Source organism: Lichenostomus cassidix, chromosome 8 (genome assembly GCF_008360975.1).
Source record: "Lichenostomus cassidix isolate B80296 chromosome 8, HeHo_3.0, whole genome shotgun sequence".
In the NCBI taxonomy this organism is placed as follows: Eukaryota; Metazoa; Chordata; class Aves; order Passeriformes; family Meliphagidae; genus Lichenostomus; species Lichenostomus cassidix.
This window is the reverse complement of record NC_139489.1, coordinates 20,979,414-21,441,343: the sequence shown is the minus strand read 5'-3', so window position 1 is coordinate 21,441,343 and position 461,930 is coordinate 20,979,414. Positions and strand designations below refer to the sequence as shown.

Genomic DNA, 461,930 nt, shown 5'->3' with positions numbered 1-461,930 from the left:
CTTCTGGGATTTCCTAAAATTCCCTGGAGGTATTTTTGGTAAATATAGTCACAATACTTAATTTTGCTCTAAAATTTATTTTCGTAGATGTGTTTTGTTGAGAAGTGATTGCTTCTCAGAGGAGCTGATAAATGGGTTTGTTCTATGATGGTGCTTCTTCCTTTTGATTTTATTCAGATTTAAAAACTCCTTTTTTTTCTGATGCCTTTTTAATGGAAGCTCAGCATGGACAAAAATGGAGAAATGCTTCTTTCAGTTATAAGAGAGAGGTTTTAATCCCTCAGTTTTAGGCCTGTGCATGGATTTCACTTTCTACATTAACACAGTGTCTCTAAATGCTCTACATTGTGTTAAATAACATAACTGAGATCTGAACTTACACTTTTCCACTATCTGCCAGTTCTCGTCTCACATCTTCTCTGCTACATGTCTTCCTCTCCAATCTTGCAAGTCATGTCTGTTCCATCCCCTCCTGATTTCCTTTTCCTGTCTGGGTTAGGCATGTACCTGTTTCCTTGATGTGTATTTGGTAGTGATTCCCCATGTGTGTCTCTACTGTCAAGGGCTTATGGGGCTTAGAATCCCTCAGTTATCATTTCTTGGAGTTACAGGATCTCAGGCCATTATTCGTTCCAAAAGGATCGCCAGTTTTGAGTTCTTATGAAGCTTTCCAACAAGAATGTTTATTTATCGCTAATAAAATTTTGTTTGGCTGAAATATATACAATATTGATAAATGTTACATTACTGTGTACAAAATCTATGTTTGTGGAATAGCATGTGAGCAGAAGCAAGTAGCAGTAAGATGCTGTGGGAGAAAGGACAAGCAGATGGTGACAGAAAGCACTCTTCCTGAATTTGTAGTTGCTGCTGAGTCCAGATGACAGGAAGAAGCAGTATTCTTGATTTGGTTTTTATTAGGGTAGGTAGTACAGTGAGACCTGTTTAACTTGCAGGTTTTTTAATAATAATTTAACCAGCAGAATTCACAAAATACTATTCACAAAATATATGTATATACTATACTATACAAAATACAAGAAGAAAAAATACTTTTCTTCTTGTTGTAACCTATGTGCTTCATCTTCCCAATTTTTATTTGCCTCTGTGTAATTAGGAAAGTAATAATTAGATTCTCCCTTTTTCCAGCACAGAACTATGTTTCTGAGATGCTGTTAAAATATTACTGAAACCAGAAATAAAAACAAATCTTCACTTACGAAATGTTATAATTGTCTAATCTATATATCGAGTTAAAGAAACATCAGAAAAGATCAGCTGCAAGTAAACTGTGACCATAGCAGTCTAAACTGAAAAACTTCTAGGTAAGTTTCTTAACACATGCTAAGTCTCAGGTCCAAACTATCCTGCAGATGATGCCTGCAGAAGCAGCAGTGCCTCTCTGCTACTGCAGCTCTGGGTAACCTCTGCAACAGAACACCTGGGGCACAGTGCAGTGTTCCGAGCAAGGACCACTGCAGAAGTCCCTCCCAAGGGCAAAGGAAGCCATTACTAGGTACTAGAATAAATGCTCACAAATAATCCTTAAACAGCAAAACAGCTTGTAAATATCTGTCAGTGACTGTAAGGCTGTATGAATTCACTTTATGAGCTGTTCTTTAAGCAAACCTTAGCTACTCGATATTTAAAATATTATATAAAGCTGCATATTTCAACAAAACTTCAGAGTCATTGCATTTCTGCCTTACATTGTTCTGCCTTTCTTTTCCTTTCATTCCAAAATTGGAGGCCCCATGTTAGAGATTCAGACAATGAATCCTTTTATCTAGGACATACATTCATTATTCATTGTGCATTGTCAGTGGATTGCTACTTCAGGCCTGAATTACAGTTAATTAATCTTAGAAAAGCACTTGTAATTTCACACTTTATGAAGCACTATTGTCTCAGCACAGCAGTGCTGTGGTGGCAAAATAGTCTTAATGCTTGTTGCTGTTCAGTATTGTATCTCTCAATATTTATGTACATTCAGGTCTTTATTTTGCTTACTTCTCTGAAGGTTTATGTTACAGCAGTCATGCTTGTGTTTTGGCTTGGAAATGCTTTTTGATATTTTTATTGCATACAGAATTTCAAGCAGAATAGAAATGTTTGTTACTTAAATGATGAGATTAGGAAGACCTTTGTCCTTTTCAGTACTGAAAAGGAAAACCTGGAAAAGTGATGGACTAGAGCAAGTGGGATTAGGTAGATTTCCAGTTTGGCACTTCGCTTCAGGTGATGAGTTTGGTTGGTAGCTGGTAATCGATCAGATACAGTCTGGACTTGGAAGCTAGGGCTTGATGTTTTCCATTAGGTGGTTCCATGTTTCTAAACCTTTTTGCTATGCCCACAGCTTTATATAAGCTTTATATATACATGTATATAAGAACTTCACTCAGGAAGTTGAATTCATGTATTGTGACTCCTTTGTTTAGGTTACACATCTGCATAGGAACAGTTCCTGCTCTGTAGCTTACAGTAGCTTAGAAAGTATTCTAAAAATACCAGTATCTCTTGACTACTTATAACTGACATTTCTGGAATGCTGAAAGAAAAAAAGGTATAATCTATGCTTACATGAAGGTACTAGAGAAGGGATTGAATGCAGAGTTACCACAGATGCCTTAGTTGCACAGCGCACAGAAATGTGGTAACTATCAATGTAGGGTTGTTCTTTTACTGTCCATTAGTACACAGTCGACTGCAGGATGAAATGAAAAACTGAGAGGTAAAAAGGTTTATTTCACTTAATGTGCTTGCTAAGGGAAAAAAAAAAACTGCTAAGGGCTTTTAAAATGCTCCTTTAAGTCTCTTCAGCTGTATTTGCCTAATTGTTTTAAGGAATTTCACAGTAATTGCTAAGGTAAAATGCTTACCACGTTGAGACTTTCTGATTACACTCTTCATGAAAGCTGTCACATCATAAAAATATTTATGGTATTGTTTGCTGCTTATTAGTCTATTTTTTATATAAAATCATAATTAATTTTAAAAAATGTTGATCTTATTATAGTCCTTGAAAATGGAAATTGGGGGAAACAATTAAAAGTTGAAATAAGAATATATTCAAGTGTGCAGTTTGTGCTGAGTGGAGTTGGTGCTGACTAAAGAGGTGTGCCTCCCAACCGAATTACCCTGTGATCCTGTCCTTGTAAGTGGAATCAAGAATTAGAATTATTGTTAATCTGATGAATAGGCTGGCAGTCTAATCTAAATACAGCATTTTTTATTGTTAGCCAATTACAGTGATGATAACACTTGTGGTCTAATTACTGCTCCTTTCCAATAATCAATGTATGGAGCTTCATCAGTGACCTGAGCCCTGCTGGGAGAAGGATGCTGGTAGTGTTTTTATGTGAGATTTTGCTGGGTGGCTTCAAGCAGTCAGTTGCTAATGCTTTTGTGTTGATGCAAAAGCTTATTGTTCAAGCTTATCCAAAAATCCAAAGTTGTTTTAGACTTTTGTTGTATCTGCTGTAATTTCCTTGAAGCCATGCAGTTGCACAGAGCTGAGCTGAATGTAAAAGCAGGTTAGGTACAAGTCATTTGACTGCAATGACTTTGTTATAGTTAAGTCACTCAGCTGCAGGCCGTGTGCTGCCGCGGCTAAAACCAAGCTCAAAAAACGAGTGCAGTCCCAGTGAAGTCTGGAGCAAAGGTTCGAAGTCCATAGGCAGTGTGTGTCTGGGCTGGGCTGTGGCCTGCTGATGGCAATGGTGGTACTGTCTGTACAGGGCTAAAAGTTGTGTGCGTGTGGGAGAGATCTGTGTGCAACACTCCTGCTGGAGCATAAGCTGACCTTTCAGCTGGGCTTGCTGAGTCACAGAAGCTGAAGGTGGAATTAGTCTGCCTGCAAAGCTATAAAGTGTTCCAGGCGTGATGGAAGTACTGACATCCCTTGCCCGTGTTACACTAATGGCCAGTCTGCAGCAAACCGCAGGCAAAGGGCAGCCTCTCCTGCTAAACAAACCTTCCGAGTGCTGCCAGGTGCTGTGCGCTATTCTGACACGCACTTGAAAGGATGTTCTTAAAGTCTTTCATTGCAACTTCCATTTTTCAGGGTAAGACATTCTTCAGTGTTGAGTCATCTGCTGGTGAGGAAGCACGGAGGTTTTTTCCTTGTGTTTACAGAAACCTCCTTGTGAGAGCTGACATGGCTTATTACACAGGGATCCTCTGGTCTGAATTGCAGCAGTTTGGCAAAATAAAAAGATAATCTATTCAGAGTGAAAATCTCTGAAAGCTTTTTGCATCTGGTGTGATTCAGAGGTTCTTCAGAGGCCATGGATTTAATGTTTTTTTTGCTTTTTTTTCATTGGTTTTTTTACAAATCTTATTGTTGGCGGAAGTTAATGTTTATGAACTGAAATTCTGGATTTCTGGGAAATGCTATTTATAGTCTTTTGAGGTTAGATCTGGATCAAAATCTGAGAACCACAAGAATCCTAAACAGTAAATCTTCATATTGTCTGTATTTGTGGTTGTAAGGATCAAATAAGACTTATTTTTACTGCCTTGCTTTATTTAATTTAGATAATTTTTTAAATACTCAGTTGAGCTGAAGCTGTGACAAATTTGCCATGCTGCTTATGAAGTGTGGTAGAAGTATTGGGAGTTGTGTTTATAAAACTTAAGTGTGTCCTTTGGGGAAAAGAGATGCTTGTCTATTCCATGTTGTTTAATAACAAATTAGAAGTACTGGGAATAGTATCCAGCATACAGAAACAAAATTTGGTCTTTCTTTCCTATGTCTTGAGTCTAGATTTTGCACAGCCCTGAGTTTAGGATTTTATTTTTGTTCTTTTGTTACTGCTGTATGAGAGGTACTGATATATGTCCCTATCAAAGACATATCTTGTAAAAATAGTTTTCTTGGAAAACTTGTTAGTTTAGGTGTGTAGGAGATTGTTCCTGGAATAGATAAATTAGTGTGCTTCTTGGCATATTGGAATAGCCATTAACAGTTGCAAACTGCCCTGCTTTGTCACACAATGAAGCTCTTTTGGTTTGAACCTTAAAACTGTGCTTTTGGTAATTCTTCCAAATCTTACAAGTGGATAGTGTGTGTAGTTTACAATCTGAAATACTGTCCCCAGTTTTGATTAGGTTTTCCAGTGTGTTTGGAGTTGAATCGCTGTATCATTTATAAGGAATGTTCTTATCTCACTGTTATCTAGAGCTTGGTAAAAATGAGAAGCCTCAAGATGCTCCCCTGTATCTGTTCCCTTTTTTCCCTTGCTTCCTGATACGCTTTCACTGATTGTTTTTGGGAGAGGGTGTGTATATTTTTCCATTTCCTGGTCTCTTAGGTTGTAAGGAAAAATACTTGATTTCATGCCTTCTCAGTATTTCCTCAGTTAATGTGCTACCTGTAATATTTAGGATTTTTTAAAGTGTTTCTTAAGAAAGTCATTACACTTCCTCATGACTGTTTTTGCATTCAAAGTTTAGATCTGTAGCAGATATGGGCTATTCCATCTCCTTCACTGAGTCTCCAATTTTAACTCATAAGCTCTTTTCTGTTTTTCATCAGTGTTACTTATCTTTTAATACTTGTACCTGTAATTTCACGCATAGTACTCTTTTTTTCTACTATATCTGAAATTGCTTTATTTCTTAATGTTAGCATTCCTTTCTTGTGACTTAAGCTGCTGTGTTTCTGTTAAGTCCCCCACAGTCTCCTGCTTGAATAACTGCTTTTAACTCAGTCTCTTTATTTCCCATCATCCTGGCATTAATATACAAGTAGTTGTGTGGTAGCTTATTCCTTTTCTTTCTTGTTCAGTAGTTTTGTTTTCTTCTGGTTTTCTTCTTTCTTCTATTCTTCTTTTCTTCTTACTATATGCCAACCTGGCATTTCAGCTCTTGGCTCAAGAGTTGGCTTTTTTTTTTTTTCCCCTTGTCTCTTAATTCTTCTGGATAGTTCAGATGTAATAGGCAGACCACAAAGAAGTTGGTGATGTTTTGTTAAATTTGTTTGTTAAATTCAGAAAATAATGGTAAATGAGAGAGGAGGGATTCCTTGAGGAAGTAGCATTTTGGTCATTTTTAAGGGAAGTAGTGCATGGAGGTGCACATTTGAGAAAGTGAAGTGAAAATCCAAAGGTGGTAAAAAAAGGAGTGAAAGTAGAAAGATAATGCATTAAATGTAGACATGTAGAACTTGGACAAGGACTCTAATGGCAGGAAAAAGTACTTAAAACAAAAATTGAAATTAGTGGAGAGTAGCATGGCTAACTGGAGAAGGCACAAATGAGATACATTGCAAAGTAATTTGGAGTAGGTGTGAGGTGGGAAAAAAATGAAGAGCAGAGATGTCTAACTGTAAAAGGCTCTAAAAGTCAAGGTGACAGATGAGGGCTTAGAAGAAAGTACTCTAATAAATAACATAACCCAAGTCATGTCTTTGCTGGCTGAAGGGAAGGAAATGGGAGAGAAGGAGTTGGAGGTGACAGTGAAGTTTTGATCCCAAGAGAAAAATAATATGCATTACTTAGAATTGAAACGCAAGACTGCAGCAAGACTAAGGGGAAGAAAAGGTATGCTCAGTACTAAAGAATCAGTTTGTGAAAATGATGTGGCAGGAATCCAATAGAAGCCTGAGATCTGAACCATGTATCAGGAATGTGCTGAATTAGTGTGTGTGTTGGAACAGATGGACAGAGGTGGCAATTAAGTCATTGGAAAGCTTGTACTTTAAATGGCCTTGTTTCCTATGAGAGGGCTAAAAGAATGGCCACAGCACTAAATCAGTGCATCAGAGTTCTGAAATACTACATCTTGCCATGAAATGCATAATTCAGATTGCTTTATGAATGCTAGGAAATAATGCTAATGATCACTCAATTTACTATATTTTTATCACTTAATAAAAATGTTTTATCTCTTGTACATAGATATTTGATTTAATGGATGCCAAAGCCCGTGCTGACTGCATCAAAGAAATAGATCTTCTTAAGGTAAAAAATTTGTTTAAAAAATATGTAGCCATCATCAAACAGTGTATTAGGCTTTTTATAGACATATTTGAGGTGTCCACTGGTTTATTGTGTAGAGTTTTTAAAAGCTTCGCATTGAAGAATTGTGTTCTTTATTGCATTAAAAATTAACATTGAAAAGTAAATCCAATAGAATAATGAATAACATTTCAAGTAGAAGTTTCTGCCAAAACTGCAATATTGTGAATGGCTGTGTCCTTTGTACAGTAAAATCCTGACTTCAAAAAAATTTTTCCATTTACTTCAAAAATTGACTTTGCTATTTCAGGTAAGTTTAGCATGTTACTGGATATATACACTGAAGTGAAATTCCTCTAAAATTGCGATTCCAGTCACCATGTTCATCCTAAAATGTCATCCTATTCTTGCAAAGTATTTGTAAATTCTTTTCATAAGCATATACTTTCTGTAATTTGTATCACAGTGAAATGATTTTAGGGGTTGTTTAGTGTGCCTAAGTAAGAATGTTTCCTATGTCAGTCTGAAAAGATGTGCTGTGCTCTACACTAAAACGTGAATTACTGTTTTGCTTCCTTAGCAACTGAATCATCCAAATGTAATCAAATATTATGCCTCATTCATTGAAGACAATGAACTGAACATAGTGTTGGAATTAGCAGATGCTGGAGATCTCTCTAGAATGATAAAGGTAGGGATTAACTTCTTTTTATTGAATAAGACCATGTAAGGTTCAACTTTGGCTTTTGACTCTGTGTGATCATCACTGGGTGAAATGCAGTGAAAATGTCAGGAACTGTAGAGAAAAGCTGAGTGTTCAGGCTGTTCTTTTTTTTTTAATATATGCCCAATATTGATGTTTATGTAAGTATTTTTATCACTGTTGCCTAGAATGTAGGTGCAGATGGGGATGTAAGTAGACTGAAATTATATTAGCAGTGGGGAGAAGAAAAAAGCATGAAAAGCACTGCCACCACCATTTAGAACAACCTTATTTTAATGGTATTCTGGATTTTTTGGCACAATTGTTTTGTGTTCCAGTATTTTATTTCATATGATAGCAGGGAAAGCAGACAACTGGTGTCATACAGGAGAAATATCTTCCAGATCTTGAACTGCTGAAAATGTATTTCATAATTCTTTGAAATCACATGAAGTCAGTTTACTGATGTGGTTGTGCATTATGGGTTAATTGCTTTTTTTTGTAGTTTTTAATGCCTATTTAGCTACTCAGAAAAATTTATCCAAGACTCATTGTATAAAATTGTGTATTCTAAAACTTATATTAACTTTTAATTGCCTTTTAAAATATTTCTTTGTCTTTTGACAAACACTTCCTGTCTTTCCCTTCTCTTTTTCCACTGGGTCTTGGGCTTAGTATGTCCTTTTAGCATTTTTCCTTGTGTGCACACCAGCATTATTGCTGTCAACACAGCACAACACCACTGTGGGCACAAACAATGCCAGTCAATTAGCGTTCACTCAGCAACAGCCGGGCACAGAACACAGTTAGGCTGTTTTGCTTGGGATCTACATGAATAGAGAATGTTAATTTCTTCATTAATGACTTTCATGCTGGTCTTTTTTTTTGGGCTTTTGAAGAATTTTCCTTTCTAAATTGATAATTGTAAGGTAGGACAGTCAAAATTTAGTTCTAAGCAGGTTGACAGCGTCTGTTAATATTTATAGCCAAATGTGATGTTTTTCTTCATCTCATGAATTATTAATTCTGTGGGCTTACATTTCATAAAACATAAAGGAAGGTTTGTCTTTTCTTTTGAATGTTCAGTTTTGACACAACAGTTACTAATATGAGTACTCTGTGACAGATTGCCTTATGGCATGTCTGGTCTTATGACCCACTGAAGCTTTTTCTTTTTTCCCTTGCTTTTTTTTTATTATTTAATTTTAAATCCAATGTGTGGCTTTTTCAGTGCAGTTGGCCTCATTACACCTTGTTCAAGTCGGTGGGTATTTCTTACAGGCTCGATCTTGGAGGCACTTTGTGATTGTCCTCTTAACACAGGGATCATGTTTAATGTAGCAAACTTAGATTGCTGTTTGATGTTAATGACAGCCTATCAGGCTATTATTAAATATGTATGAGGTGTCACAATGCACTGTGTCTTCATGCTGCTGGTGGAGGAAATGATTTGGTAGATTACTTTGACACTACAAGTTTAAATGTGGGGCTCACTAGTCTTAAAAATGTATTTTAAAAATTGCCTGAAAAATAAATGATATGTAATAGTATAGAAACTTCCTAGAAGAAATGGCTGCCTGTCACCCTATTAAGGTAAATGACTATGTTGTGTTATTAAGAGAAATAAACCATGCTTTGGTTTCCAGTGTTCTTGCTAGAACGTTGTTCTAAGTTGTTGGAGAATGTTGAGATACCCCCAGACAGTGTTTGGGTACCAGGCTTGTTGTGTGATTTGTAGAGGGGATCAAGGATGTTTTTGAAATTGTAAATGACCACAGCTTGAATGACACTAAAACCAATGTTAATGTGAGGGAAAACTACTTTAACTAGTTTACTTGGGTATTTGTTATGACATTATTGGCACATCAGAGAATACTTACAAGGCTGCTGTGCCTCACAGTGCACCTTAATGAATTCTTTAGTTCTTCCCTTAATGAACCATATCCTTGCTGCCCAGCTTTTATATCGTGCCTCTTGTTACCTGCGAATAATACTCTCTTTGTCCCCATTGAGTAGAGGGCTGAGGAAAATCACTTGGTGCATTCATATGAATTCTAATAGAATTCATAGAATCTGCTGTATGTCCAAAAAAAGCAGCTGTGCATTGGCATTTACATGTCACATAATGAAATCAGAAATATCTCTCTGCCACTGTGCTTATGTATGTACATACACAGGTTTTATCCACTTTACCTTAATTATTTTTTTAATTATCTCTGTCACAGGGAGATGTTTCAATATAGTCTCCATTCTCGAAAGCAAGAGAGTTCAAAATTGAGTATTTCTTACCATACAGCTTCCTGTTACAATTCTTGAATGTGGCGTGTCAGTAAAACTGAGAGGGAAACATCAGGGAGGGGGAAATATTTGTGTTTGACTCACAGTTGGTTTTGCACTACAATATGTACCTCAGCACTGTGTAACCCCTGTGTGGGCATGGTGGAATGAGAAAAAGTTCTTTATTTTTCTGTGCTGGTGAATTAGGTTGCTGGATACTAGTACCTCAAAGATATCACAAATAAATTATTATTAACGATTGTTCTAAGTCCCAGTTGCTTATGATCTGTTGTTTGTCTGTGGTCTCTACTGTAGAACATGTGATAGTACATGGCTGCCAAGGTTCAGGGAAGTTCATGAGAACTGGTGTTACCTCATAATAGCACCTTCTCCTGCAATACAATAATATGTTGTAAAGCAAGTTTGAGGCTTGGTCCCTTTTCTTATTAGTCATGGTTCTCCTCTGCCACAAACAGTGACAAAGTGAAAATTTTCTGTATGTTTTTTAGTTTGTTTTCTGTTTTTCAAGCAGCAGTTGATATATTAAAGAAAATGCCACAAATAAAGAAGAATCTACTAATTGAATTAAGAAAATGCATTGCAATAATTGAGTAAAAAGAGCTAGTTAGTAAAGTCTGTCCTGAAGATGTTGAAACAACACAATTTGAATTATCTTGCAGAGTAATTAGCATATTATTTAAGGTTAAATATAAAATTACTAGGCTTGCAAGAAGGGATATTATCAAGGCACTAAAATGTTGGGGTATTTTTTAACTCAGCAATAAACTTTTAAGTCTGTTTTATTTCTGCAGTACTTTTAGGTTTTACGTTCTGGCAAATAATCTTAGTGCACCAGAAAAAAATGCAAACTTTAAACTGAATATGTCATACAGATCTTATGGAAGTTAATCATGTTTTGGAAACAAGCATGAAAGCTTTCATCTAAAAAGTTGAAAATAATGTTTGCAGCTTTCTCAAGATAGATAGAAAATAACTTGAATTCTGCAAAATGTCACCTAGGCACTTCACCTACTCCTCAGACAGCACTTCCTTTGTGTATTTTTTCAACTTTAAATAAACAGAAACATACTATAATTAGGTGGGTAAAATAACAAATATTTAAAAACTTTTCATCAGTATGAAGTTCCTATTGATATCTCAAGTTTCTATAGCTATGAATAGTGAATTCTTTGTCCTTGAACTTATTTTTTACAGGGTAGTCCAAATGCAGGAATAGTCACTTCTTTCCAATCAAGTGATGCATATCTAAAATTGCTCCTTGCAGGAGCTGGAGCTCTGTTCAAACTTGTTTGAAATCTCATCAATTCTAATTTCAGTGTTTCACTGGTGGTGGATATTTTGGGCTTCGCTGTATGAAACTGCATCAGGCAATTTCTCTTCTCCGCATGGTGTGGAATGCAGACTTTCCTTCCCATGCTAAAGGAGTTTTTTGAGATTAGTTTGCAGCACTCTGAGGTTGGCTAGCTTACCTGGGCTGTGTTAAGGAGTAGCCTGCCCTTTTGTAAGCTTTGAAGCAATTTCAGGTTCATTCACTGGCACCTTTGCCAGCCCTGGGTGCTGCTTCTGCCTGTGTGCAGCAGCCACGACTCCACTGCAGCCTGAGTGTGTCACTGTGAGAGGTGACAGCCTGTGGGGATCTGTGGGTGTGCTGTAGCTGCAGTGTGCCTTACCCGAAGTGTTCAGTGTCTGCACAGTACTGAAGGGAGGTCACTTCATTCTGAGCTGGGCTGGTGAACAGGGGCAGGTCAGAAACTTGTGCCTGAGTTGCTTTTGTGAGCTTAGCAGTGCATCTTGCCCCTCTGTTTTTGTGGCACGGCAGTGTCTTGAGGGGGCACACACACTGCTGCAGCAGCTCATTCCTTTTTCTGTCTGCACACCAGCTGCCCTGGATGCTTGGTCCCTCAGAGCCCATTATTACCCTTTCTCACTGCAGTGAAGGTGGCTGTGTTGCTGGTAATGGAAAAGTGTCACTTGTTTTTTTTCCAAACTATTTTCTGGTAGATTGCTGTCCTGGGAATGTGCTAGAAATGTAGAGATAGTTTTGCAGAAAGCAGGATTTTCTGATAAGTGTTGATAGTACGTGGTAGCTATAGTTTGACTGTTTAACTGCAATAGCAGTAATTTTCTTTTGCTGTAATATTTGTAAGATTTTTGAGAGTATGAAGTTAAGGAAGCGTCTGTGTAGGGAAGAGGTGCAGTCAGAATTTAGCAGGTCAGGCATTAAATTTTGCATGCCCTTCCCAGGGCAAGACCCAGGATTTTGGGAAACCCTCAGCTACTAACAGACTATATGATTTGGCTATGTCTTTATGATATAAAACATTGATCTAAAACATAAGCAGTTGTAGGAGATAGTTGGTGTTCCTGTTTTGAAAGCTGGTGGGAAAAAATGATGTTTCATGTGTATTTTGAATGGCAGTGTTGCAGAAGCTGTTTTCTGCCATGCACACACATGTACAGCAGGACTAACTGTTTGCTGCTAGGATTGCCAAATATATAGTTGTGTGAGAATGTTTTCAGTTTGTCAAAATACAATTTCCCACTAAAATGTTGCATGCCAGCATTTCATTATAATTTCTTGCAACCATTGAATCTGAAATATTCTAAGCCCCTTGTGCTTTGAAACAGATGTAAAACTCAGGGGATTTTTTCTTACAATAATGGCTGTGAAAATTCACATAAATTTCAGTTATTCTAACATAGGTGTTAAACAGAAATTGCTGGAGCATAGTTCCAAGAGTGGAGGAATGTCTGTGCATGTAGAGGCGTGTGAACCTCCTCCATCTCTTAGTGCTGACATGACCTGAATGACTGTCAGTGCTTCGACCTGGACCAGTAGGGGTGACTGAAATGACATTGCCAGAAATAGCTTTTTCCATGCTTTGGATGGGCTGAAGCTTTCCTGTGTCTTGAGGGTGTTTATTCTTTCTTACAACCTGGGAAAGGGAGTAGTCTGAGATTCGTGTGGGGAAGACAAAAGACAAGGCAGAGCAAGGAGTGGGCTGAGACAGGTAGCTGAGTGATCCTAAGTGGGGAAAGAGAGCATCTGACTGGGAAGAAGGAAGACAAATACACCTGTACTAGCTGATTGGCAGTGTTTGAGGGAAGGTAGACAGGGCTACTGCTAATTTAGGCTACTGAGAGTAGGGACTGAGCAGCGTAGAGAGTAAAAATAGTGTATTGGGAAACTATGAAATGGGATTTCCAATACTGGACATGAGCACAGGGAGGTTGGAGAGGAGCTGATGTGTTGTCAGAGAGCAAGACAGACAGAGTGGGCAAGGATCCTTGAGACAGACAGACTTGCTGCCAGCAGTGAGAGAGCCTGGATGGGCTAAGTCAAACTGGCTGGGAACAGGCTGGGATGTGACTCAGTGTTAAGGGTGCAGCTACTCTGTGTAGAAATGGTTGCATCTGTGTTGCCTTTGCTGCAATGGGTGTTTGCAAGGTAGGGAATTGGAAAGACAAAGGTTTTGTGGTTAATACAAGTCAATATTTTTCTAAAGACCATCCTTACTGGCTCTTTTCCTAAGGGATGCTGTATAAACCGCTTCAACCCCTGCTGTTTTGGGGGAGTTCTGATTGCTTATTCTGTATTTCTGACATTCAAGGCAAGACTCTGGGTCTGGATTTGTAGAAGTATTGAGCATTCACAGCTTCATTCTGAGTGGAAACTGTGCTTTGAAGATGAACTGTTTCATAAAGCTATGTATGTTAAGAAGGAGGTGCTTAAATTGGTGCCAGAATTAATTAACACTTTTGATCTTTATTCTTGGCCCACATTCTAATCTGTAAAATGGGCATATTACTACCTCATAATTTCTAAGGCCATTTGTGAAGATATTTTATTAATTTGATATTCCAATAATATGTACTAGGAAGCTGTACTCCTCCCTGAAACTTATATTTAATAATAGGTTATGAATAGTGCACAATAAACAAAGCCTAGAGACATTTTCAAACTGCTCATTAGCTGAGTGTCATGAATGAATGAGTAAAGGGTTTTCTAACATAAAGAACTGAAAAACTGCATGCACACACTCTCAAGGGGGAGAAATTATGGTGGCTCTAATTCTGAGATTTTTCTTATGCATATATTTATGTCCAAATAATGGACATAATGATTTTTGGAAAAGTATTTTTAAAGTAGTCTTTTGTGCATGTTTGTGTAATTTTTTCCTTTTCATGACAGTGATTTATCTTGATCTATAATTGCAGGTTTTAAAAACATGGAATCTGGCTCTTTTGGCTTTCAGCAGTGTCTCTTGTGCTTTTTTCTTTCCACGACTGCTAGATTTAGTTTAAAGAACAAAAAAACCCACTACCACCACCCCCACGCCAAACCTCCTCACACAAAGTATTTTTATTGAGCATATGGTTATATTTTATAATATAGAACAGTTTGGCACTTTGCTGAAGCTACATCATTGATACACCTTAAAAGCTTCAAAATATTTTTTCCTCAGTGTTTTTTTTCCTGCTTTCTATATCACCTTTACCTTAGCTTTTTTCCATACTCATTTTTGAAACAAGCTTCAAAAGAGAGTGTAGCTTGAAGAGGCCTTTAATATAATAGGATAGTGTAACACAGGGTGTGCTAATTACAGATCAAAGCTAAACTATTTTTATGTGCCTTTTCCTAAAGGACGAACCTGGGGCTTTGAACCAGTCAGGCTAATTTTTGCCACTAACCTTTTTTAAAGGTACTAAAAAACTTAAAAAATTTTCTTTATCCCCTGTAATTAAAAAATAATGCATCCTTATTCAACTTTGTATATCTGTGTTAGCTGTATAACAGGTAAAAAAGGGGGGCATGGTGTTTGGATGGGAAGTGGCTGCTCTGTGGATGGAGCTGTGAAGTCTTAAAAAACAAGTTAAGGCACAGAGCCATTCCAGAAATTTCGTTCCAGAAGCTGAAATGCTTCTGGTAAGCATTTCCTCCATCCATGTGTGTTCCTGGGCTGTCTGGCAGGTGCTCCACTGTCACCTTTGCTGTCAGCCACAGGTAACCACAGCGAGAGCAGCAGCACCAGCTCACCCTGTGCACGTTACATACATGTGCTGGCAGAATCAGAGCTGGCTGCTCCCCCAGTTGATAATCAGTGGGATAATTGGGCTGGGTAATTGCCAGGCAGCCTTGTTAGTTTTTCTGTGAGTCAGCCATTGTGTGTGTCTGCCGCTGGAACAATAAGAATAAGCGGGCAGATTTTCTGCTAAAATAATTAGACAATCAACAGTGTTTTGTCTTGTGGCTAGTTGCCTTCGCAGACATCACACCTGAAGCTGTTGTGAAGTACTGGCTGTACACACAGGGAAAATAATGGTGTCAGTCAGCTATGAAAAGTTAACTTGACAGTAAACTTCATTTAACTTACACAGGCTGTTCCAATAGCTCCAACTGGGGCAGAAAGGCTTTGGAGATTTCATCTCCACTTTTGCCCACTGGTGCTAGAATTGTCTGTGAGTCTTTAAAAAGCAGGGAGAGTTAAAAGATTTTATCAAATAATAATAATGGGTACTTTCCTTGTTTGAAATGCCCTGCAAACAATATGTGGGGATTAATTTTAATTTTTCGCACAGTTGTGTTTGCAACATTTGCACTGTCAGTGTTTGCACTATGTGAATAACTTGCTGAGAGTAAAGAGATTTCAAATCTGTCTGCCTTGTTTGTAGAGAAAAGAAAGAAAAAAAGTTAACATGATAGCTTCTGAATTTACTGTGTCATGCTATTGCTTTTTATTAGGAAATAGACTTAATGATTCAAGCATGAGTTTCACCTCTTCATGCTGTACCAGTTTTCCCAAGGGGATTTTTTTGGAGAGAGATGCATGTAAACAAATACTGTTGAATTTAAACATGTAGCTGTGTGTTTTAAGAAGCTCCACTCAGTGGTAACAGCAGAGACAAGGAAAATGATGCAGTATTGGAACTCTTACATTGGTGGTTCTGCAGTATATCTGATTTCAGGTGATCTCTGTTTCTGAACACTTTGTCCTTGCTCTTTTGCATCAGCAAAAATGTTAAGTGGAACAGAGGGACTGTAGGTGGGCTGCTCAATAAGGAAAAATGAAAGGAGTTCTTGCAAAGAAAGTTGGCTAAAAATGTTTATGTAAAATGACTTTGTTCAGAGCTTTCTAAGGAATCTGAGTTTAACCAGGAGTCTTGTTAAGTCTGATTATTAGCATGAAAGAATATATACTAAAATGGAAAACATGAGAAATTTTGCTTGCGCTTTTTACAAGGCTTATTTCTTGTAAGTGAATGTCCTTTTTTTGATTTTGTGTGAAATAAGATTCTGTGTGAGATGGTGCTTCTATCTCAATTCTGTGGTGTTCATGCAGCATTCTTCTGGTTTTTTTGTTTTTTTAAAAAGGAAAGACCATAGTTTAATTCTACTGATTTGTCCTTCTGATGCTAGTAGGTACTTCTATTAATACCGCTAATTTGTATGTTAATTTTTGTACTGGGTCTTCGTCTTTTGTTGCTCTTGATAAAATAAAGTTTGTTGTATATTAAGATGACGAGTAGAAGAAGATTAATTTTTTTAAATGCCTTTTTTTAATGAATTCTGAAAGGGAAAAATAAATGTATGGCATCTTCAGTAACTGGAGATGTAAGCAACTGTAAATAAAAGTTGGAAAAAGAACTAGGTAAATATTTTTATTTTTGTCACTTTATTGGCTGAATACTTGCTGCTTCTGGTATGTTCAGTTGATAGATGCCAAATAGTTTGGGTGGGGTTTTTTTTGGTCTTTGTTCTCTTTTTACAAGTAAGAGACAGCTGCTACTCTTGAAATGTAGGCAAATTTGATCACTCTGTAAATCCAATTGAAATGAATCAGGATGTGGTGGGAAGTTCTATTTTTGTTCTGCATAGAAAGCAAAGAAAAATGGCAGAAAACTTACCATGCTCTAAAGAGATGAGCAGCTGAATTAATCAAAGAACAGAGCCAGACAAAATTCCTGGAATGCTGCATTGCTACTGGAATTATATTGGTTTTTAAATAGAAAATAAGATTAAGATAGTTAATTTCTATATAAATGAGTCTCCAAAATATTGGGATGTTGAGGCTCATCTGCACTGGTCCTGCCTGTACTGGTTTGTTTCTGTTGTATTCATGGAGTGAGAGCTCTTGGTTCCATAATTTTCTATTATGGCTGCCTCACCTCCTCATTCCTGTTTTTTCTTCCTCCTCCCAAAAAAACATTCAGAAGTGGTCAAGAACTTCATTATGTGTTACTCACAAGCTCTGTGTAATAACCATTTCTGCATCTCTTTCCTCTTCATACAGTGCAGATTTCTTCCCACTAGTATCTGGTTGTTGAATCTCTGTGTTCTGATAAATCTATACAATGAAATATAAAAACCTTCCATACTTTTTATTTTTGTAAGCCGTAAGTGAAGTCATGAGAACAAAAAGATGTGATCAAGATTCTTAATATTGACTTCAAACTTCTTTTTCCATCTATCTTTTACTTAATTTTTTTTATGCCACCAAGAAACTGAATGGCATTTGCTACTCAGGTGCAGGCCAGCTGTGTTTAATTTCACTAGGATGGAAACATTTGAAGAATATTTAATTTTTCTTATAGCAATCCATTAGAGAACCGTGAGAGTTCTGTTTTCCCACAATGAAACTGCTCAGTCATTCTGTAAAAGGGATGAAATTAAGAACTGGTGATACAGCTTGCCTGCCTGCCTTAAAGCACTTTAAGGCATTTGGTTAGCAAATTTATGACCACCAGAATAGCCAATTGTATTAAATGGCTGAATTGCAGTTTTATCCACAGTGTACTTACATTGTGGAGACTCTTCAAAGTAGTTTTTTGTGATTCCATTCTCAGATGGAGATGGAAATTTCATGGGATATAGCTTTTGAAAGAAGTAATTCTTGCTGGGAGACAGCCTGCTGCTGAAGTGTGCCTGGTGTTCTCTGTTTACCTGAGAAAGCACTGGCTTGCAGCGCTGCCCAAATTTTTAATGCACATGGACAAGCAGCTCCCTTTTTGCCCAATTTCAACTATTTTGAGATTGATCTTTCACCTCAAACAGGATCATGTTTTTTAATGTTGCACCCTAGAAGGTCAATAGTCTGAGGGACATCAGGACTGTCATTTGAGCCTAAGGTGGAAGAAGCAGAATAACGAAGTGTTGAAGATGGGAGTACTTCAGAGACCTGTACTTCAGGCTGTATTCCTCTGAGGGCAAATTTGGGCAGGGAATGCTCACCTGTGTACAAGGGAGATAGAAATGTGTTAACTTGGTGGTGTGGACCTTGGGATGCTTCAGGCATTGTAGCACTAAGCAGTGAATTAGTTTCAGCATTGACTGTTTGCTGTGCTGCTATGCTGTGCTGCAACAGAGATTAAAAACTGTTTCAGTATCATGTCTTCTGCATTTTGGCTTCCCTATAGGGAGGGAGCAAACACTATAATCATTAGAACTGCATTTTGCATTGTGGACTACTTTAAAATGGAAGAGAAAGAAAAGGATCCTGCTTTGGATACAGTTAATGTGTGCTATATGAATTTAATTAGGCTGTTTGGCATAAAAATAGGTTTGCATTTTCCATCAACCTATATTTCTTGTTAGATGGTAAGGTTCTGAACAGGGATGGATTTCCTTTTCTTTACTGACTTTTCTCAGAATTAACTGTGCCTGCTGGACTGTTTCCCAGGAGTGTGCAACTTGCTTCAATAGCTAATTTTGCGGAATTCATCTTTTGGTAGTGGTGGCTTTTCATCACTGTTTTCCTTATTGGTGGACAACAGTCTAAGAAAAAATTAAGGAAATATATTTTGAGGAAAGAAGATAGTGTAGTTAATTACTGAACAGCATAATGTTAATTGAGTTTATTTTAAAGATAATTGTATTATTTTTAACCCCATGCAGGTGAAAATGCTGTCTGTTTCTTTGTTTAGTTTTAAACATTGTTAGCAAATCTAGCAGCTCACTTTTCCATCCTCTTTAGGTGGATAAATTCTCTGGGGTTAAATAATAATATTGATGCATTCAGGAGGAGGCTGTTATTGTCCTGCAAAATTATTAATGCCTTCAGCAGAATGAGGCTGCGTCTGACACACTTCGGTTACATCCTTGCACTGTAAGAACTGAAGCCAATTTTGTAGTGTACATCAGCTACAGTGCTAGAGATGGCAAGCAAATAAAGTGTTAAAAGCAAACTTGTACATAAGTACTTTGAAAGTACATTGATGTACTTTAGGTAAATCGGAATGGGAATCTGTAATGGAAAATCTTCCCCTTTCAGACATTTTGTGAATGGCATTTCATCACCGCTTGTACTTATATCCGAGTTTAAAAAAAATAATGATTCAGAATGTTTAAATAAAGCACCTAGTTATAATTATGATAATTTCAGAATGCATTTTAAATCAAGCAACTATGCTTTCATGTACTCATACTTAGATGTATTGTGTATTTGTTTTTAAATGAAAAGAAACCTGGTCTCCATCTTCCTGTTGACATCAAACAATCCTCTGATATGCAAATCCAGCTATGGGGAGAACAGATACACAGGGTTTGTTTGGATTCAGTCCAAGACCGAAAGAAAATTATATTTAAAGATGTAATTTATATGCTTTGCCTCATTTAAATGAAAATGCGTTTTGAAATAATCCCTGTAACTAAAAACATTTTGGTGGAATGTTAAGATCCTTTGTATGACTGACGCATTTTGCTATAGGTACTTTAAAAACATCTTTCTCGTACTCCTGTGTGTCTCTAATGTGGAGATGCAGCTGTCAACTTCTCAGTGGCATGTTTTAACATAGTATGAAAATATTTTTATTTTTGCAAATTAATAAATGTGTGTTATGTGAACTGTCTTAAGGCAAGCATGGGTGTAAAGTCTGTGTGTACACACACTGTTAAAATACATCTAAGTACTTTGCTTTCCATCTAAAATTGTTAGTCTTAATGTCGTTTATGTGTTTTCTTCGTGTGTTTAACTTCAAAATCTGACACAATGCAATTTCTTTGAAAACAAAGGCAAAACAAGCAACAATTTTCCATCTTTTTACTTAAAGCTGCAAAATTTAGCATTGGCTGAATTCCAGGTTCAGTATGTATCTTTAGAGGACTGTTATTCAGTTCGTGAATATAATATTTGAAGATAATGTGTATAGCAGATCATAATTGCTTCATTTAAGCTTTAACAGGCCAGTGAACTGTTGCCAATGATCAGTAATGCTTTTTTTTATACAGGATGGAAAATACTTGAATAGGAGTTAGGTCACTGTGAAATTTTCAGAAATCACAGTTCCTTTATTCCCCTTTCATGTATTGCAGAACCTTTTAAAAGTAATGTGACCAATTCTTCTTATATGATCTTTGTGACTGTGTGATACTGCTGGGTTTTTTGGTTTATTTTTGTTCCTTCTATTTAGAAAATGAGGATATGGAAATCAATGTTGGTGTGAGGAAGTATTTAGTTTGGGAAGTTCTGTGGCACATACTTTTATATCAGACCTTTATTTGTTCTTTGGCCACTTCATACTAGATTACTCTGACCCCATTAATCCAACACTGAGGAGTGTTAAACACTGTCTAAATCCTTTCTTGGGGTAGGAGGTTTTTTTCATTAATGTTATTTGTGGCTCTATGTGTGGACTGACTTAAACACATATATTGATGATACATATATTAATATTTAAGAGAAAAGCTTTCTGTGTCAAGAGATTTTGTTAAACCTTTCTCATTAGGTTGTGAGCCTCTTGTATTTTTTTTTTAATTAAGGATTTTCTGTCTTTCCATTTTTCAGTCATTTTATGCAAGTTTTAATTTTTAATATTTGCTGTCCATCTTTTTTTTTTTTAAGCATTTTAAGAAACAGAAGAGGTTGATTCCTGAAAGAACAGTTTGGAAGTACTTTGTTCAGCTTTGCAGTGCCTTGGAACATATGCATTCTCGTCGTGTTATGCATAGAGGTAATACAGGATCAAAGATGATTTGTCCTTACTAAACCTTTCACTATGTGAGAATTAAGCTGGTTGGAATCAATTTTGACAGCTGACACAATGTGTGTTTCTGTAAGGTTTTATAAGTAATGGAAAACTGAGAGAAGTTTGTGGTTCCACATTTGTTGTGGTAGGCATTTGTTTGATAGCAGGTTTTTCAAAATAAGTGATAGTTCTGTAAGTGATGGATACCCTGCCACTGCTGCTTCATTTTTCTGGCTCTTATTTTCTGCTCTGTTCTTATTCTGTATTTGCCCATTATCTTGCCCAAGTGGTGTTACCTGCCTTCTTGCACCGATCTGTCCATCCATTCTTTTCACCTCTTGCACCTGGTTGTTTTCAAGAGTATTTGCTCCTGCCATGGCTGCTTGTGATGTACAGGCTCTTTTCTTAGTCCCTTACCTACTGGATTATGTGCAGATGTGACCATTTTCTCCATTTCTCTGCTCCTTTCCACTATTTCTGATCCCTGTGTCAAATACTGTGTCCCAACAGCCTTTGCAGTTGCCAGCTATCCCTGTCAGGTACTAAATTTCCTTGGCCCATTTTAAGCCTAGGTGCTGCTGTCTCCTCTGGATGTGGCCTTCATTTTACCTTGTAACTCTTGAGTCAAAGAAGACAGATCATGATACAGCTTCTTCTCAGATGTACAGTTTTTTTTTTTCCTTTTGGAAATCCCTGTGATTATGGATTGTGAGTTGTGTGTGGGCTGTCTCTTTGGGTTCGAGTGAAATTGCCTGTCTTAGGTTGGTGGCTCCCTGTGCTGGGATGCAGGTCACTGTCTGGTAAAAACAGTCCCATGACCTCTGCTGAGCTTTGTCATTTGCAGCTAGAGATGTTGCACCCTTCCTCAGATCAGCGTAGATACCCCTGCCCCTGCAAATGCCTTTCCCTTGTGAGTCTCCTTTTTTTCCCTGTTGTGCATTTGTACAGATGCCTGCAAGTGCATATGATACAAAGAGAAGGACATAAAATACAGATTCTTTCCATAGGGTACAAGTGTCTTCCTTTAATGCTTTTATAATTAAATTCGTTAATTTTGGTATATGTTAGCTCAAAACAAACGGATTTAAGTTCCTTAAAGTGAAGTACCAAGTTCAAAGCTTCTGGCAAACCTATGGCAAAGCGAATGATTCCATGGTTACAAACCAAAAGCAATGACAATTAAAGCTATTTTTAAGTTGAGCTATATCTGTGTTGGATTATTACACAGAGGGTTATCCAAACTCCCGAAAACTGGGTCAGATAGCAGTAGAACATAATTACTTCTGTCTTCCTCTAAAGCTTATAAGGTTTTGTAACTTTTTTACTGGAAACCTGAAAATGCTGGTGTTTGAAGGGTTATTAACCATTTCTTTTACTTTACCTGTATCTTATGCAAACTGTACCCCACTCTTATCAAAGTGAAGGGATTTCTGTAAGTTTAGAGGCAGGGTGCATTGCTCTTTAGCAGAGCAAGTGCTAAACTCCCCTGCCAAACAAATAACAGGTCAGTTTATTTAGAAGACTAACAAGGTAGGTACCTTGTTATAAATCATAGAATAAAAGCCTCCGCTGTTGTCTCTAGGGGATTAGATTAAAACTTAAACTGGATATTACTTGTGAAAAATAACTGTCTGGGGTATACATCATTATTTTTCTTTGTTTCTACTTGATTAGCCCAATTGCATTGACGAGTTCAAATAACCATTCTCCTGAGTAAACTTGCTTCTTTTTTTTTACTGCCTGCTCTTCTAGCAAATCAGTTATCTATTTCAAATAAGTAATGTTATGCCACTGTGGGTAATTTGATCAGCAAAAGTGATGAAAAGTGTTTTACAGTTCTTGAAAACATTTTTAGGCTGTTACTTAAGACATAACAAAAGAGCTTCTCTAGTCTAGTGTAAGTCTTTTTATGTAGCTTATATAAAGTAGTAATGAACTCCCCTTTATATGCTGCTGGACTTTTGGTGATGGGTTTTTTTGTTGGCTTGCTTGTTTTTTAAAACAATGCTTTCCATGGCTCTTGGTTTTCTTTGCTTGAGTGATGGTTGCACTATTAAAATAGTGGATTTGAAGTTCTACATTCCAGACCCATTCTTTCTGAGTAGCACTGTCAAATTTTACCAATATTAGCTGTAAATAAAATCCTCTTTTGGTCTACTATTAATAGAACAGTAGCTTTTCTTGCAACTTCACTGTGACTCCTAAAATTTTACTTTACTTTTCTTTCAGATATAAAGCCAGCAAATGTGTTCATTACAGCTACAGGAGTAGTAAAGCTTGGAGACCTTGGACTCGGTCGGTTTTTCAGCTCCAAAACCACTGCTGCACATTCTTTAGGTAAGCTTTCTCTGAGGTACAGGTGCTGGCCAGGTAGAGCCTTTTACGTGGTGGAAATACTGTGCCCACTCAGGACAAGTAAGAAAAGGGTAAGGAACAGCTAAAGCTGTTCTTAAGTAATAATAAAAACATGGTCATAAAGGTGTTCTTAATAAACAAGTGGTCAGCACCGTGGACAAATACAGAAAAGCTGTAACACTGAGGCATTACTTTCAACGTACTTTGGGTATTTTCCCTCCTTTGTTTGAATGATTTAATGTACATTTCTGCCTCTGAACAAATCTTTAAGGCAATAGTGTTTCCTAGAAATGCTAGGAAGAAATAACATGATAATGTGGATGCATTTTTTTAAAAATTCACTCCAACTTTAATTTTCTCTCCTAGTACAAAAAACTAGCAGTGTATTACCTTTATCCAGACAAAATTTTCATGTAATTTGCATCTTTTGAGTAGAATGTGGAGAAGCTTTTAAAGGAGAAAAATTAAATATTTGGTATATATTTTAAGTTTAAAAGTAGGTAATGGATAAATGGCAGAATCTAAGAGGACCTCTGTAGACAGAAAAAAACTTGTAAATTGAGTAACATCTGCTTTAAAGAGAAATGTAAGAATTAGAGTTCCTAATACTGTTATAGTGGGGTTTTTAGGTAAGAAAATATTCTTTTCCCTCACTGAAGTGTCTGTGTTTGGTTGCTGAATCCAGCTTGTTCACTGACTGCATGTTGGTCATGTTTATACCCCATTTGAGGTACGAGTGATACTTGTGTTAATGGCCAAAAATATAATATTTTACACAGGAAATTTTTTATGCTGTCCTTACTTCCCTGTACTCCAAAAAACCTGTGCTCACTCTTTTGTGCCTTCCAGTTTTTACCATGTTTGGTGCAAACTGGTGAAGTCAAAACAATGAGTAACTGCTGAGATCTTAATAGGAGCCACAGACACAGAGTGCAGTCTGGCCTTAGCAGGAGACCGAGGAGATGTGGAGAGCCCAGGCTGGAAATGTGCTTGGGCTCCATGCTGGAGATCAGTCAGATGTGACACTGAAGATCTGCTCCTGTTCCAGGGCACTGTGTGGTACCCAAAGTGCTGCTGTTCATGCTGCCCTTGTACCCCAGTGGCCATCTCTGACAGCACTGTGGAGAGCTTGGGTTGGGTTCTGCTCCTGCCTGCAGATGGAAGGAGGCAGTGAAGAGTGATCTGTAAATCCTAATTTGAGGGTTAGGAGCTCATGAATAAGGCAGAAGTCAGCGGTGAGGGTGGGAGAGTAGACTTGTGTTCTGAGGCAGAAGTCAGGAAGTTAAAGAGGAACAGACTGTCTCAACCCTAGATTATTTTGGCTTGTGGCAGGGGAATGGTTGTGAAGGCTGAGCTAAAAAAGCTGAAGACTGAGCCAGAGCTAAAAACAATGTAAAACCCCCCAGCCCTTTAAAGCTTATCTTTTGCAGATTCAAGAGTCATCCAGAGTGGGGGAAGGAGGGGAGGATGGCAGCTTTGTTTCTTATGTTGCTTGCTGTGTCTTCGTAGAGTTGTTATTTTCTATTTTCTTTTTTTCCCCATCTCCTCTTTTCCCATTTCCCTCTTAATTATGACCTAATGTCAGAGTTCAGCTTAGAAAAAAGGTTTGTGTCAGCTGTTAACTTAGGCTACAGGGGAGAAAGTGACTTTCTGATTTATCATGTCACTGACAGAGACTACTTCTTAAAATTAATTTCTTCTGCAGTTTTTGATGCTGATTTTCTTGAAATTTCTTTCAAAGTTGTATCTTTTTATGATTCCATAAACCTTTCTTACATGAAACCTAGTAAATTACAAACATATGTGTAGCAATTTATACTTGTTTACAGGCTTTATAAAAATTTCAGTAGCAAACCAGATTCAGGCTTTCAGAGATAAAGAAATGTACTAAAATTTTAATTAGCTACAGCTTCTAACTGCTAATTATGATTAATACTGTTTTAATTAGAATATTTACTGATGGTCCGTTTGAAACAAATGAAAAACTGCACTGGACAGGGTTTGTTCATGTTCTTAACTCTTTCTATACATCTTTATCAAGAAGTGGAATTTTCTGTTGTCATGCCTATATCTTTTTGGAAATGCAAAACCTTTCTTACAGAAGTGTAAATGAAGTGGAGACATTTGTTGTTGTTGATTTGATACAAATTTGACAAAATTTGTTTTCAGAAGACTTTTATTAGAAAGGGGAATATGATCTGACAAAGGCTTCTTATTCCTTTCCTTAGAACTGTGCTAGGGTTCTTGCTGTTGTTTTAATGACTGAGTGCCAGGCCTTATGCTCTTTGGTGAAATGGCAATTCTAAGGCCAGCTCATGGGTTGGGTATGTGTATTTTTTTTCTTTGTTAGCCATTCAGTGGATGTAAAGATAGTCCATCCTTTCATATTTCAGTTACAAAAAGGATCACTTGAGTTCTCTGCTGTGGCTGTGCTGTAAGGCTGCACAGTGTGCTGTCCAGGCAGGCACTGCCACCAGCATGGGGAGACCTTCTTGCAGGGCAGTGGAGCAGATCTGCAATCTTCTTAAACTGCTTGATGCAAAGAATCATCTGCATGGAATTCTGATCTTCTGTGTTTTGACAACTTCTGTCATTTCCATGACACTGCTGTCCCCAGCACAGACTATGTTATGTGAGGATTTTGACTATAAACTCACTCAGGTTGTGGAGAATAAAATACCTTGTGAAAATGTGTGCAAATACTCTCCTATTACATATGGGTCTCTAACCCAGCAGAGGTGTTGGTTTGCAGCACCATTCTGTGAATAGAAAAATCTCCACTTAGATACCAAACCACTCTCAGAACCTGCACCCTCAGTGTACAGGAACGCTGGCAGGGAAATCTGCAGCTGGGTCATTGAAGTCATCAAAGAAGCTGTGTTAAAATAGCTCTTGTATTTTATGTACAGAAACATGAGACCTCTTACGGTAGTTTGAAAGCTGAAGAGAAATTACTGTTTTGGTATAAAATAACCCAAGATATTTATAGATTGACTTCTGTAGAAGGACTATTTGCACATTGTGGACTAGGTTGCAGAATTACTTTGGCTAAATGCAGTATTTCAGGTCCTGTGTCTGAAGGCGAGCCCTTGACTCCTCTAGCTATATTAAATAAGTACAAAACCCTAAACATTATAGAATCATTGGAGTTGGAAAGGACCTCCAAGCTGCTTCTTTGTGATGTGGTTTGTCTGTCTTCAGCATCCACATTCATCCTGTTAAACACTTGCATGTTGTGTTGAGCTCTGCATTATCAAGCACTTGTTTAACTCAGATGTATTGTGAGTTACATGTTTATCCAGGTATTAAGATGGACTGTTTATGTCATAACTCCCTTCTTTGTAATAGATACTCTGCCTCTGCTCCTTCAAATCCAGCTTCCTGCTCTGGATTAACCACCATTTCCATTATGTCCATTCCCTCTGCCAGTAACAGGAAGCTTGCATAAAGAATGAGCAGTTTCTGGATCTACAGCATCTTTAAAGGGAGGGAGCTTCAGAGCAGCAGCAGATTCTGAGGAGACACTGTATTTGACCCAGGCCATTTTCAATGAGTTCACTGTTCAGACTTACAGGTTATCACAGATATGCAAATGCAGTGAGCAGAATGCTGAAGTTACTGATTTTGGTCATAAAAACATAGGTACCTCAATGATTTAGCTCTTTTCTTGTATTACCCCACTTCTGTGTCTTTAGATGAGTAAAAGAAGTCAAGAAGTTGCATATCTCTATGCAATTGGGATGCTGTATTTTACTTAACAGGAAAAAAAAAAAAAGATCCAGGAAGGAAACATAACATATAATCACAGTGATAGTTGCTTGCCAGCAGCACAGCAATGTCCCAAGATTGCTCCCCATCTTAAAAGGATCATTGCAATGCTTTCAGTAGGTCCTGAATGTCAGAATAATGAACCTTTAGTGTCATGTTCTGTTAAAAAACAGTTTACAAGTAGTAATATTTGACTCTTCAGGTTGTTCGTGTGATTCCATGAATAACATAACTAATTTCGATTCCATTCATTAGTTGGTCATTGGGGGCTCCAGGTTGTATTGCAGCGAAGGTGTTACACTAGGCTAAACGCTGTAAAATGCTAACACTTGTTCTTCCTTTTCACTATCATCAATCTTTCACAGTCATATCAGACCCCTAATGTATCACCAGGCTTCCCAGAGCTACTGGTTAAAATTACCTTTGCTTTTGGTGGACTATGAACCTTCAAACCTCAGTGTTTTCAGCTGCCCCCTGTGGATTCTGTGAAGCCTCTTTCTGGCACATTACTCACTGCCAGCCACTTGTGTGATATCTCAGAGCAGCAGAGGCACTGCTGCTGTAGCCAGCCAACAACCACATCACTATTTAACTTGCTTTTTGTTGTTAGATGAATTCTGCCAACAAAGCATCAGAGTATACTAAACTAGTGCTTTCATTAGTGATGCAAAAGGCAGCTGAAATTTTTTAGAGGTGTCCAAGCTCACAAGTCCTTGGGGTGTTAAAAAAAATTCAAGTGGGAAAAAGCCCACTAAGGATAATAAAAGTATTCAGACAGATCAGTTCTGAATTAGCCTCATCTATTCAAAAGAGCAGAAGTGATACCAGATCCTGTGTGAGGTTCATACTACAAAGTAAAAAAAATTAGCAATTGCTGATTTTAATCTCTGATGGTGTTGCAAGATGTTTGGTTTCAGAATAAAATCAGCTTGAATTGACAGAAATCAGCTGGTTTTCATTATCAGGATTCAATGCTTAAGAAAATAAACAAAATAGAAGTAAAAACCTGTATAGATCTGTGATTTTTTTTGCTGTTGGGCATTTTGGGGGATACAGGGAGAAAGCTCAGAAACAATACACCAAAATTGCCACTACCATTATTTTCCATAACTTCTTTTTCTTATTTCTCTGTCCTATATGAACCCATCACTCAGACATTTCTTTGTAATGACATCTTTTATAGAGCTGAAACATCTCTCAGTATTACTCTCTTCCAATGAACTTGTGACACAGATGGGTAGGGTTTGATTAAAATCGAAGGGAGAGAAGTTCTGGAGTATCCAACATAAATTTACTTTGGGACAGTCGTAATAAATGCTGCTTTTCAAGAGCGGACATTTCCAGAGCCCACAACTCTGAGGCAGGATTAAACTGGGACAGGCACAGGTTTCAGCTATTCAAAGAAGCTGTGTTTGTTAGTTTCAAAAGTAGCTCTTTCAGGTTTGAGAACAGACAACTCACAAAACAAATAACAAAATTCAGCCCATGAAAGAGAATTTCTAGCTGTTGTTTCTAGCCACAGTGAGGACAGTTTGGAAAAGTAGCACTGTGTGTGTAGTACCTTCCCTTGGTTCTCACAAATTACTCATGAGATTTTTAAAAAGCAAAATTTGGAAGTATTCTGCAACTGCATAGTTCTGGTAATTATGAGTAGTGAAAATAAAGCTGCATTGGATGAAATGAATACCTAATTCATGAATTTCTGTCTGAAGTGCTATGAGTTGAAGTTTTATGTGTAGCAAACTGAGAAAGAGAAGATGAAAAATACTTTTCAACCAGGAAAACTGTAATTTTACTACTGTATAACAACAGAAAATTTCATTCAAAAATACTTGTGTATTTTTTGCAGTTGGTACACCTTATTATATGTCTCCAGAGAGAATACATGAAAATGGTTACAACTTCAAGTCTGACATCTGGTCTCTAGGCTGTCTGCTGTATGAGGTAATAGTGATATATACAGTGAACTTAATAACACTGTTGTACTTCCCCCTTCCCCTGCCCCCCTCACCCATGCCTAACTTCAGCATATGAAATACTTTCATTTGTGTTGTACTTGAAACTTGCCTTTACCTGGGCTTGCTACAACGATTTTACAGCAATTTGTTGAAGACTGGGCATCACTGAAGGATTAATACAGGAATAATAGCAAGCACATGTAAAATTGTTCTAGGTGTTTTTGTGGCCTATGCAGAAGATATGATTTTATTAATAAATGCATTGAGAGGTGGTAGGACTGACTTGAATATGTAAATAATGCTTAAAAAAGGCAATATGGTTATTTTAATACAAATTTATTATTTTTATATGTACATTAAACCTAGAGTAAAATTATAAAAAAAGGTTTACTAATTGCTGCTAGCTTGGATTAACTCTCAAGATAATGACTTCTGCACACACATATGTAATTTTTCTGTTCTTCTCCTATTATTGTTAAACTGAAATTGCTTAGTTCCTGTATTGGTACATTCAAGATTGGTAGGTGACACAATTTTAGGTGATGCTATATGCTGAGAAAATAAAGGAACAGGGCAAATTGAAATTGAGGCAAATGAAGGTATGAAGAACAGCTAGACTTCTAAGACAAATACATTTTCCAACTTCGAGTATTGTTTCTTGACCAAAAGAATAAACACCTGTGTTGAAGGATGCCGAGAAAAACATTTGTTCCATCAGCAATGGCAGTGAAGTCTTCCCAGTCAAGTTGCAGGTAGAAACTAAAATACTCAAATCACTTTTTGTTTACCTCCAAGCCACCTGCCTCAGTGGGCCAGCAGAGCTCATTTAACACATGCTCAGCAGTATCAGCACCTCCTTGTTTATTTTAGGATTTTGTAGAAGACACTGTCAGCCTGTTAAGGTTGGATGTTACTACTAGGTGAATCATCTCCACTAATATTTGTTTACTTTCTATCACTGACATGTTGCTTTGAATATTAAAGGGACAAATAGCTATACTGGAAGTCTGCAGTTTACTGCAGATCTGTGTATGGCTGTTGCTTCTAAATCTTGGGCATCATTCAAGGAATAAAATCCAGCTGATAGCAAGTATTTAGAAGTTTAAATCCTAAAACTTACTCCTGTATTGGGATTCCTCAATACTGACCATGGCAGCTGCCGTGAATTTCAGTGCTCTGCTTTACACATTTGTGAAAGCCCAAAGTTAGTGTAAAGATAGATGAGCATTTTTCAGTGTTACTACTTTTTGCCCCTCATTGGTTTTCTTGAGGATTTTTTAAAAAATCTGGAAACAAATGAATAAAGCTTTTGAATTACTATTATATAAAATTCCCATGGTTTAAGGTTAATTTTTCTTTTATGTTATATGAAATTAAATTGCTGGATATAAATCAGTAGTACTTGTCTAAAGATTTTTTTTTTTAAGCTTGCTGCCTTAATGCTGGTACAGTATATTGAACACCTGTGTGAATATTGCACTTTTCTTGGATGTGGTAGATAATTCCAAAATAGCTAAATACATCAATTCCATTGATTAACTTGAAATATCATTCTCCTTTGATTTATTTTAGAAGTTTTACCAGCATGGTTTTTAAGTTGATATGGGGTTGTGTTTGTTTCCCTTATTGCAAGAATGAAATAATTATTAGGACCCTTGTTGTTGATACATATTATATAGCTATAGTATATGGCAGTGTCTTCAACTATAGCTTTTAATGTCTTTGAGAAGTGCATTTAGTTGATTCTGCAGCATACCAGCTGTTTGTGGTGGGTTTTCTTGTTTTGTTTTGGAAGTTTATCGTGAGCATTGATCTGTAACTTTGAAATTTCAGTTACAGCAAACTCAAAATACATGCTCAGCATTTTTCTCACTATTACGGTGTTTTTTAAATTACCTGAAATTGGTTACTTAAGGCTCTTCAAGACTTGTGTGGACTAATGAATGGTACTTTATCTGTGCAGTTTTGTGCTGGGTGTCTTTCTATGATTTGTCTACTGCCTGCATTTTAGCATGTTTTATTATGTTGATTTTGTGGTGATGTCTGTTCATATGTACCCTGGATTGTCTCCAGCTTAACTGGAGAAAAGCTGTGGCAAGTTTATCACGTCTCAGTAAATGCTTAATTGCTGCTAAACTCTTCAGTTATGCTTTAATTTAAGTTTAAACTAACTTGCTATACTGTATGTTGTTTTTAAAAAATATTATTTCTAATTCATATTATAATGTATTATTCAATGCTAACTGTCTGGCCACTAAGATTTTGCAGAAGAATGTTTTAAAGTGAATTTTTTAGAGCCCCAGGTATTTCTGAAACCTCAAAAACACTACCAGCGGAGTTTTAATTGATATGCAACAAAGTAGACTTTACTAATTAAAATCAAGATGCTGTGCTTTTGCTACATGGACCTTTACATGGAAAAGTAGGTCTTACACATTTCCCTTTATTGTTCAGCGTAGCAATTGCATCCTTACAGGGTTGTAGGTTGGTGGCTTACAGTTCAAAAAAAAAAAAAAAAAAAAGAAAGGAAAAAAAAAAAGAGAGAGAGCGAGCTGCCACCAGCCCTGAAGACAGACAGTGGGCTTTCGTCCCTCAGACACCCCCAGAATACTAATCAGCAAAGTCAGACCCTGGAGGTCAGGGAGCAAGTCAATCATTCTAGCGATCGTCTCAGTGTGGAGGATCAAATTAGCCTGAAAAATTCAGCTGCTGGGAGGAGAGGGCGAGCAGCTGTCAGGGGCAGCAGCGAGATGCACTAATGAACCAGATGAATAGTGCAAAAGCTTGAAAATAAAAACAGGACAGTTGACATTTTTCATCTGTCAAAGCAGGAGATGCATGAAAATATAGTATTCCTGTTTTAACTCCTTAGGGGACATTCAGAATTTTTTTTAACACTCGGCAGCATTCAAACAAAAGTACTTTTTAATGAACACCTAGAGTACGAAAATGAGTATCTGTGCATTTATTTAGAATTTCTGCATGTGTACAGACCCTGCAGTTGATTTTTCTTTTTTTTTTTTTTCTTTTTTTCTTCTTTTTTTTGGTCTTTAGCTTGCATTTTTAACATTCTTTTTAAGGTAAGAGACAATGTCATGTAAATACAAAAATTAACATTATTTTAGTAATACAGATTGGGAGGAGTGTAGGATGGAATTGTAGCATGCTATTTGTTTTGGGAGCTTTAAAATTTTTTATTCTTACTTGAAAGTAATATGAAAAGGTACTGAACAACTTGAGAGCAATTTAATGAGACATAAAATAAAAGTAAGGGAATTTCGGTAATTTTCTTCATGCATTTCTCCCAGTGCTATTGGTGCTTAGACACGAAAGAGTTAAACTGCTATCTGGAAGACCACAAGACAGATGAGAGCCATTTTCAGCTTGTCCTGTCCCTGCTGAAGCTCACTGAGTAGCACAGCATGGACTAGCGTGTTTCACACACACTCTGCCTGTCTGGGGAATGTACACATTGTCCTTCCAAAATCAAACTTATTAGCACATGTAGAAAAGGGTGACTGACTTTGGGGCAGCTCTGCACTCTCAGCTGCATTCGTGCTGCTGCAGTTAAAAGATTTCATAGGCTTTGAACAGAATGCAGAGGTTTTAAATGAATTTTTAAATTTCTACTCCAGCTAGCCATAGCATTTGTTTCCACCTTAAATGTCAAGGTGTAACATTGTCTGGAAATAAAGGGTAGGGTTATTAATGCTGGTTTTAAGCTGATCCATTATATAAGTGCTCTGCAACAGATTTTCTTGGTTTTGTATTGTAATTGTAAAGTATAGCCATAGGTGCCAATTCTGCACTTCTGATGAAGTTTTTTTTTTTAAGTATTTTTGAATAATGTAATAAATTACAAAGTTTTTGAGTTCTGAGATTTTGGAAGTATAGGTGGTAGCTCTTTCTTGCTTTCAAAAAACCCAGCTATATTGAAGTCTGATTTCATGGCTGGGGAAGGTTACAAAATATGCTACTATTATCTAGCGTTCTCTGCACGATGCATTGCTCTAGGTTAGATAATATTTTCACGTAAGTTACATGTTTTCTTCCAAAACATCTTCTGAGGAAAAGTATGGTTTGGGATTTTTTTTTTGGTCTCCCTTGTGGTGCAAGGACCCTCCACACTCAGCAATATTGTAAACTACTAACTACTGTAAATTTTCCCTCATAGTCTATTAATAAACCCCTAATGGTATGCAATTCAAATATTGCAATGTAAGGATTGTGACAGCTATGGTTGTTTGGCACAGAATAAGTACATACAGTGGTTACAGGAATAGTTTGAGAACTTCTCTTTTTAGCACAGCAACACTCCCTCTAAGCAGAGCATTGAGAGTCATTAAGAATCACTTTTGATTTGTTGGTATTACAGATTTTATGACAAAATAGGTTTACTTAAAAACGCAGAAGAAAACTGTGCATTTTCTTTAAACAGATGGCTGCACTACAGAGTCCCTTTTATGGTGATAAAATGAACTTGTACTCTCTATGCAAGAAGATAGAACAGTGTGACTACCCACCTCTCCCTTCAGATCACTATTCAGAGGAAGTAAGTAATTTTCCTTTTCATGGGCTGGATCCCCAGTTTATGTAAGCTGGCACCCTTCCAGGGAAGTAAATGAACTTGTGTGATTTTATGTTATTTGCAGATTATGCCTATAAGTGTTTGCTTGTTGAACTCACTCAAATGTTCCTGTCAAAACAAGTCTCTCATGATTTATATTTGAGGGTATTAATGATGGAAACGTCACACTGTTAGATTCTTAATTTCATTGGGCTTCCTTGCAAGTATGACAAAAGGCTTTCCCAGAATGCTCAGTGATATGTACCACATGCCAGGATGGGATAGAGTCTTACATCTATGGTATGTTTTTCTAAAAGCACAACTATACAAGTTTATGTTGCGCAGTAAATTAGTGCACTGGCCTTGTTCCTCTAGGGGCCTGCATTAAAATAGATATAATGTAACTCAGTAGTAAAAATGAATTGTTCACTTCCCATTTGTCTGCATTATAAAACTGGGACGTGCCGTTCAGTACAACTGAACAGCAGTTCTTTTGCAAGAAGGAGTTGTTCTTGGCAAGACAAAATTTCAGAGAAATATAGGCAGACATAATATAATTGAATTTGAACAATATACTCATGCATATCGCAGCAGTGTTTGTTTTAAGCTGAGAGCTAACAATTCTTACTGTCATTAGTGCATTTAAAGGGGAGTACATGCTTTTATAAGCTCTAAAATGAAAAGAAACGAAACAAATATTTTTCTTAGTGTAGCAGAATGAAAAAAATACAAATGCTTGCTTGTTAATGTTCTGAGATGCCAGTTTTGAAATACTTTCCCACTTTGAAAAGAACAGGGCAAACTGATAGAAGCTGTAAACCAAAGAGCAGGTATTAGTAACCAATTCTAATAGAATTCAGACTACATGAATTAAAGATTACTTTGAAAACTCAAATAAACATAAGCACTGAAATACTTTTAATAAACATAAAGCATTGTACAATTTCATTTATAGAGTAGGGCTTGCAATTCTGAACATTAAATTTTCTTGCATTCAAAGACAGTGATTGGACTATTAATAAAAGATTACTGCTCAGTGTTTTGTTTTGTATATACAGTGACAATTTTTCCCCTTTTATGAAACAAACTGGACTTAAAAAGAGAATTCAGTGACGTTACAAAGGATGAAATAATGATCTATTGTGTAATTTATACACTGCACCTCTTTGTGAGTTTGCCGATTAGTCATTTTACCTTGGCCATTTTTAATTATTATTTATTGTAGACTCTAAATATGGCAGTTCATATAACCAACTTCAGAACTGGAGGCCTAGAAATACAGTAGGGTGTGAACAATAATGCAAAATGGTAGCGAGAATGTCAGGGGCCGTTCTTTGTTGTGTCATTCATGCTGTCTTCCTTTTTCCATGAAGCGCATGAATATTTCACATATCTGCATCCTCATCCTCTATTCTTCTTGACTAATTTTCAGACTGTCTGAATTTGCATTTCACATGGTAGCTGATTAGGAGATGCCGAATGCAGCAGCGGAGCCTCAGCAGGCGGTTTCCATGGTGACCTTCAGCAGGATTTTAATGATGATACCACTAGTGGTTCGTTGAAGTTGGCCTGCCTGCAGGGCTACTTCGCTGCAGCTAAGTGTGAAGTTGGAGATGTGGATTCCCAGCCAAGGGGCAGATATCAAAGTCTGGCCCAGATAGAAGGTCTTGGAGTTTGGATGGGGAGAGAGATTCCAGCTTTTCCTTACATCTCTATAGGGTTTTTGTTTTGCAAACACATGCAAAGCACGACATGTTACATTCTATTTATTTCAAAGCAGACGTGTACTTCTGCACCTTGGATAAGCCAGTTATTTGCAAAATACATACAAGTTATTTTAAAAGATAATGAGAGAATCAGAGCTATTATACATGTTAAGATGGGTAGGAAAATAGTTATTTGATAGAAGCCATCAGTTATGGAAACTGTAATGGGAATATTTTTTATATTCTGCTATGATGACTTGTGTCTTCAATAAGGTATGTGGAAAACATACATTTATTACCTATTGCGCCAAAATAGACTATTTTTAACTTGAATGAAGAAATACTGTGCTGGCATGAGCTGTAGAAAAGAGAAACAAACAAGTGTTATGTGTCGTGTTAGGATACTGTCCTAGATGTTTCACCTGTACTGGAAATACAGATGTCAAACCTTCAACCAGGTCAGAAGGACACTCAGCAAGCAGGAAAGATCACTGAACAGCAAATCCCATTTCATTTTTTACAAAAGAGTTTTCTGAAATAAAAACTTAACTGAGTGTTGATCTCTGCATCCTGGAATATAGGAGTGTACATACTTTCATTATGAAATATAAGACAAATCCTTTTTCAAGAAACCTTTTGTAAGTAAATTTTAGTGAGCTTTAAGAGGCAACATTTTTTTCTAGGTTACGAAACCTCTATAAGAGTAACCTCTTGGTAATGTGTCACATCTGTGTCATCAGAGAGTGTGACAGAGAGATGCACCTTTAGATGGACAGATGGGTAATGTTTCTAAAAGCCTTTGATAAGAAATTTTAATAGTCTAAGATGCATTTTCACAAACTGTTGCTTCAGTGGTGGACACAATCCAAGATTTTCAAATGCTTGATAACTTTGGATATCTCAATTTTTTAATATCCCTTAAAAACACCTGGTATTCAGAGTGAGTACTCAGCATTTACTGAAAGCTGTTCTGATTTAGGGAATTCCAAGCTGGGGCTCCCTTGCCACCTCCAATCAATACTCTTAAAATCTTGTCAGCTAATATTAGGATCATGTTGCTTTCATGATGAAGTTTTAAAATCTTCCCTTTGATTGAGGTGCATTTCTTCTAAAGTCCATTGCCACCCTTCTACCCAGATGTGAAAGCAGAAGGAGCCAGCAGTTTGACAATGGTAGTGTTAGTTGCCAGCAGGTTTTGAGAAGAGCACTCAGAAAAGGCTTCAAGAAGGTCTTCTATTCAGAGGAAGAATGGTTTTGTGAGTGGTTTTTTTAATCCAAAATTCCCTATATGAAAATTTCTCTTTTTCAACTGCCTAACAATGCAATGTACTCGCCTGTCATATTTCTGTCTTTCCGCCCTCCTCCTGACTTGAGTGATAATTATTTATTTCATAGCTGAAAAACCTGCTAAAGTTAAAGCAAGTGTGTCCCACTGCTCCTGTGTCAGGCTAAGCTCCAGGCTAAAGACAGTCACTGTGCTAAGTGCACGTAGGAGGTTAAGAACAATAAGCAGACAAAGCAGTTTGCAGCTTGGGGATGCAACAGGAGGTCCCTCTGGCTCTGTCATAAGTCTGCTCTGCCTCTTGGCCAGTCTATGCCAGGTAGTAAAAAAATCACTCCCATCCCTAATGATAGTCTGATTTTAAAATCCCAGTGCCTCTTCCCATGACACTGTTGAGCTTTTCTGATACACTGGAAATTTTATTAGTACTAGAGGGGCTGACAGATGGATTTCAGGTTTATTGAAATGGATATTCCTGTAGGAGTAAAGGATTAGTGCTCTAACCAAGTATTAGCATCCAGTGTGGTCCCAGTTTCTGTCCTGAAAGACTCTGTAACTTTCCATCCTGTATAGCAGAATTAATTCACCTTCTTCCAAGGGCTTGTGGTTCAGTTACAAGGCTCAGAAGGGCTCAAGGATTTTGAAATTACTTAGGAATCTGCATTATCATTGTGTAGTGTCCCAGGCATAGTCAGCTCAGCATTCCTGCCTTATCAGTGAGATTCTGGACCTGCCAAGGGAGGAGGGGCATGGACATATTGCAGTAATTGCAGTGACCACCATATAAAGAGGTCTGTGACAAGGCTTCTAAAGTGCTTCACAGGTAAATTTTTTTAAGATCTAGTTCTGCTGTTGTACAAACAGTCAAATTATTGATAAACAGCTAGGAAAAACAGGAGAAAGGACACTCTGCTTCCCCTCTGATGCTGGCTTTGTAGATTTCAGTCCTTCAGGGACCTTTATGAAGACTTTTCACAGTATGCAATTCTGTTGAACTGATGAAAGTCTTCACAGAGAAAGATGAATGTATACACTGAGGATTAGATGTATTTTGCAGATAAATCAGACTTGCATTCTCTTCACAAAATGTTTGCTTATTTGACTGTAATTTCAGGCTTGGTGGTATTGAATGTTCCTCAGTGTTCCCTGTTTTCCATGCAGGCTGTCTGAGGTGTTGCATGGCAAACTGCTCATCTCTGCTTATGCTGTCCCTTCTGCTTATCCTGTGTCCCACCTGCTTCTTCTGCAGGAGATTGTTTTGCTTGCATGTTTGTGTTACATGCTGGCAATTATTATTTCTTACAGTAGCTAATGAGTTCCAGCATTCTGTTCTTCAGATGTTTGGGCGTTATTACAGGCTAATAGTTTTTATTGTCACTGGCATTGTATTTTATTTATTGACTGCCAGAAGCAATATGATGGCTTTTATAACTCCATTAGTCAAAATATAGTTAGTGTATTTAAGATTCAAATAGCAAGTCCGTAACAGATTATTTTGATTTAATATGTTTCTTTTTAGTCCAGCAATCTGACTGCTATCTTCAGAATTATCTCATTTTTAAACACTGAGCTCTTTTTGGTAAAGAATTGGATGTCTAATGGCATAGTTTTTATACTGTTGAATACAAAAAACCTTTACATCACGTACAGTTTACCTGCAAGAGCTAATGGACAAAGCTCTATATAGTGGTATGCAGTGCTTCTTCCTTAACTTCAGGAATTCCTATTCCCATGCCTTTAAATTAATCTTCTGAAAAGTGAAAGGAATATAATTATAATTTTAAATCCTTCTTGTTCTTTTTATAAGAAGCAGGAAGGAAACTCTCCAATGGCAGGTTTGAAGAGTCAGCCTATGTTACTTTTGAATAATGAGGGTGATGAGGTCACTCTGTGTTAGTTGCAATAATTACAGATTTTTTTTTCAACTGTTGTACCTAGTGGTACTGGATGGGAGACCAAACCAAATCCAATATATTGCCATAGAAGACTGCATCACAATGTGTTTGCTGGAGTGTTCTCCCACTCCCTCCCCTCCTATGCCCAGTGCTGTAAGGAGGTCCAGGATGATTTGGCAAAGCTGCTTAAAAGCATAAAGGAAGATGTTCAGAGTTGTTTAAGCTGTTTTTGCAAAGCGTTATAAACATTTTAATAAGTCAATGTGAAAGAGATATATTCCACGCTGAAAAATGCTTAGGAGATGCACACAATTTAAAATAGATGCCCTATCAGAAGGTTATCTATACAAAATATTAAGCTCTCATGTCAGAAGTTCTTAATCATATGAGTGAAACCTGCAACTGTCCTGACAGTTTGTGAAGGCAGTGAAAAGCATCCAGGTGGTGTGGAAGCTCTTTGGGGTTGCTTATGTGCATTAAAAAGTGCATTAATAGGTACATGAATATATGCATTTAAAAAAAAAAAGGCCAAATAAGTTATGGTGTTTCTGGAAGTATGGGATTTTGTAGTAATAGTGATTTGTTTGTTCCCAGATAGAGGTTTTTGAGAACATATTTGTTAATTATGTGCCTCTTTACATAAAGAACACAATAAACAGTCTAATCCTAAGGAATACATACTGGGATATAGACCAAAGGTTATTTATTCCAGTATCATGACTTCAGTGGTGGACAAATGGAGTAACAGGGCCAACATAATGTGGTACTTTCCCAAAATACTTTCCCAGCTTCCAGTTTTGAGTTCAGAAATTTCCTCAAGGGTGGAGTCCTTATAACAGATAGCTCTCGGTGGGTTTAATTTGTTCAGTTACCGTATGATTGTGTGTGTATTGGTAGCTCCTGGCAGCAGGAGGTTCTGGGGGTTAACTGTGTGTTAGATGGAGCACCACTGCCTTTTGTTTGTTGGGACCTGTCAGACAGAAATGCCATTTGTTGCTGGCTAACTCCTGTATTGGGACTGAATGAGCCAGCAGCCCTCGTTTACCTTTGCTCTGTGTTCCTTTCAGCCTTCTGGGCTTTGCAGGCACAGCCCTCCAGAAACACGGGAATTTTCTATAAATTATGTGGGATTGGACTAAATGCATGTCTAAAGTTAAGAGTTATAACTTAAATTTGCTCATCAGTTTTTCTGGACAGCAGTGCAAAATGTAGAAATCTACGGGAGTGTTGCATACATGTTTGCATAAAGCTGCGTGCAGCGTGTGAGCAGAGGGAGGGCTGCCTATGTGCTTGAATCGCTGTGTGGCTAATTTTTGCCAGTTCTGTTAATTTGAGTGTGGTAATGCACAAATCCTGCTTGTAAGAAGGCCAACGCTCCTGTCACGTTCTCTCCCTCTCGTAGCTTCGACAATTAGTTAATATGTGCATCAACCCGGATCCGGAGAAGCGCCCAGACGTCACCTACGTGTACGATGTAGCGAAACGTATGCACGCGCACACTGCCAGCAGCTAAACAGCCGCCGAGCCCGAGGACAGGAGCAGCAGCAGCCCAGTGCTTTAAATAAATCAGCCACCTCTCCGCGTGTTGCACCCCGTGATAATTTGAAGCTTACTGTTGTGCTTTGAATCGTAAACCAGTTTATATACAGGCTTTGTTGTTTTCTGTTTATTTCTGGGGTTTGTGTTTTATACTGACTTGCAGTTGTACGACAGGTTTAAATATGTAAAGCGTAATTTTAAGATACCGTGAGCCACGGTTTCCATGTTAGTGGGTTCAAGTGTATGTTTTGTAATAACAAAATTGTATGCAGTTGGGCCTCAGTTCTAAAACACAGTTGCACTTTTGCACATGATACAGATATTAGGCTCATTATCAAGAAGCAAAATGTCTGAATCTCTCACCTTTTTAGTAATTTATGGAAAGTATGAATCAGCACAGTTAACTTTATTTCAGTCTTTGTTCCAAGAGGAACATAATTTTTACAGGAGCTTATAGTATTTTATATTGAGTTGAAGTTTGTGGTTCTTGCTGTAAGAGTAGACAGGTGATAGAATTAGCTCTCTGCTTGCCAAATGCAATGGAAAAATAGTTTAAGGACAAATTGTCATGCTGAAATTTTTGTAACATCCCTTTTTGTTTTGTTATGCTCTCATAATACACATAAAACATTTGCTGGAGGTTTTCTGGGAAAATTTAAGGTGTTGATTCAGCAATCTAGTCTTTTGAAAAAGACTTGTGCAGCACTGCCCTGGGGCAATGGGAGTCTGCATAGTTCAGTCTTAAAACCATGCAGATGCTTCTTGCAGCAAATAGGGCTCTTTGAGGCTGTCGTTTGAGCAGGTCTGATTAAAAGATGTCACCTTTAAGTTACAACTTCCCAACTGTTTGTGTATATGTCACTGTTTGTAGATTTTTGTATTTAAAATAATTTGAGTGACCTTACAGTATATTTAAATTTTAATTTTTTTTCTAAATACAGAAATCTTTTGGCAAAGATATAATAGTCTAGTATAACACAAAATGTATTCTACATAAATATATGATTTTTTGTATACTGTATCCTGAGACTTAGTTTTATATTTAGCAGAAGTAAATTATAGCTTTTATGTTTAAGAGAATGTTGCCACGCCTTAATTTGGGAAATAATTATATATGCAAACTGTCTTACAGATACTTGATTAGTTGAAAAGGAAATGCTGACTATTTTTGTTAGACCTTAGTGCCTTTTGGGGTATGCTTGTACAATACTTTCATTGTTAAGGAAGGAATGTGTCTTGTTTTTTAAATGTGATAAAAATGGAGAGTGAAATGAAATGTCTTGAGTTTCAAAGACTGAACTTTTTTTACAGAACTGTCAAAACATTATTATCAGTGATAGCGGCTAAGGAGCTGTTATGGTCAGTTAAGTATTTTTCTTTATGTGGGTAAAAAGTTAGTTCAAATAAAAGCAGCAGCAGTATGTACATACATGTAGAGGTTCTAGATGCAGTCACATCCCTGCATGCTCTGATTTTCTTTTGTTTATTTCTTTATGCAGCTGTAATTTTTATTTGATACAATACTCAAAGAATAAAAATCCATTTGTGGCGTTTGTGTTCAAGGGAGGTCAGGGTTTGTTTTGGTTTTGTATTTTTTAAAGCTACAAATACTATGGAAATTGTGTTTGGCAAAAAAAATGGGCGTTTTTAAATGGTATGTGCCAGATCATCAGCTTATCTTAGGACAAATTCTATGAAACTGTAGTTTTCCTTATCACTTCTGTGTGCACTTAATCTTATAGGGCTTCAGTGGAACAATTTGTCAGAAAAAGGTATTTGAGAAACTTTGGTTTGTGTTTAGCAACCTCTAGATTTGGTTTCATTTATTATACAGTTATATAATTTAAAACATTATAGTTATATTCTATAACAATGTTTCATATGTCATAGAATGAAATACTTTGTATTTAAAAAGGCAGTACAATATCTGCTTGACTGCCAGAATTAGCTCTTAGTATGCACAAGTACTCAAATAATTTTTTTTTGTTTTGAAATGTGCTAGACAATTTAAAAAAAAACCAAAAAAAACCCCCAAATCCAACACAGGCTATTTGTATCTAGTATTATGCATAAAGTATGGAACTTTGCCTGAAAAAAACTGATAATAGATATTCCTCCCCTGGAAGGGTATGTTGAGTAAAAGAATGAGTTAAGAGTTAGCAAATGTGTATACTTAAGCATTTAAATTTTTTTAACAATATGGAATTTTTTTTTTTTAGTATTTATGATTAAATCTTGTGCTGAGAAAAAGAAATAGTTATTCCTGATTTAAAATCTGTGAAATGGATGGTGCAGATGACTCTGGTACCAAACTCTATAATTAAAAAGCCAGTGTGGGTTATTCAAACTGCTTACATAAGTGGGGATTGTAGAATCTATCCCTAAAGTAAAGTACCTGGTAACATATGAAAATGCTACGACTGTTACAACACTCCAGTGTATGCTATGTGCTTATAAAATACTTTCTTTTATAAACCACCATTCTATTTTCATATGTTGATGATGACTTTTGGCACTGTGTATTTTCAGCTACAGCATTATGTGTTTGTTTTTTTTAAACAGAACGTATTACATTTCTACCCAAAATGTCTGACCAGCTCCTCCTTTTATTTCAGTAATGCTCCAGTATTTACTTGTGTCAGGAGTGAACTTTGTGCTTTAAATGACATTGCTTAAAATCTCCTTTGTCTCAAAACCTCCCCTGCTGTGCAATAGTCCAATAGAAATAAAACATACAGATATTAAATTTAATGTAAAAATTATAGTGTTTTTATGATAGTTTTTCAAATTTTTCATTTTAGATATATATATATATGTATGTATGTTACAGTAGATGGTACCTATCTTGTGGACAACTTAATGCTTCCTGTAATTGATTCTAGGTGAGATTTCTTGACTGTAACAAAAGACAGTACATGAAAAAACCCAATTATTGTATTATTTGTTAAAAAATTATCTAAAAATACAACATCCAATATATTCTGTGTTTTTATCTAAAATTTAAAACTAAATTTAAAATTATTTTCAAACTGTATGAAAATACATGATAAAGCATAAAAATAACAGAGCTCCCATTTTGGCCTCAATCCTGTGAGCTCTTGTTTATATGTAGGCTGGTTTTTATGTAATTTCAGTAATTTTGAGTAAACCACATCTACACACATGAATAAACAGCAATCAGTAGGGTAGATAGAAATTATGTGCTCAGCTCACTTTTTATACTCTCTGCATGTCAGTGGTTTGGGAGCAGGGAATAATGTGGGTTTTTTCCCCTCTCCTGTTGCACTCCTAATGATCCAGCTCCCAATTGTATGAGCAGGCAATAGAAGTGTGTTGTCTTTTTGTAATGAGCAGAAACTTTAAAAACATGCCAGTATACCAGAAGATGAAATGCAGTATTAGAAGTGTCTGAGAAGGCTGGTGTTTTATTCATGCTCATGATTAAGAAAGCTGTAGAGTGAAATTCTTGACAGAGGCTTGGAAATGGAGAAGAACTTTTATGCCAGTGGTTCTCAGATACCTCTGAGTGGGACCCAAAATCGCAGTGATGTTTGTTTTCAGCAATCTGTCTGCTTAATCTCTTATCTTTGCTGTTATACAGTGTGGTGAGAATCTGAACAGCTGAATTGGAATGCTGGCGAATGCTGCATCGGGTGTGTGAGCTAGTAGGAACAGGAGGTGATGCGAGGGAGAGTCAACAAAGGCCTTCAGGTCTTGTTTTGTGAAAGTTTAATCTGGACATAAAGTTGCTGGCTGGCAGAGGTCAAATCACAGTTTTTCCATAATTTTTAATAGTTTTTAATAGTGTGCATCTACTTCAACAGTCAATATTTTCCCAACCCAGCCACACCCCCACATTATCTAGCCAGTGGCAGCGTTGGTCTTTTGAGTTGTTGATCTGGTTTAGTCTGGGTGAGAAACCAGATCTTCCTGCCAAGGAGGGAAATAGAGGTGCTGACCCTGCCCAGTGAGGTGCTTCTTATGTTTCTGAACATGACTCAAATATAGATGTTTAGGGTTGTTTTTCAAACTTTATTTTCTTCTCTGAACCCTTATTCCCTTTTCTGCTGCTTTTCAAAAAGTGCTTTCCATTCATATTCACTCCTAAAGTTCTCTGACTCCTGTCTTCTGCTTAGTCAGTCCTGTTGTCAGCTGTACCCTCTTCCTGATTTGAAGTCCTCTGTGCCTAGTTTTCCAAATGGTCATTAGTTTGCATCTTTCTTTGTGACTTTCCTAAACTCAACTCATTTCTGTCCTTTCAGATTTTATCCCTGCCCATGGAGAGGCCCAATTCTTGTCCCCCATCAGTACTTAAATCTATTGTTCTTCATTCGGTTTTTCCAGCCCAATGCCTATGATTTCTAGTATTAGACAGATTTTCTCACTGCCTCAATCATTCCCATGACCTTGTCTTTACTAAATACTGTTCACTTTATTATCTCTCATTTCTAAATTCCTTTTCTCTGATCACTACCTGCTCTCTTTCAGCTTATCTGTCTTTTTCTCTCCTCTACCCTGTCACTCACTCCTTTTGGGATCTCCAGTCTATTAACCTTTTTGACTCCTTCATCTTCTCAGCTGCCTCCTTCCTTCATTGGCCTCACTTCTTTTGACTCACTGGTCTTTATTTTTATCTGTATCTGCCTCTCTGTACATGGTTTCTTTGGATCCTTCTCACATTGCCCTGTCTCCATTCCTCCCTCCAGACATTTTCTCTTGTAATTTCTTATTTCCATTCCAGCCTTTCTGAATATCTGAAGAGTGTGTCAGCACAACACGGCTTTGGACTCAGCTTTGCCTTACCTGCTTTAATCCTCTTCCCAAATGGACTTTTTAACCACTTTTATCTCACCTTTTTCTTCTTGTTGAGCTTGCTTGCACTTCTGCTGTTCATTTTAGTTCTCCATTCATTCTTGATACAAAATCTTCAATCCTGATTTTTTTGCATGACAAGATGCTTTTCAAAGTTGTTTTTATTCTCAAGATCTGTTTCTGAACTGAGCTTTTCTGCCTCTTAACTGTACAAGTTTTTCCCTTTTATTTCTGTATCTTTTATTCCTCTCATTCCTCCTTGAATTACTTCTTCCTTCACTGGCAACCAAGTTTCTCTTTCATCTGTCTTTAAGGGGGTGGCACCTATCATCCTAACTGTTTCTGATTTTCAGTACTTTGTCCTTTTTTTTCTCCCTCTCATCTAATTTCATGTACCTGAACACCCTCGTGCCAGTTTGGTTTTGTATTTTTTGTGTTACACTTTATTTGAATTCCCCCAAAATGCAGTGCTTCTACCCTCTAGTCTAGTTCTCCCATGGTAGTATCTCCAGAGGATTCCTTTAGTATCCAGCCAGGCTCAGACCTGTTCAGATTCAAAGACCTAATTTTTCTTTCTGACTCCCTCTAGGCTATTTTTTAACATCCCTGACAATTTTACTTGCCTTCTTTCCAAGGCCACAACCTTTCTATCTCTGACACTTCTCCCATGCCCACATATCAAGAGTCTCAGAGTTAGATGTATCAGAATCCAGCCCTCTTCACTATCTGTGTTCTTTCTTATCTTTCATCTTCACTGATTTAACCTCTGTGTCATTTTGACTTCTTTTCTCCCTTCAAAGTATCAAAATTGACAGGACTAAACTGTCATTGGGCTTTCACTGTTTTGTGTGCTGAAGAAGGCACTCCATCAAATTACTACTTGATTTGTGTTTTAAAGAGACCTGAACCCCACAAATCTGGTCTTATTTCAGTACTGTAGAGGTGGAATAGATTCTGTTTCTCCAAGTACTTTGAAGGCCCTTGAATATGGGCCTTTAGTTTTGTGTCATTTCAGATAAAGAGATTTTTCCCTTAATTGTGTTGTATTTACTGTAACTTTGTCTTTTCTTGTTCCTGCATGTACAGCTAACAGTTGTTTTCTTTTTATAGCAACTTGATTTCAGTGCTTTTAACTATTGCTTGAAATAAGAACGTGCCTAAGAGCTTCCCTGGCTGGATGCAGTTCTGGGCACAATGCTCCCCTTTGTTCCTGTGCCACCTAGACCCTCTAGGTCTAGGACTGAGCTCAGTGCTCTACTGCTTCTCCATCCACTCTGCCCTAATATAACACCAAACCAAGCCTGCCTCTGTGGTGGGTGTGTGGTTTTCTGTGTAGCTGCACAATCTGACTTCACACTTTTAGCAGGCTTTCAGAGGTAGAAGATTGTCTGTTTGCAGAGATTCACTTTTGATTGAATTGTCTGACCTTTGACTGCTCATAACTATCCTGTTATGTTGAGATGGAGAAACAAAATTCTTTATAAAACTGAGAAGTTTGGAACTGGGGGGTGTAGAGCTGAATGTCGGATTTGGTGTGGGTATACACACATTTATTGACTTTCAATTTGCACGAGTAATTATTTTGTTTTAGAGCATCATTTTTTTGCTGGCACGAAAAATTTTCTAGTAATTTTTAGGTTTTATATTTATTCCTTGTTGCCTGCTTGTATCACATTATGCAATTAGTTCTTCTACAGCTGCCTTAGTGATGGGTGTAGGCCTTACATCTTTTGTTCAATTGCCATTTTCTGTCACATGGAATTAAAAATAAGAAATTATTGAGTTCTTCCTGATAGTTCCACATCTCATTTAAACCCTAGCAACAGAAAGAAATGGTCCCCAGGATAGAACAGAGATATTTTGGGATTTCTTACTTCCTTTCCACCTCCCAGCCCCTCTTTCTCTGGCTTCCCTGGGACACTTGCAGGGGACATGGCAGTGCCAGTGTATCAAGAGCCGATAGAAACCTTCACAGTGTGGACTGGAAATCTCCCAGTTAAAAATGACTAGGAATTTATTTGGTATTGTTATGCAGCTGATAATTGCGAATATGTAAAGAGCAATTAAAAAAATCTGTTTGCTGTTACAAAAAGAATTTTAAATCACGCAAAGGCCTTTTAATGTGGTGTTGGTATTCTGCTGTGCACTTAATTTGCTGCTTGTTTCTTTGATTTCAGTCATGCTGGACTGTTGTAAAGATGATCATTAAAGATGAGTATTGTTTTGTTGTAGGGAGAGGGGAAAACAGGAGGCATTCACTGATCTGTTTGAATTTGGCTGCTGATTGTGCTTGAATCAAATTGTATAATCATTCAGAGTGGAAAGGACCTTGAGAGAGGTCTCTAGTCTGGCTTCCTGCTGAGAGCAGAATCAGTGCTGAATTCAGAGCAGAGCTTAGGACTTCAGCAAGGTCTAGAAAACCTCTGGGGAGGGTGATTGTGCAGCTTCTGTGGGCAGCCTGCTCCAGTGCTTCACTGTAAACCTTGTTTGCCTTATGTGCTGTCAGAAATGCCTCAGTTACAAGTTATGGTCATTCTTTGTTCTGCCACTCCTTGAATTTTCTTTATATTGCAAAAAAGGTAAGTCAAGTATTGGAACAAAGAGAGAACTTAGGATGTTTTATTTTCTGAAAATTTGTTAACAAATTTGCTAACAAATATGTTCACATAGTACTTCTGCATCCTGTATGATGTGTACACTATATTCATTTGCAACTCGAGTGTAAAATAAAACTTCTGGCAGCAAAACTTGGTACAAAAGTTCTGTGTGTTTATGGCCTGGATTTTCTCAATTGTTACCTTTCAAATCTGCTACTTCCTGGTAGATCACAGAAGCAGGGAAGGTGGGATCCTGAACATAACTTCGTGCTTCTGTTTCTGGAGCCTGCTTTGGGAAGGGAGCTTAGGGATGGGAAGGGAGGGAAGCCAGCATGCATCAGAGTCACTGGTGGTTATGGGAACTCTACTCTTAAACTCTTAAGTGTTGGTGGAAACTTGCCTGGAGAGATTTATCAAAACAGATTTGAGGAGGAAAATTACTGGAGCCGGGGCAGCTTTCAGAGCAGTAGTTTGGTAAATTTTGCCGTGTATTAAATGAGAGCTCAAAATTTGAAACTTCTGATCACAAACTTTTTGGGAGCAAGTAAAGAATATGGCAAATAGATTCAGTTTCAAATTTGTCAAATTCTTTGAGGAAAATATTTCTGTAAACTAAGAATAATTTCTTAATGTTATAAAATATCATTTAAAAGTTACCAGTCTGGCTGGAGGGTGGTGGATGCTGTGTGTCATTGTTGTCCTGGAGCTTTTACAAAGGCCTGTGTTCAATTCAAAAGTAAGAAAAAAAAAAGTGGCAAATGATTCAGAGCTTCCTCTATTGTGGGAGAGTTATTTTATAAGGTACTTTCTTATTGCAGGATTCAGTACACATTGTAATCAATAATTTTTGTTCCTTGTTCTGGAACAAGTCATTGTTTTAGATTGTGATTTCTCCAAACTGTGATGTGTTAAGAGTAAAATTCTTCCTGCTGTACTTTTCCTCACTGGAAAAGAGTTTTTTAGAGGTGTAGGAAGTGTAGTTGCACGGATTTCAGCCTCCAAAGAAGGATGTCTTGCTTGAGTCTGGTGTGAGCAGTTGAAATGCTTGTGCCTTCCAGCCAAAGGCAGAAGCACTGCTAGACAGACATAAGACAAATTGCTGAGGACTACCTTAAAAACCTTTATTGAGTTGGCAGGGAAGAAAGGAATCCTGAAACAGCCTGGCTGAACAACCTTGCCTCGAGTGAGAGAGCTTTTGTAGGTTCTTTGCATGGAACATCCAATAATAGTAAGTCAGTAATCTGAAGAACCTTGTACAGTCATCTTGTTTCCATAATTTAGTTGTTCCACTCCAGAGCTTACATGGATACAGAGATGACTTCAACTGCTCCATCCTTGTATAACAGCAATGGGACAAGGGTTCCCCTGTTTTGTGGTTGTATTTTCCTGTGGGATTTTTTTTTTGTTGGTGGTTGTTACTTTTTGGTGGCTTTGGTCTGTTTGCCACTTCTCATCATAAACCATAATAAAAATTGTTCCATATATGTGGAATTTCTGTACATGTACACATACATAAGCAAGGCTTACAAAATAGCATTCTTTACAGCAAAGCTTTGTAAGAGGATATGTAGTCACACAGATACACTTGCTGTTGGCTGCCCTTGGCCGTCACACTGCCCTGTTGTGGATGTGAATGTATTTCCTTTGTTCAAAGCTAAGGACTGATCCTGTGAACATAAAATGCAAGGTGTACACCTTTAACAAAAAATCCTGCATACTGCAAAGTGAGGCAATTATTTGCCTTTTGCAGCCCCCGTGTCCTGTGTGGGTACCTGTGGTAAGTGTGGCCGGGAGCGAGGCTGGCGCTGGCTGCAGCATCATTAGCTGGGAGCCTGCTGACACTGGCCATTGATCCAGCAGCCAGCACGGGGCCTCTGGGCTGCTCACTTTCCTCCCCCAGCTCCTGATTCTCCCTGGGGATAACCAATTGGAAGGAATGACCCACTTGCCTGGAGTTTTTAGAAGCAGTGGGCAGTTCACTGTGAATTGTCAGCTCAAGCAAAAGGGCAGAGGATCATGTGGGTGACCCTTATCTGGTATTGGTGTTGCTGCTGCGCTGGGCCATCCCTCACAATGTCACAAATCCCAAGAAGACCTTGTGAAGCTCCTCCAATGCAGTAGCTAGAAAGCTGTCATCTTTTAAAGCTGTAATGATACAAAAGGGCAGTGATTGTTTTGAGCTAAAGTGCTTTTTAAAAGAAGTTCTGCCTGTGTTCATGATGTTAAGCAATCTATTAAAAAACCTGAATTTTATTTGAGAATTGCTTTATCTTTTGTTTTCTGAGAGTACATGTGTTGATGACAATGGTCCCAAATGGATAGAAACAGATGGATGTTCAAGTAATATCCATGAAATGGAACATGTTACTTCTCATAGGTATCATATTCTTCCCATTTATTGTTGCTTTCAGTCTGGGATGTTTTCTTTAAAAAGCACTGATAGCTCTAAAAACTGCCACAGGTTTTATAAAGGGAACTTATACATACCCTGTGTATTGTAACAAAGTGTGGTATGAGAATTTTGGCTATGTTTTGCAAGTAATGATTTCTATTTCTTTTTCTGTAAGAAAGTTAAATTAGGCATGGTATGTTTTTGTTGTGGTTTTTTTTGTTTTTGGTTTTTTGGGGTTTTTTTAGTAAGAGCGCCATTATTATGATCAGAATCCTATTTTAACTAAATGGTGTGTCTGTGTGAGAATATTTTCTGGATTGAGCACAGGTACACCTGCAGAGTGTTGCCTTACAGGTTGATTTGAAATGCTGGCAGCCATTTGCCTGCAGCAAAGCACCTTCCAAATGTATAACTTACTGCTTTATGGAGCTCTTGTTGGAATTTGGCCCTTTTATTATTTCCTCATGATGTTTAATTTCTGGCTTTGCATAGGACCATCAAGCTACTGCTAAAAGAACTGTAGATCATAATTGTAATTTATTTCACAGTAATCGAGCATAAAATTCTGTGCTTAAAATGCAGTCCTAAAACACAACTTCCTTTTAAATCAGACACTCTGCAGTTCTCTCATAAACTTTACATGCTTCATAATTTTATGTAATGAAAACTTGGAATAGAAATTCTGTTTGACTGCATGAAGTGCCTCAGAGTTTAAATTGCAAAGAAATCAATCGTATTCTTCAGACCTCTCAATAATTGTCTTTATATTCATTCTTTAAGGTCCTAGCTAAGTTGAAATGCAGTATTTCATTCCTGACATTTAATCCATTAAAATGTCCTTGGAGATGTATTATTCCCTTAAAATAATTTATGTGTACCCTACAGAGAACACAGAGTGCTGGGAATATTTCAGAATCATTTTTGCTCTGCTACAGAACATAAATAAGAAACATATATTCATGCCTCATTTGGAATTAGTTATATAATTGTCATATGAAGACCATGTCATCATAGTCTCGGGACTACTTTTTGTTGATGTATTTGTTAAAGTGTCAAACTCCTAACAGATCATGATTGTTGGGTGATTTAAGGTGTGTGGGAGGGGAATATCTATTCCATTGAGCTCCATGGATGCCCATCTTTGGCTACCAAAAAAGGACTTGGTTATTTACTTGTACTGAGCATTTCTATGGATGTGGGTACTGTAGATGCTTTTAAACTGGATCTCTGAAAAAATCATTTGCCATTAGAAAGCCTGATCTGCTGTTCAGTATGGAAAAACATGGCACATTTTTACCCTCATGACCCTGTGTTGTACAGGTTGACCCTAATTATGTCTCACTTTCCATTTTATTTTTGTATGCAACTAGCACAGTGCAGGTTTCCATTATGTTCCAGACAGATGTTCCCAGGCAGAACGCTTCGCAGCAAATTATCTGAGTGAGCAGGAGTCCTGGTTCCTGCCCTTTCTGGAGTGGAGCCAGTTCCTACAGTGCTTCTGGACTTTTTTTATCATTCCCAGTTTCTGTGGGGTCCTGCATTTCACATCGTGCTTAGCTGTTGGTTCTGCCTTTTACCCTTCGCTTTGCTCCTTGAGGTTTGCTTTGAGAATCTTCCCTTTCAATGTTACACCCTTTCCACAGCATCTGGCTTGGTGACCTTTACTTCTCTTATTCTCCTGTAATACCGTGCTTGCTTTCGCATGTACCTCTGCTGTGATTTGAGGGTGAGATGGCTTTTGTGATTTGAGGGTGAGATGGCTTTTGTGATTTAATTCCCCATCTCCCTCGTGGGACACAAAAAGCTGTTTCCATTCTGGGACTCTGGTAACACTGCAAACTACTTTGCCAGAGTCCTGGTTACACAGAAGCTGGACTAGGAGCCTCTGAGCAGGCTTGATGTCAGCTCAGTTGAGCACAAAGGATGATCACGAAACAATGTGCATGTGGCAGCTGTCAAGAAAATTGAGAGGACACAGTATGGAAGATTTTGAAGGGAAAACTTGCCTGAGTGAAGATCTCAAGTTGTGCTCCAGGACAGTGTGGGATTAGATCTTAAGCAAACACTCTTGTGAAGAGTATTTCTGCAGCCTTACAAGGAACAAAACAATTACCCAAAGGATAGCACCTTTCAAAATAATTGCTATAATTTGGCCAGTACTGGTAAACTTGCTGTTTTCTCTGTCTGTATTTTCTCCGTTAAGATTCACTGCAGAGCAAAGCAAACAGTGATTTCTTTCTTTTCCTGAGAAACAATTTTGTTGATAAATGTAGACTGTATAAAAAAGGATTTTTCTGTGCTTCAATAACAAGTATATTTCTCTTTGATTCAGCACTAATCTTTAAGAACAAATGAGGATCCAGGCAGCAAATTTTTTTTTTAATATCATCACCTTTTATTTTTGCCAGCAAAGATAACTGCATGTTTGGTCATAGTTCCATAATAATATTTTTATTAGAACATGTAGTTTCTCTAGCTTTTCTTTCATCACAAGATCTCCTGCCCTTAAAGTATAAAGAGCAGCAGCATTTTGCAGAATCATATTTGGTCTGAAATAGATGTTGTCTTCCACACAGCTACCCATGCACAAATACTGAAATGCTTTAAAATCCTTGAATCTACTTATGAGATTGATACTTACGTTGCTCATGCTCACTTACTTTTGTGGATCAATATTTCATGGTCTTATTTACTAATACAAAGTGAATGTTTCTATATTTGGCTTAAAATGTGGTGTGGGTTTTTTTTTTTTCTTTCCCCCCCAGTTTCTTACAAATTACTGCTTTTGATTTTTCAGGCTTGATGAGCCACTGGCATTGGCAGGTGGTGGAATGACACAATGCAATATGATATGCCAAAGTAGTTGGGCATCACTTGTCATCTTGTAGACAAGTAAGGCAGAGGAAATAAGAGAATACATGAGTCTCTCAAATATGCAGGCAAAAAAGGGACATCTTCCATAGGATAGAAATCTTTTTCTATAACTGCCTCCTTCCATCTTTTCCCCAGAGTGGTTCAGTTTCTTGTGGTATTTTACCTACACCATGTTTGAGGTATTGTAAATGAGTAAGGAAGACATTTTACCTGTAATAAATAGCTCCATGTATAATTTCACTTGTCTTAAGATTTTTTTTTGCTTGCTGTAGTGCAAATAAGAGACCATTAAACACAGTAAAGATATAAATAATAATCTTTAATGTTACAGCCTATGCAAAATGTAGCATATAAGCCCTAAACACTGCTCTAAAGAACTGCTCAGTTCACTGTATTTCCATAGTGATAGCCTCACTTTTGACAAACACTATTCATTTTGTTTCAGGTAGAGCCATAACTCAATCATTTGTCCAGTTGTCCAAAAGATTATGCATGTATTTATTTAAGCAGGAGCTGTCTGTGAACATGTTTCTTGATTTTTGATCCCTCCAGGGCAGCGTGGTGGCAAATATTTAGCTAATTTCTACCTCAGATTTTTTTGTTTTTCCTGAAGTTTGAGCTCTACAAAAGCTTTCTACATCCATCACCAGACATCCGTGCGAATGGGATGAGACGGAAGAGCAGCCTGTGTTTGTTTCAGCTATGTGGGAAGGTTTGCAGCGTGTTCCTGCCCTGTGTGTGTGCGGGGACACGAGTGAGGGGACAAATGCAGGGCAGTGACTCCTGCCTGGGAGCGCTCCGCTGCACAGCTTCTCTCCTGGGCGCTCCTGAGCTCTGCAGCGGAGATCCTCCCGGGGCAGGAGGCTGCTAACCTCTCCCAGGTGCTGTGGAGCACACCGGGAGCAGGTAACTCAGTCTGCAGCTGCAGTGCGGGGTGCAGGCTGGGCTCTGATGGCAGCACGGCTGAGAGGCCTTTGCACAAGAAAGGGCGCGGAGAGGTGGCGCGGGCCGGTGAGGGAGCACGGCACGAGCCCAGGGCTCTGAGGGACAGCGAGCCGTTCCCGCCTTTGGGCTCTGAGGGCATGGCAGCCCAGCGGCTCCTTTCCGGGGGTTCCTCCTCAGCTCGGGCTGTGCCTGCCTTACCGTGCCGTGAATAAATGGCTGCATGGGACCAGAATAAGGCTCTGCCAAGGGAACCTTGGTGTCACTGAGCGGGCTGTGTCGGGAATCAAACGGGACCCATCGGTCACCGCAGCCGCCCGCCGTGAGGGGCTCGGGTCCTGCAGGACAGCCTGGCACTGCGAGTGTGACTGCCGGAGAATCTTGGCCATTGACACATTCGGAAATGGCCTTAAGATTAAAGAAAATACAGCTGGCGAGGAAAAGGAGTGGCCCTGTTCAGAAGGAGAGTTTCCTTCGTGTAGTAAAGGTATGAATTTCCCCGGGATGGTTTTGGCTGGGAATTCTTACAAAGGTTGCTCCGAAAGTCGGTGTGGTAACCTTTCCTCTCGGCTGCCCTGTTTTCAGATTCACCACACTGAGTTTGATGCTTGAGGTTGTTTAGGATCTGTGTCTTCCAGATTGCATCTGCATTGCTAAAAGCTGCAGTCTGGTTATTTTGGAACTTCCTTCATCTGATGTAGGAGCATAGTATTTTTAAAGGTCTGTCTTCAGCTGCGTTGACTTCTACAATTACTTTAAAATAAATTTTGGGACAAACTTCATTTGGAAGGAAAATAATTATGCTGTCCATTATTTTTTCTGTAATGCATTCTCTTGTGTTTGACCATGGTGAAAAATGTTTGTTTCTTTTGGTGTATGTTGCTCTTTGTTTCCTTTTCATAGATGATTTTTGCAGTTCCTCACAGTTGTCTTCAATTTTGATAGTTCTTAATGAATCTGTAGTATTTGCAAGTACTTCAACCCTATTTTAATTTCAATAGTATTTATGCAAACCTTAGCATTCATTCCAGGTTTGCTGTTTATTACATGCTGGCTCATCGACTGAGGCAAAACTATTGCATTTTGGGTCACAGCAGGTTTGGATTGTATTTTTCTTATGATCATGGTGATGTTATATGCTTTGGGGTGGTGCTGATTAAGAGAGAGTGGCAAATGCAGTGTGCACTGCCACTCCAGGGACTTAGTAGTCACCAAGACATCCTCACCTAATCACATCCTTTGCTTTTTAAAAATAATCTTTCCCAGAAGGAGCAGGTGTTAATTCCACATATTGAGGACAACCATGATGCAGCAATATACAAATGTGTCAGGAAGAAACCCTTTAAAAGGGCTTTTTTACATATATGTATTGAGTGAAGCTTGTTTACAAACATTTTCTACAACACACAATGGATGTGTTGGTCTTTGTGGCTGGTGTTGCTTGCATATTGGCAATGGTGGAGTTCCTTTAAAGCTCATTTAATATCAAACTGTAAATGTTTGTTGACCTCATTTAACCCAAATTCCATTTCCAGCATTGCTTTAGCAGTACTGTCAGGGAAGAAGGAATTAGGACACGATAGCCTCTAGCTGGGGCTAGAGGTGGCCCTGTCTGGGGGCAGAGCGTCCTACACCATCAGCTGCCAACCTCTCCTGCAGCAGCAGGAAGGCATCTGCACCACTGTGTCCCCTTCCAGGGGGTGGGAAGCTGTTCCTTACCCCCAACAGGCCCTTGGCACTGCCAGGTGGATATTCAAAAGTGGGAACCATGGTTTCACAAAATACTGCATCTTCCTCTGTAGATATTGATTTTAGATATGTGTCGGTAGCATTGAAGTTTTCTCTGGTTCCCATACTGGCCTTGTTAGGCAGTTAAGGAGAAAAGTATCTGTATCTACTCATATCTGTTCCTTAATGGTGAGGAATATAGAGAAGCAACCTTTCCACATGTATATTATCTCTGCTGAAAATTAATGCTAAAACTGGTCTGAAAAATTGAGAACTTGTAGGGTATTCTTGAAGTAAGCTGTGAATTGAGAATTAGAAAACTCCCTGTCCCAGTAAGCAATGGATTTTGTGGTCTCTTTGTACTGTTAAAATTTCTTTTGGAAAGGAACTCCCACTGTCTAAAGTACCATAAGGTTTTACAAGTGTTCAGAAGATGAAAATGCTGCCAGATGTTAAGTTCAAGGAGTAAGTTAACTACTGTTGTCAGATGGAGCAGCTTTTTTGTGCTTGGTAACTTTTCCTTACCTTCTTTCTCTCTCTTCCCCCACCCCCTCTGTTCTCTTGACCACAGCTGCTACCAGACTTCTGCAGGGAAACTGGTGCTTCCCGCACACAGCTGAAGGGAGAAATCTCTGTATTGTATGGGGCATATAATTAAGTTGATGGTTGCTTGGATTAGCAAAGTCTTTTATTGAAATGGGTCATCCAACTAAACTGCTGTAGTTAAATATAGTTTACCTTTAAATGTATGTTCAATAACCAGAAGAGAAGTCTCTAATAAGTGACTTCAACACAGTGAAAATGTAATAAGGGCACATGAAAAGGATTGCTCATGTCCAGCACTCTCACCTTAGTGCTGCTACAATGCTGCTATTTTTGCCTTAACACCTTTTTTTTTCATAATGTGATTCAAATACATAAAAGGTGTATGGATTTGAAGCACATCAGAGGTCATTTCCTCCTGTGACTCACTAATCAGCTCTGGTACTTTCATATGTACAGCAGGAACTTTCAGACAAAGGTAAGATTAGTAGCTAAGCAGACAAAGAGAAAATGGAGGAAAATAATAGTAGTGGTGAGTACATGCATCAAGTAAGTGTGGCCCAATATTTTTATATCTTTTTTGATAGATTGCTTTGGATGCTTCTGGGCAACATTGAATGCAGCATTTTTTCATCTCTATCCCAGAAGGATTATTCCAATGGTTCACCTTAGATTCTGCACAGAATATTACTTTGATACTGTAATAGCTTTGGAAATGTTCTTCTTTGATGTCAAGAGCTGTATGGAACTGTTCTTTTGATTAAGACACACTTACACACTTTGAAAACCTAATAATAGATAAAGAAAAGAAAAGAAAAAATGATCATCATTTGTGCTTTATTAAACTAGATCTATGGGAGAGATGCATAACATGTGTGCATCTGTATCCCCTGTCTTGATCTGTTATCTTTCTGTTGGAAACCCTCACAGTGTGTCTGTCTCTGTCTTGAATAGCCCAGGAGCTTATTTTTTTCCCCCTCTTCATTTTATGACTTTCACGTTTCTTCTACCAATGAATGCTTGCAGACTGAACAACCTTGCTGGAAACTGGATTGTTATATCCCCCCCTTCCCTCATCCTTAATTGATTGTCAGAGATTTATGATTTACAATTTCAGTTTAAAACCTGGGCTGGTCTATACCAGGAAATTTTGTTTTTACTGTCAAGGAGTATAACTGAACTGGTGGCCAACAATCTGACTTTGTTCACATGTTTGCAATCAGTGCCATTTCAGGGGAATAAATGGCACACAGTCATGCTGAGGTGCCCAGCCTGTGCTGGCTGTGTCTGCAGCCAGAGCTCAGGGGAAGTGTCTGGCACAGTTCAGGGCTCGTGGGGGAGAGGCTCCTGTGTTGCTGTGGCACATCTGTGCAACGTCCTGTCAACTGAGCAGCTACTTTCAGCTCCAAGTCATGTTTTGCATGAGTTTAGGAGGTACTAAGATAATTTGCCACTTGAGTATGAGTATCTAGATTTGTGCTGAAAACATAGATTAAAGCTCTCTTGTCCTTAATAATAATATACTTACCAGGAGTTTTTTTAAAGCCTTTGGCCCAGATTTATTCCTGGACTGCTCTGCTCCATTTTCGCAAGATAATCTCCTAATTATTTTGAGAAAAACTTTTAAGAAAACTTACTGATCCTGCATTGTTGTGAAAGAGGGAGATCACTCCAGTGTTAAGCAATGAAATTACTTTTTTTTATCCTGTGCTCTGTAAGCAGTCTTTAGGTTGTGGGTTTATTTTACATTGAATCCAGAGTCGCTGCCTGAATTGGGCTGAGAAATAACTGGGCGAATATTCCAAATTTAGATGTAGGAACACAGTGTACATCAAAGATGGCAACTTTAATAATTTTTACTCAGAAAAAATAAGCTGTATGGAAATAAATATGCTCAAACAGATGAAGTGCTTTTCAGCAAAGCAAATTTGGGATGGTAAAAGTGACAGTGGAACAATATATTGACCTGTGATGCAGATTATGAAAAAATGTCAGGTTTTGGGGATTTGTCTGCCTGTGGCAAGAGCTGTGCTAGCCTGCCAGTTGTAAGAACAGAGAGGACTAGTAAAATAATTATGTTTTCTATTTCAAACTTTCCTGTCACGGAGAGTTTCAGGCTAAAGCTGAGGCTTCGTAGGCTGTTAGACCCCTGCTGCTTCTCGTGGAAGCTTTTTGCAAGAGGGGCAAAGTCGGGACATCAGTTCGTATCTTCACAGGAGAAGACGTGATTATTTGACTGCCTCTTCATCCTCGTTCATGGAGCAAAGCTCCCAGACAGCCTTCGCCACACCCTCCGAGCCCTTTGTATGCACACAGGCACCTTCCCAGGCTGGGGTGGGTGTGCATCGCTCACTGCCCTTTGGGAACTGCGGCGCAGGCTGAATTCAGGCTCTCTCTGGTGGATGAACGCCAGGGATAATCAGAGAGCTAAATGAAGGCTCTGTGTTCTCAAACACCCCGGTTTGCCCTGAGCAGTGTCTGGGGTTTCGCTGAGCACCAGACAGCAAAGCAGGCTGATGTATCCTGAGAGTCTGTACCAGGAAATACATCTTGCAATGCTCCCTTTGCAGCATTTGGAGAAGTGTTTGATGAGGCACAGCTTGATGATTATTTTTGCTATGAATTGCCTTCTCTGAAGAGAACAACTTTAGATTAGAAAGAAAATACCTTTTCTTTATGGTATGTAGTCATACAAGATTTTTAACTTGGTTTCAAGTTAGAGGTTTTGGGGGCTTTTTTGAGAATAGTGTAATACAACATGCCAGACATTATTTGAAGGGGGTTTCATAGTCTGTTGATATTTTACTTGCATTGTTTGCAATTAACCATTGTTAATTGTTTATATGGCTGAAGGAGTATCCTTTAACTGCTCAAATGGAAATTGCCTTTTCCTACAGTTGAGAAGAAGAAACAAAGCAAGAGTAGGAAAAAATATTATTAAAAAATATCAAGAAGCTTTAAATATTTAATCCTGGCCTAGGAGAAATGTAACAAAATGAAGGAATGAAGTGAAAGACAACAGGAAAGATTGGCTTTTGAAAAACCAGGTTAGCTTAAGACAATCTTAGGTCACAAAGAGTAACTTTAGTGGCTAGTATTGGTGTATAAAATAGGTGATCCCATGACACTCACCAAGAAAAGAACCAGACACAAACCTAGATAATTAGGTAGAAAAACATATGCACTTAGGAGACATTGAGCTACTAGCTCAAAGATTATTAAAAAAATGGAGGTAGCAACTGGTTGTCTGCATTATCACTTTGGATTTTATCCATATGAAATGTCAGGGACTTAAAATTTGTAGGTCTAAGAGATCACCTGTAGCCTCACAGTACTGGTATGGTTGTTTAGCCATAAATACAGATAGTAATTTTTGAAGAAGTCGTCATCCTGTGAAGAGCAGAGGCAGAGCATGTCTGTGTATATGCATATGATTCCAGGTGGGAATGGAAGCAGGTTGGGCTGGGTCAGTTCTGCTTTTCATCCTCAGGAGACAGGAAGCATTGCTGTGTAATACTCCTTTCTCTAGCTTTTTTGGTGGGTCTCTGCTTCCCGTGGACGTCACTGAACTGCACGGGCACAGCTGCCTCACCATGGGCTGCACCTTGGGCTGCAGGGGAATCTCTGCTCCAGAGCCTGGAGCACCACCTGCCTCTCCCTCCTCACTGACCTCAGAGCTGACCTGCTGACCTCACTGACCTGCTGACACTGAAGCTCTCACAGAGCTGCTTCTTTCTCTTATTTTCTCTTCTTTCTTCAGCCAGAAACTCTGGCTGAAGTTTCTGTTGTGCAGTTCCTGCTTGTGCCCCAAATATGTTATCCCAAATATGCACCCCCACTGCTGCTGGTCTCAGCCTTGGCCAGCGGCCTGGAGCTGCCTGGCATTGGCTCCATCAGACATGAGGGAAGCTCCCAGCAGCTTCTTACAGGAGCCACCTGTTGCCCCCTGCTACCAAAACTTTGCCATGCAAACGCAGTTTCGTTGTCTGGAGTCTTACCTGTCACATCAACATTAATAAGCCAATTTGGAGGTATGTGTTTAAATGGTGGTTTTAATTGCTAAATGTTTTCTTCTTGCCAAAAGTGTGTGTCGACAACCACCAGCCCTGAGCTTCCAGCGAGGCAGAGATGACTGAGGCAGAAGTAGATCTCTGCCTCATGGGATCAGAATGAGCCAGGATGAGGACTCTGCCAGGAACTTAATGTTTTGGGAAGAAAAAAGGAGTTACCCTGATTTGTGTGCCAAAATTGACAAAAAAGTTTGATTTCTGAACTCTTGTCTACACAGCTTTCTTGGAAAACAAGATATGATGCCTCCTCAAGCACATCCCTGCTCAGCAGCACCCTCAGATCCCCACCCCTGCTTATTGCAAGGTGCTAGCTGTCTTACCTAACTTTATTTTCTCTTTTCTCCATGCATTCAGGATAACTCTTTTGTTCCATTTTCAGCCCACACGCTGACACAGCTCTCCCCCTCTCTCTTTCCCCTTACACTGTTTTTTAAGCATGCTGTAAACTTATTCATTCCCTAAAGGCAAAAGCAGCTATCTGAGCAACACTTTGTCAGCATAATACATTTACAGAATGCATATTTATGAACCTTTGAGCCTTTATTGTTCCAGAGGGCAAATAAAAAACATGAAAAGTAGCAATATAGTGTTTCAAAGGTCCCTCAAGGAAAACAAAAGTAGTTGGAAATAAATTTAGGGAAAAAAAAGTTCTTCTCCAGAAGAGAAGCTTGAATTTACACATACAAAATATGGGGTGGGAGAGACTATTCTCTTATTCCATCTATCCCAGACTTTCCTAATCCAACTTTTAAGAAATTTTAAGCTTGAAAGATGGTTTAAAGCTTTACAAAATCGTATAAATGGTATAGTTTAGATATATAATTGTAAACCAGAATTTTTAAAGCAGCATGTGTTGTTCAATCATAATAAAGTAAACAGTTTTAAAATGGAAATGGTCATCTGTATTGAAGCATACCACACAGATGATCTTTGTGGTATGTGCCACAAAATTGCTTCAGAGAAAAGATAGCTGAAAAATCAATAAAATGCCCTAACTGTTGTTATTTTAATTGACTCTGGGTTCTCATTAACTTTACAGTGTATACATCAACTTTTAAAATTAATGGGTTGCTACTCATTATTGCTGATAATAAAATAAAGCTGGTTAGGCAGTATTTGTGCTCTTACATGTGTCCATTAACTCAGCTGCAATCAAAAGGTGGGAATAGCAATGTTCCTAGATTATGCACCCAAAAAGTCAAAACACAAAGTGTTGTCTCCCTGCATGAAGAGTCCCATTTTCAAAGAGAGATGCGAGTGTAGCTGCCTGTAGCTTTCATCCAGAGCAAAAGCTGGAGTTTGTGTGTGCCCAGCAACAGAGATTGATTCTAGAACTGTCTGGCTGCAATCCTGTGCCCTGTGCTCTGGGATGACCCCACTTGGGAAGGAGGTGAGACCACATGACCCACTGTGCTCCCTTCCAGCCTGACCCATTCTGTGACTCTGGTATTCTGTGAAACTCAGCTGGACTCATCTCTTTTACTTTCTTTGGCCCGAAATAGGGAGGAAGACCCATAGAGCTCCCATGGAAGGCTGCAGAGCCACACTGAGAGCAAAAACCAGCCTGGGGCAAGCCAGAAGCTGCACCACCTCTGCCATAGGGTACCAGATGATTTGTGTGGAGGGATGGGGACTGAGGACAAAGGTTTGTTTCCTGACTCTGTGCCAGTTTCACCAGTGGATGCCTTCTTCCAAAGGGCTGGTGCGTGTGTGGCCATACAGGCTGTTCCTCTTGTTCACGGGTGCACTCAAAAATCTTGGGTGACTCAAAGGAATGTAAAGGGTGGCCTTTGTATGGAAGACCTTATTGTGAGCAAGGGATCTGAGCTAGGGATTTTCTGTTGAGAGGGTGGTTTTTTTTTTCCCTGAGATACTGTTTCCACTGTAATGGAACACTAGAAAAAAGGTGGGATGTGAATGTGCCATGTGAAAATTCAACACTGCTTAGAGGAGGCAACTTTTAACTTTTCTGTATGAGTTGTTTCCAGTAGTCAAAATGCAACTGAATTCACAAAGTATTTCACTGCCTCTAAGGCTATGTTTTTTGCCATTATTTGCAAATTACAGATTTTTTTTTCCCCTTCTTTTCTCAAGAATCACTCTGTTTTGCCTTGTGTAAGTCCTGGACATTGAGAACCCCAAGGAGAGGAGGGGGCTAGTTTGCCTCTAAATATCACTTTCCAGTGAATTGTGGTAATCATTTGTTAAACATGAGAACAGCTTGAATCATTATGATTGCTCAGAAGTAACTGCAGGGATAAACCCTCACCTACTACAGCACAGTGACTTTAAAAAGAAAAAAGTCAAAAAAAGAAGTGTAGTTATGTTTCATTAGTTTCTCACATTTCAGGTGTCACTGGCAATGTTACTTTGCAGAAAGACATCTGTAATACCAAATGGCTATTTAAAAATCACGAAAGAAACTAAAATTAACTTCTTGCAAGTTCTACAAACACGTTTTGCCACTGGTGGTTTTTCTTCTGAGATGGGGAGGATTCACACTGCCGAGACCAGGCAGGTTTCTCCTGGCTGTATTCTGCTGTTGAAAGGGTGATGTCTTGTGAGGGTATGTAACCCCATTTATAACCACACAAAGTCCCAAAAAGACAAAAAAAAAAAACACCCTACAAAACAACAAGAAACCAAAGCCTGTTGCCATGATGCTTCAATTAATTGTGGGACTCTGCTTTTTACTCCCATTCATGCTGCTATTCCCTTCAAAATAGGACTATATCTGTTTTTAGCAAAACAGGAGGTCCTTACAGAAGAAAATGCTGTGAACATAAAAAACGTCGTGCTAAGATGGAAACTACTTTGAGACATAAAGATTATTAAATATAAAAAAGGGAGAAAACCCAGTTTTCTATTTCCTAGCTTTCTAAACAGCTTTTCAAAGCTTTTTCACCAATGTGAATCAAGCATAGGTTATTTACATTCTTGACTCTTAGAAAAATGGATAAATGAAAAGATCCACAAGTTAAAAAACTATACATGACTGCACTGTCATCTTTAAAGTCCCTATACATAACAAAAGTGGCAGGATGCAAATATGAGGCATTCTAGATCAAAGCGGTAAAAACATGAAGATATTATCCAAAATATATACAGTGAGTGATAGTAATGACAAATATTTTAAATCTAGTGAAATGAAAAATCTATAGGAATCTTGCTATTTCAGGAATTGTACAGTGGGGTTTCAGAGTTCCAGATTACACCAAGTTTTCTTTTAATTAGAGGTGTCTAGCACTGAAATAATGAAAATGTAACATTTTACATTATTTCTATGTAGCAGAGGAATTAAGGGATTGTCATCTTTTTACAATTTGCTTTTCTCAAAAAAGTGGTAAAAGTATGGAAAAGGGTTCATATTGTCACTGCAAGTCAGAGACTGAACTGGACTTCCTTTATTACAATGAAATTTGCTGTCCTAAGAACTTACCTATTGTTCAAAAGTATTGTGTGTGGGGGGGTATTCCCCTCTTTTTCCTGGTCAGATTTTTCTGAAATAACAAAATCTTGAATATTGTACTGAAAAATGAGTCCTATCTGAGAGTCAGGGAGGTTGAAGCAAGCAGTTAGGATCAAAGAGCAGAAACTGAGCTGGGACAAGTAAAGGCCTTTTAATGTACCTAATATTTACTTTGAGAGTTGCTACAGTATGAGTATATTTTAAAACTTATAACGTTAATACTGTACCCAAGTTGATAATATTTTGGAGAAAAGCTTCTTAAACCTGTCTGACATGTTTGCTTGTAAAGTTCTGGCCGGGCTGTGTGCCCAAAGCTGTCCCTGGTGGCAGGGGCTGCCTCTCCAAACTGCCCATGGTCAGTGTTGTGTCCCCAGTCTGCCATTCCTTGCAGTTCTTCTGCTCTCCAGTTGTGACTGTGTGAGCAAGATGGAAATGGAACCTTTGCAAATGGCTGTTTCCTATGTCCAGCCCCTGACAAAAAGGCATTTTCCCTTTGAAAAAGATAAAAGTTTCTTTCTGTTCATAATTTGGCTGTGTATCAGTGGCTCTGCTGTAAAAACAGTTAATGGAGAGGCTGATGTGAGAGTTAGGCCAAGTCCTAGCACTGCCCGTGTGTGAGGAATGAGCTGAAGTATTCTTCCTGAATTGCATGTTTGTCTGAGAGAGTTGTGTTTCTGAGATGTGGTGCCTCCAGTTGGTGACCTTCAGGCTGGCTCCTCCTTCCCTGCCTTCTTATTTAGAGCCATTTGGAAGAATGAAGACTTGGCCTAATATTAGCAAGGATTTGCTGGAGACTGCATGCCAAATAAATGGGAAAAAAATTAGTTTAGAGAACATGTTTATTTGAAAGAGACCATGCAGTTTTTGTTTTTGCTGAGAGCACAGTAATATGAGATACTGGGAAACTAAGGTTTTAATGGTATTATGCACCTAAGGTATTAAAGAGTCTGTAAAAGTGTGTCCGGCCCTATAAAATAATTTTCCTAGTGGAGCTGGTACCAAGATAAATGACAGCCTCCAGTGCTTGTCAGCTCTGTGGGCTCATTCCTCTGGAGTGCAGCTGGAACTGCCGCACCAGGAGGTACATTATTGCCAATAGTCTCTGCTGTGCATCTGCTTTTTTTGTTGTTGTTGCTTTTTTTTCCCTCCAAGTTAGGTCAGTGGTTGCCTTTTTGTCTTCTTCCTTCCCTGTTTCTCATTTGTGTGCCTTAGGGATACATATCAAATGAACTGAGCAAAAACAAGAAAGAAAATCGGTAATCCTGGCTAATATCCCCAGAGTTATCACCAACAGGTTAGTCTACTTCTGTGTAAGGAGATTTTAGGGAGTTATTGTTAGATGATTGCTATTACATATCCTTTTTTTTAAGCTGGATTAAAAGTAAATATGAAGATTGACATTCACTGTTTTTATTTTGGGGGAGGACTCAGTGATCCAGCTTCTTAAGAGCAGAAAATGAGTTTGGTTAGAGGGTAGAAAGCCTTTTGTTGTGAGCTTTCTGTGAGCAGGTCAGTAATACCACCCATAGGCTAAACCAAAAGCATTGTGCTTCTTGCTTAATAATTAAATGAGCTCCTCATTTCAGTGCCAGTGTCTAACACAGGCTGAATCCAGCAAGCCCACCAGCTGTGTACTCGCTCGCAGAAAGTTACTGCTATGATGTTGTACTGAATTTCTCCCAGTCATCCCAGTCTTATTAATGCCTCAGTGTGGCATAAAGCTTCATTCATTATTCATAATAATCCAGTCAGAGGGCACTCTGAGACCTGATAAATTCTCACCTAAATGACAACAGCTGACAGGGCCTAGGGTTTTATAGCCTTTCTCTTGCCATAGCAAGGTGCTGTGGGCAAAGGTCCAGAATGATCCTCTACTAATGACCACCGTGATATATGAGCAGCTGCTGATTTTCTGACACAAAGTCTACTCTGCTGAGCATCCAACCCACCAGCCGTGAGCAGCGGATAAATATCTGACAGGCAATATACTTCAAGAACAGATCACGAAAAAAATCTGTCTCAGGTGGGAGAGAATAAAAGGGTTAATCCTGTGCTGGAGCACTGCAACATCAACAACAACAAAAATATCCTGGGGGCAAAAAAAAAACAACCTAAAACCCAAAAACCAGAAGTCTGTAAATTCTGGCTGTGCTGATGTGGAAAATGAGAATACGATTCCTACTTCTGAAAACTCTTCCTTTCTGGCCCCCAGAGGGTTGAATAATCATGACTTTAGAAGCCTGTAAATTGCTTTATAAAAATCAATAATCATCTGCTGAAGGATATTAATTGCACTTTCTCACAAAGGGGAAAAGCTTCATAATATTTTATTGGTTTTTAATGGGCTCTTTGATACCACAGGAGGTAAGTGAAAAGCCTCTTTCTTTTGTTCAGGCACAGATCTAGCTTTTCAAAGGAACGTATGTACCTATTTGAGTTTTAACTTCTCCCTTGTGTTGTGGGTTCAAATTAAAAGCAGGTGGAGTCCTTTTATTTAGTCCTTCTGTTTTGCTTTCAATGTGAATAATTCTCTATTGTATCATCTTTTCTAAGTTATATTGATAAATGTATGACTTCTCTTGTGTTTCATTGCCATGCAAATTGAGAGGTTAACTCTGGAAGTTTGACCTTACTGACATACAGGAGAAAAAATTCAAGCTCCAAGTGCTTCGAAAAGATTCAGGACTGACCAGGCCAAGTCTGATACCTTTTGCTTGTTAAAATAAGTATAGTGGGTACTCATTTTTCACTGTGCCTCATCTTTGCTTTGGAATAATGAGCCTTTGAGGCTGTTTAATGGTGCCATTATTGCATTTTCCACATCCACAATGTTGGGTCTCTAGGCCAGGAGGACAACTGGTTGTTCTGCATAAGAGCTTGGCTCAATATGAATTTCTGTCCACTCCATTTAGCACCACTCGAGTGGCAATAACAGGCTGCTCTGGCCTGAAACCATAGAGAGCTGGAGGTGAAAAGGTGGTCTTTGCATGGCTGAAGTTCAAGGCTGGAAATTTATATTTTTTCAGTGGTGTGTGTTACTGTATCACAGTAACAGAGATCCATGAGGCTAATGAGAATGTTTTCACCTCTTCCCTCCTTGTGGCATCTTCTTGCTAGTTAAGAGAGACATGGACTGTTCCTGGTTCCCACACTGGACCAGTAGGTGTGATACCACCAGACAGAAGTCAGGTTAGGGGGGATGGTCAAGTCTGGCACTGATTCTTCAGCTCATGTTACGTTGTGAACTCAGAACTTCTATGTGTTATGGCTGTTGGGATACTTCAGGAATCCACCATTGACAGCTACATTCAACACTTTCTCTTCGTCACTCTCATCACTTTTGGGGCCAGACTTTCAGGGCCAAAGGCCACAGAATTTTACCATCTACTGGAATTATAGGAAAGCTTAATTTTCCTGTCTGAAGTAATTCTTGCAACCTTATTTGGCCTTGTTTGGAGAACAAGTATTTCTGCTGTTTCTATTAAAAGTGACACAGACTATTTACATGTGAGGTGTGCCTGAACTATAAGAAACTTCAACATATTCCAGACAAGTTTGGGCTTTGTTATGGGCAAACACATTCCTGGAATCTCCCATAGTTGCCAGAGCAACTTGCAGCTGTAACCAAAACATTTGTCACTCTTGCTGGGTTCTTCTGTTGGCCTCCTCAGACTCTTCTTCCTTCTTTCCATTATTTTCCAGAGGAAATAAACAAAATATGGCCTTTACTTAGGATGACCCACACCAGTCAGAATATTGTCTTGTTGAAGGCAGCCTCACCTGCAATTTGTCAGGCCAGGCTCTGGGGTTTTGTAGTCATCTTCTATTGTCTTCACTGATGTCTTCATTCCTTTTCTTTGTTGTTGCTCCCCTGGATGAACACAGTTGATCAATGGATTCTTTGTTTGAGTGTTAGGAAGGTGATGGGAAAATGTTCTGATGGGCATGGTAGACCAAGGAAGACTTTTTCTTATTTTTTTGTGTTGAGGTAGAATAGAAAGGTATGTCATTAATCCTCATGGACTCAAAGAGTTACCTGTATGGTATTTTTTGATCATGCAGGCAAACCACCTCTAATGTGGGATTGTCTCACTGAAGTGTCCATCACTGAATGTCTCCTAAATTGCTGACAACCCTGCTTTCTGCCTGGGAATTTACAATTACAGTTTTTCAAATATGTTTCTACCTAAATGTGAAAATGGTGGTTTTCTTTGTGGTTTTGTGGCTTAGTTAGGCTTTCTTTTCTTCCTTTTTTTCCCTAGTAGAACATGCATATTCAATTTCATCTGCTTGAAGGACCTGAAAGTTACTTTTGTTTGGTTGACTCAGAATTTCCCACTCCCATAAGCAAGGGCAGACAAAATATGGTCTAAAAGTACTCAAAAAACTAACTAAAAAGCATAGCAAAAATAACTTTATTAGAACATAAAGCTGTGTTTGTAAATTCATTAATTGTGGTGTATGCTTTTCAAAACCAAACTCTGTTTTTAAAGTGAACATTCACAGAATCATGGAATGATTTGTTTTGGAAGGAATCTTAAAGGTTCCAGTCCCCCTGCCATGGGCAGGGACACCTTCCACTAGACAAGGTTGCTCAAAACCCTATCCAACCTGGCCCTGCTTCATTCAGTTTCCTATCATTAAAAGCTTTGTCCACAGATCTCAAGTTTTCCTATGAAGGAATTTAATAAAAAATAATGAAGAAGAGCAAAAGAGGAGAGGAAACAACACCCATCAAAGGTGTACTCAGAGGGAGAAGCTAGTTCCATCCTTAGTGCTCTGTTCAGGGTGAAGATTTTGGTCCCATCCTGCAGGCATCATGTACACCATGGAACAGGAAATAAATTACTTAATTTTTCTTGTTCTCTAAATTATGGTAGGAGTCCTGCAGAGATTTAATGGTAAATATTTAACAAGGGGAACTCCCCTCTTCTTTTATGGTCTCATATTTTGTAAACTGATTAATGTAATAAGGAAACAACAATTCCCTTTGGTTAAAGCCCTCGGTTCCTCACAACTGAGAGTTCTGTTCCTCAGCCATTTCCATTGCAGGGCTCTCCCAGTAGGTAGTTTGGTTTGCCTCAAGTGGAAAACAAACCATTTATTTGACAGGAAGGAAATCTCACAACTAGTCTTCTCACAATTAGAGGGACAAAAAGAGCTATTTTAACAACCTGTAGACAATATTTTTAATTTTTGCCAGTTGTAGAGCTCCTGTAGGACTACTCAGCCATCTAACATGGTTCTGTAATGTGCCCATGGAATGAACTCAGTCCCACAGTGATTCCCACCTTGACGTGTGGGAGTAAACCCAAGGAAATATGTTATCTCATAGCATTGTATCACTACTAATTTTTGGTTAAATTAAAACATTTGAATGAGGTTGCCATACCATCAGAGAAATCAAATGTTTCTGGGGTGTCCCCCAGTATTGCTTTCTCTCTGTGGACTCTCCATGTAGATTTTTGTCTGTGTGTTGTCTAGGAGCCTCTTGTGTTGCCATCCCAAGCACACAGTACCAGGAAAGGTACTGTTTTTATTGTGCCCCCTTTCTCATCTTGGTATTTAAGTTCTCTAGCAAGTTAAGAGGCCAGAGAAGTTCTTGGCACTTACAGACTGCCTCCTGCCATTTAAATGAGCACCTGTGTGGTTTTTGTTTTTGTTTTCTGGGAAGCCATTGCACAACCTCCGTGCACAAGGTCTGCAGAAGCTGAGTGTTTTAAGTACCTGACAGACACGACGTTGCTTCCAGCTCAGAGTGGTGTGCAAGCACCAGCCTGTAACCTTGACCTGAGTGGATTCATGGCTTCTGGGGAATAGAGAGATCACGCCAGACTGAGCTGAATCTGCAACCCACATCAATAAACTGGTCACAGACAGGCTAAAGCCTTGCTTACATAAGGGTTACAATATACTTAGCAAGTACCATATTCTTCTCTACTGTATGGAAGAAAATGCAGAACAAAAAATGAATTCCAAATTGAAATCTGGTCAATCTGAGTGGGTACCTCTCTGGCTCTTGGCCATTACCAGAGGAAGGATTGCTTGAAATTAGGCTCTCCAGTGTCACAGAGTGTGCCAGAGCAATCTGGGCAGTTGGATACACCAGTGTCTCATGTTGGTGCTCTCGGGGAAGTTGCTTTTTCTTGTTTCCTATAGTACTGTGCAGTGCTGTGAGTGCCAAGCTGTGTTTTTTGTGCTGTGGGTGAATGGGGACTTTTCATTTTCAATTCAAGATTCTGGGAGATAAAAAGGCAAGTATTTTTTGACAGTTCTGTGGTTTGTCTCTAGGCACATTGGGTGCTGATTTTCATTCCAGTACATCAAGGCAACTGTCTGAACTACAATCCAAACAGAAATTCCTCCAACAACAAACCACTAATATCAGATGTAGTTCCAGTTGTTCACACTTTCTTGTGCTCTGTCTTTCCATGAGATCTCATGTCCCCAACCCACTGCCTTGGGCTAATAGTTTGTAACAAAGCTCAATCTCTAAAATGTCCTATATAAATGGAGAAGGGAAGATCATAAAAGAGAAAGATGAAAACATTTACCACTCCAGCTTCCACACTCGGAGTCTCTCTTGAGTTTCCTGATTCATCAGCCAGTTAGGAGGGCACACAGTCACCCATGCTGCCTGGCTGCTGTTGCTCTCTCCAATGCTACAGGGTACCATTCATCACAGACCGCTAGCTGAAGGATACAGTGTCAATGCTGGCAATTGATCCAAGAAAACCTGCACATGTTATTGTACCTCACTAAGGGCCCTCTTCTTTTCTGCTTTTCCTTGTAACTGAAAAAAATTAACCCGTGAGGTATTTTTGTTCAGATTGAAACAGGGAAAATAATATCTGCAGGGGGAGGAAACATCGCCTGTTCATCCCACCCCCATGTCCTAATCTTTATTTAAGGCTGTAAATTAGGGGAAGGGGGAAAAAAAAGGATATTTGCTGTCTTCTAGCATATCTGATTTAGAAGAAAGGAAATCTGTGGGGATTATCAGCTTGCAACAGTATATATTCATATGATAAAACGGAATTATCCAGAAGACAAAAGAAGCACTTAAGATACAGCATGGATCTTTTGTACCACCATGTGCATTCATGTGTTACACCTTGGGGCAAATCCCAGGCAAAGTCTGGGGAGGGGGAGGGCATTGAGGTGGGAAATGTTGCTTTTCCTAAGTTAGCAATCCTAAATGTAATTGTTGTTCACAATAACACCGTGCAGTACCCACTCATCCAGACCCATAGGGATATTCATGAAGTAAGGCACAGTTAAACAGGGGCTCATGCTTTGACTCTGTGTTTGGAAGCCTGGAAGTGAGAACAGAAAGATGTGTTGGTAATTCAAACTCCCTTGGAGAGGGACAGAAAATGCAGAAGCCGACAGTCTGTAGGGCACCAATTTAAGTCATCCCAAGTCAACCATATCAATGCACACTTTGGTGTCCACTGGCTTAGGTATGTGCTTGCTTCCAAGTAATTTGCTGAATCAGGACTGTAGGCAGTGTCCTGTCTCTGGTCCCATAAGGTACAACACCAAAGCAGGAAGTCAGGCAATTTTGAGGGGTTTTCTTTATAGCAAGCATTACATTTTATAGTGGTTTTCATTGAAAAATCTCAGCAAGCTAAGCTACAGTGATTAATTAAATTTTACAGCTACCCTGTGCACTAAGTAAACACTGCATTATTATTTTTTGCTTTAATAAAGAGCAAATGCGGGATGTGGAAAGGAAAGGATTTAGAAGTGTATCCAATCAGCTGGGGTGGCTCCTTCTCTCATTTGTAATCTCCCCTCTGACGCCTGGTAGGATCAGTATTGCTTTTTTTGGTAACTAGAGTCAGATGGACAGTTTCATCCTCAGCATGCTGAAAATCAGAGGTAAACTGGAAAACAACCAGGACAGATATAAATCTAACCCAAAGGAGAGCAAAGTCCCCTTGTAAATGTAGTTAGGCTTTTTTTAGTTCTTTTCTCCCTAAAATAAGCAGATTTTGGAGTTCATTGTAATTAGCATGACTATTTAGCCTCAAGGATACAAGTCTGAGTAGCAGATGTTGGGGGAGCCTTCGTGCTTTGCTGGATGTAGGCTGTACCTCAATAGAACCTCTCCTTGCTAGCTCTCAAAAGAGCAGGGATACCCCTTCCTGCCTGTGTTTGGGGCATGAGAGAGAGCTCCCATGTAAAGTGTGTTGGAGGAAGGGCAGACATGGGGAGTCTTTTATCTCAGCAGATTCTGTGTGAAGTCCTTGAATAGAATATACTCTTCCCATGTCGGAGGGAATGCAGGGGATTTGGAAAAATACCACCAAAACCAAACAAAGAAAAAAGCAACAGAAGAGGGATACTGAACATTTCAGAAATAAAATCAATGTTTTCTCCATAGCCTTTTGGTAATAAGACAGGCACACAACAGAAAACTGTCCTAGTTAAGGGAACAGTGCCTGTACTTTGTGCTATTTTGAATGAATCGTTAGGGAAACAGTAAATATTCCAAATGAGCATCATGACTCTGGAATGGGTGGGTATCTACTGGTGGGACTTGGAAAAGTCTGAACACAATAATGGAAGGAAAGCTTCACTAAAGGTTCTTAAATAGAAGGAAACAAAGGCCTCTTACAGACTTTCTCTGCTGCCCCTGCAGCAGAGAGTCACCACTCTTGCTGCTGCTGGTACACTTTGCAGAAGACATTTGCCTCTGTCAGCCAAAGGAAACCTCTCCTGGCAGAGCTGCCTGAAGCGTGTTGCAGCTGGGAGCTGTTCTTGGCTATTTACATTCAGCTCATTGAAGCAGCACACCTGTCATTGGAGGTGGTTTGTGTGGCACTCTATCATGTGTGTTCATAGCCAGGCCAGCCTGGCTTCTCCAACACTACTCCTTTCTTCCCCTGTGCCTACATGGGGGTGTTTTTTGCACTGTTTTTTTCACTTTAGTGAACTTCCATAAAGCCCCACATGCCATGCCACAGAAGGACATGGGAAGATGCAAAGGGATTTCCTAAAGCATCAGAAAGGTAAGTCCTTTATTGCAGTTGAATGGAGCTGTGTCAGGGTGTGGAAAAGTTTTTATTCTGAATCTTGGTAACTCATGGTTGCAGGTTAACTAGGCAAATGGCAACGTATCATTGTGCCACTGGTTCAGACTCAGAGCCCAGGGTTGCAGCCTTCTTTCAAGTAGGCTGGGGACAGGGAAAAGGGGGATGACTGAATGAGAGTCTGGGAGGAAAAACTGCAGGGTAACAAAAGAGGTAGTGAGGAGTAAAGATCTGGAGTCAGATCTCTGTTTCCATGAGATGCAGCTGTGCACGGGGGCCTGGTTCTGATTGCTTTTTTCCACAATAGAAGCAAGGGGTTGATGGATACAGGGACAAGCATGCCCCAGATGGCAAAGGACCAAATGATACTGAGTGTGGGAGGAGTTGGCAGCACCATAGTGGAATTACAGGTCTCGTTTGTCAGCGCTCTGTAGGTGAACTGCTGAAGTTCAGAGTGACTGTGGAAAAGCAGACTCTGAAATATGGCAGAGAGAGTGTTGGAAAATGCAAAGCCCAGCCATCAGGTTTGACTAGCAAGAGTGGTTTTTTTGGAGGGCAGGGAATTTTTCAAATGGGAAATTGCCACTGAGGTAATTCTGGCCATGCTTTAATATCTTGGATTCACTTAACTGAAATGTTATTTTCCATTTTATTTGGTTAGGCTCTTATTCATTCACTGTCTTAATGCAGTGTTTGAGGCTGAGTTTTACTGAGATGTGGCCCCAAGATGACTGGCACTTAGGACCAAATGAAGTGAGTCCTTTGCATTTTCAGTAGGAAACTTGAGAGACTTAATTATTTAAACATAGAAAACATCAGAGAAAGGCATGTTAAGTGTTGTTTATGAAGTAAAAGATGGTTCTCAAAGTGCTCTCTCTTGTTCACCTTCTGTGCTAGCACTGCTTTGGGATGTGACTGCCCAGAAAGCTCTCACTGGTTGCAGGCACTGCAGGGCTGAACCTGGAGAGATGTGTTTGCCATCATGAGGCTGTGTGACCTCCGAGATTTTTGGATCCAGGTTTCCTGGGCAGCTTTGGGAATGCCACGCCAAATCCTTTTTCTTGTTCTGAATTGGCTTTGGCTGCTCAGAGTCTGGTACGTGGTACCATCTGCCTGGCTTATTGAATGTGTGAGGGTGTATAGCTGCTCTGGGAAAAAGGGACATATGGAAAATGATAGTTGGTGAATCCCAGGAAAGAAAAGTCACGGGAAACCACCTAATTACCAAGGCTTAATAGCCAGTGAATCGACAGTAAGGAGCTTGGTCCTGAGGTCCTGTGGCATAAATGCGTGATTACGTTAACGCCCCACTGCTACTGGGATACTTTTGTGTTTACAGGCCTTTCTCCCTTATTGCTAGAGGCCTTCAAATCCCAGATAGTCAAAATCTCTATTCAGTGCTGCCTGCTGGGCGTTTAACAAGGGTCCTTGTAACGGGACTCAGTACAAGTACAAACATGAATGAAGAGTGCAGGGGCCACCACAGCACCACAGGCTGCAAGGTAGCCAAATGGAGGCAGCCGCAGAAAAGCAGGATAAAGTAGACAATGACCCTCGGCGCCTCAAGGCATTGCTTCAAAAGGTGTCAACACCAATTAAATTGTAAAGGCTCTGTCAGCTTCTGAAAAGTTATCTAGGCAGGGACAGAAAGTACAGAATCAAAGGGGCTGCAATGAGGTTTTGTGTGTCTGGCAGCAGCGCGGGCGTACACATGCTCCTGGCAGTGTGGGATCTGGCTGGGAGCCTCCCAAAGGCAGAGCCATGCTTGGGGTGGAAAAGAGGCAAGATAGCCAGTGTGGGGTCTCCTGTGCCACTGGTTTTTATCAACAGCGGGGGGAGTGTTTAATAACATGGACCAAGGTTGCTTAAAGAAAAAGCTGAACATTTCTCCCCTGTCTCAGTCAGGGGTTAATACATTTGAAAACTGGATGCAGTGTCTTCCCTGATAAATTTGCTTTCTGTGCACTCTGAGCATTTTTAATTTGCTTGTAATAAATAGCAGCTCTCAAATTTATTTAATTCATATTTATTTTATTCATTGCTGTATAAAATAGCTCATTAGAAAAAGAAGTGGTGTTTTAGCAGCTAATTTCTTTTTTGGGTTAGAGATGGATAACTCCTAAATTCTCATGCTGTCTTTCCCTTTTACTCGTGGGACTGTGACAGAGCCTCATCCTGTTCTTTAAATAAAATGGTTGGAGGCGCAGGGTGGAGGTACGTGTAGGCATTACTTAGTCCCTTATTGATGAGGCTGTAGTGATGCACACAGATATGTACTGTGGTCTTTCCAGTGTGACAACCAAGCTGTGGAGTCTGAGGCACGATGAAAGGGGGTAAAGACTCAGTTTGGTTCTCATATGTGGTGAGGAGGGACGAAATGTATGTCTTCTCTGTGTAGTGCCTAAATTTCCGTGCAAGAAGGTGAAATGCTTCATGTATAAACTAGTTTAAATGGTTTGTGCTAGAAGAAAGCTTCTAACTATGATATTAATTCTTGTCTGTTGCTCATAGGAAAACTGCAAAAAGCTGTTTATGCTCTCTTTAAAACCCAATTTAAAATGTGAAATAAAACAAGGAACTCAAATTGTTGTTTTTAGTCCTAGAGTTTGCTCATGAAGCATTGTTACTGCAATTCAAATGGCCGAGTGATGCTGATTTTAATTCATCTTTGTAGGTTTACCCAGCAAATCAAAGAGATGGCGCATATTTTTTGTACAGTGACTCCTAAATACGTTATTTTTCCAAATCCCCCTTGGTATTGTAACAAATTGTTTAATGAGAAAATCGATTTGGGAGAAGGAATCTGAGTTGAAACGTTTGGGAATACTGTTTAAATGAAAAGCTATAGAACTAAGGGTTTATTACTGCATTATTTTAAAGCCTTTTCCAGAAAAGTATGAGATTTGATGACAATAATATAAAAGCAACGATCAAATTTGCTATAATACATTTATCTGCAGACAATTTTCTTCTTTGAATAGAAGTTTGGATGGTGTTTGTTTTTCAGTATCTGATCATTATCATGTCTTTGGAATTCATCATTTTAAAATATCCTGATGCCTGCGAAATCAAAAGGGCACTTCCTGACGAAATTGAAGGATGTGTCAGAAATATTCCGAATCTCTTTGTTTTGGGTAGCAGCTCAATTTAGCAAACATAATGCTCTGAAACTGGAGCAGAAGTAGTTCAGGGGTGGGTGGGAAGTCAGGCTGTATGTGGCGTTAGGCAAATGGCAGAGGAGGGATGCTTGGCATCCCCTTCTCTGGCCTTGCCAAGACCAGAGGCCTGCTGGTGTCTGAGAGGAGAGCAGGCGCATTTGTACCAGCCGTGAGGACAATTTCTCAAGTGTTTTGGGCAGTCAGCCATGCCCCGTGGCTGTCCCAGCTGCGCCAGTGGTGAGCAGCAGCCGTCTGGCCTGGCAGGGCAGCTGGGTGGGCTTCGGCACAAATTCACAGCTGATCTTTGAAACCCATCTGAAACTGAGGAGCCCCGACCAGGGGAAGAGCCTGTATCTTTTCCTGCTCTTATGGAAGATCTGGCAGGGAAACCTGGCGTTGGCAGCAAATTTCTCGCTGTGCATGAGGATTTCCAGGCTTTGCACAGGAGTCAGGATGAGCTTTTGGGACTGACACCACAGTGCACCTGAGGCAGCACCCAGTGCTGTAAGCACTTGAAATGCACAGTGAGCAGGAGTTGTGAGTGCACATTGTGTGCAGACAGCAAGGAGGCTGGGAATGAAACAGGAGCATGCTTGGACAGGTGCTGATTAATGTTTCTCCATAAATGACGATGAAAGACTGTGGCTGCGCTTTGTGTTGGGGAGGAAGAGAGGGAGCATGGCAGAGCTGCCATGTCTGTGGTCAGTGCAGGTGCTGCTGGTGAGGTGCTCCCCACAGCTGTAACTCACAGGGAAGGGGGATCATCGCCTCAGTTGCAGCTCAGTACCAATTTCATCCTGCCCATTTGTCAGCTGTTTCTAGGTAGCTGCCAGGTGGGGGTGGAGAAATGGGATTATTCCTCCTCCTCCCCCCTCCCCTTTAAAACAGTGTATTGCCAATTATCCTTCTGTGCAGATGGGCAGAATACATCCCAGTGCTGCTCTGCTGCTGGCTCAAAGGAAGCATGGCTGGGAGCAGGGCTGTGCTCCTGTCAGTCTCCATGTCCAGGAGACAGCGTGGATGCTGTGACTCATCTCCAAACTCTCCATAAACAACTTGTAGCAGGCTTCAGGAGAAAGGCATTAGTGTGCAGAGGGCCACTGGATTATGGCAGGATAGTAAAAATTAGTAAGGTTTTGCTGTGGCTTGGGGTGCAGTTCCTCAATCTAATGCTGGTTTGCTTTGTACTGATTAATTTTTCATGTGGAACAAAAGAGCTGAGGAAGAAGATATCATTTCCATATAGTGTTTTGCTTTAGAAAGCAAAAGCATTGGAGAATGGTGAGAGCATCAGTTTTGTTGGTAAATAACAACCTGATCAGCGTTGCAATTTTTGCCCTTCTGTGGACATCAAAATAAATTTTGCAAAGAGATCATGATTTTACTGCAAAGATAAAATAATGCTGCTTCTTTAAAGAATTGTCACCGTGCAGGCATTCCTGGAGATTCAGCAAAATTCCTCCGTCTCTCCTGGCCAGCGAGAGGAGAAGCAGGATGGTGCTCTCCGGCGGGTGGGGAGGGAGGGACTCCTGGGCATCCAAGGGCTGCTCCACTGCCCTGCCTTTGTGCAGACACACAGCACAGAGCAGGTTTTACATGGCTGAATGCATTGTAAACTCTGTCACTTCAGGGTATCGCCCACTTAAACAACATCCTCATCATTTTTCTTAGGAAATGATCTGAGACAAAATATTGAATTATTTAGAGTACCGCTGGGAGAGGGAATTGATTCCTTGCTGTATCAGAGAGAAATAGCTGCTCTTTTGAGGCTTGATCCAAAGCCTGGAGAAGTCAATGAGAATCTTTCCATTGATTTCAATAGCTTTAGATCATGCTCTTATTCACTCATCAACTATTTCTCTTTAGTTCTAACAAAACAATGCAGCCTTTCATTGCAAGATACTTAGTTTGCTGTACCTAAAGGAAATACATTCTGTCCCGTTCTGCTGAATATAAAAATCACTTATGGCCTGCTGAAACAAGTAAGTAGCAAAGAGCTTTTTAACATTGCTGAAACTTAAATTTATCCCCCTATGCATTTGGAATTTTTCTAACATGTGCACAGCTACCTGCATAGGTATGTTTTAAACTCAATACACGATCTTGTGATAGTGGTTTTTTTTTCCTTTGCAATTAATTCCTCTTGTTTGGAATAAAAAGATGCATCTTACTTTTTCTCTTTCTAGGCTTTCAGATGTATTTTGTCCTCTTTTCTGCCAAAGGAAAAACTAGAGTAAGCTTTTATTAGTTTCCAATTCCTATCCTGTTCCTGGGAAAGTCAAAATGCAGCATCTCCGTTGGACAGCACTGAAATTTTCCATTTTGACACCAAGTCTGAAAGGAGTTGCCAAGCTAGGCGGCTTCTGCAGCTGCCAGCAGCCTTTCCAGCAGCCTCTTTAAAAAAAGAGATGCAAAAGTTATTTTCTTGAATTTCTGACTTACACCTTCTCTTTTCTTGTGCCGTGCATATTTAATCAAAATTTAGCTACATTCAAACGACACCATTCCTATGTGTGCTTCCACAAGGGAGCCCGAGAGCAGATCCATAGTCCAGCCTCAGTTTTCCATTGGTATGAAATGAGTCAAAAATGGACCTAACACAAAATACAATAGGAAAATAAATAATAGTGAGCGCCACACTCAACTTTTGACCTATTAGGTTGTGGAGGAGTCAGGAGTAGGATGGATTCCTTGTTGACCAGGGGCAGTGTGCCTGCTTCTGAGTGCAGGCTGCAGAACACACCTGAGGGCTCTTCTGAGGTTGATGGAAATACAGTGTAGGGTGCAATTAAGGAAAGGTGACAGCCCTGCTTTGTGGCTCAGCCTGCAGGGATGGCTGAGGGCTTCTGGCAGGGTCAGCTTGTGCACCTTCAGGGCAAGTCCGAACCCTGGGGAGGGAGCAGAGCCCCAGCCAGCCTGGGCTCTGCTGCAAGAAACACATCTTACAGAATTACATTCTATCCTTCAGGAGAGCAATTTTTTCCCTTTAATAATTTAATGTTTTCAGTGTGTTTTGCTTCTTATCTTGAAGGAAGTATTTTCAGCTATATAATTATTCTCCCATCCAGAGGGACTCCTGAACAGCAGATTTTTAGTACTCCCAACAATGTTATTCAGAAAATGGGTTATATCAAATTGTAAACATTTCAAAGTGCAAAGAAATCATGAAAGCAAGATGAGGTTATCACAGCAGGGACAGAGACAGTGTGTTAAAGCACCACCTGTGAAGACTCCTGCTTTTGGGAGCTATCTCCACAGTCAAAGGATGGTGAAGAATTACAGACCCTTTAAAGAAAAAATGAAAATATTGTTGATATTGCCCTATGATGCCTACCTACATGTGGATTAATGGGAAAACTGGACTGGGTTGAAGTTATTTTTGTTTTTAAGATGTATGAAGTGAAAGTTGAAAGGAGAGAAGCAGAGTGTGGTTTCAGAAAAATGCCAGTCAATTTTCATAGCCAGAGGGTTTCTGTCAGGGAAGAGGAGAAATAATAGCTTATATAAAATTTTGAAGTTTTATAAATATTTACTAATACTAAAATATCCATCAGAATCAATCACAGACTTCATAACAGAAGCACATTTAAGTCTTGGTACAAGTTCTACTCAAGGTAATCTGATTTGCTTGCGCTGCTTTTTGGGAAAGGATGAGAGCGATGGAGATATTGTCAAAGATTTTGCCAAATATTTTTCAAAGGAAACCAAGATATTCCAGCTAGAAGTCCTTCCAGCTTGGCAGTCACTGGGTAAGGCACGGAGGTTGTAATATTGAGAGATGTTGCTGAAAAATTCTGATAGCCATTTTGGGGGAATTTATCGACTCCATTTGTCAGTGAACATCATCCCTCAGCTGAGAGCTAGCAGAGAGCTTGTTTCGTATTTCAAAATACTTGATGCTGCAGAGACTAGATCATAGCTTACTAGTACAATATAAACATGTTGATAGCTTTTCCAACATGAAGGGAAAGAAATGAATCCTCTTTGGATAGGATAATTAATCTTTGAAACCCTAAACTTGCCACCATGTGATTATTTAGAGAAGTGAAGCAAGAAGGATATAAACTGTTAAAGAGCACAGTAATATTATAGGTTTCATTTTCAATGTGTTTAATTAAACTCTGAACCAAACACATTTAGTTAAAAAAAAACCTCTTTATAATTTCAGATGATGGTTATTTCTGTTACCTCTTTAAATCTGGAACTTACCGACAGCAATCTTTGTGATTTTTGTTGTTGCTCAAATCTACTTTGTTTTTAAGTAGGTGATAGTTTAGCAGATAAGACAGAGCTTCTCTCCAAGAGCAAGGACAGGAGCAGTTGTGGCAAGAGAGAGTGGTGAGTTTATTTTCTAATCCATTCCTGCATAAGCCGTCTCTTTCCCCTTGCTGCTCCCCTTGCACTGCAGTAGAGATTAGGGAAAGCAGAATAGCTTTCAAAACGAGCTGACAAACCTGGTCTCCAAAGCAGGCTGCCTTTATTCTGAGAGTTATTTTCTTAGAGACCAATTAATTGTCTTTTATAAAGAATTTTCTGTCGATGCTGGTGACTAAAGTTTTCAGTATTTGAGTGAATCATTCTACATGGATACACAAGCAGCCTGAATTTAGAGCAAAATAGCTTTATCATAAAACTGGATTTATTATTTCCTTGAAATATGAGAGTAATAAGAAGGCCACAAGAACTAAAAATTAGGAGATGTGCCTGAGTGTGTGGATGAGCAGTAAGGAGGGAAACTGAATTTCCTGGGAGTCACCAGGGTTGGCTGAGGCTGAGGCAGCCTGGTGCTACGGCTCTGCTGAGATCTCTCTGGATAAGAGCTCACAGGCTGGTAGCGCCTGAGTCTCCTAACAGCACAAAGCCAGTTCTCTGATTTGTTTGCTTGTAAAATTTCTGCCTCAAAAAGAAAAAGTTCAGAGCACTCAGCAGAGTTAAAAATCTGTCAGTGATTGATATTTTTGTGAATACAGAAAGAAATGAAAGATAATGTTAGACTCAGAGATGTCTCATAATTTTTTTTTCTTTATTTATTTGACATTAATATAAACTTCAGTGAAATTGCGATTAGTCCTGGCCGTTTGCATATCTTGACAGCTACAGAAAGAGACTTTGTTATCCATTTGCAAGCTTAAACATTAAATAAATGAGATGAAAATGGGGTATTTATTTTACTAGTGCCAACTATACATTTATACTTCGTAAACTGGAAAACTATCTGGGTTTTTTTTTCTTGTGTTTTTAGGAAAGTGTTCCTCCCAGGACTTGTAGAAATTAACATTTTGGTTAACATTTCAATTCTAAATTGAAACAGTACTAGGCAATTTGACAGAAATTTTGATAGGGACACAGTTACCTTTAGTTTTTTCCTTCCTGTATAGTGTTAAATTTTACTCTCGTTTACATAAAAGATGTAAATACCTCCTATGAAAAGCAAACCATATTGATTTTGGGGGTTTGGTGGTTTTTTTGGGGTTTTTTTGGCATATGGGAAAGAAATTATGTGGGCAAGGTTTAAAAACCCTGTGTTGAATTAATGCTTCACAATTAACAGCCATGATTTTGCCTATGAACAATGGTTAGAATTTTGCATTGTGATTGCTGGTTATTACAATAATTTTTGTTCAATCACTTGCTTCCTTTTATTGTCTTATATGCAGTTATTTTCATTAGAATCTACAATTAATGCGTTTGCTGAGTTGAGATGACTTGGTATTGGAAAATATTTCATAATTATATATATTCATATATCCGTCCTCCTATCTTTGGCAAGTTCAGCTTAAAAATGTTCCTTATTATTTGTTGATGAATAATACTCAGATTTGATTGGGTCAGCACTGCTGACTTAGACCCACTGCCGTTTTCAAAAATATGACTATGAATTTTTTGCTGCTGGAGTCCATTTCTGGAAGGAGACCTAGATCATTAGCTGACGGGAAATGGCATAGTTATGTTGAAAACAATTTTCACTAATTGATTATCTGGCTGATTCAATTTCCAGTCTTGGCTTCCACTAGGACCAGATGCAATATTATCTCTCAATATAACTCATGGTTAAATTTTACTGGAATGATATCCCTATGAAATTTCTATTTGTGCAACAGACTTAGTATTTATCTATCTATCTTGTTAAAATCTAAAATAAATTGGGGCAATCCCATCCCACATTCAGGAAAGTGTCCTATTTTTGGTCTCCATGCCAACTCTCTGGAGAAGTGTCTACTATTTTGTACCATCATTATGAGTACATTCTCTTGTTACAGATAATAAACCTGCTCTCTTTTCTATCGCCCTAGTCTATTCATTTAAAAGTTGTTTCATTTTTACAACACTAATGTTATTCTCACCAGCTTGCCAACCCTGGGATAATAGCATAAATCAGTGAATTATTATTTTTGTTTAAGGCATTTCTAATTTTTAATTAAAAAGAAAAGTCAGACTCTCGCTGATCACCTACAGGATTGTGACTCTCCATGGTTACCTGTCACTCAAAGAGATCTAGCTCTGAGGAATGCTAATTAGCACTGTTAAAGCACTGGTAATTGAACTGTGGAGACAGCCTGCAGAAGGAGGCTGTTTGCATTCAGCACTGCTTTGCCATTTAAATGGACGAGTACAGTCATGAAGGTACGGTGGATAAAAGCAAAAAAAGCACTCAGGCTGTAATTTTTCATTTTGACTTCAAAGTTGTTTACCAAAGTGTTTCCTAGAAACGAGTGCCCGCACCAAAAAAGTGTCAGGCATAGCAACTTCACTGACAACCTACGCCTAAAAAGTGCACAGTGCCCTTCATCTCCAGCTTTCCTTGGTGCCTGGAGCAGCTGCTTGCAGCAGTGGAGCTCAAGATGCTGCCTGGGGTGACCCATGCTGCTCCCCACTCAGTGCTGGGCTTCCAAGCCAGAGGTTAAGAATTAAGGAAGCACCCAATTTAAAACAAGCCAAAGAAAATCCCTGAGGGAAACTAGTGTTCCCACTGCAGTTGATGACTTCTCCAGATATTAATTTGACTCCCAGTGCTGTGATATCCATGTGTCCTGGAATAAGGCACCTTCCATCATAGGTTTTACAAGTTTTTTTAGAGGCTTGCTGGGGTGAGGCAGAATGTCTCTTGGCACTGTAGAAGTAAAACTCAAGGGCAGGTTGATAGTCTGGCACCTTCAGATGGGCTTCATTTTTCTCTGAAGGTAAATACTCAGAATCTCAAGAATATCTATCACTTTTTTAAAAGTACCCCAAAAGTGAGGTGGTCATGTCATGGTCATCTTTGTCATCTCTTTGCTTTTGTGATCTCCATTTCTCTTTACGTTGTACAGCTTAATGTCTCAAACTATTCCTCACACCTTCAAAGACTTGTATGTTTCTTTAGTTTAGCAAACATGAACAACCTCATTCAAAAGTATGAAGCTGTACAGTGCAGCGCATATGAGCCATACATTTAGATGCTTTGGGAATAATGAATACTGATTTTAAAATATGTTATTCAGACAATAGAATCATAGAATAGCCTGAGTTGGAAGGGATCTACAAGAATCATCAGAGTCCAGCTCCTGGCCCTGGAGAAGACATCCCCAAGAATCACACCATGTACCAGAGAGCATTGTCTACATGGATGAAATTGATTTTTTTTCTGTTTATCAGGTAAGTGTGTACACGTTTTAGTACCTGCTAGATCATGAATTGGTCCTTTGATTATGTGAAATGGCTATTTGCAGCATTCGACAGTTATGCTTTATTAAGGTGTGAATATTTCAGAGAGGTACTAACTTAAGCATTTCAGGATACTTTTGTGTTTAAACACAATTATATGATAGTGCAGAAAGTTTCCTGGTGTTATCCCCACTGATGACTTGAAATCCATTTTCTTTTAAGTGGAAGACTTCACCTATTGATAGATAAAACTGACTCCAAATCTCAGGGAGGCCAAGACTTCATGAAGACATTTCAGTCTGTGAAACTGTTAGATGGATAGCATGCAAATGCTGCCTTTTTGTATCCCCATCTTAGTTTCTGTTTATCCCAAACCTTTCGCGTGTGTGATGTTCCCAGAGGTTTTAATTTTTGCTGCTTTGTGTAAAACAGTATGGATGCACATTTTCCATGTTATGTGGAAAAAAAAGGTTGATCTTTTCATGTTCCTGTGCTGGCACATTCACCATGTTTTATTCTCACAGGCATTTCACAGGATGCACCATCTCTTTTAGCCTGCTAACTGTGGCCTGTGCCAACTGGGCAGAGAAGGACACACATACCTTTTCACATGATTTGCACTTTGCTATTCCAAAATACCAAGGGACAAATTCACATTCCAAGGTGTTCTCAGGAGTATAATGACACATCACTGGCTTTTAATCTGAATCATCTCAGGCCATTGCCTTGGGAGCACTGGCTTTTTTCACTTATTTGCAGGTTGGGTTTGTAGGGGATACTGTCTTCCTCTCGTTTATGTCAAGCTGTTATCTGCTTAGCCTTCGTGTTGCTTGGGACTCTTTGTCTCTGAAACACTTCTTCCATGCCAGGACCCTGGTGAAAGGTGGGCAGGGTGCAGTGTGTGTTCAGTATAGGGTTTCATGCAGGGTCCAGACCCAAAGGGCATAGGGCAGCCGAGCTCTTAATGGGTCATTTTGCAGCATGGCATGCTTCCTCCAGTGGTGATGCCAGGCTGAGCATCCCCGTTCTGGAACTCTGGAATGCCTCAGGGTGCCGTGGAGGGGCAGAGGTGCTGGCTTTGGTGCTTCTCATAGTGACTGGAGCCTGTGGCAGCTGTGCCCACTTCCCCTTGTGCTGACAGGCACCTGAAAATAAGAAGGAAGTTTGCCCCTAGATCCCACCTGTTAGTTAAGCATGCAAAGAAAATCAATCTCAGAAAAGGATGATCTGACAGCTACCCCAAAGAAAGTCTGAAGTAATTTTGGTAGTCCAGGCATCCAGCCCTCAAATACATGACATTATCTATCCCCTAATTTTGAAAGCCTCCTGCTTAGAGCATAAGTTGGTGTCTGTATAAAGCCTTTATTGGGAATAGGGAGCCATGGCTGACAAAGGAATGAGAGATGCTGTGTCAGGGTCTCCAGAGGCTCATGGGCCACTGCTTGCCTGGGAGGTGCTGCTGTTTCTGAAGCCCATCAGGGTCTGGAACAGTGGCACAGCACAGCTCTTGGGTTGTCATGAAGCTGATAAACACACGGTGGGGTTATTGAGACTAGACCAACACTGACCTAGCAGCAAAAACACTTTAAGGTCATTTCAATCAGATAGTGACCTACTGTGTGTCCCAATCATTTAGGAGGCTGAAACAGTGTAGTGAGACCTACTTTTGGAGATCTGGGATGGCAGTCACCACATGCATCTCTGCAGCACTGCAGGTAAAATGCTATGATGAAACAAAGAACTTCTTCCTCTGTGGCTTGAAGATAACAGTATTCAAATGTGGTTTTGCTCTTCCTCAGCTGTCCCTAGGGAATTATACTGGTTATACTCACACAAAGGACCTGACTTTTGAGCTCAGGTAGTTCCTAAATTTGCAAATTATTTGCAACTGTCACCATCAGATGCAATCAAGCAGAGGAGCCATATTTCTGTGAGGTATGTGGTAATGTGGAATACTGGAGCAATAGATGTGTTGTTTGTTTTAACCAGAGTTAAGAAAAAGTATTTCAAATCGGAAAATTAGACAGTGACTATTAAATTGGCATTTTGCCTCTACTGACTTGCCAGAAAAAATACTGGGGCTGCTAACAAACCCAAAGGCAAAAAGAACAGGTGACTTACCTGTTGTCAGTTAGTGTGTGAAAACCAGAGATGAGACACTCGTTGTCTTAAACCCATGCCCAGTCCATTATCTCAGGCTTCCTGACATGTAGGCTGTTAACAGAGGCAGATAATAGGAGTAAGAAAAAAACCTGATGATACATTATTTGTATCTGCCTAGTCTTTTCCAGGGAAAAAAGCCTTTCGCTCCTTAGAACTTGTCTGCAAAGGGATATTTGCTGTTATGATTCTGTCAGTGTAATAATTATATTGCATTCAAAGCAATTTAATCTGAACTGCAGATAAGTACTTCAGTACTAGGAGTTGCATCAGTGTGACTGTAGCAGGTTAGTGCGCTGTTACAGCAGGATAATTGCCTCAGTAAATCTCCTCTGTGTTGACAGACCCTTGGACAAGCAGAGTAGTATCCATTTCCCATATGTAGCCACATTTCAGAGCACCGACTTACCCCTAGTGCCAGCAACACTGAGGGTTGGATTTTTGAGCAGTGGGGTGTGCAGACACCCTTAAAGCAGCACGTGGCTGGATTTCACACCCGCCATGTGGTGTATGGTTGGGTGCCTTGTTTTGTGAATCGGGCCAAGCAAATGCACACGATGTGCTCCACAGGAAAAGCTGGTACAAAGGCACAGCAGGTTTTGCACCAACCGCGGTTTTTCAGTACTTTTTAGACCATAGAAAAGGTTGCAATGTGTCCATTTAATTTGAATGCACAGAGGATGCTGGAGGCTGGATCCTTTGCTCCTGTAAATAGGCACTGCTCCATTCTCTTTGGTGCCTTTTTGTTACCCTGTCACCTGATAAAAAGCTATAAAAGCCTTCTGCTTTTGCAAGTGATCACTAAGTAACCATACCAATTAAGAAAAAGCTTAATATGAACACTAAGAAACCTTTCTCTGCTAACTAAAAACAAACCTGGGTTTGCTTACATGTATATTTGTATTGTTTTTTGGAACAGTTTGAGATGAGCTGGACTGAATGTCTGTGAAAGCACCCTTAGCTGCTGTATGCAGCAGTGCTGCCCCGGTACAGCCCAGGTGCCTGTATCACATCCTGCCAGGCTCCAGAAGGCCGTCTGCCTCTGTGCTGGGGGGTTATTGCCTGATGTGCCAGCCTGATGGGATTCGTTATCCTCTTCAAATAGAGTCTGCTCCAGTAGGCAGAAGGAAAGCACAATATTTAGAGCCACTGTGTCCCTCAGACTATTGCTTTTTGGGGCATTCATGTGATGGTATAAATGTTCCCTGGTGGATGATTGCTGGAGGCTGCTGGGCAGCTGGAGTTTATAGTGATGTGCTGGGGGGTGCAGCTGCAGCCAGAGTGCTGCTCAGCATCAACTGCTGTGCTGTGCTGGGAGAGGAACACCATCCCCAGCCCCCTGGGTTTCTGTCCCCCAGGAGCCTCCCCTACAGCCTTATTCCATTCCAAAGTCAGCAGGTAGAAATGTGTGACTTCAGCAGGTGCTGGCCCATGCACAGCTGCTCCGTGCTAGAATATTTGCATTTTGTTCTTCTGTGCTATTAGAGCAGATCTCACCCCATCACCTTTAATACTGAAAAATTTAGCCACTTGATTTGAATATCACATTTCCTCTTCTGATTGTTAAGCCATTCCTAAAATAGACTTGGAAACCAATTTGCAGTTTTGTCCCTGGAGCTCTTACACTGGTAGTGGGACAAAGGGCTTTGTGTCAAAGAGATATCTATCTCCAGCACCAGGCTCAAAGAAAAAAATGATAATAAAACACTTTAAAGAATGCATTTCACAGTTTATCCTTGGTGTGAATTGCTTCTTACACTGTGAACTTTTTGGACTGTAAGGCTGAGAATTTTCCTTCAAGTCTGTCCTGGTTTACAACCAATAAAGGTCTCAGAGCAGAGATGGCAAACCTTCCGCTCCGAACTCCAGAGAACGTGGAAATGGAGCTCTAATGAGTCCGTCTGTCCTATGACAGCTTTCCCAGCAAAACAACAAACTGGCCATGCTCTGGCTTAGGACTAGAGACCCTGAGGGGATACTAATGTGGCATGTACTCACTTCCTGATTAACTATACCTGCTGAAAAAGCTTTTTTGTTCTTGGGATCTTATGAATTGCTCCAGTCTGAAGGATTACATTACAGAGCAGTTCATGAGTATGGCATTTCCTGGAACATATTCAAAGAAATATGGTGCAAGTGCATATATTGGCATACAGTCTTCAATCTTCCTGTAAATGAAATATTACCAAACCCAGAAAACAACCCCCACAAAGAAAAAAGCCCCAAACCATTAAGGGTCTCTGAGGTGTCTAAACCTAGGTGTGGACTAGGTCATAAAGTGCATTTTGTTAGTATGATACTTTCAGCTTGCTTCTCAAATCAGTTTGCATTGCTGTTATACAGCTATATGTTTTCTGGGTTAATGCTGACATTAGCTCAATGTTACATTTGAGGAATTAGATGCTTCTTTGCAATGAAACACAGAATTTTGGCAGGTTGTCCACAGCTTTGTGATTACACAGTTTGAAGGTGTCCATTCCTCTCTGATTGAATTCATTAGATTCGGGTATTAACCTGTGGGAAAGCTCTTATGGTTGTATGAATGCACTTTATTCTTCTGGCCATTTCACAGCCTGGGCACCTTTGGAGGATTCTTGTTGTATTACTAGCAGATAGTTATGAAGCCTGCTGAAGCTGGTGGGATTTGTTTCCATCATATTCTGTGGATGTATCTGCTGCCAGGTGACTTCTTCCCTCCTGTGCCTCGTGCAGCCCTGCAAGAGGAGGTGCAGTAAAGCAAGGGCAGCTGCAGAGGTGAAGGGAGCGAGGGTTGAGGAGGGCCTTGGAGGGACTGTGTGCTTGGGAGCAGGGAATGCAGACAGAGAACTTAAAAAAAAGGCCTTCTCAGACTTTAGTTATAAATCAAAATATGTAAGTAAGCTCTTGAGAGAAGGTCCAGCAAGCAAAGAAGCTGATCACAAAGAAATATCCTTGATAATTTTAAACTGAGTGATCTGACGAGAGTTGCAGGTTTGATGCAGTTCCTTGTCTTTAGAAATAGTGGCTAAATTGCAATGGAAGCTGATTAATTTGGCCTTGTTTTCTTAATGTGAATTATTACTGAAAATTCACACATACCTTGTTTATATTTGTCAGATAAAATTCTCCCTGAATTACTTAGCTCCACTTCTAAGGGCTGAGCAGCAGTGCTTACAATGAAAATACTGCTTCAGGCTTGAGACCAGTCATTGTGCGTCTCCAATATTATAGAAGCTGTCTAAACAACAACCAGCTGCAGGTATAGGAAAACTGGAAATACCAGCAGTTAAGAAAGCCATAGAGTGGTGCTAAAGGCACGTCCCTGACTGCTGAGGTGTGGTGGTGGCAGAAAAGGGGTGCCACCCTCACGATTTCCCCTTGGAAAGCAGAAGCTGTGCGGAGGGACATGCACTCAGGGTATCTCAAAGATGTGTTTCAGTCACTAGCCTAAACATAGCCTTTCTGGCTAAACAAAATCCCCAATGATATCCTACTAGAGACACAAATTATGTTAATTTTCTAAAGCCATGCCAAAGAGATTAATTTTTTTCCTTTTAAGCAGCTCGTTTTAGAAAGGGTGTATCCAACTTGAAGCTGGGAGAGAGCTGCACAGAAAACCTGTTTCGGTGAGGAGAAAAGTATAAGGGAAACGGTCCTATATTGATGACGAATGAAGTAAATGTGAATGAATGGAGTAAATTTGTTAGGATTGCTGCTGGTCACTTTCTCCTTGCTATTGAATTGTGTAACATCAATTCCCTGCTTGAGCAGAGCAGCAGTTGCAACTGGTGTATTTCAGGCTGACTCCCCAGCAGGTGGTGGCTCCTGTTTTGTAAATTTCTGCTGTAAGCAGGCACAGGAGGCTGTTTTGGAGAAGACATTGAGCATGGCCTACAGACTCTTTGGCACCAGTTGAACATTCTTTTTCCTACTTGGTGGGGGTTAGAGGCCTCAGGTTTCAGCTAAGACCCCACAGTCCTTGATATCATGCAAACATAAGTGTCTTGCTTCTACATGGGCACAGCCCTATAACCACAGAAAGCAGCAGTGGCATGGAGGAACCTCCTTGCAAGCGCAGAGGTTTGGCAATGGGACTGGCAAAAGAACTGTGCCAGTTGTTTGCAGCCTTTCCTGCCCTGATGTTTTGAAAGTCAATAAATAACAAGGAGGAACAGGAGGATTGATTCATACCTGAATCGATTTGTACCTAAGGCTCTATGGAAAATGGGGCACAGAACGACTGCCTACAAATGCAGTTAGTTTTCTAGCATTAAGTAATTTACTATTATCACTTCTATTTTACAGGCAGGAGATGAAAAAGGTAAGTAAAAATTCAAGACTACCATTGCAATGTCTCTGACAGAGGTGAGAGCAAGATTCCTGAGTTTTGTACCAAGCTGAGGGATGGTCCGAAGAGGCAGGGAGGTAGTGGCAGCACACGAGCAGGAATAGGCATACAGAGCTGTGAAGTGAGCAGTGCCCGTCATCCCCATGTATTACTGAATCAAAAGGAGCAAGGAACTTCACAAACTTACAGCCAGCCTGAAGCATTGCTCCACAAAGTAAGTTTTTTAAAATTCAATGTAATAAAGCAGTAAGTTTCTATACTTGGATCTTGGCCTTATTTACCAAGACTTTGAAATGTTGCTGTTCACTCTTGCACAGGCATTTAAACTGTTCCCAGCACAAATCTGGGAGAGGCAATATCAAGGTTTAAATTTCCATCTGACTCAGACCAGGGGGTTGTCTTCCCGTCTGAAGTAAAGGTGTATTCCCTCTGGTCTGGGAGGATACAGTAGCTGTCAGGCTGCTATAGACAGAGCAGACCTCTAGTTTTCTCTTTTCCCCCCACAGTTCTTTCCCTGTCTCTGGAAAACTTAGCTTTTCCCTGGCACTAGGCCTGGAACTGTGGTTGTGTCTCTCAGGTGACAATCCTAAATCTCTCATTACAGTCTTCCCAGCCAAAATATCTTTTATGGGTCCATCTAAGCACAGAAGAGCCTGAAGAGCATCCAGAGGAAAAGATGTTCATGTGCAGAGGGCTCTGCCATGGTGGTTTGGGCACGCTGTTGAAAGGGCAGGTGTGGGTTCAGGGTGCCTTCTGTCGTTTGGAAGAATGGTGATATTACCAAGTTAGAAGTGTGTAAGTGGCCTACACAACCTCCTTTGATTTATAGCAAACAATTATTTTCCCTTTATTTTTACCACTTGGAAGTGAACTACACTAGTATAGCAGGAGAGTAGGCAAGAGTTATGCTTCTTTACAGAGAGAAAGAGTTAAGGAGAGCTGGATTCAAAGCAATTCTACTGTTGTTTTCCAGTCCAGTTTTCAGACTGGAAACTGGCTGAAAAGTGAGTGTGCAGCTGGCCACGAAGTTGCACGGCCCATGATTTTTAGAAGAGCCACAAGCGATTTTGCAGGTTTTCCATCAGTGTTGGTACAGACAGCAAGACTTCCACAGGGATTTGCTCCAGGTCTTCCCCTGTGCCTCTAGCAGGTGTCGTGGGGAAGCTTGGAATATCTGAGCCTCAGGGATGATTTAATTCCTTGCTTCTGCCCTGTCATTTAATCTCCATTGTTCTGCCTTTTCCCTGAGAATATGGCTTCTGACAGTATGTTCGCTGCCTTCTCCGTCAAGATCACTTGTGCCTTGCTCTAGGGACAAGTGACATAAAGCCCTTCTTGCTCAACAAGCGAGGCCTCTTGTGCTGCCATTACAGAGCTCTGACTGAATGCAAAACCCAAGCTGGTATTGCTCATACTTAATCAATTGTGTCACTGCTGAGGTATTGGTAATTCCTGAGTTGTGCCTGCTAGGCAGGCTGGGAAAATAGTAAGGAATGGCCAGGAAGAAAAATCACTTTGCAACAACCAGACATGCAGAGTCTGAAGTGGCAAAAATTTACAGCATTTGCTCCTTGGGCCTGAGACAAGATGACTCCATGCAATGCAAGGTAAGCTCATCTTTTTACTCTTGCGCTGCTTTCCTCTATAAATTTTAGACATCAGAGTTTCCGCTTTTGTGCCACAGTTGAAACTGTTGATTGAATGCTCTCTTTTGTGGGAAAATTTCTGGTTTTCGCATGGTAGGGCTATTGCTTCTCAGAGCAATACTTCTGTTATTGCAGATTTTAATTACTACTCATTGAGAACAGGATAAATGGAGCTTGAAGTCCATAGCATTAAAGCTATCCACAGACAACCTAACTGGGCCTGTTACTGTGCTTAGATGATGTCAGCAGCATACCATTTACCAAACCTATAAATGTCACTGATGTGATTTGTGCCGCTGAAGAAGATTTGGGAAATTCTAACACGCAGCAAAAAGAAAGAAACCTTTAAGGAACAGATGGACAGGCAGGATTTTCACACTCACTGTTCATATGTAAGAGCATGGAGAAACCCATATTTAAGGCAGCAAATTTTTGCTGGGGGTGAGCACATCTTGCACATCCCTTGGTGTGTGTGCCAAGGAACCACCTTCTCCTGGCATGTTGTGTCCTCCAGCAAAGCCCTGTGGGAGCCCAGTGGGCATGAAGAGGAGCCAGGTGGGTGCCAGCTCCATGCCTGCCAGGAGAGTTATCCTACCAGCATGGGTTAGGATGAGCATGGCTGGGCCAGGGCAAGAGCAGACACCCAGACACACCAAACTGCTCCTTAGAGCAGAGCTGGCTTCCTGCCTCTGCTGCAGAGCTGTGGGCTCACTCTGTGCTCCTTCATGGATGTAGGGGGCTGGGGAGGGAGACAGGGAGGCTGCCTCTACCAGCCTTTGAATTCCAAATAGAAATTTTGCTGTTTGGGAGGAAGAAAGAAGTCTTGCAAACTCTTCTGCACTTGCCAGTTTTCAGCCCATGGTTCTCTGGGTGGACTCCAGCTGCTCTGTGACTCTGTACTCAGGCTGCAGCAGCTCGACCTCTGCAGCTGCATCTGCAACTCTGCCTGCATCTTCTCCTCTCAGCTCCCTGGTGTGTTCTTCCTGGGTCCCTCTTACAGCCCAGGGGAGGCCTTCTCCTCCAGAGGTGCTGTTCAGAGCAAGGGGAGGTCAGAAGGAAAGTTGGGATTTTTTTTTTTCCTTTTGTTTCTTTTTTTTTTAAAAATTGTTTCAGATTTGGGGGTTTTTTTAGTCTCACAGGAGGCCATGAGACAATGTAGGTCAGTGACAGGGCAAGGCTGAGGACATTATAGGTGTAACTACTCTTTGTGCATCAGGGTGTCACACAGCATGTTCCACAGCCCATTTTATTTTTGGAGGGGTGGCATGAGGGGAAAGTTACACCCTCTGAATTTAATTCCTGATTTATGTGTATTAGGTTGGGTGTATGCTTTTTTTCCTTTTTTCCCCCACTCCTTTTTTCGGGCATAAATTTATACTTTTTTCTGGTCTCCATCCTGTTTGACGAATTCATGGTGCCATCTGCTGATTAGAGATGGAATTAGCACTGAGTCGTGGTCGGGGATAGCACTCTACACTACATTTCAAAATAAAATTTAATTATGTGATAAACAACATCTTTAAACATGGAAAGTACAAAAAACGTGGATTTTTTTTTTCCTCACCAGAAAAGCTCAGCACCTCTAAATTGCCTTGGCTGCTTTGGTATACATTCCTGTCTCTGCAGGAGCTGGAATAATATCTGTACCTCTGAAATGTCATTTGAAAAGTACAGTAGAGCCCGAAGGATTTCTCCTTGCCCCTGTGCTCACAGCACTTGTATACTTCTGCCTCTAGTCTCTCCCTCAGACTGAGAAACTGGCTTTCAAAAACCTTTTGAACTTTTTGGCAAAATGGAAGATTATGTTTTTTTTCCTTGTTTAAAAAATAGCAGTAACCAAAACCAGCAGATGGAAAGGTATGTTTTGAGTTTGTTTGTGAAGCAGACAAATTCTTTCCCATTTTATCTGCAACCAGCAATATTACACAATATGATCACTAGGGAAAATCTGCAACTTAAATATGCAAACAAACAAACCACCAGTGAGTGGGGGAGAGCTGCTCTCCACTGTCTTTACATATGTTATTTTTAAATTTCACATTTCCAAAAGCTCTAAACCTTTTGGCTGGAAAACAAATAAATAATTTGCTGGTTCTACTGATGGTACATGAACAGGGATGAGCTTTGCTCCTCCAGATCTCTCCTCCAGCTGTCTCATGCTAGCATTGTCTTTTCTGTGCTGACTGCTCCTTCTCTCCCAAACTATCTATTTCTCTGGAAGCAGCCTGCTCTTCAGGAGTTTGTTTCCCATCCTCAGGCAGATGCCAACCTAAGAACTTGGCAGTCAACCTGGAAACAGGGTATAGGGCTAAAGATCCAGGACACCTCCATCCTCAGGTGGCTGTTTTCTTTTGACAGGCTCTCTATGAGGAATGAGCAATAGAAAATGTGTGGGAATCAAGGGGAACCATCTTTAAAAAATAGAAGTACTTCACTGAATGCAGAAGAGCTGAGAGGCTTAATTGAGGTACGTTAGCTTTTCTTCTGAAATATCTGGTTATTTTCCTTTAGAACACAACAACAAAATGTATTCAAAATGGCAAACATTTTCCACATACGCTTTTAAAGCACAGCCCCTTTTCTGTCCTTTTTCTGTAAGTGCAGTGATTGTTCATAATAGCTTGCTGGTGTTCCTAAGGTTAATAGATAAAATAGATAAGAGATAATAGTGTTCCATGTAGCAGTGCTTTAGGGAATACTGTGAATATTGAGGTAATTGGGGAAGTCTGTAACGGGGAACAGGGGGTCACTGAAGGGAAGTCGAGAAGATTAGAAAAGCTGAGCTGCAGATCTTGGGAATACTTGATAAAGGTCAGAACTAGAGGCCATTGGATCACTTTCTCTTGAAATAAGGAGTCAAATAAAAAAAGGAGAGGGTAGAACTAGAGCAGCACCCATTATTTCAGGCATCTAATTATTGTATACATGTTGTTATTTTAATAAGATTAGCCAGCAGTCATGGTAAAGCAGTAGGCCCTTCCCTCTATATATCTGACAGATTAGTCTGCCTACCAGCAGTGCAGTGGCACGCTTAGAGATGGGCATAAAAGATGATGGGTTGGTTAAGAAATAACTTTGATGGTTTCCTCCTCTCCTTGTACAATTAGGTTTAACTTTGAACAAGCTGTTAATGGCAGGTGGTGGTGAGTCAGCCACAAGTTAAGAACTAGCTTGAATTATGCTACAAATGGACAGCCAGTATTTACATGAAGAATGTTTGGAATTTGGAGGGTCATTATTTTTAATCCAGGCCTGACCTGTTAAATTAGTCTTTCTGTAAAAACAATGCAAGTGGGATTTTTTTTTTAATAATGTGCTTTTTTAATGCTACCCCTTGGATAAACACAAGGAATATTTTTTGCTTTTTATTGAGTGTAAGAGGGATGAGTTAGAGTTACTTATGGCTTCTCAGCTTAAAAAAGCTAATGCCCTGTTTCAGCCTCTCCCTCTTTGCAGTCTAACTGGATTCAGCATTTTGTTTAAGTTGTAAGTGCTTTGGTATAGCTGTGTTGATGTAAGCAGGCTGTAAAGGAAACTTCAGGAAAGTCAGATTCACATGTGCCATAGTGAGTGATGCTCTGAGTTCATCAGCACCCAAACACGTGCAGCAGACTTGCAGACCAGATGCTCTATCAAACCCAATACAAACTCTGCTGTTTAATAGTAACAACTTGTGTTTGATGACCCCTGGACACCACAGTCATGGACCAGGACTGCAGTGAGGGTGGGACTTGGAGCTGAGGTCAGAAGGGTGGATGGTTCCTGTCTTCAGGAGTTTGTAACACAGCATGGAAACAGATCAATAGGCAAGTCAGAAAACAAAGAAATTGAGATGCTGTTGGGTAGTAGCCTTATAACACAATTTTTTTTATGGTTGCCATGCTCTTTTGGTAGGATTACTAGGAGTGTAGAGAAGGAAAATGAACCAATGCTATGTGTGTCTATGATGAATTCCTGTTAGAGAAGGAGAAAGCATGAAGATAATTATTTGAAAATTAATTAGAGGATAATGGAATCTGGATGCATAAAGTAAGTGGAAATTAAGAAGGTTAGGGTGGGAATAAATTAGGATGCACATTAGACGTAAAGAAAAGCAGGTTGCATTTTGTGTAAGAGGAATGTTGGCCTGATGGAAGTGAGAAGCCAGGAAAGTTTTCGGAGGCCTTATGTTCATGGGTTTTTTCACTCTTCACAATGGCACTAGTGGCTACAGGAGAGAGACTAAGCAAACAAACATTACTATAGCATCTGCACTCCCTTGATGAGGTAGGTATGCTTAATTTGAGCAGAGATCCTGTGAAAGGCAGATGAAATCAGTATATGGAACTATGGAGAGATGACTTCAAATTTTTCAGTCATGTCAGCAGTGGGATCTTTGGAAATAAGCCATCTCTACATCATTTGCATTAGAATAAATACACAACAAATACAAGGTACCCCCGTGCTTGGTGAAAGCCCCCACTGTGCATAGGAGCTGAATACTGCACCTCTAGCAATTTCCTTAGGGCAGTAGCCTGAGGCTCTAAGTCAAGAACTGGACCTCTTACAAACCCATGCTGTTGCAGTGTGCTTCCTCTCGTTTATAGGTCTGTGAAAGACTGCTCTTTCAATTCCCAGCTCCTCCATCGACACGCTGAAGTCTGAACTCCAGCAGCAGCCTATAAGGTCAGAAAATGCCTGTGCATGTACCACTGATGTTTTTTCCTCCACAAACATTTGTAAGCACTGCAGTGCCAGTTCCTGGGCTGACTCTTGCACTCAGCTGCTGTTGGTGCTCTGCATGCTCCAGTCTCACATGAGCAGCTGCGGGGAAGCAGGGCACTGAAACACAAAGTCAGACACGCTTGTTAGGTTACACACACCATCACACCGATCTTCACCTCTCATGGACCTGTATTTACAAGGCAAAAGAATAGTTAGAAGAGTTGGAACCAGTTGCATAGGGGTGAGAAAACAAAGAGGCTCATTAAACTTTATGTCTGCAAGTCAACTGTAAACTGCATAGTGCCATTTTTGTTAATGCTTTGAATTTTAATTGCATGCTGTCTTAACTAGTACACATTTAGTCTTACCTTTCCCATGTGGTATTAGAGAATGAATTTCATGTTTAAAAGCTGCACAAAATTTTGAGGAATGCTGGCATCCATGTTTGTATGTAGGAAACAAGTTTGCTCTCCATTTCAAGGAGAGGAAAGATATTTTCACTTTGAAGTACATCAGGGACTTGATTTTACTATCCACAAAGCAATTAATAACGTATTAGTATATATGACTACATTCAATGTTTGCTGACAAGTCCACATGCTTTTCTGTAGAACATATTTTCTTCTGAATACGACATCTTTCTTAACCACCAAAGAGTGTAAATATTGGTCTTAGTACTTGAACGAGTCACATCTCAAACAAGTGAATCATTTCTAAACACCATGCTTTACTGTGGAATTACTGAATTTCTGTACGGATCAAAGCTGTGACAAATTTTCATGTTTAACTGAACATGGCTGTATCCATTCATTCTGTTCAAGCAGACTTGGTCCAGAGGATGTTGCAGTGTGTTTCAGAATGAGTTCTCTTTATTAAAGCTATTCTCATTGAAAATAATAGAGCAGCACAATTTAAATCTTGAGCTGATTGAAAAACTTTTCATGGAAAGTTCTCTCAGAAAGTACCATTTTCCTGAGAGACACTCCTACTTTGAATTTCTCTACAGTTCTCTGGCGTACCCTGCAGCCCGTGTCATTGGCAGTGGGCTATTTTGGGCTACAAAGGGACTGCACAGAGACCTGGCACAAATTGTGACCATGCACATCATCTTTCTTGTGCCTTGCTAGGCTAGCACCCCCTCCATCACAAGGTGTTTTTCTTACTGAATCTAGTTTCAGAGAGGAGCAATAGCATCAGCAGAGCAGCAGACATGCTGGGACATTGGGGAACAGCATAGCACAGAAAGTGCCAGAGACGAATACAGAGTTCAGAGATTTTCACAAATCAGTGTTGATGGCTACTCTGTTGGAATCATCTCACAGTGATTCCCAGCAGCTGACAGTCAAGTCTTCAGTGTTTTTCTCACAGTAGTTCTATATAAACAGAAGTTTGGAAGGAATATTTCCAGGAAACCTGTAATTGCTTTGGAGAGCATCCTCTTCAGGTCTAAAATCCTTTATGGTGAATACTGTGTGTTTTTAGAAGAGATTGAGAGCATACTGATGAATTTCAAGGCAGGTAAATAATTATGATCAGAACTAGAAATGGAATGAATAATGAAAATTACTTTAACTTCTTTAATACAAAGGATACATATGGGACATATTCTTATGGTCATATATATTTGTATCAGAAAGTTAGAATTGTGTAAGTTAGTGGGAATTGGAATAACTACAGAAGTGAGTGAAGATTCTGCAGACACTTCACTTTAGAGTAAATTATTGTATCAATGTCACTTTTGTGGGTGACTCCAAAGGATGCGGAAGAAAAATGGTTTAAAAACAAGAGAAAAGTGCTGAATGCTAATTTGCTTACTGCAGAGTTGAATGGAAAAGGCATTAGGGAAAATACTCTGAATGGGTTTGGCAGCCTGTGCTGTAAGAAACATTACCCAGAGCACATACAGACAGAGCGATTAAGAGTTAATAGGAAACAATTCTTTTCCCTTGAATCTGATTTTAGTAGATATGTTGTTAAGAAGTGTTAATCTGTTATAAGACACAATTATTTCATTTATTAAATGTTCTTCACTACTGCTAACAGCTGGGAAATCACGAGAAAGAGGTAAAATATGTCCTCCTGATGCTTGGGGAACCAGGTTTTTGGAGAGTCAAAAGTGTGTGTTCATGGGCTGGTAGAACAGCAGTGTTGTGATGTGCAGGGCAGCCACCCTTGGAGAAAAGACATAGATCAGAATTCATGGCAGGAGCAATTCTGAGCACACACCATGCCCTGGCAGCCTGTCCTTGCTGCTGTGTCTCACTTCGGCACTGGGAGCTGCCACAGCACTTCACCTTTACTGCATTGTAAGCACAGGTATGATTCAGCCCACTGCCAGCAATGGGATCGCTCATTTCCTGTAAGTCTGCGTGGAAAGGAGACTGACACAAAATGCTAGATTGATTTGCCAAAGTAACACATACAGGGTTAGATTACATTTACGTTATATATCTGTTTTTAGCTATCCATCTTTTTTCTACAATAAATCAGTGCCATAGCATTGTTAAATAAATATTTATATGAAATATATACAGAAGGTTATACAAATTAGGTTACACTGACGATCTGCTTTATATTAATATTTATGCTCTTTGGCTTGTTACAAGTGAATTCAATTATAAATACTGTGTTTCTTACAGCAAGGTCTATTTAATAGCAAGTTTCGAGGTCATCCTTCTGGTGTATTTTATGGAAAGCTTGTTTTGCAGCACAGCTCTACTCAAAAATCCTGTATTTCCAAAAGTGATATGGAAATACAGTAGCATATTGGAGTCTGATATCCCTGAAAATAAATCAGATCTGGGGCCAGAGGAACTTCCAGGAATCACCCAGGGTCAGGTAGTTCACTTGTGGCATATCTTTCATAAAAGCAATGAGGAATCTCAGTAAGTTAATAAGCTTGCAAGTCATCAGATTTTCCACATGCAGTCATGTAGTGCAAGTGCAATAGAGTGTATTAATAGTACTCCAATGTAACATTTTCCAAGTGTTTTGTAGTAATACTGGTTGGGTCATGTACTTCTAACAAGCGTTAACATTCCTTGGGGAAGACTCAGGGTATGAAGTGCCTTATACCACCATAAAATGTGGAATAATCAAATCTGTGAAGGACAGGCCACAGTGAAGCTGACAGGAATATATGACACTCGTGTATTGTGTAACAGGCATTCCCTCTGTTTCAATGAGGAACTGGAGGAAATTATTTTGAAGTATATGCATTGTATACATGAAGCAGAACTTAACTTTACATACTGCTCAAGTTTCCTACTTAATCAACACATGGCTGTGGGGGTTTCCTGGAACAGAAAGGACCTGGAATTCCTGCTGTCACCCCAAAATCTTTGCTGGTATCCTTTCCTCCCCTTATGTTTATTTTCAGTAGCACCTGGCCCTGCACTGAGTTGTTGTACAGTCAGGGTCATGTTCTTTGCCCCAGGGTGTAGAGAAGGTGGTGATGATGAGATGCCACATAGGTACCATTCCCATGGTTTATTCTTTTGATGAGGACATGCTAGAATAGGAACCTGGCTTGTGGCTGAGACTGAAGAAGAATTGTATCTAGATAACTTTTGATTAGTCTGCATGCTGTTATTTTGAGAAAAAAAATCAAATCCATAGTTGAAAGATGCGTCCAGTTAAGAGAAGTTCCAGTTAAACATAATATATTCCCATTGATGGACCACAGGGGCAAAGTTCATTCTTTATTTTGTAAGAGCTGTTACTGTTCACATGTTTAATTGATGGCAGTATAACCTGCCTGTCAATACAGCTAATAGACAGTGCCACTGCAAATATTGGAAAGTACAACTTAATAGGCCTAACAAGGTCTTTATATGTCAGCCCCAGACTCAATCTGATGTCCAACCCAGCCTAAATTTGTACCCAAAGTTTGACACAGCCCCTTGCTGCAGGGATTCTCAATATATCTTTGCACACAGATGTCTTTCCTGCTTTGTCTCCAGCTAAGGATGCTTCTGGGCAAGGCTGCGTGTGAAAGCATGGATCTGCAGCTTCACATCACATGTGATTGTCATGGCAGTCTGTTGTCACTGGCCCTGTGGTGGCTCCTGAGCTCTGCAACAGCAGGTCATCCTGTCCCAGCTTACAGGGAAACATTTCTCACCATCCTGGAGCTAGAAACTCTTTTAAGTCAGGGACTGAAATATTTTTTTCTGTTAAAACTTCACACACACACACACACGCTTCTACCCTACATATGATGGTTTACAAGAACAACTTATGTTTTACAGATTGTATGAACTTCCAAGTATATTTTAATATGGAAAAATTTCAGTTAATATTATAATCCATGTAATGGATTAACATCTGGTTCTGATTTCCCAAACCTCAGCTTCCAAACTCTTCAGAAATTAATGGGAAAGTCGGTAGACAGCCTCAACATAGAGCATAGTATTAATTCTTCATGTCTGTTTCATTTTACTTTATTTAGACTTGAAAGATATTCTGTACTACTGGCATGAGTTCAGAGATCTTCCCTCATCACCCATGAATGGGAACCAAATCACTACATCCTCATATATTATATCTCAAAGGAGAATTTTGAGGGAGAACAGCCAGAGAAATTCAGCCCAATCCATGTCATGAATTGTATAAAACACTTCTTGTGCTTTCCACTGGCATGGCCTTTTCCACTAGTTGTTATTTGAGATACTTTAATCAGTTTAGAATTTATTGATTAATACATCTCTTCATTTCCAGACAGAAAAAGCCTTGCTAACTCCCATCTGATAAATCAGTGGAGAATTGGGCCAATTTAAGAAACTCCTCGAGTTTGTTGTTTCAGTCCCAATGTCTCAAACTGTGGGAGTTTTGCAGTTGATTTAAATGGTAATTATGAAACAAAAGAGAAAGATTTAGACATCTATGAGTATGAGTGCTATCTATATGTGGCTTTTTATTTCTTAAAATCTGTTTGTGTTGTGATATATGAGATGTTGCCATTTTATTTGGCAACTGCGTTGGTACATAGTAGGTAACAAAATGTCAGGGCACTGTGAGGACTGGGGGCTCCCTTGAGTATAGGAATACCCCCAGGAGATAAAAGAGCATTTGTAATCATCCGTGGTAGGCAACTCCTAATTCAGAGTAACCATTTTTACCTTTCCTTCATGCATTTAAAAACATTCTGAAATTAACTATCTTTCCTCTTTTTCTTTTGCATGGAACAATTATTTGCCATTATCATGGGTATGTGACTGTCACATACAAGGTACTTTGTGCACTTATAAATTCAACATGTGTTTTCTTGGCACCCCAATATTCCATTGCTGCCAAATAGTATATTGCCAAATTATATGAATTCTAATTTGACCCTTACCTCTGTAGAGCTAAAAGTGATGGTGTGATCAACTTTTTTCTGTCCAGAAGTAGGAGTAAATGTAGAAGAGAGTATATGCTCAGAGTGCTCAAAGCTCTCAGATTTATATCTTGAGATCAAAGACCTCATCATATCGAATTCATTCCTTTTTCATGAGTGGTAGCCATGGGCTGGCCAGAGTTCAAGAACATAATCACGTTCAAAAAAGTTCAAAAAAGTACCTAAGACTCAGTGTGTATGTCAGCTATGCGGGTGATAACTAGGACACAGACAGGTCACGGCTGTGACTGCAGGGCAGAAGATATTTAAATAAGAGAGGTGTGTGTGGCTGTTAGGACCAGAAGGGTACAGACAGCCTTAAAAGTTTTGCAAGAGCAGCAGCTGGTGACGGAAGACAGCTTTTGGCAAGAATGAGGGGAAAAGGGATTGTCAGAAAGAAGAGCAGGGTAACAAGGAAGACAAAACTTTATTTCACGTAACTTGGGTTGCTGCCTGCTGAGAAGCTTCTGCTTGATTTTGCTACCCACTAGGCTGTGGCAATTCTGCTCTCACCATAGAGGGGTGTGTATGTGTTTTATCCCATGCAGCTGGCAATGGAAGCCCCACTGCTTTAGTTCTGCAGCTGAACCTGCAACATTTCTGTATTTTTAGAAGTGATAGCTTGAGGAAAGAGTGCTGAGGTAGCCCAGAGGGAAAGCAGAGCAGTCCTCAGCACTGCAGTGAGACCCTGTGAAGTGTCTGTGTCCACCTTGGTGACTGTTTAAGTTCACAGAGAATGCATGTTTCCCAGCTGGACACTGCACTGGGACTGCAGCTGTGACCCAAGCTGGAGGCATGTGCCCCAGGGCAATGAGGCAGTCCTGACTCCCCCAGGCTGTGCAGGGAGGTGCCTGTATTGGGTTCTTCACATAGGCTGGGACTGGAGTTTCTTCATCCCCTCAGTAAATCAAAGCTTATCACAGCTTGATTCAACGCTCTCCTAAATAAATGGGCCTTTCAGCTGGTGTCAATAGGATTTCTCATTTCTTTCCCATTCCTCAGCATCCTTGGGTCCCCAGAGAGTATAATCAAGCACAGGAGACTGTAACAATCAGGACTTAGATTATGTAGTATCTAGGCACAGCCTTGAGAAGTCATGTTTGCTGACATTAGGTTGACTACAGCTTTATGGTCATTTTACACATGACAGAATGTCAGCTGTGTAAACCTTACTGGAACAGGAGATTGCCTATGACTAGCACTGTGAAATTGAAATGATTTGTCTGTGCCTATGTGGACTGAAAATCATGGCTATTGTTTGCTACTTACTGAAATTTCTCAAGCTTCTTTTCTAACTTGGTGTAATTTTCTAGTGGAGACAAGGCATTAAAGGAGCTCACGGTGCAGGTGGGTGTCAGATCCCCACTTCATCAGTGCCTCCCATCAGCTTCCCATCAGAATTAATGGGCTTCAGCTTCAGAGCACAGATCATTCTGTATTTTCCTAACTTCAGTAGAATTTATTCCAAGGGAAATTTGTGCTATTGCAGAGGGAAGTATTACGCAAGGGCACTTAGGGTAACAGAAATAAGCTGAGCTGATGTGATTTCTGGTGAACAACCTGTGGATTCAGACACCATTTAGCATAACTGGTATAGAGTTTGAGCCTGTAGTTTCCTGAGCTTTCAGGGTAACTGTGTAGAAAATAACAGATGTGCCAGCCTGCCCCTTGCACCACAGCAATTTTGTAAATGATTATGCCTGTTCTCATTTTTCAGACTTAACAAAGCTATATAAAGTTTGTGGTGTAGTTAAATATTAGGACAATACTTTGAGTATGGCTTTTAAGCATAGTTTTGTGCAAGTCAACTATATTTTGCTTTAAATTGGCATAGAAAAGTTGAAAATATTTTGACCTATTCTTTTTGACCAAAATCTACAGGGTTCCTGTATGGTCCATAGCCTGACCATTCCATGTGTCACAAGGAAAACAGAAATGTTTTATTTTAAGTTTTGCAATATTCTATTTCATATGGCTTAGAGTATGGTAAAGATTGGGATAAACAGATTTAATGCAACCTAACATCCAAGTACAGAACATTTTATAAGACAAAAGGAACAAAGACTCCCACTGAAAACCTGCTGGAGACAAATAATCATTTATTCTGCTGTTGTTGACTTGCCCCTGTCTAAATGACAGGGGCTTAGCTACAGGAAACAATATTCCAACAAATGCTTGTGAAACCCTGTATGATCCCTGTCACATCAAAATCCTGTGTGGAACTGTGTGCTTTTGGCTTTAGTGCTCTTTTTTTCTCACACGTACAGAAACAATGGATGAGGAAGTATTTATGCTTATCAAGAAAGAAGGCTACTTTTTACAAACACAGCACATCAATGAATCTTAAACTGCAGGTCTGAAGTTTGGGTGAATTTCGGGGCTGATGTCACATATTGTGCTCAAGAGCTTCTTCATCATGCTCTCCATGTTCCTGTGGTAGCTGCTTGTGAGGTTTCGGATGGCTTCTGTTGTTTGCTCTTCTATTTTAGCAGAGAGGTTACCTTGGGAGCCCATTACCTGAAAAGGAGGAGACCTCTGAGCAAAATAAGAGGTTATATATGACCATATTTATTGTACTTTTCTTCATCATGTAGCACAAACACATCACATTGCTTCCAAACAGTAAGGGTTTTATCTGGGTGGAACTGTATGCATAAAAACAGGGTTAAAGGCAACTCTTTCATATGCTCATTAGCAATGGGAATCTCCCCATGTAATGAAAGTTTCCCAGCTCACGGTGGGAACAATGTTGTGTATGTTTTGTCTTTTATATGGCTCGTTTTAATTTGTTTTCTATTTTAATGACTAGTCAACTAAGTTCTATCACTGTGTGCTTCATTTGGCCTCACTGAGAATGCCTGTGAGTGCAGCTAAGGACCAAACATGGAAAAACCTTCCTGAAAATGCATAATTACAGTTTCAGAGTACTTGAAATGTCTTCAGCAGTTAGTGATGTATAACCCTCAACAGGCCTCAGACAAGGTCTTTTAATGTTACATTTTCTTATCTGGCGAAATACCAGACAGCTTCTGGCACAGTTAATATCAGGACATTCGCTTAGAATTTAATTGACTCTAGACTCACTGAACATTTTAGCAAGGTTATGTTATAAACAGATGCACACGTTCCAAATCTGTGACTTTGCTCTCTCCTCCCCCACTGCCCCAACATCTCTTGAATTCTTCCCTTATGGAAAAGTCCTTTTCATACCGGCAGAGAAACTGGTTTCCAGCTAAAGAATTCCATGTGGAGAGAAGAAGACATTTCTGCATGTTGGTAGAATAAGAAAGGAGTAAGTTAAATACCGTTCTTGTTCCTGCCACAGTTCCCTGGGGTGGACCAGCAGGTGGAGCTAACCTGTGGTATCTTAGTAAGGTACCTAGAGGATTACCAGAAACAAGGGAGGGGTCATTTACTCTATTTTCCTCGTCGTTTCTGCCCAACTTAGTCCTTATAAAAAGGAAAAGCATCTTTTGCATAATCCACCTCCCCTGTTCCATTTATCAGTACCTGGCAACGTAGTAAGACATTGGTCCATAATCTGTATGTAAAACGCTTTTCAATTTGGAAGAAATGTAGGTTGTAGACATAATAATAAGTATTGGGAAAAGATTATAGTTTTCTATTGGAACTATTTTTAGCTGACATTTTATTTTAGCTTTTAGACAAGTTGCAAGGGTCACGTGTGGGAAAGGTTGTACAGCTTAGACCAGATTTATGATAGTGATTTTTCCACTGGGGAAAATAACTTTCTAGGGATCCCAGATGGTTGCATGTTATCCAGCTATAAATACTTCTGAAAAGCCTCAAGAAAAGTATTACAATTTAAAGAAGAGCCTCTGCAGACCTGCTCTCTCAGCTCATGCTAATACTGTAAATTGAAACAGTAAATTCTTACTCTTCTATGTGTTTTTACCTCTTTTTTTTTCTGCTTCTGAATTTGAAGAACTTTTTCTTGCAGAATGCAGGCAATGCTCTGCTTAGTTTATGATTTCTGCTGACCTTAGAGGTCTGTCCCTTATTTTGCTCATACAGGTTTTGTGCAAGTGTCGTTTCAAAGCTGCTAAACTATTACATTGGCTTAGAAGCCACAACATTCAGAACTAGGCTGTACATGTCCAGATTTAGGTGACCTCAGACCCTAAGTGAAAAACCCCATGAACTCTAGCAAAATTGGTTTGAGATCCAGGCTAAAAATTTTGCATGTTTTGAAAAAAGATTTTGCTTATTGTCATTCTAACCTCAATCATTATTTTTCTGTTGCTGTTGTTAATTCTGGATGGATGTGAAACATCTCATCATACAAGAAAATTTTCTCTAGTTTGGATACAAGCAACGCAAAGTGAAAGGAAGAATGCCATTAAATGAGACTGTGACAAAGAATTAAAAATAGTTGTGTCCAGATACCTGAGAAAGTAAACTGAACTGGGCATCAGAGGTCCCTCTGCACTGGCTTTGCTGGGGCTCCTGACTGCCTTCCAGCCACAGGTTAATAATGATGGCTTTTGTCTGGGTAGATAAATGTTCGACATAATGGGGTCAGGGAACGTGGAGGAGGACTGCAATGATCTTGTAGAAAATGCTGTCATTTGAGGAGCAATATGTGCTCTGTCCTGCCTGTGTGAAATGTTCAGTTGACAAATAGCGGCCCTTCCCTGCTGCTTTAATTTTGTTTGTGATGAAAAGATTGAGTTCACAACAAAGCAACATCTTTACTCTTCTGCTATCAAGACCTAGAACAAGAAGTCTGGCTTGACTGAAAAGGTGAACAAATTTTAGATGTGTTTTTACTTTATTTCAGGGTCAATAAACATGTGAAATTGTACATTTGAGAAAGTTCTATGGTGGAACTGCCTGCGTGTGTGGAGACTAGCAGGGAATGATAGAGACTTTATTTGTGTAGATGTTCCTAAGGGTTGTGAGTGAAATGACAGGTTTGTAAAAGATTTTATTTGACCTCTTGGGCTTTTTCTTTCTTTTCTTTTTTTTTTTTTACAGCTGTTTTTGCACAAGTAGTTTTCTTGCCTTCGTATTATACTAGCTGGGGGAAAAAAGAAGACCAAAAATGTAAGAGGAAGATCACCAGGTAAAAAGAGAATGATTTGTGAACTTTCCTGGAAATACTAGTGAAAAATGCAAGATGCCATAAATGTATAAAATGGCTTTATTCAGGTATGAAAATATCTGTCAGATGACTTTTACTATAGAAACAAAGTGAAAAATTCTAAAGTTTTGGTGATTTCAGTTGATAAAGGATGCAGCCTTTTATGTAATCAAAAGAGACAGCTGAAGCGGAACAGAAATGGAAAGAAACATTTTAAACTTTTGCTTTTACTGACACATCCACTTTACTGAATCCTCCAGTTTCAGGCCAGGAGCTAGGTCTGCCTGTAGTTCTAGAAAGAGGACCCAAAAGTAGTTTTCCTTTAGGGACATATGTCTTCAAAGCAGTAGCATGAACCAAATATGGAATCTGGACAATTTTAGTTGTGAAAGTCCACAATTTCTTCTACAAATGCATTCAAAGCTTGTGAAAAAGTCAAAATGAAGCATATACACACAATAGATGGCACCTCTGTGTTTAATCAGTATGACCACACTGGTTTGCAGGAGTCTCCATGTAATACTGTTGGAAGCAATTTGGTTTGCCATTGAGCAGATTGGTACAGCAAAAGAACACATGCAGGTTTCTAACTTACATTTGTTTCCTTGGTTCTAAATTCCTTCTCTCTCTGTAGTCTGTAGTGGTCTATTTCAGCTGTGGCTTCTTCCTTGGCCTGCTTCAGCCTTTTACCCTTTCCTAGCGGGGGAAGAAAGAGGGCTTTATTTCATACCATCACTGTATCCTCAAAGATGAATCTCTCTAAATCAGAGATATTTTAGCTGCCATAGTAGAACACTGACTTTGCTGAAAGCCTTGTCCATCAGATTTATTTGCACAAGAATGGTCAGAAGAGATGATGTAATTTACTTAGAGTACTTTTTGACTGATAGCCAGTCATGCAAGTTACCCATCTTCTGGGACCAGCTTCCTGTGAGAAGCACACATCAACTGAAGAGCTTCTTGGTTTGCTGACAACAGAAGTCTTTTTGCAACTACACGTCTTCTTGTAACACAAATGCATTTTTTTCTAATCACAGCTTGGTGTTTAAATAAATATCTATCTTTTCTTCATCAGCAATAGTAGCAGCCAGATAACAGATTTTAGTTGTCACGGATGGGAAAAGACGTTATTCTGTAAGATTTGCTGTATTGATTGGTTGCCAGAATCCCTTCATCCCACACCAACTGGATTCTGCATAGAGCTGGCAGATTTCCAAAATGCTGCAAGATATGTCTTAACAACTACCAAACTGAGTTGCAACTTTCAGGCTTTGTCCTTTTCTTCCCCCATCCCTTTCCACTAACATTTGTTAAACACAGAGGTGAGTGATTAAGAGAAGATCAATGGTATTGTCTACCAGCACACAGAAATATGAAAGTGATTAAAATTTTTTTTTTTTTGCTTTTCATTTTAAATAAGAAGATACCTGTAAGGTGACATTTTAGGGTGTAGTGGAAACTACGCCCTTGCTCCTCACCAGGCTTTTTTACATACTTAGTTTTGTTTGTGGTGAATAGTTACTTTGTTTTAGGTAAAATGCTATGGGCTTGTCAAATCAAGAGCATGTAAATCATTGCAGGACTGGGCATGAGGTACTCCCTGGGTCTAGTAGGGTTGTCATGTAAAGAATAAATGGTTTGATGGGAATGTGATGTTTAAGGTTTTACATGAAGGAGCTGGTGAGCATGCCATAAAACCCCTGTGGGCTTCTCTGTCTTTTATAAAGTCAGTAAAGTTGTATTGATCTCTTCAGGATTCTGCTACACTACTTTGTAAGGAAAAAGTAATTTTCTAAATGTAAACCTCTTGCATGTAATATTGATATGTTATGCTTGAGACATCCAGGCTGATGCTGATTTTTGGGGTCTCTTTCTGCTGTACACCTAGAGTTTTAAGAGTGGGGAGAATAAGGCTGCTCCCTTTTCTTAACAGGATAAGTATCTTCAGTGGCTGAAAAACTGCTTAGTTGCTTGCATTAGGATATTACAAGAATGAGAGAGTGGCAGCCTAGGCAACTGAAAGATCTTGATCTTGTGTGGCACATTGATTTATTTACTTACTGTAACAACCTATATAACATCACTGAGCAATAAGAACCATCCCCCTCCCCTTTTTTTTAAGGCTTTCAATTCAAGCACAGAAGATGAAAGGTGCCTTTCCTCCTTTCCTGAAATTCTAGGGAACATTCTCTGCCTAGGCTAGGAAGACGAGCATAAATTTTTCTGATTCGTTTTCTCCAAGCTGATATACTGGATTGGTTACACCTGAGTTGGGCTTCTGATCCCTTACCAGGTGTGTCATATAGCAGCTGTCTTCCACTGAGCATGGCACAATGAGGAGACTGAAGCTTGGGAGGAAGAGTGTTTTAACATAGCTGAGATTCAGCAAAAGCCTGGGTAAAATACCTGATTCAGCAGGAAATTACTTCCCCAGTTGATGGCTCCTTCCAAAGTGATTATCTGCAGATGGGTGAGTAGAAGCAAAGATATGCATGAAATGTGAATTACCTTGGAAGTCTTGATTCCTGGCTTGTTTGCTTTTGTGGGTATGCTTATTGTGGAACCTTGGGGGTGGCACTGTATACAAGAAGGAGCAGCCTATTGAGGAACTTAGGTAGCTTTACTGACTCCCAGTCCATCAGTGCAGGGTTCTCTTGCATAGTAAATCACATTTCTCACAGTCCTTCTGCCATTGACCACTGTGCTTATGTATAAAGGGGAGAGAGGCTATTTAAAACCTAGTGGGTACTTTCCAGAGTTTGTATTTGTTTTATAAAGGCTGATTTCTCCCAGCTCCTGCCACTCATTGTATGAAGCTTGGGGGCCAGGATGAGTGAACGGACAGATTTGTGTAAGAGCCTGACATCAGTCTGGACAACAAAATTTGGAAGCAGGTTTAGGTCTGTATTTTGAAGCTTCCCTTATTCTCCTCTCCAAATTTGGAGCTTGATCAGCCTTTTGTAGAGTTTCCACTCTGTAGGAGTGGAGCCGGGGGGTGATTCTCTGGAGCTGGCAGTCGGGGAGAGTGACTACAATGAAGCTTTGCCAATTTCACCAGCTGAAGAACTGGATCTCTATAGCAAATTAAATTATTTCAAAATCAGTGGGATTTTAATTTCAAATTCCATCTGGGGGGCCATCTGTAGTAAATATGTTGCATATTTGGCCACCAGATAGATAAATATATCCATTTAAATTGCACGAAATGGAAAGAGATTAACTGTAAAACAACAGTTCACTTGCCTCTGACAATGCAGCTAGTGAACCAAAAAGTATGTATATACATATGTGTCAGCTCTTGACAGTGCACTGGAGTAAGCACAATACATAGGGTGTCACTGTAGGGTGGCAGCCATTTCATTTTTCCATGATGCCTTTAGGATTGGCACAGCAGGAACCTGCTGCTTCCTATTTAATTAAGTGGAAAAGCTGTGAGTAAATTACTGCTAGTTCAACAACGTTGTGGACAGAATCGGCAACTGCCAACATATGCGATGGTGCATATGCTGCACCTGATTAAGTTAAGCAGAAACTAGAGCTTAACCTGCTGTTCCACTAGAGACAAACCAAAATTAATTAATCAGTCTGTTGTTAACCACTTGTCTGCTACCATAGTTGTGCAATACAGGACTGCCTTTTCAAAGCCTTACTGATCCGCTGGGTTGAGTTCTCTGCAGAGCACAGCCAAGGTGAAATCAGCCCTTACACACTGAAGGGTGGCAGGGCACTGAAATTCAGCCAAAATCATGCAAAAAAGGCAAGAAATACAGGAGGATGGGCAAACTAACCTGTCCTTGTGAAATTTCCTCTAGGATCATAGAGGTGAGGTACAGAAAGCCCCAGGTTTGAAGAGATTTTTGCTGCAAAGGTCATGTTGTGGGGGCCAGGTTTGCTGCTGGCCCTCTGTCCCTCCCATCCTTGAAGATGGAGAGCAGCAAAGCAGCTGTGCTATGCCTGGTTTCCTTGTCCTCAGCCTATACATTTTTAGGTGTTGTGTTAAATTGGCAAAATCTTAAAAAAGCTGCTGTGACCAGTCAGCCCTGTATAGGATTTTCTTGCCTAGCATGGGATGGTTATTAGCATGGAGAAAGGCTATATTCTTCTTTCTAGGTATTTCTGTGATATTAATGAAGCACCTTGCTCTGGTTAGATCCAAAAGAACAGGTGTCTTTTAGGTTGTTGGAGTTTTTTAGATCTTGCAAGGCAAAAATGTTGCATTCTGATTTGCTCAAACACTAAGTTATCTTACTTTCCAAAAACTGCAATGTTAAAATTGGGGTTTTGTTTTCAAACATATCGTCTAGACTTCTAGCTGAATTTCTGCATAGAAATCAAATCATTTGAAGAAGTTGCCAAAAAATAGTATTATTTTCTTAAAATAGAACCATTTCAGTTGACTTTGCTAAATTGTCTGGAAAATGGGATTTGGGGATGTGCATTCTGAGAAAACTATTTTGTGCTTCTAGTAAAATAGAATAGAGGCAGCTGAGCATTATGTATAGCTTTTTCAGTAGATAAAATATGTCTTGGATATTATCCAAGATAGTGCCATGGATATAATTCTGTTTACAATATCTTATTTTGATTAACATTTGGTTTTAATCTGATTTCCTATAATCTTTCATCTGAGTTTTCTTTTTATTAGGCATGAGAAATTCAAGTGAAGACATAAAATCTATAGAAAAACAAGTTTTGCTAAGCCCAGTGTTCACGACACATTTGTTTCTCTTGTTTTACCCAAAAGGATTTTCAGAATTCATGTCTTGGCTCTGACAGTGCCCAGTTATTTCTGGGATACAAATTGTGCTTAAAGTAAAAATAATACATAAAGCAGCACTATGTTCAAAAGGCCAAAGTATTGCAGACTGGTTTGGTGTGTGTTTAATTAATTTAATAGTTTCAGCCTTGCACGTGTGCATTTATTAACTACATAATTAAACTACTAATAATTTTGAGGTATAAATAATATGAGCTAATGATAAAGATAATGATATTGCCTTCCAGGATAAAGGGTATTGAGCAAGAACCAAGAAAAAGCATGTACAGAGGAGCTTTAGCACTATGTTTTCGCTTTGTTTTTTGTGTATCAATATAATTTTATGTGCTATTTTTTTTCAGTTATTCAAAGTGGCTTTTGCATTCCCAACAAATGCACATATGTCAGCAAAACCTAGGCCCATTATCTGTTTATACACAATATTATGTGTGTTCACACTACATTTTGATTGGTTCTGTGAGTATCAACTGTAAACACTGAAGGGTTTGCATAAGGGTAGTTTTGTTAGTCACATTTCCTTGCAAAGGCCTTTTCCTGGTGTGTCTCATGAGCAACCTGCCAGCTGATGTTCCAGTGTTAGCACAGTAGCCAGACTCAGGTGTTGTGCAATGCCTGAGGTGACAAAGGTGGTCACAGGGCTGGGGCTGTCGTGGCACAGCTGGAAGTGCTCATTGCTTTTGCCCTGGCAGCCCAGAGCTGCAGAGTGCAGGCCCTGAGCAGCAGCTGCTGATCCCAGCTGGTACCAGGTGGATCTGAGCTGGCCATTCTGGAGTGAGGCAGCACCTCCTTGCTTCTTTCAGCCAGCTGTGTGTGCATGGGCCAACCAACAGCACTGCACAGATCTGTTGCATTTCATGTATTTCCTTTTAGCTTAGCTTTTTTGCTCAGAGACAAACTTTGCAATCCTTTATTTTGATCTAACTGTGGAATCAATGTGGGGAAGAGACTGTTGAAGTAATTCCAACTTGGCATAGCCAGATTTGCCTCTAAAAGAATCCCCTGTGTCCTTTTCCCACAGTATTTAAGTTATGCTGCGACAATTAGTTATCTAAGGTGGTGTTTTTCACCTTGCTGTGAAAAATACTGAAATTAGGAACAACATGGAAGTGTTTAATTTTATTTTGTACCTGCACTGCAAACAACTTGAAATGTTGAATATAATGGTTGTCTAGGTATAATTATTCTTGTAGATTACCTATAATGCTTGGTTTAGCACAAAATCCAGTATGGATTTATTTAAGCTGTTTGCCCTTCATCTGCTATACCTAGGAATAAATTTTTTTGGAAATTCTTGATGTTTTTCATGGGATGACACTGAACTGCTGAGGCTGAAAGGAGTCTAGTCTGTAGGATGCACTTCCTGATGGGAGCAAGGGGAGCTTGACTGGGGCCATATCCAGTGGGTTTTGAACGTCTCTGAGAATGGAGATTCCCCAGCCTCTCTGGGCAGCCTGTTTCTCCCTCACAGTCATTAGGCTGTTTTCCTATGTTTAAATTTGTGTATTGAAGTTTTAATTTCCCTTATTAATTTTTATAAATGCAAGAAAATTGAGGCCTTAAAAGTAATAGAAAAGAAAGCCAGAGTGATGATTTATTTTCACTCCAAGTAATTTTACTGATAGGAAAATTCTTAATAGCTGTTTTTCTGTAGCTGGTTAATAACTCTTTCCAGTGTATTAGTGTTGAGGTAAACATTGGTGATTTAATTCAAGTTTCATGTGATTTAATTCAAGTTTCTTACTCAGAGAGGTCTGGAAGATACTTTTTCTGAAAGGAACCTTGTGCTTATCACCGAGCACTCCCAAGTGAGGCTGAGGTGATAACAAGGGAGTGTGTCTTTTGCTGAGTAGGGTAAATACAACTGTAACTGTGTCTGGGTTCTGCAAGACATTAATCTTTGGTCATTGCTTTTATGTTATAATGATTCTTTTCACTTTTGGAGTTCCTTAATGTATGAAGCTTATTTTTTAACTTTCTGTTTTAGAAAAAGCTAAGCTGACTCTTCTGATTGTAAAAACAAATAGAAATTAAATTAAAACAAAAAAAAAAAAAAGAAAAAAGAAAAAAAAGAATCCCAAACCCAAAAGTAAAGGGTAATCAGCTTCAAGCTGTCATAGTTAAAGGCCTGATTCTACAGTCTGTGCTCAGGCCAAACTCCCTCTCCCTCCACTGAGGCTGTGCCTTTCCAGGTCCTGTACGCTCTTGCTTTGGTGAGCAGTGTGTTTGCTCTGCCCTTCATGAGAAAGGAAAAACATCTCTCCTAGAGCACCTAGTTTGACCATATAAGAGGTCAAAACACTACTTAACTATCCCTTGCTTTCAGGTTTCTGCCTGAGAGAGTTCTGTTTTATGCAGGTGGAAGGAATTGTTTTAATCTCTATTGTGTCTGGAAGGCACAGGCAGTGGCTGGGTGCTTAGGGAGGGGACTTGCCTTTCTACTTATTTTTGTGTGCTGCTGTACAAATTGACATGTCACACTAAATATTAATGAACACACAGCAATGCTGATTCATGTGTAGAAGGGATATGGAAACTACCCAAATTATTCTGTTTAGCTTCCATTCCTCCCTGGAAGACAAAATATATTCCTTTAATCATACTTTTTCTCCACATGACATCATTGTCATGCATTTTCTTTGCCTTCTGCAGCACAGCATTGTTTGCTGCTGCTGTTTTCTAAAGCAACATCACTCCAGAAAACAGAATTAATGTTTCAGTGCTAGTGCAGTTCAGTGAGTCACATGGTTGGTACCTGCACTCAGGAGAATAATTACTTGTACCATGTAATAAAACTTCTATGAATGATCTATTACAGTACTTGGGATTTTACTGTGACTTTGATTAGTATCAGGGTGCTGAAGTCTCCCTGTACTTTTTGTATAATTCTTTGAAGGCCAGCTGAAATTAGGAGACAAGTTACTGGATTTTGCAAGTAAAGAGGAAAACTGAAAATTTTAGCAAGACCTATAAAGAAAAACAAAGAATTTGGAGTCTGGTCCTCCAGAGCTGGCAGCCAGAGGCATGTAGGATTCTAGTTTAAAGAGCTAAAGAAGGCAGTAATGACATTACTGGCATTGAGATAAAGCAAGAACGAATCCAGCTGAGAGGATGAATATAACAAAAAAATATTTTTTTAACATAATAAGGCACATGTACATGCACACACAAGCACATGGAATTTAAAGCACACTCTGAATGTTCAGGTTTGGATAAATGCCTGGCTGCAGTCAAGGCACAGCACTAGTGCATGTATACAGATGAAATAACCTTTTGCTGTTAGCTACTGTAATTCTGAAGAGCTTGCACTTGAGAAGTACAGTAAAACCAGGCCAGCTACTTACTTTTTTTGGCTTCTTCCAGTTTGTCCTTGGCACGTTTTTCTGCCTGCAAAAGCTGCTGGATTCCCTGAGACTGGCTGGTCATGCTGATTGCTGGGGCTGGTGAACTTCTGTGGAGACTGGAGCTCAGAGGGAGTTTTATACAGCTGCCAGGCTCTTCCTTGTGTTTTTTGTTCTCTGTGTTATTGCAACAAGCTTCCAGATTGCACCGACCCAGCCGGCTGTGCCTGGATTGCTGCTGGGCACACAGGCCTGGGAGTGCAGTTGGAAAAACACAGCAGCAAGGCTGAAAGGAATGTTCTCCTCTCTTCAGGGTCACAGGGAACTTGAAGTGTCCGATTAACTCATTGGGGAAAAAGAGAGCACCTCAAATGGCTTGTATTTTAATGGCAATTTTTTTCTTTTTTAACTCTTATTTCTGAAGCAGAATAAAGTTAACGTTTTCAGAGGAACTGGGGGGAAAAGAATATTTTCTTGACAATTCCTTTTAATAAAACTTCCCCTCAAAGTGAAGAATCAGGCTCAGTCGCCAATTCATTTTGGTTGAGCACCAAGAACTACTTGTAGGCTTCTCTTTAATGTAACTTCTTAACACTATTCATTAGGGTTTTCCCTTAAAAAAAAATTTTCCTTAGGAATTAATTCACTGGGGACTAAAGTTTAAGAAACATGTGGTGATTGAGGTATGATCTGCCTTGTAATGTACCACGATGGAGGTGAGTGGAGATGAGATGGAATGGGAAACTGTGGAATTAGCTCTGAGATCCAGACTGTTGGAAGGTCTGAATGGTGGCTGAGGTTTTACTTGCAAGTCATAATGTACACAACAGTGAAATGAATGCCTGAGAATGGCTGTAAATGCACATCCCATTCCCTGCAGAAGGAAAGGGTGTTTTGTGAGCTATTGCATGAATAAGCAGCATGTTCATATTCTGAATCCTCATTAAAAAACCCAACAAATCCCACTTGTTACAGGTGCTTCGGCCATTGCATAGGAGAGGAACATCCCAAGTCGCATAATTAAAATAATTTATTTTTGTAAAATAAAAACAACAAACCCTCATAGCAGGGGTAAAGCATATTTATTACTAGTTCTTGACAGAGCTCTGCCAAGCCTGGAGATCATCTTTTGATACAAAATTTTCTTTTGTGCTGCAACTTTCTATACATAGCTATATATTTATACATGTAGATATGATTTCTGTGTATATTATAAAATATATTTATATAAAAATTATTTGGTGCTCTCTATTAATGTCCTTGCTGTAGGACCCTTTCTTTTCTGGGGCTTTCCAGGGCAGCTGTGTCATGCAATTTCCTTGCTGCTAGACTGTTACCTGGTCCTGATGAGGAAATGTGTACTATTGGTATGAAGTAATTTTTTTCCCCTCCCAAATACTCATAGGTTTGGGAGAAAATGGAAGGAGAAGCCTAGTGTCCTATTGCTGTCTTCAGCTGTGCTCTGCACAACAGTAGGCCTGAGACTTGGAAAAGGAAGTTGTTTTGTTTTCTGTTCTGTGATATTGAAAAGTCAATTTTCACTCAAGCTCTGTCCTTCTCACATTAATCACTGAATTTATTTCTTCATCCAGAACCTCTGTGAGATGCTTGTTCATCTCCAGCACTGAAACCAAGGGTTCACTCTACCTGCAGGAGAGTGGACATGGCACTGTTTTTAGAAGATTTTAATGCCTGGCCTCGAAGTATATTCTATTCAAACATAGAGGAAGAAGTGATGATCAGTGCTACAGAAAATGTGTAAACTGTAGGGTTAGGAATCCATTTGCCACTGGGACTCAGCTACAAGTAATATTACTGGCAAAGAAAAGCAGAAGTGGAAAATGAAAGTAGAAAATGAAGAGATCTGGTTTACTTGGGGCAGGAAACTTGGGCTCAGAACTTTAAAGCAGAAGTCACTTAAAAATTAAATAGGAAGTGGAAATGTCAGGCTCGTCTCAGACATCAAAAGTATATTCCAGGCAAAGGGTCTTGTCAAGCAAATCTCATTGCTGTGAGAAATGTTACAAAACTACTGGCAAATTAAACTGTTTCAGTTTCTGGACTTGGCTGAAAGCATCATGGGGCAGACCCTTTGAATTTTCAGAGAAGTTCTCAATGCTATAATTATGCTATGTAGGCCTCATTAATGATCTGAATTTTGACATTTTCAATCTGTTAATTAATATTTCACAAAAAATAGTTCTATATGATGAATTTTTATGGGAAAAAGATCCAGTCTTGAAGAGATTATGACGCTCTTCCATTGTAAAAAAAATATACTTCTTAAGCAGATCATTTGAGCTGCATATGTCACAGTTCACACATTTCAATATTTTTCTGATTTAAAAAAAAAATCTCAGTTGATAATTTTCCTTGTGGCTGGTTCACATACAGTGTGGTGGCATGCTGTGCTGGCCCTCTTCATGGCATCAGGCAGGTGCTAGTGCACATTTGCAGGGGAGAAGATGATAATTTATTTTGGCTGGTGCTCACACTCATTTTGTTAGACTCCATATGAAGTGCTGCCACTTAGAACTAATTTCAAAGCTTGTCTGATGGTGTTGGTGATGACCTCAGACTATGCTGACATGGCACCTCTGTGTATCCCACCTCATGGCTAATTCATTAAAATAAAGTAGGTTAAGCCACTGACTGGCCAAGCAGGCTCCTACTTCATCACACAAACTAGTAAGAAACTTCTCTGTGCCGCAGTTGCTGGATTTCTTTCCAAGTCAGCTCCAGAGTCATTTAATTAGAAGAGAGAAGTGGATGTGGTGACTGGTGATGGGGGCAGCAGAGGTGTTACCAAAGTGAGAGGGGGCAGAGAAAAGGGGTTTTGGTTTTGTTTTTTTAAAGTCTCCTTTCTCTTCTCAGCATTTTGTCTATCTTGGTCTCCAGAATTTCCCGAGTCTTTTCTGATTATCCTCACTGATAGAAAGGGAAAAATGGGCTCAGTTCTGGCATTCTTACTCCCTCAAAGCAAAGCTGTAGAAGAGCTCTTGAAGAGTGTTACAAGGTATGAGAGACCCTGCTGAGTTCTCCCTGCTCACTCACAGCTTGAACAGCAGAAACACTCTAAATCAGGTATTTTGAGTTTAGATGGAGGTTGTGCAGCTACCGTTTCATCTCTGCAGTGGGAAGACCAGGGCCAGTGGCTAAATTCACCCCAGGTAATTCAGATTATTTTATCTGGAAAAAAATCTGCTTGTTGTAACTCAGATTGAGCCTTACCTAGCATGAGTTTACCACCTTCTCAATCCACCTACGACTGAGCAGTAAAGGTAGTGCCATGGCATCCTTTTATTGTGGTTTAAGTGTGCACAGACTCTCCTGTATGTAGGAGGGCAGCAAGCAGAGTTTCCACTGAAACGTGTGTGATTTGAAGGTCTCCCATGCATTGTCTCTGTGGCTGTATTTCCCAAGGCACACACTTTTTAAAATCACTTTTTAAAATTACAAACCGAATTCTTTCCAAATGAGCTGCTATGACTGCTAAGTAGCACACTCTGTTCAGCTGCAGCTTCAAAGCGGTGACATTGATTCAATGATAAAGCCTTAAGATCGGCAGTGTGGCAGGCAGGGCAGCTGGCTTGGGTGCTTTTGTGGGTCTGTGTGCCTTTTGTTTTGTTGCACTAGAAAGGCCAAAGTAAGGAAAAGCAGGGTGCACACCTGCATGGCTTCCTGCAGCACAGTGGGGACTATTCCTCTGATGAAAATGGAGCACCTAATGCAGTAAGATCTGTCATGCTGAGAAGGAGTGATGGGCTCCTGTCAGCATTAATTGCAAAAAGTCTTTGTGCACAAAGTGGAAAGTATGCAGTGAAAACCATCACACAATTCTGAAAATCCCGGCCTTTTCTCTGAATTCAAAAACCCTGTTTGCTTTCATTAGAAGAAAAAGTTGGGAACTTCGTACTGAAGTTATAATTATGTCTGCAAGCTAAGATTCTTGCTACAGCATTTTCTGACACTGACAGTGTCATTCTGTTGACATCACCACAGTTGACCTCAGCAGCCTGAATTTTACCCATAGGCCTGAAAAATATGGGAAAAAAAAGGTATGCAAAGATGCATAAATATTAAAATACTGCTAGAGGCAGCTTGCTGGCACAGTGTCTGGGTGAACTTACTGACTGCTGGCCAAGTCTGCAACACAGCCCCAGCTTCAGCTGGCATAGCAGGCTGATGACCCTATATTGAACACCTACTTTAAACCAACTCATATTTTTTCCTAAATTTGGCCTGTGTCTTAATGGAAGTAATTATGTTTGCAGCTATAGGGGGTTTCATATTCAGAGAAAGCCAGTGTGAGCTGTGCATTTAATGACTTTTCCTAAAGATCTCTTCAACTTCCAGAAGAAAAATTAATAATAAAAAAGTGTCCTTTTTTTTTTTCCACTACCCATGTGATAATTCAGATAGAGTAAATATTAATTTTTAAAAAGTGCAAAATAAAAACAGCAGAAAAGAGCCATAGTTTCTGTGTCTTTAACTTCCAGTTAATTTATAATGTGACCATCAGTATGGTTGTGGTTATTTCCTGCTCTCAGTGTATGGTGTGATCACCCCAGCCAGCAAATCCCCATCCAGCAGATGACTTACTCCTCCACAGTGGCACAGGGGAGAGAATCAAAAGGGCAACCATGAGAAAACTTGTGGGTGAAGATATAAAAGCAGTTCTAATAATGAGGGGAAAGGGCAGGGGGATGCAAAGTGACACAAAGGAAGTCACTTCTCACCTCCCACAAGCAGACCAGTGCCTAGTCAGCCTCCAAAGAGGTGGTACTGTGGAAAGGCCAAATCCCCAGTTCTGTTGCTGAGCCTGGCACTCAGGCACATACACACTTTGTATGTGAGACAAAGCACCCCTTGGTCAGCCTGGGTTGCTGTCCTGGCTGTGCCCACACCCAGCCTCCTGCCAGCCCCAGCCTGTGCCTGTGGGTGACAGAGCTGAGGAGCAGAGAAAACCTTGACACCCTGCAAGCCCTGTTCAGCAACACCTAAAGCACTGCTGTGCTATCAGCACAATTTTAGTTGCAAGCTGGCAACATGTGGGCTGTGATGAAGCAATTAACTCCACTGCAGCCAGCCCCAGCACACAGCTTCATTTCAAATAGTTTTTTTAAAATTTCTTTTCCCAGTGCAGCTATTTGCTATCTCCTTTCCCAGTCTTCTGCATGACCATAGTGCCTCCTCCCTTATTCCATCCTCTCTACAATTTTTCACATTGCTGCCTTTCCCAAAAGATGTTTGTAACTCCACCAGCATATTTGTGCACACAGGCAGGCCGGGAGGGGAAGTGGGGAACCATGTAAGTGTATTTTGAACTGTGTAGGCTAACCAACAACTCACATCCGTGTCACAGCTCAACATCCACTTGAAGAAAATCGAGTGTAGTATGTCAGAAAATTTCAGCTCTGTCTCAAATTAGACTTAACAAGATCAACAAAGATATGACAAAGAAAATAGTTCATCTTTGCCACCTAGAGGAGCTGAACCTGTGCTCCTCTGCATTGTACTTAAGTGCTGCTGCTTTGTGTATAGCTAAAGGTGTGACTTTCAACAAAATCTTAAAATTTTCTACTCAGTCATGTCATTGTATTTCATTCCAGCTCTGAGAGACAACAGTTTAGACTGAAAGTGGAAAAAAAAAGAATAAGAATTTCCTCTCTTGTAGAGAAAATATTAATATTTCAGTAGGAAGAAGGAAAGCTTTATTTGGAAAGGTAAGACAGAAAACCTGGGGTGGAAAAAATGATGAATACGGGCATCTGTCTTTTAAGACTAGAGTAGAAGTTGCCTTAGCTAAGCTAGTCCCTGTAAATTTTCCTGATGTTATTGTGATACAATTCTGAAGGTGAACAGGGTGTTTTTCCTCTTACTTTGTAAAATCTACTTTTAATTAGTGTTCCTAAACACTAACATGTACATATGTTGGTACATGTGTGCACTGAGATTTAAAAATCTCTATTCCACCTCTTTCTAGTGCCCTCTAGGATTTTTGGTTTAATTAAAAACATAAAAATAACACTTATCCTCCCTTCATGAACGAAATCAGAACATTAACTAATTTTAGCCTGTTCACCACTTTACATCATGTCTCTGGTATTTCTGTTCTCTGTTTCTCTTGCTTGTCATGTGGCTGTGAGAGTAGTGAGTCTTGTGTCTCAGGCAGTTCCTCATTTTAGAGGGGGAAGGATTTTTATTGTCAAGCCTTTGTGCAGTATAAACACTTCTTTCTCCTTTTCTTTGCCATTCTCTTGGTAGCTCATAGGGCCTTGGGTTTTGCTTTGCAGAAGGTGCCTTAGGCCCAAGCTTTGCAATTGTCCTTGGGGTGGGATGGCAAGTAACAGGAGTGGTGATCATAGACAAATCAGAAGTGCTTGGTGTCATTGTTCTGGAAGTGTAATGGACTGAAATGGTGCGTTTCTGACAAGAATTATGCTTATAATGGTGAGCCATGGAGCATGGGTTGCCACAGGAGAGCTCCTTGTGGGCCTTCCTCACAGCTCCTGTGTGGGGATGTTGGCTCTGTATTTCTGGGGTTATGGCACAGAAGTTCTAGGGGTCAAACTTTGTCTGGGAGAACAAAGAGGAACAAAAGATTGTACAGAAGACCATTTTGGAAGATCCTTGTCTATCCCAGGGAATATTTTCTGGCCCTGCAGAGAGCCACAGAACAAAAGAGCCTGAGGATTTCTGGTATCACACAGCATTTAAAGGGGAGCCTCACTGCTATCTGTGCTATTCTGAAGTCATAACAAGAACAAGATGAATAACTTTAAAAAAAATATTTTTAATATGAAATGGAACTTCATTTACATGCAGCTAATGGTAAATATGAAAAGTTTGCTTTAGTAAATATGTGGTCTGACAGGAGCTGCTGGAATCAGCTATAAAGACAAATTATTATCCACTTGGCGATTCTGAGCAGCTGCCTATTTTATCTTTGAAATAAATGCCTGGAAAGATTACTTTTTATAGAGAAAAAATTGGAATTAGGCTACTATGAAAGCACAAAAGTATTCTCTCTATTTCTATCTGAGGATATTGTGAATATTTGCATTGCTCTTTTTGACACTCTGGGTAACAGCAGAAGCAGCATGGATTAAACCTTTCTCACAGAGCATGGCATAGGCTATAATAGAAACCTCTCAAAAGAAAAAATCATTGCTTTGAAAAACCTCAAAAGATACATTAAAAAAAGAAGCTTCATGCTTATGGGTATGGTAACCCTTGATAAAAGGCTACACAGTCTTGGCTCTCAAAACACTCTTGAAATTAAATTAAATCCATTGAAATTCTTTAGTAAAGGCCTAAGAAGTAATAGCTTTTATTCTGTCAGTGTGCCCTACTGAATCTTTCCCTTGTAAGCCATCTGAGATCCTCCTCTTAAAAGCAGAGATGATTGTAGATATGTGTCCCTGAATTCACAACATTACAGCAGTTTATCTTCTCCCTCTTTTCAAGGTAGGGGTGAACACTGTATACAAAGTAATGAGAGTCTCAGAAATTACTCTTTTTCTGCCTCTTTCTGGCCACTTGATTCCTCCTTGCCTTCTGAACAAAAGCAGCTCTGCTTTTATGAAATAAGCTGTGATAGTACAAGCAGGCATCCCTGCATTTTGCCCGTGCCAGAAGCTCCCTCTTGGCGCTGCTGCCCAGAGCCTCACATTGAGTCTGACCTCCAGGCAGGATTCTGTCCCCAGCTGCAGGTGCAGCACTGCCAGCCCTTTTGCTGGCTCCTACAGCCTTGTTTGTACTGAATCCCACATGGAGGAAGAGAGATAGACGTGGTGATGAGAAGACAAGGCTTTCTCATTGCGAGCTTCAGTGAGGTGCGGGGCAGGCGCTCACCTGTGTATGTCCAATAGCTTGTGCTATAGTGTCAAGCCTTGTGGATGTTGTGCAAACTGACTGTATGAGCAACAGGTTGATATATTTTTCATCATGTGCATAGTATGTCCCATGTACTCCCAAAAAAAACCCCAACTGGAATGTGTGCTATTACCCTGGGGACTGCTCTGAAGCATTACAGGTAGAGTATTATCATTTCCTTGAAATTTTCCAGTAAAAATTACCTCCTTTCATTGTAATATCTTTGATATCAGTGTTTTCTTCTGACTCTCTCACATTTCTGTTTTTGCAGTTCTGGAGTATCTGAAACACAAACACTGATGATACTGAAGAAATAACAAGGCTCTACAGCATAGAAACCCGTGTCAATAGGTATGTGAATTAAAGGGTGGGAGGGGAGCTGACGGTAAGAACTTCAGAAACCTGACTCTTTACAGTAACTTTGACTTCCTCTGTATAAATTTTTACTGTTTTGAAGTTTGAAGGTTAAATATATAAAGGGATGACTTGGCTATGGGAACTTTCCCCTTCCTCAGATAGTATCTGATAAGATTGTTACCAGCAAATCAAAGGTTTGTGTGAAAATGTGCTTATGCCTGTGGTTAGGTGTGTGTTATCCTGTTATTTGGCCTATGAATCTTCACAGCAGCTTTGCAGACTACCTTGTCAAAGAATCAGTTTGTTTTACAAAACTGACCTGAAAAATAATTTTGCAAGGGAAACTTTCAGAGTTCTCTGCAGAAACAAATCAGAGCACATTGACTCCTTCTGGCACTTGAGAATGAAAATGCTTTAGTTCCACATCCACTGAGACCTCAGAGGCAGCAGAGTAGTGGTGCAGCAGAGGCATCTTCAGCCCCCAGGGTCAAGAGCCATGAGTGCTGTGGCATGACAGGGCCTCTATTGCACAGCCTGTCTGTGTCCTGCCCAGGACAGAGAGGATCCAGAGATGACCCAGTCCTTTCCTGCACTCCATGATGTCTCTTAGGTTGTCTAGCAGCTGCAGGTAGCAGTGGGGAAAAAGTGGTGAAGTTTCATTTCTAAGGTTTGTTCAAAGCATATAAAGAGGAAAAACTGCTGCATACATCTAGTCTGCAACTGCTAGAGTTAGTGTACTCTAGCTTGCGCTAATATCCATGTGGGAAAATGGAAAGGCCTTAGAGGCTGCATTTCTTCTCCTGTAATCACCAAGAGCTCAGTTAAATGTTTTCAGTCATGTTACTGAATCACAGCCTCTGCACAGAAACCATACAGCAGCAGACTTTAAAATTAGAACAAAGGAAGGTCTCTGTATTTGGCACAGGCTTGAAGATTTCATTGCATTTACTGCAGTGATTACACGGACTCTGAAAGTTCAGGGATTTAGTAGATGGTGGATGGCTGTAGGCTCTGTGTTTGGAGTAAACCCTCACGTTAAAAAGAATATTTCACAGCACAAGTGTTTCAGATACCCATAAGAATGGGAAACAGTTAGGATCACTCCAGAGTGGCATAAGCAGAAGCCTTTGCCTCACTTTTGAAATTATAAAGTAAAAAAGTTCAGAATTCACCATCCAAGTGCCCACAAGAAGCAATGTCACTCTACAGTCCTAGAATTTCAGAGCTATCTTGTTAATTATGCTGAGAATAATTAGGAGATGCTCATGTCTATAATCTTCTTGGTCAGCTATGTAGTTTTTACAGTACAGAACCTTAATTTTTTCATAGCTTTTGTATGCTGGGCATGATGTGTAGAAATAATTATTTTTATATTTTTTGCTCTTCAAATAGGCTAGATGATTCTAAGCAGTCTCAAGCATTCAGCCAGAGTGATTGATTTATTTGGAACCAATTGATAGTAATATATTTTAATTATTTAAGATAGTTTTAAAAATTAATAGAATCTTTATTTAAATGTAGATTCCCTTTTACTAAAGGAGGTGAATGGAAATGAATTCAGATACAGTGTAGCCTTATCTTTCTTATTGGGTGCTCTTTCCACATTGGCAAGCATTGCCAGATTAAAATATATTATTGTGTTAGGCTGAATGATACTATAGGGTTTACTCTAGTGGGAAGAGATTCCTCTGATGAAGTCTAGAGAGCTCCCATACAAAAATACCAGACACTCATTCTACCCTGTTTTGCAGTGTGGACTTTTTTTCCAGTCAATACTGGCAGTTATGGATCAGGGAAGACTCTTCAGTGAAAGTGAGTTGGTTGGCGTGTGCATGTGCTCATGCATGCATTTGCACACAAATGTTGATGAAAAGCTCTACCAGTCCTACTCTGCTGCAAAAATAATTTTAAAGTCTCTCCGCCCCTCTCTGAAACATCTTAGGGCTGATTCCAGAGATATGGAGAAACATAATGGTGGGATTCAGAAGACAAAAGTAATTATGCATAAACTAGAAGGGGAAATTTTTTTAAAAGATAAAATACCCCCCAAATAAATACATCAATCACTTTGAACTACCCAGCTAGACCCTGATGCTTATGTGTGTCTTTTAGCTCTTCTACCTCTCTCTTCCTGAAATATAATTTTACTAAGTTCACAAAACTGATTTGAAGCATGCAGCAATAAGACATGGTGGAGTCCTGTATCAGGGAAGTCTTAGCTGACGATACCAAAGAGTGTGTTGGTTTCAATGTATTATGACTAAAATGAAGAAGGAAGGGACAGGCTTTTATTCTGGAGAGCTCTGTGTGGAATGGTGCATCGGTATACATGTGCATATCTGTGTTGTCTGTACAGATACATATGCATAGTCATATAAATGTCAACAAAAGCTGCTCAAATGCATGGTAATAGGTCTTTAGTGTTTATTTGGTTCATTTTAAATACAATTTTTCTTTCATATGAACTGCTTTCAAGCTCCTTTTCTTTCTGTCCTTCACCTCATTGGAGTATTCAATTCTTTGCACATAAGGCCAGCAGGAGGTCTGTAAAATGACTTTTTTCAGTAAGAACTACAGGATTTGGCCTATAGTTTTAGGGTAGATGAAAGAAATGATGGATTTCTTTGAAAAAAACCCAAGGAAAATCGAGACCATTTTGTTCAATACTACACCACTGTTTGCAGTAATTGCCTTGTAGGGTTTGCAAGTCTTTCCACTTTATGTAAATACATTAACTTCTGAAAATCCCTTATAGCTGTGAGGTGGGGCCTTTTGAAGGAGGTGTTCTTTTGAAGGTTCGAAGGGCTCTTAAACACACATTTTTTTCTTCAAAGTAAATCTTGTAGGCTCCCTGTCACAAATCCTTCTTGTTAGGAATTCTGCTTGAAGAACTGTTTGAATTTCAATATCAAGTATTTCAAACAAATACATCTAATGCCTCAACAAATTTTTATTATGGTCAGTCAGTGGCCCTAAATAAGAAAGGGAACCTCTGCTAATTTGAATTCTATTCCAAGCAACCCTTTGAAGAAAAGAATAACATAAAATCTGAGGTTTTTTATAGTTACTCCTAAAAACCAGGAAAGGTGAAGTAACTGTAAACTTCCAATTTTTGAAGATGCTTTCTCTGCTTCTTCATTTTGTGCTCCCATTCCCTGTATTTTTATAAGTAAGATGAGTGAGAGGTGACAAACTCTGTAACAGAAAATGATGCAATAACATATAGGGAGGTTTTGGTCTTGACTCCTAAACAGAAGAAATAATTAAGTATAAGCATGTCTGTCATTATTGGTTTGAGCTGTCAAGTGAATAACAGTTGAACTTGAGTTTTCTGTAGTAAAATCCTGTTCTAGCAATTTTTAATGATTGCAGGGCAAGTGGTCTGTTTTACATATCGTGCAGGACTGAGGACATAAGACTTTAAAGCATTTACCTCTGAATTTTTATTGTAGCTAAAAATACCTGTTTTACTTGATATAATTTTGAAAATTCTAACATGTAATAATGCAAAGATTTTGTAGCTTATAACTACAGAAAGAGAAAAGGCACTTGTAAAATTTGGATATGGACAAAAAGAATATAATAATCTCAAGAAATCTTCATAATTAAAGCTAGAATTTTGTTCCGTGTTTCTATGCATCTGTGAATGCAAGGATGTACATACCTCTTCTTGCTTTTAAAGCCTTTAGCTATAAGACAGTTAAAGAAGCACACAGATTTCTTGAAAGATTGTCTTTTTGTGTTATAAGATTACTACAGCTCAAGGACACCTTCTTGTTAAGAAAACCAGAAATGAAATTTGTTCTTTAAGTCCAGCCTCATTTTTACAGTCAGGGTCTTCAGGAAATAAAATCATGAATCTGGAATGTTATAAAATACTTTGCCATAATTCAAGGTCAAGTTATAAATCTAAGTTACCATGTCTCTTGCTAGATATGTATTTTCTTTGGTTCTTAGAGCTTAAAGCTTCCAAGAACTGACCCTTTAAATGCTATTAACATTAATTTTAGCTGCAAATTGGAGCATTGCCCTTGCTGAGCTGGGCAGTATGAGTTGCTTAAAACAAGCATATGCTCAAAGGTTTTTGTGTAGCATGGAACACAAAACACGTAAAGGATCCTCTTTGCATGATAAGCCTTCCATCTACAAATGACAACTATTTTGCAACTTGATACAGGCTTATATAGTCATGTACACATTCCTATATGTATCTACATATACACTGAGAATCCCATGTATCATTGCCCTTGTGGAACACTCCTTGGGACTTCACAAATGCCTGTGGAGCTGAGGGCAGAGCCCTGACACCTACATGGCACTGGATGTAGTAGAGCGCACTGCATTGTACCAGTGCCTCTGCTTTCTCTGCTGAGATTATTGCCAGCATCTTGCTCATGCAGAGCTCTCAGTGACCACCACTTTGTGCTTCATGATCTACTTTTCTCCTCTGCTCTCTTCCTCCCTCTTCTCTCCTTCCCTCCCACACACAATTGCATTGTTTTACCAGAACACATGTGCTGCACAGAGCTGGTTATCAAAGTGGGCATTTCCCTGAGCGGTGCTATGGTCAGGGGATAGCTGGGGAAAAAAGACAGACACTCACTCAGTCAGTGCTTGTCCACAGTTTAGGGGAAGGACAACAAATCTCTGCACTAGCAGTGTATGTCTTCCAGAGAGGAAAAGGTTGAAATTATTCCAAATAATACTGCAGAAATGGTCAAAAAGTGACAGCTGTATCTTTTTAAACACAGAAAACACAATCTCACACTTCATCAGCAGGTAAGGAGAGGAAGAGATACTGGTAACTGTGTATACCATAGGTACATTAAAATTTGTGGTTAAACTAGAAACCAAGATACCCTGAGACATGAAATGCATTCCATCAAATGTACTACCCAGAGGTGTTATTGGGAGGGCTGTGTAATGGATCATTTTGTTCCATACAATGTGGTCAAGTGCTGTCTTGTCAAATGGGAGCTATTGACAAGCTGAAAGAGCAGCCAGGGGCCAGGGAGAGAGAGAGATGTGCTCTCAGCACTTGGACTGGACAGAACTTCAAATGCCTGCACACTCCTTCAACCTCTCCTCTGCCCCAGAGCAGGGTTTGTTGCTCCTGCAGGACCTGGGAGTCAGTGTCATGTATGCTTTAATTCAGTGCAAGTTTCAAATCACCCAATGTATTGTGACAAGAGCTAGGAAACCAGCTTATCAATTGAGAAAAACCTGAGGCATCTGACTCAAAAGTTTTGCTGAACCTTTAATGGTGTCCTTAGATGAGAATATGGATGGTATTTCTCTGCCTCCGCTTTTCTACTTTCAGTAAGAAAGTGCTGGCACCTGTGGCAGCCAGGGTGGTGAAAAGGAGCTTGGTACCTCTGATGTACAGAATGGAATCTGAGATACTAGATAGGTTGTCCCCTAAGGACCAATCTTTTCATCCAAACCATCCTAAGGTAAGAAGACATGCACTCAATTAAGGTGTTTCAATATGTTAATTGAGGTCAGGGATCAAGAGCCAGGATATCAGCTCTGCTGAGGGACCAGCAGTGGGCTGCATCCAGATGCCTTAGCTGATCTCCAGGAAGTCCATCTGCAAAGAGATCTACCAGAGACAATATAAATGAAATTGTGGCTTCACTGATGTAGCTTGGATTTCACTTAGCTAGAAAAGAAGGTTATATTCAGGCCTTTAATTATGAATTTTGCAGCTCTGCACTGGTTTTGGGCCTTGGTAATTATACAGGAACCAGGAAGTGAAACCAGCTTGGAAAGCTGAGAGCAGCATTGATTTACAGGCCAAGCTGAAGCAAGAGCAAAAAGCAGAAGACAGGAATTTTCATTGTTTTTCAGTTATAGCTTTATTTGGTCTAATAGTCTTAATCTGAGAGTCTTGAAAAACACTGCTGATGATCTTTCATGACAGTAAAGGTATTAAATATAGCTAATGTTGCAGTTAAACAAAACTTAGTTCCACTACCTACATTTTTGATAAATACACCATAAAAATAGTATCAGTAGCTTAAGTGTGTATTTGCTGTGATTCAAGGACTAATAGGACTTTGGGGTTTGTTTTTCCTTTTGAGCTCTTTCTTGTTCAATAAACAGTAGTAGGAGGTTTTGAAGATTGGTAGTTAATTTATGAAACTGTTTTCACATAATTTAACTATTGTAGATCATGAAAACCAGACTATTTTCCCCCTTAATTAATCTGACTGTTAAAGAAAGCATAAAACTCTTAAAAATAGGTAAATAAGTAGAGATGCATGATCTTCAGTGAGTTCCTGTGGTTATATGGTTTTACAAAGAATATGTACATTTTCAGCCTGCTCAACTTTCTAATAGTGAGCTAGGACAAATATAAAACCCAGACTTTCTCAAAACTACTTTTTCTTCTTCCTGTTACCTCTTGGAGTATAGCAGAGGCCACTGTGGAAGCTGTAGAGAACAGCTCTTTCCACCTTGTTTTCAAACTTCTCTTTTCTCACCCTGCTTTTGTTCCTCATGCAAAAAATATGCATGGAGCTTGTTTTCCTCTGGACTGGTATTTGGTGCTTTCACTGCCCAAAATTTTTAGTAGTATGTGAAAGGTATTATTTCCAGCTAGAATGGAGTGTATGTAAACCTGACCTTACAGATTCATGATTCAATAAGATGAACTGTCTGTGAAGAGTAGTGAGATAGTTCAGTATTTTTTTCTGGCTGATGTGGGAAATTTGGAGAAAGGAAGGTTCTGAGAGCAAGGAATAGCACAAAGGATTTTTGGATCAGAGACAGTGGAGGGCAGCTTGGTCTTGTTTTGTTTGCTATCATCTGTCTTTAAATTGTTTCTGTTTACAGTAGAAGAAGGAAAGGAAAATGAACAGGTTATTTACTTTTCTTAGACAAACTTATTTGTGAATCTTTATTTTTCCATGGTGGAAAAATGACAGTCTGCTGATGGAGGAGGTAAAGTCTCAGCAAATTCACTCCTCCATGGACCAGTGGGGAGCAACTTTCTGAACTTCAGTAAACTGAAAATTAAGCTGGGAAGTCAAACAAATATGAGATTCATATTGCTCAGTATACTTTTCCTTTGAAGGGAAAACCTGAACTTTTGTTTGCCAGTTTACAGGCTTGACAGAGCGACTTTGCTCTAGGAACTAGCAATGTTTAACTAACTATTTTTGTTTTGCATCAAAATCAATTTTAAATAATGCCTCTTAATTTTAACACAGAAATTCAAAAACTCTAATGAGGATCTTATGAGAAGAAGACAAAAACAGACAGAGCCTCTTGCTAAATAATTGTTGCATGAAGTTTCATCTTCTGTGATATTTCCTAATTTGCTGAGTGTGGGAAGTAACACTAGCTGTAAGGCAGAAAGCGGATGTGCAAATATTTTATGCTGATCTGTGGAGTGAGAGCATATTACCAAATTACCATGTCAGCCTGAGCTTGGTATGGGAGATATAAGCTATTCTTGCTAATAATTTATATTGCCAACATTTTATCACTTTTTAGAATAAAACTTAAGAAACAATAGTGAAACTAGGTTTTTGTTTTGTTTTGGGTTTTTTTTTGACAGAGGCTAGATTTTTGGTAGTGTACACATGAGCACATATAAAATAGTTGTTGTGAAATTGTGGTATTTATTAGGGTCCTATTTTATGAGACACATGAAAGGGTTTTTTTCTTGAAATAAATCAATCTGATACTGTTTTACTCCTGTTGTGATTCAAGTGTTTACACACTCTGAGAATTCCAGGTGTTTGGGGAATATTACAGCATGGGCTTTCTCAGCAGGATGGATTACTAGCTTTTCATCCTTCCCTTCAACCATCCTTTTTTGGCTATTTTTGGCTCTTCCATTGCATTGTATATACAAATTGTATGTGCTTATAAGGCCTCAGCAATATGTTTCTTGAGCTTTCTGACCCAGTTAAAATAGCCAATTTGTGCTAAGTGTCTTTGAATGTTTATTATGAAATATCCTATAGGAAAACAGAAATAAGCTATAAAACCCCAAAACCAAACCAAATAATTTTATTTCAGTGTTTGACTTCCCAATGCTGTCTTTTCTCTTACCTGTCTGCAAATCACTCAGGTATTTGCTTGGCTCTGCCAAAATTTGTGCCTTGCACGAGAGTCTACCATTTACATAATTGTTACTTTAAAAGTTTATTTCCAGTATTTTTGCACCTCTATTAGCTGACTCTAATTATGCCCAGTAACAAGAAGTGATAGAGAAATATTCGCAATTGCATGAATGACTTTTGCATTATTTTTTCTTTAAAGAAGTTTAGAATTTACTGCCTTTTCTAAATATTTTGTTGTTTTTGTAGTGTGAGAATAAACCAAGACATCCTTAGACTTTTTTTTCCCCCCAGAGTATCTGCATCATGAACTTGTCACATTTTAAGATGGCTTACAGTGTGTGTGTGAAACAAACTGAATGGCTGAGAGGCATGGAAATTGAGAGAGGGAGATACAAACCCTGATGTACAAGGTAAATAAATCAGTGTGATCACTTTGGTTTCCTAACTGTTTCAAATTCAAAGATGGCTATTGCAAGTTTATATTATACAAATCTTCTAGACTTTTTAGCTTTGTAGCAGTAGTTTCTTGACAAGTCAGTGAGGAAGAAGTAATGCCTGCCACATGCTTATCTTTGGAGATGTCTATCTAACCCTTTTGGACAGCCCCAGAGAGAAAAATCATGTCACAATGTGAGGAAGGGCAGGATATGGGCTATCAGAAGATGACCAGCAGCATCACTGTAAGCAGACCAGCCTTCTAGGTAAAGATTTGTGGTTCATACGTATAAATACCTTGCTTAAAGGCATTTTTGTGCTTCTATACTATAATGACTGCAATCAGCTGTGGGACTACAATTCCATCCAAAAAATAATCATGGTTGGGATCTTAGAAAAACATTTTAGGCTAATCCTGTGTTTTATTGGAAAAATATACACAGATACTCTTGGATATAAGCACTGTAACCTGACAGATAGTAAAACACCAGGGTGACTTGTAGACCACAGCTAATAGGGTATGACAATAAATCCAGCATCCTAGGTGGGAAACAGTGGGTTGGAGCAGGATACAGTGCTAAAAGCAAAGAATACAGAAGTTAGTATTATAGAAGATACCTACTTGGGAAAAACACAAAAGGGGACAGAGAACTCACAGAAGGCAAGCTGGTCTGCTCCTTCACAGCACAGACTAACGAGCAGTTAGCTCAGAAGTAGCATATTGTAGAAAGATAGCCTGAAATATGGGTTCATATTTCACACCTTGACATTGGTCCTGGCCTGCTCCAGCTAAAGTTGAGCATTAAAAGAAGATAAAAAAAAGAAAAGCCCAACTTGTCTGTCAGCTTCAGAATAAACAGGCAGGTCTTTAAATTTGCTGTAGAGCATAGAGGAAGCAATGTTCAAGAGATAAGGAAAATGTCCAGTGATCTGCAATGAAACCAGAATGGAAATACTTCAGAAAAGATTGTTTGTAAGCATTTTCTTCTGTGTGGGCTCTTTTGTGTTGGCAGGTGCTGCTATTGCTTTGACTCATGTTCTGTCAGGCTTTCTACAAACATGGCACAACTGCGACTTTATGGTGCAGGTAAGACAACATTTACTGGAGTGTTATGTAGTAGTGTATAATTCTGCATATAATTTGGGAAGATTAACTAGCAGACACAGATTAGCTAATACCAAGCCATCAACAAGCACATAACCAGTTTTGCTGAAGGCAGGGTGGATTTGTTGAAGATGATAGGGGAGACCTTGCTTGTTTAGTACCTCCAGCTGGGGTGGTATCCCTGAGTTTCAGTGTGTTTGCTCACAGAACAGTGCCCTGCCTGGCATTCAGCTCACTGCCCGTTAAAGCTGTGATCCTTCATTTGCTGAGGCAGTCATATAAGTGCCTATGGAATCTAAGAAGTTAGTACTAGGAGAAATGAAATTGGAGGGAAGAAAGCAGAATCCGACTAAGAGAAGGAAAAATCTGCCACTGTTGAAGAGCTTGTCTGAATGAGATTTCAAGGAGTGGTGCACGTGTAGCAAATATTCAAATAATTGTTGTTGCTCCTTTTCATTTTCCCCTTCAAAGGGAATGAAGGAAGGATACTAAAAAAAGACACTGTGGGTAAAAATGTTTATTTGATATTTCATAATGTAAAATGATCTCATTTATTGAGCAATATTTGGACACCTTATACAAAGCTAAATCCTGAGCTGTTCTCAGCATCCAGCACTCGTTCAAACCCAGGAGGAGGAGCAGATGTTCAGCACAAATCTGACAAGTCTCAGGGCTTATGGCTATGCTGTCACTGTTTAAGGGTAGCAAATTCTAAGTGGGCATATTAAAAGGAGCTATTCAAGAACACTTATTCCACAATAACTGAGCCCAGTGTTATCCTGCATCGATTTTGTGTGTAAGCAAGTAGTAGGTGCCTGACACTTTCAAGAGCTTCTCGTACACTTATTGCTTATTTTGGGCCAGATTGTGAACAGTGCCTCAGGGATACCAGAATACGTTCTCTGTCCTGAGCAGGTACAGCACAGATCATGCAGGCAACATATGAAGTGAAGATGTCAAATCATCATTGCCTGAGGGCTGATAGCAGCAGAGCAGTATGCTTGCACAAAGAGCTCTATTGTTTACTCTTGACCTTAAAATAATTTGATCCAATATGACACATTACGTAAAAATGTTTTCTTTCTTCAGGAAATAGTTCTTGGCAATTGAAAACAAGCCTGAAAAAGTATGTACAAAATAGATTCCTTAGCAAATGCTCAGTGAAATATTAAGACTGTTGTAAGATATATTCTCTAGCATGAACAATGTTTTCACACTAAGGCTGTCAAATTAATTTTACTGGATAAAATGCATAATGCAGGTAACCCCCTTGATTTAAATAGAGTTGCCCGTGGGATGAATTTATCCTGTGTCCCTTAGTGTTTGCTAAAGCATGTGCCTTCAGTTTCTGCGGAACTGCTTAATTCTGCTATGCAGTGTGCTGACTATCAGTGTAATTGAGCTGAGCCATGTGAGATGACTTCAATGCAGGAGAAATCATGCAAAGCAAAGTCCGCATAACTTTAAATCCAAACAATGTATGGAGTATGTAGAGAATTTAATTTTTATTTAGTTACATGCTTTGTACTTTATTTTTTCAAGGCCTCTGAACAAAAGGAAAACACAGGTGAGTTCTCAAGAATACATTTTGTGAGAAAATTAATTCCATGCTACTTTAGGTACCAATGGAGAACACCATTGCCTGAATTAACCCTACCCTCCATGCCAATAAACTGTCAAAGCACCAAATACACCCCAATTAAAAGTTCTTTGTTATGAATGCTAAAGGGAAACCTCATTGACCTTGATAATCTGGACTTGGAAGGTGCCTTGTGTGAGGAAGATGAATGCTACAGTTTTATCAGTCTGAACTCTTAGGGAAATGAACACATTGTGAAACAGAGTAGCATGACTTCATTTGATGACAGAACAGAGTGTGGTTTTATTTGCACCTTTCAGTCACATTTCCTATGGAATTAAACACAGTGAGCATCAGGAATGATTGGTTTTGGGTGGCATAGGCCCTGTAGGTGTTAGTGTGGCAGGGTAAGTGTGAATGTTGATATCTGATGGCAGATACAGGGTGGGCCAGTCTTGGAGGGAAACCTGCAACAATCCAACCTGAGACACAAATTTATTTGGCTTGTGGCTGTATGAAGATGCTGTTCATACCCTGGTTATTGCTACTGTTGCCTTCCTTTAGTCTTTCCAGTCTGTTTCCTCCTGGCTCAGTAGTACCAGGCAGAGAGAGGGAATGGTTCTGGGAACACTCTGTGATGTAGGAAAGGAGAGTCTCAGAATAATTTTACATGGTTGAAGAGTTCATGTGATCCCTGCCTTTAGGTTAAATAGTGGTGAGTTTTAAGACTCTTCTCTACTTTCCTCTGCCCTTCACTGGAGTGGGAAGCAGCTTCTTGACTTCTCCCCAAAGAATAGTAAGGTATTTTTTAGCTGCATTAGCATATGGTGGAGTTGTTTTGGGGCAGAAGTGTCATGAATGTGTGCTTGCTCCCTCCCTCTGTTACACACTGTAATCTGATGCCTTTGAGCAGAGCAGCACAATTTACGAAACAGAGTTACAGAAACACCTCCAGTAGAAAGCAAGTTAGCATTGACTGGAGGTTATTAGAGATCTTGGTCTCTCAGCAAGCTCTAAGTTTGGGATCTGGGCAGAGCTTTTGCACTGTCTAACATCAATCACTAAGCACCTACTGCAGTTTTGTCTGATGTGCTGTGAGAAGTTGCAAGGGAGATGGGTGTGTGTAGTGTTTTAAGGATCACAACTCCTGGCTCCAATGCTGTGGTCTCATTCGCAGTGAGAGATGGGGATAAGTGAATAATCCTAGGACTGACTCAGAAGTGGAAGAGAAACAGAATTTGGAATGAGCATTGATGATACCTTTATCATCATTTCCTTAGTCATCAATTATTATTCCCATGTGGGACATCTGAATAATGTGTAAATCAATGCAAATCAAAACCAGTGGGAACTTTCATTGCATCTTTTCACAGAATAATTTGATTTGTCTCTCTCCTTACATGACCTGTTTCAGAAATCTATTGTAAGAATAAAGTATCTGAATATATAGATTCCAATAGTATGTTTTCATTTCAGTCTCTTAGTGAGACCCAAAGTTTTTTTTTTGTGACTGTCAGTCAAAGCCAGTTGTGGTGTATTTTAGGTGTTGAAGCTGAATATAGTCTGCATGTATGCCTGTGAAATATTAGCTAGATCTGAAATGCAACTCTTTTTATTTTTCATTTGTTGTTTGATTTTCCTTTTTTTTTTTTTTCTGAAATTTAGACTGGGGTGGTTAATTTATTTGCAAGTGTATGGTAGCTTCACCAGAGACATTTCTGCCATTTTAAAATGGCAGAACTAGTGTCGTAAGACAAACACTTATGGCATAAACAACTTTAGTACTGAATGGACCTATTGTATAATTATGATTTCAACGTATTTTTAGTATAAAATGGTGTAAATTGCTTCATAACAGTATTTGCATCTTATCTGTAGCAAGGACATACTGCTTTAATTCTTTCTTCTTTGAATTCCTTTTCTTTTCCCTGCAAATTCAAAGGAAAATGGATTATTACTTGGCACATATATTTTAAAAATTTTATTGCAGTTGTTGTGATACAATTGCCCTTTGAGCCGGTTTTTAACAGTACAGGATAGGAAATATTTATGGTAATTTAACAAATCTACTGTATTACAAGATAGGTGGATCAGACAAGGAAAAATTTGCTTTTTACACAGTTTGGTTTTTTTGTTTGTTTGGTTTTTGGTGGGTATTGTGACTCTTTTTATAGCTTACAAAAGAGAGAGACTTCCAAAGAGACCAGTAATTTAAGCATCTACACATTTTTAATCTACTTTTGGAAATCCTTATTAATACAAGTTGATGGTTCTGGCTTTGATTCTTTCCAGCACAGGGGAAGTATTCTGCTATAGTTACATGCAGACATAATAATTTTGGGCAATTAAAAATTCAGGCTCTGTCCTGAGAAAGGATTTATTTTAATAGTCCATTATTTAATGTTCAAGTAGAATAAATGAATGCTCTCCCATTCCCTTGAAAGGAAGGGTTTGAGTTTAACCTTGGGAAGGAGACTGCAGTTTATGTTTGGGAGAAGACATGTTCTATTAGAATCATAGAATGTTAAGGGTTGGAAGGGTCTTTAAAGATCACCAATCCAACCCCCTTTAATGGCCAGGGACACCTCCCACTAAACCAGGCTGAACAAGGCCTTATCCAGCCTGGCCTCAAACACTGCCAGTGTTTGCATATCCACAACTCCCTTGGACAACATGTTCCAGTGTCTCACAACCCTTACAGTAAAGAATTTCTTCCTAATGTCTGACCTGAATTTCCCTTCTTTCAGTTTGTGCTTATTACTCCTTGTCCTGTCACTACTGTTCCTGATGAAGAGTCCTTCTCTGGCTTCCCTCTAGGCCCCTTCAGATCCTGGAAGGTTGCTATGAGGTTTCCACACAAGCTTCTCCAGGCTGAACAGCCCCAACTTTCTCAGCCTGTCTTCGTAGGGAAGGTGCTCTAATCCTGTTAGTAACTTTTTGGTCCTCCTCTGGACTTGCTCCAACAGTTCTGTGTCCTTCTCATGTAAATTTGGTCATTAAATTTAACAGCTGCTGGTTTATGGTTAGCACTATACCTGGAACAGTATGATGGCTGGAGTGTGTGGTGTTCTCACTAAATAATAGATAGGGCATGTTGCAATATTTCAGTGCTGTGGAAGCTCTGTAAATATCACACAACCAGAAAAGACCCACTCTGCAGGAATTTGTCTTGGGGTCACATCTTGAGTTGAGTGGAGGCTGTATAAAACTGCTGGGGAAGGTCTGGTGGGAATGGAGCCTGGTTCTTTTGAGAACCTTTATGAGAGATTCTCCACAGGATGTCATGCACTCTACTCATCAGATGGCACACTTCAGCCATGCTGTTGTCCTGGTTTTGTCTAGGATAAAAGGGACTGAGATGTCAGTGCTGCTCACAATGTATGGCCATCATCCAAATTTAATTTGTGAGAGCTCCAGGTTGATGAAGTTATTGTATATCAAAATTGGAGTCTGGAGTTTCAGAGCAATATTATTACATCAGTTTGTTCTGAACACATTTGCAATATAATTATTATTACAGCCACTTTGTATAGAGACATAATGCTTAATGGAAGCTAAGATTTTGGCCTGTGTTATAAAACTTGACTCAAAGCTGTAGAAGGTGGATTTAATCTTATGAGGAGTTCAATTCACTCATATAAACTGTAAATTACTATGTGAGTTTGTGATCAAGTTTCTTAAGCATCACTTTCCCTGTGTGATGCTTAAGAAGTCTCTGAAGGACTTACAGATCGACAGTACAAAAGTACTCTGTTCCCTTCTTTATCTGTCTTATGACAGGGTTCTGCTGGTTCTTTCAAAACCTTGAAAATCTTCAATAAGAGAAGCAATCCTAACATTTCTTCCCTTTGTTATCTACTATATAAGGGACATTTGCTACCAAGTTGTTGAGAACTACCTCAGTGCATGCAGTGAGGAGAAATGTCTTTAGAGTGCCTTGCATCAAGTCCATGAAAGGGACAATAATCCTTTGGCACTATCATGGTAAAGAATTGTATTGAGTTTTCTAATTAGGGACTAAATTATTTAGTTACATGCTTTGTACTTTATTTTTTAAGTACAGGAAACAGAATTACAGGAAACAGAATTAGACTGCCTCTATCCACTTGTGCATTACTGTCATATCCAGAAAGATGTCCTTGTAGAAACATTCAGAAACATGTCCCACAGAATCACAAAACAGTTAGGGTTAGAAGGGACCTCTGGAGATCCTTTAGTCCAACACCAGATTTAAAGTTTTCATTTAATCATCAGTTACTTCACTTGAGGATGCAGCTTTTTATGAAGGCCTTGTTGTCAGTACAAGTGTTTTGGTGACTTTTGGTTAGGGTTTCTCTCAACAGAAATCTCAAGAAGCTTACATAATGTATAAGGGAATCAGTGAATGAGTGCAGTATAAAAGTGCATATGAAGAGAAAAAATAACTTTGTTAAATCCAGCTCTGTGAAAAGTGAAATCTTGTGTAGCTTCTAAGTGCAAAGGAAGAAATAGCTGAAAATAATCTATTTTAGTTGAATTAAGGAAGCTAAGTATTACTGCAGGAACTTAAGAAAAACCCCTCTGACTTCCTGGAAACTGAAAGAAGTTTTTTTGAAGAAGTAATTGTCTCTGACATCACTAAAGTGCATTTTGAGTTTGCGAGTGGTTAGTTAGGGTAACAGAGGAAGCAACTTCTTCGCAGATAAGCAGGCAGTGCAATGTATGTGCCTAGTTAGTCTCCTTTTGGGTTCAAGTTTTGTGAAGAAATTCTTTTGCAGACAGATAACATTTATTTTGCTTTCCAGAGAGAGACACATGCTGTTTCATAAGGATACGCCTGATTTCCAGAAATAACCATGTTTTTGTGGCTTAAACTCTTAGCATTTGGTGTTGCGTTTCTGGGAGAGGATGCTTTTCTCAAAGGTAGGTTGCAACTGATATTTCTTTCTCTCATTTTGATCCCTCAATATCCTCTGTAGATGAAAAACCAATGAAAAGCTTTTCAAAGTGGAGAAATATCACCTTGGTTTAGAAATTAGAATGCAATTGTATGCGATGGTGTAAGAACCTAGATCAAGAAGATCAATGCATCATATACTTGGCTAAAATGTCTTCTGTGTGGTCCTACGTGAGAGTTACAGAAACCATTTTAAAAAAAAGTCCCACAGTTTTAGTTGTGTTTGAAAAAGAATAAATTTAGGTCTCTTATGTGAACCTGTTCAATGTAATTTTTATGTTCGGCTTCATCTCATTATGCAGTAATTTGTTTTCCGTGTTTAAATTCTTCAAGAAAAAAATCTTCCCTTCAATGTTAGCCACTCCCTGATCACAGAATCTCCTGACGGTTCCTCAAGTTTTGATTTTTTTACTGCAGTGGGGTTAGTAAAATATTCCAGAAGTTATGAATTAATCTCTACACTTGATAAATTACTTATTTTGTAAAATATGTACTATTTATTTTGTAAAAATTGATCCTTAAATAGTTTTTGGAATATTTAATTACTCCACTGCAAGTGAATTTGTTGCTTGATGTTTTTTACTTTTGTGAGAGAAAAATAGAGCCCAAGAGGATGATCTTGCAAAACATGTTAGATGTGACAGATAAAGAGCGTAGCAATAAAAGCACTTAATCTTGAGGTAATACTTAATATAAAGACAAAAAAGTATTTATGTTCAAGAATATATTTTCTTCTGAACAAAATGCAGCATTTTATGTATATGTATCTTCCATCAGTTTTAGCTAGTACTGTAATTTGGGATACTTGATGGCAGACACAAAAGCTTTTCTCTAGAGTAATCTTGACCCTAAAATGTGGCTTGATGTATTTTTTTCTGAAGTGGCAGTGAGTTATATGCAGAGCTGAAATCTCTTTTCATTTACATTGAATTTATTCAGGCTTCTACCCTCACGTCACTATAGTAACTCCAGGTTTATACTGATGTAAGCAACAAAATGATCTGCCTTTAGTTCCTAACCAGCTAAGAAGAGCATTTGAACCCTGAGCATTAGCTCTCTTGTCTCTCAAAGTCTCTGAACAGAGGCAGCACTGCTTAAATCTGGTTGATAGCTGCTGGATATTGTGAGAAAACAAGTGAATGCTACACTGTAGAGGAGAAGAACAAAATCTCTTGCTTTTCCTGTCCTTTTTCTTTATCTGCTGTCCTACTTTCCATTTTATAAGTCTTCCTGAGACTTCCCACTGCTATCTTTTCTCCAGAAAAGGCAGGTTACTGTCTGCTCTCTCAGCCACCTCCACAGTCAGTCAACATGTTAGTTGACAGAGAGGGCTGGAAGACAGATAAATGGGTAGTAGCATTTTATTTCAAGTAATAGTTATTTTTCTCTGTTCACACACAGTAGTCTGACTTGAGCCAGTTCCTCTCTACATTCACTAAACTGAAGAGCCTCAGAGAAATGGTATTTTAACTCCTCTCTACTACACTTAAAGCAATTAAGTCTCACGCTGTAGTATCACGTACACAACATCATAGACCTTGTTTTTACCATGTAGTTAGGCACAGAGATTGCTTCTGTCAGGGTGGCAGGGCCATTAAACTTCATATTTGCTGTGCAGATTACTCTGCCTTGTAGGTGTGGGAGACTGAGCAATCTCCTAGGGAGGGGTTTGTTAATGGGGGAGCAGCATTTCGAAAGGGTAGCGTAGGCTTTGGTTTTATGGCACTCAGTTCTCAGGCACGTGATGGTAAGTGTTGGGTGGACACTGGGACTTCTTTGGTTATTGCTAAAATTGTTTTCCAACATCCTATTGTATCTAGTGATTTTGAAAACTTAGGAGGAGAAATTTTAAGGTTTTATGATTTCCTCCACAAGCTCAGACATCCTATAAGACACCTTATTTCCTGTAATCACCAAGCCACTTTTAGGAGCATCAAACTACAGCAAAACCAAACTAAAAAGTTGTTAGGGCCTGTACAAAGTACTTTTCACTGTGTAAATCCCTCAAATAAAAATCAGGTATCTAATAGATTTTTCTGCTAAGAAAGAGATGTGTAGTGGTAACCAAACACCCAAAAAAACTGACTAATGCCCCAAAGCCCCCCCCTCCAAAAAACCCCTTACCCAAGTAAAAAAAGTCAGAAAAACACCTTTGCTTCTATTTAGAAAAAAGAGATGTTTGCACAACAAGCACTGTTTCCATTAGATCATTATTTCAAGTTCTACCCCTCCTCCACAAAAGTATTAGCAATTTGACAGCTTTCAAAAGCTTTCACCTACTCCTGAGCCACTTCCTTTATTTCAGGAAACTAAATAATTGCTTGATAGTTTTGGGTGTGACTTTTTTTCCCCCCAAGTTAAAAGCATCAAGCTTCAGCAGGTACACTGTGCTGGTTTTGTCTGGGATAGTGCCAATTTTTGGTGTAGTAGCTAATATGGGAGTATGCTTTGGGTTTGTGCTGAAAACTGTGTTGATAACAGGGATTTCTTTTTTACCCCATACCATTTAGGTCCAAAACAGCATTAACCACCACCTGACTTCCCATTCTTTGGTACAATACACAGATGTTACTTGTTTAGTCTATCAACCACTGTAAAGCATTGATAAAATGTCCACAACATGTCTATTTAGTCCATGACTTCGGGCTCCATGTTGTGGTGGTCACTCAGGACAGGACAGGGGGTTTGTTTCATGGTTATTGGGCACCAAAACCTGCTCAGGTGGAGTTCTTGCTGCACTTGCTCTGCTTCTTGTAAGGCTTCTCCTCCACTGGTTCGGCTGCTTCCTGTTCAAGTAATTCCTACAACATGCAACTCAAATCGTGGGTTACAACAGTTTAAAGGTATTTCTACTGCAATCTCTAACCCATTCCCTATAGGGTTTAACTTTGCAATGAACTCCTCCCCTTACTCTTGTTCCAGCTTGGACATATCCATGGACTGCAGTCCCTTAGGGCTGTACCTGCCCCAAGCGGAACCATTTCTGGGAGCCACAGTCTCTTCAGGAGCACACCTGCTCCAGCATGGCCTCTCCCACAGCCACTGTCCCCTCAGAAAGCAAACCTGTCCAGCAGGACCTTGCCCTGGCTGCAGTCCCTGCAGGGTGTTCCTGCTCTGCTGTGGGTTTAGCCATGGCCAGAAGCTCTCAGGTGCTCCAGCACAGCCTCATGAACAGCCACTGTTCTGTTTAGGACTGTTCTTTTTTGTTGTAGTGGTGTGCTTAAGGGTTTCTGAAACACATACTCCAGTGTCCTGCACTCAGGGACCTCTTAATAATTTACAACAAATTGCCTGCTTTACACGTTGTGCACTGCTCCAGTACTTCATTCCCAATGAGCTGAGACGAGGCGTTGGTGTGCACAGCTGGCTGGCAGTTCTGCTTGCTCCCTGGGCTGGCCAGACACAAGCAACTGCTAAACTGGAAGCACTTTAGTTTCATTATGGTATCATATCTAAGCTATGAGCAGAACACAAGCTGGGCAGAGCTCAGCAGCACTCTGGCTGAACTACTTGGATTCTGGACAGGAATTAATCACTGATTTGGACTAAATCTGTGCTTTTCTTTACCCATTCACCTGACCTGTGCAAACATAGCAAGCAGGTGGCTGTGTGGTTGATGTGCTATAGGTATATCAGTGAATGCAGACAGGACAAGAGACATGGGTTCTGGACTAATGTGTCTTACATAGTATGGAAAAGACACATTCTAGTAATTTTTATTCACTCACATTAGGATATTGATATATTAAGAATATTTTACCAGTATAGACCTAAAGCTGAAAAAACTGCCATGCAGAGACCAGTTCTACGGTCCAGCTCTTCATGGTTTGGTATTTGGAACCACTTCCTTTAGTTTTAATTTGTGAACTTAAATATTTGTGAACTATATCTATTTATATATTTGGGTTCTGAAGAACAAATCAACAGCAAACATGTTAGAAACACTGCATATATAATGAAATGAGGCAGAAGAAGTGGGGGGAGGAAACAGGATGAAGTGACTTTTAAAAATGTGTCAAGTGTCAGGAATCAAGCTCTGTTTCTCTCACTCCATGACCTATCTTCAGAACTGCCTGCTAGTCTGGTAGCATGTGTGTGCATTAAATGAGCAGTAGTCTTCACAGGGAAGATGGGAATATATTGTATATATTCTATTTTCCTTTGCTGTGCAGCTGCACTGTGGTACATAATCTATCATGCTGGGAGCTAGGAAAGAACAGCAAGCCATAAAAATGGTCTGTTCTCAGTTTAAATTCTCAATCTACTTTAAGAGTTAATATTCATAAGCATAGATCTGGTCCACCAGGAAGGCAGAAGAAATTAACCCACATTGAACCCTCTGCTGTCATGACTTGATTTTTGTACGCAGTCAACTACCTGGTGTGGTTAGCTCGAGTGTCTCTGCATCTCCCTGTGCAGGGCAGAGCTGCCCTGAGCCATTCCCCTTTCTTTGGGAGTCTGTTCCTCCTCTGCTGCCAGACCCGGGGTGAGAACCAAAAGGGGGAGAGCTCAGCACCGGGGTGGCTACAGAGATGGAACCTGAGACAACAGAGGAATAAGAAGTGTGGCAAGAAGGTGTGAAGTGCTGGGCAAGGCTTGCTATCAAGAGTTCAGCTCTTTGTGGCTGTGAGTTCCTCTGAAGCCCCAGCAGAGCACGTGTTACAGGAGCGCAGTGGCTGAGGCAGGGCTGGGCGGGGTGTGAGTGCCTGCTCAGAGCAGATGGGCTCATTGCACTGGGACTGCCAGCCCTGCTTGAGAGACAGTGACTGTCCTTGAGCTCTGCTGCTTTCTGCATCATCCAGACATGTCTCTTGGTCACGCTGATTTATCTTAAATCGTATATAACTAGAAATCAAGCAGTTTTCTCTTTCAGGCAAACTTATGAAGTACATCCGATACATTTTGGAGGAAGTAGTTGACTCTCTTCAAAGCTCAGTTTAGGCCTTGAAGCACTTCTGTGCAAAAAAAACATGTTGAAAAGTTTTAAAGAGTGGCAAAACTCTGACTTCCTCCTGTAAATATCAAGATTAAAATAACAGATGCCATTATGAAAGTTGTTTATTTCCCTGCAACTTGACTGTTCTTTCAAGCCTGCATGTCCTGATGTATTTTCAGGCTATCCATACACTTGCAAACAGATCTTTTCCACTGGCATTTCGGTAACTGTTACAGCATTTTATCTATTTCCAGGCTTTTTTCCCTTTCAAGTAAAGCAGTTTGGGGCCTTCAATGCCAGGATTTTAGAAACTAGCTGTGAGCACTTCAGTGCTAGCTTATATTATCCATAGTGTTGTATAGCTAACAGGATCCACTTCTTTTCTTTTATACCACTACTTTGCAGTACTGTTCTTCCAGTTATTCCCTCTGTGTCAGTGCCTTCTCGGCTAGCCTGCTTGCTTAGGTTTCTATTCTCTAGTTTCAAAGACTTCTCTTACAATGTGTCTCTTCTTCATTCATAATCCCACTGCCTTGCAAAGAGCTCTAGAGGTACCTTTTGTAGTGCATGAATGACTTTTTTGTTGTTTCAAAAATGTGGACTCCATGGAGCAATATTTTTAATTGCCTTTTGAAATAGATTCTTCTCCTGACAGTAAGAGAAATAATCAAAATAGCTGTCTAATATAAAAATGAAGCCCTACAATGAAGCTTTTTGTAAAATATATAAGGAAATCGTAGTTTTAAACATTATGCATATGTGTCCTATATGTGTTGAAAGATTTTTACACTCAGAGAAATGTATAATATAGAATATCAGCTGAGATGATATGAAAATACAGGGCTAGTGATGCCTTTCCAGGTAATCATATACGTTGCAAAACTGTGAATTGAATATTTAAGATATTATTAAGCTGTAAACTGTTTCTGGAGGCTTGCAAGTTAAGACATACGTAGGTGAAAAATAGGGTAAGATAAATGGCAAAGAAGAGTCAGGCTTCTAGAATAAGATTTAAGAGACAGAAGTCAGCTGCAGTCTATGCTGTCTCAGGAACTCCTGGTGTGAAATGTTGCTTTCATTTTTCCAGACCTCAGTTTCATCATCTGTCAAGTTGATGATAGTAACACTTACCTTGTGGAAAAATGTAGGGTCCTAATTCCTTAAATATTTACAGGTATGCCTGTGTCATGCAACATGTAAACTACCAACAATTAATGTGGTGAAACTGGCTGTGCATTAGAGTATTTTGGATAGTGTATCTGAGCAAAGAAAGCAAAAGTATGGAGCAAATGACTTGTGGGTGATTTTTTACCTTTTTCTTAGTCCTAAAGCACAGGTGTTGTCAATGGGGAGCTGATACTTTTGTGCTGAGTAAAAACAGTCCATACTGTGCTGAACTTCGGCAAATCTGAAATTCTGTAAAACACGATCACATCAACTGTAGTCTCTATTTTAGCTATTATTGGGTGAAATAACTGAGGCTGGTCAGTAACTTCTTGAGACACCAGAATGGGACTGCCAGCCCTTTACTTCCTGTGTCTGTGGATGAGCTGAGATGTGCTAAACAGATCACAGCTGCAAAAGGTTTCATGTTATAAAGTATCCTCCACACTTACCGGTAAATACAATAGGAAGCCTGTCTAGTAAATTAGGTGGTTTAGGAGTCTCAGTGGTAGCAGTTATAAACCTAAACAACTGCTCTAGAGAAGTGCAGGCCAAGCTGACTTTGTCAGCGTATGATTTAAAATCATATGCTCACATAATCAAAGGAAAGATGAACAGTGTTGCTACTGCAGCAGTTTGATTAACCTTCTTGAGATAGACTTTTGATGTCTAAAATGAATGCAAAATCACGTGTGTATACACCTTAGAGAAAATCTTCCAGTTTTAATGAGTTTTGAGTAGAGTGTCTGGAGGATTTCTTTATTCATAACACACTTTCTTGGAAGAATTTTAATGATGAAACATATATATTTAAAATTATGTGGATTTTTTTTTTTTTTTACTCAGTCCCTGATGGTAGTAAGAGATCATTGCCCTAGGTCTCTTGCATGCAGCACACAAACTCCCTCATCCTAAAATACAGGGTGGGAATGTGCATGTCTTTGCTATGTGTCTGAGTGTGTAAGTGGAATGGTAACATTTGGGATACCTCAAACTAACAAGTACACAGAAAAGCTTGACTTTACTTGTAGCTTTATTTATGCTTCTGTGCTCAACTGTGCTGCCTCAACAGAAGTGAAAGACCTTTCTGCATCCTCCACACACCTGCAGTCTGGTGTGTTAGTCTGAAGTAAGAAAGGGGGTTGATGTTTGAGGGAAAGATGTGAAAGTGCAGAAAGAAATATGTTTTAGTAGACATTAATAGCATTTCTGATTTTGCTGTCTTTGTCTGCTAATAAAATGTCTAATAAAATGTTTCTGAGAGATATCCAATATTCTTGCTCTTAGAAAAAATGTAAGAATAATAACAGCTTAACCCAGTGTCAGCTTCCTATTTACACTTTAGAAGGTTTACAATGGAATGGTGCTGAATAAAAGGGAGGAGGTTCAAGGAAATGAATATCAAGTCTGTAAAGAACTATTTAACCTTTACAGTAATGGATCAAGGTTTCACAGTTCTCTGATATGAAACTTCCATAAAATCCAGTGATGTTTGGCCTGCCATATTTAGCATTTTCTACTTTTCTGCAGACTGATCAGTTTGGCCATGAGGATGTTGAAGTGATAAAATACTGAAGTCTTAATATGTAGTAAGATAATATTTTCAGAGGCATGCCATTATGGAACTCACCTACAGATGCCTTTTGAATCAACATGGTGTGTATTAAGTTAATTAGAAGTTATAGAACAGTTCAGGAGAAATGGTCACACAAAAATTCCAAGATATGTGGATCAGAATATTCCAAAAGTTAATAAAAAAGCAACAGGTGCATTTGTCTTCCTGCTATAATTAATGCTGGGCTTAACAGCCTGCAAAGATGCAGTTTTGCACTGCTCTGAATAAATAGACAAATTCTTGGTGCAGTAGCTGGCTGAAATTTTTGTATTAATATTGGAAAGAAAACCATTTACAATGTGGATATCAACAAGTGTGTTGTAATTGCTGGGGGGTGCCTTAAATCGCAGGGGAAGGACTGCTTGCAAACCCTAGCTTCTGAAAACCACACTCTTCACCAAGAAAGGAAGACATTTTCATAACAAAATGCATGTCAGAAATGCCATTTTCAACTTCTCTTGCTGCAGCTGATGCTCTCTGTTTCTCTTCACAATAGAATTGCTGCTCACCTGAGTCTCACCTCAGTGGTGATGTCAATGGAAAGTCTGAAAAAGCTTTCAAATGTCTTACAGAATTTATTTTATCTTTCTGGTTTTGTTGATTTGGGTTTTTTTTTGGTTTGGTTTTTTTCTGTCTTTACACCTACTGGGGGTCTTCAGGCTCCAAGATCTGATTTCCTGTTAGCTGCCCTGGGAAAACTGTTTGGAGGAGATATCCCTGGCTTTGACTGTAAGCTCCAAAACACTTGGGAACTGTTTTTACATGGAAGAAAATGATCAGATTTTCAGAGGACCTTCACATGTTGGTCACTGAGACAATGTGAGAAATCATAGCATGCAGTCGCAAGTTAATATTTGCTGAAACTTTTTCTTGAAGTTGCAAATACTGAATACTTGGAAAGTCAAGAAGGAGCTACTTGGGAAGTCAGCAAGGAGCTGCTCCTCTGTGGGTGTCTGACCTCTGTGTTTGTAGCAGGGCTATTGGCCATAGTTGGGGTCAAGCATTCTTGCTGGGCCAGGTGCTGGACAAACATAGGATGAAGTGTGGTCTTGTCCTCAAAGGATGTTGGATCTGATCCTGGACAGCACGGATATTTCTTATAAGGGAATGCTATACAGGGGAGAGGAAAGACAGATAATGGAGAAAACGATAGCAGCATATGTGCCTAGGAAGAGAACTTGCATAATCCCCTGTGCTATTTATTTCCTTTCCTGAGAAGGGGATACACAACACCTTATTCCAAGCAGCATGCAATAAATTATTCCCAGGATTCAAAACAAACTCTCCTACACAGATCCATGTACTGCAGGTGTCATCACATTGTGCTCATATAACCTTTTTACATGACAACTGGTGCAAGTATTCTTGGAAGATAACACTTAATGATAAAACTACTGTGAGTAAAAATTTATGGTGCTCCAAAGCTTTTCTCTTGCTACATGGAAACAATAAAAAATCAGGTCACATACAAAGGTACTATATTTATTTGCAATGATTATTTTCTCCAGCTGTTTAATCCTTTCATTAACATATTGCATTCTCCCACCAGTGAGTGAAATACAGTAAACAAACAACAGAATGTGTAGATGATGTGTTACAAACACACACACACACATATTAAATCTCTCATATGGGAGAGCATGTAATCTTACCCTCAATTCTTGTAGCTCTTACTCTCTACCTGCAGGACATGAGCTAACATGAACAGCATCTGGATATGGAAGAGAGGGACCACATTCTGTTCAGTTCAATTCAAAAAAAATTTTAGGTTGCACTCAAAATTCTCATATCTCAGTTCTCATGAATAGTAATAACAATGATAAATTAATTTTGACATGTAATTAACTTAACAGATTTATTTCGACTGACAATAAAAAAATCAAGTTTCCTGAATATCAGATTATGAACTCTGTTGATACAAACTCTGGGGACTCCCTTCAATTAATTAATGTGTGATCTGGATTCATAACACAGTATAGAATATTTCCTGTAATATTTATTGAAACTACAGAGTTTTTGTTGTTGTTGATCGGTTTTGTTTGTTTGTTTTTGTGGAATTGATGGTTTTTAATTTTCTGTGTTAGATTTCAGGGTTGTAAGGACTTTTGTGTCCTAGCTGGCTGCAAGTTTGAGTGAAAGGATTTTTTTGTGAAATGTTAAGGGTTTGGAATGGCTCTGCTTGCAAATGCAGTCTTTGGTCATAAGATCCAGGTGTGAGCAGAGCCTTGAATGGAATTGTGTAATATGTGTGTAATAACTGTTTAATAATATCATCTTTCTGTAAAATCTGAGTTCTGTTATGGCAGCCTTTCCTTGAGATAATGAGTAACCACAGATGGAAGGAAACAGGTATAGTAGCCTTACATACTTTTAAAAAATCACTCTAGATCTCTAAGGTAGTCTTTGAACAGTGCTACAATGATAGATGGAGTGATAAATCTTACATATGGCTGACACCAGATCTTTGCAGTGGTGGTGGATGCAATCAGTATCTTCTCTGAAAGAAGTTCTTCAAAACTTCAGAAAGAGGTTTTTCCTCTACTGGATTCTGTTTTCTGTGCAGAGAATGAAAATCTATTCAATGTGTTATATCTGTGTTGCTCAATGTACAGTTCAGGCCATATTTACAGAATTGCTATTGAAAACTTTCTACAACCAGAAATACTAGTTTCTTCTTAAGTGTTTTGATACTGGTGCTCACCTCCCCTAGCTAAGTGCTACACACATATAGATTTTTGTATTTGTGGTGACAAAATGGCCCGAAGAGAAAATCAGTCTGGGAATCAGAAAGATTAATCTGAGACAAGCTCCCTACTCTTCTGGGCACATTTGGAAACAGTCATGGAAATAATGCACTTCATTTTCTTAGTGTTTATATCGGATCCATTTTGAGGGAAAAGTAATAACAATCTTGAATTGATTCATCAAGCTAGGTAGCATCTTTAGATGAGTATGGAAAATTACCTGACCTTTGATGGATATTTTGATAAAGCAGACACACAAGCCTGGGCACAGTTTCCAGGAAGTGTAGGCAGAATACTGTCATTCTTCCAGTATAAGAGTAAGAAAGAGTATAGGCAATTCTTACAGGCATGGGGGAGGAATTCTGCTCAGAGACATTATTATAGTGTCTCTTCAGAAGATTCTTACCTGGAGAAGCTTTCAAACAATGTTTGTGAGAGTTTTGCCTAAGAAAAAACAGCTTTCCTTTAAAATCATTATTAATAAGATTTTACTGTTTTACTTATTTAAATCTGTGCCACTGACAAAGCAGAGTTACTCACCATGTAAATTTGGTCAGATTCCTTGGGATTCTTTATAGTGAAAATAATTACATCATTATCAGGCCAGACACACAAGGCTTGATGTCTTGGCCACCCCACAGACACCATTCAGGATTCACAAACCATGAACGGGCTGCCAGTTTTTAGTGTGTGGGTTTATGTATGCAAGTAGAAATACAAGGATTCTTCCAAAGGGTTTAGAATAGATTCCTGCTTTCAGGAATGTACTTGAATCTTGGTTATGTCACACACATATAAATGATTATGAGTGAAACATAATGTTATTGACAGTAATTTTCATCTTTTAGGTGAGACAAAGAAATGTGATTTCCTTAAAAGACCCACAAACCATTTTTTTGTTACACTATAACCTTGCAAATTATTTGTGTCATTGTAGAGAAAGGTATGTATTTGCAGAAACCAGACCACATATTTAGTTTAGTAACTGTTGGTAAACATTGTTATTAAAGGAAATGCAAAAGGAAAGAGCCTTGGGACACCTGTTCATCATAGCAAATTGTCACCTCATAGAGCTGATATAAAATATTTCTTCTCCATAAATGGACTTCAAGACACCTTCATAAATATGTTACTGTTCCACAGAGCTCAGAACACTTTAACAAATAAAAGTTATTATTTCCATATTAAAAGGAAACAGATCCAGATAGCTAACTTCTAGAAGGTCACTTGAAAAGCTGCTGAACAAAAAGAAATACTCTAGACCTTTTACTGAGTAAGAAGCCAAAAAAAAAGGATCAGAAATGAAGACAAAAGGAGGAGCATTTTTTAATTCAAACATTGAAGTTGATTGAAGTTGATTGGTTGTGACTGTAATTTCATAAAGGAAGTCACATACTTTGTAGCAAACTGGAGCAAAAAGCCATACTAACAACCCAAACCAAGGGTATAACACTGATTATTGTATGAAATGAACCATTAATTTAATGGACCCTGTTGGTCAGTGGTAGGAGGGCTGTACATCACCTCAGCCAGTTGCAGAAATCCTGGGTTAACTTTCACATATTGTATTTGTCAATGAAGCAAAGGGGGGACACAAGAAACTTAATCTCATATTCAGCACAGACTAGTTCAGGAAGACCTGGGGGCATTAATCCTTCCTGGGAGAGGATTGCTGTCAGCTTTGATGGAAAATTTCTGCCTAAGTCCAGTCAGAGGTACCAAATTGAGCACAAATAAAAGGGTTGCTTGGACAGTTGGGTCAGATCAGAGGATGGCATTTTTCAATGAACATGAGCAAGGGTAAATCAAGAGCAGTGAAATGCCAATAATGTCCCAGTAATTTTGTAGCTGGGTTCAGTGTCTTTAGCCGCTGCATTTATTTTCTGGTCTGGAACTACTGTGCAGGAGATAAATGCAAATGAGAATTAACAGAATCAAGATGATGATAGGTCTTAGAGAGGTAGATTGTTATAGAAGTTACTATCTACCTTTCTTTTAAAATAAATCCAACCCCCAAATCAAAACAGATCAGCTGTGCTGTGATGCAGAGTCCTGACCCATGACTTAAGTCAGAGTGATGCTTTCTTTGAGTCCTGTTTCAATCTATGGAACTATAAGAATTTTTTCACTGGAAGTGGAAGGTGTTGCAGAGTGTGTGTGGTTGCAGTGTTGGTGCACTCATAGGGGAAGATGAAAAGTCTCACTACAGGAAATGTGATCATTAGGGAAATGATCTGTCACAAAATTCATTGTGAAGCCACATTTCAGAACAAAAAGTGCTTCAAAGCTTTTAGCTCAAAAACAAGCTCAAACCCAAATCCCTATGACTTCTTGTCATACAGAGACAGGAGATTTCACTCACAATAACACTGGGAATGACTGACAGTGTGTGAAGCTGAGTTTTTGAAATGTTAGATGTTTCTTGACTGCAGATTCCATCAAGATGCTTCACAATGCAGTTGCTGGAGGAAAAACCAGTTTGATTGCAAATAGATCCTAGGTTGGTCTCTCTGCTCATTATCATCATGGTACACTTACTTTTCATTTTCCTGCTGTTGTTTTATTATCTAAAATGGTTTCTACATTTCAGCTCTTTGGTAATTCTTTGCTAAAAATATTTAGATTTAATATTGTTTTAGCATCCAGTGATTGCAATCTTACTAGTAAGTGTTTCTAATGTTACTTTTAATGGATTTATTGATTCAATGATCAAATTGGCAAACACTGGCCCAGCTCATGCCTTTTTCCTAGGTGAAGCCTTGCTATGAGGAAAATAGAGGAAGCCAAAAATAGTCCTTAGTTTCAACTTGGATAGGAGTTATCTGCGTGCCACAGAAACAGAAATGAGGTTTAAACATCATAGAGGGCAGATTTTCCAGACCTGGGAGATTTAAAGGATTCTCTGGAGGTTCAGGGGTTGTTTATCTTCTGACCACAAATTCAGACCACTTGTCTGTTTATAAAGGCCAGAGGCCTTTTGGGGACACATCCAGGTCCATTACACTACCTTTGTGCTGTCAGCTGATTAATAATTAATCAGAATGAATTTTCTGTATTTCTTTTCACTGGCATTTATGATCTGTCTGTCAGGGCAACTTTATTGAAATAACTGATTTTTTGCCGTTTTCTAATTTTTGTAATTTTGTTAAGCAGACAGAATTATTTGTTGGGTTTTTTAAAAAAAATTAGAGAAACTGTATTAATAGGAATATTTTTTTGAAAGCTTAATAACACAAACTATGAAATAAAAAAATCCATAAAAATTATAAGGTAGAAGAGAATATGATGTGACGTGCCCAGGCGTAAACATCTTTGCCTGGCTGCCAGCCTTGGCCCTCTGGCTGTCCGGGAAGTCACCCTGACACACATTGATGCTTCCATCCCTCCTGCAGATTTAGGTTTGCTTTGTGCAGAGCCAGTGTGGCAGATGGAGTGCTTCCCCTTTGGTGTCAGGTGCTCGATCTGGACCTGTAATCTTGGAAGCATTTTCAGGTTTTTCGGTATAGTGATACTCATCCATTGCTACTGAAGCATTAAGGATGGAAGATGAGGCCATTTGGATGCTTCTCATCATAATGTTAGGCAGTGTATAATTTTTTCCAGTGATTGACTTGCTCTTGCTCTAGTCAGTCACCATTTTAATCTAAATATAGGCTTGGTTTAATGTCGTGTTTTAACTGACGCTTTCTCACAGAGAATATTCTACTTTAAGAAAAGCACAGGTATCAATATGCAGCTGCAGTGATTTGTTTTAATGATCTGAAAAATCCTTCTCTGTTCCAAGCACTTGGGAGTGCACACTAATTGAAGTTGCATTCTTTGTGAGGACAAGGCACATATTTGTAGAAACTCACTGCAAATACCACTAAGTTAGACTAGAAATTGGGCATACAAAGAGATTTAATTCACTTGGTTGTATCAAGCTCCCAGCATACCTAACCAAAGGACTCCTTCCACAGTGTAAGGCATTGGCAGAGGTGTACCATGAAGAGCTTTTGTATTATAAATAGTATTTGGAGTTAGTCTTGTAAAAATATGTGCACACTAAGAAAGTGAGAGATGTGAGTATGTTATATAAATGTAATGTATTGCAAATATATATGCTGTCTTCTGGGTATAATTTAAAGAGTAAAAGTTACATCTCCTTTGAAATCCCCCGTGCTATTTCTGTGGAATATGAGCAGTAGTTTTTTCTGGGACAAGTGTTTAAAAGTTAGCTCTGGGAGAAAGCATTTTAGAATGTATGGAAAGAAAGTACACAAATATAAACTGAAATCCTAGAACCTGTAAGGAAATGATGACAACACACTGTGCAAGTGTGTGCCTCAGCCTAAATGGAGAGGGAGCAGTAAAGCCAGAGAAAAAAATAAAAGCTGGGTTATGAGTGTTTGTATAGGTACTAGTGGTCTTCTGAAGATGAAAATCCATCTAAACTGATGCTAGATAAAGATAATATTAACTGCGGTAGGTAAAAATCAAATTATTGTCAAAATGAAGAAATTAATTCAGGAAATTAAATAAGCCATAAGAAGTTAACAAATTATTCCAGTGTATGAGAAAAGCTGTGAATAACTCGATGGGTCTGCTAGATTGTTAAAAAGTAATAGAAGCAATAAAACAGGAGACTAAAGTGCCTTTTTACAAAGTTTTCATGCAGTCAGCCCCAGAGAGATTCCTGTTCAGTGCTTGAAAGTGCAAGGCAACAGTAGAAACCAGGGTTGGCTACAATTTGGGAAGGAGGCCCAGCAGTATAACAAACAGCACAAGGTGTTTGCTTCTGGGAGCACTGGGGAAGAGCAGAAATGGGACCTGTTGCCTTTTCTTTTTTTTTTTTTTTAATTAATGCTAGATTTTCTTTTAGGAAAGAAAAGCTTGTGAATGTTGTCTTTAGGAATTAAGTTTCAGAGCTGAATGTTGTGGAATTCACCCAACATTTCTTGAAGGACTTGTGAATATGAAATTCAAATAAAAATTAAAAATAGCTGCACAAGCATCAGCTTCTATGGTAGAGATAGCCAGTGGATCATCATTTGGATGGTGGCTCTTTGGACTGCAGATCAATGAAGCTTCAGTAGTTAAAGAATATTTGAATCAGTAATAGCAAAAGGATAAATGAAAAAAGTACTTTGGATATTTGAACTGGGCAACTCAGATCATCCTAGTCCAGGACAGTCTCTGGATATTCTGTGCAATGCTCACAGAAGGTGAATAACAGTCTTTTTTCTTAGATATTTGCTGTCTCATAGTGTACCAGGAGGGTTGTCTCCTTGTGGTGGCTGACCCTGTAGTGCTTTGTAGCTAAAAAAGCAAGCTAAAAATGAAAAAATGAGTCATTAGGGCAACTACGCTTTCTGGTTCTTTAGTTTTGCAAAAGTCTGTGTCTTCAAACAATGTAGGCTGAAATGGTAATATTTCTGTGCGTTGCTGCTATTCGCCTTACCTCAGTGAGGAAGTTTACTCATTTGTGGGTTGACAGGCAGCCTTGCCTGGGAATGGGAAGGTGTTTGTTGTTAATGCAAGCTGAGAGCTGCTTTGCTAACTACAGAGCAGTGCTCTGCTAAATGGAGATAAAATTAAGGCACCCACATCCTGTCACAGCATTTATTTCTTGCAGGCTGCCATTTACCAGGAAATAAAAAGAAATCCATTAGCTCCAAACACTGTTAAAAAGAGCAAAGAGTAAAAAAAGTTATGCTTGATTTCCCTTATACTGTGCATAGTTGAAAGTGTGCTTTGTGAGCTTAACCCTCTGCTCATGCAACTCTTCCTGCTGGTGGCAGAGGAGGAGCAAAACCAGCTCTGGCTACTTCTCTGCCATATTAGGTTTGCAGGTGAACATGAATAAAACCATGTAACTGGTAGGTAATGCAACTCTTCTTGTACATCTGTAATCATTATTTGCTGTCAGTTCCTGTGTCTGTTCTTACCCTTGTACAAAAGACGTTGAATATGCATCTTAAAATTATTGAAAAATTCAACTCTGTTTGATTTTTGAAATACATATACATTTCAGATGAAGTTAGAGACTAGGGAAATGGGTTTTATTTTTAATTTTATAATGGTATGAACTTAAATTTTATTCAATGTTAGCAAGATCTTACAAAATGGGGTTGACTGGGTCTATTTTGGAAATTCTTCTGAAATGAGTATATTAGCTGAAAATAAATATAAATTTTAGTTAAGCTTCCTAGTTTAGCTGAAGTCAAACCGTATTATCCCAGTGAAAACTGGTCAAGACTAGGAAGATAAACATAGTGCTATGGTTACACATCACAGGCTTGCTGGGCAAGCAAATCTAAATTACTATCTCTGTAGAAGACTGAACTAATCCTTGTGATCTTATCACCTCTGAATTTCAGAATTTCAGTTCAAGTTGGCAGAGAGATGGCAAACTGTCAAGGCATCCTAAAAAGCAATGGAGGTGACAATTCTGAAGCAGCTGTAAGTTGCTAGTGAAACTGGTGTAAGAATATGTCAGTGTTTAGGCTATGGAGACTGAACACATCTTTTAGAGGGGGATATTTGTGCTGTGGAGGCACCATCAGAGTTGTGGGCCAGTTTCCTGGGGTGTGACATAAGCAGATGCACAATGGTAAGATAATGAAGAGCCAGGCAGGTAGGGACCAGCCCGTTCAACTTGGGGCCATTGCAGTTCAGAGGTCAACTGCTGAAGGTGCATTGAGTCAGGAGCTTCTAAACTTTGGCTGGTAAGGGGGGCAGGAGGCAAAGAAAAAAGGCCAAAAGTAGCCAATCACATACAGCTTTTGTGATTTTAAGCTTCCCAACAGAGAGTAACATTGTTGGGTGGATGTGCAGAAGGCAGTGGACTCATGGTTAATCCACTCAAATCTAACCTGAAGTTGATTTAAACTGAAAGAGGAGTTAGACCAGATGGCTGACTGTGGTGACTCATAGGCAAAAAGAACGTGATTACACAGTACAGCAAAGCCAGGCAGAGAAGCCCCTGGACAAGCAGTAACACAACTACTGGCGGAAGAAGGATTTTTACAACCACATTCAGGAGCGTAGTGCCAAAGCTCATTAACATTGATGAGGTAAAAGATGACTTTCATTAGCAGCTGCTAGTAACTTAAAACTGAAAGACAAAACAAGCTTGGAAGTTAAGCCATTTTAGCACTGTGTGCCTTTGCACAAGCAAAAGCACTTGCACTCCTGGCTGGAGAGCCATATTCTTCATATAATGTACACCAAAGCCATGGTCTAATAGATTGCAGTTTTTCTAATTTGGGAAGTTCCCCGTGATACCAAGTGCTGTGGGATCCCACTGAGCCATCAGCCACTCACCTCTGCAGAGCCAGCTCCTCTGCTGCTGCCAGTTTCCCAGTCACCAGTGATAGGGGATTGAGCAGGAGGGATCTCAGCTCAGTGTAGGACATGTTGTGGACCTCAGTGCCATTTCTTGCATTCTTTGAAGAATTCTTGATAATCTTGACTGAAATGCTGCAGTCTCATTGTTTTTCTTAATTGCCTTACTAATGTTGGGCACCATTAAAAATTGTCTTTCCTAATTTTAGTATTGATTAAACTGCCTTGAAAGTTTCAATTTGCAGCATCAAGTATTATGAAAACCTAAAAGATTGACAAAGATTTGGGTGTGGGTGCTGTAGATTGTGCAGGACTTTGATGATAGCTCAGTTTATCCAAGTACTTCTAACAGTGTACAGGTTGGTGCAGAGCAGCCCATGGAAATCCAGGTGATCCCACAGTTGAGTTGGTCTCCATACACCACATGGAGGTGCAGAAAGGCTCATGTGCCTTCCTGAGCCAGCAGAGCTGAATTAAGCTCTGTCAGTCCCCACTTCCTGCTAGTGTTTGTTGCTGGGGAGTTGTTAGAGATCTGTTATATGCTGGACTCTGTAGAAGTCTTGATTTCAATCACCTTTATTCAAACAACGGGCTTAATTCCTACTGAAGTGAATGAAAAATGATGAATTTCTGTGCTTCCTTGAACACCTAGCAGAAGGTTTTGTCTTTTTAGTTTGTTCATATTATCAACATCAATATGAAGTGCTAAATAATAGGTGTTAATCTTCAGGTGCCTTAGTCTATGCAACTGAAAAAAAATCTTATATATTTCTATATTTAAAAAGAAAGAGCAGTAAATTTTACCAGTTCATGTAGCCATACATTCACCAGTATTTCAACCAAATGCTGTAAGAGTATAGACTTAGAAAAGTCTTTGAACATACTTGAGTCTTTCTGCTTCAGCTTTTCCATCTGTCATCACAGCAGACAGTACACACTCTACTTCCAAACTGCTCCATCTCTGTGGATCTGTGTATACAAACTGATACTAGTTTTATAAATCAAATTGGGTTTCTGACCTCCCACTTCCAAGTGGGAGTTGTTCTTGTTAATGTCATAAGATGTGTCATGCTGCTATATACGTATTTCTTATTATTAGACATAAGAAATGTTTACAGGTCTGTGGAATTTCCTAACTTGTGCATAGCTGTGCCTATATAAAGAGTGTAAAATTATTTGGAGCATGAAATTGGATGTTCTCTTAACTTTGGCCTGAGGGCTTTCCCTGGGTCCCTATACATTGAAAGGTCCATAAAATTATTTTCCTAAATAAATTCTTGTCTAGCATTCTTCTTGAGTGTCTTTGATTTTACTTTTTTTCCCAGACCACTCATTTAATACTTTTAAAATAAAAAGTTATAATAAAAAGGAAACTATTTGTGAAATGCTAATGAAAATTGCTTGCTACGTGCAAAAAATGGAAGCATAGACTATTTATGTTCTTCTTGCTTTGAATTATTTAAAGAGATAGTGAAATCAGTCTTGTTCAAATCCTGAGGAACATGAGCTTTAGATTTTTGCTGGAATATGGGGTACCACAATTCCTTTGAGCAGAATGGAGTCCTTCCATTCTGAGCCTTTATTTTAATTTCCTGAAACATTCAGCCTACAGTCTTTTAGAAAAAGATGATCAGCACAAGTTTTAAAGCAAAAATAGATGAACTGTTTCCACCTTTTTTCTCTTATGATTATCAGGTGATTTGTTAGTTAAAGTTGGATCTCACATCTCCTGTTTGTTATAATGAAAATAGCAAATGGAGAAAAAGGGAAAAAAAGAACACATATGAAGTGCAGTGAATGGCCCAGAGTTGGGTACCAAAATTGCTGATCTGATTTCAAAAGAAAAATAAAGGAGGAGAGGGGATCAAGAAATCACTTCAACTTGATGTTGTTATTGAATTCCAAAGGAGTTTTTGGACTCAGCTCTCTTCTGAAATCCGTTCATCATTGCTTCTGACGTGACATGAAGTAAAGGCCCCTTCTTGACCTGCTCAGCTGCTCAGCTTCCCTGAAGGGACAGAGCCCAGGTTTTGCAATCCAGATTTTGAGATAGCGAGAGGCTGTTGAAAGTGTGCGCGTGGCATTCTGGGGAGTTCTCGGAGTTTCTCTCTTTGCAGCCTGTTCCTGTTTATGCAATCAGACGGATGTGAGCATATTTTTTATGGCACTTTCAGATCCCTTATCTGCAAACTTCATAATTTCAAATGGATTTCTAATTGCAATATGCTACTATTTCCACTTTCCGTGGGATGTTAGAGAGGCACATAAATGGAGTATACATCCAACCACTCATGCAGTAAGAGAGTTCTGGGTAGGACTTGGTCACAGTCCCAATTTTTCTCATTCTGGCTGAGTACAAGATGGATTTTAGGCCATATAGCAAATAGAGAAAATTTTGATTAATTTAAATCATGTAATTTCTGCTTTTCACAGGATCCCAGAACTAACTAGGTTGGAAAAGACTTTTGAGATCATTGAGTCCAACCTATGACCCAACACCACCTTGTCAACTGGACCATGGCAGTAAGTGCCACATCCAGTATTTTCTTAAACACCTCCGGGGAAATAATAAAAAATTAATAATAAATTTTAACAGGCAGTTTTCTGGAAGATAATGATATGCATCACTGAATGATTTACTTTTCAGATGATTTTTGCATGAATAATGCTGGTAGAATCTAACCCTTACCTGATGCTTCCTATCAACTTTTTGTGTGTATAGATTACTGTGTTTTAAATTGCACCCTAACAACTATGCTGTTGATTTAGCTGATTTAGTTGGTCAGTGAATACTGGCTGTCACAATATTTTATGAACAACAAAAATAGCATATTTGATGAAGGATATTCAATTCTGATAAATTTTGGCCTGAATGTCTGGAGGAAAAAGAAATAGTGAAGACAGTAGCCAAATAAAATCACTGTCCCTTGAAACAAAGAGAGTTTGCTGGCTGCAGCTGGCAGCCCCGGGAGGGCGAGGAAGCTGCCCAGCAGGCAGAGTTGGTATAGGAGCAGTTTTCCACTGAGCTGCATGATTTTTTTCCCTCTGTACTCTCTATCCTTTCAAGAAACAGAAGCTAGTTGTCTATCAGCCAGTGCTGGTTAGGATCTTCTCTTCATGCTGGAAGAAATCTGGGTCATAGGAGATGACTGAGACTAGCAGGATAGTTTAGAGCATTGCTGCTTGGAGATGTGAGGCTGGGACTTCAGCTCTAGGAGCACAGGGACTGCTGAGGGTCCTGTTAAGCTCCGAGCAAGGAGTTGCAGAAATACAAATGACAGATCACTGGAAAAGGAAATTTTTGTGCCATATCTTTATTCTGATTTGTGAATCTTTCAAAGGCTGAGGCTATGCAGGCAGAGTAACTGAGCACAAGAGAACCCAGCACTGTGACTGGAGGTACTGAGTAAAGGCATGTGCATTACTCTGCTGTGGAATAAAGCAGCTAGTTTTCTTTAGGTCTGAACTGCACAATCATCAGGTAATTCAAATAAAATTTAATATTTAATTCTGTGAGTAGATAAAGGCAGGTCCTCACTCAGATCTTTACTCTGACTCTAGTGTTCATATTTGAACCATGGGAGCTGTTCTCATCCAAAACAGCAGCTGACTCCTGCCCCTGCATTTGGCTCTGCAACAGGGTCGCTTCAGTAGCATCACTCAGAGCACCACTCCTCTGAGCCACTTGCCATCTCCTAGCAGTATCAGAAATGTTGTGTTCACAGCACTGTCTGAAAAGTGTGGGTTTTGCTGGGTACTGAATTACCTTGGTGAAGGGAAGAGCTGTGGGAGCAGTGCAGCTCCCAGCTGTAAATTCACTTGTGCAACCAGAGGTATTCCATGACTGCAGCTTTGTGGGGCTCTGGATTCTTTCTGTCATCAGCTGCTACTGCGAAGGGTCTTGATACCCAGATGCCATCAGTGTCAGTGCAGCCCCAGGAAGATCCTGCTACACCTTTGCAGCAGTTATTCAGAGTTGCTCACAGGTGGGTTGTTGCTGTGTCATTTGTCATGCTCTGGTCCTGCCGGCTTGAGTCTGTTTGCCACCACGCAGCCCTGCATCTCCTGCCCTCAGCCCTTGGCCAAAGTGAAGCCACAGCACTCATGGGGTACATTTATATATCCTTTATCAGTAAAAAATGTGCAGTATATAGCAATCAAAGATGTGGTTTGTTAGGCTGTTTAATGTAGCAGTGGATCAGAGAAAAGTATTATTATAAAAAGGAATAACTCACAGGCAGGTGTCATTTCTTGGAAGAAAGATTAATTTCTTTTTCACTGGCTGAATCTTTGAAAATCACTGATTAGGGTCCTCAGTGCTCCCAGTAAGTACAGAGCTGTTGATCCAAGGATTTCGTGCTAATAGAATGCTGACAAATAGAAAATATTTCTGATTTCAACAGGCTTTATGTTATCAGTGCCTAAAATGCTGGTCTTAGAATCAGAGACTCACAGAAAGACTTTGGTTGGAATAGACCTTAAATATCATTTAGTTGCAGCCCTCCCTTACACTTCATATGGTACTAAACTGTTTATGATTTGAAGTTTGAGCTGATTAAAGACAGCTTAGAGAAATATTTCCAAGGTGTTTCTGTTTATCAGAGCAAAGGACCCATTTTCTATTGCTGTCAAAATTACATAAAAAGCTATATGCAATCAAGAATATCTACAAACCCAGATAATGCTTTAATCTTGAAGGAACTCAGAGATATCTGTCTCTGAGAAGCAGAGATGCAAGTCCGATATTTAAATAAGCCATGGTCCAATGAAGGGCCTGAAATAAAGAAGTTTGCCTCTGCTTCACACTCTCACCAACTGTCAGTCAGTTCTCAGCTGTAGCCTCCTTTTCTATCAAAACTCCTGAGAACTGAGCTGCCTTCTGCTGTACTCCACAGCTCCCTGTGACTAAGAGTTAGCAATTGCAAAAACTGTGGGAATGGGAATTGAGAGGACAATATAGTAGGTGTAAGTTCTTTCCTCCTTCTGCTTGCCATAAACAGTATCCATTCAGCAAATCCAGAACCATCCTGTCAGTGTCATTGAGCAGACCTATATCGAGTGTTTCTTTCTTTCATGGTAGACGTGGGAAAGGAAGATCAAGAAAGGTACAGCAGGGCTAGCAAAGTCATGACTGAAGTTAGAGGGACTTGCCCTGGTGAGAAGAGAAGTTTAGCATGGTAACAGCATGAATCTAGCTCAAGACTTTGTATGTGCACAAATACTGAAAATGTATAAAGGGCAGAGTAATATCAACACAGGTTTTCTTTTGCATGTAGTACAAAATTGCCAAACAAATATCACGGCCAATCTTCCATTCCGCATGTATAGGTGTTTCTCAATGACTGTGGAGAGTACCCAGCATTTCCCAGCTGAAGGAACCGTTACATCAGGGTTTGATGTTCTCCTCTCTTGCAGACAATTCACACGGTGACAAATACTCCCTGCAAGGCAGCCTGGACTTTATCCCAAAGATCACCACCCTCCAGTGTATCATATTAATAAACCTGTACAACTGAAAATAATTACAAATGCAAATGAGATGAAAACGAGTTTAAAAGGGATGTTTCATGACTGTTCTAGAGAAGTGGTTTAGCACTAAGATAAGTTTGATTGCTTGGGCATGTGGGTGCTATGGTAACTCAGTTTGCATTTGGAAGCACTTTAGCTCTAAACCACAGTATGCTGCACCCTCTTCCTTTTGAGCAGGGTTCTGTAGAAGAAAGGCAGAAGTAAACAGCATGAGAGAAACCACAGAGCAGCAAAGGCGTCATCAGCTGTAGTGTTACAAGTGGGTTACTGCAAAGTTGTCCTGTGAAGACTGAGAATGTCATTTAGTGTGGTCCAGTTGATAGAAAAGCCTTCCTTCTGCTGCTAAAGACACAATATTCCTGGATATTTATTTTAGTTTTGCAGGAACTGTGTTGACAAAAAGCATTTGATTTCTCTGCTTTTGGTTTTTGTTCTACTTCAGGTTTTTGGTTTTGAGAAATTCTACATATCATTGGTAACAAATATTACTTCCATTAAATTAATGTTTCTTCAGGGAAATTTCTCTTTTGCTCTCTGTTTTTAGTTTTCTCTGGAAAAAATAAACTCTTATGTTTATGTTGCATAATCAGAACCAGAAAAGTACTTTTTTCAAATGGTCAGAAATATTCAGTTTCATGTTAGTTGCAAAAAAAATTACCTCAGTATTTTTCTTGTGCTTTTTTCCTTATCCCTTTCTCAATACAGGTTCAGTCTGTTAGCAGAAGTTGTACTTGGTGTTAAGTAGTTTTACCTGGTAAATGCTGACAAACTTTGATGCTTATATTCTCTTCTCTTTCCTGAACTTGCGACATTGTGTTCCTCCTTGTATCTGTCAGTTATAAATTTTTAATTCCCTCCCTTTCTTCTGGTTGCTCCCCTTGTACTTGTTTGCTGGCTAATATGAATATTTTGCCTTCTCCATTGCTGTAAATGCTAATTAATGCTTCTAGTTGACTTTGAACTTGAGGAAGATAGGGATAACTCCAGTCTGGGAAGGTGGTACCCCATTAAAGGTGGTAGGAAAGAATGCCAGGATCAGCTTCTTAGGCAGCAATGCTCTGTGTGAAGGAGTTGCTATGGGATGCAATTATTAATGAACTTGTACAAAAGGAAATATTTTGAGAAATCAGATGGAAACTATTTTAATCATCATTCTGAAAAGTCAGAATGGACATTAAATCCAGATGTCAGAAGGAAACAATTGGCACTTCTGAATCAGAACATTTTAGAATTTCTGTTAAAATTTAGTTTCAACATTTTATCCCTAATTTGTGGTGAAAATAAATATTGTAAATACTGCCTGTGGAAAAAATTATAATGTTTATTTAGTTCAGATTCCTCTGATTGTTATAGGGCTATGAAGACTTTTATCAATTGAATTATGGATAAATTAGAAGTGATTTGATGGCTTCATCTTAAATGACCGCAAGAGTTTTTTTTTGGGGGGGGACCCTCTGAAATGTCTGTGTGACCCAGGAAAATTCTACACTGTAAACTCAAATGAGTAGTTTATTTTTTCACTCAGAGCATGCAATATTTCACATATTTTTAACATGAACTCTATATGGCATTCATTTTCTCAATTATCAAAAAGCAGCTGTTTGTCCAGAAACTTGTAACAGTTTTAGTTTTTTTCCTCCCCAGAGTTAGTGATAAAGTACAGCATGTAATTCTGAAAACTCTGATTATGAAAGCACTTCAGCACATGTGATCCCACCTATAAAATTTGAGGAGTCCTCTGTGGCATAGAATTACTCAGATGTTTAAGTGTTTGCTAGTCTATTCTTAGGTTTGCTCAGATTTGTTTATAAAGTAACAATGGATCCCTTCGTTTTGTGTTTTCAGCAAAAAAACCAGTAACATCTCTGGCCCTTGCTCATTTACTTTAAGGTCTCTTTAGCTGGCTCTGGCTGCACAAGGGAGCCTTAAAGTAGGTGTGAATTACATCCTATCCCACTTGAAGTTTAAAAATAAATCAAAGAAGGGCGGCTGGCAGCATTTTGTAAGGCTCCTTGCCTTACTCACCCTTCACCTCCCACCAGGAACTGTTCTTTTTTTGCAATTTAGTGTCGGCTTGCAAGGGAGCTGCAATGTCTGTGCTGTTTGCTAGGAGACCCTCAAAGAGCTTTACTCCATCTGAACAAGTAGACCACATCCTGTTGCTTTCTGTGCAGATGTGAAGAGCCCTGACCCTGCTGAAGCAGTGCCATTCAGCTGTAAAAAAGAGGGAAGACAGAATCTGGACCTACACAAGTTGCTTGGTGTAAAATGCTGCCTGTTGGGGGTTGCTGGGGTCTGTCCAATATATTAAAGGCTGGAGAGATCTGGGAAAAGGGCAGCAGCTCTGCAGAATCACTAAGCATTTTTCCTGGCAGCAAAACCTGGCTGCCAACTGTTTTACAGACACGAGGCTGAGAGGAAGGATTACTTCCTCTGCCCCCTCCCAGCTCTGGCAGAGACACGAGGAGTACAGCTGGATGTGAAGAGCCAGCTGGTATGGTACCACGCTAGATAAAACACCAAATGCACTATTAGCAGGAGAGGCACCCTCCTTCCCACATTTCTCTGCACTGTGTGTATGAAGGAATGCAGTCCTGCAGCAATCCTGTGCTCAGAGTAGACAGCCTGAGCTGCTGCCTTGCAAGCATAGTCTCCTGCCCAGTCCAGCAGGAAATACACAACCAGGTCCATTTTACTCACTGTGCAAATTAGGCAGCAGAATAGAATTAAAAGGCATGTTCCCTGTCATCAGCTAATGGATTTTTGCCCCTATAAACATGATAACATTTTTAGGCTCTTAATACTGATTTAACAGGTTCTCTCCATCTTATCAGCTGGAGTTTGTGTTATTAATAGCACTCGCACACAGGAAATGTGTGCTGGCAGTTCCTTCTGCTTGAGAAGATCAGACCCTGGGCTTACGTGAAACACAGTGTCTTTTAACATGTTCTAGGTCCCACTGGTCTTCTGTTGAGTCACTTGGTCCTGCCAAGTGGAAAGCACTTTCCTAAGACAGCAGCAAGCTGCCTCCTTGTACAACTGGACTTCTTATACAGGTGCAACCACAGTTCACTGCAGCGAGTGCAGAGGCACTACTGCAGAGGAGATACAGCAGCTCCTGTACTTCCAGAGGTGACCCAGACAGCCTGCTGTCCTAGGAGTTTGAAGGGATAGGCATTTTTGGTGGCCTGGTTTCTTTCAGTGTGTTTCCAATTGCTCTTCTTGAACACTGAAAGGTTTCTTCATAATGCAGTAGTCCCACATTTCACTCGCAGGGCCTGTGTCTTTGGGCTTTCAGGAGAAAGGGTGGTCAGCCTGCTTGTTTTAGGTGTATTTTGTTGGCAGCCTGTCATTCCATCTCAAACCTTTCTTTCAAGCAGCAGCTGCATTCTGTCTGCCAACTGGTAGCCAGAGAGGAAAGAGAATGAAAGCAATTAGCCAGGCTCCCATCTGCCTGTGGAACAAGATGCTGGTTGTGTCTTTTTCCAGGGCACGTGATTTAGACCAGAGCTGCTCAAACATTACTGATGTGTTGCAAATCTTTTAGGTAAGTCAGCAGGAACCAACTGGTGGTCAAATCAAGGGAAGCGAAATGGAAGGTTAAAAAACTTAGTTCAGTAGTAGGAACTTTTTCTATGCTCTAATTGTTCCACTTGGGTTATCTGAGCCTTTCCTACATATATCATCTTAAAAATGTCTTATGGTTGGATGCAGTTTAAGATTTGAGAAAAGTTTTGGGATAGTTCCTGTTTAAACTCAGACCACTTGCTTACTTTGGCAATCATCAGGCTTTCATACAGCACAGCATGTGTTTGGGGAATTGGACATCCTTATTACATTTTAAAGATATTTTTAGATTTCAGCTTTCAAGTTTCCAGAGTTATGTTTCAGAATATAAACATGAGCAGACAGTTTTGTCTTTGAGGTTTACTTTGTTAGCCCAAACTTAGTTCAGACATATTTGTTAGCTCTGGAACATTTTTGGAAAATAAATTAATAGTAGCAATGTACCTATTAATCTCAGAGTAACAGAGTCTGGGGTGTTGGGATCCCTCTTGATTTCCCTTCATTTTACCCAGTATCTCTCAATGAGGTTTCACAAGGAAATGCATTTGCTTTTTTTTTTCGAGGGGATTTTTTGGTGTTCTGGTGCCACCTATTGAATGCCTTGCAACTGCATCCTATTCCATTGCTGTAATAAAGCATACCAGGGAATAGAATAACAGGAAAGCAGGAGACCCTTAAAATGCTTAGAAGGACATAAAACTGCCATGAAGTTCTGTTAAAATGGCAGTGCTTAGTTGTAGTGGTATAAAAAGTGCAATCTAGGACTATTATTTTCTACTACTGTTGCAAGACACTGCTCTGAGCAAGGCAGTGGGACCAGATGATCTCTTGTAACTTCTGACCTGGAGTTCTATGATTATGTGTAATGTTTAGCATCTCTCACGGGGAGTGACCAGTAAACCTTACACTATATTTAAGATAGTAGCATTATTCCTAACTTTACAAGGGGAGGATGGGGAAAATTATTTTCACAGGATATTAAGGAAGTGAATGAGGCAACCAGAAACACAGCACTGACAAGCTTATGAGCCCTCTTTTCTCTTATTGTCTCACTTAACTTGAAAAAGGGAATCTTGGTGTATATGTTTTTTTCTCCTTTATGTTTGCATCAGATACCAGTAAATATCTTGAAAACTATTTCTGAATGTTTCCCTAATCTGAGCAGAGTTTAATTTAGGACTTTTTCTGAAACTTCTTTTATTGTATTATTGGAAAAGTTTTTACAGTGGGAGTTGATCTGTATTGATGCTCACAGAAAGTTAATTTTTGGTTTGAGGTATATTTGGTGTGTTGAACCAAAGTAAGATTTGGGAAAGGAGGGGGAATGATTGATTCTACAGCTAATAAACCATTTGAAAAAAGAAAAATTACATTATCAAATTTGGAATGACCAGCTTCCAGCTTTCAAACAGTGAATTAAAAAAAACATGAAAATACATTGAAAATTAATTGCTCATGGCAAAGATGAGTGGATATAAATGTTAGCTTTTACAGGGCTCCTGGCGGTTTAGTGTAAATAGTTATACATCATGCAATTATTGTAGAGAAATGTTGCAGACAGGAGATTTTGGATGCTGAAAGTACATTGATAGTTCAAAAGATAAGATATAAGGTGATAACATGGAAGATACCAGGCTACTCTCTTTTTACACATTTTAATTTGTAATAAGAGATCTTGAATTATGTGCTGTCCACAAAAAATTCAGCTGCTCACTAGAAATGTATCTGCAAGACACTAGCTTTTGTTTACATTCATATTCATGGCTTAGACACACTTCATGACAGTTCTGAGCACCAAGAAATTGCTCAGTCTCTGCAGGTGACATTGCCATCACTGATTGTGTATTTTTAATGGCTGTTGTCAGCCTTCTGAACTGTCCATATGGGGTGCAGAATCCATGGTGGCCACTGAGCAGCCAACACTTGTGCTGCTACTTGTCAAGTCGATAAGGAGAAAATCTCTGGAGTCCCGGGAGATCTGCCTAGGTTGATCTTCTGTGTCAGAGATGAGATACATGGTTTTGATGCTGGCACATGAGCAAGATATTTATGTATCCTTCACAAGTGTTGCAGTTTTCCCCATAAACCTGGATTTTTGCTGTAAAGGTTGAAAGAGTTTATTTTCAAAAGAATAGCGTTACAGCAGTTGTGAAGCACCATGTAGGGAACCCGAAGTTACAGAGAAATTATAAACAGGGAAGTACTATCTGAAAAACATGTGCCACAGAAAAAGATGAGATTTAGGTTAGATGCTAGAGGAAATTCTTTACTGTGAGGGTGGTGAGGCACTGGAATGGGTTCCCCAGAGAAGTTGTGCATGCTCTGTGTCTGGAATTGTTCAAGGACAGGTTGGATGGGGCCCTGAGCAGTCTGACCTACTGGATGGCATCCCTGCTCATGGCAGGGGTGTTTGAACTAGATGATCTACAAGATCTTCTCTAACCCAGACCATTCTGTGATTCTATGACCACATGCTTGGTATTTCAGGGGTCTGGTTGTTGCTACATCCACTAAATATTACTTAAGAATGTATAATTTCCTGGAGAAAGTTTTGCTGATATTTGGGAGGAAGGACTGTGTCGTTTTATATTTTTGGCAAATGATTGTGTTTAATTCCTTGAAAATTTAATTTACACTTTTTCTATCTCTTTCTCTTTTTCAGGAGAGAACACAACAATGACCACACCTGGTAAGAAACTTAATTTACATGAAGAACTGCATTGATTTTTTCTTTTCTGATAATTTCTTTGTTTTTCTTGCACACAGTTACTTCACAGAGTGTATGAAGCCTTTTCATTCACCCAACAAAATGAAATATGCTGTCTTAATAGGCAAGAATATCAGACAAGTCTGGTTTTGAGTCATGTATTTGAGTATATTTTGAAACACAATATTTAGCATGAAAGGTGTAATCATAACCAAAAGGAATATACTCACTGGGTGTTCATCTGACACCTGTTGAATCCCTTGCACTTTAAAGGTTTCGTGTGCCTTTGCTTCCCCAGAAATTCCTAGGGCCTCGGTGTGAGAGGCTCTGTGTCCCCCCTGGCTGAGCAGACATGAAGCATTAACGACCCTGCTGTCCCTCTCACCACAGGTATCACACCTGCAAACAGCACGCATGTTCCCAGCACTGCCACGGCCCTGAGCAGCCCAGCACTCAGCAGCAGCATTGCTGCCCTCACCGCACGCACTCCCCCTGCCGCCGGGAATGCTTCAGCAGGTTTGCCATCTTCCTCCAGAAGCCACTCTGCTCTCAGAGCTCTAGGGGAAAACTAAGTCATTCAGCATCAGGGTAGCCTTTTTCAGCTTATGGTTCATCAAATCAAAAAGGTGTCTGCCATTTGGCACAGGGGCAATACCGGGATTGTTTGCAGGATCTGGTGTCTTGAGGGCCAAGTCTTGCAGTCACCACACTAGCATCAAAGTGCCACCTGCTGCCAACAATGCTGTTCCCAAAGCAAAAGCAATAGAAATGAGCTTAAAAGAGAGTATAAAAACCTATCACTGGTTTATAAGCAGGGAGATAAATACTGAGATATAGTCAGAAATATAGTGAGAGAGGTATGCGATCTAGCAAACGAGCCCTGCCTAGATTTGTTGTTTTTGAAACAGCACAAGCATTGTTCATAATTGTGTTTTACTGTAAGAATATAGCAAAGTGTTCTAGTTTTTCTGAGTTCACAAATTGTAACATTATTTTTATGTTGACTTCATCCTGGATTAGGACTACATAATAATAAAAAAAAAATTGTCATTGTACATTGCAAAATTCATTTGTAAGTGGTATACTCCTAAACATTTGCTTTCTATTTAAATACTAATTTTCTGTTTTATTTGCTAGATTAACATAACTTTTCTTTCAGCAGTCTGCACTGAGTTATAAAAATCCCCTAAGAAAAGAAAAAAAAGGGAGACAGGCTTTAGTGTAAGACATTTCTGATAACAAAGCCATATGAAAGAATGAATTTCACTTCTTAATGCTGATATGTTGTTTATTTTCTTACAGATGATCACAATTCAACATCCTTGCACAGCACCACCTCACCAGTCAGCATGCCAGCAAGCACTGAGATCAGCCCCATTCTCAGCTCCACTCACACAATAGGTGACAAACTTGCACACAGTTACTGCAGTTATGATCCATCAGGCACAGAAAATGGGTTAGAATGAGGGAATTCATTTAGAATGCATCAAACCTAAGCATACAAATTAGGCATACGACTGCAATAAACTTAAACATTTTTTTAGAAATCTTACTAACTGTTTATGTGTAATATTGAAGATACCAGATTTGTTACTTGTCAAGCAAGTGGAAAATAGGAATTATTTCCACACAGTGGCACATAGGAGGGGGGTAAATCTGTCAATTATTGTGTCAGTACTCCTCTTGTTATTCACAGAAATTTTCCCAAGCAACAAAAAAGCATTAATACATCCAAGATCTTTATGCTTCTCTGTTTTCTGGTGTCTCTCCTTTTGTTTCACACAGTAATAATATTTTCTCGAGATGTAATAGTGCAAGTACTTACAGAGACTTTAATTGCAATTGGGCTGTAAGGAGTTACTCAGGTCACTAAAATACTTGTATGTGCTTCTGCAAAGTACATCCAGGAGCTGGACTGCCCAGCTTTTTGAACTGTCCTTCCAGTAGCTGTAGGCTGCTCTCTGCTCTTTGACAAGCAGCTGAGCTTTTATTTCTGGGTGTTCTGGCCCTCACAATCTTGGTGACTTTCCAGTGGTCCCTCTCAGTTTGCCCTCTCCTTAGGGCCACTATCCAGCCAGGTGACTCCCAGCCTGGAGGGAGGCAAACCTGTCTTCTGTGAGCAAATTAGATATCAGTGTGTTTTGGTGACACCTTTACCTTGGGATATTATAAGTAACTGTTTTCAGGGTGAAGTTCTTTGCTCAAGCTTCTGTACAGAAAACACCAGCTAAAATTTCTTTGGGGTATCCCAATGTGCAAGTAGTCATTAAACGATCTGTACTGTTGTATAAATTTCTTTCCAAAGGTGAGTGGCAGTGCAAAAAGCAGGTAAATTTTGTTTCATTGGTGACATTTTATATTGTTTAGTTACCCATTCCACAGCATACATATTCTGGAAAACTGCTGTCGCTTATCATACCTCTTTGAAAATGTGTGATTTTGGAATATTCTTGTGTAACTTTGTATTCAGAAATGTTATTAATAACCAGTTTTATTTCTAGTCTATTGATGTCATTGGAAAATTGTGAAAGACATGTGATCCCTAAAATAACAAGTTAAAAATGGGGTCATATGTATCTGATGTTTTCTTCCCTACTTCAAATGCAAGAGGAGTGCTAAATACATTTACTTTTTTTGAATATATTGAATGAAGAGTTTGGGACAGTACTGGTCACCCTTCTCCAATGCTTTGTAGAGAAAAACCAAACCTGCTAAGACAGACCATTATTCTGTTTTTTTTTCTTATAGGAATTTCCACAGTGACACCTGAAGCAAATTGTGGTAAGAACCAAAGCCCTTATTCTCCTTCAGTCTTGAAACATGACCAAATAGTAAACTCAAATACAGAAAATTGGTAAAGCTAATAAAGCAGTAAAAAATCAAAACTGTTCAATTAGCATCTTGGGTTATTTTATAAAATGTCTTCCAGTTCTGGAAGAAGTAGGATTAAAGTTATAAACAATTCTGGTCTTCTGACCTCCATTTACAGTTCTGTTAAATGATCTGCACCAGGCTGTTGATATCAGGGCTGCAGAATTCACCTGCTTCCTTCCATTAGGCCCTCTCTACTTTTCCCCCATCTTGTTGATAATCAGATGCTGCAAACTGCATGTCATAACTAAAGTAAAACTAAAGTTTGGAAATTGGTTCATCTATTTTCAGAATTAGAGGCCTCTCTAATTTTCAAGAATAAACTATAGCCATTATTTACTAGATTGTTATGAAATGCTTTGAATAAGAAAAAGAGAAATCTCTGTTCAACAAATGATTCAATTTGTCAAAACACAGTGTTTCACTTTGATTTAACATTTTAAATGAAAGCAGATCTCTTTCTGGAGTGATCATATTTTAAATTGTTTAGTTTTCTTAACTAGAGAGTTATTTTAAAATAATATTTTTCTAAGAGAACTTTCTACTTTGAATAAACAATTTTTAAGCAAAAGGTAAATAAAAAATAAAGAAAAATCCCGAAATAAAGAACCAAGAGCAGCTAATTTTGGAGTATTTTCTGATTCTTAAAACACATATGGGGTACCTTAAAATTTTTAATTTTTAAAAAATTGTTATAAAATCATTGCTTCCTATTTTTCTTTTAGATATTGTGAGAAAGATAAAAGACTGTCAGGAAAACTGTAAAACGACTAAAGTGGAACTGGGTTTTCCCCCAGAAGACAGAGAATATTTTATTTCGGGGGATGGCGTAAACATAGCTGTGAATTCCAGCAACAAATCAGTAGAGCTTCCAACATGCAAGATATACACTGTTCAAGTTAAAAATGGCAGGTGTTCAAACGATATTTCTTTTCCTGTTCCAAAAGGTAGGTGTACAAGGGTTTTAATTGTTTCTTTTTTTTCTTTCTTTTTTTTTTTTCCTTGATATGCAGTAATTCAGCTTCCCTAGGTTTCTTTGTCTCTTCTTGTTGCTTTTCAGAGAATCAGACAGAAAGTTTTCATAGTTTGTCCATGGTTTGCCAAATATTGTGAAGCTGCACATTAAAACCTCTGAGTATTTTCTTAAAGAATAATGTAAAAAATCCACAATTTTTAAATTGCAAAGAAAAAAGGGAACTAAATTGCCTGTATGCAGTGTGGTAAACAGTAGCAAGACAAGCCACCGCTTCAAAGTTGGTGTTTATGCTGAATGTCTGGACTAAAACTTTAATTTATTATTTGAATACCTGTGCAACTTTATCTCATGAAGGCTTTTTCAATTTTTACTTTCCATTTTTTATTAAATTTTTTGTGTATTATTCTATGCCAATTGTATCTTCATATTGCAGAACAAGTAAAAAAAGTAAAAGAACAAACTGTTATTTAAAGAACCAATATAGCCAATGTCACAATGCTGTGTAATATTATTCCTTTTCAGTCGACAGTGTAAGTCTTACATTTAAGAATGAAGCCAACACATCTGCCCGGTTATGTTGGAGTAACTCACTTGCCTGTGCTAATGTGACTGTTGTCTGCAATGGTAAGTCACTTTTAAACTAATCTAAAAGTCATTTATTTATTTATTTATCTATTTATCTTAAAAAGCATTGTTGATGTTATCTTTTGGTAAGAGACTGGCAGATTTAAATTAATCATGCAAGTCAGAGGGAAGGGTATTTCAGGGTTTCTGAGATCACCAGCTGGGGGACACCCATCCCCACACACTGCAGATCTGGGCAAGCTCCAACCCAGAGAGCTCTTCTGCTGAGTTTACCAGCTTCACAATTGCAGACTTCTGGACATTTGGAGGTCCTGTTTGGTTTTCTGAAGGGGAGCTGAGCGGTTTGGAAGCCCTGCAGTCTGTGGGTCTGCTGTGAGCTGATCCCCTGCAGGCTGCCTGGGCCACTGCCCTGCAGGCTCTGGATGGTAATATTATGATAGTTTATTACAAATTACATGCAATAAATATGGTAGAGAAAATCCTGGTTAAAATGGTGCCACATACTTTTGGAGTTGTGAAAAATATTGATAAAACTCTTCTTGTGCCTACAGATTCACAGCCTACAGACCTTAGTCATGAAAATGAAACCTGTAAAGTGCTGAAAGGTTTATCACCCAATCGTGTGTATGGCTGCACTGGATTAATACATTTTAATGAAAAGAATGTTGCCAACCACAGCTTCACCATACACACAGACTATGGTGGTAAGTGTGATGCTTACTTTTCCTTTATATTCCACATATTTCTGTGAACCCCTACTGTGAACCCCATTGTCCATGCTTCCTGGGGCTGAAGATACACTTTGAGCAGCATTCTCAGCCACACTCAGGCTCTCCTTCAGCTCCTCCTTCCTGGTCTCCTGCCCTTGTGGTTGCTCTTGATTGCAGTCACCCTCTCAGTCTTCCAGTTGGATGTTTTCTCCGCTTCTGTCAGAGACTGTGATTATTTTTGCTGTCTTGGAGGTTGAGAACATGGCCAATTATAAGGAATTTTGAATGAAGATACACACACAAAAAGTGCAGGCCTAGTCTGAAACAAGACAAATTCTTGATTTGAAGACATTGGACAATTTTAGTAATTTGTGATGTTGCTATATTCACACTGTCCTGAATGAATTAAATTTATGAAATTACTGTAATATAATGCTTTTACATATACTTTTACATATACATATACATATTCAGTTTATACTTAAGAATAATTTCTTTAAATGGAGTACAAAAAAATTACATGTTTTTGGTATCTTGCATTAGTGTCAGATAAAATTTAATTTAATTAATCAAAGTAGGTAAAAAGAGGAATACTTGCATTTTCATTTATTGCTAATTATTGTTATTTTTCTTTTACAACAGTTCCAGAAGCACCAGAAAACCTTAAACTAATCAATAAAACCAGCACAAGTGTAACAGTTACATGGATGGAGCCTAAGGACACTTCAAAGGGTCCCATACATGGCTACTACGTGAAATTCACTGTGAAAGGCAAACGTAAGTATATTCACTGTTTAATAATTAATTGCACGTATAATTACAGAGAAGCAAGCATGATGCACTGTCAAGGCATATTGAAATATCTTAAAGCTGCATTTTTTATTTTTTGAACAAATGTTTAAATTCCTTTCCTTTGAGGTTGTTCCAGCTGAACTTTCAGTTGAGATTATTCAGTTTACCCTGTCAGGACGTGATCCTGTCACCCTTCTGTTGGCCTAAACATAGGGCAGTTAGGCATAAACATGTTTAGGTAGGTGTAGCCAGGGAATTGTCTTCTACTAAATGGACACTCCTTTCAGATATGCTAGTTTAGGCCACCTTACATTTTGATGAATAATTTTGTACCTGTTGCACTGGGATCATGTTTTCCAGATGTGAGCTTTTCTTCAAAACAAGGAATGGAAAATGAGGTTTTTAAAATGACAAGCCTGATAATAATAAATATGTGTCAGGTTTAAGCTAGTCCTGGCTTGATTCATCCCTTAGGCTTAATTCAGCCTTTTTGTTCACATACTGGAGGTTATGTAAACCTGGGCTGCCTCAGGAACCAAAGGCTGCCGTGTTTCTGTGCCCCCTGATACAGGTAATCTTTCCCACTCTCCATGCTCCAAATCTGACTATTACCAAAATGTTGGTAGCCCCATGGGCAAGTGTGTGTGGTTGGTATGGCTTGGCCAGTGTAAGAGACTGAAACTGTAATTTGTGGGTGCAGGGAGGCCACATCTGAAGCAGGCAGAAAGTAACACGGAAAGGCCATGGCTCTCCAGCTCCCCAAACCACCAGCTGCAGTGTGGGCAGTAGCTCTGCCCATGTTGCTTCTTGTGCAATTCCTTTCTCTCCTGTGTGCCACTCCTGAAAGCAGGACTATCACAATATCTCTGACATGCCAGAATAGACTTGCTTGGTGTGCAGAGTGACACCTTCCTACTAATCCCTTCCCAAGTTGAATCCACAAGAAAAGTATCAGTTCTCTCTATGTATTTATATATTTCCTCTTCTTTCTGAGCCATCACTTAGCGTTAGTAAGCAAAACAAAGCAACCAAGTATAAGATAATTAAATAGAAATACACATGACAGTGCTTTCAGGTAGTCTGATGAAATGTAAGAGTTCTCTGCCCCTAACACAGATTTCATTTTTCAGATATTCCTGAAAAGAGAGTAGTCAACAAAACTCAGTATACTTACAATAAATTGGAAGCTTACACCAGCGGTTCTGTATCTGTGACTTCATTTACAACCAACAAAAATGGTGTAAATCTTATCGGAAGAAGCAGTAAAAGCTTTGAATTTACAACAGAAGAAGGAGGTAAATCACACATTTGCTAACTACTATTGACAAGGCTGATACTAACACAAAGAATAAGTACTTTCCTAGTGTATTTCATTATATTTTATACATGGTGTTACTATTAGCCAAGAAACCAACGAACCTGGAAATAATTGACATTCATATCATTACAGTCCCTTCTTAATTTTTTAATGTCAATCTATTTTTTAATTATGAACTTGGTATTAGTATTTTTCTTATATATATATAATTTTAAAAAGAAGTTCTCAATTCCTTTGAAACTCTCAATTCATTTTAACAAGATTAAAGTTAAAGTTTTAGGAAGCATTATGTCCCAATCTAAAGAAAAGATTTGAATTAAACAAAAAGAGAATAAAAAATGTTTGTCTTTTTCTTTGTGGTCCGTAAGCTACAAAGATGTGCATCCTGTACCTTCTGTTCTTTAGTTACCTGTTTGCTTGCAGCAGACCTGTGTTACCCAGGCTACACCAACACTGATGTCTGTAATGGATGTCAATTAGTTTGGATGTATCTGTACACAGTCAGCTTCCAATATTAGGTTAGAGAGAAACAAATGTGTTCCAAATGTGCTGACAGAAAGGTCTGTGCATCTTCTTGGGGCTATCCTTTCAAATGTATAGTTTGAAGTATGAAGGGATCAGAATTGACACCTGAAGTCCCATGAAAACAATAAAAAAGCTTATCAATTAATTTATTGATAAATATTCATCAGTTTGATCTGAGACTTAACTGTAAAGAAATTTAAATATGGCTTTAATTTTTAGGCAGCCCTACTTTGAGGATGATCATGGTTCTTCTCTTTTTGAAAATCTAGTTTGAGCATATTATCTATTGAAGCCCCCACCTTCTCGGTTCCACTCATATTTTAGTAATTCAGGGCAAGATTAAAGTCTACAGTATAAGTTTATGCATGTAAATAAACTTAAATAAACTTCCCTTATTTTTTGTGAAAATAATGAGTTGCCTCATAACTTAATGGTATTAATTAGACCTTCCCAAACTGTCACAACAGTCAATAACAGGTCAAGCAGGAAGTGGAAGAATTTTATGGCTTCTTTAACCAGAGAATGTATGAGTAGAGCACAACTCTTTGGAAGTAGGAAAATCCCTACATTTTCTAAAATATGCTTCCATCTTCAACAAACACATTGCCTCCAGAAATGTTCACTTTCTCCTTGTCACAGGTCTTTCAGTAGCATGTGCAATAGAAATCTAACAGTGTGATAGTTTGCAAGCTGAAATGATTTTGAAGAAACTTTCCATGGTGGTGTTCTACTGAAATGTGGCTAATGGGGCTGGCTTACATAGGCTGCCTCATTTCCTTTCTGAAACATTTTTCAGCTCTCAGTGAAAGGTCCCTTGGCTGTTCTCCTCAGTCTGAAACCTGAAACATTTGCTGCATCAGACAAAACTAAAGTTTGAAAATACAGATTAGAATTAACAGATTCCGTATAATGAAAAATCTTTTGCAGCTTTAAGCCAGTTTTAAGGGAAAGGATACTATTCCAAATATTAAAAATACTAGTGACTCCTGGTAGGAAATTTTATTTATAGAAATTTTGAAATGAATACTCACATGCAGAACTCTTTTTTCCTCTGTCTTGTCTGTGGCCCCATGTTTCTCAAATGAGAAAGTGATGTAAGAGAGTGATTTGCCATCATACTGTCTTTGCAATCTGACTGTCAGTAGAGCCTTTTCAGTTCCACTTCACACATTTTCCAGCTCAGATAAGTCTATGGTTAAGTTAAAATTTATTTTACTCACCTTGTTAAATTTGGACTGAATTTTTTAAGGAAGAAAATGTATGAAGTTATTGTGAGAAGATAACAAACAGAGATGAGCACATACAGCTTGAAATGTTGGGTTTGAAATGATTACATTAAAACCAGTAACCCCTTTTTTTGTGTACAGATCCAGAAGAAGTGACTAATGTTAATGCAATCTTGACAGCTGATAATGCTGTCCAGATTACGTGCAAAGAACAAAAAGTATTTGGACCATATAAAATATTTGAATTGACTTGGGACAATAAGGCACATCAAAGCAATGGGACATGTAATTTTAAAATAGAAAATCTCTTGTACTTGACAAACTATAAATTTCAGGTGAGTTTACTTATTATATTAAAATATATAAAATATTGCTGCATTTTTGTTATTTAAGCATATTATACTTGATTTTAGGTAAAAAGGCAAATACGGTGGCAGAGGAGTCAATCTATGGATCTGTAGGCCTCAGGTGTTAAAAAGTAGCTATTATTTTGGAAATAAAATGCATATGTTCCTAACCTATCAAGCACTCCCTTGTGTGCTATTTTACATATGTTCTGACATATGTAAAGCAAGAAGAATGCAAGCAGAAAAGACTGTTTGTACTTGGATGAGACAAAAATTTGGGGTTTCTGTAGGATTAAAATAGTTTCTTGAGTGTAACTGATATTTTAGTTTTTAAAGCACATTCCATTCAGTGAATATGTGACTATCATTTCAAACAGAGTATAAACGTGGGATTTAACTCTTGAGGTAATTGCTCAGAAATAAATTGTTTGGATTTTTTCACTGTGAAGATTTTTGGTTCTTCAGGGGCTAATTGGTGTGACGCCGCTTAGACCTTTTTGCATGTCCTTACATCAGCCTTTCACAAGCAAGTCCTTGTTTCCATGCAAATATGTCATCCTCTGTTTACAAGCTGCCTTTCCTCTTCTGTCAGGCATTTCACCCTTTTGAGATTGCTTGAAAAACCAATGGTCTTGTGTGATTCCCTTAATATGGCCTGTAGGAATATTTTTTATATCCTGATAGATCCTCTCAGTAAAGTTTAGGCCAGAAAGTAATAACCAGTAAGAATTATGGAGTTTTTCTTCTTTTAGGAAGCACTTTCACTCATTTCCTACAGTTTTATACTCCTTTCTCTGTTTTTACCTGCAGAAATGCAGTATCAGAGAACTTCAGTACTCAGTTATATTCCAGGATTTTGTCAGTATTTTCCCAACAGATTCTGCTCACAGAGCTTTAAATTTGGAAAATAATGATGAGGTCCTGTAGGAGCAAAAGATCCTTTTGTTGTCCCAGTAGCACAGGGCCCCTGCACCATTGTAAGCTGTTTGTCCACCACTTTCAGTGAGCAGAAGGACTTTGCTTCTGCATCTCTATACCCTGGCTTCTGCTTTGCACTTATTTTGCTCAATTCTTACCCAAAAACCAGAGAAAACCATATGGCCTTAGCTGGTAATGAAAGGACTCTGATCAAGTTATAAGAAGACTCAAGAGGAAAAGGAAACCCAGTGTGAAATATTTGACATAGAAACTGCAAGCTGCCTTTTAGATTTGATAGGAATTTCTATTAAGGAAATTTAAAAGATCGAATAAATGTTAAATGTGTGACAAAGCATAAGCACAACAAAATAAAGTTAGCATTTTAACATGAGTTAAAGTACCCAAAAGTTAATGATGTAAGAAAGCAGCTTATCTAATTAAACTTCCATTAATTCCTTCCCATACAGAAAATTGTATTAAAACCATCAAATTTAGTTGATTATTTATATATTTACTGTTGAAGGAAGTGGGGTTTTTATATATTGCATGGTTATTTTTCAGATCTGAGAGACCTGATAAAAAATCAAATTGATTTATTTCGAGATGCATCTGATTTTTATTTTGTAAAATGTGTTTCCTATCTTTCTAACTTTATTTTCCTGTCATCTCCATATTTTTGGGACTAGATCTTATTGTAACTTGGGTAGAAACCTGAGCTGCACTATAAATGTCAATACAGAGATTGACAGCAGATATTGCTGTCAATGAGATTGTCAATAGATGGATACATTTCAAATATCCTTTGTGATCTGTTTTTTATAAATGGTATGCAGAAATTTTTACTTGTCATATCTTAACATCTCTGTTATTGTCACCCACTGCATGCAGATCCTGGTGTTTAATGGAAAACGTAGTGGGCCGCCAGTAGGGGGGAGTGTAAAAACCAGATGTAAGTAAAGGTTTTTTTACCTTTAGCATAATATAAATAATGTAAATTGGAATGCAGTTCATTTGCTCCTAATTAAAAATCCAAAATGCCTGTTTTATAGTTAATATTTGATCTGCATTTGAAAAATATTATCCCCATTCAGTATTAATGTAACAGATCATGTTGACAAGCCATTAATCATAATTCAAAGTTATTATACAGCTCTAGTTTCTTCAGGAAACATTCAAATGTAATTATAAATTCATTTCTCTGACTTACATTATTCACTTTAGGATTATTTTCGTGTGTTCAGATCCTGCATTTCAGGAGCTGAACATCTGTGCCTTGGCAGAGATTCCCAATTCCCAGATCAGGAGCAAGTGAGAGCTGTGTACAGGTGTACAGGTCACACAGAGCAGGAGGAGAGCACAGTAATGCTCAACTAGTGAGTTGTAGCATTTTGACAGGGGGACATGGAGAGTTTAAGGGAAAGTTTTCTTCATGAAGACATAAAATTTCCTCCTCCACTTTGGCATAGCAAACTCAAACCAGGCACTTAAAAATAACTGTTTAGTTTTTTCTCAAAAAAACCAAAAAACAAAAACCAACCAACCAAATAACCCCCTCCCCCACCAAAAAAAAGAAACAAAAAAAACCCCCAAACCAAAAATTGATGGTTTATCTAGGGAGTATACAGATATTTTTTAATTTTACAATAATAAATGTATTCTTTTTCTGTTGCTAGATAATTCTAAAGCTCTGATTATATTCTTGGCATTCTTGATCATTGTGACATCAATTGCTTTGCTTCTGGTTCTGTACAAAATCTATGATCTGCACCAAAAAAAGCTTAGGTAAGCTTTATGTTTGTCTTCCTCTCTTACATAAATGGTGGGGGAGAGGCTTTTGGTTTTTCCACAGAATCTCGCAGTGGGGAGTGGCAAAATGTTACAAGTTTGATGTTTCATTAATACTGGGGAAAGAGATCCTTTTGCCTTTAAATCTTTTCAAAAGAAACTAATTTTTTTTGTCCTTGTCTAATAAAGCAAATACAATGAAACAGATTTAAAATCTCTCTATAATGCACACTTTCTTGGAAGCCTTTGAAATGCCTGTTCACCTGAAACAATATGTCAGGGAGGTGTTGTTTATTACAGTAATCTCTCGATGGCTCAGCAGTTCTGTAGGACAGCAGGTGGCAATAGAAGGATGGCCGTTGCCTTCCCTAGTGCCTGTGCCACAGCCCTGCAGAGCCAGGCTCACTGCTCACCCGAGGGGGTTCATGCTACTGCTAGAGACACAGGAGTTTGGGCAATTTCTTCTGAAACCTCCCAGCCCTCTGGCAACTGCAGAACTTGGTGACTCAGCTCTTCCAGCCCCTTGCCCTTCCCTACTCTTCCCCTTGTGGGGACAGGGAGCTGCCCTTGCTCAGATGCAAATTTTTATGTTAAGGGAAGCAAAAGTAATTTTTGCTTGTACATCTCCAGAGAGTCTGACTTGTTCTTGGCTACTTAGCATTTAAGGTTAATTTCATTATATTTTATGCATGTGTTGGTTTCCCGACTAGCTAGAGAAGTGAAGATGGTGTGAGCAGTCACTTCAGAGAAGAAATTAATTACGTGTTTGCTGTTGGTGAGATGGGAAAAATCATGCAGACAAAAAAGCTTTTTGATGTGGTCCCCTTGTTTCTTTGCCTTGGGGCAGGAGGACAGGAGGACAAGGATCCCCATCAACTCTCCATAATCCCAGTTGTACCACTCTTGTTTCACACACAGCTTGCAATGCAGGCTGCTGGCTAACAGCAGCCCTGGTGTTCTCATACAAAACCAATTTTATTTAACTTATTATCATATATATCTTACTATTCAAAGCATTTACAGATGCTTCTGCTTCTTACAGCAATTCTTCTGAAGGCGTGAACCTTGTTGCAGGTGAGTATCTTTAGCAAGTGGAAATAAAATTAGTGTCAGGTCTTGCTGGCCCCTTCTAGGTTGTATACATAGATTACAGATATCAACATGGAAATACCTTAATTGGAAGGAAAAAATACTTCAGTAAATACAAAGTAGAAGTATTTATACTTGAATAAACTGAAAGTTCATCAGTGTTTCAAAAAATACTATTTGTTGTTTAATTACAACCCCAATATTACTTATCCCAGACAATGTTGGTTTTGGTAAATTTCATGGTAAGTCCAGAATCAAATACAGCTGCAACTGGAATTTCCCTTTTCTGTGCACCTTTTTCAAAACAAGAGATTGAACATTAGCCAGTTGTTTTTTACTGAAAAAATTTGAAGGCTTTCAAATCCCAAAGACTGAAACTGAAAATTTTGTGCAACTTTTTGTACAAGATTTCAAGGCCTGTGAAGAAAGACAGGCTCAGTCAATATCAGAAAGTTCAAGACAAAAATAATTTAGAACACTAAAGTTCACAGAAACGAACTACATTAAATGGGAAGTAGGACTGTGTTGAAATTCAAATCCATTTGCTTAGGTACATGTTTATTAAAAGGTACAACTTTTCAATATACATTTTCATCATCAGGAACAATAAATGTTTGACTTATTTACACAGTTAAAGATGATGACAAGCAACTTCTCAACATAGAGCCAATACCTTCAGAGCTATTGCTGGACACATACAAAAGGAAGATTGCAGATGAAGGAAGGCTTTTCTTGGAAGAATTTCAGGTTTGCCCCTCACTCAAAATATACCACAAGTTTTTATCCAGGCAGTTCGAAGAATTCTGTTCAGGACCATGTTTGAAGTATATGTACTAGTTATAAATAAAGTAATAATCTAGAAAATTGATTGAATTCTCATCTAAGGTCAAATAGTCCTCATTTGATTTTGCTGCCAATTTCTTCCTCTTGTAAGATGACAGTGCTTTTTTTCTTGAAGATGTCTTCAGCAAAAATATAATGTAAGCAGTCTAAATACTTCTTATTGTGAAGTACCTTTTAATACATATTTTTTATACTTTGTCTTACTGCATAGCCATGGGGATATAAATAATATGTAATTGTGGGGGACATATATTATCTATATTAAGGAGAAGAATCTGTTGAACTCTAGATATGGGAAATATATGAAGTAGTATTGTATGAATGTTACCTTCCAGATTCAGTAATTATTTCCATATGCATTTGACTGTAAGTAAAAGCTATTTTAAATCTAGGCTTAACTAACAAAACAAATTTTGTATTTTACAGAGTATTCCTAGAGTTTTCAGTAAATTTTCTATAAAGGAGGCCAAAAAGAGCCATAATCAGAACAAAAACCGTTACATTGATATTCTCCCATGTGAGTATTTGTAATAATTTTGACATGTTTTATAAATGTTTGATTTCTCACTGCCTTGAGATAATGTAATTATTTTAATTTATTTAAATTATTTAAACAGATGACCATAACCGTGTTGAGCTCTCAGAGATGCCAGGAGATCCAGGATCAGACTATATCAATGCAAGTTACATTGATGTGAGTGACTTTTACTGAAAAAACATCTTAGACACTGTGGAAGAAATCCCGTAGTCTGTGCATTTAAAGGGTCAACACCTTTGAGGATTTCCATTTCAGTTGTTTTCACCTTTGTAGTGTATTTGGTATTATTGAATTTATTTTTCAAGTTGCTAATCTTTTAGATAGTTCATGCTTTCTTTCTAAAAGTTGATAACAATGTATTTTTTTCAGGGCTTCAAAGAACCAAGAAAATACATTGCTGCACAAGGTAATTTATATCCTTAAAAGAATATTTTATCTTATTCTTTATTTTGTTTTATGCTTTCCTTATTCACCCATTTTTGTTATAGTAGTAAAATCCTATTAGTAAGCTTAAAGGAAAAATTAAACTCTGACATCTTGAAATTTAATACAAAGGTGTCAATGAGTTTTTAGTTAGGGAATTTTGTGAAGATTAATAAATTTTACTTCAAAGGCAGATTTCTCATGTTGTATAATTTTACACCAAAAGTTTTCAGATTTTGTAGCTGTGCACTAAAGATACATACGAGACTTTTAAAATGTTGCAGCCTGATGGCCGCAGTCATAATGAAATCAAGTGTGTGGCTGTTATTTGCATGATCTCTGGTTAGCTCTTCAGACTGCATAGCTAAGCATGTCAAGCAGGCGAATGTTTTTTCATGTGGCTGCACTCTGAAAAAGTCCCTGAAATTATCTCCTTCTAGGCCCCAAGGATGAAACCACAGATGATTTCTGGAGAATGATCTGGGAACAGAAGGCAACAATTATTGTCATGGTGACTCGCTGTGAGGAAGGAAAGAGGGTGAGAAATATTCATCCTTCTATCTTTCCATCCTCTTTTTTTCTGAAAACAGAGTGAACTCCTGTGCTGTGCTGAATTACATATTCCTCTTAGTACTTCTTTTCATTCTTTACTGTTCTCTCATTGTGGCAAAACCGGTGTTGGAAAGCATGCCAAAACAGTGTTGCCTTATGAATTAGCAGTCTCAGTAGAAAATATCACTTTAGTCACAGCTGTACGTAGCAGAGGGTGAGCTTCCAAATTACCGCTAGTTATTTCAGAAAGGGGCTCAAGGTAGAAGTCTAGCTCCTCGTAGACCTCTCATAGAAGGTATATTTTATATTTCTCTTCCGTCTATTCTGATACCCTTGCAGTGTCCTCAGTGTATCCTAGACAGAATATTTTTCATCTGTTGCCTTTGCCCTTTATTTATATGGAAGGTTGGGTGATTCTGGTGTGATTTTATTCCTTGTTCCAGGTACAGCAGGAAGGTGAGCTGCTGTTTTAGTTGCATTTAAAGATGTTGACAGCCTGCAGATTTACGGCACACCCAAGCTGATGTTATAGGCAGGCAGGAGCAGCATCCCACACTGAAGACTGAAAAAGAACCCATGGAAGTAGCTGCAAACATTTCAACAACCATCAGGCAACAGCAGCAGTCACTGTTCACTTTTTCAAATAGTGAACAGGATTTTTTTCCCCCACTTTACATCTGAAGTTAAATTCCATGGCCATAAACTTCAGGTCAGAGACCTGAATTGCTGGTTATTTGGAACTGAGATGTTGGAAAAGCTATACTGAGTTGCATCTACTTTAGATTAGGCTTTTTTCTAGCTCTCAGCTCTCTGCCACTTCACTGTTGTGCTGCTCACTTAACTTCATCTGTTTATAGAACAAATGTGCCCAGTACTGGCCGTCAATGGAGAATGGAACCGCAACGTATGGGGACATCATTGTGAAGATCAATGAAAGTAAAACGTGTCCAGACTATGTCATTCAGAAACTACACATCACAAATGTAAGTTGATTCAAAAATGTGAGACTGACTGGAACTGAAGTGTCTATTTGGAGTCTGTATTTTAGGAAAGAAGAGTGAGCTCTCAATGGAAGATGCTCTGCTGTCTTTTCCTAAGCAACATGTAGCTTAAGAGAAAACCTCTTAGATGTAGGTGTCATTTCTTGCAAGAAATAGGAGTTAGATATATATTTCTCAACTTTAAAATGTATTTTCTGTAATACTCTGGAATCTACGCTTAAGATTAAAGTCTTAATATGGTGCTTAGTATTAAAAAATCAATATATACACTGTGGTTTCCTTATATATTTAGTTTTTTATTTAACACAAAAAAATTGCTGGTGTGTGTGTATCTCAGCACAACCCTCTGCAACTAAAATGAGTGTGACTCATAGATAACCATTATCTGCCCTTGTGATAATTGTACAGTGAGACAGTTAGAAACTCTGGTAATCTCAAGTGCATTTATAAACATAAGTGTTTTAAAATCACCGTTTAGATATGTGTAGAGTCATTAAAGCTGGTTAATTGCTCTCTTTCACACATCTGAAGTCACATTATTTGCTCTATGTGCAATTAAAACCAAAGTTTGCTATCAAAGGCTAAATGCTCACCTCAGGTCCTTTGCAAAAATATTTCAATGAGGATAAATGGCACATAGTTAAAGCATTCAGACTCAAAAGAGTAAATCTGCTGACAGATCTTCAGCAAAGGCAACAGATTCCACCCATCTTGATCCATGATTACAGCTGGAAATTCCTATTCTGCTGTCTCATGTTAAAATTTGCTCAGAAAGTGGTTTACTTAAAAGAAAATTGTAACTCCATGTGATCAGTCAGCAGATCAGGATGTTAAGAATTAACTATTTACAAAGACATTGCTCTGTCACTCGAGGAATCTGACATTAGAAATGAGAGATTGCAGCAGGTTGAGGGCTGATATTTTTAGAGCTGTCAGCTCTTTGTTCAGCTGACATATCAATAAAGATAAATTGGTTGTGGAATTTAAGAGTGGTCCCTGGCAAGAAAGTGGAGACTTCTGCAGTTTGGGTAAAATAGTGATGTATAATCACTGAAGCAATGGCAAATATGTATGTATGAATAACTCTGCCACAACCACATAACTGAACTCTGAGTAAGAATTTGGGGGTTAGTTACTGGGGATGTGCCTGTACAGTCATACTAAATCTTAGCCAGTAAAAGAATGTCATTGAGATGTTTTTCTGATTTGGTTTTATAATCATGGTCATCAAAACTTATGCGTTCCCTTTTAGTCTAGCAGCAACATACCAAAGTTAACTCAACACTTCACATGCTTTGAGCTTTACTCTAGTAACTCAGACTTATGTATACATACACAGATATATAGACTGATATGTGTTAAAAACCACACTTCACTTTTTCTAGGGAAGAGAAAGGACAGCTGGAAGAGATGTCACTCATATTCAGTTCACCAGCTGGCCAGACCATGGAGTCCCTGAGGATCCACATCTCCTTCTCAAACTCCGACGCAGAGTTAATGCTCTCAGCAACTTTTTCAGTGGTCCAATAGTGGTTCATTGCAGGTAAATATATATTAGTCTTCAAAAAAATTGGTAATGTTGAATGGCTGACTGAAATGCAGCTATTTAGAAAAGGGAGCTGGCAAAAGTGTCTGATCCCAGATTTTGTGAGTTGAACACTTGAAAATGAAGCAGCTAAAGATACACAAGGGCTGTTTTCTGAAGGATATGAAGGATATTCAGGTTGATAAAACCTGAGAATACACAGTCTTTTGGAAAACGGCCAGGTCAATGTTGGGCTGCTCTATCTATAAGTACCGTATTTGGCCATGTTGGCCTTGCTTTCACTAAAAAAACTAAAAATACAAACTCATACTTTCTTGTGTTACCAATTAATTTACAGCAAGAACTGTTTTCAGTTACTTTGAATCCTGTGGTGACACTTTTTCAGTTTCACTCTCTCAAGGACTGCTCCCCTGAGAGTGGGAGGGGGAGATGCCATTCCCTGTTGCTCAGCAATCCCTTTGTGCTTTGCAGTGCCGGCGTTGGGCGCACCGGGACGTACATCGGAATTGATGCCATGCTGGAGGGGCTGGATGCAGAAGGCAGAGTGGATGTTTATGGCTACATTGTGAAGCTGCGGCGGCAGCGATGCCTCATGGTCCAAGTAGAGGTATCTCCCTGAAACTCCTGTCACTTACAACTTTCCTTTTCTAGGGCTTCATTGGTATCTCTCACAAGTGCACTGTTCAGTTCAGTTGAAGCTGTTCGTAGAAAATATAGCTCTGAAAAATGTTACAAGGGAGAAAAACTTCCAACATAAATTTTCAGTTTTAGAAACCTCAACTTTTAAAGTTTAGACTTTAGAAGAGGAAGCCAAGGAGAACAGCTTTTTGGCATACAATTCACAAATGCAAAATTGAGCTTGCAGAGTCAAGCTTAATTTTAAAAATTCTAAAATGTGTCTGCCTAAGTGCAATTTTCATTTGAGTTGAGTACAAAAAAAGTTATGGACTAATGAAATGCATGTTTTAAACTTATTTCAGCATTTACAGTTTTAATAATTGTATTTAATGCCTGTTTAATGTTAATGCTTAGTATTATTAACATTAATATCACAAAAGTAATACTTTATTATAATGGTTTTAAAAAGTAGTTTGTTTTTTTTTTTTTACTCTTTAATAACTTCATGTTTAAACTCTTCAAATGGGTAACACCAGTCACAGTACATCCTTATTCATCAAGCGCTGGTGGAATACAATCAGTATGGAGAAACGGAGGTCAGTCTCTCAGAACTGCACTCCTACCTTAACAGTCTGAAAAGAAAAGACCACCCAAGTGATCCTTCTCTGCTGGAGGCAGAGTTCCAGGTAAATAAGCATTGCGTTTCAGTTACCCTTACTTCCCACTTACATTGGAGGGTGGGAGATAGCCTTGACTAATAGTCATGATTTAGAGATACCACAGCTAATAGATTATTTAGGTGCTATTTTATTTCTCTGGCACAGAAAGTTTCTTTACCTATATGAAAAAAAGCTGGCTATTAAGGAAGTATTACTTCTGCTTTGGTGATAATATTTTTAAGAAAGATGGAGATCACAGAATGATTGCTTATGTCTGTGTGCATGATTTCCTGTGCCATTGTACATGGTGTAGCAGGCATTTTTAAACTGTAGTTCAATGTGACCAGAGTTTAAAGAAGTAAGGAGTGAGGCACTGTGAGATGAAGACTGGGTGGGAGCACCCTGAGGAGACAGAGATCTCAGAAACTATTTTAACCAAGCATAATAGCAAACATCCTCTTTCTTTAGCGATTGCCTTCCTATAAGGGGTGGCGGACACAGAACACTGGAAATCGGGAGGAAAATAAAAGCAAAAATAGGAATGCCAACATAATTCCATGTAAGTATTTTCCATGGACCTTCCCTTATATTATCTCTTATCTTCTATTAAAAAGATTTTGAAAAAATGATCAAATTACCTTACAGAGTAATATTTGATTAGTGTTCTGAATGCTGTAGAATTAGAAATTTCTCATATGGTTTAAAAAACAAAAGATGAGTATTTAACAATGTGAATTATTGGGAGTGTTTCTTTCAAACAAAGTGGCCTTGGTTATGCAGTCTGTTGTGAAAGGACTGGCCTTCTCTGTTCCCTCCCCACAACTAATGCCATACCCCGTTGGCCGTGTGCTGTGACAGTGACACTTTGTCTCACACAGATGACTTCAACCGAGTGCCCATCAGGCATGATGACGATTTCAGTAAGGAGGGTGAGCATGATTCTGATGAGTCCTCAGATGAGGACAGTGACTGTGAGGAGTCAAGCAAATACATCAATGCTTCATTCATAACGGTATGTATTTAGAAGATCCACTATAGGCATTTCACAAGCTTTCAGCTAAAACTCTTATTCTCTTGTTGGCATCACAATAGAAAAGAATTTAGTTGAATAAGGGAGAAGGATCTGATAGTTGATTGGCAAATCCATGTATCGTTAAAAGCATTAGCCTTCAGACTGACCTCATGATAACATGTATTTCTATTTATGGGCATCTGTTTCAGGTTGAACCAGATTAATATTGTCCATATTAGTGACATGTGAGTATAGTTATTCACATGTACCAAACCCTACCAGTGAAAATTGGAGGCAACAGCTTTTTGGTATCATTATATATCCAAAGAAGACGAACAGTTATTGGTCATGAATTAAGTAACTGATTTTAATGGAATTACTAGCTAAGTTCCATCTATCTGCATCCTTTGAAATGCTGCACAAGATACCTATAGGGTAAATATATCTTTATTTTCAGGAAGCTCAGTGTGAACTGAGTGGTGCACCAACCTCGTGTGGTATGAACACAACTTCTTAGTGGTAAAATTAAACAGCTGTGTAGAACTCAGTGTTGTACCCCTGAAAAATATGCTTTGGAAAAAATGGCAGAGTGAGGTCTCACCCACTGCAGCATCCATATACCTTGTTGTCAATCTGGAAGTTATATTCTTGTTAAGAGGATTGAGTTTAATGTCATTTGAATAGTAGAATTCCTGTAAGACCATTGCCTAGCGTGATAGGCATGTTTTTCCTATAAACAAGATGGTTCATTAATTTATTTCATGGGGTATTCCTGAAATGACAATGAGTTATATTGGTTGACAATCACATGTCAAATTAATTGAAGAAAAAAAAATTTCTTTTATAGGGTTACTGGGGCCCAAAAGCCATGATTGCAACACAGGGACCACTCCAGGAAACTATCTCTGACTTCTGGCAAATGGTGTTCCAAAGAAGAGTCAGAGTCATTGTCATGCTGACAGAGCTGAAGGAGGGAGATCAGGTGGGGGCATTGTCTACACACTGACATATTGAGTATCCTCTGCATGCAAAACACTGTCTGCACACTCTCATTCCCTCACTCCAGTTAAGCATTTTCCATAGGATGAGGAATTTGCATTTTCAATATATTTTGCTCTATCGTTTACCTACTTAATTTACTTTCTAATGAATTTTTGAGGGAAAAGTGCATGATGTTATGTTTTAAAATACAATGGAACTCCTCCTACTTTAAAGTCAGTACCTTCTGTAAATGCACGTGGAAGGCAAAATAAAAGGAGATTTTGATGGTAATCACTGACTTGTACTTTTATTCATTTTAGGAACTCTGTGCACAGTACTGGGGAGAAGAAAAGCAAACGTATGATAGCATAGAAGTTCAAATGGCAGATGTCAACTCTGGTCCCAGTTATACCATACGTGCATTTGATGTTACACATCTAAAGGTAAAAGTCTCTTTGCAAATTCCAAAAGGAGGTTTTCAAGGAGTTTTTAAATTTAAAAACAATTTTATAAATGTAGCCTCGAGAAAAACAAGAGACAGTTCCCACTGCAGTTACCTTCTGCTCTAAAAAAATGAAATATTTTTGTCTTCCAGACCAGCAGTCAATCATGAGAAATGCTATAAATTATCTCAAGTTTCCTGTTTAGTGAGTTGCTGAGGTGGTGGTAGTGGAGTCTCAGGAGATCAGCTGTCTTTTGTACTTTGAGCAAAGCATGGATATGTACCTACCTCATATTCATGAGGTAGAACTACCATCCTGCAGTTCCTCAGGAATATAATTCTTCCTTTGTAAATCAGCAGCAATAGAGCTACTATGTGAATCTGTTTTTTTATCCTGAACATTAACCTCATCTGCTCTGCTCTTTTCCAGACAAAAGAAACTCAGAAGGTGTATCAGTATCAGTACTCTAAGTGGAGAGGCTGTGATGTTCCAGAAACCCCCAAAGATTTAGTCAACATGATTCTCAACATTAAAGAAAAACTTCCAGCCAGACCAGTCACTGAGGACCACAGGTGTACCCGCAGTGTCCCACTCCTTGTCCACTGCTGGTGGGTCTGAATTCAGCACATACATTCACTTAGCTCTAAATTCTGGGTATACATAGTAACCATAATTTTGGGATGTCTACATTTTCTCAAGCCTTTCCATGTGTCTGGAGACTCAGCTCTCCCTCGAAGATTCTTTGAATTGCTCAAGTGTGACCTTTTGGATTGTAGTGATGAAAAGCAAGCACACTTGGGCAAGCGTGGGCACAGAGCAGGCACTGTGAGCAGCTGCTCTTGGCTGGTGCAGCTATTTTGTGAGGAAGGGCTAGGTCAGAGTGCACCTTCAGGATATGCTAGTGAAGATCCAGTAGAGTTTTTAGGATCATCTCTCTCCAATGTACAAGTCCACTTTTCTAGGACCATTTCCAGAAATAGCCTTGCATGCCATCTAAACCAGAAGATAATCCTGCTAACCATAGGTGAGACTGTTGGTCTGAAATTTTGAATTTCCCTCTTCCCCTTAAGTGGTACTTCAGATCCAGGTAGTCTCCAGATAAACTATGTCCTGGGTGAGTCTTACACATTTACTTAATTATGACAATTTCAGTCCAGTAAAAAATGCTTTGGAAATGTAATTTGTTATGAAGACTTTAGAATACATCTAACATTTAGTCAGAAGACTTCTGATGTTGCATTGTAAATTTACATGTATGTTTTACATTATCTTCTAGTGATGGATCACAGCAGAGTGGGGTATTTTGTGCTTTAATGACCCTCTTGGAAAGTGCAGAAATAGAAGAAGTAATAGATGTTTTCCAAGTAGTAAAATCTCTTCGTCGCACCAGGCTGGGAGTGGTCTCCACCTTTGTAAGTACATCTTGTGAATTAAGAAAAAGTTATTACTTCTCATGGTTACTAATATCCTCCCTCATAACCTTGGGCATAATTTCTGTATAGGGAGAACCAATTCTAATCAGAACATTCCCACTCATCACCATTTGGGCATTGGCCCTTGCTGATAGGAATGAAGGAGTCTGAGCTGCCCAGAGCTGCAATTCTGTCCCACCTTTGGTAAAGGGTGTACAGTATAAAATTACAAATTGCATAAATTGCTGTTCCTGCAGTTGGTTCATGCTGTACATGCAGTGTCCCTTGACTTCTGCAGTTGGGAGGTTAACTCCATTTGCAGGCTGACAGTTTTGTTTCAGTCACTGCAGAGGGACTGTCTCTGTGACGTGTGGCACGCACTGTGCAGTGACCAACAAACCAGACCTACATGTCCTCAATATGGGGCAGGTTATTACATAACTTTCCCAGACTGGTACAACATGTACAACTCAGGTACTCTAAAAACCATATTTTTGGTATTTTATGAAGCAAGAGAGTACTGAGTGACAATTTGGAATATCTGATGCAGACAGTTTCAGAGATGTTATGTGCATGTGAAGTCAGAATAAACCATAGGGGGAATGATCTCTATGCTAAAAACTGTGGAAGCTGCTTCATATGCAGTCTTGCTTATCGAACTATATGCTACATTTCTAAAATTTAAGAGAACAGAAAAAGAATGGGTTAATTCTTGGACTCTGAGCATTCCATTCACACTAACTTCTTCTCTTTATTTTTAAGGAACAATACCAATTTCTGTATGACACCATTGCCAGTACCTACCCTGCACAGAATGGACAAATAAAGAAGAACAGCCAGCAGGAAGATAAAGTTGAATTTTGCAGTGAAGTAGGAAAAGAAAATCAGGAAGCTGATTTGATCACAGCTGATCTTGCCCCATCACCACCAGAGGAAAACGAACCACCTGAAAAATGTGATGATTCTAAGGCTGCAGATAGCACTAAGGGGTCAGAAAGCTCTACAAATGGCCTCACAACTCCAGTTCTAACTTAGAGCTAGACTAAAAAAATGTGCTTTTTCACATGCAAAAAATCTTAAGCAAAGTAAGAGGTATAAGGTTACTTCTCCCCACTTTTTTAAAAAATGTTTAGTTTTTCCAGTTTTTGAAAGGTACAAATACAAAGGAATACTTGAAACTTGTAGAGAGTGACAAAGAACTGTGGAAGTTTAATTTTTGTGTAGATTTGCCTCTAATACTTCTTCAGTAACCTTTTCACTATTTTTATACTTTTCCTTTTAAAAATATGTACAGTGTAATACTATGGTGGGCAGTGGAAGGCAATTTTTTTACTTCTGTAATGAGGAAAAAGCCAACTCAGAACAAGATTATTGTGTTGCAAGAACAGGTCTGTCCTCAGAACTACTAGTAAGTAAGTGAACCTACTTGGTAAGCATATATTTTAGTATTTCAGGAGTTTTGACCAAGCTCTGCATTAATAATATTCTTGGGACTTGTGGGACTTTGCCAAACAGTTTTAAGATCTTATCATTTACATCATGTGGCAAATCCAAAGAATTCAGACTTACAAAGGATGTGTAAATCCTCCCATATCGATGCAGAATAGAAACTTCTGCATTTTTCTAACTGTCCTCAAGGTGTCCTTATTGCTCCACATATATTAATCTGATATTCCAGTGTTGGACTCCTATCTATAGGAGTTTGGAGACCAGCATTTGAGTCTTTGCAACAGTTCTGCAAGAAAACACATCCTTTTTACTCTTAGAGCTTAAAATACTGAATGCTTGCACATCTATTTCTTGTGCTTACTTTTATTTAAAGGACTACTTCCATGAATGCCTCCAGCCTCTTTTCAGAATTGGAAAGTACTTGGATAATTTTCCTCAAAACTTGTAGATTTTAATTGGTATAGGATTTTTTTTTTCATAATGATGTTTTGTATGTTACAATTCTGATATTTTTACTATTTCATGCTGGATTTTAGCCTACTGTTTTTAGAACAAATAAAAAAGGTAATTAATAGTTGATGATGAAAGATGAACATTATTTTGTTCTCTAGTACTATGCAAACTGATAATTTACTTCTAAATGCACAAAATCTGTGCTGTCCTATACATGGATAAAATTTAAAAATATCAGTAGGAAAACTCACCATTTAATTCTTGTAAAACTGTGTGTGTAGCCAGGTAAGTGTCATGACTCTCTCAGAACAAAGGAAAGAGGCTTCATTTGGTTTTGGTTGAATCCATTAAAGGCACAGTCACACAACAGATTCAGTGCTCCAAGTTTATCACTGCTTATTCCTAATTTCTCATTACAGAACATAATTGAAAATACTTAGAGAGCTGTCTAAACAACATGTACAGTCACACTTGGTTAAAACACTAATTGAATTGTGCTGTTACCCTAGATCAAATATTTCATTCACAATTATCAGCTTAGACAAGTGCTTGCTGGCAGTCTTGCTTCAGTAAGTGACAGCAAGCAGACACAGAGCAGGGGGATTCCCCTTGGCTGTCAGCTGAACTCCCTTTTCAGCAAGGAGTTGTGTTAGGTGATAAACTAACAAAGCTGAAGGGGTTCATCTGTGGAGGGAAAGCTCTAGGGAGTACATGGGAAGATAATCTGAAAAATATTGTAGGCCCAAATTCTGTTGGCTGGTTTTAGAGGCACTAAAAACAAAATTGCGAATTTAGCATACCTTGAAGACCAGAAGTGTAAAGAGCCTTGGATGCAGGTTTGTTCACTGGTGTTCATTGCATGTCAGAGACAAAATTATTGTATTTTCCTACTTTTAAGATTTTCCAAATGTATAACCTCTCTAGCTAGTTCAGGTAGTAAAATAAAGAACTGAGTGCTACTGTCTGTTGTAAAGGTATGGAGACAGAGATTTGTCATACTTTAGAATAACTAAAAATATTTCCCAAATCAAGAATTACACCAAAATTTTCAATTTTTGTTTTTAATCTAAGGGCACTCATACACTTCAATTCCTTGAAAAAATATTCTTGTTCTTAAGCTCCTATAGCCTCTAAGCTGTAAAACCTTTGGGCAATTCTGGTTTGCTTAAATTATTTTCCAGAATCATTTCAATGTTCTTTTGCTGGTATTTTTTAAAAGACAAGAATGCCAAGTTAACTCTTGATTTGTGCATGTAATTTGAAAGAAAAGTCCTTAACTATGTTAAATTTTCCTGCGTGTATGTCTTCATTATTAGAGAAATGGAGCTTTACACTGAAACTGTCCTCATGTGCCTGGAGTGAACCACTTTTGCAGTGAAGTTCCTTACAGTCACAAGGAGGTAAACTGAGCTCTTGGCTTTTAATTACTTTCAAATTAAAGAACATATTGTATAATTAAACCTCATTAAATCCCAGTATGATGAATGAAGGAGCCTGTCTTAACACAGTTTAGAAGTTCTGATTACTTCCAGGAACTCTCCATGTGTGTGCCTGGGATGCTTTTTTGCCTTCTCTGTTGTCCTTTGCTTTCCAAACATCCATGAGGTGGTGACACAGAGCTTGTAGAAGGTGACCCTTATGCTGGATGCTCCCCAGTCACTTGCCTTATTCACTTGTAGGATTAATTCCAGGTTCTCCAGGAACACGGTGAAATATTTCACAGGTGAGACCAAAGCCCAAGCTAATAAGCTTTGCTAGGAACTGCTTTGGCTCTGTCAGGGCAAGAGCAATAGAGTAGCACATTGGAGACTTGGCATAGCCTAAAAATGGAAAAACTTTCAAGATGAAAAATGTTTCTCTCGTCAAGTACAGCTAAGCCACAGAAAGGCTGCTAACCACTGCCTCAAGCTGAACGAGCCAGTCTTGAAGAGTGGTTTGGAATTTGAAGTCCAGGATAAAAACAACTAAGAGACAGATGAGCTGAGACAGGACTTTGAGCAACAGATGACGGTAATCAAGTGTTTATGTGTTCAGGGGCACTGGATTTCTCACACATTTTTCAGGGTAAAAGCTGACATAAAACTGGGTATGGGAAAATTACAGTGCTGTGTTAGTGGAATCTGGTGTGGGAAGATGAGGGAGAGGAAGGACCCCAGAGTCTGCACAAGATTCTGCTCAGTCAGGTAACTGCAGTGAGGAGTGGACTGTGTGTGTTTGCTTTTGTTTAGTTTTTTCCTGTTTCTCATGCTCTGTAATGAGCAAGGCAGGTATATTAAAATCTTTTCAGACACTGTACATTATGATGCAACACAAAGCAGGGCCAGCACTCAGAGTTTTGGTGGTCAGGGTTCCCAGGGCTGGCAGAAGCCCTGCTGCTCTCCCACAGCCCAGCTCCCACTGCTGGATTTGTGCTCCTGCAGGATGTGTTTGTGTCTGCTCTTTTCCCACCCACACGTGCAGCCAGTGTCCATGAACTCACCCTGTGCACTTCTGAGCACATGCTCCAGCGGCACTGAGCTCATGCCCGCTGGGAAAGGGAGGGCGTTCTGCTCCCTGCTCTGAATGGATGGGCTGGGGGGAGCTGGTGGCCACATGCAGGAGCTCAGGGTCTGGACAGACCTGGAGGGTCCCCAGCTGCCCCACCCCTCTGCTCCCTGTTACCTGAGGACACCTCCTGTGCTGGAGGGCTGCTGCAAGAGTGAGGCAGGCTGTGAGTTCTGAGCTTTGCTGCAAACTGGGAAACCTGAGTGAAACCTAGTATGAGAGGCACAAGGTGAGCTGAGTAGTAGGTGTGAGCCACACACAGTGCTGAAACAAGACTTACAAAGGGAAGCACAGTACGACCATCATGAGCTGTGCTTGTATGAGATAGCAAAGAAAGTGTAGTGGCTCCAGACAGGTGTTTCATTAAGCAAGAATTTGTATCCTTTATTTAACATTCCTCAGAAAAACTCCCAGTGGCAATGCTTATCTCTAACAAGGCATCTTGCTTTTGTAAAGGCCAAGGAGTTTTTGACATGGTACATTCTGCAGATTGCCTGTAAAAGACTATCAGAAATTCTCTGAGGGCTCTACACAGCTGTACCACAGTTATTCTTCCATATATAAAGAACTATTTGCCAAGGACCAATGTGCTGGTTTTTAGACTTGGGAGAACTAAAGCAGAAGAAAAGGAAATTTAAGTTACAGAATACAGCACACTTCTATGTACATCAGTTCTGCTTCAGAAAATCCTCAAGTCTAAATAAAATCCAATTATTTGAAAGGTACAGCAGGAGAGAAAAGTTTCATACAAAAGCTTTCTAAGTCAATCTGTCTTTTCAATGCAAAAGAAAGAAAGGTGGATACAAAAGTACTATGCAAGCTGATGCTCAAAGATCTTTCTAGTGATAAAAAATTATTTAGGAAGGATACTTAGTACAAGTTATAGTAAAATATTAGTCTCATTGTTTTAGCTTTAAATAGTTATGTCCTCAGACTCGGTATTGCCAACATCAGCAATGCATAATGTTACTAAACTTCTTAAAATTGATGTAATAAACCTTTTTCAGAGGAGTAGGCATTTAACTACAGCTGGAGTGTCTCTTCAATCCCACATCTGTGTAGTGCCATGGCTGGCAGTGCTAATGTAGTCATAAGTGTGACAATCTAACACACAGAGGGAAAAATAAAAGGAAGTTTATTTTGGATCGATTTTAGCACTCAGACTCAAATTTTTGCTTTAGGAGATGAACCCTCCTGATAGCCTGACCTTGTCTGGCAGTGAGCTGTGAGCCAGAGCTCACACATGTCAGTGCTCCACAGAGTCCTTGGGGAGGCCCTTGTGTATTTTCAGAGCTTCCCGGCAGGCTGTGCTGGAACTCTTCACACGCCTTTTGCTCACTTCCGAGCCTCCTGCAGTGCATCCAGCTTGCTCCATTTCAGTAACATGGAGCCATTTGAGGTAATGAAGATGGCATTTGTTTATGCAGCACTGCAGAGGTTGTGTCTCCCCAGGACCAAGCTGCAGTTCAGACGCAGAGCGTGTACGTGCGTGAGTGTGTGTGCGCATGCATTGCTCATTGCCTCAAGTGTGAGATTCCATTCCCAGCCAGAAACCCACGAGCTGCTGATTTGGCTTAAAGAAAGAAAAACACGAGAAACAGGGATGACACGGTGGGCCTGTACTAACGTTTTTTTTGTGGGGCACTACAGCTGGTGGTCTTTATAATAGTGGTTTTTAGAGATGAATTTGCAAAAAATCAGTTACAGGTGAGGTGCAGGAGACTGCATGGCTACATAGCACTCGAGTTGTCACAAACCAAATAAGCAGTGGCATCAGTGTTTACCAAATATTTTTCAGCTCTCCTGATGTTGTAGTAGAAGTCAGTGTGCATGTTCTTCAACTGCAGAGAAAAATGATACAAAAATGACAATAGAAAGTTACCACTGGAAGATGGTAAGAAATGTCAATTTTGATTTTCTTTTCTTGAAGAAAAGAATAATGAATCGATTTAATCCTATTTTATTAATGTTAATGTCATTTTGAGAATAACAATATCTTGTTCTATATTTAGCACTATACTTCCTTTTACTCTTGCTATTTTCTGACATACTTAAATATATTATTTTTAATACATCTTTATGTCATTGAAACCACTTCAAGTCTCAAACAGTTCAGTATCGTTAAGTGTTTCCTTTTTCTAGGCTGCTTTCTTAATATAATTTCTATTCAGCAATAAAATGAAATTCTGACTTCATATATTGATTTAGCATAAATAAAATTCTCACAGAACAGGAATTCAATTTCTTAAATGGCATTAATAAATTATTCCATAAAGAGTTATGTCTCCTTCCAAAGAGAGCAAGGCATTTCCACTATCAAATAACACCTTGCTCTGCTCCAGTCACAGTGCAAAGACTCTTTCTGTGGCAGTGCAGGGCAGACAAGGCTCACATCCTCCTTTGCAGACAGCTCTGGTCTCATCTTCACAGTCCAAGTTGAAGTCTCTGACTTTTCCTTTTGTAGCTTTTGCTTCAGAAATTAATTGTAACCTCTTCCTGTCTGAATAATTTTATCAGCTTTCCAGGTTTTCTTCTTATTTGGAAGCTCCAGCATTTCACTGACTTGAAGAGCTATTTCTTTTCCACAACAACCTTCATCTCCCAGCCCAGCTCTATCCCCAGCCCAGCCCTGTCCCCATGCTCCCTGCCCCTTTGCCCCCATCCTGGGTGCTAGGAAGCAGCAAGAGCTGTCTGCCCTGCCTGGGAAGCAGAGCCCAGCTCGAGGGCCAAGCAGGGGAGGCACAGCCCCTGCATGGACACAGCCTCACTGTGCTCAAGCAGGATGAGCAGAGCAGGGCTGTGACACTGACCAGCCTTAGCTCTATCACAGTGCATGATTCCAAGGGTCCTGCTTTAATGCTGTGGGCACCAACTGAATATTTGGACTAAAACTCAAAATGTTATTGAGAAAAAGTGTAAGTTTGAGATTGCTGGTGCAGGTAGAGATGAGAAAAGCAAGTCAGCTGAGTTTCTTGGCTTACAGATGATGCTCATGGATATTTTCATTGAAGACCCATTTCCACTCAGAGCTACATCTGCATTTTCTGAATCTTAAGTGAATCCTTCGATCATCTGGTCAGCTAAGGTTTTATTTTGAAAGTTTATTCTACGCAAGATAGGAAAGAAACAGCCACAAACTAGATATCTTGTTCCCAACAATTCCATCTTGCAGGAACAGCTTTCTGATGGGGTTTTGTGAGAGTCACAGCTTCAGTCTTGCTAATTTTGAATTCCTAATTCAGTATTTCTAAAGTGATGAACATGCACTGCACAGAAATGCATTAACAAGCACATCTTATTTTCTGGTCTTACGTTGAAGCACAAAGCTATATAATGTACTGTATAAATGCTACTGTTTTCCTAGAGAGCTGTTCCCTCTTTTTTGCTTTTAACAAATGGGAGAGTTGGGATACCAGTTACTTCTTTTTTCCTCACTTATGCCCAAGCAGGGAGAAAAAGGTTCCTTGTCTCAGCACATGTATGTACTCAGACAGCATCACAACTCATGACAGGTTACACTGGAAGGAGGTGATTAAGTTTTGGCTACAGTAATTTTTGGTCTTAATCTGTTTTGAGTTTTAGAGACCTTCAAGCCTAGGCTGCTGTTCTAGTCTAATGCAGAGTTGAGAGGCACAGCTATGAACTGACAACATGTGTGAAATCGTGGTGTCAGCCCTGTTCATACAGCAAAAGCCTGTTCTGCTGTCATGGCAATAGCTCTGAAAATTAAACTGCTTGTCATACCTGCAGCTGAGCACCGTAAGTTTAGATTGGTTTCAAGGATATCAGGACCCATTTCCAAGGTTTTGTGTACTTGTCAACATCCTCTGTGGTGCATACACTCCACAGATTTCCTGTAGACACCTCCTCCTAGAGAGCAGCCTGCTTAAGCAGCAGCAGAGCAGGCCTGAGGCCAGCAGTGGTGCCAGCTGCATGGCAGGATGCTCCTAGCAGGAGGCACTGTGGGAGAAGCAGTAAGGCTGCTTGAACTGAGGTGGCCCCACACTCACAAAGAAATGCTCAGGAGGCATCAGATGAATGCTATTAGCAGACAGTTCAATCTCTTCTCCCTTTTCTCTTCTAGAGTGTTTGGATGGAGTACGTGGGTATGGTCTTCCGTATATTTATGGATTTTTTGTTTTGCTTTAGTTCTTTTCTGCATTGCATTTTTTTAATTGCATCTAACACTCTATTTAAGCTTTTGCTAGTAGCCAAAAAACATAAATAAATCAAGAGTTTGTTTAGTTTAATTTCTGGTGCTGCAAGTTTTTGCATCCAACTGTCATTATGAATCAGTTATTTCTTTGCTCAAAACCATCAAGTACAACAGCATCCAAGGTAAATACTTAAATAAATAAAGTTTGATAAATTAAGTAGTTATAACTTCAGAAATCTAAGATAAATAGGAAGGAGAGAATATTTTTGTAAGGTTTATTCAGGTTTCCTTGGCAAGACCTTGATCTACAGTAGATGTCCCAGCCAGTACTTTCCCCTGCAACCTGACACTCTTGGCTAAGAGACATCACAAACACAACCGAGTGACCATGTGATGGTAACTGCTCTGAACAGCTACAACTGTGTGCTGATGGCTCCTCTGAAGTGGTTCACAAGCAGAGATCACATGTAAAGGGCTGTTAGAAGGTAGCCTGGGTAACCCAGCCCAAGAATGAGAACAGGCTACGCCTCCATGGCAGGGCAGCAGGCTGCATGCAAGAAATAAGTGCAGGTGTCCAGCTATTCTGCTGAACTTCTAAACTGGAAAATGGCACACAAGGTTTGAGAGGACGACTTCCTTTTTTAACCGATTATATAATTTTATAGCAGCATTTAAGGGAAAAATCACAGCATGCATTAATTATTTCTAAGGCAAATTAATAAAATCATCTGATAGGAAGGAAAGCATTCTGTCCCTTTGCTACCTTGTACTGGTTCCCTGCTTGCTGCCCTGTAAAACTGAAGTATAAATACTCTGTAAGGCTGCCCCTGATCCTCAAATTATCAAAGCAGCCTCTTCATAGAGGACTGAACTGTGCAGGGCCAGCAGTACAAGCTACAATAAATATCTGAGCAGCCATTGTTTATCAAGGACTAGGGAGAGAAGAAGGTTATATTAAAGAAGTAAAAAGCAGATTTTCCTGCTGTGAGTACTTTGAGGTAAAGGACAAGTCCAGAATGTCAGAGTTCAGCACTGGAAAGGAGAGCTCTGGAAACAGAGGATATCTCTTTCTGTCCAAAGAGGGGATGCTGTGACAGTAAGTGTGTCATCCTAGTCCTCTGTTAAAGAACATTTTAGATGACGTTAACCAGACTTTGGCGGGCAGCTGTTATGAAGCACAGCTCAAGAAACTGTGCTGCCTCAAGGCCTTGGAGCAGCCTTTTTACTTTTATGTCTTGGCTAATGAATAGGCTGCCCTTTGGCAACTGTTATATAAGTGAGAGCTTTTTAAGCCCAATGCATTTCACATTCTCTGGAAAAACAAAATTTTTGACCCAACAGGCTAATGCGTAAGCAATTCCCTGAGTTATAGCCTTCTCTGTGTTTTCCCAGTGTGGGTTTTTGCTCCATAAAGCACATTGTGAGCATGGGGAAAGCAGTTCCATGGACAAACTGCTTTTGCAATATTGCTTAAAAGTGTCCAGTGATGTCAATATGATCACAGCATTCTTCTGAGCCAGGACTCTGTCCTATATCAACTGAAATTAGTGGGATCATTTCCAATGATTTTGCTGTGCAGTAAATAGGGATTTGAATAAGAGAAGCAAGTATGAATAGATTATATTCAACATATTTTTCGTCTCAGTACCAGAGAAACTGATACTCGCAAATACTGCCTCTATGCAGAAAGTTTCCCTTCTGTAATAAGCTCTTTCTTTGCCCAAAAGTAAGGGGAAAACAGGTCATCCACATAAAAATGTGCATTTGGTGCAATACTTGCCTTGAAACAATTAAATTCTTGGATTCTACTGCCCCATAAGGGGTGAAGAGATCTAGGTACACTTGTGGTGGACTCTGTTAACATTCATGTTCTGTTTCTTTCAGGAAAAAGGTAAAAATAATAAGCTGTTTTATGTTTTACTTGGAGCACACTGTTACACTGGTCCCTGGCCAATGGCAATCTAAGAATAGGCTTTCCTGCTAATTTGGTTCAATGATAAGATTCCCTGCCAGCAGTACACACTGGGAAAAACTGTATGTGGTTAGCCCTGGTTACCTGGCAAACAGGCACAGCTAGTGGGAAACTCCTATTGACCTGCTTATACTGTTTCTCAGAATCATACACCTGTTTCTTTCTCAGTGCTCTCTTCCTGTGCATTAGTTGTTATTTGGGATTATTTTTTGTGCCTGTAAAAGATCAAAGCAAGAGGTAACTAGAATTTGCTCTTAGAAGTGGCTTCTGTTACATTAGGATTAAGTCCAGTAGACTAAAAATTCATATGCAATTAAAAATATGCCAAACTCCACCATCACAGATTCAACTTCTGGTGCCTCATGGTTTATTTTTGGACAGGGCCAATCATGTGAGCATAGTTGGAGGACACACAAGTACCTGTTACAGTGTCAAACAACAGGCAAATGTAATTAAATGTGCTGTTCTGGTGGGCTTGAAACCTATTTGCAATCAAGCGAACCATTGAGCTTTTCAGCAGATTTGGCATTCTCCCCTCGGGAGAGGTTGAGCACTGGGACAGCAGCCACATTTCACTGCTGCTCCTGACTGAGGCACATTGACAGAGACATGTGGGAGTTTACACAGGGTCCACTTGCACCAAGCCTTTTTCTGGCCAGGATTAATCTCTCATTTTTATGAGCATTAACTTCACTAACATTTACCCCCAAATTAAAAAAATATCAAGAACGTATTACTAAAACAAATTTGTCGCATAAATAAATATTTATTTAATCTTTATTGCCATGGATGAGGACATCATGGTGTTGGTGCCAAACCCTTCATGGCCTCCTGGATGTACCTGATGTTAACTCTTTGAGAGGAAAAGGGAAGCGATGAGTCATCCACTGTTTGCAGTTCCTTTTTATCCCATCTAACTCGAGCCAAACTGCCAAAACCATGAATGTAATTAAGAGTCTGAGTACAATGTATGTGAAAGTGAGATGCAGTATCTGACAGTGTCCTACAGTGGAGCACAGCACAGGAGCTCCCCAGCTAATGCCGAGCCAGTGCTTTTGGAGCTCAGGAATCAGCTGCAGCGTGGCAATGTTGTTCCAGCAGTCTCATCAGAATTAATTAGCCTGGCTGAGAGGCAGGACAGATTTTGCCTGGGCAGACTGCACAAACAGAGCAGCTACAGAGCCTGGTACCTGAGCCAGTTTATTTGGAGCAATACGGAAGTGCTGTCAGTGCTGAGAAAATTCTACTGACTTAAATGGTGCCAGATCACACTGTTTATTAGATCAGTTGTCTCAATGACATATGCAGAAGGCTGTGTCTAAAACAGGTTTGCTCCTATGCTTTTCCTTTTTGGTGCAGATTCAAGAGAAGGAAGAGTCTGAGTATCCTGCTTGAAAAAACATGCTGTATGAATTCAGCAAAAAAGGTTAAGTTGTAGTAAAGCAGCTCCTTTTCCCATCTCATATGTATGTACATCTATTAAGAATGTAAGTAGAAGTAGGAACACATATATATGTATTAAAGTATCAAAGCAGGGATCTCTAAGATTGATTCATACACTCACTAATCTATAATAATTCAATTTTAGTTAGTAGAATCCTTTAAATGAATGTTTGGTAAACAGTATGCCTATATTTTATTCCTGAAGTCTACACAGCTAAGTAATAGTTAAGTACATAAACTCACATTCATTTGCTTCCAGGAGAAAGGAATTTGGGAAGCTAATCTGATGTTAAGATCTTTCCAGGTAACGTGAGCCTTTCATCTAATGGGGTTCTTGTGTATATGAGCTGTTATTGCCAGGCACAGTAACCCCAGCTATGAGCAAAGATTGACCTGGAGAGTTATCTGCCCACCAGGGAACACTGGTGGAGGGCTCAGCTCCTTCCTCTGCCCTTGTCTTTGGTGTGATTCTGGGCAAGTCACTCTGGGAAATAAGATACAAAGAGTATTTGGAAAGTGAGGAATATAATACTTTGAAATAGGGTTAAGTGTTAAGATTAAAAAAAACAAACAAACAAACATTGAAAGACTGAAGTTATCTTCAGTAACTGGGGAACAAACAAGCATTATAGAAAAAAATCCCACACTGTTACGTGGCTTGTTTTTGTGAGAATCAAAGAGGAAGCAGGACAAAAATGTGAGTACAAGAAAACATTTTATATACACATAAATACCTATAACTGTTGGGATCAGTAAAGAGGCACTGCTCTGGTAGGCTAATCCCTGACTGTATCTTTCACACTGTACAGTTATTGCTCAATCCTACAACAAAGTCTGTGTTTCACAGGTGAGATTTCTGTACAGCTATATATGACACATAGCCGCTGCTGCTGCATTATAAGTTACTCAGGGCCAGATGCTGTTGTAGTTTGGCAGAGTACAGAATAGGAATTAGGACTTTCAGAGCTATCCATTAAATTTACATGTCTGTTTCAATTCAGTTAATGGAATAAAAATCCATTATGATCCAAATGAAGATCTCAACTCGGAATCTCTGGAGAAATACAAGGTAAGATTTAGGTAGCTGAGAAAGGAGCAGATACTGTCTGCAGTTTTTTGTGCAAAAATGTGCTGTAAAATGTCTGTGTTACCTAAAGGGAAAAAAAAATAGAACAACCCAAACATCTTTATGAGAAGCAGCACTAATGGGGAGCCATGTGAACAGGAGTGCTGATTCATATCATTAATGTGGGCAGGCAGTAACCGTGGAGAGTGAAAGATCTGTTGGAACACGCTTTTCTTGAGAACACACCTAAATTAAGAGGCTGTCAGAGACATGTGTTTCATAGTGTTGGCAGCCCAGGTGTAACAAATTTCCAAGACGACTATTAGTGAGTACTAACAGCTAAAAAAGCATTTTAATTTCTTGGTGAATATGGAGGCTTAACTGGAAGAGGGGTCTGCAAGCAGAAGTGAAGGTCAGTCAGGATACACATGCAGAGTAATGGCCACTAGCAGGAACACATAAATGACTTCCAGATATGATGGGGTTCAAATCAAGTGATTTGATTTAAGAAAAAGAACCAGGAATTATGAGAATGGAAAGACCATCTCATGCTTTCCCAGTGCAGAACATTTTGCTTGTCAAGTATTTGTCTTTGATACTGGATCTTGGATCTGGTTTGTAATGGCAATTCCTGTCTCCCTTTATTTGCTTTTCTTTTTATATATTTCAGAATAATTATAATTGCCCTGGGAAAAACCACGCATGCTCTCTTAACACTGTTATTTTTTGAGTTCTACACTGATTTTAATTTATGGACCAGTTTTTTACTGCAATGGAACCAAAGACTTGATAGGATTTTATTTCCTGAATGTGACTGGTGCCTGAGAAAACTACTTTTCTATTTCAGTAGGGCTGTTTTGAGGAGTAGAAATGGGAATTAAGCATGACTTTCAAGAATTTTGGTCTCCAACTTCATTAATGTCTCCTTAAAGTTAGTGGCCAATGATCTGCAGTGGCAGAACACTTAAGCACATGACATAAAGGAAAACAGATATTAGTGTATTTTAATAACTTTTAGGTGTCTTGCTAGAAAAACATTCAGTCATTTCACCTTGCTGAACTTTAAGTACGGGTGAAAGAGAAAAGGTAGAATTTTTGATGCCAAATATTAAGACAGGGTCCAAGGGTGTTTATTTTACCTATTGGCTTATTATTGGTAATGTTTATAATGAAAAGCTTAAAGTGACAGTTTGGCTACTTTCTTTTAAAGAAGCAACCCCACTCCTGGCTGAATTTATAGCATCTAAGGATGTGAGACTGATTAATGATACTGAATACTGAAAAACATTTTCTTGTACCTTAAAGAAGTGTTTTAATGATAATTATGAAGTGTTGACCCATTCACAAAGCAGGGCATCAAGGCTGGTGAAAATGGTGCAACTCAGGCTGTGAAAATGGGAGGTCCCCAGATCACATCTGAAATGCATGAAGTGCTTTTCTCCCTGAGAGAACTCTGTCAATAACTGCTGCTGGTAGCAGAGCTCTGCCAGCCAGGCAAAACAGGGAATGTCAGCTCTATGGTAATCTGCCTTGAACAAATGCTTGGCCTTTCTTGTTGCTGCCTTTTTTAACCATCATTCTGTACTCCACACTTGTGAAATTCTACAAGTTTTATTAATTTATGATTTTATTGATTTTACATATGTGATTTATAGTGTTAATTAACATTCTGTTTGGAAATGCACCTTATTTAGGAACTGTGTGAAAAATCTTTGAAGGACAAGGGAACATTCATTCCTATGAATTTGCCATCTGTCTTTCACTTGTTTGTCTGAAATGTGAAGGAATCTACATCACCTATCTCTGTGTTTTTTTCTGGGGAAGAGACAACATCAGAAATTAATTTACAATCTGCTCTGTTGCACTGGGTTTGCATGGAGAAGTTTTGGTAGGGGGAGGGTGGGGTGGTGTTTCAGAGGTACCTTCTCTGAGAAGGTGCTGGAAGCTTCTATGGAGGTAATGCCAGCTGTCTCCAGGATGGATCCACTACTAGCCAAGGCCATGCTCATCAGCAAAAATGGTAGTATCCCTGGGATTTAAGAGGGGAGGAAAATGCTGTGCAATTGTAGATGGAGAGAGAAGAGAGGAGAGAAAATATGTGAGAGAAGCAGCTCTGCAGACACCGAGGCCAGTGAGTAAGGAGGGGCAGGAGGTGCTCCAAGCACCTGAGCAGAGATTCCCCTGCAGCCCGAGGTGCAGCCCATGGTGAGGCAGCTGTGCCTCTGCGGCTCAGGGAGATCCACGGGGGAGCAGAGATCCACCTGCAGCCCATAGAGGATCCACACCAGAGCAGGTGGACACCCAAAGAAGGCTATGACCCCGTGGAAAGCCCACACTGGAGCAAGCTCCTGGGAGGGCCTGTGACCCCATGGAGAGAGAAGCCCACGCTGGAGCAGGTTTGCTGGCAGGAGTTTTGAATCCTCTGAGACCCATGCTGGAGCAGCCTGTTCTCGAGGGACTGCACCCCGTGGAAAGGACCCACGCTGGATTGGGAAGAGTGTGAGGAATCCTCCTCCTGAGGAGGATGTCGTAATCAAGACAATATGTGATGAACTGAAAGCAGCCCCCATTCCCTGTTCCCACACCCTGCTGGCAGGGAGGAGGTAGAGAAATCAGGAATGAAGGGAATAAGGAAGGAGTGAGGGAAAGCTGTTTTAAGATTTCTTCTTATCCTACTTCAGTTTGATTGGTAACAACTTAATTTCCCCAAGTCTTGTCTGTGGTGCCTGTGACAATGCTCACTGCTGAGTGGTCTCTCCCTGTCCTATCTTGATCCAGGAGACTTGTTACATTTTTTCTGCCCTGCCCAGCTGAGGAGGGGAGTGACTGAGTGGCTCTGGTGGGGGCCTGGTGCCCAGAGAGAGTCTACCCGCTGCATATATGTCTCTGACCACTTAAAAAGAATTTGCTATTTTTGTCTCAGCTAGATGGCCAGTATCTGGGTAATCTTTCCTCTAGTATTCTTTCTAGACAACATTTGTCATGAGTGACTGTTTCTGGTGTCAATGTCAGGCTCGCAGAACCTCATGATCCCATGGCTACCCTTTCAGGTGGACCCACAAATCATGGTGTGACAGAATAAATTTTTATTTTGCTGCAGGATACAGTTTTATGCTGGGTCTACCCTGCCCATCTCACGGAAGCTTTCTTCAAACAAAATGCCTTTGCTGTTCATGGTGTTTTGACCTTGAACTGCTTTGAGCACAGCAAGAATAAGCAGCAGCTGGAGAAGGAGGCAAAAAGTAGGCAGAGAAAGGTCTGCACTAAGCTCTCTCAAGCAGCATGGGCTGCCCAAAATGGAGGAGAGCCCTCACCCGCCTATGAGCAAGGAAGGCAAAAGTACATGGTCTTTGACAGAGGTAAAAACTTTTGACTATTGCCATTAACTTTACATCATTTGCTGATTGACCTTGTGGCTGTTGATTGTTAGCCTGTGGACCTTAGCTCCAGGATGTATCCCTCATTCAGAGACAGCAGCTCTCAAGCAGCTGTGCCAGCCTTTGCAACACTCACCTCTGCTGCAGGCACAGGCAGTCCAGGAGAGGACTGGCAGGACACTCAACCCCTGTTTCTGGGCAAAAAGGGGTCAGCAGGCAACATCTAAGCCAGGCAGGGTCAGGAGGTGAGGCAGGATCAAGTCAAAGACTAGGAAAGCTTATGCAGGCTGGCTGTGGAGCAAGCACCATGCTTGATGTTTCCAGTGTGGATTTAGAATATCCCAAGGCTCTGGACTCAAAAGTGTTTTAAAGCGATTGCATCATATATCCCTTCTAGTACTTTATGAAGCTATTTATAATAGTTGAATGCCAGGAGTTTGGGATTTAAAAAAGAAAAAAAAAACCACCAAAAAACCGCCCAAAGCAATTCTAGAAGTAGCCTTTCTTTTCTTCAGTCTTGTGGTTTTGTGTCAAATGGATAACACGGAGTAGCCATATTACTATTTCAAACTGGCATGTTCTATTGAAAATGAGTCAGGAGCTACCCTGTAATATCTCCTGAATCCAACAGAGCTAATGCAGATTTACACTGACATTACTGAGACAAGAAATTGGCCATTTTAGGACATCAATGATTTCTGAGCAAAGGGATATGTTATATCTCCAATAAGGCTCATAACCCCTCATTGATGAAATTTATGAAACTTGAAGAGAAAACAGACTGCTGATCAACAACTTTATTCTTTGCAGTCTGTGCAAGCTAGTGGTACATAGCTTTTATATTTAATAACAAAATACCTGCCTGGAGCACCTTTTACACTTTAGCTTGTATGAGCATTGTGTCATAGTATTTTATTCCAATTTATATCAGATTACTGTCTGCATACATGAAGAGTTTCTACAATACTTAGTAAAGCTCTGAGTCTCTAAAACTAGATTTTTGAGTTCTGATGTAGGGCATTCTCTGCAATAACTTTCCATCACTGCATCCAACATTCTTTGTCTCCTTTGAAAATCATGGCTGATTATAAGTCTAATGCAACAGCTTTTTGGGATCATATGATTGATATGTTTTCTAGACAGATGATGAGCATTAGATGCAGAAACATTTTTGAAGTGCTCAAAAGATTTGGAATTAATACTTTTTAAAATCACAGTAGGACAGAGCTGCTGGGCAATGCAGATTCTCTACATAATTAAGAATTGGTGTAACTCAAAAGATTGATCACACCCCTCAAAAAAAACCATCCAAAAAACCCCATAGGCATGTTTTCAGGAGGTGAAATCATTTTCATTGATCAGAAAGTACTCTGAAAACTTTTAACAACTCACTAGGCCCATAGACTATTGCACAATGTAATTTTTTTTTGCTGTTTAATATCAGAAGTGAGCTCCTCTTGTGAAAAAGCTCATTTGTTAGCTCACATTAACTGGCCACTCTGTGCACAGCTGCTCCTAGCGAGACCAGGTGGAGCATAGGTAGAGATATGGCAGCTAAATGGGAGCATGGGAGATATTAAGCTTTGTAATTGTCTTTAAAATATACAAAAATATCTTGTGGTCAGTCAAGGGCTGACTGCGTGACAGCTCCAGCCTGGGGAGGCATGTCAGAGTATGGATCCTCATCCACAGCCATGCCATGAGCGTGGCATGGAGGGCAATGCCTGGGAGAGCCACCCCAGTTCTCACTGGGAGCACCTGCTGTGGCTCACGGAGAGACCCAGCCCTCCAAACCTTGTGTTCGTGCAAAGAACCTGAACCAGCTTTAGCTGAGGTTTGCAACATGGCATGGCCTGGGGGGCAAGGCTGCCTGGGCTGAGGGGCTGCACCTGGACATGAGTGGCTACATCGGGACGTGAGGGACTGCACAGGGACATGCAGGGCCACATCGGGACATGAGGAGCTGCACCTGGGTCATGAGGGGCTGCATCGGGACGTGAGGGGTGACACCTGGGTCATGAGGGGCCGCACCAAGACATGAGGGGCTTCATCAGGAGCTGAGAGGCTGCACCTGGGATGTGAGGGGCTACACCTGTTCATGAGGGGCTGTATCGGGACGTGAGGGACTACATGGGGACATGAGGGGTGGCATGGGGACCACAGAGGATACATTGGGACCTGAGTGGCTGCACCTGAGATCTCAGGGACTACATCAGGACCTGAGGGGCTACATCGGGAGCTGAGGGGTCACTCCTGGGATCCGAGGGGCTGCATCGGGACCCTAAGGGCTTTCCCTGGGGTCCTGAGGGGCTGCATGGGGACCTGAGGGGCACTATCAGGACCTGAGTGACTGCACCTGGGCCATGAGGGGCACTATCAGGACCTGAGTGACTGCACCTGGGCCACGAGGGGCTGCAGCGGGGCCCAGTCCACCCTCAGGTTGAGGCAGAAGCTCTACAGGAGCAATCTTGGCCAGCAGCAAGCTCTCTGGGGAAAGTGTCTAGGCAGTGAAGAGCTGGTGCACTCAGGTAAGGTGCTCATTTCTCTTTACCTCCCTCACGTTCCTGCCCTGCTGCTGGAGTATCTGTGTGGGTGCTGGGGGCAGGGGAGGGAAGGGGAATGTTTCCTTTCGTCTGGAAGTGACTTGGAGCCTGAAGTTTTAAAGGCTCTGGATTCACATTCAGATAACTTTGTTGCTCTGTGTGCTCTGGAGAACCTCCCGGGTGAGCTGTCTCTGCTCTCTTGCCCTTGGGCTCTGCTCTTCACCCGACTGCCCTTGCAGTTTGGGGACACTGTGGCTACACACACGTGTATGACACAGAGGGGAAGCTTGGATTTTTAAACGGTGTGGACAGGGAAATTAGGGAAAGGTTTTGTCAAAGCAAATTGTAGGGTGAGGTGATTCCTGAAAAGTGCTCATGAGGGAAGTTTGAGTGGTGCCCTTGTCTCCTGTATGTGCTCTTGGTACCCCTGATTGTCTCACAAGGATTTGTTTTTCTGGTGCTGTCACAGATCATGAGCTCAGGTAAGGTATTCTAAACTGGGCTCAGAAAAGTAGGTGAAGGTGTTTAACACTTTTCAAGGAGGAGAAATCTTGAGTGGCGTATCTTTCCTTCTGGAAGATGTATACTTTTGATAATCCAATCATATATGCAGTTTTCCTTGATACTGGGAAGAGTTTTCCTTTTTTAATTTTTTTTTTAAATTGTTTTTATTTTCCTTACCAGTTCTACTTGAATTCAAAAATTTTTATCACTTACTTCTGTAGCATGGAGAAAGAAAGACAATGTGAATGTGCAATTACTTTACGTCAGAGCTGCACCTGAAACCAGTTATTAGCAGTTCCTTGGATTAAGGGTGGTGGGGAGGGGAAAGAAAGTTTATTCTAATTTGTGAAGATAAAGTCTATCCATGGAATTTTTGTACGCTGAGGCTAAGGTCAAAATAAAGTTAAGAACCTGGACTTGAAATGATCAAAAGCTTAAATTGGTGGTGTTTATTAATATCTTATTATTTTCCCAGGAATATCACTTTCTCTTGATAGAGGAATTCAGTTATAAAAAGAATTAGAGAAGTAAAAGTAACATAGTATTTTACTGGGATAGACGGGGAACTTTGAGTTTGAGAAAACTGCAATAATTTATGTTCTTGGCCATCAAACAGTGTGTGTATGCTATGGGAACAAATGAAAACCAGCATATGAAATAGCCGTTCAAAAAAAGCCTTGTTCTGTGTAATACGTAGGACAAAAAACCTGTGTGTGTTAAATCTGTGGCTCTTTCATATAGAACTGGAACAAAGTATATGTTCTTGGGAATCGACTTCTTTTATTTAGTGCTGAGGCCAGCTTGGCAGTTGTGGCTTTAGACGGATTTTTAAAGACCCGAATGCAAAACAAAAAAATTCTTTTTCTTCTTAGTAGAAGCTGGTACCTGAAGGAGAGACAGAAAAGGGTTCTGAAAATATAGGGGACAGGGATAATAAATTCCAAATATCCAACTATAATATCTGTGTATTTGTGAAAGCATATTTTTGGGACAGAAAGGGCTCTGTTTCCTCCACTCTTAGTTTTCCTTCAACTAGAAACTGATTATAAACACAAACATGCATTATCAGCAATGCAGATGAAATTATATGCACTCAGTTTGTGTCAGCAGGCATGCCCCTTCTAGTAAATGAGGGTCAAAAAACTATAACCAGGAAGTTGAACCAATGTATCATCACATACAAAAGTAACCCAAACTTGAAATACCAATTAAATGTCACATATTGTTTTTTGCTATAAAGGAAAGCAATATATTTTGTTAATTTCAGATAATATCAATTACAAGATAGCAAATGTGAATGAATGTGTATTCAACAATGTAGCTCTTGTTATATCTGTTTTTAAGTTGCCTATTTCAGTATATAAATTGGAAATATCTTTACAGATTCCTAAGCTACAGATTATTCTCAGACTTGGCCCTAGGTGATACTTTAACTGAACTATTTGTAGTAAGCCTAAGCATATGATGTGTTTATAAGCATATGATCTATTTTGTGTTTTCTTTAGGTCTTTCTGCTTGCATTAGTAATGTGCTAGGGTTCTCACCCCATTATATCACACTTATTTTGCCTTTAATACCAGGAACAAAGAAAATGGGAAGCTGTGTAACCTGAACAATGTCACAGAGTTTGGGCTGTGTGACTAGAATAGTGTAATTGTAGCCCCTGTAAAGCCAACAGAGCAGTGCCTGTCCTGGGGTTGAGAAACCCCTTTGGAAAAAAAGGAGGTCAAGCTGTACAATAACTCAGAGAGCATAGCTTCCCTGAAAAAATTTCAACTTCAATTTGGATTCTTTAATGCTTCATTGGGATTATTTCTTTTAAGCATGGATGCAACCATAATTTTTACAGTTTGATGGAATTACTGTGGCTAGATGAAATACAATAAGTTTGGGAGTTGTTTTCCATGTTGAGTATCCACCAATTGTAAAATTCTCATGACACAATCAGGGTTGATTAGCTGGTTGATTAGTTATCTGCTGAAGGAGCATGTAAACATCTGGGCAAACAGGTGGTGCCTCTCCTAAATGCATCTGCAAGAAGTGGAAAGCTGCAGTGACTGTCTGCCCTGCTGAATCCAGACATTTTGACTGGCCGTTGGGATTTTCCTGAAGCTGGTCCTAGCTTCTGACTCAGACAGGACTGTGTCCATGTCTGGTATTGTAACTCTTTAATATGCCACCCATGAGAGCTCCAGAAGTTAAAACTTGAAAGGCTCCTCCTAACAGCTTTCTTAACGTGTAGTGCACTAAATACAACATGATTTAAAGCAGGTATTGGATTCAGAACACGGATGGAAAAGCTCAAGAGACATAAGATCCAGGCTATGTCCCTATGAGGTAAATGGCTACACTGAAATAAAGCATTGTATCACAAGGCTTGTGAATATGCATTTAAAGCAGTCTCCAATTTATATATGTATATTCTGGTAGTATGGGTGCAGCTGTACTCTGCCACAGAGTTTTCTTTATTAATCAGATGTGGTTTTTGAGGGAGACCTAACATTGTGTTCATAAGGACAGCTTTCCTATAAAGCTGACTCTGGGAACTTAGGGCATATGGTTGTTTATTAATAGTGTACTCTGTACTATGTATATAAAGAAAGGTCATCAAAAAGTTCATTTCTGATTTGTAGCTTGAAATGCAGATCTCTGCAAGAGTTTGTTTCAATTCCAAGTATCTGCTCATAAAGATATATGGGTATGCATGCAGTTTAGATATTCTGAGATTAAACTCTCAGAGGCAAAGCTTGGCTGCTTTGTTTATTAATGGGCAAAAGCACTGTCTGAAAATTTTACAATAGAGGAGTAGTTCTAGACAGACAGCAAGGCACCACTGTGGGGGCTGATTGCTCGTTATATTTGTAGATAAGCATAGATGCAATGTGTGAAAGATTGCTTTAAGGGCTGAAGTTTTCTACTATAAGATACAAAGTACCAGTGGCTGTTTCTGAGAGCTGTTGAGAATATAGATTTGGAAGTGGGACCCTATTTTAATAGCTGCCTAAAGATACCAAGTGAGAATTCTCTCTTAAAGACCTTGTTTTGAAGTTGTAACATTTCTTGTTGTGTTAGCAAGGATTTTCTTGATCAGTGCCTAGCTCAGCATGCCTGATGAGGAGCCAGTGAGCCCTTAAATAAAGGTTTATCGGAATGTTGCATAATCTAATATCTGGGGTTTCTAGTAATCAGCAGTATTTTAACTTTTTTTTTTTTAATTTACTTTAAATAATGCCCATTTGAATCCTGGTGGGCAATTTGATAAAGAGCTGGCTTCCCCTTTGACCAGTTTAACCCACCATGTATTTAGATAATACTTGAAAGCTGGGTGATCAGTGTCATATCTGTGTTTTAACAGGGTCATCTTCTGTGCTTGAGAAGTTTTTAGACTTATCAAAAAGTAGTAATTTATTTTTTAACGGGAAGCTTTATGTATCAGTAAATATGATTTGAGACTTGGACTTTAATTTCCATACCCTATTAAATCTAATATGACTGATTAAACTTAAAAATTGAACTTTTTTCCTGAATCTTGCAAGGCATAAAAATTGCTGTAGCTGATGCTCAAACCCCCCCAACTTTACTGTATTTTCTCTTTTCAACTTTGCTTGCCACATGCATTTTTCAGCCCCCTCTGTAGAGAAAGATGGTCCCAAACAATCTTTCTCCACTGATAACACGCCAAAATATTGGCTTAAGAATAGCGTATGGCCCAGTTACTCTGTTTCCTATTTGCTCTTTTGCAAAAAAAATTTTCTATTTGCTCTTTTTTCCATAGGTCTGTTACTTTTTTGGAGTTCACAATAGCATCATCTATGTTATAGAGTTGTGCAGCTTCTGCTTAAAAAGCTTTGGAGACTTTCTAGTCTGGAGTGCAAGCTGCCAGCTTTCTCACCTTCACCTGATGTGGTTTGAGAGCTGACTGGAGGGTAACAAACCCAAAGGTGTTGAGACACTCGTGGTACTACTGATGCCCTGAAACAGTGGCTCTGCCCAGCCCTTTCCTGTTCCATGTGGGAGCTCTGACAGACAGAGCTAAAGGACTCCAGTTAGCAGCATCCTGTATCAGGTCCTTTTCAGGCTCTCTTTCATAAGGTTACTGCTTGCTGTGGTTCCATAGTGATGGTTTTCTTTTCACCCTTGCAAACTCAGTCAGGTGGCCTAAACCACAGATTTATGTCCTTAACTTGCCTGGATGGCCAGGGTGTTTTGGGTGCTGCCTTGCTCAGTCAGGGTGAGCTCTCAAATGATGCAGCTGCTTCAGGTGAAACCAGTGCAGACACTCTCACTCCCACCTGGGATAGCCACTCTTAGAGACTCAGCAATGAATACAATCAGTGTTTTAAAGCTGTTATCACTATGTCAGTTTGGAGAACTTTGCAGCTAATTTAATGACATTATGCATGCTAAACTCTTCATTGCCACCCAGGTTCATGTCTTAACTTCTGTCAGGTTCTGTACATCTTATTTGTAGGATGTGTTAAGAAACTAAGACTGCTTATTTTCTTGTGAAGCATTGTATGTTTTCATTTGCCAAAGAATCTGTACCTAGAATCTCACGTTCATTGGCTCTTTAATCTTAAAAAACCCCAACTAAACTTCACACCTTAAAGAAGTGAACTGTAAGTTACATTAACCAAGATGTAAATTCCAGTCTGGGTTTCTGATGCCAGTTCATGCTCTCTTCTGTCTTCTGCTGTGCAGATTTAGTTGTTCTGTGCTCATATGCATTATTATTTGGCATTTTCATATCAGAAGTATTCAGATAGAATATTGAATTGGGTATTACACAGAAGGAAAAAACAGTTTTTCTAGAAACAGTGATGAAAAGTATTACTGATCTCATTTCAGTTTCCAAATTTAGGGTAACTGTAATAGCTTTGGAATGAGGCTGAATAAGGTGGGTTGTTTTTCCTTTGTAGTGGAGAGCAAGCATGTCATGTCACCAGGTTTCCAGTACCTGAGCAATTTCCAGTACCCGGGTGGAAGAAAACAAATACTGGATCCTTGGAGCTAAAATAATGGATTTCATTTATCTAGTTTTCCTTGATTGTTTTATTACTACTTGGAATTTTTAAAGGTGACTAAGTCATGTATTCACTTTTCACTCCTAAAACTCTTGAAGACCAAGCCCAAATAGTAACTGAACAAATGAACAGTGAGTTTTCTGTGTCTCACACAGACAGCTGAAATTACGCTCCAAAATATTTTTTAATTTGCCACATTTTACTCCATTCTGTATCTAACACAGCTGAACCCAAGTTGCGTGCAAATAGCTTTGTGAGGCATGATTCTATAGTGCTTCTTGTGAATGATAACATCTTAGCTCACTCTCATAAGGACCAACTTTTTAAAACTAGCAAGTACAGAAAACGAATTAATTTTGAGCAAGGTGCAGGTGAATAAAAATGCTCCTCTATATCACTTAGTGCCATGCAGCCTCCCCTTAACCTTGAAGATCTACAGCATCATTAAAAGATGCTATGTTTGATCAGGCTCCTCAGATTTCAAGTAAAGATTCCTCCAGTAAGGGATAGACTTGCTTCTTGGTATGTCTGGAGATTTTTGGGGGAGAGAGAGTTGTAATTAGTGAGGAGAGTGCCTTCTCTTAGTGCCATCATTTATAGTGATATCTTCACCTTTCCTGAAGATTTTTCTTGGACTCTATTATGACTAAATACTGTTTTTGAATGTAGACCAAAAAAACAAATTCTGGTAATGCCTCAGTCTGAAGGAAAGGTGAAAGAGTGCAGGAAATTGTCTGCATGGACATAATTTTCTGCATGGACATAATAAAAAAAACAAACATCTGTTTCCCTTTCCTCAATTATAGCCTTTGGATCCAATGAAATAGCTTGTATAATACAATGTTGAGTTTTTCTAAGTGGGGGCAACAGCAGTCAAGTTCACTGCACTGCAAGGTGTGTAGAGCGAGCAAGAAAGTGATTCAAGTCACTCTGAATTTAGAGTGCAAAGGGTCCTGAAGTGATGGTTTGTCCCCCGCCAGACTTTCTCTTCAGTGGTGTCCACAGAAGAGTAAGATGGATTCTGTCACCAGCCTATCAGTTTGGTGTGTGACCTCTGACAACAGCCAATAAAATCCTAACAAATTCAAAGATGTTCTTCGCAATATAAATACTGCTTAGTAAAAAGCTTTACAGTCCTCCAGTTATATACATGCATCAAAGCACAGATGTTAAATAAAGCCAGACCTTTACAGTTCAGTGATTGAATTAATGCATTTGAAAGAGGAGAGGGGAAAATGGTTTCAGGACAAACCAAACCAGATGGAAGAAGGTGGGGCTTAGCTTTCCTATCCATTCCTTTTGGGTGAACTCAAATACCGAAGTTAATGTTTTAAGAATTATCTTATATTTGCTTAATCTAAAAAGCCATCTCTTTTAATACTGATTAATATGTTCCAAGTGTTTGCTTAAAAATACTGAAGGAAATTAATCTGAGATCTCAATTTCTCCCCTGTCTGTTTTGATTCATTGATGCTGCAGTTTAACTGGAGACCACAAAAGACTTGTTCTACTAAGTAAATGTATTTTATGGTTAATCCATTATTTTATTGAGGGGGGAACAGGACAAGGAAGTGCATTTACACAAAATGCTTGGACTTTATTGCCTGTTTAACTGCTGTTATGTGTTTCTCAAGATAGAGGATGTGAGAGAAGAATGATTTCCAAACCCAAGTTGCACTGAATATCAGGTCTGTCCATATAAAACAATACAAAAATTGAACCTGTCATGCAGCTTTTTAAAAATTTTCTCCAATCCTTCACTGGTGGGAATTGAGTTTTTTTGCTCAGTATTATTTTAAAAAATTTATTGAGATACCAAATTACTTTCTCTTTCCTACATTGTATACAGTAGTACTAGATTTGGGAGCATTAATTTTTTATTTCAAATAGAATTTTTTATGAGAAAAGAGATGTTAAATCTTTCAGATCAGCAGAAATATCCACTGTAATTCTAATTTTGGAGTCTTGGTTATATGATAAAGGCAATATTCACACATACTAGTTGATGGAGCTATTTTGATCCCAGTCATAAAAACCCCCTCCGTAGACTGCTGCTATATATGACTGTTTACCCAGAGCATGATGTGTGTGGACAGTTGGAAAGGTTAGTGCTGTGGTTATGTACTGAATTTTGTAAAGGACTCTGCAAATAGGGATGTAAAAAAGCTGCACAGATTGTTTCGAATAGCCGTGAATACTGTGGTTTTAGCTGAACACATTTATGCCTTTCTAGATGAAAGTAGAACATAAGTTTGCTAGAAGCCAGAAGATTTTTTATGAACTCTAACAGTCTGGGGAAAAAAAGAAGTTGGCTCAAAGAAAAGAGAACTGAGATGAAAAAAATTAACTCCCAGAAAACAGTTTTTGCCACTTGTAAGAAAATCACAAATGCCTTTATTGTTCATGTGTTTCTATGTTTTTGCTAAGTTTTGAGGCAGAAAGTAAAAGCAGTCTTACTGTGAATGTCTTAGGACAAAGAAACTTCAAAATAGTATTTCGAGAGGGTGAATTTTGCCAGGTACTGCTGCGCCTTGTCGAACGCCTCCTGCATGAGGCCAATCTTGTACGTGTGAAAACATCACAAAGTGAAGAGTTGCCATAGGATAAGTATACCTTGTGAACATTTCTTAAAACAAAAGCAATGAGAAAATCTTGATTAACCAAATCAGGGAACTAAAGTTTGACTATTTGTTTTGATATGGCAGTGCAGGCAACTGCATAGTGAGACATGGGCTCAGCAGTTGTGCATGGGCATAGCTGTCTGAGCATGCTGGCAGGAATGGGATGTTCCTCCTCAAAATCTCCACCCAGAGATAAAACATTTCAATAAATAAATAAAGCAATGAAAAGTTTAAGGCTTTTTATCCTGGGTCTGGCTACAAAAGGACTAATACTGATTTTCCAGAATTCACAATGGATTTCACAGACATTATTTTCCTTCAAGAAAGCCAACTCCTTCAATTTGAAAAATACCCACAAGGAGGGGGAGAAAACCTGGTAGTTGTACAAGCAAACTATATTTGTATTTTTATCCTTCTAACTCTCAGAATACTCAGTTGCAATACTAGAAATAGGAAAGCTATATTTTGAAAGTGAGCTAGCAAAGATTCTCCTGTGTGCTACATCACTATATCTTATTCAGAGTGCAGGGGGAGCAGGACAGGAGGCTTTAGCTGTGTGTAAGGGAATAAGGCCAGTGACGGGCCAGATATTGCCAGTCTCTGATCCAGGATAAACCTACCTTTGAGTGGACTCCAGTCCAGCATCTGACCTGCAGAGTCACAGCAAGACAATGGAGCCAGATTCCTGACTTAAAAAATGAGGGGTCCGGAAAAGATGGATAGCTGAGTTCATAGAGCTAATGCTGCAGAGGTAAACCCAGTTGACTGTCATTATGCCATCTTTGTCTAAACCAAGGGGATTAGTGATTGCAAAGGACTGATAGCAAATGTGGTAGTGAGCAGGAAAAGGGGTACAACAGCTGCATGCCATTTTTTGTGTGTCCTTCCATGATCCTTTTTCTGAGACATTTGTTGGCCTGTTTTCCCACTCCTGCAAAATGTCTCGCCTCCTTTTGTGGAAGTGTATTTTTTAATCTTTGCTGAGACACTGTCTGATGCTTCTGTATTCTCTTACAGTTTTTTCTCAAGTTTTCATTTCACACAACCTTTCTAAGCTTTTTCTCACTGGAATCTGTCTATGTAGTGCTCTTTTCTTTTCTGTCCATACTGCAATTCCTTAATCCTGACTGTGCCTCCTGCTCTCCCATTCCTACCTGTCCTAATCTGCACCACCAACCACCTGTGCCATGTGTGTCACACTGCCTGGCTCACTCAAGCACATCCTTGCTGTCCCAAAGCACAGCTGCCTAGGGACCAGCACTGATGCCTGCAGGCCTGACCATGGGACATATCACTTGTTCAATTGCACTGATGGTCTGCAGTGAGAAAGTGGGGCATGTATTTTTGTCTATAAGTTGTTTTTTTTCCCAGTTCTAGTATACTTCTGCTCAAGTAATTTTTCTTTTCTACTGCCAAGTGTCCTGTACTTACAGTGTCAATCATCTGTGAAACTCTAGTTTGCCTTCCAAACTTTTAACTGAAAATATGCCTGAAAGATGTGTTTCCAAGAAAAGATTGAAAAGCATAGTGGAGAATCAATGATGCCTGGACAGAGGAGCAATCTTTTGCATTGTTACAAAGTGGGAACAGCATAAACAGAGTCACAGCATTGTCTGTCTCTTGTCTGATGTTAAATTCCTTGGATTAATATTGGAATAAATGGTCCAACTTTTAACCATCTCCTGAGATGTGAGGAGAGTGAGTAGAACTGTCGATTTGTAAGGAGAAAACTAAAATTTCCAGTACAATGGGATAATAGGTCTTGTAGAAAACAGAGAAGCAGTAACTTCTCTAGTTACTAGTAGGAGAACCTTACTAGTACAATAACTACCTGTATTAGTAAGGTTGTCAGTTATTTGCCCTCAAAATCAAAAGCCATCAAGTGGTGGTGTGTAAACTTCTGTTCAAGACTATTCCATAAGTTCACTAAGAACCTGATCTTGGACTTGAGCATCTTAGCTAGCTTTGCAATTAAGAATTAAACTGGGGAAAGGGAGCTGCAAGTATCTTTGGGAAACATAACACCCTTCCCCCACCTCCCATGGACTAATCTTTGGGATAGTCCTATGCAATTAAACATCAGAAACTTGGTACTGCTGACTTATGTGTTATAAAACTATTTCATTTTACATAATGGTAAAATGAATACATCTCAATATGCTTGTTTTCATATGGTCCCATGAAGATTTAGTACATTTAATTGCCCCAAACGAATATATATTAATATTTTTGTTTTCCTTTAAAGAAAAATCCTAAAAATGGTGAGGTGATGTAATGGTTACAGAGATAGCATAAGAATTGATACTAGTGCTTGTCCCAGTAGGAGAACATTTCACATCTGTTATTTATGATGTGAAGCACCACTGGGGACAGATTCAGTAACTGTGTACATAGTAATACCTTTAATTAGACTAACAGAATAAATATTGCACACAGGCTTTAGGGATCTCATAAAAGCTTTACTCCTGATGGAGAGGAAATCGGTGCAACTGGAGAATGATAACTGTAAATTGGGAAGATCAATATCTCCCAACTTCTTGTGCAGCAAGACTCTTGCAGCACTTTTGGGTAAACTTAAGATTCCTCTATGACCTTTCAGATGAAACCTTCCTGTGAACTTGGAAAGCTTAAGAGTAGAATTTACTTGTCTGTCAAGTGACAAATGTCAGATGACCTTCTGCTATCACTATGCTTATATCAAGATTTAAAAAAAGAAAATCAAATCTCTTATAAGTAGTAGAGAGATCAGGTTATTAGAGCAGAAAAATATCTTTACCTGAGACTGTGCTGCCTCTCTTCTGGACTGCACTGCCTGAGGTACAGAGCTGAAACTCAGGCTAATGAAGGCTTTGAAGTTAAAGTATAACAGCCTCTTTGTTTTCTCTGTTTTCCTTGCCATAAAGAGCACATAACTGCAGTGACAGGATTCAGTGAATAGGCGCTTTACATGGCTGCCCAGTGCAACACCTGCTGGCAGCTGAGTGTGACACCCCTGCAAACCTCTACCTATGGCACAGGAAGGGACACAGAAACTCCTTGTTCAGCCTCATGTTTTATAATAGTCAGAAATACCCGTGTGGTGGGTTGCATTTTCCTCCCTGAAGCCAATTTTTCCATGTGTTTCAGCCAACGCAAGACCTGCACACAGTAAGAATAATTGTCCAGCTCAGGACTTTAGAAGTAATGAAGGCAATGCTACAATTGGATTGTGACATCTTTAGCTTGTGGGGCTGGCTTCAATGTTCTTAAGTGGTCTGCAGGCATGCTTAGGTAGACAGGGTATTTTAATAATCTGTGGCTGTGGATTGTCCCTTACAGCTTGTGTCTATCTTGAAATGAAAAGCAAATGGTTAAGTCTCCAGAAGAAAATACAAAACATGATGTTACAGTTGGACCTTTTTGCACAGTTGTCACAAATGAAGACTTTCGTATGAATGCTTATTTTGGGCAAGGGGCTAAGGGAACAAAAACTGACTTGCACCTTGTGGATGGGCTGAAGAGTGTATGCTCAAAATATGGAATACCAATAACCTCTGCTATTGTGGAGGAATAAGTGCAGCCACCTATGTGAATTACAAGACTTCTTCTGTATTCTTCCTGTGTTCTTATAATTTGCATGCTTTGGTGCATTAACATCACCGCTTAAACACACTGCTTATCTTCTTACAGTACCTCTCTAAATTACTGTGTTTGTGGGTTTGCTTCTTTATATCTGGTGTGTTGTTGGTTTTTGGCTTTTTCTTTTTAAAAAGGTTTGTCTGTCCCTTGAAGAATTATGGGAACTGCTCTTACAAAGAACATATCTTAGAGCACCTCTCGGACATTTTTCTGGCTTTTTAAATGTTCATTCCTAAATGCAAGTTTTGAAAAAGTGGCAAAGCAATGTATTTTTTACAAAATAGATGTCTCTGAGGCGTGTGTGATATGAAAGAGTTTTTTAACATTCCAGTTTTACATCTTAAGAGTTAATAATTTATCCACAAAAATTCCACTTAAAGTGAAAATTAGTGTCCCTATTTTGCTGTTTAAAGTTTTATCTGAAGCAGCACTAGTGGCTATTTTCCTGAGATGCAGGCTAAAACCTTATTAAAAGCTGAGAATCTCCTGCAATATTTCATTCTCTATTTTGTTTTATTAATAGTTGAGAGCTTTCTTGGTGGGAGATGTTTTGTGAACCATAAGACAAGAAAAGATTCTATACACGTATAAATAAAACTTGGTGATGAAAAGTAGGTCAGTCCTTCAGTATGGCTTTTAGCTACATCTTAAACATTTTTCTCTGCAGTGATTTGCTGATCCAGTTATTTTTAATATCATAATCCTTAAATTTATAATCCTCAGTGATAGTTAATGATTGCTAACATGCATAATTTTCCTCATCCAGTGTCAACAGTGCCAGTGATACATTTGGTCATGTGTTTGTAAGTGGCTGTCTGTTTCAGAATCTGGTTATTTAAAGTGTATCTAATTTAATTACCAAACAGTGAATACACTGCCTGCAAAAGTCACTGACCTAGAATGTTGCCTCTAAGCTTTTGAGCATGGCTGATAGTGGAATGATGTAAAATGACATGAAAGCTGAAGACATAATTGCTCATTGTGAATCTTTTTTTCAGTAGCTAACATTATTCCAAAGATGAAAAGTGACAGTTATATATTTTTGGCAACGTTTCCCTGTAGGAAAGGAACAGGCAACCTACTTATTTTGCTACTGTTAGGGCTGACTCAAAATTATATTCATAAGAAGTTTATTTACTGACATTATAGACTGAATTCTTGAGCAGTCTGTACCCAAGTACTAATTTAGGGCTCTTATAGTCTAGGTATGTAGTAATGAAATGAGGTTTAGCTACAGACTATCACAAGATTATTCCTAGGAGCAAATGTTTTGTTTTGGGAGTTTTCAAATAAATAAAAAAGCACCACAAAAAAGGAAGCATTCAAAATTCAGATGCTGCTTCTGAATATCTGGCTCTACAAAACATAAAAATGCCATCTGGCGACAGCTTTACCTTCTCTACAGATTCCATCAGACTGCGTGTGTGTGTTCCCATTGCTTGCAAATTTACACTTGTAGCTGATGGGAATGGTACATATGTGAAAGCTTGGAAAGCGGTTACTGAGCAGCCTTATTTCCAAAGGAGCTGATAAAATGTAGCAGCCAACAGTCTTAAAGTGCACTCAGAGCCTTTTCCCATATCGCAGTGTTCTGTGCAGGCTCTGTGCTCACTTTAACAGTGGCTGTTACAGCTTCTGGTGGTGATAATGGTACATCAACTGTAGGCAGCTCAGGAGCCTACCAAACTCATCTGGGTGTGATGCAGAGATACCAACTTCTCAGTAAATTGGGAGGGTCTGCCTGTTCAGTTGTGCATCTTCCTCTTAGAGGAGGATAGTGGCTCCAGCACCCCCTGAGCTCAAGTGCTAAAAACGGTTAATGTGATCTTACTCATTTGGGATCCAAGTCAAAATTTCTTTGTAGACTTGATATATATAACACTTCTTGTGCTAGAAAGAAGGCAAAATAATTTCTATTGATAATTACAAATAGTCCTTAAAACATGGTCTATTATTTGTAGGCACTTTGATTAAATTAGTTTTCAGTTTCAGTTCACACAAAGCTGGTATATCCTCCTGGCAAATAATTCTGTCATGAGTATCCTCAGCTAATCTGATGGTGTCCTCACAGAAGATGAATAAGGCAGAAAGACTTCTGTTTCAGGAAAGTATAACTCTGGTACCTCATTTAAGTGGAGAGGAGCCACTAGTGCTGGATATTAAGACTGGGAAGGCACGTGCCTCAGCTCTAGCAAAAAACCCTTCTGCACAGGTGGGCATGTCTCAGACTTGGATTACTTCTGGGCAGGGCTCCTGACTAATTAGCAACAGACACTGTAGTGCCCTCAGAATCTCAAGACAAGGTTTGTAGCAGAAATCATGTTCCCATACAGATAAGAGCCTCTGTAAGAAGGAAGGAAAGCTAATGTTTTGTTTGGTTTTGGTTTGGTTTATTTTTTCCCTGCAAGTATGAAGTGTCCTAGGTGCTTGTCTGTATCCACAAAGGCATTAATGGGATGGACGGTGTAGCAATGGAGAGATGAAGAAGGGAAGCTTCTTTGTTTGGTTTTGTTTTGTTCTTAGAATTCACTCTTAACAGTCAGTTTGTGGTATTCACTTTGAGCAGACCTGTGGTTTGGTTATCTTGCTCTTGATACATGTCAACTGGTTCCAGAAGGCACTTCCAGTCAGCGGTTACCAATATTTCTACCTGTATCTGCATTGCCTAAATTTTGCAGAACATAAATAATCTCTTGTAAAAGCTGATACAAATCTGAAGTCCATATCTCTAGGCCAGAGAGGGATGCCAATAGGCACTCAAAATAAAGAAGTCCCTGGGTATTGTGACAGGAGGCATTTTAAAAATGTGATAATGTTTTGCTTGGATTTCTTTTTTTTTTCCTCAAGTGTGACCAGTGAGTGGCTCACTTTGCTAGCTGTGTGTCAAAATAATGGGAAAAGATGGAAAGTGCACAATGTGAAGGCAGAGAGAGGAAACAAGCTGCTATTGCTTCAAATACATACACTTGTGTTGTGGGAGCCATCGTCAGCCAAAAATAAGCTGTGAGCTCTTTCCCACCCACATAGCTCAAGCTTCATGAAGTGAAGGAGACTGTCATGTGGTGGCAAAGGCCAGATTATCATAATGTGGGTGAGATGTTTCTGCCCAAAAATACTCTCCTGCATGTTGTGTTCTGAAGCTCCTTATTGGTACCTGCAAAGCAGCAATCTGCACCAATGGAGTAGTGGAGTGTCCAAGTGCTGTTTGTCCAGGGCACCCAGTTTGTCTGTGGGCAGAAATGCTCTCTCAGTAGGTGGAAATGTGTTTTGTCAAGTACATGTTCTTTTGTTTCTCCTCTTCCCCCTCCCCCAAGAGTGACATGTACCTCTGCATTTTTCCCTTAGTGTAGGATGTGTGGGACCATACTTCTTTTACAGCTCTCTTGTGTGTTGGCTTACCAAATTCTCAGCTTGTACAAACCGGCATAATTCCACTAGAATTGATAGAAGTATGTTGACTCCAAAACCAGCAGAAAATCTGAATTCATTAGTTAGCTGACCACAATCCACATGAACTTCTGCAACAATCTACTGCAATTGTTTTAGGGTTGTTTTATAGAGATCTTCCTGGAGTCTACAAAGACTCCTTTTAAGATTTTCTGTAGGCCGCAGCTGGCTGCTGTCTTTAAAGTACTGTCTGCTTTTTTTTTTTTTTTTTTTTTTTTTTTTCTTGTTGTCTCCTACAGTTACATCCTGAATGTCTGTGGAAGTTCTTTTAGTTTTGTTACCCCTCTAGCAGTCTGTGGCCTCCCTGAAGTGTGTTCACTGTTCCTGTCTGTGTGACACATGCTGATTTCATCACATCTACCAGCCTGGTAACCAGCAGCATATTGATACTGAGTGAACTGGATGGCATTTAAATGTAAATCTATTGTCATGAACTCTAGGCTTATCATGGCTCATTATTTTGAGGCAAACACAGTAATTAGCATGGGGTGTACTCTGTGATAATTAGGAACGTTTTACACATCAGATGGTGATGTTGACTTTTGAGGGCAACCACCTGGATTTAACTCTCCCTAGCTAAAACTAATATTTTTGTATTTCTTTTTGTCTCAGTGTTTCAAGATGCTTGTGATAAAATACTTTAACTGTTTAGTCACTAGATAATAGATCCATGCAATCAGCTGAATGATTATTGGGACACCTTGCTGCTACCCATAGGTGACACTGTAGCTGAGATACACAATTTATGTGTTTTATAATTTCTCTTGAGTGCAAGGTGAAACTTCCACTATTTTGAAAGCCAGGTCCATGTTGCTTCCCATCTCTCTCTCCTCTTTACATGACCTGGTATCTGAACCTTCTGAACTCTGGCATCATAGGTTTGTGGTATCTGCTCCATTTTTGACTTGTTTTTCATCACAGAGATGTAGTGTGACATTCCTCATGGAGAAAATAATGATGATTAAAAAACCCCTACCAAACAGAACATAACCTAGCAATTTATGTCATCAGGTCTCATGATAATCTGTCTGTGAACTTATTAGGTGAAAGTGGATTTGTTAAAACATCAAAACTTTTAGGGTTATCTTTGAGGCAGCTGCATCTTATGAAGTAAAATCAGGAAAGATCAGAATATGCATCATGGGCCTATACTCTATCTGCATAACTATGGGGCTTTTCCCTGTTTTAGTGTGGAATATAGACAAGTTTCTGTTCTAACTCATGGCTTGTGTGGATTAGTTTCTATACCTGAAGCTTTCCTTAAATTTCTGGTGTCAGCTCATATCCAAACCTAGGAGGAGAAGACCATTTTCATTTCTAGTGGCAATGTGAAGGCAGTCTCATAACCAGAAAATGTAGAAGTTGGGCATTTCTGTCAGTCTTCATAAGAATCATACTTGAAAGCTGTGCAATTTGAAGACTTGCCCTGGTTCCTCCTCAGATCAATAATTGCTGAACTCAAATGTAAACCTTCTCTTATACATATTTGTCTGGTATACTTTTATTCTGTGTGGGTTTACTGGTTGTTATGAAGTGAAGGCTCAAATATGGCAATGTAAAATACTGAGCTTGTAAATACCCTTTAGGTGCAGACAACAGGAAGAGTAAGTTAATCATGCTGCTATTGCCTCTTTTTCAGTTTGTACTCTTAAAATAATGTGGGGGAAATGCAGTATGATGGAAAGTTTAATTTTTTTAAATTAAATCATGGTAGGCTTCTGCTTCTATTTGAAGTTTATTCCCACTACTACATGTTACTGTGTAATTTCTGCCCCTAAGTTTAAAAACATTAGTGGTTTGGTGGGGGGAAGGAGGAGCTATATTTTGGAAAAAAAAATCTCCAACTTCAAAAAATTGCAAGTGTTGCATTTCAAGGGGATGAAATAATCTATTTAAAACTAGGAAAGAACTTGTGGACACTGTATCTATGGAATAATGTTAGATAAATTTAAATGTGTTAACTGTGTGGTGCCATTACGAATGCTATTTTTGGCTGAAAAGGATCAGTGATTGCTTGTAAAATAAAGATACATCAGATTATTTCAGCAAGCCCTGGCTGGGCTCTTTGGAATGTGGTCTGTGTTTCTGGCATGCACACTTAAGGATTATATAGAGGAAGAAAAAAAAAAGTAAAGTTAAAATAGAATTATACAAACCTAAAGAAAAGAGAGAGCAAGATGTAAAAATTTCTGTAGTGGGTGTCACCATGCAACTGCTTGAAAAAATAATTGGCTACCATTGTAACTCTGGCAAGTAACAAAGATATACATTAACAAGAAAAAAAATGGTGGCTCAGAGGAAAAACAGGATTTACATGAGGTGAAAGTCAGGATGGCAGAAGCATTTCCCCCCCCCCCCCAAAAGACATGGTTGGAGTCTAAAATTGTCTAGATACTGCTTCTATTTCAACTATAAATGACTTCTATATTTAACTCTTTAACTTACTGTGTCACTTCACCATCTGTAAAAGCAAGAGATGTTAGTGTGGTGGTGTCAGCTGTGCCAAAAAGCAAGTCTATCATGTTCATCCTGCCATGGTCCTGAATATCACAGACTATTTCTATCATAGGAATTCTTTGACTTGTAGTTTTAGAGGTAAAACCAAGTGTCTTTCTGTACTTGCTAAATAGAAGTTATAGAGTTGATACAGAAGCTGCTGGGTTGGGTGTTTTAAATTATCTTATGCCAGAGGCCAGGGAGGGAAAAGGAACTTAGAGGTAATTAAAAACCCCAACAACTCCAAACCTCATAACAAGCCTTTAGTACCACCTCTGCTGTCCTCAAGCATGGTGATGTGTACATTGGGGAACAGAGACTGATCTCTCATGGATGGGAAATGCATTCCCTCTCCTCTTCCTCCAGTGCTGTAAAACCAGTGATCCTATTATGTCAAGGTCCATCGCGCTTACTGCAACTTTGATATGCGTGACCTAAAAATATTGCTGTGAGTGAATTATTTACAATGACACTGAGGAGCCATTTTCTGGAATGTTTCTATGGCCTGTGGGCATTGTACTGAGTACATATGTACAGTATTACCAAAAAACATGAAAATTACCATTAAACCTTTCCACAGTGTATCACAGATATCATTACCAAGTTGGGATTGTTCTGTGGCTTTACAGGACAAGGAAGGATATGTGCAAGCCAGCATTTCTTGGGGGGTGTGGAATAATGGTGTTGTTTTCCAATGAATATTATTAAATAACTAGCCTGAAGAGGTTGATTTCAAGTTATATGAAGTACTATTTATCTGTGCACTAGGAATACATTTTTCTATTTCTATATGAAAATATGGCGTATCTTAAACAACTGATAAATTTCCATGCTAGGCACCATTAAAAAAGACAACTGCTGCAGATTCTCCTCTTCAGAAATCAGTAAAAACTTGCAGTCCAGGAGGAAATACCTGTTTTATATTTTTAATGAGAGTGGACTATCTGTGCCTAGGTCAATGCTGGCTGAGGTTTCTGCATCCTGCTGTAATAGGGTATGAATTGCTGCTCTTCCATTAATAAGTGTACAGAACAAAATTATGATAGAAATCAGGAGAGACATGCATTTGGACGAAAAGTACTGCCTTAGAAAATGATGTAACTCTATCTTTTTCTTGTACTGGAGTCTGTCCCTTCTCAATGCTAATCATTCAGACATTATCAGTTAGCACATAAAACATATGTACAGAAACCACTCATGTTCCAGAACATTAGTTCTTTCCAGTGTTGAGAAATTCCAGATTCTTCTGTTTTAATAAGTATTTTCTCTGTCAAAAATACATAACATATCTATAACTAGCATGAATAAGTGTTTTGCAAAATGAAGGCCTGGTTTTAAAGTGTCAGTAAAGAATTTTGTTTTGTAGCAAAAACATACTAGCTACAGCTTAATTTGAAAATTTCTCCTTCTAGACAGAACATATACCTCTGAGTCTTGCTTTTAATATGATCTTTATCTATCTGCCATATGTAAGGCTGTAGTAATTCAGATTTCCATTTTTGTAGAAATGGGTAAACCTGAAGATACAGGCTTATCTTTGAACAGTGTTGCTGCGAAATCACTTATCCATAGCAACTCTTCCTTTTAATACTTTGCTCTTCTGTCTCTGGCCATGATAGTGTTCAGTGAGCAACAGACCATGTGTGTTCTTCTCCAGTAAATATTGGAATGAAAAAAGATAACCTTTCCAAACACCAATTTTAAATAATGTCCAAATAATTTCAGGTTTTATTTTGCTAGTGGGGTTATATTTTTTGAGGAACTGCGATTTTTTTTTTTTTTCTATAAATATTAGTTTCACATGTGACAGAGGATTGATCTCTTATCATGTTTGAAATATATTTCTACCATTTAATTAGACTGATAACAGAAAGTTCAAGAAGCCATGGTAGCCTTGATACTTGTATGCTGTTCAGTTCCTACACGGTGAAACATGGATGAAACAAGAAAGTTGAGTACACAAGATAACTTCTTGTGTGACTGATGTGCTGAGGAAACCTTGTAAATAATCAGACTAACGTATTGTTTATAAACACTCCCATAACGAGGAAGAATGATATGATATGCTGTGAGATTTCCTAATATTGTAAGCAATTCCTCCTGCAGAATATTTGAGTTGCACTGAGTCTAAAGGCTGAACTTACCTTGGATGATTGTGTGAAGTGAGAAATGTAGACTTGTCCTTCTGTGTGTCTGATGAGGTTAGTAAGGGGTTATAAAGAAATAAGGGCACCAATGTAAGCTTATTTGCACTTTTATTTTCTTATTAGTATCTGCAGTACTCAGAGTGTGACATAGGTACTCAGTTTACAATAATTTTACAATTTAACTGATTTTCCATTATTATTTCTGCATATACATTTCTCTGTCATCTTTCAGACCCCTAAAAAAGGCAAATGCAATAGTATCTGTGTTCTTAAAATCACTTTAATGTAAAATTAATTAGCATTTTATATAACATTTTATCCATAACTTGCAAATCCCATTTTTTCCCCACTTGTGTTTGTCATAACAAGTATAGAATAGGCATTACTGAATAGGTCAAAAATTTAGTTAAAACACAATTAAATATTCTTTCCTCTTATGTCAGAATCCTTAGGAGTGGATATACAGAGTTTCCTGTACCCTTACATTTTTTGCATACATACTAAACAAGAATTTTCATTGTTTCAGTGGTACTGAACCCTGTAGGACAATATTCCAGAAAAAGGCAGGGTTTGTTTTTTTTTTTCCCCCTGCATTCCACCAAGTTAAACACACTCAAAAACAAACAAGAAAAAGTGGATACCCCCAACTATTTGTCTGACCAGAAAATTGTAATTATAAGAAGTGTTTGCTTCTCACTACTGCCTTCAGAGCTGCTGCTCCTCTCAACGGCAACTGTACAATGTGGGGCCACAGTTGCATTCATTGTTCAGTGAGCTTGTCCACATAGTTAAACCCACCGACAGCAATGAATGTTGATTGTGACCTTTTTGTAAAGCTGGCAGGGTGGGGGAGAAACACCATATGATGGTTAGGTTGCTATCTTCGGTGTTAAGGCCTGAAAGCATGAAGTAAGGAGGAGGATGGTTAGCTGGAGGGTACAATCAACGGTCGATGGTTTTCACTTTAATTCCAAACTCACCGACAGCGTTGAATGTTCACTGAAGCAACCACTACAACAGATCTCCATTGACTTGACTGCATCCTCAAATGTCTGAAAGTAGGGGGGGAAAATCAAAATTCACACAATGATTTTAATCATACAGATGATGCAACTTCAATCATTTTTCTCTTACCGACACCAACACCCTTCTCTGCCCATCGTATTTCAGTCTTTGTGCAAGGAGCTGGTAGCTTCCCAGACTTCTTTCTATGGAAAGAAAATATGTTTTAGTTATTGTGTCTTCAAAAATAAAGGTTAGAGATCCAGGCATGAGTGGATTAATGTTTGTTATTTCATGAGACTGAACTTCACGGTAAAACAAAACATGAGATCCTATAAATGAACAGAGCTGGCTAAGGGTTTTACAAATTAGTGTTGCCAATTAGAGATTGCTCAATTGAGCAAAGGTTTTTCTGCTGCCATGGTTCAATTGGATTAAAACTTGTTTAGGATTGATGAAAAATGTATTTTCTTCAAGAAGGATTAATTTTTCAATAAACATTTTGGAGAGACAGAATGCCTTTTTTCCTTACAAATTTTCACACATGCAGAACTTGTTGTGATAGTTTTCAGGAGGAAAAAGGGTGAATGTATATCAAGGCTTGCCCTGTATTTATTTTCATATATATTTTCAGGTGGCATGCTCTGCACATCCAGAGCTGATCATCACCCAAAGTCCTTATTCTTGAAAATTTCCACAGAGTACAACATTTTTTCCCAATCTTCTGAGCTTTCCAATTAAATTGTCTTAATTGTTAATAAAAATAAATAATAATTTTTTAAAAATTAAGGTTATAGTTTTTATGTTGTAGAAGGATTTTAGAGGCTGGATTAATAGGCAAAACATGGTAGTCCAGGAACTTTACCTTATTTGCATTTGCGAGCAGAGTTCTTCTGCAGATGTTCTTGCAGCTCAGCTTGCTAGAATTCTTTTTTGCTAGGTCCAGTCTTGCTGTGCTGAAATTATGTGATGGATTCTTTGACTTATATGAATTGCTGTTTGTTTATTTGCTTTATCCTTTGGTAAAAGATGCCCTATACTCTCCCTCCTCCATCCATGATTATTTATGTCTTTATAAATGTTGGAGGTTTTGCCTGTACTTACGTAAAGGGAACCCACTCCAAAAGCCTGGAGTTCATCAGTGTGCAGCCTGTGTCTATTTTGTAAACAAACACTATGACAAGACTTTGTCCTAACTGTTTCTTTCAACTAATTGCTCTGCATGTGGAGGTATTTATTACATCATTTAACTCAACTGTATTTTCTAATACAACTAAAAGAAAAAGTCATTAATATAGCCTACTGGAAAACTAGACAAGTACAGAATCAACTAATTTTCTTCTTTATGGTAGATTAGATGTGTTTTGTTTATGAAAGCCACTGTGATTATGCATATCTCTAAATCAAATATATTTTAATTAAATGTGGCAGCCCACCTTTCTTTCCTGATAGAGCAGCGCTGCATATTCGCTGACAATACTTTAGCTTTGAGGTTTGATTATTTTTATTTCTCCATTTACTTCTATTGGCATTTCAAAGGTTTCATTCCATGGATGTTACGAGAAGACCTCTGTACACCGGCATGAGTAATGAGAGAATAAGGCTCTCCAACTCAGTCCTTTGTGCATGTGCATCTGTTCAACATTATTCTAGCTAAATGAATTGGCTTTATGGTTTAGGGTTACTCATGTTTAAGATCTGCCCTATTATAAGCTTCTTTTCTGTATGTCATTTCTTTCAGTACTTATTTCTAGGCTCTTATTCCCTGCTTCCATCTGTCACTTCGTATTTCAGTATGGGGGCTTGCCTGGCTGATATCTGGCAATTGGGATGGGGTGCAGTGGAAGAAGAGGAGCGGTTTAGAGCTTGTGGCTGGGTAGATTACATCTTATAAGGAATTACTTTTACAGGTTGTTATTAATGCCTGCCTACCTCCCATAATGGAAAACCTCAGTATTTCCTTGGTCACCTAGCCTCTGAAATAGGCTGAAACTTCTAACTACAAAAAGTATTTCCGGGTTCCAGCCTTGATTCCTGATGGTGCAGGTTATGCAGGGTAAATATGCTTTCATCTCCTTTCATCTGGTTTTCATTTTTTTAAAATCCCTTACTGGGCTTAGCTAGCTGTTACAAATGCCAGCTTTATTTTAAATTTTATTTTAGATCTGCAGGCTTATGTGAACATTCAGATTGGATGTATTTTTTTTTTTTATTTAAGGTTAGTAGGTCATAAATAAACCAAAGCACTTTCCTTGCTCTGAGCAATAGGGTCATGATGTACATGAAATATCGCTTTAAAAAAAATGGAACCTAACGTGAATTGACAGAGGTACATGAGGAAGTAGTTCATCGTGTCGCTGCAAAGGCCATAGGGATTTGGACTGCTAGAGCTGCCTGTCTAAGGAATAGATTAGATATCTTGTCTGATGACCTGTACTTAATTTAAGTGACTGCCTTTGCAAGACCTTCCAGAGGGCAACTGTGTGAAGTAGAGCATCTCATCTTCGGTCTTCAGTCCTTTTCCTCCTCTTGATGGCCTGACCTAAATTCAAGATATGGTTGTTGTGCTGCACAAATAGACAATTACTTCAAAACTATGTGACCTGCGTTCTCAGTTCTAATTAGTTACCTTTTCCATTTTGACCTTGATACATTGAATCAAAAGACCAACATTCCACCTTCATTGTACTGGATAACACAGGCAACTGTTATATAATGCACTCATGTTAACAACTGCCTTACATAAAACAGAAGCAAAAGCTCCCTCTTCCTGCTTAGAAATGGTGGAGCTGTCGAGTGCTGCTCTGCCCTGCTTATCGCCCCACCTTTTCCTCTCTTCCTCCTCTCTCCCCCACGCAAATGCTAGATGAGATATAAAAGATGTCAGCCAGATAGAAGTCAGGCTTGCAGGCATCTTCAAACAGCTGCCTTAGAGCTGTTACCAATCTTACTTCTGGTATGGCAGGGAGATTGCTTAGGAACAAATACTTAGGTGAATACAGAAACCTCAGCTTTGGGGCTCTTACAGCTTTTGGTACTTTTTCTAATGGTGTGTTAGAACAGTCTATCCAGATTGTACACGGGTTAAAATACTATGTTAACATTTTTATAAGGTAGATATTCCACATAGTTTACAGCATCATTTTTCTTTTGCTGACATGGAATTGCTTGTTAGTGGAAGGCGGAGTTAAAAATTTGAAGCCAAATATTCATTTGTATAAAAAGGAAGACAACAGAACAGTGTTCATACTGATACTGCAAAGTTATCTCATGGATACAGTTGTTGGCTACTTCCACCTCCCACTTGCCCTCTCCCACAGTCTGTCAACAGACTCCCAGTTATGCACATGGGGACAGGAAGAAATGCAATGTGTGGATGTATTTTTTTTTTTTTTTAATTGTCTTGCAAAAGCGAATTCCAGTGGCAGCGTCTAAAAATGGCAGTAGAACACTTGGGATCAGATTCTCAGCTAGAGTAAACTGACACAGCTCTATTGACGTCAGTGGCATCTGCGTTTACACCAGCTGACACCTGGATGCTCATCTGGAAAAAAGTGAATTAAAATGAATAGTTATTGGTTCTTATCTTTTTTCTTTTTTTTTTTTGTTGTGTTCATCTTTTTTTATTAAACCTTTTTAAAATGACAAATTTTCATGTTGTATTGACATTTTACTTTCAATAAATCAGCAGTAATACTAAATCTCAGGAAGTATTGACATTGCTGTGCTTCTACTGAAAGGAATTAAATCCAGTTGACTGTAGTTATTAAAAATTCAATTTGTTCTTAGATGACTTTGAGTTTTATGCTGAAAGTAAAAAATCTGTGCAGCTATCAAGAGGACAAAATGAAAAGTATTTGTTTCTTCTGTGGTCTTAAAAACTGCAGGAACAGAATCAAATAACAGTCACTGTAATCTAAGAGTCTCACTGTATTCTACAAACACTAACTGCAGTTGTTTCTGCAGTGTGTTGGAGTATAGCATCAGCTCCTAATTACTGATGCAGTAAATCTAAGGTTAATGGTTTTCAAGAAATCCAACTAGACAATCACCATGTTTTTGTGTTGCCTTAGACCTATGGAAACATCTCTGTTAACCTCCGCTGGAAAAAAAAAAAGTATGTTTGAGGGAGTATTTCTCCATTTACTGGAGTACAGCCATCTCTGGGGAAAAGTAGCAGCTGCATAACATCTTGAAGCACTAGTGCATGCCAGCCTGAGACAGGAGCAAAAAACTGTGATTGCCTTGTTTAAATTCTGCATTCTACAAGGCTGCTTTTTTGTACATTCCTGGTTCTTGCTCATAGAATAAGAGGGTGGAAAAAAAGGAAACACTTTGAGGTGAAATATTATCCACAGAAGTGTTTTTAAAACTAAATCAAAACTTGTTTGACATGCATAGCCATCGCAGAGCTATCTAAAGTTCACTGAGTCTTATCAGAGTTCTGCTGGCCCAGAAACCATGATGTCTCCAAATATGCTGGTTCGTGTGTTTGTAGGCTTTGACTAAGATTTTAAGTAAGTTTGCTGTCCAAAAATTTACTGTGCTCTTGAAATGAAACCCACCAGCTAGTATTACTTGTTTACAACACAGGCTATGAGGTGGGATGCTGATCAGCAAAGCTAATTTAGGAGCAGAACAAATGTGAGGAGCAGCAATGATATTAGTTCAATCAAATATTTGATTGCGCTTCCAGAAATAATTTAATTGCAGAGCTCAAAACTGTGCCTTGCCCATTAGAATTTTACTTGATTCGTTTTTTGTTAATACTTGATATTAAAGAAACTTCCAAGCCCAAATTTAATGTGAAAACACCCATAGTAATATTGGCTTTTTGCTTACTGCCTTAGATTTATTGTGTATCAATCAGCATAAATTGTTACTCTTATGTAACAAATCATAGTTGCACTCATGTTCTAAACAGGCTTTTATATCTGACCTATTGAGCCTGACTGCCATTTATTACTTCATGTTGTTAGCCCTGTTTGAAATTGTAAGAGCTTTCTTAACATACAGAATCCAGGCCCTGGCTCTGTAAGTTTTGCTTTTTATTTAAAGCCAAGAAATTGGTAAATAAAGTCTAATACTGCCTGCATTTTCCCAGCCATTTGGATCACAATTCTTCACTCTTTGTTACTGGAACACATTACTATTTATGGAAGATATGCACATTTTTCAGTGTCCGTAAATCATATGCAGACATCTGTTCTTTAGATCAGTGGATGGAGTATGGTAACTGGTTCTTACATTAATATCCATGAAGCAATGCTCACCTACTCATGTTATACTTGTAGGTTAATATTTAGCAAATATTTCAGTAATTTAGGTTTTCAGTTCATGGTAGTCAAAACAGTAGAAATTGCAAGCACTGTCTGGCGTAGAGTTAGTTCTGTGTGGCCTGTACCTGAAAAATGCCAAGTGAAAGTTGTAAGATAGAGGGTAAATCTTAATGGCAATGTGATCAACCTGGCTAAAACACAAAAGGTTCTGCTAGTAATTCTCTGCACTCATTGCTGCCTTTGAAGAGAATTTCTTTCCCTCCCCCTTCCTGCGATAGATTCAAACAGGCATCCTTTTCTTATTTGATGAATCTGGACTGTGTGTAGTGGTCTACATTTTTGTCTTAGTAGCATGATCTATTTTCCATGTGATTCTGCAGGCAGGGTTCTAAGGCCAAGAGCTGTGAAGCTGTGCTCTGAAAACATATGGTGTGTGTGGAAACCAAGGCTGTGTACAAGCTGAAATGTAAGAGGTGGGAAAGATAATATTGTAGGATAGGATGGGCACTGGATGGAAAGGCAGAGAACAAGAGTTTTCTTGTTCTCTGTTGAAGCTTAGTGTTGGGATTTTTGGATAAAGTGATTTCAGCTGTAAAGGGAAGAATCTTCAGGATGTATCCTGTTTAGCATTTTTGCCAAGCCTTTATTTGGTTGTCATATGTACAGTGGATTCATTGGTTGTTTTTCAACATCTCCTTTGTGTTTGTGTTCTTTTTTTGGGAACAGAGACTTTATACTTGGAGGCTAGAGATGTAAATGTTAATGTAGTAGAATTTGCATAGGAAGAATGTTATGTGTAAAAATGAGGAGCAAAAATATTCTATATTTCTAGAAGTTAAGTCCTACTGTAGTCACGTTTAGGACAGTAGGCTGTAGTTCTTTTCCTGCAGGACATGGACTGATTGCTTTTAAGTCGCCTACTAGTCCTTCTGGTTTAAAAACTCCCAAACTGCTTCAGATGAATTCAGAACCCCATTTTAGGATTTCTGGAGTACTTCAGTACTGTTTGTGTGTTGTCTTACATTCTTCACAGTGACTACGTGAAACAGCTACATTTAGAAAAACATGCTTGTGAGTTTTCAGAACCTTTTGTTTGTTTTACTCCTGATTTTTAAAATAATTTTCTAGAAGTTTCTACAAAAGGTGCTGAGTGTTGATTTGCTGAAGAGATCCTCCATGTGTCTGTATCTCGCTGCCAGAGCAGAGTGCAATAGCAACTGGCTTTAATATCCCATCCCCCTCTTCATTCTGTGTTGCCATAGGAATGGTTTGCAAGAATTACCAAATTCAAATAATTATGGTCCTGCTGCACAAAGTTTCTTTTGATCAAGAGCAAGTCATTTGAACCCTGATGTTTAGTGGGTAATACTTACAGCCTCATAAAAGTGTAGTGATGGCTGATATCTCATAGTGCTTTGAACATGTGAAGTGCTATATAAACAATATAGGGCTATTGCACACAACTCAAGCTATTAGCATTTGAGGCACAGTGCCCCAGGCCCTTGGAGGGGAAGTCACGTCTTCACTGGAAAAGAGGCACCTTTTTGCATTCTGTCTGCTTCCAGATTAGGTATCAGGAGCTCTTGAGGTAGCACAAAGATATGAAACAGCTTGTTTTTTCGAACACTGTGTCTCTTATGCTGCACTGGATTCTAACTAAAGGCATTCAATTAGAACTGTGATTCTGAAAATGTGAGGATGGGAGATCACTGCCTGGTTGCATTATTTCCTTTGCTGTAATTGTATTTTGGCATTTCTGCATTTTCTATTCCTTTGCGAAATTTCTCTATGCAAAACTATTTGTTGCTAACATACTCAGTATTTTTCATGTGTAATTTGAAACAGATGAGAAATTATGCTTCATCTTTGTTCCCAAAAGTATCACCATATTTTATAGAATTTAGACCACAAACACAATTTAAGAATGTGTAGAACACTCCATGAATGTCTGTCTGTAAATGTTGCTGAAATCTCGAGATAGCAATACAAATCAAGAAAATAACAGAAGGGCATTTGCTACACAGCTGATGTAACATCTGCCTGTTAGAGCTGAAGGTACTGCTCAGATGGGAACAGTTTTCATAGGATTGATGGCATTGCCTGGTTTGCTTTGCTTTGACTCTTTTACACATTTTGCATGCTCTGATAAATAAGGGCTACTGCTTAGGACCCACAAGATGTGCCTATCCTTGCAATCACCACGACATGAAGTCTGGGGCAGTAGAAAGGCTCAAGACTATCTTCAGCGAGAAGAGGAAATTCCTTGAAGTCTTTTTATGCCAGTCATTGCTCCAGTTTAAAAACAAAACAGTTCTTAGTCCAGAGTTGGCAAAACATTCTTTTGGCTTTTTGATGGTGTAACTTCTTTTGACTAGTAGAGACTATTCTAAAGAACTGCATTTTTCTGCTTGCTTGTTGTGTGGTTTTTTTTAATGTCTCAAGCTAAGCTTTTTAGGCATGTTAAATGATGTAAACAAGTTTTGGATTTTTGTTACTGTTATCTAGGAACAGCCATTCAAAACAAATATGCTATTGACTCAACTCTAAAAAGCTCTGAACACAGAATAAGCTCAGACTTTGAAGGACTGGGCACACAGTTTAAATATTTAGCATAGCAAAACCCATTGCAGTACAATTACTTGTACAGGATCCAGTGATTTAGAGCACAAATGAGAAGCATAATCCCATGTATTTAGGGACCAAATGCCTAGTTAGTTTACTGTTTTCTGGTGGCTCTTTTTTATCAAGCCCAACACACACACAAAAAATACTTGTTTTCTGCTTTGGCAAAGGTGTTTTTAAGTAATACATGTTCTTCTAAAGAAAAATAGCCCACAACAAATAGATACAAATTACCAGAACTGTAATAAAGGCCTTATCTTAATTATTGAAAAACGGTGTGCCCTTTAATGGTTTGTAATCTGCCTTTGTTTTTGTGGCTTCCTCAACATCCTCCTTCTTGTCCTTGTTGAGCTCAGCTGTCCTTTGAAAAGCTCTTTGTGCTCCAGTGACCACTTTAAACTTTCTATTGACAAAATAAAGCTGGACTCCTAATTTATTTTTTCCAACAGAAGGTGTGAGTTGAAAGTGGTCATTGGCCCAAAAACCTATGGTGAGAGTGAAGTTGATTTTCCTGGGAAGGGGGAGTGATGTCTGGTCTCCTTTTCTGTGTCCCTCAGTCCCCACCTCCTCGAGTCCTAAGTAAACTGCAGTTATTGCATCTCTTCCTGAAGTCTCCTTTTTCCTACCTCGTAGCAGTGAGGTTTCCCTTTTTGCAGCCATTTGCTGCAGTAAGAAAGGATAGGCCAGGAAATCATCTTTGAGTCCTCAGCTGAAATTGGTTTGTGAATCCAAATTCTGTCTCAAAACCATGGGACGACTGAATGGGAGATCGGTTTAATAATTCCTACTTATTTGGCTGTACGTGCTTTCCCTCATCCCATTCTCTCCATTGCCCTTCTCTTTGCTTCATGTGCATTTATGTGTGGCTTAAAAATACATGCAAGCACATATGCAGACAGTTTAAGGTGAAAAAAGAAAGGGAAATGTCTCTTTGTTTTGGAGATTTGAACAGATCCATACATCTGTAACACCTAGAAGCCTCAAACACCAAAATGCATTTTTACACCACGTTGCCTTGCTTTTCTGCAGTACCCAATACATTTAAATACAAAACCTGTAATGAATTAGTAGGTTTAGGAGTAAGTGGATGGCATTTTGTGCAGTCAGCACTTTCTCTAAAAGTCTTAAGAAATCCCCTATTACCATCTCAGTAGCCACTCCTAATCAACAAATCATAGTCTGAACAACCATAAGTGATATTGTCTATTCTGAGGAGTTTTGTTTCTGCTTCAATACCTCCCTGGATTCAGAAACCTTTCTTGTGTCAGCACCCCCTTCTTTTCTTGCTAAAGGTAATCCGGGAGTTTGAGGCTCACAGATAAAACTTTCTGTGCTGCTCAGAAGTATTTTATTTGTATTTTTATTTAGAAATATCTGGAGGAAATTCCATTTAGTGGAAAGTTCCATCCTTTAAGTCCTATGCTAACTCTATATTCTGAACACTTAAAGCAGAGACATTATTCTGGCTCTTAGCAGATAGGGTGAATTTTATTCTTACTGAATACAGCCCAGGTGCTAAAAAGCTATAGCTGAAAGTGCTGGGTTAAAAGCACGAGTCAGCTAGGTGCATAAATATTACATGGCTGTATCTTTAATGGGTTCCTGTCATAGACCTGCTTTTGTTTAAATATCTCCATAACCCTGCTGATTTATTGCATCTTTTTAGAAGTATGCTGTTAGCAGGAAACTCAGTTGAAGGACTTTCAATCACGTTGGAGGATCATTATACTTTCACTTGAATAACTAATTAGTTGCAAGAAATTAACCACTGCTGTTTAGCACAAAAACACTTTCAAGAAGGGCTTTCATTTTTGTTGTGGAAAATGACCTCAGGCACTTGAGGAGGTGGGGCAGAAAGGAGAAATAATGATCCTGCTGTCTTTTAATATAACTTTTGTGTTCAATTCCACCCGATAACTAGCAGGCAGCAGAGCTGTCTGAACAGGGCACTGAACTTGGACTTTGGATAAATGTGTTCTGATCTTTCTCATCCCATGGATGTGATGGCTGACCTCATCCTATTGATTGAGACTGGTTTAAGGCTCCAAATACTGTTGCTGAAGGCTTGGGAGATGGAGTACAAGGCTGAGGAAGAAATAAATTAGTGAATAGGATGGAAGGAAGAATAGAATATGGCCCAGGAAAGGATATAACCAGTCTCATGTTTCTGAAACTTAATTTTCTTGTTGTGAAATGTAGCTCTTTTTTACTTGGCACATGAGGGTCCTGTCCTGAGGGTCTTGCATAATACCTCAGTGTTATTGTCACATGGTGTTCACAGCACTGCTAATCTAATGTAAAACGTAGTGCAGTGACGAAGAGAACAAACAGCTCAAAGACTTAGTGATTTACCATACTTCTAAGGCAAAAACTGAGAGGAATTTGAAGACAAATGGTTTCTGAGACCTAGATTCTTGTCTAATATGAAATTATTTTAACAAGGCAATAAAAGTAGCAAATCCTAAATGCTTTTTTGTCTAGAACTGCAATTTTCCCTGTTATTAGAGGAATATACATATAAAATCAATTTTAAATTATAAAATCAAATCATTACAAGATGCACATACAAATCAGTTATTTCCTTTCAGTCTTCTCCTCCTTCTATTGTGGAGTCAGTGAATTCCTCAGGTATTTGATAAAAGTATTGCCCAGTAAGGTGAGGGCAAGGGGGAAGAGGGGTAGTTTATTTGTATTTTTTGCTCTCCTCTTCCTTCTCTCTAACCACATTTACAAGATTAGAAAGTTGTCTTTGATATGTGTATCTGAGATGTGATATGAAAATGCTGGGAATTATTCAGCGCAAAAAGGGAGTGGGCTGCTCACGGAAAAACTCCTCCTGAGTGTAAAATATAAAGGTTCCTATAATGCTTCTAACACTTTTACTGTCTCCTCTGTTCTTTGCCTTCTTTCCAATACTTATTCTTAAGCACTTCTTTTGGGTACCTGGATGTCAGGATCAGAATCTCATTCATCTCTTTATGATTATATTTGATTTACCTGCATAGTATGTGTCTTCTGAAAATATTTACATAAACGTAGTGCACTCTAGTAGCTATGGTTTGACTTTTTTTTTTTTTGCTTAAGTTTGCAACTTACTTTATGGTATGTGAGAATGCAGGAGACAGAGGTTTTCATATATGCATATCAGGAAATCTAACTTTTTACTTTCTAGAGAATTGCCTGCCAGGCTTTTTAAAACAATATGTTACCCTGAAATTGTATGCAGAGAATTTCAAAAGGACCAAGGGATTTAAAAAATTCTCTTTCCTTGACACTCGGAGGAATTTCTGCTAAAATCACAATGCTTTTTTTTGTGCATCACTGAATATTGAAAGCTCAGTGTAAGGATATCACAGAAATCTGTTAAATTCCTTGTAATATATCTCTCAGGTGATCACTCTGCAGTAGCCCAGGATGCTTTAGTTCTAGAGATGGTGAGAACATGGTGCTAAGGCCAAGGTTTTAGTGGGTTCAATCCACTATGGGTTGCTCGCTTGGGTTGGACTCTGATCCTTGTGGGTCCCTTCTAACTCAGAATATTCTGAGATGTAAAAGCTCACACTTTGTAGTAGTTATAGTTGAATAACATGTAACTGAATATAAGACTATTAAGAGATGTCCAAGGTAGCTGTTAATGGTAGATGTCTCAATTTCCCTTTCCTCTTTATGAACATGTTCTCTGCTTTGCTCCTATTACCTTATTTTGCTTTGCTTGCTCTTTCATTTTCATCTGTAACTGTTCAATAAGTGTAATGTGTCCCCAAATATCAGATGCTGACTTTGAGAGTAGTTTCAAACTTTGGTTTAGACTTCTGCCTGTGCTTCAGATTGGGTTCATTTGAGTTCTTACTAAGATCTAAATAGTGAGATTCCTTCCCACTCAGCTATACTTATTCATGCCACACCAAATACTGATTTACTAATCTTCAGCCATCGCATGTCCCTATGTCGTGGAAAATACATGGTCCTTCTTAGTCTTGTGTTACCAAAAGTAGTGGAAAATGCAGAGTCTAAAATCCCCTGCATATCTAGGGAGAAGAGAATGTAAGACCCTTACAGAAAAAAACTTTGAAACATTAAAACACCTAGACAGCTATGTCTCCCTTGCATTTACACTTAAGTTATTGGATGATATCACAAAACCAGAGCTGGTCATGAATCAACAGCAGAATAGCCCTATACCTCTTTACTGAGAAACTGCCTATACAGAGGGAATATGTTAAGAGCCTGAGTGAGAAAAATATAACTTTGAGTGGATTATAGGAAAAAGCATGTAACTACGTTCCATTTTTTCCATCTGGGAGACTCCTATGTATTACTTGTGTGTAAATGTAGCTAATTTTCTATTTTCAGTAGCTGTGGTCACATGCAGTTGAAAAGATGAAGTGAGAAAGTGGGTTGGGTTTGTCACGAATTTGAGAATCCTTGCTTGTATTGGGCCTATGCCAAGTAAACCAAATGTGGAGGGATTAACTCCTAAAGCACATTACAGGTGACTTCAGGCAAATGGAAGGAAAGTTTCACTGTGGGAATTGGAAAATGGATCTCAATTGGAGAGACTGCGCTTGCTTGTCTGGTAGAGTCCAGATTTTTTTTTAGAGCCCAATTTTTTTTCCTCCTTTTTTTCTGCCATTTCCTCCTCTACTAAGGATATAAACCAAACTTATTTGTCTTCCTTTCCGGTTTCCCAACCTGTGAGTCTGTAAACATGTCCTCATGCTGACAAGTAAATATGTTTCTACAAAATTTTACAGTGCGCAAGCATCCAAAGGCTGTATATCTCATCAATTAATGAATTTTGACAATCAGCACAAAACATGGCTGCTTTTCTCAAATGGTCAGCAGTTCTCCATACAGATCTGGTGGTGATGGATTGAAGTTTCTAGAGTTCAAAACCCTTTAAGTGCAGCGAATGAGTATAAATCCACTATCTTTCTAGTTACAAAGACTAGTTGGAATTTTGCACTTCTTGAGGAGAATTAGGAATAGCTTCACTGGTCAAAACAAATCTGTTCTCTTCGGATTATATCATGTCTCATGAAAATGAACAATTAACCGTCTTGCTTGCATTATGGCTTCTTTGTGTCTAATATTTTCATATGTAATATGGATATTTGGCAGATTTGCACAGTCAGAAACTGACTGATGAACAGAGTCTGCATTCTCTTGGCTTTGGTATTCTGCCCAGGATTTTTAACTCACTATCTTTATTAAGGGAAAAATAAAGAGTAGGTCCTAAGCCCCACAACTGCTTTATTTCTTATTCTTTCTTGTGCTGTCTTGAGCCTTTGTATAGCAGTAGTATCAACTATTCAATCAGTGTCTTTGAAAAGAACCTACCAGGCTGCCAGATTCCTGTTGCAGAGAAGCTAGATGGTGCCAGAAATCAGTCACTCTGTGCTAAATATTGCTGCTGGCTCCACTCCCTGTCTCTCAGAGTCTGTAGAAGTCTAATCTTCTGTTCTTCAGTGAAAGGATGGCAGGATGTAAAAATGCCACGTGAAGTTGCTGTTATGTAACAAATGTCTTGCCATCCTGTGTGGTTAAGGAGTTAAACTCGTCTCTGGTCTCAAAGGGTGGCAAGGGATCTTATATTACATGGAATGCTTTCATGCTCAGCTGATATGGTATTTGTCATTTAGTTCTTCACTTGCCAAAACTTTAGCTCTGTGAATTTAGAACTTGAGTTTTAAACAAACTGATTTGCTTCCAGTCAAGTCTAAGCACCAATATCACACTGCCTTGTGTGTGCACAGAACACCAACCAGCAGAGTACCTATAAAGCAGTTCAGCTGCCCCCAGCTTTCACCACCCAGATATTGTTTGTGCAGGGTTGCCATACTGAGAATTAAAATGGTGTAATATTAAAACTAAACTTGCTAAAAGTAATGCTGACAGGAAATGTGCAAACAAATCCGTTCATTATTGTAAATGCATCTTCATGGCATTTCTAGTTTTTATAGAATCCAGGGACCTTTCCAGAATCACTAAGAGCCATTTCTTTGTATAAGAAGGAATAGAATTATTTTTTCACTTAAAATATGCAGGTAATTTTTGGTAGGCATTTAAAACAATCATTACCAAATTAGTCTAGTAAGAGTGATCTAGCTGCAGTATTTTTGTGAAATATGTTCCACAGCTGGGTTAAGATGCTTAATTAGAACCTTGTACAAAAATTCAAATTCTGAATTCTCAAAACACCCCTTTCAGTGCTTGTCTCACCATGGAGGAGCCCAAAGCCAATGGCCAGGAAAAAATCTGCCAGATGAGTTCTCTGTTGCTTGGATAGGGCTGGTGCTGAGGCCCCTCTGCAGAAATGCCCCATTGGCCTCACTTCAGTGTGCCTTGCACTGTGTGGGCTGACTGTGTGGGCAGCTCCCTTGCCCTCTGCTTTCTGCTCCTCTGAGCAGGCATCAGAGCAAAGCCTAACCACAAGGCAGGACAGAGTCTCGATTGCCAAGCTGTAGCCAGGCATATTCTCTTGCCAAGTGCATCTTTAGCTGCCCTTTGCTTCTTGAGGAAACATTTGAGAGCATCTCTCAATCACGTCTTGTTGTAGCTGGGGGTGGGTTTAGGTTTGAAATCCAAGGTCTATGCCCTGGGTGGGTAAGCTGCTTCTTGAGAGAGAGGCAGTACAAGTGCCTGCTCCTTTGTCAGTTGGCAAAGAAGTGTTTTCAGGGCCAAATTCCAGGAGAGAGCTTCTGGCCATATTGTTGTAAGGCCAGAAACATTAAATCCAAAGTTTAAAGGCTGCAGTTCATGGCTTGTGGTTCTCATTATTTCCCCATATAATTTAGGAGGACTATCTTCAACCTGCAGACATCTGAGAGTCTTTTTATGTGTGCTTTTCTTTAGGCAGCTCTATGTATTGCCTAGATATAAATCTCTATGGATATTTTGGCTATAGATGCTTGGAAGATTACCAGCACTTAGCTAAACTGTAAGTTCAGACCTTTGGTTGCTCTAGCCTATTTTCAGGACTCATCCCCTCTGCCCTCCAGTTAGGAAATGGATGCAATGATTGTGGGTTATAATTGACGCCTCTTGTCCTTAACGAAGAGGCTAACATATTCTTTGCTGCATGTTCTGCTTTCCTCATAGGTCTAAGTTGATATTGCTCCTTCTGCTGAAGTGACAGCTCCTGGGTGATGTGTGACACTGCACAACCAAGAAATCTCTATGCAGGATGTGTTTTCTACAGCTCCGTAGTTTTCCAGGAAGAAGTTTAGAAAGGTAAATCAGAGCCCCAAAGTCTGTTTCCATTATCAAAAGGCTTAGCTTCAACTGCTAATTTGAGAAATATAAATGTATTAACTCAGTATTTATGCATATGACTTTGATAGCTGAACACGTTTGCATATGAATTTGAGAGTCTGAAAAGGATTTTTAGAATGCAAACTAGATTTTTTTTAAGTCTTACATTGAAAGTTAAATCTGAGAAGATAAAGAAAATAATATTCATATGTAGGACATTGCAGGGTTTATTACAACAAGCAGTTGGATGCCCCAGACAAAAACAGAAGGCTTGTTATATCTTGTAAGTTCTTTTCTGGAGATAAAATATTGGAAAACAGCTCAGATAGAAATTTCTTGTTTTAAGATTATTAATATGGAAAATTACTAGTGGGAGCAACCTACAACTTTCAAGGCAGTTTTTCTCCTTTGATAACCTTTATTTTGAATGCTATGATCTACTTTCAGTGTAAGAGTTTTAGCTTTTCCTGTCTGCAAATTTGACCCTTGAACAGTGCTGTGCAGTTTTCTTTTATTCTGAGTATGCCAACTCAAGTTGGCCTAATAAAGGAGTACTTTCCTTTTCAGGTGGGGATTTCCTAAGAAGGTATTTTCCTTTTAAATTGACTTTTGAAGAAGTTAATTGAGTTTTGAGCTTCCTTACCCATGTTTGACTGCTTTATTACTGAAACTTTAAGCTGGGGTTTTTTTGGGGTTTTTTTTGGTGGTAGCTTTTTTTTGTGTGGTTTTTTTTTGTTGCTTTTTTTTGTTCTTTATTATTCAAAAGATCAGGTAATTGAAATTAATTTAGTTACTCTTCTTTAGATGCCTTTTGGGGATACTTGAAAAAACTACTTGTAAAAATGTGCTATAGTATGAATCTTGCTGACTTTCATTTGATTTTTCATTTGTTGCTTTGAGACAAGGAGAACAAAGGTTGCTTATGTAAAATGAGAGCACAGAAATGTGGAAAACATGTCTATTCTTGTGAGAGGTGTGGTGTGTAATAGCCCATGATGAGGTGCATTTGAAGAGTTATTATGAGCAAAAAGATGCTGCCTAATACACAGGTCTGGTAGAGCTGCTGCTTCTCATTGTATTTCTCCCCTTCACCTTTCCTGCTTTTTCTCCCACCCCTGTACCACTGTTCTGCATTTTCCCTTCATGAGGGAGGAAGAGTTTATAGGGGAGTACTAGCTGGCAAAAGAAGCATGCTTCCAGCTGGGCTCTAAAGATAAAACTCAAAAATATGTTGCAAAAATGCACTGCAAAAAGGGAAATAATAGCCTTGGGAGCTCTTTCTGTTGTGAACTGTGGCAGCTGGGCAATTGCATTGCAAGGGGTTATGTGTATGTGGCTTATGACTAGTTGGTAATTATAAACTGAAGAGAATTTAGTGCACTATTTATATAATTTCTTGTTAAACTTCTCACGGATGTTCACTTGTGATTCTATTTAGGTTTGGCATTTCCATCATACTGTATTTACGTATTTTCCTGCTTTTCTTATGTTTGAGGAAATTCTGATCAGAAAGCTTTTCCTACATCAGGCAATAGAGGTATTTTTTCAGGACTAGAATGCAGGCATACATGTTTCTATGGGTTTGGAAAGTCTTTTTGCTTCTGAAGCTGGTTTTGGTTTCTTTGCTCTTCAAGTATTCTTTCCATATTTCTTCAAATCAAACAGAAGTACTGAATAATGAAAACTGATAATGTTTCATCTGCCAGGTATGTGATTAAAAATGTGTGTCCAAACCTGCAGCTTAAAATGAGGTGTCTGGATGAGCTCAGCAAAACAGATCACAGATTATGCTAATTCATATACACTCCAGAGAATATCTACAGCAAATCATCTGATTATAAAAGTAATTAATTATTGAACTGATATGCAAACTCTTTCTAGTGTGGTAGCATAAATTTTACTCAAATTTATTTGATTTTCATATCATTAAATCTATAACAGTATTTAAAAATCACAGATATGGTAGCCCTGCAGCAAGTTTCTCTGCAACCCTATGCATTTGAGTGCTGGTGAGCAGTGAAAAGTGCGGAGAGGAGGGAGTTTCTAGCTCCTTGTGTTCCCTTCAGTCTGATCACATGTCCCTGAATACAGGTGCTTGCTACTTCACTGTGCAAGGAAATGATTAAATATGTGTGGCTGGATTTCTGTCTATAGACGTTTTGATGGAGCTGCATCAGAGGCACTTTTGTTGATAGAGATAGTTCAGACAGCACAAGACTTCAAAGTAGATTTACTTTTAAATGTTTGTCAGCTCTTTGAGAAGAACTTTTGGTTCTGAACGAGCTTTCTGTTCGAAAGGTCAGGAATAATAAATATATAATTTTGACTATTGACACTTAAAAACCCCCCAACATTTGGAATCTTCCTGTATATGCATGACTTTCTCCAATGCCTATAGTGTGGTGGCCTTTTGCTGTGGTTTGACTGTGAGAAAGGATGAGTGAAAAGCTGGGTGGAGTTTTGTTATGCTTCCATACTCTGTCCAATGCCAAATCATTGTAACTTTGGATGACTTTGAAAATGGAGTGTGGGAGGAGATAAATGACACTGCTTTGGAGGGGAAAACAACGAAATGAAGAAGCTATGTCACTAGGTTATGAAAAGCTTTTTTCATTTAGTAAAAAGTTAAATAATTTCAAGATTCCAAAAGAAAATTGTAGGCTAATTTTTGTCTACCCCTGCTCAGTGGAAACAATTTTAAAAGTTTAGTTCGACTGTTAAATGTATTCAGTTGCCCTAGATATTGGCAAGTTTAAAACATGCACAGAGGTTTTCATGGATTCCTGATATTTAACTTCTCTGAATCGAGACTATGCCTTTAATAAGCAAAAGTCACTGCTGTTTTGCATATGACGTTAGAAAAAAGCCAATACAGAATAGAATTAGCTGACTAACTTAATATTGTGGATTTTTCTCCTTAATGTGAATACTTTGAAGGTCTGAGTCCTTGAGATGATGAATTGCACATGCAGAAAGTAGGCAATCATGGAATCGTGAAGATTGTTCCCTATATAAATCTTTCATCTTAAGTGGAGTTGGCTGTTTGAGGGCTACAAGCAGCAGAACAGCTTATAGGAGCAGATTTCTCCCCCAGACAGCCCCCAGGAGTCTTGTGACCTTGAAAGAGTTTGCTTGAGGCTTTTGAGATTAAATAAAAGTTTTAAATACTGGCAAAAATTCTGAATTTGGTACCTAGCTCTTCATAGACTTGATATGGCTAGTTTAGCCTTTTTACTAGTAGAATTTAGAAAAAGAGCTGTTTCAGATTGTCATGCAATTGTTTAGAAATTTCAATATATTCTAAGATGTTGTCAAAGAATAAGTTTTTATTTAATCAATATTTGCCATTGTGAACAAGTGTATGTAAAAGTCAATAAGTACCTGCTTCTGGGAAACAGTGTTTCAGAAAACATGCAATATTTTACTCAAAGTAAAAACAAAAAAGACCTAACACTTAAAATAACCCAAAAGAAACAAAAAATCCCACCTGATCTAGTTTAGAAGTTAGTTTGCTTTGAAGCATATTGTTTCTGACTCCCTAACCATATCCTGTATTTTCATTTTAAATTCTCCATGAATTTTTTTAATCTGCCTCTGTACTATTTGTATGTCTAAAAATTTCATTGCTGTGAACAGGAGACTTGGATATGTGATGAATGAAGTATTGCAGCTGCCTGAGTAAGAAATTTTCGTGCAGCTAAGGATAGACTTGTCTCTATTCTTTGGCAGAGAAAAAGGGTGATTGAAGAGAAGTACAGTACATGAAAGCACAGCTAAAACACTGACATTATAATACAGTGTCTCATTGGGCGATGTGATGTTTTGACTACATGGCTGCAGCAGGTCTATAATTTAAATGCCATTAATGGCACAAGAAAAACAATAGCATGGAGACAGGAGTACTGTGAAATCTCTGGGTCTGTACTTACAATGCAGATGAAATAGCCCTTTGAACTTTTGATGCCAAATGTTGTCCAAAGTTACCATTCTTCCATGAGGAAAGCAGTTTGTTTTTGTGGTGTTTTATGTCTTCCCCTCCTAGCACAGACAGACATTTTCTGTTTAGATTGCTTGGCTTGTGTCACTACAAGGATCCCAGGCAAAGGGGGGCTTGCTTGTATTTTGCCTCACTCATGTCCCGTTCACACATTCAGTACAGAATTCGCTATTGTCAATAGTCATGACTATGTTTGCTTTGTGCTCGTTGGCTTTTGAATATGCTTCTTTATACTTTTACTAAAGTCACACACAGAACTAGCTTCACCAGAAGCTCCTGGTGTTTAGCTGTAACAGAGTTACACATAGTCCTGTGACTGCACCACAGCTATAATATCTCATTTGTTTCCACTTGGCTGTCGTAATGTTTTCTGCCGTTTAGATTTCTTGTCCTTTCCCTCGCTCTCCTTTTTCTCTTTTTCATCCCCGTTTTGAATTATAATCAACTTTGTTTTGCTTATTGAACTTAACTGAGTATAAGTACATGTTTCTGTACCCTCACAGATGCCAAACATTTAATGCACCTTGGTGTAATGTATGCTCTAATTATTTGCCAAATTGGAGTGAGTCTTTCCAGAAACAGTTCCTGATCTTTGAAAACCTTGCAAAATGTGTACAATATGCTAATTGTGAAGCTTTTTTTAGAACATATTTCAAAGGAAGAGAAGAAATGCTGTGTAAGTGAAACTTGGTTAAAGTGCTCCAGCACTTCTAGCAGGAGACTGTTAACAATAGTTGCATTATTTCTATATACTGATCGAATGCCTCTGTAAATCTCACTTAGGCTTTTTTCTTCCCCCTTTAAACTGGTACACTGGTGTGTAAGTCTGGTACTATACCACGTAAATACTAGCTGTTTCCAATTTTGGCTAAGTGGATAGACTTTTCAAAACATGTAATCAGTACTTTGTCTGAAGAGAAGTTAATTTTTCTTGTGCTTGTTGCCACAAACTCTGAGGAGCAACATGAAACCAAAGCAAAACTTGAGAGGAGTATAGCTAGTGTTTACCCAAACTTGTTTTTAATTAGATTAGAATATGAGTTAGCAAAAAAACTCTTCTTAGTGGCAGGTTTGGTAAAATCAGTCTGAGTTGTAACGTTATTTTTCTACTGAGCAAATAATTTCTGAAGTGAAAGTGAACTATTCATGCTCAATGGGATTTAAATATGGAGTGAATCTACACAATTTCTCCATGTCAGAAAACCATACTGCGCACTTAGACAATTTTTTTTCTAATAAACGCCTTCTACACAAGGAATTTCTTCAATACCAGAATGGTTGTTACTTTTCTGTGGAAAGCCCAAAGTATATTTTATAACCTAAGCACAGTTCATTTCCTGATGTAGCAGTGCAGTCCCAGCTGCTCTCATGAGAGCAGAATTCCAGATGTTCCTGTTTTGCTGTATGGAGTGGTGTTGTCATTGTTGGACAGCAAAGATACAATTTGGCTCTCTGATAAGGTTATATCTGTTGAAATACTTTCACTGTGGCTGTAGGAATGTGTGCATACATTAGGAAGTCAATTATGTAATGGGTTTCAGTCTTTGAATGCATTCATGTGGTTCAGGTGAGTGCAAGAACCACTTGGTTTGAGGCTATAACAATGACATTTTAGCTGTCATGTGAGGAGGAATTAGCCATTATCTAAAGAAGCATATATGGTACCATAGCTAATGATTTGAGCCAGTCATTCATTTAACAATTCAGGTTGGAAAAGGCACTTGATATCACTGTGTGCAACGGTCAACCTAACACTCTGCCAGGTCCACTATTAAATCATGTCCCTAAGACCCAGTCCTACACATCTTTGAAGTACCTCCAGGGATGGTGACCTCATCACTTCTCTGGGAGCCCTTTTCCAGTGCTTGACAGGCTTTTTTGTGAAAATATTTTTACTAATATCAAATCTAAATGGCCCCTGGTGCAACTTGAGGCCATTTTCTCTTATCCTATCACTTGTTACTTGGGGAAAAAAACCCAAACACTTGACACTCAGACACACTGTGCTGCAGATTTCTGTGAGGTAGCTGTACAGAGTAATAAATTCTCCCCTGAACCTCCAGACTTAATAGCCCCAGTTCCCTCAGTTGTTCCTGGATGGACTTGGGCTCTAGACCCTCCACCTTCATCATGCTACTTCTTGGTCTAGTCATGGTTGCAGTTTGTGTATAAACCTATCTAAGTGTTTCTAGGTGTTTCTCCTGCTGTTTCATGGGGCTGTTTTTACAGGACACTAAAAGATTACTAAAGCTTGGAGTCAGTAAAAACAAAGCATGTGAGAACAGCTTTAGTTGTGGTTGTTCCCATATTTTGGGTATTATTTCAGAATATGTCTTGCTATGGTCGAATGTGCATCTGCTCAAATTTCTTGAATGTATTCGTGACTGAGTTGGGGGCTGATCCTGAGTTCCTTCCATACTTAATTGCTCCATTAAATGGTGTGGATAATCAGGTTGTGGGTTGGCCCATTTTAAATCATCATTACAGATAATTTAAATTATTTTAAATGCCTTAGTGATCAGGGCAAAAGCTTCTCAGGTACCAACTATAATTGCCACTTGTGGCAGAAAAGATCAAATGGGATTTTTTTTTTCTTGTTCCGAAACTCTCTGTGGCCATTTCTATTTGCCTAATTGGCTTAAGGTTAAAATGGCCTTTTTTTTTTTTTAACAAGATGTAGTAAGAGAGATTCTTGATTTCAGGTGATGATACTGAGGTTTTATTGTAATAGAAATTTGTAATCAAGATTATAAAAACTGTTAACAGTACACAGTTCTGCCTTCAGGATAAGAAAAATGGAGATGATTCCTGGAATCCTACTTTGTGGGAGAAAGATTGGAGGGGCTAACATGGGCTTAGGAGTATGGAGAAAAGGATCTTCTCTCCCTTCTGGGCATGTGGAGTTGAACATTCACTTTGCTCTGTGGTCTAGGTTTTTTACTAAACTCTTGAGCAAGCCTTGAGGCATTTCCTAAATGAAGCTGCAACTACATAGCTTTTAAACCCAGTTAGCCCTCTCCTGCTTTCTGCATGCCCTGTTAGTTCTAATGGACTTTTCTTGGCTCTGTGAGAAGGGGAAGATGTGGGGGTCTCCATGAGCAGCTCCCTTCTTCCCCCAGACTGCAGTGGGACAGCCATATCTTACTGTGGTCCTTGGGCAGCAGCAATTTAAAGATTCTCCAGAATATTAAAATGTAAACTGTGCCTAAGAGGGGAAGGCTGGGGGGGAAAAGGTAGTCATTCAACAGCAAAGAAGTAAGTTAGCTTCCACTACCTGATGTGAGACTCCTTCAGAGTGGAAAGAATACAAAACTGGGCTGTACTTTGTGTCATATCAACAGGATGGGTGGCCCAGTGTGTTTCTTCCACAGTGATCTGAGGCTTGTGGTCTGCAAAATGCAAACTTGAGAGAAAGCAATCCTATCACAACTAATAGCAAAAAAAGTGTCCTGCGAAAATTGCTATTCACAGGAATACAGATTAGAGTGTACTTAGTAGAGGGGTAGAAATTATATCTTACCAGTAAAAAAAATAAAGGCAACACCTAATGACTGCCTTAAGGAAAACCCCCTTTGTTAGTCTTCAAGCACAAGAAAGTACTTGACCTGTTTTGAAGAGCATTGTTTTTATAACATGCTTTTGTTGGATCAAAATTCTTTTTTCTCTTCTCTGTTTGATCTAAAAGTCCAACTGTGTTAATTAAAAAAATTAATGTAATGCATTAAGCTTGTAATATGATTAAAGGTATTACTAGAACTTTATAGAAGGAGTAGGTTTTTTCTCATTTTGTTTGTTTTTCCCTGCAATTGCAGTTCTATGAAAAACTGTAACTACATCTGGTTGAAAACTTAACCTTTTTTTTCCCATCTGTGGGGAAAATGCAGGAGGTTTTAAAGAAATATATTTTTCAGTGGAAGTTTTTCTGGGAAGGGCCTTTTGTGTGAGGAGAAGAAAAAAAAGCCCCTTGCTGCCCTAGAAGGCTTGATGGCTTGGTGTTTCTGGTGTGCCTCCGGAATGTCAGAGCTCTGTTGTTGGAGAAGGGCCTGGAAACCTGGGTTTCTGATACTTTGTGTGAGTCTTAATGATCAGGCTATCTATCTGCAAAGTGATCATGCTGCCTAGTTTTTCTTCTCATCTTTTATTTATGATAAGCTCCTTTTCCAAAAAGAAAATTAAAAAAACCTTAGACATACTTCTCTTCAGTCTAATAATAAAAAAATTCAAAAATATTTTTATCTCTCTGAGAAAGGAATATTATTAACTGATCAGCCGTGGCAGTAACAAATAGATCCATTGTTCATGTTGTCTAGTAAAGAAAAAATATAATAATGGTATCGTTTGAGTGATGAAATTGAAGCAACTGTATGTGTATGTAAAGGAAGATGCTGTGGCTGAAGGGCTTCGGAGCAATGGAACATTTCTGTGTTTATTCCACTGAGTATTGTAAAGGAAGAGCTTGCTGTCTGTGCACTTATATGTGCACTTATTTTACTTTATTTATGCATAGTGAAAACTAGAGCTAATGTTGGCAATGTGAAGGCTTCTTTAGAAAAGACAAAACCAATCAGAAGTAAACAAGTTTGAGAAAAAAAGTCCTGTTCATAAATCCAAAGTGGCTGTCTATGGAAGAATATGAAATAATCAATCTGATGTGTCCAAGTCTGTTTTCCATTCATAAAAAACCATGAAAAACCTTAGCTACTTTGACTATTGCATCATCTCTTTTGAAGTGCAAATGCTAATTGAAATCAGTCAAGTGACTTTTATAAAGTCTAGCATGTGTGGTAAGATCTTTTTTTTAATGTACTTGAATGCAGGTATATCTGATTTTCCCTAAAGCTCCCATCAGTGGGGGAAGAAAGGCTGTGCTTGGATAATGCTCCCATGATTTTCATTTTTAGTACTTCATGGTTTTAATGTTTACCACTTAAATGTGAGTTTGAATGTACTTCTGATACGTTACTTTGCAAAAAGAAACAGACACTGCTGTCCATCTCCAGCTGAGTTTCCACCTTGCTTAAAGATTGGTGCTTTTTTCCTTTATTCTTTAGAAAAGATAATTTTAAATTAGATTCTGCTTTCTGGATAAGCTGCTCTTTACTTTTAATTCAAGGGAACAAGAAGTAGCCATTGGTGTGTATTTGATCTCTTTGAAATATTTCAGTCTGCTGTGTCATTCAGATGTTTGTTGGATGGACTTGAAAGTATGCTTTGGATGCTGTTTAGAAAAATCTAGTGCCTTGTAAGTGCAACATATGATAAAAGGAAGTAATGCTCAGGACCTATTGTGTGTGGATTGCTGCAAACTGCTTTTTCTCTTACTGCTTTTAGCTTGCTGACCTGCAGAAAAGGTTGTCTTCATGTTTTATTCCTGTTATCGACGTGAAATTCTTCAAGTACTTTTTCATTTTGCTTTGAGCTCTTTTTATAGGTTTTAGTGCTGCCTGTTTAACACATGTGCAGCAAACTGCTGCACTACTGAGTTCGTGCAGATGTTGTGAGCCTGTATGACTTTTATAACTGCCTCTATGATGTTCAGTCATGGAAGCCTTGATTTAGGAAGAAGAAACCATGTTCAGTTTTAGATGTCTTCAAGTGTACTGACCTCGACCTGGAAAAAACAGTATGGCATTTTTTTGCCTTGTCTGTGTGCTGAGCTGTCTGCGATGGTTTACTTTTGTGGCTTTAAACACATTAAGTGAAACTTGGAGTCATCCAGGAATTGCATGTTCCAAGTTCCTTTTTGCATCTACAGCAATCCTGTTAATGTTACTTTTTAAAAAACTCTTTGATAGTAAATATTATCAGATAAAAGTCTTTTGTACTCTTGATTTCTGCTCTGAAAAAGTCCATGACATACACACAGTATTACTAGCTGACTGACTTCTGAGCTTAGGTTTCCTGGGGGTTTTAACAGGCTGTTAACAAGTATGGCTTCTTTTAACCTCTTGATTTGGAGGAAATTTTGCTTATCAGATCACCTCTGTTTTCCTGATTCCCTTGTGTATAATCTTGCCCTAAAAGAGAGCTATCTCTGACTACATTTTGTTTATTATTATTTCAAAATACCTGCTAATCTGAAAATAGCTTTAGAAAGCGTTTTCTACTGTTGAAATAGTGGCCATAACACTACTATTTTTCATCTGTATTTTGATATCATGATTTCATGTATTTAAAAATTCATAATTTTAATTCTTTTCAAGATAAATTTTAGAAAGACAAACCTTGAACAGACTTGTATCAGTGTGTTTACCTGGGAGTGAAGTAATATATCAGGACGGTATTTTAGCCTGTCTCTGCATGAGCCTGGCATGGGGAGTTAAACTGTAGGGCAAACCTTTCACATGAGTGTGCTATGCAGTGTTTGCAGGACTTAATATAATTCCTTGTACATGTTTCAGCTGGGTTTTTTTCTCCTTGCTCTGGAAAATAGTGTTTGCTGTGATGTATACTAGACCTTTCTTAGTCTTCCCATCTATACTATCAAATAGATATATACGTAAAACTTTTCTTTCTTTTTATGGCAGTTTCTAAATAATGCTGCCGAGTTTGTCAAATCAACATTATACACAGCAGTTTTTTACACAGTGGGATTGAAAGGGAAACAATTAAAGCAGCCCTGCTGGTCAAGAGTTGCAATGAGGTGTTTTCCATGGGAAAGAATTTAACAGAAAAGTCAGGACCCGTTGGTCCTGTTCTCTGTGCTGGTTCACAGCATTGTCTTTGTCCATTCCTTAAGTCCCACCAAAAACCTTGGCTACAGGCCCCTCCAGTTTGGGGTGGGGGGAAATTAGAAATATAAAGATTTAATAGTCACTCTTTAAAACTGATATTCTAGCTCTTTTCCTTGCTAAGGCAGAATGAAAACCATAAACTATTGGTAAATGTCAACTAACCGCTAGACTTGAAAGAACCAGCAGCTGCTTTCTGCTTATGGAGCAGAGAAACTGAGTGGGAGGAGATGTAAAGAACCTCCTCAAATACCTGCTATAACAGAGGGGCGGGGGAGAGACTGTACTGAATATGGGGTTTAACCTTTAGAATTGTTTTTCTGTTCTCTCATTCTCTTAGACTTGTATGAAAATGCAAAATGGCAATTGATTTGTTTCAGGTAAAGGCATCAGACAAAGGCTCCATGCCACCAAAAACTAATTTCTGATAAAAAATGGAGTACTCAATGTGCCTGTATCAATTTTGTGTCTGTTAAAGATTTATGGTATGAATCTCATAAACAGTTTTCAAATGCCTTTAATGAACAATTGTTTGCAAAAAGCTTGAGTGTGCCTCAAATCAGATGCAATGTTTCAATGCAGCAACACTATTAACAGCATCCTCAGTGTAGTACTGAAATGGCAACACTTAAAAATGCATCTACCACAGATCTGAAATGATGAGTTTGTCTTGAATACAAATAAACATAGAGGAAAATAGACTGGGAGGTATTCATTCATTCATGATGTAAATAAGATCAAAAATAGACCACAGGTTTATGTTAATATAAATTGAGACAGATTCTAGCTTGGCAACGCTGACCTAAAAGCTGTCTAAGCAAAGCAACTAATGTTTATTCTGCTTCTTAAAGGAAATCCATACCTGCTGTTGAGAAAAGACAGAGTTGTTCTGGGATGTTTTTGGGGTCTTTAAAGTAAATTATTTATGCAGTACCTCATCGATCCTTCACCCCTTTCTGATATGGCAAAAGTATGTATAACCTCATTAGCTCATGGCACGACTATTTTTAACATTTTTAAAAATATTTGTGAAAGCACACTAAAAATGTAGAATGAAAAAGGGTTGGTTGGGTTCCCCCCCCGCCAAAAATAGTCAATCACAAGACACTTAATAAATGTATCTGGAAAGTGTGGTGGTGGCAATCTGTCTTTTATAACTGGGGACCTTCCTGTACCCAGATGTTGATTGTACTGGGCAGATGAAACAGCTCTCAAGGAATGATAAATATCGTTCAGTATGGGAAGGCTGTTTTTACATTAACAACTCTCATATGCAAAAAAAAAAAAAAACAAACCTTCAACTCTGTTATTTCACCTGCTCTTCTTTTAAACATGTCCTTTCTTGTTTGCTGACTACTCCCACTATGGAGCACTTGTCCACAGTCCCAAGAGTTACTACTAACTCCCTAAAATGGGGGTTGGAAAACTAGAACTGGTGAACAAGGGCTGGAAGGGTACCAGCTGGAGGATATTTGTGACAGATCTGAATAACAGGAAGACAGAGTAAAAAAGAAATGGTCAGCACTTTTGGCTTTTTAAAAGTGGGGTGCAGATGACTTGCTGTTATGTTTTTGCAATGTTTCCAGACTTCTGGCTTAGGCAACCACATCTTTAATTTGCCCAGTTTATAACAGCTGCTTCTGCTGCTACCACAGAAACAGAAATTATAATTTCCAAGCCTTCATTTCATCCCTCTTACCTATAATCCTCAAGTTCCAGTCTGTCTGGCCACTTGACTAGGCTTTTTAATTAACAGATCTTCTTGGGGGCCCTTAAATGTGTTTTGCATATACAGGAGCACTAAACAGCCTTGGAAACTCTTGATGAGATGAAAAACATCCTGCTGGGAATATAAAATGGCACATAGTGCCTAGAATAATGATTTCCATAATTGAAATTTTCATGTGCTGTATTAAAAGGCATCATTTACCTGGGGTCCTGCTCTTTTGAAGAGAAAAATGTTTTAGTTTCAAAAACTTGTGTGTTTAATTCTGTCTCTACATGGTTTTGTTGATTCCTCAGAAGGTGGCTTATGGGTTCGGCACAAAAGGTACAAAGCTGGAGATGAAAACTAGCATTCAAATATTTTTTGCAGTCTGTGACTCAGATGTACTTACTTGATTTGCTCAAATGAGGCAGGTGGTCGAGTTCTGTAATGATCTTTACTTTGTACCTGAGACCACTGATCATTTGGCTGAGGTGGCACATTGTTAATGATGTGCTAATAAACAACGTAATTTAGGAAAGTAGACTCTTCGATGGAAGGTAATAGCTCTCGCTGCTGCCGGTATCTTAATGTAATCGAAGAAAACATCTTGTTTTAATCATTTACTAATTGTATGGCACAGCAACTAATCTCTGGGATGTACCTTGGAGACCCGATTACGTGTTTCATCGACTTCTGGGGAACCGACACCGATGATGTTGGTCAAATTGCCCTCAGCTCCCTTCATTGCTGGGCTCCATCTCTGTAGAGATTTGTCTAGAAGACAAAGAAATAAAGGATTTTGTTTGATAGTTTAGGCTATGTCCAATAGATCAGCCAATAACTGATCTTGACATTCCCCAAGGAAAAATCACTAGTGTCAATATAAAGGCCTTAGTGGTTTTGTACATAATCTGTACTAACTTTTTCTTCAGATTTTCAGGTAAAATAGGTTTTGCCTTAAGATGGCTCTAAATGGAATTTGAATATTTAGAATATTAAGCTGTGGCACAATATTATCAATAAGCCTTATATTTTAGATAGTTTAAACATCATAAATAATTGTATCAGTGATATTTTTCCATGCTGTTCATGTGAGATCATTCAGACATATAAACAATAAAAAATTGGAAGAACATGAGCTCCAGAATTATTTTTCAGTGCTACACATAAGTGTTGGGAAGATTGGCTTCTAAAAAATCCAAGGCTAGACCTGTGTGTGTGTTGGCTTTTTCCATAGTGTAATTTTGAATTAATTTTCTCTTACAGAAAATTAATCCTGCTTAACTACTGAAATGCAGGTCTAGGTAATAGTCTGATCTTTATTGGTGACATGCACCAATCCTGATAAAACCTGCACCACTCCTGCAGGTTTTCAGTGGCTCTGAATATTATTCTAAAGCGTATGAGGAATTACATAAATGTCTCCCCCCGTCCTTGAAGTGCAGTGGGTTAGGTGATGGGATTCTCAAAGCCTTCTAAATTCTTGGCATTCAGGAAAGAAAATGCCAGGGCTCAAGTAACAAATATTTGAGTTGCTTCACAAAGCCACTTTATTAAATTGTACTCCTTTAAACAAGTTTAATACCAAGTAAATATGGTATATGACATCTAAAAATTTTTTCCCCAAATCTATACAATTCAGGGGTCTAATGGTTACTTCTTGAACTTGTGGCCTTGCATAATAGTTTAATTATATAGCATATTCTCAAAACCCCTGGTGTCTAGTATTAACTCTCATGCGGTTTCATGGAAGACATTTTGAGAATTTCGGATCCATCTTGTTCAGCTATGCCTTCTCTATTATGATTAATGGAGGAACATGTAACTTTGAATTCTTCAAATAGCTTTGAAAAATCTCACATTTTTTATTTGTCTATTTTATAGGACATGAAAAAAACCCCATCACCCCTCAGGGAATTAAAGCACAGTGCTTTAATTGCACAAATGCCCATTAATGCTAATAAATTTTATGCTAAAGACCTATGCTGTACCAGTGCCAAGTAAAACATAAGTCTCCTTCCTTTTCAAGCCCTGTGCCACACACTGCCTGGACATGCGGTCATTAAAATGAGCTCAATTGCAATGACAGACATTAGACAAAGATGCAAGATTTCATTTTGACTTTCAATAGCTTTTATAAGTTGAAGTAATGCTAAAATTTTATTTTTCAAGTAATCTTTAAAGGTATTCAGACAGGAATAGTGTTAGGTGAGTGATGGAACATATGTGAAATCAAGGGATAATATTTTTCACTGCCTCTATCTTTCTATAATCTGATGTAACTTGAATTCTCTCTGTAAAGATTACTTTGTAATGATACTCTGAAGAATGAGTCTACTAGCTGTATGAGATAAAGCATGTTTGTAACTATTCATAAACCTTATTTCATCCTCTGCTCTGTTTTTCTTACCTAAGTCATTAATTGTAGCCCATTTATTTATTAATTTAAATATAGCTCTGCTATTAGCAGTTCTAGAATTTGACCACAGACTAAGTCTCCTTTTCTCTTGGAATATTCCTGGAGATCAGGCAATTATATCACGCTTGAGCTATGTGTACAAGTGCAGCTGTTCTACTTTTCTGTGGGTGGGATAGAGGAAGAGTTTGGGATTCAGTTTATGAGAATTTGAAGTGAGGGAAATGTAGCAGTAACTGTATCAGATGGGGAGATGCAGACTTTTTTCACCTCCGCAGTGAGACAACATCTAACTTTTCTTTGTACTAACAAAATGAAAACGTAATGGTAGTTTGGTCTGGTTGAGAATGGAGGCCAAATGGACACAGCTATGCATGAAGAGGGTAGTATTTAGGAGGGGCAAAGTGATGGTTGGATGAAAAAATGCTTAGAAAAATCCCCAAACCCATTTAGCTACTGATTGGCTATGAAGGATTAGAATATGTCAAGACTTAGCAGGAGGGAGGATAGTAGGGTCAGCCAAAGGAATGTGAGGAAATTTAATGAAAAATAAATATGGATTTGTAACTATATGTGTAATGTTCAAGTTTTTTGCTGATGTTCCTGGTACTTCATCTCAGGTGTAACACAGAGAATAGGGTTAGGTTTGGGTTTTTTATGTTTTAATAAATTGTTTTGGACGATCCCAATCCCTGTGAAACAATCAGTATTGCTAACCTGAAGTGGTTTCAGTAGCTAGTCAAAGATTACCAGTCCTTAAGTCTATTGGCAGAGCAGTGCTCAGGAGCAGAGGGAAGGGAAGAGCGAGGGCTGTGAGGTGGCACCTGGGTTCAGAACAAGAGCTGTGCCACATCCTCACAGGCTGAAGGAAGGGGGGAATGAGGGTGGGGAGAGGGTGATCCCAGAGAGCTGGGCTCACTCCCCATGGTGCTCTGTGAGGCACAGGGCCCTTGGGCCTCTTAGATATCAGCAGTTGTATTCTATCCTTAATCTCAAACCTGTCAATTCAGGGCATTAAGCACATTTTTAGTGTTTTTATATGTAAAGTTTTCTGTGTTCTGCTTATACTGCATTAGTATTCTGCTGAAAGACTGGAAGACTTTGGCTGAATCTGAGTGCCTCTGTAGAAACAGCTTCCCATAAGACAAAGAAACGGTATATTACAAGCAGAGAGTTTGTAAGAATGCCACATGTTGATGAACACTAATTATCAGAGCTGAGAGCATTTTGAAAATCTTTCTGAAGACTAAAACTCCATTTTACACCTCTACTTCCTAAATTGCCAATCTGGTGTGAGCTTATGTTATTTTTAGCAGTAGCTTCTTTAGGAAGAAGCTAAGGAGCAGTAGCTTCTTTAGGAGCTTCCTGCTCCTAAAGGACTTGGATCACGCTTAAAACAATAGTTTCTAATCTTATATGCTGTTGTGAATATCTTTTATTTGTAAATTAGTAAGAATCTTGAATTGTCCCAAATCTTCCTCCCATCAGTTGGACTTTTCCCCAACTTTCAGACTAGTTTCAAGGTGAAATCATGCCCTTGCTCTTCCTCCTGCTTCTCTTGCCTGCATTCACCTCGCTGCTGCACTCCCTGCTCACAGGCAGACCTGCTTCAGCTCAGTGAGGAATGCCAGTCACGACAGCTCAACAAGCCAAAAGTAGTAAACTTGTTATGAAAAGCTCGAAAACTTGGATGTGTCTAGGTGCCAGGCTTTTAAACTCATTGCAACTTTATTAATGACACCCTGGGGGAAGCATCTTTTGGTAGCAAACACATTCAAACAGATTTGAGCTAAAAAGCTGGATTTACTTTGTTTTGGTCGCATGTGCATTACGGCATTATCAGGAGATGATTTAGAGGAACAGCCGTGAACTCTTAGCTTGGATCATGTTAAACTGAAGGTTCTCCATTACTGAAAATGTTTTTCTGACTTTACGGGAGCTTTCCCTCTGCTATCCCTGTAGCACTTTGCAGTTTAAAAAAGAGCTGTGTGTTAAATAGCATTTGTTGAGCTTACTGAATAAATAAATTTGATTTCACTTTTTCTTGAAACATTAGTTCCTGCTCTGCTTTTGAAATTACACATGTGCCAGTGTGCTATTCTTCTCCCTAGTCGTTTCTACATGAAATCTATTTTCCCTGAAAAAAATGGAATCTTTGTGTCTTTGTCTCCTCACTAGCTTTCAGGCATGTTTTGGCAGGGGCTCTGACTGTCGAGGCACTGGAGAGGAGGGGCTTTGCACTCATTTGTCAGCTTTCCTTGCATCTGTAATTTTTGCCCACTCAGCAGTACCGGAGGGGCTAAAAAAGGGGGAGAACTTGCAGTTGTTGAAAGTCAAACTCTTGAAATTAATTGCTGGACTGTAACAGTTTGGGAAAAAGGTGTGTGTGAGAGAAACAACAATTTTTTTTGCGAAAACCAGCTTTGGTTTTAAGATTTTAGCAACTCTTCATTTCAGGTATTCACATGCCTTTTCCCCATATATCTTTACAGGCAACAGTATTGCAGTTTTATGGATTTGCTCATTGTGTGTTGGTAAACTGGCTTTTCTTAATGATGATGAAAATAATTTCACTAGCATTCAAAACTGATTGTTTGCAACCAACAGCTGAATTTAAAGTGTTTAAGTCTTCTCTAACTTTTGTCCTAATCCTCCATTGCAATCTCCCTTTGCGAGCTGGGCGCTTTCATCTCCTAGTGTAATGTAACCAAACAGAAATTAGTTAATTTTTTTTATTATTAGAAGGTAGATTCCTTCATACTAAGGAAAGCATTTTTCCTCTTCAGCTTTTTATGGAATATTAACGTTGATCTCTCCTCCTCGTTTCAGTAGGCTATTTAAGCTCAGGGCTCATACTGTGAGCTGTTAATTAATCAGTGTGACAGATGAAGAAAGTATCCAACTATGAAAGGAAACCTTACTTCAGTGACTAACAATAAGGATGTGAGCCCGAGTGATTTAAAGGATTTTTTTTTTTTTTTCTGAATGTGTGATAAGGAGTCTTAAGCTGTTTGAGGTAACGATGGGGTTTTTTTTGCTCAGATTGTGTCTCTGCACAAACATTAAAGGGCTCATCAATATTTTGTCTTGAAAAGTCTAGACAGGAGTTAAAAGAGCCTCTCCTACAGTTTGAAGAGATCCTGTTTCCCATAATTAATAACAGGAAGCAAGTAAATAAGGTTTTACTGACAAATGAAACTGCAACAGTAACATGTACCCAGAAACATTAGCTCCTAGCTGAGAAATGTAAGTGAGGTCTGTTGGTTTTAGTGTACAGGAAAAGATTGCTATGGAGGCACATTAGAGCTTTGCTCATATCTACTTCAGTTATGCGATAGCACACTAAAAGTCCAAAAGTAATGATAATGCATTTTAATTATTGAGAGTGATTCGTGACCTTTGTTTACATCTGTGTTACAGTCCAAGAACTCTTCCCCTGTCATTATTTGAAATTCTTTGAACTCAAAAGGAGATTTTCATGTTTACTTAAAAGCTACCAGAAGGCATTTCAGACATTTCCTGGAACAAACTGTATATATGTATTTTAGGAAGATAAGAAATGAAAGGGAACTTGAGGAAAACTTTCAATTTTCTTCCTTTTTGAAGACTGCATTTTTCCCTTCAAAGATGCCTTTTCAGAAAGTAGTTGGAAACCCTTCCCTCCCCAGTTCCTCTCATTAAAATCAGTTAAACAACAAAAGGGGAGTTAGACCTTCATCTCTTCTGTACCAATGTAAAACCAGAGCAGTGCTGTTTATCTCACTGAACTGTTAAGTTCATTTCAGTGACTCCACATTGAGCAGACAAAAATTCCATCTTGGCCTTTCCTGCCATGCTTCTAATTTCTCTGGTTCTTCGGGTTACACTGGAGGGAGGGGTTGGAGGGGCAGGAAAGGGAGGAGGTTTCTGTCTGTGTGGCTGGGGGATTGGTTGTTTCCCTAGGGAGCAGCAATGTCTGCAATATTCAGAAGTACTGGGAAGCACATTTAACTCTGTGTTTGTGCTGGACCTTAAGTCTGAGCTTGTTGAATTATGGGTTCATCGTCTGGCATGTTGACTATATGATACAACTGTGTAATACAGACTGTTTGTCATCTTGGTGCTGACCTTGAAAAAAGAAAAGGGGATTTGTTTCACTGATTCTTAGGTACACTGGACAGTAAATTCCTGCTTGAGCTATTTAATTTACAGTTAACTACTAAATTTTTCCCCCCTTAGGTGAGCTGTTGGGCTTTCTACTAAAAATGACAAGATAGGACAAAATAAGCTTGTTTGTAGAGCTAATGTTTTTTCCTTTTCTGTATATTTTAGAAGATTAACAGCCGTTGCTCCACAGAAGCATGGTGATGAATACTAAACAGTCCACCATAAGGCATTTCAGAAGAAACTCCGTAAATTCAAACATACCCCAACATTGTACTCCATAACTTTTTCCTCTGACTGTAGCTTATCCGGTGAAAGCAACAGACTATATCCCAAAGGAGGACTCTGCTATTTACAATACCTTGTCAGGTTAAAATGCTTACTGGCAGATATTTTATTGTTGACTGATTAAGTGAGATATTTGAGCACATGTATCTGAACTTAAGCATAGGCTTCTCCCATCTCCCTCAATGAGTTTATATTTTTTTGCAGTTCATAAGTGGACTTCTGTTATCTTCTAAATGCCTTTCCCTCCCCTGCTAAGTACTGAATTCTGTCACCTTGAATCATGCATGCCAGTATCTAGCTAGACTTACAGCTTTTAAATGAGACAGCCTGTGGAATGTGGTGCTACTTGACACAAGTGCTTCGTTTCTTACTGAAAATAAATAGCTCAGATGTCACTTCAAATGCCTATTGTAACAGGAAAAAGTCAGAGACAACTGTTGAAGGTGCACTTTCAGGGTAACTATAAGGTATTATGTCAAGGTTTTTTCCCAGTTCAGAACTGTAACAACTTGTGAGTTCCTGATGAAGTTTATTGTGGAAATAGGGCATTTTCTTTGCCACAGAAAAGTTACTCTACACAGCAAAACATAAAAAAAAAACCCCAAAAAAAACAACACATCATTTTTTCGTTCTGGATCTTTGCAAATCATGTGTCTAGATCTATTATGTGCAGCATATAAGGTTAGAAATTTTTGTAAATAAAAAGAAAACAATATACAAGTCTCTTTAATACCAAACTCCAGTATTTTCAATTTCACATTTTCGATTTCCCCCACAGAAAGTATTCTTATATTGAGCCTAATCTTTGTATTCAGCTTTTGATGTGTGTTTTGCATAAAAGGTGGAAATTTCCATGTTTACAGTGCTTCTTTTAGGAAGGAAGGTGATCCATCAGGGGACAGTTTTAGTTCTTTGAATTATCAGATTATATATTACCAGTGCTGTGTGCACTGATACATGTAGATTGTTTAAATGCATATTTCAGAGAGATTAATGGCTATAGTAAATATAACACTAATGTAAAGTGAGGTTCCTGATATAACCTCAGCTTAATCTAAAAGGTGTTGATATGAAAAGCTACAGCCCTAACAGGACTAGGTACTGGTGGCAAAAATTTTCTGTCTTTAATCTTATAGTACATAGTTTCCAAGTGAAAGTCTTGATAACTAGCATTTTCCAGGATATTATCTAGATTTCCTGTTTATTTTATGTGGTATTGTAAGTATCATCTTGTGCCTTTTTCCAGAAGAATGAAGACTGTTTTTAATAGGGTCTTATCTAAACCCTACTCCCTTAAAGTCACAAGGTTCAAAGTAACTGTAGGTACCCTGATTATACCTCACCTTTTAACACAATATTTCTTTTTTTCCTCTACGATTTTTAATTACTTTTAGTGTCCTTTTCTTTGCGTGTGTGCTTCTGATTGGATCTGGTTAACCCTTTTTCCACCATTTAAAAATATTTTCTAACTTAAGGGAAAAGATTTATTTCTGATTCAGTATTAGGCTCCTTATAAGAAATTTAACTGAAAGAAAGTAAAGGAAAATTAATTTGCATCAACTTCAAATATTTGAAGTTTCTAATTACATTCCAGACTATTATTTAACTATTCTATGAATCTATTTTTATGGTGCTTCATGTTTAGTGTAGGAAGTCTTTTGAAAATCCCTTTAATTCACAGAAGCTGGGAAGCTCTGCTTGTTTCTTTTATGCAATAAACTTACTTTGGCATACAATTGAAACAAGATGTTCCTCTTCATCCTCCTTTTAAATTAAATAATTCTTGTATGGGTGAAAATACTGTAAATTACTGTGAAGGTGTTAAAGTAGAAGCAAGCAGATAGATTAAGACTTAAAGAATTTGCCTCAAAGTCCCTTTTAGCATGACTGCTATTGGCTGCCTCTTGGAAAGTTTGCCCTACTGTGTGCAAAAGCTCTCCAGGCTGTCAGGGAGTAGAATAGAAGTGAAATAGAAAAACTGTTCTGAACTGCCATCAGGTAATAAAACCCATGGATTGCCAATAGGAAATGTAAGTTCAGGCATTTAATTTTCAAAGGTGTTCACTTTAGAGATGCAATTAAAAAAGAGGTTTGGTCTTTCAGTTTCTCCTTTGTAAAACGGGGGACAGGAGATACCTGCTAACATTAGAAAAAGTCTTTGAAAGGGACAAACAGTTACTGCTGCATTTATTTCATCGGAAAGAGTTGACTGATGCTGTGCAGTGCAGAGGGCTCCTGGCTCTCCCAAGACTTTGTCATACATCCTACAAGGGGTTCAGAAGGAGGGGCAATGCCCTGAGAGTGCTCACTGTGCTCTTGCTACCATGACAGTCAGCACTGGAGTCAAAAATGGAGAGAAATTCCAATACTTCAAATGCAGATTCTGGGAGTTAACTTTTGCTTTACACACAACAGTAATTGAAAAACAAAAGAAAAGGGAAATTTCCTATAAAGCCCTCTTCAACCATTAGAAACTCAAATGCATCACTGGAATCAGAGGAAGAAGTAGTAGAGTTGCATCTTTTTTTTGGCAGCAGAGGAGTAAGAGAGCACCTGCTGCTATTATTTCTTGGTGTCCCAGTTTAAATTCAGACTCACCTAATCAATGTGCCTCATTCTCACTCCTTTAAACAGAGCTACCTGTACTTTTTTTTTTTTTAAAGCTGGGAGATAGCAATATGAGAGGATGAGACTGGATTTTTATTTATTTAAATGTTCTCATAAAGTTTTTTGTAACTACCTTGGGCTGCACCTTTCCAGAAGCATTATTTCTCCCAGGATACATTAGGATAATGTGACCAGTTAAATATATTTTTGACTTTTAAAAATAAAGCATATAGGGATATAGAGTAAAAGTCAGTGATACTTTCCTCTTCCACTGTTTTTCCCCTGAAAGCAGATAATTTTCCATTTTTACAAAGAACAAGTACTATTCTTCTTTGTAAATATATAGTGCTTTTTCTTTCTTTTTTTTTTTTTAAGTTCTTATTTTTTACTAGTCTATGTTATTGACACACATGTAGTAGAAGCCTTAATTTATGGTACAGGATGGGAGTTTTGATAAACAACTTTTACACTTTTTTTTACCAGGCTCTGTAGAGTACTTTTCATCTGAACAAAGTTATTATAGGAATTGGGATAGATATGGCAAACTTGTTTCATAAGTATATAACATGTCAAATAATATTTTGGTCCATGCAGTGAGTCTTGGATTTTTTTAAGTAGTATGGTATACAGTACCTCATTTTACTAATTAAATTAGCATATATAGACATTAACACTTAAATATTTCTTGCTTTCAAGTCAGGACATGTAATACTTGTCAATGTTTCTCCATCTTGTTTCACTTTCAGAGTTTGTCTGCTCTTCACCTGCATTAAGGTCATGGTTGGGACACTATGGGGGTGTTTATTGTGGTTCTGGCAGGTTGAAAGATTTTGACCTTTTGTTTGTTCCTCCACCACAAGTTGCACTGATAAAGGCAGCAGAGCAGGGCATGCCCTGGGCGGTGCTGCTGCAGGTACTGCAGCCTGGCTAGTGGTGCTGGCTCACTGAAGAGGTTTTAACAGGACATTTTAATTCTTTGCAACTAGGAAGAAAACTTTTGAATAATTCTCTATCCAGCAAAAACATTTTGCCTCATGATGCTGAGTTCTGACATTGCAGAAGAGTGCTTTGGCTCTGCATTTTGAATGCTTCTAGACAAAACTTCTCTCTGCAAAGACAAGTAGTACTTAGTGAACTGAGACCTTCTTTGTGTTCCTTTTGTTACTCTTTTTGACTGACTGGCAAAACCATTTTTCCTCTTAATCACTAAAACATGCGGGATTACATATTCATTTCTTAAAAAGTGTTACACTGATCCTTCTGCCTTAAAATGTGCAGAGAACTTTCTGTAAAAATTCATGTAAAGAAAAAAATCAGCAGCCTGAATTACCAGAATTGTTTGAAGTATATAAAATAGTGTGCATTTATGTTTTACTGGTGTTTGGCTTTGTTTCTTGGAGGGGCTTTTGTGGTTTTTTTGGTTATTGTTTGTTTTAATCTGGAGATGTCTAACCTTGATGAGAATGATCTTCCCATTAAAAGAAGACATTTTAGTCAATCTCTGCCTTCTAATCTCAAGCATGCTGCCATGTACTTGACTTGTGTGTCTCTCTTTTAATCACATAAATAATTTCGAATTTAATGGGACTTTGTAAAGAAATAACTATCTTTTGTTGGACAAGTTTTTGGGGTGTTTTTATGATACTGTAATACACAAACCAGCATTTTTACTTTTGAGGCAACCTCCTAGCATTATAAACCAACAAAAGCAAGTCCAGCACGATTCACAGCAAGAAATTTCTCTTAAACTAAATATGATGGTAGCACAAAATTCTTAGAGGTTTTGAACTTGTATTTTTTTTATTCATTCCACACCTCAAACAGATAAAAATCTTTGCAGACCCTCTCAAATATTGCCTTGTTTTTTTGTTTTTTCTTGCCCTCTTTAAAATGGAAGATGAAAGCTGGGGTGATAGGAACTTCTGCTGAATTTCATTGGAAAAGTTGGTATAAGTAGTTGCACTTGTCCAAAATGGACTAAAAACTTTTTACTAGAAATTATTGAGGTTGGTACTGTTGCACATAAGATTGCTTGAAAATTTCCCCACAGATTTTGTATTTAATTCTGTCTTGAGTTGTTAATTATGTCAAGCAACTTTGAGGTACTTCTGGCCCACGACATTAAGCACTAAATGACTTAGTGGGAGGCTATGTTGTTGTGCTTGTATGAGGGTGAGATATGGTGGCATTACTCAGTATGTTGAATACATGTGACCACTGAATGCTAGATTGCTAATTTATATGAATATAAAGAAATGAATCACTGTATACCCTGTATACCATTCATTGCTTTTTTTTTTTTTAACTGGCAAACTGATAAATACTTCATGACCACAGGGAAGCAGAAAATTCACTTTTTCCAGCCTACAAAACTATGAGTTCAAAACTAGTCCTGTTCTACTTTAAATTTCAGTAAAATCAGGAAGAATTAAGAGATCTGTCTGAAATAGTCGATTTACTGCTAAACGTGAAACAGCTATTTTGGAGTGAGTGTGTCTGCTTTTTGACTATAAATTCCCTTTTAATCCCTGGAAATGTTTTCTGAAGGAGTTTTCTTTAAAAATGGTAGAACTCCACATGAAGTTTAACTTTATGAACCACCATCTTCCAGCTTGACAGAAAAGCCGATATTCAAAGACTGCAGTACTTGTGAATTAGGAGTCAAACATGAAGTGAAATCTTCTTACGTTTTTGGTGAGAAGTGGCACTTGATCCTTGAGGCAAAGAAATTCACTTCAACCTACATGACACATCACATCACTTTACGAGCAAGTGCACTGGCAGGGCTATAAGATGAAATGCCATTTTCTGTTAAAAGTAGGACACATTTTTTCCATTTCTGAGAGTTCTATCACTTCATATAGTTGCTTTTGGAAATGAAAAATGGCAACAGTCCTGTGCAGAAGTGGTCTATGAATTACAGAAAAGCAGCTTATGCTGAGTAGTGTGGCACAAGAAGAGGCCAAGCATTTCACAAGAATGCAGCACAGTCATGTGGAGATTACAGAGCCCACAAAATTTAGTTATGCTAAGTCTCTATTCTTAAATAGAGAGGAGGATGAATATAATGATGGTTATTTTTTTATTTAAGCAGGCTTAACAAATGTAGTGATCTTATAGATGATCAATATACTTACAGAACCTGTACAATAAGTACAGAGAGAAAAACATCATATGGAAGGGGTTGAGTTTGTTAACTTCATGTATTCATCAGTATCTTGATCTAAATTACTGCTGCTAGGCTTTGAGGGTGATATACATCTCTGTGTACGATATACCATACTAAATTATCTAGATTTCTCTGGTACTGTATAGCAGTGTCCAAAAGATTGTCTGCTTTGGTTTATGGTAGGATGAATAAAGGATATAATCCTAACATAGCTTCTCACAGCTTGGAAATCAGGGAATAAACAAAGAGGAGTTTGTCATATTACATCATTTTCAATCTGAACAGGAGCCGAGATGAACCTGGGTGTCCTGCTGGCTTCACCAGTAGCTTGGTTTTTCCTTAAGGATGCTTATAAAAATGTTTTGATCTATACTCATGGGTTTTGTTTAATTATCATTCTGGCGTTTATGTTGGAATTCTGTTCTACTTATAGATAAAAGCAACTATAAAGCTATAGAGGTGATGGAATGAATAAACAGAATTTTGTTCTTTGCACTATAGTTTGGTAGATTGTCTTGTTTTAAGATTTTTGTTGTTGTTTTAATAGCTTTGACACAATTTTATTTTCAAGAGTTCGAATCAGTGAAAAAAGAACAACAAAGACTTAAAAATGAGAAATATGCTGCAGTGAGGACTGTAACCCTAGCTCACAAAAGCTTTTGCTTATAATAAAAAGACTGGAGTTGTAATTAGCTTTTTTGGAGTGTTTTTCACTCCAGCTGCACTAGACAATACTCTGACTTGTAGTTAATACATACAGCCATATCTACTTATTTTCCTTTGCATTGCAGCATGTGTACTTCCCTAATTGGCAGCTTGCCATTTATATGTGGAAAACAAGATTGTATTAGCAAGAGGGAGAGACTGAGATATCAAATGTCTGCAGTGCTCAAGTATCTGAGTTGGATTACTGAAAGGAGAAGAGATTTAACTTTGAATTCAGCTTTTTTTTATGATAATGCACTTAGATCCTCCATAAGGCTAAACATGAGTTACAAATAATCGAAGTCCAAGTTAGATTGCCACTGCAAGGTTTCACTTTAGGACCACATGTTACATTCACTTAATGTACAATCTACACAGATATTCAGAAAGAGTAGATAGATTTAATGTTTTCTCTTAATACTGAAACTTATGTCAAACTGCTGAGATACTCTTCTCCCCTAATGAAGGATGATATTGTGAAGGCATTCTACTTTATTTTTGGGAAGTTAAACATCATAGGTAGGAGCAAGATGACTGAATAAAATGTTGTAGAAAATAAATTCTCCTTACTCCATAAAAGAAATAAAAAATTCGCATTAATATCCCACATCTTTTGTAAATTAGAGAACTGATGTAATAACAAGAGCTCTATCAAGCACTGTATCACTGCTTCTGTAAATGGATGCATTGCTAATCTTATTGAGGATCACTTGGCACCAATTTCATATTGTCTAGCTAGGCCAGCACAGTCTATCTTGCAGTAAAGCATTAAAATCAATTCTATCTCCTTGGGAAAGTCTTGCTATGTCTTCAAATTTCTCTCGCTACATCTTAAGTGAAATTGATCTTGAGTAGAACCAACTGTAATTCTGGATCTTGTCTGAGAGATCAAACTTTCCACTCTAAGAAGTCAAGTAGTACAAAATGCTTAAATGGAACCAACAAGTTTTAACTAACTACCTAAATTCTAGAAGACAGGATTTTAGTTCTTTTTAAGCATGGATCTTGCATTTTTGGAGTAATCCATGACCTAAGGGCACAGAAATAGAATATATTTTAAAAATGCATTCAGACAGACTCAGTTTAGGACTTGAGTTTCCTTAAGTTCCTTTTGTCAGTGTCCCTTTTTCTCTAGAGCATATGACAAGTGCTTGTAGTAATTCAGGTGTTGCAGATGGATTACAAGCTGAAAAGTATTGTGTGTTTTGTGCCTGCCAGCATAAGGAATTGAATGAATAGGTTTTGAGTACTCAAAAGCAATGCCTTTCTTGACAGAGTACTTGAATTAGACAAACACACTCTGAAGACTTTCTGACACAGGCTGTCTGCTATAGCTTGCATAAATCTGTGCTCAACCAGAATTATTTGAAAAGAGCTGACAGAAGTACTGCCAAATGAAACAAAGAAATCTCTTAGTTCTGTGAAACTGAGGTGGTCATCAATGAACATAGTCACTACTGTATTAATGATTTAGTTATTAAAGGTGATAGGAACAGTGCAACACTCTTAAAACCAGAAAAGTTTGCCATATCTGTTGCAAACTTGCATTTTATAGTTTTCATCATGAATTTAGGGAGTTCAGTAGCTTCCCTGGTGTAATCAGCTAGAGGTGGCACTGTTCAATGCATATAATCCACTGTTTTAACAGTCTGTATGATGTCCACAGATTTTAGAAGAATTTCCAACTGATACAGCTAGCCTTTAACCCAGCTCTGCTTGGAACTTATCCAGTTTGTCACACAGGAATTCATTCACTTCCATAAATGAGTGCATCTTTTGTCTTCTGCCCTTTATTAACTGCAGTAGCCATGAGCCTCTAGATAGGTTTTGTCAACTGAAACACAGCAGGTAAACCAGGTAAAGAAATTTTCCAGAAAACACAAAGTTTTATATTTTAAGCACCAACAGTAGCCTCTTAAAATTTTGATTTAGGTGGTTTTGTGAAAATCCTGGTGTCATGTGATCCACACATCTAACTTATTTCAACCTGTGAGCTGGCTGGTAATTATTGTGGTGCTAAATAAAACATACATTTCAACAGAGTTCAGAAAATGTTGGATGGCGTAATTGCCTTTATCACTCTTCACAGGATTCTTTGTCTTTTCTCATCAGCAAGTCTGTAACATCTTGTTACACAACTCTGAGTCTGGCCTCACAGTTTTGAGGATAAATTAGTCACTCTTCATGATCCATTGCCAGAGACTTAAAGCCTGTTTGCCCTCCTTCATTCCACTATAAAGATATTTCCCTCCAAACCATCCATATTTACTTCCCTTCGCAGGTAAAACATTTCCCAAGTGCTTCTATTAAGTGGCTTGAGGCACAGATAGCAAATATATAAATACCTGCTTACACTTGAAGCTTATATAATTATCTTTCAGTGTGAAATCAGTTTTTACTAAGTTTTTGTAACAAGCCACTTATTGAATATTTGTTTGTAATAGGGAACCTTTAAGAAATACAAAAAATACCTGTTAGGATCAGTGTTACAGGACCATGGGTCAATTATCCTTCTGATGAAATAAATGTGAAAAAACTGTTTGAATAAGAAATGTTATTAACTGAAACTTGAATTTTAATTCAAGAGTATATAGAGAAATGAGATGTTCTTTTAGCATCATTGAGATAGATAAGTGCTGGTCTCTAAAAGAAAGCACAGTTTAATTTGGAGAGATTGCTTTTAGATTTTGTTAATGTCAGTGAAACGTAGAGTAACCAGCTCTGGAAGGCATAAGTGCCCAACTTCCATTTGCCTCATAGCAAACTTCTGCTTTTGTTTTTAATCAATCTGGAAGTCATTTGAGTATGAAAATAATGACTATTCTCACGAAAAATTTGTTTAATGCTGCTTTTAAATGTCATGTTTAGGAAATGTGTTCTTGATTTATCAAGATAGGTATTCTGGTAGGTAACAATAGGAAGGGCACTATATGAGGGAGACATTGTCTCCTTGTCGTTCTTAGAACAGGATAAAATGTGAGGCTTCTGAGGCTATGGGAAATGAATTTTCAGTACACAAAGTGTTTTGACTTTTAACTAAAGATTGAGTTCTACAGTGCCACCATCTTTAAAAGATTAAATCCACATGGCACTATATGGAATACAATATCCATTGTTCATACTTCTTGAATGACTTGGAATCATGTGTTAACATGATGAAACCAGATGGGATGTTCAAACACTAAACTCCATTCAGTGGTAGCCAGATGTCTTTCCTGGAGGGTGGGGGAGGGATCTTCCAAATAGAAATTTCAGAAGAGATAGCAACTGTCAAATTTTGAGCAATTTATTAATGTGATAAATCATATTGGTTATTCAGTAATTGCTTATCTGTTTTTAGGTAAGCTTGATCTTTTGTCTATGCTTCTGTCTTCAGATATGGATGTATCTTGATCCAAAATGCTTATTCCCCCTCGCCCCCCTTTTCCCCTTAAATAAGGAAGTAAAAGTAAAGTTAACTTGGCAAGCATGCTGGGAGATACAGGGTTTGCTTTTGTGGGTCAACTTACAACTTACAAACAAAAAAAAAAGCGCAAAAAGAGGGCAGCAGAGAACAAAATAGGTAAGTCAAAAGTAAGCTGCAGAATGTAGTACTAAATGAAAAGAAATTTTGTCAAATGGTTAGCAGTTGCTCAAAGTTTGCATCTCTAGATTAGACTAACAAATGTTTCTAACATGAGCCAGATATATCTGCAGCTACATTTGCAGAAAATTCATGGATATCGTCTTGTGTCTTAAAAAAAATACCAAAACAAAACCTCTTCAGTTGTGCTACCTTTGACCCTTAGAAAAATTCCACTACAGTGGGCTTGCAGCAGTGTGGAGAGACTGTAAATATGTTTAGACAGGTGGTACAGTCTGAGGCCTTCTTTAAGGAAATGGAAAACAATACAGAAGGTCTTCATTTAGAAATGTTCTCATATAATGAATTATGCCCAATATCTTTCAGTACAGAGTGCTTTTTCCAGTGAATCTCGCTGCTTGTCATTAAATAAAGTACGAGTTTTCAAACAGAACAATTGAGAAGCAGTTTCCCCCACATTTTTCTTTCATGCTATCTTAACATCACTTATTTTACATTTGTGCAGTAAAAGAAATGACAGCCAAGTTAAGTTTCTAAATTTAAAACTACTGGATGACAAATCTTTGGCAAGGAGGGATGCACACTTCTAGTCTTCATTATGCTTGCCACCTCCTGTTGTAGAGAGCTAAGGAAAAAAGGAGCAGGAAGCTCATTAAGATCTTGTAGCCAAAGGCCAAAACCCCCTCTCCCATAAAAGTCTCAAATTTTCTTGACTGCCTCCTCTTCCTTTGCGATGTCCAAAACACGCAGTGAATCCCGAGGGCATCCAAGCAGGAAATGATTGCTGTCTGCTCTGCGTAAATCCAAAGAAGGAAAGCAAAGGACAGGCTATAGGCACTACATAGTGAGTTACCCATCAGAGAGCCACTGGAGGAGGACAGAGGAAAGACCTGGCTCTTAATACAATAAAAGTTTGGAATTCTGCCAAGTCCTGCTGGTCCTTTCACTGGCCTTGATGTTCTCACAACCTGTGCATGCAAGGCATCATTCTCCTTTCTCCAGGAGTGTGCTGGAAACACACGATGGAGGCCAAACCCACTGCAGCCTGCTGAGATTGGTGCTAAATGTGACTCCCTGTGCTGCTGCTATGAGTGCAAAGCCATCTCCTCAGGGAAACAGCTCAGCTGTGCATCTAAGAAATAGATCCATGGACTTGATATGCATTCAGTGTTAGTCCCTGTTCCCTTTGAACTATTTCTTAAAGTTCAGAATTTTTTTGTGGTACAAATTTAAATGAGTACTTCAGCAAAAAACATCTTGATTCCCCCTTGAAAAGGACAGGAACTTCATCCGCTTTTTCAGTAGGTTTCACTTCCTTCATTAGCATGACGATAGCCTAATTTTTTTTCATGGAAAAGATCTTAAGTTACCCCAAATTAAATATGGAGTCTGAAAAATTCAGCTAGAATACTGATACTGAAAGAATAGTCTTGATTAATGATTCTCTAAATGAAGCTATGTAAAATTTATTTCCTGAATGTAAGTACAAAACTGGCATAGGATAGTGGTTAGAGGGATATTTTCTCCTCTTTAAAAAAACAAAAAAATCCAACCGAAAAAACCTCACACAATAAATGTATTTTGTGAATTTCACCATAAAACAGAGCAGTAAAACTTAATAACTGTACACAAATACAACAAAAAAATAAAGTTGCCAATGAGGTGAGGAAAGAGGAAGCCTGGCTTTACAAGCAAAATGTCAGACGAATCCCAGAGATTGAAAATACCAATGTCCTATAATTTGACTTAGTGAAATTTCATGAGTCTCTGCTTGCTTTACTGTACTATTTTGTGTTTTGAGGAAATAACGACAGAAACTCATCAGACTGCAACCTGTTTATTTTTGAGGTTTCCACAATAATGACAATGTAGATTTGAGGTTCTAATTTTTCTTGTGTCAATTTATTGAAAGTATTTCTGTATCTTCAAACTGCTCTGTACTATTTTACTTGTATTTATGTTTTTAAGTAACATTTTTTAAAATTGCCACTGTAAATAGAGTAACATTTTGTATTTACGTAACCAGCTCCAATTTTTACATTTTTACATTTTGATGTTTGCAGAGGAATAGAGCGATTCAGGGCAGGGTTGTTTAGAGAAGCAGATTGGATGGGGGTAGAAGAGATGGGTAAGAAGCTGTTAATCAGCAAATGGATTTCACAAGAGGGATCTGTATCTAGTTTTAGAATTCTGTGAACTGATGCTCTGAAGCAAATCTGAACTCTGGTCCTGACTATGCAGAGAATCTGGAAGGAAGGATGATTTCTCTTCCTTGTCTCTGATATATTAGGAAATCATCTACTTGAAGAAAACAGGGGTTTTTTTAAGTGTTATGCAAGACTGGAGTATTACATAAGAATTTCAGAAGGAGACACCTGGTTGTTTTGTTATGGTTCTTTTATTACAGCTTTTTTTTACTGAAATGGAAAAAAATAGTAATGAAGCACAATTCAAAGATGTTTTGCTTTAATTTCCTTTTTTAAGGTGAGATGAGTAGTGAAGGCACTAGGAATGACTGTAAATTAGAGGATGCAGAAAACGTATTCCCAGGGAAAAGATGGTTCAGTGGACAATTTTCTGTATTTTAGTTGCACGTATTGCACGTAGGAGAGACTGGTAATTCATAAGAGTAAATGAATCAAGGCACAAGAATCATTCCTATTTTTGCCATGCTATTTTTTTCAGCAGATTTAGTATGCAATCTGACAATTGTAAGAAATCAGTTTAGAATTTACTGAGAATAAGACTGAGTCTCTTCTGAAAGCCATGATGTTGATGTTCCAAAATAGCAGAAAATGAATTTATATTTTTGGTAATCTAGTTTTTCTTCACTTAAATTAGAAACTTGACTAATTTCAGTTTTATTCATTTTTATACTTGTAAATCATTGTAATGTCAGTCATTTGCAAACATTGCAAAAACTTCATCTTAGTTTGTGGCCCTGAAAAAAAATTAAAATAGCCACCTAAAGCAAGATAAATGAAACCACTTTTCTATACAGAGAATTCTGAAGTTCTGGGTGTGAAGGACCCAAATGGCTGCTTCCACTGATACACAGCAGACTAAACATGTTGATCTTGATGAGATAGTAGGTGAAAACAGTGAGAAAATTTACTTCATTTTGTTTATTTCAAGACCAACTCTTCAGTGCTATGTGTTTCCTTCACAGAAACAGTGTCTGTTTTCAGTCTGCAGAAGTAGTTGAATTCTCAGCTGTGCAAAAAATACAATTATGACAAGTACACTTGACCTTCAGTGAAATTAAGGAGAGTACCACCTGCACTAAATATGTCTTGTAAACAGTGTTGGGAGCAAAGGGATACAGTCTGGCTAGAAATCAAGTCCAGTTGCACAGCTCACTGCAATAATAACATTTCAGGTTTTTAAAGTTTTGACTTCTAATTGTACCCTACTCTTAAACAAGGAGTGTTGATGAGTTGTTAGCAGCTGCACTGTGAACAGGAGCAGTCTTTGTGCTGAGATAAAGCTGCCCAGCTCTAGAAACAGCCTGTCATGCAACAAACAACTTTTTTTTCCCCCATCATTCTCTTGTAGCCACAGTATTACAAATTACATTGAAGAACGTAAGAAAACTGTTTCAGGACACACTTCCCAGAATACTTTGACCCCTTGACCTGTGCCTACTCCTGGAATAAACTACTATATTAAGATCAATGTTTTGCTGTAAAGAAAAATCTCCCCCAAAATCAAACCCCTTAAAACAGCAATGTCCCAGAAAAACACCAAAATACTCTTTTAGAAAGGTACAGTGTCCTGCAAGTGCTATATGCTGCTTAGCATATCTGAAAGGAAATCCAGTAAAATAAATGTTTTAGTCCAGATGGAAACACATCTCTATCATAGCCATTCCCTAAATGCAAACCCTCATCTGAACTCTTTTTACACAAGTCTCACACCTTGAAGAAATGCTGTACATAGAAGATTTGTTATCCTGGGTTATTTTGCCTAGATAGTTCTGTCTGGTAGGGTTTTCTACAAAGCCTACCTGCTGCTATTCACCTCTTTTAAACCAGTCCTTTTCCTCCTTTCTTTTCCTTCAATTTAATGAGCATTTCTCAGCATAGCTCAGTGAGGAAGTAATGTGGGGATGTTAGTTATTTGAAAGTTTTAAATTTATAAATCATAATTTTTAAGTTCTTGGGGACATAGCTAGCTAATATAGATCACAAAGTGCAGGAACCATAACTGGACAGTCTTGGATTTCCAGTAAGCTTTATGCCACAGTAGAAGGGTGAGTTTTAGTACCTGGTATTATACAGAGAAAATCATCTTCAAAGCCAGGTCAAACCCGAAGGAGCTGGAAATCTGGCAGCGTAGTGTGGATTGGGAAAATGGGTTCCTTGTCCACAGTGGCAGGAAATGCCCACAGTATACTTTCCAGAAAAAACACAAAATCTCAAGTGGTTTTGAAGATGATGGTACCCAGCTTACACTTTCTCCTCAGGAAAGCTAAATTCTAAGACCTCAAAAATTTTAGCAACCATCTCCTAAATATAAAGCTTAGAGAAATAATTATGTATGTATGTGTGTACTATCTTTTCTATTATCTTCATTACTGACAACTGTAGAATTTATAGATTGAATACACTCTTTACTTTTGTAAATCAAAATTGAAATTGTACAGACCTTATGTAGATTAGCTCTTTTTATTATTAGTTTCTAAAGCTGCCGTTTTTCTTTAAAATTTATATAGGTCCCAATATAATTAATAGCTGCACAAGAAATCAATTTTTTTTCCTGCGGAAAATGAGCTGTAGTGCCTTGACTGTTTTGTAGCAATGGGTTCAGTTTTTGTCATCCATTTCCATAGCAAAGAGAATTAATTTAAGAGAGATCAATAGTGTTGCCGGCGTACGTTGCATACTCTTGGTATAATTCTCAGTGCTGGGGAGTATGAGATGAGTTTATACTTAATCTTGTATCTTCTTGTATAGAATTATGTAAATTAAATACCCTTGCAAAGCAGCTTTTGTTTTTATTAATTTAATGCAGTAATACTAATCAGGGAAAATGTGTAAAACAAATCATTGTGTGTACTTAGAATAAAAAAATGTGCTAACCCTTGATATTGGGTGGCGTAGTGGATGTGTAAAGTGCTCTGTGCACTTTGCAGAGTGTGAAACCTGCAAAAACTTTCCAATAATGTTAAAGCACTTGCAAAAATGTTGCACCTGGAGCAGGGAGGAGTGAAGAGGGCAAAGGTCAGCATTAGGCATTAAGACACTGACTAAACAGACTTTACACTCGGTGAAAAGTCCAGACAACCCCTGCAGTGTCATCTTACAACTCTGGTTTTCTTCTTTTCAGGACATAGTAATCCATAAATACACTCAAGTCACCAGCAGCTTAGCTCTTCCCCCGCTTCTCCCCCTTTTTAACTCTCCTTTCATTTATAATTCTTACATAAAGATCTGAATTTTTAACCCTTTCGAAGTCTTTTAATCAACCTTGGGAACTGCTTTTCTTCACTGTTGTCATGTCACTAGACTTATTTTTTTGAATCCTTTTCAGATTTTCTCTTAGAAAAAATTTTCTGAATTAGTAAAAAAAAACAGTGCTTGAAAACAGTGGTGCAAACTCAGTGTATGGATAAAACATTCTGGGAATTTTCAGATTTTTATTTCTAAAAAAAGGCAGTTATTAAACACTGTGAACTATTTAAAAGCAGTCTTTGTTTCTGAAGCTTATTAACCAGACACTCTAGGTAAAATATCTCATGGGATGTAATTTAAAATTTGTTTCTACAACTACTTCTGAGCTTATTTGTTTGGATAGATGAAACCAGTTTCAGCTGGGATGCTACAAGAAAAGAATCCTCTTTCTTGGCATAGTTGTTTTTTCAATCAAACAGAGGAAAACCTCATCAATTTCTCTAAACTGGAAAAATGCAGAGGTAAAACAAAGAGGTGTTTGTACTTTTATCATACAATTAAGTCTTTCAGTTTTGCATCTATTACACTTAGTAGATGAAAGCATGAGACCAAACTGATTTTAATCATTTTATCTGATCCCATTATCCACATCCCATGGCTTAAGAGACTGGATAGATTCCTAATATAGTCTGGAGCCTTGACAGTAAAAATAGGCTGGTGAAATACAGCCCATCAGTTGCATGTAACTGCACACATTTTGCTCACTTCCTCTCCTTGTTCTGAGCACTGCACGAGGCTGTACTTCCATGCAGGATATTTTCCTCTCCCCCACTTTTCACCACCTTACCCTTTCTGCAAACCTGCTGAGATGTTCAGCAGGTGTGTCACATTGCCTTTTTCATTAATTTTTACATCCTGTGAGAAACAATGACACAAGATAGCCGAAAGGCTCAGTATTTCATTCTGTACATGAATATTGATTAATAAAAAGATTAATCAGAAAATTTTTTGGGTTTTTTTGCTTTGCACAGAGATCCCTCATATTTATTCAGGGAAGGAAAACAAAGTTTCCAGTTCCATGTGCGTGACATGGTCATTACTTAGTCACAAAATGGTGGCCTGGAAAGGTCTCCTGTCAAGTCTCTTGGCCAGCGCAGGCTCACTGATTTCTGTTCCTGCTCAGTGATTTTTAGCATTGCTGCTGAAGGGCTCCTAACTTGGTCTGTTCAGTGGTGGGAATCAAAGAACCATCAATAGAAACAGAAAAGTGAATGGGGGAGCACAATTTAATGGGGGCAGAACCCAGTAGAGGTATTTACTTTCCAGGGCAATGTGCTCTGTAGAAATTAAAGACCTGTTTCAGCACAATGCTTTGAGCACATGCTGAACTTGGAGGGTGGAAGTGGTTCGCTAGGTGGCCTTCAGGATTTAGAAGTACAAATACACTTGATGCCATTCCAAGATCAGCTCCTTGATGCAGAACAGCACAGGCTCTGGGTGTCTAGGGCCAGGTTTGACCTCTGGGCAGGCAGTGCAGCATTTAACCTGCAGTCATTCTCACTGGTACCTTGGGACAGTCTGTAAATACACCATTATGGGGGTCAGGGTTTTAGTGGTAGACCTTGCATGAATGCTGAATCTAGTGCATCTTTGTAGCGGGGGCAGTATCTTCCACTTATCCTATATTCTGATGTTTTGTTGTAGGTTAGTAAAAAATAAGAAATTAATGTTCAAGTACATGAAGAACTTTAGAAAATTAAGCTAGAACTGAATGACATTGATCTCTTGAGAAAGAGCCTTTGTATCTTGTCTTCTTGTATCTTGTAGAAATACCACACCAAAAATGATCTGACTTAATGACAAAAACAAAAGACCATTGTTCCGTCTAGTATTTTATGTTGTTTTCAAGCATCTGAGGTCTCTCCTGTACCCTTTGCTGTGGTATCTCATTGCTGACCTTGTAAGTATAATCACACATTCAAAACTTAAGTTCTGCTAATATGACGTAGATGAGAAGGCAGGCAGTTAAATGATTTGCCCAAGGCTATGAAACATCTTGCTGGAGAGCTGAAATCAGACCTTTTACCCTGTCTGCCTGGCCAGACCCAAGGTCTGTGCTTTGTTTTATGTTCTCAGGCATGTTTCTTCACGCAAATGTTATTTGGACTGCATGCTTGACATATAACAAAGGCCATGCTGCCCACTGAATTTTCTTCTGGATTGCTTTTCACCTTAAGTTTAAAAAATAACGGGGATTTTTATAAAACCTTTCTTTTCTTCAGGTTATCTTAATGAAACCATTTTTATAACTATTTTTCAGAAATTGTATTCTACAGGTGTTCTTTATTGATTCAAGCTTATGATAAAAACATGAAACCACCAACCATTCAAGCATAATGTTAAACTGTGAAGAGTAGAGTGAATTTGTACAAAATAGTACAGCCATAAGACTTGCTAATTTTTTTAACCAACCAAACTTGCTCTGTATTGCTCTCAATTACTTTTTCCCCACCCCCTTCTTCGGAAGGATTTGTTTTACCCACTTACCTTATCCATGGGCTACATAAACACATAGGTAGGACTTTGTGCATCCTTTGCATATTCTACTTGTTAAATCTCAAATATTGTTATATTGCTTCACACATATCTAACTAAATCCAAATAAAAGAGTAGGTAAGGCTGCAATGATGTCATCTGCCTGCATGTTTCTGTAGATAATGTTTGTGTGATACAGTTTTTACAGTCTGTACCTCACATGTGCATCACACAGACACAACTGAGGCTGATCACAACCAACGCAGTGTGGGTGGCATGCATGTGGGTAAAATCTATGTAGGCAAATTAATAGCATTGGAATATTACAGGTGTTTTAAGGGTGAATATTTTGGACAGTGGAAAAATATCTTTTTCTGACTCTTCTAAAATATGCTTTTGAAAAATTTCTTTAAGTGCCATCTTTCAAATCTTTGGCCTTCATTAGAAAAGGTAAAGCAGTTCATGCTTTAATTCAGCCACACCTTTCAGTCTTTTTGGTCATTCTTTGCTTGAGTTTGTTTTGGGAGGTTCGTTTCTAGTTTTCTGAGTGTTTTTGTGGAGTTTCTTTTTTTTTTTTTTAATTTTTTTAATATTTGGCCATTAAATGATGCCAAGTACCTGCTTGTCTGGTGTCTGATAGACATACATATTCCTTGTTCAACCATTTCTAAAGGAGGAACTTGCGATGATTTTTGCCTGAATGCTACTAGACTTGCTGCTGTACAAATAATATAAATTAAATATTCTTAATTATTTTAGCTCATACTAGAAAAGATTCAGGACAAAGGAGAGATTGATGCAGTGTGCCTTACAATAGTCCTACTGATTTCTCTACTGGCCTTTCCTCTGCACATGGTCAATTAGAATTGAAAATCCTGTGCTGATTTCATTCGCTGGAATTTTTAAGCAGGTCAGGAAGAAAGATGTTATTGAAAGGAAAAGTCTCATCTAAATAAGAAAAGAACACGTGGCCATCTGGTCTAACTGTACCATGCTGAAAGTAATTTTGACTCTGCTCTAGTTTGAGCTTTGCAAGAGTTTGCTAAAATATCAACCAGAAATCTGTTTACATTAAAACACCCTGTGCTTTTTAGCTGTAAAAATGCAATATGCAGTTCTCTTCCTATCTGTAATGCATGAGGTCATTTGACCCCATTACCTTATTGAGATTGTCTGTTTCTGGTAGGTTCTCAAGTTACTTCAGCTCTGTAGAGGTATAAGTGAAACTACCAGTCTTTTGAAAATTTTGGAGGTTAGTCTGAGCGCTTTATTCCTACGACTAAAACACACACTTCTGCTTGAACTAGGAAAGGCTCAAACAAGCCGATGCAACAGGAAGCATGGGGGGAAGAGGAGAGAGGAGAGTTTAAAAAAGGAAATTAGAACTTGAAGTTTGTGTGAGTAGCACTATGGAATTTGAGCAACCAACTGTAGGCCATAGGCTAGGAGACAAGATAATAGATACCAACTTTTTAAGGAATTGAGTCATATATATGCACGAGCTTCCATGATTACATTATTTCAGCCTCAACTATTAATAAGTTTAAAGAAGTCAGCAAAAAAAAACAGAGGTCAGCAATTTTCACATGGGGTAAATAAATTCTTCTTATAAAAAACTAAAACACATCTCTCCAAATCTCAGGTGCCTGGACAGCAATGACAGGACGATAATGCCATTTTTAAAGCAACACTGCTCAGGTCTCTCTACTCTAGTGCGAGCTGTTGTACCCAGCACTGACAAAACCCAAGAGACCTTACTGGGAGAAGGGGAGAGTGTTGAACTAAATATGGACACAAGGACCCTGTATTCATATTCTCTGGCTTACTGCTTATCTCCTATGTGATTAGATATTATTTTGCACTGGCAAACTTTGCATAAATTGCCAGTTGTAATACCCTTCTAAGACAAGGTAGTGTGTAAATCACTTCTGAAGTTTAGAGGAATTGATTTGCATAGGATTTCAGCTTTTAGGAAAGGATAAAAATATGATTGCCTTGTAATTACCTTAAGAAAAAGAAAGTGAGCACTTCATAATTTATTTCAGACATTATTTCAAAATACATTTTTTGAAACAAGTGACCAATTTTGTTTTGAAACATAATAAGCCAGGAAAAGTAGAAAGGAAATTATCATCTTCATCCTATTGAACAAGAAATTTATGAATATATACTTCTCATACATTGTGTAGAGTTTGCTTGTATATTTCATGTAAGGTACATAAAGTGTTCCTTTAGAAAATAATTAAATGCCTTATTTACAAAAAAATTAAAATGCAGGATATACAAATTTGATCACAGCTCTTGATTCATTCACTTAATTTTTCTGAAATCTCTATTCAGGAATTTTTAATTTGCTGTGGATATTGCTGCCACTCCATGCAACCTTTTGTTTGCATGTCTCCACTACTATTTGGAAAGGAAGTTTCTTTTTGTTTTTTTTCTAAGATTAAATTTATGGGATACTTATGTTGGGTTCCTTTTCTAATAGTGTATATAAGCGATATTGCAGAAAAAAACTAAAAAAAAATCTTATCTTTGCATTAAGATACCTGTTAGAGTGAGTAAAATATAATTTAAGCCTTTTCAGGGAAAAAATTAAAAGCACTGAATGTACGTGTATGTAGTTGTGTGTTTAAAAAATGTATTTTCTTATAGGTCTTTTTTATACAAAGTTCATATTGAAAAGCAAACTTCAGTCATCATGTGTATCACACCATAATTTGTACCACAAGACAATGAAATTCCAAAGAATTTAGAAAATAGGTCCACGCAGCATACGTTTAAAAATTAAATAGAATACATGCTTTGAATCTGCCTTTCCCCTGTATGTCTCTGCTAACCCCACCCATAGCCACACCAAATGGAGAGCAACTATTTCGGGGAGTCCTGCATTCCCAAGACCAACTTTCTGGCCAGATGACACTGGGCCACTTGGCATTTCTCTGGGCTGTGGCAACAGCAAGGCCAGGGCTTGCAGGGCCAGCTCAGCCCCCTGCCACACTCCCCTGTTCGCTTTGAAAACAACCTACTTACAAAGCACTTCGCTGCTGCCTTGTTTAAAACTACCGTAGAACTGTCGAGCAGCTCTTGCTAATCTCTCTTAACCCAAATATTTCCTAATATATCGGTTTGATCGGCATTCAGCTATGCTATCTGTACAGTAGCTATTTGCCTTTATGTAATTTATCATATGCGCATACAAAATCCGTACATAGTGTTTGAGAGCTACACAGCAATTATGTAAGTGATGCATGAACTTAACATAAAATACTGCATTGACTGTAAAGCTAGAGTAGAAATCACAGTAAAATGGGAAACACTGGATGTCCTTAGTTACACTGTGTTGGAAAGTGTGTGTGCATGTGCATATGTTTTGGACAATAATGTGTATATATGTTTACAAAGTTTCTTATTTTGTATTTTTTTTGCGAATCATAACAAAGTTGAAACTGAGCCTGGCCGACATAAGGAGGAAAGGCTTGTGTTTGTCTTTAATCTTTTCTGCAGCACGGTTCAGACTTCTGTCTGATCTGCACATAGCAGAGCAAGGGGCTTGCCGTGCATTGCATGCAGGCTCCTTGATTGTGGAAGGGAAAAAAAAAAAAATCTGGCTGGAATCCAGACAGGCGAGCGCAGTGCTCTGTTGATCATTGTGTCTAGCCTTCAGGTGTCTCAGCTCACAGTGGGCGGCGGTTGGGGGAGGGGGAGATAACAGGAGGGCAGACAAAGAATAAAATGGTGTATTTACAAAAAAAAAAAAATCATATGTAGGAGATTCACGTCAAATCCTTTTTTAAAAAATGCTTCTTTTAACGTTCCTTTCCCTGCAGTGGGAGCAAGCAAACATCTGTCCAGGAAGATTTATTTAAGCCATAATTAGTAGCGTCTGGAGTCTTTCAACAATTTCTCCTTATTGCACTTAATTTTTTTTTTTTTTTAAGAAGTCTGCTCATCTTTCGGTTAGAAACTGTTTTCACTTCATGCATTATTAGAGATCCAGCCCAGCCAGGACCGAGTCAGATTTCTATTGTCTTAGCTTTTTCCCTTCTGATCGTAGTTTTCAGAATCTAACTTTTGGTAGGGAAGGGGGGGTTGGAAGGATCGTGCAGGCGGGGGGGGGAAAACCTTATTAAAGGTCTTAGGCGCATGTGGGGAGAAAAAAAGAGCAAAAATAGAAATCAGTGCTGTTTGTTATACGGTTATTCATTTGGGTTCAATTTCTTTTCCGGGGAAGAAGAAAAAAAGCGCTGCTTTGTCTGTTGCTTCTGTTTGAGAACTCTCATAAATCTTGCCCAGAAAGCAACTTGGGCTTAAGGAGATCTGGCCAGTAAAGCTCTGGGAAACAATTTCAATGTCCCTCGCTATGGATATTCTCTTCTTTCTGCCCCCTTCATCCCCGCTGCCCCCTGCACCCCGACCTTCTGACGTTATACCGTGAAGAGCCCCACACCCTTTCCCACCCCACCGGGAATCCGAGTGAATGCAAGCCACAATCTAGAGGTAAAGTTGCTTATCAAAAAGCCTCTCCTCACGCTGAGCCAGTCCAGATATTATAGTAGTTGTGTGTTTCAGTCCAGCCATAACCCTTTCCTAACACTCCCCCCGTTGCCTTGCCTCTCCCCCTCCCCCCGTGGAAGGGGTGGGATGGGAACCTTGCTCGACTTCATTGTTCCAAATCTAAGAGCTATTTGCCCCAAAGTGTCTTCGCTGTCTTTCATAGCTAATTATAATAACTGTCAGATGTCTGGAAAGTCTGGGCTGCCCTTGCTGGCGGAGTTAAAGTTTGCCTTTATGTTTTCCCCTTGGGGACAGATCAGGCCTGATTAGACACAGAGTACAAATAAAAGTGAACAACATACGTGTGTAGGGCTTTTTGTCTTTGTTTTTCTTTATGAACAAAGCAGCACGCTGGCTATGTCAGGAAGCAGTGTGTCATGCAGCGTGCATGCAGGCACTGCCCTGGAGGATAACTCGCTTTTTCTTTCTTTTCTTTCTCTTTCTTTTATTGAAGCATGCAAGAAATATTTCTAAATTTGAATAACATTTTAGATACTTGTTCGTCTTATGGGAAAAGTAATCGTTGATTTAGTGCACAAAGCATTTTGTCACTTTTAAGAGATTTGCTTTTCTGGGTGAAAATAAAAATAAATAGAGCCCGTACTCACAGTTTTGTTGTGCTGTGCAGGTCGCTGTCTCCTTCTGCAGAGACAAGGAGGCTTGGAGAATGTCAAGGGTGCAGAATCCCAGTTTAATTCAGGAGAAATGTACAAATGTGCTTCCTGAAGTCGCCTGGAAGTCAGCCACTTGTGCTCAGACATCCCATTGCTGCTCTGCACGCTATACTATCTGCAGTTCTGAATTGAACTAAATACTGCCCATGTGAAAGACAGGGGAAACACAGTCATGTGGGACACACAAATCCACTCTATTGGCTCTGAAGGCACAACTTCAGCATTCTTGCATTTCCACCATTGGTTAACAGTTCAAGCTGAAAGAGTCTAGGTCCTCCTAGTGAGTCCGTTTTCCCTTTATGTTGGAAGAATGACTGTAGGATTTTACAGTGACAGGATTAGTTAAGAAAGGGACTGAAGTCATCCCTTTGACTGAAGCTGGTGGGTGGGGATTGGAAGCTGTGCTTTTCTCAAGTCGACGTTTTTCCTTTTTCTGCCTGCGTTCTCAGTGTCAGGAAATGCTTGCAGTAAGCTTGGGCAGCAGAGAGAAACTGAAGTGACTTTTTTGGGTTCGGGGATAGAGACCTGACTTTTAGAGTAATGCTGTTACAGACAGCACAGTGATTTTCATGGGAATAACTAATCTAGCTTGCAAAACTGTAGTTATTTTTCCTTTTACAGATATATATATATATTTTTAAAGCTCAGAAAGGGTTATGTCAGGATCATTTATCCAGAACTTTTGTGTCACATAAGCCAGGTAAATTAATCCAGCAGTTCAAAAGCATAGACTAATAATAATTTGACAAGAGAAGAAAGATTTTAGAGAACTATTGGGTCTCTGAGGATTGTTATGGTACGGTCTTAGTAATATTTTGAAAGAAGCAACTAATCCCAGAAAATCTATAATTCTGATATTTGAGAATAATGAAGCTATAAAGATTAAGTAGGAGGGAAGAAGATTGACTATTCCCTATTTTGGTATTCTGTCATTTGTCTGATTTAGTTATGCCAGCGTGAGAAGTAATTTGAAACGGTACTCAGTCATGTGTGACATACTTCTCCAATTAACCCTTATTAAAAAGACCTTTCCCAAATCCAACATGTATGTTTTCCTAGAACTACAGAAAACAGAGGTATGACAGATTTGCAGGGATTGTGTGCATCTTCCTCTCTGGGCAGATTATATGTTTCCAGGGCCATGTCTAGTGTAGTTCTAAATACACCCAGCATGTGACTCCTGTTGGACTTGGGGCCTAATTTAGCAGTTGAAGTGCTTAAATATGCTTGGAAATTTCCCAGAATAATTAATCTGGAATAGTAAATTCATTATATGTCTGTGGTGTATGCAAGGCCAAGCCCAGACTGCTCTGCTGGCAATTGTACTGTGTACAAGATCCTATTTAGCAGCTTATGCCTGGCTCTGGCTGTCAGGGCATCTTTTTATTTCTACCAGTCAAGCTCATTCAGTCCACCTTAAACCAGTGCTTCTTCCTCTTCAGAGTTCACCCTCTTAAGCTATTTATAGACTTTTATCATCACCTCACTGACCACCCTTGTCATCACTTAGCTGAACACCATATTCCAGGTGTAGCTGCATAAGATATGGGAACATTCCTCCATATCCTGTGACCTGGTATGGCTGCAGCAAATCAATACGTGTTTGCTTGATATGTGAGCAGCAAAAATGCATCTCTTAAAAATAAACTGACACACCTGACAAACAGAATTTCAAAGAAGATGAAAACAGTAAATACTCTGAGTTAAGAAGGCCTTGTAAAGACCTTTGTTTCTAAGGTCTTAGAAGATGCAGAGTGTGCTTTTTTCAGCAGGCTCACTTAAAAACAATGTTTAGTAACAATATATAAAAGGTGTGGTTTGGTGGCTGTTGTTGTTTGGCTTTTTAATCTTCATGAAGAAATATAATTGTCTGGTTTGGATAACATAAGGCTACAGCAGTAGCATCAAAACTTTCTCTCCACCCTCCAAAAATGTTTTCAGCTCCACTAGGCTTTCCACATCTGGACTCCAGAACACTGAGGGAAGAGAACTGAAAACCCTGGGAGACATTTTCTTTTTTTCACTGCGCTGGTGGTCTTCATAATTTTGGTTGCTTTTTTGTTGTTGTTGTTTAATTCAGTTAAAGAGGGAAGAAATACTAATAAAAGAAACCTTACTCTGGAGAGCAGTAAACTCTTTGGTTTTAAGACCAATACATGGTCTTAAATACATCTTTTTCATGAATGTCAGTTTCTGATTTTACAATGCTGAAAAGCTGTTTAAAGAGAGGGAATAAACAACTGAGTTCATTTATTATTGTTTAGCTCTTTCCTCAAACAAGTCATGAGTGGATTTCTGGAAAATCCGGGGGCTCTGGAGCAATTTTATTTACCTGCATTTCTTGAGCCATGAATCAAAGACTTAGGTGATACAAGCAGATGTTTCTGTGACTCATAGTATTTTGGAGTCCAAAGTCATACTTTGCATCACTATTGCCTCCAGAGCGAGAAGTGCATCTTTGTATGTATTTGTACATCTACATGGACATTTTGTTCTCCCTATCATATCCATTGAAGAGAAAGCAAAATGAAGATTTAGGCTACATCACATTCACTTTCTTTGAATGATAAACTACTTCTTTTGCCATTATTGTTACCAAAGGAGAGCTCATAGTTGTAAGAGACAAAGAATAAGAGCATCATAATAATATCACAGTGTGGAAAAAAAGGTTTCTTTGCAAATTCTGCCAATGTGATGACGTTTAACATGTGAGATAAGATGTTGCTGGAGGAACTGGGCTGTCAGAGTCTGGATATCATTCTGTTACTGCTCTGTGGTCCTCTCTGACTTCATCCTTTAACACAACAGATCTTCATTTCTGGGTTTGGGTTAGTGTTTTTTGGTGTTGCAGCTTTTTCCCCTAAAGATTGGTAGAGATGCTTAACTCCTGTCTAATAGAGATCCTGTTCCCAAGAATTTTCAAGATTCCCTAGCCAAGAACTCAAGGAAAGAAAAGAAATGACTGAAGTTAGAAATTATTGTTAGTAAAGCAGCATTTTCATTCTTTGGAAGTATTAGAGAGCATATGGTTGGTGTGAGGGTGGGTAAAAGTAGAGTGGTCTTGAACATCTTGTATAGGCTGCATTCCCAAATAACTTTTAAAAACAATTATTGATTTTTTTTTTTTTTTTTTTATGTGGAACTATAAGCTCAATGACTACTTGGGAGGAGGAGCAGATTGGTTTCTTCTTAGTAGTGCACACAACATTTAGAATGACAAAAATCAAAAATTCAGATAAGTTCATTTCAGAAACACTTAGCATAAAGGCACTTATGCAGTTTGCATGTTGATGTGTTGTGTGGATACTTCTGAAAATATTTTGACTGTTTCTTTAGGAAATCAAATGCAGTCCCATCCTGCATATGATGCAGATTTCATGTTGCCCTGCATTTTTAAGCCTTTGCATTTTTCTTTCAGTGGAAAATAATTGAACTTTCTGGACTGTGTATTTGCTTACAACTATGCCAGAGAATTTTTGCTGTTCTATACACCTTTGCTTTTTATAATTCAGCAGTAGGTGGTATTTGCTAAAGTTTCGAGCTTATATTAGTCACTGCTAGTAAAATCCCCTGAGGTTGGTAGTGCATAAGCAAAGAAATCAGTCAAAAAAAAAATACCCCAGGAGATATGGGAGAAGCCTGAAAAAGGCAGAGAAGAACACTGAAAGTCGTTGAGGGGAGAGCAAGTGGATGAAGGGCACCCAACAGCTATTTCGTGGGGAGGAATTACCAGAGCCTGGAAATATGCATGTGCAGTGTGTGCACATATTCTGGAAAGGGTTGTATACCCTGCTTAGGAACAGCCCTGAGCTAACACGAGGAGTTTTCAAATGCGTCTGGAACAAGAGGGTTGTGAATGAAGGTTTGTCATCTCTTGCACCAGGAGGGGTGAAAATAGCTGAAATGTTGTCTGAGCCAATCATCTCAGCTCTGTGTGACCCAGCTGGCCAGGCTGCAGTATCTACCATTTACACAAAGCCAAATCATGAGTTTAGCTGTTAATATCATAACGGATTTTGTGTGGCTTTTGGGGCATGGGTGTTTTGCTTTTGTTTTTTCTGACTGAGTCTTATTCCTTGGTCTCCTCTAACTATTTATGTAGAAGTGAATGAAACCACATGAGATACTGGGAAGATTTTCAACAGCCAGAGAGGAAGCTGGTATCCCCTTACTAGTGAAAGTCAGAAGAACTTTCTTCTGCAAGTCTTCTGTCTCTTTAGAAACAACTTTTGGTTGGTAGCTTAGTTAATATGGCTCTAATTTAACCACTACCAAAAAACCCTCTTGATCTACATACTGGAATTCATGCATATGTTGAGCTCATAGTTGTTTTGTATTTATGCACCTGATTTTGGTTACAGGGCTTTTAGTTACAAATTCAGAACTCATTCAGGTGAACTTAATACAATAGGAAAAAAATACAGGATTTTTAGCTAATTGATTTCTAAAATTTTTACACATTTATTCAAGTGAAAATTAAAATACTGTGCTAAAAACTGCATTTGTAGGAGAAAATTTCTAGATAAAACGAAATGTTATTTAAACAGTGGGTTGGTAACTGCAGTATAGCTCAGATGAATTTGAGTGACACAAGTCTGTTAAAACATGGTTACAATTAGATCACAGTAGAATTAGGCTATCCAGAAAGATTTGATTAATAAAACTAGAACCAACCATGCTTTTGATCAGATAAACCTGAAAATGGAACTTAGTTTAACAGTTTCTATTTAATAACTGTGTATTCCAGAAAGTCTGGTAATTCCTTTTAAATAATGCTTTTCTATTCCTGGGTCATTTCCTCATTTTTTTTTAATCCTTTGATTTTTTCCCTTTTCTTTATTCACATGTTCTCTTAAGCCCTTCGGTATAAACAACTTATTTCCCCTAAAAGACACTTGTCTGAAACTCAGCTGGCTCAGTTTTCACCCTAAAAAATGAAGGCTTTATAGGGGCAGTTAGACTTGGTGATCATAACAGGACTTTTTTTCTTCAGACTACTCGTACAAGGTTATGCAGCTTTTTCTGGTTTCAGATACAAGTTCTTTCAACCCCAATTAACCTAGAGTAATGCATAAACATATATATTTTATAAATTATCTATAAAACTGTCATTTCCTTATAGATGTCTGCAACTGGCACTTTGTATTTCAATTTCCTTCTAAAGATTGGCTTCAAAATATAAAACTTACCAAATTTTGTGCAATCCAGTATTTGGTAAAGAATGATACTACTTAGCAGTTCATGTTTCCAATGTAGAAATACTAAGTGATCTAATTTTGAATATTTTTTATTATTGAATCTACTTTCCCTGGGCTAAATCATCTCTCTCTTCACAGAGAAAATAGAGGAATGTTTAAGTATTTCACACTGTATGAATTCACACAAGATTAGTGCATTCTCTCCATTGTCCCACCCCTACAGCACTGTCTGCAACAGAACTGCAGAATCTCAGAGGAGATTAAAGCATCACTAGGACACAAGCCAATAGCAGTTGCAACATCTTTTTCAGTACAAATATATTAAAGTAAAAATATATTCCCAATTTTTCAAAGTAATAGATTGTTTGTGGACCAGTAGAATAAATATTGTAGATTATTTTTCTTCTTTTTCAATAATTTTGATCTAATGAGATATCCCATTTTTTAATTCATCATTCTTGTCTGATATCTCAGTCTTTTATGGATTAAAGTAGTAGATAGTTTGCACCATTTCTATTCCAGTTTTGGGTGGTCCTAAACCAGGACAGTTTCAAAAGGATTTTTTTTTTTTTAACCATCTGTCTTCCATATTTTACTCCTTAATGAAATAATTTATTTTGTTGTTTTCTTAAAGGATGTTAATGCTGCATAAAAGCAATCATAATACCGTATTTTTTCTTGCAAGAAGCCAGACCTGTTACTTTAAGGAAGCACATTTTTCTTCTGGTAGCTTATGAAAATTTAAATTAAGAGGATTTAATAATTTAAGCAGCATAGTTTAGTGAGTGAATGTTGAAGAACAGAGGAGTTTGAAATTGCTAGCAAAACACTAGGCATTTCAGAGAATATAGTTCAATACTGCCTTCAGGCTCTGATCCTTGCTAGGTGCATGCAGGGTAGAGATGCTTTCAGAAATAAATTATTATGTAGTCGAACAGAACTGCTACTCCAGTAATGACATTTTATCTTTAATTATATATTTGGTATTGATGAATGAATTTCTTATACACTACAGAGCAAAGAATTCATTTACCAGGAAGGTTTTGATGTTGGTTAATGAACAAGGTGTAGACAGAGGGGACAAAAGTGTGGAGGCAGAGGGAGGAAGTCAATGCAAACTACACTTGTTCAAATAATTCCGGCTGCAAAAGTATGTTTGTGTATTTGTCTGATCCTTGTAGGGCAATAAAATCCTACCCTGAGCCCTCTTGCATGTCATCCTGCTTTAAATAATCTCCACTGTGCTTTTTTTATGCCTTTTTTTTTTCTTTTTTTTTAAACAGAGCCATCATGATGATATCTAAATATCCTATTACTCCATCTCTCACTCTGTGTCATTTTCTCCTTCCCACTGTTTGATTATGGATCTCATTTGTGATATATCACAATCTAAACTGGAGGTTTCTTGCTTGAGGGACCTTGACTGAGATCCTGACCTTAGTGAAATCAAGGAGAAGAGTGGGTTTCAGTGTCTTAAGTGGCACAAGGATTTCACCCTGCCTTCATTCAGGACACCTCTGGACAAAGAGAACAAGTAAGAATGGAGTGCTTGAGTATTAAGCCAATTATCTCTTCTAATTAGAACATGTATAGAGAACTCTTAAACTGAAGAAAGGGTGAAATCTGCTGAATAAATTATTCCCAGTAAATAGTCCACCCAGCTCTAGTCCTGACAGAGATAAAGCTGCTGTGGCATCAAAGTGTCTGCTCTTAGAGGGTGTTGCTCTGACACATATGTCAAATGACAAATCGACATGAGGTGAACAGATGAGTCTTATTCCCTGCCTTGCTCAGCTGGAGAGATCGCAAAGGGTGGTCAAATAGGCTCCAACAATGCTCTTATAACCTCCTCTAGCTGTAAAAGATAAATAAAACTGGCCAGGAGGTAACTTCTGTAATTCCTTAAATCTGCTTTGCAGATATTACAAAGTGTAGACTGCAAATAGCTTGGGAGCTTTTTACCACAGCGTGGAGGGAGGCAGGGAAATCAGTGAGACCTTGTGGCCACCTCCTCTAAGACTGAGAAGAGACCTGAAAATTATAAAAGCAGTTCTTTTTTTAGTGGTGAAATAGGTGTTGCTGAAAAGGAGTTAAGCTCTGGTTCATTTCCCCTGTAGTGAATTTACTTCCATATATTTTGCTGGGCTCTGGCAAGGTATCTTTGAGAGTAAGTAACAGTGATGGCAATTACTGAAGATGTGATTAAAAAGTGATTATGCTGGGGACAGTGTTCTGACTGTCCATGTTTTTGCAAAAATGCCATGAAAATCACATTTTTGTTTGGGCTCCTGTCACCCTGCTGAGTGGCACGGGTACTCTTAGCCCCATAAAATTGAGTGTTTAATGAGGCAAAATCAAAGGTATTGGAGAAAAAGTGGTTTGAGTGTTTCCTGAGGACAGGCATGTAGGGAAGATCCTCATTCAGAATATTCATAATTCTTGTAGGACCCTGGTAGAACAGTTTGAGCGTGTGCTGCAGGAACAGGGCAGTCTACGTGCAGAACCTGCCGTGGCAGCTGGGGGACATGGAGTCAGGCAGCAGCAGCTCCAGCTCTGCAGCCTCAGAGAGGAAATCAGAGAATTCACATCCGATGCCTCTCTATCCATCAGGATGTCATTCATGCATATTAAATGGTGTAACACTGATCAAGTCTAATTTTAGCTGAAATAGTCTTCGCAACACCAGATTTTACTTTGGGTAATAAAACAGGCTGTTATAAAAAAATTAGGTTCTTTCACTCATTTCTTCAAAAGGAGGGGAAAAAAAGTCCCAAACAAAACCCCAGTACCTTTTCTTGCTTTTTCTCTCTCCTTCTCAGAGACAGCACTACGTTTATAGCCTTTGTCCTGACTGTAACATCTCAAGATATAATTTAAAATCAGTGTGATTTTATATCAGATTTTTGGCATTTTTAATGCTGTTTTAGAAACTCTGCAATGAAGTTGATATGCAGTTTAGAGTCCTTTAAAATAGTGATTTTTTTTTTTTTTTGCAGTGATGTATTTTCACAGAGCAAAGATGATAATTAATCTATCTTGGTTAAATTTCTGTAACTTTTAAATTCCATTATGCTAAAATTTCTATAAACTAGTATCTTTCACAAAAGTAGAGTTATTCTAAAGATTAATTTTATTTTAGAGTTAAAAACTGTACATCATAGGCAAACAATCCATGTAGAAATATGTGCTTGTTCCTTTGAGAGAGGTGAATAGATAAACTGTCCAAGGTACAGGGAAATAGAGCATGGATAATGCGGGTTTGAGATATTCTGTTGCTTAAGTGATGCATTAAATCAATATTCTGCAAAGCTTTTTCTTGTTAAGTTATTTACTTGGCTGCTGTCACAATTCACCATTTAGGTCATCATCTTTTTAAAAAGTATATTTTCTTGTGGCCTAATTTAACTTCATCTAAATAATCCAATTCCTCAAGTAATGAAACTGCTTCAAATGCTGAAATTATAACACTGTTTTAATGGCAATATTTACACTCAAATTCCTTGCTTAATATGTTAAGGAAAGAATAGAATTTCAAGTGAATTACTAGTTTATCTGCATGGAAATCTATTACTACAAATTAATAGCAGAATGAATAAGTGGTCTTAATAATTTAATAAAAAGGCAAAATTCTTTAATCAAGTTCTGAAACGGGAATAATGAAAAGAAAGGCAAGTGTTCTTTCTACAGCTCTTTTCACTTTAACACAATATATGTGTAAGTGAAATGTCAGAAGTTGCTTCATTTCAGCAGTCAAAGCCATTTAAAAATGATTCTGGAGATAATCAGTGCCTTGTTGTAACAGGAGCCAAAGGTATGCATTTGGTGAGGGCACCTCAGGGAAACCCTGAGCCCTCCCTGGCTGAGTAAGAGCTGCACAACTTCAGCACCCTGGAGGTATTTTGTTTGTCAAAAAAAACCAGCAAAAAAAACCCCCACATCCTGGACCATGAACCCCCTCTGTTGTGCTGAGGATTTACTGAGCTTCAGAAAACAGAATCATTTTAGACCAAACAATATTTTTTTTTTCTTTAATCAAGATTCCAAAGGGTAAGATCACTCACTTCTCTTTGTGAGCTGTCCTAATGGTCTCATCCATACAGTGCAGCCTGAGAGGTACTGTTTATGTAACATGGAATTAGTCACAGTGTCTTCACAGGTGTGGCTCAGTCTGCCCTTCAGTTTAGGTGGTTTTGTACTTTTTAAAAGAATTTTTGATGAAATTATGATTAAAATTATACAGTGGTGATTTTCTTTCTAAGCAGTTTCTTTTAATTTTAAACTAGACTAAGAAACAGTGTTATCAGAGAATTTACTCATCCTTTTAGGGTATTTTAAAAATATCAGTTGTTCAAATGGTGATGTAAGCTGTCAAGTAAATGTAGGGTGTTTGTTTGGGTGAAGGAAACTGCCAAGGTTATGATAGATGGTTTAAGAAATTATAATTAAAATGGGTCATGACAAGAAACAGTTGCAAAGTACTGAAGCTTGCAGGAGAGAGATTGGGAATGCCTGCGTTCCTTGCCTCTCACAAAGGATGATTCAGCTTGAACTGAAGAGATTAGAAAAAGATAGAGCAGATTCATTTGTTATGAAAGAAAGGGCTTTTTCATACAATGTGTCATAAAAGTGTGGAACTCGCTGGCAGGATTACTAAGGCTAGACCTGTCTTAATTACTGTATGAATACGGACAGGTTCGGTGCCCTTGCATTTTTTCCTTCCGTCTCTGCCAACCCCATCAAGTTGTGTTTCTCTGTTTCTGTGATGCCTTTTCTCATGCACCTTTTCCAGTTTGTAGGAAATAAATGCAAAACAAAACATCTACTGTCTTGCTACCTGCTTTTGTTCAAGTCGCAGAACCATTTTAAGAACAGACACAGAAAAGGCAGCATAATTGTATTTCAGCAGAGAAGTCAAAATTGTCTGGAGTTAGTGAAGCTACTTTTCAGATTAATAAGGCAATGAAGAAATACTTATAGAAACAAATATGTGTGTATATACATATTTTAAAATACTTACTGAATAAATAAAAGTGGCAAGATAATCTCTTCCCCATCAATAAGAATTGGGTTTTATAGCTTTTGTAATCTTTAAACAATTTTTAGAAGTATTGTATTATTTTTATTAACATGAAGTATGACTATCAAAACAGTGGGAACTCCATCTCCTGTCTAGATAAACCACCTAAACTGCATGAAGCAACAGTCTTTGTAGTGAAAGGACTTGTAGAGTAGAAAAATACAAGCAAACTGATTCTCATGTCAAACCAAAAGCTTTTAGTATGTTCTTGCTGGGCTAAGAGGGCAAGAGGATGCTATCATCAGTATGGAACAAAATTACAGAATACCTGAATTTATGAGAACAAGAAGTACCAATGAACAAAAAATTCACCAAATCCAAAAATGTAAAGTGCTGACCCCCTTTGACCTCAACAAGTTGTTAATTAGCAGAGGATTAACACCCTTTTCATGTGGTGGCAATCACTAGAAAATAATGTGCATGCATCAAAGAACTTCAGGGTCTTCTAACAAAAGATTAAACACAAAGATTCTGTGGATTATGAAAGTGGAATCTGAAAGGGTCACTACACTGTCCAGTTTGCAATTTTGAACATATTATTGATACCATAGAAAGTAAAATATTTTGGGAAGAAGAAGAGTTGAAACAGAAATAATTTTTCTATAGAAAAATTATTTCTATTGCAGTCATTTCTCAATTTTGTGTCCTTAGAGCAAGAGTGATTAGAGAAAATCTTAACACATTTTAAAATATTGCCAGTTTATTATAAGGTAGACAGTAAGGAATTTTATTTTTTATATTAATTTTTCAAAAGAGCCCTAGAAAGTTTCATTCCTATTATAAGCTACCAGCAGCCAAAAGTTGAAGTCACAACATACTCCTGTTTTGGCTGACATGGGTTGAAACTGCAGCAGCAAACACAAGCAGAAATAAGGTGGTTTTGAGACTCTTACCATGACCACCACTATGTAAATGTTTCTAATCCCTTTGAATGCAATGTGATTTCAATCAAAGATGTATTGCTTTCTCTGAAAGGGTTGGTTTCTTCTTCATTCTGAAAATATGGCAAATATTGTGAATGCACCTGCTGCAAAATTGAACTGACTTCCTTTTAAAATGCACCCAATACTTCACCATTTACTTCTGTCAGTGTTTGTAATTTCTGATTTGAGGCCACAAGGGTGTTGGGGTGTGCTGGTTCGCAGGTGACCAACAGGCTGCAGAAGGAGGGCTGTGTCCCTTCTGGGTTGCTCTGCATCACAACCTCTGCAGCAGTGAAGTGCACACCTCAACCAAGTGGAGAATGGGAGGAAGCTGAAATCCTGTAAATTTAGCCAAGAATGATTTGGCTTTCACTCTTCTTAGAAATGCCAGCATCAGAAACTTCTGCAAGTCAGCTGTCCATTGGGGAAATCTGTGCACAGCCTTGCCTTCACCCACACTCGTGATGTACAGCACAAGCAGTGGGCTGATAAGCACTTTCCTGTTGTCGTAAAGACCCTCTTTAATTTCAATATCCGGACAAAAATCTGGGTCACTAAACAAAGGAAGATCTTGGTGTGTCTCATCACTTGTAGGTAGTGAGTTTTGCAGGTTTGTTTTTTTGTGAAAATGTATATTTTTCTTTGTAACCTAAAGAGAGAACTTTTGCAACTTGTTTTATCAAAAGTAGAGTATTTCTGCTTTTATGGGATGATAAATGCTTATTAGAGCACTTTTGCTGTTTATGTTTACTTCACCCCTGTCTAGCTTCATCTTCTTCAAGTCCATTTTCTTTTGCTCTTTCTTTGTTTCTTGCATTATGAATTTGGCATATTTGAGGCTTTACGATGGACAGGTTATGGAGTGAATTGTATCATGAAAGGGAGTAACGGTGATTTCACCTGCAATTTTCAGGGATGTGTTTATAGTTGCACTCATCACAAGCAGCCCATGCTTTGCCTTGTACTTAAGGTCAGTCTCACAGGGCTGACAACTGAGACAAATACTTGTGAGATAGATTGAGTGAATCAGACCTAGAAGTTCCGGAAAGACCATAAACAGGAAGCTGTGCAACTTTTAGACTCATTTCTTAACAGAGCCACAATTGAAGCACAAAGGTGTTCTCTCTGTTGTGAATTTGATCTCCTAATACTTGTGGTAAATTCTGTATCGCCAAGGGGATTTTTCATTCTTAATTATATTCTGATGGTGACTAGGACATGTTGTCTTTGTATGTTTGGTTTGTGTCACTCACCTGTTCATCTAGTGAATAAACTGAAGCCTCCTGTCAGTGCATAGGTGTGCCAAAATGTACTATTGCCCAGTTAATTCCATGATTTTTTGAAACATAAGCTGACTCAGCTTCAAACTTATATGTTAGCAGTTAAAAACAAAATTAAAAGATCCAATGTTCTTAAGAGGAAATCAACATAATGGGCTTTAATCACGTCTAACTGTATATGTGACAAGCTATTGGAAGCCTGAACAATGAATGTATAAATAGATACTAATTTAACTCTTCTTATTTCAGGTAAGTAGGAAGTTAGTTCAGAAAAGGCTCCTATATCTCAACCAAAAGCATGGCTGTGTTTGAGTCTCTATTATGCTTGCTTCAGGATTCTTATTAAGTACTGCCTGTCAGTTATCTCTCTTCCTAATTAGATAGATGTTTCAACCAATATTCTTGGAGGGCCAGACTTAAGTTGTGTTTCCAGAAAAGCTCACATAAGCAAATTTGACATTTGCTTTCTGCAAGTGTTCATGCCAGCAGAGTTGATTATTTGAATACACTTGGAAAGCAAGCAAATTCAAATATCTATTCATGAAAGGTGCTCCTCTCTCAGATTTAGGAGCCAAGAGTACAGAGATATATTGTGTTGGACTTTCAGCTGCACAGCTGGAACTGTTTCCAGCAAAATCTGTATTGGTTTATACTGCATTAAGCCTTCCTCTTTTTTAATCTAAGACAATGGTTCTGTAAATATCTTGAGCTACTCAAGTCCTGTCTCACTGAAAATCAGCACTGCTCTTTCCAGTAGAAATATGTAACTGGGGATGGGAGAGGCAGGACTTTTCCTTTCCTTTTCCTGGAATAATTTTAGAGTGGTGTGAATCAACCATGAACTCCATCTTAAAGTAAGATAGAAAAGGAAAAAAAAAACATAACAAGGTAAATTCGATTTCATATTATTTCCTACCACTTGAAATCTTAAAATTAGACGAAATATTTCTTCAGAGTTCTCACACTATCAGGACTTCTCACTCTTCAAAGGTCACAAGCAGCATCTTTTGCTGACAATAAATAAAACTCAGAAGTTCTATCTAAAAATAGTTGAAACCAATGTATGAATTTTTAAGATTCACATGCTTGGAACTAAGCTCATATTTCAGTGCTTACTGTTTGTTTTCAATCCCTTCTGTTAGCAAACACAGATGCAGTTTGCTGCAGTAACTAAAATCCACAGGCAGAAAGGCATGCACTACTTGGAATTATTTACAATAAAGATGATGGCCACAAACATAGGTTCTACTGGCTTCCCTTTTTCCTTGAGCACTAGATCAGATATTTCTGAAAAAATGTGTGCTGAGGGCAGGTGAAATGCTTTCCATGTCCAATAAGAACAGAGAGCAAAAAGCATTAATATGTGCATGGTAAATGAGACTATGAAATCCTGAGTCTCTCTTCTAAAACTGTCCTGCAGAATTCAATATTGAATTTACTGTGAAATGTAGGTTAAGCTCAATCATGAGACTATGAACCAATCCAAGGTTTTTTTCTTGAAGGCAAGGCTTTCAGAGTTTTGCATTCTCTTTCCCTGTAGAGGAGTGGGAGGAGAGTGAAGGAGCTCATTTCCTTGTTTTTCAGAAGCTGAGTGGAAAGCTTAATGGATCAACAGAAATAAAAGTGTGGGGAAGATGCTCATGTGTAATAATCCTACTCTTCTACTGCTCCTGCTAATTCCAAATTTACCTGCTGCTTATCACATGGTGGGAGCTAGTATCATTATTATTTTCCTTAACGCTGCTCATGTTCAAAGTTAGATTAGCACTGTGCATCCCATTTATCACAAACTCTGTATGGAAAAGCCATATGGTGATCAAGGCTGGGAATTATGCCCCAAGTTTCACACTAAATGGACTTATATGGTCTTATGGCTACTTACACTTGGTGCCCATCTGTTAGGATGGCAGGGGGCCCACTGCTAAGTTGGCCAGACAATTGCCCTTGAGGATAGTTGCCAGACAATGTTTGAGCTTCCGTGGGCAACATAGCAATGGAAAAACCATGGGCTTTGCTAAAACCTCCTCTTTATACCATCAGTGGCATCTTACATAGTTATAGTTTCTACCTCACATAGAAAATATATGAAGCAAAAATGTGGAAATGATGACTTCTGTGCTTTGCAGAGATACAGGTTATACTGCAGTGAGAAGATGTGAAAATTATACAGGAGAACTCTTTCAAGTCAGACTGCAGTAAACTAAAATTACAAATGTTCAGTATGCAGAAGTTTTCCCATCAAGCAAGAAAGTAGAAAACAGACTGATGTAACACATCTGTGGCAAATCTAAAGATGAGAGTTCTAAATATGCTTCAGGGATTTAGCACTCAGCTTCAGAGAGAGAAGATCCTATGATTCAAGTTGGTATTCACCATGTAGGAGGTGGGATGATCCTTGCTATTTCAAACAACGAAACATATTTTGCTTCCTACTAAAGCTAAGGAATGAAAGTATTATTTTAAGGGGAGAAAAAATCCTTAAATCTTTGCAATTGAAAACAAATTTGGATTTTGAAGACAGTGCATGAAAGTAAAGGTAGGAAAAGAAAGAGTAAGGAATAACAGTACACAGGGTATAGCAAACAAATTTTGCAGATTATGAAAGGAGAGATTAAGCTAAGAAAAGAGGAAGAAGTAATTAGGTAGCATCAAGAAGGTATCAGAAGAAGGGAGAAGTGAAAAAAGCAGCCAGGTTTGTTTTATCAATTTAAAAAAATACATTGTACACAAAGTCTTTGGTTTAGACTTGGAATTGACTACATTGAAGATAAAAGCAGTCATGACTTCAGGAAGGAGAGGGAAAACATAAGCAGGAAAAAGCATTCAGTCTAAGAAAGTAAAATAAGCTTTCATGTGTAGGGGAGCTGGGAAAAAAATACCCCAAGAAATTAAAAGCAGGTGGTAGCAATTGAAGTTCAGTTCCTACATTGGCTGTGTGGATTAGGCCTTAGAAGCTCTGAAGCCTTGGTTGCTGAACAGTGTTACTGAGGAAAAAAAATTATTCTGCTTAAGTTCTTTCTGGTTCTGGCCAGCTCCTTTGTAGCTAGATCTGCTCTGTCAGAATGTCATCTTTGCCTAGGCAGATTATGATTTCTTTATTGCTTCAATAACACTGCCTTCTGTACCTGTAACTTTGCTAGGGGCTTTATATTCTCATCTGAAAAATCAAATTAAGCAGATTATGTGTTTCTGGAAAATAGCAAGAGCTTGACATTAAGACTTGTCACAGGACTCTAAGAGTTTTGATAGAGATTTTATTGGAAAATATGTGTCCAAATGGACAAAACTAATTAAGAACAATTTGGTGGTCAGAAAAATTGCTTATGATGGAGAAAGCTCCATGTCAGGTCTTGAACCTGATTCATTCCAGGAAGTATTGATTTCCTTCAGGTCAGACAAGTGGACACACCTCTGGATTTTCTGGAGGAAATGGTCACCTTACCTTAACTTGTTTTCACCTTGTCCGGGATCGCTGGAACAAAATATTTTTTAAAAAGCCATAAAAACTTTTAGGGTTGCAGTTTAAATAAGGCCTATTCTATGAAGCTTTAATGAAGGGGAGGAAATAGTGGACTCTAGGACACCAGGAGGGTCCAGTAGGTGAAACTGGTTGTAGAGCCATTGTCAAAACTCCAACTGGATAACAGGGAGGAAGGTCTACTTTCTGCTATGAAGGTGTTATGAACCAGCTTGACCTTCTTCAGTCTGAAAAGGGACAACTCCTCTTGACATGAGTTGATCAAGGAAAAGCTTGAAATAGAATCCCCCTTAGTGAATCTACTCACTTCTCTGATGTTTCTAACATTCATTTGGTAAATGTGTATTTTCTGAAGTAATCACGGCAGACACTGTTGTGTGTTCCAGGAGAGCAGGTTAAATAGGTTATGTGAAAATGGAACTACTGAATTAAAACAATAGTTCTTAGAATCATATTTTTGTAAGACACCTTCACTCTGTAACTCAGTTTGGTTTCTTTGTGTTGGCTTTCTGGCATTTTGTAGCAATCATAAGGTTAAATATGTAATCTTTAGTATGTCTTTTGGCTGTCTAACATTCATAAAGAGAAGTTATCTAGATTAACATTGACTTTCTAGTCAGTTTTTCAGATGTGAGGAGAAGTGTGAATTTAATTTTGAGCTTGGCCCAAGATCTAAGACTAAACACATGATAACCCAGTCATGCAGCTCGTTCTGGACCCAAACTCTAGCAAAAACTTCCACTTTTTAAGTTTCCCTGAAATAATTGAAACACAGTACCTATTAGTAACCAGATGTAATTGAAGCAAAATACTTTCAGTTTTAACAGATGGGCCTTTCAAAACCAACTATATGAAACTAGTTTATTTTGAGTGTTTTGCTCCTGGAGGGACAGCATTATTTAGTCATCATAGCTCTTATTTGCATATTGTATTTCATTTGTTTCATGACCACATTAATTAGAAGAAAAGACCATCTTGCTGTAGATGACATTTCAGTTCCTGAATGAACAGGGACATGAGCTTCAGGCAAGTTGCATTAATTTGGTCTGTATAGAAATTAATAACAAGTGTACTTCAAACTTTCCCTTCAAAAATAATAATTTTAATATTTATGCATCAGAAAAGGCCATTCCTGACCCTTGCCAAGATATAATTTTTTTGGTTTATCAAAAAAAAAAATTATGTTGACAATCCATTAAATGACTCATTTTTTAAACAGAAACAGAGCACACATTTCTTACAAAGCCTTGATCAAAAATTTGTTTCATAGAGGTTTGATTATGACCTGAGAGGCTGCTCTTGGTCTTGGAAAGGAAATGTCCAATGTTAATTTCTACAAAAGTCCTAGACAGAAAAAGCTTACTCCCTAATAAAAAACCCAGATGTTGGGTTGTGGATAATGTAATGATCAAAGAAAAACAAGATAAGGAGGAATGTTGATGCAATTAATAAATTTTTGAAACCAGAAGAGACTATACCAAAGATAGTTCAGTATATTCCTATTGAAACTGCTTCCAAAGCTACTTGGAAAAATGTTCTGTCTCAAAGTGAGGGTTCCCTAATGAACTCCCTCTTACAGTGGCTACGCTGAAAAAGTGCAATATTACAGGGAGATGTGCTAACACTTCAATGCCATCCTTGAAGAGAAAATTCTGATGGGCAGTGCACAAGTATAAAAAAAAATTGCTCAGGACTTTTCAACAAGAAGCCTCGAGTAGTCTGTAAAGCTATGTTGACACAAATATTTTTCTTTGAAGATATTGCAGTCTCATGCTTTCCATTGGAGAAAAAAAATTCCTTTTTCCCCTCCACCTTTCATGGAGTGCTTTATATTTGCACCCTGCATACCTTTTAAGGTCAAGGAGAACTACAGTTGTCCTTTTATCTGTGGTTTTCAGATTATTTGTCTGGACTTAGGGCTAAACATCCTGCTCTAAACTTTTCAAGGTTGTTCATTCTTATGCACTTTACATTAAAAAAATCTTATCTTTAAAGTTATTGTGATGAGTGCATATAAATAGATGGTGTTTACAAGCTATTTTTTATCATAGTTCTGATTTTGGCAGGGGGAAATTCTGCATCCCTATGTTTTGGTTTTATTGAAAAAATCTTATTTCTGCCATTCACTTCTACAGGTATTTAAGGAATTTAACTATATTCCTACAATGATGATGTCTTTCTCAGGACCCTTTCAGAAGACATAGACTTCATTTTGACTTTGATTTTTCACTTTGAATTATAATTAACATCATTCTTTCCTATCTTTTCCTTCAACCTTATTTTCCTAGCAGTTGAGCAATTCTAGTCCCATTTCCAGCTAAACCTCAACGCTTTGACTTCCACATGGATTGCGAAGGATCTCCTGGATAGACTCTCAAGGAGGGAATGACCTGAGTTACAGAGAGCAGGGCAATACCTTTTTACACTCCTCAGTATACTGTCTCCTTACCTTTATCTGAAGACAAAATGTCTAAAATTTGATTATGATGGTTATGGTAAAGGCCATATCCCCTTTCATGTTCATTGCAACATGTTCATTTCTCTGAATGAGTAACATAAGCAATCACTCAAAGTAGTAGAGATTAGGTTTATTTGGCAATAATGGTCCATCTTTTGCACTTGATTTTACCTGTATGGTCAGAAAGAAGGGCACCAGGTTATGGCAGCTCAAATGAGGACAAAGTGTGGTTTGTGACTTGAAATATTTCCCGGGCAGCCCTAAGAGAAGCCTCAGACATCCACAGCCATCTGCTTCAGCACTGAAGTTGATGATACTTTATCTGCTTCTGCAACAGTTGTATGAGTTGCATTTATTATACACATTTTTTTTTTTTTAAATTCCAGGTCTCCCAATACATTTCTTCTAGAAAATTAAGCAGGTTACAAATCCAGCCTATTAAAACAATTGTATCAGGTTTTGCACGCAGTCTGTCTAGGTCCCTATTTAATCTGAGAAAATGAACTGTATTGCAGAAGGCATTATGTTGTTAATGCAAGCAAATGATGTTTAAGGGAGCTGGGGTACCTCCACAAATCTCCTTTCATTCTGCAGCTCTTTTCTTGCTTGAGTTTTGTTAATTTTTGAGTGCTGCTCATGAAGCCAGGAAAGCAGTAAAGTCTTTGAAAAGCATGAAATAAATTCTGTTCAGTGAGTGGGTAATTGTTCAAGGTCATCTGTTCGTTGTCTTTGTCTTGATTGTTTGAATTAGTAGCTAATAATGGGGCTGAACCGTGAATGAATTATTATCCATAGGGCATATTTTGGGGAGTGTCAGGAAATATTACAGGGTAATTAAGGTTATCCAATAGCAAGGCTGTGTTACCAGCAGATGTCTAGTAATTACTATGTTTAAAAAGTGTGGGGATTAAACTAAGATTATAGCTTTTATATTGTCTGCCTGTACAAGTCAGACTTGGAATTTATTCAGTTTATTCTGCTGCCCTTTTTCTTTTGTTCTGATTCTGTCACTTAAATTCCAACTTAAACACAGGCCTTTCCTGGTGAATTAAAATAAACATCAGCAGATGGTATGCAGTACATGTGTATACAAAATAGCAGTGTGGTTATTGAGGACTACAAAGATAACTGCATTGATAAATTCTGCTACTATTTATTTGTTAACAAGTTCTGATTCCATTCTAGGGCTTGAACATTAGGTCTTTTAGGTCCTAAAATAGTACAAAGATTGCTTTCTCTAAATATTTTTCAACACTGTAACGGTATTTAATTGACAAGAAAGCTCAATTGTTCATTTAAATTTAATTTGTTGAGTTGGGCATCTTCATGCAAAACCAAAAGTCCTGAGTTCAAAGTTTTGTTGTTATTACTGACCCTAAGCTGGCTTAGTGCTACCAGAGGCCAGGGAAGGGGAAGCATTTGTTTCGTCCCCGATCCAGCAAATTTGATTTTAGCAGATGGGCTGAAGGGAGATAATGTAATGGACAAGTATCTGTGGCATCTGGAATGTCTGGATTTAGCACAGTTGACTGGCACTGGGGTGGGGAGGGCAGCATGGGAGCTGTCTGTGCAGAGTGAGCCTCAGAGGTAACGAGAAACCTCTCTGTAGAAAAGGGTGATGGCTGGGAAGAAAGCGTCAGGACGCTGAGTGTTCATACCCATAAAAGAGGAAAAGTGGGAGGTCTGAAAAATGGAGGAGTGGTACAAAACAAACATAACAGGAATGGGAAATGTGGATAGCAGTGAGTAAAGGTTTTGAGCAAATGCTTATGTGCTTTCTGGGACCTCTTCAAAGAGCAATGTGCTGGCAGATTGCTTTCTTCCTTAACAATAATTTTAAAACACAATTGAAATTACAAAGTTCACCTTTGAAATTGTAGGTAACACCCAAAGTCTAAATCTCTTTGATTCTGCCCTTCCACCCCTTTGCATAATTTTTTCATCTGACTAGCATTAAGCAGGGTAAGCTTTTTATTTATTTATTTTGCATGCTGCTGGCAGTGCAAGAGGGGATTACGCAGGAGCACTACAAATTTGGAAATCTAGCCACTGTGTTAGTGACTTTATTGGTGTGTGGCTAGCAATAGGTGAATCAGCAAATGCAGGTGGCTGTTGCAGTCCAAGCCTCTGCTCACTCTAGCTGTATCTTCTCATGCCAGAGATGGCTTGTGCATCAATGGCTATAATTTCAGAAATTATTTTAGCCGCACTAGAAGGAATCCATTAATACTGGGCTGACAGCTTCTTTGGCTTTTAAATAAGTATGGTAAATGTTACATGTTTGTGGCAAAAGATTGCGCTGATTTGAAAATGCTAATTTTGTACTTGCAAAAGCAAGCAAAGGAAAATAAGGAACACTAACCTGACATGCCAAAGTGAGGAAGCTGCTTATTGTGGAAATGCAATACTAGGATGAAACTTAGGAGCTGTCTAGGATATACAATGTACATTAATTGTCTTAATTGCTCAGGGGATCCTATTAAAGTCAAAGACATTTTTCAGTATCTAACATTAAGGGGTTAAAGCTAATACATGTATGGAATAAAATCTAAAATCTTCTAATATTTAAAAAGTGACTACAATCCAAACTGATTTTCTTTGACATTAATTTTCAAAAGAACCCAAAGTAAGGTCTTTTCCATTATTAACCCCTATTGGAATTAATGCTTGACCGGTGTAGAAGAAAGCTAAGAACATGGAAGGGGAAGGGCAGAAACAACTAGAAAACATTTGAGGTTTGTGCAGGTTAAGATAAAGGTGAAATATGAAGTGTCTCTGCATGTTTCTGTTTGTGATTATTCTGAGTTAAGGTCCATACTCACCTATGTACATTATAATGAGATTTTCATCCGTTTAGGTTTCCTGACATTAAAAAGTGCAGGCCCCTTGTCTCATCAATTAACAACTTCAACACCTGTTAGACCCTTCAGTGAAATACTGTAATGCCTCTTGTTTGTGTTCCAAGTCATTGATATCCATATGTTAACATGATAAATGGCAAAATCTGAGGTAAAATGCTCCAAACTTTGTGAAAGACATCCATACTGGTTGTCCAGTTATTACCATACAAATGTCTGAGGCAGAGCCTGTTTAAACTTAATGAGAGTATTTTTACCAACCTCATTGTACTTCGAAATAGAAAACTATTCACCTCTTTCTTTTTTTTTAGCAAGTTATTAGTTTTATTTTAAAAAAGTAAGGTTGACTTTTTGGTGGAATTAGTTAAAATACATCAGTGGGGAAAGAGAAAGTTGAAACACCTAATCATACCTTTTGATCTGATTGTAAATTAACAACCACTGAATTAGTAAAAACCACTGCAGCTTTTATAGTTTGTATGGTTGGGAAAGGAGCTTAATGGAAAAGCTATATTTTACCTTAAAGCTTTTCCTTCACTTTGTAAGGAAAACAGATACCAATGATCAAGTTTTCCTATGCTGAGTTCAGTGTTGCAGCAGTAATGCTTTTACTGAATTCACAACACTGCCAAACATAAGCAACAGCAGTAAGCACAGAGGGCACTGCATTTACTCCCTCGAGTGTGCTAATAATGACCTTGGTTACCTCACAGAAGAAAAGCAGACTCTGCAACTTCATGAGACTCTTTAGACAAGAAAGGGGATAAAATCAGAGTGTTCATTAATAATGAAGGAATAGCCAGTGTAATGCAGATCTGTCATGTGTGAGACCTAGACAGACCCAGTAAAGGTGGAAACACAGCTATAGACACAGTCTAATTTTAGGACATTTGCAGGTTTCCTTAACCTTAACCAACATGTGGCAAAGCCATGCTTTTCCTTATTTTTCAAAAATTGTCTGCGTGCTTCTCGAAAGCAGGGAAGCCTCTACACTCAGATTAATGTGTAATAATCTTCAACATATGTAAGAAAAAAAAAATCAATTCTTCTGAAGGGACACCTCATAAACTGATCAAAACACTGAAGCAACAGTCAAATTTGGTTGAGCAAATGAGGTTACATTAGGGATTGTGAAGAACATCCCTGGTTTAAATGTATGCTGGTTTTGTATTGGCATGAGTCATTTTATTTTTCACATTGATGCTGTTATGCTGAAGTAGGTTGTAGAGTGGTTTTGAACCTTTGCTGTCTATCTTTTCCACCAAAAACAGAATAAAAAGTACAGAAGAAGATATGCAGAGTCAGTATTTTGCCTTATGATTTAAAGTAGAAGAATGATCACCGGTTTAGTCCCACCACATTTGAGTCTCAAGTGTAGTGCAAGGTTGCTATAAAACAGATGTAAAATAATGAAGTTAAGAAATTAGGGAATACTAGTAGACAAAACAAGGACTTTTAAATTTTCTTTTTTCAGCAATGGTTAGATTTAAGAAATGGGAGAACTTTGAACACCCTGTGTTTTTATTTTAACCTCAGAACAAACATTTAAAAGCTGTAATTTTGGGCGGATGATTACTAATGACTTTCTTTGATTTGAACGTTAGATATTTCTAAAATTATCTCAACAGACATAAAATTAACTGTGTATGGAAATCAGTGAAACAAAATTGCTCACATATAAGAGGCTAAACATGTGTTGGCATGAGGGGAGTTATAGAGATGGGGAAGTTGCACTGAAGCCCTCGATTTGCCATGCCAAGGTTTTTAGGATTGTATAAAATGTCTTTTCTGTCTGCAATCTGTTCCAGTGGAAGGTGTCCCTGCCCATGGCAGGGAGGTTGAAATGAGATGGTTTTTAAGGTCCCTTCCAACCCGAAGCATTCTATGACTGTGTGTGTCCTAAATCAATGTTTGCACACCAACCCCATGGCATAGACCAGCCTGTATCCTGAGCTTAAAACCAGACATTTAGAGCTCGAAACTGTTCATAACCAAAACGAAGTTTTAATAGAGGTTAGTTACTTTGCAAATCAAATAAAATATTCTATAATCATTTGATCTAAGCCTATTATTTATTAAAAGGTTTTGGTTTGGCCATTGAACTGAGAGTCCCATTATTCAGAGTTTCATTCTTAATATCATTGCCTGGAATTTGCGGCTGTAACTTTTCCTCTGAGATGAGAATTGTGCAAACAGTACAGCATGTGTGTCAATTCCTCATCTAAAACATGAACTCCAAGGTAAAACATCTTGGTGTGAAAGCCTGTAACTTTAACTGGTTTTAGTTTCAACATCTTTCAGATTATTACAGCTTAAATCTGAGGTATATTAAGCATTTTTGTGGATATTTGTTTTTTATCAATCAAGAATCAACATAAAATCTTAAAAGTAGGGCAAAGAGTTTGCTGTAGTTTCTTCAGATCCCTTTTCTACAATTGTAAATATCTTTAAAAATATCCCGCCTAAAGATTGCTTTCTTTTTGACTTCATATATAACTTGTTATAGCTGGGAGAAGAAATAATTTGATGTTTATTTTTGATCTACAATACTCTCATCTGGCTCTGGATTTCACGAGCAGTATGGCTGGTGTTTATTTTTAACATGTTAAATCAGAAAGGAAATAAAAATGGTCATTTCTTGAAACATGGTTTGCTGAAGTCTTAAAAAGAAAAGGGTAATTTAGAAGGGTATCCTGTGACAGGAAATGACAAGCTGCCTTCACCCTAGTATATTGATTTAGGAGAGAGATTCTTGCACAGAAAAAGCAATACTTGTTCAAGTCACCGGACAGTCTGAGGATTTGAGGAGGAGGCAGGGAGGGGCTGAGGGTTTACACTAAAAAGGCCAGAGTCATCAGACTTTAAAATAGCATGTGTGGCCTTTTTCAGTTAAAATAGAGAGTAATGTGGCTATAAAAAGCAAAGTAAACTACCAGTTGACTGCCTCTTTTATGCCATACACATCTTTGAAGGTTAAATTTGTTATTTTAGAAAAACATAGGGTAGGTTGAAAAGAAAACCCAGGTTGTTTGGCTTCAGTTTTTTATTATGTGAATCAAAAAGTCACATCACATTGAAGAAGGAAAAATACTCCCCTTTAATGTTATGTTAATGTACACAAGTGTGCTATCTTTTAAAATTCCATTAATAGCATTATTTAGTATTTTATACTTAAGCACAGTTTGTAAATGTAAATTTGATTATCATATTAACTTGCGACTATAAAAAGGAAATTCACAGGTTCACAAGAGTGTTAAGAACTAAATGTCCATACTGCAAACATTTCCAGTTTTTAAAGCTTTCTCTTATGCATCCACTTTTCAAATAAATGCTGGGGTTTTTTTATATTAATGTTTGCCAGATATGAGTGACATACAAAATCAGTAGTGACCTTTTGATTTTACAGGATGCTTGAAAGAAAATTAAAGAAAACTATGTAAAGACTTGAAGAGAAAAATGAAAGTAGGCAGCTTGTTCTCAACATGAAATACCTGTAGTGAAGGCAAGTCTCACAGAAGTTAGAGATAGAAGTTAGAGATTGATTGAAATAGTAATGCTTAAAATGTGATAATCTCATTTTGTTAACCTTTTTTAAAATTTTCTATTCCTTATTCTTTATCCAAATAATATCTAATATTAGGAGGATCTTTATTTCTTTCTGTCTTAGCAGCAGTGGAGTTCGGATATGTAAAGACAGAATTATTAAATATTAGTACAAACTAAAAATCATATTTGGAAATGGCAAAAAATGCAGGAAATTTTAAAAGTATTTTAAAAGATCTAATTTTATTCATGCAATGTTAAAAGCACACTGCTTGCTTTATTTTAGCTCAACCCAAATCTACTAAGTTGTTCAGAAATGTCAGGACTCCAGCTCTTTAAAAACCTCTTTTCTCTCACTGATCTGGAAATTGTCTGCCTTTGCAAGGACTATTCTTTGGCTTCTTTAGACATTTCAGCTGTTTGGATCTCAAGTAAACTTTGACAGCTATGACTAGTAATTCATGTGCTTTAAGCTACACAATACATTTACCCTTGATTTCATTTAGAACAGCGACCAACTGTTTGAGACATTATTTTGTACATAGGAAATTTTTTTACAGTTAAAACTGTTAATGAGTATAGCAGGTCCAGGCAATTTGATGCTGTTTTATCCATTCTTTCCATCTCTTTGCTTCTTATACCCTTCTTAAATACAGTGAAAATGACACCTTCAGGTATTGATGTTCCTTTTCTTTCTCCTACAGCTCAACTGCCACCCTCTCTCCTTTCTACTATAGGTTAGTCACTGTACTGAAAGTGGTTTCTAATGCTCAGAAAATTGCTTTCCAAGATATCATGTTTATTTGGGGAGCATTAGAGCTGTTGGGGAGCAATATCTTGTCTGAATTAAGCATAAGGTGTTCTGTGCCAGCAATCGGTGTTCTGCTGGAATTAGGATGGTTAGCTAATCTCAGTGATGATGCTTCTGTTTTTCAAGCGGATAAGTGCTCAGATTGCAAATATTTTTGCCTGAACCTGAACACTTTGTATGAATGCTCACATGTGTGCCTTTGACTTGCTTTCCATAACTATTTGTGCTTATAAAACTTGTAGACTCTTCTACCTTCCTGATTGCCAAGGGGACATAGATGCAGTCTAAGAACATTAATATTTTAAAAAGCAATACCCAGGTATTGAGTTGTTCAGAACTCTCAACTGATTTCATCCCTCTTGAGTACTCGCATCTAATGTGAATATTTGGAAAGGATGGTTAACTTTAATTTATAGAGCTAACACTCTTAGGTGTACAATTTGCTTTTTTTCCCTCTTTATAATCTTCTCGCTACTCTTAATCTCTTAATGTCTCCTTTCTTCTAAAGAAACTTGCTTTTATATCTCAGGTCCTTTTTTTTTTTTTTTAATATATATATACACACACAAATGGATTTTAGTAAGAACTGACAGCTTTTAATGGTTTAATGAATGCACATTGTTAAAAGGCAACTGAGTCAGAGTCATGGTATAAAACATTTGGGTCATCTTACACTTGTAACTTCTTTGTGGAGTTGAGTAAATAATCAGTTCATTCACAAATTAGAAATTTGACTCATTTATGGGATTTTTTTTCGAAGTACAGTCATAGGTTATTCTAATATTCAGCTTTCTATTTCAAAAAAACAATAATATTTTCAGAAAAGCCTATTGAAGTGAATGTAAAATAGCTTGCAAAAATATGTTCACCTGGAAAAGGAGCACAATGATACAAAAATGCCAGGATGAGAAATATTACTTCTTTTGGATGCTGTGGCACTGGGAAGTTCCTCCCTGCTAAGACTGTATTGTGAGATGGTGTTTGGATATTGGTTCAATACAGTCCATGTCTGAGGGAAGTTTATGCATCGGTTAATTAGTTTAAAATATCTGCCTTAGGGCATGAAATCAATTAGGCTGAACATCTCACACAGCAAGCTGGTAAATTAACATACAGGTGTTCCACCCACCGTGCAGATTTATAAGAAAATATTTTTAAAATTGTAAGTCCATTTCTAGTGCCTCTGTCCTTGACACAGACTGAGTCATGTTTCAGGGCCTGCAGGGCTGAGGGTTTTTCCCACTGGTGTTCACAGGTGGGGAGCATCACCCAGTCTGTGCTCCCAGAGCAGGAGGTGCAGCAGAGCTGAGATTGCACGAGGTGTTGAGCCTAAAATGAAAATATCCCTGAATGTGGACTGGTGGTGACAGTGAAGAGTCTTTGAGCAGGGCAGACAGAACAGGAGATAAAGGGAGGAGCTGGCCCAAGAAATGGAAAAATATCAACTATTTTGTATGGGACGACATATGACTCAGAATGACAGTGCCTCACTGAGTAAGCCAGGCCAATATGAGAGCATAATCCAGCATTCAATGGATGATGATCATCTTCTCCATCTGTGCCTGTGTGTTTTCACAAAATTGGAACAGAATATCTCATTTTCTCATATAAGTGGTCTGTGGTAGCCTTTTCCTGCCTTTTCCCTCAATTATTAAAAAATCAGGGGAGATAAATTTTTAGAGATCTGTGAGCTAATAAACCTCTAGCTATTGCAAGCTAGAAGAGCATAATAGAAAAGCTATGACAGTGTGAATGCTTGGGACTTACACACTTCACTAGCATTTGTTGATAACCAGTGCTGGAGGCAAGCCTGAGAGCACAGCACACTGGCACCACCCCTCCAGCAGGGTCATTTCACCTGCTTATGAACAGACCCACCCCAGACTGAAGGGACATGGCTGCTAGGTTAGGGAAGTTGTATTCTCCAGCTTAGTGCTGGAAAGAATCTTCCAGGTCATAACATTTAGCCAGATGCTCTTCTGTGTCTAGAGGGCTGGGAAAGGTGAAATTCTGCAAAGCTGAGAAAGAGGACGAGAAGCTGAGTCCCCTGGGGTATTTCCCACAGCGGAACGGAAAACTAAAGGTGAGAGAGAAAGATGAAGCAAGAGAGGAAAAAAAGCCAAAACCACCATCACCAAAACCTAGAACACCTTCCATATTTCAGTAAAGGATGTGGAAAGATTTTTACCCTTCCTGGGGTTATTTCTTTTGAAGCACTCTGAAACAAGGCACTGTGTATTCCACCACCTTTTTTTCTCCTGGGCCAGCGTCGCTTTTGTTTGGGAACCTTTTAGGATCCCTGTCAGTCTCTGCTTTTACAGTTTCATGTACTTAAAGAGGTCTCACTAAACCAAACAGCCCATAGTACTAAAGCACTAGAAGTTTTGCTTTGAACCTGCCAAGTGTTGAAGTGCCACATTGTGGGCAGGGTGACAGACTGCTCTGAAAGCAGAAAGTCTGCCAGAGAGGCGAAAAAGGAGGCAGCTGCCTGGCTATAGCGAAGGAAGGTCAGAAGGATATGGGATGGCAGTTGGGAGGATATGCAGTGACAGAAAGGCACCCAAGCGTGGCTGGTTGGTTTAGTGTCCCATGGGGGCTTCTCTGTTGAGGCTGGATGACAAGAGAACATAACCTGGGTTTTGCAAGACAAGGTGAGATCTGTGGTTCACCAAATGTTACACAAAAACCATGGTGAATTACAGCAGATGGTGTGTGTATTTTGACATTTTCCTGCCTATAAATACTATTTTTACCCCACAAAACACAAACTTTGTTGTATTCTGACACTAGAGGGTCCTTTATTTTCTTCATGATCTGTCTTAGAGATTTGATAAACTCTCCCTCAAGACCCTGTAAGATGATATTAGCCAATAGTGCTAACATCAAAGGTTCGTTATTGAATATGATCAAGGAACCTCTAATGTCAATACAAGGGGCGTTTGTTTTGCAGCTGGTTGGCAGCCAGCCAGTTGCTGTGCAGTTATGGAGCTCCTTAATGTTGAAGTGGCTCTAAAAGTGTGGTGAAAAAGACTGATGGAAGGCCTACAACTCTGGACTGTGCAGGAAAGGGATTGCTTGTTTATTACAAGGGTAATATTTTTTAGTTTATGTTTAAAAGGGGGGGCAAGGAAAGAAAAAAAAAAAGGAAGAAAAAAAGCGACTCTGTGTTTTTTCAGCTGTGTATGCCAACCTGGCAACCAGTGTGAATTAGTGAAATGTTACCAGTGACCCCTTTTCTCATCAAAGATGAATAGATTAAGTGAGGTAGAAAATTTAACATTAAATATACAGTAGAATAGCAGAAACTCTTGTGACCCTCCTTGCTAGGAATTTCGTGCCTCTAGATTTCAGTTCTTGCAGTGTTCATCAGTAACATGAGATGCTTCAGTCCTGACTTGATTCACACAGTGAGGGCTGAAAGTAGCAGCTGCCCACGTGAATGACCAAGGGTTGAATATGTCCACTGTAAATTATGCATTCAAAGGAAGCTTAACAGCAAGTTATTTTGGAATTTGTCACGTTTATATCCTAGGCTTATGTGATGTAGTAGCACCTGTACCATGGGCAGTTGCACATCTTGTTTATGGATGTTTCCTTTGGTACCATTCAGACAAATCTCCCTAAAACTGAAGTGATGTTGTCAGGCATCTTCCAGTGGTGGTGGAGGTATGGAGCTGGCTGAAGGCTGTTTTGATGAGACAGGTGAAAGACAAGCTAAGGTTTTCTCTCTGCCATAAGATTTTGGAGCAGTGTGGCAGGAGTCAAATTTAAAGATCAGATACAGATGGTGGCATAGAATAGCTGCAATATGGACAGATTATTTTTACTCAGTTGTCTGTGTGAATGGATTGTATTCAAGTTACTGTGTTGTCTCCTTGTATGATGTTAATTTTTTATGTTCAAAAAACGTGTGTGTCTCTGTCTCTGTCTCTGCTCCATCACCTATATGAAAGAAAGAATACGAATAGTGAAATTCAGTCTTCACCCTGCTTTCCCAGTCCAAGACCAAAAAACCCACAAGTTAAGACTTTAAGCTACCCTGAAGTGAATGAAATAAGACTCCATTGGTTTGGCATATTATCAGCTGATGCTATTGTTACCCATGAAAGCAGGGATAAATTTTAAATACCGCAGTGCCTGGGAGCAGCGAGTGAGACCTGAAAGGAGTGTCAGTGAAAGCTCCTCATCCTACTGCAGTTGCTGGCACAGAAACAAGAAAAGTTTCATTTACAGTCTTCATGCTTTTAAACTAATATTGTTTACAAAATCTAAACTCTCTCTTAGTATTGCCAAATGAGTGTGCACTAAGTCTGGAAGTGTGGGATGAAAGCTGTGACGCACAGAGTGTTGTGGCACATCACTGGTGAGCTGGGGACAGCAAAGGGACATTCATTTCACTGCACATTTTCTCATGAAGGGAGAGAAGTAAAGTGTGATAGCTGACAAGCTGGTGCTTAGTGTTCACACTGACAAGTAGAAGCATAGCTAGGGATGTGAAATTTCCAAACAAGCTCTCAGTGAGGTATAAAAATAAACAATCAAATGGTTATGGTCTGATAAGGGCATATATTTACTTTTGATTTGGGATGGGCATGTTGAAATCTGATTATCGTTTTATTTAAATGAGCTATTTCTAATTCTAGTGGTTTATATGGTCATTGTTTTAAAAATGAAACTAAAATGTATAAGATGGCTGTTTCTTTACAAGGCTATCTGCATGCACGCTTAATTAAAATGTGGTAATTTTAAGTTTTTTACAAGAAAAGTATTATTTAGGGTCTTTTAAAATGGGCAAATGTACTCATTAACTGAAAAAGATTATGAAATAAAATTTTAATTGAAACAAAATGTTTAAATAAGTTCTTAGTGTCTAAATTAAACTTTTCAATTGGATTTAGGACATATCCATAGCTTTAGTAAATGTAAAAGTATAAAACTGGCAAGCATTAAGTAAGTAACTGCTTTTTGAGAATAGTAAATTCAGAAAATCAGACAGATGATTGCAACAGAAAAATTTTGTTATTGTTCTACATTTGAATATTTATCTCATTTGAATTTCTTGCATGGAAAAAAATGAAATGTTTTATGAATTAGAAAAGTGTAAACATAAACCATAAGATGAACTTGTCTGATGTTTAAACACAAACATTAAGTATCTGAATAGCCTTGACATTAAACTAAAAAACCTATAATTATGCATTGGAAGTAGAAGCAAAGCTACTTTCACTAAATGCTATAAAAACATTTCTGATAATCCTCTTCTGATTTTTACCTGATAAAAAGATCTTGTGAAAAAATAGAAACCTGGGATTTCAGAATTTTCCTCTGAGATGCTCTCCTAAATAAGTAGAGGAAATAAAAATAGTCAGCTACATATATTACTGTTTTTATGAGTGGTTCTGAATACTATTCTTTTTCCCCTCCTACACTAAGTTCTTCAGTCTTTTTTCCCCTAACTCTCCCAAATCAGCACCCAGAACACCCTTCTGAACTGTGGTAGCAGTCAAGTAAGCCCAAATGGTTCTTATTCTTAGACCATAAAAATCTTTCTAATAATGGAATTAATTGTGAGTTTTCACTTAGATTTTAACTGTTCATCTAACTTTGGTTACAAATTCCATTCTTTATTTTTCCTGCGCTCCTTTATTAGGGAACCTCTCACAAAAATGGTATTCATATATTTGAATCCATGCTCTAGCCAGACAAACTGAATTAGTGACATCTCATTCTGAGGTTAAAGACGTATTGCTTCAAAAGTCTGGATGTATTTTACATAAAACCCCACATGTGAATTAGCACATTTAGTAACATTAGCAACACAGTGACAGTGTTACCAATCTTATTATTAATATATTTGCAAAGGTTTTTGTTGGAGGGAGAGATGCTGACTGCTGTGTTTGTGCAGTGGCACAACCGTTCCCTAATCAAGGATTGTTGATAAACATGAAGTGATTAGAGTGCCCTTTTTCCCCTCTGCGTCTGTCAGAGCCACAGAGAGAACCTTGAGAGTGCTGCTGGCTGCCACACAAACTGTAGCTGAGCCCTTGGCTGGCCATAGGTTCTAGTGCCAGAGCACTGGGATGTAGCTTCTCAGATGACTCTCTATAAACCCTCAGCATTCATTTTGCTGTCTTTTTCATTAATACCTCAGAGCTAACCTTTCTGGTAAAAATGATTTTATTTTTAATCTATATTTAATCCACTCCTCTCTATGATTAATTTGACTGAGTGGAATCCTGTGGTGGTGAACAGCCTTCTATTTTCAGCTGGGAAAAAAAAAAAGTTTTCAAATAGGTCTTTTAATGTGTCCTTTCCCCTCGATGGCAGACAGTGTCCTTACTACTCAGTAAATACTTCTGTAGCACTTTTCAACTTCAGTCTGTCCAGGCTATCTACTTAACATTCTCCTACTGATGTTGACAACCTGTGCTTTATGAGGTCAGAGGATATCAGCAATGGCTTTATATTATATTCTTTTTCAGAATTAGCTATCGATTAACTCATTTTATAAATACATTTCTGTGACATTTCATCATCAGTCTCTATCTGCACGATTTGATTTAAATACAAACACTTCTCTTTTTTCAGGGGTGGGGGTGGCAACCTTTAGCATTCTGTGTGGAAACTCGTTTGTATTTTCATTAGAGACAGGTCTAAAAACAGGTGGCAGTTTAGAATTTTTGAATTGTGTAATCATCTTTTACCCCAAATGAAGTTTGGGAATATTCCATGAAATAGTGGTCTATAATAGACGACTTGCCAGGCTGTGTCATGTACAGATTCTTCTGCTGAAGCTGTCCTTGTTCTTTTCCTTATAACAAATAACTGAACCAGATGAGAGAGTGTACAATATTTGTAATAATTTAGAGTATATGTCACTATTAATACACACTCATTTTCTGGGCTGTTATGGTACTCTCAGTTACTGTCTAAAAAAACACCAGTTAGTTAAATATTTTACTTCCATTTTGAATAATTTTGTAGGTGAATACTTACCCTAATAAGGTTAAAATGTGTTGTTGTTAATGCAATGTAAGTTTAAGTTGTCAATTGAGTGGATTGCCAGAGTCCCCTGGAAAATGAAACAAACATTAAATTTCCCAGAAAAGTCAGGAGACAGTGGCTCTTGGAACAAAGAGTTTTCATGGGTTCTTCAGATTTTTAGAAATACTTTTTAAACTTTCTTGTCATTAAAAGAACATGGGATTATTCAGAAAAATGGACTGTAAGTATTTATATTGGCTATTCATCTTATAAAAGTTATATTGCATGGAAAAAGAGCATTTTTTTTCTTGCTGTGAAGTTTTCAGTAAAGATCACTGTAATCTTAGCATGGAAAAGGCATATATTGATCTTTTTGGTCACATCTGCTGCCTCCACACACTCAGGACCGTTTTGTTTTTTTTTCTTTAGACAAGAATTGTATACTTAATTTTAAGGTCTTTGAGATAGTATCTCCTTCAACAGCCTGGTGTGCAGATATTACATTTGTAAACCTTCTCCCAAATGAGGCATTTTTTTTCTCTTTTTTCTCTTTTTTTTTTAAAAAAAAACTTTTTCTTTTTCCGGAAAGGTGGAAGTGGTGAGAGACCGTTAAAGCAGTGGTTAAGAAGGTAGGTGTCTGTGGGTATTGATGGGAAATAGTCGTTAGAGGAAAGCTGCATCACCACACAGGAAGGAGCACGAAACTCTTGAAAGCATTTTCTCCAGCTGTTGCGGAAGAACAACTTAGACAGTAGAACTTGAAAGCCACAGATCTTATACCTCATTTCTAGCTGAGAGAGTCCTTCCAGAAAAAGGACTGATTAGCTGCAGTCTTTTAGCAGTTCTGTCTCAAAGGCTCAGCAGTTTCACAGAAAAGATATGTTTAACAGTAGGGACACAATAAATTGCAAATGCGTAATCAAATTTATATAGGATGGTCTTCAGATTTTGCAATGAAAAAACTATGAAAGAAAATCGTGAATCTTTTGATTTTTGGAACAGAATATGGCTCCATAATTTATTACAAACGTGCTTGCCAATAAATAGCAGCCAGTGAAACTTCTGAAAAATTACATTGAAAACCATTTCTGAGTGTAACTAACTCCCCTCCCCCCAGTCATACAATTTCTGTATTATTTCAGCTATTTCATTTTGTGTTATGGGCTGGGCAAAATTTCCCTCTGTCTCGGAGTCATTCAGTTACCTGCAGGGGCTCTGAGCTGACAGCTTGGTGCTCCTCTTTCTCCCCCCACTTCCTTTAGTCTGTCTCAAAAACTAGACTGACTGTTTTTCCCATATAAATGTCCACTGCTCTGCCATCAAGTAACTTCAACACTTATTTCCCATGACATATTGTTGGTAGCTATTCTGCTTCTAAAGGATTGCCCACTAGCACCCTTGGAATAAATATTTGCAACCTTTCTTTGAAGTATGTATTTGGAGACAAAGCAGACCAGCATGTGCTTTAAGCCAATATTTTTCTTTCAAGTGAGATTTAAGGGAAGCAATATTATAGTTTATAAGAGTAGTACATGATTCACATAACTGATGGCACATTTTATACTCTCACTTCTGTTACTGACCTGTTACATCATCATAGGCAAAATATTTCATCTCTGCTTTTGTCCTTTCCAAGGCAAGGGTGGTCACTATTTTTTTTTCCCCCCGTCTGTATGTTTTGAAGCAATATTTAGCAAATTCTGTCTTAAGAAGTGAATGTTGTTCATGTGCAATGTCAAGCCTTGCAGCCCTATCTTTGGTCATAATTTTGCAGAATTTAGTATTTTTTTTCCCCAACACCTTTGAGTGACATTCATCTACAAAAGCAGCCTGTCCCTGTCCAAACCCCATGCAGAAGCCATGTCCCATGTTCTCAGGGACACCCAAACCCAGGTGACTCAAGCACATAGGAGCTTCTCTTCTTCAATGACAGCAAAACCGAGCTGCACTTGGGGTAGCAGGTTTTTAGACACATTCTGAAGCAAAAACACATCCCAAAAATGTTCTCCAAAAATGAACCACTCTCTAAGTTTATAGCTATCTCAAATATTAAAGGATTTTTTCATGCTCCCTCTGTAGCGCAAACTTCATGCTTCTCCATGTGCTATTTCAATAACTTAATTTATAATAGTTTGGTTTGAGCTGCTTGTGACATCCTGTATTGATAAATGTTTCTAAGAGGTATACATTTTATCTAGGAGCAATCTGCATAATTTCATGTGCCAAAGGATGAAAAGAAGGTAGAGATGTGATAGGTCACACATATTGAGAGGCACAAAGTGGCAAACAGTGCTACAGTGAGAAGTTGGAGGGGTCTGACTGAGAAAGGGAAATCTAATGATGCCAGAGAGGATTATTTTGATCATCTTGGGTATTCAGGATCTCAAGGCAGTAATAGAGAGGAACTTACAGGTTATTTTGTTTGCAAAATAATATGTACTTTTACTGTAGATTACTTTTGTCATTCCTACCTACGGTCATAGGAAATGAGGCACATGTGGGGTTTAGACAATGCTGTCTTGTCAGTGTTCTTTGGCAGGGGGAGACCATGGTACAATTGTTTAGAAAAAGACTCTAGGATGGTAATAGTGATCCAAAAAGGTTTGTCATGACTGGACAAATCTGAGCACATGTATGTCAGCTGAAGAGAAGCACCGAGGATAAGGTAGAACACAGAATAGTCTGCAGTTCTTTATGATATTTAGCTTCTGCAAGAATAATCTTAGGGAAACCAACTTTTCTACAATGCAGACAACACCAGAACTATAAAAATACATAGATGATGCTGCATTTGGTATGCATTAGCTTGACTTTAATATCCTGACCCAGAAACATTCTCTCTCATACTGAAAATCTGTTTTTTATGTGAAAGAAAAAAGTAATGGGGCTAGTATTTACCTACCATAGTACAGATGTTGCTATTTGATACCAAGAACCAAATGGACTCTGCTGTCTTTACTGGAAATCCTAGTTAATGTTTTGCTTGTGTTAATATTTCCATGTGCTGATCCTCTTGGGCAACACCTCAAAGTACTCGTGTTTCATTGCTAAAAAATTTTAGTCTCGTTGAAAATCATTGGGATTTGAATTTTTGAGGTTGGTTGTTATGTTTTGTTTCAAGTTTCACCAATTGCTACATCAGAGCAATACATAAAACAAGGGATTTAACTTCTTTGGGCAGATATCCAAAAGGTATGTGGTCTGAAACATGGGAAGCAAGACATGATTCTCTTCTCTGCCATGATACTAATGTTATTTTGAACAAGGCATTTAATATTTCTGTTCCTCACATCTTCAGTAAGGAAAGGAAAATTGTGGTAGTTCTGTGCTTGGAAATACCACGTTTCAGAGGCTACTGTATTTATGTTTGTCTGTAAAATATCTTTCGTTGCCTTGTTTTCCAGACACTCTGTTCTCACATTCTGAACCAGTACTGTAACTCTGGAGAAGAGAATCCTGCTGAGGTCTGCACCTTGGTGGGTACATCAGGTGCTGATTTTCTTCTCAAAGGGTCACCAGGGAAATATTTTAAAGGCAATGAAATTCTGTGTCATCATTATTTTAACTATTCTAATTCAACCACTAAAAAACCCTGAGTACCAAGATTTTTGCCCTTTCCCCAGTGGGGATGGGATGGAAGGTGATGCTCTTCTGTGTCTGTATACTTCATACATGAGTACAATGACACACTAGACATGTATATTCTTATACGAGCAGATGGTATCTGTCCATAGCTCAGGCAGCCTGTGAAAGCCAGAAACCTTCTGAAACTCTTCCAAGAATAATGACTTGTTCCCCAAAACAAACTTATTCAGGATGCAGTTACCAGACAGAATTCAACATTCTCTATTAAGAGAAGCTGTTTGAGCAAAGGCAGTTACTACATGCCATGACATTTTGAGAATGAAATTGATGGATTCTTCTCACGTCTGGGGCAGACACTAATGGAAACGCCTGTGAAAGTGCTGAGACCATTTGAAGCAGCCGCTCGAGAGCTGAGTGCTGAAACAGCACAGCTAAGCCAAGTCATTCCACCAGTTCTTTTTCTGGGGTTGTTGATGCATGGCTCCTCCCCACCACCTGTAAAGTCATCCAACAAGGAATCTTATTTGATGCTAAAACATTTAGGAGAGAGAAAAAGGATGATGCAGACTATTGAAACCATTTTTTTTTCCAGGTTTAGAAAAAAGTCTGGTTTATAGAAATTTGCTTCAAAATCCCTTTCTTTGAAAAACTGGTGGAAATTTAGCGTGAGGGGAGTAATAACATTGTTAAGTGACCAAAGCTATCTGAAGGGTTGGGGAACACCCATATTCCTTTGGTTCCCACTTATTCTGTAAGTTCCCATTGCTTGATGGAGTAGGCAGACAAAATATTTTTTGTTAAAGCAAGCAAAAGAGAGTTGCATACTCTTGCTGTCCTTTGCCTTTGCTAACTCGTTGAGCCCAACTTAAAACAAAATTCAGAAACTTGTCTGTTGGATTTCAAATAAACCATCTGGCTAACTAATGTGATAATTAAGTGTCTTGAATTCTATCCCACTAATTTGTCATTTAAAACAACAATGACAACACTTTAGTAGTTGCTTTTTAAATTTTTTTTTTTAATTCTATGTGGGTCATATTTAAAGCTCAAAGCCTGAGTAGCTAGGCTGTCAGACAGACTCTTCATTTTGAACTGCTGACACACACTAGTTTAAATCACTTGGATACTATAAAGGACGGGTTAATTACTCGTTAAACAAAACCAAACCAAAACAGAACCCCCCCCCCAACACTAAACATAAAAACTTCAGCAGGCTTTTGGAAAGTAGTTTTGGTTTTGCATATGTACTGATTATTCCTTGATTTCACTGAAGGGGTAGGATAAAGAGTTTTCTTGAATTGTTTGCAAACTGTTCATAAACTCTCTGCAGTTGAATTTGTTTTGTTATTCTTTTCTGTTCACATTTGGATCTATTTGAAAATACATAGCTAAAATTCTGAGGTTTTTCCAGTACAAATGGTGAAAGTTTGAAGAATTGAATTTATTTTAATGCTAAATAAATATTGTGGAGTAACAAAGTTGTAGAGCACTGGCCAAGTGTTGGGCCAGCTCTGTGCTAGAAGATAAGAACACAGGGCTGAAGCCAATTTCACCAGTGTTTCCTCTTTACCCAAACCCCTCTGAACAGAGTGCAAGCTGTTCCTCACAGTACCCCCTGATGGAGCAGTTGGAGAGTTGTTGAGTGAGAAAAGTGCTGGCTTACACTAATAATTCTAATAAACTTGGTGAGGAAACTTGTGATATGGTGTTACTGGAAAAATAGTATTGACACATTTTCTACTGAGTTTTGTGATGAGAACAAAAGGAGTTTGATTTCTGTAGAAATCACATAACCTAGACATGATCTTAGTAAAGCATTAGCTAAGGGGTGTGCTTCTGTGTGTCTAAGGCCTATGGACAGTTCCTTTTTAGCTGACATGTTTTAGGGAATAAAGTGAGACAGGTATTTGGTATAAAAATCAGAATTACACAGGTGCTGGCTTGAAACTATTTACTGTTAGTCACTAGAGTATTCCTGCTTTAGCAGGTAGTTTGGACTAGATGGACTTCAGTGGTCCTTGTCAACCTGACCCATTCTGTGATTCTGTGATTTCTGTCATTACAATGGTGAGGAGGTGAACATAATTATTAAACATAGGATGGGACAACTCTCTAAAAATGTTTATCAGTGTTTATGTTTAAACCTATCATATAGCAAACTGCTATTTTGAGCAGGAAGTTAAACCAGATGATCTTCAGAGCTCCTTTCCAAATTAAACCATTCTACATGAGATGCATTTTATCTAAACATTACTCTGACCACTACTCTTGGCTACTTGAAAATAATAATTCTTGTGGGGAAGCTCTTGACTTTGCTGAGTTATGTTGGAATTAAGGAGAGGGGGAATAGAGGAGCCCAGAAGACCCAGGTATTTGGGTTAATTACCTGACATGTGACAACACAAGTGAACACATGTGAACTTTGATCCAGAAAATAAGTGACCCACTTCTCTTAATCTTCCTTTATTTTCAATTGATTGTGAAAGGTCCAAAACAAATTATGGAATATAACAAAAAAAACCCCAAAACTGTAAACCTTGCAATTCCTGGTTTCTTGCTAGCAATATTCAACTGTATATATGGTTTCACAAATATTTTATGAAAATTAGTTCTTATATTTCACTCAAAACTCAGCTGACATGGTCCAAGGAGCTTATAAGGACTATATGGTGATCTAGCCAGTTTAAAGTCTAAACCAAAAATTTTAAAAAATATAAAAAATGGTCATGAGAATTTCAATTAAAAACATAAGTATTTTTATTTTCTGTGCACAGCTAGACATAGGCTAAGAACAGGTATAAAAATCTCATATGTTTCGTTCTTCAGCTGCAGTAAAGTAGAGTGGGCAGATAGATACTGCTAAGTAAATTTATAACAAAATTTTTTTTTAGGGAAGACTCAAATGTTTAAACCTTCCAGATCCTAACTGAATGCCCAAACTAAAGGTGTCTATAGAAACAACTTCTTCTGTAGCCTAATAAATTTTTGAGGTCAGAAGAGTAAGGAGCTCACTGCTTGGCTCTCAACAAATGAGAGCTATGATCTCACAGCAGCAGGCTGCCAGAAAAATAGCTGCAATTCTTACTGGTGCTGTGACTGTAGCTCTGAAAAAATGTTGATGAGACAGTGTCTCTCAGAAGTAAGATGGAACCAAATTAGCACACATTATTAGGAAAAACACCATGTTACAATTTACGGTCTAGTCCTAAATTCGATAGTTATCATATGGTGTTAATACCCATTTTGCTCTTCTGTGGAGCAGGTCTGGGATTTAACATCTTGAGATTGGCTTAATCTAAAACATATGTGTTTTCTTTTATTTCACATATGTGTTCTGCATTTCCCTTTTTCCAAGAGCTAGGATCAGCATGATAATATGCTGTGATGGGAGAAATAGAGAGAGAATTGTTGTGATATAGCTACAGAAACAATATGGGATGTACAAGAAAAGGCGTATGTTCTCTTTTACAGGTTTATTTTGTGGCACAGGCAGTGTTTCTATTAGGATTAGAAAGTAAGGTTTCCCCTGTTGTTCATGCTAAGTGTGTGTATAGAAACCCCATCCCCAAAAAAAAAAAAAAAGCTTTAGTAACTAACTTAATACTTACTAAAATTTGCAGCAAAGGTTGAAGCAGCCTGAAATGATAAACCCTGAACATGTGTCTGTCTTCTACCATGGGAATGCTGTGAAGGAGGATTCTGTCACAAAGCTTGGGATCACTTAGATTTTTGTGGGTCTTTGTGTCTGGATCTATTTAAATCTAGCATTTTAAGACAAAGGACTGAATTTTTTTTTTTTAAATAAAAGGATGATTTATAGCATTAGTTTATCAAAGTGGAATAAAAAATATATATAACTTGAAAAGCATTTCATGTAAAAATGTCATTTCCTTTCAGTACTAAAATATAAATATACCCCATAATATATTCTTTTGTTATGTAGAGCTTGACTAGAGTATAGTACAAAATAAATTAATTCCCTGTCATAACAATGTGGTATATGCAATTCTAGAAGAATTGTTTGTCCAACACAATTTTCTTTCTAGTCAGAAGCCCCCTAACTGCCACGATGAAACTGTCTTTTCTGGCAAGAGAAGCGCCCTTGATCACTGCTACATACCCACAAGGGATTTTCTTTTGTCTTGTTTGGTCATAAGGTTGTCTTACTGTGTGAAAGTAGTTCAGTATGGTAAATGAAGTCTCAGCTGAAAACTGATTATGTAGCACAGTGCCTCTCCCCAATGTGTTGTTTCCTTTTGCTAGAACCTCTGGTTTTAAATAAGCGAATATGGAAAGTACATTTGAACTATAAATAGCCTCCAAAGGAAAATCCAGAAAAGAGACATGCTGTCTTTTCTAACAGGAATCAAACATCTTTCATGCATTTGAACCATTGCATTTGCATGGAAACTCCTCTTTACCCCAGTGAGAATTCTAGGGAATTTATTGGATGTATTTGAGCATGCTCACTGGTGTTAGGAAGTAATGACAGCGGTTATCTAAACTAAACCTCCAATTTGATCTAACCTACAGTTTTCTTTAGTCTCCACAGGATTGCAAACATAAAATTCTCTTTTATTATAACAGGCACATAACAAGTCTGGTAAGACCATTAAATTCTGCTGTATAATTAATATTGGACATAGAGTCTCTACGCTGATACTCTAAATGACAAGAACTAGAAAAGAAAATGAATAAGCCCCTGGTATCATCCTGCATAGATTGTGAAAGGAGGAAAAGTTTCAGTACCTGGTTATAGGAGGACACTTAGGTGGTCACTGACTGTACTGCGTGAGGGGTTGAGCCTTGTTGCTGAATGTTGACCAAACTCACAGTGAGGCAGAGGGGCAGCTGTGCAGCCACACCTTCACCAGAGTGTGAAATGTATAATGGCAGAAATGGGCAACAGTGCCAGCTCTTCTCTCATTCTTTATTCTCTATGTTTTACAGGGTATCACGTTAGGGGTTTGAGTCTGGCTTGTGTAGATCAAACTAGACAAGTCTAGCCTAGATTGGCCTCAACAACATTATTTTCAGAAACTTTTCTGTATCTAAAATGGAAATCCTTATGCAGCTGCACTACTGGGCAGCAGACATGGCCTCTGCTGAAAGAATAGCACATAAGGTGTGCATTGTTTATCAGCAGTATACAGTGATTAATTTGGTTGGTCTAAGATTATACCCCTAAGTGGCATTTGCCAAATAAAAGTGACTTGCACTTTGTTCTCAGACTGTTGCTGCTTAACCAGAGGAATGGCTTTGCAGCAGTCTCAAAATCTCCATTCAGGAAGTTTACAGGAACATTATTAATATACAGAAATTCACAATTGATCTTTTGTTATAGTGCTGCCCAAATTGAATTTCTTTGACCCCTGTGTTGCATAAAGTATGAACATACAGTTTTATTGTTCACCAGACAAATGTCTGAATTTTATTTAGCAAGTGGGTTTTCCAATGCAGAAATGCATGTTCTAAAGATGGACCAAAATTTGTGGATATGTGTACAAAGGGAGTGGGTAGCAAGGAAATGTCAGATCAGTATAATTTCTTCTGACTGACTATTAAAATGTACAAGTTTAATTTTTTTGCCATTATATTGCCATGTGACTAGAAAACATTTACTGATGTATGGCTGAGCTTGTGTTATTATATATAAAAATATGTTTTTCAATTTCTTTGTTCTCTGAAATGAAGCAAACAGGAAACTGCATGTCAGGTCCTTTGATGATGTGTGTCTTCTTATCACAAGTAGGAAAGTCTGCATTCCACTTAGCATTTTTTCTTTCTCCTGTATTCAGGTTCTATGTCCAAACTACCCCTATGTTTTTGGAGTCAGCATAAATCTATCCCATACAAATATTTCATTTATATTGTTATGAGAAAAGCAACAAAAATTAGTCTTAGTTGTTCTGAGTTAAGACTATATTTTAGCAAAAGAAAACAGTTCAAGACAGAAACATAAACATGCTTTAATATCCATATGGTTTATCTTCCTGAGAAGCTAGGAGAAGCTTAATTCCTGACATCCATTTACAAGTATTTAAAACCTTTCTAACTTCTAAACTTTTTAAACTCTAAAACCTTTTTAACTTTTCAACTATTCAAAACTTACATTGCAGGGAACTGCCTTGGCAACGAATGAATAATTTATGTGATGGGATTCCATGTTCAATTTCTGTGCTTCTGCAAGTTATGTATGTGATGTTAGGAAATGTAGCTCTTGCTTTTAAAGAGGTTGTTCCACATTGGATAATAAGGCATTTGAACCATTGTTTTTAAGCCATCTGTTTAAATAGAATGAGTTGTTTGAGGGTTGTGGATTTTTAAAGCTTGATTTTGCTTGTGCCTTATCTCTAAAGAGAACTGCTGTGCAGGAGAAAAAAAAAAAAAAGAAGAAAGTGGATCTATAGATGGTACTGCCACGGAAAAAAAAAAACAAACAGGAAAGAGGAAAAAAATCAACAAAAAATTGAGAACTTTTTTATTCTTGTAACTGGTTCACAGTTGTGGGTTCACAATTTACAAGTTAGAAAGTCAAGCAAGAGAAGTACCAACTGGGCTGTCAGACTGACAATTGTGTAACAAGCAGTTAATCCAGGCGGGCCCAGGGGACATCATCTGCTCCTCCTCTCAGAGACTGCACAGCACTTCTAATACCCTGTAACAAGCTTAAACCCATGATAAAAGATCTGTGGTCACAATTACAGTGAGCCACAGGAAGAAGGCAGGAGACTCAGCAGCTTTATTGCTATCACAGGACATGGCAGTGGCAGGGACTTGCTAAGTGAAATTTCCAGGTGAGCCTCAGATGCAAGGCAGGGTCTCTGTGAGCAGGGGAGACCTACAGCCCAGGCACTTCTGCCAGGCAGCCCTGTGGGGAAATGCCTTCTTGGCTGCAATCTGGCAATCTGGAAGTGCTTGAGCCAAGCATCACACAGCCTTCAGGGATTTTTATATCAGCCAGAGGGTTCTGTTCCTATTTCTAGCTACAGCTACATTCTTCAGAGAAATACCCCAGGAGTTAGCTAATGTGTCACCTTGGGGAAAGTGGTGGGGGAGAATAGGTGATGGAAAGAAAAGCTGCAGCATTCAGTGAGAGTGCTGAAGCAAGGGGGAATACAAGCTTAATACAAAGGTCCTATTGAACCATTTTGTCACCACCCTCACAGGATATACTAACAAACTGTGTGGTTTTAGAAAAATGCTCTCTGTCTGCAGAGAGCTGCCTCTTGCTTGCTCTGTACCCCTCCCCACTGAGCAGTTAGGTCAGACATATGAGGCTCTCTGGATTTTGGTTGCTGTGGCCATAAAGTATGAGACTAGAAAGAGATGTAGAAAGGGGATTTTCTATGTTTTGCTGAAGATCAAAGCCAATCCACATCTAACATCAGCAGCTGGCTTCTGTTATGGTTGAATGAAACAAAAAACAGAATTCAAGAACACTTGTATCATTAGGACAATCTCCTCATTAAACACTTCCCAAAATACTCGTGTAATAAAAAGCTAAAAATGAATGTTAACTGCAAATTTCAGATATTTAAGTATTAAGTATTTCTCTTTGTGAATATTTTTGAGAGGACTGTTTTGGAACAAATAATGCTTGACCAAAGCAGTTTTTAAGGTGGTTGTTAATCACACATATGTTAAAATCGGCTTGTTTTAATTGATACTTTACTTCATTGGAACTAGTATGTATTAGCCTGGCTTTGGTCTTTCGAAGCTGCTCTGAACTTTAAGAAAATATATGACAAGGTCATGTACTAGGCCTTTATTAACAACACCTTTGTAGCATTAACACTGAAGTTGAGCACCTTTTTATACCTGACACTGTGCATTCCTATTTCCTAGGAATGGTAATACCTTAATGTATTATACCTTAATTTGTGGTGATGAGACCATGAGAGAGCAGCACAGCCTGGCTCTCTGCACAGATCTGAGCAAAACAAAAGCCTAGTTTTACACCTTTCTCACCAAAATATTGGTAATTTGCACTTAACCGTAAAAAGTTTGATGCATCTTTGATTGTTAAATCAAAACCTGTTTACTAAGCAGTGTGTGTTTGATACGTGTCGGTCTCTAGATGCCTGGCTCTCATTACTTCAGATATTTAACTTGAATGATCAGTCAATTCCCATGAATGATTTAAAGAATTTGATATAAGCTGAAATAAGTTAAATGCCTAATTTTAAGCATAGATAATTGAGTGACCCACTTCCTTTCTGCTTAAGACATTCAAAGAGGCTTAATTTCAGTTTCTGATGGATGTGTTGCTGTTTTATCCAACTCTCTTAATCCCAACCTTGTATAAAGCCACACTGGTGTATTTCTAAGCAGAGACAGAGATGGGAGTTTCTGTGTGTATAGAGAGCGAATGTCATTTGGCAGCCTGAAAACTTTGAATCAGATTTCGTAGTAATGTTCCTTAGGCCTGAAGGGGATGCAGCATCCTGTGGAAGGGTGCAGAGGAAACATTCCTGGTGCACTGTCTGGCCGAGAGTGATGGAGTTGCTGGATAAAGGAGTTGCTCTATCACTCCAGTCTGTTCTGGCCTGGCTTTCAGTCTGGCAGTTTCCAGGCCTTAATCCTCTCAGCTCACCTATGAATTGCTGTATAACTCCATGGGTTTGCATTCCAACAGGATTTTTTTATCACTATCTTTAAGAATCAACTTTTCAGTGGTGCTGAAAAAGAACAGTAAGACTGTGATCTTTGTCTTTAGTAATGTTATGTCCTCTCCACACTAGCTCACAGCTTAGGTAAGCCAGGACCCCAGAAGGTCAGCTCTGAATCCAGACTTTCCCAGCGTAAGAAGCTCTCTCCTTGGATTTCAGCTCCACCCACTCTAGAAATAAGGGCCAAATGCTAAGGTTTGAGAGGGATTGGACTTGCACAACTGGAGTTGGGTGATGTGTAATAGCCTGTGACTGCTTTCCAGCTCTAAAGATAGCGATTCTTGAGCTTTGATGCAAATAACTCTGGAGCACAGCTAAAACTAGCATCAATCCAGTGTGGCTCAGTGCCTTTTATAGGATTGCCTTATCAGAAGCTATGCCATCCAGTATGTGGTTTACCCAAACAAGCTTTTGTACCAACACCAGAGTCCAAGTTTATGGACCCTGTAAATCCAATGGATTTACATCCCACATCATTAAACTCCTGCCCTTATCTTTTGTTTTCTTTCACTTTCCCTGCCTCTTAGTCCCTGGTCCCTTTGCTATGCTGCCAGGTATCCCCATCATCTTTTCACCAGACTGAAAATAATCCTGGAGAATTATTAGTATATTTGATAACTGTGAGTCTAATGTAAATGATAGGCTAGGTTTTTGTCTTAAAAAATTTAAGACAAATACTGAACAAACTAAAATATACTAAGACTTTTGCAGGGTTTTCAGTTGCCTTTTCCCCACAATCTTTATATGGGTTGCAGTGGATTCAGACCTTAAATTACAGCAACTCTGACTGAATGAATCAGAGTTGCGAAAGCTGAGAATATTGGAAAACTAAGTTGCACTTCATTCTCTGCAGCGCCTAACAGCAATGGCTGATTTAAAGAAAATGTCTATCTGCTTGCTGGGGGTGGTATTAAAGCACATAACTTCTCTTCTTTTATTGGAAGGAATGAGGAATCTTTGATATAAAAGTGCTGATACTTTTTCAGCCTCAGTAAACTTTTGCAAAGCTTTTGTGAGCTTTAATATAGCCATAAAACAATGGAAGTTTATACCATATCTTAAGTTTGTATAGTGTATCTCAGGTTCAAGTGTTATTCTGGAAACCCTCAAGCTTTTTCAGATAGACTTGGGTTTCTTGTGTATGAGCACTTTTCCAATCTGGTTTACAGTAAACTTTTTGATTGCTGGGATTTTTTTTTTGTCCAGTGTGACTAAAATCATGTAAAGTTTTTTTTCCTTTCCTGTCTAAGCCAATTCATTTCATGTTTGAACCAAGATGCCATTTTTTCTAAAGGCTGTAGATGCTGCAATGTCAGTTGAGACTGTAGGAGCAGTAAGAAAGAGATCAGTTAAATAATATCAGAAATAAATTTGGTCATAGACTTTTACAACAACAAAAAGAAAAGATATTATCTTTATATTGAAAGGTTCTTCAGTACCATTATATTAATAAAAAATTGCTTTATTCTTGTTTTCTTTCTTTCTCCCTTAAGGCTTTGTGATTTTAATTTGATCCTCCAGCACCTAAATTTAGTTTTGAATCAAGTACAGTAGCTCAATAGAACACCACACATTAAGATCCACATTGAATTTCACATGACAGGCTTTACATTTGCTGAAGGCTTGGGGGCTATGTTTTTAACAGTCATCTCACATTTTGGTTGAACACAGTTTGATGCACGTCTATGAAATTTGTGTTTTGCTCACACAGGGGATGATTCAAGTCTACAGCTGTCGCAAACAGTATGCAGGACCTAATTCATGAATAAGCTGTCAGTTACTATGATCCCAAAATAAAAACAAATTACAATCACAGGAGGAAATTGGTATGAAACATGAGAGCAGATCAGAAAATTAATCACATTAGTATTAAATTTGGACACAGATTCACCTTAAAAATCAGTGTACCTACCTCTGCCTCAACTTATATTATTGCGATTGGATCTTTGTAAGGCACACCTCACCTGTGAATCTGGAATTTTGAACACATGGATAGCATAATTTACACTTAAAAATACCATCAGTCATTTACAGTGCTGGAAAAATAGCTATAAGAGGGAAAGCAATGTATTCACCTAATCATGCTGTTGTGCCTGTATTTGTCAGCAATCTACCATGTAAAGCAAGTACTAAGAAACACCATGTAAAGAAGTTACCCTTTCATAGCTGAGTTCCTCAAAAACTTAAAATCCCAACAGCTCTTTCTGAAAGTGTCTGAGGTTATCTCCTGAGGCTGGGATAGAAACATCCAACACAGAATGTACTTTATAGCAGATTTAAATATGTCACCCTTCTGTGTGCAGGACTCTTCCCATTTGGCCATAATACAGTGTTATTCATTTATTTACAGGAGTTTACTGGTGTAACATTTCAGATGGTAAAGTGACATTTCTAGTCTTTTTCCAAGTGTGAAAATAAGCATGAAGTGCCTATATTATGCAAGTGGTCATGCACTGAAGTACTTTAAAAGCTATTATTTGATCCAATTTTGTGTTAATACCCAGAGAGTAGAAAAAAATTATATGTATTATTCAGATAAATATGAAGCAGAATTAGATATGTATGTGTAATATATAACTAATTAAACTAGTACTTGGTGAAAAGTAAAAACTATTAATGATTTGATACCAAAATAATATTGTGTGGGATCAGACAGCCATTATTTTTACTGCAGTAAATAAACAACATAAAATACCACAGGAAGCATATTTATTTAGTATTAGTATCTGTGACTGTGCATTTTTTAGCTCTCTTGTTGCTATAATTGTCCCCTAAAGGACCATTTCCGTTCATTTCATTTTGTATGTTCATTTTCACTTGGGCTTCTCTGGCATGGTACTTTTGGCTGTTTGTGTGAATGTCATTATGTGTTATTTTTAAATCTTGATTTCTAATCTAGATTCAAAACATCAACATGAATGCAATTCCCCTGTTTTTATTCTTTCTGTGTCACTTGAATCAAGATCTCCACCCTTAACTCATTCTTTGAGAAAAAACTTTCCCTGAAAACCTCTTCAGCCAGAGCTCCAGAGGTACAAAGGTAGCTCCTCATTATATGAACATACCTTTCTCTTTTATGCTCAAAGTTTTTTTGACAACCCAGTGGGACTGAGAGTGTGCATTTAGTGACACATGTGCCTAGGCTGCTGCAGGCTCATATCTCAAGGGATGTGTGTGCCCCAGTTTATACCAACTGTTGGGTAAGAACAGTTAAATAATAATCTGATAATTATCAGTGCAACATAAGAGTTACAGTGCAAGATAGTCTGGCTGGTAGAAACAGGTGCAGTTCATAATCATCTAGATTTTTGTATGGGAAAGCTCCGTCTGTAGCCAATCCTGAATATCATTTGTTGTACAGTATTATTGTGTGGCAGTTATTTAAAATCATAAACTGCTGCATTTAAAATTGAATTTGAACAAGCTTGCCCATTTCAGAAATGAATATTTCCACGTGAAGTACCTGCCACCACAAGATACCAGCACACTTTTTGTTGAAGACCACTAGCATGCAATCTGTGTGCCTTGAAACATGCGTGAAATAAGAACTTTAGTAAATGGAATATCATTGCTACAAAAAAGACGGAAGAATTGTTTGAGGCAATTAAAGCTGCACCACAAAATAGTTAATTCATGTATGTAACTTCACTTCCAGTTCAACTGTCTCTGTGTACAGATCCCTCAAGTGCTCTTATCTAGTTTTCTCCAAGCTTGTTCTGACAAGTTTGAATAGTGGTGGTTTGTTCTGAAGCAGTCAGTCCTTCGAACAATGCAAAGAATTAATCTTTTGTCAGTGCATACCAAGTGCAACAAAGGCGCTGTTCTGTACGCCAGCCTGATTCGGTGGCTGTTTTTCAGCAGAACTGATGACTGCATTTCCAAATTGTGAAAATTTAACACTGCTGGCATGGCTGGAGATTTATTTTTTTGCATGTGCTCAGTGACAAATAAGCTCACAGTTTAAATTGTTGCTATTTTAGAAGAGCTCATCTTTTAATTATAGTTGTTGGATTTTAAAGACTACATGCCTTACTTAATGGGTACACAGAGTCATACTTGGTTTTATTTGGCATTTAGGGGAAATGTCATACCATTTTCTGAAATGTCTTGAAATAGTAAAAAAAACACTTCTGGCCATAGTTTATTCTTAATTCTCAAAACCTTTAATTTATATTTTTGTATTCAAAAAGAGAATCTCAGGGAAGTGACAGTTGATTAAAGTAAGTTATCAAGATTTTAGTTTATTTCAATCAGCTTTAGCCTAATACTGATTTGCTTTTTTAAAGTTGCACAGATGCTTATTTTATATCTAAATAGAAATTGTACCTTTTGATTCTTTAGATTCTGATTTTCATACTGATCTGTGTTCTTACATCAGAAATTGACCCTACCTCACTTTCATTATGAAGCCTTGAGTGATTTTACTCATAGATGGATGAAATTTTCTCTGTCCCTGGAAGTCTCCAAACTTTCTGGAAGATCTTGCTGTAGCTCATGCAAGACTATGACCTATAACAATCATATTATAGGGTGTAAAGAAGTAGAACTTGAAGAGATATTAAATAGAATGTGAAACTTTAATTACATCTAATCTATTAGACATAGGCTGACAAAGACCAAGCTTTATCAGTAATTTGCAGATGGCAACCACCAAGGAACCTGAGTACAAAGATGGAACTCCTGAACTCGTGACTGTAGGTATACAGTAGATTCCAGGTAGAGAATGATAAGCTTGCAGTAAGAATAGCACTTTCAGTTTAGTTTATTTTGGGTTGGGTTTTTTTATGAGATTTGTTTTGGAGTGGAGTGTTCACTTTCCCTGGAATTATGTCTCTGTTTTGCATTGGTGTCAGCAATTCAGCAGTGACTGCAATGAACTGATGTTGAAAGATGCCCCAGGAGTGTTGGTTTTCCTTCCCACTTTGTACTAGAAAAGACCATAGTGGCTTCCAATGCACATGGCTCTGAAGAGACAGTGTGCTGGAGTTACCTCTGCACCAGCAAACATTTAATCATTTCAAACAGCATCTTTGCTCTGTTACTGTAGTTGTTGCCCCCAGAGTGATCTATTTGATAGTAGTCCTCAAGTGCTAAGCATTATATTTCTTCTGTCTTATTCCAGAATTGGCTTGAAAAATGAAAATTATCTTGGAATGTCTCCAAAGTTTTTCAGTACATCAGAAAATGATAATAAAAATTCATGCAGATCTTGTGAGTAGCACCATCTCCAAGTTTCTTTAGTTTTAATATCAATTTCAGTTGATCAAGTGGATTTGAAGCTAAATCTTCCCTTTGGTGAATGGACAAAATTAATGACTTAGAGCTATCACTTCCACAATTTGCTTCTTAAAACACTGTCTTTGAAACTTTGTATGTAACCTTCACAACTAAGGGAATTAGAAGCTTCAAGTCTTTATCTGAAGTTTCATTTTTGGTTTACCAAAAGCTTTTCTATGAACTAGTTTAAATTAAACTTCTTCCTAAGGGAGATTTCTGCCAAAACTTTTGTTCTACTCCCCTATGGGGTTGCATGCAGAGTCCAGAAGGTCCTTGTGAGATTAGTGACCTCTCTGTGAGATACAGTGCAAATATTATCAGCTTATCAAAGGTGTCAGTCTCACAGTTGTATTTCATTGCTCTCATGTAAGGACCCTGCAACAGCCCAGTGCAGAAGTAGGCAGGCAGATGCTTGGGAGCCAAATCCATGGAGATTGGTGGGAAGCCTTCTATAGGCTGCAGACTTTGAACAGAGATGAAAAAAGGAGAGCATGGGCAGCCTGTGAGTTTTCTGAAGCTAGATTTTATACATAGACAAGTTTTCTCTTAATGGCTGAAAGGGGTTGAGGAGAGTGTGTTAAAGCAGTGCTATAGTATTTTTTTCCCAGGCATATGGTGAGTAACTTCCAAATGGATGTAAATGATCCATTCTTTCCTTTGATGTGACTTTGCTGAACACAAAGCACAGATAAAAGGCTCTCTACAGTTTATTATGAAATTACTAGGCAAGATTGGAAACCCTCAGGACATCCTCATATCCTTTAAAATTTGCCAAGTGTTTTTAACTGTTCCTGACTCGCTTTACAATAGTGTTTGTTACTAGCAAATCTCGGGTCTCCCTTCTCTTACGTGACAGAAGTGGTGCTTTCCAAGCGTCATAAAAAAACTGCAGGACAACAGGATTTCATTCTCTGGTTAGATGCTTTTACGCAAACACCCAAAATTGCTCTTTTTTGCTAAATTCTGGTTTTCTTCTTTGTGTCCTCTGTCTGACTATTACATCTACTTTACTGAGCTACTTCAGGTCAATAGAGAGTTTTCTGGCTGGTCAATTACCGATGAAATGTTGGTTTAAAGCCATTTTCAGAGGTTGTTTCTTGTGGGAAAAGTTCATTCACAGTTACAGAAGGTGGTATTTAGTGAAACTGGACAGAGAAATTCTTAGCATATGTAGAAAATAAAAAAAATTTCCTTAAAAGAGGAAGAAAACAAATTTTCTATAGTAAATGTAGTAGCAAACATCAAGCCCTTCCCTTGTCAAGTTCAAATGTGATCACTGATTTGCATTTATTCAGTTTAAACTGTCTTCACAGGGTGAATGTAATAGAGCTTTGTGAAAGATGGATTATCATTAACCAACAGCATTTAGCAAACAGGCTGTATTTTCTGGAATATCAAAGGCAGATACACCTTGTCCCACTAAGAGCAAGATCCCACCATTGTGAAATGTGGTCATGTGCTCAAGGCATGTGAGGAGGAGTAAAAATGCCTATTTAGTCCTCTTCCTGAGGAGGCAGGTTGAAGTCATTCTACTGCATCAACCTGCTGGAAATCAGCTCTGTGGAGAAGGCCCTGGGGATCCTGGTGAACAGCAAGCTGTCCATGAGCTAGCAGGGTGTCTTTGTGGCCAAGGAGGCCAATGGCATCTTGGGTTGCATTAGGCAGAGCATTGACACCACTGACATCACACAGGGGTGATCCTGCCCCTCTGCTCTGCCCTGGGGAGGCACATCTGGAGTGCTGTGTCCAGTTCTGGGCTCCTCAGCACATTCGGGACACAGAGCTCTTGGAGTAGGTCCAGCAGAGGGTGACAGAGGTGACTGGGGTACTGGAGCATCTCCCTTACGAGGAAAGGCTGAGGGAACTGGGCCTGTTTGGCCTTGATAAGAGATGACTGAGAGGGAACCTCATCACTGTCTGTCAGTGTCTGCAGGGAGGGTCAGAGCAGGCACCAGGCTCTGCTCCATGGGGCCAGGCAACAGGACAAGAGGCAACTGGCAGGAACTGATGCACAGGACGTTCCACCTGAACGTGAGGAAGGACTTCTTCAGTGTCCTGGTGACTGTGTAAAGGAGCAGGTTGCCCAGAGAGGGTGTGGAGTCTCCTTCACTGGAGAGATTCCAGAGCTGTCTGGCTGCAATCCTGTGCAATGTGCTCTGGGATGACCCTGCTTGGGCAGGAGGTGAGACCAGATGATGTGCTGTGCTCCCTTCCAACCTGACCCATTCTGTGAGTCTGTGACTGTGAGTATATGTTGGCAGCGTGTTTTTCCAGAGGTAGCTGTGAACCTAGACAAGGGTCCATGTTTCTGATATTTAAATTATGAAAACCTACTGTAATTAGTAGAAAGTGTTATGAAATAAAAAACCCCAGGTTTTATTCTTCAGACATGATAATTACTGGAATTATTCCTGGAATTCGATTATTTCTTTTTAACCTTGATTAACATTCTATTTAGAATAAGCTGCACTGAAATGTTTTACCTACCTTACTCCCCTAGTTTTTTGGATTACACAAGCACTAATGGGGAAGTTAAATTTGAGAGGTGATGGAATTACTCAGCTACTTACAAGGCTGTTTGACATAGCAATTGCAAGGTTTTACATCTTTTATTTGAATTAGAGTTTATATGCAATCTGACAATGCATAAAAAGTGAGAACATGGGCATTTATCTAAATATGTTTAATAATACCCTTGTGCACTGTAAATACATCGTATGGCCATGCTTTTAGTTAAAGTGACCATGGCAAATTCCTCAATCCTATACTCTATTCCTCACATAAAAAGGTATCTATCATTTTCATCTCACTACAAAATCCATGATCCTTGATCATTGTTTTATTCTGCAAGCATAGTTCATACATGTTGACTGGATGTTTCAATAAATAATGTGAGCATATTAATTATCTACAAGAACAGTGTCAATTCTGGAGCGTGTAGCTGCTAACATTTCATCTTGGTTTCCTATTTGTTTCTTTGATTTTTCTTAGTATTTAATTGATTCTTGCATTTTCTTTTAGTAAGAAACTTAGTGAAATTTGTTTGCAGCAAGTCAATTGTTTTTAATATGGAAAATATTTTCTTAATGGAACAGAAATCTTATTATGAAAATGCAGACTCTTTCTTTGTGGTTTTGGCTAAGACATTTTATTTCAATAAAGCAAACTTCACAGTTATTTTTTGAATGCAGGGTTATTCCTGGTCATATTTTTAATTGCAGGGTTTCTAGTAGATGATTTATGTAGGCTGCTATGTTTTGTTCCTCCGTTTAGAATGGTAATGTAAGAACAGACACTTCAAGGAAGTCGCTAGCCAAGAATAAGATAAGGGTATTATCATTTAGGACTTGTATTATGTGATAAAATTCTTATCCATTCCAGAAAGACTTAGTTGTCTCTTAAAGAAGCAATTGTGTATGGGAACGGGTCTGTTTCTGGTGGTATTTGGGGACTCTCTGAGATACAAGCAAATATAAAAAAACTTTTTTGTTATGTTTATATGAAGACCAAGAGCTGTTGCAGAGTGCTGTCCTGTTCTTTGGCATTCTCAGTGGCCACTTCATAGGCTTGGTCACCAGAGGAGGAAGGCAGGGAACTGTGTCAGGCCAACCAGGAGAACGGGACGGGAATCAGGTTAATAACTTAAACTAGTTCTACTGGACCAAGAAAATGGAGAAACACACCCTAAGAGAGAGAGATGATGACTATGGGGACTGTTAGACAGCAAGACAGCCAAACTACTGATTCAGAAAGAGGTGCTCTTTGTGTTCTGAGAGTTTACCTGAGCATCTACTGAGAGATGCATCGCCAGTACTGTCTGTGTTTGGCTCTCACCAAGAGCCAAGTGTGCTGCAGTGCAGGAGGAGCTCTGCTGTACAGCCAGGGAGCATTGTGACTCCTGTGCAGCTGCACAGCAGACTTAACTGCTCATTGCCCAGAGATACCTCTGGAAAACTTTCAATTTACACTGCATTTGGTATGGGAATTGCCCAAGAAATAACACTGAGGCACCACTGTGTATGCACAGGCACAGGATTTAGCTTCAAGGTCTTAATAAGGCTCTGTATCCATAGATATAGCATACAGGAATTTTCCTTCCTCCAGTGGCTGCAGAAATAACCTACTGTCACCATCCCACCTACCAGCAGGGAAGCCTCTGCATGTTCACACTTCAGATCCTCCTCCTGCTCTGCCTGCCTATTTTGACTTCTCTAAGGCAGTGGTATCAAGGTGATAACTGATGTTTCCAGTCAAGCGACAACCCTGAGGATTTCAGCCCTCCCTAAACACCAATTCTGGCAATTGGCCCCTGCCGCTCTGACACAGCAGCCAAGCTTGAGCAAACCTGAGCCCACATGCCTTCTGTCTCCCTTACTCTGGAGAGAAACCCAAGGGAACCTCTCTGCACACCTCCTCATGTTTTGACTGATTTCATTCCTATACCTGCTGATATTTTTACCAGCTTAATGGATTCTTTATATAAGCTTAATGGAAGCTCCAGTCCTTATACAATATTGCAGTAGAAATCAGACATTAAGGAGATATTGCTATTGGGGCTATACATAGCCTTTCTGTTCTGCTTGTCATTTTAAAAGATATTTGCTCTTAAAGGCTTTTATTTTGACTTAAACAGGGATCAGTGTGGCAAAACTCTCCTTTTCCTTCTAAATGAGAGCTAAGAAAGCTTTTTCATTGCTCTGTTTCTGGGGAGTCCTGGTACTTTATTTCAGTCCACAACTGACTACACAAGGGCACAGCACAGAATGAGGGATAGCTTTCACCAGTGTATCTGTTGGCAGTTTGAGTGTGTGGCTTTTTATGCTGTAATAAAACATATCTTACATATCTTGCCTCAAGACAGGTAACGTTAAAGGTTGGGAACAATACAGATTTTTGACAGATCATTCCATTTTTTTAAGTTTCATACAGAAAACTATATTGGAAATTTTACATGGGTAGATTCTCTGGCTATTATTTATCTGTATTTGGTTCAAAGATTGTCTGTCATGGGTAAGTGAGAATGTTGGTATTTAGCAAGATTATGATGACAATAACACCGGTACTGTGGTATCCGGTGACTTTGTCTATGCTTTGGGAATGCAAACACCTTGGATAGATTTCTGCTCTGTTGTATCCATTTTTATTAGATGCTGTCATCACAAAATACCGTACTGCTGCGGCTTGTTCAGACATCAGAGTCACAGGAACTTTGCAGCTTCACCTCTGCCTTCAGTGTGTTAATCAAATTTGTAGCTTTGAGACCCTATTATAAACATACCAGCCCACTTTTGCAAGAAACTTTTAAATATCTCTTGTGTGTTTTTGTTGCCCTTTAGTGGATATGGCAAATTAAATCCAAAGGCACTGAGAATGAATACAACAATTTAAATCTAAAGGCCCTGAAGAGCTGCTAGCTAGTGCTGAGGGTACAAAGCTCACACCGTTGGTACTCAACATCAAGAAGTGTCCTGGGGTGCAATAAGGAACTGCAGGCCATGTTTGGGGGTGGCAGATACTCAATCATTTGAAATGAAAGGTGTTTACTGACAGAGAAGGAGGAGAAAAAAGTCACAGTTCTGCTACATTCCTGGTTTCTATGTAATTTCTGCATACTTAGAGAGAACAGAATCACAGAATCAACTCAGTTGGAAAAGACCTTTGAGATCAGGGAGTCCAACCCCCGACCCCATGCCAGCTTGTCAACCAGACCATGGCACTGAGTGCCACATCCAGTCTTTCCTTAAACACCCCCAGGGTTGTTGACTCCACTGCCTCCCTGGGTAGCTCTTTCCAATGCCTAGTCACCCATGCCATGAGGAACTTCTTCCTAATGTCCAACCTAAATGCTACATTGGATCTATCTGGGTGATATTAAAGATGGCTCAAAATAAGGAGAAAAAAAAATAATCTGCAACTACAGCAATTACAAAGGGCTTGAAACAGTGCTGAAAAGGTGGCATTTCCAGAAGATGCAGTGATTTAGGAGTTCTCTTTTTAAAGCATTTTATTGAGCATCAGCTGCAATCTAGTTTCTTCAATGGAAATATGTTAGTATAAACCATAATTATTTTCTTTGTCAGACAAATTTATTTGGGTTTTACTGAAATGTATTTGTTTGGAATGTCACTGTTCAGTTATATTTGGACAATAGGAAATATTTGGACAACACCTTTGAATGGAAAACTTGTTAATTTGAATGTGGTTATTAATGGATACCTCATATATTACAAATATAATGGTAGAATTTATTTTTCAGACAAACATGGAAAGATTGAAAAAATCAACCCCTTTCATGCTAAATCTACTTAATAATAGTTTTTTTGTTATTATTCTTACAGCCCCTCAAGCCAATCAGGCTTGGATTCTGTCTGATGTGCATTTGTTTGTATTTAAGACATTAACCTGTCTAAGAAGTGAATATGATAAAGGATCATATTTCAAAACTATGAATGTATTCCAGCTTTGTGAATCAAAGACCTTCTGACAGAGCTTTTACTTGTCAAAATAAAATATGTATTTTAACATTTCTATCTGCATACTCTGATGTATATCCTCTTCCAACCCATATTTAAAATGTCAATTGCCTAACCCAAATTGAGAACATCCGTATATGAAGAGACTTTGTCTACGTGTTTGGAATTACATAATTTTTACTTCAAAAATGCATAAGTTAAAGTGAGGACTTTACAGTTTCACTTTAGTGTTGATATTAAAAATAACAAGTATTTCTTAAATACTTCATTAATTCTTTTAATTTAATTGTAGCAAACTACTGCTCTGTCAAAAGTTCATGTTTTTTTAATCAGCATTGCACTCTCCTGTGTAAGGTTCTGTATGAACACATTGTACAGATAAATTTAACAGGGTGATCACAGAGATCCACACAGCTATGTCATGAGGCATTGGTTTCCAAAGACAGTATGAAACAGTATTATGACTGCAAATTGTCTCAGTTCCAGAAGATTGTTTTAACCAAAAGGCTGTAATTGTCTTGAATTAGCGTATTTCAGACTCTCAGGAGTCTCTTCCAACTACAGACCTTGGAGGAGATTTGTCCTTTCTATTCTGGTGTCTCTTTCTTCGGAAGCCCAAAGACACAAACATAGTGAACCAAGCAGAGAATCATAGGAGAAAACTCGGAGCATTTTCAGTTAAATACCAATGGCATGTTAGTATTCATTTCAGCCAGCTAACAAATCTCACTGATTTGGCAGAAAGTATAGTATAGGCAAAATTTGGGAAAACAGCACTGTGCAGTACCCTTTTAGATAAAAGAAAAATTCATAAAATCCTAAAACACCTTGCTGGCACTTGAATAGAGGTCACATTATTTCTTCTCTGTATAAAACTCATCTTTTTACCAACCTGAGTGTGTATTTCTTGTTTGTCAAAATAAATGACAGCAGCTGGGTCAGCTCTCTGCAACATGACAAAGCACAAAGGGAGAGCGATCCAGCTGCTCAGAAGGCTGGCAGCAGTGCTAGTCGTGCCCTGCACAGGGCACTGGAGTTCAGGGTGCATCCATGGGCTCCCATCCTCTCCCTAGCCGCGCTGCTGCACAGCGCCTCGGAGGGCGGTGCTGGCGGAACGCACGCTGCCAGTGCTCCAAAGAATATTATTTGTCAGGATAACATGTTTTGTTTGTTTGCCAAAGAATATATTTGATCAAAGATCTCAGGGCTTATCTGTCTCAATATTTTTGTCATTGATTATACAATGTCTGTATTTTCTAGGTCACTTACATATTATGCTTATATATGAGCATGTCAAAGAAATGTATTCACTAATGTATGTTTAATGCGAATGCATCTGAACTATTGTTCAAACAATGAAAATTTCTTACTGTTGAATATGTTCCACTCAACTCCTTTTGAAAATTAACATCTTTTTATATATATTATCCACAATCCCGAATACTATCAGCAGATATAATTGGTTTAAAAAACCGTAACATTTACAGTTGAGCCTTATACTCTGATGCATGTTTTTCACTAATTAACCCATTTTAGTTGTTTTGTATCCCAAGACGCTCTGTATTCATCATTTATATGCTCTATTTAACTCTTTTCAGGCAGAAGACAATATGAATATATACAAGCAAGCTCCTGCATATGTTACCCTAGTGAATTGCTCATTCTTTGATGAATGTGCTAGCTGGAAAGTGATTATTGTAGCTGAATAGAAAATTCTTGTTCTCTTGTTTAAAAAAAAAAAAAAAGGCATTTTTTCCAGGACATCGTGTTCCTAAATGAGACAGACTGACTCTATATGAAATAAAAAATACATATACCAAAATTCTCATTTTTTTATAAAAAGAGGTTTTCAAAATTGTCATAGGGCTAATATATAATATCACTGGAATACTGTAACTGTATACTGTAGCACTCCTAAATAACAGACTCTGCACAAACATTGATGTTGCTTCTCTATTGTCTCCACAGAATCCCTGAATGTATTTACATATTTGGAAACCTGTTTTACCAAAAAATTTGAATTCGAAATGTGTGATTCCTATCCCAACAAACTGACATGGTAAGTAGATGCTATTTCTTTTGCATAATTCAGTAATTTTAAATGGAATTTTTTAAATTGGAATTATCTGGATGTTTTAAATGAAATAGGGTGTTCCTATAGGAATTTTTCTTTTTACACCTGGAAAGCAAAATGCCACTGACCTTAAGAACTGTAATGCAGTGCTAACTATCTCTGGCAACCAGTGTTTGTCCCAGTTCTTCCTCGAGTGAACAACATTTTTAATGCTCAGGAACTTTGAATGCCTTGTTGTGGTGTACACGTCTTTAAAACAGATTTGAAAATCTCAGCTTGCCTATGGAATAACACAGTTTCACCTTGGATGAAACACGTTATTGAGTGAGTATAATGTAATCTCCAAATCTTCAGCTTTTTTTTTTACTGAGGTGGTTATCTGTGGTTGTTCTTTTGGACATGGGTTACTTGTGACTCGACAGACAAACTGAGATCTCTCAGTACTTAATGACTAAAAGTCAATTAAGGCAGAAAAGGGGCAAAGGAAGAATTAATGGTGCTTATGGAAACCACATATTGTATGCTGTAATGTTTTGAAAAATATACATAGAAAATGTAAAGCCATGCAAGAGTAAACTCCATTCAGTAATGCGTCACAAATATCTGTACCATCCCCTCGCAGTACACAACATGTGCTGGCTGCTTTTTGTTTTGTTCAGTAACATGAGATGCTGCAGTTCCCCGGTGGTTGTTAGCCTGATGGACATTTCCTGAGGTCACTAATATTTCATTTAGAGAAAATAGATATGGAAGATGATTGTTTTGAGTATGGAGAACTTTTAAATAGAGGAGAATTAAATCAAGTCAAATGAATATTCAAGTTTGGTTTGTGATTTTCTTTTTTTTTTTTTTTACTGTAGACTGGTTTAGACTGTACAGGAAACTATGCTCACTCCTCTTTTCTTGTATTGTATGAGGTGAAAATATTTTTGTTATATAGTTTATTGCATTGAAAATGTGAGTTATAATTAGATTCTTGTTTCTATCAAAGCCTATACTAAAGCTCCTGTGAGAAACAACTAGACAGATTTACTTCACCAAAAGGGCAGCACAAGCAATGTAGTAAAATATTATTTGATGCCTATAAGCAGGTGGGTGAGACTCTTAAACCACCCTTACTCAAACAGAAATTAAAATGATTCCCAAATCAAGCACAGACAGGAGACTTCAAAAGAAAAATTTGAGACTGGATAGAAAAGGGAGTGAGAAAAATTTCTGTTTTGAGCAACTGATTACCTTGTAGGATTCTACTCCACATTGTGTGAATGCACTGGTACCCAATTTAACTTGGAGCACAAGTCTTTCATTTGATACTAAACTCTTTATGTGCATGAATTACATATTCTGAGGCAGCATCATGCAGTTAAAGTCTTTTTAATATATTGTTTTACAATTTTGCATTAATTTTTGACATTTAGTAAGATATTAGGTCATTAATGTTATGTCTGCTTATTTTAAGGGAAATTTCTCTCTCTAATATAGCCAGTAATATCAGATTAATCTGCAGTTTGAACTTTGTTGTACAAACTCTGTAATAACGGTAGTTCTTTGGGAGTATTCAGCTTCAAATTAGAAATAGGTCATTTATTCAAGAAATCACAAAGTAGGAGAAATTCTTTCCTGCTTTGGCATTTTTCCCTTTTTCCTTTTATGCGTTTCATATTACCAATGTGCATTTTTTTCTAGCACTCATTTTTTACCAGTATGTTAGAATGGGTTCATCTTGCTTAGATTTGTAACATACTCATGTTTTATAATAATTGACAGTTCAGGGCAGCACTGTCCCTTGAGTTTTGCATTTTATTTTCTATTGAAATGTTTACTGCTGTGTTCTGATAATCTCTGCCTGTGAAAACAGAACAACAAAAAACAAACAAAAAAACCAAAGTGAGTTGACATCCTCATCTTAGAAACATTGCAAGGAGACCAAAGATCAGAAGGACAGACACTGGAGGAATAGTTATTCAGAAGTGATTTGTGAGCAAATGTAAGAGCTGCCTTCTTTCCTGGTTAATATTAGCCATTAAATGTGTGAAAGTCAAGTCTTCCATTTGCCTGGGGGAGCTCAAAGGGATTCATAAAGGGTACCATAATTCCTAAAGGAGATCCATCATACAGATCAGTAGCTTGGGTGAATTTTGACTATTTAAAGTTCAGCACAGCATTTCAGACTGGATGACCCCAAAAAGGGAGTTACCACCTTAGCATTTATCAGTATTCAAGTTTAAAACTTTGTGCTTTGTGCAAAGGTAATTATACATTGCCCTTTGTTATACAGCTTGCATATTTTTTGTTGCATTTCAACCGATCCAAAAGGGGAAATATATTGGACATGGGCAGATCAAATTATTTTGCCTGGGGAAGCTTCTTCGCAGTTTGATTTTTGAGAGTTGCAATTAGCTAGGTACAGTGAATACAATGGTAGTGGGAAACAGATGAAAAGGACTGACTGTTCCTCACTGTTCCATAAGATTTCCCTCCTTGATCTCACTGTGTAAGAGAGATTTGAGCCTTATGTAAAAGTGGCTCTTATGCAAGATCTTTGACATTTCTGTGTACACTGCAAGCCACTGGAGAAGGCTGCAGGTATCCTTCTGCTTTTTCATTTTTTTAGCCAAAATATTTAGAGCCTAGCAACTGAATTCCAAAGAAGCAGCAACTGCTGAGAGCATCCTTATTTCACACAGAGCATTCAGCATCTTTAAGAACTGATGCTTTCCTAGATGGATTTGGCATTGTCAGCTCACTTTCACTGTTATTTTCTGACTGTTTCATCTACATTTTTCCTCTAGTTGTCATTGGTGTCAAAAGAGAAATAAGACAACTGACTCAAAGGTCAGAGACTTCATTTCAGATTTGATGAGTCAGTGACAATAGAGCTCAGAGAAGTAGCCCTTGGCAAGTTTAAAAGTAGTGACAGCTTTGACGGTGAAATTGTTACGGGCAGCTGTGAAGGCGGCTTCACTCCTCATAGGAAGATAAATAATGAACTAATACTGCTGTTGATGATACATGCAAAAGATTTATGTAGGGACAAGTTTGGTGCTTAGTTTTCACAACCTGAAAAGTGATGAAGGTTTGAATATTCCAGCTGCTCCTGTGGTGCTCACCAGCAGCTGGTAGGAGGCAGATCTGCTAGGATTGAATCTCACCCCTTTTATGATATGAAAAGATAGAGCCTATCCCAAACATATCCCTTCTTTTGCCCAAATATATTTTTAGTTCTAGATCCTGTTCAATTTAGATAAGCTGCTACTTATATGGCAGCAATAATGTAATCTTTTTTTCTCTGAAGTGAGAAAAAAACCAGAGTAATAGTGAAATGTAAACCTATGTTAATAAATGAAGACATTTAAATGATGAAACCACTTTTATTTGCGCTTCTTCTCCAACTGAAGGTACATTTTAAAATGAAAGTAATGAGCCAGATTGTCATGCATGTTTTCCTATGTTATGGGTCCTCAGCTGGCAAAACTATGTGCACTGCTCCACATCCTGGAAAAAATAGAGGAAGAATCAACATAAAAACACATTTCTTACAGGGGAAACCACTGACTCTGTGACCTCTGTGTTTTGGTGAGCAACAGAATTTCACTAAGAATGTCTACATCAAGTTTCTTTCCTGTTGACTCAAATGTAGGGTCTAAACCAGAGAAGGAATCTTTGATAATATTAATAAAACCTTCCTGCTTTATGCTTTGATGCTTGCCTAGAGTAGGAAGCTGGTCACAGAAAAAGTAGGTCACTGAAATAATTACTGTACTGAAAATAATATAGCCTGACAGTTCTGGGGTTGAGCTACTGTATGTCCATTGGGCTGCAGCAGGTTTGGAATATGTGTATTAACATAAAGATGTGAGTCTCCAGTATTTAACATTAACAGGATACTTGTGTCTAATCTTCTCTACGAGGTGCTTTCTTGTCAGCTAGATGACATCTATTTTCATTTTCAAAGCTACTTGCCAACTACTTTAAAAAAAAAGAGAGATCATCTATAATTGATCTTGCATGTACTATATTTTTATTTTACCAAACTGTGTATATGTATTTCCATTCTGATGATATTTGCTCCTGTTGTCCAGATTTGTCCAGTGATTTAGCACTTACATCCTCTAATTTTTGCACAAACTTTTTAAATTGGTTATTTCTTGTAGAAACATTGCTATTCACGTATATACCAGATGTTTACATTGAATAGAGAGGAAAAAAAAATTAAAACAAAGGTGAGGGAAAGCTGAAAACGGGATCCAAAGGACAGCTGAAGGTCAGGCTGGACAGTCTTTATGTTGCATTAATTTTCAACATTATCTTGCCTTATCTTACATACATGGTGTATCATAGGAGAAATATTTGACTGTGGGGGATATGTTTTCCTGCATTTGTGATCAATTTGTGACACACAATTTGTATGTCAAATATGTGCCATAATAATAAAAAAAATTTGTAGCTCAAAGGAATGTTACTAGTAAACATACTCCTTTCAAAAGCCTTCCAGTAAAGATCCATAAATCAACAGGAGAAAAAGGGTCCACAGAAGATAGGAATGAGCTCCAAACCATAGGTTTTACTGAGGACAATATTAGGAAAATAAAATATGATTGTAGTCTTAGAGACAATAATACTGCTTTTTATGTTTCACAACTCTATTTTTAGACAGCCAAAAGCTCTAGTGTGTTAAAAAGCAATTCCTCATGAATTATACATTTGTTCCTTTTCATTTGGCTGCAGTGACTTTGTCATATGAGTCCTGAAGTTACTGAAGATGTATGTATGGTATGCTGAGATTTTCTGTTGGCAGGATGCACAGTTGTCTCTTCATGCTTTCTGACTTGTTTTGTGTATTTATATGTTAACTAGATTATACACTTCCTTTGTGACAGTGATTTTTTTTGGTTTTTTGGCTCTTTTTAAAAATCTGTATTTTCAGATGGATTTAGTTCATTCCTTCTGCCTAGGCTTTTTAATTTTTTTTTTTTAATTAAGGGTTTAGGAAGGTAGGAATCACATTTTAAAATTTTCCCTTTAATTTTTTAGGACTGGTAGAACTAAAGTGTTCTTCAGTTCACTTCCTGGCTGCCCTTGAACCTTAGAGAAAAGAGAGACCATTCAGTTTGCTGTCAGTGTTGGGCTAAACCTGTTGATCAGATCATGTTGTAAAATATTTTAGGCAACCATCTTAGCTCCCAGATTCATGAAAAAGAATACAGCCTGCTTGTGCCTGTTGCGAAGAATATATTTCCCACTCAGTGTTTTATTCTTGAGATTGTGTTACCAAAGCTGCAGCTCCTTGTCATGGTATGAAGATGTGCACTGCAACCTCAGCTGCTCACCAGAGCCAGTGCTTTTTCGTGCCAGCCACAGCCCCCCTTCCCCAAACTGTCCTGCATGCTGAGGAGATGCTTGGCATATTAAAAAACAAAGGCAGAGGCAAGTAACCTCCAAAGCTGCTGATCTATTTCTCATTATGGTGTATTTAACTGGTGGCATAATTTGCTTCAGAGGAATAGCTTTGCAGTAACATAATCTAAAGTGGGCTTTATTTGTGTTTTACCAGGGACGATTTGTGTCACACTTGTCAGTAATTTAGTTTCTCTGTCTTCTCTATCTGCCCTATTTCGCTAAAATATTCGGAAGGTAAATAGATTGTCTTCTGTGAAGCATTCAGAGCCCTTCTCATGGAATTCAGATAAGAATCTATCAGAGATCAATGAATTATGTGACACTTTCTGTCATTGAGAGGACAAATGAACATACTTGTTTCTCATTTTCCATAAGAACATTGACTTTAATCTTGAAGGAAAGGCACTATCTCACCCCAAGTTCCTCCCCTGACCTCAGCTTCCTTTTTTTCTTAGCTATTTCCATCATTTCAGATGCCAAAGATTCCTTTTCACAGTCTTTCACAGTCTTTCACAGTGCTTCACAGTCACTTGTCAGCTGTAACCCTGAGAGCTTTGCCTCTGCCTTTCTCGGCCCTGGAAAAGCTACAGATTAGAAATAGAATCGGTTCTCTTACTTTCCTAATTCAGTTCATTCTCACTGTTTCTGCTTTAATAAGTCAAAAGAGGTGAAGTTCCTCTGGGATGGGAATTGTCTGGTTTGGTTGTTTGGGTGTGGTTTTTGGGTTTTTGTTGATTTTTTAAAATTGGATTGTGGGTTCTGTTGCTTTCTTTTTGTTGGTTTGGTGGTGTAACATAAGTTTAAATCATGTGAGCTTGTGTACAATGAGTAATATTCAACAAAATGAGTGAATACAAGTTAATAGTCTCAAGGATGGAGAAATTCTACCCATGTTACAGTAGTTCTGGTTTTCTTCTGTCAAAATATCTGTTTCTGATTTATTACAACTGTAGACACTCAGGAGCTGTAAATTACTACATTTTGTCACATTTTTCTTAGCTTCCCTCTTCTTCAATTCAGTGTCTATTTAAAGTAACTAGGGGTTTTTTTCTGAGCTATACTTTTGTTTGGTCTCATATTTGCCCTATTGCTAAAATCTGGAGTACAATTGCTTTGGATCTTGCATGAACTTTAGAAAGAAAATGAACTGGAGAGCAGCTGTTTCCCTGCTGCTTGGATGTGAACAGCAGGGCTGAGTGGGCGGATACAGGTTACCCTCCCACTGCAGGATGGGGAACTCGTGTGTGTGTTTGTGTTGGGCACAGAACAGCAGAGGCTGTATCCTCTTCCTGGCCCTAAGCACCTGGGGCGCTGCACCCCAGCTTGAGCCTGAGATGCCAAATCAAGTGTAATCTTGCCAAGTACAGCTTACACTTGGGTGTGAACCACTACAGGGTGTACCCCAGAGTCTGTGGGAAGGGGAGAAGGACTTTCCCCCTTCCACCAGCCCCAGGGATCCCTAAGGACCACTCAAATTACTGCTACTTTTCATAGAAAAAACTTTATAGATTTTATACAACAGGAGACAAAATGTAAAAGGACAAATGACTCAAGGAGATGAGTAGTAGTTCTTGCAGATTCTTCATTTACTGAACACTTTAAAATTATATCTAACATTAGGAAACCATGACCTTCATCTGTCTTTATTTTCTTTATAATAAACTGAGGATAATTTTAATATGTGTTCAGTTACTCATAGCAGTTTTAAAATGACAGAAGTTCTGTAATTAAAGAAGCAATATCAGGGCAAACTATAATGATATTTTAGAACGTACTTGTGGCAACCCCCTGGTAGGCTACAGCTTCTCTAAATATAGAAACTAACTTAAGAAGTTTCCATGCTCTGTGTCAATGACATTATTGCTCTGAAGATTTCATAAAAATAAATCACAGTTTTACCTCTTTCAAATCATATGTCTTGTGTTTATACTACATAGTTCAAATTTTGACCTCATGTTTAGACTTTTAACATGTTATCCTTTTTTTCATTTTTTCAGAGATTATTATGCATTAGAATTTCCCCTAAACTGAAATTCTGAGTGAGGATTGTTTTAAACATGTACCAGAACTCAATTTTTATTTGATACACTATGAGTCTCCTTTTTTGTATGGCCTAAAATAAGGGGAAAGGAAAACATGTACGAAAATTAGCTAAATATGCCTTTATCTTACATTGGGAAACTGACCTTCAAAGCCTCCTAACCTATGACAGGGTTGTGATAATGTAAAAGTAAAGTATTTTCTTTCTCTTGTACTTAATTTTGAAATACTAAAGTGTTCAACTCAAAAAGCTGATAAAAAAAAGTTCAGTCAGTGTTTTTTATTTTATCTGTAGTTTGGATGGGTTAGAAATGAAAGATAGATGGTATGCTGCATATGTCTTACAAGGAGGAGATGTGCCATACCAGTCTGTGCTGGCAAGTTTGAATTCCTCTTGGCAGCAGGGTAAGGAAGGCAGTAAATCCACCTTACACAGGTGAAGTTGAAGGAAATGCCAGTCAAGCCTCCAGGTATTCAACCCAGAATTGTTTGCGTGGTGCAAACTGAGTTGCTCTTAACCCTGCAATATGCTGGGACTGTGCAAAAAATGCCTCTCTGTTCTGACAGTCAAAAATCCAAAACGCAAAAACCAACTTGAAGTTTGATTTTCAAAGTAACTCAGAAAGTTTCAGACATTATCTGGAAAACTCTTCGAAAGTTTTCATAACTAAAGGTGGGTTGGCTTTTTAGGGGGAGGGCTTTTTTGGTGGATTGTTTGTTTTGTTTCGTTTTCTTTTTTTAAAGGGGAAAAAAGTTGACATTGTTTAAAAGCAAAGCCATTAGGAAATGGGTCAGTTATTTGGGTAGCATCACTTATGTGATGTCCCAGGTGCATTGAGGAGGTATTTTTTCTCATGGACTTTCTGGAAAAAGAAATGCAAAAGTCGCTGAAGAAGATAAAGCTTTTTTTTTATTGCAAAGAAAGAAGAGAAATTAGGAGCGTGATTCACAAAAGAGTCTGAATATAGATTTCTAAGGCCATAATAAATATAAAGCTGCAGGATTCATTGACCAAGATACAAGGACATGGTTCCCTCTCATTTTGTAAACATGTTATCTGTAATGCCAGAAGGATTATTAGCTGAAAGTCAATGTTCTTTCCTTGACCAAAGATTGGATTAATGGTTGTTCTGGAATGATGAGTGCTTTGCTTTCTGGCACATACTGAGAAGAGCAAAATTTGCTAACATTTAAATGAAATTGAGCTGCAGAAATGCAATATTTAGAACAGACAGGTTAGATGGATGTTTGCTACAGCATTTGTTGTTCTGTCCATCTGCTTGAAAATAATCAGCCACATTAAATTTACAGCAGACATGTCTACTCTCATTCCTTGCTGACTTGCTGGCAATGTGGAAAAAGTTAATAGAAGTATGGGTAGCATCTTAAAATTATTTGCTCATCTACTATGTACCTTACGGAAAATCATGAAAATGGAGGGCATAGGAATAAACTAAGTCAATAAGAGACTACATATAAATTGCATAAGTTACATAAAGTTATATTGATACTGCAGAAAAGACTCAGATTTAGTCCTCATTGTTTTAAGCAGTGAAATATGACAACACTTGAAATAATGAATTCTCTATACAGAACTATATTATTTTACCTTATTAATAAAAAAGAAAGAAAAAAAAAACAAACACAAACCCAAAAAACCAAGCCAAAGAGCAAGAGAGGAATATTTGATTAAGACTTCTCAACAAAGAGAGAATGGGGATTAACATAGGGTATCTCAAATTTTTGGTGATGGCCAGTGGTGGAATTGCTGCAAGGTTCAGCAGTGTGGCTAGACAGAGTGGAAAAGCTGATTTCCCTCTGGTTGGAGGAGTGAGCAGTGCAGAGGGAGCTGCTGCTGCTGGAAATGCAGCAGGCAGGCACAGGCAGCCCCCCAGCCCTGCACCAGCTCCCTGCCTCTGGCTGGGCTGTCCCGGGAACTGCAGGTGCTTCTCCCCCTCCTGTGGGCTGTGTGCAGGGAGAGCTGCAAAATACTGCAGCAAGGCTCATACTTTCTGGTGTCCTGCAGTTTTCTTTGCAGCAACACCTCTTGAACACACATGATGATGATTGTGATGGCATCAACAACAGGGTGCTGGGACATTTTGACTTGTAAGATTACATAAGACTCCAAATATTGTGCCATGCAAATGAGGAGAGCGATGGGGACTGGAAATAGGGGATTATCATTCTGGAAGATTTTTAAATGTTTCTTAGGTTTTTAAAAAATCCCTTACTTCTGAAATCCATGAATGGATTGTAGATGCACTGGCTCTTAAACAGTTTTAAATAATATTAAGAATATAAATGAGCGACTCTGAGATGAAAAGAGGACGAAAAGCCAAATATTTATTTCCGCTTTCTTTCATCGCTTTCCTGGAAGGCATTACATCAGCTTTTCTTCCCTGCTCTCTGACTAACACCTCTGCTGGCAGAAGTCAGCCTGCGCTTGCAGGGCCCAGGAGAAGGGTGGCTCCAGCAGTGGCACTGGGGCTCCACTGTGACCCAGCTGCACACGCTGCCAGCTGCTGTGTGACCATTCCAGGGCGCATCCCTGTGTCCCCAGGAGCCAGGGGCATCACGGTGCTGTTCCATGGCATCAGTCCCTCTGCCCGTGTGGAGCTGCTGGGCACCTGTGCTGGGCACAACGGGGAGGGGCAGCTTCCTCCAAAGAGCCTCCCAGTACGGCTTGTGTACTCCACTACTGTTAGTTCTGTAAAATCAATCAGAAAGAAGAGTCAGGGTGAGAACTGTTGAGAGACAATGTGATGCTTTTTGGAGGGAAGGAAGAATTTAAGAACAGTTAAAAGTGATTGTTAAGCAAAGTAAAGTGGGAAGCAGCCTGATAGTACATGGGAGATTGTTTATTGCAGCTTACTAATTCAAGTTGATATTTAAATATCTGTGAAGTATTGAAGGGGTTAAAAAAATTATAATGGACAGAGCAGTGAAGCCTGTACAATTGCATCAAAACCCTGTTACACCAACAAGAAGCTGCTCTCAAATGCCAAGCCTGCAAGTAGCCTAATTTGAAATGCTGGTTAGAAGCCATGGGGCTGAGGTTTGCATGTCGACTGTCTGGGTGTCAGTGATTTCCTCTCATTCTGTGCTGTGATAGTAGCTAATAAATGGATTATTTTCGTAGCAATCCTTAACTTCAGTTATTGGGATGCTGGAGGCAGATGATTCTAGGAGGAAGAATGTCAGCCCCAGAATTTGTTTCCCTGTTGGTTTGTCAAAGCTATTCTTTTGACCTTCAAGGTGCAGAACAGGGTTCATCTATTCACTCAAGCTTTTGCCTGAGGAGAGGAGACTGAGGGAAATCAAGCCTGTTCTTGGATCACAGTCTATTTGGCTTGACGTTGTCAGTAAGTGTTATATATCACTGTAAATGTTTGCTTAGCCTGTTGGTGAAGCACACTTTATAAGATGAAGGATATATAAAAGCAGCATGGATATGTGTAAAGAGGGAGACAGTTAAATGGCACTAGGGCAGAACAAAGAAAGGAAAGAAATTAAATGCATTGGGGTGGATTACAGTAAAATACATCTGCACTGAGGTGGACATTGGCAATTATTTTCTATGATTTTTGGAGACTAAAATGCGTCTACTAAAATGGATGACTCCAGATTTTCATTAAATTGTGTTTTACATCTGTATGAAAATACGTATTTTGATTTAAAATATAACACTGAAAGTTGTGTGGTAGCAGTGATATTTACAGAAGGTTGATCTGCTCACCCTTAGTATGTAGACTGCTTAAAAAGAAAATCTGAGCATGGAAATAAGGAAAACCCTAGAGCCAAGGGCCAGTGGGTCTCTGTTATTCCAGGCTGTTCGTGTTGTGCTCCTGCTGCTCAAAGGTAGTGGAGCTTCTGAAACCTTTGTGTGGCAATGCTCACTCCAGCTTCCCTGCACAGAAGTGCTCCCACAGAAGTGCTCCCTCTGCATTACCTGTAGGACTATTGAGAGCCCAGGATTTCTTGGTTAAGGAACTGTTGTCAATGTTATGCCGGCTAAAAAGAGGTCTGCCCCATGGGCATTTACTTGTATGGATGGATATTCATAATTTAAACGTTTTAAGTAAGTAGCTTTTACAGATGTGGTAGGTGCTAGTGTTTATAATTCTCAAATTATCTTCAAATTTCAAGATTTCGAGCTGTCTGGAACGTCTTGCCTGAAAACCTTGTGCCAACAAAAGATGGAGTTGAAATCAAAACCAGAAGTTTTGTCTGGTAAAAGTAGTAATTAATTTTTGTAGATGGAGAATTTTCTTTTAATTCTGACTTTTGTTCTGTTTCTGCTTGGAAGTTAAATAGTAAAAGGCTAGATCAAAATTAATCCAAAATTTCCTGGGGAAAAAAATTTTAAAATACTCCCATTTTTGGGCAGGAGAAGCAATTGCATTTTCTGGTGAACTTCTCCTACAAATATTTTATAAATCTGAAAGGAGGTATTGTGAAATTAAAGAAGAAAAATAGGTCTTTCCCTGCTTTTACAGAAGACATTCCAAAGCAACTTCTTATTCCTTGGTCTTTTCCCTGACCCCAGCCTACTGTCTAGACCAGGTAAGTGTGGATGAGAGGGAATGAGAGATTTTGTGAGTTTAGGTTTGTTTTTTTTTTAAATAATAATTCCTAGAGACTATTGAAATCAGCTTACATGTCAAATTTGTGGGAAATTATTTCTATGAATAAATCTGATCAATATACCTTTGCACCCATCCCCCATCCAACACACTTGGTGAAAAACCTCATCTCTGAACATGCCTTCAAATGTTCTAAAAGTGCAGATCTGAGCATCCTGGTTATTGCTAACATATAATGTTGCTTAAAAAGTAATAATTTGCCATGAAATTCTGTAGGCAATGTGTTAGGAAAGGAATTAGAAAATACAGTGAGTAAGAAATAGATTTGCTTGGGCTATTATAACCAACCTAAATTTTCTAAATGGCTGTCCAGTTTATCTCTCCTGCAGCTGCATCAGACCTTGTAATGGGATTAGGCTTTTCCTTAAAATATATTTTTTTTTTTCCAGAGCCACATATTTCTGGCAGGGAATAGTATTCCAGTTATCTCTCCCAAAGAGATGATGCACTGTAGTATAAAGGGAAAGAGGAGTGAGTTTGAGTGTGAACTCATTTCAGTGTGATGGGAAGTGGTGCACAGTGTCTGCCTTGCACAACAGGATGCTCCTCATTTTGTTTAGACACAAATGCTGTTACTGGAATAACTTTGTGGCTTAGTATTGGCCTGGATGAATGCTACAGAAATCTCATCTCCTCACTAGAAGAGGAGAAGGAATTTACTGTTAAAAAAAAAAAAAAAGAAAAGAAAAAGAAATCCTGTGCTTTGTCAGCTCTGACCTGAATAAGGACATGAACTGGCCACAAGTGCCCAGTAAACTGCAAGTGTTAAAATGCTCCCAGAAGGATGGAATTCCTGTAGTTCAGCTTTTCAGTGATCTCAGCTGTTAAATGACTGCCACACTCTATTTGTAAATTTTCCCAGTAAATGGAGCGTCCTGATTGTAGAGCATCCTGACACAGCTGGCCCCCAGAATCAGGGGATCGGTTGCTGATAAACAACAGGGAATAGTGGTAAGGAAAAAGCAGAAAGAGGGGTAGTCTCTGTGAGTAAGCAACAGTTGCTGTTGAGGGTATCTCCAGAGAGACTTGCTCTATCTAGCATATGGAATATAGCTGGGATACAGTAAACTTGGTCCAGTAAGGCATTTATTTCTTTGAGAAAGCCAGCTTAATGCATCTGTGATAGCTGTCTGTACCATGGTGTGCATCCTGGATGCATGGAAAGCACACAGCACTCTGTGGACACTCAGCATGATCCCTTGGTGGATGCAGAGGCCTTTGCCCGACTTCCAAAGGGATCTGCCAGGGTCACATACAGAGCACTGAGAACAGTGCTGTCATTGCTCTCAGTGATTTATTTTGCTCCTGATTTAAGCAGGATTATGAATTGAGGTTAAATTGTACATCTCTTTAATCCCTATTGTGGGTAGTTTCAGGACAGATATGCATGTGTCAGGAATTCTTAGCAGAGTCTGCGTTTAACATGGATGAGAGCACAGAGGGCTGTGCTGCACAACCTGCTCCAAAGACAAACTGAGAAGTGTTGAGTGGGCTTGTTCCCTGGGATGACCTAGGTAATCCTCTGTAGGTGTGGCACAGTTTTTCCTGCCAGCCCAGCATGTCTTTGGGAGGCTGTCCTAAAGCATGATTACCAAAAGCCATTTTGCACTGTTGTGCTGTTTTGCAGTGTTTTTGCCCAAAATTTAAGCAGGATTTGAAGCAAATGCCTATTAGGGAGAAAAAGGTTTTTAATCCATATCCTAAAACCCTTTAAATATATGTTAATAGGTAATATGTGGAATGCATATGTGTGTATATGCATCCACACACTCCAATGTGTGTTCTGATTGCAGGTGTAGCTTCTTCCAAGGGTCACAGCCTGGCTGTGGGAGCTGAGGTGACTCTGAGTGACTGTGGCTGCCACCAGTCAGAGTGGGAGTGGGGCAGGTAGCACCAGGTCACACTGGCCCATAACAAAAGAGGCTACAATATAATTATCTATGACTCTTACTCAGTGTTCTGTGTTGAAACCAGGCATCGAATGTGCTTTGAAAGTTATTTTGTGTTTGTTGAATACAGCAGTATGCAGGGCCTTATGCATTAAGCATGACAATCTGGTTTTCAAATAGATGCTGTCCTGAATTTATAAGTCCCAATCATCCTTTCTCCCCACACATATGTGCAGAAAACACTGCTTTGGAGTAAGATAGAGGCCCTGAGTTATGGTTTATCTCTTTTTTCTATTTTTTTTTCCCTGTTATGTGGCTGATTTCTGTGTAAAATACTTGTGTTGAGTAAACATGATGCTGAGTATGCCCCTGGTCACCTAGACTCTGCGAAGACATCAAACTACAACTTCCAGTAACAACACTTGCATTGGATTTGGGTTGCTTCCAGTAGAAAAAGGACTGATAATGTAGGTTTCCAGTCTCCTGGGAGTTTGTTTTATGACCTGTCTTTCTACAGGCTAAGAGGTGTTTGTCTTGTGTCTGTATGATTATAAATGAAAAAGCATACTCTGTGCTCTACTCCAGCCATATAAACAGAAACACAGACACAAGTCTTTATTGAGCTACAGTGAGCTGTTCAGCACAAAATTGAACTCCAGCCAACTCCACCTCTCAACACTGTATTAAAAACAGCTCAGATCTGGTTTTACATTTCCCTGTTAGACTTGTGTTGGGATTATACTGGCTAAAAGCAAATGGAAGGGGGAAAAATATCATCTTGAGGTTCAGACTTTCAGTTAGCCAATAAAAAAGAAGGAGGCACCTAGGTAGGGAAAAGACATCCACAGGAGTCTCCTCCTGGAAAAAGGTTAAAAATTGGGAACAAGAGAATTTGAGTGCTCAGTGTGAATAGGAAGCAAATAAAGTACTGTGGATTGCAGGACAGGAAAAATATGAGAGTGAAAACTGAAATTCTTCAAGAGCTGTCTCTAAAGAGCAGATGTTGCTGCAGAAGAGATAGAGGGGTTGTGAAGAAAAGTGGAATTAGTCACATGCATTGCTTGAGCTGTTCCCATTTGTTACCAAACCTGACCATCCTCTTGTGTTCCCTGAACCAGGCAAGCACTCCAGGAGGGGAGAGATTTTGATGTGACAACCTCAGTCAATAAACTGCTCAGCAGACATGACTCAGGGTTGACTCCCCCATCAGGCTCTCTCCAACTGTTTGATAAATTCTAACATGTTCTGGACATTCTGGTGGCCTGGGCCACAAAGCATGTCACCTTGTCTGAGTTAGTTTGTAAAAAAAGATAACCTGGGTTGGATGAAACAGCACTTTTGACCCAAAATTTGATCTAGAATGGTTTGCTAATAGGAGTGAGGTAAGAGGAGGGATAGAAACAATATTTCTAAGGCGCTTTTTTTTTTTTTGCCTTTTTTTTTGTCTTTTTCCAGTAAATAAAAAGATAAAAGTACTAGTCACAAAGAGTGGTGACTGTTGTAATTTTTTCAGGCCAGAAGGAAAGAGAAGACATTACTAGAAAAGCAAGAACACTCATTTCTTGGGAGAGATGTGACATAAATTTTAGGCTTAAGTGCCAGATTTTGAAGAGGCATATAAATTTTTGCACTCTAATCACTGTCCTCACTTTTAAAATTAATAAGCACTAGGTAGTCCCCCAGTGATCAATAGTTTTTAAAATTAGACTATCTGTATAATGGAGTTTGAGTCTAGCATTAGATTGTCCATATAAAATCAACAAAGAAAGCCTGTTCTGGACACTCAGTCAAATGTCTAGATTCTTGAGGGCAATTATCCCAAACAATTTTCCAAGTTATCTGAAACTACCTTGTCATAATATACAGGAATTCCAACACATTTCAGAAACTCCCTGGTATCATCAAAATTGAATGAATCTGTTACTGGATGAGGGGCTCTGCAAGCAAAACAGTCAAAGGCAAGGACTTTGAAAGGTTCTTTTAGGGAAGCAGGACATGCCAGAACTTCAAAAGCTGCTCAGGTTAGAGGCTGTGCAAAAAAGAGAGTTATTTTCCTGCACTCATGTCTTTATTTATATTTAGAATACTCTTGGCATCAATAATTAACAAAGGTTAGCACAGGATTAACACAGGATTACTCCTTTTACTGATATTCAGAATAGTCCACTTTACATTCGAAAATTAGATTTGGGTTGAATATTGTCAGGGTTCTACACAGGACTGCAGCACAGATTGTTCCTTCAAATATCATTAAAGAGGACTTGTTGAGACTGGAATACTTATTAAACAGTTTAAATCCTCCAGTTTCATAAACAAATGGGTGTAGAAGCTCCTCATATGCAATTGTTAATTGAAAACACTTTCCTCAGTGACCCCCAGCCAGCCTTGTTGCACTGCATCCCTGATTTCGGATTGTGAGACCAAAAGTCAAAAGCCACAAAAGAAAATTATTTTACTTCTAGTCTTTGTTTTAATTTGTAATTTTGAACTTAAGTGCTTCCAAAGTTGCCAGACAACAGCATTATTGCCTTTGAATTGCGTAATGTGAGAAATGTTTGCCAAGTGCCGTGGTAACGGAAGAAATACTGCAATTTACTGATTAATAAAAGCCTTCTGTGATTTAGCTTTATGTACCCTGCTGACTTTCAGTCACCCAAGGAAAATGTCCTTTGCCATGGCCTCCCTTGCAATCCTTTATTATTTGAACACAGCTATTTATCTGCATTTCAGATCTATTTATGAACAAATGCTCTAACAACAAAAAACACCAAAAAACCCTCGTATGAGCAACATGCACAAATTCCACGGATCTTCTGCGTGACTTGAGCTGCCTAATTGTACAGTTAGTTCTAAAAATGGATGACTTACACAAGGGAACACTAGCCTGCAGCCATGGTTGAAAGTGCATATTTCTGTGAACCATTCAAATGTGAACCTCAGTTTCCAGAGTTAAAACGAAGATTTACATATTTGATAAGATCTGGAATTGCTCTATGTCTTGCAGCAGACCTAGATGTCATATGGGTCACTGGAAAGTACACAGATTGTAGCAATAAAATGTACATAATTCAGTAGCAAGAGTATCACAACATAGACTGTCGTTAGAAATCATCCCCCTTTATTCCAGTTTTAGTTACAAATGAGAAACGTTCAAAATGCTGAGATTTTTCATTTGGACAAGCCTTTGTAAAGTAGTGCCCTTATAAAAATTTCCTTTTTCTAAAACCAGCAGCAATTGTCTTAAAAAAATCTGGTCTGGATAGAAAAGAATGATCTACTTAATCCAAAATCTGCAACGATTTGATTCTTACCCAAGTTGAACAGGAAATTACTGTAATGATCACTTGTGCTTACCCATCACTGTGATTCACAGATACTAACAAATATCCCAAAGACAGGAAAATGTTTTTCCATAGATGAGTTAACCAAAATCCAGCAAAGTTAATGGCCTAGTTTTTCAATGTTTTAGGAAGCTGTAAGTAGTGGTGAAATAATTCAAATCTTCATTGAAATAGTTCTCCTAACAAACTTTCAGCAGTTTACCTGTTCTGTGGGACTGAGAAAAGGTCTGTTACATACAACAGAAGACTTTTCAGAGGGAGTCTGCTTAGGGGGTGTAAGAGGTTTTGTGTTATATTATTTTATTTGTGTTCAAAGTATTAGGAGCAAAACTGTTTAAGGCACGATGGTATGAGAAGCAACTCTTTGTAATGGGTTTGGGTAATAACACAATTTGGAATCTGTCATTTGTGAGCATATGTGTGACTTTGTTTGCTAGTATTTAAATCTGTATGATTAGAGCTTGCTACTTGGCAGAGGGGTCCAAATTCCTCACTAGCTGGAAAATGCATTCCTGAGCAGGGATTAGCTGTCCAAGGGCTCTTGCTGGCAGCATGCAGAAGGTTTGGGGACCTGTGGCAAACACCAACATAAACAAAGAGCATGCCTAGAAAAACCTGCCTGTGAGCACTGTGTCAAATGTTTCTGACTGGATGATCACGGACCTTCAGACACTCAAACCTCTGTGCCAGAGAATGTTGGAATTTCCTTCAAAACTTGTAAATTATAAATATCAATTTCCTGACTTGATAAACATTACATCTTCCATGGGAAATCCATAGTAATCCTCATCTTAATGCTCATGTAGAAACTGATCTTGGAACTAAATATTGGTGGTTGTCCTGATTATGAAATGATTAGTTGAGATATATATGAGTATAATAAAATCCCACCTAATGCTCATAAATCTGTAATTGATTATGAGTTAAGTCATAAGGAAAAAACATAAATATTGATTATAGTAGGGCAGTAGTTGCCAAGCTTTTACTTTTCTATCCCTAAACCTAAAACCTCAAATCTAGGAAAGAAAACCTTATACTGATTTAAAAAGAAACATATGGGGTAGGAGGGAAGTATTTAAATCCTGAAGAAGGATAATTCAGCAAATGAAACTGAAAAACTGGTAGAAAGTTTATCAGGGAGGTAAAAGAACTAGAAAAAGTCTGTAGTCATTAGAGAATGGTAATATATTAAAATTAAAGGAACAAATCCATTATATACAATTACTAGATGAACAGGTCATGTCCTTACTCATGGAAGGAGCAGAGATTTTCAATAAATATTTTGATTCTATAACTAGGAAAGCGGTAGATAAAGTATTAATGGGATAGGTTGCTGAAATATTTTCATTCATGAAGTTTTCCAGGAGAATTTTTAATCACCTGAGTTGAGAGTCAACAGAAATTTTTCCCAAGTATTTTAGGAGATGTAGCTCATGAGTACTTTAGACTGCTAATATTTATTTTCAGTAAGTCTTGGAAAACTGAAAAAGTTTCAGAAGCCTAGGGAAAAAAAAATCTTATGCCCCATTGTTTAAAATGTTAAATGGGACAAGTCAAGTAATTTAAGTGTTCTTCACCTGACTTCAGACATGGGAAAAATAATGGAATAGCCTATAAAGCTCTTTTACAGGTTGAAACAATGGTACTGTAAATAATATTGCTCAACAGAGGATCGGAGAAATAAGTTTTTGTCAGATCAGTTTATTTGCAAGATTGTATTAACAATAGTGGTTTATAAAGCTTTCAACTTAGAATGGTGCAAAAGTTTGAGAAATCAAGTTGCCATGGCACATACAGAATGAATTAAAACAAGGAAGTGACAAAGTAGAAGTGCAGCCAGGAGGTTCATCACAATGTTCTCCAGTGTGAGCCACTGAACATCTGAACTTCAGTCTCTCTTCATATTTCAGCCAAATCCATATGAGGTATCATGCTTAAAAATATATCAATACATTCTGAATCCTAAAGAAGAATAAGATGTTGCTAAATTTGAAAGACTCAAAAGGACAAGTTATGCAGTATCAGATGGAAATTAATTAGGATGCTCATCAGTGATGAGTCTCTTTACGTGCCCTCTGGAGGGAGGCTTCCATGAACATTTAGAGAATTTTTCAAAGTGCATTAACCGGTGCTAGTACATCCACAAATTGGCCAGCATGTGCCTCAGTCATCCTTCTTACCTCTAGCAGCCTTCACCTGTATAAAGCTAATTCTGAACTCTGTAAAGCTCTTGCAAATATCCACTATCAGGCAATTGCTTTACTTTTACTTGGCAGTCCTTAGAACAACTTTGTGTGTCCTGCTGCAATCCTTTTTTTTTTTTTTTTTTTAATAAAAAGGAAGATTATTATGTTGGTCAGGAGCTGACACCTGATTTTTCATTTCGGTGATCAAGACAGAACAGCTTTTAAATCCTACTTAAACTGGATAATTGGTAAGAGAGATTTTGTGTAAAATAAATAAAGCCTTAACTTTCCATAGCAAGCATGGTGACGATGATCATGGACCCTGTGGAGGGTTACTTCCTGTATTTTCCTGGATTGATTTATAGAAGGCTGAAGCACTTCACAAAGTCTTTAGATCATAGTGATAAAATTATGTAAGTATGAGTTGAACTCCTTTCTTGCCTTCTTTCCCCTAAAGGATGGAGTTCAGTTTCAAAGACCACAGATTCTGTAACATCTTTCTGTATTAGCTGTGACGTCCAAATGCTCTTTGAGAGAAAATTTGAGCTTGAATACACTATGCTATAAAAAAAACCACATAAAAATGGCTTCATGTATAGTAAGCCTTGGAAAGCTTCACAGGTATTTTTGACCCTTCTGTTCCATCTGGGATGTGCTATTTCAGATTGTGTTTAGTTTATAGTATTGTTACAGTTTCCTTAGTTATGAAAACATAGGTACAATATTATAGTTCTATGCTTCATATGCTGTAGTTTTTGTTGGGAATTTCTTTGTTTGTTGGCTAGGGAAAGTGTAGAAATTAATTCAAGATGGAGAAACGTATAGTAAAAGACACATTGTGTCCTGCCGCATGAAGACATTGTAGTTTTTAATCTTAAAAAAAATCCATCCTGACTGAAATAAGAATTTTCTTCTGTGTTTGAGGAGTGCAACACAACCAAACCAATCTTGAGGCACTGGTTTTCATTTGGAGAAAGAACCATGGTTCTAAACTAAAAAAGCCCCACATTTGGATATAGATAACTGACATAATTTTTATCCCACCAAGATGGGATAAAATTTATATTTTTCAAATATAAACAGGCTGCTTTCTTAGCATCTATTTGCTTCAAAATTCCAATCTCACCTAATAGTTTAGAAATTCCAAGGACAGCAGGACTAATTTTCCAGCTGACTTCAGTTTCTGAACTGAACTCTGAATTTCTGAACTCTCTGATCCTTTTTTGAAATATTTAATTTATACTTTCTATCCATCCATGCATAATGATAGCATTTTTGACATGTCTTATATAAAATGTGCTGTAACAAACCCTGCATTCACTGTAATGTTTATGAGCACCATGGATTCTCTGTGGAGCAATTGCCTGCAGAACCAATGTCTAGAGGCCACCTAACTATTCCTGCTCAGGTTTTCCTAGCCTTATTCTGTAGTTCATCTTAAGAATTGTGCTTTGGTGCAAGGAGTTTTTTCAACCCAGAATGAGCTCTATTTTTTTTCTCTGAAGGAAATATGGAATTAGTGAATGGAGCTTGGTGTCTCTGGCTTAGCAACCAGACTAGGTAAACACAGCTTACTTTGAAGCTCCAACTGCCTCGTTTCTGACACAGTGGAAGTTGAACCTGTGTGGTTGAAGCCCTGATCTCGCAGTAACACTCTGGGTTGTGTTGCCAGACTTTGCATGCAAGCTCTGAGAGCTTCACTGAGGCTGCAGTACAGCTTGTGCTCCACTTCTGTCACTGCCAACCATGTGCTTTCAAGGGCACAGCAAGAAAGGCACTGCCTTCTGGCATGTCCTGACACTGCAGGGCACATGCGTTTGCTTGACCTGCTGAAGTCAGCCAGAAAATGCTCCTTGCATTTAACTGGACCGGAGCTCCATCTCTTGCATGTTTTTAACTTTCTGGATGCAAGATGTGTAAATACTTATTAGCCTGTAACACATGCCACTGAGGCTGGAGACACATCAGGCCTCTTTTATTATCCACTCTAGCTGTGTCTGCAGGCTCTGTCTGTCTCTAGTAGTTGCAGGTAATGGTACAGCACACTTACATGTCCCCGTTTGAAATTGTAAAATTATGTTGTTCTTTGCTCTGAATTTTTAAGACTCCTCAGGAAGGATTTGGTGTAAAATAGAGGATTAGACAAAAATAATGTACTTAGTCTCAAAGCAGGAAAATGCAATTTATGCCACTGCACTAGTTAGCTTATCAAATTGAAGATGCTGAATATATGTGACATATGAGTTCTTGTTGCTGTAACACATTTAAAAGATTATGTTGAAATGGAACAAGATACTAATAAAAAATCGGGTTAAACAACATTTTCAAATGCATGCACATTCAGGGCATATGAGACTAGCTAACAAGTAAACACTATTTATTTAAGTATGTCTCATCCACAATTAAATTTATTCTATAAAGTTTGAAACAACTGCCATATTTTACAAATTTTTTTTTAGTATTTCTGTTTCTGGGCAAATTTTGTGCTGTCTAGTACTGCTCATAAAGCTATTACAGGCTGCAGGATTTTGTAGGATTGTGCAATCCAAATTTGGCTTGCTGTAAGCCAGATTCATCAGTTTAATACTGATGTACTATAAGTCATTTATGAGTTGTGCTCATGTTGTTCTAAGTGTTTTTCTTAAAGGCAGCAAGTATATTTTTTCCTGCTGCTTTCTACCTCCTCAGAGGTCAGTTATGTGCTGCAGTGTGATGTGTAAAATAACCTCAAGCATTTGCACATAAATGCTAATGCTCAAAGATATTATATACTCTAAATTGCTCTCACTAATAATCAAATTTAAGACATAATATGATGTCCATTATAAAGAGCCTTAACACTGAAACTTTTCCACTAGGAATTTTGCACTGGGGCCTGTACAGTTGTTATACCTCAAGGAAATTCAGACGTACGAGTTATCTGATTTTTGTCCTTTTCTGTCAGGAGCTTATCACAGTGGTCTGAGCTGACATGCTCGGTTATTCTGATGTCTGCTCTTTCATTGCTCTGTAGTTAGAGCTGCCCTATTAGATGACAGGAATTAAGTACTTAAATGCTGAGTTCTCAGTGCTGAATGTGTTTGCTTTTTGGCTGGCGTGTGACAATTTTGCGTGCGCAAGGTAATTCTTCCTCTGTGAAGGTTCATAAATGCACAGTCAGGTTGACTGTACTATTTCATGCTGTATTTTACTGTCAGTTTAGTATCAGTCTGTACTTCAGGTTTGGGTGCTTCAGCATAACTTGTGATCAAAGATTATGCTAAGATTAAGCCTCATTTGGGAAAAAAAATGTGCCGAATGGATTTGGTGGTCAGGTATCCAGTTTTTTCCTGTGAATGAGCTATAGGGGATGCTCTGTGGATACCAGCTGCAGGTTCCGCATTTTCTGGAGCTGTGTCCCCTACTCTATGGCAAATTTCACATTAAGGTAAAATGAAAGGAAGCATGCAACAGGAATTCAGATGGGAAAATGTATTTGGTCATGTTTGATCACTGTAAAAAAATCCACTGTGCAAGTAAATGTTTTTTGGTATTTTTGCAGTGTTTGGGACTGTTTGGAAAAAAGATTAAATTTAGGCCAATGTCTAGTCAAAAATCCATGTTTTAATATGGAATGTTACCCCGCCAAGCTTCAACACCAAAAGTGTTCTACTGACATCACTGGAAAAATTTTGCTAATCTACATGTTTTATAATCTGAAGAACTGGCTCTGCCAGTGCAGACTCTTGTGCCAGAAGCCCCAGCTGGACTAATTGTGCAGATGCAGTAGAGCTCTGCACAGGTGTAGCAGGGCTGGAGGAAGGATTTCCTGGCTCCCAGCAGCCCAGACCATAAGATTTCCAGAAATTAGGCAGGCCACAGATTAGGAGAACAGATTACAGCAGTGATTGCTGTGATATAGGTGTGGACAAGGAAGTTTGTAGCAGCTGGTTTTGATATAAATATAGGAAGAATGACACATATTTGTGCTAATATTTTAAAAAAGGAATGTACTTGAACCTAATTTAGACTAGGTGATTGAAGTTATTCTGAAGTCAGCCTGCTAAGAAAAACTAGAAACTTTAGAATTCAAATGAAAATAAACTATTAATTTTGTCAACAAGCTGTTTGGTCTCATAGCTAAAAAATAATATTTTTGAAAAAAAACCCACCTTAGACTGGCTTTTCCATAACCTGTTCTTATTAGGCTTCAGTTCCATCTCATTGATACTTTAATGGGCAGTCACATCAACATTATTGGAAAAATTGTTGGAGACTCTAGTGAAGGTGTTGAGAGAGAATAAAAACTACTCTCTCCCTCTTAATGCTTTCCTCTGTAATTTTTATATTACTACACTGCAGCATTAAACACCTCCCAGATGGAGAATGAGAGAACCAAGCTGTCTTTCAGATGACCAAATCACTTAAAGTTCAGCCTGTGGGATAAGCATTAACTAACTCCACAGGGAGGAAGCCATTCATTTCTGACTTTAACTTCTGTTCCTGTGTCCATTCTGGGCATGCTCAAAATTCCAAGTAACAGAGATTCAGGTATGCAGAATATGATAATCACAAAACCAGACAAAATGAAAATGAAATTGTTAAATGCTATGTGTGCCCACAATCTTCTCTTCTCATATACAGGCACTAATAGCCTCTTCTCAAGTAAAAGCTTACTTAGATTAAAAAAAATGCTTGGAGTATCTCTTGTAATACTTCATTGGGAGACAGGCTTGAGTATTCTTCTGAAACGCAGAGTGCTTAATAACCTGCCTCGACTGTGAATGCTGTCAAATATTTATGCTTCCTTCCTTCCAATGTTTATTCAGAATGCATTTCTGTACAGCTGGGAAGGTTGTTAGGAGCTGATGACTGGGACTGCAGAATGACAGATATTCTTAAAGGGGAAGAAATGAAAACTTTCCATCCAGAAGATGCAGATGTTGATGTAGCCTGTGATGTGTGGTGTGAATTAGTGATGAGTAAAGCAGCATCCATGCAAGATGAAAGACTAAATCAGAGTGAAGAGGATTCCTCAGTAAATGAATCCCTTGAAAGGAAAGCACCACTTAGCAGCCCAGATTTAACCAACTTGAAACACAGACACAGAAAGAATTAAATTATTAAGTAGCTTATGAAGACATGGCGTGGAATAAGGGGGAACTTTTGAAAGTACAGTGCTAACTTTTTAATGATTTTCTCAACGGATTGAGTACACTTCAGTGACAACTACAGTCAGGTGTCTTTTTTCATGTAAATTGTTCTGATCAGTTCTAACAGACTAAAATAATTTTAATTAGCAAATAGATAAATAGTGTAGATTAATGTAGTTAAAGACGCTCTCCAAAATAATTTTCTTTAGAATTTCTCATTCTCATTTTCTTTAGAGAGGATAAGTCTTTGCTCTCAGCAATTATACTGCATAATTCACTGTACTTCATATTTTAAAATAGCTGTGCAAACATTACGTAATCTCCCAGCATCCCTGTGAGCTAGATAATGGTGTCTTTCACATTTTGTGGATGGTGTGATCAGGACTTAAACAGTGAATGCTCTCTATATGCTAACCCAAAAGGCACAGCAAACCCAGCAGCTCTGAGCCATGTGTTTTCAGCTACTTTATGTCACTGAAACAGATACTACTTTGCATGCCATCCATTTCCATACAAGTGCAGAAGGAAATCCATGATATTATTTCTTCTTCAAAGTAAGATCTTCTCTAATCTGCTTCCCATATACTGCACAGGAATTTCAGACTGGCTCAGTGAAATAGAAAAATACTTTAGTCACATTGAATAGCTTGATAAATGTCTCTCCTAAAAATAAATTTAAAAAATTAAGCTGACCTTTAAGCACACTCATGGTTCAGCAAAACTGTCCTGCTTTGCACTAGACTAAAACAAAACCACCTTGAGGTCCATAGGCCTATTGCCTTTTTGTTACCCTTCCTGCATTTTTTTCCACCAAGAAGAACGAGCTCCATTCTGCATTAGCAAGGTGAAACTAAAAACTGTGCTGCTACCTTCCTAAAATGCCTCCCCACCTCACACAAATGAGGGTGTGTTTTGCACAAGCCTTGCAAACTAACAAAGGCCTGACAAAAACAAGGGACCTCATGCCAAATGGGAAAGCTGAGCTTTTCAAACAGGAAAAAAAAAAATAGTGACAATTAAGGGCCTGAATTTGGGTACCTGGTGGCTGGGAGGAAACTGTTTCGAGCAATGAAAATCCAAATGCAAACAGATAAGATAATACAAAGAGATTAAAATACAAGGTATGGCTAGGAGCAAGAGTAATCTGGTTTGAACCATTAGTGTGGAGAGGTTTCTCTTAATGCTTTCTGTGTGCAGCACAGCTCTGTTGCTCTCTGCATTGAGTATCCCAAGTAGTAAGTGAATGACACAGTAGAGCATCTCATTCTTTTCCTTAAATGTAGCACTAAGTCTATCAAGCTTATATCACAAAAATGGAAATAAAAATTCAGAGAAAAGTAACAACCTATTTTTTTTAGATGTAAGCCCTTAGAATCTTTATTTTGCTGTTTGATATGTCAACGTACAGGCAATCAAGTGTCAGTATTTTTCACTTAAATCATGTCCGATATTACGTGCACAGACCATTTTGTCTTTTATATTCAAGAGTCTGAAAACATTAAATGTGTTCTTTTGACTCCACTTATTTAAGTTACAATCACAAAGTAATTTAAGAGATGGATTTTCAGGCTAGGCTCTATATCACAAGTAGTCTAGCACATATATTCCACACTTTACTGTGTAGTTCCACCTTTGTGTACCTTAAGGGGAAGTCATACCTTGCTGGTCTGGAGTGCAGAAGTGACTGTCAGAGCTCTTGATCCTGACACACAGCTTTACATGTAGGATGGGACTCAGCAGGCTCCTGTGGCATGAAGTAATGCCTTCCACACATGAGCCAGGAAGTATTGCATATGTGAACCTATATCTACTGAGTGTTCCCTTCCTTTTCAAAGAGTTTAAGGTATACTATTCAGCCTGCAGCTGGAAGCCTAACTGTTGATTCAAAAACTGTGATAACTTTTTCTGTCACCTTTTCTTTGCTCTACTGATGTTGTTATAATACTGATATTTATGCTGCAAAATAGTGTTCAAAATGCCCACTCATATTCCTAGGAGAAAATGATTAAACAACTGTTTTAGGGCAGACTATTCTGCTAAACTAGATTTATATGTTTAAATGTTAGCTTAAAATCCACTGGAAAGTGGCACTGAGCCTAGAAAGGGAAAATAATTCTAAAAAATATTAAAATGTTTTACAAGGCATTATAGAATTGCAGGCACTAGATTGCACTTTCAAAAGGGCCTCTGACCTGGATCATTGGTGATGAACAACCATAAAGGACAAACTGGGAGAAGTTCTCTGTTGTATAAGGAAATGAATTGAGGCTGTTGTGGCCTGGATTCTATGGATGTTAGTAAAAACAAACAAAAAAAAAGCCCCAAACAGATCAAGCCTAAATGCAAAAGTACAGGAAAATGGTGATAAAAATCACTTAAAACAGTTAGCTTACATTATAGTTTTTTGAAATCACATAGAAAGTTATTCTTGCAGAGCAGGAACAAAACAGATTCTCAACTAATTGTGACAACATGTTTTTGGAAGAATGGCTTTTAAGTTAAAATAAAATCCCTTCATGACCCTAGTAAAATTTCATGCTATTTACCTTTCCCTGCAATTAAATTTAATACAAGTCATACAATACAATACAAATACAAATCATACAAACGCTGAAAAAACAATAAAATGTGATTTCAATTATAACTTTTCTAGCAGTTGGATGTGCACATGAGGGCTGCAGCCCTATTAGTCCATCTAGAATCCACATCACTGCAGGCATTTTAGGAGAAAGCATACGGATTCTTCAAATTCACATCCTTACCTTCCAGTGAAATTTCAGCAACATTGTGGCTTTATTATCTAGTATAGCACTGGTCCCACTATAGCTTCTGTGAATGCACATGTAGTGCATCTCAAATGGAGTTTCCAGATGGGATATAAGCTAGTTTTAAAAACAACATAGGCACAACAAGTAGAAAGTCTCAGGAGTTGTGTAATATGTAAAATCCAGGTACAAGGTTTTTTTGTTTTGCAACTACAAAGAAAACAGCCACACTGAAAACCCTCACCGAAGCACTTGCATAATCTTTCTCATGCCCTTAGTTTCCCCTTCTTATTTCAGTACACTCCTCCTCCCACACCACATTAAATAGCCTTCATGGACTACGAGGGGAGCAGCAGTGGAAACAATAGCTCATACTACAGTGGTCTGAATTCAAACCCTCCCAAATACTCTGAGGAGCATTAGTGGCACTGGTGACCTCTTGCTCTGCAGTTTCCCACTCCTACTGCCTTGCACAGCTGGAAAGGAGGACAGCAAATTTCAGAGAAGCATTGAGGCCCAGCTCTTGTTTTCACTAACTTAGTTTTGCACCACTGTAGAAAAATAAATACTGCTTCGATATATAGCCCCCTGGAGAATTAGAGAGAGAAGTTTGTGGGAGTGGAGGGTTTAGTAACCAAGAATTTCTGAAACTCTAACTGTACATGTGTGTTGTGTGTGTATATTAGTACAAGCAGTAGAAATAAAGAAAAATTTTGATTAGTATTTCTAGTGATTTAGAAAACTAAGTGGTGGATCTTGCCAGTCTCAAAATGGAGGTATCATTGCAGTTTTGCTGCTGCTTATTTTCATAGAATCCAATTGCTTTTTGGCTGTTCTCTTATAGTTTCATTTTCTCTGTCATTCTTTAAAGCTGAGATGTTTGATCTGCAGCAGTAGAAAGAGCTGACTTTCTCAATGTCCAAAAAATAGTCTTTTTTTTCTTCTGTCATGTCACTGGAATATGATCTTCTGATGTCAGGCTCCTCCTTAACTAGCTGAGAACTCAATCCTGTAAGTGGCTATTTTTTTAACATGGCTGGGTTTGAAATTATTTTTTTTTTTTTGATTCCTCATTCTAACACTCAGATGCCTTTGAAAAGTATTTCCAAATACTTTTGGAATGAGTAATAAAGGAATTTATTTGCCCATTTGAATGCAATATTTGTTCCTATAGCAGCATCCCTTCTGGGTAAGAAATTGCTGTATTCATTCATTTCTAAATTCATTCATTTCATTACTAAAGTAATTTAATGATGGTTTGATCTTTTATCATAATCTCCTGCCTTTAGTGCATAGTTTCACTGCATCTTGTTCTCTGATTCAGACTTTGCTGTTATTATTTCTCAGTTGCTGTGTTGATAAGACAGCTTAATTTCTGTGTGATCTATAGAAAGCAATTAATGCCAACTTCTAATGAAGCATGAGTTATGAGCTTTCACAACATCTGACATCTGATTCACTGTCCACCACAGCAGAATTCCTTTTGAGCAAGACTTGGCAGGAAGCACCATCCATCTCTGGAGAAGGTTGCCTTCTGTAGCACCTCCAACAGAGGGTAGCATTTGGGACACTGGGATGACCAGAATTTCTTCACTGTTCACTCCCCTCACAGATCTCATAAATCACCACTAACACTTACAATAATTGCTGTTCATCTCCTTTTTTGAGGAGGGAGGAGTAGAAAGGGGAGCCCCGGACAGCCTGAGGGCTCCTTCCCTTCCAAGCACAGTATGGGAGAGGCAGCACTGCCTCAGCTGTGGCAAAGACAAAGCCACAGTTCTGCTTCCAGCTTGCATTGCCTCTGAGATGTGCTCAAGTAGATGCTCTCTGGCTGAAAAACCAGAACTTTCCTCCTACCAAAAGGAGAGAAGCCTGAAAGGTTCTTGGCTGATTCTGCTTCTCCCAAGAAAATTCATTGAAGAGAATTCCTCTAAAATCAAATTCTTTTACTTTTAAAATAGATCCAAACCTGCTGCATCTTTTCCCCCACTATGGCTGTGCATGTTTGGTTATTCTGCCTGTCTGTTGTTTGAAGATCTGGGCAGTGCTTCTGCATCATTGAAAATGTGTGATGCTTGCAATGCAAGCATCCTGAAAGGCCTGTGAATACATTACAGCCTCTGTTCTCACCCCCAATCTCTCCCACGACTTCCTGGTGTGAGCTGTATGCAGGGCCATGCCATATGCAACAGAAGGTCTAAAATAATGTATGTGTTTATGCCATGAGAGTACTATGCAGGAAAACAAAAAGAAATCTGAGTTCCCAGCAAAAGGCTATCGTCCTCTTCACCTTTGAAGAAAATTAGTTGAGGGAGAAAGGGAAAAGATGTGTTATTGCAAAGCTATTTTCTTATCCCTGAAACACTACAGGCACCTGTGTTCTATGAACAACATGAAACAAGCAAATAAGAGCAGGGATGGGAGGGATCACATCACTAAGAATTTCTGAAAGCTAAACAGAGCAAAAGGGAGGGAGGAGAAGGAGGTGTATATCTTCATAAAACTCCTCCCTCTCCCAGCCCACCCCAGTGAGTGCACCGCATGGAAACCTCTTCAGCAGTACTCTGCCTTGGATAGCCTGGCTTACATTTGGGTTGCACTGCCAGAGAAATAAAAGTGCACCAAGTGGGGTGAATTAAAGTCACTGCATTCCCTCCCAGATTCAGTGCTTTATTTTTAAGTTATTTCGCTTCACATACATAGGCTATTTTTGTCTGAGGTATGTTGGTTTCATGCTTAAATAATTCAGCAAACTCTTTTTGTTGTTGTTGCAAATTGTACTATTGCCAAAAGCTCGTGGAACTCTGCTGTTAGTGCCCACGTGGGAAACCTATAATGCTGCTCTGAATGGTCTGCAATTCATTCTGCTCCATTCATTGGGGTTTCACGTTTCTTTTAGCACAGACCCCAATTCTCTACGCTCTTTTACATTCTGTGTTTAGTCTAGTACTATTCCTTGCTTGCTGGCGGTTGTACTGGAAAAAGATTGTTGATATTATTCTGGCATATATAAGCAGTAAGGATTACACCACAGTCACTTTGTTGCTTTTAACTCACATTTGAGCTTCTTGATGGAATCCTCTACTTTTTTTTATTTGGATACAGTAAACTTGGCTGTCTCTCAGAGTACAAATGATACAGCAGGCACAACAGAAAGTACAGTCTCCATTCAGCAGATGCACTAGTGTTGACTGCACTGCAATGTGCAATCATCCCCCTTGAGCATTGCAGTAGTCCTCTAGAGGGAGGAGTTCAAGTAGTTAAAAAAGTAGATGCCTGTTTCTTTCGATTCGTTGACGTCTGGATTTTGAGAGTCCTGGTTTTTACATTTGCAAGTCAGTTAAATGTTAATTATTATCCTGACTAGAACATTATCTCTCTTGATTAGTATTGCAGACGTTTACAGTAATGAGCCATTCCTGTGGCTCCAAATGTTGAATTCCACTTTTAGCGTGGGTCTGTCTCTGAAAAATAGGGTCTAAATGTTCAAACAAATTTAGCTACCTACATCCATCAACTGAAGTAACCATTTCAGTTACTGTTCTGCAAGAAACTTGCTTGATGCAAATGAAAACCATTTTCTGCTTTGGATTATATCAATAGACTTTTCATGCACATGAAATTTATACTATTTTTCTTCTCAAGCTTCAACTCAACATAGGACTCAAGCATATGTACAACACACACTAAGATTCTTTTCTCCTGCAAGGGTGTTATTAAAGAGTCTGCAATGAAAATGAGAATCTGTCACTTTAAAATGTCTTGCTGAATCAGAGTTACAGAAAAAAGATAGATTGTGGACCTTTAATCTTAAATAATAATAATAATAATAATAATAATAATAATAATAATGTCATTTAGTGTTAAACTTCCTAAGTTTTAACACTTGTAACCTCTTTAGCTGAGTTTTTGCCAAACTATGGTTTTACTTACATTTGAATTAGATCACTTTGGTTGAGTCACAGATTATTTCCTATCAGAAGATAAGATATGCCATGACATGAGTTTTTATTAGCTGGGGTAGCACATATTGGACCTATTTATTGAAAAAGTGTTAATATATCCTTAGAATTTGGAACGAGGGAACTTCACTGAAGTTCAAAATAAATGGACTAAAATAGTAACTAGAGACAATAATGAAATATCTGCAGAAATAAAAACAATGTAAAAAAGCAATAAGAAAAATATTTTATTTAAAAGAAAAAATACTGTTAAATTTACTAGCATCTGTTTGTTGTGTCAACAGAAAAGTGACTAAAGGAACTGTTTGGTTTAGGTAATTTTTATTTTATAGTGGGTTTTTTTTTTCAAAGTCTCTCAGAAGGGCTTAGTAAAGGAGCTATGTATTCAAGAGCTTATAGGTAAACCACTGTCATAGATTAGAGATTGGTAAAGTGGTAGAAAATAAACCAGGAAAATTAGTAAAATTCCAAAATGGCGAAGAATTAACTGAGGAGCAGCCATAATAGGACCAGTTGTTTAATGGAGTCTGGAAATGAGGGAGAATATTTGCAAATTATAATTTGCATATGGCACAGAATTTGTTAGGTTAGCCAAGACTAGAGAACTCTTGAGGGACCAATACAATTTAGGCACTTGGGCAGCACAATGGCAGATGGGATTAAATGCTGACAAATACATATTGGAAAGGATAATTGGGTTAAAATATGATTACATCAGCTCCCTTAGCTGTTTAACAGTCTCATTTTTAAACACTTCTTTGAAGTAGTTGGCAAACACCCATTTGTTTCACTTAGAGAAGACCCAGATCTCAGGTCTGAAATCTGAGTGCAGCCCTATAGCTTGTTTGGGAAAATTATACAGATAACAGACTCTGCTGCTGTATTTTCTTTCAGCCAGATGCAGATATTTTGCATATTTTATTTGTTGTGTGCTACCACAATTCTCCTCGTCTTCAGTCCCTGCAATATTATTATTGGGTGGCATCGCAAAGGCCACACAGCTTTTGCTCACACAAACAGCCATTGAATTCGCTGGAGTTCTGGAGAGCTGTGGGATCCGTTGTGCTGCTGCCATCCTGCCTGGTGCCAGCTGCCCACGGTGTGGCCTGAGCCCAGCTTTGCAGGGCTGTGGGTAGTGCCTGCCTGGCCAGCACACACCAGCTGAGGCACCAAAGGCCAGATCTGGGCAGCCTCTGTGTGCCAGACACACCATATGCTGGGTGCATGATTGAAGGTAACTTGTGAGCTCACCCTGCAGGAGCAGAAAGAAAGCAGTGTTGTGCTTATTTCAGTTCTTCCCTCGTTCAGGTGTTAATGATTTATTTATCTTTTTGGGCTGTGGCAGTGAATCTGAATGCTGATGAAACCCAAACAAGCTGGCTGTGGGCAATCAATTTGTGTTAATATTTTGGATGCTGTCCCTGGACCACAAGTTTTGTTGTTGTTGCCAGCGTAGACAAATCAGCCAGTTAGTAATTCTGATATACTGTGATCTGTAAGGGTGTCCAAATCAGCTAACTACGGCAATGTTTGCAACTCAAAAGCTGGGATGCTGAACTGAAAACTATCTAGGAAACTTCTCCAAAATAGCTGTTTCTGTAAATGGAAGCAATTTCAGGTACAGTGCCATGCCCCTGCAGTTCAGTTGACTGGGTATTTCCTAGTTCAGTGCTTTGTCTGGGCATCACCTAAGGTTTGGAACCACTTGAAGAAATGGCTGCTCATGTAATCATTCTGCATCTGGGACTGAGTGAGCGTGGATGGAGGCACAGACAGGAATAGGACACTGGAGAGCAGCACTGTGGAGAGGCCCCTGGAGTCCTGCTGGATGGCAGTGAGTCAGCAGTGCCCTGGCAGCCAGGAGGGACATCTCTGTGCTGGAGAGCATCAGGCACAGTATGGCCAGCTGGGCAAGGGAGGGGATTGTCCTGCTCTGCTCTGGGACAGCCTCACCTTGAGGTAGTCCTGTAAAGGGCATGGAGTAGGACTTTGATGATCCTTGTGGGCTCCTTCTGACTCAGGATATTCTGTGATTTTATGAGATTATCTTTTGGATCCTAAAATTATCTATTCACACTGTATAGCTCAGAAAGTATCTTCCTATTCATGGACAAAGTCACCCTTTCTTTAGCCCATTTCATCAATCTATTCCAGGAATTTATATGATCATCTTGATGCATTTTCTCCCTCAGTTGTCACAATTCCCTATAACTTATTTTTTTAGTAGGATCATTTTCTTTATCAGGTTTCCTTCTGGCCCAAACCTGCCCTTCCTCCAGTCCCCACCAGCTCTTAGACATCCTCTAAAGGAGCCATGTCTGCCCCACCCTCTGCAGCTGAGTTAATGAGCATTTGGCCTCTTCATCCTGAGTAGTGTCCCCACAGGGAAGGGCTGCCCCACAGGGAAGGGCTGGGGTTCCACACTGGGGATTCCCATTCCTGTTCACGTGGCTGTAAAGCTGTTCCAACACCTGCCCTTGCCTCCTCAGCCCATCCATATTCCTTCCCTCCACCACAGGCACTGAGTCCAGCCTGGCCCCCCACACCAGACCCCTCTCCCCTCTTCAGGAGTTTGGGAAGGATTATGGGTGAGCAGCAGGTGCAAGGAAAGAAGGAAGGGGCCACCCCTGCTCATAGAAGTTGGAAGCAGAAACTGAGAATGACATGTAGGGAAGGAGGGGAAGCAGTGGCTGCACCCACTGTGCTCCATGGCTCTCTTTTAGCCCATTCCCACCCAGACCAGCCTGATGTCTTCCTACTTGCCTCTAGATCCTCCTGAGGGAGACTTCACCCTCGTCTCTTCATCCTGCTGTTTGGCTAACCTTGGAGATCCTTCCTGCCCTGGAAACGCTCTGTTCCTCATTTCTTCTTGAATCCAGATGACCCCTCCAAGTCCTCTTCCCCTCTGGCCCCCTCAACTTCTAAACTCCTTTTGCCAGAAAATTGGACTAAGCCTCCATGGCCGAGACATTCTGAGCCAGCTCTGCACTCCTTGAATCCTTCCCTAGTGAGTCTGGTAATATCAAACAGATGTTTGAAGGAGCTGGGAACTTTGCCCATTCCTGAGGGAAGCCAAGCCCAGGCATTTACATGAGTAATGTTATTGGTGTCCAAAACTCAACTTGTCCCGGGCTCTGGCTATTCACCAGAATCATCTTCCTTTTCTCTAATGACCATTTCAAATCTTGTGCCTAACATGCTTTTTTGTCAAGTGGAATAGCTGGCTGGGTTTATGATGCAGTTCATTTGGCCACAGGGAGTGTGAACAAGCCAGATAATGTCAGGCAGCAGGTAAGGCACACTTGCTGCCGTGCATGTGCACTGAGTGCTGTGCCCACAGAGCTCTTGAAGTGCAGTGTCAAGTCATGCCCAGCCATGCTTTTTGCTAAGAAAGGGATAGTTTTGCATGTGTACTATAAGTTAATGGGACTTCTGTAAAAAATATGTAAAGTCCCAAGGTTATGATAATGTCACGTTGATTATGCTTCTATTCAAATTTCATTCTCTATTGTTCATTAGCTTCAATTTTAAGAATGAAAACGCTGAGAATATTTACAGTATCTACACATCTACTATGGCTCCTTATTATCTTAACGTTGTAGTTTGCATTCATCACATTTATTCTTGATTTAGAACTCATTCCATTCAGATTTGCAGTAGGTTTTTCTCAATATGGGTGCATGAGTTCAACTGAATTTATTGACTTGAAACTTCACCCAGGTATTCAGGAGATTTCAAGGTGTCTAGAGAAGCTTTTTCTCTGCAGTTTTCATGTTATCATTGTTTCTCCTCTCTGACTCTTGCTCAAATTTGTGACAACATGCATAAGAAATTATGCATCTTTAGCCTAAATTTTAGAATTTTCATGTATATATAAATATGCAATTTTTTTTCAAATAAAATTTAGAATCATTTCTGTGAGGAGTGAAAGTGGACTAAACACCTGAGTCAGAAACACTTAGAAGTTTGGATATTGAAATAAACACCAAAATGTCAGAAATGTAATCCACATAATCAGTTTCTGGCCTTCAAAAACTTTGCTGAAAGAAAAAGCATATGCAGCATGACTGCTTTTGGTGGGTACAAAATTTCTAGACTTATTTTTCATTTTTACATCTCATTGTACCAAAAGTTAAACAGAACGAAGGTAGAAAGTCTGTTCTTCTTATTAAAATGGGGCTTTTATTTACATCAAACTTAAGTCTGGTGTTATAAATAGCCCTGAGAGTGTCTGCAGCTCTTACCCAAGCTGTTTTCTGCTTTGGTTGCTCTTGCTGCTGGGGTTGCTATATCTGAGCAGTTACTCATTCTTTTTCATTGACATTTCATGTAACAAACTGTTTTCTTTAAGGGGCTGCTGTCTATCAGGCTGATACTTTTTTATAAAAAATAGAAAACGCTGACCTATGAAGATTACTACAATGGAAACAAATTAAAAATACTTCTTTTTGGATCTATCACTCTTGTTTGTTTTCTGTATTTCACAAAGCCCAGACTGTGACACTGGGAAACAGCCTGACGTTTTCCCCACATTCACTTTGATTTTCTTTTATTTTTGTACCCCTGCATAATAGTGCTATTATCCTTCTTAATACTTGAGATGGGAGTTTCTATTAAAAGAAATAAAATTACTGATTTGAGTTTTAATTTATATTTTCTATTTCATCTGAAGTTTTGTAAAATCCCCTTGTAGTTTGGGGGCCCCAGTCTGAGGGACAGTGGCCCTTTAACAATGGTGGAAGTTTCACAGACTTCCAACTTGGCTCCCTTACAGTTTATCCTCAATATAAATATACCACCTGGGAATGCTTGATTCCATGTTTCCCACGTAATTGCTTTCTCATGTCAATGCTTCATTCTTTTACTCAGCGAAGCAGCTTTTTACTGCACTATTTTGGGGGACAATGATAGCAACCACCAGTACCTCAGATGCTGAATTAGATTAAAATAATGGTAGCAGCATGAAACGTTCATGGTTTGCAGCAATTGTCAGTAAGATCAGTAGCCTTGGGAGAGAAAGGGACTAAGTGTGTGCAGAAAAGTGAAACAAATGTACTCCTTCAGAAAAGGCATTGAGAGAATGCCTATTATTATGTGTGTATACATAAATACTTGGAACTTCAGGGAATGTAAACTTATGCTGAAAGTGTGTGTTTACATGTATTCTTAAACTGAAGTTTCTCGCAGTTTGTTTCGAACAGTTTTCTAAATTCATTTAAGAAATACAGAAGTAAGCTACATAAGATCAGTAGAAAGGTAGAGGTATAAATTAGTTTTACTCTGCATTTGAAATGATTACCTCCAAAGACTGAATTTCTTTCTTGTTTTTGCTGCAGCTTATTTTTCTCCCATGTGACTAAAAAGTAGATTTTGTCATTGAGGTGGTATGGCACAAGTGTAAGTTTCTGTTCTGTAATCAATAAACTAACAGACTTTTGACACTGAAAACAAACCAGTAACATTTCAGTTGGTCATGCTGAGATATATAACAAATGAAAAAGTAATATTTAACATTTTGTAAAAGGACAGATGCCATGCTTAACATTTGGATTATTTATTTTAAATTAGTGGCTAAATATGTTCTCTTCAAAACAGCATCCTCTGTTGAGGCCTCAGGTAGCTTGTGTCCATACTGAGTGCTCTGCTGACTCTTATCAAACCTTCTCATAAATTCCAGTACATTTGGGTTGTGTCTTTTTTAAAGTATCTATGTACAATTTAGCCAGGTGAGTTTTATTATTCAGTTTCTCTGTTAGTGTCATGGCCTTAAGCCTGTTAACAGCTTGTAGGGCAATATTGGGCACTACCTTAATCAGTGGAGTGCTGGACTAGAGCTTTAGGCTTCAATTAAACTAGAAAGTATGTAATAAGTAATTGCATAACAGATCATGGACATGGACTTCTCTCAGAAATTATTTTTTGTAAGTACACAAATCCTGTAGGTCTTTTAGAATATTTTAAAAATTCCTGTACAAATACATTTGTATCTTTAGACACCCAAGAATCTTTAAAATCTCTCAAAAGTACCATGAAAAACCTTTCCACTGACTTTCAAATTGGGTAACTTGTTTTCATTAGAATATACACATACTTTGGTGCTTAGATTTTGCATGTTTATCTTCCTTTTGATATGCAATATTTAAATAAATACAGATTTTGCATCTAGATGGACCATGACTTTGAAAAGGTTTTTAAGATATTTGGATAGCTGTCAAAAATTATGTTGACTTATTAATAACTAACACATGGCTTAAATATTTCTTTTTAGTCACATTCACATCATGCTTTTATTCTACCTAATTGTTATTAATCTAAACATTATTCGACATAATAAAGCTTAATAAATTCTAGCTCATACCCTGTAGTTTCTCCATTTTAATACAACTGTTTGTCATAGAGGAGAAACTTCAAATACACTTTTATAGCTTTCTTTCATAAGAAAGCCCTCAAGTGCTTTTGAGTACGTTGCAAAATCTTTAATCCAATAACAGAAATAATAAAATGTGCTACACTCCTCCATGTCCACAGAAATAACCTTAACAGTAAGACGTTTCTTAATGCTGGTGAAGGGATTCAGTGCAGAATTGGGACAGATTGCTTAACATTGTAATGTGGTGCTAATTCAAGTTTTCCCTGTATTCCATCCCTCAGAAAACTGTAGATATGCACAGTCCTTGTTCTGTGTGATGTAGGAGGCAGCTTTGGCAAAGAGCATTAGAGTGTTGTGTCTGGACAGCTGACTTTAAGAACTGGTGTGTTGGGAGCATGGGGATGAAAAGGGTCAAGTAAGGAAGGGTACATCAAGCAGTCTGAGAAATATCAACTGGTGGAGCCTCTGCTGAATTTTTGGACAAACCATCTTTCAATTTTATTCTGCTTTGTAATAGGACTAATATTTATACTATTTTTAAATTATAAGCCAAAATTTTCTGCAGATGACGTCTTCTATATGCATCTTTCTTTTCCCCCTTTCACTCCTCCTCCATCCTTCTTAAATCAATGCTATTTATTCTGTTATGCCAAAAAACCAGAAATATAATGGCATATTAGGACTATAAGTGTGTACTGGGCTAATAATCAATCCTTTAAGATCTCAGAAATGTCATTGTCTTGGATTTAAACAAAATACATTCCACAAAAGTTTAATTTTGGTTATTGAGTTGAGATGTCTGTTTGATTAACTGAATGTTACTCAGAACTCCAAGCATCTCCCATCCTCCCATCTGCCTTCAGCAAAACCAAGCCCATCAGGAATCATTCCACACGAGTGTTTTCATGTGCTGTAAGCATTTAGGGTCACTCCACAGACACTGCTTCACAGGTCCTGTCACCTCTCTTGCAACAAAGGCATTCACTCTGTCCTCTCTCAGCAGGAAAGGTCTCTTTCTTCAAAGGGACCATCTTTGGCTAGGTAGTCAATTGTGCTAAAAGTTCAAGTGGCCTGGAAGATTTAAGATATAAAGTACAGGAAACTGGTCAAAGAAATCTGCAGATGATGTGTTGTTTGCCTTGCAATGTTTAAATTCTTCTGCTTTTTAAAATGAATAATTCATGTATCTAGTAATTTTGTTCAAATCTGAATGAATTGTAAAAGATGAAATTGTGGTGAACATTACTAACAGTGTGCTAAATAACCTAAGCAAAAATTTCTCCTAAAAGGTTCTTGTTTTAAAAATATTATTACTTATTTTCAAGGCTTTGGTTAGAGACATTAATGATTCTTGAATGGTTCCTTGAGGTTACAGAAGTTGACAGAAAGGTATTCTTAGACATTCCAGCTGGAGTAGCAGGGGCAGAAGTCACTCCATTATGATTTCCTTTTTTAATCTCTAGACAACCTACTGACTCCTTCATCCGTGTGTGACAACATAGTGGTAAAAGGTTTCCAATATTTGTGGCTGTAACAATTTGTTTATTTTGATTTCTGCATCAGTGTTCATCAACTGGTTTAAGGCATTTCTTTTTATGACAAGGACCTGTCCTTCATTCAGAGTCCTGCAGAAAGACTCTGTGTTCTTGCAGGTTTGCTAACCAAAGGCCCTGCAGTGAGGCAGTCAGCATTCCCCAGATGATGTCCACATGAGCTCCTTGATGCTTTACCATGGCTTTCCTCTCTCTATCCTATTATCCATCTCAACTGTACTGCACTTTAGCATTAGGGTGCCTTAATTCCTGCACTGATAATTGGGTAGCTGCTTTCCTAGTGAGAGTAAACACTAATGAAAGGAGCACATATGGGAACACTTGTGCACACCCTGTCCAGCCTCTGTTTGCTGTCATGCCTGAGCACACAGTGCAGGGCCAGAGCATGCAGAAAGCAAGAGCACTTCACCTGTGATTAATAATCACTAGAGGCCATGATGCTATCAGAGCATCCTTGTCTCTGGGTTTTCACATGGATCACTCGTTGGAAAGGCAAGTGCCCTGCTCCAAGCCAGCTGTCTTTATCCTGTGGCCAGAAAACTGTTTGCGTGTCTGTCTCACGAGAAAAGAGGGAGTAAAGGCTCAAGTGGATGCGAACAGGAAAATGAAGGATCTGCCCTTTAACTTCATAGCTCATTTTTTGTTGTCTTTTAAACGATCCTGTAGGAAACTGGGCACAGAGCTCAGCTTGCAGGCCAGGTAACAAAGGATTTTATGTAAACTAATGAAGTTAATTTTCAGAGCACTTTCTAACTGAGAAGTATAGGGAATTCAGTCTCTCACAATGCCATGAAGGGAGTCTTATTTTTTGTTCTGTCGGCTTATAAATCAGTCCAACCATAAACAAAGAAATTAAATGTTAGGAATTATCGCTGACCTAGAAACTCGATCCCTCACCTTAAATCCCTTGCTTACCCCATAGACCACACCTGTTTCTCTTTGCCTCCCAATAAACACAGGTATAACAAAATATTCACTACAGCTGCACAGCATTTATCACTGCTGATGTTTCCATTACAAGGGAGTACATGACTTTTCACTTTTTATTTAATTAAATGTTTTTATGGTTCTATTATGAGGTAATTAATCTGTCACAAAGCAACCTGCAATTGTATATGAAATCTTGGCGATATACTAACTTTTCTCAAGGACTATTTACATTTTATTTATAGCCTTTAATTTTATAGGTAATAACTATCTTCTTTCACAATGAATTCATGTGGGATAGAGTTGTGTTATCAGATACACTATTAACTTCTTTTCACCTACTGTTTACTGTCTTCATTTCTTTCTCGCAATGACAGTAAGCAGTTTGTCTGTTTAAGCAGCTAGACTAATTATTTTCAGCTGCACATATCATTGGTTTAATTCTTCCCAAATGGCCTGAAATTCAGCAGAAAGATTGTCTGTGCTATCTCCTACTTGTTTCATTCTGCTTCAGAAGTGCTACTTTTAACTTTTACATCTGCAGAGCAAGTCCTTTTCTTCTCACCAGCTGTGTGAAGGCAAGTACTAGTTTTTGTTATCTAGAACTTTAACTAGGGAGAGACTACATGAGAGATTTAATCCCCTGGGTTGTGGATTCTTCATCTCTTTCAGATACAGATTTCACTACTATTCTGCTCTAAAATATTCAACCAAATCAACAAGTAAAAAGAAATTGTGTGTTAAGTTGGGCCAAATTTAGCTTTGAAATAACTAATCCAGGAGAAAAGGTTGTGTTATACCTGAGCTGACCTTATTACTCTGTCATTAATCTACTTTGTTCTGCCTGAAGAATCGCGGGGGTCTCAGAACTGCTGGTAATCTCCTCTGCCATATGTGTGGTAATATCTGAACACAGCAGGATAAATTAAGAACAGTCCCATCCTTGCTTTATTACTTGTAAATCAGCCCATTAATATTATCTGAATGCAGTTTGTTAGGATTAACATGATGATATTTGAATTGCCACAGTGATTACTTCTTAAAAACTCTACTAACATGAATTTTGAAACTTAGAAATAAATACTGAAAGTCAAAAAACCCTTCACATGAAGCAAAAGGGAGAATAAAGAATTATCCTATCAATAGGAAGAAACAACTTGAAGCTGAGAATATGGAAAATAGCTTTGCTATAGTATAGTTCAATCCCAAAAGACAGACTAAAGACCAAGTATTGGCTTGGGGGCTAGAGTACTTCTCTAGTGAGGCAACAGAGCACATAAATCACTGCTCAGCTTGAATTAGTATAGTAAATTAATATTATGGAAGGCTTTTTTTTTTTTTTTTTTTAGTAAATGTGTTTTGTTTTGTCTGATTTACAAAGAAAATATTTTACAGTACTCACCACCATGCTCTGATCTGGCATGTCCTTTGCATCTGTTTTCTACTTTGGGGTTTCAGTCAGTAGCTTTTGAATTTCAGAGATGATTAAATTTTTCTGATTTTTACTGCTTCTTTTTTAGAAAGAAATCCTATGACTGTCATAAAAGATTGTGAGCAAAGACGACCCAGGGTGAGCAGGGATTGCCTATGGGCATAGACAGTCATAAAAAGATGCCTCCCTTGTAGAAGGCAGCACCTTCTTTCTCTTGTAAAGATATGCCAAAGAAACAATATACAAACAATACATCTGTAATGTGATGAAAACTAAACAGCAAAATCCATCTGTTACATCATTAGACTGACTGCATAGCATTAACATTTTTATTTGCCAAGGTCCTGCCAAAATTTTTGGGTTGAGTATTGCATATAAAAGTTTCTGAAACTTTTTCCCTGTGATTGATTTTGTTACATTAATAAAAAGCAGCACTTTGGCATTGTACAGGTTGATGGCTCTTTTTGCTTTTTTAATTCTGTCCTTGCTCGCAGGAACAGGGCAGAGTCTTTGCAGTGATGAGTAGTTGTGACAGCCCAGTGCTGAGGAGTGGAGAGGAGGTGAGCTGCAGGAGGAGCACCCTGGTGACAGCCACCCTCCCCTGCCCAGCACCCTGTGCAGCAAGGGCAGCCAGTCCTGCCCTGCCCAGCCTTGCCAGCCAAGGGCTTCATGGCCTTCTGCCTGCTTTGACCTGAAAGCCTCTGGGAAGCCTTGGCCAAGCGTGAAGTCAATCTTAAGGCAGCTGCTGATGCAGAATACTTGTAATTGCCCACAGTTAGTCAGGCCTGTCTTGAAGCCCTTGTGGACATATGGGCACAGTTTGGAAGGTCTCTCTATTAAAAGAAGCCTTTCATTTAAATGTAGATGTTTTTAAGCAGTTTGTAGCAATCTGTTGGTTTCAACATCTATAACAGTGCCTCAGACTTTTTTTCTACCTGTAGATATTTTCTTAGAATTCAGATGGGATAGAAAAAGTGTGAAAGTGAGAAATAGCACAAAAATGGGTGAGCCTTTTTGCAGGGGTTCTTGCCTTGTAGAACAGACCCTGCTCTTCTGTAGCAAGTTCAGCAGGCATCAACAGACAGGAAAGCATCTTGTTATTAACTCCTGCTGCACTGTACCCTGAGAACAAAAGCTGTGAGAAACTTTGTTTCAAAACAGAGTAGGACTGTACCTTCAGATTTTATTCTGTTTCCTTTTTGTGTTAAAAATAGCAGGCTTCCAGTAGGAAAGCTACCAATGTCATGGTACTTGCAAACAGATCTCAGCTGAACATTTGTTTGATGTTCTTCCTGAAGATGGCAGTTTGTTATGGCAGCATGTTATAGCACACCCTATCTTGGGGTGATTTGGGGGTATTCATGTAGGAATAAGTGCTCAAATAGCTGTTATCTTTTGTACCAGTGCGTGAAGAATGTAGTTCCTGGTAATCTCTGAAAGTACTAATCCAGCCTGATCCAGTTTAGTTTGTAATATCCAAAAGCAGCGCAGAAAATATAGCAAGGCACACTAAAAGAGCTTTGTATTCACATTGATGTAAAGTAAGATTTATTTTAATGTACTCATGGATTCTTAGAACCATGCATTTGCTATCATGTTATCCTGTAACAGTTCAGAGAAATAATGCTTCCAAGAGAAAGATGGCAGATTGTCGACTACTGAGGGTGGTATTTTGGAGATATAGTATTTTTATGGATAGAATTACAACAGAACAGCATTAACTGCCTATGGCAAGGAGCTCTGTTAGGTATTGACAGTATAGTAAGTTAAACTCATATTCTTGTACTCGTACTAGAAACAGAAACTTTGTTTAAAATCACCTCTTTGCAAAACTACTTTTACAAGGCTCTGGGCAAAGGGTTACATTGATTGTTGTTCAGGACAATAAATTAAAAGTACACCAATAAGGATGATTCAGCTATTAAATATTAAATAGAAAGTGTTATTCCGTTTCACTTAGCCTGCAGTGGGACCTGCAGTTTGCTCTGTGGTGGGAAAGGCCAGCGTACTGGGCTGAAGAAAAGGCTCAGGCCAAGCTCAGAGCAGCCAAACCCTCCTGGAAGGGGAGCTACAAAGACAACAGAGGCAGGGTCTTTGTCATGGTGGCAAATGAGGTAACAAGGGGCAACCTAGGAGGTTTCGGTTCTATTTCCTGCCTTTTACATAAATCTTCACCAAAAAAAACAAGGTAAATAGAAGTCAGAGACAACCTTTTTGTACCAAAGAAACAAGAGACAAATTCTTTCAACTGCTGTAAACCAGCACTTTTCAGTGGTGTTATGAAAATATTACAGCCACACATGCTGGGTTTTAAAGTGGGACCAATATTGCTGTCAAGATATTGACAATCTGTTGTTTAAGATGGACTGTCTCCTGACAGAGGTAGAGACATGGCAGCTTGGAGCAATGCAGACATAAATTATTTTAAAAAATCAGACAGGAGGTTGCATAAGGAAGTGTCATTTCTTGCATAGATTTTAGTCTTCTATAAACAAAAAATTAACATTTTTATAGTACTTTCTATGGTAAGAGAGGCTGGGAGTCTGTTCCTTTTATCATCTGGTTGATGATTACAAGAGCATCTTCTCTTATGTGTCTTAACAATTTCTTGAGACATTCTTGGTGTGTCTTCACCACTGAAGTCAAAGTATCTACAAACCTTAAAATAGATACAGGTATTAATCCTGAAGAGCAGTGTGCCTGCAGCTCTCAGAATTGTCATTCCCTATGACATTTGCCAAACCTGTGTATGCAATTAATTGCTTTTGCATTGTTGGATGGATCCACAGAGCTTAGACTTAAAGCCAGGATTCGTAGGCCCCCCATTTTATTTTTCATGTGCTCTTTGAAGTATGTTGTGTACTAAAATATTCATATTTGGTGAAAAGAAAAAAAAAATTCCCAAAAGAGTTTTCCTCATTATTGTTTGGTTCCACGAAACAAGCTCATCACTTGCAAAATAAATGATGCTGCATTCATTTCATGACCAAATGACAAATATGAGGGCAAAGCATCATATCCTTTTTCCCTCGCTCCACTCTTATCCCAACAGAATTCTGCACTTGGAACTTGGCAGACAAATGTCGATTATTCTGCTTGCCCTCTTATGGCACCATTTAAATCACTGATGTCTTGGTCCAGAAGCTTTTATGCAAGTTGTTCACAGGAACACAAGAAAGGCAATTTAGGTAGCTAAGTGTGGGGTGCCCTAGGCTGACCCCCAGCTGCCACTGCAGCTGAGCATGCAGCGGCTGGAGCTCTGCTCATGTCTGCCAGTGCTGTGCAGGGCCTTGGGTGAGGAACAACCCCAGGCTGAGGGTATATTTGTCTTCAGCTTTAAAAATGTTCATTTACTGAAAGCTTGAACTGGAAGCATTTGCTAATGTGCAATTACAGCACATCCAGTCTGAAATGCAAGGCAAGAAGAAAAATAAACAAAGAGAATTAAAAAGCTACGATTGTGTCAATCATAGTATAAAAATAAGGTCAATAATTTGAGTAAGTCAACTGCCTCCAACAAAGGACTGTAAAGAGAAATGTAAGCCAATTAAAGCTTCTGATATTTGGGTTATTCTGCATAAAAATCCCAATGTAAAAAAGGGCATTATCTTCTATACATGGTATAACGCATATCCATGATTTTATGTCTTGTTAAGAAAAATGCTGCTATGATATTTGTATATCAACTTGTATTATATATGTATTTTAGGTTTTCCCATTAGAAGAGACCCAAGGTCATTAAAAGAAATTTGCATCTCTGTCTCATGAGTTGACCTAATTCTAGGAGGAATTATTTTAGGGCTATATACCAAAGCTTTGGTTTCAAGTCTCACTAACCTCCTACTGAAACTATTGAAAATGCCAAAACCAAACCAAACAAACATGATAATGATGCACTATTTTGTATTTAGTCTAAATACCTCGTGATGAGGTGAATATAAATATGTTCCTCCCAGCTTTACTTTTGTCTGTTCCCTGAGGTTTTTTTAATGAGCAATTTTTTCTCTGCAGTAGAAGAGTAAAGAAAAAGTTAAGATATGTGCCCAAGAGGTGTCTATAGCCATCAAATAGCAAGATTGAAATACTGATGGTTCAAAAGCCTCTTCTCAATATATAATTTTCACATTTAGCTGATTTTTTTTTAATTGGACATCTGTTTTGTGTACTGGATATTTGGGTTGAATTTGTCAGTGGTTTCATTTAGAAGAAAGAGAGTACAAAATGTTCTAGCATTTTTAAAAAGAAAACAATCTGTATTCTCACTTGCACAGTCATTGTTTTTAAAAAGATAGTCTAATGGCTCTATAAATGGATACATCTCAGACAAAGGCAAATTCTTTTTATTTCCAAAAATAGGATGGAAATAAAGGGTTAAATGACAGTGCTGTAATTTGACATGCAGATACTTCAGTTTCAGAGTTTTTTATAAGGTTGTAGCATCATTTACTCTGCACTGCCATGTGCTTTCTAGTTCATTGGAACCCTTTTAGCAATTAGAGCATGATTTATTCTCTAACAAATGTCTGAAATCCATTGTTAATGTCCCTTAGAGAACTTATTTCTAAATTATCAAAGCTGCACAATTGTTTTAGTTATTGGCCCATTAATTACATTGCAAACTTCTGCCTTACTCCAGTGTGCCTTTATAAGATTATGCTACCTCTGAATCTTGGTTAAACTTGTGCATACATATTCTTGGATCACACCAAAACATTGATCTTCATTGATATTCATTAGTACTATTCAGCTGAGAAACCTACTGTTCTGGCATCTTCTCTCAGAGGATTTTTTTTTTTTTTTTTTTTTAAAGGGTATGATTTGGAATTCCAGAAAGAAAAACTTCCATACAGGAGATAGAACTCTTGAAAAGTTTGGAAATTGCTGTGACAGTATATATATGTGTATATTTATACGAAAATTATAATGATGGCAGTCCATCTGTGCAACATGCTTTCACTGGGGATTATCAGCAGGGTAAATTGATATTTTCTTAGCTGGCTTACGAGACTTTTTATGTTATTCAGTGAAGTTGATATATGTCATTTCTTTCACCTAGAGACTTGTTGATAATTGGCTTATAAAAGTTGTATCAATCTCTTGTATATCCAAAAAAATATATGGATTGGCAGTTAAGTGCAAACAAAGCAAAATAGAGTTCATGGATGGTGATTTGGGCAAAGGAAAAAGGTGTGATTTCTTATGTGGACTTTCTATGAAAAAGCTTGGTGGTTTATTAAATTAGGTGGCTAAAGGGGGATGAACAGAGTGGTTTTGTGTTGAGTTTTACAGCTGATAATCTTCTGAGTTAGAGAAGAAGGCATTCAGCTTAATATTTATTAAAATCCAAGAGATGCATTTCACAGTGCGAATCTAAAAATAACTGTAAGAACTTGAAGTGTGTGATAGTTTCTTTGTAAATTATAATTAATACATAATAGATTCCAATTAAAAATATGCATACAGTTCAGGCAAAGATTTTAAATTACTTTACATAAGCATATAAATACTACAGTGGAGAAATTCAAAGAAAGGTGACTGAAGGACAGTTCTACAGATACAGTTTGGTTCCTACTCTTTCAAACCTCTCAGTTCTTAAACTAGAAATTTAGCAGAGGTCTCCTAAAGCTCTTTTATTTTCTACCACAAGAATATATTGTCTCTCTTGAGATGTAAAGCCACAGAGGACATGAATTATTACACTGATGGGTTTGTGAGTTTGTATTTATTAGTCTTTCAAAGAAGTTGCATCATTATTCAGGAGACCAATATATAAATAAATTCATTTCATGGCCACAGACCTGACCTCATTTTGAATATTTAATTTACACTAAAAAGAAGACTTCCCATTACATACCAAGTTTATTCATTTTAGAAAGTAAATGTAATATATGCCCTAAACCATTAAGAATGCATGAGCTCTTTTCATCCAAGACACATCACTCCTATAAAAATGAACAAGTACTAGTTTGTTTTTACCTAGTCCTTATCCTTTGCAAAGCTTAGTGAAAACATGGGTTTGTAATATGTCTTAAAAGGATATAGGTTGGATGGACTGTTTTTTCTATGTTTTGAATCATTATTTACAACATATAATGCTAATATAATATTTTTACTTTTAGTGGATAGAATATCTATTTAAAAGAAAAATAAAACTCAGGCACACATATTCACTTATCAGTAAAATTTATCAAATTTGCTAAATGTGTGTGCTTTTCAGAGCTTAGATGTTGAAAATTTTGAATGCCCTGTATTCCCTTACCACAGTAGGAGGCTGGGGAACCCATCATCTTGTGAGATGCAAGATTAGATATTGGAATAATCTCCCACCCCCTCAATATTTACATCCTCATATTTCATCATCCTCCCAAGTCCATAGCCTTCTCCAGTATACATGGAGACAGATGGCTGGTAAGATTACAAGCTATGGAGATTTGGTGCTATAGACAGGTCCCCCGGTATTCTAAGAAAATTAACAATTTATTTAAACAGCTCTGTCAGATGCAATCCTCTTTGCCTCATTTTGTCTCCTGCTGGCTCTGTCTCGCGTAGGATTGCCTGCATGTAGATTCACTGGTTACAGATTCATCATGTAGGAAAGAAAAGAAAAGAAATTGAGTCATGAGCTATATGACCCGTGGGCACACTGGACAAGCATGAGAGCATAACCGGAATAGCAGTCAAAAAATATCACACTTCTTATTTTTACACCATCTTTATGAAAGAACTCTCTCTTTCACGGAGCTGAAATAGATTCTTGCCTGTTGAGCGGCTCTAAATTAAGTCAAAGGATTATCTGTATCACAGTAGTCCCAAGCAACATCAGATTTCAGATAAGGAGGTCACCAGCCTGACTGTGCACCCTGCAAAACCATTGCTGCTGCTGCTCACAGATCTGTCCCTCACGGCCAACAGAGGCCATGTGACTGGTGGCAATGGATGCCCAGGAGCAGCACACACTCAGGTGATGGTCTTGCACAGGAAATCTCACACTTCACTGATTATTGCAGCACTGCGCAGTTTGCTGGGCTGGCCAGTGAAAACAGGCAGCCAAATTAAGGATCAGGCTGTTGCTCTGAACTGATGAGGGGTCACTTGTAAGATGGAGTGATTAACCACATGGCTTGCTGTCACAGATGGGGAGGGAGTTCTCCCTTTTCACTTCCTTGTCGCAGTCAGGACGTGGCAGTTCATCCAGCCAGAAGGCAGGCCCTGAACTGCTGAGCCTGGCTCCCCTCACAAGGTGTGTGCTGGCAGAGCAGAGTCCTATCCAAGGGCCTCACTTGAGGAAGAGCAGCACAGTAACCAGGCAGAGACATGCAGAGCTCTCCTGCTGCTCTGCCTTTCTGAGCAATGCAGATGCGGGGTTCTGCAACAAGGGTGCAACAACCCCCAGAGAGAGAGGCTGCAGCCAGTCACTGTCAAGACTTGAGCAAAAGGCTGCAGCCATCTTCAAGTGCACCAAGGTCAGCTCTGTAGAAAAACAGAAACTGGGATGTGTGCTTTTCCAGATTTGCTTGTCATAGAAGTTCTACTTGAAAATAGTGCAGTTTCTCTTTTCCTTGGCAAAATAAGCATACTTTCAGTAATCCTCATCTGTCATGTATTTTAACATAGCTTTTCTGAGTGACTATAATTGTACGTGCTACACAATTTGTCAACAGTGTATTTTCATGTCACTGGAAATACTGCACCTAGGACATCAGGTGCATTTGACTTTTTCACAAATGAATTGCAAGGGATGTATAACCATCTTGTGATCCTCCCATATCCTTTTCCACTCCATCGCCCTGGGTTGAAATGTTCTTTGTTAAAATTATCATTCCCTTTGAATTTTCTACTATTGAATTTCTCACTATCACTTTTTTTCATTGTCAACTAGAATTTCCTCCATGATACTTGGAATATCACCTACACGTACAATTCCTCCCTCTTCAGTGCCATCATTAAATTTCATTAACATACTCCTCTCCTTTCTATGACAACCATTACTGAAAACATGAAACAGCATCTGTTTCTGCACTGGTCCTTGGAGAAAACCAGCTTCTAGGGAGTCTCCAGTCCAGAAGCTGTTTTCTGCATAACACAGTGGTGTCTTTCCCTACCAGTCCCATCCCCCTTTTTAATCTCTTCCTCAGCTGAACTAGTGATTTCTCATGTGGCACCACCCCTAAATACCTTAATCAAAAGCATCTAATATTTTATAATTCCTTTGTCAAGCAAATCAGTTCTGCCAGATAACTTGATGGCTTGATCTGGCATACTAGTTCTGTACAAAAGTAAGGAAACTTTTTATCCCACTTCCTACATTTTTCTGTTTTCATACTTCTGTGCATTTACATGAGTCTAGTCCTTGCTTCTTTCTTTTTCTCAGATGCTTGTTATACTATCTTTATTTTCCTTTTCTATTTGTGTGTACAGTTGAAAATCCTTTGGCAATCCCCTTAAGTTCTTTTGCCATATGAGCTAAACTTCACTTTTGTCAATTCTCTGTATACTCCTACATTTCCCAGCCTTTAATAAGTATATTTTTTCCTGCTGATTAATGTTTGTTGGAGGGTTGTGTGGTTTTTTTAATTCTTGCTGTTCTTTTTATTTCTGTTATTAGTTCTTCTCCCTTCTAAGGTCTTCTCAGTAACAGCTTTTCATCCTAGGTCTGGAGCCATTTCTTATCAGGTGCTTTTTTCTTCACTGGAGAAACAGGGATCAAATAATTTCTTCAACATTGACAGGAATAAATTCAGGTTTCTGCTTAGGGCCATCTCCAGCATCCATCTTCTCTCCTACTCTGGTTATGAAGACACACACTGTCTTAGGAAAACAAGTAAGTCTTTGCTCTTTAATTGGCATTACAGAAGGCAAAAGCAGTTTTTCTGTAAGTGCAGACACATATACTTTCTCATGTGGTTTTCCACACACAGCTTGAAAAATTCATTCAAAAGAAACTTAACTTCTCTCTACTCACCTTTATTTCTGTCCATAATATACTGAGAGCTTTTCTCTTTCTTTTGCTTGTAGCAGACAAGTGCTATAATAAGGTTCTTTACGATGAAGTAAAAGAAAATTGTTAGCAATTCTATCAATCTAAGATCCACAAGCATAAATTATTTTATATTATTTCTATTTCAGTAGTTGCCCCAGTATATGGCTATACTAAAGCAAGTCATTTATCATGGTAAATATTTCAGTTCTTAGCTGCTTATAGCATGTGCAGTCCTTTGCAATTTTATAAAGGAAGTTTAACTGAAGGTGTCCCAACTCACAGGGGAGTGGCTCACCCTCTTTTCTCACCCATCTTTATGATATCAACTCCAAGGCTACAGAGAGTCAGACACAGAGTCTCATTTTTAGTCTCACACAAAATAAAATCCAAACAGTATGAGTAAATGCATTATTTCAATTAAGTAAATAAAACAATATTAAAAAAAAAAAAAGCAAGTAGAAGTCACTCCAGTGCAGTAACATCCTAAACTGAACAGTGTAAAAGCAACAGCCCCGGAAGAGCAGGTGTGGAGGAAGGCAGACAGCATCAACTTATTTCTTGAACCTTTCTGCCAAAGACAAGAGGTTGTGGGACAACTTTGGCTACAGTACCAATAAATCTTGCGTCAAACATAAGCTTTCTAGAATTCATTTTCACTTAACAGGGATGTCTTCTTTCCACAGGAGAGCACTAATGTGTATAAGAGTTACATTCTCTTAAGTATCTCTTTGAAATAAGCAGCATTGAAAAATCTTTGTGAAATCAAGGAATTTTGCCTTTTTCATTTTTCTCCATCCCAAAACCTACAAAAAGTAAACCTTTCATGATTCTCTGTTGCCTGTATAAAGATATTCTCAGTCTGATTTATAGGATGTCCTGCTTTGCCTTAGTTCCTCAGTGAGTCCATGTTGTAATTTGGCAGCTCTCAGCGATCTCTGCAATGATTCAGCTACTCAGTGTAACCACCACCTTCCCATGTTTCGGCATTTTCACAAAACACAAAAAGTCTCACATATAATATCTTAAAGAAAAATAGAGAAAAATCCATAAATCAAGACAGAAAAAAGTAAAAATACAGTTACTATCACAGAATATTCCCCTTTTCTCTCCCTCATCTAAGGAGGAGAATACAGGCTAACTTGGCACACCAGCTGATCTCATTGTAGTAAAATCTGTTGAAAATACAAGTGCTCATTTATCTGTTTTCCAAAGGCCATTGCAAGTTTAAGTGAGGAGGGTTCAACAGCTATCAGTGTTCAGGTGAACGTTCTTCCAGCGAAGGATCACTGAATATCCAGAGATGAGGTGACATGAGTAGATCTTACATGTATTTCCCACAGAAGTACAGTCTGGTTTGTAGGAAAATCTCCAGAATAAAACTGATTTTTTTTTTAAATACTATAATAAGAAAATGTCCCACTGAAGGGAACAAAAGAACCCCCTTCCTCAAAAAAGTTTTTTGTTCTCCAAACTACCCTTTGCTCAAAGCTGTGTGGTGCTTTGGACTCCAAAACTTTAGGATAAGAATGACAGAGAGAAAACTAAGTTATTCTTGTTCAGAAAAAGGCAAAAAGTATATGGGAATAGATATGTCTGCTAATTCAAGCTTGTCTCAGAATTCTCTTTTGTTTTCCTTCTCATATTGATAGTAGCAGCTAAATGTGAGTGATTAGCATTATAATCTCTGAAGCACCTGCATACGGCTAAAGATTTTCAAGCCTACCTACAGGATTAGCAGGCCTAGTGTGCTGAAGTTAATGGAATTGGGTATTAAAATCACAGAGGGAGTTTTGAAAATCACAAGAAGGGTGATCAAGCACTTACCCAAGGATGCTTTTAACTTAGGGTAGAGTTTCTTAGAGGATAGTCAGCAGATTCCTCTTCTGAAAATCCTGCAGGCCAGTCATATATTGCATACCATTCAGTAGTGGCCTACTTGGGACAGTTTGCTTTTAATTCCTAGTACAAATGTCATTATTAAACTTTAATTTCTGTTGCTCGGTATATTATTCTGAGGGGAAGAATCAAAACTCATCTTTCTTTTATATACAGCAAGAATATATAGATTTGAGTTGCTCAATTTCACTAATGTTTTTTCATTAATGTATAGCAAGTGGTTGGATAAGAATGAAATCCAAGAAGTGTGGATATTTTGCTTCAAGCTTGTAGGTAGTGAAGTGAGTAAGTAAAGTGGGAAGCATAATTCACCATGGAGAGATGCAATTCCACTGAGGTTCTTAATGACTGCAAAGCTGAGAGAAATCTAATTGGTGTCCTGGAATAGAAAGTCAGATAAGGTCAAATATAAATAGTGTGTAAAAATACAAGAAGATATAATGCACACTTGGCACTCAGTGTGTCTGGGACCAATCAGTTCAGATTCTCAGAATCTGTTCACAGATATTTTGCCTTTTCTGAAGTCTAAAATTTGAGGACTTAATTTTAAATTATAAGTGTCCCAGAAATGCAAATCTAAAGCAGGATTGTTTCCAGCAAGCCTGGGCCCCTCTACGCTACTACTTAGATAGATCTTCCACTTCAAAATGAATGTCAACTTCTCCCCCAGCTTTTGATCAAAGAATTTTTACATTCTCCTGAGTGATAAATGATGGGGCAAACATATGTCAATCACAAATTTAGTTATTTACGGAGAGGTTTAGGGGAATATTGGGCAGAGGTTTCACATTAAGAACTGTCCTAAGCCAAGGTTAAGGTTGAAGAAAAGATGTTCAGGTTCCCCCAAGAGTCAGACTGTCACCAACAGTCACTGCCCAAAACATGGCAAGAAAGATGAGCAGTAGGAAATACATACTTCAGACTCCTCCTGCAGGATGTGATAATTGAGTCTCTCCTGTGGGAACACATTGATAGCTACAGCCTTCGTGTACGTGACCACGCCTTATGTGAAAACATGGAACACATGGCTGCAATCTTGCACATGGACAAGAACCTGTGGGCTCACTGTCCTTTCCCTCTCCTGCCACTCTGCTCTCAGCATAAGAAGTGGGTGAGGATTGCAAAAGATTGCTTGTCACAAGAGTGCATAGGAACTTATTAAGTCTAGTGGCAAATGATCTCAGTTTCATGAACTTGTTTATGGAAGCTGTTATGTATATATCCATTCCTACATTTTCATTTTTCACTCGTACTTCTAAACATTAATCCTAAAAATCAGAAGTGTATTATTGAGAAAAAGATGCTGGAAATCGTGGTAGTTTATGCTGGTATTAGTACGCTAGAGATGTTGCATTGCAGAAAGTATATAAAAACATTTAAAGAAGTGACAGACTTTGATATGAAGTAATTCATCTTCTTCCCTTGGAGCCACAGAGAACTGACACATTCATTTCAAACATTTTAATAAGAGCATTAGTGAAACTTGTTTCTCAGCAAACCATGTTGCTGTAATCTCTACTTTTCCATTAAATATACTGTATTTCTTCACTTTACCATCTTTCTACAGAGAAATACATTGTAGTATAACAATTATATTATGACAACAAATATCTCTGAACACAGTGGCTTTAGAGCTAGAGCTAAACAAACCTGAAGAATTTAGTGACGCACCTGTCTACCCTCAATGTTGCTTTGCACCAGAGCAGTGGGGCTGTGGATCTGTGCTGTGTCTTAATAATGATCCCAGAATCTCCTGTGAGCACCAGTTTTACTTCTGGAACCCCCAGCTGTGTGACAGTCCTCACCTCACATCCCACTGGACTTTGATATATACCTACCTGCATTTTATCCTCTATAAGGAGAGAATCCTGCAAGAGTTCCAATAAATATATTGGGACAAGTGTGGAACGGGGTTGTAGGCACTGATAAATTCATGGTTCGAAGGGCACTGGCCCCAAACCTGGGGGTCCATGTCTGTGCTGCTCAAGAGACCGTTACCCAGTTGAGCAAGATGTATTATGGCACTGAGCAGAGCAAAAGATTAAGAGGATGTAGAGCATATTCCAGTGTAATCATAATAATTTATAACTCAGGGTTGTTCTCCTGTTAAAATCTCAAAAGCAGAATATTTTTACTTTCTTATAAATTATTCACAGTCATTTGCTTTGCTTCGTGACAAGTAACTTTTTTTCTTCAGACAGGATTTTCAACCTGAAAGAATGGAAGTGTTGACCCAGTTATGCCTAACAAACAAAACGTGAAAAGAACTAAAATTAGAAATTGATAAAATAATCTTAGTAGGAGCAAGAAATAAAGCTTTTTTCCCCCCTTCCTTTTCCATCTGAATTTAAAATTGGTAAAGCAATTTCACTTAAAAAAAAAATAAAGAAAATAGACTTCATAATGAAACTTCTCAGAGAAGGATGAGGTAACATTTATGGAAATGCTGTACATTTTCAAAAAAAATGTTTCAAAAATGCCCAAAACCAGAATTTAGTCCCTTACCAGTTCTGCAAAGTGTTCCCTCTCATGCCCCATCTGCAGCCTCTCTCCTGCAGACTGAGATCCTTGTCATACACAGCAGGGATTTCTCATATGGGATTGAGGGCAGTGCATAAGAATTTAAAAAGTTTATACCATGTGATCTTTAGAGGGTTAAAAATGCTTTAGTGGCATCATTCTCCAGACTGGAGTATTAGATCTAGGACTGAATCTACCCACTCCCAGATTCAGAAAAATCTTGAAAAGGAAAAATTAAAAAGGCTTCATGGAAAACCTGTGCCCCTTTTAACATTCTGGTATATTCAGTGCTAATGCATGGGATGTTATTAATGTATTGATTGCACATTCCATTAAAAGAGTCTCAAACGGTTAATGTAGGTCAAAAAATTACTTACCTTCTAAGACATAGAGATCAAGGCATTAAAAATTATGAGACTTTTTTAAAATTCCTAAAGCCATAGTTAAAACATTTAATGCATAACAGTATTTTTTTTAAAACCTTACGCTTAAAATTCCCACTAGGATCAAGGATTTAGGTTTTATTATCTGAAGTGCTTCAGAAACTGGTAGTAAATAACACTTAATTAAACAGATTAAATAAGAAAATGTTTGTTTACATTACCCTATAAAGGAAAGAATCCCACAAGTTTTGTAATGTGAACTCTGTTTGCTCTTCGAAGGAGTTAACAGAAACAGGGTGCCAAGCAGTTTCTTGTCTGCTCATTGGCGACAGTTCTGATCATGTTCAAGATAAGAGAGGGGTTGTATATATTTAAATAACTTGCAGTCCTAGTTTGTACATTTTAAATTGGCCAAATGCATCTACTTTTCATTTTTCCTCAACCACTCTTCACAGTATTTGAAATCTGTATTAGTTCATAACTCAGCTCTCAACATGTTTGGACTACTATGGAAGGACAACAGAAGATGAGGAGTTTATTCTCCTCTCTGTGAGATACAAAAATGGAGCATATCTCCTTGTGCATATATAGTTCCTTTTTTGCTAAGTATTTTGCTGATTTTTTCCTATTTATAGTAGTTTTCTGTGTTTTGGTAATGTCTAGTTAAAATATCCAGGCAAATATTTTCTGAATTGGGAGCTCTGGGCGATTAGAGGTCTTCCTGCTTGCAATTTAAAAGAACACATTGGAAAAACTCTGAAGTGACCAGTACTTTTTGTGTACCTTATTAACTTTGGGTATCAGACCTAAATTTGGCTGTATTTATGACTACTTTCTTAGGTGTTTAGAAAAGTAGTTGTTGGGCAGCAGGGAACCATTTCACTTGCAGCTGTTTATTTAGTATTTATCATTTTAACAGTTCAGGAAAAAGAACATTTTCCAAGCTCATTTTTTACAAGAATTTCCACTCAGTGCAAGCTATCAACACCTTCACCTAGTCAGAAATATAAAGCTGGCCTCACTCTCCTTACCTTATAATTTATAATGATGTTTTGGTAGCTGGTAATCTCAGCATGTGCAGTGGAGTCAGTCAAGAGACTCATGTACACAATTAGTAATGTACATAGTGGCTCTGAAAATGATTATAACATCAGGATTCTCAACTGTATTTTGAAAACATAATTTCTGTGTAAAGAACCTCAAACTTTCAAAGAAAGAAAGCAAGCCAGCTGCATGGCAGGCAGTGATAAGCAAAACTGAAAATCAGGCTGTGCTAATATAGAATTGTAAGCCTTTCATCTGTCTTTTAAACCTTAGGAAATTTCCTCCAAAAGAGGAAGGCATAAATATCTTCTTCATTTAAATGGCTGCTACTTGGTATCCTGATGAAGAAGAAATTAAAAGGTTTTAGTTTGGACTTTTGTTTAGCTTGGGTTTTGATTTCTTTTATTTCTTCCAGTTCTTGACTGCTGTGTTCACACTGGCTCAGATGTTGTGCTTTTCCTGTGAGGAACCTGTGCAGGTTTCCTGAATGTAGGAGATTACTACTGCTTAGGGAACAACATCACAGATGCAGTAAGGTAAGTGGATTTGTGACTTAATGATCGCCTTTCTTCCATATTCTTCTCCTTTCAGCAAATGAAAGAGAAGCTCTCTGGATAAAATTAAAGTAGAAGGAGGAAGAGCTGAAATAATTTTCAAAAAACTGATCCAAGCTGGGTCAAATCATCCCATCGATCTCACAAAATAATATGTAAATTCCCTGATCTATTACATCCTTGCCAAAAGAATGCAATTTTTTCACCTTCTTCAGCTGCTTTACTTAGATTTACAGTGAATATTTGTATAATTCATGCCCTGTTGATGAGGGAAATAGTTGCCATTGATTGCAGTCATAGGAGATTAGAACTTTTCATCCCTTTTAAAGAAAAAACTAATTACAACTGTGTTGTAATGCAGTATCTGAACAGGTCAGGTGGGTAAAAAAGGCACTTGCCATGATAGGCAGGACTCAATCAGAGGTGACAATCAGGGTGTCTGAACCTGGCCAGCAGAGTAGCCATCAAAGATTTGGTATCTTGGCATTAGTTCATATTTGGGAGACTCCTGCATTTGCTGCTGCACTTCACTTGTTAGGGCCACAAGTGTGTCTTTTCAGAGGTCTGTGACTCCAGCATATCAAAACACATGAGATTATTCATAGACTTCACATTCAGCATGGACTTAACTTGCTGATTCAAGCTTATGATCAAAGTTTTCTTCCTTAGAAAAAAATACTGCTTTCTTTTTTAGTGTGTAGTCAGAGATGTATTTAATCTCACCTTGACTGATGTATGCCATCCCTAGCACGTAAAGGAAATGCTTACTTACTCATAGCTACCTTTATTTAAGAGATATGACTGTGTGGCACTTGCTGCACTAATTCCCCTGGATATTTATTTATAAAAAAATTACTTCCAGAGCCTTTTAGTGCATTGACCTTGTTTCAGGGTTTAGCTGGGAGGAGGGAGAGCTGGGTTTTTTTTCTTAAGCACTGCAGGGGATTTCTGTCAGGTTGCTTTAACACTTCCCTTCAGATTCTTGCCAGGCTTTCAGGCTAAAGAATTTTCAGATGTAGCTAGCCATCATCACATAGGTCTTTGCACAGTCTCTGTTATTTTATGAATCCAAAATTCAATTGTTTTTCAGGAAAAGAGAAAACAACAATATGCAAATATAAAGCTATCAGATCAGAATCATAAATACATGGAAAAAGATAACTGGTAATTTATCAGATCTGTAAGATGCAGTGACTAATGCATGGACTGGCTTCACGTATTATATCAATTATCTGTCCAAAGATTTGGAAAGGAGTTCTACCTCTACAGAATAGGAGAAGGAAGCAAGTGAGATGTCACACTGTTGAATTTTCTTCCAAAAACTAGAGGTTTCTTAGTGGCAGGATACCAATTTTAGAAATCACAAAATATTTATGCTCTACAACTATGATAGCCATCTTATCCCACCCAACCATGACCCTAGTGGGTTAGCACTGCAACTGCTATTAGCTACACCTTTTGCTGTCTCTTCCCGAGTGTTTCCATGACCAAACTGACAGATGTATGGGACATGCATACAGGTAATCCTTGAACTTTGTTCTCTGACTGTAGAGAAAGTAGATACCATACAGTAGCATGAGATGCATAGGGGTTTCTTTAGTATGGATTACCAAATTTGAGCCTTTTTCATCTCCCAGAATAACTGGTTACATCCAGGCCATGAGGAGGTCCCTGACATGCTCCCAGATAACCACGCTAAAGCAGTGATTCTGCATTAATGTTAAAGAAAGCCTAATGATCTGGCAACAATCTACCTCTTCTTATGAAGTAACAGGTATAACTGTGTCATTCTGTGCTGTTACTGCCTGATCCTTGAACTCCAGCTCTCACCTCTCTGTCATCACTCCTCAGTTTCACACAGGGCTGCCACATACAGAGAGTGAATATACAGCCCTGCTCACAGATGGGGTTTAGGCAAAGTGTTCAGCTTCATGGCATTTCTGTGCTAATCCCTGCAGGCCTGTGGATATACCCTTGCAGCAATGCACTTATATAGACTAGTGCTTCTGGTCACCCTGAGTGGCCAGACAGAAGCTTACATGTCCAGGGTTAAATACCAAGAAGATTTCAGTGGTAGCTAACTAGGTGTAGGCAGGTGAAAATGTACAGCAGTGCAAAATCTAATTCCACTGCCTCTTGCTTTTTTTAGTGCCTCAAAGAAGGGCTGGGTTATACTAACTGCAGCGTAAGGTCTAAATAAAAAAAAAGAGACATTTGGAAAAATCCTCCATATATTATATTTTTCAGGGGGAAAAAAAGCAATTACATCGTTCTTAGCAGAGAATGGAAAGAAAGCAATAAATAACACAGCTATTCAGTGGCAACTAGAAAAGAACAGTCAGATTCAAAGCTTGCTATGGCAATTCACAGTGAAGGACTTAGAAGAGAAAAGAGTATCATGATCCTGCTCTGTGCACATTCTGAGGACAATACTGCTGGTCAAGTCCTAGGTTTGTCCCTTAAAATGGGTGATTGCTTACTGTGTTAACTAGACTCAATTTTATCACTGTGTGTCTATATGCAATGTGGTGATACATGCAATTTCAGTCACTCTTTCTGTCTCTAAGTGGACTTTTTCTGGATTGCTGTCATACCCCAAACTGTCTGCACTTTCATTAAAAGAATTACTGTTCCTGTCATCAGCTTGGTAAGAAAAGCACCAGGAAATAAGCTACCTCTAAATGAAAAGATGAATTCTATTGCTCACAAAGCTGGGGAAATATTAGTCAAACATATAGCAGATAGACTGTTTGGAAATGGGAGTCAGTGCCCCTGCTGGAGTTCCAAAATGCTGCCTGGCATTTCTGATGATGCACTGGCATCCTGTTTGCTGTAAGATCTTATGAAGGTCATTCAACCTCTCTGTATCTCAGTTTCTTCATCAGTAAAATTATGACAATTGTTCTCTACTGAAGTTTCCAAGTGATAGGCTTAATTGTCATGCACTGAAAAACACTTAGAGATCTCAAATTGAAATGTAGTTCAGAAGTGCAAAGTATTATTGCTATTAGAAGTCCATTACAGCTCTGTTTTTTTGTTCAAACTGGTACTTTGGTACGTGCAGCTAGACAGCTTCTAATGTTATCTTGATTCACAAAGCACTTTTTGTGTGAGGTTTGACTCACAGTAAAATGCCAGTTAGAATTTTTTCCTCAGGAACTCACTGGAGCTTGGCTTACAAAATCTGAAAATTAAATCAACCAAAATAGGTCAAACACAAAACTATATGTCCTTATGTGTCCTCTTGTCCTCTTTTAGCAGTACAGAAGATAGTTGTTTTCTTTTCTGTAAAATTTAGGCTTGTTGTGTTTCTCGGTTGGCTGTGGTAACTGTATCACAGTTACACTTTGAATACCTGCTCATGCAAGTTCTCATTCCCTATTAAATATAGTTTAAAATGATATGCTCATCTGTTAGTCGTCCAGAAATAATGTGCTGGGTACCCAAGCAGCTGATGCTACTGAACATGACAGAAGAGTGTAGCATTGTGTTGCAGCTTGTTGGTAGCCATCGCTACAGAGATATTTTCAAACCCCAAAAAAGGAACAAACCATCTGAAATATAATCAAATGTTAATATAAGCTGCAGTTTTGCATTTACTTTTCCCCTGTAGCTAATTCTTTAGGAATTTATTCCTATTCACATAATCCTTTAAGTTGATATGTTTATTCTGTACCTAGTTTACAATTTCTGTTCATTCCTGTGTCAAGTACGTGAAGGTGCTACTTAAATCAGTACTTCAGTATTACACATTTTTGAATTGGTTGTTCAGTGCAGTTAAAATGCAGTGAATAAATTTGCTAATATTTGAGGTGAGAAAGGAGGTAAAAAGGGAAACCATCTATACCAGTCAGAGCCCAGCTTTCTGGTTATAACATATTATAATTTATTTAAACTCAATCAATACTTAATCTGGAGTTTAAATTCTGCTAAAGATCTGTGGCATGGCTAAAAGCAGCTGGTGCCAGGGAATAAAATTTTCTTCAGGCTGTGATTCTGATGAATTTATAATGCGCTCTAAGGGTGATGCATTGACCTAAATTCAAAAAGCACTGCTTTTCCTATTTATTATTATGAAAGGTATCCTACCCGCAGTTTTGTTCTTTCAAACGTTGTGTGGCTACACGGAAAAGATGACAGGTTGCAGGGAGGATGCCTGGAGAGGAAGGAACTGCACACACATCCCTGGCATGTACTGGCCGCCCAGGCTGGCAGCCCTGGGGTTTGGAGGGCACTCCCTGGCAGGAGGGCAAATCCCTGGCAAGGGTGGGGAGGCACAGGACAGCTGGAGCCCCCTGCCATCCTCGCTTCACCAGGGGAAGCACCCAGCATTCTCTCCAGGGCTTTGTCTGTACAGCCTGTAACCACAGACAGGGTGGTGCCTCACTGTAATTCCAGGATTTGATGCAGGAGTAATTTCAGCACTGTAAAAACCCAGCAAATGTTTGAAGCCAGCAGTGAGGGCAGACTTCCTGAGAGGTGTGTGTTTGTGGTGATCACTTGGATTTGTTTTGTTGGCAACATGAATGATGTTGTTAAGGCAGGAAGAAGACAGTTTTGTTGAAAATTGCTTCACCTGTTTTATTTTGTTCTGTTTTTCTCCTGTAGCCTTACAGGAGAGTTAGAGTTAGATCTAGGGTTTGGTTTTCTGTCCACATTCCTTTAGAATCCCTCAAGTCCAGCCACACAGGACAGTACCTATGAGCAACTCACATTGAAGTGGCTGGGAATTGCACACACTGATCTCTTATAATGATCAGGCCACTTAATTTTTTCCAGTGCATTTGGCAAGGTTTTCCTCTATGTCATCCAAGGGCTTTTCACAGTAAGTGGTGCCTTCTCAGTGATCTGAGTCCTTATCCAAGCATTCTTTGTTACCTTGGGAGCTTGCAGTCATATTTGTCTGTTTTTGTGAAATGCCACGTGTTTTCGCAGATTCATAAATGTGGGAAACTTGTTTTTTTAAGAAAGCAGAGTGAATAAGGGAAATATATAATAAATAAGGCTGACAATCCTCCCCACTTCTTTCATGATGTGATATAGATGCCTCTTGTGTAAAAACCACAAGAGCACAATTATATCTCTATTGGTACTTGACCACTTCTCAATAGTTGCTTTTTGGCAGAATGTCCAAGGAGGACTCTCAGCTCTGCATCATTTAGCCCCTGTGCTCTCCGACCTCCTTTTGGGGCACAATATCAGACACTGTCTTCAGTATGTCTGTTCTCACTGTATTTTGTGCCCACTCTTCCCATGTTGCTGCTGTAGTCAAATTCTTGTTGTGATTTATGCCAGAATAACTGTGGGATAGAATAAATCCACAGACTTTAAAGGCATTAGCCTGCTTTTACTGCAGCACAACCGACAGCTGTACCTAGCACTGCGACCTTATCCCACCCCCGTGAGGCAGCATCCAAAGCCATGCTGCTTGGGAAGAGCAGTGCTGTGTGCTTGCTGAGCATTGCACCTCGGGGCCAGCCCAGAGATGGGAACAGCATGCAAACACAGCCTCTCAGCTGGAGCAACTGTTTGTTCCAGCTCTAGCCTTTACTTAAAATGTGAAACTCTTAAGCAGAAATACAAAGACTTGGAGTTCAAACTCATACCTAACTAGCTTGGAGAGCTGGGTTTGGAGATCCAACTCTGCACTGCAGTCTGGGTTTCCACTTCAGTTTGTCTTCATGTAATGGTCAAAGGGAATACTCCAAGATCCAGATGCAAAGGTGCAGAAATACTTACCTGCTGTAATGATTATTTCTAGAGGTTTCAAAGCCTTCCCTCTCCCCAACATAACAGGCTGATCCACATCACAGCTTTCAGGCACAACTCCAGATCCCGGGTGATTGTTGGCAAAGTAATATGCAAAAACTATGTTCTGCCTGGTAGAATAATGGATTGGGACCACCTGCAATTATATATCTGGAAAAAACAATTTAAATAAAGACAACTCGAATTTTCAACAAAGGATTAAAGTTTTATTCTATTTCTTATTGTGATAGTTTGGCAAACTGAATCTTCCTAATTTGTCTTTTATGATTGCTTATGTAATTATTTTCTAGAATTTCATTAAAATTTATGATCTATCTTGATTTCTCATAGGATGAAAAAAAAAAAACCCTCGCGTTTTTGCTTTGGCTTCTGTCTTTGGTCCTATTGCAGCCAATGGAAAAGTAGGCTGAAGCGAGTTCATGTACATGCCCAGAGAAAAGCATATTCCTTGCCCCACAGAATTCCAGCTGAGTTGTAACAGATGAATAAGAGAAAAGTAGGGTATAGGCTGGGAGAGACTGACTTTCAAAACACAAGTGTGTTCGTAGTTTTTAGCTAATCAAGGATAGGAATGGTACTTTGCTTACTTGCCTAATCATGGTTAGATGTCAGTTTTCTGTTCTTTGAACAGAAGAGATACATTTCAAGCCTATGATTTGAAGGAGGCTGGGCGGAGTGACAGTGTTTTCATAAATTCATGAAGTTTTTACCAGGCAGGCTACAGACCAATTTATGTCTGTAGTTCACCAAACTGTAATGGTTTTTCTTCTTCCTACAGTGCCATGAAAAAAACTTGGCTTCAGTTCATGTGTGAAACCTTTTGCACAACAAACGTGGTTTCTTGTGGCCAGTAGGACTAAATGTTCTAAACATTCCAGGAAGCATATAAATGGATTGGTAGCCTTCCTAGGTTCATGGAGCCTTATTTCTCTCTTTTTTCTCTCATTCTTTTTTTCCCATTTATGCTCCCTTCATCTATGCAAAGTCGAAGCAAAGTACAGTGTTTGAAAATCCTGACTATCATTTTCCATTTTTCCTGGGTTTTCCTTAGTTATATTTTCTCAAAAGAAGTTGTTTCAGTAAATGCAACCTAGTAAATTATCTTAAATTACTTCTTACAGTCCAGGCTTGTATTATAACATGAAAATTGTTACTTGGAGTCTCCCACGCCCCTGGCTGCTGCAGACCTATGTCTCCAGGCTGGGGAGAAGCTGAGCACAGTTCTTCCCCAGCAGAGTCTGCAGGCCAATCCACAATGCAGAAAGCAGAGTTTACATAAAGGTTTCTTATCCTTCCTTCGCAATCCTGCCAGATTCTGTAATGTTGTAATGATGGTCAAAACCAACTAAAATGGTGATTTTATACTGATGGGTAGGCAAATGTCCATGCAGAAACCAGATGAGAAACTGTTCAAGCCAAAAACATTAAATCTCAGCCCATCTAAGGATACTAGAAAACAGCCATCCTATTTCTTTGATCTGTGGTATTTGACTCTCAACGTGTGTTACTGAGACATATATGTTGGGCATTGGCATTGTCTTCTGCTGAACAAGGGTAAACTTTGTATTTGCCTCTGTAAAAATATACTTCAATAGCTGGGAAAAAAAGTGGAGATTCATTATTTTTGCAGTTGTAGAAGACATTTAGCAGCTGTGTTTATACTGGCAGACAATTTGGATATTAGGTGGCAGGACAGAGAACTGCAGATGCACAATATTGTGCAGACATTGTGCACTTAGAGTCCATTTCCAGGGAAACATGTTATTTTATATTTCCCTTGGTGTCATTAATCACATTTCATGATGTATCTCGCTATTTCAACCCATTCCCCTAGATTCATTCTTTTTGGCCTGTTTGTTTAGTAGTTATTGATCTCCATTTCAAGAAATTCTATCTCAGCTACAGATAATTAAGTTCTTTTTGCTTTGGGGAAGAAAATTAAGATGGCCCTATACTGATTACTGAGACTACCTGTAATAATTGGCATGTCTACCACATCAGAAAGATATTTAGCCTGCTTTTGGTCAGACAAAGATTCATGCTGTTCCTTGGTATTTAGAAATTAAACTCATTTCCTGAAAGTAAAAATATGTTTCTCATCTTGACCTACAAAGGGAAACAGCTGCTCTTCTCTCTGTTCTTGAAGTTTTCTAATCTCTTAACAGGCTTTGTTTTGGTTTTACAGGTGAATCCCTTAAAGTGTGGCAATGATGGCCCATCTGCTGGGAGAAATATGCTGATATAAACTCTCCCTGTTAGAGAGTAGAGAGGCCAAGAAACCTCAGTGTATGGGGTGTAACCCCAGGCCCTTTTTGGCATTAGCTCTATATTTAAATAATGGCATTAAGGGTTCCTGAGGAAATTTGGCTTGTAACTACTACTGTGGGTGTCCTGTGAGCCACCTCACCCTGGAAGGGTCAGCTGGTGTCATTGTTCTTCTCCTTCAGCAGTCCTGATGCACCACGGTCTGGGGACAGACCATGTATCTGTTTCCTTTATGGTTGTCTGGGTGTGCTGGAGAGAAGTTAAAAAGGGAAAGAGCTTGTGCCAAAGTTCTGATCTTTTGTCTGAGGAGCTGGTTGTCCAGGAGCCCTGGCCTGGGTGGTGGGAACAAAGACCTGCCAGACACGTTTTGTCCTGGCTGAGACTTGGTGTCATGCTAGGTAAGAGGTTTTTTCTTGGGGAACAGAGAAAAGGAGTTTTGCTGACCTCTAAAAGAGACACAAACCCGAAGAATTCACTACACAGAGAATTAATGAATTATCCAAGATGGTGTGATTAGCAGACTGCTTGTAGAAACCACAAGCCCTGCCCAGTGCCTCTTCTCATGACTGCTTCAGAATGCTAAATATAACCAGGCAGTATTTTATTTAGGTATAAATGAAAAGCAGAGACAAAAACGAGCTCAGTTTATGCTGCATGGCTTAGCCACACCTAAGGAAATGCAACTTGTTTTGAACCTTTTTGTTTTAGAGGATGTCTGTGAGGAGGCTCTGTCTACCACAGCGAGAGTAGCAAACCAGTGTGTATAAGCACTGTCATTATGTTGCCGTGAGTTGTGTGGAAAGAAGAGATGGCTCCAGGCACCAGAAGAGATGATGGGGTGGACTTTAGGCTGTGCTCAGCAATCTTCAGAATACTGAAATTTGAAAAAGAGCTTTACTTCCAGGAAGGTCACGGAGTTTGGATTTGGTAGGAGAGGACTCTGGAGATCATGCTTTTATTTCTAGAAAGCAGCAACATATATTTTACATATTCTCAAAGATTAAGTGGTTTGCAAAAGTACATTGGAAGCTGGTGGTAGAACTGGAAAATTAATACAGCTCTGGGGAACTTCATACAAGTGCCTCAGTCTAAAAGTCATTTATAACAAAGAAAATAAAATGTGACTATCATTAATATTCTTGTGGACCCCATAATTTTGCTCTCTCTAAAATGCTTGCTCTTTTCTGTGATCTTTTTCCCTGTGATCTTTTCCATCTCCCACTATCTCTCTTTCTCCAACATTCAGGTGCAGTTTTTCTTACATGATGATGGTTATACAACTGATGCTTAACACAACCAAACAGAAGCTAAGCTGTCTCTGAGCAAACAACATGGGCAGCAAGACTAGAACTATGACCATTTACCAACATACTCCCCATATGAGCAGTACAAGATGAGTTGTATACAGTATAATTTAGTGGTGTTAAATAACTTCTAAATGTCTAGTCTAATCCTGCGTAAAACAATTTAATGAACCATCCATTAAAAGGTCTATCAATATGTACTGCAATTCCAACTCCTTTCAAATATGTTGATCCCATTTTTTCCCCTTAGTTCCTATGTTTTCTTTCCATGTGTTTATCTGCAAAGCACCTGCCTTTCTACTGCAAATAACTCAAGAGGCCAAATCAAGACCAAGTTTCTACTGATTTCACTCCCCTAGTAGCAACAGGCTCCCCTAGTTTCTTGCCACACTTTTACAGCCCAGCACTCTACCAAGTGGTCATTGTTGCTGAGACATCATCACACAGCTGAGCACCTACCAAGGAGGCTCAGGGAAAAGAAAGAGGTGTGTCTTGCCCTGATCTGCTCAATGTTCCTTATATATCTTCCCTAACACATCCTTTTTCACTCTCTTCATATGCATGCCCCTATCCTCTTAGGTATTGCAGTGCTCTCCTGCAACAGGTCCTAGGCCTGTCTCCCTTGCTGCTGCCTTTGCTGACTCCTCCAGTCCCCTGGTTCACCTTCCCTCACAGAGCCAGAGCTGCTCCTGATAACACAATGTCAAGAGAGATGCAGCAGGCTGAACATGTGTTGTAACAGTGTGCCATGTGAAGTGACTTTCTCAGCTGCCGGTTGTGCAGGTCTCATCCATTTCAGAGCTGCACTCCCTCTGCAGACAGCTCAGGCACCAATGCCTCCCAGAAACAGAGTAAATTAAATCTCTTACAAAAGATTTAACAAGGGCCTAACTGACCGATCACTGAACACCACACCTGGAATCATTTAAATTTTAGCATTACTAGGCGTGTGTTTTATTTTTCCTTTTAAAATAAACCTAGGAAGTGGCTAGGTTAATGCATACGACCTTAGCCTAAAGGATAAACAGCCAAGCCAATAAATATAATGTGCAGGCTCCTGCCTATTCCTGTCTATACAGGCAATTGTCTATAGCACCTGTATCCTCTCTTGTAGAGGTTTTACAACCAACATATTACAGTGCAGAGAAACAGAAATGCTGGTCAAGTACAATGTATTCAAGTTAATTTTCCCCTAGGAACTGAAGTATTTAGTTACTGATTGTCGGTTCATGACAATCATGGGGTTTTTTATTGCATTTGTCTAGCTGTTTAAAATTTAATTAACTTAAAGCTTAGTCTGAATACAAGGCACTTTCTGTACTTTAGGTACTGAGGAGAAAGAGGAAAGGTGCAAGGAAAGCTGTTTCAGTATCCCTGTCCAGATCAGCTACTCTCATATTCTCTGGTTGCCAAAAGTCTCCAAGAGGATGTTCCAACAGTGGTGCCAAGAGGAGTTAAGGCTCATGAAATAGGCTGGTACCCTTTACATTGCAGTGACTATGGACTTGGCCAGCCTACAGGGATTTTCTGAACAGAGCAGAGAGTCAGAGCAAGTGTCTGGTCTGGCCCTGCAGCTACTGATTTCCCTTTACTGTCATTTAGATAAAAAAGAACCTCAAATCCCAGCTGTTAGCCACTTTAGGGTCTATCTAAGCAGCAGAAAAATTATAAACATTTGCATTTCCATCCCTATTTCAAGCAAATACACTAATACTATCAAGAGAAGGCAAGGAACAGACAAGGATATAGCTCTGGTCTATTTTACTTGAAGTGATCAGACCTGGAATGATGAGAAGGAAATCCAAGCCCCATTCCTACCCCCACACCTTCCAAGACACAAATATTTTCTTTTTGCATGATTCTCTTACAACAACATAGCTCCCAGTGGACTCTGTGCTATGGCTTGGTATGCCTAAAAGGCACGCAAGGAAAAATGTGGATTTTGCACTTAACAAAAATCAAAGTGCTTCTTCTGACAGGCACTATTCTAGCTGTGAGATGTGAAATGAATTGTATGTGTTCATTACTTCATAATAGAGTGTAAATATGCTCTTTGATATTTTTCATCCAGAGGTCAAAAATGACAGTGGTGCTATATTGTTGAATTGCAGGGCTTATCACTAAGATCTGCTATTGTTAAAGCCATGAGTATCTCCTGTATGCATATGGATGTATATGTAACCCCACTAAAGCAAGATGGAAGGACCAGCCCTCTTTATATACAAAAGAAATTGCCAAGTGTGGTTTTTGTTTTAATTGGCTTCTGGGGAGGTTCCTCAATAATCTCCAGTTGCAGGTTACATACAATATCTATGTTATTTCAGTGAATCATAAAGAAACTGATAGGAAATGTCATTCTGTAGTTTAGAGAAATTCTGCTGAGTTTAATAAAGAATGATTGAATCTGATAAAAACCAAATTTTGAACACTCCAGTGATCCAAAAGTAAGGAAAACAGAGAGCTGCACAGCATGGTCTTTTAACAAAGTACATTTTCCCTTGCTCTTGTGTGAATTGCCTCTGACAGCATGGCCATGGAGGGAGAGAGGCAGCAGGAGGAGGCAGAGTTGGGCAATGGAAAGGGAGCTGTGGTTAAGGCAGTGGCTTTGGAGATCATCTGACTGGAATTCTTTTCTGTCCCTGCCTAAGAAAGTCATTTAGGAGATGTCTGTGGCACAGTGCCATTCTGCATTTAGTTTGGCTACTAAAAGCAGCTGCTTTTGCTGCACTCACTAGGAGCAGAAGTGGACAGTTTCACCCACTGGCTCCACCTTCTCTGTCTGAAGCAGGAGGAATCGTGTTTCTTTCCCCTCACTGTGCTCAGTGCATGCAATCCCGTCTCAGTGTGTTGATACGAACAGGAGGCCAAGCTCAGGGGTCTCAGGCTTCTTTGACACTTCTTGGCAGAAATTGTTTTTGCTCCAGAAACAGCTGGTATAGGAATTGCCAGGATTTAGTTCCCAGAGGCAGTGGACTTTTGTTTTGCTGCTGGAGGTTGACTTCTGCTCTCCTATGGAGTCAGTGTGTAGTTGATCTACCAATTAATTTCATGCCTGATTGCAATGTTTCTTGTAACTTTTACAATCCCTTTAATCACCGTGACCAGATCCTTGTTTGTGCTGTAACTCTATAAGAGGAAACAGCATCCAGCCACAGCTTTCTTGCTATCTAGTCCTAAGGGATAGAGACAAAGACTTGTCTTCAATAATATATTAAATCCAATTTAATATTAATTCTGTTGTAATATTAAAATGGAGAAGCATATATGGAAGCAAGTATTAATCCATTAGATTCTTTGTAATTATTTGAACTATTTTTATTAAACATATTAAAACTATAAAGTATTAAGCTTTAAATTTACAACAGCTATCCTTAAAAATTAATGACTTATTGCTAAATGTTACTGTATTATTAAAGCTACACTCATGCATTCAAAACGGAATGATTTTCACCTATTGCCCCTCAAATTTCTTTAGCAGCACACAGGAAACTAGGTGGAAAAGAGTCAAAAACTTTTGTATCAATTAGATCAGCTACCCCAGTTAGAAGTATCAATCAAGTGAGAAAAAGGTATTTTCAGATTTCAGTTATCTTTTTCACCTAGTCTTGAACTGATGCAACACCTGAATGTGGTTGCTCTAAAAACTGGGGAAACTTTAAAAAAAGGACATGTCTAAACATGCCCAATGCAAATATTGTCAATGGAATGCAAATGCTAGTAAAAAATTAATTGCTGGGCTTTTTTTCCCTTGTCTTTCTGGTTTTGAACATATAGTGAGAGGAAAAAATGTCTTCAGATGTAGGAAAAGCTGTGCAAGAAAAAAAGAAAACCAACACATTTTTCCTTTAACATTTTGGAAGATAAATTTACAATTATGGTTTCAGTTTAAAGCTGTAAGAAAGGACTTTTTATCTTTTCAAGCTGTGAAGTCCTGTCCTCAGTGTTACTGTTTATGACTTTTTGATTACTCAAAGTACTGAATGGCATTTGCAGAAAGGAAACTAAGACAGATGGGAACACAAGAAGGAACATGACTCTAGAGTTTACTATTCAAAGCACTCACCTCCACAGGGGAAAGAAAGGAGAAAAATGTTGTATACTGGGCTTTCTTTCACAGAATGTCTGTGCCTTCTACCACAAATATCACTAGATTAAAAATAGGGTTAATTACATAATATGATTACTTGGTCCTTATTTTGTTTTGATGCACTGGCTTTATTTCATTGTTTGCTGCTTCACAATGACATTCATGTGACTGTATTCAGATTGCAAACTATTTAGTTATTTTACAGTGCCTTTACAAACTGCTTTGCACGTGCTTCAACCAGTTTTACCTTTCTTTCCTACTGTAGATATACTTGGATGAGATGCTGCTGTTTTAGGGTTGGCTTTTTTTCTTTTTCTTTTTTTTTTTTTTTTTTTCCTCCTTTCTTTCCTTCTTGTTTGTTCCAGGAACAAAACCACTAGCATTTCACACTAGTCTTTGGGTAGGCCACCTGCTCCTGTGAGAACCATGCTGGAGTCCTGGATCTGCTCAGGATGAGGGATAGGTAGAGGAAACCTTAGAGTGTTGCAGGGTCAAGAGCCTGAAATGCTGTGCTCCAAGGAGGCAGAAAGGGCAGGGCTGTGCAAAGATGGGGTACTGCCTCATTAAAACTAACAATATGAAAATATCTTACCGAAAGCTTGAGCCACCCATCCATGTTCTCTCAGCTGGGTATTGTTCTGCCCTGGGGCACCAGCACGCTCCCACATCCTTCAGCCTTGCATGTGCAGCTGGCTTTGCACGGGGAGCTGCATGGCTGAGCTGCAGCCTGGCCCAGCACGGTGTGATGGCGAGAGATCCAGGGGGACAGACCTTGCCTTGCCTTTCCCTGCTGTCCATTTGCAGCCATTCACTATTCATGCAAGCTCCCAGTTAGGCTATGGACGATAAGGTTAATGTTAATAATTAATTGGCAAAGTCACATTCCTTAGCATCTGACAATATTAATGTATACTCCTTCTGATTTCAGGTCTTCAGTCTTTTACATCATTTATTATTTCTTCCATGTTGATGACACACAGGAATAAGTAAGAATGACTGCACTTTCTAGTTTGAATTTTGGGCAATTATTTTTGATTTAGAAGCTTTCTTTCACTACTTAAAACCTTTAGTTTGGAAAACAGTTTAGTATTCCATTTTGTGGTATTTCTCCATCAAGATATTGCTCAGCTGAAGTAACATGGTTTAATAACTTCTTTAGCAGGATCAAACAGGCAAGCCCCAGCTTTACTGATGATGATTAAGGGTGGGAGTCACGCTGTGAAAGAGTGACTAAGTGCTGTTATTGAGATCTGACAATTTTCCTGGAAGATGGATCTGATAACTCTATAACAAGCGTATTTCAGTGAAATGACCCAATTTTAGAAGATTAGTATATTTTCCTAAATTCAGTAAGCCTTTATAAAAATCTCACGTCTACAAATCTGTAGGAGTTCTCTGAAAGGAATTCTAAAAAGGGAAACTCTAATACCTACCTGGCAGACTCAGGGAACTGCAGTACAGATGGGCATCCTATAGGAGCACTGTCATTTTCTCTTGTAGATCTGTGAAGGCATGGGAGATTAGTTGATGCTGAAGGCAGTAGGCAATCACAGTGAAAAACAAGGATTCTGGGAGTTCAGCATTTGACATTAACATAGAAAAGTGAATGCCTAACAAAGCCTGAAGTTGGTCTTACTCTTGTAAGACATTAATGTGGCCACTACAAGTAATAGTTTTTATGAGCTGGGAGAAATACCTCGCTTGAACAAATTAATTACACAATACCTTGCAATACTTATGTTGATAGAGATTAATAGTTAGGCATGACAAGGATACAGATTATAACAAGAATACAAATGAGAGTCAAAACACAACTGAATAGTGGATAGCCATAGGCTTTGTGAATGTAAAAGAAAACAGAAATATTTTTAATAGCTGTGAGGTATCTTATATAGTTTTAAATGTTTGTAGTTTCAGGCATAAAAATGATTTGCCTAAAATAATTCGGAATTCCCTCTTTTGTAGCTAGCCAAATGGAAGTTCAGTTTTGATCCTGTGTAGAGAAAGGATTCAGTTTCTCCTCTATCATTTCCCTCCCTGGGATCCTTTTCACATTTGTAATAGGACTCTTAGCAATAAATCAGGTTTCTATTTAATATGACAAACTTTGGCAGGGCTAGCTTGTGACCCAAATCTTGAATCCAGCATGTAAGGTGCTTCCACTGACTGCATCTGTTCTTGGAGGAGGCAAGGGGCAGTTGTTCAGAGAATCAAAGATCCCAGGCTATGTCTTAGAAAGGAGGAGGGAAGGCTTCATACCCATCCATAGCCCTGCAGAACCCTAAGCTGCTGCTGATGCAGTGTCTGCATCAGTAGGAAAGGGAAGAGATGAACAGGGACACAATTACACCAGATCTGTGGCTGTCACTCCCAGGAGAGCAGTCAGAAAATTGCCCTCAGTCCCAAGTGGCTCATGAATGTAGTTACCTCTTGTGGCTGCTGCGTGAAGACCACCCAAACTCACTTGTGTCAATGAGTGTCCCACTCAAATTCCTGTCTTTTTATCTTTTAAATCAGACAGACAACAGCAACAACACAAAAAACAACAGCAGAAACCCCCAAACAAAAAATCCCACCCCTAAGTAAATAAAAGATGTATCCTGAGGTTGTTTCAACAGCATTTTGATCTTTTTTTCTGGCTGAATAAGTTATCACCTAATTGTTTATTCCAGCAGTGGGCCAAATTCTTTCCTGGTATAAATGGATGCAGCCCTGTTAGCAGTAGCTTCTATTTAACTCAGTCCTACTGGCCTTTAAAAAGTGATTCAAAAGTTGAAAAAACTTGTTTATTTCCTTGGCCTTAGATTAACAAAGCAACTGAAAATTCATAATGGAACCTAATAAACAAAGACCTTCATTTTGTCCTCCAAGCTCACAGATGAATTAATGCTTTCCATCCTTTTCCATCCCCCACCTAATTTTTTCCAAACAATATAATTTTTATTATAATTTTTCCTAATGTTCCATTTATCAAAGGATGTTCTTTCCCCTCGTATTTGTATTATTCTCATTCTAGACAAAGTCATGTATTTGAAGATTCATACTGTAGCAGGACAGTTTTGTTTCAGACTGACATTTGAAAGATGTTGTAGTGCTAGAAAGTTGTGAGTTCTGAACTTTTTTATTTTGCTGCTAAGAACTGCATGCAAGTCCAGTGATGTCTGTGGTTCTTAGGTACTGGAATTTCATCCTTCTAGGTTCTACCTGCTAGACCACATTTTCAAGTGGCAAAATAACTCCCTGTATGAAACACAATACTCGATGTGATCTGAGTTTCTCCTAATCAGGCTTTAAGGAAATCCTTATACTGCCATTTCAGTTTTTCCTGTCATTTGCTTCATTATGTTGCAGCATATGTGGTTGACTCATCAGTCCTTCTGATCTGAATCATGCTCTTTTAATATATGCATTTGTGTCTGTGTGCTGGGTTTGGGTGGCATAGAGTTAATTTTCCTCCTAGAGCTGGGATGAGCGGCTGTGTGGTGCTTAGCTGCCGTCTGGGGTTAAACCACCACACTCAGAAATATTTTTACAACTCTAAATATGTCTGGAAAAAGCAGAAGACAGTAGCTCTGGAAAAATAATTTTAGGAGATCCAAGAAAATTTTCAAAAACCTAGACAGCTGCCTTTGCATTTTATTTTTCTGAAATTCTTAGTCTTTGGATTGGGAATTTTATGCTGTTTTCAGAATATCTTTTTGGATAAAACAGTGTGTGTAATGGTGACAGAATCATTGCCAGATTTAAAAATAACCCCAGCAGCAACAGCAAAATGCTGTCCCTTGCAATTTGTCTCCCTGCACCAACATTCCTTCTATATTTTCAGTTATCATCATTCACAATTAAATAGCTATAAACTGTATTTTATGAGAACTTAATGTGCTTCTGAATGCACCAAAAACCATGTGGTGTATATCACTTACACAGCTTGCTGAACTAAGGAGAGAAATTATCTAAAAGTAAGTTATGTGGAAGCTTTCCACAGTCTCCTTATGTGACCTTGTGCAAGGCCACGAATGTTTGAGGTCAGAGGGAACATAAATACTCATTTCTACATGACTCATTCTGAATACTCCGCTAGACAAATTTTAAAATAATTCTAGCTAACCAGCACTGAAAACATTTTGGACATTGATCATTAATGTTCTACATGTTGGTTTGGCAATGCAGTTTTTCCCAGTTTTTCATACCAGAAAACAAAATAAAAGCTTTGCTCAGACTGCCCCCTGCAGAACACACAGCAATGGGGTTTAATACCTCGGTTATTGTCAGCAATACGAGAATCCAGAGCTAACATCACAACAGTGAGCTTGTCCCTACCTTACAGAAATAAAGCAAAGATAGACTAATAGTTATTTTTCAAAGGATTTCAAGATGCTATTGATGGAGGTGTTTAACTGTGTCTAGATAGTTATTAATTTCAGTTACTAATATGCTGCTACTGTACTGCTTCTAGAGTAAGAACAGTGAACAATGATGGAAGCTCAGGCCCTGCTAGTTACACTACTGTGATTCCATATGCTCCTCGTAATTCCCTTTTTCTTGATCACAGTCAGTGCCCCAGACAGGGATTTACCAGCCTACCCATGGCTTTGTTCTCAGCTTCTATTGAGAGACAGAGTTCCACTGAAATTTCACCAGGACTCTGTCCCTGACTGGACCTAAATACATATTCACTAAGTGACAAATACCTTGAAAAACTAAAATGTAATGTCTTGTGACTCATGTCTTAGGTTTTCCTCCTATTAGAAGGTTAAAAGAAAAAAAGTGCTGTCAATGACTTACACATCATGAGCATTTGCTCTATTTTCACTATTCCCAATAGGTCTGTGGGGCAGCGGAAGGTTTCTTATGAAACTTCATGGAACTAAAAAGGAAGGGTTTAAATCATCCTTCAGCAAATACACTTTGAGTAACAAGAGAGGAGAGCGTTCAGGCACTTACAGACACTGGACAGATTTAGGGTAAAATGCAAATCTGGGTTTAGGATTGAAAGAAGACATACAATAAGCATTACAAGTTCTGATTCCTGATAGAGGCTTTTTCTTCTGAGTAGGAGGCTTATATTTTACGTATGTATTCAAATATCAACTCTGGTAGAGCCATTAAGGCTTGGATGTTGCCTCCAAGATCTTTCCCTATTAGATACTCAGTCCTCAGACTGCATCAGGGCAAAAGCTTTCCATCTGACAGTGCAAATCAAGGAAAATATATAGAAGTAGGGCATTTTCCTGATGGATACAAATCACCTGGGATATATTGTTGTCTAAAAATTAATTACTTCAAATGTAATGGGCCCTAAGTAATAATAAAAATCGTAACTTTTAGGGAAAATTGCAAAATCATAAGCCTCTTTTCTCCACCATACAGTGCTTTCCTCAGAGACTATCCTGGCTTTTATGATCCTATGGGATTCTAATTCCCACCATGTGAAAAGGAGTAGGAAGTTTCCCAGATATTGCTTCCTTTCCTATTTTCTTTGGCTCTTGAGCTGTACAGCTTTTAAGGCATGCCAGACACTGTCTTCACATGAGATACTTGCCCAAAAAGGATCAGAGAAAACATTTCATGTTTTCATTACAGATTTGACACCCTTGAATATTTCAAGGAACTGAGTTGTTCAGCTAGGTTCTTTATGTATTGGGGAAGTGGAAGGCTGTTTCTTTCCCACCAAAAATTAAATACTCTGAGGTTAAATCTCAGATCCCACAGTTAGATGACCTTTTTCCAGAGAGACCATAAATCAGATACTGACATTACTCCCTTTCTGCTTTGTGAGAGTACTGTCCCCTGTTAGGATCTAGAAGGAAACACCCTGGAAGTATTAAGTGCTTGTTCTTGCTTCAGAATCACACTTAGCACCACTTCCTGAAGTAGCAACACAACTTTTCCAACCAAGTAAAGTGCAGTTATCCTACTGAGAAAAAAGAAAACCATTGCACTAAACCCCCACTGACTTTAGTTTCCATTAGAAGATCCTGCAAGGTTTTTCACCCTATAGAAGCTCAAACCAAGTAAAATCCCAGTGTCTTATTTGTTGATGATCACAGTCATTTCCAGAGTTTTAAAATGAAGCTGACTCACTAGGAAATTGGGTCAAACTGCAGAAAAGCCTGTTTGGATGTTCACAGCACTGTTTCTTCAGTCCTGGTTAAGGGCTAATTTCTGTGCAGGGCTCAGTACCCTCAGTCCCCATTCAAAGAAGTTGTAGCTGAGGGTATTTTGCAACTGAAATGAATATTCCAGTGATTGACATGATTTCTTTCCTACTTGCTCTTTGGTTATGAGAATGGGCCACCTTAATGTTTACAGGGACATTGTCTTAAGTGAGGTTTTGAATTATATTTATAGTCACATGTATTTTTTTAGCCTAAGTGTTAAAATTACAGCTTGCTCCAAAATCTGGTTGATCATGTGATTTTGTTGGATACAATCTAACAAAACTCCAAACTTTTCAAGAAAAAGTCTGGCTTATTAATTTTTATTTTCTTTGAAACATTACTTAATTTTCTGAGGTTCACTCTATTTACTTTCACAAATTTTTTATATTATATTTCTAGTCATGGGCCCATTACTCCACCTGTGTTTCTTGGTGGCAGAGAAAGATTTGTTATAGAATTTGTATCACAAGTATTTAGTAAAAACAAGGAAGGCTGAATTTTTACATAATACATAGAAGATATTACTCTTCCAATAAATGAAAGATATTACATCAATAGAAACTGAGTCAAATAGAACCCTTACTGTTGATCTTCTTTTGCTACCTAAATTTGCTACAGGTTTCTTAAGCTGTGTTCCTGCACTGTGTCCCTTTTTAAAGGTTCTGTTTTAGCAGTTTTACTGCAGGAAGGACAGATTTTGCAGATGTGGATTCTTTCCATTTTCAGTTTAAAAGTGATTCTTGGAAATCTCATAGAGGCCTCCATTGCTTTAGAGACTGTTTATACAAAAGTCTGAATTCTTGCTTTTCTTTGAGGTGAGAATTGTACCTGTGATGTGACAACATAAAAGTAACGCTATTTTTTTTTTTTAGTGTTTGCAAATATTTTTCTCCCTTATTTCCTATGAGAAAGTTGCCCAAGTCATTTTTAAAACAAGTTAAAATTTGTTGGTTACATTTTGTAATGCAGTATCCCTCTCTAATTTCTCCTTTTTAAATTAAACAAGTATGCATATATTTCAGCTGGGCATTAGAAAATTATATTGATATATTCAAAATTTACTCATAATTGTTGTGATGGTAAGGTTGCTGCAGAAAAGATCCTCACAACTAGGCTCGTAACATCAATCCTTTTTCTATCATCAAGAGTCTTAAGAGATGTTATATTAAATAATTGGGGCAATAAAAATTGGGGCAAATTTCACAGGATAATACTTTTATTTTGACATGTTATGTTCCAAGTTATATCCAAAATCAATTATTGAAGAAGGTATACAAGGAGTTCTCCTTCACTCTTGATTTCAAGGATACCCTTTTTGGTATGTTTATTTATTTAGAGATTGATACACCTAAGTTGTAGACCTAAGCATTTTAGATCTCTGACTATATCTCTGTAATAAGAAATGACATTTACAAAGGAATGAAATATGTACTGAGTTAAAAATATATTAAATGTGAACGGAGACTTTTTTCTTTCTGACTGGGCCTATTTTCTGTTGACAGCAAAATGACCTTTGCTTCATATGTTTTTTGCCTCATTTTCCCTTCTCTCAATACTTAAAGATTTCAACACAAAATCAATGTAATTTTCTGTAATTTAATTTTGAATAATAGATAAATAGATTTATGTTTATGCTGCAAATGAGACTTATAATATTGGCAGCGAAAATTAAGGAGCTGACTGATGGAAAGAAAAAACCAACTTCTTCCTTTCCTTGTTTTGTCCTAGTTCCTTCCTTCCTCTGCCAACAATCACAACTCTTTCTTCAAAGGGAACACACAGTTAGCCAAAGCCTGACTTTTCAGTTTTTCATTTGCACTAAGCAAGCTGAAGCATATTCAGCAGTGCAACTCCAGGCCCTTGTTTGCTAGACTCCAATGACACGTGCCAATATGGTTCCTTAAATTACATTTTCCACTAGTCAAAGTAAAAGAGAAAACATTAAAGTCTTTTCCTGACATTTTAAAATGCAAATATTTAGCTTCCCTTTTGCAAAAACCAAGGACAGTGTGGCCCAAATGCATAGGAATCATGGCACAGATGCAGGTGAACCTACACATATATGCCTGTGAGGTATCAGGCTCCTGGCCCTCAGCTCTGCTTTGGAATAGAGTGGAACTACCTTTTGGGGGAATGCCAAACAGCCAAATGACAGAAATTCCCAGGTAATAGGGTGATGTATTACATTGAAATATGGCAGGACTGAGATGCCTGGCTAATTTGCAATTAAAGGTGATGTTTTAAATCTTCTTTTTCTCCTCAGATAAGGGTTCCCACAGACATGGGTTTGGTCCACTTGGACACCTCCCACAGGCATAAAGCACCAAGGCGTTTTTAGAACTGGGGCAGTGGAATGTTTTCCCTAGGGCAGCGTGCCACATCATAGAGCTTTGTATTTCATAACTTTTGCTCTTGATTAAAATCAGCCTTTTTCCCTATTCCCAGAGCTGTTGGGCTCTTAACTCTGGACCTTTGAGTCACCTTTGAGTCTATGTTTCCAACTAAATTAAGATGAAAAGAAAGGTGAGGAGTGTCTATAGTAATTGCAAATGTGAATAAGTGATTGTAAAGATATTTTTCTCCCTGTGTGTGGCTTTATTTGTTATATTTTATTAATTTCTGCTTTTTAAGTACCTGAATGCAGGCAATATTCAGTACGACAGATTCATAAGGCAGACAAATAATCACTGGTTAAAATATGTGCACAAAATTCCTCTTCAGTCCAAACAATTTTTTCTCTTCAAACGTTTTTCCCCTTCATTTGACAGAGTAAATCTTTTATTCTGCTGCTTTTGGTCGCAAGTAGTGTAAGAAGAAAAAAAATTAAATTGTGAGTTACATCAAAGACATTTCTCCCTTTTCTGGTTTTCATACCAACACAAACCTGTGACTGCCAATTTGGATCATAAGGGGAATGGAAATTGGAGTTCTATTGGAAGTATGGAATGGCACATCCTAAAAATAGAAGTGCAACAGGTATGCCTGTCAGCTAGCCATGGTCTTATGCATTCCCTTACCTGAATGAAATGATCTTGCAGTGTTACTTTTCAAGAGATATGCAGAGAAAGACAAAGCAGAGAAGGAAAAAAGACAGTAGAAATGCATGGGATGATGAGCAGGAGGAAGTAAATGGAAACGCTGATTTTTACATTTTCTAGTTCTCTGACTCTGTTTGCACCCAAAAGTGGACAACTTGCCAGGAAAATATGATTGCTAGTTCTAATCAGTCAAATATTTGTGAGGAATGCTGATTATATAACCACCCTGAGAGTCTGAAAGAGTACATTTCTTTGAACTGTGCAGCTGAGATGGGCTGGTTAAACAATAATAGTAATTAATATAATTTGCTAAAAAAAAAGACATTCATCCACCAGTGTATTTTACATTAGCAAAGGAAAATTTGCAATACTCCTCAATCACAGGACACTAAATAAACAGTAAACAACTGTATTCCAATTTTTACAAGCTGGAAAGTCAAAGCAGAAAAATGTGAAGCTGGCCACACTTTGAAGGCAGTTCCAGGAAAAAAAAACCTCAGGATCACTGTGTTATTTTTGTCTTGTGGTAATGCTCAGAAGTTCTTTTTCTGAGGCAGCACCCCCATCAAGAATACATTAGAAATATGCGTAACTTCACAAGATGCACAGAATAAGTAAATAGTTCTGAGCACACTTAAACATCTTTGAAAATTTCAATCTGAGAGGTCAGCTAATGGTAGGAAGCTATTTTTCCTCAAGATTTCTTTATTTCATTCCCACCTAACAGGATACTATAGCTTATGACATATGGTCCCTTAAATTAGGCACTCCAAACCTTGTTCGTTCATCTTGGTGTGCAGAGCCAAGTTGTCTATTAATAGGAAAAGCCTTGCCCTGGAAAAATGTGTATGCACCAGTCTCTGCATGGGGGAAGTGAAGGATATGCTACAATAGGGACAAAAACGTATTACAGAAAGAACCACTCTAATGTAACACTGACAAACAAAGTGGAGAAGTGCTGTTAAATCTTTGTCTCAGAGGTGTGGTGCATTTAGCAACTTGATGTCTGTGTTCTCCAGCATACTGACTTTCCAGAGTCATCTCCAAGTTGTAATGGACAACCTCTCTTCAGCTACCAGAGCCCAGAGAGGAATAAACTGAGACCACCAGCTAAGACATTATGTAATTGCCATGGATATGAGCAATGAATGACCTCAGGTACTGTGTTTAAATGAAAAGATTAAGCCAAAACTAAAAAGAGTTGCATGTAAAAAGGATTTGTTAGTAAGTAATTTTTTCATTTATAAAAGTAGACGTTTTAAAGGAATGCTAGACTGAAAATGTTGACAAAAAAATCTTACTAGAAATATCCAGTAAAATGCCCACCTTCCCATGCAACGTTAAAAAAAAATCATTAAAAATAATTGTCTTATGGAAGTGAGTTATAGAACTTACTGTGGAAATGAGTTATAGAACTTAATGATTATTATTATGCAAGAATTAATATATACATGCATAATCACTAAGCTCTCTTGATTATTTCAATAGCCATTCCTCTGCTTTTGAAAAATGTAATTTTGCAGCATGATTCTATACATCATAGAACTGCAAAGATCATTTGCCTACCCCATCATTTTGGCTGTCAAATGTAACACTCTTTTTCTATCAGATATAAGCAGCTTGTCTTCCCCTTCAAAGCCTGCACCTCATCCTACCTATCATCTCTTATGCAGGATCAAGAAATCACTTCTTTCAGTGATTAGCCCATGATGCCAGCCTCCTTCATTGACTTCTTAGATTTTCAGTCGCTCCGTTTGAAGCTTTATCCCATGCCATTCCTTACATTTGGAAAGTGCTTCTTCAGACATCTGTAAAGCTACTTCCTTATCTCCCTTCTAATCCTGTCTGTGAGGTTCCCCTGCCATTATGCCTTCAAAAGAAGTTTCAGAATTTGGACTGAATTTTCCTAGTTATAATGAGCTATTCCAAAAAAAAAAAAATTCTGGATCAGCTTCAAATGGAGCACTCCCAAAGATCTGAAGGTTGGTATTTCCTACTCAGATGCTGCACTGTCGATTCTGCAGGTTTACCAGTGCCTCATTTTTCAGAGGATGATGCCTTGCTGTTGTTGGCACCAATATATTTCTATTTGAAACCATAGGATGAATACAAGGGTGATCTGTCTGGACTGTAGGAGAGACATGTCTGAAACAAGGGGATAATCTCGAGGGTGCCTTGGCCTTTTCCTTCATATGGCAAGTGTTTGATAATAAACTATTTATATTGATTCAATGAAATAGCCTTCCTGCTGCTGGACACAGGCATAGGAAATTGTGCCATACTTGTGTGGAAAGACTGAAGGGACATTTTTAGTTTTGGTGAGCAATTTGGGGGAAGTTGGAGGCAGGATATTGCCTCTGGTTTGTTCAAATTTCTGTTGTGGAAAGAATGAATAGCCACAGGAAGCACTGTATCACACTGGGTCACCATCTCAGATGAGAACATTTTTCTTTGAAGCAATTACATTTGGAACCTGTAGCCTTGAACATATTTGCATGGTATGTTGTGTTTGTATTCCCATCTCCAGTAGCAGTGACTCAGGACCAAGTCATCCCTTTACAGGAATTACCTACAAAGGAAACTGGAAACTCCATGGCATCTCCCTGTCAACTTTCCCTCCAGGTGGTGCCTCCAAATCCCTTATGAAGTCAATTGAACAAAACAGCATGTGAGTAAATTCTGTGGATTTTGATCTAAGCATTTCTAATTATGGTGAAGATTTTGTTTCAGGATGCTGGAAATGTGCCTGCCCTCTCCTCTCCCTCACCTGTCCCTCCTGGCACTCAGCCCCAGCCACCAGAGCACTCCCTTGGCTCCTGAAGAGGCAGGAGGCCAGTTTCCCCAACCTTCCCACTTCAGGTGTTCTTGAGCCTCCATTCTACGAGGTTTTCATCCCCCAATCCATCAGCATTTCCAACTGCTCCAGGACCAGCTGGCTCCTCCATTACTCTGCACACAGACACCTAGAGAAAGCTTGAGATCCCTTTGTCACTGCAGAGCAGTTGGGCTCGCTTCTCACCCTGGCTGGCTAAAATCTTCTGAAAAATACTGTAGTGTTCAAGTGATTAGACTGTCTTCCAGAGAAACAGGGACTAGATCCAATTTGAAAATCTTTAACATATGGGATAACCATTTTTAAAACACACTTTTAGTTTGCCTTTCCATAATTTATCAGGAGTAGATCTGCACTTTTAGAAAGTCAGGCACCAATGGGATGCAGATAGCAAGTCATAGTCTTGGTCAGAATTTCAGTCTGAAAACACCCACAGAGTTGTGCAGATTTCTCAGAAACTGAAATAACTTCCAGACTGAGCTTTTTAAAGTAAGTTTCAGCATAAAACTGTATTTTTGTAGCCAAACTATAAACTTCTGAAAATAAGAGTTTATGTGGAAAGGCTGAAGCTTTACTTATAGCACTGGTAATGTCTATAGCACTTGATGATTTGATGCTGAAGGCTATTAATCCCAAAGAAAACTTTCTTGGAAGAAGTTGTACTTTGGAGGTCAATGACATCTCAGAGGAAGCTGGACTGAAAACTGAGAAAAGCCGACTTTGTCCATGTAAATCAATTGTTACTGTTTCCTGTCTGAGAAAAATTTAATGCAATGACTAAGGATTTATGAACAGGAAAAGGGAGAACCTCTAAAGGTCTTGTAAGAAGTGATTAATAACATTGTTATTTTTTTAGATAATGCTATTTTAAAACCATGCTCAAAAGCCATGCTGATGGTTTAAGCAAAGGATAAACTATATTCACTTATGTGCCCTGGCTGAAAGCTTGTGGTCAATGTTAGGTTGTGATATTGTAATTGCAAACACTGTTTTGTAAGAATTGACCCTCATCGTTCAGCAGAACTTAGTACAATTAACAGAGAATATGCAACAATTTTTATTAACGTGGCCTAGAAGAATTGAAGACTTTTTTTTTAATTGTATTTTGAGGCAAAAATATGTCTGGCAGATGTATTTTAAAGGGGAGCAGCAAGAGCATGAGGCTGCATTAGGCAGATGTCTTTCAGTGTAGCGTGAGAAGCTCACTCCTTAGTTTCTACCAGGGATAACCAGAACCCTTGATGCCATTAAGCCCGTGTGACTTAATTCCCTAGGAAGTCATCACACTATAGTTCCCCAAATGCTCAAGTCTCTGACATAGGGCTTGAATGGCTTCCTGTCATTGGAACTGAAGAATGCTTGAAAGCAAAACAATAAATCCTCTCCTTTGCTACAGAAAAGTAGCAACTCTTTTGGGAGGCTGAAAGTAAATGTAGGCAAGGAAGGCTATTTTGTGTGTTTACTAAAGGTTTTTGGTTAGGCTTCAGGTTGCTTATCGGTCTAAGTAACTTTGTCTCTTACCAGTTTAAGAAATGTTAAGTTTTTTGGAGCAGTGACAACAGACAAATTTACCTGTCAATTAAAATAATAGTGATTGAGGTATTTTGAAATTTGTCTGCTTCTATTGAATTCATGCAAGTAAATTACTAGCAATTGAAGCTATGCATGTGGGTGGGCTTACAATTACGAATTAATCACAGCCAGCAATTAGTATGTCTCACGTAGTGCATTTTCTTAATTTTGATTATTTCAGAAAAATCAGAATTTAAAAAAAAATACAAAAGGTTTCTATGTGGAAAAAACCAAATCATACTTAAATGGAAGCATGAACAAACTAGCATATATGTAAAATTGTATAGGGGCACCATCCAGCCAGTCTCATAGGATGTTCTACACGGCATGCCCAATGTCAGGTATTCCAAAGCTTGTTCCATACAAAGTGGTGCACAGAGCAGAGGAAGCACAGTAGATCTGTTCCTTCTCTCCTCCATGAAATGTCAATGGGACAATAACTAAGTAAAGTGAACTGCAAATAGTGATCATGAGGAGGAAAACATTGTATCACCTCCAAGATAGTAATCCTGAAAATAATTGATACATGTTTTGGAGATGACGCAGTAATCCATGAAGAGAAGATAGGTGATAGCCTGACTCTCCCACATTATTGCTTTTTTAAAAAAGAACAACATCAAAGTAATGTTTATGTGAATCCATAAGGAAAGCTCCTTTTGTGTGACTGTTAGAGCTACAAATTATATTAGGGCACCAAAAATTATGCAGTTTCACTGTTCACAAAGAATTATATCATTCAAACAATCAGATTAATCCTTTTGGTTACTTTAACTCAAATGTTTAGGATACACTTTTGTTATTTTAAATTTTGAAGTTTCAGAATTTTTCTTCAGTGAAAGAGATTTCATTGTGTCAGAAGAATTCCCCTCTGAATGAAAACACAGCTTCCAAACCAGTTCCCCTCTTGGGCAAAACTCCCACTCTCCCAATCCTATGAATGGCACAGTGAAAGTAGAGTTACACAATTCTTGGCAAACCAGTATTTCCCCAGGAGGGTTCTGAGCCATTATGGACAGATATATAATTACATCACACTAAAGCCAATAAACAAAACTGTCAGGATGGCTCATCTTCTAGCAGTCCGACAAGCAAAGAAGAATTTTTAGCCATGAAAATCATTGGAGCAGTGCAAACTTTCCTCATGGTGGTACAGCAGCTATGGCAGTGCAAAGATCTGCCTCACACCTTGAACTTCTTTAAGCATCTGTGACCAAACCTGCCCTTCAATAAAATGGGAATAATCTGTCTGACTCTTCTCAAAGGGCTATGGCATTGAGCCCTGTTGCTGTGCAGCATATTTTGAGAAGTTCAGATCTGTATGGCTGATCCCCTTTTCATTTGTGAAAGCTGGAAGCTCAGTTAACCAGGTTGCAGTGATGTAGAGAACACAAGTACCATGCACACTGGTGACCACAAAATGCATGGATCTATTCTTGATGTATGTTTGACACCTAAGGTTGGAACTGTATTTTTTCAGTAACTAGTAGTAGAAAAAATAGTAGGAGAATATCAGAAAGCTTAATCATGTGTAGCAAATTTAAATAACTGATTATTTACATACAATTTAAGACTAAAATGGTGTGCAAATAACATCCATTTTCATGCTGACCCTGGTACACATCTAAGTACACCACTTGGGATTAGATTTCTTTCACCACTACTTTTCCTAACACACCTGGTACCTAACAAGACATAATAATTAAAAATTTACAATAAGAATGTAAGCACCATAGAGAACAGTTATTTATAAGCAAGTGAGATTTTGTGGCATCTGTTGTATTTTGATTAATGTAAAGGAAATGAAAGTATGTTCAAATTGTACAATAATTGCTACACAGCTTTTCAAAGACCTCTTTTTTTTTTTCTTTTTTCTTTTTTTTTTCTTTTTTTTTTTCTAACTCTGCTGAAGACCCAGGGCTAGTATGAATTTAGTGTTTGGATGCCATAGTGTGCTCTGTGCCTCAGACTGGCTTCTGTACCAATTCCTGCCAAGCAACTATTTCATAGCTTCTTTATTTTTCTCTGCCAAAAAACTTCATTTTGTGCCATTCCTTTGTTTTGTAGTACATAACATCACTCAGAGAACATATCTTTCAGTACTCTATAATGACAATGCTCAGGCAACTCAGGGAAAAACAGAAGACAAAATCAGAAATAAGGACTTGAAAACATAGCTGGAGATATGCAAATGAAAAATAGTTTAAGCTGTTCCTCTGCAACTGTTTGACTTGTACTCTGTGACTTGTTATTATTTTCTACAAAACATTCCTTTAAAAGAATTTCAAAACAAAATATTGATGCCTAATAAGATAGATACTGATGTCTAATAAGATAGTTCACAATATTCCTACAACTAAGGTTGCATATAGAAGGTGCAGGAAACATCCAACCCTGTAAAGGCAGATGTAATTTACTGCCCCAAATTAGTGCTTGACTAGTCACATCATGAAGAGATTAAGATTTCTGAGACTACATTTAATCTGTTATTCATCAGGAATCTTTTGGGTCAGCTGATTTGTTTTTATTTAAACAGGAGACACTTCCTGGAAAGATAATAGATTAATCTGAATTAAAATAATAAACCCTTGTTTTACAGAACAAATACAAGAGATTGTGTCAGAAGCCTTCTCTAGAGAAAGATGGACTTCTGTCTCATAGCTGTTAAGTAAGAGAAAAAATTATTATTACTCTATCAGTTCTGAACACTAAAATGATGCCTAATACTCTTTTCCAGCGATAATTTTTTCAAATCCAAAAAGGCACCTTTTTGGCATTTTCTGTTTGCAATCAAATTCTCTTTGGTAGTCTTTATTGTGACCTTTGCACTAGAGAAAAGATGCTAAAAATCATTAAAACTGATATTGCCACATAAGAGAATATAACTGTTTAATAGGAATGCATTTGAATATGTTTATTGTGATTTGTTTCTCCCCTCAGAGTAAAGCAATAGCATAATACCCAGCTGCATGATAATATTGGCAAGAGAGGCCATGAATTTCAACTGCAAACCCTAAACACTGAATGTGCTGTGCTTTTTAAAGAAATCCCCTTTTGTATGAGATATGTAATACCCTTTTGTCCTGGAGCAGTTTGCATAATAATAGTTTTCTTCAGTTATTCACTGTCATGTGATGGAGCTGCAAAGTGAGCTAGGCAGTAACAGCATAAAAGACAATTTTCCATTTTTCTCTAATTTTTCCGAGATTTGCTTGTCTTTTAAATGTAAATACTTCTAACTATCTTCAGAAAAGATATCTAGTTATTAACATTTCAGACCTAATTGTTACTTAATATCTACCTATTTGTGCTTTTCTTTTTCATAAGAAACACGAACATTATTTCCTTTGCACTCACTCCTGAAAAGCCTCAAGTATATTGGGAAAATTGGGCATATGATCAACTGGTGTAAATCAGCATAACTCTATTCAAAAATACCTCGCTCAAGAGTTTAACAACAGAACTACTTGATCACAGAAACCCAGCAAAATTTACGTTAACTGTATACTTTATATCAGAGTTGTGCATGTGTTATACTGTGCCACTGAGAAAAACGGTAGTTTATGACTGAAGAGCCATCTTAAAAACTAGATATCTAGGATACATCTGAGATTAAGCATAAAATAAAATTTTAGGAATTTTCTGATGAGATTTCCCATGTACATTTTTTTAAGATTTCTCTTGGGCTCTCCTATGTATTCTAGTCTGGGTAGTAAGTAAGAAGTATTTCCCAAAGGAGATACAATTACATTGAAATGGAGCTCAGTCTCATTCACATTGAAATCTAAGAGGAGGATTAAAGCCAGGGGAAGTTCCTCAGCTAATGTACAATAAACTAGCCATTGTTCTAACTGCTGCTATCAAAGGATTTTTCCTTTGAAATCAGCAGAATTATGCCAAGTTACTCTAGCTGTGACTTTGGCCACAAAATTACATGTGGTTTTGAACCTCTGGCCTGTAACCACTGCAAGGGAACTATTTCCAGGCAATCCCTGAAAAGTAACAAAGGAAAGCAATCCTATTACCCCTTATCTTAAATTCAGAGTGCAGGGAGGGTTCATAATCTTGCTAGAAAACATTTAGAGACTTGCAAATTGAAAAAGGTCAAAACCAACTGGGTTTGATTATTTAGGAGAAGTTCACAAGGTGGATAAACATAACAATCCACAATCAGATCTGAGCACTGCAAATAATATTCAGGTAGAAAATAAAGGCTCCAGAGTCCCAGTAAATCTTTTTATAGCTCCACATGTTAAAATAAGAGACTATTAGACAAGACATCCTTCAAAACTTAAATTAATAAATCAGCCTATTCTTTATGAAGCAACCATATATTGCTGTTTTCTAAAATAGCTAAGATCTGTCTTTGCCAAACAGTGCAACAAGAAATTTTCACAGCTCCAACTAGTAGAAATTAATACCAGAGAGAGAAATACTATCACTGAAGCTACTGAGGAGGATGCAGACTCCAGGTAAGACACTATTATAATTATATGTACTGTAAATCTTTTAATCTAGACTCTCACAATTGAGCCATGGGGTTCTATCCTCTGAGAAATAAGAGTTGCTTTATATCAGTAGGATACCAGATACTCTTAATGCACTGGATGCTGAGCAACACTCTGTGTTAGTGGTAATGAAATATATTAGCTTAGATCATTCTCTTTGCCTAGGGAATCTCAAAAAAGTATTTCAGGAGGAAAGACTCAGTAGAGCTTTCTGAAATATTTTACTAGAAAGGTATAGCCAATCCTTTACTTATTATGTCATTATAAGGCACTCTGAGTTTTTTTGGGAGTAAGTTCTTGTGATGCATAGTCATCATATACCTGTCCTTGGGATACAGCCCTTTCATCCAATTTTCTTGTTCCACTCCCCACATTTCTGAGGTTCTGTGACTTTTTTTCTGCTTCCTAACAGATGTAGCAAGAACCTTATGTGCTCACCACTTTTTTTTTAATTTCTTAGAGTGTTGAAGTTTTTGTTCACAGAACACTGTGAATGAGAATTAAATTTTTCTGTAAAAAAAAAAATTACCACAACTTTTCAAATATGTCATTTTTATGTGACTATTTTAAAGTGATACAGATGGCAAAAAGTTGGAGGAATCAGCCGTGGGGTTTGTTTGATTTTTCTGAAACAACTGTTGCTTAGTTTGTGAGGTAATGAAGACTCCACTAAAGGCAATGCATTCACCTTTTTTCTATTAATAACCCTCCTTCAGATGATTTGGCAAATCCATCCAGGCATTACATGGTGTACAGACTTTTTCTGATACTTTGATACAAGTAATTTTTATTATGTGCAAAATATAAATCCATTCCTGGTAAGAACAGTTGCATCCTGGTACTGTACATTTAGACTTGGAAAAACAAGCCTTCCCTAGTGCTAGCTGCAGTGGATAGTGTTGCAAGGAAATGACAGACTAGGACAAATTTATTTCTATTCTCTGTGATAACCAACAAGGATAGGATGCACTCTCAAGTAAACTAAGCTTTTTCAATATTTTATGGCAACTGTGCATGAAAATGCAGAATTCACCCCAAATAGTCTTCTGGTGATCCAGTCACTGAAAAAGACTTCCAAACAGCCAAGGCCTGAGTCTTAATGAATTTAAAAGCTTTTAAAATGTTCTGTGGTTACATGTGCGTTAAAACAAAAGGTTTATTCTTGCATGTTGGCATATCTTTATTGGCACCGTTTATTTACTTTTTATAGGAGTAAGAGCATGACTACTTTTATGCCAGCACATTTGATTGTGTATGACTTACTTTACACTTACAGGGATCTATTGTTGGTTATGAGGAAAAATAAAATTTCTCTAGAGTGTTTAGTTAACTCTCTGTTGAAGTTAAACAAGACATATCTTTGGAAGACTCTTAAAGGATTATTTCTGATGGCGCCATTGGGACCCTTGCTTTGCTTATAAAAATATATGTGAATTCATAAAGGACAAAGATACAATTATCCCAGAATAGCTTCAGGAAAAGCCATCATACCTCTTTCAGAGAATGTGCACAGATATGGATAGCAGCACATTACTGTTCCATGGGCAGATTGGCTTTTATTTTCAATGTGAGACATATTCTCCTACCACTTCCAGTGGTCAAAATTAATTCCCATTAAATCAAGATATTGTATTTCATAAGTGGAATTAGCCCTTATTCATATGAGTACAAGACAAAGAATATTCTTAGCCAGGATTTTAATATTGCCAGTGATGAAAATCTGAATGCTTGATGTCTCTCAGAATTCTTAGATCTTCTCTTGAAGTCTGTCCCAGTTTAATCCACAAAATTGCAAGCTAAGTCTCACTGTAACAAAAGAAATTATATTCATGGGCTTTTTCTTCTTTTCTAGATCAAGAGTTCTGCCCTGTATATTCCCACTAAAGCTTTTCTGCAAAGTCCTTATGGAGGTGAATAAATCTTCTTAAAACTTAATTATGCGTATTAAAAACACATCTGGAAACTATGTTTCTCACAAGTTGGTGTTTAATTATTAAGCTATTTCTGTTGACTCCCCAGTGAGCTTCTTATGAAGATGGAGGGACTCTCAGAAAGGCAGAACTGAAGTTTGATCTGAAGAGGATCTTTAAAAGATCCTCAGATCCCCCAGCACCTTTGTGCATTTAAACCTGAGGTCTGATTGTCCTTCTTTACACCTGGTCTCAAGCCTGAATTACTGTAACAGCATCTCCCCTGACAGTGAAGTGGTCCCCTCAATAGATGTGAGCTTATTGTCAGGGCACTGTAGCTAGGAAAACCAGCTGATCAGGGAGCCAGCGTAGCAGCCAGTTGATGTAATAACACATGCTTGATAAAGCTCTTATCAGAGCTTGCACGCTTTCAGGAATGCTCACGATGCCGCTGGATTTATCAATACGAAAAAAGCCCCATTCTTTCTATACTTCACTCACCTGTTGGAAGCTGGCCCCACAGAGCTGAGTTTTAAAGCTTGAAATCATCACTGTCACCTCCTGCTATTCCTGCTCATATCACAGTGGCCAAGGATGCAGCAAAGGAAATACCGTGTCAGGGAGAGTGTTTTCCCTCTGTGTCTGTTCTGGTGACGTGAGCAAGGCAGAGTGCTTTGAGCTGCTATTCTCCAGCCCTGCACTCCTTTGAAGGCCTCTCAGGTGCTCCCTGCAGTGAACCATCTCATTCTCATTTTTAGGGCAGAAACTGAGGAAAACAGGTAATCAGAATTGAAGTGGGGAGAAGTCTTTGGCACAATGTTCAATTTTCTCTTCCCAAGCTTTTAGTAGAGGACCACATTCAGGGAGGAGGAGGAGGAAAAGGAGTATTTTATTTAGCTGCCAGGTACTTTTGATCAATGGCATTTAAGAATATGAAATCAAATGCAATTTCTTATTTTTTATAAAAACTCCCATATTAATTATTATTAAGTAAATCATGTCATTTGCTTCAATTCCTTATGCAGCAAACAGCTTCCATCAGTCAAAAGGGAGTATTTCTTTAACAGAAGATATTCTTTAACAAAAATGACTTTTTTTCTCTATGTTGCCAAGGAAGATGACCGAAAGAAAGCTTTTAATCTTGGAGAAAAATCTAAGAAAACTGTTTGCTAGATACACTAATGGCATGCTGATCTGTGATTTAGCATTGCTGCTCCTTTTCGCAGCTGCTGTGTAAAACGCAGATTAGCTTTCAGGAAGGATTTGATGGATGGCACTAGATTGCCCTAGCAGCCTCTACATCCTTAAACTGAGTGATTACTGAACCAAAGGGGTGGCATTCCCCTTAACCAAAGAACTATACACCTTGGCACTTTTTGGCCTTTCAAATGGTTTTACAAAACTTGGCCATTGGGATGCAATTCAAAACACCCTGTTGTCTACACCCTTCTGAGGTGGAGGGATCATTGAGGGGATATTGCTGTACTGGAGATATGAGCAATTTTTAAAATTTGACTAGACTGATACTGGGATAAAGCATTTTGTAAGGATGTAAATCATGTGAAAAGGAGGAGGTGATGTGCTTATTAACCTCAAATAAGTGATGCCTTCGTGTCTGCAAGACATTATATAAAGGCATGCTGGTCAGCGTTCCAAAATTGACTAGTTAAATAGATTTTAGCAACTGCCAGTGCAAACTTTGTAAAATCAAAGACCATGGACATATTTGCCCATGTAAAGGTTTGTCCTCATGTCTTTGGTTTACTGAACCACCAGTCTGCTGCTAATAGAATAATTATAGGCAGTGCAAAAGTCCATTATCATCTCAATCCTTTTCCAGTTTTTCTGTGTCCCTTGAAGCAAATAACAGTATGAAAAGACCTTATTTTGGGGGGGGGGGGGAGGGTGTTTGGTTTTTGTTTTATCAAATATATCTGTCTCAGTCATGAAAAGCTGGCTATAACAAGCAGGAACTGCAGAATATTTGGGCTTACAAATAGCTTCATTAAAAAGTACCACTATGGTATCAATTTTATCAGGGACAATTTTGTAACTTGGAAGATCCTTTGTAACCTTAGGAAGGTCCACAGAGTACAGCAGGGGGACAGGGCAGAGGAAATCAAGTAGAAAGTGCAGATGCACACAATACACCTGGGGAGACTATAGCAGCAAGGCATTGCATTCTGCCGATTTGCAAAGAAACCAGTTTATATATCAGCTCAAAGATAACTTGGTCATCTGTCACAGGATATCTCCTTCCTGCAAATTGACTCTGTACTTTCTTTTCATTTACAGTCCCTGAACATTGAACCAATGTGGTTTAATTGTGCAAAACTGGAGTTCAAGATACTGCTCAGATTGTTCTGCAATAAACTCTTCTATTTGAGCAGTGTCAGCAGGAGGGAGCCCACGGATGCCAAACTAACCCCATCTCTGCAGCCAGTTGGGCCATCACATGAAAACAGGATTCTTGCTTCTGGATCACTCAGGGAGCTCCACTGTCCAGGTGATTTTTTGGATTTTTTTCTTTGATTTCCCATTTATACGTCTTGCAAATTTCTTCATGGGTTGCAGAAGGCATTCATTTGATATGTCTCCTCTGCCCTTGCTGTCCCCAGTCACATAAAAGCTTCACCACAGTATGCCCTTTTATACCTTAGTCATTCTTACTTACTGCTCTACAAAGGGCATAGCTGATCCTGGGAAATCTTCTTCTCTGGCATGCTGATGTATTGAGCTTAGTTTATTATCAACAATGACAGAGCAGCCTCAGGCAACTCCAGCAACACAGAATGCATAGGGGGTTTTATACAACAGTTCTTTTGAAAACAAGTCTATATCCTATGCAGAAAACTCTTTCCTTTTGGTTTCCTGCAGGTCGAAGCAGCAGTTGATGCTACACAGGAAGACAAGCCAAGGAGCCCTTGCTCAGGTGAATCAAACCTGAAAGTAGTAGTAACTATGCTGGAGTTTATTTGTGCTGTCCATTCGTGTAACACTGCAGGAGCTTCATGCTGCACATACAGAAGGCAAGTTCTAGAAGGGACCCTGCTGTTCCCCCAACACCAAAGGGGCAACCCTGCCCTCATTTCCAAGGCTGTGCTGTAAGGTCCACTCCTGCTACTGCATTTGCATGAGAAAGCAAGAAAGTCTTGTTGTAAGGCTGCATGTGCTAATTAGTTTGGGGAAATAGTAGCAGGCATTTCAGAAAAAAACTTCACATTTCTTGTACACAGTGCAGGTCATCTTGCATTTACACTTGTGCTCCTACAGTTGCAAAACGTCTCTAGTCTGAGAGACAGGGATTGTTTTTCTTTTAAAAAAGTCCAGTGTTTTTCTTGACAAATTGTTGGCAGTTCTGTAATTTTGGACATTAGGAGTGCTAGCATAAATCCCATACATGTGTTTCTACATTAGAGTCCAAAATAACCTTATTCTCTGATCACAATTTAAATAATTATTCCAGATGCAGAAAGAAACCAATCTTTCAGTGAGTTTCACTTAATTTAGAAGCTTGTAATGAATAGGAATTTTTAATCTGTTTGAAATCTCCTTTCAAACTGAGCTCTAGCTATAACCGATCCTTCTGACTAGCTGGGTATAGCTGAAATGCCAACGGCTAGAAATACAAGTGCACAGTGCTCTTCTGTCCTCACAATAAACTTGAAAACTCTGTATTTTGGAACTCAGCCCAAAATGTTCTTGCATGCCTTCTCCTCTCCTGACCTCAACTGTCACAGTAGCCCACAGCACCACACAGGAAAGCATCTTGGTTTTCCATCAGGCTCCATTTTGATATATCAGGGAGATGAAGAATAAAGTTTTTGGAAATACATGCAGTGCTGCATGTGTTTTGTCCATATTTCTACTATGTCACGTGTACATATCACCACCATCTAGGAAACTGGTACACCCCATTTCTGGAGCTAAGGGAAAGGAGGAGCTTTATGAATTATGTCTTGTTCAAAAAGAGACCATGCAGAAAGCTGCTCATACAGAGGTATTTGGTATGCCACTACTGCATGGCAGAAACACTCATCCCACATCCTGGACAGAGCTTATACTTAGAAAATTATACAGTAAAAATGAATCTGCAGCTGACCATTTAATTAATTGGTTTTTTTACAATGTCTGTCCTTTCTTTACCTGCTACCATGGTGAACAGAGGCAAACTCCAGCACTGCAGTGGGAGAGAGCAATGTTTAACAGGACAGAAAAACAGCCACCAGTCACGTATTTTCCCTCTACTTGTTTGGTGGATGGGGGATGTCCCTTTTTTCTATTTCTTTCATCCCTGAGCTCAGAAGTCAGCATGAGCAGCAACAGGCCTTCACAAATGTGCTAAAGAGAAACCTGTTGCGTCAGCTCCTCAACATCCTTTATCTTTTGCTGACAAATTGGTGTCAGGGCCAGAACTTGATGAAGTCTTCAGAGAAAATTTTTCAGCAAATCAGGGGATCTCAAAGGTGTGGACCTGCAGTAAAACTAGTGTAACACAATTTATTTACTTTTCTTCATCTTTTGAAAGGCTGAAAGTTCAGCTTTGTGGCAAACTGTAAAATCCCCTTTCTGGATGCACCCACTTTATTATTTTTCAGGTTTCCTTACATTCCAACAATGGAGGCCAGGACAGTAGCTTGAAGTAATTTGAAGTTTATCTTCCACTGATATCTTCAGTCTTGAAAGCTTCTTGAGCATCTCTGCTACACCCTTCAAGAAAATTACCTGAACAAAGCTGTCCAAACATGGGATATCAGTGATTCCATTCCCCTCTGCACTGTGGAGCTGGATTCATGTCACCAGGTAGGTGCCACTCTTTTTCCAGAAGGGCAGTAACAAAATTTGCTCCCCCATCTGTTGAAGAAGCTCAGGAGACACCAAAGAACTTGGTTTCAAGTGCTGGACTGATGTTTCTGTCACCACAGAGGGCTTCAATCCTGCGGTAGGACCTTTTATGAGATTGGCTTGTGTATCACAGAACTGTTTGGCTTCCCTCATTCAGATGTAGGCAGAACAACAAAATGGGCAGCACCTTACTGTGCTGTTGAAGATCAGGACAATAGTTGTACAAATAGAGCTGTCTAAGTAATTTGTTTTCCTGAGCATTAGCAATTTGGAAGGAAAATGTAAATGGTGTCTTGATTCTAGAGAAATTAACATAAACTTGCCAAACTTGGGATTTTCCACTGAAAAAGATGTGTGTGGGGGTGCGGCGGCCCGATGCTGCGGATCCCGAGTCCCCGAGGCCGGCGGTCGGCGTAATCCACGGGGACGCTGCCGAGGATGCCATCGCCTGGGACTCGGAGGAGGCCGGGCCGTAAACCGCTCTCTCCCTCCCCTGAAAAGTTTTTCCTAAGCTTATTGGTTTAAGGTTTGCTTCCCCGCCCCTATCACCGCCCCCGCTGCTTGCCCACACTAGAATGTTCTGCTGCCGGGCTTTCCCCATGAGTTGCTTGTAATCCCCTCCCTACTTATATTTCATTTGCTCCCCCGCTTGTCCCTCATGTTTTCCCGGAGCCCCGTTGGCTCCGCCCCTGCTGTTCCTCCCCGGGAAACCCCGTATTTCCCCCTAAAAACCCCTTCCCTTTGTTCTCTCGGCGTGGTGTGGCCGCGACCCCAGCCCCGCCGGGTTCTGCGCCCGGCAGCTGCGTGGACCGCCCCACCCGAGAGCCCCCAGTGTGCCTCCCCCGCGCTGCTTCTCCTGAATAAACTGCACACTGCTGACTCTCAACTCGTAGCACTCTCTTTATCACGGGAAGCGACCAGCGACTCCACGGCGTTCCTGCCCGGCAGGCCCCCGCCTCCGCCGCGTGGTCCCCGCCGCTCCAAAGGAGCGACCCTGGGAACACCGAGGCTGACTGCAGCCGCCTCTGGACAGAGCCGAACAGCCGGGAGGGCTGAGAGCTTGGGCCAGGTGAGGCCCCCGAGGTCTCCCGAAGCCCCGGAAGCTCGTTGGGGCCAGGCGGCCGGACCCCGCCGGACCCCTTTACAACTTCAAGTGGCGCCGTCAACGTGACCCTCCGAACCTGCCTTCGCTCCTTGGAAGGGAAGAGTGGAGATCTGTTGTTCCGCCACCCGGCGAGTTGCAGCACCCTCCCTGGACTACATCGAGAGGTGCTCCTCGCCGGCACCGCCAGCCCCGTGAGCCCCGTGAACCGACCGCGCCGCTTTGTGTTCGGGTGAGTTGGTAGGGAAAGGGGTTCCCTAGCTTGCCCTCTTTTCATTTGATTTTTCGTTCGGATCGGTCGGGTGAGAGTTTGGTTCGGCTAACCTTTATCTCGGGTGGAAAAGATGGGAGTTAACCTAACCAAAGAGCAACGAGAATTTTATGTTTCCGTTAAAACCTCCCTCCGAGTAGCGAAATTTTCTTTTCCCTCCCCGCTCCTAAAACGCTTTGTTAAATTTATTTTTGCCGAATTTCCCGATGTTTCTCCCCAAGATGCTAACTCCATCGATTTTTGGCGTGGGGTCCGCTCGCGCATGAACCAGCTTTTGTCCCGGGGGGACAAGCGAGTGGACCAGTTTTTCGGGATTTTAACACAGATTTTCCACGCTTTCCGTCCCTCCCTTCGGAGCGCGGGAGTCCCTGCTAACCCTTCCCCGTCTGCCCGTTCCTCAACTAACCCCAGCCCCTGTCCTTCTCGAGGCGACCGCGGCGGCTCAGAACGTCCGCGGACACGGAGTTCTCATCTAGTCTCCGGCGCCCCCGCGGTCACTTCGTCCCCTGCCGGGGAGGGAGAACGCGCGACCCTCTCGGGCACCCCCGGTTCTGTCTCTCCTAACCCCTCTTCCCGAGTTGATTCGTCCCTGGTAGTCCCCCGCAATCCCCGCCGTGGTTCCTTTTGTCTCCCCGGAGAGCCACGAAGGAGCGGCGGCTGGCACCGGGATGGCGCCTGCCGCGTGGCTTTCCCATCCCCCATCCCCTCTCCCTACAATCCTCCTGTTCCCGCTGCTGCTTCGGCTTTCCCGCCGAGCCCCTTCCCTGATCCCTCCCCCTGGGCGGCCTATCCATCACCGTGCGGGCACACCCCCTCCCTCGGACCCTCCGCCCCTGCGCCCAACCCCTTTATCCCTTCCCCGCCTACCTCCCCTTTCCCACCGAAACCCCACCTCTTCCTCGACTCCTCCCCGGGACCTTCGTCAGTCGCCCCTCCCGATGTTCCGCCCCTTCCTAACCCCTCCCCGGAGGCGGGTCTTCCCGGTTCCCACGGCTACCCTTCTGGCGTCCGCCGGAAGGACGCCATCTTGGATCCCCTTTCCCACGATGACCGGAAGGAGGCCATCTTTGTTGGTCCTCCAACGGTCCCTGACCGGAAGGAGGCCATCTTTGTTGGTCCTCCAACGGTCCCTGACCGGAAGGAGGCCATCTTGGATGGGTCCTCCGGCTTGGCTGGGAAAGGTTGTCACCTGGATCTGGAACCGGAGAGCCTCCAGGCCCCCTTCGCCGCACCAGTCCGCGTTTCGGGGCAACGCGATCACCCACGGTGGGAGCCCTTTGACAGGGCCGCGCTCAAAGACCTGGCCAAAACGCAAAAGGAGTTTGGCCGGGACTCGAACTATTTCAAAGCAGTCCTTCACGCCACTCTCACCGGCGTCCCTCTAGTTCCCTCCGACATCAAATTAGTGATGTCTTGTCTACTGTCCCCCGTTGAATACCAAGAGTGGGAGGACGAGTGGAAAAGGCAGATCAGGGGGCTAGAGCGACTGCTTCCTGGGCACGGCACTCCAAACGGCCCCACCTTCGAGTTGTTGTTGGGTGAGGGGGATTACTCTAAACCCCAGACGCAAGCCCGAGAGATACCCATAGACGTTCTAGTGTCTCTCGCTGGTGCAGCGGAGAGGGTACTGCTTGGTATCCCTCCGGTGGATGCCCCTACCATCCCCTACTTGGAGATATTCCAAGGGCCTGACGAGGCCTTCCCCAGTTTTGTTGATAAATTAAAACAGGCCATCGATCGTCAGGTCCCCGACCACACCATCAGGGAGCAGCTGCTTGTGGACGGGGCAATCACCAGATCCAATACCATCTGCAAAGAAATCATATTGTCCCTGCCACATGACCCACGGCCGACCATCGCCCAGATGGTCAGTGCCTGTCGGCGCCTGGCTGCGGTCAAGGCGCTGAATGCTAACACCTCTCAGGCACTGGCCATCCGAAACACCTATGCCACCTGTAACCGGTGTGGCAAAAGAGGACACTTCGCCGCAGACTGCCCCACGCCGGTCGAAGAAATCTCCAAGTTTTCCCGTTCTCCTGCCCCTGCCCGCGCCCAGCGCCCTTCCCCCATGTCCCTAACTGACCCTTCCTCGTTTCCACCTCCCTTCCCTGCTGGCCAGGGAAACTGAGAGCGCAGCGTGAGATGCCGGCCTCACGCTGCCAACAGCCACCGGCCGGCCTCGACCCCACGGATTTCCAGCAGGCGTGGGTCGATGATGACTGTACCATACCCGGATGTGACTCTTTTCTTGTTAGACTCAAATGTGACTTTCCTGACGCTCTTGTCCTTGCCATTTCAGATGCGGACGCCGGACCCAAAGGGATTGCCATCATCCCTTCCTTGATCAGAGTGGATGCAGAGGGGTTCTTTCCACTCCAGGTTGAAGTTGCCGACCCCCCTCTTATCCTCTCTAGGAATCAGGTCGTGGCCAGGATCAAGGTCATCCCGTTCCACGCTATCCTCACGGAACGACCGCTGGTTGCCTGGTCCGAGGCGGTTGGTAAGGACAGGCCAATGCTTACTTGTGGCCTTTCCCAGAAGGGAAGCAACATCTCCCTTACTGGCATGATTGACACTGGTGCGGATGTCACGGTCATCTCCTCGGCGAGTTGGCCGTCGGCATGGGCCAAGGAGCCTGTGGCTCGGTCGTTGAAAGGTGTGGGAGGATATACTCCTGCAGAGCGGAGTTCCATCCCCGTTCTAATTGAAGGCCCCGAGGGTCGCATTGCCACCGTGCGGCCATTCATCATCAACTCGGGATTCAACCTGTGGGGGAGAGACACTATGTCCCAATGGGGTGCCCGAGTCGAATTGGCTCCGGCTCGGGATTTTTGATTGGGGTCACTGGTGAGCGCCCGACCCAGCCATTGAATTGGCTCACTAATAAACCTGTCTGGGTCGACCAGTGGCCTTTGCCTATACACAAATTAAGAGCGCTCGAAGAGCTCGTTGAGGAGCAACTGGAGAAGGGGCACATCGTGCCCTCGACCAGTCCATGGAACTCGCCCGTCTTCGTTATCAAGAAGGCGGGAGGGACCAAATGGAGGCTCCTCCATGACCTCAGAAAATTAAACGAAGTCATTGAGGACATGGGGCCTCTCCAGCCCGGGTTGCCATCACCTTCAATGCTCCCGCGGGACTGGAAGATTGCAGTGGTGGACATAAAGGACTGCTTCTTCCAGATCCCCCTGCACCCAGACGATGCGCCCAGGTTCGCCTTTTCAGTTCCCTCCACCAACAGGGAACGCCCAATGCGCCGCTATCACTGGCGAGTGCTCCCGCAAGGGATGAAAAACTCCCCCACCATTTGCCAGTGGTATGTGGACAGCATTCTCGCACCAGTGCGAGAGGTCACGAGTGAGTCAATCATCGTCCATTATATGGATGATGTATTGGTCTGTTCGCCAACCGAAGCCATCTTGCGGACAGCACTCTCTAGAGTCGTGGGGGCCCTAGAGAGCGAAGGGTTTGAGATCCAACCCTCCAAGGTCCAGGTGACGGCGCCGTGGAGATACCTGGGAGCAAAAATTGAGGAGCAAACAATAACACCCTTGCCGATCAAAATTATTGACAATCCATCTAACCTGCAGGAAATGCACCAGCTCTGTGGTGCCATCAACTGGATTCGGCCCCTGATCGGCATCTCCTCGGAAGACCTGGTCCCGCTGTTTTCCCTCCTGTGTGGAGATCGCGACCTGACCTCCCCAAGGACATTGACCCCGGAAGCGCGGGAATCCATCAGAAAGGTACAGAACGCCCTGAAAACATGTCGCGTTCACCGATGCGACCCCAAATTGCCCTTTAATTTGGCCATCCTAGGTAAAATGCCCCACCTGCACGGGCTCATCTTTCAATGGGACCTGAAAGACATGGAGAACCGACTGCTCATTATTGAGTGGGTCTTCCTGCCTATCTCGTCCCCCAAAGTTTTAGTTTCGCCACTGGACAAGGCGGCGCAGCTTGTTAGACGAGCGAGGTCCCGCCTGTCCACCCTAGCAGGACGTGAGTTCGCATACATCCACGTTCCATTCGACACAAAATCATTCGAATTTGCCTTGCTAAAGAGTGAGGAGATGCAGCTAGCACTTGAATCGTTTCCCTGCCAGGTTGTTACCTGGTTTCCAAAACATAAGATATTCGCAATATCTGAACTAAAAATTGTTCTTGACCGGGTCCAAAGTCGGAAACCCCTCAGTGCTCCGACACTTTTCACTGACGGCTCGGGCACATCAGGAAAATCGGTGATTGCCTGGTGGAACCCCTCGACAGAGCGGTGGGATTGCGATGTCGAGATCGTTTCTGGGTCCGCCCAGGTGGCCGAGCTCGCAGCCGCCGTCAGAGCATTTGAGCGCTTTCCGGGACCCTTCAATCTGGTTACTGATTCGGCCTATGTAGCGGGGATCGTTTCAAGGGCTGAGGACAGTTGGCTGTCCGGCTCCTCCAACCCAAAAATTAATTGCTTGGTCAAGAGGCTCAAGACAGCCATTTCCCACCGTGACCAACCCTTCTACGTGATGCATGTGCGTTCACACACTGACCTTCCGGGTCCAATCACGGAAGGGAATAGGGTGGCAGACGCGCTCGCTGCGCCCGTGCATGTTGCCAACGTGCCTGATCGATTCCAGCAGGCATCGCTGAGCCATGCACTCTTTCACCAAAATGTCCCGGCCTTGAGGCGAATGTTTGAGTTAACAGTGGACCAAGCCAAGGCCATTGTGGCGGCCTGTCCCTATTGTCAACCCCTCCAGATTACATCCATGGGGTCTGGAATCAACCCCAGAGGGCTTAATAGTGGGGAGCTTTGGCAGTCAGATGTCACGCACGTGCCTGAATTTGGCCGACTAAAATATGTACACGTGAGCGTAGACACCTTTTCAGGCGCGATCTTTGCCACCGCACATTCGGGGGAAAAGGCGAAGGATGCGATTTCGCACTTCCTGCAGGCCTTCGCCGTCCTGGGCATTCCTAAAGAGGTTAAGACGGACAACGGTCCGTGTTACACCTCCGGACCAGTGAGGAAATTTTTCCTCCAGTGGGGCATTTCCCACACCACCGGGATTCCCCACTCAGCCACGGGTCAGGCCCTGGTGGAAAGGGCCCATCGGTCCCTCAAGAGGGTGCTTCAGCAGCAAAAGGGGGGACCAGAAACAGAGACCCCGGCAAATCGGCTCGCCAGGGCTCTTTTTACTCTAAATTTTCTCAATTGCTCCGATAAGGAGCCAGACCCCCCGGTGGTTCGCCACTTTGCCAACCACACGCGAGCCAAGCTGAAGGAGCGCCCCCTTGTCCTGATCAAGGAACTGGACTCCCTAAAGATCGTGGGTCCCTTCCCACTTATCATCTGGGGGCGTGGCTATTGCTGCGTCTCCACCTCTGAAGGGCCACGATGGGTCCCAGCTAAATTTGTCAAGCCTTTCCTAAAAGCAGGGCCACTCTCCCCGAGACCGGAGCCAAAGGACGTGACAGCGGCCCACTGGCGCCGCAAGAAGAAGGCGGAGACTCCACCTTCCTCACCTCGCCGCCTCCGACCCCACACTCGCAAGCAGAGCGTCTGAGTCACCAAGAGTCCATCCCGCAGTTCCCTGAGCCAGCCTCCCACTTCCCTTCCCCCTCTTCCCTATGGCCTTCCCGTCCTCCCTCCTCCACCTGCCCCAATCTTTATCGCTTTGGTTAATGCTGTTTTGTTTGCTCCCCCATTCAAAGGCCAAGATGCGTCCTACCATCCTCGCGTCATTCCTTCTCTTCGTGCCGACCATCATCCCAGTCCAATCGTGGGTTGTGAGGCAGCCGAGCTCCAACGTCTGGGTGACATTAGCCCGTGCCATGAACAAGGAGCAAATGTGTATGTCTACAGATGCGGTCCGAGATCCGCTCTCGTCTGCCTTGGTAGGAGCTCCGGTGCAGGTAGATGCGTTCCCGCCATCCCTCATCTCCTTGTGGAGGTCCACTTTCAATTTGAGCCAAAATGTCTATAAATTTTACAAGGACCGCCAAGAATTTTCTCTCCCTCTTCCCATTCAAAGCCCTCTTTTGCTGTGGCAGAAGTGGGTTATGGGTGAAGCGAAGATGGAGAAAGAGCCCCACGAGTTTCAGCTTATTGGTTCTCTAAAAGCTCTCGCCTGTGTCCAATTCGATTACCAAACTCCGCATAAGTTGGATCTAAAGCTGTACCAGGGGCTGAGACAGGGCAATCCTAATTACGTTGCGAAGAATTGGTGCACCCATATTACCCATGTCAAAGCGCCCTCGTCTTCAAATCGGCACTATGCTCACCCGATTCGGCTCCCGGAGGGAATGTTTTTAATCTGCGGAGAACGCGCCTGGGCCGGGGTCCCCTCTCACCTTGTGGGGGGTCCGTGCACTTTTGGCCATCTGACTCTTGCTTCTCCCAACATGACCCACCTCCCGGTGTGGTCAAACAATTCGATCCCAAAAAAGCCTGATGAGGAAGATTGCAGCACTGAAATTTATCATTGGAGTAAAGGAAAAAGGATAGCAGTGTCCGCCTTCCTGCCTTGGGTAGCTGCAGCCAAGGCCCTTGGGGAGGTCGGCAATTTAGAATGTTGGGTATCAAAGCAAGCCCGATTGACGTCAGAGGCCATTGCTGACCTCTTGCAAGATGAGCAAACAACCAGGCATGCGACTTTACAAAATCGAGCGGCCATCGATTTTTTGCTCCTTGCGCATGGACATGGCTGTCAACAGTTTGAGGGGCTCTGCTGCTTCAACCTATCCTCCAGGAGCCGTAGCATCCACCAGAGGCTGCAAGATATGGACGCCTTGATAAGAAACATCACCTTCGAGAGCAGCCTCTGGTTTGAAAGCACCGTGGATGGCGTCCGTCATGCTGTGAACTCCACGCTTTCCACCGTCGGAGGATGGGCCCACAAAGCACTGAAAGGACTGGGACTGCCCGAATGGGGAGCCACGCTTTTAAAAGACTGCATTATTGTTTTATTTGCTATTGCTTTAATTGCTGCTTCATTTGCATTGATTAAGAAATATTTAGTTAAGCATATTCGCTCCTTATTTAGTAAAGAAGGGGGAGGTGTGGGGGTGCGGCGGCCCGATGCTGCGGATCCCGAGTCCCCGAGGCCGGCGGTCGGCGTAATCCACGGGGACGCTGCCGAGGATGCCATCGCCTGGGACTCGGAGGAGGCCGGGCCGTACACCGCTCTCTCCCTCCCCTGAAAAGTTTTTCCTAAGCTTATTGGTTTAAGGTTTGCTTCCCCGCCCCTATCACCGCCCCCGCTGCTTGCCCACACTAGAATGTTCTGCTGCCGGGCTTTCCCCATGAGTTGCTTGTAATCCCCTCCCTACTTATATTTCATTTGCTCCCCCGCTTGTCCCTCATGTTGTCCCGGAGCCCCGTTGGCTCCGCCCCTGCTGTTCCTCCCCGGGAAACCCCGTATTTCCCCCTAAAAACCCCTTCCCGTTGTTCTCTCGGCGTGGTGTGGCCGCGACCCCAGCCCCGCCGGGTTCTGCGCCCGGCAGCTGCGTGGACCGCCCCACCCGAGAGCCCCCAGTGTGCCTCCCCGCGCCGCTTCTCCTGAATAAACTGCACACTGGTGACTCTCAACTCGTAGCACTCTCTTTATCACGGGAAGCGACCAGCGACTCCACGGCGTTCCTGCCCGGCAGGCCCCCGCCTCCGCCGCGTGGTCCCCGCCGCTCCAAAGGAGCGACCCTGGGAACACCGAGGCTGACCGCAGCCGCCTCTGGGACAGAGCTGAACAGCCGGGAGGGCTGAGAGCTTGGGCCAGGTGAGGCCCCCGAGGTCTCCCGAAGCCCCGGAGCTCGTTGGGGCCAGGCGGCCGGACCCCGCCGGACCCCTTTACAACTTCAGATGTGGGCAGAAATATCTTTCTTAATTGTAGGAGCCAAGGGGTTTTTTCTCCATTTGAAAACAGATAGGGTTTTAAAAGGAATTGGTAGCAATAATGTCTTGGTGGAAAAACACCCACTTACTAAAAAAACCACAGGCCCATTGGCCATCTCAGTCCATAGACCAGGAACTGAATGCACAAGTAAAATCCATAACTTTCTGTCTGACAGAATAATATATATATAAACAAACAGAAGTTCTATATGCTTCTGCTGAGCCAGGAGCTGCAGAGCACTGCCCTCACAGCACCTCAGAAAACAGCCTGGTTGCTCTGGCTCTGAAGGACAGATCTCAGCTGGCCAGAACCAGCAGGAAGTGCAGATTCACTTGTATAAATAGAGGCACTAATCTTTGAAAATTGCTTCTCTGAATTGCCTCGTTTTCACCAGCAGTAAAACAACGCAATAGAGTTAGTCCTGGCTGGTGAGGAGACACAAGTCCTACGTGCAAGTACAGCTTTGTTACTGAAAAAGTGTTACTTCCTCAAGTTAAGGGAGGAAGGCTTAACTCCCTCTCATACCTCTTGTTTAACTTACATAAATGCACAGAGGGTGTCTGGAAATCACCTTTACTAGATGTATTTTCTGTCTTAAAATTTCATGTTGTAATGAACAGTCAAGAAATCCACATGTGCTACAATGAGAGCATTTTAAAGGGCCAGATGTTCGGGTCAGGACTCTGAGGTCAGGACATTTCTGTATGTTTGGTATTGCTTCATTGTTTAATGCCAAGGAATTTGATTTTCTCAACATCATCGGGTAATTTTTATGAAACAGCTAATCAGATACAAGTAAATACAAATGCACAGCACCACTTCCTTTCTTCTCATTCCTGTTCTGGTTTTATGCATAGGACCTGTGCAATTAGATTTTTACATCAAACAGATTCCTTATTTAAAAGCTTACTTAGCTTTCAAATTTAGATTTGAAAAAACATAGAAGGAATGAAATTAAATGTTCCTTTTGGATAGCACTCTGACAAAGAAAAGGAAATCCCTTGCTGCAGGATATTGCAGTCACGGGTCACGAATGTTTAAGCAGGAGTTACTGCCATCCAGAGGAGAAAAGACATAAGCTGTCATATTTAATTACTTTTTAAGCACAGAAAGGTAAAGCTAAATGGTTGATTCAGTTTATTTCATATTAAGGAATCAAAGACTAGAGAAATATTATAAATGTACCCAGAGGTATCTGTGGGGTTTTTCGATGTAGGTATTTATGAAACAAAGTTCAGAGCAACACTGGGAAAGCACAGTGAAAAACACATCCATAGATGAAAAAGCATCAGGACAAAGCCGGATTTATTTTCCTCTCTTCATTTGAGATATTTAAGAAAGAGGTGTCGGAAATAGCTGTGCTAGGTTACAAACTTTGTACAAGTTCCGAAAAGTGGGGAGGAGATGTCTATCCTGTGCCACTGGTATCCCCAGCCCCTGGTGACACAGAGACAGAGGATGCCCTTGTCCCAGGGAGCTCAGTGAGACACGAGTGGGGATGCTGGCAGGGCTGGGCTGGGCATCCTCCCTGCAGGGCACAGGGCAGGGCACAGGGCAGGGCTGGCCTGGCAGGGGACAGCAAGCACCCAGGACCCACAGGGCTGGGCGAGCAGGAGACTGGGAGATGCTGTGGGCTGAAGGGATTTTTTCACAACTCTTAAGAACTGAACTAGCAAAAAAACCTCTCTGTGTCCAGCTCCAAAGACAGTGTCCCTCCCTCCTTCCCTTTTCCCCCCAAAGCACAGTAGAGAGCAAAGAAATAAGTGATTTTGGGAAATAGAAAAGGGGAGAATGGGAAGTTCTGCGTGTTCCTGAAGGTGAACAAAAATAAAAGTTCTGAGATGAAGGGGGAAAGAAAATCTGAGGGAAAAAAATTATTTTAATTTAGTGCCTTTTTTGGACAGTCTATGGCTAATCACAAACTCTAGGAAATCCAAGACTGGCAGTTCATTTTGCTCAAAAACCAATAATGAAAATCCTCCCAGGACGTCCTTCTGGATATCCTGTAGCAACTGTAGCTAAAGATCCTTCTAAACTGTATTGCTTCAATACCTCATTCTTCTTGGAGCATTAACCCCCAGGTGCTGGTGTCTCCCCTTAGGCCCACGCCGGAGGAGCCAAGCGGGCGCTGCCATTCCCGGCTGCTCCCAGGGGCTCTCCTGAGGGGAGCCGGGCCGCGCGGGCCGACAGCGCCCCCTGCCGCCGGCTGCGCTCCGCCGCGGGACGGGCCGGGACGGGACGGGACGGGATGGGTACGGCCGGCCGGGATGGTAGCTCTTGCGGCAGGTTGGTATCAGAAATGAAGCAAAAGGAAGGTGCCGCTCAGCCAAGGCGTGTGGCCGTGTGCTCCCCCCGTACCTGCGCGGAGCTGGGGCAGCGCGGCTTTGGCCGAAGCTGTGGCGTCACAGCGGAGGCGGGAAAGGGCTGAATTGCCGGGCTAAAGCTGCAGCACCTGTGGCTGGTTTGCCGTTCTGCTGCTGAGCAGCGGGGTCTCTTGGCCATCCAGAAGATCATCCTGAATTTTTCAGGAGGAAAAATTTCCCCGTCGGAGGTTAATTCTCTTTAATTTTATACCGTCTCTTAAGACACCTACTTAGCTTTCCCGGTCAGATTTTGCTCACGAGAGTAGCAAACATCTACCCCAGGGAGCAGAGCAGAGCCCAAATCCTCTGTGAATGCAACCATCTATTATTAGGGGCATCTTTACGCTTCATCGGCAAACACAGTGCCCAACCCAGTTAAACAAATTAATTCTTTCCTCAAGGGGCTCTGCTTAATGGAGGGATTTCCAGAAGACCCCAAGCCTAAGACCAGCAATATGCTTGCCCTAGCCGCAGATTTATTTGTTGAGGTAGGAGGGAGGTCAAAAGCACTGAGCTTTCCATTTCAGTAAGTTATGTGCCCGATGACCTGCTGCTGGAAGAGCTATTGATCTCTGCTTATAACTCCTGTTAAGAGTCCTGTACATATTGACAGTCCTGGAACCCCTCATTTAAATACGAGTGCCAAAGACAACCAAGCAAATATCTGAGCCAGCTGTCTGCAAACTTTCCTTCTGACAAAATATTTCTGGTTTGATTGTTTACAATGGCATGTGAGAAAGCTGAAATTTTATTAGTTTACAGACATTCAAAATAATAAAATATTTCAATATAATGGTGTAGGGGTTTTAAACAGGTTGTGTTACCTTCTCCTTCTGTATAATGCTGAAACCTGAGGAGAAGGAGGAGCCTCTCCATTACTAAATAGTTTTTTGTGAATAACATTCATAGTCCATTAAAAAGTCCATCAGAATATCCTATTGATTTCACTCAACTACCCAGCCCACAGAAATTTAAGTTTCTGAAGTTGGTAGTGAGACAGAACAAGCCCTGTGGTTTTTGCCACTGTACCAGTTACCTTTGGTATAGCATTGTGTCATCTCCAGCTCCATCACAAGATTATTTATTTCAATAGCATGTGAAGAGCAATTGCTCTTAGACACAACAGATAACCCTAGAACAGCAGCATCCAAGAAAAGCAAAGCAAAACCCACTAACTATTGTTCCCAATTAGGAAAAAAAAAAGGCATCAGGAAGAGCCACATTTTACAGAGCCAAAGTGATGTTCTATTTCATGTGGTCTATTTTTAAAATATTATAATCCAAATAAAATGACACTGAATTTAGAAATCTGTTTTAAAAGCTGGAAGAAGCACTGCTGAGATACAAGTATAATTTTCCACCACATTCATCGAACCAAATCCATGTAAACTTTGAACATGTTTGGCAAGAGCCATAGTGGTTTTGTTTTTATTGCCATATAATGGAAGAAGTCCCTTTTGCATTGGATATCTCTTGTAATGGTCAATATTACTGCGGTAAAATGTGTTTATATGACTTAAGACAATCAGGAATCAAGACAATTTTTAAAGACGATTTATGGTAATAATCTCCTGACTGTTTGTTAAGCTGTTTGGTCTGCACGGCTGCCTACATGTGTAGGTGCCAATGTAAGCAGGCAGTATTAGGTGCTGCCAAATGAAATCATCACCCAGTTTTGTGCCTCTCCCAAAGCCTGCTCCTCACTGGCAGCCTTCGGCACATAAACAAATGGATGAATCATCTTGCCAGCTCAGAGGGTGACAGTGAAATTAGAGTCCTCTGCTCAATGCAACAGTTTAGTCATTTGAGACAGGAAATCACTTTGTGTTGGGAAGCAGTACTGGGTAAATCTCAACCAGCTTCCAGAGCAGTGAAAGGCTAGGGTTGCAGTAGGAACGATGTGATTATGATGAGCAGGAAGCAGAACAGGGCAAGTTCCAGAAAAAAATTCCATGGAATGCAATGGCAAATGCTGCTCTTGGTGTAGATCTTTCATAGGTCATTCAAAAAAATATACCAAGATTAATTCTACAAATACATTAAACTCCTAGAGCTGTTTCTATATAATTCTGTTCAACATGGTAGGCTTTTTCTATACAAATACTTGTCTGTGCCCTGCATCAATTACCCTGAGCACAGTTCTACAGAAGTATCTGCATGAATAATGATGTAAAGGAGGAGATACAGAGAAGTAGAAGTTCTTTTTCTCTCCCACCTTCATCAGCTGCAGTATCTCACGATCAGTGAAAGCTGGCAGAGGGATCAGTGACAAGTTGCCAAAAGATAAGAAAGGCACAGATTGCTGGGGAGCACTTTGAGAAATATCTCCTGTGAAGGATCTGCACCAAAGCTGACTTTGATTCCTCTTCAAGGCAGAGGCTAAACTTTGGAGTGGTGTCAAGTCTATTTTTATGATACTAAGATCTCCCTGGGAATTTATGAGACTCTCTCCTTGGATTTAAATTATCTCTTCAGGAAGTGTGGGTTATAGATCAGTCATTTAAAGCCAGCTGACCTCAGTCACCTTCAGTGACAGGTAAACTCAAAGTGAAAAGATCCCCAGGGTCAGTGGTTTCTGCGGAAGGATGTGTGTGTCTGTGTGTGTGCACTATCAGAATACTCAAATAAGAGAAACATCATGCAAAGTGAGGGCACTCCCTTGCAGCAGCGCTGCAGACACTAAACTAATGTAAGAACCATTGGCACTTAATTCCAGAATCATTAATTCTTCCCAAATTGTCCAGAATTAAATTCAATAGTGAATCCTACTTTATATGGTAATACAAGGGTCTAACAGAAATTACCTGTTGAGTGAAAAGAGAGCTAAGTAGTATTTGAGGCATTTGGGTTACTCATAGCAGACTTAAAAGATTGCCTGAAAAGGTGCTGCCTTTTGTACAGCCCACTATAATCTACCTGTAGAGCTTCATCATTTTCATACTTGTTTTATATGCAAGAAGTTCCATGTCAAGCTGAAATGCCCACCTCAAATATTCAGGGGGGTTCATCAGATTCCAAACAGCAGTCAAGGGTGAAAAAGCCACTTGTCAAGCTCAGCCTGCTCATTGTCCCTCTGCAGCTCTCTTGAGTGTCTGATGGGCAAGGAAGTGTTCCAGTGTTTCCAGTGCCTTTCCAAGGCTCCTGCAAGGCAGCAAAGTGTTAGGAATGTTAGAGAGATTGTGGAAGGCAGTAAACCACACAGTGCATTTCTGGAGTGAGTTTTCTAAGCAGTTTGTGATTTTAAAACTCAAAGCTCCATCCACATTGCAATTTTTAAGCATTTGTAGTCATTCTGAGCACGGAAGAAATTAGGAGGTGATGGATTCTATTACAGGAGAGTTCTTTGATTCCCTTTTCAAACACTATCCAGATACTCCATCTGAAGCTTTCATCTAGAATAAATACTACAAAGGATCAGCTATCTGAAAGAAATTAAAAGGATGGAACATTTTCTTGGCTGTTAGACATCTGAAAAATCCAGAAGTGGATGATGCCAAACTATCTGTCATATGTGTACTTCCTCTAGCCTTATTCTTGTGAATGAAATGTGGTTACCACAAAGTATACTTGCAATTGAGAAGGAGAGATCAGCTAGATTTGGCTTTCCTAAATGTGGCCTGTCTCTTAGCAAGTGTTTTACAGTTTCTATTACAAATTTGAAGGAAAGGTTTTCTCATTAACAATTGTCAGGTTACATTTTCAGCACAGCAAAATTAAGGATATTGGGGTAAGTTTCAAGACAGCATTTTAGAGTATTAGACAAGCACCCTTATTGACTTACTGGAATTACATCACAGGCACCCGATGTACTTATTGGACCACTTACGGATTTACTTCTATTTAATCAATCCCTGAAGTAAAAATTAAATAATCAAAGTACATTTACATACCAAATTACAAAACTATATGTTTTATAAGCTATTATAAATAGTAAATACATAATTCCAATCTTTAAAAAAAAAAAAGACATAAAACTGCATTTCAGTAAAATTTAACTCAATAACAGCAAGGGAACTTTCCTGATTTCTTCAGGTCAGTTTTCAAATCATAGATAATTTAGGCTGAAAGAAACTTCTGAAGGTAATCCAAGCCTCTTCTCAATGCAGGTCTCGTTACTTCAGGTTGCTTGTGCTGTGTCCCATCCATTTGAGCCCTCCAAAGACACAGATTCTGCAAGTTCTCCTGAATGCTGATTGCTGCAGTGCATTGGTAAGAAAGCAATCCACATGCAAAAATATTCTCCACTTTTCTTAACACAACAGGAAATGTTCTACCTTCTGCCAGAGGAAGTTCTCACTAAACTGTCTGGATTATATTTATACTGTTCAGGAACCATATAACAGAACTTTGTATCTGGGGATGTCTAACAGGTGCCAAGAGGTGCCTCGTCCATTTAGGCTTGCATGAGCCTGCTGTGGAAGGTACTACTTAAGTAGCTCAGGATTCAAAAGTTAGCACAGTAAATAAAATCTTTTGGTTACCATGTGATTTACATCTGGCTTGTTCCCTTGTATAAAAAATTAGTTGCTTTTTTGACCAGTTGAATCTCTTTTAGGCTTATTGGGAAGGTGATAAAAATCTCAGAATTGTTGCTGTCACCAGTATTTTAAAACAGTCCCTTAAGAAGTGTGCAGTGATTTGACTCATATTTTTTAACAAATTCTGGAAGCTCTAACATCACTGGCAGCCCTTCACAGTGTGCAAATCGCCTGTGAGGTCACAGCCCCTGTGCAGACCTGATCTAACCTTTGCAGAAATGGAGAGCAGAGGTTTTGCCTCATCCCTACTGACCTGTCCCATCTCCTTCAACTTCCATCTCTCTCCTGTGCAGAGCTCAGGCCAGGAGAGCAAAGAAAGTACTTACGAGTGTTTTTGTGGCAAAGTGGTGCTTTCAGAAAGATGCATCAAAGACACAGTTGATCCCTTCTATTTTGGTCCCAGTTATGTGCAGAAGTGAGGTTTGGACCCAGACAAATGCTGGGAGCCTCTTCTTCCATCTTCCTGGGAGACCAGTGCTGCATCAGGTCAGATCCCCTGCCAGAAATCAACATGGGGCATTTTGTTTAAATGTGGAAGCTGATAGTGTTGAACCCATCTATTTGAATAAACCAGCTGGCTGTCTTCTTGCCATCTCTGATGTAAATCTATATGGTATTGTGAAACTTTATTTATTTTAAGCTTGCAATATTTACCAAAGCAAACAAAAAGGGTTCTTTCTAACTTCCATAGCATTTTTCTACTGAGCTATTTGTCGGAAAGATATGTTCATGTATAATTAAATGTGGCTTGCTTAAACCTTTGCAGTTGGTAGCTTAATATATATTTTGTTGTGCTTTGAGTACAAAGGCTATATTATGCTTTTGTTGGCATCCTTGCTGGTTAGAATGCCAACTGCATAATTTTGTTCTCTGCTATATGTCAGAATTCAAGTGCCGAGGGCTCAACAGGTGGTGCTGGGATAAAGTTCTGGCAAATCAAATAGGTAATGCGGTTATTTCTTTTGTCAAATTATAATTGAAAACAGAGACAAGTAAAATGAAACTCACATTTTCCTGGTGCAAAAGAGAGACTAGAATTAAACTCAAATCAGTTTCCATGACAAATGCATATTACTACTGGAGCTTGGTCTGTAAATAAACATGCAACACCTTAGTTTTGATGTGGAATGATTTGTTCCCTGTAAATTTAAACCTTAAACATCAGTGTTTAAACAATAACAGAAGGCCAGAGTCCTCCATGAATCTTCTGTCTTTCTTGGACATATTTTGGAGAAAATGTGCCAAAAGCTTCAGAAAAACTTTGAAAATATTTAAATCTCAAAAGTCAGAGATTTTGAGACAATCTGTAATACATCACTCAAATGTTTAACATCAAGAGTTTCTTGCCATATTGTTTTCTAATCATTGCTATATCCATGCTCCCAGCAGAAAATGATAAATACACTGGAAATTCCAGTGAATGTGCTGTATGAGGTGCTGCTCATTTTATGCTTGACTTGGATAATGTTTATTAATCCTAAAATCATAAAAATGGGATAAAACCTTCTATAACAAAAATTCAACAAATCATATATGCATAGCTTGGTTTTCCAGAATTGCACATAAAGAGGCCCATGCACTTCCAGGACTATCCACTTTGCTATTGTGGTTGATCTTTTTTACACCAAGATGTTTTATTTTCCTCTGAGGACCTATCCAAATCTAATGTAAGTAATATTATCTGCAGTTCCGATGATCACTGTGGTTCTATTTAGTTTTCCATGCTTCCTCATCTAAAGACATTTCTCCTAAATGATACATTTCTCAACTCCAATTTTTGTTTTGTCAGATTTGAACCCATCATCCACTGAAGCCTCCTGCAGTGGCCTCTAGTTCCTTAGGCTATCCCAAACATCTTTCTGTCCCTTTCAATCTCAATTTCAATTTAATGCAAGGCACTCTCTTTGGGACCAGATGTTGCATCCTCTACTTTCAATAACTAATTCCATCAGTGATCAGGAACTAAGCAGCATGGAAAAGGGGTATCACATCAACCCAGAAACATTGTTATTTTCACTTTTTGCATACCTTGGTGACTCTGGTTTAGTTCTAGCAGAATGCATGTTTCTCTCCCAGGCTGTGGCTGTGCCACCAAGTGCTGGGGCTGCAGGCAGGGGATGGGACACACCTCACAGAACATGGCCTGAGAAACTCCTGAATATGGCATCAGAAATTGCTGGATGCGACAGATGACAGGGTAAGAAGGTGACAAATGTATACATGGTGCTGTGAGGAATGCCCAGGTGGTTAATGAGGAGTTCTGTGAGGAACAGCCGAATTTCAGAGAATGGTGGGAGCTGTGCTGCAGTTGTTTGGGATAATGCAAAGGCCAGCAGTACTTGGTAACCATATCAGCTTACCCACACAAGGCTGAGATCACCTTGAAATGGTATCAGCAATACCAAAATTCAAATTCAACATCTACAGAAGTTGAAAAC

General features: G+C 38.9%; 4 protein-coding genes and 6 long non-coding RNA genes across 24 annotated transcripts in view; 6 read left to right on the top strand and 4 right to left on the bottom strand.

The window, feature by feature from the left end:
• The window catches only part of NEK7 (NIMA related kinase 7), a 67,512-nt gene extending 19,961 nt beyond the window's left edge, over nt 1-47,551 (top strand). For 3 of the 7 annotated variants that reach the window (XM_085068310.1, XM_085068311.1, XM_085068312.1), the window contains 7 exons: nt 6,900-6,962; nt 7,540-7,650; nt 20,799-20,907; nt 23,152-23,259; nt 28,895-28,989; nt 33,442-33,555; nt 39,856-47,551. In XM_085068310.1, coding sequence (XP_084924436.1) covers nt 6,900-6,962; nt 7,540-7,650; nt 20,799-20,907; nt 23,152-23,259; nt 28,895-28,989; nt 33,442-33,555; nt 39,856-39,966 — 711 coding nt within the window. In that variant the 3' untranslated portion in view covers nt 39,967-47,551. Of the gene's footprint in view, nt 1-6,899; nt 6,963-7,539; nt 7,651-20,798; nt 20,908-23,151; nt 23,260-28,894; nt 28,990-32,057; nt 32,084-33,441; nt 33,556-35,002; nt 36,533-39,855 lie in introns of all 7 variants that reach the window. The other 4 variants (XR_014853815.1, XR_014853813.1, XR_014853814.1 and 1 more) reach the window with 4 other exon arrangements.
• Nucleotides 47,552-103,555: 56,004 nt separating this feature from the next.
• ATP6V1G3 (ATPase H+ transporting V1 subunit G3) lies at nt 103,556-114,858 on the bottom strand. The gene is made up of 3 exons (XM_085068297.1): nt 114,696-114,858; nt 107,173-107,273; nt 103,556-103,990 (listed from the first exon to the last, which is right to left on the bottom strand). Exons 1-3 carry the CDS (start codon nt 114,775-114,777, stop codon nt 103,817-103,819), a joined length of 357 nt encoding a protein of 118 aa, XP_084924423.1. The 5' UTR covers nt 114,778-114,858; the 3' UTR covers nt 103,556-103,816.
• Nucleotides 114,859-138,716: 23,858 nt separating this feature from the next.
• PTPRC (protein tyrosine phosphatase receptor type C) lies at nt 138,717-193,841 on the top strand. 4 transcript variants are annotated; one of them, XM_085068292.1, is made up of 31 exons: nt 138,717-138,820; nt 138,906-139,023; nt 168,601-168,627; nt 169,036-169,161; nt 169,948-170,046; nt 171,394-171,426; nt 172,242-172,463; nt 173,015-173,116; nt 173,629-173,781; nt 174,430-174,564; nt 175,710-175,874; nt 177,790-177,983; nt 179,802-179,862; nt 180,587-180,695; nt 181,741-181,772; nt 182,419-182,534; nt 183,057-183,147; nt 183,248-183,324; nt 183,538-183,574; nt 184,032-184,129; nt 185,001-185,126; nt 186,530-186,687; nt 187,162-187,297; nt 187,845-187,994; nt 188,436-188,526; nt 188,846-188,979; nt 189,827-189,961; nt 190,281-190,403; nt 190,833-191,011; nt 191,680-191,815; nt 192,578-193,841. In XM_085068292.1, the coding sequence occupies exons 2-31, from the start codon at nt 138,957-138,959 to the stop codon at nt 192,848-192,850; spliced, it is 3,585 nt and encodes a 1,194-aa protein (XP_084924418.1). In that variant the 5' UTR covers nt 138,717-138,820; nt 138,906-138,956; the 3' UTR covers nt 192,851-193,841. The 4 variants fall into 4 exon arrangements, with proteins under 4 accessions (XP_084924418.1, XP_084924419.1, XP_084924421.1 ...); XM_085068293.1 differs by having other exon boundaries at nt 174,430-174,579; nt 175,728-175,874; XM_085068295.1 differs by lacking the exon at nt 169,036-169,161.
• Nucleotides 193,842-210,560: 16,719 nt separating this feature from the next.
• Nucleotides 210,561-414,471, top strand: LOC146434033 (uncharacterized). The gene is made up of 5 exons (XR_014853809.1): nt 210,561-210,803; nt 246,680-246,811; nt 347,924-348,014; nt 404,911-405,031; nt 414,330-414,471. It is a non-coding gene; the product is annotated as an uncharacterized LOC146434033 (long non-coding RNA).
• On the bottom strand, nt 231,266-289,692 carry LOC146434034 (uncharacterized). 5 transcript variants are annotated; one of them, XR_014853805.1, is made up of 7 exons: nt 289,273-289,692; nt 259,930-260,042; nt 254,104-254,232; nt 232,543-232,633; nt 231,810-231,883; nt 231,656-231,727; nt 231,266-231,571 (listed from the first exon to the last, which is right to left on the bottom strand). It is a non-coding gene; the product is annotated as an uncharacterized LOC146434034 (long non-coding RNA). The 5 variants fall into 5 exon arrangements; XR_014853801.1 differs by lacking the exon at nt 254,104-254,232 and having other exon boundaries at nt 232,543-235,221; XR_014853803.1 differs by lacking the exon at nt 254,104-254,232 and having other exon boundaries at nt 232,543-234,219.
• Nucleotides 414,472-414,676: 205 nt separating the features above from the next.
• On the top strand, nt 414,677-429,089 carry LOC146434032 (uncharacterized). The gene is made up of 4 exons (XR_014853810.1): nt 414,677-414,872; nt 427,081-427,158; nt 427,404-427,611; nt 428,693-429,089. It is a non-coding gene; the product is annotated as an uncharacterized LOC146434032 (long non-coding RNA).
• Nucleotides 417,797-461,728, bottom strand: LOC146434028 (uncharacterized). Of its 2 annotated transcripts, XR_014853808.1 has the most exons (7): nt 461,521-461,728; nt 460,501-460,581; nt 459,819-459,988; nt 457,940-458,095; nt 419,908-419,976; nt 419,067-419,310; nt 417,797-418,917 (listed from the first exon to the last, which is right to left on the bottom strand). It is a non-coding gene; the product is annotated as an uncharacterized LOC146434028 (long non-coding RNA). The 2 variants fall into 2 exon arrangements; XR_014853807.1 differs by having other exon boundaries at nt 459,819-460,581.
• Nucleotides 438,120-440,095, bottom strand: LOC146434031 (uncharacterized). Its single transcript, XR_014853812.1, has 2 exons — nt 438,995-440,095; nt 438,120-438,389 (listed from the first exon to the last, which is right to left on the bottom strand). It is a non-coding gene; the product is annotated as an uncharacterized LOC146434031 (long non-coding RNA).
• On the top strand, nt 441,366-461,728 carry LOC146434029 (uncharacterized). Its single transcript, XR_014853811.1, has 4 exons — nt 441,366-441,425; nt 443,092-443,296; nt 459,061-459,163; nt 461,569-461,728. It is a non-coding gene; the product is annotated as an uncharacterized LOC146434029 (long non-coding RNA).
• Nucleotides 450,421-455,019, top strand: LOC146434030 (uncharacterized). Its single transcript, XM_085067309.1, has 2 exons — nt 450,421-451,662; nt 454,693-455,019. Exons 1-2 carry the CDS (start codon nt 450,421-450,423, stop codon nt 455,017-455,019), a joined length of 1,569 nt encoding a protein of 522 aa, XP_084923435.1.
• Nucleotides 461,729-461,930: the final 202 nt, after the last annotated feature.

Excerpts from the sequence above, each read along its gene's own strand:
- LOC146434030 (XM_085067309.1), top strand. The coding sequence starts at position 450,421 with ATGCGTCCTACCATCCTCGCGTCATTCCTTCTCTTCGTGCCGACCATC. Across the intron at positions 451,663-454,692 it reads TTTTAAAAGACTGCATTATT|GCCCACGCCGGAGGAGCCAA; the intron begins GTTTTATTTGCT and ends GTCTCCCCTTAG.
- ATP6V1G3 (XM_085068297.1), bottom strand. The coding sequence starts at position 114,777 with ATGACCAGCCAGTCTCAGGGAATCCAGCAGCTTTTGCAGGCAGAAAAA. Across the intron at positions 107,274-114,695 it reads ACTGGAAGAAGCCAAAAAAA|GAAAGGGTAAAAGGCTGAAG; the intron begins GTAAGTAGCTGG and ends TTCCCCCGCTAG. Across the intron at positions 103,991-107,172 it reads TTAGAACCAAGGAAACAAAT|GTAATGGGCTCCCAAGGTAA; the intron begins GTAAGTTAGAAA and ends CCTCCTTTTCAG.
- PTPRC (XM_085068292.1), top strand. The coding sequence starts at position 138,957 with ATGTTTTTGTGGCTTAAACTCTTAGCATTTGGTGTTGCGTTTCTGGGA. Across the intron at positions 139,024-168,600 it reads AGAGGATGCTTTTCTCAAAG|GAGAGAACACAACAATGACC; the intron begins GTAGGTTGCAAC and ends TCTCTTTTTCAG. Across the intron at positions 171,427-172,241 it reads GACACCTGAAGCAAATTGTG|ATATTGTGAGAAAGATAAAA; the intron begins GTAAGAACCAAA and ends TTTTTCTTTTAG.